Source organism: Channa argus, chromosome 12, assembly GCF_033026475.1.
Source record: "Channa argus isolate prfri chromosome 12, Channa argus male v1.0, whole genome shotgun sequence".
In the NCBI taxonomy this organism is placed as follows: Eukaryota; Metazoa; Chordata; class Actinopteri; order Anabantiformes; family Channidae; genus Channa; species Channa argus.
Window position 1 is genome coordinate 24,986,774 of NC_090208.1, and position 413,354 is coordinate 25,400,127.

A 413,354-nucleotide genomic window follows, 5' to 3' on the forward strand; every position below is an offset into this window, starting at 1 on the left:
TGAATAATATTTCGATGCTGATTTGATAACACATTACATGTATTGTAATCATGATAAACTCTTCTGATATGTGGGACACAATCATGAGCACTCACAGCCTACAAAAACTGTCCATTTATTCTACATTAAACACAAACAGACATAACAGTGTCTTTACTAAATGATGATCATTTCCAAAGCCTGGATTCAGAACTGATCTTGGGCTCAGCCAGTGTTATATGATGGCAAAGACAGATGGGCTTGTGGTTGGCAAACATCAACACCTCAGCTGCTTAAAAAAGGTAAGAATATCCTCCTCAGTTTCTCCTTTAACACTAGTTCTCACCACATGCAAAATGCAAATAAGGGAATTTGCTGTTTATGTTAAGAGAGTGTTGTGATAGTAAAGTGACTAAGCATGTGAGATACACAAATACACACATATAGGTCTGCTCCTGGGATTTCCCCGGGAAATGTGTTAACAGAGGTGTTCTGTTCTACATGTGTTCATTTGAAAATGTTCTGATGGGATTTGCTGATCCAAATCATATGGACTTGACATCAAAGTTGCAACAATAAATATTTTTCAGATTAAAATAATTCAAATGCATTTGTTTCATGGGGAAGGTGTTGTTCATATAGTGACAAACTCTCAGAGAACGATCAACTCAGCAGCTGTTCCCATTAAGTCTACTGAGCTGGTGATGTTTCTTTGTGACTAAATGAATGTGTTCACTAGAACCACTTTATAAAGTGACGATGGCACATGCTGTTTTGTTGACTTGGGCTGAGAAAATTAATATTGTAGTGCTCATGATTAAACCATAGTCTTAGTTCAGGAAGTGGTGGAAGTAGAATCCACATCACTACCTGGATTCACCAAGTGTGTTTACAAGGACTTACGTAACCAGGTTATAGTCAGTTTTCCCTGGAAGGATGATTTCTTAATTGTCCATGCAAACACAATGGCTCGTTTCCCAATTTGAGGTAATCTGATTTCCCAGGTAGATTTCTGTCAGAGAACAGAGATTTCTTTGCCATGTAGACACAGAACCAGGATTTGAATCAGTTTTCTCCAACTGTGCATGTGTGCAACAAAAGGCTGCAGACAGGAAGAAGCAGCTGAGGCAAAGAGTGAATAAAAGCAGAGATCATAACACCTCATTTTTAAAGCAAAGTCTGCCTGAAGTCCGAAAGAAAATATTCCTAAAACAATGTGTCTCGTAGAAGTCTGAATAAATCACTTTGCCCTGCACATTTTTTTTGTAATTTCAGTCCGTTATCGTTGTAGATCTGCTGTGTGTCTCACCGTTTTTTTCCCCTTTATCTCCCCCTGTGCTGTCATTCTGCTGTGACACACATGCACACAGACAAAAAATCAGAAAGCAATGTTTTCTATCTCTAAACAGTTCAAATGTGCAGGCTTCCAAAATAACTCTGAGGTGGAGGAGAAATCAGGTTAGTCTGCTGCTGTATGTATACGTGGATTTACAGTAACCAGGTTTCAGAAGTGCATATAAACAGTCATTGAGAACTTCCTAAAACAGCAGAACATATTGTCCTAGCGGAACAAGCAGGAATTTGGGATGACAGAACGTTTTGCATTACTCCCCCCCCCCCCCCCCCCCCCCCCCCTGCTATCAACTTGTACATTAGGTGCTACATAAATGGGGCTTATTAGTTAATTAAATATACAGTTTTCAGTTATAAACGTTTTATGACAGAGACCCTTTGCTTTCACGAAAGAGAAATGAGGGATTGTAAGTGTAGAAAGAAGATGCAAACTTATCTGAACTAAAAGATAATTAGCATGTGTGTGTGCATTCACGTCCGTATTCACACCCCTTCACTTTTTATTATTTACTGCATTGTAAAATTTGAAAGGAAAAACATTGATTTAAAAACAACAACAGAACATTGTTTCCAGATCAATCTACAGGTATAACTATAGTGCCTTTGCCAAGAGTTGCCCTTGTATAATGCTAACATGTGTGTGTGAAGTCCTCCATCAAACACTAGGCCTAACTTTTCTTGGATGTTTAATCAAGGAATGTTTTCTCTGTCTCTCTGTAAAAGTCAACACAAAAAACAATTAAAATAAAAATAAAAGTAAAACAGGCCAAATTTGAGGTTTGAAATATTAAAATAAGAAAACTGAGTCAAATAAGGGGTCATAATCACCGCATTTACCCTCACTAAGTGTAATGATGTAAATATAACATGAGATGGAAATAAAGCACTACAAGCAGTCCAAGCAGTACAAGTACAATCAGTATAACATTTAAAAAACCATCACAAGTCCTGAAAGTTTTTTATTATTGCCACAAGAGGAAAAGTGTATATGAGGAAATGTTACATATATATATGGAACTTGTCTGACTCTGACTGCTTATAAATTATTTTAGTCCTGTCACATTGGACTGGAGCTTCAGAGACAAACGGGAAGGTAAAGTATGTGAAACTGGGCTAAGACAAACCAAGATAGTTCCAGTGAAGAGCAAATGCTGCGATGGTTCATGTCAGCATCATCTGGGACAGGTGGTGCTAGAACATGAACATGTAGAATTGTAAATTCTGTGATTGTGTGAGAGGACAGGAAAGCAGAAGACCGGGGAACATGGATATGCAAACTGTAAACAAAGCAGCGTTAGCGTTATTCTCACACCACTCTGACTCAACACAGAAGGTTTATAACTGCTTCATATCAAGGATACAATGACAATAAAAAGTTTGAATACACCTATACACTTATGTTTTCTATCATCTTTTATTTGCTTTATTCAATTAAATTGTTGTAAAAGGATGTCAAAACACACAGAAATTAATTATCTATTTTTAAGCATATTTGAGTGCAGAATAATGGTCAACTCAAATTTGCAAGTCTGACATTCTACTGATCAGCTTTTCTAGAAATTCAAATGTGGAATCTCTTAAATTGATGTTGCATGTCCCTCACAGGTGTTAAATCACCTTAAAAATAAGTTCATGTCCAGTCCAATAATATGAGCTTATATTTGGCTTTTCCTGCTTAATGAATTTTGTTTTCTAAAATACTTGATACTTTGAACAGTCACAGTGTCATTAAAGCAGTTATTCACTAAGTAAAATAAATTTCTTCTAAATTTAAATCTGAGATTTCTGTCTGTATCCTCTGACATGTCTATGGTCACAAAAACTTTTATTCTTTTGAAGTTGACATTGGGAGAAAGAGGTCAAAGTATTAAGGTCACAGTGGGTAGTGGAGTTGTACTGCAGTGCATTACAAGAAGACATGGTTCTCATTCATTTTAAACAGAGTGGCCAAAACATTAGAGTAATGGAAAGTGATGCAAGTTGCTCTGTCATCCAAGGTTCCTGCTTGGGCCTCTAGGACAGTGCCAGAGGTGGCAGTTTGGAAAGAGCGAGTGATGAAAATGTTTTGCTGTTTGAGGAAGTTTTCAGTGAGCGTGTTTACATTGACTTAGGGATCAAGGTTACTGGAAATCCATTTATAGATACAGCAGGAGAGTAATTTGATTTCTACTTCACCTCTGACTAATTTTGGAAGTCTGGCTCACAGATTTCAACTGGATAGTGAATGAAAAAGCTGCTTTCTGACTGTTCTTCTGCAGCTGCTGAGTTGATCATTCTCTGTTTGTCACTGTTCCCATTAATCATATGCATTTAAAATATTTTAATCTGAAAAATATTTATTGTTGCAACTTTGATGTCAAGTCCATATGATTTTTTAGCAAATCCCATCAGAACATTTTCAAATGAACACATGTAGAACAGAACACCTCTGTTAACACATTTCCCGGGGAAATCCCAGGAGCAGACCCATATGTATGTATTTGTGTATCTCACATGCTTAGTCACTTTACTATCACAACACTCTCTTAACATAAACAGCAAATTCCCTTATTTGCATTTTGCATGTGGTGAGAACTAGTGTTAAAGGAGAAACTGAGGAGGATATTCTTACCTTTTTTAAGCAGCTGAGGTGTTGATGTTTGCCAACCACAAGCCCATCTGTCTTTGCCATCATATAACACTGGCTGAGCCCAAGATCAGTTCTGAATCCAGGCTTTGGAAATGATCATCATTTAGTAAAGACACTGTTATGTCTGTTTGTGTTTAATGTAGAATAAATGGACAGTTTGTAGGCTGTGAGTGCTCATGATTGTGTCCCACATATCAGAAGAGTTTATCATGATTACAATACATGTAATGTGTTATCAAATCAGCATCGAAATATTATTCAAATAGTAACTTTTGAAAGTAGAGCATCACCTTTTCCTAGTCAGTTCTTGTCCTGTCAGTGAGCAGCAGACAGAGGGTCTGGCTCCTCAGTCCCAGCCTCACCACCACAGACTGCTCTCTAGACAAACTTCACAGCTGTTTGAATGCAAGATGTCTATGTTATAGTTTAGAGGACTAAATCTGGATGTGTTAATCCCTGTGTTTCCTTTTTTTGCTTCATGTGTGATGGTTGTTTCAACATCAAAAATACAAGGTATTGTGCTATGTGCAGTGTGGTGTGGTTTGTATTTTATTGTATTTTCCATATCTTAAGCTTAGCTGTTTTATGGATCAAACATTTTTGTCTACAGCCACAACAGACTCCAGGATCACCACTGTCTGTCACTGGAGCTTTTGACCTGTCCATCTAGATGCGAATATATGGAGCATATCTCATTTCTGTTTAGTTATAAAAGACACTCATCATCTATATTATGTTTTTCTTTCCTGTTTATTTAATCTACATCTTCAGACTGAATCCCGTTTCTTGTTTCCTCCCATCTCAGTCCTCTTACACCCAAGTGATGAATTGCTGATTCCATTAATATTAACCTAAATATTCCTACAAATAACTCTTATCTACACTCTAAGTTGGGAAACATTTCTGCTGATGCTCCGCAAGACACCTGTCGCTTCTTTAATACCAGAAGATCTGCCCTTCTTCATACTCCCTGACAAATGTACTGGGGCAGGGACTGAATTTAACACCAACCCTGATCATGGTTCATGTAGTGTTTTTTTATAATAATAAACAACCATGATGGAATTAAATGTGCACTTACTGTATCAGCCATAATACCATGAGTTAAAACAGCCCTGAAACTCAACACAATAGTCTGTTTTACAGTTTTCCATCTTGTTGAAAACTTTAAATCTTTCTTGCTGATCTGTACTGGATTTGCAGTTACTGCTCTGTTTTTTTAGGGAAAAAACATTTTCATAAAGTCATCAAACACAAAACATTTGCATAAAGACTTTGACACACCAACATATGCTTTCATTAATAGTTGTGATCACACAGTCCACTCAGAAGCATCGTGATGAACAGGATCCTGCTGGTTGTCTTTTATCTCTCAGGTCAGTACATTTCTTAATATTGTCAATGTCAGACTCTTGTTGTAGTATATTTATAGTAAAATAAAATAAATTGTAAAATAAATTGTTGTTAAAAATGCAGTGGTTACTTTGTCTAAATATTTGACGTCTTTAAATATAAAGACAGCAGAAAGGTTCTGTGTATATATATTTTCTTCAATTTCCTTAGGCCTTAATCACCTATTTAAATGAAAGCACGATGGACTAGGGCATCGTGCTTTCATTTAAATAGGTGATTAAAGTTCAAAGTTCTCCTTCCATCTTCCCATCACACTCCTGGCACCTGTCAATACATTTACATCCTTATCTTTAATCACACTAACCTGCTGCACATCCTTCCCATCCTTCCTATCTCTCTGCGTCACCACTGTCAAATTTCAGACAGACCAGCAAATTAAAAAAAATGTTGTAACATTCCAGAAACCAGTTAGACACCAGATAAACAATTAGGAGATAATATTGTATGTCAGCCCAGCTTAAAATGACACTACTGATAAAAGTCATCATTATATCAGTGATTCAGAAACTTACAATAGTAATTAACCTTTATACAGCCTCATCAGATGACATAAGTTAACAGGTATCCAGTCTTTGAACAATCTGCGACAATCCACTAACATTATAGATGGTGGTTTGTAGAACTGACCATATATATATATATATATATATATATATATATATATATATATATATAGTTTGAGGCATTTACAGATCTCAGACTAACATATCAAACACTTCTACTAATAGGTTGGAGTCCCTCCACCTGCCTCCTCCCTCAGTACTACTATGTTCCTGATTTAAAGACTTGGAATGAAGCTCAGAGCTACTGCAGACAGACATACACAGACCTGGCCACCATTGAAAATACTGAAGAAATGAACCAACTTATCAACACAGTTTCATCTGCTGGTTACAACTCTGAGGTCTGGATTGGTCTGTACAATCAGATCAACTGGACGTGGTCAGATGGATACACAGGGAGTGGGGCTGATTTTAGGAACTGGGAAACTTCTCAAAATGAACCAGACTTTAAGGGAGCAACACATTTCTTTGTTGTCATTTCAAGTGATGGAGGATGGTTCGATGATCCGTCTAATTTCATACGTCCATTCTTCTGTTACACAGGTAAAGATATAGCAAGGAATATATTTTTGGGAAAAACAAAGTGAAATTCAGTATGTGAACTCAACTCATATTTTCTCTCCAAACTCACTGCAGGAACTCAACTGAATCCAGAATTTGTTTTAGTGAATCCAGGTATGAACTGGACCAGTGCTCAGAGCTTCTGCAGAAAGAACTACAAAGACTTGGTCACTGTGACCAATGCCCAAGTTAACCAGAAAATCCAAGCCTTGGTGCAAAGTGACTATGTGTGGATTGGCCTATTTAGACAACCCAGTTTTTATTGGTCTGACCAGAGCATCTTCTCATTCAACTCCTTTGATAACACACAGAACCCAGTTGGATCACTCAATGTCATATGTGGTGTTGCAAATTTGCAGAACTCAGGAAAATGGAAGTTTTTGCCCTGTGACACAAAACGTCCATATGTCTGCTACAGCAGTGAGTATTTTATTGTCACTCTAAGTGCACCGCTTTAGAAAAACTGATGTAGATTGTCCTTAAATGTGAAAAAGGTGATTAGGTTCAGTAAACACAGCTTTGTCTTTTCTATTTCTCTAAGAACCAGTAAGGAAGCAGGTTGTGAATCTGAGGATGAAGCTGCAGGACTCCTCTGTGGATCTGAATGATCCTCCAGTGAAAGCAGACCTCCTGAAACAGGTAGGTTTCCGATGGTTGGATAAAGCTAAGAATTCTTCTTGACTTTGGAAAACATTTAGTTGCTCTCTGGGGCAGCACAGTGGTGGAGTGGTTAGCACTGCTGCCTCACAGGAAGAAGGTTGCTGTTTTGTGCCCTGGTCAGTGGTGACCTTTTGGTGTGGAGTTTGCATGTTCACCCCGTGCTGATGAAGGATTTCCTCTGGGTACTCTGGTCCAAACATGCATGTTAGATAATTGGTGAATCAAAATTGCCTGTAGTTGAGAATGTGAGTGTGAATGTTTGTCTGTCTGTGTTGTCCCTGAGATTCACTTGTCCAGGGTGTACCACGCCTTTCGCCCTATGACAGCTGGGATAGTCTCCAGCCTCGGTGGCCCAAATGGGATAAGTAGTTACAGATATTGGATGATAGTTCTTCTCTGTCTTTTATCACTTTCTGTTTATATAGATGTTGTTATCATCATGTGCAGTGTGACTGTAGAAATACAAGTATTGTTCTGTGACCTTAATATGAGAGATAGCCACTCTATCGATTCAAACAATGAAAATGTGTTTTCTGAAGACTTAAATCTGTTACTTTAGTTTTATGAACAACCTGTTTTGTGAACACATTAACAGAACTAAATTAAATCTCTCTCATACAATAATTTCCATTCAACTATTCACGCCAATATAAAACAAACTCCGTTTGTGTTTCTTAGTTCCTGGTCAGACTGGAGGAGAATGGACTGAGTGGAGTCACCATGAACTGGAGAGAACAGCCTGATGGGAAAGTTTTCCATAAGGAGAAAGAAGCTGATGTAACTCATGATAAATGTTGAGTTCATACCTGCTAATACATAAAGTACATGTTCCTGTAGTTATCAGACACAATATTTAACTAGAACCTGCTAAGAAAAGAGAACCCTAACCCCCACTCTTCAATATTACTGTGTGAGATTTAAAAATGTTGTCGGCTGAGCTTTTCAAAAGTGCGAATTAAAGTGCAGCACTGTCCTCTTGTGTCAGGTGTCTCCACTGCAGTGACCAAATCATTGTGTGTGACAGACGGTGACTCAACTGAGGCTCAATAATGCTGGAGACCATTTAAGACAAATTAGGATTCAGTAAAGTGTCGCATCTGCTTTTCTGTCTGTCTCCTTTGGTTTACTGAGGTTATTTTTGGCTTTGATGATATATTTATGACAAATGACTTAGTGATTTTATTAAAGTTCTCAGTTCTTTGCATTTTGCATTGTTTTTGATTGTGTTTTTATAACTGAGAATTTCAGAATTAGCTCTCAGTTGTATTAAAAATGTCAAGGCTTGCTGTCCTCAGTGTGTCACCTGTCACTAAACTTTTACTTAAACCACCGATTCACAACAAAACTCCAGGCCTCTGCACAGTAAGGTCCGGGTCTTAGAGAATTGTAGAGAAAACCGAAGAAACAAAGCACTATGTGACAGAACCGGACTCAGAGTAGAGGCCATCTGCCTCATGCATCTGCATGTTGGTTAATGGGCCAGATTTTGTTTCAACTGCCATGAACCCCAGTTCCATTTGGAGACTGATCTTATTTAAAACAGAAGGAAATGACTGTAATTTGGATTTAACTAAGAGACTCAATCCATATACATTCTGGTGCAAAAAAATATGTTAAATAAAATCTGCCCAAAAGGAAAAGATCTCTGTGCAGCTGGATCGGATGCAGCTTTTTATATTTGATAATAAAAAATATGATACAATTTTTAAGCTCTGTGAATTCAAAAAAATATTTTTTTTTCTATATTGAAAGTTTACTTTATCATAAAGCAAGATTACTTTAAAAATGATCTTGCTTTTTTTTTGAGTATTTAGATGATGCTTGGTCAGAAAGTGTATTATATAGAGAATTTGATTATTATGTATTTATTATAAAGTCTTGATATTTACTGTTAGTGATTAATCTGCTGGAAGCTGATTCTGCTTTGTGTGTCATGTAATCCCATGACACACAAAAACTTGGGGGATCATTGTATGACGAACATTGAACATTTATTGATTTGCTTCTCAACTTAAACTCATGACGGACCAATTGTACATCCAAGTTTAAGTACAGTAATCTCACAGTTTCATATATACAAGTTTTTCAAAGTTCAGCTGAATCCACAGGACTCGGTAAGAAGCCGTGTGCCTGCACAGCTACACACTGAACGAGTCTTTTCTACCTTGTTGTGGTCCCCACCACCTTGTAGGAAAGGAAACCATCAAAGCGCCTGTGATCTCACTAATAACATGAGTGAACTTAAACATAACACAACACAAAAACAGAGGAAACCCTGGTTGGCTCATATAGGTGTTATGACTAATAAAAACCATAACTTAAATGGCATTTAACCTTTGCTAAATAGCACTGATTAATTTTGGTCATGACGGGACTTAAAATAATATTCATTAACACGAAGGAGGAAACGTGGGTCTTTAGTTGGACAGTACGTGGCTCTTAAAAGAGCCTTTGGGTTGAGGTGTGGAGCAGCAGCAATACAGCTGGTTACTTGGAGCTGGTGTACTTGGTCACGGCCTTGGTTCCCTCAGACACGGCGTGCTTGGCCAGCTCACCGGGCAGCAGCAGCCTCACGGCGGTCTGGATCTCCCTGGAGGTGATGGTGGAGCGCTTGTTGTAGTGCGCCAGCCGGGAAGCTTCACCGGCGATGCGCTCGAAGATGTCGCTGACGAACGAGTTCATGATGCTCATGGCCTTGGAGGAGATGCCGGTGTCGGGGTGGACCTGCTTCAGGACCTTGTACACGTAGATGGCGTAGCTCTCCTTCCTGGTCTTTCTCTTCTTCTTGCCGGTCTTGGTAGCGCTCTTAGAGACGGCTTTCTTCGAACCCTTCTTCGGTGCTTTCACTGGCTCAGGCATTTTACAGACTTTCTCTGAACCTTTCTATTCTGTGAATGAATGTGATGAAGCCGAGATGGAGGATTTGTTTTCCCTTCATGCAAATACAACTGTGATGTTGCGCGCACAGCATTGGCTGAGACTTTCAAGGCGATTGCGCATGTGTCACACAAACGGCCAATAAACTTCCTTTGTGAGGAGACTGAAAAAAAGAAAAGAGTTGTATTGCATCGTCCAACTCCACAATATCAAAATAATGACAGTGTTTACATGCAGAGTCCCTGACACATAAACACAGAAATAATAAACAGTTTTTTGATAACAGTATCAAACTATCACCCTGATAATAATTAGAACAGAAGTAAGTATCAGAACAAAGTGAACATGAGTCCTAACGTTTTTTAAATGTTTATTTTCCTCATGATATTCTGTCAAATTTAAATTCAAAAGTGAAAACAGCGAAGTCCATACATCACGAGAATTAAACTTGTCAGAAATCTCATCTGGAGCCAAGTTAAACCTTGACTAAACAGAATGAGTTTGGATTTGAGCAGAACAGGAAAAAACAAAAATCAGGTAACATTCAGGTTACAGAAGAAATGAAAACTCTGTACCTAATGATCTGTAATAATAATGATGTGAAATAAACAAGGAGGATAAACTGTAAAAAAATTTAAGTTTGTAAAACTAAATATAGTGAAAATCCTTCTCTCCAAACATAACTTATCTTCTCTGAAAAAGAAAATATAATCTAGTTTTAAAAAAAACATGTGTAACTTTGACATCGCAAAGGCAGAACAAATGCAGTCAAACAAAAGACATGGAGGTTTCGTTGCTGTGGATTTAGAACAGTAATAAAAGATTAACAATGACTGCAAAGAAATGTAGAAAAACGTTTGTACTGCAGCAGTGACCTTGGTTTTATTTCTGAGGTTTTGGCTTTGGAAGGAGAAACTATAAAACTGTTCTTAATGGTTGACTGATCTCATTTTAATATTCATTTAAATAAAAGTGTTAATAAGGTTAGTTTGTACTTAGGACTGAGAAGTGATGCACTTACTATATTGTCCTGCAACTATAGTAAAGAATAAAACGCAACTTTGTGAGATCACAATAATATCACAGATGATTTAACAGCATAAGAAGAGAAAAAGTGTCACAGTACATGTTCAGTTTAAATTTCTATTGTGCACATTGAGGAAAGTGACTCTTCAGATGAGGTGGCGGCTCTTAAAAGAGCCTTTGTGTTTGCGTTCTGCCGTGGATCAGCTTTAGCTTCCGAAGCCGTACAGGGTGCGGCCCTGTCTCTTCAGAGCGTAGACCACGTCCATGGCGGTCACCGTCTTCCTCTTGGCGTGCTCGGTGTAGGTGACGGCATCACGGATCACGTTCTCCAGAAAAACCTTGAGAACACCGCGGGTCTCCTCATAGATCAGACCGGAGATCCGCTTCACGCCACCGCGGCGAGCCAGACGGCGGATGGCGGGTTTGGTGATTCCCTGGATGTTATCACGGAGAACTTTCCGGTGACGCTTGGCGCCTCCTTTGCCGAGTCCTTTACCTCCTTTGCCGCGACCGCTCATTTTCTTAGAACAGAGAACAATGAGAAGCTGGGGGACAGAGCTTCGGCTTTAAGGCGTCTCTCTGTGGACGTAGTTGAAGACAAAAATCCAATGAGACACAGTGACTCTGTTTCCCAGCTGCATCCTGTTCACAAAGGTCCATCAACAGCAGCAGAAAGTGACAGATGGTCTGAGTCAGTGTCTGTTCACTTCACAATCTGTTCACTATTTTACAGCAAGTGACCGAAAAAAAGCCTCTGCATCTTTCAGCAGCATCATGGCTTCCTAACTGATGTTTTCACTGTTACTATAGTAACTTAGTAATTGATTAATAAAACATGTACTAAGGCTTCATTATCATAAATAATATTGATGATCACAGTCAAAATGTTGGATTTACAATTGTTTTTAGTGCTGGTGGAGGAGGTCTTGTCATAAGTCAAATGTCAAAATTAATTTCATATCTCAAATTTTACTGCCTAGTAATAATGATGATTACACACTATATTTTTCTTTTCATTAATAATCTGGATTTGAAATGATCTTAGAGTAGCTAGTTTGCAGAAATCAAGTCTTACTTTTCACACCAGTGAAACTTTTAAAACAAGAACATATTTGCTGTCAGTTCACAGTTGAGCTGCAAACAAATTTCAAAGGTGAAAATACACAAAGTGTAGCCCAAAAACTACAACAAAGAAACATTTTATTAATGACACTAAGTACAGATTGAGATGTGACTAAACTTGTGGAACCAAAGAAGCAGCTGCAGAAGGTGAAGCTGACAGTTTCTGACAACTCTCCTGTTTTATGTCTGCTGCCTCTTCCTACTGTTCTCACTCTGTCTATAAATCACAACCTGTTAACTGAATTTCAGCTGCTTTCAATTTTTTAAACCAAAACATTAAAGCTGATTTGATTTTGTCTTAGGTACCTGTAAAGGACCTAGTAACTAAAGCTGTCAAAGAAATGTAGTAGTATTTTCCTCTGTGGTTACAGAAAGATTGAAAACATCACAGCACCACAAATCCTGTTCTTTTTAATTATTCCCACAAGAAGAAAAACAGATGAGAAGAAATTTTACATAAGCACATGGATTTCATGATACTTTTACTTAAATGACCTGAGGAGCCTACTTCTTTCACGACTTGTCGGCCTTTTAATGCACATGATGGTTATTAGATGGAGTTTTCCAGGTAGTGGATTGGAGAAAATCTCCTTTTAACACTATTTCTGACACTATTTCAGCACAACTAGTAAATGGAACTTGGAGCACTGAGCTGAGTTTGCACTAGAACAGATTAGAAGGCGAATCTGCTCATGTGTGATTTAATGGATGTTACAATGCACCTTTAATTAAAGGGGAGCTCCAATGATTTAATGGTGAACCTTCATATTGGGAAACTCAAGAATGGGTCAAGCTGCCGAAAACTGATCAGACTTTAGAAAAGATCCTCCAGAACCACGGGAGACACTGAGCACCTGGTTTTATATTAGTATTTCCCTGCTCTGACCAAGGAGCCAGTCTCCTCCAGTCCCAGCACAGGGGGGAGCTGACTAAAAGAGGAGGTGCACTATGACAAACACTAAAACTTGCCCTCACCCAAACCTCCCTGTTCTTCTGCTTCCTCGTCCTCCCGCTGTACCAGTCACTACAGTACTGCTGTTTCTAAAATCCTACAAACTCAAAGTCAATACCCAAGTAAAACATACTCCACTACAAGTAGAAGTACCAAGTGCATGTACATGAAGGAGACGTTCAAGTCCAGTCCAGATTTGTTAATAAATGTCAAAACTCTCTTCTTTCCTGATAATAAGTGCAAACATCTGTGTTACTATGGAGACGTAGTGTGGAAGCTAATTTTAAGCACTTTCTGTACTGGCAGCTTGTTAATTCATTATCAATTGTAGGTAAATGGTGATTTTACAGATTTTCCACTTTAGCTCTAGTTTGGTGAACATGTGTATGCTATTACATTTCTCTGGCTGCTCATACAAGTCCCTCCAGAAAGTCACAACATCGCAGCTGCAACAACTAATTTACCCGATCCAATGTGAATTCTGCGAAACCTTGCAATTTATAACAACAGAAAAACAGATTTTTCTCTAGAATATCTTTTCATGAACATTAGTATTTTAGACCATTTTAAAAAAGGATTGCATCTTCCTAAAGATTGTCCTATATGTATTTTGGTCAACCTGCTCCAACTTATGTCATCTGAGAGGAAAATTTATACAAGCTGAAAAACAACTTGGTGTCACCCTGTAAGAATCAATGTCTGCACATCAACTAAAAGTAACGAGAAAGTTGAGTAAAATAAACGTAGCTGAGTAACAGAAGATGCAAATATTCCAGTAAAGCATCAGTACTACAAAATTATACTTCAGCACAGCATTTCAATCAATGCTTCTTACCATCTCTGTGCTACAATTTAGGTATTCATTTCAGATGGTATCACTTTTTTTTGAGTTGTTAAATTTAAAGAAGTTGTTGCTTAAACTTTATGCTTAGTGAAAACAATTTCCAAAGCCTGGACTCGGGAAAGATTTTGGGCCCTGTCATGGTGACGATCCAAAGGGGAACAATGATTCACAGGCTGATGGGAAAGAGAGGTGAGCTTGTGGGTGGCCAACACCGACAACTTGCTTATGTATTCAAAACCTGCACCTGCAGGGTAAATAAAGTGAGCTTCCTATCTCATTCAATCTTGGTATAACTTATTCATAGACTATGCAAACAGGTTTTGCTATTTGTACGAATGTGTGCTATGTGCTGTACTGATAAGCAAAACATTTCAGACACACACATTTTTCTGCTCCAACATTCATCTTAGGAAATGTGTTAACAGATATGTTAACACATTTCCAGACAGTTATGTTTCACTTGTCATATTAAAAAAAATATATATATGAAGTCAATGAATAGCACACATGAGATATTTTAATCAATAGGAACACTAAAAGCTGCCACTCCAAAAGATTTTGTTCTGCACTTCAGAACATATAAAAGACTCGAGCCAGAGGATCTGAGACCATGGACCTGTTTTTACACTGGAAGCCTTTCAGACAAGTAGATAGATGGTCAGACACTTTATTAATCAGGAAGGAAATTTAAAGCATCCAGTAACCTGCCTAACGTAAAATGCTCCAATAGAAAAAATTAAAAAACACAATAAAATATGAATAAAAGAAAACCAAATATGAATAGGAAGAGTAATGAATAGTAATAGTACACCCTTATACTAAGCCAATGAAGCTAAGTGAGCTTAACAGAAAAAGTGAACCATAAATAAATGTCAGGGTCTCAGGAGGACTAACATAATGAAACACAATACCACAGTGCAGGGTGCAACTATGCAGTCATGGGTCCAGCTTTGTGGTACTCACAGGGGTTAAACAGTCTGATAGCCTGGGGGACAACAGACTTCCTCGGTCTGTTTGTGGAACAAGATTGGGTCAGCAGTCTGCCACTGAAAACACTTTCTGTCTAGTGATGTTGCTGTGTAGAGGGTTGTTAGCATTGTCCATTATGGCCAAGAGTTTATTGAGGGTTGTAATCTCAGCCACAGATGTTAGAGCCTCCAGTTCTGTTCCCAGCACAGAGGCAGCTATCTTCACCAGCATGTCTGCTGTGCAGCATCCCTCTTCTTAATGCTGCCTCCCAGCACACCACAGACTGGAAGAAACTTGATACCACTACGACCATCTCCTTGGTCTTGGAGATGCAGATAGTTAGGCCTACACCATGTCACAAAGTCTTCCACCAGGCTCCAGTTTTCCCCCTCAAGTTCATCCCTGATACACCCTATAGATGTGGCCAAAATTGGAGTTCCAAAATGTAGAGGGTAAAGAGGAGAGGAGATAGTCCCCGGTTGTGCCCTGTGCTGCTGACATACTGTGGTTTCCCTTGGAGTTAGTTTGTGATCCAGGTAACTAGGTGTGAGCCCACACTCATCTCGGTTATAAGTCTATAGGTTCCTGAACACTTACACTCTAAGCTCCTTCAGTGGTGCCATGCATGTCGCCTGAACTGTCATCCCAGAACTTCCTGAACCCTGTTCGCTGTCCAGCTGCACTTTTGAGAACCTGGTCAATAAGCGGATGTCTAAGAGTTTGTGTCTGACTTTCTTACATGTAACAGGTCCAAAAGCTCCAGGAAACCCGCCTCCAGCCTCTTAAATCCTCTACCTAAATGGTCTGCACTTATATAGCGCTTTTCTAGCTATTGGCACTCAAAGTAATGATGGATACCAAAAAATCGATATTTCGATTTTGACGGCCAATTTTTAAATATCGATCCTCAGGTTCAAATATCGATATTTTCTGTTTATTTATTCATATTTTCTCTGCAGTCATATCCGAATGTTTTCTGCTCCTTCTACATCAATTTGTATATTATTTGTGATGCACCGCATAGGAACTACTTTTCCTTCGCCGATCCGCCCCATGATCCACAATCTTCAACTAAACTTCTTTGACACATGCTCGGCAGGCTGGTGGCTCCTCCAGTCCGTGAATACAAATGTATCATTTGTATTCACGGACTATTTCGCTATGAACGTTCTGTTTCAAGAGAATTGTAGAAACAGGCAAAGTGTGTCTAATCCATAATTGGTTTTAAACAAAGGGAAGGAAATACAGATGGGTATATAAGACATACATGTAGATGAGGGCGAGTCATAGATATCAAGTGACATAAACTGTTCACCTGATAAAGAAAGTGTCATGCTGTTGTCATGGAGATAAGTCAGAACGTTTTATTTGAAATAATGAAAATGTTAAAAATGCCAATAGGTTGAACAATGATTTTGCTGTTGTTTTAATGTTTTTAATTATTCCCTGTAAGGGCTCACGTGATTGTGTTTCATCGTGATCAGATGATATCGGATCGGATCGATATCGTGATACTAGCCAAGGTATTACTTGGTATCGGATCGAATCTGAAATCACTGGTATCGCCCATCACTAACTCAAAGCACTTTACACTACACTGCGCGCCTGCGCCACAGTCACCCATTCCCAGAAGACCATTGTCCTACATTTCCCTGGATTTTGTCACTGGCCTACCCCTAACACCATCATTCTCACAGTCGGGCAGGTTCTCTGAGATGGTTCATTTCATTCCTCACACTAAGCTCCCTACAGCTAGTAACCTGCTGACATTTTAATCCAACATGTTTTGCATTTACATAGCCTCCCCTGCAATAATGTTTCAGCCCGAGGACAACAGTTTAAGGGGAAGTTTTGGACTGAGTTTTGCGCTTTGGTACAAATTTCTATGAGCCTTTTGTCAGGTTTTCACCCACAATTCAATTGTTAATCTGAAAGACTTAACCAACACCTGGAAACGGGTCCCTGTCTCCACTGCTCCCAGGACCCAATGTCCTGGGCAAGTACATCCACAACTCTTTACCATCTTTGCCACGGGTGCCCACACTCTTTCAAGTAGTCTACGGTTGCCAACCTCCGCTCTTCAAAGTTCGTGAAAGGGAAATCTCTGTTCCATCTGCCCACGTCTTTGCCAGAATATGTCACCTGGCTTGGTGTCCAGGACTACCAGAAGTGGGCTAGTGCACATTGCATCCCTGGTACCATATAGGGCAAAATGTTTGGCTCTCCTCTTCTGATCCCCCTCTCAGATTTGACAACAGGAAGTTGGCACCCTATTCCCTGGCATCTTCACAGTGTGAGAGTCCAGGTGTTCTTTGCAAACTCCAAGCAGGCTTTAATGTGTTTGTACTGAGGGGAATCTTCTGTCTAGCCACTCGGCCATTAAGCCTGTATTGGCAGAAGTGATGGTTGTCCTTCTGGAATTTTTTCCCATCTCCATAGAGGATCTTTGGAGCTCAGTCAGAGTGATCATCAGGTTTTTAGTATGGAGGCCACTGTGCTCTTGGGAACCTGCAGTCAAAGAAAATCATTTTTTGTAGCCTTCCCTAGATCTTTGCCAGTCAAGGTGTAGAAATCAATCAAGAGAAATGGGACGCACCTGAGATAAATTTAGGTCTTGGGTATGAATACTTATATTTCAGGTTTTTCTTTGTGATAAATGTAGACACATTTCTAAAATTCAGTTTGCACTTTGTCATCATGAAGTGTATATTAATGATCAAGATTTTGAACAACTGTAGTATCAGGCGGCAACATAACAAAATTGAAAAAACTGAAAAGGGTTCTAAAGATTTGAACTGACATTTTGGTTATTAACTGTAATATTCTACATAATTGAAATATAACACCAGATCACTTAATGACAGACCAGAAGAGATGGATCTGAGAGCTGAGATAGTTAAAGTTCTGTGAATATAATCCAAGACAAACTATATATATATATATATATATATATATATATATATATATATATATATATATATCTGCTGCTGTAAGAATATATATATATATGTATGTATATATATATATATATATATATTACAGTTTACCATCCTGTATGAAAATGCATTTCTTACCTAACTGCAGTAAGTTTGCAGTACCTGATGTGCTTTTCTAGAGAACACATTTTCATAAAACATACAGTGAGAATGTCTTTGCATAAACACAAGCCAGTTATTTTCATACATACACTTTAACACTTGTAAATGTGCATATTCAGTCCACAGAGCAGAATCATGATGAAAAGGATCTTGCTGGTTGTCTTTAGTCTCTCAGGTCAGTGAAATCTTTAATATTGTGATTATGTCCTCATTTGTTGTAGTATAAGATGATAATACAGAAATAATAACTGTTTTTTTTTATATATATTTAGTTTGGGTAAATATTTACTGAGAACATGTACTACAGTATAATTAAATTAGTTACTAATTAGAATGTTGATGATTACAATGGAGTTACATTTCACTCTAAACAAAACTCAACTGTGAGGTCCCTCAGATCTGCAAGTCAACCATAGGAGCCCAGGGTCCCACACTCAAGGTGCATCATGTCCATTGGGGTTTCAGAGATGGGGGGTGTTATGAAGTTTAAACCGAGCATCAGAAAAGGGAAGAAAAGTGACTTTGAGTGCACATTGTTGAATCTATGTCACAAAGAATTTAGTTCTGACAGCAGCAGAGTGTCAAACCTGGTACTAGGAAGGTGTATAGGAAAGTAGCCAGGGAGTGTTTATTAGAATGCAATGTACACTCCAGCAACACTGTTTGAGCGAGCATTAGCTCCCCGGGCACTTGTTGCTGCCCACTGCTCCCCCATGTAAATTGATTAAATGCAGAGATTGAATTTGATTGTGCATAAAAATGTATTAATTCTCAATGGCGACCAGTTAGATTCTCATTGTACATATGAAACAATTTGGACAATAAAATCAGCAGTAAGTCATCAAACGTCCTGATGAGATAAACTTTTTTCCCATATTAACTGTGCATCATATTATGAACCGGACTAGAGCAAAGAAGAAAAGTCCAAGAGCTGTTTGAGGATGAACATTTTATCAGTTTTTGTCTTGTTAATAGCTAAATCTTTCATTTTGTGACTTTTTCAATGTAATTACATGTTTATTTTTACAGAAAAAGTTAACGGCTTTTAAAATACTTCTTAAGTAAAATAAACTGACAAAAAATTTAACAAAAAAACTTGCATCTGAGGCCCCAATGGAAATGACACCGTCTGATTGGCTCACAGACAGAATTGGTGTCTCGGAATCAAAGTCTTCAGTTGGACCCTCACATCCACCTGTTGTTAATGTCATTGCTGCTGTTTTCTCTGCTGTGATGCTGTTACAAGTGATGCTTTTAGGACTTCAGTAGTCGAAACCCTACATCAGGCAACTAGTAATCTGTAACCTATTACATTTTAAAAGTGATCTTTCCAAAACTGCTTATTTGTTCAAATGTGTAAAAAGAAACTTAGTTTGTGGATAAAATCTTTGATTCCTCACAGGTTGGAGTCTCTCCACCTGCTTCCTCCATCAGTACTACTATGTTCCTGATTTAAAGAATTGGACTGAAGCTCAGAGCTACTGCAGACAGAGATACACAGACCTGGCCACCATTGAAAATACTGAAGAAAAGAACCAAGTTATCAACACAGTTTCATCTGCTGGTTACAACTCTTCAGTCTGGATTGGTCTGTACAATCAGATCAACTGGACGTGGTCAGATGGATACACAGGGAGTGGGGCTGATTTTAGGAACTGGTTGACCTCTGATAATGATCCAGACTTCATTTCAGCTGATCAGTTTTGTGTGAGTGCCGGAAATACCGGATGGTGGGATTATTATTGCAATAATGCTCTTGTGGTTATCTGTCAAAAAGGTAAAGAAAAAAAAAAAAACATGTTGATCTTAAAACATTTAAATCTCAGTGTGCAAACTCATTTCATTTCTTTCCCCAAACTCAGGAACTGCAGGAACTCAGCTGGATCCTGATTTTGTTTTGGTGAATGCAACAATGAATTGGACCAGTGCTCAGAGCTACTGCAGGCAGAACTTCACAGATCTGGCCACTGTGACAAACAACCAACAGAAGCTTATGATTCAGAACTTGGTGCCAAGTGGAGAAATGGCCTGGATTGGTCTTTTCAGAGATCCTAATTTCTATTGGTCTGATCAGAGCATCTTCTCATTCAGTGACTTTGATAGTGTTGAAAACAGAATTTACTCCCTGAACGTCGTATGTGGTGTTGCAGATTTGCAGGGATCCAGAAAATGGAAATTTTTGTCTTGTGACACAAGAAAACCATTTGTCTGCTACGCAAGTAAGTGTTTTGTTATCTGTCAGTGATAAAGAGACAACTTCTCTTAAAAGAAGTGATTTGTATTACCTCATCAGTCAAATTGGAGGATTCTTGATGGTTGTGGGTTATGCTGATTATGGATTTAATTATGAATTTGAATTGCTGATACTGGAGGAATTGATGTTCCCCGACTCCATACATGTGGAGAAAAGGGGTGAAAAATGTGATCATGGACTGCGATTCTTTTGCTGCTACTGTGGAAAATAAACTGGGGCAGATTGGAATGTGACTACAGGATATGAGTGATGGTGTTGTGATTTTGTGGTCAGAGTTGTAGAAATAATGTAACTTTTGAAAAAAATATGCTTTACTTGATCAAATGTGGAAGAAAAGAGAGGTCTTTACTGCTTCCCCCCAGGGGACTGTGTGATTTGAGATTATTGGAAAATGTGTTTTCTAATAATAAAGGTTTCCAGCAACTAATTTTAAGAATGCAGCAGATATAATAGACTATAATAATAAACTATAGACACATTTTGTGTTATGAACAGGTGTCATAGATTTATTTAATTTTAAGTTTGTAATGTTGCTGCTTTAAGTGTTTTTATGAACATAGTAAATAAAGAGGGAGAGAGGGAGCATCCTGGTCTGGTTCCCAGATGAAGACTAAAAAGTGTGTTACCAAAGCACTTTTAGAGATTTAAATTTACAGAAATGGCAGGAAGACTTTAGCCATGACACTCTGCTCCCATACAACTACAGGTTTTGAAAAACCTGTCAGAGCAAATGCATTTTACTATTCTGTTGTTGTGAAGCCATCGCTGTTCTCTTGATAATACTTTCAAACTGCCAGCTGAAGGAAACAACGTTAAGATGCTGTCTGAACTGATGCTGTATATGCTGATTCATAGAATCTAAGGTCACAATATCTAACCAACCTTGTTTCTTTGCCTGTGTCTAAGGGCCAATAAAGAGGCAGGTGATGAAGCTGAAAGTGAAGCTGGAGGACTCCTCTGTGGATTTGAATGATCCTGCTGTAAAAGCAGGGATTCTGAAAAAGGTACATGTCCAAAATCCAACTTGAGTGATGGCTGGAGGTCTAAACAATACTTAGAATACTTATTAAAATGTATAATACAAGTGTTTGCTTTCTGTGTTTTACCACTATAAAGTTTTAAAATATCTGTACACAAGTGCTTGTTGTGTGACTGTAGATCACAGGTTATTTCCTAAAACCCTCCAGCTATTTATGTCAACAACAGAAGAATCTTTGGATGGTTGTTTCAGTGTGGTTACTGTGTGTTTCCAGTTCCAGGACAGACTGAAGGAGAATGGACTGAGTGCAGTCACCCTGAAGTGGAGAGAACAGCCTGATGGGAAAGTTTTCCATAAGGAGAAAGAAGCTGATGTAACCCATGATAAATGTTGAGTTCACACCTGCTAATACATAAAGAACATGATCCTGTAGTTATCAGACACAATATTTAACTAGAAGCTGGTAAGAAAAGACTTGTCTTTACTCTTCAGGATTTCCACTTTTGTCACATTGTCTTTAGTCTTGCTTTGTTAACCACAGCCTCCTAAAATGTATAAATGTGCACTACTATTGAAACAAACCTATACAATACCACAAAATATTTTTTAGATCTATACTTATGAGGTCGGCTCTTTAAATCGGCAGCTCCTCCCCTTCCATCGCTGTCTCTGCCGTACACATGTAATTATGTTGATTATGTCAAGTCAACGGTCAGTTGCACATGATTTAATCATCAACTTACCTAAATGACAATAGTTGCCTCCAGTTTTTTGTCTTTTCTACTTGCTGCCTCCCACTCGAGTAACAATGTCACTGCCTCATTTCTTGCAAATCTACTTGATGTGTTTCATTTATCTTGTTTTATTCACTCTGCAATTAACTAAAACTGTGCATTTTGTTAATAATTGAGTAAAGTTAAAATAGCTCCTGGATTTTATAGCTTAGCATCTTGGGTCATTTCTTGAAACAACATTCTTCTCAAAGCTCAATATACATTCGTCATAGCAGTTTATATTTACAGCACAAAAATACATTTTCATCAACAAAAAGACACATTGTTGCAGGCAGAGATTTACATGCACTCATCATGGACATGACTCGTGGCAATGTTGGTCTTTTGAACATTTTTTTTAATTACACAACATAATTCATAATACCTAATACTACTACACAATCCAAAAATTATGTGATTTTTTTTAGGTTTTCTGACATCAAGACAGGGTTAAGAATTTTTTTTTTAATCACCTCTTGCTCCTCACTTTTACAAGAGAAGTTGTGATTTCTTTCCATTTATGACATGGTAGGAGTTTGTGTGGATATCTCAGCTTTAAACAGATGATAAATGTAAAACAGTGGATTTGTGGTTAATCCACTATCTCTCCACTCCACAGTAAGTCTAGTTTCATGTTCACACTTCATATCCCACAAGTCATTGCCAAGATGCTCATCTCGTCACTCATAGACTGTAGTTCAGCACCACCTACTACATTTTATAATAAACTTCATTTAAACTGAGCAGCTGTGTCAAGCACCACATCGGGTTCAACCCTAAAACTAGTCCCTGTTTGTAGTAACTAATAAGTATCCCAAAGTGATTTTTGTCTCTGCTGGGAATTAGTAATTATGAATTTTGAAGTAGTAATAAAATGAGAGAAGGAGCAAAGGAGGAAGATGGTCTTTAGTTGAGAGTGAGGCGGCTCTTAAAAGAGCCTTTGGGGGTTTGTGGAGGAGACTGTTTAAGCCCTTTCTCCACGGATACGACGGGCCAGCTGGATGTCTTTGGGCATGATGGTCACCCTCTTGGCGTGGATGGCGCACAGGTTGGTGTCCTCGAACAGACCCACCAGATAAGCCTCGCTGGCCTCCTGCAGAGCCATGACAGCGGAGCTCTGGAAGCGCAGATCGGTCTTAAAGTCCTGAGCGATCTCCCGAACCAGGCGCTGGAAGGGAAGCTTACGGATCAGCAGCTCGGTGGACTTCTGGTAGCGACGGATCTCTCGGAGAGCCACGGTACCGGGCCTGTAACGGTGGGGCTTCTTGACTCCGCCGGTGGCCGGGGCGCTCTTCCGAGCAGCCTTGGTAGCCAGCTGCTTCCTGGGAGCTTTGCCTCCAGTGGACTTACGAGCGGTCTGCTTGGTTCTTGCCATTTCTTTGTCTGTACTCTGTCTTTTCAAAAGAGCAAAAGTGGAGTAAAAGCGGGAGACGCGTTGCTCTTAAACCGTTGGACCGGCTGTGGAGACGGTGACGCTGCGACCGAGCTCCGGCTCCTGATTGGTGAGCGGCTCCTCCTGGAGCTCAGCTCCGCCTGGAGGAGTGAGTCCCCGCCTAAAGCTCGGCTGCTTATTGGCTAAAAGTCCTTTCAAAAGTTCCGCCACAAGCCCGAGCGGACCGCCCTCTGCTGAGCGGCTGGAAGCCTCTTTTCTGGTTGGTCTGACAGGAACCGTCCCGCGCCCTCTGCGGAAATATAAACGAGGGTTTGGGCTGTTGGAGCCACATTTCTCGGACTCTCGTCTCCATAAAGAAATACAAGAAAATGAGCGGTCGCGGCAAAACCGGTGGCAAAGCCAGAGCTAAGGCAAAGACCAGGTCCTCCCGTGCTGGACTCCAGTTCCCAGTCGGCCGTGTACACAGACTGCTGCGTAAAGGCAACTACGCCGAGCGAGTCGGTGCCGGAGCTCCCGTCTATCTGGCGGCTGTGCTGGAGTATCTGACCGCTGAGATCCTGGAGCTGGCTGGAAACGCTGCCCGCGACAACAAGAAGACCAGGATCATCCCCCGTCACCTGCAGCTGGCTGTGCGCAACGACGAGGAGCTCAACAAGCTGCTGGGCGGAGTGACCATCGCTCAGGGCGGTGTGCTGCCCAACATCCAGGCGGTGCTGCTGCCCAAGAAGACCGAGAAACCTGCCAAGAAGTAAACGAGGAGCGGCTTCAACAACACAACGGCTCTTTTCAGAGCCACGCACATCCAAACTAAAGAGCAACTTCTTTCTTTTTTTTTTTCAGCAGAAACTGTTTAACAGTCTCTGATATGAGGTCATCTATGAACAAAATCTTTCGTTTTCTGCTAAAATATGTGAAACTGCAGTATCTACACGGTGCGACTTTTCACCTGTGAGCATGTGTTGCTGTAACGATCAAGGACGAACAGATTTTCTAATAACCAACAGAACAATCAAGAACCACTACATATCTTTACAGTTTTATTTATCTGGGAAATTATATGAAGAGGTGAATACAAAGGAGCCGGTTCACAACTAAGCTTAGGCTGTAGAAAGAAACCAGTCTGTCTCACTTGAGGACATCAAGTGTCAAGTAGAAGATCACTGACTGTAAATTGTACAAACATTATTGATTTGAAATAAGACGTGAGGCGAAGTGTGATTGTAATTAGTGGAGGCCCCCTCTTATGCTGTACATGCATCTTATTAAAAAAGTCAAATGAATATTGTGTCATCACTTAAACATGTCAACAGTAAGAATCTGAGAATGACAAACCTAAATCCTGTTTGATTAAGAAGAGACATTAAAAAATGTTCATGTTTTATTTTCCAATCTTTTAAATCCTCCTTTTAGCCATCAAACACCCTCCAGATGAGAGTTAAACAAAGTGTGTTGCATTAGTTTGGGGACGACTACAGCAGTAACAGAACTAATGTAGGAAATTTCAAAAACCATCACCATTCAGAATGTTGCAGACTGTTGTATAGGCCACTCAGTGTTCAGAGTTCCACTAAACAGCTACCAAGGAAACAGGCCACACCTGACCACTACTTACTTATGAGCCTCCAAAAATGTTGGTGTGGTGTTGTAAAGAGGCTGTATTAAAATGTCACACACTCACAACAAATCATATTGACATATCACTGTAGACTGAATGTATTCTTTTGATAGCAAAACATTTACACATACCTCTCATATACAACAGCGTAATCAGAATCAACTTTGTGCCACATCACTTGTATAGAAGACAAGTGGATAATGTGGAACATCATAAAATGTATGGCAAGTTTTCCCATAACCAAAATCTTTTGAACAGAATCAGCTCAAAAGAAAGATCTGTGCACCCAGTTAGGATGCAGCATTTTACCTTTATATGTGTAACAGGACATTATGTGTACCATTGAAGAAAGTCATTAAATTAGATTCAATAATTTGCTCAAGTTAACCGATTTGACTTTGTATGAACAGTTTGTCAGTAACATAAGGAGGAAACATGGGTCTTTAGTTGGACAGTACGTGGCTCTTAAAAGAGCCTTTGGGTTGAGGTGTGGAGCAGCAGCAGCACAGCTGGTTACTTGGAGCTGGTGTACTTGGTCACGGCCTTGGTTCCCTCAGACACGGCGTGCTTGGCCAGCTCACCGGGCAGCAGCAGCCTCACGGCGGTCTGGATCTCCCTGGAGGTGATGGTGGAGCGCTTGTTGTAGTGCGCCAGCCGGGAAGCTTCACCGGCGATGCGCTCGAAGATGTCGCTCACAAACGAGTTCATGATGCTCATGGCCTTGGAGGAGATGCCGGTGTCGGGGTGGACCTGCTTCAGGACCTTGTACACGTAGATGGCGTAGCTCTCCTTCCTGGTCTTTCTCTTCTTCTTGCCGGTCTTGGTGGCGCTCTTAGAGACGGCTTTCTTCGAGCCCTTCTTCGGTGCCTTCACTGGATCAGGCATTTTACAGACTTTCTCTGAACCAAAGCTATTCTGAGAATGAAAGTGATGAAGCCGAGATGGAGGATTTGTTTTCCCTTCATGCAAATACAACTGTGATGTTGCTCGCACAGCATTGGCTGAGACTTTCAAGGCGATTGCGCATGTGTCACACAAACGGCTAATAAACTTCCTCTGTGAGGAGACTGAAAAAGAAGAGTTACGTTGCATCGTCCAACTCCACAATATCTAAATAATGACAAAGTTTCAAAAACTATCAGTGAGACGTTTTCTTTGAACCTATTATCCATAAATCTGCTGCACAGTGACAGTGTTTACATGCAGAGTCCCTGACACATAAACACAGAAATAATAAACAGATAGTGTTTTGATAACAGTGTCAAACTATCACACTGATAATAATCAGAACACAACTAATTATCAGAACAAAGTCAATATGACCCCTGACGTTTTTTAAATGTTTATTTTCCTTTATGATATTCTGTCAAATGGAAATGTATGTTCGTAGGTGAAAACAGTGAAGTCCATACATCATGAGAAACAGTCAGAAATGAACAAATTTGAGCAGAGTAGAAAAAACAAAAATCAACATTCAGGTTGAAGAGGAAATTAAAACTGTGGGGCTAATAATTTGTAATAAAGAATGTAGTGAAAGAATCAATGAAAGTAAACTATGTAAAACTAAAGAAGTCAATAAATGGGGAAAATATAAAACACAACTCAATGCTCAACGCAACTTTATAAAGCACAGCTGACAAAAGTGCTGTACATAGACAGTCAAATAATAACACAAACACTTTAAAACAAAACTAAAAACCATAAAACAAGAGAAGAGGAACAGAGGCTCATGCTGGGGTTAAAAGCCAGGGAATAAAAATGAATTTTCAATGGGTAAAAATTAAAATGGGTTTTCAGATTAGTTTTAAAAATGGACAATGAAGGGGACCTGCCTAATGTGCAGATGTAGGGAATTCTATAATTTAGGTGCAGCAACAACAAAGGCTCTGTCCTCTGTGAGCGTCCGCTTGGACCTTGGTTCATTCAGGAGAAGATGATCAGCTGACCGGAGGGGCCTGGAAGGCTTGAAGGGAAAAAGCAGCTCAGCGAGGTAACGAGGGGTCCAGACTGTTAAAAGACTTAGAAACAAATAAAAAGATATTAATGTGAACTTGGCAGCCAGTGCAGAGATGCCAGAATAGGAGTTATGTGCTCCAACCACGAGACAAAAGGGAAGACTGGCAAACTCCAAAATACAGTGTGTTACACTAATCCAGCCGAGATGTGATAAAGGCATGAATTACTTTTTCAAAATGCTGCTGTGCAAGAAAAGGCCTAAGGTGGAAAAACTAGACTTTACAACTGTGCTAATTTAGCAGTCCAATTTAAAATCAGTCCATTTTAAAACCCAGATTTTACAGATAATCTGTAATAAAGCAAGTATTCAAAGAAACAATAATATACATCCTTAAATGTGGAATATATCTTATAAAACACGACTAAATATAGTAAAAAACCCTTCTCTCCAACCCTCAATTCATCCTCTTTGAATAGGAAAAAAGAATCCAGTTGAAAAAAAGTGTATAGTGAAAGAAACCAAAAATAAAAATGTGCAACTTTGATTTTAAGAAGTTACAAAGTGAGAACTAAAGTAGTAAAATGAAAAAGGAGGTTTGGTTTAGAAAAGTAATAATTGAACCATGACTCCAAAGAAATGTAGAAAAATGTTTGTGCAGCAGGGACCTTTGTGGGTTTTTTTGTTTTTGATGCTTTGGGTTTGGAGGGAGCATCTATAAGACCGTTCTTAGTGGTTTCAACTGATGTAATTAATACCGAATAAACTAAAACTGATTTGTAACTATAGCAAAGATTTAACCTCAACTTTGTGAGATCACAAAAAAGTCTCAGATGATGTAATAGCGTAATAAAACCCTTAACACCTGCACATTCCAAGCTGTAAATAGTCACAGTACATTCAGTTTGAATTACTATTGTGCACATTAAGGAAAGTGACTCTTCAGATGAGGTGGCGGCTCTTAAAAGAGCCTTTGTGTTTGCCAAACTCAGCAGCAGTCCGCTCAAAGGACGAACTTTAATACTGTGCTGCTGCCAATGATCCTGTTTCTATAGTTTCACATCCAAAGCATCTACAATGGGAATAGTGAGACTCAAATGTCCTTTCACGTTCTTCTGCGTTGTACAAAAATCCAATGAGACACAGTGACTCTGTTTCCCAGCTGCATCCTGTTCACAAAGGTCCATCAACAGCAGCAGACAGTGAAGTGAGCGCAGTTATGGAGGAACTTTCCACAACAGGAGTTGAGTGGAAAAGTAGGACAGATGGTCTTTCACGAAGACAACTCGTCTCAGGCTCCACAGTATCAGCTGCAGTCTGTTCACCTCACAGTATTCTGAAATGTAATGTCGGGTTTCCGTAGTGTAGTGGTTATCACGTTCGCCTAACACGCGAAAGGTCCCCGGTTCGAAACCGGGCGGAAACAACTTATTGCTCCGAAGAAGAATAAGAAGCTTTATTCATCCCAAGAGGAGAAACGTGTGGTCACCATCACAACACATTAAACAAACTAAACACACAGTTAAATCTTTGTCATTGATCCAGCAACAGAACTCAGATATTTTACAGCTGGTGACAAAAAAAAGTGTCTGCATCTTTCAGCAGCTTCATGGCTTCCTAACTGATGTTTTCACTGTTGCTATATTCACTATTGATTAATAAAACAATTACTAATGCTTCATATATCAGTTATAAGCCACTAGTGAGGCTCCCAGGGATTCTCAGCACAACAACAGGGCAAAAAGGAAGGAACCAAATCATTGATATCAGGAGCTACTTTCATATGTGCATTTGCATAATAACTGTGACTTGGTTACACACACAAAATTTTATTTTATTTTTTAAATCTTTGAATAAATTTCTATTTGTACGAGATTTGAATACCTGGATGTTCTTATCAATCAACAGTAAAGTTAATGTCATTTAAGCAGTAGCTAGTTGGCAAAAATTAAATTTTAACTTTTCACACCACTGAAACTTTTTAAAGTGACATCATATTGACTTTACATATTGAGTTTACAGTTGAGCTTGAAACTGCAAAAAAACTTTCCAGGTTCAGGATAAACATGGAAAAATAACCATGGAATACTTCAACACATGATGGACACTCATCTGAGCTCCATTTAGAGAATCACAATTAAATCATGTGGTTACAAGGGCAATGTGGTTCTTCTGTTTAATTCAAGAATTGCTTGTTTGATTTCTCTCCATTCAGTGAATTAAGGTCACTCTCCTGCTTTTCCACTTTTATCAAGAAAGGTACAGTTTCATACATTTACATTCTTCTTATTACATCCTGATTAATTTGATAATTCCCAGCCTGTTAGGTAGATCTGTCCTGTCTGTTTCACTTAATTCACTTATGTATTTATATTCAGTGTAATTGCTTCAATATAAAATTTGTTCAGATGGTTGGTTCTGTTAAATTATGGGCATTATAAAAGATGTATCTATGACATCTTTAAAGTTCCAGCAACTGTGATAATCAGGTGTAAACAAATAAAACTGACTCTAAAATGTGATTTTATAATAAATGTACAAACAAATCTTATTTCTGTGCCCAATTGTTGCTGACAATTTTTGTTTTTTTTTCCTTTTACCAAAAATAAATAAATAAATAACCACATAAACTGTGTCCATTATACATTACCAAACCCAAAATAAATCACCAAATGCTTGGAATTATTTAATTAGAATATATGTTGTACAATAATTCTGTCTTACAAAGAAAAAAAAGTATATTGCAATGACAGTCATGCCCATGATGCATGCGCGTGAATTGTGAGTGCAACTGTATGACTCTTTGTTGATGAACCTATATTTTTGTGCCGTGTCTATAAACTGTTTACACAAATATAATTAGAGTTTTTTTTTAAAGTTGTTTCAAGAAACAAGCCAAAGCTGTCGAGATTATTCAAAATTGTTTAAATATTTAAATATGGGCTAAACAGCTTGTGTTCTTAATATTTTTCTCTTGGTCAGTTTCTTCTTCTCTATGAAAAACATTCCCATCAGGCTCTTCTCTCCACTTCAGGGTGACTCCACTCACCCCCTTCTCCTCTAGTTTGTCCTGGAGCTGAGAAACACAGAATAACCATATTGAAACAACTATTCAAAGATTCCTCCAACTTTCAGATAAATAGCTGGAGGGTTTAGATAATACCCTGTCTGACCTACAGTGATCTACAGTCACTACACACACATTCAGCAATATGTATTTTAAATTTTAGTCTATATTCTAAGCTTTGTTTACACCCTCAGCCCCCACCCAGGTTGGATTTTGGAGATATACCGTCTTCAGGATGCCAGCTTTCACAGCAGGGGCATTCAAGTCCACAGAGGAGTCCTCCACCTTTATGTTCAGCTTCATCACCTGCCTCTTTATTGGTTCTTAGACACAGGAAAAGAAACAATGTTGAGCCTGTTTCAGACATGAACTCCAGAGAATGTCAGGAGGATCAGGTCCTGAAATGGTCTGGAGTTTCCTTTTCTGACATGTAGCCAACGTCGGGAAATAGTGCAAATATTTGCCCTGTTCTGCAGCATTTGCATGGACGTCATCGACAGGCCCACTCACTCATGGTGAAATCTCCATAGTATTATCTCCTCTATTCACAAATGAGCTCAGTTGGAAATAAACCAGATTTTGCACTAGGGAGCTGTCTGCGTAAAATCTGAGTGATGTCAGGGCCAACAGACTTGAACGGTAGCGTTCACACATACTCTCCCTCCAGATAAATCTGAAAATTGTCTGTATTCCAGTGCATGTCTGAATTGTTAAATATTGTAACCTAAGATTCTGTGACTTAGCATATGCAGCACTGGTTTGGACAGTTGGTTGGTTTACCTTCCCTTCAGCCAGTGGTGTGAGTATTATCAAGAGAACAGTGAGGACTTCACAACAAGGTAATTATGAGAACTGCATTTGCCCTAACAGGCTTCATGCAGTGTGGATTTCATAGGCAAGAAAGGGAGCAGCAGCAGGGCAGGCTGGTGTGGCTAAAGTCTTCTCCCCATTTCTGTAAAAGGCTATAACCAAAGGTGCTCTGGTGGCAAACTGAAAGCTTTGGAGGTAAAAGAGATTAAAAAAAAGAAAAATGTATAGCTCCAGAACAGGCTGGAGATTCCTGGTTTCCATGCCTGCAGAGGATGATAGCATGACAGCTTTACGATCTCCCTTGGCACAATAAACATTCAGGAGTTTCCCAGGCATAGGCCAGTGTCTGTGCATCTGGCTACTGAGGGGGAGCATATGGAAAGATTTTTTTTGTTTGTTTTGTTGTTTCCTATAGTTTGGCCATGAAGGCACAAATGTCACCATGTTTATCTTTGGGCCCAACGGGGGCATAGAACATTTCCTGTTCTGGGAGCTTCCTCAAGGGGGAATTGTTGGGTTCTCTCTATACATCTTTATAGTCTTAACTTTATTCTGTAAAGTGCCTTAAGACGACTTTGTTGTGAATTGGTGGTATATAAATAAAGTTGAATTGAATTGAATCCCTGACTTTACAAGCCCTCTCAGTGCTTCTGGCTCCTATGAAGCCTGTACTACAGTCAAGACAAATGTGAGTCTCGTTCTCTTGTAAAGAAGTCACTGGTGTCCTCTTGATAATATTCAAGGAGCCGAGCATCAATGAAACAACATACTTCATGTTTGCTGTAACCGAGTATCTTTTTATGCTTTATAAAGTTGTGCAGTTTTTCCTTTTACTGATAGATAATAAAACACTTACTTGCGTAGCAGACAAATGGTTTTCTTGTGTCACAGGGCAAAAATTTCCATTTTCCTGATCTCTGCAAATCTGCAACACCACATACGACATTCAGGAAGTAAATTCTGTGTTCACCGCCATCAAGGTTACTGAATGAGGAGATGCTCTGATCAGACCAATTAAAATGATGATCTCTGGAAACACCAATCCAGGCCCACTTTCCACTTGGTACCAAGTTCTGGATTTTAATGTTCTGTTGGTTGCTCGTCACAGTGGCCAGGTCTTTGAAGTTCTGCCTGCAGTAGTTCCGACCACTGAACCAATCCATTTGTATACTCACCAAAACAAAATCAGAGGATCCTGCAGCCCCTGAGTTTGAGGAGATAAATTGGTTGAATTTATACTTTGTTCATTTTTTTTAAAGCTCAACGTAATCTTTGTCTCTTACTTTACCTCTGTAACAGATAAGTGGATATTTCGTAAAGCAATTGTCATCCCACCATCCTCCATGATCTCCAATGTTGGCACAGAACTGATCAGCTGAAACGAAGTCTGGTTCATTATCAGAGGTTTCCCAGTTCCTAAAATCAGCCCCACTCCCTGTGTATCCATCTGACCACGTCCAGTTGATCTGATTGTACAAACCAATCCAGACCTGAGAGTTGTAACCAGCAGATGAAACTGTGTCGATAAGTTGGTTCTTTTCTTTAGTGTTTCCAATGGTGGCCAGGTCTGTGTATGTCTGTCTGCAGTAGCTCTGAGCTTCAGTCCAAGTCTTTAAATCGGGAACATAGTGGTACTTATCGAGGAGGCAGGTGGAGAGACTCCAACCTGTGAGGAGAACAAAGATTATATCCACAAACTGAGTTTCTTTGTACACATTTAAACCAGTAAGCAATGTTGGAATGGTAAACTTCAAATTGAATAGGTTACAGATTAGTAGTTACCTGATAAAATGTACTACGTAACTATTTAACTACTTCATGAAAGCTTGTAACTTATTAAATTTGATTATTTTTACTTTTCCAACATGATGTGGGCACTAACACTGTCCTAAAATCATCAATTGAAACTAGGAAGTGAAAACCCAACAACAGTATAAAGGTACATGATTATACATGATGATATTATCCCCATGTGTTCCCCATCCTACTTTTCCCCGACCAGCATTTCCTACTTTCCGTGACTCTGCATCTCAGGTTTGCCTTAGTTTTACCAATGGTCTTTAGATTCCTCTCCGTGAGTCTTTTTTCGTAGTAGCTTTTTGTGAGTGATTATAGTTTATAGTGTTAGTTTTCTTAGGAGAACTTTCTTAGAATTTGTTTATTATAATGTTCCCTACTACCATCCGTAGGGAGAGTATTTATGTTCCTTTTGTTTTTCTGTTCTCCCGACATGTGTGCTGGGAAACTCTTGTATATCAAGAACCCTTGTTGATAAAAGTATATATATTATTACACTCTCGACACATTTCGACTTTTGCATTCGCTTGTTAGAGCTGTACAAATAAATTTGTTGGCTTACGTCATGATCCAGCTGTTTCCGATTTATGCAGCGTGCACTCTGTTGTTCATGCACTTACACAAACATTAACATAAACAGAAGCCATATCAACTCTTGAGAAGGTAACTGTCAAGATTACACCAGAGAAAACAGCAATTATGACATAAATGGCAGGTATGTGGATGTGACCCAAGAGACTCCACCTGAAGACCTAAATTCTAAGACGAAAATATTATCTGTGAGCCAATCAGAGAACACTGTGATCCCAGACGTGAGATTCATCACTTGTTATAGGTCCTCAAATATGAAGTGTGACACCTTCTTTTCAGACTATAAAATAAAATATACTAATATTTTAATATATTATTTTTTATTCAAAAAGAGGGTTTTCAAAAGAGGTTGACAGTTTTTCTGTAAAAATAACAAAAGTAAAATTTAAAAAATAAGTTAAATGCTTAGGAAAACTAGGTAGATGTAGAACTCCATCCACATCTTGTGTCTGAAGCCTCAACTGACGAGGCAAGTCTGCACCTTTCTATCTGAGGGACCTCAGAGTTAATTTTATCATTGAACTCTTCTAATATGAGCAGCCTAGGACAAGCTCCATAGGTTTTGCCCCCAAAATATTTGTTATTATTGCAATTTAAAGCTGTGGGCATGATCATCTGATACTTCTCCACCAATAATGCAGTATTTTCTTATGACATGCAAATCAAATCATCCAAATCATCACAGTCTATGCGAGGTGGCCATACATGCAAATGTGTAATTAAAATGCAGTATATCTATGACCTAAGCCTCTGGCTAAGAAACATCATGGCCAATGCAAAAGTTTAGGAAATAAATGCTACAGAGCCCCTCTGGTGATGTCCAAGGAAAAAAATGAGATCCTGTGGTCATGACTTACTAAGACTGGGGAATGAGATATTATGTTCTGGGCAAAACTTAATGACTTATAGTTTTAAGACAGTACAACTTATGGCCAAGTTTTCACAACACTGTGTTATTTATCACTTTGTTAAATGTGTTATTAATATTAATAAATAGAACATACACATTAAACTATATTGTTCCCATGCCTTAGTAAGTTGTCACCATGGGGTATTTTTTAACTCCTGGATGTTATTATAATAATAATAATAATAATAATAATAATAATAATAATAATAATAATAATAATAATAATAATAATAATAGCTATATTTATATAGCACTTATCAAACAAAGTACAAAATGCTGTATATTAAAAGGAAAATAAAGATAATTAAATAAAAAAATCTGGTTAAATATAAAATCAAGGTAAAGCACAAGGCAAAATACATCAAGTTAAATAGACAAATTATACTATTTATACTAAAACAAGAACTTTTTGCAATCAATATTCTGATTGATAACAGATTTAATAATACTAGTATATTAGTTATAGTATTAGTAATATTCCTGCACTGCAATAAAACAGTAAATTGCAATATTAAAGATTTCACTGACCTGAGAGACTAAACACAAGCAGAATGATCCTTTTCATTGTGATGCTGCTCTGTAGACTGTGTGCACATTTACACGTATGAAGCATTTGTACAAAGTTTACTGGTTTATTAGTCATTATGCAAAAGACATTCAAAGTTATGGCTTTATGAAATATGTTCTCTAGAAACATAGATCAGCTACTGCAAAGTCAGTACAGTGAGAATAAGGAAGGCATTTTTAGACAGAATGGAAAACTACACTATAACTTCTGTACAATAGAATAAAAAGGTTCTGCTTTTCCACTGAGCCCACACAGTGCATATAAAAAGATACTGTGCTGCATCTTCTTCAGAGAACCTGAACTATCCGGCAACAATCATCAATCTGGTGTCTTATTTTATCATGTGAATTATTACAATTAATGACCAAAATGTCAGTTTATCAACATGTATCATTTTTATTTACAGACACTCATCAGGGAATAATAACTAACTAAGGTTCTGTTCACATCACAGGACCTAATGTCTAATTCACATTTTTAGTCTTATAAATATACATTTTAAGTCATTTTTAGATCTAAATATTTACATATGTAAGGGACATATACCAGTCACAGTGTGAACATGCTGTAGTCATAAAGAGACATGTGGAAATCTAAGTGAAATTTAAGCTTTTTACTTAAAATAACATGATCATTTCTTTCTAATACTACAGTTAAAACTAAATTAATCAATAAACCAATGAACTTTCCTTCTCCTTTCTGTCTGTGGTTCAGGAGGTAAAATTGTCATCTCACAGTCTCAAGTTTGTTGGTTTCTCCTCCTGTCACATAATTCAAGTGTCCTTGAGCAAGACATTGAACCCCAAATGAAATGCTCCTGGTAAATGCACACCATCAGCTTCGCCATCCGTGTGTGTGTGTGTGAGTGTGTGTGAGTGTGAATGAAGCGCCATATAATGTAAGTGCAGACCATTACTTGGACCTAAACAGAAGATTTTTCATAAATGTTATGATTATGTATTCCTTATTTATCTCGACTGCATGTGTTCAGTGACAAAATCCTTTCACAGTAAATGTTGTATCAGCTATAAAAACAATTATAAATCCAATGTTTTGACTGTCATCATCAATATTATTTATGATAATAATCTGCTCACCACTTTTTTACATTTCAATCTTGTCTCATTAGCCTTAAAATGTCTATTTTTAGACAATTACTGTTTTTTGTTCATTTAGTTCTTTTTCTTTATCCCTAGGAGCCTGATTATTGGTTTATAATGAACCATTAGTACATGTTTTATTAATCAATTACTAAGTTACTATAGCAACAGTGAAATCATCAGTTAGGAAGCCATGATGCAGCTGAAAGATTCAGAGGCTTTTTTCTGTCACCAGCTGTAAAATATCTGAGTTCTGTTGCTGGATCAATGGCAAAGATTTAACTGTGTGTTTAGTTTGTTTAATGTGTTGTGATGGTGACCACACGTTTCTCCTCTCGGGATCAATAAACCTTTTTACTCTTCTAGTCGTGATCTCGGAGCAATAAGTTGTTTCCGCCCGGTTTCGAACCGGGGACCTTTCGCGTGTGAGGCGAACGTGATAACCACTACACTACGGAAACCCGACATAACATTTCAGAATACTGTGAAGTGAACAGACTGCAGCTGATACTGTGGAGCCTGAGACGAGTTGTCTTCGTGAAAGACCATCTGTCCTACTTTTCCACTCAACTCCTGTTGTGGAAAGTTCCTCCATAACTGCGCTCACTTCACTGTCTGCTGCTGTTGATGGACCTTTGTGAACAGGATGCAGCTGGGAAACAGAGTCACTGTGTCTCATTGGATTTTTGTACAACGCAGAAGAACGTGAAGGGACTTTTGAGTCTCACTGTTCCCATTGTAGATGCTTTGGATGTGAAACTATAGAAACAGGATCATTGGCAGCAGCACAGTATTAAAGTTCGTCCTTTGAGCGGACTGCTGCTGAGTTTGACTCCACCCAGCCTCACCCCCACCTCCTGTCTTCAACTACGTCCACAGAGACGCCTTAAAGCCGAAGCTCTGTCCCCCAACTTCTCATTGTTCTCTGTTGTAAGAAAATGAGCGGTCGCGGCAAAGGAGGTAAAGGACTCGGCAAAGGAGGCGCCAAGCGTCACCGGAAAGTTCTCCGTGATAACATCCAGGGAATCACCAAACCCGCCATCCGCCGTCTGGCTCGCCGCGGTGGCGTGAAGCGGATCTCCGGTCTGATCTATGAGGAGACCCGCGGTGTTCTCAAGGTTTTTCTGGAGAACGTGATCCGTGATGCCGTCACCTACACCGAGCACGCCAAGAGGAAGACGGTGACCGCCATGGACGTGGTCTACGCTCTGAAGAGACAGGGCCGCACCCTGTACGGCTTCGGAAGCTAAAGCTGATCCACGGCAGGACGCAAACACAAAGGCTCTTTTAAGAGCCGTCACCTCATCTGAAGAGTCACTTTCCTTAATCTGCACAATAGAAATTTTAACTGAACATGTACTGTGAATATCAGAATGTGCAAATGTTAAGGGTTTTATTACGCTGTTACACATCTGGGATTTTAATGTGATGTCAGAAAATTGATTAATTGATTAATTAAAAAAAATTGATTACTTATTGATTAAAATTGAAAACTAATTGATTAATTAAAAAAATTGAATTAATTCTTTGCTATAGTTATGTCAGTTTTAGTTTATTTAGTATTAATTATCAGTGGAAACTACTTATAGCTGCTCCCTCCATACCAGTGATGGGCGATACCAGTGATTTCATATTCCATCCGATACCTTGGCTAGTTTGGTGATATCGCTCTGATACCGAGTGTTGTTAAATCTGTCATCTGATCACGATGAAACACGAGCGCGTACAGGGAATAATTAATAAAAAAAAAATTGTTCAACCTATTGGCATTATTAACATTTACATTATTTCAAATAACCAGATGGTTCATAGCGAAGTAGTCCGTGAATAAAAATAACACATGGTCTCTGGTCCGAGCACGTGTCAGAGAAGTTTAGATGAAGAGGGTGGATCATGGGGCGGTTCGGCGGAAGGAAAAGTAGTTCCTATGCGGTACATCACAAATAGATTACAAATTGATGTAGAAGGAGCAGAAAACATTCGGATTTGACTGCAGAGAAAATATGAATAAATAAGCAGAAAATATTGACATTTTAACTTGAGAATCGATATTTAAAAATTGGCCTTCAAGATCGAATTATTGATTTTTTTGGTATCGATCCGCCCATCACTACTCCAAACCCAGAACAGCAGAAATAAAACAAAGGTCACTGCTGCAATACAAAGACTTTTCTACTTTTCTTTGGAGTCATGGTTCATCTTTTATTACTATTTTAAATCCACAGTAACAGGAACTCCATTTTCATTTTACTAAATTTCTCAATTTGTAACTTCTTAATATCAAGGTTGCACTTTTTTTTTATTTTTTTTTTTACTGGATTATATTTTCTTATTTAGAGAAGATAAGGTTTGGAAAAGAGGCTTTTTACCATGTTGTTTTGTAAAGTGTATTTTCCGTATTTATTCTTCTTTAGTTTTACACTGTTTATTATCCCTGTTTCTTTCACTATACAATTTTTTTCAACTGGATTCTTTTTTTCCTATTCAAAGAGGATGAATTGACATAAACTAAGGTTTGGAGAGAAGGATTTTTACTATATTTAGTCGTGTTTTATAAGAGATATATTCCATTTGTGACTGTCCATGATGTATGGACTTCATTGTTTTCACCTACGAACATAAATTTCCATCTGACAGAATATCATAAAAGAAAACAGACATTTAAAAAAACGTGAGGGGTCATATTGACTTTATTCTGATACATAGTTGTGTTCTAATTATTATCAGTGTGATAGTTTGACACTGTTATCAAAACACTATTTATTATTTCTGTGTTTATGTGTCAGGGACTCTGCATGTAAACACTGTCACTGTGCAGCAGATTTATGGATAATACGTTCAAAAAAAATGTCTCACTGTTAGTTTTTGAAACTTTGTCATTATTTGGATATTGTGGAGTTGGACGATGCAACGTAACTCTTCTTTTTCAGTCTCCTCACAGAGGAAGTTTATTGGCCGTTTGTGTGACACATGCGCAATCGCCTTGAAAGTCTCAGCCAATGCTGTGCGAGCAACATCACAGCTGTATTTGCATGTAGGGAAAACAAATCCTCCATCTCGGCTTCATCACTTTCATTCTCAGAATAGCTTTGGTTCAGAGAAAGTCTGTAAAATGCCTGATCCAGTGAAGGCACCGAAGAAGGGCTCGAAGAAAGCCGTCTCTAAGAGCGCCACCAAGACCGGCAAGAAGAAGAGAAAGACCAGGAAGGAGAGCTACGCCATCTACGTGTACAAGGTCCTGAAGCAGGTCCACCCCGACACCGGCATCTCCTCTAAGGCCATGAGCATCATGAACTCGTTTGTGAGCGACATCTTCGAGCGCATCGCCGGTGAAGCTTCCCGGCTGGCGCACTACAACAAGCGCTCCACCATCACCTCCAGGGAGATCCAGACCGCCGTGAGGCTGCTGCTGCCCGGTGAGCTGGCCAAGCACGCCGTGTCTGAGGGAACCAAGGCCGTGACCAAGTACACCAGCTCCAAGTAACCAGCTGTGCTGCTGCTGCTCCACACCTCAACCCAAAGGCTCTTTTAAGAGCCACGTACTGTCCAACTAAAGACCCATGTTTCCTACTTGTGCTACTGACAAACTGTTGATACAAAGTCAAATCGGTTAACTTGAGCAAATTATTGAATCTAACTTATTAATTTTCTTCAATGCTACACATAATGTCCCGTTTCAAATAAAATGCTGCATCCTAACTGGATGCACAGATTTCTTCCTTTTGAGCCGATTCTGCTCAAAAGATTTTGGTTATGGGAAAACTTGCCATACATTGTATGATGTTCCAGATTTCAATTCTTTCTTCTTTATGAGTGATGTGGCACAAAGTTACTGAAGTGAATGTATTATTACCTAAATGCAGAAACGCTGTTACAAGTAAATGTCCTGAAATCAAAATTATACATTGCAATACATATGTCAATAGATAATATGTAACTGTGTATTTTTATACAGACTTTAGCATTTGACCTCTGTACACCACCACATTGAGTTTAAAATAAAACTCAACTGAACAAAGACTTTCAGCTTTAAATCATTAAGTTCAACAAATATGTAGCTTTAACCACTCAGGAATTAAAGCTATTTAAAAAGATGCACCAACATTTTAGGAGGAAGTAATGAAACAAATGTCTACTAAGCAGTGGTCAGATGTGGCCTGTTTCCTTGTTACTCCATGACTGATCCATTTGCATTTGGTAGCTGTTCACTGGAACTGTGAACATGAGGTCCAAAGAGTTGTTTATGCAAGAGAAGGAGGCCCTTGTTAGGATGAAAAACCAAAATCCACTGACCAGAGAGATCAGAAAAACATTGGGAGTGGCCTATACAACATTCTGAATGAAGCAGGAAGTAACTGGCAGCTCAGCGACAGCAAAAGGCCTGAAAAACATCTGCTGTTCCTAAAGCTCTACATTAGTTTTCTCTCTGTTACCGATGTAGTTGTCCCCAAATTAATGCAACACACTGGAGGGTGTTTGTTTGCTAAAAGGAGGATTTTAAACAAGAGGAAGGTGCTGAATGTGTTTATTCATATTATATTATGACTGCCACTGCGTGTGTCCCTGACATATGAGCCACTCTGAATGTTGTCTCTGCATTAGGGAACTTTCATGTATTAGGTTTCTTAAAGACTTAAAAAGTTTGTTTAAAAAGCTGAAAACACACCGAATCCGAACTGGTAACCAAACAGGTCTAAAGTGCCATGTGACTCACTTTGTAACTTCTTAAAATCAAAGTTGCACATTTTTATTTTTTGTTTCTTTCACTACACACTTTTTTTCAACTGGATTCTTTTTTCCTATTCAAAGAGGATGAATTGACATAAACTAAGGTCGTGTTTTATAAGAGATATATTCCACATTTATGGACGTCTTTAGTTTACACAGTATATTATTCCTGTTTCTTTGAATACTTGCTTTATTACAGATTATCTGTAAAATCTGCGTTTTAAATTGGACTGTTAAATTAGTTGTACAGTCTACTTTTCCACTCTGGGCCTTTTCTTGCACAGCAGCATTTTGAAAAAGTGCCTTTATCACATCTCGGCTAGATTAGTGTAACACACTGTATTTTGGAGTTTGCCAGTCTTCCCTTTTGTCTCATGCTTGGAGCACATAACTCCTATAACATAACTCCTATTCTGGCATCTCTCCACTGGCTGCCTGTGCATTTTCGAGTTCATATTAAGATTTTTTTATTTGTTTCTAAATCTTTTAACAGCCTGGACCCCTCGTTACCTCGCTGAGCTTGTTTAAAAAGCAACACAACACACTGAATCCGAACTAGTAACCAAACAGGGCTAAACTGCCATGTGACACATTAACTGTCAAATATATAGTCAAAGTCAAAATAATCTCAGTAAACCAAAGGAGACAGACAGAAAAGCAGATGAGACAATTCACTGAATCCTAATTTGTCTTAAACTGTCTTCAGCATTAATGAGCCTCAGTGGCGTCACAGTCTGTCACACACAATGATTTGGTCTCTGACGTGGAGACACCTGAGTTTTTCCTTTCAATTGTTCCCGTTCATCAGGGACAACGTCCTCGCTCTGTTCGTGCTTTTTGGTCCTAGATTAAATATAGCTGGGGTCAGATCGAATGGCTGATTTCTGCAGAGAAATGTTGCAGTTTGATCAGAAAACAAGTTGTCCTCAGGCCGCAGAGCAAGTCTGGCTCAACTGCGTCATCAGTGTGTTTGCTGCGACCACAACAACTTCACTTTCTTCCACAAAGATCATCAACACTTGTTCAATTTGACTTTTAGTCCCTGGAGGAACACGTGGACCAGCGACAAAAGCGGTTCTGGTCCGGTTTGGATCCATTTGCATCATGTTAGGAGAGAAATAAGCAGAGCAGCGCTGGTCAAAGCGCTGAAAAGGGGAAGTTTGGAGGCTCCACAAACCAAATGCAGCGAGCATCAGAGCTCTTCAGGAGCTGGACATGAAGAGACACATGTCCGCTCTCGCTTCCATTAAATGTCCGTATTCAGCGGGGCTCCACCGAGGACTTTTTCTACTTTTTTCTGGCCACAGAAAACACAAGTGTCCCGGTGATCTCAGCCCTCAGAGGAGCCCCGGGCTGGCTGAGTCTCCACGGTTCTCACGGTGTGTTTAAGTGCAGCTCCTGCTGCGGCTTTTTCCAAACTCGAACTCTCGTCGTGTCGTGAGGACAAAATGGCAGAAGAAGCACCAGCAGTAGCTCCGGCCAAAGCCGCCAAGAAGAAGGTCGTTAAGCCCAAGAAGAGCGGTCCCAGCGTCGGGGAGCTGATCGTCAAAGCCGTTGCCGCCTCCAAGGAGCGGAGCGGCGTGTCGGCTGCTGCCCTCAAGAAGGTCCTGGCTGCCGGAGGCTACGATGTGGACAAGAACAAAGCCCGCGTCAACACCGCCATCAAGAGCCTGGTGACAAAGGGGGCTCTGATCCAGACCAAGGGCACCGGAGCGTCCGGCTCCTTCAAGATCAACAAGAAGGCTGAGACCAAGAGCAACGCGCCGGCCAAGAAAGCGGCTCCTAAAGCCAAAAAACCCGCCGCCAAGAAACCTGCAGCCGCTAAAAAGCCCAAAGCAGCAGCAGCAAAGAAGCCGACTGCCGCTAAAAAATCCCCCAAGAAGGTCAAGAAACCCGCAGCGGTCAAGAAGGCCGCAAAGAGCCCGAAGAAGGCCACAAAAAGCCCGAAGAAGGCCGCCAAGAGCCCGAAGAAGGTGCTGAAGAAGGTTCCTGCAGCCAAGAAGACCAAGACCCCCGTTAAGAAAACTGTCAAAGCCAAGAAGGCAGCTCCTAAGAAGAAGTGAGCGGAGCTAAGTCTGGAACAGTTTCCACTAAAAAGGCTCTTTTAAGAGCCACACAACCACTGAAGAGCCGTGTCCTCATTAGGAATATTCGTGTTTTACTATGTACATGTGTATATCTTATATATAATTACCTCACACTGTTTGTACAATCAGTCAGTGATCTTTTATTTGACACGTGATGTCCTCAAATGAGACAGACAGGCTGTAGGAAGAAGACAGCTTAGTTCCAACCCTGCTCCTTTGTATTCATCTCTACATATAATAATCATTCTAACTCCTTGTTTATTACAAAACTATATTGAATAGTTTTTGATCGTTGTTGGTTTAAATCACATCATCACTAACAGGTGGAAAGTCTGTGCATGTGTGTGGTGCATGGTGTAGATGGTGAGTTAGAGAAATCATTTCATCTTTAGCACAAAAAAAATGAATAAATCTATCAAACAGCTGCTGTTTTTCAAAGCTGGAGTAGAAAGGGAAGAGTTGTACAGTAAATAAGCGGAAACTGTTGAGCTGAACTGATATGAGCTCATCAGGTGACATCATGATTATATATACATTAATATAATATATAGAATATTTATAGCCCTACAAACATAAGAGGGGGCGCGCGTCCGTTCATCCAGCACATAGTAAAATATATATATAAGAAGAAAATATAAAGAAAGTTTAGTCTTTGTGTTTGTGAGAGATGTAGCTACATGGTTATGTGTCACTATATGATGTGTCTGAATGAATATTGTTGGATATTGAGAGGCTGTAGCGCAGTTGGTAAGGTAGTCGTCCACGGACCACAGGGTCAGCGGTTCGATCCTCAGCCCTGGCTACATGTCGAAGTTTCTCTGAGCAAGACACTGAACCCCTAACAGCCCATTCCCATCCCCAGGTGTGTAGTGCCGGTCCAAGCCTAGTGGGGAGGGTTGTGTCACGAAGGGCGTCCAGCGTAAAAACTGCCAAAATCAAAATGCGGTCAATTATCCGCTGTGGCGACACTGAACTCACAGAATAAGCCAGAAGGACAAAAAAAAAAAAACACAAACATCTGATGGGTACAGTGTTCTCCACAAGTTGATGTAGTGCATCGTGTAGATTCTGCAGTAGCACATATTTCAGCAGGAAATTTAACCAGATGAGCTCATATCAAAGACTGTTAAACGATTTCTGCTTATTTGCTGTACAATATTTCTCTTTCTACTTTAGCTTTGAAGAACAGCAGCTGTTTGATAGATTTATCAATTTTTTTTTGTGGTAAGGATGAAAGTCGTACTCTGTAACTCACATCTATAGTATCTAAATCTGTATTAGATTAAATATGTGATCAACATGCGGACAATGATCCGCAAGAATAAGAGAGAAGTTGTTCTTTAGTTTGGATGTGCGTGGCTCTGAAAAGAGCCGTTGTGTTGTTGAAGCCGCTCCTCGTTTACTTCTTGGCAGGTTTCTCGGTCTTCTTGGGCAGCAGCACCGCCTGGATGTTGGGCAGCACACCGCCCTGAGCGATGGTCACTCCGCCCAGCAGCTTGTTGAGCTCCTCGTCGTTGCGCACAGCCAGCTGCAGGTGACGGGGGATGATCCTGGTCTTCTTGTTGTCGCGGGCAGCGTTTCCAGCCAGCTCCAGGATCTCAGCGGTCAGATACTCCAGCACAGCCGCCAGATAGACGGGAGCTCCGGCACCGACTCGCTCGGCGTAGTTGCCTTTGCGCAGCAGTCTGTGTACACGGCCGACTGGGAACTGGAGTCCAGCACGGGAGGACCTGGTCTTTGCCTTAGCTCTGGCTTTGCCACCGGTTTTGCCGCGACCGCTCATTTTCTTATATTTCTTTATGGAGACGAGAGTCCGAGAAATGTGGCTCCAACAGCCCAAACCCTCGTTTATATTTCCGCAGAGGGCGCGGGACGGTTCCTGTCAGACCAACCAGAAAAGAGGCTTCCAGCCGCTCAGCAGAGGGCGGTCCGCTCGGGCTTGTGGCGGAACTTTTGAAAGGACTTTTAGCCAATAAGCAGCTTTAGGCGGGGACTCGCTCCTCCAGGCGGAGCTGAGCTCCAGGAGGAGCCGCTCACCAATCAGGAGCCGGAGCTCGGTCGCAGCGTCACCGTCTCCACAGCCGGTCCAAGGGTTTAAGAGCAACGCGTCTCCCGCTTTTACTCCACTTTTGCTCTTTTCAAAAGACAGAGTACAGACAAAGAAATGGCAAGAACCAAGCAGACCGCTCGTAAGTCTACTGGAGGCAAAGCTCCCAGGAAGCAGCTGGCTACAAAGGCTGCTCGGAAGAGCGCCCCGGCCACCGGCGGAGTCAAGAAGCCCCACCGTTACAGGCCCGGTACCGTGGCTCTCCGAGAGATCCGTCGCTACCAGAAGTCCACCGAGCTGCTGATCCGTAAGCTTCCCTTCCAGCGCCTGGTTCGGGAGATCGCTCAGGACTTTAAGACCGACCTTCGCTTCCAGAGCTCCGCTGTAATGGCTCTGCAGGAGGCCAGCGAGGCTTATCTGGTGGGTCTGTTCGAGGACACCAACCTGTGCGCCATCCACGCCAAGAGGGTCACCATCATGCCCAAAGACATCCAGCTGGCCCGTCGTATCCGTGGAGAAAGGGCTTAAACAGTCTCCTCCACAAACCCCCCAAAGGCTCTTTTAAGAGCCGCCTCACTCTCAACTAAAGACCATCTTCCTCTTGCTTATCGTTTCATTTCTGAAGCATATAAGAAGTTAAATCATTTTCCTTTATAAAAACTTACTACAGACCTCATGAAACATACTAAATAGTATATTCTAATATGCTCACCTGACTGCAAGAATGTATTTCTTCATAGGGGACAGTGCCCAGTCCTGGTAACATTAGTTGAAATGTGCTGGTGTTTACTCAACAGCTGAACATGTATTTAAAACTGTAGCCAGACAAACATGAAATATAATCAACGACTGGAGAATAACTGAATCCTGTCGGGGTAGATTTGAATTCTTTTCAGTTTTAGTGTTTAAAGTTTTACATTTAGCGCAGCTCTTTATTTCCACATCCAGTGAGTTGTAGCTCCCACTGACAGGACGGATTGTTAAGTGGATGTGCACAGAAATCAGGACAAGAAAAAAGAGATCGCTCGTAACAAAAGGTTTCAGCTCAGATGTCACATTTAAACACTAGAAATTGGTAATAGGAGGTTTGTTTGAGGGAATATTCAGCTTATTTCAACTTCCACTTTTTCTCATTTTCAACACCGAGCAATAATAGCTGCACTCAAACACAAGAGGGAGGTGCTGCTCTTGGATTTACACAAGGATTTAACAACCTGAGCCGACAGACGATAAACGTGAACTGGATTCTGGAAATGTGCCTGTTTCAGGCTGTTTGCGTTTTACAGCTGGTTCATTCTGATCCATAGAAGAGTTTATCCTCAGCTTACAGACAGAGAGAAACCCATCATAAGTTTGCAGTGGTGGTAAAGTGTTTAAACTCAAACCTGTAACGTTTTTGACTGTTTTGCTCCAATGTGCAGCAGAAAAAAATATGATGTGGTTCCATAAGATTTCTGTAAACGCATACATAAATCATAAACTCTAGTATAAAGTATATATTTAATACTGAGAGAAAATGTGTCCTCACAATTTAAGAAAAACACAACTCCAGCTCACACTGCCCAGAAATAAGACGGCAAACACACACTTCCGGGGATTAATGTAACTACAGTATACACTATATTTACCGGGTCTTCATGGCTGAAACAGAGGCGGAGCTGGTAACATCATTATCATGAGCACAGACGCACAGCATATGCAAGTGTACTGCATCTTAACCTTTGTAAATAGATGTTTAATTAACTTCTTTTTTTTTTTTTCAATAAAATACAGTTGGGTGCAAATGTTTGCATCTCCTGATTTGAAGAGTAAAATAAATCATTTTTTAAAGCTATTCATTAAAACTAATTTTGAGTAATCTATTGCAAACTTTTTGCAGTGCTGTAATGTTACTAGTTTTTTGCATCCCCTAACATCTAAATGGCAGATAAAGGTGATGCAAACGTAACCCTAACATAATAATACTGCACATTAATAATATGAGCGATTCACAGCATTTGGAGGAATATTTTCTAACATTTTTTCTGCCACACCTTTTGGAATGAAGACAGTTTGGAGCAGTGTATCTGGCTGCTGGGTTTTTACCATTGTTTTGGACAATAACAGACAGGAAATCCAATCCATGGTGCAGACTGACGGATTGTACCTGTGAGTAGAGGATTTTTGTCTGATGCAGACACACCTGCCTATTGGGATTGTGTAGAAGACTGTGGTGATAAAGATCTCTGATTACTCTGAAACTCCCTCGACAGCCATCAAAAGAAAACAATTAGCAAATATTTCACGTGTAAAATTGTAGCAATTAGTTTCTTCAGTTTCCAAGTCATTAAAATATGTCATTAAGGACCAAACTTTTGTTAAGTGTGTTGCAGGTATTTAACCCTGGATTTCTCTCTGTTAACGAAATACAACTAACTATCTGGTGAAAGTTGGTAAAAAATCTTTTCTTTGTAGTTTTGTCAGAAAAGGGTTCAAGTGTCCACAATTAGAGTTTTTGGATACAAACATGACTATTAATATCACCAGCTTATTTGAAAAGTTTGTCGGAATAAGTACAAATGTCACCAATCAAGCAAAATAAATAATGAAGAAAATTCATCCTGGTTTAGTCTGAAAGTTGAAAAAATGAATTAGTAAACAGGATGTGTAATGTCCAATGCAGCATCTTATTGCATTAATTTGCTTTCTAACATTGAGAAGCACATTGGACCCCACTGACCACCGTTGGTAGCAGTGAGAAATTTGCTACTCATTGTACCAGAAAGAGAAGAAGCTGAATTTAAAAACCGTTCTGGTTAAGCTAAGTGCAGGTGAGATTTGCGATTTACTGGAAATGTTCTCAAACATCAACATTTTCTTGAGAACAGTCTTTCTAGGAGATGAATTCAGTGCTGCCTCCGATGCAGTGAGAACAATTCAAATTGGGCCTAAAGCTCCAAGCATCCAAGGAAACGTCAAGTGTAAACCTGACTGAGCAAGTTATGATATAGTTATACACTTTCTTTAAAGTAATAAATTATTTGCTTGATTGCAAATTTTGGAATCCAGACCTTGATTTGGGGGCCGAAGAGGGAAAAAACGTTTTTTTAAGTATTCGTTCCCTAGACAGGAGTGTAACACATCCCATTCCTGTCCCTACTCAGACTGTCTTTACAAATTAATCAAACGGTGATGGCATGTCAAAAGTCAAACTGTGCAATAAAGCTTGAACACAGCAAATTCAGCAATCGATGATGAAATTAGACACAAATATTTTTAGTTTTTGCATATTAAGAGTAAACGAAAAACTTACAAAAACTGTTTGTCTGAATTGTCTAAACATTTCACATTTACATCAGAAGGCTAAAACTAAATCAAAGCTAGGTACCAAAATAAACACTGGTCTGGTGGTAAACCTGAGAAAGCCAAACGGAACCTGGCTGAGGACAAAAATTTGCTGAAAGTTGTTTGTCCCGGCAGAGGATGGACCTTACAGTGATTAGGTCGAGCTTAGGGGAAAGCCAATATTCAAAACAATAACTTGAAAACCAGCCAAAGTTAAAAGCAAATCACTTTGTCTGCAGCCAGGGGCCTCTCAGAAGTTAGCAAACACTAAATGAGACCAAGTGAATTTAATTTCACACATTTAACAAAATATATATCAGGTAAAAGAAATAAAACTAACCTTAGTGGAGTAAGACACTATGTCTAACAATATGAACTAACAGCAACATTAGATGCATGCAGCATTATTCTTAACATAAAGTAAAAAAAAATAAAAAAATAAAAAAAGCTTTCCAAACCCAAAACCAAACAAAGGCTGACCTCAGGAAGAAGGGCTTAGGTGAGGTTCAGCCCTTCTTTATACACTTTACCCCTTGTTTGGGTCTTTAAACACGCCTCTTAAAACAACTGTAAACCATTTTAATGTGAATAATGTAGCCTCCTGTAACATGCAGATTTTTTATTGCAACTTTGAATATGTCAGCATATTTTCTTAATAATTACATTTTCTTTTTATCAGTTGAATACAGTAAATGTTCTCACACAGTTTATTTATGTGGCTGTTCTTTTCCTATGTAGAATCAATAAAGGGAATCTGCTACTCAAGCTACTAAACTATTAAAAAATATGATACTAAACTACTTAGCACCAATTATTGCCTTAAGTGTTTTTGAGTATGATTCTACAAGCACCTATTTTTGGGCAGTTTCTCCCGTTCTTCTTCTCGTTCTCAAGCTCCATCGGGTTGGATGGGAAGCGTCAGTGCACAGCAATTTTTGAATCTTTCTAGATTTGTTAAATTGGGTTCAAGTCTGGGCTCTGGCTGGGCCACTCAAGAACATTCACAGAGTTGTCCTGTAGCCACTTTGTTATGTTGGCTGTGTGCTTAAGGTCTTTATTCCTGTTGAAAGATAAACCATTGCCCCAGTCTGAGGTCCAGAGCTCTCTGGGAGAGATTTTCATCAAGGATGTCTCTGTAAATTTCTGCATTAATCTTTCCCTTGATCCTGACTAGTCTCTGAGTTCCTGCTGCTGAAAAACATCCCCACAGCATGATGCTGCCACCACCATGCTTTACTGTAGGGATGGTATTGGCCAGGTGGTGAGTTATTGACCAGGTGCCTGTTTTCCTCCAGACATGACACTTTGCATTCAGGTCAAAGAGTTCAATCTTTGTTTCATCAGACCAGAGAATTTAGTTTCTCATGGTCTGAGAGCCTTTCAGGTGGGCTGTCATGTGCCTTTTCCCGAGGAGAGGTTTCTGTCTGGCCACTCTACCATACAGACCTGATTGGTGGAGTGCTGTTCTTGTGGAAGGTTCTCCTCTCTCCACAGAAATGCTAGAGCTCTTTCAGAGTGACCATCAGGTTCTTGGTCCTGTCTCTCTAACTAAGGCCCTTCTCTCTGGATCGCTCAGTTTGGTCAGCCAGCCCGCTCTAGGAAGTGCTCCGGTGGTTCCACACTTCTTCTATTTACGGATAATGGAGGCCACTGTGTTCATTGGAACCTTCAATGCTGCAGACATTTTCCCGGACCCTTCTCCAAATCTGCTTCAACATACGATCCCGTCTCGGAGGTCTACAGAAAACTCCTTGGACTTCATGGCTTGGTTTGTGCTCTGACATTATTTCACGTTGTCATTATGGGGTATTGTTTAAGGAAAATAATGCATGTGATCCATTTTGGAATAAGGCTGGAACATGACAAAATGGAAAAAGTTAAGCGCTGGGAATACGTAAGTGGATGCACACTAAGGTGGTCTTCCTGACCAGTGTGTTTTTATGGGTTCAATATTTTTGTATTACAAGTATGATGAGTATGGTTCAAACTTCCCTTTTTACAGTATTATCACGCTACACAATAATCCTGCTTGTATCCAAAATATCAGTGTTTCCTAGCAATCAGTCAGTGTGGATGGAGCATTTTACAGCAGAGATGAGTGACATGGATCTGTGACATATGAATTCATCAGTTGTAAATGTGACAGTTCATGTGACATATTCCATTTACAAAAATAAATAAAAATCTATGGAATACGTTTCAATATGTGTATTTTTCAAAAGCCTGTAACATGCTTTTAAAATATTATGTCTTTCTGTTATTACTGTGTTCATCAAAAACAGCCTTGTCCAATCAGCTATGAGATGACATTTTAAATATTAATCTGTACTATAAGGTTGTTGCTCTGGGGCTTCTTAAATCATATTATACAATTTTCATTGAAATATAAACATTCAAATTTCTCTGTTTCTGAGCAAATTGATACCTTTTCATTGCCGATTTGAATCTAACACGGAGGAAATGCCATAATCTTATCATTGATTAGAATGATACTTTCAATAAAGCACAAAGTCAGTAAGAGATGTGTGTCAGGAAGTTTATTAATTTATATACAAGTATGTTTGTCACCGAGCTGGAGACTGTCCGAGATACAAAACAGAGTAGCAAATGTATAAGGTGCATAAACAAACACATAGTCTGTACTTCCCCCACCCACCCACCCACCCTCCCACAGTACCAAGCTATGTACAGCAGGTTCACATTTACTCACATCAGATATACTGGAAAGAATCAAATACTTGTAGATATAACTCTCCTACCTCCCCTTCTTTATGTTAACAGTCCGACTAGCCTCTAAAAGACCCCCCTGTGGGGCCTTCTTCTGAAAGCAGGAGGATAGAAAATACTTTGAGGATACTTTGACAGATTGAAGAGGAGTTTTTGCTGTGCTTTTTGTAGACTTGAACTTTAAGCTGTAGCACCAGTGCTGCTAATGCTACTTCTATCAACAACAAAGGATCTTGTAAAATGCAGCATCTACATGACAACAATGTGTAGGCAGTGGATCATCAAGCATCATCAAAAAAAGCACCATTACTGTGTAACAAGTGATGACATGTTTGTGCGAGTGCTTGTGTTGCAGTATGAAAATAGAAGTCACAGTCTTTGATTTAGCAGAACACACAGCAATTAGAGTTTACAGCAAGTGTCCCTATTTCAGTCAGTGTATTGTCGAATGGATTGGAATGTGCCTCAGAGACATTTGAGTGCGTGCACACACACACATACACACACACACACATACACACACACACACAGATCTACAGTTGAGCAGTGGGGTGGTTAGAGGAGCTGGACTGAGGCTCTTAGATGAGCGACTAATCTCGGCTACAGTACACCGGTTGAGGTTTTGGAGTATTTAAATGAAAAATGCCAAATCTAGAGGTGACCATGCCTAAGCTTGACCTGCCGGGCTTCTAAACACCACCACACGCTCTGGAGTCGTGCTGCAGCCCATTGATAGCCTCCAATCGTTGCACTTAATGTCTACTCCCAGAAGCCCATTAACTCTTAAGCAAGGGAACTCTGAAACAGTGAGGTGCAACCCATGGATGTGTTGTTGAGGACTGGATAGAATGCTCCAAAATGGTGGCCTGTTCACTCCGATGACACATGATGCTGGCAGGGTGCCTATGTCAAAAGTGTGTCAGGTTTTTGGTCCCACAGAATATGAAGTGCACAAAAATTAAGAAGATATCTCAGATAAGATTTTAGATATTTTCATTGGATTGTGTATCTGATTATATAAAAAGTAATTTACTAGAGTTTTTTTATACCCCAAAAAATGTGCTCTATAGTTATTAGATTAAAAAGCTAATGGGAGACAGTGTCTGAGCTCTTTCAGCAACTATGCTTTTATTGTTAAAGGCAATAGAAATGTAACGATACCAGAAACTCCGGTACGAAACTGACAAGACTTGCGATACAGTATCAGATTTTTTAATGGTATTGATAATAAAGTAAAAAAGATCCTTCTGTATGGCTTTATGTATTTGAGTGCTTGTGGTGGAGTCCTCCTTGCACTGTGCCGCGCTTTGACTGTATGTTGACGCTCACGGCAAAGCACCACGGTTATGTTTTTCAGCAGTATCATTAGTGGTGGCTGGGTCCAGTGTTTTGGTCACATAGCTCAGCAGCAGCTGCTTGGTGTTGCTCCAGCAATGTTGAGCTAGCTGTTCTATAGTGTGACCACATCTATGATGAGTTTATGCACCGATATGTTACCCTCCAAATTCTGTGCTGTTATGACAGCTGCCTACAAACATGCCTCCATGTCCTTTTTCTGTCAAGTGTCAACTAGTAAGAGTCTCCCCTGCCTGAACAGACCAGAATGCTGTCAAATATTCTACTATCCCTTAACAGTCTCTGCTTAAATGTAATATTGTGAAATTACACACATCTCTAATCTTATCTCTAATATAAACGCGGTTGACCAAAACTTTGATTTAAGTATTTTGGCCACAAATATTTGATTAACCATGTAGTAACCTCAGCATAGACCCGCAATTTTAAAGGTTCAAACTATATGGACATTCGTTGTCATGCTGTTCCATGGATAGGTGTGAGTTACTCTCTGCTAAAAAATAAATGCGTTTTTTTTTTAAACAATTGTAAGAAAAATTTAAAACCCATATCTCCAAATGGTATAGACTATTGTTCAGATATAATGTATCTGTGAATTAGTTTATCTGTGAGGAATATGGACAGTGGTAAAATTCCTACCAAACGGGCAATACAAACTGTAACTGATTCACTTTCTGTGTGTAAAAATGTTGTTTGACTGACTCAACAATAACAAGTCTGCTCTGGTTATACACTTGTCTCTATTCTATTTTTTTGGTTTGTTTTTGTCCTTTCGGCTTATCCCATGAGTTCAGGGTCACCAGAGCGGATCATTTGTCCGCATGCCGATTTGGCACATTTATTACGCCGGATGCCCTTCCTGACACAACCCTCCCGAATTTCTACCGGGCCTTGGGACCGTTACAGCACAGCTGGGGGCGGGTTGCATAACAGTCTCCAGTTATGCTTCTAGTAAGAATAAAAGCATTTTGTGCACATGTCCCCGGATTGTGTAAATTCTCCTTGTCAGCAGAACATGGTAACGGCTCTCACTGCCATACACATCTGTAGGTATCTGTTATTTCAGATAATCGTAATAACAATTCTGCTTGTTCAAATCCTTTCTTATAAAGAAGCTGCATTGTTCTCAGCTTGTGTGTTGCAGATTGATTATTGCAATTTTTACATATGCACCATTGTTGGCTGTTGCTGAATGAGGACCAATACGGTGTAGGAAATGGGAATGTGTCCACAAATTCTACAAAAACCTTTAAATACATCATAAATAAACTAAGGGAAGCTAGTATTTCCTTTAAACATTTACAAATAAATATTTGGTTTTGACCGTTGAGCTTGTTGAAATTAAACTGCTGGAACTGATTTAGAGGGAAAATAATTGAGCAGTGGTTGCTTAAATAGAAAGTATAGCGGACAACACAACTTAATACACTGAGCATGCTCAATAGTATAAAAGTTAAAAATGTTGCTACGTCTTTAATGCCGTGGTACTTACAATATACTGAAACCAGACACTTGTGGTTCATGTGCATGCTATGCTTATGTCTTCAATGCTCTGTGACTGTATGAACAGTTTTAAATAAATATTTACACAATTTCTTAAAAAGAAAAAAGAAATTAAGGAGTGTAAGATGTGAGGAGTTGACTGGTTTATGTGCCGTTCTTCTGCTCCCACTCCTGCAAAACACAGAGAAACACACTTAATTTGCATATTCCAACGCATTTTGCATGTATTTGTAAATACATTTTGTATGTGATGGATTGATGCAAAGCACCTAAAGTAAGTGTGTAGTAGTTCAGTGCTTTAGTTCTAGTTTCTCCTCTCTGATCTATGACTATCAGATATCTCAAGTCCACATGTCTGCTACAGATGCTACCATTGCAGCAGCCAGTCTCTCACCTTGGCCTTCCTGAGGACGTGTCCTCGAGCTGGTGAAGCCTTCTGTCCTCCCTGCTGCCGACGAAGCAGTGAGGCACTGTTGACTGGCAAGGAGCATGATTCTGTGTCACTGGTGTCGCAACTGGAAAAGGGAGAAGACTCCTTGGTCCGTCGCAACATCGAGGGGGACTACGCACACAGGGAAAAGAGTTAAACTTTTTTTGGTGGCTGCTGTTAGTGGGTGTTTGAACAGAGTGCAAGAAGAGGACTAGTCAGGGAGGCCACAAAGATAACATTTGAAAGAGTTACCAGCTTTTTCAGCTGAGACAAAAGAGGCTGTGTACATAAAATGTTAGCCAGGTTGTTCACCAGTCAAAGCCACTGCTAAAACTTCTTGATGCAACTTGAGCAGTTTTGCAAGAGCCATGGGTTAGATGTGTGCTATCCAGATGTGGACAGCTAATAGCTCATAGTTACGGCACCTCGTTCATGCACATATCTCAAATTCCTATTGTAATGTAATATACCCGCAGTACTGTATTCGCACACCAACAAGGTCCTGTAGTGAAAGATATACGGTATAGCATTAAAGAGGCATGAGAAGAGCAAACTTTCTTTGAAGTTTCATGGCATATAAATGTGTCCTAGTTGAGCTGACAATTACCAAGCAATCCCACAGACAATTACTACTCAGGCATGCTTAAGCGTTTACATGGTAGCCTGAGTTCAACTCCAGCCTGAAGTTGGCACTTAAACTTAGTGTTTAGTTTTGCACTCAGTAATCAAGAGCTCTGGGGGCACAAAGTTTCAGCCTCTATTTGTATTTCTATGCACATTACTTTTTTTGAAAGGCTCTACCCATAAAATGTGGCGTAAAGGCTGTGTCTTTATTGCTGTTTATGTAATTCTAACAGTCTCGTGCTTTTAGGTTAAAATCATTGAGTCACTTAATTCTGAACTAAACACTGCGGCCTGCTGGCATTTTTTTCACCACTGAGGCAAAATGAATTTGATAAAGTGCAAAATATTCAGCTGGGCGGGACTAGGTGGAGTCAGTAATCCTAATATGCACCTTTTCATCTTCATCTTTGGTGGATGCTACTTCTATATTCAATCAGGATACACGCAAATGAGCTAATTTTGGAATAATCCAGCAAAACGTTACTTGTCTTTTATCTTATTTTGCTGTATCGAACGTTACATTTGCTTCTATTTACAAAATACTATACAATTGTTCAGTAAAACAATAAACAATAAAGTATTAAAAAGGAACCACAAGCACGTATAGGAGCGCTGACCTGGAGATGGGAAGAGCCAGCTTTTGGCTCGATGGTGAGTCCCAAGGTGACTCCTCCGCTCAGGGCCTTCTTCAAGCTCTCTTTCACCTCCGTCAACTCAAGCTCCAGGTTCACCCGCTCTTCCTCCTTCTGCCTGCAGTCTTCCTCTACCTTCTTTAGTTGCTCTGACAGGGAAGTGTGTGAACGTTTTCCTAATGAAGAGAATTATCACAATAGTAAACGTCTGCCTGACATGTTAAACGACATGTTGGAGAATGTTCTTTTCCCAAAGATTTCACCTTCATGCTTATTTAATTGTCAGACATACGTTCTTAATCAATGATGAGCACATTCTCTTACCAGCAGCGGCCTCCACCGCAGCTCGCAGGTCTCTCCTCTCCATCTTCAGCTGGGTTAAATAGTGCCTAATCTCCTGTTTCTTCTTCATCAGCTCTTCCTCCTTGGCCTGAAGTAGCTTGGCATCAGCTTCCACACGGTTCTTGCCATACTTGCACTGCTCCTCATCTGCAAAACAAAGATTGATGCAGAGCACTAAGTATGGTGGAGGGCCTGAGTCATATAACGCTTTCTGATTGCATTTCCAGTGTCAAAATGATGATTCCTCACATCGGTATTTTAAGAACTACAGTTCAAGTTGAATGTTTTACATTTACTGAACTTTAAGTATCTGAGGTTGTTGAAATCTTGACCTAAATAGAATGTATACAGGTAAATAAATGTAAATAAAATGCTGTAATTAATTGCTCAGTGAACTGTTATGGGAGACTGTGGACATGCTAATTATTTTGCACTCTCTTTTGTTCTTTACTTTTCCAAATACATTTGGGTAGGCAAGAGTTGGATTAACCCCCACTGAAAAAGAGTTATTTTATGTGATGGTGCATTGCCTGTGTAGTCTGAATTATTTTTTTTTTCATGGCAAGTCATCAAACCAACAGTATAAAGGGAAAAAAAAGATGATCATGGCTCTTATTATCTGTCACTGAAAAAGACCTTTTAACATGTTTGTCCATTAGTCTGTTCCTGTGAAATGTTTATTGATTATGGTAATTAATGGAAAAAATTACAAATCTGGAATTGTTGACAGACAGACAAAAGAGGAAAGGTTTCTTTCATCTACCATCCCCCATCCCATGTGATCGTTTTCCAGTAGTCATGAGTAACCTCTCTAATTCAAAAATGCGTTAAAAGACTCATGCTGAAATCCACACCCAACTATTAACTCTGGCCTGCATGATGTTTTAAAAGCACCTGGACAATATGCTTTCAATAACCTTGTCCCTGATGTACAGCACAACATACTAAGTAATGTGAGGACTGCTCACTTCCTCTAGCTCTGGAGACATGACTTTTTGTCCAACAGAAAGCAGTATGCCAGACTCGAGAAATACTACATCCCTCTTTCTCAACACTGGATCTTCCCCAAGGTGTGTGCTCATATATATATGTTTGTGCACATGTGCTGAGGTCCATGTAGCCTGTTTCAGTTGCTCCTACCGGTATTTTCCTGTTTTTCTTATTTTTTTGTCATTTTAAATTTGTTTCTTATATTTTATACAATATATTGCTGTTTTTATTCTTCCACTTGGTCGTAGTCCCTCAACAACACCACATGTAAACGGCCTGGCTACGGAGATGGGGGAACTGCCAGCTCCACTTTGGAGGAAAACACACCGGGGATGGAGAAGGAAAGGGTCGCTATGGCGGAGGAAAAGATCCCAGTCTGAGAATAAAAAGAGACTTTTACAGAGGAAGGGATTCATGTGGCGGCTCCCCTGTGTTATCATAGGCAATGTCAGATCACTGGGGAACAAGATGGATGAACTAACTGGATTAGCCCAGAGTCAGACGGAATACCGGGAGTGTAGTTGGATGATTTTTTTTTAGAGTCATGGCTACACACAGATTTCCTGACCACAACGTCTCCACTGAGGGATTACGGTAAGTGAAAAAGAGGGGGCTCACTGTTTTTGTTAACAACAGATTTTGTTAATGACCAATTCTGGTCGTATTACAACCAAGGACCATATCTGTAGCTTGGATATCAAAGTGTTAGCTGTAACAATAAGACAACATGGGTAACATTATACATCTAAAGAAAAAGGAACAGTAGGGAGGAGCTGAGAGATTTCCACAAGGACAAAAAGATGAAGATCTCTGAAGCAAAAGACTGCTACAAGAGGAATCTGGAAATTGACAGCGTTGCAGGTAGATCCTCCCACTGTGTCCTGGATTATTGACTATGTGACTGGCAGACCACAGTATGTACGTTAGCACCACCGTGTGCCAGACAGAGTGGTGAGTAACACTGGGTCCCCACAAGGGGGCAGTCCCCTCTGAGTTCCTCTTTATTCTTTACACCATTGACTTCAGCTACCAGACAGTTATGCCACCTACACAAGGTTTCTGAAGGTGGATGCGGCACATACTTGGATGTTTCAGTAAGGGTGGTGAGTCTGAATACAGGACTGTGGTGGATAACTTTGTTACATGGTTGTGAGCAGAGCCGTCTGCATCTCAGTGTGAAAAATAAAAAGGAACTGGTTATGGATCTGAGGAGGGACAAGGCACTGGTGGCTCCACTTTCTATCCAGGGTCACAGTGTGGACGTTGTGGAGAATAATAAGTTCCTGGGAATGTTTATTGACAATAAATATGACTGGTCTAAGAACACTGAAGCCCTCGACAAAAAGGGCCAGGGTAGCCTCTATTTTGTGAGGAGGCTCAGCTCCTTTAACATCTATGGAGCCATGATAAGGATGTTTTATGAGTCTGTGGTTGCCAGTGCAATTCTGTTTGCTGCTGTGCGCTGGGGCAGTGGACTGAGAGCTGCAGACACAGACAGACCCAATAAACTGATAAGAAGGACAAGTGACATTGTGGGGATGGAGCTGGTCACGTTAACAGCAGTGTCAAGGAGAAAGATGCTATCTAAGGTGCGAGGAATAATTAAGAATGGCTCCCGTCCTCTGCACGACGTGCTGGTGATACATAGGAGCACTTTCGGTGTTAGACTCATACTAAGTGCACTGTAAGTGCACTGCTGGCCGCCACAGGAAGACATTCCTTCTGTGTGGCCTGCTCTAAAATCCAACACATATTTGGTATTTACAGCTTGAGATTTGCAGGAAAGACGAGTTACACAAGACGTTACAAGAGGTCCTCGTTTACACATCAGGCAAAAAACAAACAAACAAACATTAGTGTGAACCACAAAGATTAACAATGACCACAGTGACCCTCTTCAAATTATCAGGGCCTTGCTTCTGCTACCACGTCTGTTAGGCAAGTCTTGCCTGTGTGCGTCACATTGAGAATGTAGAGATAGGTTTAAGGGTTCTGATTTATTTACTCCCCCCTACTTTAACCAACTGTAATTTGGACATCCTGGATTTTCCAAATTGCTGTGGAGTTTGTCTAGAAAGCAATCAGTGGTGGTGAGGCTGGGACTGGGGAGCCAGACACACTGTCTGCTGCTCACTGACAGGACAAGAACTGACTAGGAAAAGGTGGACTACTCTCAAAAGTTTTTATTTTAATAATATTCCAGTATCAACGTAATAGGATAATACAGAAAATAATATTTATGATATACAATATTTACTTAATGACATTGTTGCTACTTACTTGAGTTGTTGCGTTTCAGAGATGCTGTGCCATTTGTCCCATTGACTTCATTCTTCTTGAACAGCTTCTTTGAATCCGTCTTTTTATTTGATGTCCCACTGGTTGTTGTTCCCTTCTTTCCTTTCAGCTTCATTATAAGAAGAATAAGGAGGAGAAATATTGTTAAAATAACTAAAATATTGCAGAAAATATAATAACCCATAACTACATATATATCCTATTATATCCTAGTATATGTCCTTAACCATCTGCAAAAAATGCATTAAATGACTCTTAAAACCCACTAGCACATTATAGCAAAGCAGAGAAGTGCTGATTTCAAAGCTTTTTGTAGGTGGATAAAAATGATAAAAACTTTTATTGAAGTCTGGCTTTGATGCTTGGAGGTTTTTAGCTAACTGATACCTTTGTGGCAGTTAAGCTAAAGGTGCTAAAAAGCTCCATAATGCTGAGGAGAGTTTTAAAGTTGGATTTATCACAATGAGTGGCATGTTTTTGACTACAAAGTGATATTTGGAATCCTATGACAACTTTTGATACAGCTGTACAGACAGCTGTAGGTGGCATGTTTTTCGCAGCACAGCATAGTGGTGGAGAGGTGAGCTCTGTTGCCTCACAGCAGTCCCTGGTGCAATTCCACCTGCCAGCTCTGACCGTTTTGCTCTAAATTGCCCATAGATGTGAATGTGAGTGTGTTTATCCTGTTAAGGGTCACGCGGGTACTGGAGCCAAACGGCAAAAATAAAAAAGTTTAATTCTCCCAGAGACAGTCTTGCACCTTGTTGCTTGTCCAGATTGTAGCAACGTTTTCTATATAGAAGTCAATTAGTTACCAGGAAAACAGATTGTGCTTTTCTGAATTTTGATTTGTATTTTTTTGTCTTGTTTTTAAATGGTAAATGGTAAATATTCTGCACTTATATAGCGCCTTTCTACCTATTGGCACTCAAAGCACTTTACACTGCTTCTTATTCACCCATTCACACTCAAAATCACTTATACACACACACACACACACACCAATGGAGGAGCTGCTATGCAGCTGGCCAACATTAACCGGGAGCAACTAAGTTGGGGTTCAGTGTCTTGCTCAAGGACACTTCGACATGTGACCAACAACTGTGGTGTTAGTGGACAACCGCTCTACCTTCCTGCGCCACAGTCGCCCACTGTGCCTTTAACTGGCCTGCATTTTATTTTCCCTCTGTAAAGGCCTTTAGTAAATACTTATTTACTTAATAATTGTTTTTAAATGCACTCAACATTAAATGTGACTTGACCACATACTAGTATAGTACAGTGACTTTGGCTTGACAGGCCAGTCACAGTACTCACTGCAGTCTGTTGTACATGTCAATGGGAGAAAATCTACTTCTTCTTAGTGCAGTGGTACTTTGTGGTTAATGAAGACGATGTTAACACTGCTTGGCAACGCCACACACAGCACTCACATCAAAACTGGAGAGGAGATGAAGCTCTATTCAACACCATGTGGCGTCTTATGTGACCATGGAGGCAGGGTGGCACATAGAGCAGGGCAGTAAAAATATAAATTAGACAAACAACCAATGTTCTTGGTTGGTAAAGGAGAGGAAGGAAATACACTATATGCAACAACCACATAAAAACGAACGCAAACAATTACATATACACATATAGTGCTATTTACAGTGTATACTTAAAACATGCTGATCATTTACTACACACAAAATACAAGCAGTGAAAACGCTGGGGTTTCTCACAGGTTTCCCTTTACTGTGTGGAGTTTGCATGTTCTCCCCATGTTTGTGTGGGCTTCTTCTGGGTACACCAGCTTCTTCCCACAGTCCAAAGACATGTATGTTAGGTTAATTGGTGACTATAAATTGACTGTAGTTTTAAATGTGAGCATGAATGGTTGTCTGTCTGGAGACCTGTCCAGGTTGCCCAATGACAGCTGGGAAAGCCCCCCCCCCTTTATGGATGTTGTTGTTTGTAAACTTATGGAGTTTAAGTGTTGGTGGTGTTGACACAGATCACGTCTGGAAGAGCTGCTGTACTTTGTTCATCAATCCTCCTCCCATCGAGGCAAAACCTGAATCTGTTTCAATTTACTAGCTACCTTATTGGTGACATTTAAAATTACATTATTGTAGTATTGTATTTTATTGATAGCAAGAAACATCTCATTAATTATTTCTCCACTCATTATTGTTAACTGCAGCATAGCTATACTTCTGTGGCACTTTTAATATAACCTACCTAAGGATAAAGTTTAGAAATCTTCTTTCTACTCCGGCTGAGTCTGTTTGTCAACACACTTTTCAGTTCTGTTTTAACTAGAAATAGCTTCAATCAGCACAAAAAAAATCATTAAAATGTGTTGCTACTCCTTAAATATTTTCTAAACACAGATAGTTCACACAGTACAAATTTGACTGACAGTTGAAGCTTATCTATAAGTTTATGAAGGACACAATGATTCTTTATAAAGCTGATGTAAGTTGTAAATCGGTCGACGTTATTCATTATTATGTTATGCTTCATTAGGTTATGTTGAAGTTGGTAAACAGAGGTAGGATAGCATAACATAAAAAAATAAAATGATCTGGTTCCCTGGAAATGACATGCAAAACACACTGCATGCAGCTTCACAATGAAATGTGATTATAACTGACTTGTACCTAGGCCACAGACAAAAATCAATGTTTGGAAAACATGGCAGATAGTCTTATGTATTTTTTACTTGCCCAATTAGGCAACTGCATGCTGTTTTCCATTTGCCTCATCATAGAGTTTACTTGCCCTGGGGCAAGCCTTAATGTTAAGCCCCGTACTGTAGCTTATTTTCCTGGTCATGTCCAATTAAGTCACATTTGAATCAATCAAATAATTTTTCAGTAATGCCTTCAGTTCCAAAGCATATTGGCATTTTTTTTAAACAATCCTATAGGGACATGTTCTTTTAAAAAGACATCTAGACACTAGACTACCAGGAACTGGTGAAGCAAAGTGAAAACACAAAAAAGAATCCTACAACATACTAGAAGAAAACAGAGAACACAGAGAACTTTGAAAAAGATGACAGGAAGCATTAGGGCAAAACAGAAGAGTGTTAGTCACCTGAGCAGCGCCTTTAGTTTTAGAATCAGCATTGAGGAACTTAGAAGACATTTTAGATACAGGAGTTTTGTAGAGACTGGTAGATGAGGAGGAAGAGGAAGCAGAGGAAGAGGGAGGTTTGGGATGATAGCGAGTAGCCAGTTTGGGTGAGGGTACGTTTTCATAGAGGTCAGCATTCCCATAGTGGACCTCCTCTTTTATTTGGTGCCCCCCTGTGCTGGGACTGGAGTATTGCACCTCTGGCTCCTTGGTTAGACCAGGCAAGCATGTGAGAGCAGTGGAAAGGAGAGGAGAGGAGAGGAGACACACAAAATATAACAGAAAATAAAAATATACGGAGAACAGAGGTGAGAAATGGTAATATAATGTCAGTTAGGTAACATAAATGTTATTGCTATGTATGACATTATAGGGGAACGACACTAATATTATACATGTTCCTACTCTACTACTGTGATATTGATCACAGCTATTTAATAGCCTCCTCTTTAAAGTCTGATGGGTTACATTATAGAAGTTGATAAATCACTAAAGTTTTTACAGTTTTCACAGTAGGAAGTAGGATGCTATCACAAACCACAAAGATGAAGATCATGTTACGATTTAAAAGCTCAAAACAGCTGCTAAAGTGAACATGTGGTGAATGTTTACTTTTTATTTGTTCAGACTAGTTGCACCAACCAGTGAAAGGAAAAGGTTTTCATGCTTTTGTCCTTACCATTCCATTAATGGGAACATCATCATAGTGCAGAGCCATTCCAGTGGGACAGGCGTAGCCATTGAATGGGTTGTCTAGGTATGGGTTAGGTGAGACTGCACGCTTACTGGTGAAACTATGAGGAAAATATGTTGAGAATTAATAAAAGTAATCCTCAACTTTGAAACAAAGAACTTCCATCAACTTCATCAATAGTATTCAACATGTACAAAGTAAATAAAATAATAAAATAAAATAATAGATAAACAGAACAACAGGTAGTCCAAATTGACTTAAACAGACTTTTAATATAAAATAAATAAATAAATAAAATAAAATAAATTAAACAAGTCCTTGGCCAGCACACGAATAAAAGCAGAAAATGTCTTTAAACCCAGTTATTCACAAGCCAGAGAAAAAAATAAAAGTTATGAGGGTCTTTTTTGAGGCTTTTTTTTTTTTTTAATACAGAAACAGTAGTTCCTACTTTATGTAATCTAGTAGTTCATTCTATAAAGGGGGGGCAAATGGAAAAATCTCCCTCCTTCTCCCTCAAGACCTGGACCTCAATTTGGGTACAGTTTATAGATGGCTATTAGATAACCTAAACAAGGACATACAGTCTGTCTTTGTTTAAAGGGACCTAATTTTTTAATTAGCACAGTTTATCAGCCTGTCCATAGAGCTTAGATCATCAGATGACATATGATGAGTTTGTTTATAGTCAGATGACACAACATAAGATTGTTTATAATGTGCTTTGATACACTAATACCAATATTTCTACGTCGTGGAAGCATATAAAAATTGGCCCTAAAATTTGTGCCTTAGACATTTACTAACATTAGACATTTACTAACTGGAAGTAAGGTCTGACTGAGTTCCAAATGTGCTTAAATAAAAAAATCATGATCTATTGCATCAAATCAAGTAGTCACATCCAGTAACACCAAGATAGATTTCAAGCCATTATTTACCCTAAGATCTATTCTGACAGGGGCTGGTTCTGTGCTATAGCTATTTCTGAAACATCTGAAACAGGCCATGTTCATTTTTTATTAATAGGTAATTTTTTAATTGTTTAAAGTGTGTGTACATATGACTTTTCTTTTGTTTTTCTGATGAACAGGGGTTCTGAAATTGGTTTTTCATGAATCAAGACTCAATCATTTTTATTCAGTGGCGAAATGACAGCAGCAGTGGTGGCTGATCAATAGTCTTCCAATTACCCAGAGAAAGGAGGCAAAAAATAAACCAACATGTAAATAGTAAAGTAAACATGCATTAACCATTGTTAACTCTACTTAGGCCTGTGCTATTCATGTCATTATGATATGATTGCAAAAGCTGTATTTAATTAATTATGAATTATTCCATATACTTCATGTGTGCTGGAAATATGAATGTGTGTGTTTAATGTCCCTGAATGTTCCTACTGTGATTGGACAGTTCTGTTTCTGTCTGTTACCCACCCACCGTAACTGTTTGAGTCCCACTGCTGCTGCAGCTCAGAAATGTTACTACAAGTGAAGGAGAGGTGAAATCAACCACCAAGAACAAAGAAAATGTAAGTTTATTCTCTAAAAACATTTTTACGAGGTGTTCACAAAAAGAAAAACAAGAACAAAGGAGCTGGGGTTCAGCTGCAGGTTGGTGATTGAGGCTGAAGTACACCGGGATTTTTTCCAGCTTTTGTTCTGACAAACAGAAGCCCCTTTCACATACGCATTGGAATCCTCCTGACTTTGTCCAATAACACAAATGTCAGAGTCAGACGCTGTTGACATTATCCGGACATCCTGCAAGCTCCCTAGTACAAGGTCCTTTTTATGTGTGTGCGCTCTAAGCTGTAAGCAAAACACTGTTTCACAGGTTTTCTATCATGTTGTGCCTCCTGTGGGCGCTAACTTCACACTAAAATCAAACCAGATTTCTCCTATGCTGGCACTTCTCTCTAGTGCAATCTCCACCTGAGTGTTACATTTGTAAAATGCAATTCCAGGCTGATTTGTCCTGACATTGCCAGAAGTTTATATGTTCAACAGGCTAGAGTTAGTTACTAAGTAAAGACTAAGTAAGAAAGTAAGTAAAGACTTTTATTGATTGATTTGTTTGATTGTTGATTGGTTTATTATCATGACAAATAAACGTGTGGAACACGTTCGGCTGTAGCGACTCCTGAAGGGACAAGCCGAAAGCTGTTGATCGTTGATACAGCTGTAAAGACAGCTGTAGTAAGCTAATATTTAAAATTACAACCCCAATTCAAAAAAGTGGGGATGATGTGTAACACGTAAATAAAACAGAATGCAATGATTCGCAAATCTCACCAATCTCTACTGGACATCACTGCATGGGCTCAGGAACACTTCCAGAAATCCCTGTCTGTGAACACAGCTCACTGTGCAATCCACAATTGAAAGTTAAAGCTGTATCATGTAAAGAAGAAGCCATATGTGAATATGATCCAAAAACAGGAGAAAGCTCATTTAAAATGGTCTGAGGCAAAATGGAAAACTGCTATATGGTCAGAGTTAATCATAATTTTAAACTCTTTTTGGAAACCATTGACGTCGTGTCCTGCACACTAAAGAGCAAAGAGACCATCCAGCTTGTTGTCAGCGAACAATTAAAAAGCCTGCATCTGTGATGGTGTTGAGGTGCATTAGTGCGTATGGCGTGGGCAGCTTACACATCTGGAAAGGCTCCATCAATGCTGAAAAGTACATAGACGTTTTAGAGAAACATATGCTCCCATCCACACAACGTCTCTTTCAGGGAAGGACTGAAATATTTCAGCAAGAAAATGTTAAACCACATCCTGCATCGATCACAACAGTATGGCTTCGCAGGAAAAGAGTCCGGGTGCTGAACTGGCCTGGCTGCAGTCCAAAAAACATTTGGTGCATCATAAAACATACAATCTTGCAACAAAGTCCCAGGACTGTTGAGCAGCTAGAATCCTGCATCAGACAAGAATGGGACAACATTCCTCTCTTAAAACTCCAGTAACTGGTCTCCTTGCTTCCCAGACATTTACAGACAGTTGTTTTTGTACAGACTCAGTTTTACACATCACCCTTTTCCAACTTTTTTGAAATGTGTTGCTACTATCAAAATGAGCTAATATTTTCCATAAAATGGTAAAATGTCTCAGTTTCGACATCTGATATAATGTTTATGTTCTATTATGAAAACAATAAAGGTTGATGAGATTTGCAAATCCTTGCATTATATTGTTATTTATGTTTTGCACATTGTCCCAACTTTTTTTGAAGTGGGGTTGAAGTTTCTAATCTTATGACTCTGAAGAGTTTAACTGGGCCAGTGACTTGTTGATCGGTATTTACAAATAGTACTTATCTGTAAAATGATCATAGTGTCATCACTACATCATTTTCATGTTCTGATTCTTTAGTCAGGCCATGTGGTTCATTTGACAGAGACTAGTGACTAGGACTTGAGAAAGAGGAGCGAAAATGTATGTTAAGGTACTATTACTGTTACCGCATTCAGCAACATCACAGTGACCTGGTCATTTGGTTTATTTTCATACAATTCAGTTTTTCAGTTATACATGTTGGTGGTATTATGTGATGTGGGTTGTAATTTAAAGCATTACTAAATACTGTTTATAATAAACCCACACTTAGCTCAGACTCACTGAGTCTTGGTTACTTAATGCTGTAAAAGTGCCTCATTTTTGGAAACCTAAGCTGTACTTTTTGAGTTGGTTTGCCATTCCTCAACTGCCCCTGACCCACCCAAAACACAATTAAATGACAAAAAATAGATAAAGATACATACTACTCCACGGCACTTGGGACTTTTGAGGGTGGAAAAATACCACTAACCAGCAAAGTATTTGAAATATTTAGTATATCCTAAACAAGGCAGGGGAAAAGGATTTATTGTTTGAAGAGAGCTCAGTGCAGAGGTGGAAGAAATAAGTTGTTTAATTGAATGTTTAATTTAATTATTTGATCATTGTGGAGAAATTGCACAATAGCTACTTTATCATGTGCTGGTTTGAAGGAGAGAGAATGCTGGGGCATTTTTCACTGGAAGCTGTGATATTGCTTTAAATATTGCAAATTATGGTAAATGGTCTGCGCTTTTCTACCTATTGGCACTCAAAGCGATATTCCTATTTACCAATTTAAACTCACACACACACACACACACACACACACACACACACCCACACACTCCAATGGGGGAGCTGCGATGCAGCTGGCCAACACTCATCAGGAGAAACTAAGTTGGGGTAAAGTGTCTTGCAGCAACCTTCTGTGCCACAGTCGCCCGAACATCACAGTTATGTCATGGAAGAATTTGCCAAATTCCTCTCATTTGCTGCTTCACTAAAACCCCATCAGCATTGAGCTTTTAGGGTTTAAAAATGTAATAGTGGAGAAAAGAAAGGATGCCTTGCGATTCTAATTTTAATTAAATATCACAACTGGACACACTGGAAAAAACCATGAATAATAAAATAAAAACCACACACAAAAAGTGTGTTCCTGACCAGAAGGACTGCTTTGCCAGCTGGATGACATTGGCAGTGGTCTCAACATCAATGTAGTCATAATGCAGAGTGGCTGGATCAGTGGTGGAGCCTGTTTCAGCCAATAAAACCCCCAACCAGCGACCCATCTCTTCAGAAGAGGAGGCCTGGAAGTAACGAGAAACATAACCTGCTTACATAATATAAACATTTGTCTGGAAGAAGTTATTGCTTGTGCAAAAATTGCAGTTGAAAGTATACTGCAGTTCGCAGTATGTCTCTAACAACTTCTTGCATCTTTTGGTTTAATCATGTAACATAACTTCAACAGAGCTCAGCCTATTTTTATTTATTTATTTTTTTCGCATTAATATTAATTGTTAAAATTAAGCATTTTTTATTTTGTTGTAGAAACAGGCCACATGTTCAAAGGCTTAGTAATGATACATTTTAATAAGGAAAAGGAATGGAAGCAAATGTCCAGCAGAGAATAGCGTGCAGTCGAAATGGAATCAAAACAAACAAAATGGCAAATGGAGGAAGATTATACACACCAACAGTATCAAAAACAGACAAGTTAACTGGTGGGTGGAGGAGACGTTTGACCACATGAGACAAAAACACACAACAAAAGAAGGAAAACATGACAAGCTGTGTTTCCTTTTAGTGGTGTGGCTGTGTTTTAATGCAGATTCAGACATTTTTGCTTCATGTAATACTTGACAGTGGAGTTTTAGTGGCTTACTTAGATATAGAGCTGCACATCTGTTGATATAAGAGATGAAATAAGAGATGAAATGGATGGCACTCATAAATAAATAAATCATAAATCCCACCTCCAGTACAGCCACTTCTTGGCCGTTACGAAGCAGACGGAAAGCAAAGGGGTGCTTGTGATCAAGGCCAGGGTTGACCTCACAGCCTCGCAGGGGCAGAGAGGCGATGTGGCTCTTCAGGTCATCCTGATCCTTATGGAGGAGAAGCTGGTTGTCTTTAAGGCGACACCAGCGCTCCCGCCAGCGGTTATTGGACAGCACATTCAGGTAGCCTTTCAAAGTATATACCAGCAGACAGTTTGATTATACTTGTTTTTATTATATGCAGCCCCACTGTGTTTCTGCTTATGGATAGCATTTTTCAGAAATAAATATGGATTTAACATGCCGGTCTTTTTATATTGTACTTTTACTTTTGGGAAATGACAAAAGCAATTGTTGGACATCTACAGTATATAACAGCTTTTCTATCAAGTCAATGAGACATGACTAAGACATTTAGGATAACTTTAAGATCTTTATCTTACCGCATGTTGGTACATCTTCCTCTGCTGATGAGGTCTGCTCATCTGTGGATGGCTTTTTCTTGCCCAGCCCAATGATTTTAGTGATTTTCTTCCCTGCACCCTTCCCCACTGTTCCGGTCTTCTGCTCTGACTTTGAGTTCTTCTTTCCTTTTCCTTTAACAGATGGAGGAAAATAATTTAATTCATGACTTTAAATTAATGGGGGAAATTAGTAAAGCACTGCTATGCAATGCAAATGTGCTCAACCATCATAATGTAAACACAGGAAATTAGCAAGAGAGAAGTTGCATGTTTATTTATGTTGATTTAATTATGCTTAGGTGATTCTGTAACACCATATTTTGTACAAAAAACATTAAATTGAGCATTAAACTCTACTTTGAACAATTGTAATTTCATAATCAGTTGAAATGGTTTTAATAAGACCCTTGTGGGTTCAAAATTATTTGTTAGTGAACCGAATTCAGTTTGAAACACAGAATTGCTACTGGTCTAAGTAAGGTTATTTGAGTGGGCCCTGTTCCTATAAAAACATAAGAAAGGGAAACTTAACAGTGTACATTCATTTGCAAAGAGTTCTAAAGTAAAACAAGCCAGATCTCAAGAGGCTACATCTGAATTTCTGTCTAAATAGTCTCATCTTGTCTCACTTGTTTAGATATTATGTCAACAATGTGAGAAAATAAAAAAGAAATGATGACAAAGCAGTCATTGATGCCATACTGATGCAAAAGTGAAAGTAAAAGGTAACTGAAGAAAAGGCTGCTAACAGTGACTAGAGTGACTCTAGACACATGCACAAAAAGTGGGATACTGTGCATAATTATCAAAGCTGGTTTTAATACACACAATAACCTCCGCTCTACACAAATCAGCACTTAGGTTAATAGTTTAAATGAACACACTAATGACATTTCTTTCACCCTACATTGTCATTCCTGATGTGATGTCACAACTACCACAGAGACTGCTTTCATTAAATACGAAACCATCAGAAGCCATTTTGGGTAGCAGGGTTTTTCTTGTAATACAAAAGTATATAAACACATGTCACACACAATGCAAGTCTAAGGTGAAAGCACATTACACATTACACTTACACATGTGAAAGTGATTCAATTTTTATTTTTTTTTTAAGGGAATTATATTATGTTTCCCCTTCAGGAGAAGGAGATGAGGAAAATTGTGATCGTGTAAATTTGATTCCAGTAAATTAGCTCTTTTTGTTACCAGCCATGGAAGGAATGTAGCTGATTGAAAAAAAAGTGGGTTTTATGGCTGATCGAGGGAATGAGTGAAGCATGAGAACAATGGATGGACTAAGATCACGAAATCTGAAGAGTTTAGTATATTTATTTCACTGATAAACCTTGTATCTTTCTTAAATTAAAGTAAAAGGGAGTAGTAATGAAGTCTACATTACAGCAAGCAAAGCATGCAGCTGTAACTAGCTTCAGTCCCCCCTTTAGCAGGTGAGACACATTATCAGTTGGGTTAAACTCTAGTGATTGACTTTGCTGAGTCTAAAAACTACCACTTTTTTGTGTTGATTAGGTCCTTTGTTAAGTTGGTGTTGTGTTTTACATTTGTTTATTGCTGCATAATGAAGCCCCTCTCAATTTGGTTTGATGTCATTTTTCTGTAAATTTATAGAGAAAATGTTGCTGCACACATACGACTCCATCTTGGTCTGAGCAGTCCATAACACTTGTATTTTTCTACTTATACAGTCTTCTTTGACTTGTGGATTGTGATATCTTCAATCCTGCTCTGTGGAGGTTGCTGGTGATGTCAGTGATTGTTGTTTTGGGGTTTTCATCTGCAACACATCTGTCATCAGCTTTTGTGGTTTTCTTTGGCCGACCCGTTTTGTTTATGTTGCTCAGTACACCAGCGGTTTCTTTCTTTTTCAAAACATTCCAAATCATTGTGTTGGCTATGCCCAATGTTTGTGCAATGTCCTTGATTATTTTCTTTCGATCTCAGATTGAAAGATTCTCAGATTGCTTTCCTTAACTTTTTTGCCTCGTCCTCTATCCACTGAAATGGGAACTGATAGGAAAAAAAGCTCAAGTTAATTTTTTAAATTGAAAAATAGCAGTGATTGATTTTAAACCATCTTTTCCCTTCTTATGGTGTATATTGTGTTTAGACCGGGGAGGTGAGGATGTTAACTACTTTGTGCTGAATGATTTATCTGTACTTTTCTAAATAGGCCAGAAAGGTTAGTTTGCTGGAGAAGTAATCAGCTATCTAATGTACGTAAGTACACTGAGCTCAAGTGAGAGATCTTTGTAAATCGCCTTTCTACATTCCCCATAGTTTCACAGCTATGAACTACACAACAACTCCAAGAATCACAGCTCTATGCTGACTCCAAATAAAAAAACGAATTGGAGATTTATAATTAACTGCTTTTTGGAAACTAGCTTCAAACATAAAAATAAAAAGAAAGTGTTAAATTATAGTTGACAATCCCCAAAAAATTATTTAACAAATGACAAATAACAAATAAAACTAATTTTTTTTCTCCCAGAGGTAGTTTGCCTGTTGAGCAAACTAATGGTAAATAACCCGACTATTTCAATCATATCTGTTTGTTTTGTAGTGCAGCAGAGGAAAAACATCTCTGTGGAAAAACCATATTAAATCCAAAAGCTCATTCATCATGCTTCTTGCATTATTATTAAAGGTTGACCTTTTCAGAGCTCACCAAGATTCTCTTCTAAATTATGAGACGGAAAGGCAGTTGTAATATTTCAAGATTTAGAACTAGGTTGGGAACCGTTCTAAGTTGGTTTAACAAAACAATAATATTGATAATGTAATTAACCATTTAATTTAACTATTATTGTAACGGTATTGTGTTTTGTGGTTAGAATTATTGGCACTGCGTAAATGCTGTGTTTTATGATGGGGATTTCACTCTTAAATGGCTAAGCATTCACAGATGGTAAAACAGACACAAACCTCATAAAAAAAGCCAACTCGAAGATAACTTACTAGCTTTGTTGAACACATGCAGTTGGTCTTCATCAGATCATAAGGTTTGTTCAGTTGTCATAGAGTTAAATCTGTCGACATGCAACCTCAGGATTTGTTATGATACATAAGTGGTTAGGAGATCTGGGACATGGGTATTGAGTCTAATGCGACCAAAATTTGGGAATGCATTGTAAAACTACTGTTCTTGAGGTAAAAGTTTAACTTTAAGCTTCACAGATATTACACAGATTATGAAGGAATGTCAATATCATATGGCCTTCAAAGGATGCTTGAGCCCACCTTGAACAAGTTGGGGTTATGACCAACAGAGCAAGATTTAACATCCTTTATATCACTTTATTTTAATAGTCACTGCTCTTAAAAAGAAAATGATCACTTTGTCTTTTGTTTTTCTACCTACATAAATTTACATGTAAAACAAGCTGGAATGTGTGTAATGCTTTTTCTCATATTTCTGGATTCTTCTACATGGATAAACTAAGAGTGTGAAATGCCATGTTTTGTAGCAGAAACTTATGGCAATTTGCAGTTTAGTGGTTCTGCTGCTTTTCCATTAAATTTCACAAACGTTTTCTCAGATTGCCCCAAATGCAGGAGGCAGGAAGGCAGCTTTAAGGTGGGTATCCTCAGTTTTTCCAGTTGATTGCAGGCAGACAAAAATAAAGCAGGCCGGGCTTGAATCTAAACCTAGAATCTCCAACAAACTCATCTCTAAACTTACTGTCGATGCTGCCTCTTTAAACTTTTGCCAGGCGACAGGGAACAGAAGAATTTGACACAGTGATGTGATCCAATAGACCAACAGCAAGTGTGTGAAAAGTGGCTGACTTAAAATTTTTAAGACCTTAGAAACAACATAACCGAGGTATGTGTGACCTAATTGACAGTGGCTGAAGCTCGGAAGAAACAGAGCTCAATACCAAAAGACGTTGTTGCGTCTGCGTTGGCCCTGAGATAGACTGGCGACCTGTCCAAAGTGTACCCCGACTCTCCCCCGATGACAGCTGGGATAGACTTCAGCCCCTCGATGACGGATAGATGGATGCTGGTTAGGTAATGTTGTGGGGGATACTTTCTTGGCACACTTTGTAATACCAATTAGTACCAATTCATCACTGTTTAGGTATTGAGTACTGTTGTTTTTCCTGACTAGCTGATGGCTACTTTCAGTAGGATAACACGCTATGTCGTCTGTAATTAGTTTTTTGAACACAACGATAAGTTCACTGGACTCAAATGGCCTCCACAGTCACCAGGCCTGTATCCAATAGAGCACCTTTGGGGAGTGTTGAAAGGGGATATTTACATCATGAATGTGCAGCTGATTCTATCATCATACTATCACCCAAATCTGTAAAGAATGTTTGCAGCACCTCATCAAATTGGTGCCACAAAGAATCAAGGACATTTATAAGGCAAAAGTGGGTCCAACTCTAAGTAATAAAGATTTTTCCCAATAATATAATGACATTTTGAAATCACTCTGAAACTGCGAGAAAACAATACAACTTTGAATATTCATTCAAATGTTCTTGATGCTGTGGACCCTCACCTTGGTCCTTGCAGTCGCTGTGTCCATTCTCGTGCGTCGCCTCACCATCTGAACTTGGCCTTTCACACGATGCCTTCTGGCAGCAGGAACACCATACACATACACAAGAAGAAAAGTGCATGCACAAAGAGTACAAAGTGAATGAAAACATCAACGAAGATTTATCGCACAAATACAAACGACTATACATTATAAAAATCCCTAAAAGCATTTGTAACCCATCACAGATGAATAAATAACTAAAGCTGGTCTTTTGTTTTCTATGCCAACCTGGGAGTGGTTCCTCAACAAAGAGCCTCCACAGTTACTACAATTGGGAATATACATATGTCCTTTGTACAGTATGTTTCCAATGTTAACACACCATCTTACAAACACTGTTGGTGCTGATGAACCTTGATCAGCACCGACTAGGCTGGACTGGCACTGACCTGGAACAACTAGGTCTGACCATTCATCACAACCAAATCACATTCAAAATCGGCCACACAGTCATTAAGCGTGTGCCCTATTTGGAAAGGAATTTGAAAATTCACAAATTGTTTCTCTTGCATCATTTTCTCCTAATTTTTGTTTCCTCTTCCCTTTGTTAATTTTCAAATATAAAATGCCAACCTCTGAAAAATCCAGCAGTACTCAAAAGTGCAAAGTTGAAAGAACTTTGAAAGAACTTTCAAGCTAATCAGACTATAAAGCAAAAGGACACACTGTAAAATTACTAAGGACTGATACCTGTTTACTTATACTTTGATCTTTTATCTGACATGTTACTTAGTTCAATTACATGTCCTCTCAATTTACTGTCCATCAATGTGGTCCCTCTTTTGTTTGCAGTCTACTAGCCTTAGCTGCTAGCTGAGCAGACTCTTACTATGGGAGTGTTTGTTTTATTCCTTACATAGAAGAACAGGTTGGTGAATTAATAGTTGCTTTATGATAAACAGGATACAGCAGTCTTGACAAGGGAATGTAATGTTCTCAAAGGAGCACTCAAGGCATCATTATGATCATGCTAAAACAATAATATATGTAGCTCTAGTGTTTGATTTCATATCATTTTAATAATTTTAAATCCACCAACAAATCTGCTTATATATCTAAGTCATAATAATAAAATTATAGAGTGAATATATTACGCTTTCTCCTAACACTTGTTAGCCAAGTTGTACTTCTGCTCTAATCAATACTTGCACTGTAGTGACGCATTACAAAATTGTCTTTGGAATTATTTAGCAGCTTTCACTTTGTTTTAGTTTCATAGTCTGAAGCTTTACAATTTCATTTCAGTCTCAGAGTTATTAACCCAGCTACCGGTAGCCATTTTTCAGCTGAAATGCAGAATGACTGTGCCCTTCCTGCCCAGAAAAACAACATTAGCAAGTAGTTGGTGAATATACAGATGCATTAATGAGCTAAAGGTCCAGATATTTCTCAGGAGTTGTGGAGACCAAATACAGATGTTACTTGATCAGCTTGCAGAGAGAACATTAACCAAACAACAGTCAATGATAAAAATTTGGCTAATCTATTAGTTTACAAGTTTACCTTTTCCAATTCAGGCTTGTGCACCGGTGACCCAGATGCAGCCCCTTCCAAGTCTACAGTCCCATTAACACACACCTCTCTCATCACCTGGAAAACAGCAAAATATAACTTTATTTTATGAGGCTGCAGGGGTTGTCTGCTACACACACATTAGATACTACAGAGTTTTACTACGTCCATTAAATCCTTATGCAACAAGACCCACTAGAGGTGAATGAGATCTGCGGGTCTCTGTATGGGGCGCCAATGTGCATCACAATGACCTTGGTGGACTTTAAACCTGGAAGGCCACCTTTCAGTTGGGGCAGTCTTAGGCACAGGGGCATATGCAGATTAACGGTCGGCAGTGGAAAATTAATTTGAGTCTTTATGAGCAAGTCAGCTCATGCACTCTGTGACACACACATATTACCTCTCATCTTCTCCACAAGTATTCTGAACCATCTCTGGCAGTGCAGAGCTCCTCAGTTCAATGGTTTTGGCTTGCAGGGAGCATAATTGGGTTTCACAGGGGAAATGACAGACTGTGGCTCCATGGGTTTGGCTAAAGAAGTGGTTTAGAGGCCGGAGTGCAGGGCAGACTTAAACATCATGTCTGTCTTCCCTTGGAAAGGTGTTTTGCCAGACTGGGCTAGTATGTAAGGCTGATGATGTAGAACAAACTAAACTGAAGTAGGTGATGGGGCTATGCATCATAGTAAAATTAGATTGTGCATGCTCTAGGCATTGAAGCGATATAAGCGATATTTTATATATATATTCACATCCCAGAATCACACGTCACATTCTTTCAACATTCTATGCAATAAAGTTAGCCTGAAACCTACATTCAATGGACTATTTAAACTATTTTAACCAGTCTCACGTTGTAAAAATGCAAAACTGCAAAGTTTAAAAAATATTCAGTGCCTTTACTCACTTGGGATATGTCATTTATCTAGAAAAACACAGAAGACACATTTAATTTTTAATAATCAAACAATATTTAATTTCCTCGCAGTGTGTAAAAGGGTTTCTGGAGAAAAATTGCATTATTTACCAAAATGTTCACAGCTAATTTTCCATGCTCGGTGAACTTAAACCATTTGCCTTTGGCTGCACTTGTCATAGTATACACCACTGATGCATGAAATCAATGAAGAGTAATTTTACTTTTCAAATTGTAATTTTATCTTAATTTATTCCTTTCGTTAGGAAACTTGCGTGTACATGGTTTGTGCTGCTGGACATCAAAGCATAGTAGAATAGTTGCATATTTATTATTATTTTCAAGTGTGAGATAAACTGAGTAGTCAGGAATTAAACTTTGGGTGTTTAATTTTTTGCAGTGTAGCACCAGTTAATCCTATGCACTTGTCCCTAGAAAATGAACCAATAAACAAACAATGATGATAGCATGTACACAATGATCATACACTGTCAAGACAGTTTGCAGTTAATGATGATGCAGAGTTGAACTGTCACGGTGCTGTCGTAATGCAATATTTAGCATTAGCATTGGCTATTGTGAATATATTCATTACCTTCAATATCCTGCAGAACAAGGCAAGAGAACTAACATTTTTGCATTAGCCAATGAGACAAGGGGCATGAGGTCATACTGCAAGAGGAAAAAGAGAGGAATTAAAATGTTGGTATGCCTCCACCAACCAGTCCCATTTAAGTTTACATGCATGCGTGTCTAGACCCATATTCTAATCAGTTCATTTTGGAGTTCACGTTGAAGCTTGTGCAATTTGTGAAGATTTTTCGAGCTGTTCCTGTAATATGGCAAGAATGGGACAGATAAGAAGGAAAAATGCAGGTCACAGTGACTGTGAATTTTGATTGCCAAAATCTGGACACTTAGTTTTCTCAAAACATTCCCGTAGTATCATGTGAATGAGGCAGACAGACATACAAACAGACACAGGGATCAATGGACACCATGAACGAGTAAATGTTTCAGCTATGAATTAAGAGAGTTTTGGAATATGGGGAGAAATCTAACCAATTCTAAAAAGCACTAGGAAGACTAGACTAGGAAGGCGAGTGAAGTGAGCACACAATAAGAACATGTGTGCTCCATAAACATATCATTAACAGACAGTGTCTGTGAAAACCACTACTCTAACTAATGGACTGTGGGAATGTTAGATACTCTCCTAATAGTCCCTTCATCCTCTTATCTCCTTTTCAGGACTTTCCTTTTCTTGTCCTTTACTTCCTCTTTCCTCCCATTTCCTCCCATTCTTTTGCATTCTCCCTCTTCCTCTTGCCATGTCTCATCTCTATTAACTTTTGTTATGATGACACATTGTTGGCTGACTGATGCGACAAGGGTGGGAAATGTCATAGGAAATCTTTATTTCCATTATCCAAATTGGTAATATGAAGATTTATTGCCTGTGGGATGAAGATTTCCAGAGGATCGTACAAAAATTGAGAAAAAGAGGTCAAAAGACAAAAGGAGAAATGAGGAGAATAATGAATAAGTGAATGACTGGTTAATACCCTGTGGTCCTAGCAACACAATACCCAAACAGACATAAAACACGCTAATCTTTCTGGCTGGATGCCACTCTTACACACCCTAAGGCTCGAGGGAATGCAGAGCAGCGTGGGGAATCTATCCTTCCATCACACTGTTGCCAATAAAATGAATAAAGCACAAGGACCCTCAGCCAAGTGGATCTGATGACTTCTCAGTACAGCAGCATACCAAAGTACATGTGTCGATTAAGCAAACAAAAACAGCAGAAAGATTGTGTGAGTGAAAAATAGATTGCCATAGTGTTATCAGTTCAATATGTTTCCAATACCCAGGCCCCCCATTAAATATGAATCCAAGTTTCTGCAAGCAGTCTTTACCATAGTTTGGGTTAAACAGAGATTTGTATATTTTCACAGGTTTGGTTGAGACTGCCTGCAATGGACCCGGTGAGGTTACCTGACCCAGCCAATCAACAAACAACGGCTAACTACTGAGGGGAAAGAGTAATTGAATCAAGACGAAAAACACAAACTGTTTTGATCTTTGACAATCAAAAACATATAAATGTTGAAACTTCAAGAAGAAGAGTGAAAGCAAACACTCCAAAGAATAATTCTGGTGTTTCCATCAAATTGTCTACAGGGCAAAATGCTCCACTCTTCATTTTTTTAAACAAGGCCTTTGGTAAGGATGAAAAAAATTGTGGCTCTGAGTCTAAAAGCCTATTGCAAGCTCAGTGGAATTAAGCTGGCAGATTTTAGTGGGCATGAATGATTACAGAAATACCATCACACAAATGAAAAAGAAAAACATTTTAAATAGTGCACAATAGGTTGTCATGGACAAAACAAGCAATTCCAGGAGATTCTCAGAAGAGCCGAGGAAAGCGGAGGCAAAAAGGAGGGAGGGACTGTGGTTTCTTTTAAATCCAAAGACCAGATGAGGGCCGTCATTCCTCCTGTGATTAAAATAGAAAGAGCCCAGAGGTGCTGTAACTCCACTTACAACAAATGGATGCAGGGGTTAAAAACAGAGAAGTAGCCAGACCTATTTGATGTCTGCAGGGCAGGTTTGTTTTGAAAAATTGTCAAGCAGACAGAGAAAAAAAATCAAAGGTGGGAAAAGAAGACAAGAGCGAGGGTGTGTGAGGGAGAAGGAATGTGTGAGACAGAAAGCAGAGGATCAGAGGAGGGAATACAAACCAAACATCTTTATCAGCCGAACAACCTCTCCACAACAAACCACACGAACAAATTGATTGTTGCAGATGGCACACACCTCGTGCTGGGGAACCCAGGCGCAATGCTTCACAGCAAGCATGTTTGGCCACTTAACTGTGTTTGAAAGTTCTCTTACTTTCTGCAATGGGTCATGAGGCTGTGATCTGAAACAATATCAAATCAGCTTAGGTGGCTCCACTCAGGAACATCTTACTGATTAGCTTTAGGACTGTGGATTATTTCACATGGTCTTTATTGGCAACTTAAGTGATTTCAGTTCAAACCTGCAAAAATTGAAACTTTCATAACTATTTTTCCATTTTGAGCTAAACATTGAACAACAGTGGTCAGCGCTGCTTCCTTACAGCACGGAGGTCACATATTTGCCTCCCCGGCCAGCTGTGGCCTTTCTGTGTGGCGTTTCCATGTTCTCCCTGTGTTGATGGGGGCTTCCTCCGGGCACTCTGCTTTCCTCACACAGTCCAAAGCCATGTTAATTGTTGACTGTAAATTGCCTGTAGGTGTGAATGTGAATGGTAGTCTGTCTGTGTACGTATCTCTGTCTGACCTTGATACAGACTGTCAACCTGTTCAGGGTGTACCTCACCTCTTGCCCAGTTGACAGCTGGAATAAGCTCCCCCTTGCAACGCTAAACAGGATAAGTGATTACAGGTAACCGATGGACGGATTGAGCTAGATAGGTACCTATAATGAGCCACTAACCATGGAGAGTAATGTTAGTATGACATGAATTTGTTTGTTGCCTGTTTTGTCACTTTAAGTCGACTTGGCTGTTTTTCTAAGTGCAAGAAATAAATGTTCAGCTCTACCATTTGAGCACTGTTCTTTTTGGCATCATGGGACCACGTTTTATTCCAGACCAGTCTGAATTAATTCAATATGGTTAAAGTGGAAAATATGTAAAAAGTGGTTTTTGGGGGTCAATGTTACCTTGAGCCACTCTTCAGCCTGTTCTTTGCTCTGTACAGCCAACACCAGGGCATCCGCCCCCTGGTGGACAATCTTCAGTTCATGCTTCTTTTTCTTGCCATCTTTGGGAATGTGAGTGATGCTGCACCCTGACAGGGTCAATTCCATCTGGGGAGTGTGGTCTTTGGAGGACTTGTAACACTAGAGGGGGAGAAAAATGAAAGGTTATGCTAGAGGAACCAAACATAACTCTGCTGAAATAATACCGTGCCTAAATTCCACAGCCCCATCTGCTCACATTCATAGATGAGCAAATGCTTTAAATTGTTCCTAACCAGTAGTTTGTTGTCTTTGATGACACAGAGGAGTTTGGTCCACTGGCCAAAGCGCTTCTTGCGCAGCAGAAATGCACAGATTCGGGCGTCCTTCACAAGATCCATGGATGCTTCTTCAGAGGGCCACTGGTGACGCATTTTCTGACCCTTCCCATCCTCCTCTTCTTCATCGTAAGACTCATAGGAGCTGCTCATGGCATCTGAGTCATAGTCTGAGAGGGATGTGCACACAAAAACAGGGTTTAATTAACGTTTTTCTCTACAACAAGTAATTTAATACTTGGTGCCATTAAGCTTGTGAGTAAAGACATTATATTAGTGATGTATACTAAATCACCTATCACTCACTGGAGGTAATGTATTCAGGAGTCTTTCCAGGACTTAAAGGAACTGCCTCCTCATAGTATCCTTCTGGTAGAGAGGAGCTGGGCAGTGGAGGGGGGCCATTGTTTGAAGGCTGGACAGAGAACGAGAGTTTCCACTGATTATCTTTATTTTTACTGCATGTCCAAAGAGAGGCGATAGAGAATGACATCATCAGCAAATCTAAGGTGGTAGACTGCTCAGTATGGCCATGGTGACCCTTGTTTTCCATGACATTATTAGGACCACCGGTATTAATGTTGTGGCTGATTGATGCATAGCACAGTTTTTAGTAATTTGTTTATTAGCTTGTCAGTGCAGCACTCACAATGAGCTACGTTGTCAACTCAAAAACGACACAATCACTGAGACATTGGCGGCACTTCACTGTGCATTAATTACAAAATGTGAAAGGAGCACACTGAAAAAGAATGCTTGTGTGGAAGAAAAGACAATAATTATAAGGTATGGTTCTCCGGGACAGAGAAAACAAGTAAGTAGCCAAGAGAAGTGTTGTTTTAAGAAACGTGATCTGAAATCTTGGTTAGAGCAATTTAACACTGGCTGAAACTGACTTCTAAAGTGATTTAATAAACCAATTAAAGAAGCAGGACTGTGACCCAACAAGGATCAGAAAGATGTTTGCAAGGAACAAATACTTAGATCCTGAATGTCTTTATGATATTTTCCTGGTATTATACTAAGGAGCTCATGACAGGAGAGGGTGGATTTTCTCTCTGGTGTCAATCAGTCCCACAAATCTACTGACCAGAAAGGGCGATCGGTCGCTCAAACTGGCATGATGTCTTTTGGCCCTTCTCTGACATTTCATATCTAAGAAATAAATGAACTATAAAATTCAAATGTGATAATCTTGAAGCGTGTAGATGCAAGATTATCAACCGGTTAAAAAACAATGTCTCACTGGCTGGAAACACTGTAAAAAATACATTATTAGAGTCATACATAGATTTTAAGTAAGCACTACAATATGAAACTCTGAAATGCACTAGCATGAGATACAGAACTCAATAATTCTGCTCGACCCAGCCCTCCCTCTCCCTGTACTAATGCGCCCCATGATGTAGCAACATGCTCTGCCCAGAGCTTCAGGTGGTAAAGTAAGTGATTCTCTTTATCTGTAGAAAAATGTGGTTGTTCTAGTGTCAAATGGAAATTCATCTTTACTGGAGAAAATAAGGGTTTTGGTGGGTGTAAATCACTGCTTACAGGAGCCCAGTTGAGTGCAGCATGGGCCAATAAGAGCAATGCTTCTTCTAGGCTCTTCATTCTTCGTAGTACACAGGCTACAAGCCAGTACAAGACAACTTTACACTGCATAAGATGTTGTCAAGCTGTAAAGACCTTATAAGGATACACTAAGTCCTCCTGAATCCTTTTCAGAAAGACATTGACCGAGCTGTAGACGCTGCAGAATTTTTTTTCCTTTTATGGAAAATCCCTTTTATTTGTCTTTATATGTTATTTAATGGTGACAGCACTGATTTTCAGATGCCAGCTCAGTTATAGAGGCTGCAGAGTTATGTGCTACAGGCGTTTGGCTACAGCTGACCCATTTAGGTATCAGCAGTGCAATGACATCTGCAGTCATCACAATAGCAATGCGGAACATTCATAATAGGGTTTGGCTAATGTGCAACCTTCATGGCTAACTTCTCCAAAGTGGACAGTGGACAGTCCAGCATTGCAGTCTCTCTGAATACTGGGAAATCAAAAATGTTATAAAATACAATACAGAACATTACACTTGCTATTTTATAAAGATGACCTGAAATTTTATATTTTTTTCCTATTTCTTTGATTATTTTTTGAATGAATGCTAGTGGCACTGTGTATCTGTTGTTGACTTTTTAGCCTATTAGACTGTCCTCTAGGACACAGTTAGTCCAATGTGCACAATGCAAAGGGTGGTTCCTTCTTTTTCTGTCTCTTGTCTCAGTCAATGTATTCCTCCCCCGTGTGCTAATCCTCCTCTTTATCCAGTCTGTTTCTCTTTCTTTATATGCACTGTAAGCAGTGAGCCAGGCCACTTAAATGAGGAAAGGCAGAGAGAAAGGCAGGAACCTTATCGCATCTCCTCTGGGGGAAACCGTGGTTCGGTGAACTCATTTCTTGGCAGGCAGTCATTGCCCTGCTAAACTCAAAGAACCACCAGCATTCCCCTTCCTACCACAACCCTAAGCGAAAAGCCCCAACTATTACACTTTTCAATCTTCACCAAACAATAAAGGTTTGAAAGTGAATGAGAAACTGGACTTGTTTGCGTTGATAGAGGTGTGGAGATAAAGCGCGTTAAGTTTGCAGCTTCAAATCTCACATCGCAATGACTTCCTTTAGAAACCTTTTGATTAACAATAATACCACTAAAAATCATGAAGAACGCTAACATCTCATTGATTGCAGCAGCATACATTGCATTAGACTCCAGGGAATGTGATCCCACAGCTTTGCTATGTAGTGACTCACTCACAAACTCACACACGCACACACACACATATACACAAACACTTGTATACACGTGCATAAACACACTTTTGCCTTTGGGTTAATTCCCTGAAACAACAGCCTGGCCACATCACACAAGTCATCTTCAGAACACTGACACTGCAACACAGTGCAACCAACAGGAGTTCGTGGTGGTTGCAAAACCTACTGCCCCACTGCTGACCATAAACACATAGCACATGGCATGATCAACATCAACAATCAACAGTTCACTGGTTCCCTGGTTTACAGTGAAAAAACTATCTACTTATCATGTTTGGGCTGAAACCACCAGAATAAGATAGAACTTTAAATATAGACAAATACACTGAAGTTTTTAGTCAACCTGATAATTGGGCTCAGAATAAAAAAACTAAAAACTCCTTCGAAATCTTTATTTATTTTACATAGCAGCTCCCATGGGGTTCCACGGCATATTTGTGTACTGACTATAGAAGATACGCAGCTTCATCTGGGGTTTCTAACCTTTACTGTAATTCTCACAACCTCCTCCAAAATATAGTGGTCAGCTGACACGTAATGTTGAGTGTTTGAATGAGTCACTGTTAAGCTACTAATAATGAAGCTTTGTTTGAAAAAAAAGTTATTTGAAAAAATTATGTTCAGGACTGTACTGAGATTTGTGAAAAATGTCTGTTTTCAAGAGGTTGGGTGTCGTGTGGGGTCCTTAAGGGCGACTTCACGGATTTTCAACTTGCACGCTATGACTGATGTTTAGGTTATAAATGTACATTCATGCTTTTAAATTTCCCTCTGACTTCCGTGTATTCTAATATTTCTCTGCTTCTAGCTGAATAACTCCTCCAGATGACATCACCTGAAGGAGTTTTTCATCATTAGGAGTTCAGATTGTGTCATCTGGGAGAGCTCTTGAAAAGCAGGTCGGCCATGATTACAAACTCCATAGTGTGAGCAACAACGTGACATAATCTAAAACTCAATGTTCCTCCTAGTGATGTCATCTGGAGGCCTTTTAAAGCTAGAAGTAGAGAGCTATTTAGATATATATAAGTCAGTGGGAATTTTAATGACTAGCCAAGAAGCACAAGAGGCACAAGTTTAAAATCAGCGACAGTGTCCTTTAATTGGATTTTCTGCTTGTCACAATGAAATGGATGGATGGATGGATGGATAAATGTAGATGGATGGATAACGAGTGAACTGTTAACTACTAATTAGGCGTAAACATGGAATAACTTTGGTATAAGCTTATGTAAAGAGTTTCAAGGGAGACTTTATGTACTGTCATTGTCTACATGCTGTTCCTCCCTAAAAAGAACATGATGCTAATGAGAACCCTGCCAAGTAGAAGAGCACACACAGGCCATGAGCATGGATGGACATCAGAAATGTTGGAATTCCACATTCATAATATGTAATTAGGTAGTGGTAAAGAAGTCCTGACCTTGGTTTAAATTCGCTAGAGTGGGAGGTTTGTCTGCTGCTCGGGCTCTGGTCTCATACTTATATCTAAAGCTTTATGCCAAGTATCTGTTTTTGCCCTCTGTAGGACTTGAACTGAAGGATTCTGCGACCGTGCCAATGGGATGCTTAAATGGATCAACATAGTAAAGACAGGAAAGTCACTCCTTTGAAAAGAGTTTAAAAAAGGAGAACCTCATTTCCCATGATTCTAGGCAAATATGTCAATGTTTAAGAGCATGTTTGTCAGTTTCAGGGAACTGTAACTAATTTTCAAATAGGCATTGGTTGGTGACTGACAAATGAAAAAAAAAATGCTAAAACTTACCGTATATGAACATAAAACTGTCCTTGTTAGATTATTAGTACAAAAGCCGCATTAGAAAATAGCCAAATCTTTTGAGATGTTATTTCCACAACCACCCTCAACTCTCAACTACTTGAGAGTTATACGAATGCACATCTTGAAGAAGAACAATGCAGCTGAAGCCTTTAATTGTTGCCCCCTGGACATCTCTCTACTTGTACAACTTGAGGTCCTTGCTCAAGGTCACATGGATGGTAGTTATTTTAGAGAGGGTTGAATCGTTTTCTTTCCTTGCCATAGTTTTTGAAGAAGGTCGAACCTTTATCCCTCGTTTCCAAGCCACTGCCCCTTAGAGTATGTGTTATTAGTCTTGTCGCATGTCAGGTGACGAGTCAATTTTTTCAAATCAGCAGACTTTGCATCATCACAACTTCAAACACACCACAAGCGCTATGCAAGAGTATGATATTTATCAAAAGACTGTAGTGCTAGTTTCTCATCGGCCTCAAGCTTTACCCAGCAAACCTTTGTCCCAGGATAACCCTGAGTCAACTAGCTTGCAAGAAACTTTTTGGGTTTACATTTTGTAGTTAAACTCTGCTGAGAGATACTAAGCCTTTAATATCCTAAAGTTACAAATAGGTTTATTCTTATTTTGGTCTGTCTTTGTATAAATGTGGCTTACAGCTACAGTTTCCTCTTAGCCCAATTCAAGCTTTATGCATTTGTCTGTAGCTTAGAACATTTTTCAAAACTGTCAACATGATTTCATTTACATTTTTATTTTCAAAAATCGTAATTCAAGAACAAGCATTTTATAACAGTTTTCTTAAAGTTGGAGACTTAACCCAACATTATCTATTCATGTACACCAACATTTTGTAGCGTCAGGTCATTACAATTTCAGCTATTAGTTGGAAAATTGTGGTAACAATTGCAACGGTGGCAGCTGTCCAGCAGCATTACTGAAAGCCCCATTGTATGGCAGTGGATGCCTATCTGGCCGCCTGCTGATTAGCCAACAGTCTTTACATAACAGCACTGTTTTATAGCTCAAATGTATATAAAGCTACTATGAGAAGAAAAAAGAAAACAAATGACAAACTAGAATGTGATAGACTAACACATATGCTGAATCTGTTGAAAAATCCCCTCTCTGCAAGGCTGGAGGAATTTGGCCAAGTTCAAGACCTGCCAAACTCTGCGATACATATCTAAGTGTTCCACCTCTCTGTTTATACATGAACCACCCATGCTAGTGTTGCGTCTGACAAAACAAAACCATTCTCACAGCTCCCATGGTAAACTCTACTCCTCACTTCCCCTGCATTACTTTTTCCCCTTTCCTGCCTAGGTCTGCAAGTTAAGTGTGTATTTTGTGGAACAGGTGCATTCACCAGAGTGTCATTACTGGCAGATCTGCCAGCCTGCTGGCTAAGCTGAAAAAATAACTGCAGGGTGAGATTGGGCTGGGTATTTCCTGCATTTCTCTCACTTCACAATGAGGTGTAATATGGGTCAGCAGTAGCCAGTGGGAGTTGGTAGGGACCGGTGGTCCAGAGCTCTTTAAGAGAAGGGTGGGGTGGCAATGCTTTCCCTGGAAGGGAGCCCTGTAGGACCGTTTTTGAAATGGAAGTAGTCTAGTGCAGAGTAAAAAAGTCATTTGAATGTATTTTATATTAAGCAGCAGAAGAATGTTCGTTATTTTTGCATTCTTTTCACTTAAAATATAATCAGATTTCCGCACAATTCCTCAAATCAGACAAGGGGAGTTATTACATTTTCCTCCTTCAATAACATGATATCAGGGATGTTGATTGACTCGCATGAACTGCTTGCTTCAGGTCCTTCCACAGCATTTCAACACGGTTAAGGTCAAAAGGCCATCTTTTGTATAAAGACTTGTGTGTTTTTGGTCACGATCTAACTGCATGTCACACTTTTTGTTTTAGTTCATGGACACACTTCACATTTCTCTGTAGAATTTAATCGTACCACTTAGAATAGTTACTGGTCTAATTCCGGTCCAGAATCAGCAAAGCAGGCATAAATCATGTTGTTGTCATAACCGTGATACCAAGATGGAAAAAGTACCGCTCAGCGGAAAGCATTGTTTGGTGGTCATCAAACATAAAGCTTCTTATTCAAGCCAAAAAGTTATACTTTTGTCTCGTCCATCCACAGAGCCTTTTCCAAAAGCCTTCTGCTTTTTAACAAAGTCTTCATCCAAATAAAGATGGTCAGTAATGTTCTTTTTGGAGAGTAGTGGCTTCCTCATTGCAACTGTCATGCACACCACTATTTCTATATGATGGTGGACACATGAACATCGATCTTAGCCACTGAAAGAGAGGCTTTCATTTCCTAGGGATTTTTGTGACCTTTCAGATCCTTGCACTTCTTTGTCAGTCATTCACCTCTAGGGAGGGTAACAATGGTGTTGAGTCTTTTCCAATTACACACAATTTGCCTGTGAACAACTGTCTTTAGAAACTCCTCAACTTTACTTGCTCACATCTGATTGTCATTCCATAGATTAAACATCAGACTATTTTATCCATCACATTAATTGATAACAGGTTCTTATGTGAAAAATGTAAGATTGACCATTTTCTGCAATGTTTTTCAATTGGTTTTGTTTTATCTAATTTTAGAACATGTTTTAGATCATTTAAAAAGAATTAATGAAAATTCTCTACATTCCAGGTTCAACAATCACTGTACATAATACCTGCAGAGGAATTAGATATTGCCATCCATAGCGGAACATCACAAAACAGTTTAAAAAAAAAACAAATATGCCCCATTAACAGAGACCAATAAGGTCTGAATAAGATGTGTATTAACATTTTTCTGACACGGGTAACTGATAGACAAATATTTTAAATCACATAAGACATATTTTAGCATATCTGTTCTCACATTCCAACATTTGCCATCTCTACCTCTCTCTCCCCCCCAATACTTTGCAGTCACTGATCTCTTTCAGATTACAACGTCGGCATAAGATGTAGTCCACCTGAGTGCTTCTACGTCCGCTCTTAAATGCTCTGCATCACTTCATCTAATGCACACCAGAATTTCTCCTTCTCTTCTAACTCACATTCCACCTGTGAGGCATAACCACTAACAACACTTAACATCACACCTTCAATTTCCAGCTTCAGACTCATCGTTACCTTTGTCAACCAACTCTGAAGCCTTCCCTGTCATAGTCCCAACATTAAAAGTCCCTACTGTCAGTCCTACATTCTTGACTTTTCTCTTCCCTTTCTGCCTACAAACACACCTTCCTCCTCTCCTTTTTCAACCAACAATTTCCACTGGCACCCTGTAGGTCAATAACACAGGTGGCAGTTGTTGGTAACCTGACCAATCCAGTGTGGAAATCAGATTCAGTTTAGAAGTCAGGATTCATGTTAGATTTGGCACGTTTTATGTTGAATGCCCTTCTTGACACAGCCGTCTGCGGGAATTAATTCATACATAGAGGATACAAGTGAAGAGACAGCAAGGGATGGTGTGATAATGGAAAATGGGCTTTATTCTGACCTCAGTGGAAAGGAAACAACAAAAAAAATCAACACAAGATAGGGGAAGCAGGCAAACCACAGGGATAATGAACCTAAAGAATATGAAATGAGCATAAATACAAGGATGAGGAGATTAACAAGAAGCAGTTCTAGTGGAAATTAAATAATTTGAAAATGAATGCAAATATGTAAGCTGAGGAATCTATGTGAACCAAAACTAGTAAACCTAAACGCAACAGTACTGGGGAAAACAAAGCTAACAGAACACAATCAAGGACACGTATTAACAAAAACCCAAAGACTGCACACAAATAACAATCAGGGGAAGGTATAACCAATATACCAAACGTCAGACTAAAAACCACGAGAAACAAAGTCCATAGAAATGGGGGCCAGGGACAACAGGGAAGCTGGAAGTTCCTCAGAAAGAAGACAGCAAGGATTTGGCAGGAAGTAATTGTTGCAGGGTTGAAATTGAGTTTCTTAATGAGCTGAAGCAACTGAGCAAACGGATCAGTGGAGAATAACAATTCGATAAGTCTGGACACCTGTGGGTGACCAGACACAAATGGGGTACAGATCAAGACAGAGAGGAAGAGAGAGAGAGGGAGGGTGAGAAGGCAAAAAGTGCAGGTATGAGAATTGTTAAAGGCAGAGCTGGCTCTAGCCATTTTGGTGCTCTAGGGAAGATTATAGCCATTTTTCGATATGCATTCTTCTCTGTACTTGCATTCTCGCAGACTTGTGAACGTCATGAGTCAAAGCCAAGCACTGTTCCAATCCAAAGATCGCATCTAACTAAGTACAGTTGAAATAGCCGGAAGTGTTCCGCTCTGCCCGTTTTATCGAGGATGCTTTGGGAGCAGAACTGTATGGACTTGTGGTAGTGCCTTGCACGCCAACCAGAGTCTTGGCGGAGAGTTAAAGCTAAAGCTAAGAGGTGATTAAAAACTCCTAGTACTGCTATTGCACCACTCAGGATTTTTTCATTGGAGAAAGTGTCCCTTTAGATTTATAATGTGTGGTCTGTTTTCTATTTGTGAATCTGACCGGACATTATGTCACCGTGAGAACCATTCGTTCAGATGAGACAGTGGTCATGTCAGCAGGCTGCAACCAAGCTTCTGAGAGGATCTGACAGATAACGTCTGCGGTCATCCCAGGAGACAAAAGGCTTAGCGCTAGCTCTGTTGTCAGTAGCTTTTTATAAGTATTTAAGACAAAAGCTTTTTGAAATATGTTGCTGCCAGTTTGATGAAGATGTTATATATTTTATTGAAAATTGCTGCTGGCAGCAAAAACCCTTCTGCCCCAATTGCAAATAGTTCTCCCTACAAAAATACAAAAGTTGCACTGCAGGGTTAACTCAAAGTCGTCATCAAGAGATGCACACAAATAACTCGCCCCATCCCCTTCAACCAAATAATGAGAAACAACAAGGTAGGGGGTTGTTCTTGTTATTTCTTTGCTGTACTTCCTAATTTTTTTATTTTTAACACAGAGCACAAGGAAAGGGTTCCAGTTGGAGCAGCAAATTATTAGTATTATTTCCATATTTTAAGGGCTAGCAGCAGTGCCATAACCCCCAGCAGCTGGCACCTATATGGCCTATGCCAAGCGCCAGCTCTGGTCAGAGGACAGGGTGTGTACGAGTGGACAGGTCAAGATCAGGGAGGGCCAGCAGGGTCCAGAGTCGGAACCAAGACAAAAACGTATGCTCATCTGCTTAACAGACCTACTGCTTAACTGAGGCAGTCTCAGCAGAGATCCAGTCCTTTTACCCACTTTTTCTTGTTTCACTTACTATCAGAAACTAGTAAATCAAGATTCTACATATACAAGATACAAATCTTGTTGTGCAGCATTACAGAAGATTCATCTATTTGCTCTACATTCTGCTGATTGAATAACCATTCAATTTGCATCATAGCACACTAATTGCTGATCTTCTCAGCATAAGCTGTGCATGGAGGATGAAAAGGGTGAAACTCGTTTTTGAGCCCATCTTTCTCTGCGCACACTGCTTGTTCACAGCTTATAAAAAGTATGTTTGGATTTCACTCTATTTTGGCCTTTTTGTTGTTACTGTCTGTTGTTTGACACTATTTAATAAATTATTTATAAACAATTGTGTTTACATCCCCTCCTTTGCATGCCATTGTTCTTTGGATACTAATTGCATTGAAAGCTTCAAGCAGGCAAGGAAAAAAAAACTAATCTGTCACCAAAACAGCCCATTCTTTTTACCCGCCAGCTGCCCCCTTAGATTTTATTTGGTAAAACAGAAAAATGTAGTAGTTCTCTACCAGACTGCAGAAATAGCTGCAATTTTCCCTTTATTAAGTCCCTTCAATCACATCATGAGTCAGGAAAAAAAAAAACCTGGCACTGTAAAAAGCCTTTGAACACTGGAGTGTGGGAATAAAAGTTGTGAAATTGGTTTTCCAGCTAAGTCTTAGGTACTCAATGAGGAATTTTTTGAAAGTGTGTTAGCATAAGTAGAGTTTTGGCCCTAAAAATTAACCATGGTGTGGGCATGTGTCACTTACTGATGTCCTACTACTCACTGCAGTAAAGACTAAATCCATCTCTGATTTGACATTTGCATGGGTGCCTCAGTGACAAACTGCATTGGCTTTTGATAGGATCTATTAAGCAACCTCATTTTCTGTCTCATGTCAATGACACAATAGTGCTGATGTCATTCAATGCTTTACTGTGGGTTACCAAAGCAACAAGCAGGGGAACCCCACAGAGAAACTAGATCAAATATGTAAACAGATCCATCACCACCAAATGGAGACCAAACCATGCCATGCGTCAAACTTCCAAAGGCAAATCCTTTCTGAAGATGTACAAAAGCAGGACTTTTTTAATTAAAATTGCGTGATTGCAACCCAACTCTTACAGGACTGCAATCCGTAGTTCAACATATAGTAGTATAGTAACACATTTACTTGCCATACAGTTTCCCTTCAAGACTGAAAACATTTGGTTTGGCAAAATACAACGGGTCTACATTTAGTCTAATTATAAAGCTGCAGGTCTATAGCCACCAACAATGGTAATGACTTGCAGTGAGTAAGAAATACCTTGAGAAAGTGGTGGTTTAAACCACCAGTGGTACCTAACAATACTTGGAAGTGCATTTAAACCTTGCAGACTGTATTGGCTACATCTGAATGCAAAGTGTGGGCTATGATGCATATTTATCTTTAAAAGTGCTTGAAGAGGGTTTAAAAAGTCCTTTGAGGCAGTTTGTCTGGTTCAAAATGAGAAAAAAAACACCTAATTAATTCCAAATGGGACACAGACTGCTACAAATAACACAGCGCAGAGGGCAAAAAAAGAGAACGAAGAAAGATGATGCATGATGTAAATGTTTTTGAATGCACATAATGAAACAAATATCTGTGTGTGTGTGTGTGTGTTTGTGTGTTACTGTGTGCCTTGAGGGAGTGTATGTTTGGGAAAGGTGGAAGGAGGGAATGTGCAGGGGAGGAGGTGAAGAAGGGGGGTGGCACCACTCTACAACATCAACACAGATGGAAATAATTTGTGTCTCAAGAATCCCCTCCTTCTGGTCCACATTCTGAACCTCTATAAAGACTCGCATGGCCCATAGCATGCAACTGACAACGTGACTGAAAACTAAGACTGCAAAGTTTATAAAATATTCAAGTAAAACTGCCCTTGATAATTCCAAATTAGAACATTAATAAGATTTAAGGTAATAGCTCAAAACTGTTTTGCTATGTTTTAAAAAGAAATTGTATTAATGCAGAATTGCAACAAATTTCATTATCTATAGTTCATAATATTGGTAAAAGTTTTAGGACTCGATACTATAAAGTTAAAATCATGAACCATACTACCAAAATTATTCAGAGGTGGTGGTGAAATCAGATTACTCGTTTTCTGCATGTATACTTTTTGATCTTTTGACGTCAGCTCTCTATAATTGTAAAGCAGAATTTACCAAGTTTTGGATTGTTCACTCAATCTAATAGGAAATGTGAGCTGGGCTTAGACCATCGTAAAACAGGTTGGTGATTAGATAGATAGATACTCATTGCAAAAGGAAATTCACAAATTCACACATCTACACTACTGGATTTCTAGAGGAACTGAAAGAAGAAAAGTGTTTTGTGGTCAGATGACTCCACTTATCAGCTTGTTTTCAAGAAAAATTAGTGTCAGGTTCTCTGTGTAAAAAATAAAAACCACGCAGTAGTCCAGACTGTTCTCTGGTTCTCATCATTGCCAATTCAATATCTTTGGACTATAAAGGAAAACTAAACATGCATAATTTCTTTTTATGGATTGAACATTGATTAAAGTATTGGCTAAAATATTCAACAGAATGAGAACATCCATCGGTTAACCAATGGTTATCTACCATGTGACATATTTTTGATGTATACATGTGCAAGACAAAAAAATGAAGGCTGTTAAGCAACTATTCCTAACAAACTGCAAACAAATAATCGATTCTTGCATTTTTCCTTTCAAGAGCAAATGGTAAATTATCTGCACTTTTATAGTGCTTTTCTTCCTATTGATACCCAGAGCACTTTACACTGCTTGTCATTCACCGATCCACACTCACAATCACACACACGCTCACACACTGATGGGGGAGCTGTTATGCAGCTGGCCAGCACTCACTGGGAGCAACTAAGTTGGGGTTCAGTGTCTTGCTCAAGGACACTTTGACAACTGACAGGTGGAGGCGTAAACCCAACCCACAACCCTGGGATTAGTGGACGACTGCTCTACCTGCTGGGCCACAGTCATCCCCAAGAGTAGCATTGCGTTTGTTGGCTTATACATATACCCCCATAACATAACACCATATTGTTCAATATTAGATGTAAAAGTAATGTTAGCAATAGTGATTAGACATACTTTTATTAGTCACTTAGTGGATGAAAGATAAATTAATACTTTGATAACTGAGTAATCATTAATGTATTAAGTTTTCTGCTGGCTAATGTTAATGCTTTCATCAACCAAGATAATACATGTTCTTCCAAATTACTTTGTCTAAAAAGTCTTAAGGCTAATAGCATAATATAATAATGATAACAGTCTATATGACATTTTTAACACTATAGTTTGTCAAATAATTTCAATTTGTTTTCTGAGTCTCTTGATTCCTAATGGCATGAGTGTGTGTCTATGCTTGTGTGTGTGTTTGAGTGAATAAAAGCACTGTGAATACAAGTATTTACATTCAGCAACATATTTCACATACATATGTTTCTTATCATTAATGCCAAAGCTAATGACTGCACTGCATGTCCTAAATGAGACCATTATGCCCTGCTAACAGTTATGCTGTGTTAGCATGCCAGCATGTCTTGACTTTGGTTGAGGCAGCAATGTCACTAAAGTAGAAACATAATGCTGTGCAGACACTGGCCCCTTATTTGATTGCATGCAATTGATTTTATTAGCTGGACAACATTTGGCGTGCAGTGTAGGTAGTTACCCAACACCATTTAAATCACATGAATCAAGCTTCTGGACAATTGTAGTGTAAGCGCTTCCACAGTCTGATGACTCAGATGACTGTAGACAACTGCAAAAATTTTAATATAGAGATGCTGTGAGACAAAAATAAACCACTTTAGAATTGACACACAATCAAATGTCAGGATCTTCCAGCCATCCGAAATCCAATGTTCTTTTTCCCTTCTTGTTCTGTCTTGTTGGGGGAGGGGTCATCTATCAATCCCCTCCCCAGTTGCGGGTTCAATTCCCGGCTCCTTCGGTCACATGTCGAAGTGTCCTTGAGCAAGACACTGAACTCCAACTTACTGTAGTTGCTCCCGGTGAATGTTGGCCAACTGCATAGCAATCACACACCGCCCAGCGGTGTGTGATTGTGACTGCGAATGGGTGAATGAAAAGCAGTGTGAAGCGCTTTGAGTGCCAATACGAAGAAAAGCTGTACAAGTGCAAACTATTTATCATTCTTTCAGTGTCGGACCACAGTCAACTCATATTTCCCTGTTTGTCAACCCTGAAAATGCATCCATATTGTGTGATTACATTTATTGGAGATGTCACTGCACAAACCCAACCAGAGGCTCCATGCTGATGCTCAGCAGACATTCACACATAATGTAAGTGACTACAATGTATTTGTGTGAAGCTGCAGTTTTGGGTATGTGTTATGCTGAGCACATTTACATAATCTGCTCTGACAGGGTAGTTGTTTCCTGACTGATCTGCCACCGCTAAACACCAACAGTAGTAGTGTTAAAAAAGGTCATTCTTGGTTTATTCTTTCCCCAAAAATTACTTAGTGTGGTAAACAAATCATCAAATTAATAAATCAGGAAAAAGCGACAAATTACTTTTTCCCCCTTTAATTTTATAATTCCTACACGTTGGGTACTGAACCGTCTTTCTCCTTCGGCTTCTGCTGTAATCAAAATGCTCCTGACTGGCTCTCACCCGTCTGCAAATAAAGTTTGTCAGTGCAGCTGTGGTACTTAGCAGCTGGCTTTTCATTGACAATGAATCCGCAGTTGATCTAGCTGCATGTGTGAACACCCATTCAGTGTGAGGTCCAGTGGACTGACTGACATGTACAGGTTCTGGCCAAACAGGAAGGCAGACTAAAATGAGAAATGTGAGTTACACACAATGTCTGTTCAACCTAAGGATGTTTTGCAGTGTTATAATGATGCTTATATTATATTATTATTACTAATTTTCAATGGGGGTTGGCCAAAAATAAATCAGGTAGTATTTATAAATTTAGAGAGACTCAGATGCATCCAGACCTCTATCCTGGCGGATCGATGCAGGGGCCATTGCAGTGGGCTCACAGACTACAACTAGTCCTTCGTAGTTTTCACTGTCCCTGCCTCCAGGAACAGTCAGGCTGAGAGAGTGGCAGAGGAACCCCAGCTGCAGTCACAGAAGAGGGGGCGAGCACAGAGGAGATGAACGGCCTCACGCGGGGGACAGCTGCTGGTGTGCAACTGTGCACCGATGCAAACAAAACAGCGTTCGCGTGGCTAAAACAAATATTACCCTCTTTTCGAGATGCTTCTTCTGTTGTGGGGCAGAGCGTTAATGTTTTGAGCCACATATTGAAGGTCATTCTGGAAACAGACTGTGGGATGCCAAGTAAACGAATGCTGCTAAAACCTGCAGATGAGCATCGTGTAAGTACAATTCACAGATACAATTAACAGATATAAGCAACTCAAAGCTAACATATTATTTATATTTTCAGGCAATACCTCATGTCGCCAATTCTAAGATTGGATTCTGCTAAGAGGACTCTTTGGAGGGGCAGCCGTCATATTTTACCAGCCTGTGTTGTGTAAACAATTACATCAATGTGGGAGTCAAGCTGGGAGTCACAGAGGACAGTCCAGCAGTTTTATTAGCTCTTAAAATAAATGCAAAAGCTGTCCAGCGCAATCTGACTGATTTCATGAACATCCATCCAATTCCCTACTTTCAGGATGCCTCAGTAACTCCCTAAAGAGCCTGTAATTAATCCAAAATGCTGCAGCAAGAGTGCTGACTGGAACTAGCAGGCCCCCCCTGCAGTGTGAAGTGGGGGCTAGTGTTAATGTTGGTGCACTTTATGGTAGTGTTGACTTCCATCTCTCAGTCACAGTCGGGACAAGTGTGTGTCAGTGAACTGTGTGGTGTGTGAGCCTCGAACAGATTATTTCCTAGCCACTAAAGTTTTTATACTGTTCTCCTAAAAAAAATAAAGCACCGCATTTTAAATTAGCTGTAAAAACACTTGTGAATCTGATGAATTTTATTACATTATAATTACATGTTTCTATTACTGAGCCCAACACATATCAGTGAGGCTAAATAATGGAAAGCTGCCTGTGTACAGTATGATGCAGTGCAGATGAACGGCAACATGAAATGACGCATGAAGCATGTTATTATTAAATAGAAAATTACCTTACTACACGGAATTTGTGTAAAAATGGTTTGAGATAAGTTTAGGTGGCTGAGCCATTTAGCTTGGTTTACTAAGACTTAACAACAGTGTTAAGTCACTTACCTGAGATTCTGAAGAGGGTGTGGATCGGCTGAGAACAAGCTACCCCACAGTTGAAATTGAGGAAGAAACTGTAGTTGCAGCGAGGAACTGGTAACAAACATTGCTGAGGTTGTTGAGAGTGAATCTTGAAACAATAGCGACAAATGTTAGTTTCTGATAACCCCCAGCATTCTGTGAAGTAACACGATACTTTGATTCAACAGAAATCCAACCTGAACGTGGCTGCATTTTTTAAAACCCTTAAACCCTTATATAGTTTTCAAAGCTCCCTCCACTGCATATTATAATCTTTTCTTAGCAGTCTTCTAGCCCGGTACAACACAGGTCGACACCACTGCGGCTAAAAAGTTCTTCTGGACAAATGGGTGTCAAGTAAAAAAACAAACAAAACTCTGTTCTAATAAATCGAGTATGAAAACTAACTCAAGAACCAGCACTAGGGCTACTAAGTTGTGTCAGTAGTTCTGTCCTCTGACCAGCAGAGGCCTGACCAATTGCAGCAAGCGGGGGTGCAGCCTTGGAAATGTCAGGCACAATGCATTATAGGTACTGTAGTACTTCCAGGGATAGTTCATAATACACCATTGATTACAACCTCTGATTTCTCCTGACCCAGAACATCAATTTCAAATATAATTGCACATTTTAACGAGAGAACTGCCCAATATCTATGAAATCACCAGTTTTTCAGCAGTGAAATATCCCTTCAATGTTATCCGATTGATAAAATTGCACACATGGTTAATATACAGTACAGTATATACTAAATACATTTGAATGTGGTGCTAAAACCACAGCATCTGGTAATGCTTTGCTCACCCAGCAGTAATAAACTACTGTAAAATGCTAGGACAGTAGCAACAAAACAGTGAATAAGTTGCACAGTTATATCAGCACTAAGTAAAATGAGAAGAATGGCCTACTTGGTATGGAGTGCTAATACTAGCCAGTTAAATATCCTAAGAGACAGGAACTTTTCAGAGCTTTTCAATAGGAACAGGCCATACAACAAATTGCAGAGCAATTCTGAACTTATAGGGGTCCATATATAATTTCAATTTTCCTTGTTTGTGTTTGACCCACAAGCAGAACATTGTGTTGATGACAACATCCATTCAATACATGTTTTTTCATCTCTGTGATTTATGATTGCAATTATATTTTCTTTGCTAAACATTTACAAATGCAATGTAAATCCACTGAGCTTCTCTAAACTAATTATGACTTATATAACAATGAGTAATCAAAATGGCGGCCCAAGGCTGCGTTTGACAAAGCACTGATGCAGCTTCTAAAGCCGCAGGCTCTCAGTCCTACAGACATGTTGGTTTGGCTTGCACTGAGCCTTGACGGGTCACAGACAGACTGTGGCCACGGCTGTCTCTTCCTCCTCCATGTCTCCCACTCTTCCACCAATTAGCTCTTCTCTATTTATTGCACTTACTCACCCGCAGTTATTCATGACTGATGCTTTATATAATATTCTGTTCTGCACATACAAACCTGATCAAAACATTTCATCTAGGCTAAATCGTGTTTTTGTTTTACTCCCTGCCTTGTTTATTCCTTTCTTTTTTGCAGTTTCTTCCATGTACTTATCTATCTTCTTTTTTTCTGCAGGCTGATATTTATATGACTTGTGTAGGAATGGAGAGTGTAGAGAGGCAGCTGCCTGGACAGCTTATGCAGAGGTCAGTGTGGAAATGTGATGAATGGTAATTTCAGAGCAGATAGAAAGCAAAAGACAGACAGAGAGCTGGAAGAAAATAAAAGAGTAGCTGAGCTTCCATCCAAGTATATTTTTAAAAATTGTACTTGTAAATTGTACTACTGTACACACAGTTGATATATGTTCGCTGTAGAACCTTTAGAAATGAAGTACAAGACCTTTACTTACACTAAAACACAGGTTTTAGTGTAAAAAAAAAACAACATTATACTATTTCTATCTTAATTAGAATTCACTTTAAGGATTAAGGAGCAAACCACAATGGACCTGCAGTTAAAACATACTGACTTTGCTTCAAACCTCTGTCGAAAACATTCAATTTTAGTGAAGCTCCACCATATTGGTCACATTCAAGACCAGACTTGGTGCTAAATAAATGTCTCTTTTTCTATACATGTTTCGACAAGAAAGGTATTAAATGACACCTAAGAAACAAAAAGAACACAACTTTATCAATCATCAAAACTCCTAACTAACTGGTGACCAAACAGGACAGGCCTTCCAGCTGTAAGAGCATTGCAATGCATTAGGTACAAAGACAGGAGCAGAGAAGGAGACAAAAAAGTAGAGAAAATGAGACATCATTCCTCCTTGCTCCTCCTCTCTGCTCTAGTTTTCCGGGAAACCTCAGCTGTGATTTCCAGACACACGCTGGGGTCACCGGAGAAGGCTGAGGCTGTGGACTGGTTCTAATTACAAACTGCACTGTAAGGCTTGTTCATCATGCCTGTGTTTGTGTGTGACTAGGAAAAAGAGAGGATGTTGAACAAGGTGTTGTGGCTTATTGTTATGGTGAGAAGGATTTGCAAGCCATCAGATTCATCTGCTCTGGCACACTGACACACACACACACACACACACACAATTGCAAAAATTGAGACATTACAGTGCTCAGTGACTGTCAGTGTAATACAAGGCTTAGTGTGAAACAGGAAAACACATTTAAGCCATAACTAGCCTTCCTACGGCTTTGCAAGTAACTGTAAAAAACACATCTCACATACCGTCCACGTTATGCTATTTTATCAAATCTAATATTCATGCAACTACATACATTTAGTTGTGTTTTAATTGGACTCTTGACTTTCTAAACAATGTCTCCATTTATATAACATTACATTACATTTCTTCCACCAAAGCAGAAATCACAATTTTAGACAAAGCTCAGCTACAACTGCTGGTGTAGCTGAAAATAAATCATGAAAACAGGTCATGCATAAATCGCATTGCAAGTAACTTGCTCGAAATTGGAATTTGTCAAAGTTGCCATGACGACGAGCAAACTTGAGCCAAAGTTTATGTCATTCACTTGACACTTTTCAGCATGTTGTGTGGGTAACGTGGCTGAGCCATGAGCAAGACACCCCAATAAAAAGAAAGTGACACCAAGTTGGCTGATATCTGGAAAAACACCAGTGTGCAGTCAGACAGCCATGAAACTGAATGTTTATGTTGCTAATAATACGATATCGTAGAGTATGATTACACCCTAAAAACTCACTGATTTTATATGACATGACATTTGAAAATGAACATGAAGGACTATGGTGTATGGTCAGGTTTGTGGTCAAGCTCCTTGTAAAATTAAATGCGTGTGTTGACTGGAACTTTGCAACTTCAGTAAAGGTTATCGTTATACATTTGATGGACAGAGGTCTTACCAGCCAGGGGTGAGGGATCTCAGGAAGGGGCATCTGAGGTGGGGCGGGTAGACCACTGTGAATCTCTGATTTGAATGAAGGCTCTGAGAGAAAGTCACAGACAGTGAGAAAACCTTTTTTGTTTTATACATTTTGACTAATGAAATTTTATTCATTTCTTTAAATTTCAATATTGGCAGCCACAAACTTTCATTTAGCCAACAAAATAATTCCACAGAAAGCCTGGGGGAAAAAAAATTACAATTTTATATTTATGGTTGAACTTTTCTATTATTAACAAAAAACTAAAATGATTTGTAAAATTTGCCACATGGCCAACATTAGCAATAATTACATATTTTGTCAATAATGCCATATTTAAGTGTGAGCATAGCTTGCTTTACTGGTGGTCAGCTGTCAACAGCGGGTAAAGCCAAACAGCATAAAAGTACAAATTAACACTTGGGCTACTCAACAAATAACACCGATGTGTCAACCTGTGAACATTTGCTTGTCTCAAGATTCAAAATGACTTCCTAATATTATAAAAATAAAAAATAAAAACTGGTATGGAGATACAGCATGTCTTTAATTTGCAAGGAAACTGAAATGTCACCTTTATCAGACATGACTCTGTGAAGGATGTTGGAGAGGTGCATTTTCTTCTCTCGGACCCCGGCGCTCAGATACTCCCTGTCCAACAGGTCCAAGAAGAGACGAAGCTCACATACGAGCTCCTCCATTGCTGCCGAAAAACACAAGACACACAATAAGGTCATGATTCTTAGACACAGCACAGACATTAACGCTTGGTCAGGGTAAGCAAACTCTCTTCGGTAGAATGCATCATGCAAGTGCCTAATAAATGTGACAGTCTGCAGCCTGTCAACACAAATCGGTTACATTTTATTGAGTTTTATTGCTGCTCACAGCATTTTCAACCTTAAAGTGTTCAAACTCTCTGATTTCAGGTAAATCAGAGACCGGGTCATTTTTCTTTTCATTTGATGCTGTCCTGCCGGTTAACTTAACTAACCATAGAAATGTAACAATCCGCGCTACACACGAAGCATTCACCCTGTTTAGTCATACTAATGTAATCTAGAATTAAAGTAATCTAGAATCAATCAACATTTACATACATGTGCTGCTATTGCCAGTCAAATTTTCGTAGTAGTGAACGGGGCAAATTATCTATTGTTGACTGAGTATAGAAAATATTCGCACTAACACATGGTGTCCCCTCAGAAACGTCAGGAAAGGTTTCAGTGCTAGCCGCACTTCAAACAGTTCCAAGAAATTTATAAGGGATGAGCAAATGTGAAGGTCCCATATCCAGTTCACTGCTCTCCACTCGAATACGCCTCCCCAACCTGAGAGGGAGGCATCTCTGGTAACCACTTGTAGCCTGTGAGATTCCTGACAGCCTGTGAGAAGCCAACCAACAACCCACTGGAACTACTACCGAGGCTGAGGCCATCAGCCCCAACAACCTTTGGCAGAGCCCGAGAGACACAGTATTCCACCTGCAGAATAGGGTTAAACCCCCTCCCCAGTCAGCCTCACTCTGGCCTGGACTGAATCTCTAAACAGACTAAGGAAGGAGATGTCTAAGAAGGGAGAAGAACAAGAACAAGAACTAGATTTACAACCGCAATTCTAAAGAAGTTGGGACGATGTGTAAATGTAAATAAAAACAGAACGCAATGATTTGCAAATCTCATTAACCAGTATTTTACTCACAATACGAACATAAACAACATATCAGAAGTTGAAATTGAGTCATTTTAACATTTCATGGAAAATATTGGATTTTTTATAATTTGATAGCGATGGTTAATAGTATTAATAATAAGCTTTATTTAAAGTGCCTTTCAGGTCACTCAAGATCGCTGTACAAAGAGGACACAAACAAGAAAGTATGAACAGAGCACAAGAACAAACGGCAAAAGCAGGAAATAACAAAGAAGAAGCCATTGTAAACAGTTTTAGGTCGTGATTGGAATAGTGTAATGTTTACCTTTGTGTAGTATCCCCCAACATCCATCAATTTTGGTACTGGGGTTGTGTTCCGAAACCCAAATTTATTAAGTGTTTTATTAGCAACTTTGTGTGGTCTGCGCCCTCTGGCTGGAGGGATGCTGCAATGAGCCAATTGTCTATATAAGAGTCCTTGAGGTGGATTGATGTGAACCAAAACGCGGCACAGAGGCATGCGTTACATTACAAATTTGTATTTTCTCAGATGGACATTTAGAACCCATAGATCTAAAACTGCCCTCATGCCCCACCCTCCTTTTTTCAGGACCAGGAAATATATCTGGAATAGGTGGAATAACCCTAATCGCTTTTTTCTCCACAAGAAAAGAAGAGATCTCTTCCCATAAGATGCAAGCAGCTTGTCTCTGTGACTCTTCTTGGTGCCTAGGGATAGTCCGAACATCTCATTGCCAGAGCTTGGGAATGGAGCCTCGTAAATGGGTTGTGTCTGAAAGGGGAGCTGGCATGCTCCACTCTCCACCATCTGTGCGGCTATCAGGCCAGTGTCTGTCCTTACCAACTGAGTGGGTGGCTGTGGAGGACGTGTCCCTTCCTGGAACAAAAACTTTCTCTGCCATTAACCTTTGAGAGCTGCAGCTCTGGGTGGAGCCAGGGCTGGCTGGGTCGCCTGAGGTTTAGGTTGCCTGGGGATTCTGAAGCTGGAGAGTGGTCGTGCAACAAGCTGTGCGAATGTTTTTTGCTGGGCGGCAGGGGTGACAGGAGGAGATGTTCTCAGCAGACACAGCTTCAGCGCTTTGTTATCACATTTTTTCTCTTTACCTTTCTTCTGCGTTGATGTGACAGCAGCCTCGAAAATGCCCTCAGGTGTCAAGGAGGTCCTCCTTCTCTTTGGTCGACAAGGTGGTGAGATTTAACCATCTAGCTCTTTCCTGTAGGACCATCAGCCCCATTTCTATTATAGACTGAATCACCACTTTATGGAGATTGAGGGAGTGATTACGCCCTTTATGGGAATAAACTGGAGTCGTGCGAAGCTGTCATCTCTTCTTCCAGCTTGCCTTGTTATGCCCTCAGGAGAGAGGAACCATAAAGGACCCAGCTGAAAACCAAAGCACCTTGTATAAGCCTTCTCCATCAAGTAGGACTGGAAGTGATACGCTCTGGATGGGAAGGTGAGCCCAACCATTATCAAAGATGTTTCAGGTGGGGATGAGACGCCCCCGCGGCTACTTCTAGGTGAATGTTACAGAGACTGTGCTTCTCCATCCCCTCACAATCGATCATGGAGCTGCCTGCCACAGGATGCTTCTCATTGTATGATCTATTGCACCAGGAGACTGCAATCTCTTTAAACAGCTCCAGGAAGATTGGAAGCCGTTGTTTCCCTGTCAATTTCACTTTTGGCAGCTTCTTCCCATGTGAACCTCAGGCTACTAGATATTGAACATGGCAGCCACACCTCCCACAAGTCCAAATCCAGTTTAGGGGAGGACGGATCTCCGTACACTGCCTGGGCCACCCTTGGGGGTCCAGGTTTTGCTACCAGGCCCAAAAGTGCCAGTGAGGATTCATCATCATCTTCCTCATCAGATGTCAGAAACTCCAAATCTGACTCCTTATTGACACACCAAACTTGGTGACAGACTAGTATGAGCAGATCTCTCAAGACACTGTTCTCTGGGAAGACAGAGCAAGTTTACGCTTTCTTCCCATCTTTGGACAGTGAAGCCATGTCCCGGAGAGGCAGTTGGCTTGAGAGATAAGTATGATGGAATTTCTGATTGTAGCAAGAAAAGGTTTTTGAATGACAGGCAGAGATTTTCCCTGTTTGACACAGACACGCTTCGTCCTAGCCAATCCCGGCTGGCAGATTGCAATAGGAGCTTCTGTTGAAGTCCTGCTGAAGGCATTCCCAATGTGAAACACGAAAGGAATGCTATGAAAGAAAACTGAAACAGATTCACGACTTTGACAAGACATCGATCTCAATTTGAGCAGCTGCCAAAAACACAATCTTTCGACTCCACCAAAATGAGTAACTCCTCAAACATCTACAAACCACAACCATAAAATTTGGGATATTAAGATTTTGACCAGATGGCTTGCAACTGGTAAACTGTCTGGGCTATTTTACTATAAATAATGATCAACAACACAGGCACTATCTGCAGGTAACTGCACCTTCGTGTGTCAAGTAAGGGACCATCCCTTATTTACTGCTAAAAAAAATCTGCAAAAAGTACAAATGTAATGTTTCAGATACACATTTTATAAATGTTTTTTCCAGTTTTGCAGCTTGTCTTTTTTAGTTTTATCACGATCAGTATTTATGCTTCATTATAACATAGTATTTCTACCTCTTCAATCCACAACAAAAAAAAAAAAAAAATACAGATACAACACTGAATCCTTAAATTATTTTTAAATTTCAACACTAAAGCCCTTAGTCACAATCACACTTTTTTATGTACCTGATATTAAAATAACCCTTTAAACCATCAAACCTTTTACTACACGTAGAAACAGGGTATCATTCAGTGCTCATCCCCACTGAACCGTCACTGAAGGTTTTAGTTATTCAGTGGCCTTATGTCTTCTAATCCAAGATTTAACAAACAATGTGTGTTGTGATATCAATGGCATCAGATGGTCCTCATAAGCAAATCCGCTCATATAACAAGCACTCCTCACAAATTGAGGGTCTAGATTTGTCAAGCCGTTTGTGAAAGACAGATAGATAGATACAGATGGAGTGGCTCAGAACTGCTGACCTCAGCTGTCTGTCAGAGAGGTGTTGTCCGTATGTTATGCAGTTCTGAGCTTTTTATCAGCAGCCCCCTTCTCCTGTTGCCTGATAGGGGCTGTATACTTTTCAAAGTAACCGACCCATTTAAACCCCTTTCATGCATATCCAATGTACTACGAAAAGGTGGTGCTTTTCTCTGCTTGACCTGTAGGTCTCACTACTGTAGACACAGCACATTTTACATTTCCGCTTAGAAGACGCTTCTATCCAAAAGGTACAAGGCAGCAAAGAAAATCAGTCAATGTCAAAGAGAAAACATCATAGCAAAGTGCTATCAGGAGATGTGTTTTCGTTTCATGAGATGCAAGTGCAAGAAAGAGCAGAAAGGTACTTTTTTCACCAAGATTTAAACGCACAGGAAGCTGTTGAAGTGTTGCGTTTTCAGCAGGTTTTTGAATATTGGGAGTGAGGTTGTTGAGCGTGCATCGTTTCCAGCTTGTTCCACTATTGTAGGATCACTGAGCTGAAGTGTCACTTATTTGCTTATGCCAAAATATCAGTTGTTGGAATTGTAAAGATGTCACTACCATTCCCGTAATTTACTGGTAGAAACCCTAGATATAAATGTTATCTTGAATTTTCACCTTAAGCAATTTATTTCTTAGTTACGCAAAAAAGCTTTCACAACTTTAACCACAGAGGCAGCAATTACTAAAATGTAATTGCTTAAGTTGTGCATGTAGCAGAAGTAGCTTAGTAGATAGCCCTTATTTCAGGACAACAGCTCGGACTCGAGAGAGTCTGAGTTTAAATAGAAGCATAATGGTATAGCGTTGTTTTCTACCCATAGTTGCAATTTATGTCACATATATTGCGGGGGAAACTGATTTTTACCCTGAACTGTCAGTTCAAATAGTTAGATATGTCTGACATTACTGTTTGTCTTAAAGGGTTTCACAGGCTGAAAATTAATGGCTGTCTGCGCCAGAATGGACTTTGGTTGTGGTGGTCTCGCTCCTTTTTATATTTAATTTTTTTCATTACATTTTATTGTATTCTAATTGAAATTATCCAAAAGAGTTTGGAAATAATGTCTTAAATTTCTAATCAGGTTGTGGTTCTTCAGTAACTAGCACAGATAAGCAGAATAATAGGACGTAGCTACCACCAGCAGCTCTCCCCCATTTCTAAGTACGGGCCTTTTTGCACTTTCAGTCAGGACTATCAGTGTTGGGGATGCTGAGAGTTATACTAAATAATGCTTGAACCAACCTCCTCCCTGCAGGAGCAGTTCTCTTCCTGTGCATCCAAAGAATCTTTGATCAGTTCAAATGGAAACTGTGTTTTTTTTTTTTTTTTTAAAGAATTTCTGCTTAAACTTTCCATCAATTATGACAAGAGTCTGCAGATTAATTGAAGCAGAGTTTCTTATGGCAGAGGCTCAAATTTCTATCAGTATGGAAATATTTTCTATTATTATAGTTATTAAACATAAATGGAACAATTTGTGTTCCTTCCTGATCTCATGTGGGAGGTCAAAGCCACTCATTGTCGCAGCACAGAGAGAGTGGAAGCAGAGTACAGGACAGAGGAGACACACAGGTGAAAAATTCAGCAGGGAAAAGGGACTTATTTAGGCTTCTAGACCTCACAAAGGGCCTTCAATGAGGCACTTTGTGTTAGTTTCATGTTCTGTTGTACTTCTGACAGACTGTCTTAAGTGCTTAGTTGGTGGGACAGTGTTTGATTAAAAACGTTTATTTACATGGTCAACAGAGCTACAGAATTTTGTGCATTCGATACTGTAGCAGTGTAAAGCTGAATAAATGGAGGAGATCATTACCGGAGCTCTGCCACATCGTTTTTTAATCAAAGTCCACATGAAGTCAGACTGTAAATGAAACACAAAGCATCTAGTAACAGCAACATGAACACTCAAAAAACACAAAAAAGTAGGGTTTTCGGTCATTATACTGTTAAAATTAGTAAACCATGCTTCCATCAATATTATTATTAATATTGATGTCATATTAACACGATATCAAGAGAAGTCCAGGAAGATCTGAACGCGTGAGCTCTTACATTGGAGCTTCACGTTAACTACTGTACCACCGCAGCATTCCGACATAGGTAATAAAAAGTGGGTGGATGATGTCTGCATCCCGCTAATGCTGTCTCTGACATACAGAAAGAGAGATTGGTCAATCAGGGTAGAGACCGAATGAAGTGAGGGCGCACTTCTAACGGACAAATCTGAGATAAAACCTTATTTTCTGATAGTTTCACTGTGATTACATTCTAAAGAGCAAGTAAGAACACCTCCACCTCTCCTCTGCTGGTGTGTGAACCCCGCAGTTAAACAGACACACAGACCTGAACCTCTAGTTAATGTTCACAATGATCACTGAATATAATGGACATATTAATTCATAATAAGTTACTCACAGAAGATTTGTTAGAAGTTTGAACATTGAAGAATTGGGAGCTTTGGGGAAATCTAAAAATTAGTTCCTTAAAGGAAGCACACACCAGTAGTACATGATGTGCAAAGGTGTTATGCTATGTTGACTTGTCTTATCTTTTAGGATAAAGCACAATTGCCCTTGAAGAGCCTGAACAAGTGTGCAGATTCATAAACTGTCCCAAAAAAAGGGAAAGTGCTTACCTCCTGCCAAGCTGCCAAAACTAACTAGGCCTCCAACTAAAGGCTTTATTACAACATAGCCAAGATATTCTATCAGCTCCATTCTAGATAACTCCAATGACAACAAACCTATACACAGTATGTGCCAATTGAGTTCATTGTTCACTCTTCCTATCAACACAGGCATCTATCACGATAATGAAACTATAACTCATGGACTGATTTGATTATTGGACACCAACTTTGAGGCTGACAACCCCCATAGCCTCTTTTACACATTAATCTCAAAATCTGATTATACTTCAGGAGAGAAAGGGCAGGAAAGAGAAGTTCGTGGGGTTTTTAGCAGGATCGAACAGTACTGGATCAAAATATTCGATCACATAATTTAGTATATGGTTGTGTCGGGAAGGGCATATGACTTAAAACACATGCCAAATTAAACATGCGAATCATGACTTTCATATGAGATGGGTCCTGGTCCGGGTTAACAACAACCGCCGCTGGTGCTGTTGACCTACAGAGTGCCGGTGGAAATTGGGGTATTGTTGGTAGAAGGACGAGAGGAGGAAGGCATTTTTGTAGGCAGAGAGAGAAGAGGAAAGCCAAGAGTGTAGGACTGACAGTAGGGATTTTGAATGTTGGGACTATGACAGGGAAGGGCTAGGCATGATGCAGAGAATGATATGGATATATTGTGTTTCCAGGAGACCATGGGGAAAGGTAGCAAGGCTAAAAGCTTAGCGTCAGAGTTTAAGTTGTTTTAAAATGGGTCCGATAGGAAGAGAAATTGGAATAGGAGTTATCCTGAAAGAGTATCAGACAGGTTGATGAGTCTGAAGCTGGAAATTGAAGGTGTGATGTTCAATGTTGTCAGTGGTTTTGCCCCACAGGTAGGATTTGAGTTAGAAGAGAAGGAGAAATTCTGGAATAAGTCAGATGAAGTGATGCAGAGCTTCCCCAGAGGTGAGAGAGTGGTGATTGGTGCAGATTTCAATGGACATGTAGGTGAAGGAACAGAGGTGATGAGAATGTGATGGGCAGGTTTGGTTTTCAGGACAGAAACACAGAAGGACAGATGGTGGTAGACTTTGCAAAGAGGATGGAAATGGCTGTAGTGAAAACTTTCTTCCAGAAGAAGCAGGAACATAGGATGACGGAGGGAGAAGCACTTAGGTGGACGACATCTTGTGTCGATGTTGTAGACTGAAAGAGATCAGTGACTGTAAAGTATTGGTAGAGAGAGTGTTGGGGAGAGTGTAGCCAGACAACACAGGATGGTGGTGTGTATAAACATGAAGAGGACTATGCTACTGTATTTGTGGATGACATTGTGATCTGTACCCAGGGCAGGGAGCAGGTGGAGGAAAATCTAGAGAGGTGGAGGTCTGCTCTGGAAAAGAGAGGAATGAAGCATAGTCACAGTAAGACAGAATACATGTGTGTCAATGAGAGGGACCCAGGAACAGTGAGGTTACAGGGAGCAGAGGTGAAGAAGGTGCAGGACTTTAAGTACTTAGGGTCAACGGTTCAGAGCAATGGAGAGTGTGAAAAAGAGGAGAAGAGGCGAGTGCAGGCAGGTTGGAACAGGAGAAAAGTTTCAGGTGTGTTGTGTGATAAAAGAGTATCAGCGAGAATGAAAGGAAAGGTGTTCAAGACGGTGGTGAGACCAGAGATGTTGTTCGGCTTAGAGACAGTGGCACTGAAGAAAAGACAGGAGGCAGAGCTGGAGGTAGCAGAGCTTAAGATGTTGAGGTTCTGTTTGGGAGTGACGAGGATGGACAGGATCAGTATTGAGGACATCAGAGGGACAGATCATGTTAGATGTGTTGGAGATAAAGTCAGAAAGGCCAGATTGAGGTGGTTTGGACATGTTCAGAGAAGAAATTGTGAATATATCGGTAGAAGGATGCTGAGGTTGGAGCTGCCAGGCAGGAGGTGTAGAGGAAGATCAAAGAGGAGATTTATGGATGTAGTGAGAGAGGACGATATGAAGTTAGTTGGTGTGAGAGAAGAGGATGACGAAATGAAAAGAAAAAGATGTTGAAGGATTGAAGGGATATTCTGGTTTAGTAGTTGATTTTTGAAACTTTACAAAGTTTTTCAGTAATCAAATTTTGGACACATTCAAACAAAGCAGCATTTGCTTAGCGTTACAGATACTTAAAATCAAAAATGTTTAGGAATTACAAATAGTACAGGTCTTATCGGCCCTTGCTCAGTTCTCGTGCCCTGATTTACTAGGATGAACAACAAATTATAGTGGTCTCTTTCACCAATGGGACTGCAGCTTATTCCGCATGTCGCTGTCCCACATTGGCCAAAGGTTAACAGTCAGCTTGTTGTGTCCCAGGTGCTCAGTGTCCTTCAATGTTCAAATACCTTTACTCAGATGCCCACGTACAGCACTTTTGACAGCGATCAAAAGAGTCATGTTTAAAAGTTAGCACCCCTCTTTTATCTTCAGTTTTTTCTTTGAGTGTGTGTGTGTGTGTGTGTGTGTGTGTAAAAAAAATATATAAAAATCATCTGACTTAGTGGGTCGTAATATTAGGCAAATACAACCAAAGACATACAAGAACATACAACTGTTGTTGTCACTATGCTGTTATTTACCTATCAAAAATAAAGCTAAAAACAAAAAACGTAGGCAATACTATGTACCCTTTACTGCATCCAAAGGATGTTTCATTTGAGAAAACTGGCCAAAGCGAAACCTTTTCTTTCTCTCATTCTGAGATTTTTTTCCATGCTTTGATCACAGCTTGCTTAGACTACTGCAACAAACTTTATGTTGGGCTTAGCCAGATGTCACTTGCTCGGCTACAGCTAGTAAAAAACACTGCTGCCTGGCTTTTAACTGGTACAAAAACTGGAGCATATTACTCAGATTGTAAAGGCGATCTTACTCGTATCCGGTGGTCCGACAATTGTCCACTCCTGAGATCGTTGTATGACGGACACTGAACATTTATTGAATTCCACGTTTCTCAACTTGGCCGATAACAGACTAATTCTACAATACACATTTCCGTAAAGTAATTTCACAAACACGTTCACGAATCAATTCCGTCAAACAAGTTTCTCAAAGCGATTCCTAAATCCACAGAACACGGTAAGAAACCGTGTGCCTCCACAGCTACACAGTACTTTTCACTTCTACCTTGTTGTAGTCCCTACTATCTTGTAGTAAGTTCCTTGCTCCAGTTACTGTAGTCCACGTCTCTTCCTTTAATAGCTTAGCTGAACTGCCTCTCTTACAGCAAACCATTGTTATGCATTGTTTCCTTGACAACTGGTTAAGCAAACTTAAAAGGCAAACTACAAAGCCATATGATGTCATTAATGACATCATCAGTACACTTATACATATACTTCTTACTCTAATTAACCTTAAAATACCACTTTTCCCTGGTTCATTTTCGTATTGATTTTAAAATTCTTTTATTTGTTTTTAAATGTTCACATGGTCTCGCCCCACAGTGTCTGTCTGACCTCCTCCTGCCGTACACGCCATCATGCGCTCAGGTCAGCAGATCACTCACTTTTAGTTGTCTCTAAGACAAAGGGGGAAGCTTTTTTTCAGTTGCTGCCCCAAAATTGTGGAATGAATTGCCCTCGCACATCAGGGTTTTTTTTGTTTTTACCACTGTTTTATATTTGTTTTATTGTGTCTGTTCTGTATTATATAAACTGTATTATATCTATAAGAAAGTAAGTTAAATTTATTTATATAGCACATTTCACAGATAAAATCTGTAAAAAAAAGTGCTTTACAAAATGTAAATAAAGGAGAAAATATTACAAGAAAACTTCCAATATAAATGAAAACACAACTACAACAAAGATGCAACCATAAGAACCCTGTCAGCTAAAAGCTTGTCTGAAGAAGAGCGTCTTCAGTTGCTTTTTAAAAGAATCAGCAGAATCAGCCCCATGCAGAGTCAGGGGCAGTGCGTTCCACAGTCTGAGAGCCACAGACTAAAAAGAAAGATCCCCCCCAAGTTTTAAAATGGGTTTTAGGGACCATGAGCAGATTTTGACCTGATGACCTCAATGCTCTCGAGGAGCCATAAGGGGTAAACAGGTCAGAAATGTACTCAGGAGTGTTGCCATTAAGGGCTCTATAAGTGAGCACAAAAATTTTAAAATCAATTCTAAAATTTATTGGTAACCAGTGAAGAGAATATGAAACTGGTGTGATGTGGGATCTTCTACTGGTTCCAGTTAAAAGCCTCGCTTGCGAGTTCTGATCAATCTGAAGATGATTTATAAACACGTTTGTTAAGACAAGTGAAGAGTGAATTACAATAGTCCAAACAAGATGAGATAAAAGCATGTATGATCATGCTGTATGATCTCTAAATCTACATTGGACAACATTTTCCTAATTTTAGAAATATTCCTTAAGTGATAGAAAACAGTTTTTGACCATCTGTCCTGAATGTTGATCTAAGGACATGGATTGATCAAATACAACACAGAGGTTCCTGAGGCTTGACTTAACAGAGGAGCCCAAAGAAATAAGATGTTGTTTGATCTGTGGAATTTTCTTATCTGGGGATCAAAGTTTCTGTCTTTTTTGGATTTAGTTGAAGGTAGTTACAGCCCAACCACTCCTTAATAACAAGACAGACATTCCAACAAGCTACACAACAAGTGAAACTCTAACTCCCTGAAAGAACAATATAACTGAATATCATCAGCATATAAGTGATAAGACATGCTTAAAACACTGAATTATCAGAGCAAGAGGTTTCATATACAATAAAAACATCTATAATTCTTTTAAGTGTTTTATTTGTATTGTTTTGTTTGTGTGCAGCACTTTGGCCAACAGTGTTGTTTTTAAGGTGCTTTATAAATAAAGTTGGACTGTATTGTATAGAATTTAGGAAGGTAAGTTGCAGCCTGACGTTTTGGCAGTTTATTGGTCTGGTGTATTCAGGTTGTTAACACAATACAAAGAGGGAAAGACATAAGCAGAGGTCTCACTGAAGCGATTGTTGCTGCACGTCAATCTGGGAAGGGTTATAAAACCATGTTTAAACAACTTGAAGTTGAAGATTACTCACAAGTGGAAAGCATTTAAGATAGTTGCCAATCTTGCCAGGAGTAGACTTTCCAGCACGTTCACCCTAAGTATGCAATACTCGGAGAAAAATAAAAAGACCCTCCCCCCCAAAAAAACAAGACCTACAACCCAAATTCCAAAGAAGTTGGGACGATGTGTAAAGCCTAACTAAAAACAAAATACAAAGATTTGCTAATCTCATCAACCCAATATTTTATTCATTTATTCATACATTTTACCATGTCATTTTATAGCTCATTTTAAACTTGATGGCAGCAACATCTCTAAAAAAAGTTGAAACAGGGTGATGTTTACCATTGTGTAGCATCCCCTCTTCTTTTAACAACTGTCTGTAGACAGCTGGGAAGTGAGGAGACCAGTTGTTGGAGTTTAAAAGAGGAATGTTGAAACATTCTTGTCTGATCTAGGATTCTAGCTGCTCGGTGGTCCTGAGCCCGATTCATTGTTGTATGATGCGCGCAACTGGAGAATTTAACCAATTAGAGAAGCTGGTTAAGTGTTTACATGGAAATTATTTTTTTTGGTTGAAATCTTCCTTGGGAAACCAGGTTTCCCTAACTATGGAAACCAGCTTTCCTGTTTACATAAAGGTAACCAGGTTATTTAATTCCATTTAATGCACTCAATGAGCATGTAAAATGTTATAGCCATGACAGCACCACAGAAAGGGTTGTCTGGAGAAAGCCCCTTCTATCTAGAAAGAACATGAGAGCAACTGAGGTTCACAAAACTGCATGTGAACAAACTAGATAACTTCTGGAAGAATGTCCTTTGGACAGATGAGATCAAAATATTGTTTTTTAACTTAATGCTCAACGTGATATTTGGCAAAAATCCAACACGGCATTCAAGCAGAAACCCCCCAAACCCACAGTCATGTACGGCGGTGGAGGGGTGAGAATAGTTTTTTATTTGTTTATTTGTTTGTTTTTCGTCCTTTCGGCTTATCCCGTGAGTTCAGGGTCGCCACAGCGGCTCATTGTCCGCATGTTATAACATGTATTTAACTTCTTTGAGTTTTAGTCTGTTGATCACACAAATCTTTTTGAGACATGACCTTGAGTAATTTGAAGTTTTCATAGGCATCTTTCTATACATTTTGACATCTCAAAGAAAACAAAAATGTAATTGATAGAGGCCTTGGAAGCATCTTTACTGCTGAGAAGCCCCATCAATTATCCCAACTAATCTGCTAGTCTCTATTTAAAAGAGACGAAGGACTAACATCTCGACCTAGATCACTTTCACCATGCCTGTTTTAATATTAGAGCAAGAACAGCCAGGCAATCTTTCATGCCCCATTTAGTGTTTCATAGAGCTTTGTGCAACCTGTGCAATACTTTACGTACACTAGGGTGGTCGAAATGCAAAATCTGTGTGTGTGTGTGGGTGGGGTGGGGTGGGGTGGGGGGGTTGTGTGTGTCATTAAAAACCTAAAGTCACGCTCTCCAGATCAGCTAAGACGCCAAAGAAAAAAATTACAGTGGCACAGAGTGAGGAGGACCACCCTCAAAGAAGTCTTGAGGGTGAGCAGGAAAATACTTATTCATGCAAACAAACCACCAATGCAGTTTATTCTCTCCATTGCTAATCTTTCATTCTAATTTCTCCTTTCGCTCTCTTGATCCAATTTATACATCCACATAAACCTGCCTTTTCTAATGCCATTTTTTTTAAGAATGCATTTTGATGCATTTCTTGAATATTTTGGATATCAAAAATTTGCACTCTATGTATGCATTCATAGCACCATAATTTACATCTAACCACATCTGCTGTGTCAACAGCCTGCATGACAAATAATCTGAGCTCTTTCTAAAATAACTTTACTAAGCCAAACACCCACACAGATACGCACTAAACACCTTAACAAATCAGAGTTGTTTTTATGGCAATAAGCTCAGAAGAAAGGGGGTTTTCCTTGGTGAGGTGTGTGTGTGTATATGTGTTTGTGCAAGGCAATAGGGGTCATGTTTAGGTCTCACAGAGAACTTGAGACACTGCGGCTTGTTGTTCACAGTGCAAAAATGCTTAGCCAGGTTAGAGCGGGGAGGGATCTCTACCCTCTTCCCAGAATACAGCTAAGTGACAGCACACTGAAAGACACTATCCTGTTGTGTGTCTCTGTGTTGGCTTCATGCGTTTTGTTGTTTTTTTTTCCTTGTTGACAACAGCATATTTTACCACTTCACAGATGTGTTCAGTCTGAGCTTCTGACAAGTTTTCAGGTAAAGATGTGCCTCCACACACACGCATGCATGCGTGCCTGCTCGCACACACACGCATCATAACTTAAGCATCACTTATCACACACACATAATTACAATAAATCATGTTTCTCTCACCGAATTAAGAGCGTGGTTTTTCCTTGAGAAAATGTATACTTTTTACCTAATTAAAAAAACCATCATCATCATAGTAAAACCATCCACATCTTGTAAACCGTAAAGACTCTTAGTCAGTTAATTGGGATAAGTAAGGGTTTAAATTTGGCCAAGCTCTGCAGTTTCACATTTCAAATTTCAGTCTCCAAAAGCCTGGGAGCCTTAGCCGTTTGAATAAAACTACTTTGCCAACAATGGGGATTTAGATTCAACATCTGATGCATTAAGACATTATTGTTTTTGTTTAGTTGTCTATCATCATAACCTGACTTGGTCGACGTAGCGTGTGGGTGGGCCGGAAAATGCATGAGATATTTGTTTAGGATGCACAGACTAAAGTGCAACTCCACCAGTTTTAACTAGGTTTCTTTGGTCCTGGTGTGGGGGCTCATTACAGTACTGAATATAAATTACTGATTAAACAGTATGAAAATCTACTGGCTAAAATGATCACAGTATCATGACATAAAAAAAGCAAGACTGTTGTTTGTTTGTGAAACGTCCCAAACTTTCAAAATTTTCAGCGCCCTACATATGAGGGGAACCCTGGTAGATACAAGTGGACACAGGACAGATGCTGTACATTCTAAAAACAAAACAAAAAATTTAGAGTTTAGAATGTCCCATCACCACCAACCCTTTCACCTATCCATCAAATTGACCCTTATATAATCAATTATATTCTGATTAGCTTTACTTATTCCAAACCTAACAATATTTGGAAAGCCAATGTTCGGACACGACATGACATAACCAGAAGCATAAATGTCAAATAAACTATGCAGTCCGTGTGGTTGAGATGAAATCCTAAAATCATCCTGAGAGTTAAAATAACCTGCTCAGGTTGTTATTTTTGCAGTAAAATAAGAGAAAAACATGTGATACAATAAACCTACAAAACATCTCTAAATCCACATCTAAAGATGGATTACACTATTCTCCATTACACATCGTAACAGATCAAACGTGCTGACATTAAAGCTGTTTAGGAAACATTTGCTATTTCTAGCTATGCATGCTGGGTACATAGAAGACAACGGTCTGCGTGTGCACCAGTACTTTTCCTATTTCTAAGCAGAAGCACCTGGTGTGCTTCTCTGTTACAGGTGATTCCTCCCTCAGGCTTAAAGGACAGCTGACCTAGCCAACAAATGCATGAGAAGCCTAAACCACTTAATGAGCCAATGATCAACCAGCCAATCATCTTCAGTAAGCACTTTCTGTGGTTCTGGGAAACTTAATTGCACTGTGGGTTGAGTGTTACAGTAAGACGGTGGTTGGTGTTAACTGAGGTTGGTTTATGGTTTGGCATCATCATGGTTTCTACCTCTGAGCCACTGGAAAAGAGCTGGGCATCGCTGGAAGGCATTCTTTTGGATAATGGACAGTAATTATGTAAGATCCCACACTTACCCAAATTAGAGGACTTTCGTCAAATCAAAAAGGGGTTAATATTTTACAAAATAAGAAGCAGTGTCAAGAAAATTCATTTTCATCCCAAAATACACAAATGTATTCTTCACCAGTACTTAACATCAGTTGGAGAATGATCAACTAGACCTTACTTTATTTCCAGCATCTCAACTAAATGGACCATGTGGTAAGACAGTTTTCTCAACTGCCCTCCCCAATTTCAGGAATGAACTTTGAACATTTAACATGCATGCAATGCCCTTACTGGGAATTCACAATAGAAGGTACAAGTTATATGTGCAATAAATAATACCAAAGCATTCTCAAAAATACACACACATCTATCATCACTTAAAAGCCCTGCATCTACTACACCTTTTTTTGCTTTATTTCAGATAATTGCTTAAATATTAAAAAACACACTAACTATTCTAATTCATTGGACTAAGCCCTCTATACTGTTGGTAAAAAGCTGTGAAAATCTTGCATTACCAGTCATAACTGTTTCATAAGGGTTTTGTAAAGGCTAGACTTGGAAGAACACCAAAAAAAGGGTTACGAGCAGATTAGAGAATGGGCAATGCTGCATTAGTTTATGATGAAAGACAAGCTGTCTCACTCTTTCCTCATTGCACGATCTGTAATTATGAGGTTTGTGAATTTTCTTCGTTCCAGTGGAGATGCCAAGAAAACATCACAGAGCTGGCTGATTACTAACAAACAGTACAGGTGGTTTACCCTACAAGCAGATGTTTCCCCAACCACAAATACCCATCTACAAAAGCCCGTCCTGAAGAAATGGGGGGTGATAAAAGGATTAGAGGTGGAGATATATGGCGGTGCTGATGAAGGTTCAAGGAGATATGAGAAAAGAAGAGGACAGAGGAATAGGGTGGAAGAAAGAGGTTTCATCCAAATGCAAACTAAAGACATACTGTTTGTGGAGAGTGATGATGCTCCCTCTGGTATCTCTTTTAAAGAGATAATTAGAGGGTGCTCAGCTAAAAGCCACAGGCCACGGAGAGAAAGATGTAGGGATGGAGGGAAAGTGTAAGACACTCCAGCTCTGGGATTCAATCTTCCAGTGAGATTATTAGCTAGTTGGGTGTGAGAAATGGGTGTCAAATTGTACTGAACTTTTTCATTGGTGAGGTTATGGAAGTTGCAAACTACTACATTACTATGACTTCATACATTTATCTCTGACACATTGTAACAATACTAGCCAGATATAAGTAAGGTTACAGGAATTATCACAAACAGTGGATAAATCATCTACCAAATGAATATTAGGGCAGATAGTGACCTTAAAGATCAGGTATTGCCTGTTACATGCTGAATACAGTAATTAAGTCAATATGATTTTAAAATTCTCTGGATTCACTATTGAATACAGTTTTTCCTCCCGCAAAACTTTCTGGAGGAAAAACAGCATCGTACAGAGCCATAATGTGCACAGATTATAAATCTGGGGTGGACAGCACTGTTATTCAGGTCTAAAGGTTCCCTGAACTGAGGTATCAATCACTAGAGATAGAAAGTTGCAACAGCCCTATCCCTAATATTAGAGCTGGGTGATATGGCCTTTAAAGGATATTGCAGTATTTTTAGGCTATACCACAATACACAATATACAGGGCTCAACATTATCACTTGCCCAGGGTAAGAAACTTCTCTGATCAGGCAGATAGAATGAGTCATGAGGCAAGTGACTGCCTGCAGTTTTTCCCAAACACTGATTTATGTGTGTCGACAGAAATCAAGCATGTTTGATCTCAAAGTATCTACAAGCTCTGATTGCAGGTGAACTAGAAACAAGATGCTGTCCTGTTTGATGCTGTCCTACCCATTTACTTACTTCACTATGACTTCATGAAGCATTAATAAGGTGGATCTACACATCTGACAAGCATTCATCCTGTTTGAATGTGGAAAAAACATCTCGATAACAAAGTGTATTGTAATAGAGTAGTTTCACATTTTGCTGATCATTTACCACTGATCAATGCTATTTCTGGTTAAAGCAGAAATGAAAGGTCATCAACACAGAGAAGCAGTCAAATCTCTCCCCTCTGAAAGACAAAAGTCTTCTGCAGCTGAAAGAACTTTTTACTAAGGTTATTTTATAGGTGGTTCGATCTCCGGTCCTGGCTATATGTTGAAGTGTCCCGGGGCAAGACACTGAACCCCTAACAGCCCATTCCCCTCCCCAGCTGTGCAGTGCCAGTCCAAGTCCAGTAGAAATTGCAGTGGGTTGCGTCAGAAAGGGCATCTGGCATTAAGAAAAAAAAAATTAAAAAAAACATGCGGACAATGATCCGCTGTGCCGACCCTGAATTTACGGGATAAGCCGAAAGGACAAAAAAAATAAATCAGACGCTTTGCCACGGTTAATGTTAATGAGTAGTTTCACCATAAAATTTCTTTCACAATAAAAGCTTTTTAAAGATCAGAAATTAACAGATTTCTAATTGTTATAATTATATATTCCATACAAATAATTATATAACTGTTAACAACAAGTCAGCCTTAATTTCAAGCCCTGTTACAGTTGCTAACACAGGTCAGAATGAAGCATAACACAGAAACTTATGTAAACAGAATGCAAACTATGCATGCATACACATTATGTGGTCACAATTATGTCAATTATTTTTGTTTCTTAGCCATTTTTTTTGTTGTTTTTACCTCTACTGAACAACGTCCCTTAATCTCACACACATTATGTTTGTGAACACACACAAACACTTGTACATCACCCGTTACATCGGCTATGGCATACCCCTCCTCAACATGGCTTGTCACCAATACAGCTAGCGTCTTGTAATCCTAACAGCTTAGTCTAAGGCAGACAGACAGGCAGGCTAACAAGCTAACAGCCTCATCTTATTACAACAATAAGCCTATTAAAGAGGCCTGGTGAGGCTCATCAGACATGATCCTTTCCTAATGGGCCCATATTGCCATGGCAAACATCAATGCCAAGACTAAATAGGACTATTTCCATTGTTAGTTTTACATTCTGGAGGCAGGAGGCCAAAGACGAATGCTTGGTTGATGATGCTGAATCGGCAGTTGGTTGCCAGTTGCATATAGCCATAAAATATAAAACTGTGCTACTTGGCTTGCATCAGGGTCTTTTGAATTGTGCTTGAGCTTAGCCCATGATCTCTATCCTTCTCCCTGTGTTTTTCCAAATGGCTATTGACACAGGGGTAAGTCTATGATTAGTCAGACCAAAATTAAATTCTCTGTTCCAAAATACCATCTTACTGACAGGCTGTCTTTGGAGGGAAAAACCGGGAGATTATAAACTCATTTCTCCTCATCTCTCCACTCCAGGGATTTGTATTCTTCATGCCACCAAAAAGGAGGGGCTCCCGTGTCTGACAAATAAAGGCTTATAAATTTCAATCATTATTGTGGTGAATTTAATTTCTGAGGAGAAGGAAAAACAACCACCCAACTCTAAAGCCGAACCAAATGGGCCAAGCGGGCAAGACCGATGACACCATGTACCCATTTCTGCACACATCCCACACACTTTCATTTATTGCTGGTGATCTCAGGATTTCCGTGAGAAAAGCTGTAATAATAAGCTAATATAAAATATTTATTGATTTAGCACTTTTATAAAATTTAGCATTACAAATGCACAAGCAGGGACGTAATGAATCTGCCATAGTACTTAATCTAGAGCAAAGAACAATGGTATGCAACCTTTTCACTCACTCACTCAAGTCTTTTTCCACCAAAAGCGTTGATGACCTCACCCTAAACTCAGCAACTGTACAAACTTCAAATCTTTGAGCAAAAGCAAACTTGTCTGTTGACCTAAAATCTAGGTTGATAAGGCCAGTAATAAGAAAATGCGTAAAATGCTATGTATGCATGTGTTACCCAAATTCATTTGGCAGGTATTTGAAAGCAAAACAATTTTATGGCTGTTTGATAATTACAGATACTTAATAAGGCTAGAAGCAAGGGGCCACATTTGTTTGGTCACAGTAGAGCTGTCCGAAAGCCAAAACGTTGGAAACATAACCTTCATAGTTGCTGTGTCAAGTCCACCACGTGGGAATTATCTAGCCAATCTGTATCTTCCAGTTTTGGCCCTAGTTTTGGAGGGAGGTTTTCAGATGTTCCACACATACAGCAAACAGTTACAGGTGCTCCCATCTGGATAGCTAACAGACTGTCCGACTCATAGCAATGCATGGAACTAGCATGGGTTTAAATTTTTTTGCCAATATGTCACTCATCAATTTTAATTTCATTAATCCTTTTGGACTTCTCCAACCCCTGAACTGCGAATCTACATCAGCATAAGCAATACGGAGTGGATACCAGACTGCTTAACAGTACTGTATAACTTTAAGGCCTTACTCAATCTAGGTCTACCATTTCCCAACAAAAGCATCCTAAATGCACATCCTGTCCCTCCAAGCAACTGGGAATACAAACTGAGTTTACCACATATTAAATACCTACATACTGTTTGTCTTACACTTACAATGGTTAAACCCTCTCCAAATCCAAAACCTAAGCATGATCTGCTACATTCTTGTGTGTCATTGAGATGTGATTATAACCCCGCCACACAATGGATGTCTGTCAGAACCTCACCAAATGCTGGGTGGAGAAGCAGTGCTTGGGCTACCTGATACCCTGCAGCTGCTAGCAGAGGTCCTGTTATTATAGTGCTCCATGCCCTGCTACAAGCAGGAGACATTAACAATAAAAGGCATTTGTGTTGCCCTTTCAGGATCATATTAAGAAACCTGTAGCTGCTGTGCTGGAGTTACCCGTGTTGACCCGGACTGTGTACTATCCCAGTGTGTGGCAGCTTTACTTAGGCTGTAGAAATTTTTTTTTTTTGGGGGGGGGGGGGGGGGGGGGGGGGGTTTGGTCCTTTCGGCTTATCCCGCGAGTTCAGGGTAGCCACACATGTTGATTTGGCAGTTTTTACGCTAGATGCCCTTCCTGACGCAACCCTCCCGAATTTCTACCAGGCTTGGGGCGGCACTGCACAGCTGGGGATGGGCAAGGGTTGCTGGGGGTTCAGAGTCTTGCCTATATATCAACGTATAGTCGGCAGCTGGGGATCAATCCACTGACCCTGTGGTCCGTGGACGACTGGCTTTACCAACTGAGCTACAGCCGCCCCCTTACCTAGGCCGTAGAATCGGTTAGAAAATAAACTTAAGAGGATGAAAAGCCCTGCTTTCAATAACTATTAATGACAATGCTATAGAAATGCACTTGGATGTTACCACTGGTTAAATACATCAAAAAGGTGATCGGATTTACTGTGGTAGGTTTTTTTTAACCGTTGTTCCCTTAAACCCACTGTTCAGCCACGAAAGGTGCATTTCCACTAAAAGCTAGTTAAAAGCTTAAGAGCCCTACCAATACTGTATTTTACGTTTTAGAGAAGTATATTATTTGTCTGGATTTTCCGTCTAGCAACAATGAGATAATAGAAACCAGATGTTTGTTTACGCTTACCATGCGAGAAAACAAGGAATTCCATTACATAACACTGAGCTGTTAAAAGCAAGACTTAGTGACTGACTGATTAATCCTTTGATCCTCCTAATTGATCCACCTAATTCCACTATTGTACAGTAAGGTAGGCAGAAGACGTCCGGAGCCGGAGCCAATCCAAAAAGTATACATTTACTCAGGATCAAGGTTTAACACGTGGAGCAAAAGTCTCTGTTCACATTTAAGTGGACTGCATTTCTACAGTCAGCTTAGCCACATTAAATTGCAACATGAGCAAACGGAGTCTGGCGTTAAGTTCATACAACACAGACAGTTGACAACCGACCACAACCCCGCTGACACCGCCAGGAGCCAACTGTCTCTGCACAGCCCCCTCTCCCCCCTTGACTCCCTCCTTCTGGCCCCCTCCCAGTCTTTTGGAGGACCTAGCTTACCTTTCGTAACCTTTCTCATCTCAAACTTTTTTCAGCTGTATGTCATGTCTCGCTCTTTTAAGCGCGTGGGGAGATGCGCGTGTGCACCCTTGATGGTTAAAATGAGCCAACGCAACGTCGTATACAAAGAATAGCTGTAATTATTTTGATGGACGCCATGAAACACCAAATAAGTAACAAAATGGCAACAGACATACCAAACAAAAAATCAGTTATCGACTAACGTTAAGTTAACACGCGACGCAAAGCAGATAAAAAGGTATGTTTGGCTAAAAAGGCCACTCACCCCTGCTGGAAGTGAAGAGAACAGGGTCGCTCCTCATCGTGAAATCAAACTCATCGAATCAGCCCGCTCACAGGACGCAGGCGCGTGCCCAGCCGCTCCCCGGCAGCGGTTAAAAAAAAAATCCACACACACAGAATCTTTGTGCCTTTGTTCTCTCCCTCCTGTTTTCACCTCCGCTTAGTACTCTTCTATCGAGCCGGCCACTGAAACGTCTCTCTTTCTCTACCCAACTTTTCCTCCGGATCTTTCTCCTCCTCCGGTTCTCGTCTTCCCTCCTCCCCTGTGCTTGTCCCGTCTCTCTAGCCAACTTACTTACTTACTTTCTCGCTCTCGCGCTCTCTCTTTAACTGCCTGCGTCGATAGTCATGCTGCGTTTATATTTAATCGGAATTAAGCAAACTCTTTTTGCCAGATTTTTTTTTAATTTAATCCATTTTAAGATAGATATAGATTACAGTTAAAAAAACAAAGAATTCAAACAGTTTGACGAAAGAACTGTCAAACTGTCTTGGACTAATGTCATATGTGCATCTTAGCGTGAAATCACGTAATGTTAAATGTTTAGGGTTATTACAATAGCACGTAGTCAGCTGCACCATCACCATAATGCATTCTATAATGAGGACTGCGTAATATCTTTAGGGTAATAAAAACAACTACTATTTCTTCTTTCTTTTTAGCATCAAAGAAGAAAACACAATAACTGACTGAAGATTTAGCTGACTGCACTGGAAGGCAGCATTTTTCTCCTAGTTTGTTAAAACCTTTCCTCCTTCATAGTCTGTCTCTACACTGATAGTCTTCCACAAGCAAGATTCTGTTTAAGTTCATATTTCAAATACACTATATTTGAAAGTACTTTATTTCCAGTTAAGGGACATATACCCCTCAGACCCATACTTAAGCTATAATAAGTCTCAAACACTAACTTTGTTCTGTGGCTAAGTGGGACCTCCTTAACTGATGTTTATTGGCATATTGTGTTTGCACCGCAGCCCTGAACTGTAGCCTCCATGCTAATAATTACTTGTACTTCTGGTGATGTAAAAATTACTATTTTGAAACAAAACCCTGCAATGTTGGAACTTGACCTCTCATCATGAATTCCCCATGCAACATCAGATTGTTCATAATCAGCTTCAATTATTTTGTGAAGATTAAGCTACAGGGAGGAAGGAAAGAAACATTTAAATGGAGAGAGGCTAACTTCCCTAATTAGACCCCATTACCATAAGCTGCTGATTCCCCCCATCCCCAGGGGCAAGAAGGACCCAGACTGAGTTCAATATCCCATCTGCCACCAAGGAAGGGTGAGGAGGAAGAAGGGGGAATCAGACTAAGCCCACTCAATGTTTTTTTATGTGTGTGTTTGTGTGTGTGTGTGTGTGTGTGTGCGTCTGCGTGTGTGTACGTGTGTGTGTAGTGGATGTTCCGGTAAGTGACATAGTCTTGCAAGAAATACAATATGTTTTGCACAGAAATGAATATACTCTAAAAAGGTAAATGGTAAAAAATAAAAATAAAGTGTATTGTAGATGAATTGTTGATTAGCTCATAATGTAGCCTATACATTGCTTCTCTGTAGTATCATGGGGACACTGTCTGCAATAACATCCACACACTTTCTCTAATCAAACAATGTTGTGTGTGTAAAGCTTGTGATACCCTGTTAAACTATCCAATGTGTAGATGGAATGAGTTCTGAAAAAGAGCTTTAATTTTATCTTTTTTATTGCAGTTTCTTGAGGTATTGAATACAACCTAAAACACAACACTGACATATTATACCACCTTAAAGAGCTGCTATACTGAGGTGTAGGAAACTTCAGTTAAATTTCCACTGAAGCACCGCTAGAAATTAAAATCTAGTCTTAAAATGCAACATTTCTCAAAAGTGTGCTGTGTAACCTACTTTATTGGTTAAGTTAGGTGTTTTAAAAAAACAATCTAACATTTATTTACCATTAACTGTAGGTTAATAGAAAAGAGCATTGTTGGTGGAGTAACATATTTGTGGATTTGTCATTACTGTCATCTTTCATTTTACACATAGTATTTGAACCAGTGTTTCCTCTCTTTCTCTCTCTCTCTCTCTCTCTCTCTCTCTATATATATATATATATATATATATATATATATATATATATATATGAATGCGTCTTTAATGTTTTGTATGTAACCCAACACATATCCTCAGCAACAAAGAGCCATGAGTTCAGCACAACAGGCAGTAATGGGCCACACACACACTTGCAAACATTGCAGCCTAAGACAATTGCTTCGGACATGCCTGTCAAAACAAATGGCTGGCTAATCTGAACCCAACAACCCTCCAGATTTTATCTCCATTAAATCCCACTTTGCCGGTAAGAAAATAACAAGGCCAGATGAAGACCACTAAGCTTCAAACACAAGTCACAGCTTGGGTTTGGACTGTTTTTGGGAAGAGGAAGGTGGCTCTGGTCATTGTAGTGCATTGTGAAGTGGTATGCACACCGGATGACCCTAACATCAGTTAATGCAGTGGGGAAATTCTGTGGGATTTCTAGTTTAGGTTTGAAACTTGTTTTCGGGGAGATACGATGATGGAGAGGGAGTGTGTGGCGAAATGATAAGCAATGGATGGATGGATGGCTAGATTACAGTGAAAAAGCATGTGTTGTAATTCTCAGCACATTCATCACTCTGCTTGAAGTCACACACACTTTTCCTCCCTGTGATGTGTGTGTGATCTCAGCAATATCTCACATTGGATAGAAGCTAGCTTGGCTCTGCTGTGTTAAGTCAACAGTGACATCAGCGTTTGGCCCGCTGACTGGGATTAAATCGAATAGAGTATGAGATACTTTAATAACTTCCCTTCCCAGTCAGCCATCAACCTTGTCAGCCTTGTCCCCACAGCACCACTGGTGGAGTGGGTGAGAAGAAACTAGAGATGCAGGGTCACACTAATCTTCGGAGAGTAACCACCTTAACTTTATGCCTGTACAAGGAAGTGGCGTTCCACTAATTTAGAAGAATCATAGTAAGCATGGAAAACCAGTTTAAATATTTACAAAAAAGCCCTCAGTGATGCAAGAACAGCATATCATTCATCATTACTAGAGGGAAACAATAATAACCCTTTTCTTTTCAGCACCTTAGCCAGGCTGACTAAGAGCCATAGTCCTATTGAGCCTAGTATTCCCTTAACTTGAGCAGAAATTACTTCTTTATGAATAAAATTGTAGCTATTGGAAGATCTTCATGTACAACAGTGGCCCCTACCCATAGATCTCTCTGAGCTAACTTCAATTATTACCTCATCTAAACCAACAACCTGTCTGCTAGACCGTATTCCAACTAAGCTGCTCAAGGAAGCTTAACTCTTAATAAATATATTCTCATTAGATATGATTAATCTATCTTTAGAAACAGGCTATGTACCACAGGCCTATAAGGAAGCTGTAATTACACCACTACTTAAAAAACCCTGTCTTGTCCCAGGTGTTTTAGCCAATTACAGACCAATATCTAATGTCCCATTTATTTCTAAAATATTTGAAAAGTATTTGCAAAGCAATTATGTGACCAACCTCTACATGAATAATTTGTTTGAACACTTCCAGTCAGGATTTAGAGTTCATCACAGTACAGAAACTGCACTGGTAAAAGTCACAAATGATCTTCTCTTGGCTTCAGATAATGGACTCATCTCTATACTTGTTCTGTTTGATCTTAGTGCTGCATTCAATACCATTAACAACTGCTCTACCTCCTGCGCCACAGTTGCCCCCAAGATTTTGTTAAAGAGACTGGAACATGAAATAGGGATTAAAAGAACGGCACTCGGTTTAAATCTTATCTATCTGATAGATTCCAACTTGTAGATGTTAATGATGATTCCTCCATGCACACAAAGGTTAGCTATGGAGTTCCACAAGGCTCTGTGTTAGGACCAATACTTTTTACTTTATATATGTCTCCTTCAGGCAACATTATTAGAAAACAAATTCCATTGCTATGCTGATGATACCCAGCTATATCTATCTATGGGGCCGGATAAAAAAATCTGTTAATCAAGCTTCAAGCCTACAAGACATAAATGCCTGGACGTTCCACAATTTTTTACTTCTAAACTCAGACAAAACTGAAGTCATAGTATTTTGGCCCAAAAATCGCAGAATCATGATGTCCAACCATATTGTTACTCTAGATGGCATAAGTCTGGCCTCCAGTACTACTGCAAGGAACCTTGGAGTTCACATGCGGTCATCTGTGGGGTGCCACAGGGGTCGGTTCTTGGGCAACCCTTTTCACATCTATATCCTCCCACTGGGCTACGTCATTGGCAAACATGGAGTCAATGCAATGCAGTCCTCATTGGGAGCTCTGGCAGGTGGTGAATGTGTGTATGGTCAGAGGAGTCATAGGTGTCTTGGTGGCCTGTCTCCCCGATTTCCTTCTTGCATAGCATCTCAGTTGAAGTCGGCCTGCTCACTTAAATTTACTGTACTCCAACTGATATTTAATGACTAGGATCCTTCTGCATTTTAATAATGTTCTTCTAAATTTTACTAACTATGTGACTTTGGAAACTAACTCAATTCAATTGCCAACAGGGGTGATTGTTTTCTATACCCACTGTATTTATACATCCAGGAGACACAAAACAACATTATTCATTTGGAGTCATATTTCTGACTATCTGAGTTGCTGTGCTAAGCATCTGTTTTTGTAAGTGCAAAATCTGGAGGGTTATTTAATGTTTACTGTAGACATCTGGAGAATCCTTAAGGACTCATCCAACAGTCTGGATGAAAACATTTTTTGAATCTGCCTTCCAAGTTCCCAACTTGCAACCACGTTTCCCATTCAAAACAAAGGTAATATCCAGTAACTACCTGGCTAGGAAACATAGTCACATCTTTGGAAATGGGTTAAACATCAGTAGTTGGGTTTATGAGAAATGTATTTATCAGTATTTTATACTAAAAAACTGTCTGCTACATCTGGAAACAACAACAGATGTGGGTCATAAAACGAAACAATGTGCAGACATTCAATTTAATGTCCTACAGAGGCAGAGTAGATATAAGAATATTTACTACTGCAGCTTCAAGGTGTGTTTAGACTGAGCATTATGCAAAGTTTAGAGCAGGAACCCATTCTCCTAGTAGGCTGCAGCCATTATCCACCTCCTTCTGATTCACTGAACACACCTTATTCAGGTAATTGGCAGTGGCTAGTGCAGAGACAGCTGTGGCCCTTAGGGATCTTGGCTTCCCCACGCCTGTTTTAGAAGAAGTGTAATGCATATTACGTCATAGGTACTAAGGTAAGACACGTTAATTGAGCCTGTCAATGTTGTGCTTATTCCAGTCGAAATTATAATCAAAATAACAGAATGAAATGGAGATCGTATTCAGTCAGAGGCTGAGATATTAAAAACACACTATACATACAAACTCTCATAACACCATTTGCGTCAGAGTCCAACGAGGTGGATCAACTGTGCCTGACCCAGACAATGGCCATTAGTAGGAGTCACACACAAACACAGAACATTTGGTAAAACTGGGCGAGCGCTAGGCAGCTTGTTTTGATTCTGTGTGTTTCCCCATTTCCAGAGAAAGGCTGGTATTCAAGGCACGCCTGTCAAAACAGTGGTCAACCTGAGCACCTCTCAGCATGCACCAGGACACATTCTCCACTCACACATGCAAATATACATATACTTCTTTGTGAAGTGTTGCCTACACCCATAAAAGACTGTGGATGCAGCAAAGGTTAAAATGTTGGAGACATGCTCCCAAAACTTGGTAACCCCTACTGATTTTCTTCTTTATTTACAGACTATAGCTCATTCCCTTTAAGTGTGCTGGCAAATGGCTCCCCACCACTTGGCTTCCAACCTGGCAAATGTAAGTGAGAGTGAGAGAGACAGAGAGAGAGAATAACTTGCTGCTTTAAAAACATGTATAATGGTCAACATTTTTACCCAACTTGGCAACTGTCTGGTTTGGATTTAAGAGCTTTCATTTGTTTGAACATCAAACTGTAAAGGTGGAGGTAAAAAGACAAATGGCTTTAAGCGGCATGTCTTCTAAATTGAGAGGAATGATGAGGCTTCCCTCTCACCCCAAGTCCACTCTGTTTTGATTGGCCAGCTTGCAACTGGCTTCAATTCAACTTGCTGGTGGGCTGAGCAGACGATGAGCTAAGGATATAATATGAGAGCAGATGGGCGCAATTGTGTATGTTGAGGGTGTGCATATCTTAAACATGTCAGTTTACGGACTGATGACATTTGCACACAGGACTGTCTGAAACACCTCGAGAGGACCCAGAAAAAGTCACAAGAGTTGACAGAGCAGGCACAGAAATGAGATTTAGTTTTTGTTTGATTTCTTATACACGTGTTTAGCTCACGTTTTGAAATTGGCATGTGCGCATGTTTAATATGGACACTCATCATCACAACAGTTACCAAAAAAGCAAAATATGGCCTCTTTAAGGTTTAATTTGATATGATATTTGAGGTGGGAGGCTTCCGAAATAAGTTATAAATCATCTAAATTTGATATACACTGATGAGCATTAAACAACATTAATACAGAAATAGTTTTTATAAAAATAAAAAATACTGAAAGCTGATTATCATTATGGGTTAACCACCTGTCAGCACATAAAGGGGTTAAAACCAACTCTATCTTAAGTGACAGAGACCCTTACTTTTATTTAATTACTGTACACATTTTCCCATGATTACCACAATGAGTATTGTTTAAAATACATTGTTTTCTTACTGGAGTACTTTTTACTTGTGTACTTGTAGTAAAATGTACTGTAGCATTGGAGCACTTTTTTTAGGCCAACACGTGAAATTACCCTATTTAAACTACACTATATTGTGACTAAGTCAACAATGCAAAACCATGGCATCATGTGCTTTTGGGCGTCTTAAAACCCACTCATCTCTGCACTTTCTCTCAAATGTTGATTTGTTTCAGAGGCATGAGGCCGGAATGTGGGTGAGGACAGAAGAAATTCCTCTGGATCACAGACCTCCTGCTGGCTGTGTTACAACAGGCTGCAGTGTATCAGCTCCACCTTCAAACACACCATGATGCATTTCCAACACATCCAGTAGCAAGCCCAATCACTTAGTGTGTGTTTTTAAATCAGCCTTGTGAATGTTTTTCATATAAGCCCAACACAATATAGTAACGCTAAGTAATAGGGTAAAGGAAATACTCTCCATCTTCTTTATCTCTTATTGCACACGTGTTATAAATATGCACGTCATCTGATTTGATCCTCCTTTCCTGAGGGGAAAATATGACATTAACATGTAAATTTAAACAGCTGGTTGTGTTTGCAAAATGTGTATTTGCATCTGTCCATACATTTTTAAGTATGATACAGTGTGTGCAAGTATTTAGTAAATGCATAGGTCTGCATGGTTCATATTAAGCTCATGCTCTAACAACACCCCACACTATTGTTAAATCCTTTACTTTGTGAGGCTCGGAAACAACTGGAAACCAAACTCAGTCCAAAAGCATCCAGGCAAATTAGTCTCAACTGGGCATCCAATCAGTGGGTAGCAGTGTAAATAGAATTATTTCACACGCATATCTACACACAGCAACACTGCAGGATCACATTTCTGTACGAGGGATCCTGACGTCAAGCTATTATAAATCTAGAGTCGCAGTGCGTCACAGTTGAGAAGCGAGCCAGCTCTAATGTCCAGGTCTGGAAGTCCCATCATCATTATCATCACTATCTTCAACAGGCAGTGAGTGTGACTGCTCATGGCTGTAGCCAGATCTATTTGGCTTTCAGGATATGTATACGATTATAAGCCCGTCTGTGTGTGTATGGAAAAGATACACTTACACTGTATGTGTGGGCTTGTGAAAGTTAAAGACACTATGCTGCAGGAAGGGTTTGAAAAGTTTCTATGGATGTGTCCGTACTTGTTAGTGCAGGAATCTATAGTAGCGGACATGAACTTACATTTGAACGTTAACATTTTTAAAGGATTTTTTTAAGGGGCTGCATTATTTGAAATATCATTGTACAGCCACATATATGTGTGTATCTGGAGCTGAGCAAGATGGTGGCAGACCAGTGAGGGACATGATGATTAGGTCTTACAAAACATGCAGCAGTTTGGGCTAACCTGATCTATTAGTTAAAAACTGTATATCATTCTGTTTATCAGGAGCGGACGTCATCTGGTTCCCTTGGAAATATAGAAAAATCACCAGAAGTGCCTTTAGCAGCTCACAGGCCGAAGCTCTGGGCAAATCTTATATAAATCTTTAGCATCTTTTTGAAGGTAAAAATAAAGAAAATAAATAAATAAAAATGATGACCTAACCATATTAAAAAAAAATTTTCCTCTGTTGCACATCTAGACATAGAGTATGTAAATGGTTTCATTCATTGCCAACTTGCAGACCAGATCATTTAATTACATTATCAGGACAGTTAAATGGGTAGAGCATTGGGTCGGGTTGCAGAAGGCCACAGGATCGATTTCCACCCCACCAAGTGTGGCCCCGCCCAGCCACCAAGGGCAACCTTGGTGCCAGTCCCGAGCTCTGACAAAATGGGAGCGTAGCAGCAGGAAGGGCATCTGGTTTAAAAACACATGCCAAATTAATCTGTGGAAAACCTTTCGTTGTGGCGACCCCTGAAGGGACAAACTGAAAGCCGTTGAACAGGACAGTAGAAGGAGTCCATAGCCCCTTTCAGACATGCACTGGAATTCAGACATTTTCCAGACTTTCTCTTCTGGGGTGGGTGTATCTGTGAACGCAGACGTTTGTTGCCCTACACATTACGTGGACTTTACCCACCCAGCTCCCTAGTGCAAAGTGAAACGTATTTGCTGCGAAATGCGGCAAATACAAACACCCAAAGGTGAAGAACTCATTCATTCAACCCATTCAACAGTGTCGAACTGGAAGGAAAAAAGAACACACAGCTATGACCAGATTACAAAGCAGAACACTGTCACTTCTGCGGCTTTGCGTCATGTTCTGCCCCCTGTGCAAAGCAGCACCCCTTCCCCAATTGCAAAGAGCTCCAGCCCCCTGTGACCATGAACAGGAAAAGCAGTTAAGATAATGGATAGATGGATTAATCCATACTAGCACTATTAATTTAAATCTATACCAGCACCATCTACTTCTGCCAAAATGACCATATACACCGAATTATTGACATGACAGTATAACATGACTCTGTAACCCTGGAAGTTGCTGCTAAAGACTGTGCAAGGCAATTCCATCATAACCTCCACAAAAGCAGAGTTAAACTGCGTATTATCTTATCGTGGAATACAGACACAAGTCAACACAGAAGGGCTAAAACGTGGTAACAGACTAAGCAAATCACTGGGACCGAGGCTGCTGGATCCAGATTTATTGCAACGACTCAGGAAATCAAAGTGAGTTAAATGAAAGTATGGTCAACAGTAATTGTAGTAGTTCAAGTATAAATATAGTATAAAGTGATTTACGATTTACTGATGTACCTTGATCTTAGAGTTAAATCTGTATCTCTTTGGAAACCTGGCTCTTTGTTTATCATTCACACTATCTGTCCGTTCAATCTAGGGTTGATTTTTCACATTGAGGGAGGGTAGCTGTGGGGGTGGGGTCCAACGCTATGTTGCCTCTGAATGGGCTTGTGCAAAAATTATCATATAACAGATGGAAGCAATGTCCACAAAGTTGGTTTGTCCACAAGGTCCAGTTCCAGATGGAAATGTTGACTTGTACCAGTAAATTGAGAAATCTGAAGTGCAGCCATGGTTTCACTCAGCCAAAACAAAGAGTCATGCTCCCCATTTGTTTAGTTTACTCTTCCCTCAATCCCTGGCTTTTATTGTGGAGATCTTCTCTATCTACTCAAATCATTAAGCCCCTCTCGGGGTCATTTATAATTGTGAGGTATTTGTACCATTTTTCCATTCTATGTTTAGGTTTACTCCACTATATTTCACAGGGGTAAATTGTACTTGGTGCCTACTTCCCTAAGTGCATTTGACAGCTTTACCGAGTTTCCAGATTCCCAAAATACTCAACTAATAACTTACAGTATCCCTGTGTTATTATGTATTAACCACCTGGTTTTTCTATATAATGAGTACTTGTACTTTTGGTACATCACTATATATGGATGCTAATACTTTGTACGTGTAAGTAATGTTATCTTTGCAGGACTTTCACTAGTACCAGAGTATTTCTACATGACAGTATTTCTTCCATTACTGCTATTTACACATCACTTTAAACTGAAAAAATTGTATGTTTGACAACAGTTCAAATAGTTTAATAGGAGCCAGTCATAAGTATGACTGTGCATGTTTTTCTGCACTGGTCTGAATTCTTCATTGCAAAAACTAAGCGTTGCTCTGAATGCAAATACATTTTCACCACCAATATCCGCATGAATCTTCCTTCATGAAATAGTCTATAAAATTAGTTTAGTATAACTCAGAACTTACATTTCTTCACAAAGTGTAATGTTACCGTTGCTCCTAAATCATCTTTGTCTACAATGTACCTCTAATGTGTCTAGTGTTTAGCTGCTCACCCATGTCATAACAATTCAGACCCCCCCAACAGTGGTCTTTCTTCTCTGTAATATAAAGTGATCCCAGACTTTAAAAGATGTCCGTCATCCACGTTTGCCTGCTGTACAACATTCAACACTTTGGGAACTTTTCAAATGTTTGGACTTGTCGCTGATGTGCTCATCCAACTCAATGTAACTGCAACCAACTAAGTGATCATTTGTTGCCAAGTATTTTCATAATTGATTTCTAGCAATTTCGTCCATTAATAATATGTGTTGACACGCTGCAAAGCTTAACCTTACAAAAAAATATAAGTCAATAAAATGACAGTTCAGCCTTGCTGAGTATGAAATACAACATGGACTTGTTGATGACTGTAACCTGTCAGATGTATTGATCCTATGACACACTACAGCTGCAGTTACACTTATCACATTGGTCGATGCACCTGACGAACTCACTCACACACTCTCGCCTACATCTCATTCATTTCCCACTGTTCCAGCCTCAAACCGTGCACAACCAGCTGAAACAACACCTCACACCAGCAGTTGTGATGTCAAATTTGACGCACACCCTGGCCAAAAGGGGGAAGAATAGCTAATTAAACTAAGCCTTAATGCCCTCCACTCACATTTTATGGCACAAATGTTTGTGCTCAGTAAAGCCATGTTTAATTAGGTTGAAGACTAGAGAGTTGCTAACTTAATTTCTAACTTAATTTCCCTCTTACCAGACAATTTACTACTTTACTTCGGTGTTTTATTTCCAATATAGTGCTGTGGTCTATTTCCTGTTGTGTGTGTTACTTCACACTCCTTGCACAGTTAGAGGTGGTGCTAGGATGTCGGAAATGTCCGTGTTTATCTCTGAATCCACAAAGTATCACTTCACAACTAAATAATCTAGCTCACTTTTCACTGCTGTCAAAAATGCCACCATAATTAAAAGCATTCAAAACAGTCTTTAGCGCTTAACTCTTTTCATGCACCGACTCTAATTATATCCAAAACTACATCTACACTGTCCAAAAACCCATTAATGTCCCCTCAGAAATACCTCAAGCCTCATAATATTCCCTAAAAATCTCAACTTTAACCCCCCCCCACACAAAAATAAATAAATTAAAAAAAATCAGATGCAACTCTAAACTCCACCTGAAAACCACTGAACATAAACTCCTACTTAACCACTTTAGGTGACCTTTGACCTTCAAATCCCCACCTCCAAATATTTCTCTTTTAGCACCTGACTGGAACAACTCTCTTCACCCTAAGATTAGTCACAAGAATAAATCTTGGTTGGTAGCTGACCAGCTGTAACAAATCATTTTATAGCTTGTGGTATTTCACCTGTCGTGATGGTGCAAACAGACAGTAAAAGAAGAGGATGGCAGTGTCTCAGGTTAGGGCAACAAAGGGGGCTTCCCTTTGGATTTGCGATGATCTATGTGTGTTTGTGTGTGTGTAAGGAAGGCTGTTATCAATCAGTACACAGCAAACGTAAACAAGTCTCATCCGTTACTGCACTGATTGACCCCCTGTTCCCCCTGTGCAGTGTGTGTGCGTGCATTTAAACCACTGCAATTTCAAGCGTATATAAATCCCAGATTTCTGATTGATAAAAGACCAACAGGGCTCAAATATGCCTTTGTGACTTCACATTAAACTGACTAGAGTGAATTGCTAGTTTTGCTTATGAGCCTTTCAACTGAGAAAGCCGGAAGCTCATAAACCAGTGCACACATCCAATAAATGCGGCATTGGCACACATTCATGTTGTTCACTTGCAAACTAATCCCAGTTCACCAGTATATTCAATTCACCAGCATTTACTAAGGAAATGCCGATGTCAGTACGCCAAACACCTACTCTATCAGACAGACTGCTCTTGTAGTTTAGTCAAAAGCCTGTTAACTGTGTGTTTTCTTATCTATCCAGCAAAACAAAGTTCCAACATGACCTGTTTGAGATAATTTGGCTTAATTTACTTCACAAATCCCACGATGTGACTACAAATCCCATGATGCAAAAGAATATACTGACGTAAAACAAGTTGCTAAGTCATAATGAAAACTGACCAAAACAGACACAAGTGAAACACAAAATGAATAGTGATCTATATTCATCTATAATCTAATCTATGAGCTATAATAAAAAAATTACAAAACAGAACACAAAAGACCATAAAAACATAAAAATGACAAAAACAGACATAAAACAACCCAAACCAAACCAGTCTGGTAGGTTCTACAGGTTATAATGTAGGAAGTGGGGCAATCATCAATCCATTGATGATGCTGATGAATGTTTATTGAAACAGCTAAATACTCACAGTCATGTGAGTTTACTGGTAAATGAAGTTAACAGCAAAAAAATACTTTTTCCAGCGATCAAAATGACATGTTCTTATCTGACTGGGTAAAGATGATGTCAGGAAGAAAAAAGCAGCACATTTTGATTTTTGTGCTTCAGTTAAAAAAACTTCATTGCTTCCCTTACAACTATGACAGACAAGACTTATGCTTATGTACAGTAAGTCTTTTCTCCTATTCTTCATTGCACACTGTGTTTTTAGCACAGCATCCAAAGTGGGACACACTGCTGCACACTCACTGCACATATAGTGAGCATGTGGTAAATAAAATCAGTTCAGGATGTTTGAACATTTTTGATTTGTTTGCCACATGCCCTCACAAAGGACAACAATGCAGAAGCTAATCTGCAATTTCAACACTTGCAGAAGGAGGTATTAGTCGTTGGTACATTAGTACGTTTCAGGGTATTGGAGCTGTGGCGGGAAGCACACACCAAAATCCAGTAAAAAACAAAACCCTATTTCCTGTTCAGCTTTAACTGTGTATTCACAACATCCGTAGTGTTGATGTGAAAATGGTCAGTCTGAGTCAGCATCCTGTTGCACCCAGCCATTTGTCCACTTGATCATAGAATTTTAATCAAGAAACCCCAAACACACACAATACTAATCTGGTGCCTATTACAAAGAGGAACTCCGTACTGTGGATACTGTCTCATAAACAAACACAATGACGTCAGAAAGCCAGATGGTTCAGTGAAGACTAATTAAAAGTAGGGTTGCGTCACAATTAAGTGTTGCATCTGAAAAACAAAACCCTAACAGACAGCATCCTGCGTAGTATTGTAGGTTTTTTTTTATCTCTTCTGGTTGTTTCACTCACACAACATGATGCTCTGCTAATGAAGTCTGACATAAAAGGAATGCAACCATTAAAACAAGACTGTCTTTTTTAAAGAAGAAGAAACACGATATTCTTCCTCTAATAAATACAAAGTAAATTCTTAAGCAACATAATAAAACCTTCATAAAACCATAATAAAAAACCTTATTTGGTTTAATAAGACAGACGGCTAATAGCTGCTGTGGGGTAACAAGGTTGCCTGGCAACAATACAGAAAACCAAACTATGAAGTTGTAAAATTCAGTGGAAAATTATTTTAAAAAAGGACCAGAGATAGCTTTTATATTCCATGCATTCTTCTTTCTTGTCTTAAATTGTGCTAATGTGCTCATCACAGTGAACCCACATAAAGTCAAATGACGTCACTCAAATCAATATATGGGACTTCACACAGCTATCTGGCTTTTCACACACTCATACGTTTTGTGGGTTATAAATGGGACCTACAATTCATATTTACCTCAGGCCCATGAGTGGGTTCATTCAGCAAGAGACACCCCAGATACAAACAATTACACATATTAAGCTCTGCACTGGATCCATATCAATGGCTACACAGACAGAGGAAATGACATCACATCATTATTGTGTGTGCAGATACAGTTGCATCAGAATGAACTAACCAACTCACTGCATGTAAGTCAAACTAAGGCAAACTTTGTGCAAAATGTTTAACATTTATTTCTTACATTAGCCTTAATGAACTTCCAGAACTTTATTTTCTTAGTCTATTTTCTGATGGAAATGTGACCTATTCTGAAAAAAAGTGCTTAAACATATTAAGCACCACTCTGTCACCTCATTGGTGATGTTTTTTACAGTGCAGCAAGGAGGCAAATATATTCGCTATGCAGAAGACATTGCATCAGTGCAATATAAAAGCCATATGCTCTGCAATGTGGTGGGTGATCCCAGGGGTGGAATGAAGTGCAATGACTTCAACTCTTTCCACTGAGTCCAAGAGGAAGATAGAGGATGGAGGAGGTGGGACACAGACTGGAGAGCAGAGGATGTTTCATCATCCTGCTTAAACTCACTGTCACAAGGTATTTCAAGTTCAGAAAGTTGCTAGGAGCTGTGTGTGTGTGTGTGTGTGTGTGTGTGTGTGTGTGTGTGGAGTTTGATTTAAAGCTCACACAAACACACACACCTCAGTCCCTCTTCATGGTGGCTGATGGTTCTGCTTGGCATGCAGTTAGGAAACTGAAGACGAAGCTTATTCAGCTTGTGAGTGCACAAGAGAGCAATGCTGCACACCATTGGATCCTAAGTGGTCAAAGCAGTCTCCAACTAGCCCACCAGTATTTAGCCAGGTCCCAGCTGTCTAGAAACCAGTCTCAACGTTTAAATATGCAGCTGAATATTGTTAAACCAGCTCATTATTCAGGTTCGGCTCTCACTTTTAATAATATTATAAAGTTGTTATGTGATTGGCAGAGTTTGTACTGACAATTTGGGTCTCAGTGTTATTTGTATAATTAGGTTAACATACATGTTACACTTACAGCCAGCCTGAAACTGGATCATTGCAATGATGTAATGGCGAGTGCTAAAAATGAGCCTGCATCATGATTTAACCCCAGCCACATGTAATCCCATGCTCCACAGACAAACACTTCAAATGGCAGTCAGCATTTGCGAACACAACTTCACGGTGGCACAGATCCACTGGGAAGCGGATCCACTGGGACCCCATTCTACACAGTGACAAAACCACAAACGTGTTCACTGGTGGAAACAGATGTACACTGGCAGTGTTATCACTGTACAGAATAGCATTTACATAGTCACATTGTCAGGTTGTGTGTAACACAGCGAGGCCGTTTGTGACATGCACTAATATTTCAGCAACCAATTAAAAACATTAATAAACTGTTTGTTGTCCTTCTATAGCACCACTATCAAGACACATGTTTTTACTTCATAAATGGAGGATTTCTATATCATTATATAATGATGGTGTAGATTTTACTAGAGGGCTTAGGCTGAAATCTCTACCGTATGATATCACTTTACAGCATTATGAAAGCAGCATGTTCGCACATTAGTCAGCACTGTTGTTCCACAGCCAGAAGAAACTGGGGTTTAAATGCATTGGGGTCCTCTGCAGCGGATCTTAAATGGATCCAATGCAGACGATGCATTTTACCACACTGGTTGAATAAAGAACAACTTAACCTTTTCAAAACAAATCAAGAAAGGAAGTAAATTTCAAATTCAATCCTGAGATTCAGTATTACCACACTAACCTCATCCAGAAATGTTGCCTACTCCTCTTCATGTGCACGCTATTGTGCTCCTTTTTCCCTCTTCAAAGAACTGCTGAGACAACAAAAACTAGTTTAAAGCTGAAATCTTAATTCAATCACTTTTCTTCCCAATGGAGTATAAGTAATGAAAATAACTATGTTGTTACCACAATCTAGTAAAACATCAATGATCACTGGGGAAAAAAAAAAAAAAAAAAGAGTCAGGACCATGTAAGGACAAACCAGAAGTCCACATGATTCATGTTAGGAAAACTAACCATGTTGAGCTGATCAATAGCTTCAGCTCCTATTTTCCTGACTGAAACGTCACCAAGTCTCCACTTGCTCTACATCACTGAACGAAAACAAGTTGTTTAAAGGTATTTATTAAAGGGTTATTTAAAAGATTAAAGGTTAATTACAATGATATCATGGATAGAGCTGCCAAACTTTATTTTGTGACCATAGCACGTTTAACAGTAATTTGTTATTAGTTCACATTACTATTTTTTAAACCTGTTGTCCAGCAGCTGGTTATAACTTCCAAAGTGTTCTCTGATTTCTACTTTCTGCCTGGAAGGGTAATATTTCAGTCCAGGGGAATAACAACATCTGACTCCACAAATAACCACAGAAGCTCTGTGCAGAGTATATAACATGTGATTACGTAGACATAAAAGCTAATATGACATTAATAACTATGTGCAATATAATTAAAATGGGTATAACTGCACATATTAAGACAGTGTCTTGTGAAAGGCAATGATAGTGTCGAAATGGGTTTTTCACATTCGGAGTCTGGCTAATCAAGCCTAAAGTGGTGACTGTTGGAAGGCGGATGACTCTTGGAGGCCTCCATGTGAAAGTTTTCTGGCCATGTTCAACTTGGACACGATCCCCCAGGGCAGGTACGGGTCACACTAGAGGAATTACGCTCTTTGCTCTTGGCAATGACTCTGGCTTCTCCAGGAGTAGCTGTGGGAACTGGCTAGAGAAAACATCTAGTATACCTTACTTTGCCTGCTGCCCACCTCTACACAGACCTTGACAAATGGCAGAAGATTGATGGATAACATTTCAGGTGGATAAGAACGAGGCAGCAGTGTTTCTTTACCATATGCGTTTTAAATACAAGTCCTTCTTATGTTGGACAATTATGTTGCTGGTGTGCCAATACTTCCAATGACGTCAGTATGGAAGAAAAGTATGGTGAAGTGCATATCATCCCACTGAGTAAAAATTTATGGACTAGCATAGAGGTTTTAATATATTCAAATGACAAGTTAGATTTCTGTTTGGTATGAGACAACTTAGCACATTACTTTCACTAGGTGACTTTCATCCAAAGTAGTGTCACTTGAAATGTCAGCACAAAGAAAACAAGCCACAAAATTGAAATGATTTTGTTATTTTCCTCCCTGGCTAAAATTTGAGGGGAAGATGCATCGCCAAGGGAAACACATATTTTCGAAGACACAAATTGTGCAGTAAATCCTAGAGCTAGGCCCAGATTTACAGCCTAATGACAGGCAAAAAGGAGAAATATTAGAAAGAAGATGATGAGGTAATAAGAAAATAGTGATGAGTTTCATATGTCTGCCTAACTAATACATAAAGTACACATGAGACAAATGGAAAAGGACACTGTGCATGATACAGACCATGCAGCAGCTTTTACTAACCACATAATCACAAGGATGCAACATGGTAGTCTAAACAACATAAGCACTGGTTCTTCAGCAGCGGCCAATGGAAGAACGTGGCTACATGAGATAATTTTGATTCTTTGAAATGCAAGGTTGTGATGTCATAATGCAACGATTACACACCTCAGGTTAATTTACTGGGTAGGAACAACCTGAAAGTTTGGGAACGCTTTGTTAGATTGACATCTGGACACAAGGATAATGAGCAAATTCAACCTGTAGTAGATATAAATCCAAATGGGTCAACACACAACATCTGATCTACCTTTAAAATCTTCTGCTGTTATCTTAAATATATGAACATAGTTGTACCGAACCGTAAGCAGGTAGTTATTTTGTACAGTACACTATATACAGTATCTGCCCAAAGACCCCCAATTAGATATGTGAACTGGCTTGTGAATTTAAAAAAAGAACCAAGCAGCCTCTGTCTCCACCACATTATGTCCCGTTAAGTCCTCCTGGCCTCATTAACATTAGCTCCCTGGGGAAGAAGGTGCAGCAAAGGAAGTAAGTAACGTGCACTTTTAAACTGCCATCAAAGTCCATGCTGTCCTACTTCTCTAGTCGTTTTTCTCTTCTGTTTGACACTGTGAAAACACTGGAGGAATTATTTATACTGAGTCTAGAAAAGAATTAGCCCAGATGGAAGTTTTCTCCTTATTTTTGACACCGTTGCATCATGGCCAATTTTCTGTTTTTGGGACACAAATTTCCAAAGACAGACTTTTTCATGTCAAACAAATCGTCACAAAGTAAATCTAAATTAATCAATAAAATTAAAAATTAAAAACAAAGCAGTAATGAGTAATAGTCGCTCCGGGACTATACAGACCGTTTTGTGATTGTTGTGGTCTAAAATGCCTGATTTCACAAAAAGCTTTTTTAAAAAGAAATCGTGATGCAATGTTTTTATCCTGTTTTTAATTGCAAAGTTGCACGGAATCTATGGAAGATTCATTTAAACAACTGTTGGGATTGTAACAGTTCCTGTAGGGACTGTATCCAAAAGGTCCAGGTACAGGTGAATTTAGCATCCTGATGTCAGGAGAAGGATTCAGGAACAATCTTCAGCAGCTGAGATAGGACAGAGATCTAGTAGAGATTTAATATTATGACCTTTTCTTCTCCCTGCCACTTTGACTGCTGAAGAACCTGGGCATAATACACGCAGGCGATCTTCATTTAACGTCTGAAATCAATTAACTGCATCAGTTAGGATTTTGGTAAGTTACTTTAAAGGTGAGAAATCTTTATGCAATTTATTTTCAGTTTTACGCTTTTGATTCATATAAATTACTATGTAGAGATGTGTCTTCACTTTGACATAAAAGTAAAACATTTTTTTGTCAGAAAAAGCCAAATTAAGTTAACCATGATTCAATATTGTTGTAAGGGCCCGTAAATGAACAGTATTGTTCAAAAAGGTTTGCACCAAATAACAAAAAGAAACCCCTTAAATGGGAAAACCGATTTGCTATGATTGAATCAACTATGTTTTAGAAAACAACAACATACTTTGTTGAATGACTGACAAGTCAAAGTAGGTTAAAGCTTTAGTAATTGTTGATGTAAGTGGGTCGACTATAGGCTGCTTTATTCTTAGAGGATTTAAGACTTTTCACTGCAGGTCTCAGTAGATCTCAACATATCCGTGAGTAGCCAGATTTTGTGTCTGTCTGTGCAGTAAAACCAAAACCTGTCCTGACTGTCTGTATCTGGCAAACCTCACTGCACTGGCCCTGACACATTTTTTGTGCATCTGCTGGGGGACAGTAAAAGAGGCAATGTGACTGTGTCCTGGATGATGGTGAAGAGTGAAGCCCTGTTCAGCTCTGCTTTACATTCACACTTGAAGCTGCTCTTTACTGAAGGATTCCATGGCATAGATGGTTAGTGTGGCGGAGGGGACACACCCACATTTCTACACACATATGCTCCCAATTATACAACTATATAAATATTATACACAAATCTACCAACAAGCACGTCAGCCAAATGCGCACTCACACATGTGTTGGACAAACTCATGCACACCCTTCAAGGCAAGGTGGGGATTCCAAAGCTACCCTTCACTGCCCTATCCAGCACTGTTTCCCCCCCCTTATTTTTAAAATCTATTTCTTTAAGGGAGTGTCACTCTCATTATCAGAGAAAAAAATGGCAATCAGGACCCAGAATCGCTGACATTTGCATCAGGAGAAAGGACGGGGAGAGTGGGTTATAATAACAGAATGGAAACTTGAAAGTTGAAATTGACTTTCTGCCTTTCACTTAGCACATGGGCCTTGTATAAATAATGACTGGGGCGGGCCTGCCAACAAGACACACATTTGGTTGGAAAGAAATGCCAGGCCCTGCTTATTAACATTAACTGTATTTGCCAGAAAGGCACACATGGCAAAAATGTAAGAGAAAAAAGAAAAGACGAGTAGCTACAAGCAGAAGAAAGCAGTCTCAGATACAGATACACTGTCTTTTTTTTTTTTTTTCCTTTTTTAACAGTTGCCTTAGAAGAAGTGCAGACTGTGGTTAAACTTAACAGTACTGAAGACATGAAATTGTGTGTGTCTATAGTGTAGTTACATACACTTTACACTACAAACAGGACTGAAGATTACTAGTATGTGTTATGAAAGTAGGTGAGTATGCATGTGCCCACATGTGCCTTTGAGAAGTGTTACTACGATTCCTTTTGGCTGGATTTTTGATAACTGACACACACTTTTACACACCGATGCCTGTGCATCTGTTCTTTTATCTTTTATCTGCTCTGTTCTTGTCACATTTCTTTCTAATGGGTAAACAGAAGTTATCGTGGCACCCAGAGCATTTCTGTGCGCACATCTACTCAAAAAATAAATAATAATCAGGTCACAGAGAGACCTTTACAATCGCTCACGCAAGTTTATCATTTACACCTGTAGCCAGCAAAGACTGCTGCGCTTTCATCAGGAGCTGCTCTTAAAGAGGTTTGATCCCGTACGTTCAGGGTCGCCGCAGTGGATCATCGGTCCGCATGTTGACTGGGCACTAATGCATACAGTAGAAGACCTGCAGAATTGCAGAGGTAGATGACAAATACTTTCTGAGCTTGTCACTAGAAGCAACTTGCTTCATATTACATTGAGTCAGTTAATATATTGCTAACGAAACATATTAATTAAGCTCTAACACAAGTGTTTCACATGCTTTTTACTTTGCTCAGTATGGGAGTATTTTGATACAAAGTAGATGTGACTTCGAATGATTACAAATGAGGTCAGCATACATTCTTTCTCATCCCTGAATCATGACGTGAACAGCTTTGAGAAATGGCCTTATTCACTCGGATGTCTGGTGACCCATAACGAGTGACTCAATGCAGAAGGAAGTGACATTATAAACCTGTCACAAGACATTTCCTTTCACCAGTCACCTGTGACCTGTTGAGTTAAAATACTTCCATGATGATGAAAAAGTTCCTATTTGTCTCCTTCTCAACCTCAGCCAACTTCTCACTTACATTTCGTGTTGTGTGGGAAAGTCAGGTTAGAAAGAAAAAGAGCATTTTTATAAAAAATAAAAATAAAAAAAATCAATACATACCAGTAAAGAAAGACAGTAAAAGACAACAGGGAGAAGATGCAGGACAGTTGTTTACAGACAAACAGACGGAGATGCCATGGATCACTGATAGCTACAAAGAAGACAGTATGAGCTAGTTATAGTTACTGTATGACAAACCCACACATACACAACTGTACTGTAATTGAGCGTGCGTGTCTCTGTGTGTGTGTGAAAGGAGACAAATCAGAGGAAAGCCTAAGGTGCTGAATACCTGTAACTACACACCCTCATCTATGTCTCTCTCTCTCTCTCACACACACACACACACACAATGAAACAAGCTGCTTTTACAGGCCGTTCGGTTAAATAAACTCTTTGGCGTTTCATTTCTATAATGTGTTGGGGGAGAGAGTGTTCTGACATACTATCCAATCAGGGTACCCTTGGCCTCGAGACACTAAATTTGTCTTGTTCAACTTGCACTCTGGTGTGAAGGAATGCGGAGGTTACAGGTAGAGGACAGGATTTGTGTGCGCTCATACTTTGGCGTGCGTGTCTGTGTGCGTGCGTGTATGTGTGCCTCAATGCGTGTTTGTTCACCTGAGTGTGTGTCGTTGTCTCTCTGGGAGTTATTAGGCTTCGACTGCTCTCTCTGTGGGGGGACTGGCGTTTCTGTCTGTCATCTTTGCCTTGCAGACTTTTTAATAAACAGCCTTTATCTGTAATCAGACTAGAACAACAAGGCAGTGTCTGCTTCCATATCCTCCATACAGGAAATGGAAATCCACTGGCAGGGAAGCAGCATGTTTCAGACGGTTTATAGTGAATCTATGAGCGCACATTATACATTAGAAATTAAAGAAACAAAAATGAGAAGAACAATTTGTGTAATTTGCATACATAGTACACAACATCTTCATATGAAGTATGGATGTAATGACAAAGTATTCACTGAAGTAAAGGTTTATAACCTAATCCTCCTTTTCACTCTGGAGTTCTTTAGCCTCCTTTAGCTCAAGATTTCTGCTCTGGAACTTAATTTGCAGCAGTTTTGAAAAAAAAAAAAAAGTTCAATCCAGCAATTTCCGACATTTTCTCTCACAATAAAAAGGAAAGCTTAAGACTCAAGGTGAGGGGAAACACTGTTTCCTGAATTCTGGGACCTTCTGATGTCCAGTCCAGTGGTCAGACCTACATTAATGCATTACTGTACTATACTGTACTTGTGTGCTTGGGACCAGACAGGGAAGGAAATATAAAGATCCTCCTTTTCTTCTGACTGTATTATGTCTGTTCTTTGTTCTGTTTACAGCTTAGAGGGCAACATTTGTTTCTGCATGCTTGTGCTTGTGTATGTGTGAGTCTTTGTGGGCATAACACGAAAATGGTATTCCATAAGGGCATGGAGAGCAATGATGATGCTGGAAGAATAGTAGGACCCAACACTATTATTAATAATAATAATAATAACCCTTTATGTCTGCAGGTTTGTATAGTGCCTGTGTATAGCGTGTGTCTGTGTGTGTGTTTGATTGTGTGTCCACCGTTCAAGCACAAGAACAGCTGCGCATGAGACATAGCAAGAAAAATGTGATGACACAATGTAAATCTAACACTTTAAATACCTATTTGACTTTCAGATTTTGACTAGCGGCTGCATTTAATGGAGCAACACTGCATAGGAAGTTTTCTCACTCGACTGATACAAATCTACAAACTACTGCAGTCTACAAAGTACTGGTGGGTAATATAGGAGCGCGGTGGGTGTAACTGGGGTCACCAACTTTCTTCTAAACTTTTCTTATTCAAGGAGTTTCACATCAATGGTGGCGTCTTCAAACACACATGAAAGCACGTCAATAAAGGCCTTGTTCTCATTCAATATATGTGTATGTGATGAAACCATTTTAATTTTGGGTTATTTTAATATTTTGTTAATGTTAGAGGAGCAAGATTGACTCACATTGTGAAACGGAAAACGAACAGTAATACTGTTAATGGTGTTTTTTACATGAACAAGACCAAGACTTTTCAGTCTATCAGTTGTCACAGGAGAAACTTTGATTGACATTAGTGTGGGGTTAGAACATACAGGAGGCACAACATGATGGAAATATTGTAAACAGTGTTTTGTTTACAGGACAGCAGAGACATGCGTATAAAAAAAGAAAGACACCGCGGCAGTTTTTTGATCAGAGGTTATTTGGTTAAAACAAATTACTAAAGGGTAGATTTCCGTCTGATTCACACCTGAGACTAAATTCTCTCAGTAAATGAGGATACTAAACAATAGTAATGCACAACTAACTTGATTGATAATATTAATAATATAATAATATATATAATTGAAAAGTTCCTAAAAATGTACGTTTTAACTTTTTAAATATAAATAAGCAATACATAATATGAAAATCTTTCTTTTTGAAAGTAACTACCCTGACAGTGCTAACAATGTGGTAGAAGTCTTGATTGCTGGGTTTTTGATACAACTTCACAACTTCTACCGAGTGAAACATCCTCTAAATAGACTATCTTTGTCCCGGCTTAGCATCTGTGAACCATTTAGCAAATTGCAGCTAGGTTTTAACAGGAGCTGGGTCCCTTTATTCAGATGAACACCACCATTACAACTCACATCACACTGCGCCGTTAAGGTAAGTGAGGTTAAAACTCCATCAGCTTCTCTTTAAATGCATCTACTTTGGAGGGAACCCAAGCCACACCACTTTTCTCTCTTCACTTTTCCTTGGATGTGGCTGAAGCACTAACAATCTATTGCACTTTCATTCGTCTGTCTCCAGCTCTTCATCCTTCACATGCAATCGCTACCATGTGTGGGATGCTTGGTGGTCATATTTGTCATGTGTGTGTACGTGTGTGTGAAGTAGACCAGAGTTTGACTGTTTGTTCCATCTCTTATCATCATATATCTGCCTTGTTTCTACTTCTGGGGATCACATAGGCCATTAAGCCCCAACATGGTACTGGTGGTCTTAATAGTGTTATGGAGTACAAGGGCTCAGCATGGCCACTCTGAGCAGTCTGCAGCAAAATATGATCCACCATGTGCAGAGGTGGCAGAAGTACACAAACTAAACATTAAAGTAGTATTGGGCTAGTACCACAAATACCACTACAAATCTTTTACTCCTACTGTTGATACTTCAGAGATCTGATCATTAGAATAAACAACACTGCTCAAATGAAAAGGTTTTAGAAAACACTCACACACACACACACACATCTACTGTAGCTAAAAGAGGAAAAGTAACATGCATTAGTAATTATTATTCACTGACACTGGAATGTGGATACAGTGTCACAATTAAACAGTGTGTCCTATAGAGGGCACTGACTAATTCAATAAAAAGTCCAACTCAGTTTATATCCTGGTCACACTTCTTAAATAATCAATCACCCTTGATCAATATTTATTCGACAAACTATTTAATGGTGATACTTTACACTTTCTCCTGCACTATCAGTAAAATATCTTAAAGCACAAGGTAAAGTTTAAGTGAAGTAATGAAATGAAGCCCCAGTAAATGGAAATACTGGGAGTCTGTGGGGACATTTGATGGACATGTTTTACAAAGTGGATGAAAAAGGCAGAAGAAGAGTGAGACAAAGAGTCTCCTGTGTACAAACCTCAATGAACTGTGTGTGAAGAAATAACTACACACTCATGCACTCGCAGATCAGAAAGCAGCTCGTTTAACCCTCAGACATTGAGTCACAGCACCTCAGGTTCATCTGTTACATTCTTTGACATCTTCTGCCTTTACATGGACTCGCACCCCCCCCCCCCCCCACCCCACACACACACACACACACACACACACACACACACACACACACACCCACACACAGTGCACAGTGAAACCTCCCCGTTTTAGTATTTCTCACTAAAGCTTCTCTTTAACCTGCTCTGACTGCAGCAGAGTCTGGCTGGTACAAGACATCTGAATGGAGAAAAACTCCCACAAATCTGACTCACACATTCACTCACTGCACACGAATACACACCATGTTGACTTAAACATTCCTCAACACCATTCTTCAAACACTGAAAGCCTGACACTCACCTTAATTTGAAACATATGTCTGCCTTAATGGGGCCTGTAATTATTGATAATCCATAAAGTAGCACAAATACAATAAACAGACAGATTATTTTTACCATATGAGCCTGACTACATTTCTTCTATAACCCCAAGCTATAACCTAACTGTATGTATAATGTAAAGTTTGAACAATCCTAATACTTTATCAAGATAGAATGCTTTCAAAATATCATCCATATAGATAAGTGGGGAATCCATTTAAACACAGCTTGCAGTTTTTCTGGATAACACCTTTAAAACATTAAACACCAGCTATAACCACACAACATTCATAAAATAAAATAAATTATGAAAGCTAATTACAGACCTCATAATCATTTACCTCTAACCCTTACTGATAAGACGCCAACTGCAATGTTCCAGAACCCAAGGGGACGTCATTGATGTCCCCTTGGGTTCATTGATGTCATTAGCATGTAGCTTGAAGCATTCTTGTCCTTTGTAGAACTGAGGATCGTTACGGTGTTTGCACTCTGAACTCACAATTCTCACAACTCCGTAATCACGTTTGGTGTTTTTTTTTTTTTTTTTCTGTGCAGGATCAAACCAACACACTCTGACCTTCAAAAAACTAACAAACAAAACACATGATTAAATTACAGGCTTACTTTGTGTTGGTTTCTCTCTATACATCTTTTTGACATGCTTTTCCCTCATTTCCTCATCACTGGCTGTCAGCTGCTCCTTCCATCATGTTTTTGTTACCGGAGCGGGTTATTAAGGACTGGGGTTAAGCGCAGGCCCTGGTGGTGAATAACAGTGAAAGGTAAAGATGTTCTTGGACATCACAGTCATGTTTGACACATTTGAAGGTGTGCGAAGCATTTTAAAGATTATAAATATGTATGTTTTGTAGTAGTGATGAGTGGATGTGCAAACACACACACACACACAGGCACACAAACTCTGATCCCTTTCTATATATAAAACACACTTGTTTTGACTCTGACACCAATAATGTTGAGTGAGATGTTCAAAAATGGACAAAAATGCTACAGCTCCTGCTGACAACCTGTGGTTCACAGATTATCAACAAACTTCCACCTTGGACAACATTCTTCCTCTACAAAATCTAATGCAGACATTTTCAAGCTCCAAAATTATTCATGTCAATCTTACCAATACCTGTATCATCTTCGAGTGTAAGTCACTCATCACTGCTTGTCAAATAAACTAATGTTTCGGTTTTGGTACACAGCTGTGGATATTATCCTTAAGAAGGCAGAGCAGGAGATGCAGGAAGGTAATATTGGCTTGCTGAACTTGTATTGGCAGACACTGAAGTATCCAAACACATTAGTCCTAAGCTGCAGATACCAGCCATGTCCCGACTTGAAGTTTAGCACCTTGGCTTCACAATACAGGCACTGCAATCATGCATTTCGTCTCCTCACAAGCACTGACAGGCAGAAAGACAGAGAGTTAAAAAAGAGTTCACCATTCAAAGGTCAATGTGAACTATCCCTTTAGAGTGTTTCAATCCAGTGTCTCAGATATAACACAGATGACATTTAAAACACCACTGCTTACACTTAAATACAGTATATCAGTGTCAGTGGGTTTTATCACAAATGTAATTGCAATCCCTCAAAATCAGGGTCAACTCCACTCTAACTGAAGTTGTTTGTTAAGCACCAAAACCTACAAAAGAAAAACTTCAAAATGAATAAAGTAACACAGCTCTTCTTGGTGAATGACAGGGAAGTCAAAATTTAGAACTTTCTGAGCTTTTACTCACCGCTCCTCCCCCTTACCCAATACTGTCTCGCCCACACAAATTATTTAGTGGTTGCAGCAATCAGAGGTCAGACAAATATTACAAATGAATATGTGGAAATCCTTTAACCCAGTTTCTTGAATAAGATGAGGAAATGTTTAAGAGCCACTGTTTAAATTTAAAGCTAGGGGAAAAAAACAAAAAAAATAAAAGTAAAAAATCGTTTGAATAGTTAAAGCCTCGACCCTCCACAAATAACAATGTTCACAAACATACTATAGATGTGATGATACTGGAATTTCTACAATACATTGAAATTTTCATTACACTTTTAAATACAAAGGGCGGAATATAACACAGCAAAAAATGAATATAGGACTGCAGAGCTTTGATGCTTTGTGCTACAGCCCTGTTTAGTTCCTTAGTTTCTAGCTTCAGCTTGTTTATTGGACAAATATGCATTATATTAAAATAAGAATAAGAAAAAATAAGAAATCCAAGTTTGTGTGTGTGTGTGTGTGTGTGTTTACTGTGCCAATGTTAAAAAATCTTCAACAAATGCAGTATGTACACACATACACACACAGACTTTTGCAACCCCCACACAAATAGTAAAAGTGTGTATGTATGCACATTCTGTACAGCGCAGATGAAATATTACATTTTCCCTCTCTGTAAGGGCAGAGGGCTCACCTGCAGGCAAACACCTGGACCTGAGAAACTGAAGAGAGGTTTGGAGGGAGAGAGAGAGAGAGAGAGAGAGAGAGAGAGAGGGGGGGGGGGGAGAGACAAAGAGAAAGAGAAAAAAAAGAGAAAGAGAAAAGAAATACTGGCCAACGACAGACTGGAAATGTTGGCCTAGAACAAAGCACAGTCGAGAACAAATACTAACAAGAGGAAAAGGGATCAGGAGAAGGGGAAAAGGATTGACGAGGGACAATTCAATTCAAAGGAGACAAAAGGATGAGGAAAACAAAAGAAAGGACAAAGGTAAAGTATAGTTAGAATAGAGAAGGTCTCATATGCATGACTTTTAACAATTCAACACAGCAAATAGCTTTATTCTATATGACCCAAGTCATAATTCCAATCTTCCAGCAGAACCTGAGGGTACAGGGGGGGAGGTGGGGGGGGCGGCAGTGTATCAAATTTTGACTCACCATGATTTCTCAACACACACACACTGCACCCAGATGTCCAATAGTGATGATGTCATCGGCAGGACAAACAGTATTGACAAGGTTGGATAATGGAGCCAGCTGCTCAGAAACCTCAAAGGATATGTAAAGTCAGAGGAAAGTCAGAGCCTGTGTGTTTAGCGGGAAATCAATGCACGATTATCAGTAATGTCACCGCAAATATAGCATATAATGCTACTAAATGCCATATACAGTCAGCCTGATATATAAGGGCACATACTGTACCCCGGGTCCCAGCCATAAGAAATATTATCCAATAAAATGATACAATAGCTCAAAATAAACTAAATATTAGGCTTCTTTATTAAACTACCCACTACCAGAAAGCAGCACTACCCAGAAAGAAAGGAAGTACCACACACCAGGTGCAACTTGGGAGTCTTGCCCAAAGACATGTAGGCGCAGTGAACGGGGAGTCAAACCACTAACCCTGTGGTTTTTGTTCGACCATAATATTTGTTGACAATCATTGGTTCATAAAAAGATGGGAATAAAACAATATAAAATGTATCCAAAGGAAAAAAGTATTATATTTTATATTTTATATTTTTCCTCAACCAATAGAAAATAAACAATGTTGTGAAAAGGAGATGACTGGTCATCACAAGAATTTGACTGCAACTAATTTACATTTTTATCACCAGACTTATACCAAAACCAGCTGCCAATATTAAACCTGGAAGTGAAAATAAAAAAAAGAGAGAATGACAGAGCCAGATATCAAGCAGGAGGCAAAACAAAAAGGTAAATACAACAAAAGTACAAAAGACAAATACCATCATTTCTATATTCAAACAAAACTATATGAATACCTTAGTTTATTCTTTACTTGTCTTTAAGTTTTTTTATGATATTCTAACTGTCCATTAAAACTTTAACTGGAACAATCTCTGTGTTGCTCCACTCTGCTCTGTGTCTGCAGGGTAAATTGTTGGCTCACAGCCTCGTCCTTTCTACAAGCCAACAGGATGTATACAGTTAGTTTAAAACTGACCAAGCTGAGTTCTCCTGACCATCCATGCATCTCAGGAAATACCAGGCCTCAGCACACACATGCACAAACAACAGAGGGTAAAAATAAAGGACAATAGGCGGCAGGAATATGAAGAGTTCGAGGAATTCAGGAGAAAGCCGGGTCAACAAAGGCATGAAAAGTCAACAACCTATTAAGTATTTTGTAAAAAAAAAAAACATGACTGACTATGTCTCATAGTAAAGTGTTTGAAACTGTTGCTTCAAGACAAAGGCAAACAGCATCCTCCTGGCTTCTAAACACTACCGCCTCCATCTTTCTTTTGTCTGCCTTTGTAGTCTTGATGCCATGAACCACACACTCACCAAACATCATGTGTAACCCTACAGTACGTGCACAGTGCAATGGTGTTTTGCCCAGCAATGTCTTTCATTTGTACCCGTCAGGCACATGAAAAAGCAGAGCGTCCACCGCCGGCGCTCAAACACAGAAAGTCACACTGAGGGAGCTAAACCATTTTCAGCTAAAAAGCCAATAAGACAAAAAGCCTTCAACCCATGGATATGAAGCTTGTATTAGCTAATACTTTCTGGTTTTGCACTTTGCCAGTGTCAGACTACTTCATTAGTCCCTTTGCTTAACACTCCGTCGTCATTTCAGAGCTCTGGCTTATTTTGTTAAAAGAAAATCCAAAAAAAAACTGGTTTTAAGTTTAAGTTCTAAAACAACAACTTGGAAAAAAAAAACAGACCTGGTTGTCAGATAACCAAATTGGAGGATGTGCTGCCTCTTTTATGATACTACTGTAACAATGGGTCACGACTAAAAACTGAAAAAGCTCTTTTGGCTAATAATCAAACAATCCTGTGAGGAAATCATAATTTTCATGAAGGAATCCTCTGCTGTAAATATTAAAAAATACCCCACATGGTAAATAATGCTATAAGAAATACATAACATTTTCTGCCACATCCTTCCACACACAGATTTGACTAGGTAATCAGTTTTGCTAAAAAAAAATAAAATAAATCAAGAGATAACTACTTTTGAAAGTGCCAGGATCAAAAGTACACAAAAATCCTGTAGTGTGCCCTAAATCATATCTAAATACACGATGCTTTAGAATTACAAGTCATTTCCAGTGCCAGCTGATTTCTTTATCCTAGCATTTGATCCAGGCTAATTATTCTTACTCTCCTGTCTTGTCTGTGTGGCTTTGCTATTGTATTTGATTAAATGGATTTGTCCCACATCACTGAGCTGCTGGAACGCCCTCCCGTATCCACAGTCTCCTGCATTACAATAAAATTGGGGGGTTAAAAACTAACAAACACTTTTAACAGCCTAAAAATGACCATATTTAAAATGATTTAACTGATCAATTAATTAATTGATTGGGAAATACAGTTTTAGATATTAATCTGAGCTCCACATATGGCCATTAATGGTGCTTTGGACTTTTTAAACCACAACCACATTGAATGATATATGGGCTAAACTGGGATCCTTGGTCCTCATTATCTCCATAAAGACAGTGGAAAGATGTTGTGTGGAGGTCACAGCACGGGGAGCGGTCAGACAGGCTCCCAGCTGGTCTCCTCTTGTCCCCCCTCCTCCTGAGTGGCTGCTGATGCTGGGAGCAGCCTGCAGCCTCCTGCCTGGGGCACGACACACCCTATGCCTACCAATTAATCACATTCCTCCCTCCTCCTCCTTGTATTCTCTTTCTCTCCCTCCTCTCCTCTTCTCCCCAACCACATGTTCCTTTGTACCTCTTATATTCCCATTCACAACAGGGATGCTCCCGTATTTTCCCCCTGACTTTACTATACTTAACACGCATCTGAATAATAACATTTGGAGGGTAAACATGAAAGCTGATCATGGTGTGATAAACAGACAGCTGGTGTAAGAGTGGATAGTAATCCCAATGTTGCTTTTAGAATAATACAATCAAATGTCAATGTACAAATAGACACTGCAAATCAAACAATAACTTGCAAATTGCAAAACAAAGTAACAGTACACGTTGACCGAGAAGTGATGACGCAGTAGCAAAAAGACACTAATTAAACTCAGTGACATTTCAACTATGAATGAGATTGTTAAAAGCATAAAAGTACATGAAATACACAAAGTAACTACCACAAAAAGTCCCAACGATAAAATGCGCGTCAATATATATATTTTTTTTTTTTTGTCTTTTGCATTTCGACATGACATTAAACCAACATGTATCTCCTCCATCACTTTTTTGTGATGGTTTAGGAAGCTGATCAGACCAAGCGTGCCAGCAAACCAAGCTAACGGCTAACAAGCTGCGGCTAACTTGTGAATGAAAGTCGACTGGGACAAAGTGTTTGAAGCTGAAAAGCTGCTTACCTTTCTCGTTTTTCTCCTTTTCCATGTCACAAATAAAGAAATAGTCGTCTTAGAGCCGGCGACAATAGAAGCAGGGCGGAGACATCCGGCAACCCCCCCCCAGCGGTGACAGACAGCAGAGGCGGCCAATCGTAGGCTACGTCACAGGAGGCGGGTCTTGCGTTGGACATCACGCTCAATAACTACAGGAAGATGTAGCTATTTTCTGCTGGTTTTCTGACAATAATAAAGTAGCAACTCGAAAAAAAAAAGAGATACTTTCCCTCTAATACTGAATGCACATTCTGAGTAAGTTTGTCATTATTTTGAGTGACTAACATTATTTTTGAAAAAGTATTTTCCAGGATGTCCTGATTAGAGGGGAAGCAGTTGAATGACACATAATGGAAACCTCAATAATCAAAACTTTAGTTTAATACTTGAGTATTTCGATTTTCTGCACTGCACTCACTGCATTTCAGAGCCAAATATCGTCCCGACATCCATTATCTGTAACCGCTTATCCTGTTCAGGGTCACGGGGGACTGAATTTAGAGTCACCAATTAACCCTAACATGCATGTCTTTGGACTGAGGGAGGAAACCAGCGGAAACCCACTCAAGCACAGGGAGAACATGCAAACTCCACAGGGAAAGGCTGCAGCCAGCAGGGGATTTGAGCTGGTGACCTTTTAGTTGTAAGGCAAAGCACTAAACACTCCACCATCATGCTGCCCTGACCTGCAAAAATCGTGTTGTGAAAGGAAAAAGATAAGGAAATGAAAATAACCTGAAATAAATTTGGAAAGCATTTATGTGGAAACAATTAAAATAAAAATACAGTCTCAGTTAGCTGTAATAGGATGGTTATTCTACATATTGACTCAGTTTACAACATTATTACTGATTTAAATCCTCAACATTCTACAAATAATACCCCACAATCACAACGTGAAAAAAGTTTGTTTGAAATCTGCTAATTTATTAAAAATTTAAAAATGAAAATATCTCATACAAAGAAGGAACAAGACTGCATGTATTTGCCTAAGGGCCACACCACAAACAGAAAGTGCACGCTTCAGCCAACCCAGGGGTCCTGGGTCCAGCATTTATAAATCTGATCATCACTATAGCATATTTTAGGATCATTTACAGCTTATTTGATAGGACATGACATAATGTGCATGTAATGCCATTACTTATGGAGGTAGTATTGATTACACCCATTTTATCAGACAATTTAGTCAGATAAGTGTAATACAGTCTATCCTCCAACCATGAAATGCTAGCAAAATTGATCTGAAGGTTACAAACAAAAAAAATATTCGGAAGCCCAAATGTAACTAAGCTGTAGTTATAAATTGACACCATACTGTAATGCTCGTGGGGCTGCAGTGGCTCAGTTGGTAGAGTGGCCACCTACCGACCATAGGGTTGAATGTTCGCACCCTGCTCTTCCCAACCACATGTCGAATTGTCCCTGGGCAAGTCACTGAAGCCCCAACAGCCCATTCCCCTCCCCAGCCGTGCAGTGCCGGTTACAAGCCTGGTAGAAATTGGGGAGGGTTTGCGTCAGGAAGGGCAGCCGGCATAAAAACTGTTCCAAATCAACACACGGACAAATGATCCGCTGTGGTGACCCTGAATGTACAGGATAAGCTGAAAGGACAAATAAAAAATAAAAAACAAACAAGAGAAAAACTGTAATGCTCGTGATTTTGACATGTAATTTAAAGAGATTGAAGCTACTAACCATGTTGCTGTTTGTCCTTATTAAATTGTTTACTTTTGAAAACCAAAGAAAATAACAGCAGCGACCAAGCCAACATGAAACAGGCTAAATATTCATGAATCATGCTACAATCTCTCCAAGACATACATGAGGACTGAAACCTTGCAAAACTTGGGGAATTGCATATGGCAAAGTCCATGTCAGATAAAAAAGTAGAAACTGTGTTATAATATAGTGTTTATACATACAGGAAAGCTGTTACATCTAGTGATGAAAATTTGAATTTGCACCAGAGGCACATTTAACTGTAAAAGAAAAAACAAAAAACAAACAAACAAACATAAAAACAGTACAGCAACATAACCAAAAGGTTCTAATGTTGATTTTTAACTGCGGTGGCCAAAACATTGGAACCAGAAGTTGTGGCCAGTCTCCAGTGTGACAGTGTAGAAAATACAGTTCTTGTTTCATAATTGTATTTTCACAGAAGTGAATGTGGTTTTGCATGTTTGTACTACTTTTAAATTCACACCATTGTAAATGCATGAAGACATGTCCTTCGCTATGCATATTTTTGGTTGTTTTAAATTCAGTTTGAATGCGACAGGTTATTTATTGACCGAGAAGTTGGATTTTAAGTATTTAGGGTATTAAATCTAGGACTTCCAGACCTCGGCTTTTTTTCCTTATTTGTAATTTGAAATAACTTCTTTTAGGCCTCTTTCTGTGTGTGAATCAATCAAAATGACACAGCAATCCTTAGCCAACCCACCCTAAGCCAATCATCACATATTTTAAGCCAATCATAATGTGTGACATCAACTGTAAGTGCAGGAACATGAGTCGATCTGGTACTTGCACCATGTCTCATGTTTACCACTGTCTTAAAAACACTGTAGGCATTTAAAAAAACTGAGCAGACCAATTGTTTTAGTTTGCTTTCACATTGTTGCATGATATACTGTAATTATGAACTACTCAACAGTTCAGGGTCTCTTTTCTCATATTTTTCAGGTCTCAACTAACCTATTTTTTTCAGTCGGTGGCTGGTGTTCATATGTGCAGAATGGCATTGGCATCGTGACCTTCTCTGAAAAAGACATTGTATGGATGGCAGCAGATATTACTCCATATTGCACAGCATTAATCAAGGCTTCATAGATGTGCACGTTACCCATGCTGTGTGCATTAATTACAGATGTTGGCTTTTGAACTGTGCACTTATAACTAGTCAGATGGCTCTACACTTTAGCACGGTCCCAGATTTACAAAAACAAAATAACTTCTACTTATTTTCTGTGGTCTGATAACTTCTACTTATCAGACCACACGACAGTTTTCCACTTCACCCCAGTCCGTTTGAAATGAGCTGAGCCTCAGAGAAGCCAGCAGTGTTTCTGGATCTTGTTTATACAGTAGATTGTTGTTTCTTTGCTGTGAGAAAAACTTCCACCTTAGCATCATATCTATTTTTATTGCCAATCAGATCCCTACTTCTCAGCTTCTATGAGCTTCTATCAGCTTTATACATGATCATGATATTGACCTGTTGCCAATTAATCTCATTAGTTGTAATGTTCCAACAAATGTTTTTTCCACATTTTACAAGTTTACAAGTCTTTCCTTGCCTTTGCCAAATGTCCTGCCTAAAATTGAAAATGAGCATATATTATTCAAAAAACAACAAACATCACATATGAATAGGCACCAAATGCAAAGTCAGACAAAGAAAGTCAACCACAGCAGAACCCCATCCATTAGAAGTCATTACATTATCAGATAAACCTTTGTTTGATTGAGTTCTAAATCATCACAGAAATAAACATAAACCAAAAATCAATAGAAAAAAAATATTTTCCTTAAACTGGCTATGTGATATGGGTCGTTCACTCTTCCTCTTTTTCTCAATGTGGATCTTAAACCACAGGCTCAGAGAAATGTGTGCAGGTCTTCAGTGTTGTTTCTGGGTCAGATGCTTTTTTTTTCATTACTCTGGTTGGGTTTACTCCCACTTTCTGTTTTGTGTATCATCACAAGGCTAAACTCACTCTTCAAAATTAAATTTGTAGCAGTTACAAAGTTACACTAAGCTAAATCTGCAATCCTCTCTTTGCTCTCAAATGGGCAATTTGAACGATAGATATGATGGCAAAATGTTTTATTTGGTGACACCAGTGGGAATCGTAAAATTAGGTTAGGTTCCCCCCAATTTATTGAGTGAGCGTTCTCAAAACTAGTCCCTGCATGTCCTGTAAAACCCAGTCGTGTTGCAAAGTTTCATCTGCTAAACTGAAACATGTTTGGAACAGTCGGAGGTTTCGACCTACTAAATGTCAGTAATGGCTGCAAACCAAAGCCAACAATTCATTATTAAACTGCTTAAAGTGGAATCTTGCGTTAAAGTCCCTCTGTTTTTCTTGAAGGTATCATAACAGTAGATGGACAGATAGTTAGTCTCACTGATATGTTGCACACTTTTGAAGGTACCTTAAATTGACATTAATCACTCCAGTCCATAGTGACTCTGTATTCTGGATAAAGCACTTTAATAGCAGGTGATAATTAGAAATAGGACATGACACTTTATGATGACAACAGTTAACAGTTGTGTTACTTACAGGAGCACAAATTCGATTTGACACAGAATAAACATAAAATGTAATGTTTCTCTTCAAAAGCCCTAATCTTGGTGGAGCTATTCTTGCAATACTACTCCCTTAAAATCTTTAAAGAAAATCCCTTCCTTCATATTGACATAAATAATTCCTTAACACAAGCTAATGTGAGCAGCTGACTTGGGCACCTAATTTGACCCGAAAATAATCCGTCCAACCACACTAATGATAATGTTTCCATACAATTCCCAGTTGAGGTCAGTAGACAAACCCTATGTTCCATCCTCATTCATCATGTCTGAAGAGTTATACCAAGTGGCTTGTTTACAGACAAATATATATAGCATATGTCCAATATATGTTCACATACATTTTGCAGTACGTTAGTTGATGAGTTGATTGATTCACGGTCTAGAAAATCAAGAAAGGCGACAGACTTCAGCTTAACTGTGTAACTTTTACGGTACGCAACAATGCTTTGAAACAACAAACACATAAAGTTGAATCTCTACCAGAGGAGATATTACACAGTTAAAATATTGACTTTTAAATCAAGCAAGACCTTAATTGTTATGCGTAAGTGTTGCAGCAGGTCTGTGAAGCCTAAAGTCTGCATGGGCTGCTCTTCTTATAACAAAATTATGATTTCTCTCAGTTGGATCTCATGATTGGTTTAATGACGCTTTCCAGAAATCAAAAATAGCTTATAAAAATAATTTCATTTGTTGTTTTTTGTTTGTTGTTTTTATATTGTGAGTGCATGTCACTCTGCAAGTGCACACTCTGAACTCTTTCAGTGCTGTATTTTTTCTCCCCCATCCTTTTTCCTCCTTCTCCCTAGGATTCCCTGTCATGTTTTGGCCTCCACGCGGGCCCCAATTTTGTCTATCTGTGTGGATTTATGACAACCTTGAGAAAGATATGGGACCGCAATCAATCAGATCAGGGCATGCATATGAAAACTATCCGGTCATTTTCTTCCAACTTCTCTGATTGAACCCAAGATGAAGAAAAATCGAAACAAAACAAAAAAAAAAAGCATATGATGAAGTGGTTGTTGACCATCTTAGTGGTAGTTTTTGAAGTAAAAGATCACAGAGGCTGAAGTATAGTTTCCTATACCTGTCTTTGGCCTTTACATGCTTGAACAGTTTGTACAAGTCAGCAGTCTGTTCACGGTACCAAAGAAATGGCAGGGGTCTAAATATAAACTGGCTTGTTAATGTAATTTAGTGAACATATAACCACTTAAAATAATTCAAAGACACAGAGAGGGAAAAGTAAAAACAGAGTAGCTGCAGATGAAGAAGTCGAGATGAAAACAGGTAGAGAAGTCAAGATTGACGGAGTGGAAGAAGGTGCACATCAAACAGTCAGAAACCTGGAGCAAGGCCTGCAATAGATTTAGAAAAAGCTGTTATTTTTGCCAGGGTGTATGAAAGCACTGGATAGTTGGGATGGGGGAGGATACAGAAACCACATGAAAGGCGAGGAGCATCAACACAGGCCATGCAACTACAGCTCCTGTCCTCTTCTTTAAGGTTGTCAGTCTAATATTCGGACCAATCGCATACAAAAAGCTATAGATGCTGCCTCAACATCGTGTAAATGTTTCCGCACGGAGCTCTTCTCCGTGGCGACGCAGGCAGATGACGTTGCAGTTTACAGGTGGAGAGTAGGGGATATCATGGCGGTGCATATATAGATATTTCAGATGGGTTGGTTGTATTTCTGCTTCCTTCCAGACAGAAGGGATGCTTGTTGAGATTTTTCTTGGTGCTTTTTATTCCGTCTAAAAAAGCCGCGCCTTCTTCTTTAGATCGTTTTTCTTCCAGAGTGCCAGCCGGTCAAACTGCTCCAGGGTCATGCCGAAAACCAGCTTGAAGTCCTCAGGAGATAAATGTCTCTGGATAAATAGAACAGAAAAAAATAAGCTTATTTAGTACAAAGGTCATCCCGTTGGTGTTGGTGGTTTGTTCCAATGGTTTAGAACAGCCTATAGATAAGTGGCAAATTCAAATTAAAACCTTCAAAATATGGCATAGGAGTACGTATTAATACTGTTGGAAATAATGAAACCCCCAAAACTTTAGGGATGTGCTGTAGGGATGACCTTTCTTAGTAGCATCTCCTTGGTTCCCCTTAACAAATAGGCGATGAGATGTTTCATTAGTGTTTGGATTATTCTGAAAAGGCTTCAGGACATAAAGAAGTTTACGATTTTTTTTATGTTTTCCCATACTGAGCACAAGTACTTAAATTTGAAGACTCATCGATACCAAGTAATGATACAAGCACTAATCTGTTTTGCTTTTACTGTGAAATCCTCATCAATCCGTTGCAGTTAAGCAAATTCTCACTGTTTCTGGCACCGGATGTTTAATAGATGGAGCAGATATTAAAAGTTTTAAAACATTCACTGACAAAGTCCTTCCTTGCATGTCCGACCCCCTCTCAGCTTGACGCTCTCTCTATTGGCATGTCTCAAAATGACACAGTGAGTAGAGTTAGTCTCAGACCTCAAGGTGTAGTTTACTCTTTAGTGTTCCTGAACACATCTTGATTTTTTTCATTTTTCCACTTGTTAGAAAACTTCTGAACTTCTGTTGATCTTGTTTTAACCATAAACCCATTCAAAAAAAAACACAGATTTCAGGATGAGGGAACTGGACCTGCCAAAATGAGAGCGTTTTGGGGGGATTGAGGACTTATTTTTATGACAATTTATTAGCCTGCATAAGCTGGTAAGAGCAGGTTTTATAGCTGACTAATTGAGCTTTAAATTTGTAAATGGGTAATTATGGTATTACATGTCTTTCAGGAGGGATACAGTCACTTTAGGATCATAGTTTAAAGTTTTTGGAAGGTTTGCCGAATGGCTAATTTGCCATATGAACTTCAAAGCTGAGATAGAGTTGGTAATATACAGTAAAACTGGATGAAGTCATCAATCACGGCCATGTGCTTTAATATGTTCAAAAAACATAAGGATATATTGTACTTTCTAAGAGCTGGTTTACACCATTAAGGTGAATTAATGTCCCATCCTACTGTATACAAAGGCAAAGATTTTTTGTCAATTTTGTCAAGCAATGATATTTTCAAACCTGAATTCCTCGGTTCTCTTTTTCTTCTCCCTTTTTTATTTAAATACACTCTGCAATTAAATTGACCAAATCAACAGATTATGTGAATGTGTTCTAATGACTAAAAACAAAAAACATGTGGTTTGTTGGTTCAAGTAGTTAAGACTTTTAGTTTTGATCAGATTATTTATTCATGCCTTTCTCACCATCTTCAGTTGTAGGATAAATCAGTAGCAGCTTCATACACGCAGACTGGACTCAGAAGACATTCATTCCATCCTCAGAACGTGTTTGTGTTCACCACATAAGCAGCCATTACACGGCCTTCTGTGTTTGAGGTTTAACACATCAGATTCAATTGTGTGCCTCAAATGTTCATCCAAACTTGAACTGCTATCCAAGCGCCGCCCTGGCTCATACTGCAAATACTCCCTAACTCCTCTGTGAATGTCAAAAATATACCATGCAAGAAAAACATGCATGGTATTGATTTAGAGCGAGAACAAAAACATAAGCTACTTTATTGTAAAATGTTGGCTGCCCTGTTCTCAGCACTTGTGCTTAGGGATGGTAAATTTAGGGCGGTCTGTTGCTTTATGATGGCCAATCACCTGGTTTCCATGCCAACCAACAAAGGGAGGAATGGGGAGTGAATGTGGAGGTTTTCACCCAGGGAGGCAAAAACCTCCAGATCCCTTTAATTTTTCACTTGCTGTGCTAACAGGTTAATAACAGGACTGTGAAAGAACACGTGTACAATTTCTATCATCAGGAAATTTCATTTTCAAAACAGGATTTTTATAAAGTTGTTTAGTTTTATGAGTAATTTGATCAGAAACCTAACTTCCTTCCCTATTACTGTATACACAGTGGAAGGCGAGGACCATCATCGCAGACAAAACCCACCCAGCCCAGGACTTTGTTCGATCCCCTGCTGAAGGAAGGAGATGCCACAACCTAAGATCGTGCACTACACGAATAAGAAACAGCTCCATTCATAGAGCTGTTGCCTTCCCTGCACACACACCAACACACACTCAACACATGACACAACTACTGAGAGTTGATGTCCAGAAAAAATATGATTATTGATGCTGATTACTGATTTTTTTTTACAATTTTTAAAGTATCTACTATTTTACTTTTGATGAAATATGCTGCTTCCACTGAGACAGCCAGAAAATACATCGGTTGTGAGTAACTGCAAAGACAATAAAGTTCCTCAGTACAATGATTTCCTAAACACCTGTCTGTCCATTTGTGACTATAACATATATAGTACTTTGATCATTCAGTAATGTCACAAGGTTGTTACCTATATGATGTTTCAGGTAGAAACAAGCTCTCTTTGCTGTTTTAGCCTTAAAATGCATGAATACTGTGAGTGAAACTATCACAACATTAATAATGCCATGTGGGCACATATGTCCTCTTTCCACTACAGGAACTTTTCAGGAAGTCCACCTATATCCCATCTAGCCCATCAAGAACTTTTATAAGAACTCTGGGACCTTTTCATGCATTTCAGCCACAGAAATCCTATTACAAGTCCTACTAAGAGTTGTCGTCATTAAAAACAAGTTTTGTGTCTGTTTTTAGTAAATTTGCACCTCTTTTAGATTTATTTCATACTCACAAATTAATTTTTAAGTTGTTTTGAATCTTCTCTTTGTGGTTATTTAACTTAGATCTTTTAAACAAGAAATATGAACAGTAACGTGAGAGGCTCTGACCCATGACCTCTTGTTCCCCTGGGCCTGTGCCTTTGAGCCCAATTCACTAATTTGTCCTTGAAGTAGTACTTCTAATGGCCCAGAATAGAATAGAATATGCAGTAATAATATTGTACAGATTAAACATGTAGTTTATAGTGTCTAAAATGCCCCCCTACTAGTGTGTTTGGCATTTTGCTGTTGTTTCTGAATGTTGTATGTGGTACATGTCATGTACAGCACTTTCTGTTAACAATCCCTCAATGCAAAGCCCCTTGTTTTATAGATAAGAAGATATGTGTCGGATCAAACCACTGTTAGTGATGATGCAGTATGACGATGATTTCTTGCAGCAAGTTAACCTTTGGTCAAAAGTAAGCAATTGAACACCTAAATATCTCATTCCAAAACCAGGAGCCTTAATATGCTGATTTAACAATCTGCAATCTTCTAGCTACTGTACAGGCTCTTTACCAAAATGGGAAAACTGGCTGCTGTGATTTGTTCCCGTCCAGCCACAGAGATATTAGTGAAGTCAGACACTCACTGACAGGCTTTCTCCCTCTGAAGACCCAGAAACTGAAGACTTTAGTGTTCTCGATCACACAAGGTGTTGTTGAACCATGTCTGCAGCTGATCCAGAAATATTCCCAGTGCTTAACTTTTCCCACGTTTTGTTCCAAAATGGATCAAATTTATTATTTACCTCAAAATTCTATAAGCAATACACCATGATAACAACGTGAAAGACGTTTGTTTAAAATCTTTGAAATTTGATTAAAAATAAACAAAAAAACAAAAACATCACATGTATATAAGCATTCACGGCCTTTGCCATGACAGTGCGGTGAGCTCTTCTCCAATCAAGTTTCAGGTAGAGTCCACCTGTGGGATATTCAGTTGAATGAACATGAATTGGAAAATCTTACACCTGTCTATATAAGGTCCCACTGTTAGCAGTGCACATCAGAGCACAAACCAAGCCATGAAGTCCAAGGAATTGTCTGTAGACCTCAGAGACAGGATTGTATCAAGGCCCAAACAAAAATATCTGCAGCATTGAAAGTCCCAGTGAGCACAGTGGCCTCCATTATCCGTACATGTAAATAGTTTGGAACCACCAGGACTCTTCCAAGAGTGGGCCGGCTGGCCAAACTGAGAAATTGAGAGAGAAGGGCCTTTGTCAGGGAGGTGACCAACAACCCGAAGGTCACTCTGAAAGAGCTCCAGCATTTCTTTGTGGAGAGGTGAACCTTCTAGAAGAACAACCATCTCTGCAGCACTCTACCAATCAGGCCAGTTTGGTATAGTGGCCAGACAGAAGCCTCTCCTCAATAAAAGGCACATGACAGCCCACCTGAAGGAATCTCAGACCATGAGAAACAAAATTCTCTGGTCTAATGAAACAAAGATTGAACTCTTTGACCTGAATGCCAAGTGTCAATGTCTGGAGGAAACCAGGCACCACTCACTCAAAGGATTTGCTACGGGACAACTCTGTGAATGCGACTGAGTGGCCGAGCCACAGCCCAGACTTGAACCCGTTAGAACATCTCTGGAGAGATGTGAAAACGGCTGTGCACCGACGCTCCCCATCCAACTTGATGGAGCCTGAGAGGTACTGCAAAGCAGAACGGGAGAAACTGCCCTAAAATAGATGTGACAAACTTGTAGCATCATACTCAAAAACACTTGAGGCTGTAATTAAGGTGCTTTAACAATGTATTAGGCAATGGCGGTGAATACTACTTTTGTTTTTTATTTTTAATAAATTTGCAAAGATTTTAAAGAAACTTCTTTCACATTGTAACTATAAAGAGAAAATAATTAATTTAATCCATTTTGAAATAAGGCTGTATGAATATGTATGTACATGCAAAATGTGGATATATTTCATCTTTATCTATTTAACTACCACAATCAAGATTCAGTTTGCAATTTATGGGTATCTAATGTCCTTGGATATGGGAATAAACAATTCTGAGGGGATGGATATTCAACTGTTCCTCCTACAGTAGATACTTTTTCAGAACAGCCCCAGATTAAAAGTATACAAAACACACTCCTGTCCACATACTTTGGTTATTACCTGCCATTGTTTATTCACCCCTTAATAATTTGATATGACAGTTCTCTAAGCTTTGGGTGATACTTTAATCCCACCTGGCCTCTATGCTTGGCTGCATGACTCCAAAGTGCACAATTCTGACTTCATTCTTGAGCCACAACTTCACATTCTCAGGCTTTTTTTTTTTTTTTTTTTTTTTTTTTTTTAATGAGCTGTGGAGAGAAGAGGGGAAACAACAGAGCAGAGAGAGGAAGATTAGCGCTCACCTCCAGTCTGGTGCGATCTACATCTCTGGGAAGCTTCACTTTCACTCTATGCGTCACTGCCAGCATTTCGTAAGGGTAGACCTGGAGCACACAAAGCAGGCATTGTGGGCTATTTTTTTTTTTTTTAAAGAACACAATCATAATCTAATGTTCAACCCAAGCTGCCAAGAATATTAAATATATTTGCAAAGGATTAACAAACTCTTACCTTGTACTCTATGAGAGAAAAAAGAATGAGAAAAACAATTAATTTGGTGGAACAATGAGTTTTTATTTTAACTGCAAAGTAATCATGAAAACTACCATAATAGAAGCTGAACCTGACCCAAATCTTCCCAATAATATTGAGTTACAAAGGCTTCAAGACCATTTTATATGGTTGCTTTCTAAACACACACACACACACACACACACACACTTGTAAACACACTGCAATAATTCAGCAGCTGAAAAAAATGACATCACATTTCAACACTGTTACCTCCACTGACTGATGTGGAGCCAGAGCTGCAGAGCTCTGCGTGCTTGGTCACAATGTAATCAAAACTTTAAAAAAATAACCTTAGATCTAATTCAGAGGAAAAGTGATGTGTCCTTTGTGCATTTCGTAGTCAAGTAAGAGTTTGGCTAATGTCGTTGTCTGTAGGCAGAGGTTATTTGGGAGGACTGAGCTGTGCAAAGATTTTTTGAAGGTAAAGCTTATTGTCTGAACCAAACCTGAAACCAAAGCTTGCATGGACATGTAATTACTGGTGTAGTTTGACATTTGCTGTGGGACAAGCACTGCAGTGTTGTGGATGTTTGTTGCTGGATTAACCTGCAGGACTATAAAAGAAAAACCATTCACTTTAAAAAGTTCCTCCCTTTCATAGGAATCATGTCCAACATAATGTTTATACCTTGTCTGACATGTCATCTAAACTAGGACAGTACAGGCTTCCCTCCTCCTCCACCTCCTTCTTCTTTATGTTTATCACTTCCTGTGCTCTATTTGAATTTCGAACATCATCATCCTCCTTAGCACGAGACAGGTTTGTATGAAGTTGATAAACAAACACTCAAGTCATGATGATTATTAATGGCAACAACATAACCTTTAAGACATGATGTGCCTCTATTGAGGTCACACAGTGTTATATGGTCATTGGTACTGTGCTACGTCATTTTTTTTTTTAATATTTAAAACTTTATATCAGCGTAGTCTCATATTGTTGTCTAAATCTATAATTAAAATGTTACTTAAATTGATTTTATTAAGCAAGTTTAAAGTATATCTAGGTCACCAGTAGCATTAAAAGATAATGTTTTCTAAATTGTTCATATTGCCCACAATTACCATATGGAGGCAAAAACCTACACTTCCTTACTTCTCTAAACTTCTCTGCTTCTTCTTCTTCTGTGCCGTAAGACCTCCAAAACAATTCAAAACAGTGGAGTTATGGCAATAAATTTGGCCAATATTCACGTTGATCACATTTTTGAACTAAGTAATGTGTCATCCAGTGGAGTGGCGTGTCAATCTGATGTGGTTTTAATATTTATGGACAACAACAAAGGTAGGAACTATAGTATATGGCATAGGCCAACAAACTAATCTAGGCTGCATGCTGACTAACGAATCTGTGATTGTGGACCAAAGTTATTCTTACAGAAGAACAGAAAACAGCTAAACAGCTTTGAGATAAATTTCACTGTTACCTCTCATGCCTCCCCAGCTCTGAGAGTCTGGGTCCACTTCATCCTCCACCATCTCGGCAGCCTGCAGAAACACACACACGCACACACATATTAACAGACCCAGTTACATCACTTTTCAGATATCCTGCTTCTTGTTGCCAAACACAGCTGCTGGTCTTTATCAAAGCTAAGGCTGATATGAAAGCTTTTTGATTTGCTCGCATTTTTTCAGCCTGACCAATAGGAAAAGAGTGTGACATATACTTTAGTGCGATTAGGTCAATAAGTTTGGTGAACTGAAAGGTGACCAAAGGAGAGAAAGAAACAATCATGACAGAAAAGCGATTGTTCTTTCGTCCACTGATAGAGCTCATCTGGCTTGTGAGTGCAAACACTGAAAATTAATATCAAAATTGAAAAGTTATAAATCAACAAAAACTTTGTATTTTTAGTTTTCAAAATCACAAGGGCTTCCTCAGTCTCTACATGGGTGGGCTGTGTTTGACTAGGCTGCTAAGTGTAGGAAGCTATGGAAGTCAGCATTAGCCCTTTTCCATTATTGGATGGTTTCTTTTTTTTTGTCATAGAAGCCTAAGAATAAAACATCATATCTACTGTACAACAGCATGTTAGGAACATTGTAAGTGGCAAATCCCTGTTTTATCTATTTTCTAGGTTAAAATTCATAATAACTTTTTAACATTTTAAAATGTCTTTACAATAAATCAAAACACATTGCTGTGTGTAGTAAATAGTAAATACATTCGCCAAACATCTACGGCTTTCGGCTTCCCCTTCAGGGGTCACCACCGTGTTCCGCACATTGACTTGCCATGAGTTCTTTATGCCGGATGCCCTTCCTGCCACAACCCTCCCTTTCTGTGCTCGGGACCAGCACCAAGGTGGCCCTTGATGGCTGGGTAGGGCCCGAGGCCTTCTGTAGCAAGGCGCGATGCTCTGCCCATTGAGCCACCAAAGTGGTTAGTCAGGCTATCGGTGGAAGGATAGTCAAACCTGGAGCACTTTGCCCCATGTTAACATGGGCCTGTAATCCCAAAAGGCAGTGACCCAGTTTGAACCAGCCCAGCGAGGCTGGAGCTCAGTCAAGTGTCTGCTTAACTCGATCGGACAACATCAGTGCTCGTTCAGGTACTGGCATAAAAATGCTCCATAAATTAATGATTTATTAGGGTAAATGATCAAAACACTCGTTAAACGGTCTTAAACATCCAGAAAAGCGATCATTTCAGCTGTGCCCGCAGTTCCCCATCCACCATCATGTGTTCACCACAACAAGCTTGTTGGCTAATTCCTAACTGCTACAAACATTTTAGATTTCATACTTACACCTAAAGCTGGAAGTTAGAAAAAGCTGGATGTGCTGCACTCAATGCAACTGTTCAGCCTAATGTGCCACAGGCTCTAGTGGACACTGAGATGCTCACAGTCCCAAACCAAGCAGGACCCTGTAGCTGTCAGCAGAGTCCTCATCAGAGAAGTAAACTGAACTGTTTACTGAGGAAATGTAGATTGTACCACATTCCTTTACCTTGAATGGAACAAGCTCTTGCTTTAATTATTGTATTAGTCTGTAAAACACAGATTACCGGTTAAGACTGACATGTTTTGTGAGGATAAACAATACCCTGCGGTGATTACGTCGAATTTTCATTGGATCACAACTGTGATCCATCAGTAATGAGAGTGAGAAAAAAGTGATTTTTCTTTAAATCACAGAACATGGCAACAGTTTTTAAATGTAGACTGCATGATTGGGAATAGTGGCTTGACATTGTGCCATAAAAGACAGAGACACTCCTAGCTGTTTCCTGTTTTTTTGGACATTTACTGCACCATCGTTCAAGAGCAACTGCTGCCAAACAAGCTGTACTTTGGACCACATCATGAAACCAGTGGTGGAAATGATATAGTTAAAAAAAACTCATAGCTGAACATAATAAGGACATCGTCGTTGATCTGTTAGAAACTAACAGATCAATCTCTTCCAGACCCATCATTAAAAGGCAGAACTCACACAATTTCCTTTTTCTTGGTAAAGACAAGAGTACACGCAGCTGTTAGCAGCCTTTTTCAAGTAAAAGCTTAAAAAAGCAGCAGTGGAGGATTTACTTAAGTTGTTGTGCAATAAAACTTTAAACTCTTATGAGCTTTTGTTAACCACGAACATTATTTAATCTAAAATCTCATATACTTGAGCTATACGATTCCTTCCAGCTGGTAAAACATACATTTTGTCTATTTTATAACCCAACACAAAATGATGTGTATTTGCATCTCCTGTCTCTTGCTTTTATCCCTGTTCCACCAACACGTGTGTTTTACGGCGCAGGTAGCTGTTTGCGGTTTGTTTTTACTATTTATATGCTGCAAAAAATAAAAATAAATTTTACTCCACTTAGATTAAGATTGTCCTTCAGATTATACAGCGTCCTGACAGTGAAGGGTTCCCTAGTTTTATACAGATTTAACCTGGGGGGAAAAAACACACTAAATCTAGTCTGAACAACAGTAACCTGTACTGTCAACATGTGGAAAATACTTTGAATCTGTTGTGGTTCCTGAGCTTTCATTTCCTTCTCTGCTGTGTTTTGTCTGCCTGTCCTCTATCCATCATCAAACTTGCCTGTGTAAAGTGATCTGAGAAAGGCAAAGGGAGATTTGTTTTTAAAAACAGAGGAACACTTTTTAACGGTCCTAAATGTTACTCCGCGGTTTCCTGTGTTGATTAGAAGAGAGTGGAAGGCTTTGTGAGGCAGGGATGTGCTGATTTGATAAAATCTTCGTGTAAACACATAAGAATGGAGGCCTATTTGACTACTGTAAGGTCTTAGAGAGCAGCCTAGGAACAGCATCATCAGTGGTCTTAATATAGCAGATAGTCTCTCACATAGATATTTAAAGAGTCCCTTTCCACATTCTAGAATGTTAACATTTGTCCATAAGAAAGCCAGAGTACAGGTTAGGTTAGGTTTAAAAATTTAGGTTACACTTTCTATCACATCAAAAACAAATGTCCACAATTATGGTTCAAATCTGATGGAAATGACTGTAAACTACTCAGCTTTAAGCAGAGTTTAGTTTTTTGCTTTTGTTCATTTGGGGTAAATACTTGACTTATGTACAGCCTCATGTGTTTCTGCAATGTTGCCGTGTTCTGTGATTTCAAGAAAAAAGTCTCTTTTTTTGTCTCACTGTTATTTTTGATGGATCACAATTGTATTGTCATGCTGCTAATGTGAACCCAGCATTTTCATCTGCCGCACATCTGGATCTCTGGATCTTTGAAAATTATCAAACATTAAATGTTAAAACTGTTCCCTCGTGAGAAGCGAAACAGGGAAGTGTTGCACTGTGGGCTTCAACTAGTCCTGACTCTTAGCCTTTTAGACTTTTACATTTAGCAACATTAAATATGGCGAATTGGCTGTTAATTCTTCCTTTTCACTTTGTACCATTGGACATACAGATAACTCATTGCTTTCCTCATATCAATGGTGGAAACTTGAAAATGTGAGGATTATCAGGCAAGTTCTTTGGTGCATGCTGCAAACTGAACCTCCCTTTATAGCCTATTTGTTGACTTTTTGGAAGGGTAAGACCACGAATTATCTATCGTCACTTAACTACTGTAATACTGAAGACATTTAAAAACCTAAATATTCTAGCACAGATTCTAGACTTTTATGACTTACACTATAATTAAGCTATATTAAGTCATATTACCTCCAGATGATGTCATCTAGAGAAGTTTTTCAGCTAGAAGCAGAAAGTTATTTTTGTATAGACAGACAGATGGATTTTTATACACGTACTTCCCAAACTAGAACCACAGGACGCAAGTTAACAATGGGTGTAGTCGATCTTTAAGTTCCAGGAACCACTTTCCTGTGCTGTCATGTAAAACTGGGCACCTCACCTTGTATATTCCATTCCTTCCATATCCAGGTAGAGATGCAGACTTATTATAGGGGAAATCTGCAGAGAAAGAAACATTTCTTATTTCATGTTGTTCAAGATCAATATGGTTTATTTTATTATCACTCAAACCAGGATCCACTTGTGATTGGCCACTCACTAGCCTGGGAGGTGTCAGTGGGCAGGCTGCAAGTGGACTTGCGGGGGTCAAGCTCTTCTGGACCCATCTGTCCATCAATGTCACTCTTCAAGATCATCAGACTGGTCCTCTACACAGAGGGAGGGAGACACATCCAGAGAGAGACAGAGAGACAGGAAGATGGAAAGAAGTGATGGATGATGGCAAAGCATGAGTTAGTAAATTAGTAAATGGATGTAAAATATTTGTACAGTTGAAGAAAATGACTTGAAAAGACACGTGGACAGACAGATTAAGACATATACACACACACTGACCCACCTTGCTATCCTCCCCATCCTGCCAAGATGCCCTAGAAGCTGTAAAACATGTCACATGTTACAGGATATCACAGTTAATGTGCTGGATCATCTGCCACTCAGCTCCAGCGTGCTGCACCGTTAAGTCTAGTGGAAATCAGCCCTGAACAATGACATCATCAGCTGCAGACAGCTTCTACAGGGAGCTCCACATGCACTGTGTCAATGGATAGTAAAACAAGTAGGATTGCAGCATATGTGCATTTAAAGGGCAACACATTAAATATTGGGAGCTTGATCCATTGGACAACAGATAACAACAGCCCTAATCCAACTAGAGCACAGCAATGACTACCAGGACATTGATTGTGGATATTCATGGTCCTATGAAGATGACTGCTGTACTTGGTCAAACATTTAGTTTCCTGATTCTTAGTTTTGAGAATAAATGACCCGGTTTCCATTACAAAACCGGCTGTAAATGGTCAAGGTCCCTATAAGATTTCTCATGTTTTCCTGACAACTTTGACTGTAGTGCCACCATCATTGTTTCCTACAGGATGTCTACTGGTCCTCCGTTGACTTTAGCTCTAGCAACACTGTCAGGATAAAATATTTTAGGACCACTATATTTTGGACAGTGACACATTTGGAAAGTATTTAGCCTTCAGACACCTTCACTTTTTTTTGCACATATTTGCATGTTTTGGAAACTAGTGTACTTATTTTTAAATGTTCCCACTAATCTATACATTATAACCCTTTCATTCATTGTCTCTAATGGCTTATCTTGTTCGGGGTCTCAGGGAGCCTATCCCAGCTGTCATTGGGGTGAGAGGTGGGGTCCACCCTGGAAAGGTCTCCGGTCTATTTCAGAGAGATATTCACAGACATATTCCCACCTACAGGCACTTTGGAGTCACCAGTTTACCTAACATGCATGTCTTTGGACTGTGGGAGGAAACCCGAGTGCCTGAAGTCGACCCACACAAGCACAATATGCAAACTGCACACAGAAAGGCCACGGTGAGCAGGGGGTTCCGACTGGGGACCTTCTAGCTGTGAGGCAGCAGCTCTAACCACGCCAGCACTGTGCTGGTCACACTGTAATCCATAAAGACAAAATAAAAGCATACACAGACGGTATAGAAAAGAAACACTATCTTCAAAGTACTTGGATTTTGTTGCCTGAAATGAAAACACACAAAAAAAAAACCCTTACAAAATTGTCCAGCTTGATTTACTTAAAGCAGGTTACATAGAAGTAAAACAAAAATAGCAACAGCTCTGAAAATTAATAAAAAAAAAAAAAAACCTGTAACAAACTGACCTTATTTGACAAAGTTTAGAAAGGTACAGACCTTTCTATAAAATCCCACATTTCACTCTGCCAGTAAGGACAGGATGGGACATGCACTGTGAATTGTGGGATGTTACATAAGACTAAAGTTTTGCGTGTTTTCAGAAGCACAGTGGCCTCGAAAACAGCAAAGAAAATAAAAAAATTAAAGTCTCGAACCACCGGGACTCTTCCTAGAATTGCATCTGAGGCCAAATTGAGTAACGGGACAAGGAGGATCTTGGTCAGGGAGCTGACCAGGATCCTTCAACAGAACGTCAGAAGTTCTCTGCAGAGATGAGAGCTATAGGAGAATAAATATCCCAGTTTCACTCCATCACTCAGATCTTTATGGTGGAGTGGTCAGACACAAGCCACAGCCTGTTTGGAGCTTGATGAAAACATTTAAAGGACTCAGAGAGGAAGAAGTGAACCAAAATTAAACTCTTTAAGCACTTTGCACTGCCCCTGATCCAGCCAATACCTTACCTCTGCTATCATTTTTTTTTTTTTTTTTGTCCTTTTGCCTCATCCAGAGAGTTTAGGTTCAGGGTATTTGCCCCAAATAAACCCTCCTCAGTTTCTACAGGGCTTGGACCAGCGCTGCACAGCTGGGGATGGGAGAGGGCTGTTAGGGGTTCAGTGTCTTGCCCAGAGACACTTCGTCATATAGCCGGGACTGGGGATCGAACCACTGACCCACTGGTCCGTGGACGACTGCCTTTACCAACTGAGTCTGAATACTTTTACAAATTAAATTTGTCAGTTTCAGATTTTAATTGTTTGGCTAAATATTAAAATGAAAATTATCATTCTGATAATGGGTTATATGTAGTGTGCAGATTGTTGAGAATTTTTAAAAAACATTTCCAACAGAATAAATGTGCAAAAAGTGAAGGTGTCTGAATACATAATATAATATACAGTATATTTCCATATATTAGCATGTACATAGGTATATACACATCTGCTTTATATGACAATATGTGTGTTAGCTGTTAAACAAACTCTTTGCCTTTGACATACCTTTAACATGCTGCACAGTATTTTAAAATATGATTATATAGTTATATACTATATTATAAAGTGCACAAGGATCATGGATTTGAAAAACGTAACCTGACATCACGAATTATATGTCAATCTTTTGTGATTCTATTACTGTGCATGTAGTGTATACTGTTGCCTGAGGGCAACTATAGTGAACACAGACAGTAAGACACACAAACAGTTAAGAGACACGGTGAATGAAACAGTGACCGGCACGACACTAACACCACAATACACTACAAAGGGAACCATATACTCAGTGTACACACGGTCACAGCATTACCACCAAACGTAACACATGGGCTGGTGAGATGAGTGCAGACATGCACGAATGGGAGTGAGCAAATTAACCGCAGAGGGTCCCGAGCCCAGTCAGCTTCAGCCCTAAATGGGTATTGTAATGTCAAATCAGACAATAAAATAAAATCTGTGGCAGTGTTTACCTTATGGGGAGAACCTGAATATTCTTTTGTTATTTTTGTTTTAGCATGAAGTCAGTTAACAGTCAATGTCAGTTACACGGTGTCACCTCGAGACACTGGTCAGAGATTTTTTTCCCTAGTAAAGTTTATTACCTTGTGTTTTTGCCTTATCAGCACTGTCAAAAAAATGACTACAACTGGAACTCTTCAGATTGGAGATTGACCCCCCGATAAACTCTAAACTCTGAACTCTTTATTTTACTGACTTTACTGTTTATTATCATTATTATTGTTGTTTAATCCTCTGAGAGGGTTTTAAATTAATTAGATTACTTGTATAATATGTCTTTGCCCAAAGCAACTACTGTTTTATAAAGGTCAGGGGAAAACAAATCCCTAAATATATATCAAACAAATGAATTCTTGTAAAAAGTGGTTAAAGCATGTTTATAAGCAAAAGTGCTGCATAATTGTTATTCTGCTACATGGAATAAAACTTTGTAAATGCGTAAAAGTCAAAAGATTTGAGGAAGTCCAAACTATGATGACATTCATATTTTCATAGCTCTGACCTTTGCTGTGTAAAGTAAGCCTGCTTATCGGATAATCAGATTTGGAAATTGGAGAAATCATTGCATTTAAGAGCAGGGTCACAGTCACTAGCGTAGATTCTTTTCATTAAATCTCTTGCTGAAATTTGCTGAACGCAGTGGTGTATGGTTTATTTTCACATAACACATAGTCTCCACTTCGCTCCACTCCATTCGTCAATATTATAAATACTGTAGAATGGGTGCAGCAGCCTTACACCAGCCCTGTGGATGTAGATCTAATGATTCTACTAGACATAAAAAAAAAAGGGAGAACTGATGACAAGCAACATGCAAAACATCGTGCAGAGACAAGACCAGAGAACGGTGTTAAACAAGAAGAGGACTGTACCATGCTGTCTGTAGATGGGGGGTTTTCTATAGATATTATCTTTGACCATAGTCTCTGACGATGGGAACAGACGCAGAGGAAAGAAAATGGAAAAAGCCAATATGAGAAGGAGGGAGAGAAAGAAAGAGAGAGAATGGAAAAAAAAGCATGAGTTAGCAGTTACAGGGATGGGATATTTCGAAAAAGCAAAAGGAGGCGAAATATAGCTTGATTCATGACATTTTTCCTTTTATTATCGCGCATCAGAAACATCACCACTTGTAATATTATTCATGCAAAATATTCAAAATATGTCAGGGCCTTTGTCAAAGGGGCAGTTATTTGATGCAAAACAATTCAATGGCAATCAAAGAATAATATCAGAAACCACACATGGTCACCAGGCATCAGTCTTATTTGTTTTAGTGGTATTTGAAAAATCTCTCATTAAAAACAATAAAATTAATATAAACATCACGGCAATGGAGAAGGGTTGAAAGTTTGTTTACGTCTTGTTGCATTAAGTGTACTGTTAGATGTAGATGCCTCTGGAGGATAATGAGGACAGGCTGATCTAATCCATCTTAATGTCAGTGGACCCAGACGGGCCTCTGACAGAGATGCTTAGTAACAACTGTCACACATTAAGCCACGGCAGCAACATGACTCACAATAAAACAACACATGTGGGTCATTTCTCCGACTTGTTTCAGTGCCTGCCAGCATCTGAAACAATATCCATATTAAAGCAATGGGGACGATGACTATGAAAGCCATTAAGCGGATAATTGTTGGCATTTTTTTTTTTTCCCACTTAACTTGCTTCCAACAAGGGAGTTTCCCCCCCCCTCCGTCATTGACGGTGTAACTGTCAGAGGGAACAATATGTTTCCCTCTGTAATCGAGTGAAAGAAATTCTGATATTCTGTTCAAAGCTACAGTATATGTAATTGTAAGTGATGCTATCGTGTCTCAGATTATTGTCGTGTCAGAGAAATTGCTTTGAAATGAGCAAACAGAAGGAACATTGGGTCTTTGAGAGATACTGAATACAAGCTATTAGACAAAGGCAGTAAGTCAGTTACACTATGACGTACAGTGGACCACATGCAAGAACAATGTTTGGGCTCCATCACAGTGCTGTACACTCTGGAACACTGAACACCTCTACTAAACCAAAGGAGCAGCACTGTAAAGCCAGAAAAGCTGCTGGTGCTGGTCTTTTACTAACAGCAGATGAATAAACATCGGAAGAATTAGTCTCTGAATTGATAAAACTGATGACATAAATCGCCCAGGACCATGGTAAACTTGTAAAATATTGAAATCAAATGTACTTTTCCAGAATGTACTTTTGTACTTTGCTCTTCTTCTTTGCTAAAACTTTGGCATTTTTTAATAAATTACTTTAATATCTTGCATGGGGTCCAGTGTAACAAACTTTGGTTTCAGTTACATTTACATTTACCTACCTGCGGATGCTCCAATACACTTATGGGTCAAAGTGTAAAATAATTTTCTTTTCAAAGGTGAATCAGTAGCTTGATACTAGCTGAAAATCCCCGCAGTTGTTGAAGATGAATATTGCGTTGCATTGTGTTGTTTGTCCACCTAACACAACTGTAATCTAATTGCAATCTGCAAATTACTTCTCTTTTCTGAACGTGCTCTATAATTGTGTATAGTGACTCTATAATTCTTGAAGTCTCAAAGGCAGTAATAGCAAAATGACTACGACCATAGCTACAATGTCACCACACCAACTTTTAGGTGAACTACATCCATTTTAAAAACCTAAATGTGTCCTTTAATGTGTAAAGCTGTCGGAAAGAAAAAGTCGAGTAGCAGGCCAAGCAGTGTAGTTATGGCCTACCTGGTATGTGGAAATGTCGGGGAGCAGCCACGTATGTAGAAGTAGATGAGGGGGATTTGCCATCAGAATAGGTGGATAAGCTGGGGGTACTCCGACCACTTTCACTACCTCCAGTGGGGGACAGATGTAGGTTGGCATTAGATATGAAAAGAAAAAAGGGGGGAAGGGTTTTGGAGAAAACAAAGGGCATTGGAGAGGGGGCAAAAAAGGCAGCGTTATGGTGACCATATTGATAAAGCTCAAATATGAAGCTAGAATTGTTGTAGTGATGCAAGGGACTAGATGACTTGATGACCCAGCCACACTGACTTTCTAGGAGAGAATCCTTCAGATTTATTAACCTGTTAAGCAACGAGAAACAAAAATCATCCAGTAGAAATTTAAATACTATCACCATCCATCCATTCTTCCAGCTGGAGATGAAACGAGAGCACCCCCAGCATCCCTACTTCCTACATCTTATGCCTGCATTATACTGTCGATTTATACAAGATTTTCAGATCTAACGCGTCTCTGTGTTACTAACAAAATACTCCATACAGGTGCTAAACATCTGGTGGACTGGAATGGCTGAGCTGTGACTCACACTACTCTTAATTGGGACTATCTGCTTAAGTCCTGTGATGGATGCCTTGCCTCTTCCCCACCTTTCATAAGATAACTGCTTATTAGTCCTAGTTGCTTTTCTACTGTGCTGAATCTGCACAACTTGCAGAGTTCTTGAAATCTACTGGGGATGGGACAAGAAATTGATATGTCAATAGCAAGGTGTAATTCTTACGCCACCACCTAAGTATTGATCTTTTCTTAAGCATTCGACTGATTTCGAGGGAAACTAAACTTCAGTCAGATGAATGGCACTTGCGACTTGCAGCAAAAAGAAAAAGCACGGGGGGAACAAAAGCAAATCAGAGATGCAGCAGCGTGTTGTAAACCAAAAGTACTGGCACAGTCCAAGTTTGGACCCATTTTGGATTTGGACACTGACGAGACTAAGGCAATCTTCAAAAAATACTAATTTTTCAGTTTAAGGCAGTTTGACATCTGTCTGTGTTTATAATGCACTTATTTTATGAAACAGACATAATGCTAATATATTATGCACATGTGAGCGACTGTGGTGCAGGAGGTAGAGAGGTCGTCCACCAATCTCACATGTCAAAGTGTCCTTGAGCGAGACACTGAACCCCATCTTAGTTGCTCCCGGTGAGTGTTGGCCAGCTGTATAGCAGCTCCACCATTGGTGTGTGTGTGAGTGTGATTGTGAGTGTGAATGGGTGAATAAGAAGCAGTGTAAAGTGCTTTGATTGCCAATAGGTAGAAAAGCTCTATATAAGTGCAGAGAAATTACATTATGTGACCTCTTTGTGGTTTTTGAAAAATTGTAGTTTTAAAAGACACCTTTTCATCAGTTAGTAGGTGATATATTGTTGATTATTTTCTTGCAATATATCATGTGTCACAGAATCATTAAGGCTGTGACGTATCAATAATATGGGCAATTATAGTGATCATATCTGACCTGCTGAAATTTTCAGAATATGTAGAAAAACCTGGGCTTGGACTGGAGAAATGCTACTCTCCACAGCTCCAGAGAAACTGTTCTACTCAGCTATTAGCCAAAAAAAAAAAAAAACAATCATTAATTGGGTTCTTGCAAATGTCGTGGCACTGAACATGTTAGCATTAGCACCGGTGTGGAATAACGATTAGCCTGGAAGTAATCTGAAAGGGATGATAGGAGAGACTCACCACTTAACAGTTAACAATTCCAAATCACAAAATGTGAACCCCAATATGCTACATCATAAACAGGCTGGGTGATGAAGTCACCGACACCCTTCAGGCCAAAAGTAATAATCACTCTGCATCCAGAGTTGGAGGAATGAGAGAAAGATTGGGAGTGGGTGTGGGAAGAAAGAGTGTTAGCTGACTGAACACACAAACGTCTTTCTTCAGACAGAGGGGAACCATCAGCAGTGATCTGGATGCAAGTGGATGAGATCACTGACACACACTGCAGTGCTGTTAGTGCAGGTCTGAATGATCTCCTTTACATACACACAATCGTACACATGCATGCCTATAAACACACACATACACATCGGAGTACTGTTAGTCCAAGTCTAAATGCGGGGGCGGATCCCCCTGACAAACATCGGGAGGTGGGTGGGAGTCTAAGGGAATTTGGGAGTTTGTGTTACAATTAATGTGATCAGACTGTGCATTTGACAAAAGGTGGAGGCCATTCGACAACCCAAACCCCAATAACAAGAGAATAACAATAACGGATGATTTTCAGATCATTACCAATGAATCTAGGACAAAAGCCTTTCCTTACTTCCCCTTCGGTCTCCATAATGAGGCAACACATCTAAATAGGTTTTACTACCACATTAACATCTGCAAACGAACCTGATAGTTAATTAAAACATGAGCCTGCTGCATGAAAACAAATAGCCCTCTTACACGGTGTGTTAGAATCCTCTGGGGCCTGAGGTCAATGGCGCACTATATTACATGCCACTGCAACTGGCAACCAGACCGCAAAATTATAGCTTGGCCAACTTTGGCCGTTTCATTACTGTTTCCCCTCCTCTCTTTCATCTTCCTCATTGGAGAACTTGCCTCTCCACCCTATCATGGAAAAACCACTGAAACCTTGGACCGCATGTTCGTGATTTTCTGTGCAATATGTTTAAGTGGAAGCTCATGCTGGTTTCCTCTGTGCCTCCTCCTTTTAATCTGCAAAGGTCAAAACATGCATACTTTAAAAAAAAAATGTTCCAAAGGCCTTGGTATAATACAGAAATAACATTCATCTGAGTCTGAGTCGTAATGTAATGGAGTGCTTTCTATTTGTAAATGTGGATAGAAACATCTGGGATAGAGTCTTGGTCTTCTGAGTCTGTGAAAGACAACTGCTTGTCATTTAAAGTTCAGTATGCGACTTTTTTCAATGAGTGCAGAGGTTTGGCCTTTCTCTTATCTCTTTTCTGATACTTTGAGGAGGTGGAGAGAAAATAAAAAATGTGTTTCAAGTGGATGTCGTTTTGGCATCATTTCTCTTCAACCATTCTTATTCATTGCAGTTGCATTCGATTATTAGCTGAAGGGCTGGACACACATTAGTTTAACAGGGAGAGCCAACAGCTGTGTGGACTAATTTAGATTTCCAAGGTACTTTATTCCCAAGGGTTGCATGTTGTAACTTTAACTGAGGCAGCTGAGGATCTATAAAGACTGGGCGATGTGAACTGTGGGTGGACTTTTGTCCAAAGAATTGTGTTGGCTCAAATTGTTTCAAACTTGGTGACCGGGAAACTTCATTGTTTTATTTTAAATGGGTTCTGAGTAGGCACAAGTCTTGAAGAAACATTGAAAGTCAGGCTGAAAGATTATGACACTTGAGTTTAATTTTAAGAAACATGTATGATTGCTTTGGGTTTGATATCACATTGGATCCAAAGAAACATGCTCACCAATGCCTCTATCTTATGTCCTCAACTAGCAGTTAAAACTTTTCAATATTCATTATCGCGTTTGTCAGGGGAGTTATTTCCAAGAAATGCGTTAAAGGAAGATGTACTTTCTCGCTTTTGCTCTTGTCAAAAATATGAGTTTGCCAATGATTCCCATCACTCTGGCTGCAAACCTCAGAGGGCTCTTTGACAGTCATCAAGACCTGCACATTTGTGCAGATTAACATCATGGGCAAATGAAAGTATCATTAAGATGATAATGTCCAACACAAGACAATGAACAAGTGATCATTCAGAGAAAAAACAGGCAACAATCAGGTCAACAAACAAACACAGGAATAAAATCACTCTTAATCTTCCTCCTAAGACATAATGCCAAAGCTATCAGGGTCACACTAAGACCTGTATCAAGTTAACCATGCACAACCACCACGTCCACAAACACAAGTGAACAGGGCAAGCAGAATGAGAAAACTGAGTGGCCCTACGAATGTACCTTGATGCACCCCATGAAACCCAATAACATCACAATACTGGACACCAACATCACAAAACCGGCTAATCATTCCGCCAGGGGAGGGAAGACACAAAGAAGTAAAAGACTACCAGTGCTTTTTTACCGTTAGGAGGAGGTAAACTGAGATGCAGGGATGTCCTAGGTTTAGAGTCAGGTAGGGGGTCTTGTTTGAACCCTGGGGGTAAGGGAGATTAGGGGATGGAAAGAAGATGAAGCAAAGGGATCTGGTTGGATAAGCCTTTTTGCAGGGGTTACAGCGTGCAGGGGGTGTGAGTCCAGAACTGGTTTGTGATGTTTCAGATATGTGTGGTATTGTGAAAAGGATTAACAGTTTCATGGCTTAAGCTCGACAGTTAATAAAAATAAATCTGAACAATCTAGCGATGATTATAACCCCAATTGTGCACACACCAGGCAGATCTTCTGTTTTCCATTATGACTCATTGTTCCATGGTGAACTGAATAACCCAAAGACGGGAGTGAAGGTTTTCAACAAATGGTTAATTTGGTGTTTTACCACAACTCATGCCAAGTGTAGCTGATTCAATGTAGTATCACAGCACTCCATTATTAAGGAACTTTAATCTCAGTCAAATGCAGAGAGGACCGGCACCATGATGTTGATGTGAACCCGTTTAGACCAGGTTTAAACAAAGTTCTATGTTTTTGATGCTGCATTCAAGGTTTGGAAAACTCATTTTTGTCAGTCCCACCTTGGAGCTCCATTTTGGGGACACTTTAACTCCTATCCCAAGACAGTTTAAAGGTTCTTATTTCTGTCTGGGGTTTGAAAACAGCAATGATTCAAGCCACTTGTCCTTTATCTGCATTGGACCAAGTCTTGATCTCAGTGTGCTTTTATACCTCTGAAGTAAGGGATGTAGTTGTGTTGCTGCAGCATGGCCAGGGTGGTTGGGTTTAGATGTAAAGACAAGCCCGCACCGCCACCTGCTGGTGTGGGTGAATATTTTCCACCACCACCACTCCCTTCGGCCCCACCAGAAAAGTACAAAGGAAGGGAGGATGAGTCCCTGGCCAAGGCGGACGTGTACTTAATGCCACCCATGAAGTTTGGGGGCAAAGCAAGAGAACTGGAGTCACGGGCCTGGCTGCTGTATCTACCCTTGAGGTATACCTCAGGCCCTAAACGTCCGAGTCAGATCACAGGAAACATGGTTTTGCATTTGAAACAGGACTTGTACCTGTGGTTATAGTTTTCTATTAAGTTCTAGTGAATTAGTAAAGTACTACACAAAACTGAGGACACATCAATGAAATATTGCATTATTTTTTATCTAATTTGACACTTCAGTATTTAAGAAATTCATACTTAATCTTGTCAACAGTATTAAATGTTTTAAAGCCTGTTTTTCTCACAGTACGTGTATAAGGATGATACCTGGTCGGCTGTAGTTCTGAGGGGAACGGGAAGGGGTGTAACGTCCATAGCCCCCCAGAGAGCTATTAGAGCTGGGACTGGAGGGCCTCCTTTGACGGGGTGACTTCTCCCCATCGCCCTAGATGCACAAAAAAAATGAAAAATAAAAATAAAAAACAATAAAAAAACTGTGATACTCATTATAGTATCAGACAGGAATGTAGGCAGAACTCAATCTCAGATTTCTATTTTTCCTAATGAGATAGATCGATCATATTGCACAAGCCATAAAGGATTGAGGAAGATATAACATCAATTTAACACAGATGTTACAGTAGGTAAAATATACCCATTGTGTTTAGGGATTAATCAACATATTAAAGCTTTCTTTGCCGTATTTTGTTTCAAAAATGTTTCAAATGTTTTTTGGCGGTTTTAGAACCTGAACTGTTATCTCTGAGCCTCGCTGTTGTATTACCTGCAGACATTTGAAGACCTTCGAACTACATTTTTTGCACTTTTAGGCTTAATGTGTTGACATTTTTTCTCACATGATGAACCTGATTATTTATTTCTGGAAGTTTCAGCTTCTCTGGGATGCTCTTTTTTTTATCACAATACTGACCTGTTGCCAAATAACCTTACTAGTTGTGAGATTTGCTACCACATTTTTCAGTCTTTTTGAAAGCATTACACAGCTTTTCCAGTCTTTCGTTGCCCCTGTACTAAATTCTTTTCCCAAAACAACTCAATTCTCAGTTTCAACATTTGATATGTTGTAGTTTTGATATTTACAAAAATAGTTGTCAAATGCTTTACAAATGTACAGCATTGTCTTTTTATTGATATTTTATACAATGCATCCTTTCTGAAAATGGGACTTGAGCAGGGACATGCAATCAGCTTAGAATGCTAAAAATTAAAGTCATCTTTTCACATTTTTTCAAAAAAAAATGTTTAACTTAAAGTCTCATTACTATAGTTGGGATACAATGCAAAGAATATAAAGTTAAATATTACCTCATGCTTTCAGGGTGAAATAAAAAAATTAATAAAAGTTTCGGGCTGCTTTCACAGCATGCGTTAGTTCATTGTCCATCTGCACTGTCAAGCACTGTCCCATTAGATTTGAAGCATTTCTTTCATAATTGTTATTAAAAAGCATTGTTGATCAGAGCTTATAGAAAATGAAAAAAAAAGCCAAATTATAATTGAAGCATATTGAAGCATGATCATCTGTTGAAACAAAAACATCTGCAGTATAGCAATACAAACACATCTGCACACACACACACACACATAGACAGGTTGGCATGTTACACAGATGAAGGGTGTGTGACTTTCACAGTGAGACATGCATTGTATTACCTCAGTTGGAGTAGGAGAAAGCAGCTGGGGGGACTGCAAATAAAGAGGGGGAGAAAGCCAGTGATTAGGATGAACTCATATGTGAGGTTATATGAGTTAAGCATCCAACCATGAGAGCAATCATTCAAAGTCAACGAATCACTGTGATGAAGTTGATGAAGGAACTTTTGGATTTACATGCTGAATGCTGGGAGACTGTGACTGTACTGAAAAGAACAGATGTGTTTGTGAGCGATAAAAAAGAGTGTGGTGTTGGTGAATGGAGGATGATGGAGGAATAGCAAGATGAAAAATAAATTGCCCAGGGTGTAAAAAAATCAGGTCTTTGCACGTGTTGAGGGTAGAAATGCTATGAACCCTCTATTCAAATCAAAAGAAAGAATCCCACCACACATTGCAAGTGCAAATAAATCAAAGTAAATCAAATGTATATTCAGTTAAAAATTCCAGCAGTTTGTTACCAACGTTCAATATAAAACCCATTGAAAGGTGAATATATCCTGTTAGTCATGGTTTAAGGAATAATTCACTTTATGGAGAAACTGCTGAGTTCCGAGATTGTGTTTGATTAATACTCGCTCAGTAGAAGGTAATGAGCTGGGTTCCTTACATTTCAGGTATTAGTGATAATTAATGGCTTGCAGCTCACTCATGTTCTAATACACCAACAAAAAAGAGGTTTCACCTGCTCTAACTATTCCTCCTTTTTCGTACTGGTGCTTAAGAGATCCCAAAGTCTCAAAGCACTTTCCAAGGACATTTGCAGTCCTTGTTCTGTGAGTTGCAAAAGTGGAATTTCTGTCCAAAAAAGGCTCAGCCACCCACTTTGACCTCAATATTAAAATATAGTAGAATTATCACCTTTCTGACAGTCTGAGAGATTATAACCTTGCAAAATTAAAACTCATGGCTGGGCCACTGTATTGGATTGAGTTAAATTGTACAGGTGAACCTAATAAAGTAGCCACTCAGTCTAAACCTGCAAATAATACTAAGGTAATTTGTTTTTGCGTGGATGCTCTGCAGCTCTGGTCTTAGAGCACAATAAACACTGACTGAGTGACTTTGCACAACCTGCCAACCCAGACACTGTTCTTGGCTTTAAACTGTTCTCAAAGGCATTAGAATATTACTTATTACCTAACAATAGCTTTTAAATACTGTAGTTAAAAGTCATTACACACTTTTTGGAAACTGGTAGCAAAAGGTCATTTTGTCACACTGCATGACAATGAAGATAAACAAAAAATTCTACTATAACAGAAGTGGAAGGTAAAGGAAGATGTATCACATTGTTAGGAAATGGCTGCAAAACCATACTTTTTTACTTTATTCTCTATAGGTTCAAAATCTAAACCTGCAGTAGAAATACTTTAGCTTTTAAACAAATATAATGAAGCTGAAAATACATAGTTTGCCTCGACTGTACGCAAGTACCGAACTTGAGGGACTTACTACATTTGCACTAGTGGACTGGAGAAAGAAGGACAGAAAAACCAAGGGAAGAGCTGTGTACCTCTCCGTAGTGCCTCTCCTCAGACGGATAACTGACGTAGGGGGAGTAGGACAGCATATCAGGCCTGTCTATGTTATAAATGGCCTTGGTCTTGGGGAGGGCTGCCAAGTCCTTGTAGTCCAGCATCTCCTCCCCTAGTTTGGCCTTGGCAGCAAACACAAGTAAATCACATATTAGTAATTCAACATTGTCCTGAAACCATGACGCATTAACCCAATGTAACGTATAAGCTAAACGGTGAGCGGCTGCTGCCCCCTGCTGGTGAGCAGAGGTGTTGTAGTCTTACATAGATCACTCTGCTGGGAGAGCCCGAGGCGCTGGATGCTGGGACTGAAGTTATGCTTTCAGATGAAGTGCGAGTCACCTGGAACAGACATGAACACACCCAACACACACAACCGTGTTTAAATTACTTGGATGTACATTTTTGGGAGGTAACAGAGCGCTATTAGGTGTAAACTGTCTATTTTGCGACAATTCAAGCTCATGCTTTGTGTGAACAAACATTTAATTCAGATTAATGCAAACCTTGTGTTTCTTCTTTAAGCAACCACGTGAAACTGTGCTGCAAATAAATGCATGAACTGTACAACAGTCTGGTAACAGCAAATTGTCAGTGACAAGCAATTATTCAAATCTATATTTTTAATTAGTTTTTCTTATCAAAAAACAATAATAATATAATAATTTCCTTGAACCCACATCGATAAGTCAAACTGTTTGTTCCGCTGCACCAACTCTTCATATTCAAATAGTTCATAAATCTTTTAATATTGTACACGAGACTGTCCTCAGGTGGGATATGAACTATGAGTAAGTAGTTTGTACCAATCGCCAAAAATGACCGACAGATACATCATTTCGTTTCACTTAATGTATCAGCTGTAGTAAACGTAAAACCATCACATAGTATTTAGAGTCTAAATACTATGTGATGGTTTTATCCATCTGTAGAAAACAATTTTAGACCCTTCAAATTTTGCCCAGAGATGGGTGGGGTTCTGGATGACTCACAAAACACACAGGAAACACAGGACATTCCTACAGGAGACTGGAGTTCAGGTCAAGTATAAAACAGCCACTGTTGTTGTTGTTGTTGCAACCAGTGGGATGAGATTGGAGCTGAGTGTTTACACGATCTGCATCTTGTTGTAGTCCACAGACATGTATGATTGGGTTGTTTGTTCTTAGGAAACCAAGCTTCAAGCATGTCTACAAGACATAAAGGCCTGGATGCCCCACAATTTCTTATTTCTAAATGCAGACAAAACTGAAGTCATGAATTTGTGCCTAAAAATCTCAGAAATGTGCTGTCCAACCATATAATTACTCTAGATGGCATAAGTGTGGCCTCCAGTGCTACTGTAGGGGAACTTTGGAGTTATTTTCTATCAGGATTTTTCCTTTACCTCATATATAAAACACATCTCTCGGCATCTCAAGTAATGCTGAAAAACTGGTCCATGCATTTGTTACCTCAAGGTTGGACTACTGTAATTCCATACTTTCAGGATGCAATTAATCCAAAATGCTGCAGCCAGAGTGCTGACTGGAACTAGCAAGAGAGATCATATTTCACCTTCACTAGCTTCTCTCCATTGGCTTCCCATTAAATCTAGAATAGAATTTAAAACCCTGCTTCTTCCGTAAAAAGCTCTAAACGGTCAAGCTCATCATATATAGAAGACCTCATAGTTCCAGCTGTGTTGGAGCTGTGTGTTTTCCAGTGTGCAGCTACTGGTCCTACCAACCTGCCCAATGTTTTGTTGTTGCTTTTTGTTGCTTTGTTTTTTTCTCTCTTCACTTTCAGTCACCCCAATCAGTCAAGGCAGTTGGCCATCCACCCTGTGTGCCTAGGGCTTGGTCAAGGAGGAACTGGTTCTCTCTATACATCTTTATAATCTTGACTTGATTTTGTAAAATAGCTTGAGATGACTTTGTTGTGAATTAATTGTGTCATTTATTTTTCATTTCTTCAACTAGGCTCCAATATCTCATTTTAGGAATTGTGTAAAAAACTGATCACATTTTTGGTTGTATCAATTGCCTAAAGACAGAAACTCCTGTTCACACACCATTGTAAGTTAGAAAACTGCACAAGTTTAGAGGTGTTGAAGAAAACTGTGAGTAATGGAAATTCGACCACTTAAGCCAATTCCAAGTTTGTTTGTTTTTTGGTCATTATGTTCACCACAAGCAGTCTCACACACACAAACAGTGGCTCTATTAGTGAAGCCATGTTCGGTGTAGGCGATTAGCAAATATCAGTATTTGTTAAAGCACACACATTGAAGAGAGTAGGTGACTGTTTCCTGCACAAACAAATGTAATATTACATTTGGATTTTTAATGTTGTCTTACATAATTATCTTTAAACACGTCAGATATATCCACTCTGTTCAAGTTTCATGAGTGTTTTTACTTATACAGATACAGAGAATGTATCCAAATGATGCAGGTACTGAAACACACGTCAGTAAATCCTCCCTGTACATGCACAGACTGATAATCAGCATCGTCCGTCTCTGTCAGCCTTGCAGCACATAACAATGCAGAATAACTGTTGGGCTGCAGCAGTGTGTGTCTTTGCAGTATGTGGCCTTTGGGTGTAGCTGCTGTTCAACGGGAGGCAAATATAGCAATAGGTGTCAAGAGTTATGATCAGCCCATGCTGCAGATGGTTGTAGATGGGGTTGAGTGGGTTTTGGGTGGGTGCAGGGAGGTACAGGAGCACCAACCTCTTCCTCAGGGACATCACTGAGATGTATCCGGACCTGCTTCTAAGAAGGAGAGGGGTTATGATGAGGAATGAGGATGGGGGATGGAGGAAGGGCAAATACTGGGTAAGAGGCAGCAGGGCTGTTGACATAAATGTGAAACTATGATCTTTTCTCTGAACTGTCAGTTAAACCCTTCCTTATCTTTGGCGTGATGCTAAGTGCCATCCACTGTGTAGTTACAGAGATTGGTAAAGCTCTACCTACTGTAGGTGGCTTCTTGTTCTTTTAGCTGACTTAGAACAGCCTGTGCTAATTCCTTGAAATTACCCGATTCATTTTAAAATTTATTTTAAAAGTGTGTAAAATTCTAAAGCTTGCAACAAGTGACTGGGGTTTACACTGAGAGGAGGCAACTATAAATAATTCCTCATATTTATGCAAAACTCCTAAAACAGTTAGTGAGGATTAAATAGAAATAGGCACAAATGCTATTAAACTTCCCTCTGACTTCCCTATTTAAAAATCTCTCTCCAGATGACATCACTTCGAGGAACCTTAGGTTTAGATGATGTTATCTTGTTGCTCACACTATGGAGTTTGTGATCACAGTCACCCTGTTTTTCCAGAGCTCCTGCAGATGACATCATCTGAATACCCGATGATGAAAAAACTCCTCTGGGTGATGTCATCTGGGGGAGTTTTTCAGTTGGAAACAGAGAAATATTCTAATATAGGAAGGTCAGAGGAAAGTTTAAAAGCATTAATGTGTATTTGCACCCTAAAATAAAGCCATAGAGAGCAAGGTGAAAATTGGTGACGTCGCCCTTTAAATCTCTTTGCTGCAGATGTTTGTTTCTTTTCACAAAAAATAAGCAGAATACACAATTTATCCAAACTATTTTCTGAAAATTAGTTTGATATCGTGGGAAACTGGGACAGCCCTACCCATGTCAGATTATTATTTTCAAGTATGAGCTTTCATATAATCTCTCTCATGAGTGAAAGGTAAGAAGAACTGCAGTTTTTAAATGTGTCTTTAAGGACATCTAAAAGATTCCAGTGGGTTTCAGGGCTTATCAGTGGGACCAAGACAAAGTACAAAATAGCCAGACTACTTTAACATTGTAACCAATTTTAACAACTTTGAAATCTTAGCTTATTATCTACATATCTTGTTTGGCTACATTTCAGTCTGGAAAATGGGCTCCGGTGACCTCAAGTGACTTTTTTCTAACTTCTGTCATTTGGAACTTGATGAACTTTTCCACCCACCTTACTCTTCTCCTCCTGCTTGGCTGCTTGTCTGCATGGAGGATGCCAAATTGAAGACCCTGGTAAGACAAGGACGGCAACTGTCATTTTTTAACATTTAGTCCGTTCACATGGGTTTAGATTTGACAGTTACAGTTTCTCAGTTTCTGTATGTAAATGCATCGCAGTACTTTCTTCATTATAAAAATAATAATTTGCAGTTGCACAAGAATGTTTCAGAGACGTGGCATCTGGAAAAGTACTGTAATTTTCAGATCTCTCCTCTTTAAAAAAGGTGGAGCCTCCCACACTCACACCTCATCGTCATCTCACTGAGTGAAGTTGTAGCAGTTCACATACATCTATATATAAGTGCAGACCATTTACCATTTCTTCAATCAGGTTCCATTATATAATTTTAGTTATTGTGTAAAAATCTGATCATGTTTTAGGCTGTATTAAACAAATGAAATATTACTTTTAGGTCTCTGTTGTCTTGCACAATTACATACAGTAACTTCATTGTCTGTGGGATCACGTGATAAAGTCAGCTTAAATACAACATAATTAGTTGCCTTGAAACTTATTTATAAGTAAAACTTTGCCTCTTGAATACTGTACTGTATATACTGTATCATAGTAGGGACTATGAAAAGCACATGAACAATATTTACAACAATGTAACTATGAGTGTAACATGAGCATCTGCCATAAAAGTGTAAGAATTCAAAGGCCACAGTCGGCTGGGGGATGCAGACCTGCAACCTGTGATGTGGCAGTGCTAAACACTCCACACCGTGCTGCCGCTTAGTGCCACAGCAGCAGCAAATAACATCTCTGCGAGAGCATCTGCATGACTCAGGAGCAAAAATGCATGAGTCATTCTCCACGAGACAAACACAGCTCAATAAGAACTAGAGGACCCATAATGCATTGGGTGTTTTGCTGCTATACTGTTAGTGAGTGAGAGAAATGAGGTGTTGGGACTTTACAGACCAGAATAAACCAGTCAAGATAAATGCGACAGAACAGAGGAAACTGGTAGGAATTATGTCACCACAAGACTCTTACTGTAGTCTAACAATAGACACTTTTAAGTTTTAAATCCTTGGTGTTTAGGCAGAAACAGTACCTACAGTACTCTGGGTATTTTGAGCTACAATAAAATAGACAAATATACAGCATCTAAAGGTATTTTAAATCCACCAACGTATTTTTTACCTTGAAGATACATTTCTTCTCCCTCTGCAAACATCTGCTCACAGCGGGCACAGCGGGCACATGTGGGGTGATAATGCTTCTCACCAGCCTGGTTAACAAGAAATAAGATTAAGAAAAGGTTAGAAAAATGGAGCAAATAAAGTACAGTACTGCACAGTTGCCTTTGCTTCTTCTGGGATTTTGTTAAAGGTGCAATCAAGAAATTTAATATTGTACTGTACTTCCCCAAATTTGGGGACTTGCAAAATACATATTCTAAACGAAATTTTCAAAAAACAGTTAAAGACTTTTTTGTTTAGAAAAAACATTTTAAAGTGATCATTACTTTTTACTTTAATACTGTGCTATTCTATGTTTTATATGTTTTTAGGCTTTACATGTTTTATGTTTTATTCCTGGCCTTAATCCGCTTGTGTAGCACTTTGAGATTTGTTAGCAAATGTAAAGTGCTTTATAAATAAAATGAATTATTATTATTATTATAAATTTAGGCAGTATGATGCCTCCTACAGCGCAACACCTTTGACACCTTCCACAATAAAGTTAAGTGCTGTTTATGTTTTAAATCATTGTCAAAATGCAGTTGGATATTAAAGTCCCAATTGTACGATACAAAATCAAAAATGTAACTTTGATTAAGTGGCTCAACATGTAAACAGTAGTTCATAATTTGGACTGCACTTACAAAACCTGCGCTAAACAATAAATAACAATTTCTGTTGATATTTTATATCAAAAAGTGATAGCTTTTGATATTTCAGTCAAAATTACAAATAATTCTACCTTTGACTCTCATGTTAGCAAACGTTAGTCATGTTAGCAGAATATGCTAACATGACCCAAGAAACCAAAGATTCGACAGATTATCTACATTTTTCACAGTCCACATTTGCTGTGTGTAATTGGCTGAATTGGAATTTTAGTTTTTATTCTTTTTATTTTAATTTTACAGGATTTGCTTTCACGGACAAGACATCAAAATTCTCTACAATTCATTCACTCACTCACTCACTATTAGCACCACATGTACACATGTGGTGCTAATAGGTGCTAACACATGTGCACATGCTTTAAAAACATTGATGATATTTTGAAAAAAAAACAATGATACACTCACAGCTTGAGTACCACACACATCTATGCCATTAAAATATCTCGAAATCTTTCAAAGTGCTATTCAAAAAGCACCAGGACTTAGCCATCATACCAACCACCACCACGTGAATCGAAAAACCATAAAAGTGTTTGTGTATATGTATGAAAAGATAATGATGATCTTTCATGTCTGAACAAATCCTTTATTAGGAAACGTATAATAGAAATGCTGATGTAAGCATGAAAAGGCAGCTCCAGGACTGTGGCTGAGCTCCATATAACTCATATTCCAATTAGCATTCATGGAATAAAGCACCACTTGCACAAAGGACAACAAAGAAAAGTTGTGTTTTATCTTTTACCCACAAGGTGGAGCACTCGCGTTGAATAGCAAGTGATAAACATGCAAAGTCTTTCAACACTAGTCTTTCAACACTAAACTCAAAATGTAATAAACTTGCTACAATTTTTTAAATAAATGTACACACCAACTCTTAACCACCTGCCATGACCTATGGGTTAAGCATAGAGTTGCAATGATATAGTCTTGACATTTAGAAGCTACATTTAGAATGGACGTCATATGGTGTCTCCAGATGCTTAGGAAGAATCTACAAAGCAGTGTGAAGGTTGTCATGGCGAGTGATGGGTGTGATATTGCATTGAGGTCATAGAGTGAATGGTTTCAAAGTTTCGAAGGTCAGTGACACTTGGATCTAAAAGTTATCATGCATCCATTTTCTTCCTTGTTTTCACGGCTCAAATTAGGACTCGAGTACAGATGGAGCAATAATATTTTTACTATTTATACTACTTGAACTGCTTGAGTATTTTTGTCTACCGGAGTCTGTTTTTGCATATTTTTGGATTGGGCATTTCCTTTGGTCCATTTCAGATAGTGTTGGACTTGGAAACAACACTTTGGACTTAGACAACTATGTTTACCCAATAGCAGGGTTAGTTAGGTGGGGTCTGTTCGGATTTCTTTGGAGCTGGAGAAAACCTACTTTTCTCCTTCCAGAATATCCCCTGTTTTAACAACCGCTCCAGTCTGTTGAGTAATCCAAAATCCCTCCCATTTGCCCAAGATTAATGCTTTGTTTGCAGTGATAACAACAAAACAAAAATCCATCCTTGGAGTCAACCAAATTTATCTCACCGTGTCGGCCAAATCCCTTTTTTAAAAACATGTATAATTTATAGGCTTAATAACGAAGCACATGTCTCGGGACAGTTACATCATTCTTAATTTACTGTGCAAACACTCATCTCAGGTCTGAGGTCTCCCTACGGCAATCAGTGTTGCTTCAACAGCTGCTTGACATCTGAGGTCCCTCTGCTTTGCTGCGTCATCTCGGTACAGAACAGTTCCAGAGAACATGACATCAACATCCTATTTGTTCGAAAAACAACCTGCTTAACATTATCTGGCCCAAATGGAGATGGAGTTGGAGACAGGGAGCAACCAGAGACTTGTACTGAGCAAAAATGAGCGGGGAGACCAGGCCCTGGTATCAGTGGGAGGAAAAAAAAAACTGCTAGGTGCCTAAAAACTAGCAGTATGTTTTGGACACAATTTCAAAAGCTCATCTTTGAAGTGAACTGAGAGAGATGAACAGAAACAGGCCGAGGAAAAAAAAGAGGAAGTTGACTTTGAAACACTGAGGCCAAGAGATAAAAGGCTGGAACTGGATTGAAATTCAAACATGGGAAGTATGAGAGGTCCGGAAAGGAGATAGCACTGCAATCAAATCCTTCTTTTGTTAGGATCCACGGCTGCAAGAGAGGAAGATTATCATATTCACTGTCCTGGGAGACTGATAGTGAATGAAGAGGATAGGTTGGGGATGGGTTGGAGGGAGGTGGTAAACTCGAAAGTTGAAGACTTTATATTTTACTCAGGAATGGGGCTGTAGCAGGTCAGCGAGGTTTGAAACAGCCATGGTAAAGAGCTGGGTCACGATGGTGCAGGTGAAGCTGCAATGAGCCGACAAGTGTTTTTATTTACACAATTATATACACTATGTCCAAATAAATGTCTCTAATGCCCTGTTCATACCTTCATCTCACAATGGCATAAACCAGGGAGGAAGATGATCCATTTAGAAGATTGGAATAGATTTTAGTTATCGAGGCATGACACACACACACACACACACACACAGTTCCATTACTGTACCTAGATCAAACTGATCATGCGTCACAACAGCAAGTTATTTCCAGTACCTTATTATACGCAGTCACACTGAAGGCATCAGTTTACTTCAAATAATCTACATATTGCTGCGTGTCATCTGTTCACAACCTGCTTATCCTAAAGCACCGGTGTCTTCGTCTCTGTACAACAAAGCTTAACTGAGAAGGAGCTATATCAGCGCCTACTGTACTCGCACCATTTGACATTTGATTTCTGCTAAAAGTCATAAGCACCGGTGGGCAACAAAGATGGAGGCAATAACAAAAACAATGAAGTGTCAACTCAGCCTCCTCTGCTGCCTGCTCCAGTTACTGACTTGATATATCCCCACAGACAGACTGTTTGATTTGCAAATATCATTTGACATTTTGAATGCTCTGTCTTTCAGCTTCTGTTTTAAGTTGCCGTCCAAGCACACTGAGAAAATCTATGCGTTGGCATTTGATTTTAAAATACAGTGCCTTCAGTAAAAGCCCAGACCGGAATACATTATTTTATGTTTCAGCCTGATAATACAATAACTTTACGGACCTTTCTAAAATTCAGTTTTCTCTTTGTCATTATGAGGTACTGAGTGTAGCTTAATTAGAAAGAAACTGTAGTATCAGGCTGCAATATGACAAAATTGATATAATAGCAACTCACCTTACTGCTAAGCTGAGGGGGGGATTTGTACAAATGTGACAGACTAATTATGTGTTAGCTGTCTGGTTCAATGATAGATACTTTAGGTAAGTTTAACATTTTATTGCCCTTAAGCACCTCAGATACTCGTCCTTCTGAGATTACAATAAATACAAATGCAAAAAAAAAAACGTACTAATGATGTAAAACAATAAGATGCTTTGGAGCATATTTCTATTAAAAAACGGTGGTAAAATGTTGCACACACTAGCTTTAAGCATTCTAAAGTTTAAATGTTTTAGTAGTACTTGTACTAGAAACACTGTAATTATTATCTTACCTTAAAATCCTGATTATCTTTTTGCTCATGTTGTCTAAGGAACTTTCCTTAATAAAGGGCAACTTCAATGATTTTCAACTTGTTTTCTATGACTTAAACCAGGACTTAATTTCTACATTATTTACTTTTAAAGACAACTTAACCAATTTTAGTCAGTTTAGTTTAGGGTGTAAATGTACATGCTTTTAAACCTTCTTCTGATTCCCGTGTAATAAAATGTTTCCCTGTTTCTAGCTCCTCCAGATCACATCACCCAAGCAGGTTGACCATGATTACAAACTCCACAGTGTGAGCAACAAGAGGACATAATTGAAGGTTCCTCCCAGTGATGTCATCTGGAGGTGTCTCTTCACTAGAAATACAGAGGTATTTTAATGAAGCGAAGTCAGACGGACGTTTAATGGCATACATTCACGTGTACTACTGAAACTAGACACCGGCAGCCTGGTAGCTCAACGCGTAGGGCCGCAGGATGGGATGCAGGTGTCCTTCCAGGTGTGTCCCATAGCGAGACCCTGCCCCCCTGTGACTGCCCATCGCTTACCCCTCAGGGGGATGAGTTGAGCGTATGTGTAATATGTATTCATGCTAAATGACAATAAAGGTTGTTCTTGTAAAAAAGAAAAAAGTTCAGAGTCAGGGAAGCATCCTTTAAGGGATGATGCAACTAACGGAGACCAGAGATAAGGGAAAACCTGTCTTAAGCAAATAAATGCAAGACCACACCCTACTCTGTAAATACACAGGTGCTTTTAGTCTGGCTCAACTGGCTTTGGCTCCAGTCACTGTTAAGGAACTTAATGCATGAAGGACAGCAACACACTCTCATTCCATTTCTTTTGTCTCCGCTGCTGTCCAGAAGCAGGAACCTGATAGGTGTTTATGAAACCAGAGAATGGGAGAGAAAGTGACAGTTTCTCTCTATTACGCTGCTCTGTTGTTCTGAGGCCACAGCAGGAGCTTTTCAATACCCCAGGACATCTAAAAGGTTTCTTCCTCTCCCCCACTTCCTCTCATCCTTCTCTCCATCCAAGGAGAGTATCCCATGTCCATTCCCTCCATCACAGCAGAACAACAGGCTGCTTCACTAAAACCACATTCCACTGCAATGACTTCTACCTGCCTCTTTTTCTGACTCCTGCATGTCTATTTCAACACTATCACTCTTTTTCTCCATGGGCTGTATTGTTTTGGCTGAGCAGGGATTTCTGTACAGCCATATCAGAGTATTCTATGCAGCTTTAGATGGAGGTGGAAACAATAATCTCATTAGGTGAATTAACCTAAACTAAAAAAAAAAAACACTGGTGCTGTTTCCTAACAATAAAAATAACTAATGTGGACATGGCCAGGTTTTACACAGGTTTGCCCCTTTAACTTCTATGAGTCGTGTGTTATCTGTTTATTTATGACAGTTTGAACCTACAGTGTATTTAAAAAGATAAACCAGGACTTAATTTCTACATTATTTACTTTTAAAGGCAACTTAACCAATTTAAGTCAGTTTAGTTTAGTTTGTAAATGTACATGCTTTTAAACCTTCCTCTGATTCCCCTGTATTAAAATATTTCTCTGTTTCTAGCTCCTCCAGATCACATCGCCCAGACAAGTTTTTCATCATTATGAGTTCCGATATGATTAAAAACCCGATAGTGTGAGCAACAAGATGACATAATCTGAACTAAAGGTTCCTGATGTCATCTGGAAGCATTTTTCAGCTAGAAGTAGAGAGATATTTTATATAAGGAAGTCAGAGGAAGGTTAGATGGCATTTATATACATGTACATGAAGCTCAAAATCAGTGAAGGCTTCATTTAAATGTTTTTTTTTGTTTTTGTCAGCATTTGGGGCAATAATTGATCACATGTGGTGAGCTATCAGCTACTGATATCATTAACATCATTACTATTAATCTGAATGGGTCTTTATTTGTTTGTCTTTTCTTTTTGCATGAAAATAACAAAACTAAATATAAAAATCTGCTGCTGATCATGTCAAACATATTTCATGGTTGACAGGGACAGGGACTATGAGGACATTGTTAGGAATATCTAATGAACATTCGGATGATTAACGGATGGATCATTAACTTTAAGATTTCAGGCCCTGCAGCAACTTAGAACATATGGATTTAACACCCTAGTGGTTCCTCACATCTGGCCTTGTATTGAACTGGTGAAACATGTTTTCTTAAAACCAAAAGAGTTAAAATTGAGTCCAAGAAATGGGTAACTCAATACGTCCATGGTTACAACATACATTTACAGGAAATTCCTTTCTCTACATGTCTACAAACAGTGTACTGTACTGTCTCTCTCTCATACATATATACACACACACACACACACACACACAAACCACAGTACAGTGACACAGATGATGATGATGACAGTTTCAACCTGAAGATGATGTGTCTGTTCTTTCTAACACCCTCCTGCCTAATAACACATTGAAAAAAACTGTAGAGTTTTAAGATAACTGAGTGTGTCATATGTCCTATAGCTGTCAGAATTTTCTAGATCAGCCTGTAGAAGCAGACTAGTACATGAAAGTGAGTGGTAATGAATGGATGACCTGGCTGAGGCAAAGAGCAGGAACAGCAATAAGGAGAGTGCAGTGCAGAGTGCAGTGAAAGCCATTTGCCCAGAGCGAAGACAGAAAACAAAGAGTAAGATTGTGGTGACTTGTCACCACCAAGAACAACAACAGAGCAAACTCTGGCTGGCTGGTTATTGCATGAGGACCCACACACAAGGGGCTACAGAGGGACTAGTGCATACTGTTTCTCTGCAGACATCACCCCATCAGGCCCTGGAAGCTACAATGTGTGTTGCTTGCTCTTTTCTGTTATTGATGGGTTGCTCATGAAAAGAGGCTGGTCTCAGACATTAGGAAGCAGGGGCGGTTTATCACACATGATAAAACCTTTATGAAAGCCATTAGCGTTGCATGAGATCTGATGAAATTTGAATGATCACTTTGCGGAAGTGGGATCCGCGCTGCGATCTGTTAAGTGGAAATATGAGAATAAAAAAAAAAAAAACACATATGACCAACGCTGCATTGTAAAGGGGAGGGGCAGTGAAATTGTACTGCACTTCTACCTATAAAGGTAGGAGACACACAGAAGACAGTTTAAAAAAAAATGTCTGGTCCAAGCTCCAGAACTGTTGAATCCTCCACATCAACTAAATTGTTTGGACTATTTGTGCATTCGTTCACATCCATCCATGAGCTCATAACTGTAGCAATTCACACAGTTTCTACATTCCAGACCTAACTTCATCAAGAGAGACTTTACTGTGTCAGTGCTGCGATGTTACCTCCAGTACTTTCCCAGTGATGTACTTCTTGCAGCTCTCGCACTGAATGCCAAACATGGCGTGGTAGTCCAGCTCACAGTAGGGGATCCCATCCCTGATAGGACGACACAGGACGAGACAGCACTCAGCATCAGAGTCCTCCACACATCATGTCTGAGCTGACAGCACTTAGCAGGTGGAGCTTCTGCTGTACCTTCTAGCTATGATGCTCAAAATTAAGATGGTTTTACTCCACACAACATATTACTACTGTTGGATAGTGCCTTTATTTGCTATGTCACTGCATTTTTTTGGCAGCATAAGTCTGAGGATGATGTTTGAACAATGCCAATTTTGATATATTCTTAGAAAATATTGAAAATATAGTTAAATGCTTAACTAAAGAACTGCCACTGAACAGAAATAGTGACAGTATATAACTTTTCAAATTCAATGCCACCCCCAAAGGTCTCATCCAACACTTAAATTAAGGATCACAAAACAGTTAATGACAGTGTTGTTTTATGTCTGCATTTTCGAAGACGCCGGGACTTACTTGCTGATGTACTCGGCGTTGAGAACCTTGTTACAGACTCTACACTTGAAACAGCCCAGGTGCCAGTGCTTGTCCAGCGCTACAAGAGACTGTTCATTCTTAAACTCTTTCCCACAGCCACAGCAGTCTGACAAAGAGATGACGTGATAAGAAGATGAGAAGTTATACCAAAGTTGACTTCTGCGGTATTTTCATTTAATCGGATGAACCAAACGAAAAAACTCAACAGAGTTTAAGAAAGTGGTAATTTCAGGGAACAGACTACAACATTTTGGTAACGCACAGTGTCAGAAATAGGAGTTTGCGACATGAAAAAGTGTACTTTTGGCAGGCTTTATGCTAACACAGGAACAAATAGAGGCGTAAACAGAGAACTGACTGTGGACAGCTTGTATGGGTGCAGGGCTGTTGGCAGGGAGAGGCTGGGTACACTTTTGGCAGATACACTCCTTCCCATTAAATGTCACTCGGTCTCCGGCTGGAAACGGCTGTCTGTAAACAGAAGAAAAACAGATGGAACATCAGATGACGGTTCTGACTGATACAGATTGTGCTAAGGGTTCAATTTTCCCCAAAGCTTACAAACTCATGTAAAGCCTCTGAAACTAGACCATTTTGGGCTTTCAAACATTTCATAAACTGTATAAAGTGGTTGGGCAGCTGTGTAACACAGGGTGTGGCAGGTTCCAATAAAATCCTCCCATACGTGAATTTTTATTCAGAAAATATCTGATTCAGGCTGATTCATAACAATGATAATATACTGATTTCTTTATGAGGGAGGAAGGTTTACTGGACGTTTTTCATCAACGATTAGATTTTATCAACACTTTTGAGACACGTTGAGCAGGGGTACAGGCAGAAGTGTAAAAATAGTGAGGTCATGAATTTCCCAACAGAAAAACCCCTAAAGCTGAAGAACAGCTTTAACTAGCAACCGATTCCAAGTTGTTTTAGGGTTTGTGTTACGTTTCATTATAATTCAGCATGCTTTAAAATCCCCATAATGCGTCATCTGTGTCAAAGTGAACTTCTAGAGTTGTTAAACCCACTTGGAAGTGTGAACGCATGAAGAAAAGCCACATTTCAACATCTCCAAAGTCAGATTTATAGAAACAACTAGATTTTTCTTTGATTAGAACTTTTCTCGTGAAGCAAAGTACCATGGGACGTCCACAAATACAACTCAATCAATAGATATTGATAACAGAAGATCTGATTTCCATTTTTTTTTAGCTGTAACCATCTTGTTGTTGTTTTTGGAGCTTTTCGAAAACCTTTTTAAATGTATTCAATCTTTCTAAGGTGCCGGTGCCACTAACCTTTATTTGAAATGATTCATAACAGTATCACAGCATGACAATATCATGTAGCAAAAGCTGAGCATGATATCTCAATAGTGTGACGCAGTGTTGATGACTATAACAGCCTCCCAAAGTTCCCACAGAAAATTATTACGACATTATTACTTAATAAAATTAAAGACATTGTTTTCTGTTCAACAATTGCAAGTTAATCAGCTACAAGCAAAGCCAAAAAGGATACTACACACATTAAAAAAGATATAGAGAGCAGCTGATGATCATCTGAACTGCTGGGGTCACATTACAATGATTCTATTATTCAGATATGTGAGATGCTGCCATAAAACTGTGATTGATTTATTGTTCCTTTATTGACCGTTAAGTCATTGTGGAGACGAATGCCATTGCACTGCTTAAGAGGCACCACACACGCACACACACTCACACACACACACACACACACACACACACACACTGGCTTTGTGTGCGGCTCCTACAAAGCTGCTGTCACTGAGTCAAGTACAGAAGGAATGATGATTCCTTGGCAGAGCAGGGCTGTGACTGGCCGCCACGTGCTGTTTCCTACAGCTCGGAAATGTGATATTAGAGCTGCTGTCACACTGTCACAGCCAGCTACTGAAGGAGGAATACATCTAGTCAGACTGGGAGAGGGTGGGATGAGGGGTTACTCATGGATAAACAGTCAGTAGTTTACTTTTTAAGGCTGACAAGTTGAGCTATAACTTGACATTCTTGTGCTAATCTGTGTGCACTGTCCTAACCAGTTTTATGTTTAAGTAAAATCTTTTTTTATTTCATGATTTTTATTATTTATTTTTATCTTTTTACATCATTTTGCATCTCATATGGGTGTCACAGGTACCCTTCCGCTCTGCTACTGGGCATCAAATGTCAAAGCGCCAGGGATTTAATTGTACTTGATTAACACTGCCGTGCCTCTATTACTTCCATAGTCTGGGAAAGCAATCATCCCCAGTTAATCTGAAGACAAGTCTTTGGTGAAGAAGTTGTTAAACTATTGGAGGACCTGGGGTCATTTCCTAAATTTGGAATTTGAGCAACTTGTGCAGCAATAGTGTATAAATGAGCTTATAACTCAGATTAGCAGTATGATGAGTAGCTATGTTGAGGGATGAATTAAATGCCACTGTGGTAAATTGCATCCTGAGGTTAAAGGGATTTAGAAGTACCATGCATTCAATGCTGTATTTGCTAGACAATCTGCCAATTTACCAAAATTTTAGATGTTCTGGATTGGTTACCGTTCCAGAGAGCATCAAAGAAACATTATAAAATGTATTTGGACCTTTATTGGAAGAAAAAGATTCTCATGTCAAAATGAAAACAGGTCAAAAACAGGAAATTGTCCATACAGGACGCAGTGCTCAAAAATGAATAAGTGAAGGGCACCACCTATAATTTCTCTCCTTCTGAGATTAGAAAGTCTGAACATACAACAACTGCTGTGTAAGTTCTTCACCAGTCAATGTGTAATGGGAAAGTGGCAGCAAGAAAAAAATCAAATATTAAATTACAGCTAAGTAACTGAAAGAAAGTTATATTGTCTGACAAGACCGAAATTGAAGTTTTTAATCATCAGATTATGCTGTGTTTAGTGTAACTAATAACTGAGCATCTAATAAACACACCATTCTCACTGTGAAGCATGGTGGTGGCAGCATCCTGATGTAAGCGTGCCTCTCTGCTGCAGGCTCTGGAAAGCTTATATAGAGGTAGAGGGTAACATGAAGACGGCAAAATAGACATCCTGGAGTAAAACCTGATTCAGTTACTTGGAGAACTGTGACTTAAGAAAAGAGACAAAAATCCAGAGCACACTACCAAAGCTACACAGAATTGATTTAAAAGCAACAAGCTCTTGAGGGTGGCCAAGTCACAGCCCAGACCTCAGTCCAATGCAGATTTGTGGCTGGGTTTGGAAAAGGCTGTTCGGTGTTGACCTCTGTACAACCTGACAGAGCTTGGTTAGTTTTGCAAAGAAAAATAGGGAAAAAATGCAGTGTCTAGATGTTCAAACGGAACCTATCCACAATTGGCTCAATTCTGGAACTGCTGCCAAGGTAAGCTACTAAATACGGACTGTAAGCGGACGGGGGGGTACGTATGCAATCGAATATTTTGTATTCTATATTTTTTTAATTTCTTTAAAATACTTTGTTTAGAATTGTTTTAACTTTTATCGGAAAGAGATGTTTTTCAGTTGCCCACTGGCAATCAGTTCAAATTAAATAAACTAAGATTAAATCACAAGTATATGGTAAACAAAAATGACTTTTTAGGCAGTGTTACTAGTAAATAGTGTAAAGCCTAAAACTGATCCGAAAGGACAAAAAAAATTGTTATTGTAATTATAATTATTAATGTGTATGTTCCTTTTTACGCCAAATGCATTTATTCGGATAAAAACCGCTTTGTTTTTGGTGCATGTGTGTTAATTCATAAGTAATCAAAGCAATGATGAATAAGTAAGTTATTCACTGTTAATGGCGGAATATAGACAAACTGTATATAGAGAGGACGTTTATTACATGGTAATTAGTGTAGTAGTACTACAAGTACTACAAGTACTACTACAGAAACACAGACAGGAAACAAAGACAATGAGTGGGAAATGCACAGATTATTGTTGATGAATTATTGAGCTTCTCTGACCATGAGACACACTCACAGAGCTGAGTCTGATGTCTCATGTGAAGCAGCCATCTATCTCCATTTCTTCCTCCCCCGTCCTATTTTTGTATATCTCACAAAAAGCCTGTGTGTTTTGCCACCACAAAAGCAATATTTGTTATAAGAGGCACACAGAGGCAGTTTGGTGATCACGTTACAAACCTCAAATGCCGCACTGGTACATTGTGATCTCAGGTTCAGCACAAGGATCAATGTGGTATGACACACAGACATACGCACACACACAGAAACATCGAAAACCCACCCCCCCATTTCAAAAGACACTTAACGCTAGCTAAGGAATGGGCTAAGTGGCCACACTGGATTGACCACACACTTAAAATTCCTGCCTAAGAGAGGCTTCCATTACCTTTCTAGGCCTGATAGGCAACACTGCTCTGTCGTACACACACACACACACACACACATAAATTGCACGCTAAAAACAGGTGAACATGACTGTGCGACTTGCAGAGACTTATATGTGTATATATATTTATAAGTTATAACTTTATGCACTTGTACAGAAAAAGACACCTGCACTAAAAACGTCATGGTCTTGGTAAAGGTTGGTAAACCAAACACACTGCTGACGTCATATTTAAAGTATGTTTTTGTACTTTGAATATAAGGTCTTCTAGTCATGGGAAAGTACACAGAGGTAATCAGCTGATAAAATTACATGAGCTCTGCTTCGTAGCTTTCCACACATAATAGTGTTGATAATGATCTCGAATGACCTGAAGATGCCCTTAACACTGAAAGAAAAGCTCAAATTTAAGTGTATGTAGTATATGCATTTACCTCTTAGTACTTCTTTTTATCTCAGGGTTCAAGTCTTACAAAATGTTACATTTGGTTTGTATCGTTTAATCATTTAAATGATTTAGTCATTATCTGCTTCGAATATAGGCCATCTGGAAGTATTTATTGAAAAAAGCTAACAACAGTGATGGATATACACACACACAAAAAAATGTCAATGTCTCAATAACTTGCCAATTGTTAGGTCTCATCTTGGTCTCATAATGTCAAAATGTGAACATCATGATGAAGAGGGCTGTTTAAATACAAATTGTCATTGAACCAGAACATTTAGTGGTCGATCACAAAAATCACAACGTGGTTCATGGATCATGTCTGATCCATTTCTGCGGTTAACCACCTTGTTAGAGAACAGCATGTTTTGCAATAAGTACTGAAACATTGAACATGTGTGTTCAAAAGTTCAGAAAAAGGTCGAATTAAGCTCACCTGTAAAGGTTATAGTGTATTTTAAATAGTAAATGATCTGCACTTATATAGCGTTTTTCTACCTATTGGCACTCAAAGTGCTGGTGGGGGAGCTGCTATGCAGCTGGCCAACACTCACCAGGAGCAACTAAGATGGGGTTCAGTGTCTTGCTCAAGGACACTTCGACATGTGACTGGAGGAGCCGGGGATTGAACCAGCAACTGCGAGATTGGTGGACAACCGCTCTACCTTCCTGCACCACAGGTGCCACAGGCGCGCTCTGAAATTTCACCTGGACATCGAATATGCCTAACTTCAAAGTCATTGATTGTAGTAGTTTACTCAAGAGACCTGGTTAGAAACAAAGATGGCACCCTGCTGGAAAAAGGCCTAACTTCCTGAAAACTCTGTGACCTTTGTAGAGGGCAGGTCCATCTCCATTTACTGGTTTCATCAACATGCTGGTATCCAAGCCATGTTTGTTTTGCTGAGTAGGGGTACCTACTCCTGTCTTTCCCGTCACAGGACTCAAGTGACAACTCCTTGACCAAGTCTTGGAAGAGGAAACTTATGTGAGTTATTAGTGCTTTTGGACCCAACTTCCCCCGACCCTCTTTCTTACTTGCAGGAGGCGCAGACAAAACAGCGAGGGTGATAGGTTTTACCCAGGGCAGACACAACCTCCCCTTCAATGAAGTCCTGGCAGCTGAAGCAGCGTGTCCCGTACAGACGCTGATAGTCCAGAGTACAGATGTATTCACCCTGCCTCACGAAGAAGCCTCCCTGGGCCAGTTCACAACCACACTCTGCATGGTAGGGCCGTTGAAAGGAGGCGAAAGGATACAGGAAACAGAAAATATATATATAGGAAGAAAGGGAAGGGGAAGACAAGGAGAACAACAGAAGGATGGGGAAAATATAAAGGGGGAGGGGTGGAGAGAACAAGGGGTCAAAGAGAGAAACAAAGGAAACAGATAAATTAGATAAAATGATAACACATTAAAAGCCTTTCACAATAAAGGTATCAGTGCTGCCACATTCAGATTCAAAGTTGTTGTAATAAGTGTGACAAAAATCACACATATTAGACAATGACAGACAATGTTTGGTTTTTTTTTTCTTTGTTAAATAAATTATTCATTTAAAGATAGAAAACTGAGAAAACTCTTTTTCTTTGGCCCCAATCAGTTATGGTAGCTTACCTTTGTATAAAGACTGGAAACAGAGGGAGACAGTTAGTCCAAGTACACTAAAATCTGCATTATCACATGTTTGTATAATGCATAACTACTGCAGTTCTGCACATAACCCTATAAAACCATAACTGCTGTCTTCAATGGACATATAAGACAGCAGGTGTTTCCATTATGTCTGACTGTGTAGAAGTATGGACACATTGAACAACGTATCATTATTTTTTCTTATTATTAAGTTATTTCTCGTTTGAGTTTGTGCTAATCTATTGGACATTACTAAAATGCTAAAAGCCAGAATCATAACAGAAAAACAGCAAACACCTATTAATAGACCAGTTTGACATGTCTGACTGTTTTCCTCAGCCTGCTTTAAGACGCAGTCATCGCGTTGCGAATGTCTGTGACACCAGCACTTGTTTGTACTGTATAAAGAAAGCAGCATTGACAATGCACGTGAGGAACTCCAAAGTGCCGTCACCTCTCGTGGACGCACAGCGATTACACACAGTAACCATGGCTACAGCATGACATCACAGAGCAGCCACGCCCTCAGGGGAAAGCTTGCTCTATTTTTCCACTCCTTTACCAAAACAACACCCCTCCTTTGTGTTCCCGCTATTCTTTCTATCTGGTAAAAACAACAGGAAAGACATGTGAGAGATGTTTGTGCTCAAAACATGACACACCATGGGACTGTTTTTGTAGTTTTAGCACACACACACACAGTCTGCAGGGATGTGTGAAAGTATCGCGTACAAGAATTTTGTGGACAAGCTGACAAACAGAACTTCAGCTTTACACACTTAGTGGTTGGAAACGGGTTGCTGGAATGTGAGACTAAGACATACAAATGTGGCTAAAAATCATCCACACACCCTATAACACTATGCTATAAAGAAACACACACACACACACACACACACACACAGTTCAGGCATGCTTTTGCTGCAGTGCCAGTGGTTTTCCCAGCTCTCAGTAAAGTCTGAGGGCAAACTGACGTCCACGTCACAGTCAAATGGCTCAAACTGACAAACAGTTCCACCCAGCACCTGAGACACAGCACATTTCTGTCCACTGAAACAATTAGGCCCCAAAAGAGCCTATGTACAGTACAGTTAGTTTAGTATCCATCCATTCATGATCTGCAACCGTTTATCCTACTCAGGGTTGTGGGGGGATGGAGCCTATCCCAGCTGTCACTGGGTGAGTGGTGGGGTTCACCCTTTCCAGGTATCCAGGGTATCTGAGGGCAAACACAGAGAGACATACACAGACAACCATTCACACTCACATTCACACCTACAGGAAATTTAGAGTCACCAATAAACTGCACCCACCCGGAGGAAACGCACACAAGCACGGGGAGATCATGCAAACCATGCTGCTATAATTCACTACATACAAAATATAATTACACATAAAGTGGTGTCTAACAGTGACAAAACTGCTATACCACACATTAAAGGACCTCAGCCAGACTAGCTGCATTTTGAGGATCTGCTAAGGTGCAATGTTGCAACTCATTGCTCCACCCATTCGAAAAAAACGCCGCAGTACGGGCCCTTCTTTGCCATGTGTGGTGAACGCTGTGATGAGGTCTGCTTTGCCTTCAGGTTCACCTCGCTAAACTCCTCCACTACCCTCCTCTCTCCTTAACAGCTTTGTTCTCTGTTTTTAGTGTGGTAAAAGTAGCATTTGGGGGGTTGGGGGGGTGTTGGGCGGTAACGTTTGTCTGGTTTTTCTCTCCTTACACCTTTGAGTCGTAGCTATTGTTGCCGCTACAGCTACTAACACTGACTGGGTTGGTTAATCTCTTTTTTTTTATTATAGTACTTTTTCCATTTCTTACACAATAAAAATAAATATGAACAACAAGGCAACAATTCATCAAGTCTACACCGTTGCACTTTGTTGTTGGATGACTTTGTTACAATTTGAGTTTTGTTTGAAATATATGAAACCTTGTCTTTGATGGCCGTGTTGGGACTAAATTGTGGGCTTTTGTAGCTTTTTATTTGCTTCAGTGGTGGAGACAGTTTCTCACTGTAATGATGTGACTAAGTGTTGGTGTGGTATCAAACTTGTGCCACAGGGATTAGAGGGCACTTAAATGTGACAAATAAAATATTTACTGACATCTTAAAAACAAAGTTCTTAGTATCTATGATGTTCTTCTATGGTGTGTTTTTCCATATCCTAGACTAAAACTTCAGCACTTCCCACGTTCATACAAGCTACATAACAATCCTCCTCTCCCACCCCTTTTATCCCCGTGGAAAGCTTTGGCCGACATGTTGCACAACCTCTGTGCACCATTTGCACTTTTTTACTTTTTTATCAAGCCCTGCCAGGCGTTATGTGATGCTAATAAAACAAGCACAACAATGCAAGCAGGAAGGTTACTCAGGAAGTGGATGACATACTTTCCAGCAGCTGCTACCAGCTCCCTTGCATCCAGTCTACATCTGCCAACCTATCTAGAAAGAGATAATGCTCTGGGCTGCTGGAGCAAACACCAGCAGAGTGGAAAGTTGAGTGGATGGAAGGAAAGATATTTGAGCTATGTCGAATAAAAGAGAGTTTCTCAAGAACTATTGTGTCATGGTAAACAACTTTCTACTGAGTAACTAATTCAGCACAGTTCGTCACATTTTTAAAGCCTTTTGCTTTATGGCACATGGAATAGTTATAAAGATATTATTTTGCCTTTAGGTCCCCTTGCTGTGGACGGAACTTTAATTTGGTTCTGTGTCATTAAACTGGTCAATACTGTGAGTGCGAGTCGTAGTTTTGGGTTGTGGGACATCAAACTCACGAAAAAAGGACCTGAGACTTAAAATGCACAAGACTTCACTTGAAACTCTAGTCTTGTTGTGCTTCTCTAAGTTACACGCTTAAACGGACGAGCAACAGATTTGCAATGTTGTGATTTGTAAATAAAGATCTTAATATTACTCTATGACATAAACATACTTGTCTCAAATAACGTGGGACTTGTTCTGAAAGACTGAAGACTCTTGGTAGTCTCGAGAATTAATTTCAGGATGAACATTGGCGTTTTTCCAGTGACAGACAATTGGACTTTTTTTCACCTGACCTGAAACATTTGTTTTAACATATGTTTGACCAACCAGATGAACAAATTGACTTGGACTTGTCTCTAAAGCCTCAAGACATAACAAGCACTTGTTTTAGATGACTGGACTATTGAAGTCAGACTTGCCCTGAAAGACACAAAATAAAATTGGAAGGAGAAATCGAGCTCTAAAAGAGACAGAGACAGAAATCCTCACCCATGGACGTAAGTGCAGGTTTCCATCAGCTCATCTTTCAACCCCTGTATATTTATACCTGGTCTGTCAGTTGGCACACACACTCCTCTCCCTACTGTAGTATATGCCTGTTTCAGCTGAGCACATATTACCTAATGGTGAAGGTTTTTTTAAATCATTTTTTAGAGCTAACACCAGCAGAATGCATCGCACACCTCATCAGAAAGCAACAGTAAAATCCAACTTTTATGTATTATTTGTTTAATTTGCAGTACAGCAGCATGGTGCATAGCCAGCTTTCAACAAAGATCAAGAGGCGTGCGCCTGAGTGCATTACCTAAGTGAGCGGAAGACAGAATATGTTTTAGAATATGTCTTTCCTTGATTTGTAATGTACTGTCAAAGCTGTCGTCCTCTCATCTCTTTCTTGTAGCTCTCATCTCTCTGATCCATCCTTCCTTTAATCCTCCAATCATGTGGAATGTGTTAAAAGCCAGGGAGAGGGTAAAGAAATGAAGCAGAGCAGGATGTGTAGTAGTCTGTAGAGACTCAAAATTGAAGACTCAAGAATAATAATCCAGAAGGGCAAGTGTTCTGGTATTAGCTCTACTGTATAAGTTGGGTTCAGTAAAGCATGGAGCACTTTGAAATAAGCTCTTACAGAAACAATAGTTATACAACAAACTGCAACCAAACAAATGATCAGTATAGTACTTATAACTTCTGTTACAAAACACATTATGACCTTTAAGTTTGCTTGGACTTTTTTGGTCAATACCATACAAATGAAGTGTTATTGATATTTCTACATTCTATATTGGCCATGAGAGTCAAGTCCACATTACTGAAATTTCTGAACCACCTGGTTGTGTGAGTTCTGACTGGCAGTATCAAATTCTGATGGTGCAGGTTTTGACAATGAGTCAGGATGTGTTCAAATTGAGATGTGGGTAAATAGTTGGCAAATTGTAGAGTGCGTGGGATCCACCCATTCATTTTTCCATTTGACAAAGTTAGACAGTTAACAAACAACTGGAATGGTAAATGTTCTGCACTTATATAGCACTTTTCTACCTATTGGCAATCAAAGCACTTTACACTGCTTCTTATTCACCCATTCACACTTACAATCACACACACACTCACACACTGATGGGGGAGCTGCTATGCAGCTGGCCAACGCTCACCAGGAGCAAGTAAGTTGGGGTTCAGTGTCTTGCTCAAGGACACTTCCCATGTGACCAGAGCAACCGGGGATCGAACCAACAACTGTGGGATTGGCGGAAGGCCAATCTCCTCCTGCGCCACAGTTGCCCCACCTAAATGGACTGCAGTACCTCACTGGACAAAATGCTGTACAATTTGCCACCTATTGACCCACTAATGACATTGGAGCTGCCATGACCCACCAACAGCAACTCAGAGTTCAGGGTCTTGCTTTATTCGTCATTATTCACACAAAGTGTACAATGAAACTGCATTCGATGGTCAGATGGAGGGTTAGTCCTGAGCCGCTGCAAACGAGTGCACTACCACTAGGGGCCAAACTCACATGGTCCCTAACACGCATGTTTTTCACAGTATGGGGAAACCAAAGGAAACCTACACAAATGCAGAGAACATCCAAACATCCTAACTCCACACAGAAAGAACCCATCCAGGTCAGGGATTGAACCCAGGAGCTTCTTGCTGTGAGATAAGAGTGCTAACCACTCTCCCACCGTGCTGCCCAAGGACGCTGGGGCAAAACAATTCAAGGACACAAGTCTTGACATTTTCAGGGGAGACGTTAGCTTAAAGACTCCTAAGGTGAAAACTAATCTGACACCATAATTTAAAGCTTAAAGTGGTTCAGTTTTTATTTTTAGGTTTTAGTTTTTGTATTTACCATTCAGTGCAAAAGTATCTGCATCCACCTTGAACCCTAATCAAACTCTACTGAGTGTTATGTTCAAGCAGCGATTTCATCATTTTGAAAGCATTCAATCTCCATGACAACAGAGGGTGTATGCATATTCACCCTGAGCTTGAGCCTCACTGGATGAGATCATGAAGCTATTAATTAGTATTTCTGTCCAAGACTCAGTTGAGGGGAACAGTGTGTTCGGCTACAAGCCTGCAACAAGACAAAACTTCCCCCAGTAACAGGAGGCTTGAAGGGTGATATAGCATATTTGTGTTGGAAATGTAACTTTAGAACCAGAAAAATGCAGAAGATCAAACATTACTTCAACTACAATTCTAAATGAATCAAGAAAATTGCCTCTGTGGTTGCCAGTGTGAAGTAGGTATATAGGTTACGTTGTATTAAGAAAATGATTAAGGGACTTTCCAAGGCCGCAAGGCAGAATACATCAAAGGAAACTGAATACTTCCATATCTGAAGGCTTCTGTCTCATGCACTGTGAAGCCACTAATATAATATGATTGTAGTCAGAGGCCGTCACAGGAATTCAATGTGCATTTGAATCTGTTTCCTCTACACTGGAGGTTCTCAGAGGCAGGTCTGTTGTGCTTCTCCTTGTAATCAGCGTTTAGATTTAGTGAGGAAATTACACGCTTAAACAGACGAGCAGCACATTTGCAATGTTGTGGTTTGTAAATAAAATATGCTGTATCTGTTTTACTTGTGTACAAACGAGGTTTTGGGCGAAAAAAGTAGTAAGTATTGTGGACATTATGCAAGTAATCTTGGTGCGATCTAAGTGGAATTGCCAAACTTATGTTGGTAGCAGCCCGATGGGAGGTTAGATCTGTGCACTTCTTTATTATGAAATATTTCATTTTTTTAATTAAAGTTGCACAAATTTATATTTTATATTTTAAGGAAAGGAAGTGTTACATTTAGGTTATTCTCTCAAGGGGTGCTCAAGACCAAACCAGAGCTAAAAAAAAAACTGAATACTTATCTTAAATTCATCAATTTGCCTGTAATACAACTCCAGACAACTGTGAATGTTACTTCATGCTTCCTCTATGTCTACATAGCACATTTGTGCTGAGTGCATTGATTTTGAATCTCACCGTACTGTTTTCTTAAGCTACGACAAATCTGCTTATGTTAGACAGCATTTCACATTTGAGACATTTTTGGAGGCAGCATGTTCATTAAGGTTTTCCAGACGTCCCTCAAAACCCTGAGATAGTTAAACTCCTTTACTTGGGGGAGAGTTTCATTCCCAGCCCAAAGAAGGTAATCCAGCATTTTTTCAGCAGAGAACCAAAGCCTCAAATTTGGATGTGCTGACTCTTATTCCAGATGAAATCCAGAAACTCGTGTACAGTTTATGGACTTCTGTATTATCTCCACGTGTGACCTTACAATGCGAAGGACAATATTGGACACAGCATCTTACAAATGAACTTAATTTGCACATCATATAAGACAGATGTAGATCAGCTTAATCCAACTGAGCGGACCTGAGGAGGCCTGTCCAGTCCAGGGTGTGCTGGTGAAGGACAAACTGGGAAATGTGTCTGTCCATCACACCACACCCTTTGACATGTTTTTACAGACACAGCATGGTGTCAAATAAAACATATATGTACTGTGTCCTTACAAGAGTGTGACCTTGACCCTCCCTCATGCTTCACTCATGTAAGTATGAGAGTGTGAGCATGAACACGGCTAAATATACATGTGCCATATGCTTTCTGCTATAACTGTATGACCTTTACTGCAGCTCTTGTTTCAACAATGGCTCACCATGCATGTGGACGTGTCAGGTTGTTGCCGGTCAGTGATCTTGATGGTCCAGTTTTAAGCCTCTCGGCACTGATTTGAGCAGCCTACTGACTGAACTTAAAAAAAAAAAGACAAGGAAAATCAAGCTGGATCCTTCTGATGAATAAGATCCACAGGAGTCCAGACTCTTGCTATGCTGGAATAAAATGCTAACATGTATTTAATGAGGCAGCAGTGATAGGAGTTGTATTATTGTCATCTGAAGCTCACACAATTGTTGTTAAGATCCACAAAAGAAAGAAAGGAATCGTGTGAGGATTTAGGTTGTTTTCCTTCATCTGTATTCATTACAAACGAGACAAAAAAGAACTTGGGTTAATTTACTTAAAATTTAACATAACAAAGTTATTTGAAATTTTGAAACTTCCACCCGAAGAGCAAGTAGCTTTGAACCTGTAGCCATTGTGAAAATAAATCTAATGAAGATAGAAGATCACTGTACCATAACACATATACTGTTTGGAAAGATAACTCCTTTCAAGTGCATAAATATGAGCTATTTTCCCCTCAAATGTGGGTGGCTGGGAGCAACACTCCTGGCTCCATGACACACACACTCCCCACTGGCTCTGTTCTGGTCTGCCTGCTTCCAAGAAGAAGACAAGCCAATGGCTAACGCCCTACCAAGAACATCACAACCATCTGCTATTCTAACACCCCAGATGAGGACCTCAACATGTGGACAGCAGAGTCTATTTAGCAAACTTTCAGGAAGAAGCACAGTCAGGCTGGTTGGTTGCACAGTAATAGTGCAATTCAAACTAGTTCCAATTTTACATAACAAACTAAACTGGATTTTTATGTTCTTCTAAATTTACTGATATCTACTAAATTTACTGATCATTTACTGAATAAATATGTAAAGTATAAAACTTTAGATATGTATTCATTAAGTCTCAGAACAATATGTTTAACAAGTTGCTACTGCACTTTAATTCCAGGAAATGTGTAATATAAAGTGTGAATATATAAGGTGTGAATCTGAGTGTGAATGGTTGTCTGTCTCTACGTGTCTGCCCTTAGACTGGGGATTGATTCTGGTAGATGGATGGATAAAGTCATGTGATATAAGCTGCAGCTACTCTAAACTGAAGGTCACCTGACATAATAGAAGAATTAGAGAGGGAATCTGTTTTTACAGATTTCATCTTTACAGAGAGGCAACTGAGAATGCAATAAAAGTCATCATCCCTGTGTCACCATCCCCAAGCATTAGGGAAGTATTTAGCCAATTATTACCTCATTTAAACCAGGGGGCAGCTGTATCTCAGTTGGTAAGGCAGTTGTCCCCCAACGATCTTCTCATAGCCTCAGATAATGGACTCGTCTCTATACTTGTTCTGTTAGATCTTAGTGCTGCATTCGATACCATTGATCACAACATTTTATTACAGAGACTGGAACATGAAATTGGGATTAAAGGAACTGCACTAGGTTGGTTTAAATATTATCTATCTGATAGATTTCAATTTGTTCATGTTAATGATGAATCCTCCATGCACACAAAGGTTAACTATGGAGTTCCACAAGGCTCTGTGTTAGGACCAATACTTTTTACTTTATAAATGTCTCCTTTAGGCAACATTATTAGAAAACACTCCATAAATTTCCACTGCTATGCTGATGATACCCAGCTATATTTATCTAAGGAACCAGATGAAAATAATCAGTTAATCAAGCTTCAAGCCTACAGGACATAAAGGCCTGGATGTCCCACAATTTTTTACTTCTAAACTCAGTCAAAACTGAAGTCATAGTATTTGGGCCCAAAAATCTAAGAGATATGATGTCCAACCATATTGGTACTCGAGATTGTCCTTTACCTCACATATACAACAAATCTCTAGGGCTGCCTTCTTCCACCTACGGAACATTGCCAAAATTAGGAGCATTCTGTCTCAAAGTGATGCCAAAAAACTATTCCATGCATTTGTTACCTCTAGGTTGGACTACTGTAATTCCCTACTTTCAGGATGCCCCAGTAAGTCCCTAAAGAGCCTGCAATTAATCCAAAATGCTGCAGCAAGAGTGCTGACTGGAACTAGCAAGAGAGATCATATTTCACCTTCACTAGCTTCTCTCCATTGGCTTCCCATTAAATCTAGAACAGAATTTAAAACCCTGTTTCTTACATATAAAGCTCTGAATGGTCAGGCTCCATCATATTTAGAAGACCTCATAGCACCATATCATCCCAGTAGACCACTTCAATCTCAGAATGCAGGCCTACTTGTGGTTCCCAGAATTTCCAAAGGTAGAATGGGAGGCAGAGCATTTAGCTATCAAGCTTCTCTCCTGTGGAACCAGCTCCCACTTCAGATTCAGGAAGCAGACACCCTCTCTACTTTTAAGTCTAGGCTTAAAACCTTCCTCTTTAATAAAGTATATAGTTAGTTATAGTTATGCTGCCATAGGCTTAGACTGCTGGGGGACCCACCCCCCAATGCACTGAGCTCCTTTCCTCCTCTTGACCATCTCTCCTCTCCTCTCACCCCGCAATTGTTAACACTGTATGTCATTAACTCTGTGTGTTCTCTCCCGTAGTTGTCTTTCTCATTTTCTGTCTCCCTCTTTCTGTCCTTCTCTGCAGGTGTCCCAGGGCTTTGAAGCTGTGTGTGTTCCTGTGTGCAGCTACTGGTCCTACCAACCTGCCCGATGTTTTCTTGTTAGTTTTATTGCTCTTTTTCTTTTCTCTCTTCACTTTCCACTTTCCACGTTGCCTATGGTTTGCTCCAGGGGGAATTGTTGGGTTTTCTCTATACATCTTTATAATTTTGACTTTATTCTGTAAAGTGCCTTGAAATGACTTTGTATTGAGTTGAATTGAATTTAATTCTGTTTGTGAATGACAGAGAGAGAACGTGTGTCTGACACCATTGTAGCTTTTTTAGACTCTTCATTTCATACTGGCCTGTTGACATTAAGGTGTGGCTGCATATTTTCACATTTGAGTATTCTCTGCTGTATTCAAATCCTTTTTGGATGATGTGATGGCCTCTCGTGAATGAGAAAAAAAAACATCAGGCTAAAAGTCTGAGTTGTTTTGCCAGGCTGCTTTGTCTTCTGTGCTTTGCTATTGGGAGTGTCTCAGAGTCAACTAAATGCCTTCTGAGAATGTAAGAAGACATAACAGCACATATAGAGAATGGCAAAGTTGGTACCTATATAAAACTGCTTAACCACACAGCACAATGCTCATGACAGCTACTATTAAAACACCGGTTAGTGCTCATCAAATGCTCCGATGCTTAAAGCAGCAGGGTGGGAGTGTTTCTTAGTAAGTTAAACATGAATCGCTCATACTGGAAATGGGAATCATAGAGTGCACAGTTCCAAAACAACAGGGCAAAAGACTTTAGCTGATCAAGTCAGCAGCCCTTTACAGTGATATGACGTTAATTTGAAAAGCTGAGAAATATGGTCAAAGAATTAACTGAAGTTTGAAGTATAGTGGTATAAAGTGTGTACCACTAATAATAAGATGTATCAGTCAAAATTGCTTATAAATCAATTTAGAAACAGTTTAGTTATACAATGATTAAAAAGATTTTTGCTTAGTTGTCAATAAACCTGTAGCTTAAACTTTCTTCACACATTTAATAAAATGCCTGCAATCCAATATAATGGTAGCAAGGTGCTAAACTTTTACTGGTATGTTTTCTACACCAATAACTACCTGACAATCCCACATGTGAGCAGTTAAGCACCTTATATTTATGACTCAAATACTTTGTGGTAACTTAAACATTTGCTGACAAAGTTATCATATAACAGTCTTAAGGCACTGTATGCAAAATATCAGTTTGTTCATCCATCCCTTGGTAAGAAATGGATTTAACAGTCACCTCCAGAATTTTGTGGTTATTGTTGCTGTTGTTGTGGCCTAAAATGCCTGATTTTTGAAAGCTTTTGCACATGAATTGTGCTATGGTTTATTTGTTGTTGTTTGTTGCAAGGGGGGTTGTGGGGGACCACATGTTCTTTCAGCCCCCCGGGCCTCCAACAAGTGAATGCAGCCATGTTTAACAGTTGACTAATTGTGCATGTTGCTGAAAACACTGTGGATGTGTTTGCTATTACCAGCTCAGCTAACTTGATATGAGACCAATGCTAAAAAGGCTATATCTCATACTCATCCAGTGATCCTCTCTGCTCGGTGTTAATTACACATGGAAGCCGAGTGTTGATGGTTCCCCACTTCCGAGCTGGCGCCGTTAGCCCGCTGGCTGACACCCAGGTCAGTTGTAATTGGCACTAATACAGTAATACAGTGAGATGTCATGAGCTTGATTCTGATCCAGGTAAATCTTGATACAGTATCTTGGACAGAGTGCACTGGGGCAGAGGTCTGCTAGACAACAGAACAGAACAGAACAGAGTATGTGCCTGTGGTCTTTAAATTAGAAGGCAATATAATTTACCTGATGATAATCTGATTTCATAAAGAATATTTTAAAGAAACAAGGGCTGAGTGAGTACTAAGTTTCCTTTGATGTTCAGTTTTAACCTGCAGCTACAAAAGTCAGATTCCCATTCAAACTGCTCTGGTTTATTTTATTTCCATCCCTGCCTCTCAGATTCCTGCCAAAAAGCAAACAATCCAACCCAACTCTCCACCCAACCTGTGCAATGCTGAATTATCAGTACATTTAATAATGACAAAATTAGTAGGAAATTCAATTAATGGCGTCATGCTTTGGATTTATAGCCGGGCGTTTCTGAGTGAACTGAGCAGCAACATAGCTCCTCCGACTGTTCTGCCCTTACAACCTACTGAATGACTTGCAGCCCCATGCATCCTAATTAAGTCCTTTTGAAAGGAAGCCAAATAATGTCCCCCAGTGAAGAAAACATGCCCCTTTAATCACCTCTAGCAATTGCAAAATAATGACTTTCAGCATTAGCATGTGATTAATTTGTGTGTATGTGTGACCTGAGGCATGTAATCATCACAATTTGCTCAAATCTTTTTTAGTCAAACATAAAAGCTCCTAATGAAGGATCAAACTCAGCTCTTTTAGAAAGCTATGGCGAAATATTCAACACAATGTGGTGAAAGTCATTTTCAAGTAATCAGGCCTCTTTAATGAGCAGTGGCAAATTAAGAAAACATGCTGAGCACAAGAATAAGGTCACACGTTCTCAAATTCAGTGTATAATGTAGTTGCTTAAAGTGAAATCAGTGCCACAGTTTAATAATACCCCAATATGGTTGTGGTTGACTTCTTATATATTCAATTAGTTTGTTTATGCATAAAAATGCTTATTGTTAAATATAAATATAAATCGTATCTTATCTTATACTAAATCTTAAAAACTGCAACTTATGTAAAGTGCCTAAGTACAGTGCACTAATTAACGTAGTTTTCTAAAGGATCATGATTTTGCCCCATCATCACATTATTATTAACATGGTGAGTGAACAATGTCTTTATTACTGTTTAAAACAAACTATAAAAATAAGATCCAAGTTGCAAAAAGCTGTAATCATCCTTAATATCAGGCTCAAATATGCTGCTCATATTTGCAGCTGATCTAAAGGTCATTAACACACATCACAGGGCTGCAAACGTCCTCAGGTTTCATTCCTTGTTCAGAGTGTTCAGATGGAGGACGAGGGGAAGGAGGTGGGATGCACAGACAGGGAGTCTCCTGGTCAGTGTAAGATTAAAGGCGATAAACTCCAGGAAGCTGTCGAGTCGACACTCGAGCAGCCCCGCTTGTTACTTAGCAACCAGACTGTTTGTTGACATCAACAATGGCAAAAGGCTAATGCTAAAGAGTTAAGGCTGGGAGGAACACAAACACACACTCCTAAAAAAGTGCAGTCACCTGAAAAAAAAAACATACAACACACTTAGATTTAAGGAATCTAACGCAATCTTGCAATTACACACCCAGAAACAAACACACACTCACACTTTCTCACAAACACAACACACACACACACATTGTAACCCTTACTCGGTAACTGATTAGACCTGACCAACCCATCAGTATTGACTTTTCTTATGCTTCTGAACTATCGATTACAACTAAATTACAAAGAATTTTACAATAACTGAGATTTAATATTAGTCGCAAAGGTGTGTTTAAGTGATAGTGCCCACTTATAAGTGTTTACTTATGCTTGAATTCCTAAAAAATATCAATTGGACTAGAGAGGTTCTTGCATTAGCCTCAGAATGTCAATGCAGTCCCCTATTAAGCATTTCTTTCATTCCATATTCCAAAACAAATTACATACTACTACAACACAAGCGATGTTCGATCCCCGGTCCTAGTGTCCCCGGTCCATGTTGAAGTGTCACTGGGCAAGACACTGAACCCCTAACAGGCCATTCCCCTCCCCAGCTGTGCAGTGCCGGTCCAAGACCGGTAGAAATTGGGGAGGGTTGCGTCAGGAAGGGCATCCGGCGTAAAAACTGTGCCAAATCAACATGATCCACTGTGGCGACCCTGAAGTCACGGAACTCACTAACCATTTCTGTAAAACTCAACATTGTAGGTGCTTTGCTATCCAGAAACTTGCATTCAGCATTCAGTCCTCCCTGTCCCGCTGTTACTGCCAACATGTCTGAACTCTCTGCGACCCGCCGACATGCCCATGATTCATCTCTTCAGTCGAGCAATTACTAGCAGCCCACAAATGCCTGGGGCTCATGGGAAATAGTGTTTATAGGCCGCTACAAAACTAATGATATAAAATGTAGAAATATTAAATATCAAAACCCCACCACACTTGTTAGGTTACACTCACACTAGACAATTCATACTGAGTACATTCGACAACTGAGGCCCGGTTTGTTGGACTAATCACTCTGTTCCGTTCAGTGTACCAAACCCTGGGTTCAGGAACGGTACGCATCAAAGGAATCACTCACTTTAGCATGAAACTCTGAAACTATGCAAGAGTTACATAAAAGTTACACTGTCATGTACCAGGATGATGGATAATCACCACAATTAGGGTTAATTGAGTTTAATTCAGTGCAAAGGATACTTGTGTATGATGCTACTTCACTTGAACATCTCTTTTCCAACACAATTGTTTCTGTTCCTCGTTTGTTATTTATTTATTTTAGAGTTTTTAATATCATAAAATGATGCGTCTTGTCCTTTAATATATCTATAGATTTAAAAATCATAAAAAAATAAATATAAAAAAATCATATTAGTAAATGTTCAACATGTCAATCTACTATCTGATTATCTTTTATCAAACAAGCTTATTTGTAGTTTTACATTAATTTTGCTCCAGAATCACATTAGAATGTTATAATAAATAAAAAAATTTGTGGGTAATAAATTAAAAGGTTTCCCTTTAAGAGGTTATTCCCTTTCCCCCTGTTCACTACTACAATATCTTAAATCCAAAACATACCCACATTTTAGTCTATTAAACATATGAAAGTCAACATTTGTATGTTTTCCTCTAAAAGCTCTATACTGGGGACTATTTATTTCTGAAAGCCCACAAGCGTCTTTTATTTAATGTACAAAACAACATTCACAAAAGGTCCACATTGTATCCTGAAGAAGTACTGATTCCCCCTTTGAAGGCTTGTTACAGCTTTCTGACCAAATTGCTAGTATTTTTCTAGGGTTGTAAGGTGAGAGGAGAGATGTTTCCATACCTTTACAGGCAAAACACTTGATGTGGAAGTGTTTGTTCTGAACTCGGAGAGCCTCCCCTTTGCAGGGCTTGCCACAGTTCTGACAGGGGATAGGCCCCCCTCCTCCTCCACCCTGTTTCTGCTTCTGCTTCTCCAGAGGGCTGTGGACAGCCTGCTGCTGAAACACTGCAAGAGACAGACAGACAGGGACAGGCACGAGATGATTTCAGTGTTGTGTATGGCCAAGAATACAGTTTTATAATAAGGAATTTAATATGGATAATAAGAACATAATAAGGATATTAGATATTACCAATATCTAAATATGCCTGTAAGTAGCTTTCATCCAAAAATAATTACATCAGTGACCTCTTTATTTAGAAGCTGCATGTTTGTCCCCATTTACTCCTTTAAAGTTTCAAGCACCAGGCTTTTACTCTATGGAACTCATCAACCTCGCTTTTGCAGTGTCATTTTTCAATATTGTAAGAAGACATTGCTTTAATCCCAAAATAACCAATCGTCATACAGAATGTCACATTACCAAAGAATGTAAAAAACGTTATTTCGTATTGCTCCTGCTTTTAACACACACACTTGAATTTACACATTAAACGAGCCCCTAATGTTACCTAAGTCTTTTTCGTAAAGTTATTAGTGTCCCTGTAAGGAAGAAAGTCTCCACATGACATGTGATAAACCTTGTAGGAAGCCTACAGACTCTACATGAAGTAGACCGTGATATTTTATAAATGTCATATGTATAAAAAAAATCCCCATCACTTTCAGGTTAGCCTCTGATGTACCACACAGGAAGGAGGCAGAATTCCCTTTGCCCCATTCATCATAACCCTGACAGAATATGCTCAAAAACTGATCAGCCTTCCAGTACTGACTGGTGAATCGGTTGAATAAAAGGCCCTTTGTGCTCTGGGGAAACATTGGTGTTGTCAGACCGGTTTCATCAGGCCTCCATGGTTACCGGTAATTGGGCTTAGAAAAGGGAGTTCATCAAATGAATTGATTTAGAGAGAGGGAAAAAGGGAAGCGTAGGGATAAAAGCTGCTTTTTGGAAACTCACCAGGAACTTGTTTCTGGTAGACATTAGCCGTCTTTCATTGGGTGTTTATTGGGTGTTTTCTTGACACCATGTTTTAACTTAGATTAAGCTACAGTAAATCCACAGCATTTTTCTCCTTTTCACACCACAGTGTGCACAATAAAGACAAATATTTTTCCACCCTTACACTCTGCTCCTTATACAGTTAAAAGAAAGTGACTTTTAAACTGGACGTATGGGATGATTTCTGACAAAGTCCATTTATACTGTAAGGAAAAAGGAAAAAGCATAATCTTCTGGGTTACTTTCACATTGTAGGACCTCACATGGAGCATTCTTTATTCCTTTTGCAGTCACAAGAGAGCTAAATTTAACTAAAACATCTAGGTTGACACTACAGTTTCCATAATTCCATTCATAGGTGCTAAATTGTGTTCTTGGCAAAAGCCAGTGAGAGTTTTCTGCACACTAGTGATTCCACTTTTCTCTGTTATGCCTCTTATTAATCATATGTAACAGCAGGGACCTTGGAAAATAAGTTAATAACATGCAGCTTATTATGAGATGCAGCTTTTTAAAGAGCAAAATGACATCATTTTTGACTTTTTCCACAGTATGTATTTCTCTACATGCTTGTGAATACTTGTGAGCAGAGAGAAGTGTATCAGTGCACCCACCGATACAGGAGTAACACATTCTTCAGCAAGTTTTACAAGGACCTCTGACCCGCAGTGTTAGAAGTGTTTTACAGCTTTGTAGAGTGTGTGTCTGTGTTCCCAGGACACACACACCCTCCTGAACTTCCTTAGATCTCTTTAGGAGGTGAAATTTAATGTTGTATGATGTTGGTGATACTACAACACAACATCTGACATAAAACTTTGCTCATTCTGAAGTTGATAGTCCCCAGGAATTGGGTTGCTACCAGTGTTAAGTGTATATATGGGCACACTAACCAATAAAGACAAAAATTTCATAGGGGAAAGTCTTGAGTCCTTGTAAAAGAAAAGTTTTTAAGACATAGTTGATTCCAACCATCTGGACAATAGTCCAAAAAGGAGAACATGTTGGAAGGAGGCTAGGCAGCAGTGGCTGGTGGTCACAGGGAAGTGAGAGTGAGATCTGCTTTCAAGGCATAACTACATATTTGCACCTGTAGGGGGAAGCTCCAGTGTCTTTACCTACCCTCTAAAAGCGAATAGATAACCAGGAGACAGGAGATGATCAGATCAGAAGTAGAATCAAACAAGTTGTTCCAGACATTTAGGCTGTGATAAGGGTCCAGTAATGTGTCGGTGGGTAAGTGTGAGAACTTTGCTGTTTATAGCTGACAGAATGAATAATGAGTGGTCCTCTCAATCCATGTTACATCACTGTTCTTTCCTGCCTTCACCAGGGTTCCTGCCAGGAAAGTGATTTGCATCTTCAAAAATTCCAAGTAATCAGAGTAATCATTATCTTTGAAGTATATTTCGCCCCTTTCTTGCTATGTGTGCACTATTTCTTCCAGCTGCATGGTGACCACAAGTTTTACTGAGTCAACTTCCTACATTTGCATCAACGTTTCTTTCCACAGAGGTTTATAACAATTTACTTCGGTAGGAGTTAAGACCCCAGTGTTCCGCGTTTTTAGAAAAAGGATTTTGTCTAAAGAGATTGGGAAGAAATAAAGGGCCTGGACATATTCATCTTGACGTGGGTGATCTAAAGAAGTAATCAGTTTTCAGGAGGACTGTCCGTGTCGAGCACCATGTATAGTCCTCACCCAACCCACCCAGTCCCCTTACTCCTGCCACTGCCCTGTCTTCTCCTGGGCCCAGTTGTCCATATCATCAATCATCCTTTCTGGTCTCTGGCTGACGGCCACTACTGATACCACTGTCTCAAAGGTCGCAGCCAGGCAGGCAGATATCTGAGCAATGCATGTACTGCACAAAGTCACAGGAACACACACTGACGAATGGACGGTTGCTGTGTTTGTTCACTACCTGGACACATAAACCATAAACACAGGCATGTAGCTACACATCATGGATATATATATAATATCCGTCTATAATGCATAATGAAAGAGACCCCATACATTTATGGACTTTATACTGTATGTCGTTTCACTAACAGTGAATTACTAGAAGATACATATTCAATGTGTTGCTCAGAAGTCAGAATTCATTTTTGGGACCTCCCAGTGCCAAGTTCACACAGCATTTAAAGGAAAAAACATCCACAGTGACAATTTAGTTAATGCTGCAACACAAAATGACTTAACGTTGCCATTTAATAAGGAGCCACATTCCACCACACAGTGGAACAAACAAGTATCTGTATCTTAAATGCCTTTTCAAGAAGCCATGTTCTAGCGCCTCCTAAAAATAGGCTGTTCCCTCGACTCAGGGGGATCCCATGGTGCCCTGCAACATTCCTGGTGTGAACCATCTGCAGGGGCAGGAGGGGTGGGCAAGGGATCAAAATGCTTGCATTACCACAGCAGGAGTACTTCATGGTGGGCAAGCTGTTGACCTTGGGGACTTTCTTATGAGTAAACGCATGAACATAATTTAAATGTAGATAATGTGGAGGTATTCTTACTTTGATGGAAAGGTAATTACACGTGGTGTGATATATAACTAATGCAATAAAAGTACAAGCCCTAAGTGTCTATAGGAGTTCATGATACTCCAAAGGTCAACAACAACAAAATAAATAAGAAGAAGAACATTATTATTATTATTATTATTATTTTGTTGTTGTCGTTGTTGTTGTTGTTATTATACCAAGGAATTTGCTAAGTGACTTCTAAAAATGCTACTAAGCATCCTGGCAAACTTGACTAGCATCATCAAAGTGACACAGACTTGTCACGAGAGAGAACACTACCAATACTTGTGAAATGAAAAGAAAAATCCAAATCGTTTGAGCCAAAATTTCCACTTCACTTTGATAGCTCCATGATATCACTTCTGCTGACAGCCTAGATGAATTAAGCGGGTGTGGATATTGCTTCCTCTCCAGAAATGTAATACATTTCCCTTCGCTTTAACATCCTGTCTGCCACCTTCATCAGGTTATAAGGCTCTTTTACTTCTACTTACTATAGGATGAAATGTAACAAAACAAAATGCAACAAAATGTATGAATGGTAGATTTTAGCCCAGGTTCACACCACACCCAGAAAAATGTAATAATCCTAGAAAAACATGTAAGACTTTGAACACTTTTATTAGTAGTGTTGAGGCTGTACAATAACATACACCCCTGAGTCTAGATAATAAGATTAACAACATGTGGAGAGATTTAGGGGCCTGCTGACAGCACCGCTGGCCTTTACATATGTGCAGCCATGACTTCATTACTTAAGAACTTCCTGTGCATTATCCCGCCAAAAAATGTACTCCACTACCTCACCCTCAGTAGCTGCCAAGAAAATCACACGAGCTATTGTAAAAAAAGGGAAGGAATATAGGTATAAATGAACTGGCCTAAAAGATGATTACACACAGAGTTGACACTATGGGTGTTTTCCTACACTCCTCACAGCTCTGATATCCACCTGAGCAGTCCTGCCTGCAACCTGATCCGAAGAACATGTGATCTCTGCTCCTAAGCTTGACCTTTGACCTCTCTGCCAAATGGCACCGTGTGTCTATTTTACCTCGGCCATTCTATAGACGAGGGCATGTGAATTTCCTAAAGGTAGGAAACCAACCAAGTTAACTCATTTTAGTGGTAACATTATTGCTGGTAATGAAAAGCACGCAATGCTATTTATAATTACAACAACCAGAAGAGTGAAGTACAAGTATTAAATCAGTCAATGTTGGGCCAGAGTGAAGCAGGGAATGTCAGTGGGTGTGTTTCCTAATGAATGTGGTCATTGTGTGAAAACATATGATTCCTGCCATTCTTGCAACAGATGAGTCAGTAAATATTTCTTCCACGTGGATGACAAACACTGCCAACGATCCCACGTGCTACTGCAGCTGGCAACCGGAACAGCTCCAAGCAGTTGCAGAAAAAACACCATCCAATCCCATCCACTGCCAAATCGACACTAAATGAACTCTTCCCTTTCCGTCCAAAGTTTGAATTCTCGATGCTACAACTATGCAACTATGCAAACATAAAGTGGCAGTTAGCATCCAGCTCTGTTACAGTTTAAGAAAGACCCTTAACTTGACAGTGGTGTCGTGCACAAGGCCAGCTCCACAACAGAATGACTTTCCATGTTTGATGTGAGGGCATTTGACTGGCTTACACAAAAGCCTTGACCTCAACCCCATTATACACATTTAAGAAAAACTTGAAGGTCACATTCATTGCCTTTTCCTTCAATGAATAGATGCGGCAGACACCATTGGTAGGAGGGAGATTTTACGTTTATATACCAGTAATACAGGAAGTTCAGTTGGAGCAATCGATTTTTGCATTGAAATCTTACTACAAGCCACAGCAAAGAGTTGAAACTGGCTCATGCGAAAGTGTGGTTGCATGCATGTGATTGCCCAATGCAGAGCCTTACCAGATACAGAAAAGCTTAACCCAGATCTAACTTATTGTCTGCACAGTGATTTGTTGTTTTGATGGAACTGTGTGGTAAACCCTCGTGTGAGCACATGGTCTTTTGGCTGAATGAGAGCAAATCCCTGCTAATTCCTAAGGGAAATTAATGGACCTGACTACCCATCCATGGTAGGTTGTTCCGCACGTTGCAATTTAAAATTCTTATTATTATTATTGTGAATTAGTCTATTTTTCTATAATAATTTCATAGGCAGTGTAGGAGGGGTTGAAAAAGTGTATGTTTTGCAGGCAATTTATTTCAACTCAGAGAGAAACAGCATAGCTCATGAATAGAGAGCGTCTCTGTGGAAACCCCTCGTGTCAGCTGTTTGAGCAGAGCTAGAGCAAAAAACACTGGCATATGCCAAGCAGGTTCAGCACCTACAGCAACACAAAGAGAGGCCAGTACAACAGTAATTGGACTCAAACACAGGCCATTATAAGCAGCCACGGGACATCAATGTACCTTAACCTGCACAAAGACACATTGTACAGTCATTAAGTGAACACTGGTGGCCCCAATTATTCAGGTTGTTGTATAATTTATAATCTGCTTTTTGGGAACAACTAGTAAGTTCATGAAATATAAATGCATTAATTCAAATGCCTAATTAAATAATGATTAAAACCTTTTTTTTGTTATATGTATAAAATAATTATGACAAAATTTTAACTTTTTGAGATGAAGCCATCCGAGAATTTCTGACACAGCCATTCTGAGAGATTATTTTAGCAGCTTTTTTATGATGCAGCCTTACAACCTGCAGCCTTCAGGAGGGAGTTTACAGCGACTGATTGACTCAATCCCACATTCATCGTTCTGCTGACAGAAATACTAAAAAACAGAACAAAACATTAAAAATTGTCCCCCCCAAAAGCCACTGTTTGCTCCTTATGCTTGACTAATATTTGCTACTATATACTAAGGTTTTTTAATGCATACATGTGTTCATCTATTATTGAATGTTTGTTAAGGTTTACAGGACAATTCTTAGAATTATAAAAAGCAATGCTAGTAGGTTTGTTTACTGGAAGGTTCAGAATAGTGATGGGCGTCGCTGTGACTGCTGACAACTAGCCAGGCATTACATCACACACCCAGGATACACTGTCCTTGGCTTAGGACTGAGATGCAGCCTCAAATTGTCTGTATGTTTGTATCCATGTTGCTTTGGCTCCTGCCTACATTAGCATGTGTATCTGTCTCATCTGTGTATGTAAATGATGTCTGAGTCCGTCATCTGTGTATCCTCACCACAGCAACTTTACAAGTTTTGTCACAAGGTCCACAAGCTTCCCTGTCCTTAGCAAACACAGGAGTCCGACAGCAGCAAACACAGACTTTATAGTGGATCAGCTTTTACAAGATGTTGAGCACAAAAAATGAAGAGGACATTTTTGTGCTGCGTTTATTGGGACCAACAGGGAAGGAATAACTAGTTGACATTTTTTCATTTTAAGCCAGGCTGCTTTATATTTCTCCACTTGTACTCTTTTTTTAATTGACATCTATGCAGTAGCTACTATAACACTACATGTAGTGTTGCTGTGGAATTTTAACATAACAAAAAATGTGAATAAAATATCTCAGGGACGCTGAGGGGGAAGGTCTTCTAAAGTCAAAGAATCGTCCACTTGGATGGAACGGATAAGGTTTTTGGTGGAAATTCTTTCATTTTCCACAAATGTTCATTTGGGTCCAATGTGAACTGGCCACAGCCCTGAACTGCAGAAGAACAATGATGTGACATCACAAACACTACCTAGTGTATACAGAAGAAGAGGTGTGGCGACGAAATGACGTGATCGACATAATCAATTACAGTAATAGGTTGACGCACGTTACGTCAGTTGACACTTCGTAAATAAGAAGTGAGATGGCTGAATCTGAAATGTTGTGCGTACTGTGTGTGCTGCGGTGAAATTGACACAACTCCCCTTTACAGAGTGCCTGCAAACTATACATCCCTGAAACCAAGACAACCAGGAAAACAAAGAAAAGTAACCATTTGTAAACATTTAAGGCTTTTTGCCTCAGATAACAAGATATTTAGACTAAAAGCTTGGAACCATTTTATTCTTTGGTGTGTGAATGGTGTAAAGCACATGAGGATTCAATAACTCTGTGCCCCTGCCAACGTCATAAGAATGATTTACAGCCTAGCTTGAACTTTTGTTATATTTTAAGAAACTACTATACTTCAGGTGATTATGTTTTTGTCCTGCAGGGGACCCAGTGAATTATAACGGGTTGGAAAATAATCTATAGAATAATCGATTAATCGAAAAGAAAAATCAATAGTTTAATCGACAATAAAAATAATCATTAGGTGCAGCCCTATAAAGACGTAAACAGGGATGTAGCTGAAGTGAGCCTTTATGATTTCATTTCGAAGTAGTTGTGAAGTGGAAACCAACAAGCTTAAAAATAAAATGATATGAGTAAAATGATGTGGGGAAAAAAACAACATTTTTTAACAATGGCCTTTTGTGGAATGATAAATAATGATTTTGTCTGTACAGAGATTTGTGTATGACAAGTAAACTAATTGTCTTCAGATTTCTTTTAAATTATGTTCTGTTCTCTTACTCTAGGTATAAGAAAATCAGTATAACAATGTAGACCCTACATCCACTTGAGACTATAAATGTCTGTAGGGATTTTATAGGAACATCAGTGGACACTTCTCTATGGGCATAAGTGCAAAAAAAATTAAATACAATAAAACATCAACAGCCTTATTATGCAACATCAAAGCCTCATGAAACTAAAATCATGATATGAATAGTACATTTCTTCATAGCAACTGGCCACCATCCTGTTGTAAGCCGCCCAAATGGCTGATCTCCCAGTGTCATTGCTAAGTCTGCTTAATTATGGCAAAAACATAATCATAATTATTTTCTTCAGTACTGTTATCCTGGATATTTGACTTGATTATTTATGGACTTTTATGGACAAGTATTCTGACTGGTGAATTTTCTTAAGGTTTTAGCCAATATAATTCAAATGAAACATTTTAGTAAGTAATAAATTAAGTAATAAATACATGATAAAGGCTTAAAGTGTGTCTGATACCCTGCTCTCTTACTCAACTGACTGGATAAAACACAGCAAGAGAAGCGCCCACACGTCTTTGCAAACTTGGCTATGCTATGCCTGTCAAAAAATCTTCAAAAATTGGGTCAAATGAGACTTAATGTGAAGTCCACCATTGACCTGTAACCTAAAGAATCGCTGTTATACTTGTCAGTTCACTCCTTTGGCTCTTCTTGTGTTGTATTGGAACGGTCTGACTATGTGACAGGATGCTAACAGGCTTAACTAGCAGGTGGACCACCTTGTTTAAAATCTATGGCTGAACTAAGTATGCAATAACCTGGCAGAGAGAGAGCTTTTAGACAGGGGGGGAAATGCACTGCTGTAAAGGAGAGGGATGCGCTGGAGCATCAACACAAACAGTGCAGGGCAAAATAATCATTTTTTCTTAATTATTGAAAGCCATAATTGGAAAAATAGAATTGAAAATAAAATTGGATTAATTGCACAGCCGTAGTTGTTTCCAGATTAGGCAGGCAGCATATCAACCTGCAGCAGAAGCATGCGGCCATATGCTTGTTGTCGCACAAAACACTACTGCAGGCTACATGTTTCGGACTGGTATTACATAATAGTAGACCTGTTTAGTTGTAGTTAAAGTACTACTTACACAGAAGCATGTACATGCTGTAAACACTCATATGACCTGGACCTTTTAAATTATTTTCATATTTGTAAGTTATGTTGTTTAAAAAGTAATTCATATCAGCTTAAGATAAGATGGAAATAGTAAAAGGTTAGTCCTTGTTAATGTGAGTAAAACATTAGCTACAACCCTCCCCCGCAGGTAAACACACCACATACAGCTTATGAAATGTCATTATTACCTTTTTCCTCTGGCATTATCGCTCTGCCGTTTTCACACAGTCGTAGCAGGCTATTATTTCCTTTTGTGATAATAATTAAAACAATATCCCCAAATAATCTGTTCAGAGTCCTCTGAAGGTGTTGCGAAACATCCTCCGTATGCTCTGCAGTTCTGGTGTAATAATAGATGGGAGCACGGAGTGAGCACTCTGTCCGTCCCTATCTCTGGAATGAGCTGTAGGTGATATGACTCCTTATGTCTCTGTCTCTCTCTCTCTCTCCTAGCTCTCTGAGTTATTGCAGCTATCTGTTATAAATAGAAGCATGTGTAGTTCAAAGAGAATGAGACCTCCTCCTGTCACTGAGTGTGTCCTCCCAGTCCACGCCAAACTCAACCTTAAGTATATTCAGAATTGTCCAAATCTGTTTGGAAGGAAACTCTTTGTCCTCTACTATATGTAACTGCACCGATCAATACGGTCAAAATCAACTATGGATGAGATTACTATGAGCAAAAGTAAGAAGAGTAATGTTTAGAGGAGAGAAATACTGTACATAGTGCATTCAGAAAGTTTCCAGACTCCTTTAATCCGCACTTAGATCCCTATAATGACAAAGTAAAAACAGAATTTTAGAAATGTTTGTAAATTTCACTTCTCTTGCTCTTAACTGAGATGTTTCTATATCTTAATTAGAGTTCATTTATGGCAAATTAAAATAATTTGATATAATTTGGAGAAGGACACACCTCACACTGAGCAAAGGCCATGAGGTCTTAGGAACTGCCTGCAGAGCTCAGAAACAGGATTATTGCAAGAAACAGATCTGGGGAGCACTACAAAAACTTTCTGCTGCACTTAAATTTCCCAAGAGCACAGTGGCCTCCATAACTGCCATATGAATGAAATTTGGCACAACTAGGACTCTTCCAAGAGCTGGTGGCCCAGCCAAACTCAATGATTGGGGCAGAGGGACCAAGAACCCAATGGCCACTCTGAATGAGCTCCATAGATCCTGTTTGGAGATGCGACAAAATTCCAGAAGGACAACCATCCCTGCCAAAAGCTGTTGATCTTTCAACTGAAGGTCTCTCTGACAGTAAGGAACAAGATTCTCAGGTCTGATGAAACCAAGACTGTTATGTGTGGATGGAACCAGGCATGGCTCATCATCAGCCCAATACCATCCCTACAGTGAAGTATGGTTGTGGCAGAATTATCTTGTGGGGTGTTTTTCAGCAGCAGGGACTGTGAGACTGGTCGGGGTTGAGGAGAAAAAGAATAGATTAAAGTATAGAGATATCCTAGATGAAAACCTGATCCACAGCACTTAGGACATCAGACTGGCCCAAAGGTTCACTTTCCAACATGACAACAATCTTAAGCACACAGCCAAGACAACACAGGAGTGACTTGAGGACAACTCTTTGAATGTCTAAAAGTGGCCCAGTCTGAGCCCTTACATCTCTGGACAGACCTGAAAATAGTTGTTCACAGGTGGTCTCCATCCAACCTGACGGAGATGCAGAGGATTGATGTGATTGCAGTGATGGCATCCTTACATCTCATCATGTCTGTTTTTGAGATAAGGGAATTGAAAAAACAGCATATTTTGGGGAATACAGAACCTTAATTATTGAAATCAAATAAATCAAATAAATTTTTAATTAAAAGTTCTACCTTACTACGAACTACTGTACTAACTACTTTTAGTTGTTCGATTTTGGTTTCGTTAACCTAGTTTCCAATAACTATAAACCCCACCACCACCACAACAACAACAACAACAACAACAATAAAAACAATAATAATTATTATGAGTAGTAGTAGTACTAGTATCCTAGTATTATTATAACAATAACAATACAACTTCACTACTGCCCCGACAACCTCCAAACAGCATAGACAAAGTGGAGCCTCTAGTGACTAACGCTAATGTTAATGTTGCTTATGTTCACCCCAAGGTTTAATATGGGCAACTTCTTTCTTGCAGTAAAGGCTGCACACTGTTAGTAAGTTCCACAAGTCTATTTTACAGTATTTGCGAGAAGACTAAAGCTCACACAATGACTGAAAAAACGTCACAAAATGGACAAAAGGTAATGCTGGCCATGACTGACAGGTGTCAGATCACACAGCTTGCTGTGTGTGAGGCAGTGTAGCCGACACTGACTGATGTCAGTCTTCTTGTAGAAGGTGTCATCACTCATACATTATATTGCTAGGTTGGATAGGGAAGAATAAACAGTACGCGACTGCATAATTATCTAACCCCCTACCTTAGCAGTCTGGGTCTAAAGCCGGTACAGTTCTACATGCAGTTCAAGTGCAGCTCCTTGAGATATCTAAATAACCTTTAAAGTTTCTTCATATTGAGCTCCTGTGCATGCTTTGGTATTTGGAGTCTAGCTTTAACTCTCCATATTGATTATCCAGGACACAGCAATACTTAGCTTTAGGGATTCAACCTTCAAAGCAGCTTTAAATCCATACTGAACAGGATCGGGGACAGAATCTTTTTAATAGGAAATTGGTGGTGCGTCTGTGAAGGTTTCTTAGGTTTTACTTTTTGAAATAAGCCAATGTGACGGCATAAAGGTGTGTGACCTCACTCACTAATTAACAGTTTCATGTTTCAAATGAAGCTCTAACAATTCCTAAATCATGCAGAAAACGAAAAGTGTTGTGACTGAACACTATGGGAACAAAAGGGTCATTCTTCATTCAGCTGGTGTAGGGTCACTTCAGGGTGACAGTATGTTTTTGGAGCCTTTCCATCTTTTGGGCCCCAGTATAACAATGGTTAAGTAACTAGGCAAACTCATTAGTGCCAAGCATTCAGAACATAACTGAACCACATGATCTGGCAGAGTATATTCATAAGTAATTCTGTCTGTTTGCAATGCTAGCAGCAAGGCCGAAGAGATGGCAGTGACAGTTGGTCTCCACACCACATTGTTTCGAACTGGGTTAAATATTCAATGAACTGATGAGTTGTTTCTGATAAATTGTACAGGCATTTGTGATCCTTGGAGAATGAACGTTGCTAATGCTCTGACTTCCCATTTAACTCCATTACCACCATTTTATTATGGAGTAAAATTATTCAACAACAACATTTTTGACAACATCTGGCATAAAATCTTACATAGTGGTGACTGGTGAACAGAACCATACAATATGAACCAGCAAAAGGTGGAAGTTTTTACTTGTCTAACAGAACATACCAAAATGTATTGTTTTGGCAAAAATTCTGATAGATTCATAGATTCCAGAAGATGTGTTTGTATCTGGTGACGACTGTGATTTTAAGTGACTATTCCAACAATAATATGCAGGGGGGCAGCTGTAGCTCAGGTGGTAAAGGCAGTCGTCCACGGACCACACGGTTCGATCCGTGGCCCTGGCCCTGGCTATATGTCAAAGTGTCTCTGGGCAAGAATAGAAACAGCCATTCCCATCCCCAGCTGGTCTAAGCCCGGTAGAAATTGGGTTGGGGTTGGGTTGTGTCAGGAAGGGTATCCGGTGTAAAAACTGTGCCGAATCAACATGCAGACAATGATCCGCTATGGCGACACTGAACTCACGGGATAATAAAAAATTCCAACAATGCAGATTGCCAATAAAATTGGCTATGAAAGTCCACGTTCCACAGAGTATGAATCCTAATTACTTGGGTTACTAACTCTGACTATTCCACTTCTCCCATCAAGTATCTCTGTATTTATGCACCAACCATGCAGTTACCAGCCAACTGGGCACAGTTTTTGACGACTTAAAAAAGTTTCAGGAGTGGCACAGAAACAAAGAATGTCACTTACTCCCTAGTAGATAAAAGACAGATACAGCATGAGCTCTTTCAAAGTCATGACACTGTAGGTGAATGGGCATCTCAGCCAAAGCAGACCAGCAAGAGCCCATAAAGGGGGGTTATTAAAAACCCCTAAAAATAACAGACAGGATGTACCAGCTGAGTGTATAAAACTGAGCTGATTGTCAGGGAGCAGAGACAGATGCCAGAGGGACTGAGTGCTGAGAATGGCCTCATTTAATCAGTGACACTGTCGCCTTTTTTCTCACACATCCTCTATCCCTCTTCCTTTTCTCTGCCTGTTGTCGAAAGTTGTAAGGAATCATCACTGGCACACAAACCGAAGGAAGTGCTAGTTACAGTAAATGGTAGGAAGCTTCGGGGAACAGAGTGCATGGTGGACTTTGCTGTGTGACTCAGCAGCAGGCACCACTTGTGTGTCTGCGTTTGTGAGGGAGTGAGAAAGACATAAGATCTGCCAGAGCTGCCAAGTGGCATCTACAACAAACCCAAAAGAAGGATCACAACAAAGCGCTTCTGCTTCCAGGCAAGCAAAATATAATCGTCGCAAGTCGATTTACAGCCGCACAGTGACATTTCTGAAGATCAAAATGCCAAAAATACTGCCACTTTGGGCTTTTGTCATGGGAATGTTTGCTACAGTTTGAATAATTGCTTCTCTTAAAGTGAAATATCTCGACTGAGAAACGATGACTTTTCTCCTTTTCTTCATTGACAATTGCAGCAACATTCTGCAATGATCTCCAGAGAAACACATCATGCATGGAAATACATGCTGCAGAAGCAGAAGCTTCAAGAATACAAGAAAAAATAGCTTATTTTGTGGCACGTTTCTCAGCTTTGAGAAGACAGAAAGACATATAGAGTATATGCACAAACCAAAAAAAAAAAAATACTTTAAATACTGATTCAAACAGTTTTTTTTCTTTAAATCTTCCTTGTTTGGCAAAGCATTTTGAGGGAAGGATTTGTGCATGCTCCAGCATTGTGTTGTGTAAGCCTTTCAGGGAAAGAGAGAGACAGGGAACAAGCCTTCCCTCCATACCTCAATCACCTGGAGGGATGCTTTGGGTAATTTATTGTCTGGATCTAGCACATTGAGTTTTCTTGCGGGGACTCAAATATACAAACGCTCTGATTATCTTACTTCCAAGATAAAGCCACCAATGTAAAGCATGTTTAGTCCAAATTTCACAAAGGGCACCACTTAAACCACTAACAGCTGCTAATGTGACAATTAACAGAGGGTTTGAATCATGTGGGGTACTTTTGTAAATACTGTGCAAGTGAGTTAGACCACTGTTCTGTAGGACAAGCAGTTCAGACTTAGGAATTCACAAACACAAAAACCCAAAGATTACGGTTTGGGGCAAAGTAAGTACCATGTTAAACCGACCTTCATTATCAAGGTTACCTCAATAAATGCTGCTAAAAGAAACAGTGGGAACGAACAGTCGAGCCCGTATCAACTCATCCATCTACTCCTACCTCCTCCCAACAGAGACTCTATCGCAGTGTATCCAGAATTCCCTTTTTGCTGCTTTCATAATCACCATATTGCTATAGGTCAACAAACAGTGGAACAATAACAGGATGTAATAAGCTGCCTGTACAATGTCCCATGGGCAAGAAATGCAAAACCAATTTCTACAGGGGTGAAAATAAAAGTGAGAACTCCAGAAATGAGTCAGAAAGTCTGTCTGTATGCAGTGATAGTTTTTAGAGTAATATGGGTTTATTTACTTTTCCCAATACGTTTTCCTAACTCTGAGGTTTCTGTATTGGGTATGGCTTGTCCAACATCTTTTTAGTGCTGTTGTCATGAACTCAGCAATTAAATTTGTCATAAAACTATAAAACTATGCAGAAAATCTTCTTTAACATGATGTGTGAAGAGATGGATCGGGCCATACTACTGTTCTAACGCATTTTCCTGCAGTCTTTGGCAATCAGGTCACGTTTGCTCGAGTGTTCTGGATTTAAGAAGCGACACCTTGCAGTGTTCTAACCCTAAAAGGAAACCACTGGGTTATTAAATAGCAGGTTAATGCAGTTCAAGCCTGCAGCACTAAAGTGAACCCGACTGCTATAAAGAGGGTTTTACTTCAAAAGCTCAGATGACCACATCACCACTAGGAATACTGGTAGGATGCATAATGGATAAGGGACTGGGGGCGTGAGCCTCAAAAGCCCATTCAGGGATCACAGAGGCCGGTGATGTGGGTTTCTGTGTGTTTGTGTACCTCTGCAATGCACCACTGACCCAATCCCAAGTCCAAATCCTGGTCATAAACCCAAGTTAAAAGAAGGACATTAGACTATAGATAGGATGGTGTGTGCAAATGGGAAGCACTGAATTGCAAAAGAACTCTTTTCTAAGTATAAGTATAAATCTAAGTATAAATCTACCTAGAGCAGTCCATCCTCAAAACCTGAGAGAGTATGCAAGAAAGTGAGGGATGCCACCAAGACATCTTTTACTCTTCTGACGGAGTTACAATTTCATCAGCCGAGAGTGGAGAGACTGTACATACAACAACTGTTGCCACAGTGTGTGCTCCAGCCAAAGAGCTTCTTTCCTGAAATGCATGATATATCATATGTGTAAAACTGTGCAAAGCTGCTGTTTTGTTGTTTAAGGATGTGTATGTGTTTGCGTGTGTGTGTGTGTGTGTGTGTGTGTGTGTGTGTGTGTGTGTGTGTGTGTGTGTCTGTGTGTGGTAAGGATAAGGGAAGATGGGAGAACACATGTTAGGATTATATATACAGTATCTAACACATACCAAGAGGCATGCTGGGAGAGAATCCCCACCCACCCAGTCCCACATACAGTACACACACTCCAGCTCCAGAGGAGCAGGATAAATGAGGCTGTAACCAATAGCAACAAGTAAAGCAGAGATGATGGGAGCAGTGCCAGTCACCAGATGAAAACCAGCTCAGATCAGCAACTGTGAAGACTTTCTTGTCTTTCTTTCTCCATCCTCTTTCCCCTTCTTTACGTCTTGTTTCTTTCCTTTTTTCGCTGTCACTTCTTTCCTTTATTTCTGTTTGTCACCCCCTCCCTGTTGACCTTTTGTATCTCATCTCCTTTCCTTCTCACAAGTCAAATGTAGTTGTTTCAGCTTAAACACCAATGTAGCTTGTTTCGCTTTTAAACTCATTCAAAATAGAAGTAAGTATATCACAGTATCACAACAGCCCTGATAAAATCTGAGTAAAACACCAAGAAGAGCTGAAATTACATTAGTTCACCATGTAAATTTAAGATCATGTACAGCACACTCCCCAACACTAACTTCCTTATCATATAAACATGCTGCGATGAGTTTTCTTTTCTTTGACTGAGACTGAGAAACAGTTTTGCATAATGAAGTGATTGTTCAGCATTAGTGGTCACCAGGGGAATCTCCACAATGTTTTTCTCCTTCTTAAGCAGAGAACTAACACCAGAAAAGAATCGCTTGTCTGACCTAAATTTAGGCTCCTACTTTAAAACTCGTTAACAAAAAACATGGCAGAGGGTGATTTGCATGTTTAAATCGGCTTAATTGGTTGGTTCACTGGGGAGCTGTGGAAGCTCAGGTTGACTACAGAGGAAAATTAAATGAAAGGAAGGGAAAGAAAAGCTAACACAGATGACACTGAAAAAGAGGATAAATAAAAAAATGTATAATGGGGGAAACAAGGGGAAAATGAAATGATGATGGGGTAAAGACAAAAGAGTCAGAAAGGATTAGAAGAGAGAAGAATTTGTGGAAAGAAAAAGAAATAAGGGCAGAGAGGAGGTCAGACGAAATAAAATAAGTGAAAAGTCAGATCCCTAAGCCTAAACTAACTACCCCTAATGTTTCTGTGCATAACCATAACCAAACGGATGTGTGTACATTTTAAATTCTGTGTTCTTTAACAAGCATTAAATTAAAGCACCATTTGGCCCCACTGATGTTAAAAGGGGGGCAATGTCAACAGCCTGCCACAATATGTGGTGGCGCTGTTTCGGCAAACGGTTCATTGAGGAGGGACAAACAACATCTGTGGGAGAAAAGAAAAGAAAGGAAGGGAAGCTAAGGAAATTAAAGTAATAGCAAGAAAGGAAAGGATGTTAAAAGAAAGAAAAGGAGAAATAGCGAGGAAAAGGAAGGGAAGGAAGTAACAGAGAGATTAGAAATGGAAAGAGAAGAAAATGAAAACGGAAAGGAAAGGAAACTAAGGGAGGAAGAGTAAGTACAGCCTGAGAAACGAGGAGAGCCAAGAAAAAATGAGGACAGAGGCGAAGTTGAAAAAAGAGGAGATAATGTAAAAGGTAACGAAAGGAAATAGGTTGTAGCAAGCGGGGAGAGGAAGGTAATTAAAAGGGGAAAGGAAAAGGAGAGACGGGGACAATGTGGCAAAAAGGGAACCTAAAAAGAAAGCAAGGGAAGAAGTGCTGCCTCTCTTTGAACCCTCAGCACAGCAAAAGTGGAAAAAAAGACGTAAGGAGCTTTTCTTCCAACTGGCACTGGGAGACTTAAAGATAGTGAATCTCATACCAGTGCACAGTAGTTTGTGTAACACAAGACAGCCACAGACAGCAATCCAGTCTCCACCTACGATCAATCACAGCACCAGAACACACACACACACACACACACACACACACACACACACACACACACACACACACACACACACACACACACACACACAGCAGAAGTGAAGTGATGAATAATTCACTGAAGCTCATTGATCTTTGTGTCTCTCTCCTTCTCCACATTCTGTAGCAATGATCTGATCCAGCATCAAAGTGCCCAGGTACTGTAGCTGTGGAGGTAGGTGGATACAGTACACACACACACACACAAAAAAAAAAAAAAACATGTCCTGTTTCCTCTGGACACTTCCTACTAACAGCTTCAACACATGTTCATCCCATTAAAATGCTTAGTTTACACTTTGTATTTTTTTAATGCTACAAAGTGACGCACTGACATTCAGCAGCATTTTGTCAAACTGGTTACGGCAGAATCTTGACATTCCATAGTTACTACAGGGCAAAGTGTTGAACAAGTGTTGGCAAGCTAACCTGGACAGACCAGTCACTGTTATTATTGTAATTATTATTCTAATAATTTTTTTCTGATTATCATTGTTACTGAACAGGCAGCACAGTGGTGCCTCCTCACAGAATGTTGTAGGTTTATGTCCTGACTGTGGCCTTTCTGTCAGGTCTTTTAGCTTATAAAGCTGTAAACCTGCTCAATCTGTCGACACATCTAGTGAAAGATCCCCGGCTCCTCCGGTCACATGTCGAAGTGTCCTTGAGCAAGACACTGAACCCCAACTTAGTTGCTCCCGGTGAGTGTTGGCCAGCTGCATAGCAGCTCCCCCATCGGTGTGTGAGTGTGTGTGTGATTGTGCACATAGGCAGAAAAGTGCTATATAAGTGCAGTGCAGACCATTTACCCACTTCTGATTGCCTGGATCAGATGCGTTTTAAAAAAGAGAGCGTGTCATTTGGATGCTTTTTTGGTAAAGTTGCAGCTACAATGAACCAACCTGCTCCGCCCTCTACTACTGCTGTGGAAGTCTGCCACTCAATAATTTTCATTTATGAATCATAAACATGAGATAATGAAGCACAGATGATCTTAGTTATGTTCTTAATTTGTTTCCTTTTTCGGATCAAACTATTTTTTTGTAGTTGTTGCTGTTTTTTTCTGTGATGATCTGTGATTCGCCCAGTGACAGCCAGGATAGGATCTAGTCCTCTGAGACCCTGAACGGGATAAGAGGTTACAGATTTACATGTACATTTACATTTAGTTACTTAGCAGACGCTTTTATCCTAAGCGACTAACACGTGAGGCACAAGGCAAACAAAAATCTAAGTCAGGTTACAGATAATAGATGAATGGATTCTTAACCTCAACCATGGCCCTATTTCATCTAACGACTAAAATATAATAGTTGCAGAGCCAAAATGAAACCAGTTCACCCTTATAGACAAGGTAAAAAAATCACAGTCACTGCTTTTGGATTTCAGTTTTCTTTAGTTTTACTTCCTGCTCCTGGCTTTTATTTTGTTAATCCCTCAGCACCACTTCACAGTTAGTTTCTTTAGCTTCTTTTTCGTTAACACTAATAGTTTTCACCTTTGCCCCCTTGTACCCAGCTCTCCCCACTGGTCTCGCCGCCAGATCGTCTTTCTCTCCTCCTCCGTGAACATTCCTGTGGGTATTCTAGGCTTTTGGACATTCCCCTTCCATGCACTACCTGATCCTCGTGTTTGGACTCTCACACTTACGTCTTAGTCTGAGGTTTGCTTTCCTGTGTGTTTCAGTGTTTAGGTTTTGTCTTTTGATATCTCCGCTTGTCTAGCCCTGGTTTTATGTTTGAGTATTTGTTTTTCCCCTTCAGTCTATCTGCACTTTATGTTCAGATTGTTCGTGTCTGCCTCCCCTTAGTTACTTAGATTTGTTTTCCAGCACGTCCAGCAAAAACATCACAGGGGTACTGACTGTGCAGAGGGATATCTTCAGCCAGACACAGTTAAGCAGGTCAAATATGGGTGGGTGAATGGGCAGGTAGAGAAAGGAGAAACCATTTCTGCAACAGTCTCCAATTCCAGTGAACATTTTCCGTGGGATGTAGATTTTACCATATGGCAGCTGAGAGTGCAGATGTACAGTGGCAGAAAGACAGAAGCCTTAGATATTTGTCATGGATTCATTAAGTGCAATGTGGGAATAGATTTTAGCCAAAGCTCTAATGAAGAGAACTTTGTTAGTCATTTATAATGGTGTCAGGTTAGTAGCTCTGTGGTCTGAGTAAGACATTTGTTTCTGTTTCTGTGATAGATGAGGCTGTGGTATCACTGTCTGCTGTATTTTGAATCTGTCTGAAAGTGGTAGGATTACTGGGTCATTCCTCAAGATGATAACAAATGTTGCACTCACTTGAAAAAAAAAACAAATCGGCATTTACAGATATCATGGTCCTCTCAAATTCCTCCACTGAAAAGTACAAATGAATGAAAAATTAAAGGACAGACCCGAATAACTCAGTGGGGAAATACAAGGTCACAAAATACCAAATGGAAGTCTTCTGCTAAACAGCATGTTTCACGCAGATTGAGAAGGCGTGAAAGGAAGCGGTGAAGCTTTCCGAACGCCTAATGGTGGAACCACATCTTGGTGCTTGCTTGTTTCATCATTGTTGCCATATGTTTATAAAGATCATATTTGGCCAATTAGACCTATCTGTTCAGACTGGCCTTGGACTAGTGACAGTGTCCATCCCTAGGCGATTATTTTTATGTAAAACTTACAGTTTGTGCCTTTTTATCTTTATTGTGACCTAGATGGCTCTGACATATATACTTTTTTTACTTGTGAAGTGAAAAGAGTGTTACAAATAAAAAGGTATAAAAGAAACTATTATAAACCACTATAACTAAAATTTGATTTCATCAGTATTTTCACAGAAAAATCTTTCAAAATCTCTATGTTATATCAGATATTTGTAATTCAGAACCTGGTGTTTTGTTTTGTTTTTTTTTTTCATACAGTGGTGCAGTTTGCTTCAGCTGAAGGTGGAAATACTTGAATTTTTTTAAGTTTATTTTTATTTTTTACTGACCCCCCATGGGCAAATGGTTGTTGCACAGCTGCACCCGTTTGATGGCGCTACTACAGGCGTTTCAGCATCTTGTCCATAAACACTTTGACATGTGGCCACCAGCATAAAAAAACCACTACTTCCTGCTCGGCCGTGCATATGCAAATTGTCATTTTGATCGTATCAACAACAACACAATAATAAAATAACATCCTGCTAGAGCTTAGCTAACTCGGCCACTACACACACACACCCTGATGAATTTGCATTTGTCTATGTGAGTGGGAACTCCTTTCCTGTTTTTCCGTTTCACCCTTGAAAGAATTGAATGAACACTCTTCTCATGTTTTCAGCTCATTTAGCTCTACAGCTGTAGTTCTTTCATCAACACGTTGCAGCTGCTTCGACACGGCCCATAACGTAACTCTACGTGCTGTATAGTAGTGCTCCCTGCAAAATGCCTCACTGACCTTGATAGCTGCTGTCCCACCTAAATGTCACCGACTCAGCACGTTCAACACTGAAGACTCGTGGGAAGCTCCATGCTGTGAACTGGAGCACTAAGGCTGGGAGGGAGGAATAAAGTACAGTACGAGCTAATGGATGTTTCATGGAGGAAATCAGTCTGCATGTGAAAAACCTCAGGGTTCTTATTTCCACTAAACAATATAAAAGTTAAAGGGCAAATACACATTAATGTGACTATTTTAAAAGCTGTAAAAAGTGCAAGTCAATGCAGTTCATGTCCATGGAGTCACGTAGGAGACAAAACATGCCATTCCTTCCTTCATCTAAGTCCCACGGAAAACAGCACAGTGCAGAGAAATGTCACAAGCCCACGCAACATTGCAGGCTTAATTACTACTGCGTGTGTGTGTGTGTGTGTGTGTGTGTGTGTGTGTGTGTGTGTGTGTGTGTGTGCCAATGCACGGGCTTAGCACCAGTGAGGCCAGCCACTATTTATCCCCGTAGAGCAGTGGGTGTCAGCCTGAGTCCAGGCTGGATCTGCCCACCACTTGTGTCCTCTGTTATTTCATTCAGCAGTGCTGCTGGGCCACCACTACCACTGATGGAGAGCTACTCCAAGTACCTGGACCCAGGTGTGCCGCAAAATAATGTGCCAAACCTTAAAAAACACATACATGTAGGAATCATTCACATTGAACATTACAGATGAAATTGGATGTTGAGGAAAAACATCAAACCTGCTGCTACAGTTTCTACTCTAAATGTGTTCTGTCAAGTGTTCTGTCAAGTCTGTCATTAGGATGACAAGATTACTAGACTAATACACAATAGATAATAATAATAAATAACATAATCTCACAGATGTGAACATAAATTATTGCTTATGAGTTTTTACCCCTATGGGAAGTCAGATACAATACAGTATTCATTCTGTACTGTAGTATAGCAACCTAATAAACCCTTTATACATCCCAGAGAGAACACACTGATTGGCCAGTACCATCCTGGCCTTGATGCACACATACACACACACATATTCTTTTTCATATTCTATATGAACAGTAGATGTTACAGTATTTTCCCTTTCCCCCTTTTTCTCTACAAACACTTCGTTAAGCACAAATTGCACATGTGCTAACACACACATCATCCTTCCTGACACACACACACACACCCATGAGGCACATGACTTTCAATGCAAAACTCTCACACACTGCTGCACCTCATTGCTCGTGACACATATTATTTAATAGCACAGATCCAGAAGGAACCAGTCTTCTTTTATCGGTGCCACAACTACCAAAGGACAATCACCTGTGTTTGGGGTGTTTGGTGTAATTGCTCATTAGCTACTACTTAACCTGGAGTTTCCACTTCACGACTTCAATAAAGTGAACAGCGAGACACTTTTTGCCTCAGTGAAAGACTTTGAAACATTCAGCATCACAGGAAAACTCTGAACATTAATAACACAATCGTTTGGCCTCCACACAATAAGTTTAACATCATAGGAAAATGATAGTAGTCACATAAAGTGAGTGGCGCGTTTTGGTCCCTGCACCAGTAACATAGACTTTTTTCCGAACACTCGCTGTGGTAAATTCAATCTACTGTGTTAATACACGCACACACAAGCACGATTGCTTGCCTCGTCACTCGGGAGAGTCTTACAAGCCCTAAACAAACTTGATTGACACATTTTGGACAAATAATTTGAGAGAAATCATGGAAAAATTACCAAGAGAAGCAAAGAAAAGAAGCTCTAAAAGAATATATGTTGCACGAAATATAATTTATTACAGTATAATTGTTGTTTGAGGACACTTATGGTTATACTGCATTATTAGTTTATATAATTAAATATGGGTGTCTGGTGTTACAATAAAATAAAAAAAAAGTACAATTATTAGAAAGGAATTAAAAAGTTACTGTTAATTTATCACTTCCTTAAGAAAAAACACAAAATGGGTTTTTTTATTCCATGATCTGTGGTGCCACACAAATGTTACATGATATTTCTGACTCAGCAAAGCGCTGTTGCAACTTAAGATTAAAAACTTTAAAAGTTTCTAAGTACAAGTTGAAACATTTGTTGTGATCAAAAGAAACATTAACAACATATTTTGTGGACTCTTCTCCCCATCTTGGAGCTTCCTGTCACAGATGTTTGTGTGGACAGAGGTGCACATAAGCATCTGACTTGGAATTGTCTTAAATGAATAGAGGAGTTTCATATGTGATGTTTGGAAGAGAAAAAGGAAGGAATGATAATGACATACAGCCATATTTAAATCCTAATTAAAAGTATTTTTAAGTTTTTTTTATACGTTTCCAGAATACAGTGAGTCTCCGCTAGTTCCAGAACATCTACAAATCACATCACTCACTATTGTGAATGTCAACACTTGACATTATCCCTCTGAGGTCTGATTTAGGTTCATGTTTAATGGTTTTCAAATGAAAGTTATCAGGAAATTTCTCATCTAAACATGTCAACATGTTTTAGGTTTGTTTATAGTGTACGTACAATACACAAAGCCCAGGAAGTAATGGCTGAAATGAAGGAAAAGTCATTACCAGCTCATTTTTAAGCCTGTGTAGAACAGCTTTTAGAGGTTTAATAGATTCAAACTTTGTCCCAAACAGACAGTTAACAGCTAACGAACAGTATTAATGACACCTTAAGTGGTCTGTGGCACTAGTCTGAGCTGGATTTAACACTGATCATCCCTCCATCATCAGTCACTGGTATTTATTCCCTGTGGTGACGGTGCTAGGTGTTGTTAATGATCAAATCTAATGTAACTTAACCTTCTGCTGCTGCACAGATACTGATCAACGAAAGATTAAGTGTAATTGAATTTGTGGAATTGAAAAAATGTCGACTGGCCTGCGAATTGATCCCATTGAGGGTGTGTTCATCATGCCAGGCCTGTTCCAAAACGTAAGTACACCACTCCTGTGGTTTGAGCGGGTAAACAATGTCAAATACATGTGCAAGCTGTTCATGTGGTTTTGTTTTTCTGCTATTAAAGACAAATCATTCTTCCATTCCTATTTTCTGTACTTACGTATTTTAATTAGGAATTCAGTGGCATTATGCAGGATTCAGGTAGGATGCAAGGATAAATAAAACTGTGTTATCCAAATTAGCATGGTTCAGGAAAAGCATCTGTGGTGTCGTTATTTTAAAGTGAACATTAACTCAACTGGAGAGCGGCTCTATCAGGGTTGGGGGCTGAATCAGGAAATGCCGGCCTCCAAAGCGAATGAGAAACTGGCAGTTTTTTTTGATTTATCAACGTTGTTTCTCCACAATGTAGTACAGTATGTTACTGCTGAATCAATATGTATTCAAAAAAATCCATTAAACACCTTCGGTTCATATATTTGAGCTGGATCAGCAGTTTACAGCAGAGGTTATTCCAACCTCCATGTACTAAACATTAAGCCTGTACTAGTAACAAATTTAAGCATGTTTTCCCTGTTTCAAAGGGATTTAGACCTGAGTCAACAGGCCTGATTTTGTTGAACAAAGAGCAGGTGGTCAAACTGTATTTGCTCTGCTTAAACAAATTTTTTTTACAGATAGTAAAACATCTATTTCAGGGCTGATCGAATGTTTTGGTATGAAAACCATATGTAGTAGAGATTATATTGATACTGATTGCATTGTCATAGGTGCTTATGATCCTATTCTTTATCACTTTCCTTACTGAATCCTGACCAATTACCTGATTAGAAATAATTTCTCAACTAGAACCAGATCACGATTCCTATCCCTGATATGTAACTATAGAAGACAATTAACATTTTCTTGACACTGAAATAGATCCTGTCCCATACTGGACAGGGTCAGGACAAGACTAGGATGGGGCTTTGGATGGGAACTGGAAAGGATCAAATGTTCATTCATGTGCCCCACTCTAAACCAAACCCAATGAAAGGAAAAGTCCAAAACCACAAATTCTCCAAACCAATGAGATGCTCAATCACCAAAACACACTGTCAAAGTTACTAAAAACACCACTGCACTTCAAAGCAAAGACCATCACGAATATACTGTTAGCTACAATACATGTTGTTTCCAGCGCTGTCTTTGTAAAGCCTGACTTTAAATTTTTCACTAGCTTGAGCTAACTGTGTATACTGAAATGCACACACACACACACACACACACACACACGCAATATACGTGAAGACCATCTGTCATCACACACAGTTTGAGATATGTGAAATGAAGTTTGATTCCTCATGTCTACTCACTCATCCAGCCAACTTTCTTAAAAACGTAATTGGTGAAACTTCTAAAAGACGTCACTAATCACTGAGACAAAGCCCAAGACTATAAATTTCCTGTGTTTGTCTCCTTCTCTCACAGTTTACAGCAGTGTGCTAATGAATTTCTCCAGTCTCGACTTCCAGACAAACTGCAGCACTCTCATTAGCAGCTCCAGCATTGCCGCAGAGCGTTGACACACCTCATACTCTCTGGAAGCCAAAGATTTATGAATTTGTCCGAATCTCAGTGATATTGGCCTTACTTTAAGTTTTTCACTGGAAGGTCTCAATTCCAAGGTTCTAGATCAAAATTCCAGCAAAAACATAAAAAAAAAAACAACAGCCTTTGCCTTGGATACTGTTGTCAACACAACAACAAACAGTTAGTTTAATACAAAGAAAACCCGTCTGTTGTTCTGACGTGGGAACATTCTCACATTATTCCATTGTTAGCCCCACAATTTATTTAATCAACGTACATATTTGTAAGAGATCATTTATTAATAAAACCACATAGAAATGTTCCTTTCTATGTTACTGTTGGATATATTGGCTTTAATGTGCAGTGATGTTGCTGCTGGTTTGTTGACATTTCACTTCCTCCATCTCTGAATTAGAACCACATTTAAGGATTAACCATCGCATTATGTCCAAAAGGATTGTTAGCTCAAAAGGTAAGTACATGGTAAATGTTCTGCACCTATATAGCAATTTTCTACCTATTCGCACTCAAAGCGCTTTACACTGCTTCTTATTCACCCATTCACACTCACAATCACACACACACTCATACACCAATGGGGGAGCTGCTATGCAGCTGGCCAACACTCACCGGGAGCAACTAAGTTGGGGTTCAGTGTCTTGCTCAAGGAAACAAACTGGTCAAGAAAGTTCAATGTCTGTCAATTTTATCTATAAATTTCATGTGAGAAGCCAATTATTAGTGTAAAGGATTACAGACATGTTGAAGCTACAGTTTGTAATCTAGAACATGCGTGAGAGATAATCCACTCTGCTCTGCCCAGTCCTCCCTCTCTATGCTCTGCTATGCTCTTCTATCATCTGCTACACGTCATTATCACATTTCAATAAATAAGAAGCTGCAGAACTTATAAATCAAGCAGAAATAACTGAACACCTCTTCTACCAGTGCTGTTCTGTGAATCTGACTTCACATGAGGTCACAAAACAATCATCACACACTGTAGCTTTAAGCAAAATTTCAGAGTCAGACTTAAGGTTATATTTTTAGTATTATCTTGTACAAAACCCATCTCTGAAAGGTAAACTATGGTCACTGCTTCCTGATGACTTTAGTTTATGTAACATCAATATTGAGTTACTTCATTCAAAACATAAGACTCAACAGATAAGTGTCCTTCTTTAGCAATTATACAAACATCTGAGGTTTCGTCGAGAATTCTGATGTGAGATTTCGACACTGTGACACTTTATTTACAGCCACACCCCAACTCTGATGGACTAAACATGAAGAAGCTGTATTGTGTTCTATGTCCACGCTGTTATTACCTACATCTATGTATTTATCCATTTACAACAAACAGTGATGTGTTGCTGCTGCTGGGCTTGACAGAGCACAGACTTAAAATGAAAACCAGTCTCATGTTATATTTGCTGAATCTTCCTCAGGGACAAACCAAGCTGTGACAACAGCAAAGCAGGGGTCAGGCCTACTTTACAAAACAGGCATCATTCTTTAAGACCAGGAGTTACTGCCCGGCAAGATGATGAAAAGAGCCACCAAACCCTCAGTGGGTGTCTCCACGTCTTGTCTAATTAGCCCACATGACATCAATTTTTTTTACTGGGACAAATATGATACTGTGTCCTAACACCAGACGGCCTCAAGCTTAATTGTAGCATCACACACCGTGGGCTGTTTGGGTGGACCCAGATGCTGCTGCTGCTTTCATTAAAGGATAACAAGACACAGTATGTTAAAGTCTATACTCTATATTGGAATTGGAGGCTGTATGCTTTTCACACAGTAAAATATTATAGTGGTGCAAAGACAAAAAAAAACAAAAAACGAATAAATTAGGGCAAAGCAACCACAGACACGAAAGTGATCAAAACACCAAACGCGCAAAAGGAATTGTCTTCTAATGTTTGTGCACTATAATAAACCCAGTTGCTAAGGAGACAATGAGCACTCTATAAGAGAAATATCTCACCAGTGCTGCTCATGGTGCCAGTCAGGTGTTTTCTCCAGTTAGATGATGCACAGTAAACAAGCCACTGTACACACTGACACTACATGGATGGTGCAGCAGCCGCAGAGCGCTCCAGCCTATAGCGCCGAGCAGCAGAATGAATGAAGGAAGGGAAATGTTCACACGGGAGAGTCGCAGAGAGCCTGGTTTTTCCCTGTCTGCTGAGGCCGAGGAGATCTCCGGGTAACAGCCGCACTGTGGAGACAAGGGACTGCAGAAACTGCAGCGCTGCGCTACAGCTCTATATGACCGACTGTGCAGGTTGGGTGTGGGCGCACGGTGGAGGGACGCGACAGTGTCAAGCTGAACAAAGTGGAATAGCAGACGTTTCCTGTGGGACATTTCAAAATAAAAGTATTCATGACTAGATCTGTTGGTCGGAGGCTTGTTGTATGTGAGCAATTAACTCAAAAAACGTATTAAAAGTTAAATAGAAAAAGGACAAAAATGTATTTTGAATATGGTATTAAGTTGACAAACAAAGAAATCACAATGGTAACTTGAACATTTACAGCTGTGGAAGATCTTTTCTATTACAGAAGCACTATAATAGAAACTGTTACTGGTTTGTATGTTTTTAGGCTTTACATGTTTTATGTTTTATTGCTGGTTTTAATCCGCTTGTGTAGCACTTTGAGATTTGTTAGAAAATGTAAAGTGCTTTATAAATAAAGTGAATTATTATTATTATTGTTGTTACTAGGTGGTGTAGACAAAGGGCCTACAGGGCGGCAAGATTATTCTAAACATGCTGGTTTTTGTTCTATACATTAGATGACATGTGCAAATAAGCAAATTGCCAAATCCTAATTGTAAGACAGTGAGCATGTAAGTTTTGAGGTTGCTGGGACATTTTCACTTCTCCATAACTGGTAATCCAGCAATCATAAGAACACACTGCTGCACAGTGAACCCTGGCAAAGCAATATCGCTCTGATATGTGGCTGTGAAATGCATAGAGAATAAATACTGCTGAAAAACATTTTACTCTACCTGGAGCACTTGATATGCTGTTGGCATGTAGAATATAGTAGTTGCTGGGAATGTTTGGCAGCCACGTGTATTTAAATAAATTCCAGTAACTAAGAAAACAACGTGTTGCGATGCAATTTCGTCGTGTGGCCACAATGCCAACACACACGAAATGTTACCCAGCTATACGGTTTTATTTGATAGAAAAAGGTCCACGCATCCTGTGTTGGGACAGGTGACAGCGGGCATCTTTTTTCTGCCTTTGCTCAGCATCCAGCAAGCTGCTCCCGAGCAAAGCGTCCTTGGACCGACAGCTGGGAAACATGGGACAAGTAGTTCTTTAAAAAGAAAACAACCATTTCAATGAGCAGCGTGCTGCCGATTTCTGACTACAAGCCCTTTTCAACGTAAACAAGCTGCATTGTAAAAGAGACGGCGTGAGAACGGAATTTTAATTTGTAAAATACCCCTATGTTAGATAATCCGATAAATTACTAGCTAAATTAGCCTAATTTAAACCAGTATAAATGTCCAAATCTAAATATATTGGTTAAATAAGAAATACATAAAAGAAATCTTCAACAATAATTTTGAATGTTTGTTTATAACGCCCTTAACCTCCAAGCGCAAACCTTTGACCCGTTTGGTTAAATAAAACTACTAAATAACAGAATCATCGTATAAATGCGAAACAGATTCTGGCTCTGTTTTGATTTGCAGTCGATGAGCTTTTACTGCGACAAAATATCCCTGACGTCATTGCTGCGCGACTCAGCAGCATGGCTTCAACTTGACAGGTTGGGATCTCGGGTGGAAAACGTTTAATATAAATTTCAGCAATTGCACTTTTAACGACATGGCAATTACCGGGAGTAACGACGACTCTTTTGGAATAGATGTTATTATTTCTGAGGAAGATAAAACGGCGCCATGTTGTCTGCATGGTAAGACTAAAACGGTTGCAGCGTAACGTTAATACCATTGCGTTAGCAAGTCTTGGACTTGTTTTATTTTTTACACATATATGTACATACATATTTTTTGTCAGAATAATTTTTAACGACATACAAAAATGTAATTTCTGTAAAAATCCGGCACATGGATAAAACATGAAATATTAAATCAAAATGAGTTTAGTCTACAAGTCAAGCTGATACAAGTTAAGGTTGTTTTGATTATAGAATTGGACATGGGAAAAAAATATTAAATGCATGCCTAGTTTAGCCGTGAATATTCGTGGAAGCATTTAGCACGATATAATAAAATGATTAGAAACTGTAACTTAATGTGTTTTTCGAACGAGTTTGGCGGAACTTTCAATGCCAGGGACATTAACATAACATTAAAAAAAATAATAATGTCACGTGTCTTTCGGCAGGTCCAACTTTGTTATTTGAGAAAGTTGGCACAGGAGGAAAGAAAGGCAGGAGGTTTTATGCCTGCTCTGCCTGTAGAGACAGAAAAGACTGTAACTTTTTCCAGTGGGAAGATGAAAAGGTAGGCTCGCTGAGTTTCTATCTGTCACTAATAAGATGTTGGCCTAATAAGTAATTTAATTACACTTTTTCTTTAAGGTGTCAGAGGCCAGGCTCTCTGCCAGACAAGCTCAAAACCAGTTGAGGGGACCTCCATTCACCCATCAGGAGTATTGTACCAGGTAATAACATCACTTACTGTACACTTCATCTCATCGTGGTCTCGATTTAAGAAGAGTCTGCATATCACACCCCTACATGACAGGCTTCAGTAAACAATTCACTTACAGATCTCTCACTAAAAAATACAAACTGTCTTCACTTAAGCAGGGAAACATTAACCCAGACAGCTGTAAAATGACAACAGGCTTTTTGATAGGGAAAAGTCTGTTTTCATTAAGGTTAATACAAACGTCAAGCAGGTGGCTCTCATTGCTGCCATCTGTGGGTGGAAACTCTGATGCAAATACTTCTATATTCACTTAGTGAAACAAGGCCACCCACACTGGTTATTTATATTTGGAACCTGATTTATGCTGTCTTTCTACAAGTTTTAAGTTGCTCCAAGTAAGATGTCCAGATTACGAAATCCAAATTTCCATATAAAAAGTGAACATATTGACTGACTTCATGACTAAGTCGGACTTGTCCTCAGGTTCAAAAAGTTTGCCTCTCTCCCACTGGATGAGAAGAAATTCTGTCAGGATTGTCAGATTCTTCTCTTGCCAGGAGAGCACGAGAATCACTCCACTCACAGATGCACGGCCGTCACAGCAGCTCAGCTGAGGAGGCCCAGCATGCTGCTGCATCCTTTGGACAACAAGAAGAGCAACGCCCAGTACCTGTTCACAGACCACAGCTCACATTTTCTGCTCAACACCTTAGCTGCTCTGGGGTACAGGAAGGTGCTGTGTGTGGGAACACCAAGGTAAGGGGGAGGCCTAGTTTACCTAAGCTCTAAGAAAAAATATTTGTTGCGTGGAAAACTGTGCTCTATTCTCAGCTTCTCTGGGATGACTTTTGTTGTGTCTGCCCTAAAGTTTTTGAATTCAAAAGAAGTTTATATGAATACAAATAAATTAAATATGTTGTTTAAAAGATTGGATATCTTAAATTCTACTGTAAGCAAAAGCTTGGGGAAAGGGGGGCGGTAAAAATGTCTTACGTTATTATTGTTATTATTATAAAACATTTACATAGCATTGCAGTGTTTTCCATTAGGTTTGTAGAACAAAAAACACAATATTCTTAGATTTTGTTTAAAATTTTTATTTGTCTTATATCATTATGTCACAGAAGTCACATGATTAATTTTTTATAAAAGTTCCGCTCAGTAATGATTTCTAATGTTACTAATGACAGACTCCAGGAGCTGGTCAAGTTGCGAAACCTAGAGCAAAAACACAAGCCAATGCAGAGTCTGCTGCTTGACATTGACTTCAGGTAAGTTTGTCAAATTTTGTATTAGGCTACTCTGAGTAAATGCTAAATATGGAACGTGCACGCATGAAACCGCCTGCATATGTTGTCACTATCAAGATAGATTCTAGATCCCTATCTCTGGAGAAAGACTGCAGCATCATGCAGTTCTGAGGTGACAGAGTTCCAGGTGGTTTGGCCATATCTGGTTCTCTGGTGGTTTCAGAAAGCGTATGGCCGGGTACAGGGGTTCAGTGAATTGATGATGAGCCCTGTCAAACACCGGCGTCATGGCTGCGGAGAATTTCTGCAGTACAGCCATGGTGTCGGCATCATAAAAAATCAGCTGGCCCTTGTTGTAATTGACCCACACTCCCACCTTTCTAAGTGGAGTTTGCCCCACCCCGGGACACACCACATGCCGGTCGTTGTGCCAAGCCCACAAGTTCCTGTTCCGGAGCTCCACGCACCACGATTTTCTATTTCGGCCCAGTTTGGCGCCTTTATCTCTACCCTTCCTCTGCAGGCTTGCGTAGGCTACACCAACAGCCCAGGCCGAGCAGCAGCGTACGTCCACCTCCCAGTAACTCTGACCGGCTGTAATGGGAGAGGAGCCCAGAGCACAGCACACCTTATCAAACTGGAGAGGATGCTCCAGTGCAGGGCGAGCAGAGCCTGAGAAGGACATGGCCTGCCCCTGTGACATCACTGTGATTTGACTGTGGCAGGTCTGCCTGTCAATCACCATAGGGAAGGAATCTTAAAGAAAACAGAGAAAGAGAATCTTTAGAGTCATCGAACGTCAAAGCAAGTTCAAAACTACACAACCAGCTTATGTAGAAATAATCTCCTCCATACCTAACAGTAGAGTCTTCCTCTGCAGCTGGGCTTTCAGGTTTTTGCAGATGGAGGATAAAGTTTTAAGAAGCCTCTCAAATCTCCCTTCATTCAGTCGGATTTCTTTTTCAGAGGGGTCTGGCTTCTTGGGACTAGAGGATTGAGCAAAGGGATTCTGATAAGACAGAGGGATCTAAAATAAGACCCCTGAAAGGTTTTTATCTAACAATGCAGTGTTTTACCTCAGATTGTCAGCACAAACCTTAAAAAGAGAAACAAACAGAAACAAGGATGAAAAAAATGTAAAGTACCTTCAGTTACTAAGTTTTTAGTAATTTACATGGGGATCAGACCTTCCCATCCTCCTCCTCTGCACAGCTGTTGCTCAGTGTTCTCTGAGTGCTGCTGATGCTCTTGGTGACCTGGTCCTGGTGTTGCTTCCAATTTTTCAGAACCTGGTCCAGCCTGGTTCTGGTCCTTTTGAGGTCCAGCTCCAGAGAGTCCAGGATGGCCTGCTCATCCTGCTTCAGGATGGCCCGCGTGTTCTCAAAGCACTCGTGAACTTGCTGCTTCTTCATCTCTGTGCTCTTCTGCAGGACCATGTTAAATAATCCCCCAAGGATGTAGATGTCATCAGCCTAATGTCAGTGGTTTGATGTGTGTATACTAAAAGTAGTAGAGGTACCTGATCCCATACTTACAGAGAGATCTGCTTTGCGCTTCTTTAGGGACTGGATGTGGGCCTCAGTCTTGGATCTTTCTGCCTGCAGCTCCTCCAAACATCTGGAAAGCTGTTCCTGCAGTTACAGTTAAAGTAAACGCACCATCAAGTTAGATTCACTGAATCTTTAGAGGGCATCAGTGGTTCAGTTGGTAGAGGGGTTGGCAGTTTGCATCCCTTTTTACGATCTCTTTCTACCAAACCATGATACTTGACCTGTCGCCAATTAACCTCCCTTAGGTGTGAGATGTTCCAACAAATGTGTTTTATGCAAATACCCTATCAGACCTTTCTTGGGAGTGTGCTCCTGGAATCAAATTCATACTGAGCAAGTTTATTTTTTAAAAATCAATCAGGCCTTTCAGTCTCAACATTTAAGATATTGTCTTGTAGTATTTGCAATGCAAAATATTTTTACATGAGATCCAAACTCTACAGGGTTGTATATTAGAAGTTCAACCTATATATATATATATATATATATATATATATATATATATATATATATATATATATATATATATATCTTAAGCATTTATCAGTTTTTCCTCAGCCTAAAGATGATGCCCTGCCCCAACTCTTTTTGTTTTTTTTTTTAAAACCTTAGATGAAATTCTTGGAGTAGCAGGTGATTTCTGACTTTCAGTTCATTTTGAAGAAAGGGAGTGAAACCATTAACATCACTAGACGGTCAAATATTCCAGTGTCGTGTTTTTACCCGAGAGGGCTGTCCAGGTTTGGCTATCTTCCTCTGTAGTTTCGGTGATCGTGGGAAAGGCTGAACAACTCCATCACTGTTGGAGTCCAGAGGAGTGAAGCTCAATATGTCCTCTGGTAAAGTGTAGATGCCTGCAGAGGGCACTGCAAGACCACTCTGCACCGACTGTTCCACACCAACAGATGAAGACTCTTTTTCTGCCATTTCTGAGGACTGAACCAAATAAAGAAGAAATGTGAAACGTCTTCCTGTATATTCTCTCAATTTTGCACCTTCTGAAGCATTTTTCTGTACTTTACCTTCAGAATGTTTGCAGAGCAAACCACTTCTTTGGGTTTTTGTAAACACGTCTGTTTTGAGTCAACGCCAAGATTTACAACCGTGTCTACGACTTACTTAGTCTGCAAACTGTATTTCGCATTCCAGTGTGGCACACTTTAAACAGATTGTGCAGATTTTTTTAACATTTAGACATCTACACATTCTAAAAACAGGATATCTGTCATGCACAGTCAACTATACACAAAACGAGTTTTTCTTTAAACATGATTAAGTAGGATTTTTGTGATTCTTACCTGAAGTCTGCGTGTCTGCCTCTCGTGTCTGTTTCTGTAAAAATGTGAAGAGAGGGTGTGTTCCTGTGTTACAAGCTGCAGCCTGCAGATCCCACTCACTGAAATACCTTATTGTTACCAGGATACACACCTCAGGATCACTGTGTGGATGCTGGCTTTCTGTGTACTTACTGAAGAAAACAAGAGCAGGTTTTAACTTATCTGCTGTGTGTCCTTATTAGACAAGCAAACAAAACATATGCTTCTGTTTCAGATATGCTCAGTTCTACAGCCAGGATGAGTTCTGTCACTACAACATGTTCAACCACCACTTCTTTGGTGGAGAGGTAGGAGTTGGATTTTCATATTACAGATATCACTGTGAGTTATAATACGTTACAATAAAGCTGTGTCTGTGTCTCTCAGGCCTCCAGTTCAGTCCTGCAGGCCTTCCTCGCAGAGTCTGATGGGGAGAAAGTAGTGATGGTGGCCGACCCTCCTTTCGGGGGCCTGGTGAAACCTCTGGCCAACAGTTTCTCTCTGATCTCACAGACCTGGAAGAAGTTGCAGAGTTCTGGTTAGTGTCACTGCAAAATCTAAACTCGATAAATGTAAACTGCAAATTACTAATGTAGTCGGAAACTACCAATGAGATTTCTCAGATGTGTGTTTAAACCCTTTGAAAAACTTGTAAGGAGTTGAAAAAGAAGTATCCCAATATAAGACGGGCTTTTGAATGGAGCATAGTACAACTCTATCAATAACCTTTGATACTGTGGATCAGGTTCTGCTAAAGCAAATGCTGCTTAAATATTGGGCTGTATGACCAAACAGTATGCTGGGTTTTAAACGTTCTATCACATAGTACTCAAAGAGTGAAAGATAATTAACGTAGTTCTAATGAGCTTAATGATTTAGTGCTGTGCCCCAGGGTTCTGTACTCTTACTCTTGCACCATAGAAATAATTGGGGTGTTTTTGCTGAACATACATATATAGCTGTGCACTGTCACTCACAGATGTCCTTCATAAACACCACCCTGTGTTTGATACCTTGAAGTTTGCAGTCAGTCAAAAGAAGCATGTATTAAAGCTCGGTCCCAATTCAAACTCTGTGGTAAATGATTCAGTTTTTCTCCGTTCATAATCCATAAGCATTATGCCATAAATACCCAGTTCCTACTTGTATATACTGTAGTTCTCATATCATGACTTGAAAGGCTACATGTTCAGTAGCATTACATTTGTGTAAATAAAGCAACTTTGTCTTAAGCTAAAACCAGTATTTATCAGCTATAAAGTAAAAAATGGTTTTGTCCGCTTCTGTCTGTCCAGGCCATATTATTTCAGAAGTCAGCACAATTTAGTGAGTGATAAATCTGCCAGTAATACCAATTTAAACACTAGATTCCACAGTTTGATACCAGCATTGCAACTGTAACTAAATGGATCAGGCTTAGTGAAGAGTACATTCGTTAGCCATAATGTCTGATAGAGAAGGCTGCTGCTCACTGGGGTTGACTTAAACACTGTCTACTTGCTGGTTTGCATATTTTAACCTCCCATACTCAAAACCAATGAGAAGGTCCAGACACATTCTGTGACACCTTTCTTTTTCTTGTACGTGTCAGAAAGTGTGCGGTGTTTCTACTAATTGTCTGTGTGTTTGTAGATCACAGTAACGCTGACATACCCATGATGTGGATTTTCCCATATTTCTTTGAGCCCCGAATTCTGGAGTGTCTCCCCTCTCTCTCCATGCTGGACTACCAGGTATATTAGCAGTATAACAGGAGATTGGTTTACCCTTAGGAGCCTTGTGATCTTTCTTGGTTTTATTGTAATACTCATAAGAACTAATAAGAATGTAGTGATCCTATAACCAGTTAAATAACTATAAACTTAATGGGCACAGTGAGGTGTGAGGTTTTATTGTTATAATTGCTAATCTATATAAACGTTTTCAGGGACGTGTGAGCTGGACTACAGTGAATCACAGATCCAGTCTTCTGCTTGGCATCATTTTCTGGCATTAGATGAAAAGAATAACAGGCTGTGTTTTATTCACAGGCTATACTGTGTCCAGGTTAGGTTTTGCCTGCGTGGACTATAAACCATAAAGTCAATATTTGGTTTTGTTTCCAACCAGGTGGACTATGACAACCATCCTCTGTATAAACATGGGAAGACAGGAAGGAAGCAGTCACCAGTGAGGCTGTTCACTAACATCTCTCCCAGAGACGTTGTTCTCCCCAAAGAGGAGGGCTACAGGTATATATATGTCATATATTATATAAAATATTATAAGTGGATTCTTAAACTTTAAACTTTTACAATTTTGACACATACTGTATGTTAGCCGGCCCTGGCTATATGTCGAAGTGTCCCTGGGCAAGACACTGAACCCCTAACAGCCCATTCCCCTCCCCAGCTGTGCAGTGCCGGTCCAAGCCCGGTAGAAATTGGGGAGGGTTGCGTCAGGAAGGGCATCCGGCGTAAAAACTGTGCCAAATCAACATGCGGACAATGATCCGCTTTGGCGACTCGAACTCACAGGATAAGCCGAAAGGAGAGATTGGGGTTTAAACAACACCTTAGTTGTAGTGGAAACACCTGCACCAGTACTTTGATGCAGATATTATATGTGAATATATTCTATATTGAAGTCCTTGAATCTTTGTTTCCTCCTGCTAGATTCTGTTCCATGTGTAAAAGATACGTCTGGTCCCTCAACAAGCACTGTGATAAATGCAACATCTGTCCATCCAAGGTGCTGTCATTGAAGCTTTACATAATTTTAATTTTGCTCACTCTGATGAATGTAGTCTATGAAATTTACATGTTAAAATGTCCAATTCTTCTGTGTCCCCAGGATGGTCGTGAATGGAAGCACTGCTCGACATGTGAAAAATGTGTGAAACCATGTATGCAAATTTCTTTCATCTCACATACTTTAGCATGGTGTAAATGACAAGTAAAAGTCTTGACATCACTGCTTAACCTTTTGAATTTGTTTACATTTTTGTCCTCTAAGCGTGGAAACACTGTCAGGCCTGTGGGCGCTGTGTTCTACCAGACCACCCGTGTGGCCACAGTGAAGGGAAAGAGGGCTGCTTTAACTGCGGCAGCCTGCAGCACAAACACAAATCCTGCCCTCTCAAAAACAGCCACAAGAACAGGAGGTGAGTCAGAACATTTTCTGTCCATCAATGTGCCAATCTGGTGTAATGTTTGCACATCATAACTTGTTCTTCTGCCTGTGTGTTTTCCCCTCCAGCTATCGCTCCAGTGCCAAGAGTGGAAACAAAAACGTATCCCATCCTCCTCTGCTCAAACCTAAAGTTAAGGGGAAATCTGGAGCAGCTCGCAGAGCAAAGAAGGCTGCTCTGGCACAGTGAACTCCGTATTCATGTACTGTCTTGTCAGTTGCGCGGTCGGAACCTGTTGCAGTCTTTCTATTGAAACGTAAATGACTGTTGTTAACAGTCTTAACTGTTTCTCCAATAGAATAACAAGTAATAAAAACAGAATTTGCTTCAGCCAGATTTGATATTAATGCTGCATGTGGCAGCTCTTTTTTTTTCGTAATAAACATTTTGTTCAGTGCACAAAAATCGCACCAGGACAAAACTGCACATATTTCCTTGCTACAATGCGATATACACTATACACTCACTGATCAGCCACAATATTAGGGAACCTGTACAAATTCAATTCAGCAGCTATGCCATGAATTCTACCTTTACATGGTTAGAATTTCTCTGTTTTTCAGCTTGAAAAGAGTCAGAAAGGAAAAGTACTCTTTGTTTATTAAGCAGGTCATAGTGGGTGGCGGATTTGCATTGGAGTTCATTATATTAGGAGGTTTCGTTCTAATGTTTCAGCCGCCCTATTTAAAATGAATGAGGAAGCCAAATTATTAGAATGGCCCTGGATTTTCCGTAACGGACAGTGCAGGTGTACTAAATGTTGTGGCTGATCAGTTTACACTACTTTGTTTTTGGCCACTTGAAGGCAGCAGAATAAGCTATAACCATAAACCTGCTGCAAAACTTTCCTCTTTACAAACCAGACAGAGCATTAGCGTTAACATTCACTACTCAGTTGAAAGCTGTCATCCTGTAGATGAATAGAGAGTTATATAGTTCATCACTTTAAGCTGCAATAATCAGTTTGTATATATCAATGGGTAAAAGTAGTACACAGAAAAGAGTTTGTTGTGGTGATGAACCTAATGCTAATTATTGAGCTGTAGCATTTTTAGCATGTTTGATTCAGTCTCATCAATCTTGACCTTATTCCCAGCAACAGCAGGCAACTGCTTTCAGGGGTCAAATCTTTGATAAAGCCACTACACATTATGCTAATATTGCTTTTTGCCTACAGGTCCATCTATTTTCTAAAAACAGACTGTTTGATCTTTCATTTTGCAGTGCTCACTCAGCTTTTTTCTCTGCCCAGCTATTAAGTGAAATTCCAAATGGTTTTCAAGATTTTTTTATTTTCGTAAATGTTCTGCACTTATATAGCACTTTTCTACCTATTGGCACTCAAAGCACTTTACACTGCTTCTTATTCATCCATTCAAACCGATGACACTCACCAGGAGCAACTAAGTTGGGGCTCAGCATCTTCGACATGTGACTTGGAGGAGCCAGGGATTGAACCAACAACTGCGAGATTGGTGGACAACCGCTCTACCTTCCTGCGCCACAGTCGCCACAGTAGGCTTGATATTCTTAACTTAACCAGACCACAGGACATGAGCCAAAATCAGTTTGCAGTCCTGCTTCCTAATGCCATGATGCCACTGAATGATGGCAGTGTTGTTAAAGTCTTCAGTTTTCCCCATAACGCTCACATGGAAACATTTGCCAAAAAGAGCCAGAGAGTTTTATAGTGGTCACTGCATCACTGGGAGTCATGTGTACATGTAGTGCAGGAAGTGTTGACATTACACCAATTATGTCTAAGTGTACTAGACATTCATTTCCTCTAAGTATGATGGTCCCATTGTTCATGTCCACACGCACACATACTGGTTATGAGATCTTCCAGTGGAACAGTGGGTGTCCTATAAAGCAGATAAATAGATATACAATACATCCTGCCAGAATCATGAGCTTTACACTGCGATGAACAAGGTTTGTCTAACAATACAAAGATTTTTTTTAAATTTGTGTTAGACAGTTATTTCAAATAATTGAGGCAACCTATCTCTAAACAGTTTGGTTACTCTGTAGAATTGTGCTGTCAGCCCAAAATAAGTTACGTTTTCTTTTGTACATAGTGCCTGTGTGTTTCAAGAGTCACTTTGAGCTGTAACTAATATAACCATAAACATCACTGTGGAACATACGAACCAATGGCTTCAGAATCCACCTTGTACAGAGCCTGAGTCCATTTCCAAACCTCAACCCAACGGTGATGCTTGTTTGACGTTAGTGCTGCCAAAGGAGCTTATTACATCCAAAGGTTTGCTTTTTTTTTTTCCCACCAGCCTTTTGCACCAATAAAGTCATGGACAATAAGAAATTGGATTTATTAATGCAAACATACTGTTTTTGGTACCTATGACTCAGATGATCAGATCACATTTTATGACCCATACTAAAATCTAACAGGTACACACATAATAGTTGGGAATGGCTTTGTTTTTTTATTGCTGCTCCTATGGGTGGTCAAACAAATGTATAATATATCAAATATATAATTATATAATGTAATTTCTTAACTTAAAAAATGCTATTCCCTGTCTCTTTAATTTGTAAAATTGTAATTATTTGCTCTCATCCTTCAGAAAATGTGTGTTTTCACCTTGGTGTACTGCCCCTATAGGCCAGAAACTGCCTTGCCTTCACCAACCAGTCAAGTTGCAGTTTAGAAGCATGTTTGCCCCAATACGTATTCTAATCAGTTCATCCTTCAGTCTAATTGGGTGTTTGTCCAAATGTAATCCCACTCCCTCCAGGTGTTTCTTATGTAAAGCACTGAAGAGAAGTGGACGGACATGACATTACTTCCTTTAGTCCTAGGACATGGACAACTTGAAAGCTATCCAGTAAGTACTGCAAAGAATCACATGGAGTTAAGTCATCATACTCTGACACATAATTGAAAGAGTTTTAAATGATTGGAAAGTCTTATGAATCAAAAAAGATCTCAAGAAAAAAAAGAAAGAAAGAAACCAAGAGATATAAAATATACAAACTGAGGAAGAAAAACAAAAGCAGGAAATTCAGACAGAAAGCAGCTTGTGCCCAGCAGAGCGTTTAAAGAAGCTGAGCACTGGTGTGTGATTCAAATGCTAAGCAGGCAGAGGAGGCTCTGCATGGGTCACTCTTGGTCTCTATGAAATGGAAATAATCGTGGAGAGATGAGAAACGGGAAAGAAATCCAATTAGATATAAGATAAAATGGGAAAGAACTGAGCCTTCCACCCTTTGCTCGAATAATTTTATTTCTCAATACATCAAAACGATAGACCAAGGCTGAAGGCAGGTCTATGGCGCTAAAAAGTAATGATTTTACTTAATGTTTAAGGCAAATGCTTCTGATATTAAAGAGCCTTGTTTTCTCTTGATGATATTTGTAGTGTCCGGGTAACCAGTGACGTGTAGCATATCTGTTTATATGCTGTGTCTTATTGCTGTTTTTGGGGCTGTTTCCCTGATGGTTTTTTTTATTTATGCTACAATGTTTTATTTCCTTTTCACATTCCAAATTATTAGAATCATGCAAATCTAATCTCTTGGAGTCAGCTGCTTTGGCATTAGTCTGCAGCATCCCAGTTGACTAATAGCATGAACTCACACTCGGAGTCAACTCCGATGTTTGGACTGGCCGAGCTTCTCTGAGCACACCAAATCCCTTAACAGGAAATGATGTTGTCAGTGGCATCGTCATCAGTACACTGGGTAAACATTACAGTAGAACGTTTTTCATCATGTACGAACAGAATAAACATGATAAATGAGCACATACCGAACATCTCTAAACTCATAAATGGAATTTAGCAGGTTATAAAAGTTTTAAAAAGTAGTTACAAAAGACGAATATGAGTGGAAAAGAGGTTAGAGAATATTTAAAACAAGATTACATTAAAAAGCAAAAGCAAAGGAACATTTGACACAACTACACTGATTATATATGTACCTATCATGTACAGAATCTAGATTTTTATGAATATACAGTATGAGAATTTCCAGAAAATAACATAGTAACTAGAGATCAGGTGAAAACCAGATCTCCAGACCTAAACCAGACCTAAGACCAGAAGCCCACATTATTTATTTATTTATTTATTTATTTTTGGTGTAATTTGTACATTTCATTGTCTTTTTAAAGAAGTACAGCTCAATACATGGGGCAGACAGTTATATGTTTATCTGTATGTGTGGTCCAGGGTTTGGTCCACATTGCTGAAACCCCCTGTTTACATTTGTTTGGCAGAAGCTGCTTTAGCTCCTAAACCACAGCCACCGTATTGGTAAATCCATATTCATCTTACCACATGACGGGTTACCACAGAAGGGTTTTCAAATCATAATTAGACCGATAATTCAGATTTCTATCGTACAGTTTATAAATTACAATTTGAAAGAATAATATACGTGATTAGAATTATTACAATGCGGACAGATTTATGTTTCAAGGTTTTTATATATTAATGACACTTCAAACATCACATCAGTCCTTTAGCAGTTCAAATGGTTCATTGCAGCTTATTAAAGATGATGGGTCAAAGAGATCAGCTGCTTTATTCCCACTAAAGCAGTGCTTTGTAAGAAAAAAAAGCTGAAAAGCAGCGAGCTGACAGAAGTGTTGTTGGTTCCGTTTCCATCCTGGCTGAAAGCGGTTTCTGTCTGAATCGCTGACCTTTGAAGTAGCTTTTTCTGCAGCTTTAATCTGTGAGAACAAAGACACAATGTACCCACCCGTCACTGCAGGTGGCTTCACACACACACACACACACCTGCAGACAGACGCACCCCTATACACACTTGAAAGCAAGCAGACGTATGCAAGACCCACCATGTCAACATGTCATGTCAACATACAAGCTTAGCACCTCCATTACAAACAGAGGGAGGCTTCCAAACAAACACAGTATAACCAAAACCATGAGCTGAATGATGTCAAAAATCAACAGTTTAGCAATAATCAAATAAAATGTTGATGAAAGCAGTTTTCAAATGATTTTTAAAAACAGATCTTTGCGCACATGCATGCTGAGATTTCTCTGAAAATTCTACCAACATAGTTGTTGACAGTGTACAGAAGCAGTTTTTCCAACACTGAAACCTACTGGCATTAGCTGATTGGCAATCAGTGTTTCATTCATGCTTCACAAGCACTCGTTGCTTTTAAATATGGCCATCGGCTGACTGGCCACAATCGCATTCACATAAATTATAAATCAGTCTGTGTGTGTGTGTGTTCGTGTCCAGCAGAGTGACAGTGCAAGGCGAGAGACAGCAAAGACACATGCAGCTGATCCACGTGGGGAAGACTTAAGACATTGTGTAAATCACATTTTCAGTTGGACCTCACGCTGAATGAGGTGCGATCGCCCCGTGAACTGGTTATAATCTCTGCTTTCATTCACTCTTTCTGGCTGCACTCTTTAGTTATGCACATCCCCAGTAGGAGAAAACCGATTAGAAACCCAGTTACACGTACACATGACAGAGTCTCCAACAGAACTCTACCTGGGGAAACCAGCTTTCCCTTATACATGACACTTGAGAATTCTGCTTTCCTGAGAAAGCTGTCTGTAACCCGGTTACTTAAGTCCCTGTAAACACGGCCACAATGATTATAAAACTCTTGATATTTTCACACCTTACATTACTTGCAACCGAATGATAATGTCCAACGTGTTTAGTGTTGCGTTGTCCTCCTCTTTGTTCTTCCTCTACACCTCCTGCCTGGCAGCTCCAACCTCAGCATCCTTCTACAGATATAGTCACAATTTCTTCTCTGAACATGTCCAAACCACCTCAATCTGGCCTCTCTGACTTTATCTCCAACACATCTAACATGAGCTGTCCCTCTGATGTCCTCATTCCTGATCATGTCTACCTTTGTCCTCTTCATCTTCCTCACCACCAGCATCATTTTACACACCACCATCCTGTGTTGTCTGGCTACACTCTCCTCTACCAATACTTTACAGTCACTGATCTCTTTCAGATTACAACGTCTACACAAGATGTCGTCCACCTGAGAGCTTCTACCTCTGCTCTTATACGTCACCCTATGTTCCTGCTTCTTCTGGAAGAAAGTGTTCACTACAGCCATTTCCATCCTCTTTGCAAAGTCAACCACCATCTGTCCTTCTGTGTTCCTGTCCTGAAGACCAAACCTGCCCATCACATTCTCATCACCTCTGTTCCCTTAACCTACATGTCCATTAAAACCTGCACCAATCACCACTCTCTCACCTCTGGAGATGCTCTGCATCACTTCATCTGACTTATTCCAGAATTTCGGCTTCTCTTGTAACTCAAATCCTACCTGTGGGGCAAAACCACTAACAACATTGAACATCACGCCTTCAATTTCCAGCTTCAGACTCATCAAACAGTCTGATGGTCTTTTTCACCTCTAGAACATTCCTCACCGACTCGTCTTTCAGGATAACTCCTACTCCATTTCTCTTCCTATCTGACCCATGGTAGAACAACTTGAACCCTGTAGGTGAAGTCAATTCTAATACAAGTTTTATTTGCAAGTAAAAAGCTGTATGAACTCCTCTCACTCTATCCTGAAGATATTTGTGTTTAGGATCAAAAGATGGATATGAGATAAATGTTCCAAATCTCAGGCTTTATTTGAAGTTATTTACACACTGATATGTTAAACAGCATAACAACATAAAAGTCATATCACACACATTTTTTTAAATAATGGGACATGTGACTGACCAAGTTATCAAGGTGTATAGTGTGAAATTGATTGTTGAAAAATGAATAGCTCTGAGTGACTACTTTTAGCCTTGGGTTCAACCTGTGAACTGTGAATTTGTTGTTTAAAAGGAAAAAAAAACAGGGAGCTGTCTGAGCAGCCACTTTAAATCAGCACAAAGAAGGAGAAAATCCCAGGCATTTCACACACAATGGCTGTAGCAAATACAAAATTTTTTATGTAACCATTGGTGCACTGAGCAATGTACACAGAACAGGTCAGCAGAGGAAAAAAACCAACAGGTGATAAGCTGTGAAGAACAACACATGACAAAAAAGCCTGGAGGTAAACAATCATGTGATGTCAGTGAGTCACAGGGTTGATAAAGTTATTGCAAACAATCTGCAACCAAATATTGTTTCATTTTCTTTATTATAGTTTAAAGTTCCTTTACTTTTGATCTCGTAAATGCAGGTCATCTGACAAAATATGTGCTATGTTCTATGTATAAATACCATCAACTTTTTTAAAATCCATCTTTTGATCTTAAACTCAGATATCTTCAGTGTACAGCTGGGACAATGCCCTGGTTCTGCTCTTCCAGTACTTGGCAGAATGGAGGATGTGTTTACATTTACCTCGAAAACTTGGAGAAAAGGAAAACTTTTAAACTATTCCCACTTAAGCATGATTGGCCACAAGAGTCCTGCTTGTTTTTCGTCTTGTTTGCCACACAGAGACTGATTTGCACCTGGGACCGACCCTAGTTCAGTGACTACTGATCCCTGAGGTATGACTGCACGGTCACATGGTTTTGAACTTTTAAAAGCAATAAAGAGAAGAAAATGACTTGTCATGGTAATGAATTGAGGACAGGAGTGGTGTCTCACTGCAGACAGCCTCTCTACAGTTCATACACAGGCTTTATGCTGGAGAGAAGGAGGAGGAGGAGGAGGAAGGGAGGGGAAAAGGACGGATGATTGGAGGGGAGAGTGGTGTATCACTGGTAAGGTCCCAAGTGTGGGACACGTTTAGCATTTATTATGATCCCATCTCAGCTTCCATCATTCACTTCAAACTTTTTCCCTTTCCCCTCGAGTTCCAAAAAAGGATACCGCCAAAAGCCAGGAACAGGAGGGAGGGGGTAAAATCAGAGAAGAGAAACCAGAATAGGAAACCCCCTTTGCTAGAATCCATCAGTGCATTTTGTGTATGTTGTGCTTGTGTGTGTGTGTCTGTGTGTGTGTGTGTGTGTGTGTTGAAGCTGCAGAGGCTGCTGAGCAGAACCAGGAGGACTTCTTTCCACCGCTATGGGGTGAGTACGACTCTCAAGTGAGGACGGGGGCTGCTGGGTTATACAGACCACGACCGCATTTACCCATGACTGAGGTTCCAACTGTCTGTGTGTGTGTGTGTGAGCGAAGGAGAGAGATGAAGCAGGAAGAGTTTAGGGATTTTTTTTCAAGTAGAAGAGTTTATGTGAAACTCGTGGACTGTAAGGAAGCTAAGTGCTCAGACTGTGTGTGTGTGTGTGTGTGTGTGTGTGTGTGTGTGTGTGTGTGTTATGTGAGCAAACCTGTTACTATAATTGACTACATAACAGAACAATCTGAGTATGAGTCTGTCTGAGTGAGACTTGCTCTAACAGAAAAGTGGTGTTGGCATTTTAAAAAACCCCTCTCAGAGACCGCTGTCTCAATGCTGCATGGGGAATTTCAACTTCGGGCAAAAAGTGTCCAAGGCAGCCTTGTTTTCCCTCCATCTGTGTCCAAACTATTTATCCTCCAGCTGCACGGCTTCATTACACCAGTGTCAGACTGAGTTGTGTCAACCCTCACACTTTGGCAGCTCCTCCTCTCCGTAGATTTTTCATGTTTCACTGCTCCAACCCACTGATTCCAATAAAAATAAACACATGCCGTCACTTACACAAACAAAACAAAGCAAACCAAAAAAAAGCTTGGCGCAGATCTCGCTGTCCAGTTTTGCTCGCACCAGTCACAACAAGGTCGTGGGACTTGTTGGGCTGAATGTGAACCGTGTCCAGGAACCACGGGGACAGAGCTTAAAAGCTTAAGTCAAGAAATTTTAACTTTTGACCCCATTTTTTAAAAGTGGATTATTGTGATTCGCTGGTTGAGCTAAGGGGGAGTGGAGATTCTGGTTTGTGCACTGGTCAGTTTTACAGTTTTTCGTTTGCATCCTCTAACCTTTGCCTCCTGTGATTTGGTTTCTTTTTCACCTCTTTAAGATAAAATGATTTTTCTTCTCTTACATAACATCTTAGCATGAACATGGAGTTTCGTCAATTCTTGACATTTTTCCTCTTATCTTCAACTACAGCTCATCAGCTCTGATGGCTTAGAGAGGCCAGAACTGTCTGCTACCTGAGCCTGAAGATGAGTTTGTTTCTGACTATATAAGGCCTCTGTCTTCTGTCCCCTGGCCCTGCTCTTCATTCTGCAATGTAGCCTGCTTAACAGTGGAAATATCTCAAGGGGCCTTTTTTGCTTTGTTTTCATCACATAGGATCAGAGATGTTTATCTTTAGGGTTCTTTTTAAGTGATGTGGGAAGTGGATAGGATGTAGCGTAGGGCTGCTTTGACTCTGAGCCCTGATGTGTGTTTGGTTGGGACAATATGAGTCTGGTGGGAAATGAGTCAAAGGAGAAACTGGCCTCGCTACGTAACCCTCTTGAATATATTATTAGCATTCTGGTAAGAAACTTTCTGCGGATGGTTTAAAGTAACACTTATATGTTAATGTGAAAGTTATTGTCGTGGAAGTGAACGCGCAGAGGATCAGCAAACCTGCAGGTCCATCCAGAATAATTTTTACCCATTTTCACTAACTAAGCACTAATATACAGACATGCAGACGGGCAAGTCAGTACTGAAAATGACACAGACGTATAACCAAGCAGGCAGAAAGGCACAAAGCACCAGTCAGTATGAGCAAAGAGTCGAGCCAACAGACTGGAACAAAGGCAGTGACTGGTGTTGTGTAATTAGACTTTCTGTGTGAGCAGGTGGAGCTAGAGGGTTTAAATAGTGGGAGAGTTGGTAAGAAAACGTGGAACAGGTTTGTACGTGGGTGAGGAAGGTCATGTTATGGGGAGTAGAGGGACATTTTGGGAGCATGTGAGGGTTTTAAGGAGTATGGAACTAGGTAGATGAAGACAACACAGGAAGAAAAAGTCTGGGTCACAGGAAGTACTGACATTACCTCTTCAAAATAAGATATAGAGTATGCAGTAAAAAAGAGAAAAAGGTATCTCTACTTTAGCTTTATTTTACTATAAAAGCTATAAACACTTGGAAAATTTAAATTCTAGAACGCTGGGATATATTTGTCTTCCACTGCCCTCTAGTGGCAGACATTCCATTAATACAGCTTTAACCCAGCAATTCAAAACAGGCATCATTTATATGGCAAATACACTCGCGTCTCTGCTATGACTGAGGCCCTGATACATCTTTAACCCCTGATTGGGGTTCAACTATGTGGACAGCAATGTCTGTTTATACAGGGATACATTTGTTCTTTCTCTAGCTGGGAAACAAAAAAAAACTTTTGGGTGTAACAGCTTGATTAATGGCCCTGCTCTTCAGCTAGATTTAGATTAGGGCCAACAGGTCCTGCTTGGAATTTAGGACTTTCTATTGGGGAACATATAAGCAAAGGCCATGTGCTTTTCATCAGTCCGGGAACAACAATTACATAATAAAATTAGAAAGAAATCTGCATTCTAGTTGTTTGGTTCACATTTCCTCTGTTCCCGTTGTCTGACTTCGCTTGCTTCTCTCTTCTTTAGTGTGGCCGCAGCCATTTCTGTTGAGGTTACATGATTCACTTATTCCCTGTGGGGGTGATAGTGATGGAGCCAAGTTCCCATTATGTTCATCCCAATTTTCCATTTCAGGACGCAAGCTATTCCAAGCATTGCTTTGTTAAAAATAAACCTCAAAAAGAGAGAGAGAGATGTGTAATAGCAGAAAAAAAAAAAAAAAAAGTGATGCAGAGGGGAGGGAGCTGAATGAAGCCAGGAGATGTGGAAAAGCTGTTCTACGCTTGGCTTAGCTGATCTAAATGTGTGCGAAATGTGGCAGACTGTTCCAACAACTACTAGAAAGTATAGATTTCTATCCTTGACTTGGGATCAAAACACAGGAGGACACTGATTGAGGTTTTCCCACTTGTTTTTCACGCTTTAGCACCTACGAGTACTTTTGAAATCAACTCGGCTTACGACAGAGCGCCGTGTCTAAAAGAGGACTGACACTAAACAGAGCACATTCTGCATGGCACCTATCAGAAGCTACAATAGCAGGACAGAGCCTGACCAGCTGGCTAATGGCTAGAATCTAGGACATGCTTCCGCCAGACAGGTGAGGTGTCAGCCAGATGGCGCCTCAGCGTTTATGTGAACAGGGAAATTGATTCAATAAATCTGTGAATGAGTGAGATATTAAACAGAATCATGGCCAGGAGGAAGGCAAGGTTGAATTTGATAGCTTATTACAGCCGTGACCATAGACGTCTCTGACACAAAGATTTACAGTCACAGCTGCTGTATATCACTGATAAAAAGCGCTCACAAGTCCAGGAAGGTAACCGCGCTGTTATATAAGCTACTTCGTGTCTTACACTGTCATGTTTATGTACAGTTGGATAGATTCATTGTTTACATCATAGAGGTCAGAATATTCTAAAAAGATTCTAAAAGTACTTTAGAATAATACAATGAAAATCCAGGACAAACTATCAGCTTTTTGTTTGTCTGTTTGTTTGTTTTTCTTCCTTTCGGCTCATCCTGTGAGTTCAGCGTCGCCACGGTGGGTCTGCATGTTCATTTGGCTCTTTTTTTTTTAAATGCTGGATGCCCTTCCTGGGCACTGCACAGCTGGGGATGGAGATGGGCTGTTAGGGCCTCAGTATCTTGCCCAGAGACACTTCGACATCATATTGACTGGGGATTGAACCACTGACCCTGTCACATCTATATTTAATAATACAGACTGATGAGGCCTGAGTATGATGAGTATAATGATTACAGCAAGTAAAACCTCTTTGAGTGTTTACATGGAATGAATGTTACATGAATGTTGTTTTAAGTCACACACAAAAAACCTGAACCTTTGATTTTGATTTTAATACTGTATTTGGTCTTATGTTTTCCAGTGTAGAAATTTGATTGAGTATTTAACATCCTCAACAAGTTGCTATAGTAACAGAGATCTTTGCCCCCTTTTTTATTCAAAACAATTTTTATTAGTTCTAGTTTTACTCTGACAGTTTGTTCACAGCACAAATGCAAAATATGGTCGACCTAAATTATTTATTTTTTTTAAAGTTGAGATTTATTGCTGCTAACTTCATTAGTAAATCCATTACTGAATAGAAAGGAACAAGGTGTCGTGTTTGTCGATCCCTACCTGACAGGTGCATGTCTGAACTCTTTGGAACCTAATTTATTTCTGATTTGTCTCTTTAGCTGCTACTGTAAATGCAAGTTTCTAACTAGGTGTGTAGAAGGTTGTGTACAGGCAGCTGGAAACAAGGCTGATAGGAACAGTGAGCTGAGCTAAGTTGTATTCTTACATAACACTCAAGCAAGTTTCTTAGTGACTCTTTTGGTTATTTTCTTGGTCACATTTTGGAAGATGTGTCCATGTTTCTTCCATTGTCAGATTCACAGTTGGTACAGGTATCACTAAACATCCCTAAATGTTTTTATATCTCTCTCCAACTTTGTGACGGTTGAAGGCTGAAAGTTGTTTTCTTGATCCAATTGTTTCCACCAAGCAGTTATAACCATCTTCTCCTGGCTTCAGGCCCAACTCCTCCCTCTTTCCTCTGCCTCCCTTAACCTGCAAGCAACTATATTTCTTTCCATTGCAATTGTTTCACACTACTGTACTACTACTGCGACAATCTTCCACAATGACTGCGCCACGAGACCCCCAGCTCAATCAGGAGCATCGTCTTTCCCTCCAAATGAGCATGTCAGGCATCAGGGATTTTTGAACCACCTTGGAAAAGTGTCGTTTTTTTTTTTTTTAGGTCCATCTCATTTCCCACAATTGTGCCACTTCAGGAAGCTTTTCTTAAACTTCTTTGGTGTGGGTGGCTTCTCCCCCTCTCTGATGGACTGGATGAATGGGGTTAGTCTTGCATGAGTCTGACTCTTGTTCCATCTCTTCTACTCCAAAATGCCAGCCATTGCTTTGTGGACTTTATCATCATCTGTATCTCCCGTTGCTAAGGGACATCTCACACCCTGCCTTGAAACTCTCTCTCCATAGAAGTTGCATCTTAGCTCTTCTCTCAAGTTTTGACAGGGACAGTCTGGGGTCTCTGTACTAGCTGTTATTGCAGATAGATAAAGGTTTGCAGGTGATTTATCAAAGTAGAGGTTGGTGTAGTTGAAGGATTTATAATGGGAGTCTGCAGGTCACAGACATGCGATTAATGTTCATTCTTTGAGTAACTGTAATAACAGGGTTTCCTCAACCTTACCATCCCATAGTTGCCATGCAAAGATACTAAATTTTAAAAATATTAGCAATGGATGCAAGAAAAAAAAGCAGTGATTTGTGTCTGGTGACAGTGCTCTGGTGCTCTGGCAATGTAGAAAATGGGATGGTAACAAAGGTCAGTGGGGGCCACTTATAATTCAAATCCTTGGAAATGCTGATTCACATAGTCAATTTTAGTGTCACGAATAATTTATTAATCTCAAAAACAACCAAGCATTTTAGTCTCCGGATTTTAAGAACTCTATTCCCAGTTTGAAACTGATTAAACTGTACAAACTTTATGGTTAACTTTGTTTTAAACACACAATTTCTGAAATATCTACCAGTGTCTCTAATATCTCAAGCCTTTTTCACATATGAACTCTGGACCATGTCTGGAGAAACAGGTCTGGACATCGCCTGGAGTTGTCTTTTTACACGTGTAACAAACAGTGGTAGATTGTCTGAGTCAGAATATTGAGAAACATTCAGTGAGAGGTGGCACCTGTCCAGAGCACAGGAGGCACAAACACGATAGAAAAAAAAAATGCTGTAATGTCTGAGCTGTGTAATTTGCGTTTTCACATGCTGCTGCACCGATAAAGTAGAAATGTAGTGTTCGAGCTCATGTGTAAAAACTGCTGGACCAGTTAGTCATTGTGTTATGGAATAAACATTTGGTCCCACTAAATTTTTTCCATGAACATATGAGTAGAGCAACACGTGGTCCTTTCCATAAGTCTTGTTTTCTGCCAGCCCATGTCTCCACAGCTGAGGGTTACCTGGCTGAGCATCAGCATGCAGAACAGACCTCCCCAGGTCGTAATGAATATAATGGATATCCAGGACCCACTCTCCCCCAACACATTACCTAACACCTACTGCTGGCTATTCATCAGCAGCCTGCCACACCAGTGCTAATCCAGTTAGCTGAGCAGATTGGAGCCCACTTAGGGAATAGAGTGCAGGAGTGTACATTTTCAGCTAATAAAATGCCACTGAAATGTGGCTGCAGTGATTTATTCTCTTAGCGTTCACTGTGGAGATGTTCAATATAGGTGTTTTTGGCAGATAATACTCATCTTTATCTGAGTATTTATCTGTTTTACAACTAGGAGGTTCCACCTATTTATGTAGCCAACAATGTGCTGCTCAATTAACAATAGGATTGTATTTATTTTATACTTTCGGCTCATCCCGTGAGTTCAGGGTCGCCACAGCGGAACATTGTCCACATGCTGATTTGGCACAGTTTTTAAACTGGATGTCCTTCCTGACACAACCCTCCCCAATTTCTACTAAGCTTGGACTGACACTGCACAGCTGGGGAGGGGAATGAGCTGTTAGGGGTTCGGTGTATTGCACCGAGACACTTTGACATACAGCTGGGGATGGGGATTGAACCGCTGACCCTGTGGTCTGTGAACGACTGCCTTTGCCCACAGCAGCCACTTAATAATAGGATTGTGTAGTGTTAAATAATATTCAATTAATAGAAGCTACTTAATAATGGTTTATACATTTAAATTGCAACAATAAAGTTATTAAGTCAAGATGCACAGTCTAAACGAAAAAGAAAAAGATATTTTACCCATTAATTACTAATTGTACTCAATATTATAAGTATGAACAACAAAGCTTTGCTGCCTTGAACCTCACTTGTAAGTCGCTTTGGATCAAAGCATCTGCCAAGTGATTAAATGTAGATATTTTAAAGCTGCAATACTTTATGTCTTGGCCACTTGGGGGCAGCAGAACAAGGCGTAATCCTAACAGCAATATGCTATTTTGTCCACACATTAGACTTTATATGACCTTTAACTTCTTGCTTCAAAGTAAAGTCAGCCACTTTGATAACAATAGAATATTTGATGAAAAAGAACAATATAGGTGTTTTTGGCATCTACTTCATATTGACTTTTCTGAGGCAGAAAAACTAGCATCAATGGCACTAATGCAGTTAAAACTGCACATACATATTTGTTACATTCAGTAACTTTGCTCTTTCGTGCTGAATAAGAATGTACTAAATATACTAAACAATTAAGTAGAGTTAGACTGTCAAACCAAAACCCTGAGCTAAAATAGGCTATAAAATTTGATCAAACTACAGAATTTGTGATGAGTCTCTGTGGGTTTGTCATTGTCATTGGATGCATGTCAATCAAGTACAGTGTGTGTTGTTTGCTTAAAAATTAGTTTTTGTGATTCTGTTTTATAATTTATATTTTTACTTTTGAAATGAAATAACATGAACATCTATTAATCACCTGCATATTTAAATAGTGCAGTTTTCAATTTCATATTTTTTGGCGTGGTTCACATTCCATGCATTTTACTCCAACAGAGCAGTATAGTTCTATATATAAGAAAAATCTATATAATAATAATAATAACAATAACTCATTTTATTTATAAAGCACTTTACATTTGCTAACAAATTTTAAAGTGCTACAATGTACCCATTATATATAATATAACAATTATTAGCGGCCTTGAATCAGCCATATCCTGCATGATCACGCAAATACTTGCATTTTTTAGAATTGAATTATTCAGAATGGCTACCAATGATCAGTGTTTATGGAAGAATACATAATTAACCTAGGCAACAAAGAAATGTTATTTTAAATCACTAGAAACTGGATGTACAAGTAATGATAGTGTCCTAGTTTACACACACTGAAGTGGTCAATATTAGGCAAACTTTAATGTTTAAGGTATGTGTGGAGATGAGGAATCTGCTGTGAGACTCTATTAAACCTCAGGTTTTACCTTAATAGTTTATTACCTTAATAAATTCACTTTTTTAAACGTTAACATTTTAAATGTAAAAATTTTCCTATAAAAATCCTATAATATATAAATCTTATGCATAAATATCATAAATGTTTCACTGTCTTAGTGAAAATAGCATCATTTACACTTTCAGTGTTTGTGATGTGATGTATTTTAGGTTCTGTGCATATACTGTTCTCCACAGCACTATAGCATTTGATTTCTTTGTGCTCATGTTTAGTTTCTTAGTCTCCCCTTGTTCCACTACACGTTAGTCTCCACACTCTTGTGTTTAACTGCCCCTAGTTCAAGTTGTACTGTTTATGTTCTGATGAACTGTTTTTGGTTTTGGTCTTTACCTCCCTGTGTTTTGCTTGTCCCATCCTCCTTTTGGGAGTGTTTAACTACCTGTCACTGTCCCTTCACTTGGGGACAGATTGTATGGTTTGTACATCTTGATACATACTCAGATATTTGAGCATCAGATCCTTTGCTTTTGATTATTTGTTTTCAGTCTTCCTCTGGTGAGCCCAGTGAAAGTTCAATGCAAAGCTGATGGAGAGTATCTTTAAATTGTGCCTGTTGATGCAGTGCCAATGATCACCAACAGTGGCTGACACAAATCCTTTTAGATCGATAAACAGGTCATTGTTGCTGTTTGAGTGAGCAATGAAAAACCAGAACATTCTTGAGCCTCAGGTATATAAAGAATTTACACATTCTTTGAATGTTTCTCGTTTACTATTAAGTTCCAGCCATAAATGTATGTTGTCTGTGTCAGTGTAAGCTTGCGTGTGTGTATGTTTGTGTGTGTAGAAAAATGATTGGTACATATTGGAGGACATTTGACTACTGGTAGCTGGAAGTTCATTATAGTGTTTTACATGTAAAGGAAGATCGTTAATTCTTCTGAAAAGACAATATACTTAGAAAGTAGAAAAACATTTTACTTCAGAAAATAAAATGCTTCAGATTTGACTTTATTCCATTATGGGACACAATATTTCTCACTTCTGACTGGATCAACTGTGTCCTAAGTGAGTTCCCAAGAGGAATGAATTTTAAAGAAATGTCTTTATCTATTTCAAGAGGTTTTTGCTGTTTAATTAAATACATTTAAATAATTGCTTACATTATTTGAAAATTTGTATTAATTCACGTAAATGTTGTCAGCTGATACTAGCCACAGGTAAAGGACTTAGAAGATTTTATACATTTTATAAAATATAGATAATCAGGGAGGTTAGACATATGTGGTCCTTTTATAGGTCTTTTTTGACTCTATTACTGACGGGTGCCCATCGTGTCAGGGAGTTTCAGAATTTAAACAGAAAAAACATTTTCTATTGACAGAATAATTCAATAATCATAGTGTTTCTCTTCTGAGCTTCATCATGACTTTTGCTGTAATTACTGACCGGGGAACATTTGGCCTGTGTGGATATAAGTGCATCATGGGAAAGCTTGTGCTGATTGAATGTGTGCATGGGTTAGTAACCAAACACCATCGCAACACAACCCTGGCGCTTCGCACAACACAAACACACACCTACACTCACACACCCTTAATGAGTGTGTTTCCACTCTGCACAATTCTTCACCCCATGGTGTCTCCACAGGCTGATTTTCCAGAAGCACACGTGCAAGCAAACCAACAGTAATCATCTGAAACATTTTCAAGTATATAATGTATATATTAATAATTGTTTTGTTTGTTTTAATAGTCACTTTTTCAACCCTGGAACTTCTTCGCGGTTTAAAATTTGTTCGCCCAGAAACACACACACAGGTTCCTTATTTTCAGAGGACTCATTCTGATGTGGGACAACTTGTGTCTTTATCCATAAGAAGCCACAAGCTATGTAACTTTCACCACACTGCATAAGTTTAGTATTTGGTGACTCTGGTTTGGTCTCATACTTTGGTGTGGACTAAAATAAATCAGCATTTATTTTAGGACATTTTATTGTAACAAATCTTTCCATCATTTAGCCTGATGCCTTCAACATCTGCTTGTTGTGCACCTACATTCGTTTTTTAATTCAGCATGGGGAAGAAGTCCTAAATTTGCTTAGAATCAGAAATAATCAGCTTATGAAGACTGTGGAAAAGGTTTGAACGTACTTTACACTGCGTTGTTTTTTTAAAATGGATGATGTTGATGTACCAGTTGGATATTCAAAAGATTTAAAGAACTTTATCTTAGTCCAAGGTGGCTTGGACTGAGATAAGAGAATAACATGGTCAAAACAGGACCAGTATCCAATGCAGTAAACAGTGATGACAGGATGACATGAGCAATGGTTATGATGATAGTCAAAGGTTTAATGTGATGATATCAAAATAGTAAGTTTATAGAGCATTTTATATTATTATAATAAAGTGCAGGTATTAAATAATGCAGAGGATGTCACACAATTATTGTAATTGGATTCCCCGTTGGTGGTGATATTTCCTGAAACAGATGTGAAGAATATTAGTAAAACTTAAACATCTGCCATCACAAACACAGGAAAGACAGAAAAATTCCAGGTGTGAGAAAATTTAATGATGTTCACATTCAAATGTAGTGAATAGTGCAGTGTTGTATATGCAACACACCAATTCATCTTTTTGATAAAATGTTTGAGAGATTTAAACTATCGATCATTGGCTGAGTACAAACTTCAGCATGTAGGCAGCACATCAACTAGTCAAAAAAGCCAAAACTTTCATTTAGTTAGCATCAAACCTTAGTAAATTCTAAGCATATCTTTGCAATAAGCAGCTGCCAACATTTTTCCATCACTTTACTGGAACCTTGCCTGATACTTTACCAACAAATATAAATGTTACTTTAGCTTTATTGTGGCTCACAGCACCTGTAAATAAGTTTCCAAAGACCAAACCCATGCTATACCTTGTAGTACAGCTCCACTCTAATAATTCCAGCTGCCACGATGGAATGCAGCCCTTAGTTAATTCCATCCCTCAATGTCGGCACTGCTACTTTATACTGCAAAAACAAGCTATCATAAAAGTATCCTCCCATCAGATCAGAGCAAGAATGGCAGCTCCTTTGAATAATGACGGAAACTAAAGTTCACAATAAGGTCACTGATAGACAATGAAAATCTTTACACATCACCCTGCTAACTGATAGCTGTGTTCCAGATGGGAACATCTACTGTAAGGCTGTCTTTGCTCAGTGCAAAGATAGATAGGGGCTATTATGACCATGGAAACTGTCATAAATCTGGATGGTAATTGAGATCAGGACAAGTATTTTCATGTGGCACAGCTGAACAGGAAACTGAAAGCATTCCCAGGTGAGAAGCTAAAAGTCCTTTGGGAGACGTGATAGGAAGGCTTTGTTGCTCCAAATACAGTATGCGGTATAAGCCTCAATATTTTGGGAATTTCTTGTGGATAGATTTTGTGGTGAGTGTGATTTTCCTCAACTTAAAATGTAATGTGTAAAGAGAGTTTAGGATTGAAAACTTTTAGGAATTAAGCTGAAAATGCTACAACTTCAGCTGCTTCCCCAATGTTAACCAAGGTTCTACCCAAGATGGTCGAAATGTTAGTTCTCTTCTTTTAACACTTTTAACCTTTTAACCTGATTTCGTATTAATGAAATGAAATGAGATCTCACATTGTTTGAAGGTTGTCAAGATTAGGCAAAGTCTGATTCTCCAGTGAAGACACTGGCAACTTTTTGTTTCTCAAACCGTGTGCTTGAAACCAGGGTGTGAGTTTTGCATTGTCTCGCTGTTCTCTTCAGCTTCTGAAAGTTTGAAATGAATCTGAAATCAACAAAGATCTGATAATTGCGTAATTGTGTAATCACGCACTCCTCAGTTGATATCTGACATTTCCATCTGAGAATGATTTGTACTAGTGTCGATGTAACTTCTGCAGCTCATTCTACTGCTGAGACACCTGTCAATCTTACAGTATGACCAGGAGCCATGCAGCAAAGAGGGGTAAATCTTTTCCTATCAAAGCAGCTTTGACTCTGAGCTCATTTGCATACCTCTCATCAAGAAGCTAAGAGGCCATGCAAAGATGATAATGTTTCAGCCGGGTGCCTGTCATCATGCCCCATTTTATTCTCTGTGGGAGTGGAAAGGCAATCAGTTATAGCATCAATCAAAACCTCTGCTGACGGAGAAGAGGATGCAAAGTTTACTGAGATGTTCACTTTGCGCTGACCCTAGCAAACCTGGACCCTTTGTGGAGTATGTTTACAGTCATACGGGCTATATTTAGATACCCGAGTGAGGTATTAATGGGTGAACATGGCATTGTTTTTACCCACTCCAATGCACTCAGATGACTGCTCTGAGTGCAGGGTTGACTAACAGTAGTGCAAGTGATGATAGATTAAAATTACATTAATATACGGTATTTACATGTACAATAGCAACTCAAAAGAGGGGCCAGGGGGGTCGTGGCAACCGCTGGAAAATTGTTGGACATCCCACTGGCCCACCGGTTAGAAGTCCACCGGTTTAATAAATCATGTTCAGTTTATACAAACCATACAGCCATCGTCAATCAAGACATAAATGCAAAACCCAATAAATAAATAAATAAATCATGAGCAAAATAAACCTGCACCCCTGCTGCCCACTGATTACAACTGACTGAGGCATTGGCTCAATGAGGAATGGCATTTTTAACCTCCACCTGTGGGTTTGGTAGTGTGGCGAAAGGCGTGCAGTCGGCCGAAAAGTCAGAGGAAGAAGCAGAAGAATGCTAACTGGTTAGGGTTAGTGTGATTCAGGGTAAGCATTAGTACGTGCAACAGGTTAGGGTAAGTTTAAAGGTTATGCATATGTATAGCAAATGAGTTCATGACCAAGCGTGGACAAGCTATAGCCATCGTGATGTATTTGAATGAAATTTGTTCCAGACGAGGCTTGAGACAGGCTTGATGTTTACTGCTAACACCTCTAAGTATCTTATTTATCTTTTTTTATTTTATTTTTTTGGCCTTTCGGCTTAGGGTTGCCACAGCGGATCATTGTCTGCATGTCGATTTGGCACATGGTTTTTTTTATGCTTAATGCCCATCCTGGTCCACCCCTCCCCAATTTCTACCGGGCTTGGACCGGCACTGCACAGCTGGGGATGGGAATGGGCTGTTAGGGGTTCAGACACTTCGACATATTCTGTAGCTGGGACCAGGGATCAAACCACTGACCCTGTGGTCCACGGACAACTGCCTCTAAACCTGAGCTACAGCCACCCCCATCTTTATCTTTTAATGTATGTTATTTATAGTATTTATCTTAAGGTGTTACATTCAGAAGATCTGGCATATGGGTGAAGTTACAGTACCTTTGTCAGAGCTTGCTTAAATAATTCAATCTCCTGTGTTTTAACTGCAGCCCATCCCAGCATGCACAGGGCGAAAGGCATTTTAAGGCTGTGTCCAAAATCACCCCCTACTCACTCATTACCTACCCACCCATATAATGTACACCAAGTAGTTCAGTCAATAGTAAGCAGTCATTTGACATTTCAGACGCTTACTAACTTTTGTCCTGTTACTTCACCACTGACAGCTGTTTAAGTCATGTCACGGTAATTTTCTCAGCGTTAAAAACAGGAATCCTGCATTGTGGAATGGTTACTGTACCAGAAAGTACGCTACATGCTGTGTATTCTACTTTTAGTGTAAATTGAGTGCACAGATTTACACCTTCGGAAACTACTACAAAATGACAAACACACTATACAGTGGGAAGATTTCAGACAGAGCCTGAGAAATCAGGTACAGTAAAATGTCATGTTAATCATAACAATCCAACAATAATTCTACACCAATCTGAATTTCATAAAATGTATTATTTCTGTTGTTAACAAAACGGAGATAATGGAAGAGGTGCACCTCCAAAAAGTAATTTCTTTAATTTATCTGCACACATAAAGCAGCTGGAACATCTCTGTGAAAACATCTGAATTCACCCTATTGCTTTTTCATGATGACTTCCATCTATTTTTGCTCCGCACCGTCAAACTGCAAACCTGCCAAAGAGAATAATTTACATTTCTGTAATTTTCTTTCTCTTCTTTCACATTCTCTACAAACTGCACTGCACAAACTTTTGTCAGGGATTAGGAGCATCAGCACTGACCCCTACTTAGATCTCTCTGTATCCAACTGCTCCAAGGCTGCTTTATCTGAATATAATACAACAACAAAGTCACTAGCTTGCTGCTCTGTTTTTCTTGCACCACAGAATGAAGACTTGAGGACAGACAACATACGCTTTAAAAAGCGTTTTTCACTTTAACAGAATTCTATTAGTTAAAGGCATTCCAGTGATTTTTTTTCTCTTTCTGTCTCTCTCGTTCTGCTCCTGGGAGATTTATTCCTGTTGTCTCTGCTCAGAACTGACACTGTGCAGATGCACATCTGTGTTGTCTCAAGCATTTGCTGGATGAAGGGAAGCCATTAAACATAGCTCTGCTTGCAAACAGACCTGTTTTCAGCATAAGAGGTGATGGTGAGAAAAACTCTTATCTGCTCAAATGAATATTTTTCAGTATAATGTTCCTCACAGGAGCTACTAAGTCTGTATTGTGCTGCTTAATAGTTTTTATAGCTGCAGAATGCACGGTGGGGAGAGAAGATGTGAGTAAGCTGTTGGTTTTGGAAAGGTTTTATGAACAGGTGTTGTAGATTTTTCCTGATGAAAAAGAAGTATAGGATCCTTCAGCTGTTCAGAGTTTAAACCTCAGAACGTTTTCCTTTGGCAACATCAGTACCCAGGCCCTGATGGCTTGCTGTGAACAGAGTCTTGTTTAGGTATGGCTGATGGCCCGGTCAGGATTTTATTTCCTCCGTTTGTGTTTAAGAGTTGTTTACTGAGTGGCTCCAGACGGAAATGCCTGAGGGCAAAGTCCACTGACACACAGCAAAGAATGAGCAGGAATATGCCCACTCTTTATTTCTGTGTATGTGTGAGTAAGCAAGCCTGTTTGCATTTAAGAGAATACCTTAGGCCGCATTACGTAACACAATAAAATGCCTGTTTATGAAAGGAATGAGTGAATTTTTTTCAACTCGTACAATATCATGTGATTTGAATAACACCTGCACACCTTCTTTATAGACCTGATTATGTACCGTAATGGAAAATACTAAATTAACTATTTAAAATCTTAGTAGTTTATCGTATTTCTAATGCAACAGCAAGGGGGCACAATACAGTGTCTTCTTGGGCCAGTCCCAAGTCTGGATAAATGCAGACGGTTGTGTCAGGAAGAACATCCGATATACAACACATCTCAAATTAAACATGCAAATCATGACGCCGAATCTAACTTCAATACTGGATCAGTCGGGGACCAGGTTGACAACGATCACCACCCGGTGCTGTTGACCTACAGGGTGCCGGTGGAATTTGGGCTAGTGTTGGTCGAAGCCGAAGAAGGAGAGGAGGAAAGTGTGTTCGTAGGCAGAGAGAGAAGAGGAAAGCTAAGAATGTAGGACTGACAGTAGGGACTTTGAATGCTTGGACTACTACAGGGAGGGCTAGGGAGTTGATCGACAGGATGCAGAGAAGGAAGGTGAATATACTGTGTGTCCAGGAGACCAGGTGGAAAGGTAGCAAGGCTGGAAGCTTAGGAGCAGGGTTCAAGTTGTTCTACCATGGGTCAGATAGGAAGAGAAATGTAGTTGGAGTTATCCTGAAAGAGGAGTTTGTGAGGAATGTTCTAGAGGTGAAAAGAGTATCAGACAGGTTGATGAGTCTGAAGCTGGAAATTGAAGGTGTGATTTTCAATTTTGTTAGTTGTTTTGCCCCACAGGTAGGATTTGAGTTAGAAGAGAAGGAGAAATTCTGGAGTGAGTTAGATGAAGTGATGCAGAGCATCCACAGAGGTGAGAGAGTGGTGATTGGTGCAGGTTTTAATGGACATGTAGGTGAAGGAACAGAGGTGATGAGAATGTGATGGGCAGGTTTGCTCTTCAGGACAGGAACGCAGAAGGACAGATGGTGGTTGACTTTGCAAAGGGATGGAAATGGCTGTAGTGAACAATTTCTTCCAGAAGAGGCAGGAACTTATGGTGATGTATAAGAGCGGAGGTAGAAGCACTCAGGTAGACGACATCTTGTGTAGACGTTGTAATCTGAAAGAGATCAGTGACTGTAAAGTATTGGTAGAGGAGAGTGTAGCCAGACAACACAGGATGGTGGTGTGTAAAATGATGCTGGTGGTGAGGAAGATGACAGGTTGGCCAGACAAAGAGATAGAGATGTGAAGGATGTGCAGCAGGTTAGTGTGATTAAAGATAAGGATGGAAATGTATTGACAGGTGCCAGGAGTGTGATAGGAAAATGAAAGGGAACGAAGAGTAGAAGAGGTGACTGGTGTGGAGCAGGAAGTAGCAAAGATTAGTAAGAGTGAAGTGAGGAGGATGTTGAAGAGGATGAAGAGTGGAAAGGCAGTTGGTCCTGATGACAAACCTGTGGAGGTATGGAAGTGTCTAGGAGAGGTGGCAGTAGAGTTTCTGACTAGTTTGTTTAACAAGATCTTGGAGAGTGAGAGGATGCTGAGCACTGGAGGAGAAGTGTACTGGTGCCCATTTTTATGAACAAGGGAGATGAGCAGAGCTGTGGCAACTACAGAGGAATAAACCTGATGAGCCAAACAATGAAGTTGTGGGAAAGAGTAGTGGAAGCTCGGCTAAGGGCAGAGGTGAACATTTGTGAGCAGCAATATGGTTTCATGCCTAGAAAGAGTCCAACAGATGCAGTATTTGCTTTGAGGACGCTGATGGAGAAGTACAGAGAAGGTCAGAGGGAGTTGCATTGTGTCTTCGTAGATTTAGAGAAAGCGTATGACAGGGTGCAGAGAGAGGAGCTGTGGTATTGTATGAGGACGTCTGGAGCAGCAGAGATGTTAGAGTGGTGCAGGACATGTATGAGAGCTGTAAGACAGTGGTGAGGTGCTGCAGGTGTGACAGAGGAGTTCAAGGTGGAGGTGGGTCTGCGGAGCAACGGAGAGTTTGGAAAAGAGGTGAAGAGGTCTGTGGAAGCAGGAAAAGTGTCAGGTGTGGTGCGTGATAAAAGAATATCAGCGAGAATGAAAGGAAAGATGTTCAAGACGGTGGTGAGACCAGAGATGTTGTTCGGCTTAGAGACAGTGGCACTGAAGAAAAGACAGGAGGCAGAGCTGGAGGTAGCAGAGCTTAAGATGTTGAGGTTCTATTTGGGAGGGACGAGGATGGACAGGATCAGGAATGAGGACATCAGAGGGACAGCTCATGTTAGATGTGTTGTAGATAGTTGGTTCGAGAGAGCAGAGGACGGTGTTAAATGGAGGCACATGATTCTCTGTGGCGGCTCCTGAAAGGGAAGCTGAAAGGAAAAGAAGAAGAAGAAGTAGTATTTTTTATTTTGCTCATCCAAACTTAACAAGGTGCTGTTCTTCAATTGATCTCAGGTCTTTTTTTTTGTGTGTGTGGTCTGTACAGAGAGAGGTAGACTCAGATCTTTCTTTTAATATTTCCAATTTTACATCCACATTTCAAAAAAATTGGCTCATTTGGCTGGAATGCAAACTTTACAGTCTAAAATCCTCACTGTAGCTCTGGGCAGCGCTGGGTTTATCCTCACTCATCTTCAGTGTACTAGCAATTTATACCTTCTGTGTCTACGTGTCTGTATTCATGATGTGAATGTCATGATTTTACAATATGTGTATGTGTGTGTGTCTGTGTGTATGTGGGAGTACGGTTTGGTTTTCTGAGAGCAGTTCAAAGAGACAACAGTGACCTCAAAGGCTTCACTGGATGTTGTTTGATGAGGGAGTAACAGCTTCAGCCGTCATCGACTGTTCCTCCTCATCCTGCCCTTTAATAGATATATTAATGCTGGTTTATTACAACGTCCTTTTTCAAACGCATCCCCCAGTCATATGAAATAAATCAGGTGAAAAACAAATGTGAACTGTTGATTAATGGCCCAAACTGTTGCAAACATTCATCCCCTTCAGCTCATCCCTTTCTATACCTTACACCAAGATGTGTGATCCCTATTTAATAACATATTATTCTAGATCTAGATCTATTATTATTCTACATCTCAGTTCCACTATTTCACGATATACCTACAAATAAAATATTGTAGATAAACAAGCTAAAAGGTTTACAGCCAGCAATAAATTGGAAATATCCTCAAAATAACCAGACTGAAATTCTAAAGCCTTGTTTGTCGTTCTCTAAAAACACCATTCTTCAATTTAGCAGTTGTTTGAGAATTGGTACAATATGTCTTGGAAGTAAAGATAAGTAAGAAAGTTTAGACAGTGTCTATAATGTAAATGGTTCATCGTGTGATGAACTTGAATATGGCGAGTTAATTATGTCAGACGTTGAGATTTTCTCTAGTGTTGGCACTAGTGGTAAATCCACCAGCAGCAGCAAATCCACGGCTTCCCTCTCTGGAACAACGCAGCTGGAGGTGAAAGCTTGATGACATGCTGTATTAGCCCTTTGTAGGTACTTTGGTTTCTCCTGCTGGTTGTGGCTAGTTTAGCTTATGGTCAAGTTCATAAAAAAAAATAATGTGAAAAAGTTAGTTCTCCCTCTTTTATTTCTATGTTTTGTTGTTTTGTTTTTTCGAGTAAAAAAAAAAATATATAAATTATGCACAAACCCAAAGACAACGATCCGAAACACACCTGTAAAGTGAACACAGAAAATTGAAAGAATCAAGACGTCAAACCAGTTAAAATGCTGTTGCAGTACCTTATGAGTGCTGTGCACCGCACCTCTTACCAGTTGGGATAGGCTCCAGCCCTCCACAGCTCCAAACAGGATGAGCGGTTACAGATGATGGATGGATGGATGAATGGTACAAACATTTGCATGACTTCATGAAAAACTCCATTTCAAATCAACACTTAATGTCACTTTAGTCAGTGCTGTTACTTTATTTTAATCCAACCCACGACCTTTTGCCCAACCTCAACCAATTCCTTTGTGCCTAAACATAAGCTTGTAGTTTCTGGATCAAATAACTCAAGTTGTAGTTCCACCTTTAGTAATTACAACCACGACAATGAAGTCGTGGTGTAAGATAGAACAATAACTACCTAACTATGTTCTGCCAGCCGATACAGTAGGCACCTATCAACTCAATAATGAGCCATTGAAGAACTATAGACACGATCATTGTATAATCCAAGTACTTATCTACACTAAAACTGCACTTTTTACAAATAAGTCCTAATAAGTTGATTTTGTATTTTAACTTAACCACTGTACTATTCTGATGCATACACTCAGAGAACAGTCTAGTTGTCAGTTTGGATGATGGTTTCAACCGATATCTTTCAATTCGTTAAACTTATGAGTGAAAGTTTGCCAAAGTTGAAATTTGTGAGAACACAACCCATATTTTGTTCACCACCTCCAGCAAATCACACTGCTTCCAATGGAATTAATCATCGGAAAATGTTGTGATTATAAATTCTGCACCACAAAGTCTTACAATGTCTTTTGTCTTTATCAGAAGCATCTCAAGGCCTAAAAAGGACAACGTTATGAAGAAAACATTGAATAACTCTTGTAGGCATCATAAGTGTGTTTTTAGATCCAATACGGACACTGCATGATTCCTATTTTTACTTTTGGCCTTCACATATGCTAAAGCTCTATTCATACATGCATCTAAACAACAAGTCCTGCTGTACACACTAAAAGCCTTTCAATTATGCCACCACTGATCTGACCACAGGGGATGGACAAAGAGTAGTGCAGCAGAGTGTGTCTCTGTGAGTGAGACATTTCACAGTATCTTCATTTAGAAATTGTTTGTGCATTGCCTGCTGGCACAGTTTCTGTTGCAGTTTAACTTCTGTGTGTTCACTGCGTGTATGGGTCCACTGTTACAGCACAGTTGTACTGTAGCTGCCTTTCTCCTTTGTGGTCATTGTTTGTAAAGAAAAGCTGAGTGGTTCAGACGAGATGTGACCAGCTCGGCTTTAAAACATTCAGAGGAGGCAGAGGAGGAGAGGCAGGAGGCAGCCTGGGGGACTTGGGGTTTGTGTTGCATGCTTTTTACAGTAGGGAAGTGGGGAGTTCAGATGGTCCTGAAGGGACATTTATTCAACTCTATATTTGAAGGGAAGACCTTTATTTAGGCCTTATATAAAGCCCTATGTAATTTCAGATTTGACATTTTTCACATTACTCTAACTCATAGGAAATTTGTGCTTACGAAGTTTTAAAATCGATTACAGTTTTCTTGTTTTAGTCAGTTGTGGTCACTGCTCAGTGTGGGGGAGAGTATGCACACGTGCTCCTATATAAACATGTACATATACATGTATCTGTGATGTTATATAGCACTTCACCACTGACATTTTTACAAACTATTGGGATAAAAATGTAATCGATTTTCATTTAAAGTTTTCCTTTATCACCAAATTATGTTAACATCTTCCAGATCAGGGTTCAGTATTTTGACTCTGATCAAAATGATGATTAGTGTGGAATTGCAAAGTATTTCCATGGAAAGTTAATGGGATAATTTCTCTATCTTACACAGGTCTCTGGAGTTATTTGGGAACATTTTGGAAGCGAGGAAACCAACTAATGTAATTTTGAAGTCACCTTTTTTGCACCATTGTTCTACTTTTTGTACTCGATAATGTTCCAAATGTTTTCAATGAGTGACCGGTCTGGACTACAGGCAGGTCATTTTAGTACCTGGACCCTTTTTCTACTGAGGCTTTCTGTTGTAAAATGTGCAGAATCCGGTTTGACATTGTGTTACTGAAAGCTCTTTCCTTAAAAAACATGTGGTCTAAATTGTGGGATATGTTGCTCCAAAACCTTTCATTCATCAAGCCTTCACAGATGCTTGAGACCCTTGAGATTTCTCTAGATTCTCTGAAACTTTTAATGACATTATGAACCACAGATAATAAAATTTCCTAAACTTGTTTAGATTTTATATTAGGAAATGTTATGTTCCGGGGGATTAAACTAACTCTATTCTTACTTTTGAAACACTCGGGTTCCCTGGGATGCTCATTTTATACCCAACCATGATACAGACCAATAATGTCAGTTGTTCCACCAGATTTTGTTTTCAGCATTTCACAATCTTTCCTGTCTTTTTTTTTTTTTTTTGCCTTTCTTTCTTTCAACTTGTTCGAAACATTTCTGCTCACATAAAATTCAAAATGAGCAAATTTTTTTCACAAAACAATCACATTTCTCAGTTTCAACATATATGTTGTCTATATACTACATATACTTTATACTATTCATTCTATTTTCATTTACAGTTAAACAATGTCCCAGCTTTTCTTAAAATGGGGTTTGCACTTCAAAAGAATCTAATTCAGAAAAATGTCTTCAAATGCTTAAAAATTAAATACTTTGCCTGTACAAGGACTATAATACGTACACAGTATTCAACAAAAGTAGTTTCCCCATGAGCAGTATAACTAAAATGCCAAGTAATCACAAATTCTGTAAATTTTGTAAAAGAGGAATGAAGTAAAATTGTTTATTATTATTGTTGCAAAAACGTTCATACAAAATCCATTAGTCGGGCTATTTCCTCCACTTTAGGTCCCTCCATTATTTCTATTGACACATTCACTCCTTATGGGCAAGCATGATAAAAGTCTTTTACAAATCTGCAGACAGGTGTTCTGCCATTTTCCACAGATTAATATTTTCATCTACGTCTGCTGGAGGGGTTCTAGTTCTCTATTTTGTGTTCTGTTGATTCCAGTCAGACCACATATTTGTATTTGGTCATGTCAGAATTTTCACTATTTTTTTTTTTTTTGCACAGTGTGTTGGAGTTATGGCCATTTTTGGAAAACTCTTTCGAAGCCTTTTTACGACTGGGAGTCATCTCTTCATTGTGTATTTACAAACTTTGATTCATAGTACATCTATAAATGCACTATATAGAATGTTCTGCCAATATTCATCAACTTGTTCAGGCTTGTTCACAATTTCTTTTTTAACCTTGATTTGGAAGTCACAGGTAAACTTACTTTGCTACATGTAGCCTGTCTTATTTTCAGTCTTACTATATAAGAAATGTAACATTTAAATCTAAAAATATAAAATTATTTAATTTCGTTATTTCGTATAGTTTTTGTCATAGTAAAAAATCTTATGAAGCCAAAGGAACCCAACTACATACTATAGGCCAAATGACCAAATTAGAGAAGAAGCATCTGTTTTGTGTCCCCCTCCTTCTCCACCTCACCATTAGACTAACAACAGGCTCTGTTGTCTCTGATTGGCTGTTTGCATTTTCTGGGTGGTGGGAAGCTTAAAAGGGGGTTGGGATGCTGCTGGTGGTCCCCCACCCACCCCCACCCCACGGGATGACCAACCACCATCTGCTGGTAAGGCAACACCCCCAGCGGGACCAAGTGTCCAGCTTGGTGGACACTGGAGACCCGCAGAGTGAGAGCAGACACAGAGGCTAAAAAGCCATTGGATTTCATCAATAACATCCTGAGCTCCTTCAGCTATGTGATTCACAGGATAATTGAAAAGCTAACTACTGCTGAAGGTTTACTGGGAATTGTTTATTTGGAATTAGCATCGTAATCACCGTATGCAGGCTAAGTAAGGTCAAAAGAAATTAATAAAGGAAGGATCTGAGTTGGATTTGTGCCTAACAAAGGAATTTCCTCCTTTTATTTCAGTGTCTAAATTGCAACCAGTTTCTGCTGTTGAAAACCGAAAGAGATGATAATCAGTGCTAATAGAAATTATTCTTATGTCTTAACAAAATATTCATTTTTTTCCCCCAAAGAGTTCTAGCCTGGTTGAAAAACCTAGAATTTTTGACTAATTTCTCCCAATTATCGGTTGCCTTGTTTATGTGTTCTGCTTGTTAGAAACTGGTTTGGCGTGTTTCTGAGGAGGTCCTTAGCGCAGATGAAAAGGTTAAAATGTTTATCCTGTGGCCACTGTGAATCCGCTTTGTATAGAACAAACATCTAAACAGACATTAATGACAAACCTCCCTGGAGATGATAAATGTGCATCACGATGATGAAGACAAGATAAATGAGGGCATACAAAGAGTGGTGCTCAGCAATGGGATTATCCCATGTATACATGTAGGACTATATAATGCTTCTTGCAACATGGGTTGTTATACCCTGCACTATTTGTGTGGAGTTTTTTTTTTTTTTTTTTGTCCTTTCTGCTTATCCCGTGAGTTCAGGGTCGCCACAGCGGATCATTGTCCGCATGTTGATTCGGCACAGTTGGACCGGCACTGCACGAGTGGGGATGGGAATTGGCTGTTGGGGATTCAGTGTCCTGCCCAAAGACACTTCGACATATATCCAGGATTGGGGATCGAACAACTGACCCTGTGGTCACTAGACGCCTTTACCAACTGAGCTACAGCCACCACTAGGTGTATTTGTTTTAAAACCTTTAGCATACAGGTTGTTCATGTGTTTACTAAGTAGCCGGTGTCAAGACTAACTAGGTTAACGTTAGCATAAAGGCTGGATGAAGGGAAAACTGGCAGCGTGGCTCTGTATAAAGTTTAGAAAAATAAGCCAACAACTCCTATAAACCTTGGTACTGTAATTATCCTGTTCTCCGGAGGTGTTGGAGGTCACTTCTACTTTGCTAAGTTAGTGCTAAGCTAGGCTAATCATGTCCTGACTCACAAAGCTTAACCACTCAATGCCATGCTAAAAGACATGCTAAGCTAGCTGCTAGCTAACATGAAGCCGGCCCGAAACATACCGTCACTAGGTTCAGCCTGCACTCAGCTTCTATTCAACAGTTAATGTTTTTGATTGATAATAAGAGGTTCAGATCTCATTTTTTTAGGTCTTGTAAAAGTACCTTAAGCCTCTTATAAGACTTTATTATAGCCTTTCAATATTGTTCCAGAAATGCTCCAGTTTATTTCATAACTCATTAGAAGATTCCCAGAACTCTCCTTAGCCTTCATTCATAATTACATAAACATTGTCAGACATCTTGAAATACCTCTGCAGAGGATTTTTGAGAATGCCTGGAATACTGTGCTCTATTAAAAGAACAAAGGGAATATTGCGTATCTCTCACCAAGACAAAGCTATTTTTGGAATAGAATTGGATGAGGATATTAGTTTTTAACTCCTGACCTTCCCAGAGAGATTGTTCAGGCTTGTTTAGTGGAGTCCTTACGCAGGCTGCAAGGTATTTACAGACTCTTTTCTTATGAATTCATTTACTTCAAAAGAAGAAAAGGGAGGCTGAAGATGGGACATACAAGTGACAGCCTATCATCCTACATCGACACTTTAAACATATTTGTACAAACAGACCAAACGTGTCCCCCACAGAATATTTCCTCTCCAGAAAATACCGGCATCACTAAGAGCTGGTTTAGAGTTGCCAAGCCAGATCTAACTATAACTCATATTGTCTAGTTTTCAAATGACTAGTGTCATTTAAGTAACGTGTTGGGGACATTTATCGGATATCACACAGCTCCCCGTGGAGACACAAAGCCGAGCGTTCGTGTATTTTTATCTACACTTAGTTGTTCTGGACTAATGCCTTAACTTAAAATGACAACTCAAATGAATTAAATTGTACAAATTCACTGAATTGATTATATTACATTTTTACAGAGACAGGCAGCATGTTAGTAGACTTTAACTTCATGCACTGTTTGATTCTTCTTTAGTTTGAAACTTTGAAATTGTAGTTTAAAACACAAAATACTGAAATATTTCTATTCACAATTTAAAAAAAAAATAATGCTATACATGATAAACAATTTCAGTCCCTCTACACCGAGACATATTTAATTTAACAAAGCTTGTGGAAGAAGCCTTAGATGCTATTTTTGCAAAGATTCTTTTTTCAAAATCTTTTCCTGTTGAGAAACCACCTAAATGGAGAAATCGATAATCTGCAGATTTTGAGTAAAGTTGTTTTCCTTAGAGCATCTGTTGAGGATTTATGTTAATGCAATTTAACATGTTTAGGTGCAAGCAGCCCTGTGGTGGAGTGGTTAGTGCTGCTGCCTTATAGCTAAAAAGTCCCCGGTTTGCAGCCCGGCCAGCTGTGGCCTTTCTATGTGGAGTTTGCTAAATTGCTAGCAGGTGTGAATGGTTGTCTGTCTCCGTATAGCTCGTTGCGTGCTGTATCTCTGTAAATCTGTAGGACGATTTAAAGCCAGCAGTGGGTGTGTTGATGCCGTTTCTATGATTGAACCTTTTTTTGTTAGATGCACGGCTCTGATGTGCTGTATACAAAACACTGTTCCCCACAGCTTAAGTTTTATATCACGTTGTGCCTCCTGTGTGCAGCCATCATGCAAGGAAATCGTGTGGATTTTCACATGTGAGGATGATTCTTTCTCCAGCGAGCTCCTGCGGTGAGTTACAGGTGTGAAAGGCCACTCTGGACAATGTCCGAGGCAGAATTCCCCTGACACTGTCCAGCGTTCATATGTGAAACAGGCCTATGTCTCACTGTGTTGACCCTGAAACAGACTGTTGACTTGTCCAGTGTCAACCCTTCATCTCACTCAGTGACAGATGGGATAAGCTCCAGCCTACGAGTTTTCTTTTTAATTATTTTTTATTTTATTTTGTCCTTTCGGGTCATCCCCTGAGTTCAGAGTCGCCACAGCGGATCATTGTCCTCATGTTGATTTGGCGCCGTTTTTATGCTGGATGCCCTTCGCGACGCAACCCTCCCCAAGCTCCACCGGGCTTTGACCGGCACTGCGCAGCTGGAGATGGGATATGCGGTAACCGGAGGCCCAGAGACACTTCGACATATAGCTGGGAGCGGGGACTTTGAAAAACTTTGAAAAAGCTTTTATTATATAAAATGACAAAATACCGACTCTTTAAAATGTGTCCTTAGTTTACAGTGTGTAGTCTGCTATAATATATAACATTTCATTAATATACCCAAGTAAACACTGTAGGTTTGGAGTTTCAACTGCTTTTCTTAATATATTTGTATCGCCCTGCATCAAACGAGTGCGCGCGCTCACTCTCTCTCTCTCTCTTTCCTTCTTTCTAAACTCTCTCTCTCCAACAGTCGCTTCACCAACTAGGAAGCGCGCACTCATCGCTTTTTTCTGATCCGCGCGTACCGACCGACTGCCCGGTGAGCAGCTCTGTCTCTCTCTCTCTGTGTCTCCCTCTCTCTCTCTCTCTCTGTCTCTCTCTCTCTCGCTTTCTCTTTTGTCCGTTTACATTATTCGGTACCGGCTCTTCCGCGTCTAGATGTAGGCGGTAACCGGAGCTCAAAGTGGGAGACTGTTGTCGCCTTTGCGCCATGGAGGACTGCTGCTCTCCAGAAAGCGAGAGGATGGAAGCGTGGCTGGACGACCACTTGGAGTTCACCCACTCCTACTTTATCAGGAAGGCGTCAAGGTAAAAGCGGAGTGTGGACATGATTGTGTGCATTCTGGTGAATGGGTGTATGCGTGCGTGTGTGTGTGTGTGTGTGTGTGTTTGTAGTCTCCAGAGAGATTAAGTGCAAATAAACTCAGTTTGCGTTTGTGTACAGCCTAACAGATAATCAGGGGCAGTTTAATTTCCTCTGTTGCTTTAGATTATTTTATAGGTGTCACCTCACCTCTTTATCATAGTCAGGACGTCTGTCTAACCTGAGACTGAATGTGTACATGTGGTGACCTGGGAAACCTTGTGTGCCTGCTCAGGATGTCTGCTGTACCTGCAGTGATGTGGATGCCACAGAGCTCCTCTGTTGTCATTTACACCATCTGTCCGCTCACAGCAGCCAGTTCCTCACAGCTTGTTTTTTTTCTTCTTTTTTTTCATTTCGCCACTCACTTCACAATCACTAACTGCTCAGGAGAATTACACATGGTCCTTTAATCATTAACTTTTACTGCTGTTTAATTCTCAGCGTGTTCTGTTGAATAGGTCCATGGTGATAATTATACGAGCCTTACATACTGTAGGTGCCTGTGCCATAAATTAAATTACTTTTTTCCCCGTCTCCTCATTTTAGGACTTAGAAAGTGTGACTAGGAATAAATGATCCATTTAACTTCTTGAGCAAACAGATTCCATATCAGTTTTTCTCGACAACATGCCTTATACAGCCCCCATACATGTTATTTTCTTTTTTCCCCAGCAGGCATATCTGGGCATTTCATCATCCTGGCAGCACTTCATCAAGACACTTAAGATCTCAGTTTGTTTTACTGGCAAACCTCTTTAAACCCATTTATCCACTTAAACCATAACAACAACTTCAGTTACTTTTCCTTTCATCTCACAACAGCAATCCAGTGTTCATCTTTATAAATAAGACGCATTGTTAGATGACAGAGGTTTTCCTCTCCAGCTGTGTTTGACCACATTACAAAAGAAAGCAAACTTGATATTCTCAGCACTAGATGTTTGCACATATCACTCATTCTGCTGTTCTGGTTGAGAGGCATTTTCTTAGAGCGGTATTGATTTGATTCAGCCACACCTCCCCTGGATTGCCTACATTAGGGTTGGCTCTGTTGGGAGGCAGACAGCTCAATGGGAGCTGGAGGATGCAAGCTGACTGGCTCTGACACACTGCAGCCAGATAACAGCCCGTTCTCTGTGGATCTCAAAGTTTTATATGTCTGGCTCGGAGCCCAAGACACCATGCTTAATTTCATGGCCACCGCCTTTTACCATCTTTTCCAGTTTTGGCCTTCCGCTCAGGTGAACAGAGCTTTTCAGTGGCCTGAAAGCACCCGAGTGAGTCACTGGACAATCAGTGTGTTTGAAAACTCAAGGTGAAGCAAAAAAAAAAAAAAAAAATGGGGGGCAATTCTAAAACTGCCACATAAGGGAGCTACAGGCTAAATGAAAACAGTTTATCACATTCTGCATTATTACCTATGTTCCCTTTTATTTTATCTGCCAAAATATTTTTTCATGAAAACATTTGCATTACATTTAGTCCCCACATTGGCTGTGTTTTCATCCGGTGTCCTTTTTGCTCAGAGCCGACTGTTCTCCTTTAATTCAGTAAAATTCTCTCAGATGCATGTAGTATAATCTGTAGAACAACGGTGACACAATCTAAATCTGTTCCCATCAAGCTGCCAGGAACAGCACTGGGCAGTAAAGTAAGGCGTAGTAGAAAACGCAGTATTGCAACGCACACACCCAAAATGCGATTTTCCAGTAATGACTCATTATTAAAGGAGCAGCTATAAACTGGTAAACACACTTTTACTGAGTGTCACAAACTCCACAAATGGAATTAAACAAATGACCAGAATTTAATTAATTCAGTCCAATATCTGTGGGACACTGTAGAAAGAACTGCAAGAATATATTATTTCATCAGCATTCTTGTGTGTGGGAAGCTGACAGGTGCTGCCTAGAGGATGACTCCATGGGACCAAAAACTAGAAGCATGAGGATCATCTGGGTCATTCTCTAGGCTAGAATCTGGAAGAATAATAATGTTTGTAATAATATGTGCCACAGAGCAACTTTCACAAGAAAGTGCCATGTTTCGATCCTTTATCCAGGTCTCATAATACATCCATGGTCCCTCCATTAGGAAGAGCCAAGCTGCTGAAAGCATGACTAGTATAAAGTATCTAGCTTCCTCTAGGATCATCCTCCAATTCATGGCAATTTGTGAACTTAGAAAATATTGTTGCCGATATTTTTGCCGATGAAAATGCACCTATGGTTTTCTTTTTCTTCCTCAGAAAATAATGTTTAGGAATCTTTCCTGTATGTGCTTTTGTTTTGCATTTCCACAGCAGCACCCAAACCTCCGCACGATTAAACAAATCAACCTGCTGACGTAATGGTTGGTTTTGAATACTGTGCTGTATGTGAAATTATTAAAAGTATTTGAATACTCAGCTGACGCTCTGATAGTTACAGGTTTACAAAAAGAAGAAAGGAACATTTGTACGAGCTGCATATTATGTTGATGGGAAAAAAAATTGTTGTTGCTCTTTTTGCCATTTCAAAATAAGGGGATGCAAAGTTTTGCACCCAATGTCTTTCGGGTCAGTTGGCGTTGAGAATTCAGGGGTTAAACCACACAGTGTGTAGTTTGCTGTTGGAACCAGTTGCTATCTTGCTAAGGGTGTTTTCACATCTGAACCATGTCTCAGGTTTTTCTAAAACTGAATATGTTTGAGATGGTTTTAATTTCACACTGCAGTTTTGTAAACCCGCTATAGGAATTGACTTACCAACATATTGTCATCACCTACTTGGGCTTTATTATCTGATATCCTACACTTTATTGTACTACTTTTAAGTAGCATTGCTCTCCCGTTCACTTATATCGCCAACCTGCTTATTCTCCCAGAAACTTTTCTTCACATGTTCTGCATCTGTTTGACATTTTTTAAAATCTTTGTTTTTCTTTTGGACCAAGGTAAAATTAAATATCAAGTTTCCTCTTCTCACCTGTGGCTTATTTTTGAGTCCGATTTTTAAAAAATCTTCTATTGTTTAAGGGGTGACAATATCCTGCCTTAACTTTCTGTAATTAGTTTGAAGGTCTGCACAACGCAAAAGGTGTTTTAGACGCGAAGCAAACCATGGTTCAGTTTAATCCGGACTGACACCGACTGTTTTGCTTGGTCTTTATTCTGGTTCTTTGGTCTGGACTGTGTTCCAAAGCTTCTTTCACACCAGCTATTTTGATTCGGACCTAACTGAGAATTCTTTAGGTCAGGACCAACCAAGGTATGTAGGTTTCCTTCATATAACTAACTTCATGGAGCATCAACATTAAGTGTATGAGATGGGAAACAAAAGATTCTGTTTTAATGTCTGGAAATGGTAATGGTTTGAATTCACAGCTCTGCTAAACTTCACCTCACTTGTGTGAAGGCTATTTATGTCCTACCCTGTCTGGAGAATTTACTGTCCTTGCTGCCCACATGTCTCCATCCACCATCTTATCCAAATTTGGCATTTTTCGACTGTGTTTTGCCTTTTCATTCAAAACTGCAGCATAAATTAGCTACTCTAGCATACTGTCTTGGATGGATGGTCTGTTTCTGTTGTTGTGTGAGGACAGATCAGAATATGCATTTTGGTGGGATGTCAATTACTGATGTATAGCTGATCATAGTATCCTCAACAGCCAATGTGTTGTATTGTGTATTTTTCCTAGACATTTAGTATGTCCCCTTTTTTTTAAATGTAATATAAAAGGGATAAAAGGTCTGTTTATATTGGTAGTTATAGTATCTACTGTAAGTAAGAACTGTCTCCAGTAACAAGGTCTGTTAGTCAGGAACTACATGTATCTGTGTTTCAGGTGGTGTTATGTCTAACAGTACAGCTTCTAGTACATCAGCTCAAAGAGTGGTCATTTTTTTTCTCCATTTTAACAGGGAGATGGTGAATGCCTGGTTCGCTGAGCGTGTCCACACCATCCAGCCATCTTCCTCAAAGGAAAATCCTCAACAGCAGCGTACCCACCAGTGCTCCACAGACTCCATCTTGCCCTCTGCCTCCACTATCCTCCCACCTACCCTCAGCCTCTTGGACAACCGCTGCCCTTCCCCAGCCACAGTCCCCAGCCCGGTCCCAGGTACACCGACTCGCAAAATCTCAGCATCAGAGTTCGACCGCCCACTTAGACCCATTGTGGTTAAAGACTCTGAGGGTTCTCTGACATTTCTCAGCGACTCTGAACGTGAAACGGTCCCTTTCCGGGGCTCAGTGATGGGTGAGGGTGTTGTTGGTGGTAATGGAGGTGAATACCCCGGGGCAGGTAGTGCCAGCGGCGGTGACCGCTGTGCCAGGCTTCTGGAGCTGGTGAAGGATGTGTCGAGTCATCTTGATGTGACAGCACTCTGCCACAAGATCTTCCTCCACATAAATGAGCTTATCGCTGCAGATCGGTATTCACTGTTCCTGGTAGGTAATATTTTATTCTTTCCTAGGGGGTCATTCAATCATCTTGTTATGTGGCTCCATCGTGCTGTATGTGTGATGTCCCAGGTGGGTGAGGACAGCTCCAACAAGAAGTTTTTGGTTAGCCGCCTGTTCGATGTGGCTGAGGGATCCACTCTGGAGGAATCTTCCAGTAGCTCCATCCGCCTTGAGTGGAACAAGGGCATTGTGGGACACGTGGCTGCAACAGGCCAGCTGCTGAATATCAAGAATGCATACGAGGTAATGATGTCATATAGTGTGGTTTCCTTATTTTACCTTAATAACAACAGGCTTAGTGTGGATGCTAGTGAAGCCTGTAATAAGCTGGTTGGCTGTGTGAGCCTTTCTGTGTGTGTTGAAGCAGGCTTGTGTTTGCTTTAGAGTCTGTTTGATGGTTCTTGCTGACCAAGCAGACTTGAAGGGTAGGAGGGGTAGGCCTCTCTGGAGGGTTTATCTTTATCAGACACACAGGACACATATTTACATAATGCATTCTCCAGGGCTTTAGAATACTCTTAGCAATCAAAACTACATGTCTAACCTGATTTGAAACTTAATCCTAGAACAATATCTTAAACTTTAAAGAGTCATTTGAACTTTTGATATAGATATGCATATACACACCCAGCAATTTCTATCACTTCATTAGATAGCGTACATAGCCCTTATCCAAACCTTAAGCCATGTTTTGGTTTTAAAATCTAATGATATGCCTTGCGGTGCCTGGTTTTTGTCTCCTCCATGAGATTTTCCTAAAGGAATGCCCACATTGTGACAGTGTAAACAGACTTCCAATACACACATACATACTCCTGGATACATGGGTGTAATGCATTTCGTACACCTTGCCCTAACGGTGACCATCACAACTAATCGTTGTGTTATAACAGCTGGCTTTATGGATAATCGGATGTTTGTCAGGTAATAGTTCCAATGTGTAACTCCCCCAAAATACTGTTATGTTTTTACATTTCTGTTCGAGCATTTAAACAAAATTTCAACTGACTGGTGAGCTTATGAGGTGCTGGCAGGTAATTTTCTTTCTTTATCCTAAGGCTAGGCTAACCACGTTGTGCTTCATGCTACTTCACACACTTGATCCTTGAGAAAGAAATCAATAAGTTGTTTGAAGCTATGGTTTCATACAGAATGATTAAAACACACATAAAGGCAACTTATTTTCACTTGAATAAAATTAAATAGGCAAACATCAGTGAAAGATGTTCTTTGTCGAAAATGCCATAGTCAACATAGTTATTGCTATTATTTTTTAAACCTTCGCTGTAAAAAGGATATATAACATTTAAAGCAGTGTGTGACTGGAAACAGATGTCATAGATGACCAGATAAATAAAAGCCAAAAAGTGTGTTGGAGAGAAGAAGCAAATAAACGCAGTCAATATCAAATAAATGTGACAAAGAGAAGGTTTAGGGTAAACTCACCTATTCTGCCTAATTTGTAGCTGCAGATTATATGTCAGCACCGTGACCTCTGCAGATTGAGCTACTGACCCTTAACCTCTCCAGCTGTCCCCAAAGTGTTATTTTTTTAATGAGTTTAATCTTATTTGTCTTTAAAACAGTCTCTCCTGGCTACTGATCTGATAGTGAATGAAATGTAAAATTAGTATGGGCAGAAGGATGTACTGACACTAGCGTGTGTTCATGTGTGAGGACTTGTGAGTGTCTTCAAAAAGAAGCAGATGTTCGAGAAATGTTCGAGCACAAGAAAGAGGTGTAGAAAAAAAAAAAGCAAGAAACAGAGAGAGGGAACAAGTATGCACTTCTAATCAAATGCATGTGCCTGACTTTGGTGTAAGTGCGTTTGCATGAAACAAAAAGTGACCTCATCACAGTGTCATAAATTCCTCTACAGGGAATTTAACTTTCAAGTGGATTTTAACCAGCCGAGAACAAATCTATGGACAGATCTGTAGGGCATTAGACTGTAAATGTAGGCAGGGATGGGGGAAAAATCCTTCTGATTACTTTATGATTATATTTATTCAGATTGAGTGTCAAGTCACCTGACAGTTCTAGATTTTCCAGCGTAAATCAACTTGTATTAAGGATTTACTTACATCACATCCAAAATGTAAACTATTTATGTCCGGTTCTTAATAGTCTGTCATGTTTCAAATCGTTGGCAGCTGTTTTGAGAAAGGTATTTGGTCTGAACTTCAAAAAGAAAAAGAAAAACTTGCAAGAACAGGTGAACAAATGTGTGCAGGGGAATCAAGTGAATGAGGTACTTGCATGGCCGTGGATGTAACAGTTAGTGGAGGTGAACAAGCAGTGAAGGAAATGTGACATTGGTTTTGTTTTGATCAGTTTTTTCCCTGAATCCAACATATGTTGGCAGCAACCAGATTGATTGAATACAGAATACAAAGAAGTATTGTGATGTTGGCATTGACATTCTCAAGAAATATATTTGTTAAATGGCTGGTCATCCACATTGTCTTTCTTTGGTATCTATCCTTGTACTGTAAATAGTTTTACTGTGTTTTCCTGCCTTCAACCCAATTCAGTGTCTTTTTAGTCTTCCCAGCATTTGTTGTTTAAGACTTAACCAGTTTGAAACGTGATAAAATCATTGTGATTTAGTACATATGAAGTTGTTTCTTTTCCTAATAATATTAAGAATGCTCACCACGATAAAGGTCAGTGCTGAATTCACTGGTTTGTGAGAGAAGCCTCAGTTTTCTTTGTACTGGTTTTGATACGAAACATCTCCAGCAGTTGCAGCTCTAAGTTCTTCTAGTTGAATAAAGAATGAACTCTTGACAGACTCTTTGCACTTTGAAATGCCAATGAAAATAATCTTTAATCTTTGCCAATCTGACTCAGATTTGAATTATTTGTTCTGTCGAAGAACTGATTATTGTGTAAAGGTTTTCATGGTTTTATTACTATCTATAAACGTACGTATAAAATATACAAACTACAAAATGCACCTTTTTAGAATCAGGCTGATTGTATCATAAGACAACTAAATCTGAATCAATTCACAATATGCCACCCAGTCTTCCACCTTCCTTATATTCACGACATTATAAAAAATGAAATTCTGATTGGTCAGATTAACCGAACCTTTCTCGAAAAACTAGAAGTGAATTCGTCTGCACTGTTGCCAGTGCTGTTCAATTGATCTGGGTCATGAAAACCTTTGTCTCAGTCTGCATCTAACTGTTTAGACATAGTTTTAAGTTCATATTTACATGCTGGTCACACAGTATATTGCTGGCTTCCTCTTGTTTGCATTAATGATTCGGGCTCAACATGAACACTCCCACCACCTAAACAGCCACATACACAACAAGCTGTGATGACCTGTGTAAGCAGCATTAGATTTTTCCCATGCCGACCCGTCCACAATGACATTAAACTGATGAGAGTATGGTAACAACCTGTGTCAGTCTGTTCACTGTCACAGTTGATGCTGTGGTATCATATAAGCATTGTGATATCTGTGACTGCTGTAACAGCACTTTGATTTGTAAAGATTTAAGCAGACTGTCACTGGTTGATTGCCACTTAAGATTTTACGACGCTTCTCTCACATTTTTCAGGTTTTGGCTGAGTGAAGCCATTCAGCATGTGTCTCATCTCAACATCATCGCACACCTGTAAACAGTCTATACGCTGATTCATTGTGTTCCTACAGAATGGGCCATTTGTGACACCAACTGTGACAAATCCTTTGTCAGTTTGTTCAACAACAACAACAACAAAAAGATACATTTCCATAAAAATGTATTTAAAAAAATGTTTTAAGCACCTGCTTCAGGAACCACAACACAGCATCATCATAACATCCTGTGTGTGTGTGTGTGTGTGTGTCCCCTCTTTGTCAACTGGTTGCCTGCCAACCACAAAGTGATGATAATGTGACTGAAACAGGGGAGGTGGCCAGACTGAGATGGGGCAAGATGGATGGTCCACCTGTTCTGAAATAGCTTGCTGTGTGAGTGTGTGTGTGTGTGTTTGTGCAGATGTGTGTGTGTGTGCGTGCACTTTCTAAATAAGTACACTTGAATGCTGAAGTGTGTTTCTGAATGTGCGTGTGTGTGCATTATCATGCCTGTATATGAATACGAGTAATTCAATACAAAGTGTGCTTGCTCTTTTAAGTGCACACTTTAGTGTGTGTGTGTTTGACATGACACATGTTGTTTATGTGTGTTTGTATAGAGCTCTGTTTGTGTACTAATTGTAGGACAAAGATCTGTCTGTGTGTGTGCAAATCAATATTAGTGTGTGTATTACAATGTTCACTGAGTCTGTTAATGCCGTGTTAGATTGTCAGAGTGGATACGCTGCAGGTTGTAAATAAGTTTGTGTGTGTGTCTGTTCAATTTAATTCAACTTTATTTGTATAGCGCCAATTCACAACAAACTCATTTCAAGGCACTACAAGCTTTACGCTTATTAAGCTTATAGTTAGTTATATATAAAAGACCTTATATATATATAAGCTCCAAAATCTGAACTGGGAGCTGGTTCCACAGTAGAGGAGCTTGATAGCTAAAGGCATTGTCTCCAATGCTAGAGTCTTTATGGTTGCCATGGCAACATATTCCTAAGATTTTTAGGCCCAAATATTATGACTTTAGTTTTGTCTGAGTTTAGAAGTAAGAAATTGTGGGGCATCCAGGCCTTTATGTCTTGTTTGCATGCTTGAAGCTTGATTTACTGATTTCATCTGGTTCCATAGATAGATATATAACTGGGTATCATCAGCATAGCAATCGAATTTTTGTGTTTTTTAATAATGTTGCCTAAAGGAGACAAATATAAAGTGATAGTATTACACACGGATTCAACATAGATTTTTGTGACCTCTGATTTGCGTATTCGGTCTTCATTAACTCCCGTGTGAATAATTATCTCACTGTATTTACATTTATTTTTATCCAGGAGTTTCAAATATGATTCAACGTCACCCGGTCTGAACCCAAGAACACATTTGACTGTGGCCGCCGGATTCGCCGGAACTTCACATTTCTTACTATAGAGCTACCAATGACCAGAGTTGGTTTCTTAGCGGGTGTGTCGCTGAGTGGAGAAAATTGATTTGAAAAGTGAACCAACTGGAGGTGAACCTGGGGCATCTGTTTAGCATTAGACCTCTTACGAACTGTCACCCAAAGTGCCATCCCGGCTGCTTAGAAACTGCCGTGGGACAGCTAACAGGGGCTACACTTGGTCCGTCCACGCAGTCCTTCAGCAGAAACCCAACAGTGTGCTTAAACAGGAAGTGACACAATATGCTTACCGCAGGAAGAGCCAACAGTGTGTGTTTGTGTGTGTGTGATTTGCCACAGTAGAACCTGATACTCCTTCCAGGAAGTCCATTTGCGTCATATGAGGGACTCCCTAGCTTTCTAATTGGATCACTTCTTATTAGTCTGCTCAGTATTACACTGATTTCTGCTGCACAGTCACACACAACCCCCCTCTGCTTGTTTAGATTTGTACAGCCCCCTGTGGACAACTGGTCTGGCAGCAGCCTGGGACCAATCAATTTACACGGGGTTGGGGGTGATGTCCTTATCTCTGGGGGAAAACCTGTAGCACTTATCCATCATCTGCTGACTTTTGTTTTTGATTTCAGTGGATCCTGCCACATCTTTCCATGGTTTTGAAAGACAAAAATGTGTTTATATTTAAACTTTGTGGGCACAAAGCTTTCTGACTCGAGTGAGGGTTTGCTGTAGTGAAAGGAGTGAGTCATAGTGGAATGGTTGGGTGGTGTTTTGAGATTTTAACAGACAGAATCAGTGATTTAAGTCACTCAAGAGTGTATGTGTTATAAATCAGCCAGTAGAAAATGTTTTTCATATACGGTTCAAAGTCGGTTCAGCTGACAAATATAATAATTTCCAGCTACAATTGAGAAGTTGCTTTAGTTGGGTAAGATGATGCCCCTGACACACACAACTCTTTATACATTTTCAACTTGCAACAATTTTAACTTCCTTGTTTATGGTTGGGGACTGTATGCATATGAATGATATTAAAATTCCCTCTGCCTCCGCTATATTTACTAGCATTAGCCACATGGCTTGTTTCCAAGTGTTGCTCCATGGCTAGATGTTTAATTAGCTATTAAAATAATAAAATTTAATAATTAAAAAAAACACAACAAAATGGACATGTTTATGACAAAAACATAATTGTAAGGCACTTATAGGAAAATAAGGACATGGTCAAAGCAGACAGTTGTTGGTTGGCCCAGTCCTTCTGAACATAGGACATGATCTGGAGGAGATTTACAGCGAGATGCAGAGAGGCATTTTCATATAAAGTGATATTTAATGCTATTCATACAGATGTATTCCCCAAACCTAAGCAATACCATGATGACAAGTGACCGATTTTAAAAAGGCTTTCGGCTTGTCCCTGCAGGGGTCGCCACAGTGGAACATGTTCCGCACCTTTATTTGGCATGTGCTTTTACGCCGGATGCCCTTCCTGCTGCAACCCTTCCTTTTTATCCGGGCTTGGGACAGCTACCAAGGTGCCCCTTGGTGGCTGGGCGGGGCCATACCTAGTGAGGTGGGATTTCAACCCGCGGTCTGAAGTAAATAATAGTCATAATAAATAAGAAAAAAGTTATTATAATTCACATTTATTTATTATGTACATTTAAAATCTATTCGTATTTTTTGTCCCAGTAGAATTTCGTAGCATTTACAATCAGGCAGATTATCACTGCAAGAGACTGATGTTTATTGTTAGGGGTTAAAAAAATTTCTTGACCTAGATTAAATCACCGCTTCGATTAGTAAATCTGCAAAATGTCTTAGACATGATAAAGAACAGATGGTGACTTGTCAGTGGATGACTTTAGAAAGTTCTTCAATAGAAATTAATGAATATAGAACAACCATCCTAAACACAGCAGGGCCCTGCTGATCTGCATGTTTCTGCAGCTGTAGTATGTAAGCTTGGATGTGTTGATAAAATTATTGCTTTCCTAGGGAGTTAGGATGCTTGAGAAATAGAAGAATGATACACTCTGATACACAACAGGTCCCAGATATGTACACACTCCTTCAGAGTGAAGCGTTGAGTTAAATTGAGGAGGAAACCAATGGAAAAGACCTTTTAATTAAATTTCGTTTATAACAGCGGGAGTTCACAGTAAAATATAAATATAAGCAGCCGGTAAGTACTGGAAACACCACTACATCACATAGTACAGAGCTATCGACAGCTTTGGAATATGCACAAAACTCCTGCGGTGATACAAACATAAGGAGCTATTTTATGTTACCATGGAGCACCTGTTTTGTGTGAAGTGTCATTTTGAAATCGGAGTAGTGCTCCACTTGTAGTCATGGTTTTATACCCACACACAGAAACACAGCGCCCTTGAGTCTCCAGGATAATAGTAATGGACAGAGAGTGTTTAAAAGGTCAGCCGGTGGGTGGGAGAGTTGCCAACACTAGAACAGTCTTCCAAACAAAACGTCTCCTCACCCACCTGTCCTCGACATGCCTTTAGAAGATACTTCTCTCTTCTAAGCCCAACATTTTCAGTCTACAGAAGGACTTCCTTCCTTCTTACTAAGACCAATGTGTGTAGGGCTTCTTGTGTTTTAGAAGAGTACAATGCTACTTTGCAATATCAGTTTATGCAAATTAGACCTGGATTTGCAGTGAGTGTAGGTGGTTAAACTGGTTGTTAGCATCCATGTGGGTTTGAATACAGATTAGGACTGGACTGAAGATGCACAAGTTAATGTTTCATCGAGTAGAGATGTTACTATGCACTAACCACAACCTGATATCATTATTTAAAGATGGTAATGGTTCATATGCTTTGTTATTAATGGATCTCAGGTTTAAGAGATGGAATTGAATTGTGTTTATGTTCTTCTCCTCCTCAGGACCCCAGGTTCAACGCTGAGGTTGACCTGATCACAGGTTACAAAACCCAAAGCATCCTCTGTCTGCCCATCAAGAACCACAGAGATGAGGTGAGACAACACACTCTTAAAGTCCACCTACTACCTTTTTCTAGTGCTTTGCGAAACTGTCAAGTAAGCTGATTTTTGAACTGCAATGAAACCAAGAAACTTGGTTTCTGTAAATTTAGAGGGGTATTAGGGACCGGATTTCCTCAGGGAGACTGGACAACACGAATTTCTCTGTCATTAATACACTAATAAACCAGGTTTCTAATCAGCTTTTTGTAACAGTGACATGCATGACAATGCTGCAGACAGGGAAAGTAGAGCAGAGATTAGTACACTTAGCGATGTTTTCTTCGCTTTACAATAGTTATATAGTAATCTAATGTCCCAGATAAAAGAAGACTAAATATGGTGCCATCTTTAGTTGTGGCTTTAAAATCAACATACAGTTACCCTTTGAATGTGACATACTGTAACTTTCATGGTTACAGTATGGACACACAGAGATGCAAAAGCACAGTCATGTAGGTGCCAGAGGTTTCACATAGTTTCATAGTTAACGTTGAGAAATGCAACAAGAATAGTCCTTCAGGTTAGGTACAGCACTTAAAACAAAACCCACATCAATAGCGATGTCAGGATTTGGATTTAATGGAACAAACTGTGTTCCCATAGTAAAGCACAGAAAACCTAGAACGTTTAGGGCTCTTTGACTTCTTAGTCCGCAGGACATTTACACAACAAGTTGCCTGTTGAGCCTCTTTTGAGTGGAGCTAGTAAAGGAGTCATCAGCTCCAGTTTCCGTCTTTGAATCAACTCATTTGGCAGAAATCAATGCTTCTTATCAGTTCTGCCTCTGTTTTTACTGTTTGATCCCTCACAGGTTGTGGGGGTGGCCCAGGCTATCAATAAGAAATGTGGGGAGGATGGTGCCTTCACTGAGCAGGATGAAAAGGTTAGTGCAGTTTACTGTGTCATGTTCAACTATCATGTTTTAATCATGTTTAGAGAAATCAGAACTCAGCAGAAGCATAGTGCTAGCTGTCATGACTCATGTCGGACTTTACACAGCATACGAAATTTCCTTCCTAATACAATCTCGCCTTTTTCACTAACTGTCTTCATCTGATCACTTTTATGATTTATCTACTTTTCCATTCAACTGTTCAGTCTTATTTCTCCTACCTTCTTCCTCTCCATGTGCTTCATGGTGCTTATTCAATCTCCCTGTCTTCTCCAACAGGACTTCTCATCCTATCTGGCCTTTTCAGGAATCGTCCTGCACAATGCTCAGCTGTACGAGACCTCACAGCTGGAAAACAGACGCAATCAGGTGAGTGTGGGTGTTTGTTTCTAAAGGGTTTGTGTGTCAACAGATGCAACTCTGTACATGATGTGGGTGTGCACACAGGTGTTGTTGGACCTGGCCAGTCTGATCTTCGAGGAGCAGCAGTGTTTGGAGGTTCTACTGAGGAAGATTGCGGGAACCATCCTGTCCTTCATGCAGGCCCAAGCTTGTACTGTCTTCATCGCGGATGAAGATTCAATGGTCAGTCCACACACACAGATAGTGCATCAACTCAAACTCTGAGGAATACAAGCAGTGTAATTTTGATGGATTGTTTGAATGCAGTAAATCTGTAGCACAGGATGATTTCAAACTATTTTACATTGGTTGAATTGAGTCTAGATGAATAAACACGGTGCATTTAAGCAATAGCCAATAAACTTGTAATTTCAGCTATTACTAAAAGTTCTGCTTTAAAATGACTTTTGAGTTTATGAGTTTCAATTGTACATGTGATAGTTGACTGACAAGCAGCACTGCAGGTCAGTAAAACAATATAACAACCAGTTGTAATGTGTAAATGAAACAGAATTTATTTCTGGCTTCTGTTGCCATTATGTTGGGACCAATTTAGGGTGATGGATTTAACTAATAGCCAAGGAGCAACCAAACATTTAGTAACATGATGAAGCCTTTGACATGAGCTTCTATAGTTAAATGACTGTTTGAAAAGTAAATGCGCAGTGTTTTTTAGGTTTTGTGAAAACCATTAGTGAGGCATAAGGGCAGAAATCAGAGAATATTAATGTTGGCTAATACAGGTAACTACGGAGCATATAGTTCCCAATCACTTCTCCTCATTCGAATTTCTTCCTGGTCTTGTTGATCTGTAGCGAATTATTAAGCTGAGTTCTGGTATAAATAAAACCTAATCAGGCAGAAATAGCTGAAATTCTGTCTTTGCCATTGAATGAGTCTGTCTGAAACGTCTGTCTGTCTGTCTGCAGCTCTCCACATTAGGATAAGTTTTGGAACACGTTTCTACTAAACAATATTTCGATACAGTTACAGACTGCAGTGTACTCAGTAATACATTTTGCTGTTGTTTTAGGTATAATGTAAATCTTATTGTAGACCAGGGATAGGGAACTCATGCTCTTTGAGGGCCACACTGCTGCTTGTTTTTCAACTATCGCTGCCCTACCCGATGCTGTTAACCTGTATCAGGTGTGTTCAGCCAATCAGAAGCTGCAACAGCAGTGTGTAAGTCAGGGATAGTTGAAAAAACAAGCCGGCCTGTGGTCTCAAGGAGCATGGATTCCTAACAACTTTTGTTGTCCATGAGATAATGCCCAAATACTTCACAGGGTTCTTGTTATGTCAAGTTTATTCCAAGTTTATTGAAATTGCTGTAGCGAAATCAGGCATTTCAGGTCGCAACGTTAAAAAATTCACACTCTGCCGTGCTGAACTCTTAAGATCTACTTCTCTCAAGTATAATTTTACGTTGAATATTTGCAACTGACATCGGCAACGACCAGGTTTTTTTCACAGAAATATAAGGTTATTTAACCCTTTATATTTCTGTGTAGACTCTACAGAACAAGTTTTCCATGCTTCTCTATCCAGGATCTCATCCTTAATCAAATTTTTCCTTTCTTTTTGTTATTTTTAGTGAAAGTTGGTGTTTATTAAATGCCGATTGCTGCCATATTTGTTTTGGCAGAAAAATGTGCGATGGATTGATGATGATTTTTACTGTCTGGCAACTCATATTAATAGGAAAAATGTTTAGTACTTGTATTAGTACTCGGTATCAGTGAGTACTGAATCGAACTGGCCTTAACGATACAATCTTGGTCAATTTGGTAGAAGCATGTGTCTATAGAAGGTAATGACAAGTTAAGTGCTTTTGAATAATACAGGCCCCAGACTTTGCGATGACAGATATATTGACCACTGGGGGCAAAGATATATTAAATGTATAATTACTGTTGTTGAAAAATTAATCAAAACTCAGAACTTAGCTTACTTGAAAACTAGGAAATGGAGGTCAGTAAGATGAAACTCTAACACATTTTAATATACAAGCTTTTTTTTTTTTTTTAACTATGTCTACAATCACTCTTGTTTACTGATGTGAACAGTTATTATGGTTGAAGTTTCACAATGAACATTCATCCTCTTAATTTTGTTTGTTGACACTGCATTAAATATTATATTATTCAGTCGCTCCAGGATATCGTGGATCTTTTTTCCGATTTATGTGGCATAAAATCACAGATTTTACAACACCTTTTCTAAAACAATTGTGTTGCATTTTCCTATGTTTTAATTTGTGAGGTTACACAGAATTCACAGGGAATTGGTTTAACTAATTGTTGCGATGGCAACATCACATATTCCTGGAGGGACTGATTAATATTTCATTACCACAAAGTGTAAGGGGTGAACAGTTGTGGAAGCCACTCTGTGCATATGTTATGTTGCACAAAGCAGCGAGAGAATAAGCTGCCGAGGCCTAAATGAAAAAGTGACGAATACGTGGACTGGAAAAGGTGGTGGTGGTGGTGGGGGAGGGGCAACAGTGAAATGAGGTGGTGTAAAGCAAGTGATTGATAATGATGTGACTACTGTAGAGCACAGATGGCGACCCTGTACTCACGGGATAAGCAGAAAGGACAAAAAAAACAACTGTAGAGCACAGATTTAGTTTAAATGTTGTATTTTTTGTTTATTATATGACAATATATGTATGTGCATACATTCCATCTTACCAGGACAGTGTTACAACTTGTGTCTCTCAAATAGAAAATAGTCATAACTTTAGATCACCTTAATAATCATTTCTTAAAAACTCTAAACGGGAATTCACAGCTTTTTATTAGCAAGATAGTCTTAGGCTTTTTGAAAAATAAGATTTTGAAAAATACAACCCCCATTTTTTTTTTAGAAAGGTTTGGCCATTGGCTAAAATATAAATAAACCAAGCACATACAGATTTACAAATCATTTTAAAAGGAACAGGAAATGTCGCCATGTTTGAATGTGAATTCCTTCTACACCTCTGGCTGTAAATCTGGCTGCAATAAATCTACCAATATCAACACAGAAATATTTCCAGATAAAAAGTTCTCCACTACAGGTTCTGCTTCAAATCTTTTTATCAAGTAAAGTCAGGGAGTTCTGGGATAAAAACACACTTTTATAATTTTAACCTTATTGTGTGAGAATTAATGTATATTGTCTCAAAATATTTTTATGGTTATACTTAACCATGTCATCCAAGCATACGACCCCAATGTGACCGTAATTACAAGTTTTGTGAGGGTACTTTTGCCCCCATACACACGATTGGATTAGATATTAGCCAGGAGGCAGATAGAGGCAGAGGTTTCCAATAAGGGACGGAGGAAGATTGTAGAGTTCAGGCTTTCAAATATATGGGCGACTGTGGCGCAGGAAGGTAGAGCGGTTGTCCCCCAATGTCACAGTTGTTGGTTCAATCCCCACCTCCATTTTTACCATTACCAAATATATAATAGAGTTTCAGAGAATCAGACAGTCAGATCAAACTCATTCTATCAGGCAGACAGAATAAGGTCGATAGATTCAGGTAACACATCAGAAAAAAGCTGGAGAATCTCCTCAGTGATCAGACAATCTGGCAAATTAGTAAAACAAACATGGGAGTTTATGCAGCGAGTGAGGGAGGTACAGGGGAAAAGGATAAATGCTTAGAAAGTGAGATAATGAGCATGGATCAGGACGTAAAACTGAGGGACTACAAAATTAAAGCTGGAAACAGGAAGTGGAGCTGGTTACTATGACTCAATCTCCAGAAACTTGGAGGTATATATGTTTCTAATATCCAGTTGTAAGAATTGTAATGTTCTACCAAGCCACACCTGTCATCAGAGTTTGTTACACTTATATACAATATAACAATCATCATGTAGACTAAATTATTTTATCACCCAAATAAAGGCTATAGTAGTGACAAATCTCAAAACCACTTTTTGTAGTCTGCTTGTGAAGTGACTAAGTGTAACCTAATATCTAGGTTACCACATAAACTATACTATTTACAGCCTCTGCAGGAAAGTGAAATCTCCAAGCACTTGTGCTGCAATGTTGAATCAGAGCACGCTCCTTTAATCAAGTTTAACTGGCTATCTCTTTCTTTTCTTTGTGTTTTCAACCGATCCAAATTTTTATTGGGGTCAGTTGTCCTTTACAAACCTACAGACCATTTGCGTTACAAAACAGTGGACCAGCGTATGAAATTGTTCTGTTTTCCCCACAAATGAACCACTCCAGAGTTTGTGTGGGAATGAAGATTCATTAAATGATGCTGTGGACCAAAACTATCATACCTAGATCCTATAATGAACCCAGATTCATTAAAAGATCTAAGTATGATTGTAATTGATTGTACTTCATACTTGTATGCAGTATGAATGTACTGCACTTGAGTCTAATGGTTATTGCTGTGTTCAAACATGCCCAATGGAGGAAAATGAACCAGATTTTGATTCAACCAAACACAACGAGATGTCCTTAGTACAGTTGTTTCTGGAGCTGCTTCAAATAAATGATGATAAATCTCTCTGTCAGCTCTGGAAAAAGCTGTAAGTGAACGTTGAATTAAAGTTTTTTTTGTCATAGTTTAGCTGTGTAGTTTTAGATGAATGTACAGTATTTGCTGACAACTAGTTCAAGGCCATCATATGTGGATGTTTCCCTGAGCTTTCAACCAGATCTGTTAAACATCATCACTGAACCACTTCAAAGTTTTCAAAGTTGAGTCTGGTCCTAATTTATAAATTTTTTATTTTTTATTTTTTTTGCTGATAAAGGCAGTGACATTTTGAGTTAGGGTTGTTTTGTTAAATGCTTTTGGATATGGGAGGGATTTTTAACAATATATTTAACATAATTTTAGCTTTTACAAACATTCAAGCAAAAGTCACATTTTATAACAACATCTCCTTTCAGTCTCTCTCTCTGCTTGCTCTATTTATGGAGGAAATAAATTGGGAGTTGAAGGCAGTCAATAATATTATAGTAAGTTAAAAGCTCCGGCATAATATTGGATCACAAACAGTAGGGCTTTGGAAGGAAGGAGGTGATTCACAGTGATATGGAGAAGAGAAAATAATAATGTTCGTTTCCACAAGGCTTCTGTGGTTAGTGTAGGTAACCAATTTTTGATTTTACTTTTACATTTAGTCATGTTGATGTTGTGTTGTGTCGAAGGTCTGGCTGGGAAGACAAGGACTTCGGTCTTGGAGAGGTTGAGTTGAAAATGTCTCTCACTCATCCAGGCTGAGATGTCTGAGAGACACACAGAAATGCGTGATGAAACAGTGGAGTCATCCGGTGAAAAGGACAGGAAGAGCTGTGTGTCATCAGCGTAGCAGTGATAAGAAAGACCATGTGAGTGAATGATGGAGCCTAGGGATGAAGTATAGATAGAAAAAAGAAAAGGACCAAGAACTGAGCCCTGCGGGACACCGGTAAAGAGGCTATGAGAGTGAGAAAGATGCCCCCACCAGGATACCTTGAATGTTTGTCCCGTTAGGTAAGAACGAAGCCAGTCTAGAGCTGATCCAGAGATGCCTAAGTCAGAGAGTTTGGACAAGAGGATCTGATGGTTCACAGTGTCAAAGGCGGACGATAGATCAAGTAGAATTAAGACAGAAGGCTGACCTGTGGCTTTTGCAGCTCAAAGAGATTCCAGGAGGAGTACCGTTTCTGTGGAGTGACCCCTCTTGAAGGCAGACTGGTTGACAATGAGTAAGTTGTTTTTGGAAAGAAAGTCTGAGAGTTGATTGAAGACCCCTCGTTCCATTGTCTTGGCCAGAAATAGAAGAAGGGAGACAGGTCAGTAGTTCTCCACTACAGAGGGATCAAGACAAGGCTTCTTGAGCAGTGGGGTAATCTGGGCCTGCTTGAAAGAAGTTGGAAAAGTCCATGTTGTGAGAGATGTGTTGATGACTTGTGTAATAGCTGGCATTAGAGCGGGTCCAACTGCTTGAAGTAGAGTGGAAGGGATTGGATCCAGAGTGCAGATGGTCAGATGGTTAGAGAGGAGGAAGGTGGATACGTCATCCTCAGTCAGAATTGCAAATGATGAGAGCAATGCAGTGTTGGAAGATGTTAGACGGATGTCATCATCTGGAGGAGAGAACTGTGAGCTGAAAGAAGTCGGCAAAGTCGTCAGTGGTGAGACAGGTAGATCGCAGAGGTGAAGGTGGGTAGATGAGTGATTTGATGAGTGTAGTTGAGTGGAGAACAGCGTTCTGATGTCTGAGGTGTTGCTGAGCTTCTCCTGGTGGTACTTGATCTTTGTCCTGGTGACGCTGTGTAAAAAGATCCTAGCAGATCCTGATACTCAGCAAGGGTAGATGGAGTCTTGGATTTGTGCCACTTCCACTCACCACTCCTGAGTGTGGTGCGTTCACGGATCCAGTCGGAGAGCCACGGATTAGAAGGTGAGTTGTGGAGACCAGCGAGGAGAATTGATCCGGGTTGAGAGACCTGAGTTTACGACGGAATGTTACAAGTGTGGCGGGAGAATGCAAAGGTCTAGGGATGAAGACTGTGAGTTGATTGAAGATATGATCTGATAAATGCAGAGGAGTGACCAAAACGTTGTCTGTAGTGCGGTTCTGGGTGAGGATGAGGTCGAGGTTGTTGCCAGCTTTGTGAGTCGGAGGAGTGGAGACCAGACTCAGGTCAAACGTGTTTAGAAGAGCAAACACGTCAGCCGCCTGTGGTTTGTCCAGGTGGATGTTCAGGTCTCCCATGACGATGAGAGGAGTGCCACCTGTAGGACAGCAACACGTCCAGTTCATCGCAGAAGTTCCCCAGCTGGCCCGGTGGTCAATATATATCACAATCACCTGGACCGTAATCAGTGCCGTGACCCTAATGGCATGATATTCCAGAGATGATGGATTGTTGAGAGGAGCTATTGGTGAAAACTAATAGGTATCATTGATAAGAAGTCCAGTCCCACCCCCCAAACTGATGAGCGAGGAGTGTGAAAGAATGAGAAATTGGTGGAGAGTGCATCTGGGTTGGCCGTGTTCTGTGGCATGATCCAGGTTTCCAGGTGTCAGTGCACAGTATGCTGAACAGAGAAATTGCACAATAGAACTGAACTTAGATGTGTTTGAGCATTCTACACATTGCCTAGAGTAATTATACCCTTAATATGTTCCAGGTTTTCCCAAGAGAACTTACATATATACATTTAATTCTAAAATTTGCAAATCTGCAGAAAAGTTAGCCATATCACAATACTAATACTTAATTCAATTCTTTTGAATATTTTGTTTACTGCACCTGATTCTGACCAGAGTTCTATCAAAAATTAGGATGAAGTTTAACACAAACAGTTAAAACACATTTAACTTTGAACTTTAAAAGCTGCTAGAATCATGTATTTTTCTGATGACGTTGCTTCCAAAATTTTTTGCACTTTAACGATAAAAAAAAACTGAGGTTGTGCTCTTTGGGTCTAGTGGGGGCGGCTGTAGCTCAGTTGGTAAAGGCAGTTGTCCGCGGACCACAGGCTCCCGGTTCATTTTTGTATTAATTTTAAAATTATTTTCTTTGTTTTCATGGCCCCACAGTATCTGTCTGACTTTCTCCTGCCATCCACTCCATCAAGCTCTTTTAGGTCAGCAGAACACTCACATTTAGTTGTCCCTAAGATGAAGAGGAAGCTTTAAGGTGAGCGCATTGTTTCAGTTGCTTCACCAAATTGTGGAACAAGTTGCCCTTTCACATCAGGCAGGACAACTCACTTCCTGTTCTTAAAACACATTCCTTCTCCTTGGCATTTAAATCAGTTTGAGATGTTGGCTTTTACTGTCTTTTACTGTTTGTTTTATATTTGTTTTTGTGTCCTATATCTATAATTATTTGTCGTTTTATTTGTCTTAATGTCTGTGTACAGCACTTTGGCCAACTGTGTTGTTTTTAAGGTGCTTTATAAATAATGTTGGATTGGAGTCGGGTTTTACTTGGCTCCATTTGCACTTACAATAAAGTTGTTTTTTTTTTAAAACTCTAGCTATAATTTCTAAAATCTTATTTTGGACTAAAACACAAATTACTGTGGTTCAGATGGTAGAGCAGGTCCATATATTAAAGTGACTAACAAAAACATTAAATCCCCAGTTGCTCCCAGCGTCAGCATGTTGACAGCCCTTTGACTGTTACAAGGACTCAAGTACATTTTGTCTGTTCTCGTTATCATTCTACCTCCAAATAGTTACTGAGAAGAAAACAATAAGCACTGTCTATGCGCTAACTCATTTATTTTACACCTACTATTCAAGGCAGATTTAGAAGTAAAGATACAAAGATTCAGTTTGCTCAAAATTAGAATGTGATTTACTTGTCAGGTGATTAAAGAAACATTACGCCTCTGCAAACGTCTGTATGAGTGGTAGCATTAAAGAAAACTTAAAGTCAGCTATTATTTAAATCCCCCAAAAAACTGCCAGTACAAAGAACAAACAGCTGCTTAATTAATCAGACATCTGGTTAACTGAGCAACAAAATACAGATGTTCTTTAAGCCTTATGCTGTGTCTACACTTAAAGCCTGCAACATGGGCCCAGCAAGAGTAGCAGCTTCAGTTATGGATGTGTACCCAGGCATTCAGGTCCATTACAAATTGTTGGTTTTGGAAGACACAACCGCTGTGGTTACATGCATACATGCAGGAAATATACTTCAAGTGTAAAGAAATGTGGTATAGCTAATACACAGGCTGTGTAGGCAAATTCCTGGTAGTCTAAACATTTTAAAGATGGCTTAATTATTTGCTAATTTAATGAAATAATGAAAACACTATTGTTTTTTATTTGAATGTCATGTTTTGATATTGATATTCCTGGGCAGAATATATGAGTTAAAATTTTCATGGCAGCATTGACATGAAACTACATTAAAGAATAAAGATTTGCAAGCACAATTGGAGCGTGTTGCAGGAAGCATCGAACTTCACTTGTCAATATGAGAGTGTCATCTGCATTTATGTGGATATAGTGATGTTATTATAGATAGACAAGTTTATGAAACTGCTTATAATGTGGAAGTTTTATACATATTAGTAATTAGTAATATTACACAAGTAAAGTCAAATCAAGTGGCTTTTTATTGTAGTTTCAACCATATACAGTGTGTATGGTACACAGTGAAATGAAATGTTCCCACAGGACCATGGTGCAACCACGCACAGTTAAACTATCCAAACGTTAAACTGCAACAGGATTGCACATGAGCAAATAGTGCAAAATGACAATAAGACAATGCTACAATATTATTTTGAACAACCGTGCCTTTTTATTGTCTAGAAATAAGCAGATGGGAAATTATATCACTACAGATTATTCTAGTATAATTTTGACCTTTTATGCGAAATAGTTACAGTGAAAACTAAATTGTAATTGGTGCAGGAAACTCAGTGACAAGTGAGAGTTCTTTAAAACATGCACAAAACACTCGAGCCACACTATGTTTTCAATTCTTGTTCTCGTTTAAAGAGTAACTTTAAATGATGAGGATGAAAGTGCTATGATAATAAAGTTGGGTGTGTGTATAGCCATATCACCTCAAAGAACCTTTGCTTCTTGGAGTGTAGTGCTTACTTCAGGCCTGGTCTGTGTATGTCTGACTGAGGAAATGTGTCCTGTGCTCCCACATGCTTGAGCATAACAACAACCCATTCTTAACGATAGTTTGACTCCAGCTTCAACGTGTTTACTGCCCACAACTATGGGCCTTTCAACAAAAAAATGATCCATCTGACAGGTGTGGTGTTCATACTGTCAAGTCACTGTAAATACTCCTAGTGAAGGTTATGGTGTTGTAGGTATTGATGCCATAAAATGTTAAGGTCAATGCACACAATTTCCCGTTTAGCAGCTGAACTGTGGGCAACTGAAGTATGAGGGGGGCATAACATAATGTACAGTAGTTAGATTTTTTTTTTTTTTTATGTGAAGGGTTAAAAGCATTTTGTTTAAACTTTTCCTTCAGCAAAGATAGAAACATGTCTTAATTCTTGGACATTGAAAATATTTTCCTATAAACAGGATTCAGTGTGTTTTTATACTTACCTACATCAATGGCTTTGGCTTAAAGCACTGCACTCAGTCTTTTCCAACCACAATACCAATCCCAAGAACAGGAGCTCCGTTTTAGAATTCATTCCAGTGGGTTGATGCTTGACAGTACTGAATGTCAGGTTATTGTAAATTTTGGTTACACAGAGTATCAGCTGCATAGCCAGTTCATCATTCAGTGTTTGTGTTAAGGTCTGGGTTAACTGGATTGCGAATGCCACACTGTTGAAGTGGTTTGCATTAGGTTACAAAACACCGGGGTTTAAGTTCCCTTGGTATTTATTTTAACCAGGTCATCTCAACTGAGATGGAGGCACTTGTTTTAAACATTGTCTAGGCTATGAAAGCAACTTTCCATTCGCTAAAGTCACAGAGCAACTTTTCCAGAGGGTGATTTTGTGAATATGACTATTTGTTGTAATTTTGAAGTGAAAAACATTAAGGTGGCTGCTACATTTGATGGAAACGTTAGACCCAAACCTGCCTAGAAAGGAATGCGGCATAGAAATACCAGTTGTTTTCTGGAATATAATACGATAAATCAAAATCTATTGTGAGAACTATTTATGCAGGGGGCCTCAATAGCAGGGTAATCTAGCCCCGCTTTGACATAATTGTCTGTGGATTATTCAGAGGAAACAGACAATGCAAACAAAATCCCATTCACCACTTTTGTAATGGAGATGAAGGCAGAAGTGTCTTTAAAGGACGACAAATCAAACCAAATGTATGTGTAGAGGCATAATAATTTTTGGATCTTTGGTGCACTGACCTTTGATATCATAATTCAAGATGCTGTATTCAATGCCTGTACAGTATCAAGCTTCATATGTAAGACTGTATACTGTACTTAAGAAATTAGAGTGTGTTTGACCCTATCATGACCTGTGGTTTGCCAGACCAGCTGTCTCCATTTAGTTCATACCCCTCCTGTTCTCGCTCCCTCTCTCTCTCTCTCTCTCTTCATTCTCTTTCCTTACTAAACATTTACTCTGAGATTAAGGAGTTTTACTGGTATTATATGCCAGACGGGCCTTTGTATACAGGTGTCAGCATTCAATGTCTGTAGTTTCTCAAGCAGGACCCACAGGTCTGTGGATTTGAACATAACTTTTCCTCTAGGAAGGGAGCTTTCCTGTATTAGGTTTAGTAAATGACAATGCTGCTCTTAAACACTGACTGTAACAACAATAACACAGGATTTTCTTAAGTACAGGGCTGCTTTGCCTCACTTAATTTTACTGCAGTGTGGCATCTGTTTGGAAAGAGTGTTTCTAGTCGTGTGTGTGTACCCTGTTTACTGAAAGCAAGGGATACACACACATAATGCATGATCATTTATGTTAATGCTAATTATTTGCTTCTGTTTTCATGCATGCAATGCGTATAGTACGTTGGGCTAGGATGTGTGTTTAATACACTATATTTGAGTGGCCTGGCATTTGTATTGAGTGCACGCATGTGTGTTTGGGATTTGCGTGTGAATGATAGTTGATAGGAATTGACATCTGTCTCGCCACTAGCGAGTGTTTTGTTCTTCTTGGTTGCTTAATTCCCCCCATTAGAAATAAATCTGGAATTGGCTACAATTCCCCTGAAACATATTAGGCTGTGTGTGTAAGTGTGTTTGAGTGCATGCTGAACCAATTTCTCCAAACCACCTGCAGTTTTTTATTCTATCTTGATGTCTTCCTGGCTTTCCAAAACCCAGCCATTTGTTATGTTTAAGTATGTGTGTACAAAATTCCTATGTTTAGTCCTACGTTAACAACAAAATAGGTAAGTGTCTTGAAAGACCATCCAAATGTTTTGACAACTCTGCCATGAGAAGGTTTGCTTAGTTTTTATACAGTGCATCCAGAAAGTATTCATATTGTTAAAAATAAGTATTTATTAAAAATAAAAAAAGTCACATGTACATAAGTACTTGTGTACATGTGACTTTTTTTTACTGAAAGCACCGCCTTTGTTCAATACTTTGGTGAAGCACCTTTAGCACCAATTACAGCCTGAAGTATTTTTGAATATGAAGTTGCAAGCTTCGAACTCCCATTCTTGGGCAGTTTCTTCTTCTTTGCAGTACATCTCAAGCTCCGTCAGGTTGGATGGGAAGCATCGGTGCACAGCTATTTTCAGATCTTTCCAGAGATGTTCAATCGAGTTCAAGTAATATTATAGTAAATCCCTGAAGTAATTTCTTCCAATGTGTAGCAACAAGTGTCCACTGGACTCAAGGATGAACTGAGAGATTTTGGTGGTAAAAGGTCAAGGTAGGGCTGTGCATTCTATGAATATCTGAATTGTTGTTCTAAGGATGTGTGAACTGACATTAATATAGCGAGTATGTAACTCACAAAATGTTACAGCCTTATTTCAAAATGGATTAAATTCATTTATTTTACTCAAAGTTTTACAAACAATATCCCATAATGACAACGTGGAAGACGTTTGTTTGAAATCTTTGCAAATTTATATATATATTGCTCAGTACTTTGTTCAAGCAACTTTAGCACCAAATTAGAGCCTCAAGTCTTTTTGAGGATGATGCTACCAGCTTGCCTCACCTATTTTTGGGCAGTTTCTCCCATTCTTCTTTGCAGTACCAGGTTGGATGGGGAGTGTTGGTGCAAAGCCATTTTCAGATCTCTCCAGAGAAGTGGTCAAGTCTGGGCTCTGGCTGGTCCACTCAAGGACATTCACAGAGTTATCTCCTAGTCACTCCTTTGTTATTTGGTTGTGTGCTTAGGGCCATTGTCCTGTTAAAAGATGAACCATTGCCGCAGTCTGAGGTCCAGAGCTCTCTGGAAGAGGTTTTCATCAAGGATGTCTCTGTAAATTGCTGCATTCATCTTTCCCTCAATCCTCTGACTAGTCTCCCAGTTCCTGCTGCTGAAAAACATCCCCACAGCATGATGCTGCCACCACCATGCTTTACTGTAGGGATGGTATTGGCCAGGTGGTGAGCTGTGCCTGGTTTCTTCCAAACATGACACTTGGTATTCAGGTCAAAGAGTTCAATCTTTGTTTCGTCAGACCAGAGAATTTTGTTTCTGGGATGGTATGAGAGTCCTTCAGGTGGGCTGTCATGTGTTTACTAAGGAGTGGTTTCTATCTGGCCACTCTACAATACAGGCCTAATTGGTGGAGTGCTGCAGAGATGGTTGTTCTTCTAGAAGGTTCTCCTCTCTCCACTGAGAAAGGCTGGAGCTCTTTCAGAGTTACCATTGGGTTCTTGGTCATCTCCCTGACTAAGGCCCTTCTCTCTCGCTTAGTTTGGCTGGCCACTAGGAAGAGTCCTAGTGGTTCCCAACTTCTTCTGTTTACGGATGATGGAGCCCACTCTGCTCACAGGGACCTTCATTGCTGCAGAATTTTTTGGTACCCTTCCCCAGATCTGTGCCTGGATACAATTGTGTCTCGGAGGTCTACAGAGAATTCCTTGGACTTCATGGCTTGATTTGTGCTATGATATGCACTGTTAACTATGGGACCTTATATAGACAGGTGTATAATTTTCCAAATCTGTCTAATTAACAAAATTTCCCACAGGTGGACAATCAAGTTGTAGAAATATCTCAAGGATGATAAGTGGAAACAGGAAGCTTAATTTGGGGAGTCAGGGCAAATGCCATAAATACTCGTGTGAATTTTTTGTTTTATATTTTCAATAACTTTTCAAAACAAACTGCTTTGACTTTGTTATTATGGGGTGTTGTTTGTAGAATTTTGAGAAAAATAATGAATTTGATCAATTTTGGAATAAGGCTGTAACATAACAAAATGTGGAAAAAGTTAAGCACTGGGATACTTTCTGGAGGCACTGTACAGTACTTGGGTAAGTTTGGGGAATGTGGCAAAGAACCAGGTCAAGATTAAAAATAGCTTCTAGCTGCTTCCAATAGGGTTACAAACCTCTGCAAGTATGTGATTGCAGAGCAAATGCCTCTCGATTTTTAAGATACTGTGGTCTTGTTTGCTGTCGCTATAAAAGTCTTTCTTAGAGTTCCTTTATTGGTATGGTGGAACTCTCTGTGATTTAGGTAATGGCTATCTTAAAAGTCAGTGGCAAATGGACTTGCTTGAGGTTTCTAAAGACGTCTCATCTGAAAGGCTAATGTAGTACTAAACTGGTTGGGACTCCAGGTACTCAACATCTGTGGAGGCATTAAATCAATAAAACCAAAAGAGAAGACAAATGGTTGGAAACACGTGATTTGAACAACAGACCATTAACGGTCGTCTACAACACCAATTATCCTCCACTTATGACAACTTTCATGGTGTTAATAATTAAACAACTGCACCAAGATTAAGTACCTTGGGCCCCTAATGTGTCAGTTAGGGCTGAGACACACCAAGTTGTCGGCTGGCTTTGGGTTATGTGGGAGCATCCTTCAGCCTCATTTTTGCGTTTACTTGAACTAAAGTAATCAGGTTACTGTTGGATTTCTCAGGGAAGCTGATTTCTTAATTGCCATTTAACCACAAAGGGTGGTTTCTGAAATCATTAATGGGTCATGCCACCTCATTTTTATAACAAAGTCTGTCTAAAATTCTGCAGTTACTCTGCTCTGACACGAACACGCATACGCACACACAAAGAAAAGTCAGAAAGCAGCATTTTCTGTCACTATACAGGTAAAAACTGTGTCCCAGGCTTCCAAGATAAGTCTAAGGTGGGGAAGAAATCGGTGTACTCTGCTGCTACATGTGTACATGTATACTGTTCCCCAATTGCCTGAGAAAGCTGATTTCTTTGAGTACTCTGGTTACTTTGGTGCATGTAAGCGTAGTCAGTGTTTCTCTCATTACCAGCTCTAGTCTGATCCCTGTCTGCGGCTTTTCAGCTCATTCAGCATTGAATCTGATACAGTTGGTGTCGGCCCGGCAGTGACACACACTCCGATTGGCTGTTCAGGTTAGCAAATCAGTGCACATTAAGAGACAATGGTATTAACAAATCCAGTACAACTTGTGGTGTTGTTTTAACTTGTTATCGATATTGGACACATCCTTGATTTGAAGTAGTTATACATTGTCTGTGATGATTGAGATTTGTGCAAAAAAGTAAGATAACGCTGCTTTTTTTGGAACATGCAGAACATGCAGCGCTACATGCTTATAGGCTCTCATCTTTGCAGTGTGTTCTAGCACCACTTGTTAGCTTAGATTAAGCCAATGTGAGCCGTCTAGTTGTAGTTTTAATCAGGGTCCTTTGACTATGCAGCCTGGAATATGTGAAAAATAGGTTTCGCTTCTCGCTTTCTCTATGGTTCTGAGAGTTACTCATTATGCCAGAACACTACACCACTATGGTGTGACGAAGGATAACATAGGTGTGTTGTTTCTTGATGACGTTACATTTTTAGCATGCTAGAAAACTACCCAATAATTGTCAAAACATCTTTCTCAAAAGTCATTCTTATGGTAGAACAATTCAGTGCCCAAAGTCAGTAAGCGAACATTTTGAAATGCTTTGAAACAATCAGGTAATTATGAGTCATTGGGACTTATTCTCAGTGTTTAGACCAAACTTCATGGCAATCTATCCAGTAGCTGCTGAGATATTTCAGTCTGCAAGAAAGTAGTGGTGGACAAATTGACCAGCCATCCCACCATTATTCCCACCATGAAGCCACACTATGGGAATGGAAAAGAATATATTTAGGGTTGATATTCTGCAATCATGTAATCAGTGTCATGATACTTCTGACTTTGTTACTTAGTCAGAAAAGCTTCTTAAACATTATTTGTGTTGTGCTGCGAGTTGGGAAATATAATATAATATATAAGCGACTATTTACCATTTACCAAATAATTTAACACGAGCAAACAGTTTGAGATTTATTTGTCTGCCAGTGACTCTGAAAAGTAGACACCAAAACTCGATGAGGCATTTCATTGTCCTTCCCTGACATGTACAGTTTGGACTGATTCTTCCAGAGAAATATTAGAAGACAAGCTTGATTTAGTTCAACATTCCACAATGCAGGTAAAAAACAAATCCATTATCTTTCGTCATCCTGTTATAAACCTTCCCCATTGCCAAAGACCCCAATAAATGTCATAACACAGAGGGTTCCTTTTTGTATTTAAATCAGATTTATTGCCCTCTTGTAGGTAGATCTTGGTGAACTTATACCACAAATAGAAAGTGTGTATATGTGCATGGAAGTGTAAGAGAGTAAATGTTTCCAAAATGAAGAAGACTCTCCATCTTCAAACATCCTGTTCCCACCTCTTAAAAATGGAAAAAGGACCCTTTGTGAAGGCTTGGGAGTGCAGGTTGAGAGAAAACAAGTCCCTATAAGGGGGGGAAAATGAAAAGGGCACTGGAATGTAGAAATGAACTCTCCTTTTGGCAAGGCTGGGCAGGTAATAGATCAACGTCCCTTATTCATGCTGGGAGCTGTGTTTTACTGCATGTACAGTTTAATAATGTAACTGAGACTCTTTGAATGTTGGGCTTAGTTTTAATGGCTTAATTGGAAGGAATGAGGAAGTTGATATGGCCAGAAAAGGCATAGTGTGGACCTGTAGCGAAGAATGAAAGACCTTTTTCTAAGATTAAACTAGACAGAACCAAGTTCTCTAAGCATGGGAGCTTGCCCTCCCATCAAGTCCTACCCACATCTGTCAGTCTGTAATATGTCAAATAAATAAACTTGCTTTTATTTCATGTGCAGAACTCCTTCTCCAGTGTCTTTCACATGGAATATGAGGAGCTGGGTGAAGTCCTAGACACCACCAAGAGGTAAGTTGATCACCCTCAACTGAAGTCCGTTATTAAATTAGAAGTCCTGCAGATTGTCCTCGAGGCATATTCCCGTTGTTTCCACTGGTTATTAGCCGATTCCAAACCCTCAGAGGTCCTTAGATTACATTTGTATAATGGGCACTTGCACAACGATTTATTATCATCACACCGGTGGAGAAACAGAAAAAGGCAGATGGAAAGGCAATGTTTTGGTAGTCTTATTGTGTCCATTCGGTCACTTTGAATTAAATGAGAGAAGACAAGCAGCTTGGCTCAGTCGAATACTCATAAGTTTACTGAGCTTATTTGCAGTCCCTCTGGATCTCTTTTGAGGTAATCCACCTCCTACACCTGCCAAAATCCCATTGCAGGCTTTCACTTTAAAAGCTCTTGTTCTCATTTTTGCAGTGGCTTTAGGGTCGGCTCGGCAGCTCCTCAGTCACAATCCTTTTATCATGATGAAGGGGGGCATTTTAATGACTTTGAGGCAGTGTAAGACCTTTCCAAGAAGGTCTAACTATCACCAAACACACACATAGTTGTTTTGAGGTCAAATACATTAATGCAATAGACAAACAACTGTATTTTGAAAATAAGTTGTAAAGAGAAGAGAGAAATGACACAATAAATAAAAGTGGGGATATGGCATCAGATTTAAGCATTTCCAGTGAGGATAAGTCTGGATAAGTGGAGGGTCAGGATGACAAGAAAAGCATCGGGGGAGGCAATGGCTGCAGAGCTCATTCTCCAGCCAGAAGAAGTGAATAAGCAGTAATCTGATTTAAGATGCAACAAGATAGAAACCCCACCCACAGCAACCCCCATCCACCATCTCCAGGGTGGCATGGCCTCCCCAGTTGCTATGCAGCATCTACTGTAAAATTGAATCACAATCTCAACCCATGAAACCGAATTGGATTGTGTGTGTTTGTGTGTACATTGGCGTACGCAACACACTGTACTGTATGTGCGCTTGTACCAGTTTACCAATAAATGGGGCCTAATGTATATCCAGTTTGTAATTTGTTGATTTTATACAGTGAGCTAAAGAGATGTGTTACTTTGACTACATATTATCACTATCATGAATAATACATACAATGTGGGAACACCTCGATTTGACTTCATAGTAATGAGACCAGATCAGATAACAATTCAAATGCATGTGGTTCAGCCATAATTAAAATGTAGGTTCATCACTAACACAAGCTTTATCATGCTTGTGTAGGATTCTAACAATTTCCTCCCAGCTGTCCAAAGACATGCATGTCAGGTTAACTGGTGACTCTAAATTGCCCGTAGGTGTGAATGTGAGTCGGAATGGTTGTTAGTCTGTTTTGGTCCTGAGATAGACCGGAGACCTGTCCAGGAAATATCAGCAGCAACTAACTGTGAAGAAAATTTTTACATCCGCTTTAGAGAAACATGGGTATGAATGTTAGGAAGTAGATCTTAAGACTTTAGCACAGCAGACATTGCATTCGACTTTACCTTGGCCATACTTTGTAACAGCTTGCATTGACTTTGTTGGGAGGAACAGAGTCTGTAAAACCAGAGAAAACACACTTCGAATCCTTTTTTCACTGTAAAAAAACAGTTGAGTCTGGCTGATCTTGGGAGTGTCCTGTTTTAAAATGAAATTGAATATGGTTTTAACTGTATTTGAACCCAGGGAGGGGATACTGTCCACATTAAAGCTATTGTTTCTGTGTGTACAAACAGAGCTTAGTGTGTAGGTGACCAGGCAAAATACAGGAAAAATGTCAGGTTTGACACAAACCACTTGTCCTGTCATGTCCTCTACAGTGTCTTGTATTTTACAGCCTTCCCATGTGGCTCTTTCGCCTCTTGTTTAGATCCAATAACTCTTTTGGAACCACTGCATGTGCTGGATTTCTTCTGGGATGGCTGCCATACAGTAAAGCTGGGCAGCTCCAATTGAGTAAACACAGGAGGGGAGGATCCCTCCAGGATGTTAGCTTTGAATGGCTGGAACCGCAGGAGGCTTTTTATAGTGACATTAACCCCAGGCTGTGCCTTCCAATGACACAGCGTCTGTTTTTATCGAAGCAGGAAGTTCAGTCGAGCTGAACCAATGCTGTTCCACCTCGCAGGAATGGTGGAGCGCTTTTACATTGACAAACGAGGGCAATTAAGTTTTTCTGGATCTAGATTGTGGTGGTGGTCCAGAGTTGAAAGCCAACATAGAGCTGTCGTGGTTCTTAGTGATGCCGGTAGCTACGCTGTGGCCTCATTTGAGTCAATCACAGGGGGGGGAGAGGAAGTGTGATTTAGTGTGTTTGGGTAATTAAACTCAAATGCATGTACTGTGCAGCATATCCATCTAGCATATGTGTGTGTGTTAGTGTGAGGCTGGGGGGTTTGGCTTTTTTAAAAGCTGACCAAAAAAAGGGAAATACAAAACATAGTGGAATGTACAAGTACTGTACTCTACTATAATTTTCGGATAATTGTACTGAGTATTTTTATTTTACATTTTAAATGGAAATACTTTTTATGCTTTTTATTTGTTTACTAATATTTATTCATTTAGATATGGTCATAACTGCTCTCTCGGCCCTGTTTGACACCCTCAGCCTTTTCCAGCAATGCCAGTTTTCTTCTTTCCACAACCACCTGCCTGGCTGTATCCTGATCTTTCCTGCCCACCGAAGCACCTGTGTCTAGTTTCCCTATTATCCTCATTATTTGAAGCTGTCATGATCCTTTTTTTACATCATGTTTTCATGATCAGTAAAATATGATCAACATGATTGCCCTCCTGTCTGTTATCTGCTCCTGCACCTGTCTGCATTTGGCTCCTCCTTCCTGAATGCAAAACATATAGTTTAGAATTACAGTAGTATTGTAGTATTGAGACATTAGTATTGAGACAAGTTGCTAGCATCAAAGTCAATTTCATTTCAAAAGCAATTTCATTTTCAATCAAATTTCTCATTTTCAACATTTAATATTTTTATGTAATTTACAATCATAAATGGGTTTCAAATAATTTTCTTTTTGTTTTCATTATACACAGAGCCAATGTTTTTTTTGTGGGGTCAAAAGACAGGCTAGAAATTACAGAGCTATTACAATATAGTCCAACAATACAAAGTATTATTATTATTATTATTATTATTATTATTATTATTATTATTAAATTTTTCAGCAAATTTTTAAATGCAGGACTTTTAGATGTTATAGATCACAGATAATCAATTATGATTTTAGGAGGTGGCAGCGGGTACTGGTCAATCAGTGACTGTGAGTAGCGATGTAGAAACAATGTCAGAAAAGAGTTGCCAGTCAAAGTGTTATCTCGACCAAAACTGAATAAAAACTTATTGATATGTCTGTTCTGAAAGTTGGACCCCACTATAAACAGAAAAAAACACACACATACACCATCCCACCACAGCACTGCAGCCAAAATCCACTGGCTTTTTCTTAACCTCATGCTGTGCTTATATATCCATTTTCCACCATTTATCATGCCGTATTATAGCTTTGACTCTGTTGTTGGACATGGAACAACTAAATATAACAAACACTCTTATTAAGCGCTGACAGACATGATTGATGGCTTTCAAACTTTAGCCAGGGTGCAGGGTGGACTCAGTTCTCTTATTAACCAGCAGATATTTGAATATTTGGAGCTGGCAGCTTGCAAAGCTATAATGGTCGCTAGACCCAATCCTTCTTCTAGACCTAATCCATCTTCTACAGTAGATGTCTCCAAAAAGGCAAATCACAATGAATTTCAAGTCACTTTCCCACTTAATTACCCAGATTCACTTTTAACAATATCTGGAATGCAAATTACGTTATCATCTACAGTGTTTCCCCTAGAAGATGTTTCAGGCAAGGTGGCAAGAGGCTAATAGAGGTTTTGTCCATCCAGATTCCCAGCACTTAACTTTTTACATGTTGTTATGATATGGTCTTATTTTAAAATTGATTAAATTCATTATTTTCCTCACAATTGTACAAATAACACCTCATAATGACAATGTGAAAGAAGATTGTTTAAAATCTTTGCAAAAGTAAAAAATAAACAAAACAAAAAAAAATCACATGTAAATAAGTATTCATGGCTTTTGCCATTTTTTTAATTTAAACTTTTTCCTCCTTTCGGCTTATTCCGTGAGTTCAGGGTCGCCCCAGGGGATCATTGTCGGATGCCCTTCCTGACGCAACCCTCCCCAATTTCTACCGGGATAACCAAACTGAGCGATTGAAGGAGAAGGGCCTTAGTCAGAGAGGTGACCAAGAACCCGATGGTCACATTGAAAGACCTCCAGCATTTCTCTGTGGAGAAAGGAGAACTTTCTAGAAGAAAAACCATCTCTGCAGCACTCCACTAATTAGGCCTGTGTGGTAGAATGGCCAGAAAGAAACCACTTCTCAGTAAAAGGAAATGACAGCCTGCCACAGACAATGAGAAACAAAATTCTGTGGTCTGATGAAACAGAGATTGAAATCTTTGGCCTGAATGCCAAGTGTCATGTCTGGAGGAAAACAGGCACCTGGCCAATACCATCCCTACAGTAAAGCATAGTGGTGGCAGCATCAGGCTGTGGGGATGTTTTTCAGCAGCAGGAACTGGGAGACTAGTGAGGATTGAGGGAAAGATAAATGCAGCAACGTACAGAGACAATCCTTGATGAAAACCTGTTCCAGAGAGCTCTGGACCTCAGACTGGGGCAACGGTTCATCTAGGGGAAACACTGATCTATAATCTTTATTCTATATACAGTAAGTCAAAGATGTGGTCAGTAACTAAACCAGAGGCAGCCAATCGATAATCACAGACTAGAATAACTTTAAATTTGCTAGCTAAGCAAAATACACAGAAAACTACTGCCTGCTCTTTTGTACATACTTTATAATGAATATTAAGAAATATTTCAGCATTTTGAGACACATGCTTATTTTCTTTCTTTTCAAAATGTAAATATGGAATTGTAAGGATGGGATTAATTTAGCTTAGCTTTAGAATTGGCACACTGTACAGACATTCATAGAGGATGATTCCTACTGCCTTAGATAATTAATTTTCCCTGTAGGGGCAACATGGGGTTGAGCATTCATCCAATCATGCATTATCTATAACCACTCATCCTGTTCAGGGTCAAGAGGGGCTGACGCGTTTCCCAGCTGCCATTGGGTGGGTAACACCCTAAACAGGCCTTCAGTCTATATCAGAGAGACACAAAGAGACATGGGCAATTTAAAGTCAGCAATTAACCTAACATGCATGCCGTTGGACTTAAGCAAGCACAGGGAGAACATACAAACTCCACCTAGAAAGGCCACAGCCGGCGGGTGGATTCAAACAGAGGACCTTAGTTGTGAGGTTGCAGCACTAACCACTCCACCACCGAGCTGCCAGCATAAGGTTGACCTTTGACTGAAATGCTTCAACAACTATTAGAAGGATCGTCAACAACTGTAGAATAAGAACTGGTGCAGGTTTTCATCCGCCCCTTAGGATGAACAGTTCCGTTTAGATTCCATTAACAGGTCCAAATTTTGATACTTAGGTTTATGGCTTGAAGAAAATGAAGCAGTAATGAACTAAAGTACAGTCTCAGAGAGCTACTGAAATCGCTGTACGCTCAGTCTGAACTTTGAACAGGCTTTTCCCTCAGATTTTCAGTCCTAATGCTCTGATAGCCAGTCAGACTTTACGCAGCTCTGGCTAATGAGGGTAATGCAGAGCAGGTTTGAGGCAGTTACCGATGAGTCCGGAGCTTGGTGCAGAGGGCTAACCTATAGGCTAAATACATTTTTAATTTTCCACTGAAGCCCATGTTGTCTTCCAGCCTCTATAAATAGGTAGAAAACAGTTACATTTCAGTTTTATCGTAATTCCTACAAGAGTAAGCAGTCATTTCAAGCCTCTCACCACCATGCCATCAAACGGAAACATAAAACACGCATTTGTGCATACGGAGCTCTCAGTGGGTCTGGCAGGGTTTAATCCAGGCAGGCTGGGTGTTTTGCGTCATTATGGATACTTAGTTATGAAGTTGTTTTTGTTTTTGTGTTTCTCCTCAGGGACTGTGATGTCAGTCAGATTAACTACATGTATGCTCAGTACGTTAAAAACACCATGCAGCCTCTCAACATCACAGACGTCACCAAGGATCAACGCTTTCCCTGGACGGTCAGTTTTCTTTCCGCTGGTTTGAATTATTTTTTGTTGTTGTTGTTGTTGTTTTACTCCCACAGTGAGTTATTATCTCTCTTGTCTTGTGGCAGAGTGAAAACCCAGATCACACCAGCAACCAGATAAAGAGTTTGCTCTGCACCCCCATCAGAAATGGCAAGAAGGACAAAGTCATAGGTACAAGATTGCTGTCTTTCTCACTCTCTCCCTTTATGTCTTTCTGTGGTGAAGCACACTTTGAAGTGCTAAACCTGGGAAACCTGAAACCACCTCTTTTGAATCTGACAATAATTAAGATGCAGTGCAGAAACACCAACCACCAAGGACAAAAACAGTGTGTTGTCACACTGATGCCACAGTGTTTCAGTAATTGAACCATCTCAGTGGTTTTGAAGTTACTTTCCAAATGACCAGTGTTTTTAGTGTAACAATCAAATAGCAAAAAACAATAATAGCATTACCACATTTATTATCTGCCCATGAATTGTCCTGCCACTCCATCCATCACAGTGATTATCATCAGCATAATTAGCTGATAGCAGCTCCATTAGTTGGCTATGAAGATGACTAATGACCGTGGATGTCCCTCAGTGATCAAACAAAACAGACCCACCTATGCTCTCTAATCCTGAAGACGAGCAAGATCACAGCAGCCAATTATTACAATGAAATCTTTTTTTATCCTTCACCTCCAACGGATTCATTCAGATTAGCTCATTTTGCTTCATGAATAAATGATGATCATTAGCGATGCAATATTCTGTACTGAGTTCTTAGAAAGGCACAGATATGACATTTGTACAAACTGCTATCCCGGTAACTCAGAAAGTGGTAAATAATTATCTTTAAATAAAATAAGCTGTTGTCTCTGCTGACACCATCGCTGAGTCCTTGTTGACTTTCTGTTGATCTCCCTGGCAAAATACCAGACAGTATTTGTGGACAGAGAAGTCCTCCGTACACCACACTTATTCATTCCTTCTGCTATGACGATGATGTTTAATTATCTGGGGCATTGGGGACAAAACTTCTGAGTGTAAAATAAAATCTGTTTAACAGTGGCTTTTCGTATTTGGTTAGTCTATAATACAAAATGTATTTCTGGGTATGGGGAGCTACTCAGGTAGATGGAAATTCCTGAGGTTTACAAAACATAAAAAAGTGCTACTCAATACTTAAACAAATTGAATACTAAACATAACTGATGGGGAAAAATACATCAAGGACATAAAAGGACCGGGCCGTTCCAAAAAGGCCCGAAGCCATCAAAACCCCAACATATTTAGGAAACACTTATTTTCAGAGGTATTGCTGTGATATTATTTTACAGTATTTAAGAAATCATGGCCAGGAAATACAAGCTGTTTGTCAACCAGAAGTGTTAATCTAACTAACATGAAAGAGTGAAACTTACCCATCAAACCTTGCTGTAGCAGTGTTGCCAAATTCTGACTTCGTTGGCAATTTGATTGATCCAACTGAAATGAAAATCAATAACAATGAACAATTTGATGGCCAAGATTACAAAAATACTAAGTTATTAGGTTCCGTGAAACCTATGAAAAAGGGACCAGGCCACATTTGGCAACCAGAAGAAACATGATTAAATGTGCGTTTTTCTGTGTCCATGTAGGGGTTTGTCAGTTAGTGAACAAGATGGATGAAGCGTCAGGCAGTGTGAAGGCCTTCAACAGGAATGACGAACAGTTCCTGGAGGCATTTGCCATCTTCTGCGGTCTCGGCATCCAAAACACGCAGATGTACGAAACTGTGGAGAGAGCAATGGCAAAGCAGGAGGTCACCCTGGAGGTAACACTCATACACACAAACATACATGCACACATGGGTTTATTGAGATCATACCTGTCCCGAGTCAGCGGAACATCAAATCCTCAAATAGTGGCTGTGGCTCTATTTATCTCAATTGACATAAGAACCAGGCCTGAGACAAGCAGAGAGGGTGTCTGAGGGTGGTCTAATATTATAACTTAAGCAATAAATGCAGGTGATTCGAGTCTGTAATTATATTTATTTATTATTATAATCTTGTGTTTCTGTTTGAAATGCAACTTTGAGCATTTAGAAAAAAACTGCATAAACGGCGCAATTGAAAAAGCCTTGTAATAAATTCTACCAGTAGTTGGAAACTTTAGTGTCTGAAAGTACTATCATCAGTCTCGTCTTAGGAGATTAAAGAAAGAATTCCTCAGCTGGTGAAATATGTCTTCAACTGAGTAATGGTCTGGTGATTGACTTTATGGGTCTAAAAACTTCCTTTTGTTGAGTTTCTGTGTGTTTTGAATCATTGTCTTGCTGCATGATAAAGCTTCTTCACATTAGTTATGATGCATCCTTTCTCTCGTAGTTTGCAGACAAAATTGTGTGATCCTCCAGGTTCCTGAATTCATTCTGCTGCTACAATCATGACTTATGTCATTCGTTCCAGAAACAGCGCAATCATGACAGTAAAAATTTCTTCCAGTGTGATTAGGTGCGTAGAAATGATGGTTAAGATTAAGTGTGTTGGAGAGGGTTCTCAAAAGTGTACAAGTACAGAAAAGTTGAGTGTGAGAGCATCTCTGATGGAGCTGTTTGTGGGTGGATGAGTGGCAGTGGTAAGACGAGGCATATGAATTTTTCAAGCTGCTTCTTGACACTTTCCTGCCTTCAGCTTCCGAGCGAGCAGCCAGAGAAGCACAAATTCATTATAACTGAGCCCACACACATTTACAATCTGCTATTACGCCCTCTGTTCAGTCTCTTAGACTTCCAGTCACGCACATACAAACACACTGTACAAGCGTGCAGTTCTCAGTGTGTGGAGCTGTCAGCTTCAGGCTGTCAGAGGTGACGCCTTCTTTCGGCTGCAGCTCCTGCCCGCGTCTTCCGTCATTACACCTAGTTCAAGTAGAACTTTCTCCATTTGCTAAGGACAGTTTGTGTTATCCTCAGTCCGGGTCACAGTTGATCTGAATGTGGCTGCAGCAGCCTACAGAGAACAGGTCTAATGATATAACATGTAGACAGTTTAATCATCTCTGAAACTGAGTGGTGAGCTTCATGGACCCATTGCTTTGATGCTTCAAAGACAGTTTTAATACACTTTCAGCAGTCTTCCAAAGCAAAACTGGTCAGCGATAGAAGGCCTCTCTCCAGAGACATTACACTTTCACCTAAATTATAGACACTAGTAACCAGACATCAAAGTAGCAGCTTTAAAGAAAGTGGGTCACTGTGGGGAGTGTTTGATCAGCAAACATATGGTTATAAAAGCAAATCAAAGTCAGTAACTGAAGTACAATCAGTATTTAAAACAAGCACAACTCTCCATCACTGTTATATTTACATAGTAGTTGCATAATCTACTGTTGATGATGTTGATTTATAAGTACAGTATTTATTATTTTTCTTTTAAGTTTCTGTTGTGAAAGCGTCAGACTCTCATAGTACTGACGGTTATCTACAGAGCACAATGACATACCTGATTGACGAGCACCATCATTGTTTTTATATTTGTTTCCTACTAAGCTCATCTCGAGCTTTACGTGAGGCTAATGTAGGATCACAGCATTTTCTGTTTCTTCATTTCAAATTCTCACATTTTTGACTTTTAGAGAAAATATTATAAACATACAGTGCATTCAGAGTTTTCAGACCCCCTTCACTTTTTAAAATTTATGTTGCAGCCTGACACTATAATAGTAAAAAAAAAAAATCTCTCATTGATCTACACTTAGTATCTGATAATGACAAAGTGAAAACTGAATTTTAGAAATGTCTGTACATGTATTTAAGAAAAACTAAAGAAAAAAAAAAACATATCACATGTACTTAAGTATTCAGAACCTTTGCCCAGTAATTTGTTGAAGCATTTTCGCCAGCAGCTTCAGCCTTGATTCTTTTTGGGTATGATGTTACTAGCTTTGCACACCTAGATTGGGTGAATTTCTGCCGTTCTTCTTTGCAAATCCTCTCAAGTCAGGTTGGATGGGGACCTTTGGTGCACAGCCATTTTCACATCTCTCCAGAGATGTTAAATAGGGTTTAAGTTGGGGCTCTGGCTGGGACATTCACAGAGTTGTCCTTAAGCAACTCTTGTGTTGTCTTGACTATGTGCTTAGGATCGTTGTCATCATTGGCGCAGTCAGAGGTCCTGAGGGCCGTAGAACAGGTTTTTTTTTTAAGGATATCTCTGTACTTTAATCCATTCTGCTGCTTAAAATCCCACCCACAGCATGATGCTGCCACCACTATGCTTCACTGAAGGATGACATTGGGCAGGTGTTGAGTGGTGCCTTGTTTCCTCCAGAATTGAGGCCAAACCGTTCAATCTTAGTTTCACCAGACCAGATATTTGTATCCGTCACAATTTGAGAGTCCTTCGGGTGTTTTTTGCAAACTCTAAGCGGGCTTTTGTGTGTTTGTACTGAGTAGAGGCTTCTTTCGAGTCACTCCAAAGCCCAGATCAGTGGAGGGCTGCAGTGATGGTTGTCATTCTGGAGCTTTGAACCCTGGAGCTCAGTCAAAGTGATCAGAAACTGTAGGTCACTGTCTACGGGCTGTATACAGCTTGAGTGTGTTTTTTACGGAAAACCTGATATGACCTAAAGTCTGCTTAACCCCCCCCCCCCCCCCCCAATGTTGTGTGTGTGTGTTCTAGGTTTTGTCGTATCACGCCTCAGCCGCAGAGGAAGAAACGCGGGAACTCCAGGTAACCGCGGTAAATTAAAATTTATTTATTTAACAACAGACACGCACACACCCACATGAACATTAGTGCCCATCAGAACATAGATTAGTCAATGCACAGCTTTAAATACAAAGAGTGACACAGATGTGCACGCACACACACACACACACACAGGCAAGTGTTGTTCTTCAGGACCAGATTAGTTTAGCAGTCATGTAATACAACACCACAGTGCTGAACCAGCAACTGTCAGTATAATAACTCTGTAGGGTTTTTTCTCACATTCACATGCAGACAGACTTTTAGTGGAAATCAATGACCAACATATGCAGTCAAGTCAGTTATGACCAGTGAACTGCTGTTTTAAACCAACCTGTCATATTGGAGCTTTTCAAAATATAATAGCATAATATTAATCATTTTAATTTACAATGATGATTTAAAGGTCAGTTCAGTTAAACTGGTCAGTTTATAACATTATTCCAACATTATAGAAGAAACACGTTTGAGACAAATATTTTTTCAAAGACCAATTTCAAAACCAGAAGCAATAGTTCAATAAAAGGAAACAGTTTCATCAATCATTTTATAAGGCCTGGCATTTCAGAGGACAGTGTTTGAAAAAAATGTAGTTAAGAAAATGTATTGATTCATTGAAAACTCTACAATTTCAATACATATTTCAGCCAAGTTTTCAGCAAACATTTCAGAAAATATGAGAAATAATTTAATAGCATAATGTGTAACATCTTTCTTCAAATTAGTTTTCTAGTATGATGCACTTCAGGGGAGAACATGGATACTCCACACAGAAAGGCCACCAGGTAGATTCAAACTGACGACCTTCTAGCTGTGAGGTGGCAGTGCTATAAAATAATTTTTCATACATTATAATATGATTCCACAAGCAGTAATTTGTGAGAAAATAGTGATTCTAGTATAAATGGCTTAGAACACAAATCATCTCCAAAAACATGAGCGTCCCTCTCTGCAGACAGTCGTATCAGTTCGTTAATGAGCTCATTCATCTGTCATGTTGTCTCACTCTTCAGAGCAGCTTCCCAAATATTAACCAGTCCAGCTTTCACACACCCCTTAACAAAGACTTCACAGGACTGTCTCAGAAGGTTCTGCTCTGTTCTCCTTGTGGGAAAGGGGCTGAAGTAACAGCATAACCTGTTTAAGTGGCCTCCCTTGAGTGCCACACAGAAGATGTGTCACTCGGTATCTAGGACACAGGCTTGATTTTCCTACCCTGGAGACGGCTACATACTGTATGTAGCCGTCTCCAGGAGTCTCCTCTTTTAGTGACACAGCGCAGGATGAAAACCCTGTTGATTGTGTGGTGAAAGCTGCTTCTCTAACTGCAGCAGTACTTTTATCACACATTTGCCATGTTAAACCAAATAACAATTAAGATTATAAATCTGAAAAATTATGATAATCCTTGTATTTCCTAATGTGTGTGTGTGTGTGTGTGTGTGTGCGTGTGTGTGTGTGTGTGTGTGTGTGTTTAAAGGTAGCCACAATTCCATCAGCTCAGTCACTGGGTGTTCTGGACTTCAGTTTCAGTGACTTTGATTTGTCGGACACTGAAACCACGCTGGCCACCATCCGCATGTTTGTTGACCTCAACCTGGTCCAGAACTTCCAGATGAAGTACACGGTAAGATCGGACCCCGGAAGTCGGGTTCCTACAATGTTTTAAATTGTTATTTTTTTCTGAAAGATTTTAGCTCCTAAGATCCATAACCGAAATGTAAATTATTAGATTTTTTTTTTTTCTCAGGACTTTTTTTTCCAGTACAGAACAGTTTGTTCTGCTTCAAGTAGAAAGAAGTCATGGTAAGTTCAAGGTTTAGTGTGTTAACAATTTTTAGCCATACCACACTATATTCTGATCAGTCTGTTTTCAGGTTAAAGTATAGTCTGATAACAGATGCATTGAGAAATGAGGATGTTTTATTACAAACATGAGGTCAAAGGTTATCAGAGAGCTTTATCAGGTAACAAAATGTGCAACATTATACTGTAAACCCACAAACACACATCACCCAGGTGGAGGTGACCTGGTTGAATGGAAGTCAATCAACTCTCAGTGTTTGCTCAGTGTCTAGTTCAGTGCTTTTCTTGTGCTTTTGTCAAAACCGGTACCGTTTAAAACGCCGTCAGGCTATTCAGGGGGTACAGAGTCGGGTCTTCTCAGCACGTACATATGGTTTAGTAGGTTCCTACTGTACGTGCCACTTGGCAGAGGAGGTGGTCAGCGTCAACTTACAGTTCAGCACAATTGTAAGTTGGGTTAGGGAAAAGATCGTGATTGGGCAGAAACATTGTCTAAAGTTCATCTCCACCCGTCTACTCCAACCTCCCTACAAAGACTTTGTCGCTTTTAAATTACATCACCGACTGCCAATCTTCCTCCTGACATATTTCCTATACTGTAGCTGCTAGATTTATGGTTTTACCACACGTATTTTTAAAACCCTACTTCCCTAACAGTAGGTAACAGGTGACCTACTGCTGCACAACTATGAGCATGATAAAGGTCAAATCAGCTGTAAAAGTTAAAGCTGTGAAAGTTCTACTTTTCACAGTTGAATAATTAAAACATAGTCAAAGTCGGGCAAAAAACTAAGCAAAGGGCTCATCAGATAATATGTTGCATATTCCTTCGTCATCACAGTGTTTATGGTTTTGGAGACAAGCCTGCAAGACTTCATGTTTGTCAAGGACATGGTGGCAACAAGAAAACCACAAGAGTTGCAACACCACAACACGCTGAGAATACAAGTTTGTTGTTCTCAGTACATTTCATGGAAAAAGACAAGAGCTTCTTCCTGTCTTATTAAATGCAGAAAACAATCTGCTTCTCATTGTCAGCAGCATTAGACCATTAGAAGACAAGTGTGTTGTGTGTGTTTGTGTGTTCTTTGAGTAAATGCATTTACAACCAAGTTGATATTTGTGTATTTGCCTGCATCCTTAAGTTCGAGACCACACACACACACACACACACACACACAAACACCATGATACACCTAAAACACTTCCCCTCCGAAAAATCACTCACACAGCCTTCCCTTCATTACCACCGTCTATCACACCAACCGCTCCCTTCATCCGGCGCTCCCTCGGCGCCAGCCCTGCCCGGGTGCTGGTGGGTTTGGCTCTCCTCCTCACTGCTCTCCGCATGTGAAGAGGTCCTTGTATGTTGGTGGCTGACCTCTGGAGTGCCTGTGGAGAGAGAGGCCTCACAAAGAAGAACATTGATTAGAGAAGATTAGGTCCCCCAGCAGCGCAGCAAGTCAGTTTGACATTCACCCCAGGCTCTGACACTCTGACCACCCTGGAAAGTCACATCCTGGCTACAACATGTAATTATTTAATTACAGTTATTTAATGTTGTATATTCATTTATTCTAATCTAAGAAGAAACCGCAATGATCCCTGGGGCGAAAATGAAGTTTGATTACCTGCACAATGCTTTGGTGATTTTCTCATGGTGCCTGAGATTAAATGTGCAATCACATTGAATTTAAAGTCTTCATAGACTAACAATGCAAAAACTAAACTTCCTGACTGTAAAGTGAATGCGTTCATACAATTGCACTATTTATTTACTATTTATTAGTTATTTATACCCAGTCAATAATTAGTTTTATATATATATTTTTTTTTAAATTTTAGCCACATTATCATGCCATTAAACATAATGAACCACAGTCATTCCACAAAAATCTACAACTTTGATTTTTTATCTATAGTATTTAAATACATAGAAAAGTATTTTAAGTGCCCCAGGATCTGACATTCTTAAGTAGCCAACTGGCTCCAGGTTTAGTGTGTGGTGTAAATGAAAAACACATTCGTAGTTTTATTGTATGGTTAGTCTAAGCTGCATTAATCAACATTTTGCATAAATAATGGATCATGTTACGACGTGCAACTTTCTGTCTGTGGAACTTTCTATTCTCTCAAAGCTGATTGTTTTGGTTTTATACCCCAGAACTTTACAGTTCAGATTTAGTCCCACTGCTCTTATGAACCTTGTCACTTGCAGCAGCTGTTTTTAGTGAAAGGGTTTAAAGATGTTTCCTGCAGATGACTGTGTGCTTCAGAGATTGTCTGTAGGTGAGTGTGCACCATCCACAGTGATCAATGTGTCATACTCATGCAAGGCCTGCTGTTAGTTGAGTTGCTGTTCTGCACTGTGTGCCAGAATAGAACAGCACAGAATAGGCTCCTGTAAAGGAAGAGAGCAGACAAAACCAAACGTTATTATTCTGTTTTGAAACTTTACAGTTTTGGAATATAAAAGTTGTGTGCCAAGTTCTGAGTTTTGGTCTTGAAAAACGGTGAATACACTGGAATAAACAGCAGACGGATACGAGTTAGCGACGAGCTGGTGAACATAGTAGTTTTAGTTAGTAGAGAGTTAAAAACAGAACTAACACTGGACCAATGCAGTGTCTGCAAGAACAACTTGAAATGAAGCTAACGTCAGGCATTTCCTGGATGTGCACTGTGTGTTACACAAAGTTTGCATGACCCATAAACCCCATGAATTTCCTACATTATGGTTTGGATTTTTCTGATTTATGGGCTCCAGTGAGAATGGGTGAATCACAGTTAATAGGCTCCTAACGAAAAAGACTCCCAGGGGTTAAATTAATATCTTTTTGCACTTTTTCTCCTGTGAAGAGTTTGTGCCAGTGGGTTCTCAGTGTGAAGAAGAACTACAGGAAGAATGTGGCATATCACAACTGGAGACATGCCTTCAACACCGCCCAGTGCATGTTTGCCCTCCTCAAGTCAGGTCGCTTACAGGTCAGTGCAATAAGTTCAGCTTGATTCTTAGGACCAGTCCACTTATTTGTCCAGCATTTTATTTTTATTAATTAAATCGACAGGCGTGTGTGAAACAAGGTAACCATTTGTCCCCTTTGGTTGAAGTCTTTCCATGACAATAATATTACTACGGGGAAGCACTGAATTAATTTTGCGTTCAGTTGAAAAATAAAACCTAAAAAACACAGTTTTTTTGTTCAGTAAAGTTGTTTAATAGATTATTCTCATTCCAAATGAAAAAAACCCTCAAAACTAAATAATAAGCAATTCAATGCTGTGTTTTGGAAAATGGTTGGACCGATTCACTAAATTGTAGATTCAGAGCTATAATGTATAGTTCAGATGTTTCAAAGAACCTACCACACTTCACACTAAATATTGGTGGTTTTGATAACCCAAAACTTAATTTCTGAATTAAATACTGGCACCAGTCGTGCTGGAGCCCTGCTTTCGGCTGTGGTTCCCACTCTGCCAGCACTGTGTGCAGGCAGCCATCGAGCTTCCATTTGGTTTGATCATGTCAACATATTAAAATGCTGTTAAGCAGCTGCTGTGTGGTTGTTGTTGTTTTTTTTAAACGTCCAATTATTCCTCCAACTGTGGAACCTTCTCCTCCATCTATCCATCTTCTGACAGAATAACCTCAGTGATCTGGAGATCTTGGCTCTGATGATTGCAACTCTTAGCCATGACTTGGACCACAGAGGAGTCAACAACTCCTACATACAGAGGTACAGCAGCATAGCATGCGTCAGTTAAGTGTATGTATGGTTATATGTGCACAGGTGGGATAGTTCTGTTAGTTCCCAATAGTTCAGTGCGACTCTGGCACAGGAGGTAGAGTGGTCATCCCCCAGTTGCTGGTTCAATCCCTGGCTCGTCCGGTAATGTTTCGAACTTGTTGCAGCTCCCCCATCGGTGTGTGAATGGGTGAATGAGAAGCAGTGAGTTCCAGTAGATAGAAAAGCTATATAAGTGGAGACCATTTACCATTCTATATCCAATCTGTGAGTTTCTTCCTTTGTGTGTGTGTGTGTGTGTGTGTGTGTGTGTGTGTGTGTTCAGGAGTGACCACCCACTGGCCCAGCTCTACTGCCACTCTACCATGGAGCATCACCACTTTGACCAGTGCCTCATGATTCTCAACAGCCCTGTAGGTACCCTCACTCACTCACACATAAACATAGGAAGCATTTACACTCAACCCATCACTCACTGCATCCCAGGAAACACCAGTTCTAACAGTTTTGCTTTCTAGTGCAGCACGGCCTCGCACCTGCTTCACATCAGCAAATCAGAAGCTGCAAACAGCAGTTTTCATGGCTGTACAGTAAAGCCCCTTTTTTGGGTTATGTGCTAGTAATAAATAATCTTTGGCAGATACGTCTGTAGTCGTCTGTAGTGCACTAAGTATACGGTAATATATTTTTTTTTTTTGAAACACTGACCTTAAACTCAGAATTCTAAGAAAAATTACAACAAAAATGTTTTACAGTGGCTCTAATCCATGTCTGTATCTTCAAAATTTTACCTTAGAGGTCGGATAAAAGATGTGTAGATGTGAAGAACTGGATACTGAATCGAAACATGGTGTTTGCCCCCCCCCCCCCCGTGGAGCACACACTTCTGGATTTTAGCCAAACGTCTGTAATTTTGGGTCTGTGTTTACAGCATAAACACTAGAGACCTCCACACTCTGAGCTATTGGCTCTACGCACACGAGTGGTGATGAAATAAAACAACATGTCCATTTAATGCTGCTGCCTCAGATGAGCAGCGGTCTTCACTGAGTTTTCACCGCTATCATGAATACGAGTGTAGTAGCAGGAGCAGCCAGAGAGAGCAAAAACAAATTGTCTCTTCACTCTGGGGTCTCATCGTCATCACAGTTATGTAAAGCCTGACATCAGTTGCTCTTCTACAGCTGCAGCTGATTCTCTATGCAGCAGCTGCACTCTTGGCACAGTCCTGAGCCTCTATCTTCCTCTTCTCCCAGTGTCCCTGCAGATATAATTTCCAAATCTTTTTAGTTTACAAAACTGCACCATGTACTTTACATCATTATACATTAGGTGCCATGTCTGGCATCATCCTACAGCAGCAGCTATTCTATGTCCGCCTTCTCTCGCTAATAGATTCCCGTCACATGGTGGCTTTGGCTTTTGTATTGCGGAAACCACAATCCGGTGCCAGTGCTCCAAAAATCACTGTAGGAACTGATAATTTACCTACTGCCTATAATGTAAGATGTAATGTAAAATCCAATAAAAAAGTGGTAATGCAATAGCCTTCACATTATGTCATAAAAATGTTGAGCACATAAAGCAATAACTTTTTTTTTTTTTTTTGCGTGGAAAGTATTAAGTGTGTCCTCAGTCTTTTATGTATTGGGAACTTCTGTTTGCCAACTCATTTAAACTCATTCCCCCATCTACTGGGTTAAACCAGGACAACATCCCTCACTAGCTATCCAGGTTCATTCCTGTTAGAACATATGTTTGCCTTAGCTGCACCACCTGCAGTGTTTTACTTGTTTGCTCTGTGAATAGTCGGTTGTCATTAGGGTTTTAGAAACACTCGTTTTCACTGGAACACGTGGATGGAGTTTGGTTCACTTTGACAAACCTATAGAATTCAAATGTTTTCAGAATGTTTCTTCAGTAGAAAGTGGTTCAAGAGAAATTTCTACTGTAGTTTTTTTTTTTTTTATGTCTTCTTTACAGCCTGGCCGATTTATCAGCCTAGATCTGGATGTGAATGTGTTTTTAAAGCTGTGAGCACCATCCACCTACTTTGAAATGCTGTAGACAAATACAACTTAATATATCTACATTTATGTAAGTAGATGAATTCAACCTTCAATCTTTAAATATCTGGATTAAAAATATAAGATTTACATAAACAGTGTAAGCACCTGCTTGATAGCACTTTGAAAGGTCATCTTCAAACTGCTTAACAATTCAAATCAGTTCAACCTCAGGTTACCAGTGCTCTACAGAAAAACAACAGCTTTATAATGACAGTTGTCAGGGCTTCATGTTGTTGCCTACTCGCTGCAAGTTTCTGGATCTCTCTGTCTTATTTATTATGACTTTTCGGCTCGTTTTCCAGCTGCTAGCCGACCACACAACACTCTTTTAGGGCAGTAATATAAAGTCAGCCTGCTCTGATCTTTACGGCCTCAAAACAAACTGTAAATACTCTGCACAGCACCACTTAATCCCACTGCTGCTGGCTACGTTTCAACATTTTCACCCACATACAAGCACACACCCTTTCACAAAGCTTGTCACATGCAGGCTGATAACAATTTATGCAAGCACACACTCCCAAGAGCACTTGAAGTGGAAGGGATGTGGAATAATGTGTCAACACACGCGCATATAAACACTCTTGACGTGCAGTCTGCATTCAGTTGTTTAATTGATTTGTGTGTGTGTACTAGTGCAGCCTGCCATTGTCACGGCAGCCCTTTGGTGGTCTATTACAGTGCAACCTGGGGTCAGCACCATCAGTGCATAGTATTTGTTTCTTAGAGAGTTGCTATCTCACTGTGTGTGGGTGTCACTCGTTTAATAAGACACAGATCTGTCTGTACTTACATTATTCTTAATGTTCTCGTTCTTTTTCTCTAGGGGAACCAGATCCTCAGCAATCTCTCCCTGGATGAGTACAAGACCACTCTGAAGATGATCGAGAAGGCTATTCTGGCCACTGACCTGGCCCTGTACATGAAGTAGGTACTCAATGTCAATCCCAGATGCACATGGAGGATTGAAGAGGATTGTAAGGATACTGAGATAGACAGGATGGGAGAAAAAGGGAAGGAAGGGGGTTTTCTGACCTATATTGTGTGGAGTGATTACATTCAATCAGCCATTCACTAAACTGTTTTAGTCGAAGGAAAATAGCATCAAACAGACACATCTTGTTGCTGTCTCTTAGATTGCTAACAACCAAAAGATGGGCGAAAAATTAGAAATTGCTTGTACAAACCTCAAAGTATATTTCTGCAATATCCTGTGCTGATAATGCTGAATTGGTTTGTCCAGATTGTTGTAAAGTTGCATTCATTTGTGGGCCACTTAGTGGAGTGGAACAAACTGTCCACTGAACATCTTCAGTGTTCCAATCCCATAAAGTCTTCTGGTGAGCAGCTTTGTAGCTGTTTATAGCTGTTCACAATGACAGATGAATGTTACTAAGCACTTACCCGTTTACACATCATCAACCAGACACAAAGCATCAGGAGTTTGTGACACTAGCTGTTAAATGCTTCACTATTTACCACACGGCAAGTTTGATCAGACATACTGATGCTTCTTTTGCTATAACTAACGGCCTGCTGCTACTCGAGGTTGACTGGAGCAGAGTTTGCAGGCTGTAAGACCAAAACAATCACCTAAAAGATCTCAAATGCTGCATGGAGCTGCAGGGATAATTGGAGATAATTCTCTTCATTAATATAAGCAGCAACTCTGACATTACAGTCATTTGATCACTTGCTTTAATTTTGGTTCATACAAAGTGGTTTAATGACTGGGTTCCAATCTGAACTGTATCACAGGAAGATGTTTGGGAAATGTCTCGGCTTTATCCACTAAAAGTTTTTTTAATGCTTTTCAAAATTATTTGCCATTTTACTTACACAAGCACATCTAAACTCAGTCAGGCTTTATTAAAGATGCACCCATCATCACATTGTTACCCAGCTGTTATTTTTATGGAGAACATGGAGAAAACTTTAACTTGGATCAGACGATAAGTTGTAGACATTTTATTTATTGTATTTAAAAATATGAAACATTCATGTTACCATTTCATATATTGTACCAGAATTAGCTCAAAGCTCATTTGTGGCACTGGCGTTAAAGTTCTTTTACATGGCATTGGAAGACTGTTCGCTGACTTCCTGAAAGCCTCGATGCTCTCAAAGCTACAAATTCTGAAGAAGCAATAAAGATCTGAATAACTCAATATGAAACTATTGGATTAATTCATCAAAAAAGTAAGACAAAAAAAACAAATACTAAAAAATAAAAATTGTAATGGTCTAATATACTTTACTCACATTCTCTAAATTATACATGTTTAACTCTTTTTTATCCATTTCTAGCCATCCAATATCATTTGAAGTGTGCAGTAACTTGCTTCTTGAGCACTGGATTGTTTAAAACTGGGGTGTATTTGTCATCTTCCCTATGCAGCATCTTCTTTCACTTCCTTTTCACTTCTTTACAATTATCTACTGCTGTGATTTCAGCTCTTATCTCACCTCACTTTCAGTCTAGACAGTGGGTGGTTGAAGAGGTAAATAGGTTATATATCGGGATAATTAACTGCTGTGTCGTGTGTGTTGTCAGGAAACGAGGGGAGTTCTTTGAGCTCACTAAGAACAGTCAGTTTGTTTGGGAGGATGAACATCACAGAGACTTACTGAGGTGAGTACAGATTTTCCAAAACTCAAATATACAAAGTACGCATGCCTGGATTTTAAAGGTATATTCTAACGTTTTGGTGCATACAGTCATTCGCTTTCCAAAAAAAAAAGAGATGAAAAAGACCACTACCACTCTGTGTCTGTGTTAAGTATGGAGCTGGAGTAAGGATGTTGTTAGCCTAGCTTAGCATAAAGACTGTAAGCAAGGACGGGAATTTGTCAGCCTGGCTTTGTTTAAATGATCAAACATTCAATTAGGGAAGCAAGATATGGTTACTGTGCCTGGATTGTGTTTGCCAACAAATAGTTTAAAAATAACAGCAGCGTTCCCAACTATGTTTAATGGAAAGTATCCACAGCCGGCTCAAAAGCACTCGATTTCACTAGATTATACTGACATAAAACATTTACTCCACTAAGACATCTGTGCCTGTTATGTGTTACATTAGTCTGGTCCAGATTTGTTTAACAAACTGTTAAAAAAAAGGATAATTTGAAGTAATTGACAAAAAATAAGTTCACTGATCTCTGTTACATAGAGATTTACTGTCATCATACAAAAGTTTACATGCCCTTAATTTGAAATGGCAAAAAGAGTTAATGATTTTTTTCATTAACATAATATTTAATAGACATTCAGCCAGAACGCGTCTTCTTTTCTCAGAAATTAAAGTTAGGTTTTAATAAATTTATTAAAAAGGAATGCACACTTTTTTAAATATAATGGTCTTGTTTAATATAATCTAAAATAATTGTTGCTATAACTTTTTTCTAAACTCCTTGAACATTTTTCTTACTTCGAATGATAAAAGAACCTTCATACTGGCTGAATATGTATTGGTGTTATGTTAATTTAAGGTTAAGTTTGCATCCCCTCACACTAAAATTGCATGTAGGGGGATACAAGTTACACCCTAAGCCTGACATAATAATACCAAATAAAAACTTAATAACTTAATAATAATAACTTAAACTTAATAATTAAAAACTCCAAAAACAACAGACTTTAAATAAGTGTCCTAATGCAAATAAAGTATTTTCTTTAGCTGCTCTACCTGTCGTACATTTATAAGAAACATCTTACATTCATTAACATTATACCTGTCATCTTACATTACTGCCTCTTAGAAGAAACAGCTTTATGAAGTAAATTAATCCACTGAGAATTGGACAAGAAGACACAAATAATAGCTGATACAAAGTATGAAGGACAAGGCTGTTCCAATCAGTCTTTGGAACAGCCTTGTAAGTTCTTGTACCACCGACTTCACTTTTTGATTTCCAGTTAGTGACTTCAAACACATATAATTTACTCATCTTTTGACGTTCTGTACCCTGAATTTACTCACAATCATATGATGTGAACATGCCACAGGGACTTACTATTGACAGTGGTACACTCTGTGCTTTGAGGCTGTGAAGATTAATGCATGTCAATGTGTCTCCCCCTTCAGGTCAATGTTGATGACTGCATGTGATATCTCAGCCATCACCAAGCCCTGGCCAGTGCAAAAGAGGGTAACAAATCTCACATGTAGAATCCGGGCTTTCTTTGTACTGACTTGTGTGTGTGTGTGTGAGAGAGAGAGAGAGTTTTCTTTCTGTCCTTACGGTTTCTGAATTATTTTTCTAAAGGTTACATACAATTTTCTTAATATGAGCTCGGCAAGAAACACAACTTCCACTGAGCAAATCTGGCAGTGGCTGAACAAAGCATTTGTGTTTCATGAAAGTCAGTTCAAATTTACTGCATCAAAAACTTTTGATTTAAAACTGATGAAAGGGCATATAGGGAAAAATATATATATCTTGACTGGATGTCACAAGATCAAACAATAATCAAATATTTACACATATTATCACCTTAAAAGGTGACTTCAGTGATTGAGTTACCAACTGTTGTAATTGCATATGAATCTACCCTTACAACTTAACAAAATGCAGCTCCACTAACCTTTTAAAGCAGCTGCTTTAAAATAGATTGCACATTGCTTTTAGAACAATATTAACACATTATATGAGTATTGATGTGTCTTTGTTAGTTTAAGACCTGTGCATTGAGTACAACATCTTCACAAGTGGGGCAAAAAAACAAATAGTAGCTGAACACAATTTTTGGTTTGCAGCCCTTTTGTAGCGGCCCTTTGTAAGTGTCCAAGTTGTCCTCTAGATTAGCAATTATGCTGCTTGGACAAATCTAAATGCAAGTCTGAATCCCATCGTAAACACGACTTCTTCTCCAGTGTACATGGCAGACTCTGCCACGAATGCAAACCCCAGTGACCAGTGTCACAAACCTCCCACCTGAAGCTGGACCCTCCCTAATTTACACAGGATGCCATGGCAGCAAATTGGCGCAATGATCCCACGTTCAATTGATGTGCAAATAACAGCATAAAAGGTGCTATTGTGTCTCTGTCTTTACTCTGCGATATTCCCGTCTTAACTCTTTCTGCTTCCCGCTTTTTTCAGTGCAAACTTACCCAGAGACACACACACACTTGTTTTGTTTTCCTTACCCATCAGAGACCTATGTCCCCGTTGTTAAATCTCCCTGCTGACCTTCGTTAGGAACAGCGAGAGGGAAAAACAGGCACGCTAAGTGTGTGCATGTGAATGTTGACAACTGAGCGCTCATTAATAAAAAACAGCTGCGCCCCTGTCCCCAGATGACACCTCTCAAAACATTCAGGGTAGTAAACACGCACACACTTTCAAATATGTTCTCTCGCTTTAACACATTCACACAAGCACCTCATCCAGATCTTGTTAATGCAAGTTTGCTTCTAATCCGTCAGAACTAGAGAGAAGATAACTTACAAAGATTTACTATTGCATAGGATTTGCGCCACATCTGAACTTGGGCTTTAAAGCATGATTTTTCTTTCTATGCAACATTTAAACCTTCATCTCAATTTAGTTTTGTTCGACTCTATTCGCTGTGAGACTGTTTTGGGAGTTGGATACTCTACCAAGATTGTGAAAATAGGTAGATAGTCCTAATTCATAATGTGCAAAAGATTAGGTAAATAAAGGGAGTTAATAAATATTGTTTGTCATGACAGTGGGGCAAAATAACTAGACGTAATGTAAAAAAGTGGCACTTTAATATAAACCCAAATAGTTATCATTTAAAGGTGCAGGTGTCTTTGAGCCCACTGTTTTAATTTAACGACCCATAACTTTAAGGAGACCATAATGTGGACAATTATGGGTTTATATTATTATTATTCGTGGGGCTGTAGTCAAATAGTTTTGGACAGATTGTAATTCCAAAAGTGCTCGATTCCTTGTAAGGGGCATTTTATGCAGTCCCTCTTCTTCAGCTTTGGAAGCAGTAACTTTTAGGTCTGTCTCTTTGAGGGGCCTCCCTTTAAGCTCCAATCTGCTATGACTGGCCTGCTGGCAGAAGCCTGCAGAGCCGAGCAGAGCAGTGAGCTTTGGTTGTAAAACGAGAGCCAGTACGTGCAACTGATCCAAAACTGACAAGACTCTTACGTAGGACTGTCTGGACTGTTTTGACACCCATCATCACAACAGTTAAGTTACAACTAAAAATGCAGTAAAGCACAATTCCCCAATAATGGTTTGACGGTCAGTTCTCTCATCAACCTTGTTTCCACTGACTGGCCATCACAGTGTCCATGACTACTTGTAATATAGAAATTTATACATTTAGGGAATTATTTTATAGTAATTATTTTATAATTGGTAAAACCAGTACTTTGAAAGGTTATTTTAATATTATCTACAGCAGCAGTAAGTCATTAGTGCTCTAATATAAAATAAATTAGAATTTGTTTCAGCTGAAATCGTTCTTACTGTTGGGTTATATATTCTTTTATTTATTTTATAATAATATAATTTTGCCTTATATAAATTATGGCATTGGGAATTTTGGAAATGTTAAATCCAGTTTATTGCAACATCAGTCTAACTTTCCTTTTAGGCAACAGGGCAGCATCAGTACAATCACAATTGATAGATCTCATAGAAAATACCCGTTTTGAGTTGTATAAACTAAGAATTATCCTTTGACATTAATGTTCCTTCCAGTCTGGACTTGGTCTGTATTCGGCTGACCATAGATGACCAATGAGAAAACAGTGTTTGACTATACTGATCCCGAATAACAGTCCGAAGTGTGTTCCTCCTAAATCAGCAGAAATACACTCAAACCTCCAGTAGTGGGTCTGTCTTGCTGTTGTTGAAGGTCGAATGAAACAGGCCCTGACGACTGAAGTTATTCCGACACTGTTTTAACTCGCTTTGCTGTGTGGACTTTATATGAGCGTAAAGAAAGTCAGAGTTAACTTAGCCTGACTGGCTGACATATGCCACATACTTAGTATTGGTTAATTCAGCTATGATAAGCTTCCTCTCTCTGGGAGTCAGAGTGCTGAGCTTTGATTACAGACTGAAGAGCTGCAGATGGCTGTAACACTCACATACACACAGAGTGACACTGATTGGAGCCTGAGGCTGCAGTCAGATCTCATTTACTCTCTGAACACAGATGGAGACCATTGACTTCGTGCGACTACCACTCTTTTGGCAGACTTTTCCCTTTGTCTCACTCATTGTTCTTTTTGTTCTTAACTCTGTACGTACCAACACTCATTTTACACTATTACAGTTAGTTGATGTTGGCACAATGAAGATCCCAACATTATTCCCAAACTTAACCTCCTAGGATGGTCATTAAAATGCCTTAGCTGAAATTCATAACTACAAATAGGCTGGAGGGTTTATAAGGTTAAGGATAAACAACGCTGCAGTGCAGTCATGTGGAATTCAAACTGAGGATTTGTTACAAATTATTGTAAAAGCTTGGTTTTAAAGGTGAAATTAACCTTAACAGACTTGTATGTTTTGCTGTGTCAACACAAAATGGGATTGAAGTAAACTTAAAAGTCATCAGCATATTCTTTTTTTCGTCGTGTTCTTTCTTCAACAACTGAAAGTTTGCAGCATTGAGGTAAAGCTTCTATGTGAAATTCTCAGTCTCTTCTATCCATTGCAGATTGCAGAGCTGGTGGCCACTGAGTTCTTCGAACAGGGGGATAAGGAGAGGCAGGAGCTGAACATTGAGCCTATTGTAAGTAACCTCGCCTATGAACTTCCACATGAGCCCCTGTGCCTCAGGGACCTGTTTCTGGTCCTGTAGTTCTTGTTACTGTATTTTGATGCACATTCCAATTTTGGTGACATCAATGCTTCTATAGATGATACTGAGCTATAGGTTACTAACTGTTAACTGCACTGTTTACTATTTTTATCGTCATCATATCCTCATTTTAAAATTAGACCATCCGGTTAATCATTATTCATTTCATTCTGTCATTACCATCCACTGCAGTGCACACAACAACTAATTATTATGAAACTTAATTTTTTTTTTTGTATCTTGTGCGTTGATGTGGTTCTCCTCTTTCTTGTAGATCTCACCTTTTTGCATTTCTCTTTGAGCAGAGAGCAGCTAGAGCAAAGGCAAAGCAAATTTCTCCCAGGAAATTAGTATTGTTCTTTGAATATTTGAGTGTTTAATGAAATGTGTCATTCGTTAGATAAACAATTGCTGATAAAACAATTTAATTATATACTTGATGTAGTAAAAGATCATTTTCTCATTTCTTGTGCCATTGTGTGTCCCCTCAGAAAGCAATAAACCAGCTCTTAATAACCTCAATGTTTGGTGCCAGACTATCCAAAAAGACCAGAGAAAGCTTTGAATAATTTTGCAAATAGATTTTATTTATCCTTAAATTTGTTTTTAAATTATAATTTGGTCTTGATCAAGAGTCTCTCTCTCTCTCTCTCTCTCTCTATCAGTTATCAAGAAACATGATGATGTGGGAACTTTTTTCAGAAGCTTGGGGTGGCTGGTTTTAGTAGTTATGGCTCTTATCTCTTTGTTATACTGATAAAGAAACTGAGGAAAAACAATTTATTGCCATATAAAACATCTGAATGCTTGGTGAACACCTTTTTGTTTTTTTTTACCCTTCTTATATGACTTGTTATTCTTTGTATCTTTCACTTTAGGACCTGATGAATCGTGAGAAAAGAGATAAAATTCCCAGCATGCAGGTGTCCTTCATTGATGCCATCTGCATCCAGTTATATGAGGTAATTTAGCCAATTTAGCCAGTGGCAAATTGTTTACATTCATTCACATCCACATGATGGGTATTGAATTAGCTGAAAAGACTGTCAGGTTGTTTCACTTTGTAAAGAAGCTTGTGGAAATGGGAAACAATGTTTTAAATGAATGATAACTTTCATTTTTCCCTCATCGTCACAGACCTTGGCTGGCATGTCGGAGTACTGCTCCCCATTGTTGGACGGATGTCTGAAAAATCGGCAGCATTGGAAGTGTTTGGCTGAGGAATGTGAGAAGGGGTTCGTCAATGGTTTGGTGTGATCCCAAAGCTAGTTTTACGTTCAGCCAACATCGATTCCCGGGGTTCTCCCTGTTCAATCGGGTCTCACAAAATTTGCTGAAATTATTCTGTGGGAAAACTGTGTTTTATTTAAAGCACATTGGAGTCGTGCATCTATATAAAAAGGCTCAATAACTCTACAACCACGGCTGAGTGATAGAAACGTCATTACGCCCATCAGCTGGCTTTTAATCCTCCCAACAATTCGGGACCGAGCAGCGTGCTGCGTGCATCAGCTCACGCACAGACATTGCCCCCGAGGGCTTAAAGGATATAGTCTGGATAATCTCAGCAGCGTTTGTGTTCACACATACAGCCCCCTCCTAAAAAGTATAAAAAGGATTATGTCAGAATTCCACTGCATGTCTGAAAGGGGCATATGACTAACTAATGGACAGGGGGCACTGATTCCAAGTCTCACGTCTGGGCTAAGTTAAGTTGCACACTATCTGTCGCAACTTCTTTAACGTCAGCTTCTTTGCCAGATGGTAGTCTTGATTTTATTTGGATTAAAATTCAGTTTTATTCCAAAATAAAAATGGATTGGGCTTAAACTGTTTACAACCTCTTGGATCCTCTGGCTTGATGAATTTGTTGTAGCAATTTCAGCTTCCCCAGTCTGAATAGCTAACTCATAGCTAACAAACTTCAAAAATAAGACTCGTATTAATAATTCCGTTATTTACATAATTGTAAATACATTTTAAACTAAGTCCTAAGTTCGATTACCAGAACCTTTACCCACCTGGCATGAGAAACAGAGAACGATGGGGATGTGCTTATTTCACCAAACTTTGTGAGACTCGTCTTCCTGTTGTCACATTCTGTCATAGCTGTCACTCACCAGAGACAAGAACAGAGTTAGCACTAAGCTATATTTATTACCGTAGCCATTTTTAGTTTGCACAGAGTGGCTTTCATCTTTTATATCACCTCCACTATCTCTCACAGGTAGTGATTTTTAGCAGAACACTGAATGGTAAGACATAGATCCTTAGGGATTAGCACCATTACAGTGGGGTAAAGATATTGTAGTTATTATATAGGTTACATAGGGTCACAAAAAATCTCGTAAACTTGATATATATTTGTCTTTGTTCACAACAACACACTAAAGGGTTTGAGTCTTTTGTAACATTTTTTTCACTTGTCTTAACTGTCTTAACATATTTATTTTTGTTTTGTATATTTATTAGAGTTTCTATATTGTAAGGTCATTCTTTTGTCAAGAGCACACAATTCCTTTTTATAAGAAATGTAGTTTTCATACTTAAAAAAAAAAATACCATCTCTGCATTTTTGAAGGGCCTTTCCTAGGAACAACTCTTTCAGATACTGTGTGGAAATGTACTGTATCGAGTGATTTTGTTTGTTTTCTTCCAAAATGTAAAATAGCCAAAGACTAGGCCTGAACTTTTCCAAAATAATGGGTCCAGATGTATCCACTGCCTTGATGTGATCAAGAAGGAGCACTTCACAAGTAAAAGGATCTCTTACGCCTCACCCTCGAATCATATACATAATCACTTACATTATGTTCGTCATCAAGCTCCTTCGATTGCGGGACCTTCAATTTAAATAGAAATGCTGCCTTAAAAAGCTCTTCACATCAAGTCAGGTCCCAAACACTGCAAAGCATAAGGTACTTCATGATACATTCTTATTTTATATGAAGGAAATGTATCTCTGTTGGCCATGGTTATTTAAACGAAATTGGAGGAAGGGTTGAAGAGTTTCAACCAGGTGTCCCATAGTTTATTTTGTAGAACACTGCACATCTGGTAACACCTGGTCTAACGTTGTTCTAACAGTGGTTCCCAGCCTCTAAGGGGTTTTAAATCTGAGGGTTCACTAATCAGTACTTCATTACAGTGACACAAGTCTGTGGCAGGTGTTTTTACAATTCCTGTAGAATACCTCTAAAATTCTTTCAATTCAAATATTAAGGATGAAAATAATCTATCCTTGGATGTCAATATTACACAGTCAAAGGCTCAAAGCTTGAGGGGAACTCGTGTTTATATGCTCACTGTAAGACAAAGCACAGATTTCAGTCTGTCCTATTGGCTTGGGGGTGATGCTTGTTTTAACTAAACGATGAACAGGTTGATGTATGACCATGGTGGAAGTCTGTAAATGCACCTCAGTTCAGGTGTTCCATGTTCAGTAAGTACACGAACAGGAAGACTTCTGGCCAATCAGAACAGAGTAGGCTCAGAAGGAAGGGGCCTTAAAGACATAGGAGTGAAATGAACTTGTTGCATAAAGAGCCATTATAAGATAAACCACACTTTTAAATTGTAAATCATACAGCTTAATTTCAAGAGTGCCTGAATATAATATATAAATGTTTATGCATAATATAGGGGCTCTGCCTAAAATTATTAAATCAGAGCTTGTGTGTTTGATGGTTTGGAGGGTGGACATCCGAACTGATAGTTTGGGTTGAGGTAAGGTTTAGTTTGGCTGTTGGCATATTGTTACTTGTTCAACAGTTTGCCCTCTTTAAAATGTAACTACATCATTAAATCTAAATCTGAAGCACTCAAATATCTGCTTTGGTTAATGGTCAGGGGAGAATGGAAAATGCGACCCACCCGTGCAAAAGACACCAGAAAAACACAGCACAAATTCAATTGCTTCAGGCTTGGGATGGATAGTGCCACCAGACTCTCGTGCTCAGGTCGGGTTTGGAGAGAAATATGTGGTTTAATACACTGCTGCAGTCACAGTCCATTTCACACCTTAAAAAAAAAAGTTATGCTGTTTTGCAGAAGCCAAGCAAACCCTCCATTTACCTGGGATCACTTCAATTTGTTGGGTCACAAATCTAAAACCTTGGGAACCACAGCTGTACACAATAGTGCAGCATAAGCAACAAAGGGCTTCTATTGGTCATAAACCAGTGGATAACAGTGAGACCATGGCTAAGGCCTTTGACTACTGTCTACTAAAACACAGAATCTTATCTTCTTCAAAAGTACATCTGTAATGCCAAGTTTTCAGTAAGTGTGGGGGGGAATGGGGATTCAAGGTTTTCTGATAATAGAAGGTAAACTGCCATCTTTCAGAGCCCTTTGCAGTTATACAGAACATTAGTATTCTGTGCACAGTAACAGATTCCACCTGGCTGCATTGTACTAACAGCAGCAAATGGGCTTATCAGCCTGCTCTTAAGTAAAGCACTTTGGTTAGACCTGTATTCTTCAAATGCTTATGGGTGTTTTGCAATTTGAATAACTGTGTAGGACTGTAATACATGTGGCTTTTGCCTAACCTCTAAAAAGACATGATCTCCTCACTACTTCGTTCTGTTTTGTTGCATGTACACACGTCGTGGGCATTACACCAGAGAAATGTTGGGGTTTTTTTTGTTTTTGTTTTTTTAAGAAAAGAGCCCTAAGAAGTGCCTGGGCAAGTGGGACAATGTAATATGCTGAAGGTGTTTTATGTCTGCAACTGTCGACGCCATTAACACTGTGAGCCACATAAATTATATGTCCATTAAAGAATAATGCTAATTTTTATGTGTTCTGGCTATTGTTCTCTAATTTGAAATAACAGAAAAACACACTGCTCGAGCCAACTTGTTAAATTGCAGTAGTACCCGTTGGTAAAACACAGTAATATCACAATCCGAGTGAAATTCCATGTATTTTAATGACGTTCTAAAAAGTTTTACATTTAAACACTATCTTCTAAAACAGAAGTTGACAAATGACAAAGGGGAAACAACACAATGAAAAAGACGTGTTCCTAATAAACTTGCTTATGGGAACTATTTACATCAGAGTAGACGGAGCACATTGCCCCCATGTCGTTCTCACAAGGACACAAAGTTTCGAGGGGGGGGGGGGGGGGGGGGGGGGTGGACGTTGAGAGAGACAACACTCACTGTACAAGAAGAGTAGACAAAAACGCGGACAGTGAGGTAGGACAGGGCAGTGTAAAAATATTCTGTTTTCTATAGCGGGCAGTGGTTGGTGTATATACAGCTTATGGGGTTGAGGGGGATCTTTAAACTCAGTTGGTCTTCTTGTATGCCACCATACTGTTCACCTTGTGGATAGACGTGGTAAAGGAGCGTAAACGGACCTCCTCTGACTGATCGATGATCTGTGGTCCAGACTCTTCCCACTTGTCTGGAACCACAAGGTCTTTGTCTGTGTAGACTAGGAGGTCAAATGCACCTGGAAGAGGCGGCAGGAATAAGAGGCTCAACAGGATTGACCTCACTTTTTAAATACCCACAGTTTAAAGTACACATGCTTACTCACATGGTGTCTCCAGCAGAGGCAGGAAAGTAACTGTTGCTGTTATCTGTCTAATGACAGAACGGATCTCATCCTGAATGGTCTTAAGAGACTTCTCTCTGGGAGCACTGGATAACACAGGAGAGCTTAGACACACATGATCTAAAGATGCCAGCAATGTTCTGACTCGGTATAAATGTACACATTGTTTTGTTTACGAGAAACAGTAAGTAAAAGTCAGTCTACAACATAATCAAATACAAATTTCGGTTTTTAAACAATGTTAAAAAAATCTGAGATAAGTGCATTTTCAGTTGTAATTACAGAAATTGTATTCAATAAAAAAATCATTCATTATGCTTATACAGTAGATGTGCTTTTGCCTTTAAGGAAAAAAAATGTTATTTGATAAATTTTCAGATCGCACCTATTCTTAAATTCTTTATGCACACTTACATTTGTTAACTAAAGTTACATAGCCAGTAAAAACAAAAAAACATCATTATTATAATTCAATCAAAACTACTGCTGTTGAGTGTCGAAGGATAAGGTGAACATGAGGATCTGACCTGCTCTCTTTGGCCGACTTGTCACACTCGATGTCGAACTGCCATCTCTCCAGCACCTCGTTGGTCTCCAGACATGTGATCACCAACACCAGCTTCTGGACAGTGCACTCAAACAGCCACTCTGCAACACACACACACACACACACACACACACACACAAGCTATCTGAGTATGGAAATAATCAAATACAGTGCATTTAATTTTTAAAGTGAATGTGAAAATAAACAGTGTTTGATGTGTTGATATAATATATCATATTTCATTGTAGAGCTGTGTACAGCATGTCAACCGGATCATTTTATTTTCCATTCGATCCCAGTACAGCAATAATAACATGGAGCCACACTACAGACAAACTGTTAACCCTGTTTTGTCATATAAATGTAACTTAAATTAACTTACAGAAAAATCTGTAACTGATCAATGAGTAATTTACTCAAACTAATAATCCATTAGTCACATAAATAACACTTAAAATACTTTTTATGGTCCTATATATTACCACTAAGTTTTTAGTTTTGTATATTAATGTAATATAATAATTATCAAAATCCCTGTTTACTTTGTGTATCTTTTAATAGAAATACATTTTCTATTCTGGAGAACTGGACTTGGCTATCGGGCAAGAAAAACATTTTGGCTGTGTCAAACCCTGACACAGACTGAGAACTCAATTGGGTTCCTTTACTTTTCTAATAAATCAACAAAAATCAAAAAGAGTATTCCAATGACATGAGGGTGGGAAGGTTCAAGAAAGAAAATCCGACCTGTTATTACTATTATTTTAACTGCGGTCTGTAAATCAAATTGCCCCTTAAACATTCAAGTTTTACTCTACTCTGTCGTTCAGCTCAGAATGGTCTTTACCATTTAGAACAATTTTAGTACAATTTAAAATAGGTTAAAACAGACAGAAATTTTATTTCATTTATTGGGGAAAACGCCTTGTGCATAACACCGATAGCCCAGTAAATATAGATAAAGATAATACAGATGGGGCACTGAGTGCAACTTTTAGTCCAGCTTCCGATTGACCGAACACACCTGATGTAGGTAATCAGCAGTGAGGACAGGGATAGCTGGGACGCTTGCCAGGGTCCCTGAATCAGCAATACTGACAATATGATGAAGCGTTTTAGACATAGCTTTTCAACCAGTGGTTCACAGCCCCCTGGTGGTCCACAAAGGCTTTGCACTATACAACAAATAATGTAGTTTTACTTTTGGAATTTCCATGTTTTCAATTTTTTTTTAACAGATAATAACACATGATAACTAATGATAACTTGGAATTCACGTGCCAATATACCAAGGTGACGTAGCCTGGTGTACTCTATAAAGTGGCCATTAATATTAAAAATAACAGCAACATTTGTGGTTTGCACTCATTAAAAAACCAAATCTTTAATGCAAGTATTTATGTTCTCCATGTTCGATTCTGACTTCTGCTAAGCTTTTTTGCCAAATAAAATGTATTTTGAAAGAGGCCGTCCCCTCTACTTTAACAACATGACAGAACCACGACATGAACCGAGCCTCTATTATGACAAAAGCAGCTTCACCACAGCAGGAGCAGGTGAAAGAAAAATTAGTTGTAGGTTCAAAAATGCCTGATTAAAGTATAACTATACAAAGATGCTTTCAGAGCTAAAACAAGTAGCTCATTTAGTGAGCAACACTAAATTAGCTGCAGCTTGCTGCTTGTCTGTGTCTTATGATGGCAAAACAAAAAGCTTTATTTTGGATGAGAGATTGATTAAAACACACAACACTCTTGTATTTCCCTTAACATACTAAATGGATCCAAATCTGATCAATTGAAACATCTTGGTTCAGTGTGTGCAAGAGAAAACACACTGACCACATGTGAAACACCACTGCTTGCATCAACTCTGTAAGCAATGCTGGAGAACTGTGTTAATCCAACATGTAGCTGTCTGGGAGGCGACATGGTGGATTATTTTAAAAATGTATTTCCCTCCTTGTCTTAACCAATTGTCTGTATGCACTAATGTAATTTCTGTATATGTACAATGCCTACATGGGAAAAGCACAAGAACTAGAGAGTGGCCCATTAGTAACATTTGCCTGACCTGCATTAATTAGAATGAAGAGCCTACAGGGGCCTTTGAGGAGAGATTAAGATGATAATTCTCTTCATTTTCAAGGGAACTGAGCAAGACATGATATGTTGGTATTTCTGAAAGGTTCCACTTTGTCCATTTTTGACATGCCACTGTACTAGATATGACATATCCCTGCGTGCATCGAACTCTGTCAGCAATGCTAGAGAACTGAGCACTGCACAAGAATATGATGCATGAGTATTATGAAGAAACAAACCACTAACTACCTTTGAGTTGTGACACCACATCGGTCAGGTAGCTCTTTAGTTTGGGATCAGTAGTAAAAAAAAGGCTCATGTCATAGTGGGTGACTCTGGTGAATGTCTCTGTGGGATAAATGCCCCGCTGGTAGAGGATGTTGTTGATGCCAAATGCTGGAGTGGACAGATGAAAACAAACTGTTCACAACATGAATATTCAGTGACCATCATGGATAAAGTGGTTAGTAATGCTGCTCACAATTGCGCACAAAGAGGATTTAAAGAGGAAATGTAGGGAAAAAAAAGGATCAAATTCAATAACGCTGCAAGCACATCTTGTAACATTAACTAAAAAGAGAAGTAAGCGTACAGGTTATTGAAATAAAAGCATTGAGACCTATAAAACATACTAATGGAAATATACTGCAATAAGAACCATGGTTCTGGAGGAACGTTAGCTCGTTTCTACAGTGTATCACTGTGTAGAGTAGAAATGACAATAAAAAGCAACTTGACTTGACACGTGACTAACATTTCATGACACTGCTTACCACACTTATAACTTAACAGTTAGACACAAAGATATTAATTTTACACATAAATGCGTGTGTTTCAGCTTTGAGACTCCTAAAAGAAACGCTTTTATAGCAGCTTCATTTCTGCCTTTCAATGTAGCCCAGAAATACAGTAACTTAACCACAGTAACCATAAAAGGATTAATAGAGTAGGAAACCTGCCACGTTTCCTGGCGAAACACAAACATCTCCCAAAACCTTAGAGTCTTCTAGAGAATTCGGCATATACAATAAAAACATAGCACAATTTTAACATTCCGATTGTCTCTGCTACTCAAATTGCTGTGAACTTCTCTAATAGTGCTGTGACCACGTTTTTAGACACAGATTTAACAATACAACCCATTTAAGTGAAGAGGGCAGCTTTCGAATTTATTTTTTCTCTAACTTTTTCTGTAGCTTTCCCTGATACGCTGAGCTACACTAAGGCTAACGTTGCCGTTAGCATGCGCTAGCTTTGCAAGCCTGCGTGAGCTAAGCGCTACACACGAGACAGAAATATGAATACTCACAGAAGAACTCGGCCACCAGCTCCGCACTTCCTTTGAGGGTAATACCTTTCAATGTGCTGGTCATTTTCTTTACGTGTTTTAGTTAAATTCTCGAGCAACAATAACTTGTGTGTTGCGCTTTTTTTTGTCTGTGTAGACTTTCACTACCCGCCGTCCAGTTTGAAATTCGTTAAGTCCAACGATTGCGCATGCGTGAACGCCCGCATGCGCACTAGCTGTTCTCACAATGTGTGTTTACAACGTGCCGCCTCTAGAGGGCAGTGCGAGGAAGCGCAAGACGCTGTTTAATAGCAGCGCGTTCATTTGGAATTCGTTACTTTTCGATAGTAAAGTAAAACATTTTTCCTTTCTTTACTGTCAGCTGACTGTAAAACTGAGGGGAAATAAGCCTTAATTTAGAATACTTATTAATTTAGAATAATTATATTCACAATGTACCAATACATTTTGTATGGGCCAACATCAACAACGTAATTCAACAGTATTAATAATAATTAACAATTGTCAGTAAGTAATGGATACTTCATTATTTAGACTGTGAGTATATTGACATGATGAAGGTGTGAGTGTGTGAGAAGCAGCACGTAGATAATTAACTAGAAGCTGTGCTGAGCTTTGTGGGGAGGGGGGTTGTTAGTTTTTTCCAAACAAGGGGGAAAGAAGCCGTGAAGGTGTCTGTGGTTTGGTTCTGGGGCTCCTGAGTCTGATTTTTCTTTGGCACAGATGTGTGTGCAATAGAGGTCCACTGTTTTAACAGAATCACAGAGGTTTTGTAAGAATTTATATTCCCTCAGAAAGGTTAAATATTTAAATTATATTCAAAATTGCTTAGGCTACTTAGTTTATATTACAGTATTTAAAATGTCATGAGATACACAATCACTGTAGATTGTAAAATTATTCATTCACCTGACTTGGCCTAACCGTTACATTTAGACATATCTTTATGTCTGTCTTGGCCAATTTCGACTGAACACAGAAAATAATAATAGAAGTCATCACAATTTATACAAAATTAAATCTCTGCCTCTAAATGTGTTAAGAAAAAAAAAATCTGTCTTAGTTTTCTTTCAAAGTTAATAAAAAACTGATAGTTGTTTCCCTGTCCGCCGAAGGAAGTGAGGATAAGCATGAACGCACAGCTGTGAAGTCATCCCTGAGAACACAGTTTACAGGCTGTCTCCTGCTCACAGCTGCACTGCCATCCGAGAGCCTCACCCTCACTGTCCAACTGTCTCTGTCTTCTTAGTACTGGGATGACAAGGAAAAACTAAGCACACACACAAAAAAAAAACATTTCAGGCACAGGAGTGAAAATTAATTAAAGAAATTACAATAATATACACTCATGATTTTTTTAATAAGTGGGGTCCTATTTTGTTAGTATTGGCTTTCATTCCCGCATGACAATTTTGTTACAGGCTTAAATCATGCTGCAAAGGGTGGAGAGTTTTAGTTTATCAAACAATCAAAAGCTGGAATATGAATAGGGAATCTAAATCTGATTCGCCTGTGTGGTAAGAATCTTATGTCAAAGTTAATGTTTTATGACTATTTACAGTCTGCTTTGAATTATACATGGCTGGAGTGTAACATGTAGCCGCATAAACAGTCAATACGTTTACCGACACGCAAACGGTAATCTACATTTACAGAAAGTCATCAAAGTCTAATCCCTCCAGCAGTGCTGGTTGGTTTGTGGTCATTCAAAGCTTCAGCCCAGCCTACGGCTTCCAGAGCCAAGTGTTACAACACTGACTCTCATCCCAGTGAGAAACCCAACTGGTGTCATTTTAACAAGTCTCAGCTGGTTTGAACTTACAGCTCTATGGCTTTTCTATCGAAAGGCTTCGGCAGAGACTGTGGGTACTGGCGTGGAGCCCTTTCATACAAAATCCTTTCAATCTGCCTGGCATCATGAAAATGATATAGGCTTTGCATGTCCTCTGTGCTCATACATGATTTGACAAGTTTCTTTTTTCTTCAGGGAATAGGTCTCATGTTGAGCTATTCAGCTTCAAAAATGTAGGAGGCAACCAGCAGATATTGGCCCCGGAACTGGATTTCAGACAGCTCGATCATTCTGTCACTTTCCCACCTCTGCTCTTCATTACAACTATGAACAGCTCTGCAATGTACTGCCTTCTTTTTAAATAAACCTATAGTACTGTGCTGTGCAAAAATATCCTGCTAGACATGTAGTATATACCATTACATGTTTCCGTTTCATAAGATAAGAAGTGTAAGAAATAGCAGAAAAGTTTGTTTGTTTTGAGTGAGGTTGCTGAGCCTGCAGAGTTTAGTAGCTCGTTCCACCATTGTGGGATCACTTAGTTGAAGACTGAGATGCAGTCCGTAAAGCTCAGTTGGTCATCAATGATGACCCCCAGATTTCTGGCCAACTTAGTAGGGACAATCACTGCAGATCCAATGTTTATGCTGATGTTGTGTTGTGTGGAAGGTCTGGTTGGAAAGACAAGAACTTTGGTCTTTCTCTCATCCAAGCAGAGATGTCAGAGAGATAAGCAGAAAGGCCTGATGAGACAATGGAGTCATCCAGTGGAAAGGACAGGAAGAGCTGTGTGTCGTCATCATAGCAGTGATAGGAAAAGCCATCTGAGCAAATGATAGAACCTAGGGATGTAGTATAGACAGAAAAAAGAAGAGGACCAAGAACTGAGCCCTGTAGCACACTGGTAGATTGGTTATGAATGTTACAAACTTGACCCTCCCATTATACCTTGAAGGTTCCTCCCGAAAAGTAAGAACAAAGCCAGTCTAGAGCTGATCCAGAGATGCCCAAGTCAGAGAGTGTGGACAGAAGGATCTGGTGGTTCACAGTGTTAAAGGCTGCAGATCGAGTAGGATTAATACAGAGGACTGACCTGCAGTTTTTGCAGCCCGCAGAGATTCCATGACCATCGCAAGTGCTGTTTCTGTGGAGTAACCCTTCTTGAAGCCAGACTGGTTGACATCGAGGAGGTAGTTCTGGGAAAGAAGGTCAGAGTTGATTAATGACTGCTCGTTCAATGGTCTTGTCCAGAAATGGAAGAAGAGAGAAGGGTCTGTAATTCATTACAAGGAAGGGGTAAAGAGAAGGCTTCTTAAACAGTGGGGTACTTGGGCCTGGTTGAATGATGTCGGAAAAGTGTCTGTTGTGAGAGATGTGTGGATGATTTGTGTAATAGCTGGCATTACTGTGGGTGCAACTGCTTGAAAGAGATTGGAAGGGATTGGATCCAGAGAACAGGTGGTTGGATGGTTGGAGGGGAAAAGGGTGGATATGTCATCCGCCTTCAGAGATGAAAATGAGGAGAGCGATGCAGAATTGGAAGAAGCTAGCAGGATGTCATCATCTGGAGCTGATGATATATATATATATATATATATATATATATATATATATATATATATAAACAGTTTTTACCAGTTTATATTCATAGACTGGACGCAGTGACACCTAATCAGTGGAACACAACAGAAGTTGACAGAACATCTCCAACCTGACCAGATGCTTGTTGTTTCCACATATATGGCCCACACACACAGACTGAGGGTCTTTTTTCCACTAGTAGAAGGAGTCATCAAAAGCAATGTCACTTAAAAAGGTAATACAGTTATCTAGCACGCACTGTACCTTGTCAATATGTGCTTGTCTATTATGTATTATTTAGTAAGCAGAGTGTATTAAATTAAGAGACAGTTTTCTTTATTTCAATTTGCTTGACACTATCCACACTGTCATAAAATTGCTCATAAAAATCCCACATTTAACAAGCTCAGAGGCAGGATTGATGGATTTGGTGCCTTTGCACGAAATATGGAGCTAGTACAGGTAGCGGTTAGCCCGACTGTGTCCAAAGGTCAGAAACATGACCTTTAAACCTCGTGAATAACTAGCATTGCCAGGGACTGTTCTGTATTATACAACATGCATGTTGCATTTATGGTTTTATATTTCATTGACAAAATGTGAATGCATGTAATACAAATGGCATATTATTAGCATGTAGTATAAGGAACTCAGTAATATCCTACTTTAGGTTTGGTGTCATTCAGTTATTTGTGTACAAATAGGATCCAGTGATAAAATTAGTGATGTTCTACTTCTATTAGTAAAACGGCATTTGCTTTAGTTCATATTCCAATAAGATGAGTGTGTGCAGGATTTATCAGAAGGTTCTACAGTTTCACACACTGATATTTTCCTCATGTCCATATTTGGCTCAACTCGACTATAGCGTCCAAACACTCAAACATAGGCTGGGAAGGTGCGTCAGCTGCATCTTTAATTACACACCGAAGGCACAGAATACGGTTAGATACAGTCCCTATAAACTGTAATAAGGTGTTTGCTTCAGACTGCTGTTCTATAAGTGCTGTGCTTGTCCTGCTTGGAGCTGACTGTAGAGATGGGCGTGCAGCACTCGGCTGGAGCTGTGCCTCATGTTCCCTGGCTCTCTGCATGCAACAGCTGGAGCTCTGCAAATAACTTTTCATACATTTTCACACACAAGCACATTCCTGCATTCTTGATTCACAAACAAAATGTTCTACATAAAGTCACACTATATAAAGGGTGTTGTTTTTGGACTGACCGTTTCTTCATGCGACGGGTCGTGATTAGAGTAGTTTGTGAAATTGTGATGAACAAATTCTTTTAAGAGTGGAGCCAGAACCTTCAAGTCCATCATTTTAAACCTATACAGAGTATTTTACTTGTTAAGTCTCTGGTTGTGTTTGTCTCATAAAGACACAGAGTTCCTTCCTTTTACTAGAAAGTTTATATGGCGGTCTACAGCCCCATTAGAGACAAACTAAACATTCAGACCCCAGCCATGGAAAGATAGCCCTCCAGAGTAAACCAAGTCTAATTGACAGTGGGTGGGATGAGAGCACATACAATTACTCAGTCTTTGTCACGCCACCTGCACTACATCCACATGCAGTAACTCCTCCCATGTACATAAACACACGTCTCAAAGGATTGTCCACAAATGTCTGCAAGATATAACATTACTAAACAGCACACCCACCAGAAGGGAAGGGGGTTGGCGGGGGGGGGGGGGGTTATTGCTTTCTGCAAGGACATCGATGTGGTTTTAAAACTGCACTATGTATTTTGATATACAAACTGCCCAATGTTAAATAAAACAAACATTATTGTCAAGACGAGATGGTGATACTTGGGTCTGTACCCAGTGTGTACCACTGTATCACTCCAAATAATAAGATGGTGTCTTTATATAATAACTTAGTAACTCAATATGAAGTAATACTTGCTCGAAATAATGACTTTGTACCTCCAGCTTGATGAGCTGGAAGGAAAAAAAAGGGGGAAAACATGTAAAAATGCTGCAGTGTCACAGCACTTTTTATTTACCAATCAGCACTTTCTCCCCAACCTTTGCTTTGCTTCCTACAGTCATACAAGCAACACGATCCTTCCACTGCACCGTTCCAGGTCCACTTATCTTCAGCCACATTGTGTCTTGACCTTGGCTTTTCTGTCTGCCTGCGTTGCTTCTCCTTTGGCAACAGAAAGCTGAGTCCATGCAGTCTCATCCGACGGCTGTCTCCCACTCTATACGTGCATATGTCAAAGTGCATGTGCTTTCCATCCCGAAGATCAAATGTTCCGGAGAAGACAAATGAAGACAAATCCTCTAAAATGAAAACACTTTCTACTTTTTATTTTATTGAGGATCGAATTAAGGGATGCAAAAATGACTATATTCACAACAAATTGTACAATGGACCTAAACAATAACAAAAGAATCACATCACAGAAAATATTAAAATCAGGTGGATTCAATTAGAAAAATGCAACAATTGGCAAAATGCAACAATGGAAACAAGACTTAGCAAATGCAGCATTAGTCACAAGGTAGCACATAATATATCTGATTCATCAAGTGTTTCTTAAAAAATGTATTAATTTTCGTGATTCATTTACTAATTAATTTTCATGATCAGATTAATTTTCCTGGGAATCTGATTATAGCCTCAACGCTGCTGTATCTCCCTGCTGTCCACGCACGTGTTCCTTAAATCTACCAAAATCCCTCAGGACAATTCTGATTGGCGTATTTCACAATAAGGCTAGAACCCTGGAAAGATGAAGCAAAGAAGTGCAATAACCAGGGGCGGATCTAAAGCTTATTTTTTGGGGGGGGTGGCCACACTGGTGCCCATGCTCAAAATAGAGGGGCACATTTAGAGAATATTTTTAACGCTTTTAAACTAAAATTTGAAAAACCTTTTGGATTCAATACTACGAGTTTCTGTATATTATTAATAATGTGAACAAAAAGTGTTTGTTCGGTGTAAGAAATGCCAAATATGTAACTTGTCTATTTTATGTGCAATTTGCATCCTCTAATAGTCATGAACACATGACACAGAGTAAACAGTAGGGAATGCAGTAGGTAAAAATTCATCCCAAATGTAAAAATTCATAATAATCTAATAATCTGACATAAACTCACCTTGTTCTGTAGTGTATGTGTGCACGTGTCTGCACATGCGTGGGTGTATAGTAATATAATTGACTATTGTATTTTGATTGTCTGTCATTGTATATTGTATTGTATGTGTTGTGCTGTGTGGCTGGCAGCCGGCTTTGGCCTGCCAAGAAACGGAAGATGGAAATTGAACGTATTCCTACATTAGCACATCAGCACATCATCATCACATTTCTACATTTAGCAGTTACTGTTTCTGTTTCAGTCAGCAGTAGTCAAATACCTCCTATGACTTTTCAAGCCCTCTTGATATTTCACTCTTTCTTTCGTAACTCTTTTATGGTGTCTCACTGTATCTGTGTTCCAATTCTTCATTTGCAGATGTATTTACTTTAATAAATGTCCATTTTCACAGGAATAGTTTTTCTTCTGCATGCCTCCGGGCTGCATAAGGTCTGCTGATGCCCCTGGTAAAAGTCAGGCTTTAAAGGCAGGAATGGACGGACACAGGAAGGATGGATGGGCTAGAGAAGGACTGACATCGGGGGAGGAGACTCAGAACTCTGTCAGCTCGCCTGGCAAATCTGTCCTTCTTCCGTCCCTGCAGCACTGAGGCAATCGTGAGGGCACACAAACACACAGTCAGCTGGCTCTGTTTAGACACGGTTCCTGCCAGTGGATCACCGGCTCTCCCATTGTGCCGCCATTACTCAATATTAGCTTTGGTGCAACATGGATCCCAACGTGGCCCATAACAGCAACCCATGAAATCATGAGCTGACAAACAAAAGTTAATTAGCACAATGTGAGCAATTTGGTGGCTGCTGCTGTCCCAATGTATGCCTGCTTTTATACAACATATAAAACAAAGCACCAGTTACATAGAGTGTTATATTGCTTGTTGTTTGAGGTTTTGACAGTGTGATGAGGACTAGAAATGGTTATATTTAAGTCTGTGCCCACATAATGCCCCAAACCTGGTTCCAAAACCACACATGTTTATTTCATTAGCTGTGCACAGAAAGAACTGCACTGACTCATGCAGATCATTACGGCCACAACTGTGACACAATGCACTGAGTCATGAGTAGCATTTTAGCAGCAATAAACCATCACATTAATTCGGAGACATAATTACAAAGAAGAACTGACACCATCACTGCTAGTTTTAATGGCCTCTATGCTGCGTGTATAATCATTTATTCATTTACTGTGGACTTGGTGCCAAATCTAATACCTGTGCGCAGCTTTCAGTACCACAGCTTCAGAATAAAGTGTCTCTTACTGTGCATTTTTCAGTTTTGTTAATTAGCAATTAATTCATGCATTGCCCTGTCCCCACTCTGTTAAAATGGGTTTCAGGCATCAAGTTCAAAATGAGCATTTGACATTGGTAATTTTATATGCTGTCTTTGTAATTATTTCCAGTTAAATATATATATTAGATTATTTGTAAATGATTCAATTCGGTTTTTGATTACACAGTGTCCTGACTGTTTTAGAAACAGGTTGGTCACTAATATGAATATACATCAGATCTAAACAATTCACATTATTACTTTTATCATGTTACACCTTTATTATCTACTTTAGTTTTATTGGCTTAGTATAACACAGTACTATTACCATTAATTATATTTATATTCACATTTTTTTTTTTTTGTCTATTTAAGCTTTTTAAGCTGGGTAAGATACTGGATGCCTTAAATTTCCATTAGAATCAATAAAATATCAAGCTACATACCCTATAAATATGATTAGTATTGATATAAACAGAGTTCCATTCATAATGTTATAAATGTGATAAATTATTTATCCATTTCCCACTGTTATCCACAATTATTGATTAGTAATAAAACATCACACGGTTAAACTGCACATTCTTATTTTTATTTTCCTTTTACCGTTTAGATATTACAGCAATATTTATATACTGTTTCTCCATTTCACAACACCATCATGTTTAGGACACAGCAGTGTTAGTACATAAAAACATATCCTTTCCATGTACTGGCTGATTTAATGAGATAAATATGCTTAATGTAAAAACCATAACTACATAAAACAGACAGGCAGTCTGCAAACATGTTTTCTGCAAACATCTTAGTCCATGGATATTCCTGTTTAACCTCATCTGTCAGCCTGTCCATCACCAGAGCAAACAAGAAGGGGCTCAGGGCTTCTTCCCATCACACTCCTGGCACCTGTCAATACATTTCCATCCTTATCTTTAATCACACTAACCTGCTGCACATCCTTCCCATCTCTGTCTCTTTGCCTCACCAACCTGTATAAATCCACCTCTTGCTCTTTAGTGTCCAACCTAGCATACAAGTCCTCATATGCTCTTTGTTTGTCCTTTGCCACCTCTATCTTCACCTTACGCTGTATCTCCCTGTACTCCTGTCTACTCTCTTCAGTCCTCTCAGTGTCCCACTTCTTCTTAGCTAACCTCTTTCTCTGTATACACTCCTGAACTTCATAGTTCCACCACCAAGTCTCCTTGTCCACTTTTCTCTTTCCAGGTGAGACACCGAGTACCCTCCTACCTTTACAATGTCACAGCACATCACAGAAATTCATAGAAATTGGTCCAAAAATAACACCAACAAATTAGTGTTTGCTAAACAAAGATCTGGACCAACATGACAATCAGTTCTCCTAGAACATATTTATGTTAGGTGCCTGGATTTTTGAGTTTTTAAGAGCTTTTCAATGCCAACTCCGAAACATTGAGTGTTTGTTTATGCCCAGAGCTCTGTGTGTCTTCACTGATATGTCAGACCAACGTCTCCACCACAAATCCATAGATCCATCATAATCTAAGGTACAGACACACACACACACAGCTGTGTTATCCAGTGAGGCCGAGCAGTGGTTCTGTGAAAAAGATCTTTCACTTGAGTACAGTTCATGTATGGTGAAAGAAAGTCAGTGTGCCAAGCTGACACACTGCTCATTTATTTTTTTCAGAGCAACCGGACTAACCCTCACATTCATATACACACAGTGACTGCAGATCCCAGCCCCACCTCACACACCTTCAACCTGGATCAGCATGCACGATGGTGGCTAAAAATAGCCCATCAGGTTCACTGTGGGCTTCCTTTGTGTGTAGAGTTGGTTGGTGTAATGACCCCCCCCCCCCAGCCCTGGACTGTCAGTCAGCCACACGACTACACCACACCACCAGGGCTTCACTGACCCATATCTGTTACTGTTTTACCCAGAAAAACCGATGAACATGTTTTTATTATCCAAACAACGGTGCAAAAAATACACACATATATGCAAGAGTCTAAAAAACGAAAACATACAGACATTTCATGTCCCCTAACCCACCAAGATTTCAGATATTTACAAATTTATTTATACTTATACTTATACTTATACTTTATACTTTATTACACACAGTAAAATTTTAAATACTTTATGAACCCCAGGGTTAGTAGTTTCATTTCCAGTTCCTCCTGGCCACAAACCAAAGTCTCCTTGGACATAAGACACTTGTAGTAGCAATGTCATTTATATGCAGCTGTTCAACAACAATTTGCCAATCAAATATTCTTCTTCTTCTTCTTCTTCTTCTTCTTCTTCTTCTTCTTCTTCTTCTTCTTCTTATTATTATTATTATTATTATTATTATTATTATATACCGAGGAGTAGTTTGTGATTTTGCAACATTAAAGTCTGATACTGTCCTATGATTCAAATATTTTACAGTAATTTACAGCTTTCAGATAAATGCAGTGTTGATCCTAGAGTCTGTTGGGGCCATAGGCAAAAATGTATGCATCATAAAACAGTTATTCTTAAGATATGGAAAATACAATAAAATACAAACCACACCACACAGTAAATAGCACAATAACTTACAGTAATACATTGTATTCATAGCTTGACAGTTGGACACAGCTTTCATCAGTTACATACAGAAAAAGTATTGTCCGAGTTAGCTGTTAGAAACAATGTGAAACCAGTGGAAGCTCTGTTAATTAACTGTCTCTTCACCACGGTTACAGCTACACTAGCAGCATTTACTAACGCTATTTAGTTTATTATATTTAATCCTTATTATCTCCACTGCTCCACTTACCACTACCTTGCTTTTTTTCTCCTGCTCCTATTTCTTTCGCTCCCAGAATGAAAACTCCTCTTAATTTTCGTCAGCTGGTTTTCCTAGTTTCATTAGATCTGTTTGTTTACACTGAATCACGTGCTACTTGCAGCGGAGTGAGAGTCGGGGTCCCCTCAGGGGAGGTCTGCAACTGGTAGTGTCAGTGCACACAGCCATACATAGTTTAACTTTTGCCAGCCCTCAGGGCCCCGCTACTGGCCTGGGGCCACAAGCAGCTGGCTGCCTTACCTGTTGGCATGGAGAGCCTCGGAATAAAGGTAGTATAGTGAAAGTATCAGAAATGATCATGCAAAGTTATTTAAATTTACTTAAACACAGAACATGAGTACATGTATTGTTGACTAGCTCAATGAAATATATACTCGAATAAGCAACTTAAGCTTAAGCTAGACAGTTGAAATCAATCCACTCTGCTCTGCCCAGCACTTCCTCTCCCTGCTCTGCTGCACTCTACTACGCTCTACCACACACTAACCAGTGCTTCAGGTGGTTACTAAGTTCCCACCATCAGAAATTGATGCTCTTCTCCGATTGGTTATGAGAATGAGACCGACTCAAAACCGCTGCACCACTGCCAGAGCTAATTTCTGAGTCGTGGTAAGAGGGGAAATCTACATCAACTCTCCATATTAGGATAAGTGTTGGCACATATTACTAGAACAAAACAATATTCCTTTAAGCATCACATAGTAGTTACAACTGTTTCTAGTGTCATTTTCCCTAAAGCAGGCTGAGCCTTAAAGTGCCTAAAAATGTGGATTTAGCTTAGAATTTCAGAAATAATAAATAAGAAACATCCAAAGATAATGCAAGGAAAAATCCTCTGACTTATATAAAAATCAAAGATTTTGAGTTTACTGAACATAAGACTGTATTTCAACCTCTGTTGGTCACAGCTAGTGTTTATTATAGAACTTAAATAACTTTTGCTTTGTCTTTTACAGAATAATGATGAAGACAAGTGAGAGACCAGTGGCCAGAGTATGCAACGCTGAAGCAGCTAAACTACTGAGAGCAGTGAAATTAGCATTGTATAGATACATTTGTCTGATGAATAGATTTCTGTTTCTTGTTTCAGAAGTTACACAGTCAGGCTTTAGCAGTCAACTGGTCTGTAAACGTATCTGTTTACCTAAATCCAGTTTTCTGTGTACATCTTTCACTTCTCCGTCCACCGCTGGAGCTGGGGCTGCAGGCCTTATTTTGGTGGGACACAACAGAGTCTCTGTGCAGCTTTGGCAGGACTGTAGGAGGTGGGAGGAGGTGAAAATGGATGCGCCCAATGGGAACAAGGCAGTGCTGTGCATGGTGTGATCTGTAATATCCAGCGGTGGGATTCACCAGGGTGATCAGCACTGAATGAGACACTGAAAAGTTTTTTGGCAACAGATACTGTGGTTATAATGGGGGGGCAGTGGCTCAGTGGTAGCGTGGCCACCCACTGACCATAGGGTCGGAGGATCACAGCCTGCTCCTCCCGACCGCATGTCGAAGTGTCCTTGGGCAAGACGCTGAACCCCCACACGCCCATCCCCAGCCGTGCAGTCCCGGCCCCAAAACTGTTCCAAATCAACGTGCGGACAAAAGATCTGCTGTGGGAACTCACATAAGCTGAAAGGCCCAAAACAAAAATGCTGTGGTATAATAAGCTTTAACCTTTAGCAGAGCATTTAACATAATGTAATTGTTCCCAATACTGACAATATATGATACACACAGACAACAATAGTGATCGCTGATGGAGTTGGTATTTAAGGTTTCGGGTATGATAGTAAGAGCCCAAAAAATACCTGAGGACCTCCTGAGTTCCTGAGGACTTTTTCAGCAATGAGAAAATATTCAGTCTTAAAATTACAGTCTGACAAAAACACCAAAAGTTTGTACAGCTACACAATATGTTAACACGCACACACGCGCAAACTCTACAGAGAGATGTAAACATTTGCAATCTCAGTCAGTGCATTTAGTCTGTAATGTACGTTAGCAGCTCTTTTTTACACAATTCAAATGCTAACTAACACTTTGAACTCAATTACAAGGAAATCTATAATTACTCTGTTGCACTCCACTGTACATATCATCAGTTCTGTTGCTAAGATTATGACGTAAATACGTTATACAGCAATTTCTACACACACATACACCCAGGTGTGGCGCAGGAAGGTAGAGCGGTTGTCCACCAATCTCACAGTTGTTGGTTCAATCCCTGGCTTCTCCGGTCACATGTTCAAGTGTCCTTGAGCAAGACACTGAACCCCAACTTAGTTGCTCCCGGTGAGTTTTGGCCAGCTGCATAGCAGCTCCCCCATTGGTGTGTGTGTGAATGGGTGAATAAGAAGCAGTGTAAAGCGCTTTGAGTGCCAATAGATAGAAAAGTGCTATATAAGTGCAGAACATTTACCATTACTCTAACTCCAGCTGTGATTAGTGGTAGTGGTCACATGTGGCTTAGACTGAATTGCTTGTATTAACAGAATAAATCTTTGCATATACACAGTGAAGACAGAACTAGAATCAGAGGAGTTCATGTAAAAGGTGCATCACAGTTCACATAGACAGTACCCAGTATTAGTATTAGTGAAGAGGTGATGGGAGACAACATCCATAGTGATTGTTCTGTGCAAACATGTTTTCAAATGTTTATCTACAGCTAAGATGAGGCTTAAGCAACTGAGTTTGAAAATCTTCCTAAGGTAAAGATTTTGGTGTAACATTTGCTTCTGTGTTTGACTGTTAAGTTGCAGTGGAAGGAGAGTAACAGAAAGACAGTATTGTGTATTTAAAAGGCTGCAACTATGGAACAAGTCCATTTAATGTGACTAATTTGGAAGGTTTTTGCAGCGATGGAGGATCTTGTATTAAAAAAAAATACTGCTTTCCTGGTGATAAAGTAAAACTCACAAAGCTTACAGTAATATATACATTTGATAACTGCAACTTTAAGTGTGTTAATGAATAGTAATGAATTGTTTGCTTTTGTTTAAGCCATTATTGCACCATGTGTCCAGCTGTTTTTGAGCAGAGTCTCAGTGAAGGCTCTGCCTCACTTCCTGGTTTTCCCCTCACCCTTTGTTGGGCTTTGCAACTGTGCTGTTTAAGCCAATCTATGAGCTAAACAAATGTTTAAAGTTTTCACATGACAGATTACACACCTACAATATGCACACTGCAACATGTGGTCCACAAACTATATTTTCAGTGGTAAATATTTTAGTTACAAATACATTAGATGGAGCAAGCAAAGTACTTTTCCCAACAGTAGTGAAGTCGAAGACAAAATATGACTCTAAAAGGCGGCTAAGCTATAGATGCACATGCCTCATGACTGTATAATTAGCATAGAACCACTCATGTTTTCCATCTGCAGATGGATACAGTTCCCCGCTGTGAGACAGAGAGAAGGTTTGTGTTAGGCTCACTGACATCTGTGGGATCTGTGTGTGTGTGTGTGTGTGTCTGTCTGTGTGTGTGCAACGGGCTAACTGATCTAGGTGGGGGTGTGACCTTTGATCTAGTGAGGGCTGAAGGTCACTGACAGGAAGTGTAACGAGGTAAACAGAGGACTGAACAGTGGAAACTGCGGCACATGTGCTTTATACAGAGATGTCATTTCAAAGAAAAGTACATTTCAGAGACTACTAGAACTGTAAGAAAAAAAAGGGGGGAGTGGCCTGGACAGCCCCCACATATCAACACCACCAGGAAAACTGACAAGCGACGACAGCCTTAAAGAACCTTTTACAGCTGTGCCACAGAGCTGCACAGCTTAACGACTTCACACTGGACCACAGGAATGATAAAACTTTACAACGTGGTAGATCATGTACACAACCCAACACCCACAGGGCTCTGGTGAGGAGGGTCTCGCTGCAAGGTTGGCATTTTAGTCACACAAACAGTTCTCTCTCTCAATAGTTGAGTTTTCACCTTTTCTTTGTTTTTACAACATTGAATTGTGGTGTGTAGGATGCTTATAGGATTCGGCTTCTCTTAAAGGACGTGACGAAACCTCAAAGGGGAGTTAATGTTTTTTCTACCAGCTTTCCTGGCTAAAATTGATTGGCCAACCCAAACGCTAAAATTTATGCCACGAATGACTTTCACCTGCCTGCAACGCAGGTGTTTGGCCAGCAAAAGTTGTGTCCAACAGGACACAACTTTTCAGTGGACTTACCAATAATAAATACAATTAATATGGCTTTAGACTGTTTGGCTGAGGGCAGGCACATAGTTAACAACTGTGCAGATGGTTATTTAGTCCTGATGAACCGTTCAGCCAGTTTGGTGCTAGTCTGTTTTAGTCTGTGGTGACATTGTCAGCATTGACAATCATTAAGTGTATGGTGTGTATAGATTCTAGCCTTTAGTCTTGAGACTCAGTCTATGTAAGTGTTTCTTCAGAAACATTTTTTTTTTTTACGTTTAATATTTATGACCAGTGTCAGCGACAGGCAGACCTACAGTGACTAACACTTTTCCTGATCAAAGCATTGAAAGTTATTTTACCTTCATTTCCCTCTGTAGGCTGTATAGTCTTCACCTTTACATCCATAATTTTGCTGCTCTTTTCCGTCTTTTTTTTTTTTTTTTTTTACACACAAATTGTTAAGTTAATAAGTCAACGCTCCTGGTTGCTGCTATATTTGTTTTGGCAGAAAAATAAGAATGTCCCACTCTTGTAGGATTTGTAGGGTGTGTCTAGCTCTACAATGTCCAGTCCTTCCCGTCCAGTCATTAAGTGTGTTTCCCCCCCAGTTTACTCAGTCATCGTGTGTCCTGCTCCCAGACTATCAGAGACTAAGTGGTGGAAACAGTCTTTAGGTGTGAATTGTCCAATCTTTGACAGTCTTTGCTAGTCTTCAGGTGTTGTTTTGGCAGTGCTTTTTTGTGCAGTTGAATTGTGGGATAACCAATATTTGTTATGTACCAATGTCTCTTCCAATCACATTTTCACATCAGCTTTGTAAATATAAGGGAGTTTTGCTTCTTTAGTTTCTCCAGTTTACTGATTCTGTCCTGATGTAGCCACACGGTTGATCGTCAGCTGGTATTTTCAAAAAGTGAAAGTTCAGTTATAACCTAAAGCTATGAAAGATCAGGGCTAATCTGTTTGAGCTGTAGCTGCTCTCCCTTTTGGTTTTGAAGTAGGCAACTTTGATGTGGTGTGTAAATAGAGTGGGTAGTAGGTGTATTTAGCTGACCAGTGATTGCTGGTATGTTCTTGACAGAGACGTGGGGACAGGCCACTGTTGCTCCTCACTTCACAATGATTGAGTGATTGGATGCTGTAGTTCCTCCAAAGTGTCTGAAATCTGCTGCATGGATGAACAGATCATGTCATGTCATTATTTCAACAGCTGTTGAAAAAAAAATTACAACCCACTGGGAAAGTTACACTTTCTGATGTTGCACCTTTCATCAGTGACCAGCTGCTTAAGAGAGAACAGTGCAGACATGTAGGAGAGGAGGACAGTCAGGAGGGGGATGAAGAGGAGGATGTGCAGCAGGCAGACATACAGAGAACCGATGAGGATGAGGTGGAGCAGCTGGTGCTGCTGAACACAAAATAATCACGTTCACACTAAGTCTGTAATGATGCAGGTTGAATGGTACAATATGGCTTCTCATTCACCAATTCACTTACACACTCACACACCGATGGTGGTGGCTGTCATGCAAGGTGCTCACCTGACCCACCGGGACCAACTTGGGGTTCAGTGTCCTGCCCAAGGACACTTTGACACGTAGCCAGGAGGAACCAAGAATCAAATCACTGTACCTGTGATTCATGATGAGTGTGGTTACTTCATATTGCAGGTTCTTTTATGCTGGTGTCCTCAGATTAAAACAAGACTGTGATTGTGGTGTAGCAGGTGAATAAAAAGGTAAATAAAAACAGAATGCAATGATTGCAAATCTAATCAACCTATATGTTTACAATAGAACATAAAAAACATATCAGATGTTAAAACATAGACATTTTACCATTTCCTTCAAAAATATTAGCTCATTTTGAATTTGATGGCAGAAACACGTCCCATAAAAGTTGGAACAGGAGCAAGAAAAGGCTGAAAAAGTAATTAAAAACTAATGAAGGGGCATTTGACAACTAAAACAACTAATTGGGTTAATTGGCCATAGGTCAATAACATGACTGGGTATAAAAGGATTCTCAAAGCATTTCAGGGAGGCAGAGCCTCTCGATTGTAAATATGGGCAGAGGTTCAACAATCTGTGATAAACTTGTGGGACAGTGTAAGTTCACTGTAAGTAAGAGCTGTATCATACAAAAGTATGTATCATAAGCCATCCAGCTTGTTATAGGTGGACAGTTTGAAAGCCTGCATCTCTGATGGTATGGGGGTCTATTAGTGCCGTTGGCGTGGGCAGCTTACAGACAACGTCTCTTTCAGGGAAGGCCTTACATATTTCAGCAAGACAATGCTGTAGTTTGGGAGAGTGGCCGCCTACCAACCATAGGGTCGAAGGTACATGTCGAAGTGTCCCTGGGCAAGACACTGAACCCCAAACAGCCATGTAGCGTCGGTCCCAATCGGTAGACATTGAGGACTGCATGAGGAAGGGCAAAAACTGTTCTGAATCATGTACATCCCGACAAATGATCCACTGTGGCGACCCTGAACTCACAAGACTGATGTCTTGCATTTGATGTTATGACGAAATGCATAAGTTCAGAGGCTTTAACCCATTAAGGAAAAACTCAACAAGCAGGTCACATCTTTACAATCAAAACTTCAGCAGTTACAGGAGAAACTAAAACCGTTTTCCTCTTAAGCTGAATGGAATAAGGAGCCACAGCCTCTGTTCGCTGAGATCATTTTGTTAGCAGCAGTCTGCAGTCTGCTGACGTTATACGACAACGATTACTGTCATTACATGACATGCAAGCACATGATTGTCATTTCTTATTGACCACAGCTTCCTCTTTGATGCTTGATGAAATTAATGTGTAAGATAAGTGCTTTCAGAGCCTCTCTGCCATGTGTTCTGTATTTTTATTAGCTCGTGTTGTAGCTAGTGCAGTAATGGGCCTGCAAGCTGGTAGGAACAGTTTTGCAGTTTGTTGGCACTGGATCACCACCCGGGCACAGACAGAACCCTCACCCCCACTTCTAACCACAGTTACACCAAATAAACAAGACCAATATGTTACTGAGGATGTGTGTTCAGAGAACGAGAAGAATTAGCAACAAACACAGTAGATGGATTGTTTCTTTGTGGGGGTGACGAAAGCAGATTTTATGTCTAGTATCTGTCATGGTCTTCGCGGCTCTTTATTTCATTTAGCTTGTGCTTTTTAGGAGTTTTTGAAACATTACTGTTGTCATTGAGCACATATACACGAGACACATGCATGTTACGAAGAAATTCATTCTCTGCATCAGGGGAGAGCAGTGGGCCACCACAGGCAGAGCCCAGGAAGCACACCTGGTGCGTGGGCTGGGGTCCTGGAGACTTCCACATCGAGTAAGGGTAAAGATATGGGTCAAGATGAAGGAAACCAAAAAGAGCAAGAGCAGTTTTTGGACCTTAGTATTTATAAAACCCTTGACATATTTTTCCCTCTTTCAGAAACCTCAATATTGCCTATGGTCTTTGTAAGGAAACACTGTTGGGTAAAGCAAATAAACACTAGTTTCCATATGGTACAGATGTCATAAAAGAAAAAAATCAATAAAACAATACTGAGAATAAATAGTTTTCTAATTATTAATTTGAGAGGATAAGGATATTGTGACCTAAATCCTAAAGTGTTTTAGTTGTTTAACCCCAATGATTCCAAAACCTCAGTTTGCTTGTAACCTTTCCCTGCCTCCATGTTTGTCTGAAGGCCCAAATGTTCCTTTCAGGTAAATGGGATCTGACTGCAGTAGTTAATGTTTTGTGCTCCAGCATGACCAGTTCTTCTATTGTGTCTTTGCTCCCCAACACTGTGGAGGAAGCTGTGAATCAGATGCAATTGTGGATGTTTGTGGGCACACAGAGATTCAAAATGTTCCATGGAATTTACAAGTCTAAAAGAGTCATGTTTGTAGATCTAACCCACACTGCAAATCTGACTTCAGTGGTTGGACTCTAAGTTTGCTGACGTCTGACTCTGGTTAGCTTTTATCAGTCATTGAACAAAATTTTTTTTTAGAAACTTCCTTTCTGCTCTTTCTTGCATCTTATGAAATGTAAACACTTTTCTGATAGAACTTGGCTTTGATGTTTTCTCTTGTACTTAGGTTTTTGCTGCCTTGTATCTCACTTGTAAGTCACTTTGAATAAAAGCGTCTGCTAAATGATGCAATGTAAATGTAAATGTAACAAAATTGAAATTTTAAAAAACACTTCTTTATTGCAATTTAATGATTTGAAAATACTTTGACACATTTATACATCTATTCAGATTATTTCGTTGGTGCTTTTAAAGTCACTTTTTTGCTCTACTGTACGTTTATTTAAACTTTATTGTCAGTAGCGATGTCTGAATAATAATGTTTTCAGCTCTTTTGAAGAGGCCACCAGAACGTGGCTTTAATCCATAGAAACACACTGACCTGATGCCTAAATCATCCTTCACAGAGTGAAAACGTCACCTGATGATTCATGACATGCTCTTATTCCACTTGGTACATGTTAAAATGTTAAAATACCATAAGGACATCAGCTGTCCACCATGGCACACTCCAGCCACATGACTCTGGGAGTCTCTCAGATGGCTTTCCCATGTGCTGGAGGGAGCTGATTTCATGCTAACTGGAAATGCATTGAGCAGTAACAGGTCTTGTTGATACAGTCATCTGAGCCAACTGGCAAACACATTAAGTCCCAGCTACACTATCTGGACCTGCACTGGTGACCAGCTGTACACGTGGCCAGCAGAAATCACAGTGGAATAACAACAGAAGTGAACACTAATAGATATTACATTGCCTCAGTGGAAGTGATTTACCTCTCTGAGCCACTAACGTATTCATTATCCAGTCATCTCAGTTTGAAAAATGTGTACAATGTGCTCAGTGGTTCAGGCTGGTGTTGAGTTGCAGCTGTAGGTTATGACATAGTGTAGCTGTGAAAAGGTGTTTGGTTCGAATGTTAGCTCACCTGTGTTTTTCCTTCAGCACAAGAGGACTATTCTGTGTCAATGTCTGGCTGGACATATTGAGGTCAAAGGTCAGATTCAGGCTGGTTCTTGAATCAGGCTCCTGTTGTGTCCCTCACAAAGCTCTGGATCTTCCTGTTTTTCATTCTTAAATACATATTTATAGTAGAAAGTTGGTTCAGAGTAAAAGAGTACATCTCACCTCAAATTATCTATCCATAATAATTATTTTAAATTCATGTTTCCAGGTTTTGAATTATTTTCCTTCAAGTGATTAAAATGGAGGCTAATTCTGAATCTAAAGGTGCCCTTTAGTATTGGTGTGTTATGCCCAGGGTCTCCAATTGACTCCTGTGTTAACCTAGTCACACCAGGGTTTTTTAAACCTGGAGAAATAACTCCTGCTGTGCCCGGATGTGAAAATATCAGCTGCTTTCAGTAGAGTAGAGGAGGCCTGACACAGATTTTCTAGATAAATAAAATATTCACTAAAAGGGGCCTTAACCCGGAAGTGTTGTCCCTACTGTTAAAAAAACCTGATTCAAGTTTTTCTTTCATTGATTTCACCAATAGTCCCCCACAGGGAGAGAGAGAGACAAAGAGGAGTCTCTTAAATAAATTAACTATACGGTGCATTTTTGTGATGACCATCAGTTTGAACCATTTTAGCTTTGTTTATAAGAAACTGTTGGTTTGGGGGGGAAAAGTTCACTGTACGATAAAGTTTCAGGCTCTAACATGAATACAAATTCGAAGACCACTTTTTGACACCCTGTCTTTATCTTTGATATGTAATTTTACTATCCATGCAACCCTTAACAGCATAGAGGTTCAGGTATTTATGGAAGGCGGGAAATGTAGTCACAATGATGTAAAGTCTGTAATGCCAGACTACATTTGAATTTTTTATCAACCTCAGAGGCCTTTAGCATCTCACAAAGACACCAAAAATCTCATTCTTCCAGCCCCTTGTCTGATGAGAGAGGTCAAGGTGCTAGCTCAGGTCCAACAAAGAGAGACATACTTGTAGACATGCAGAGACAAACCATTCACACTCACATTAACCCCTATTTAGAGTTTAGAGTCACCAATCAACCTAACATGCATGTCTTTGGACTGTGGGAGGAAACTGGAGTACCAACCAACTGGAGAACCCACACAGGGAGAATATTGTCCACACCGAAAATCCCCCACAATATTATTCCATGTTTATCAAAAGATTATTCACATTCGTCAAGTACATTTGTTTCTCTTAGTTCATCTTACCCTCTCACGATGCAGCTTGCTTAGTAACTCACTTGGTAGTTGCTTTGAATAAAAGTGTGTGACAAAGGACTAAATGTAAATGTAATTTGTGTTTTAAACTTGCTCCACAACCCCCACATCATCCTTATGATCCCGCAATATAGTGGCCAAAAAAATGCAACAAATTTATTTGTTTAAACTCACACAAAAATGTACTGGGTGACACTAACAGTTGTACAGGGTCATTAGTGTATCTAGTATCAGAACTTACATAAAGCCTATTTGTAGCATCTGGGCCTGCAACAACAAAATCCCCAAGGTCACTTAATTATTGTTTTGTAACACTTCTTTTCTCACATCTCATGTACTCTACCGCAGCCTTGTATTTTCACATGTAGCACATATCTCCTGACATATCTGCCTAACATCCTGTGTTTGGATAAACTTCAGTTAGGCCTATTGCTTTGTAAATCCTTGCTTTGTATAATCTAACAATCTGTTATGACTGCTTGGCCTTTGGCTGCATTCTGTCTGCCTTTCAGGCTCCTTCATCCCACCTGTTTTGAGTATTGGCAAGTCAAGGATGAAACAAAGACGTCCACTTAGCACAAATACCTTTGCTTCAACACTCACTTCCCGATGGGGAGACCAGTTTGTCTGAAGGATTTAGCTGTTCTCATCACTTTGTCCTTAGCTTCCCTTCATCTGCACTTACCCTGGGTGTCAAGCCCATCACTACTGTCATCATGTTCATCTTTGTGGCTGCAACAATGTTGTGGAATTTGTCTGTATTTACATTTACATTTAGCAGAGGCTTTTATCCAAACAAGTGAAGTACAAGGAAAGCAAAAAATCTTGGTCAAGGAGAAAATATCCAGAAAAATATCACAGAAAAGTGAGATGCAAGTGCAAGAAAGAAAGGTGTTTTTAAAATATAGATTTAATTGCATAGAAAGGTGCGAAAGAGTTCTATTTTCAGCAGTTTTTCGAATATTAGGAGTGAGTGTGCTGTCTTCGATGCGGTGCTGAGACCACCAGGTGTCGTTCATTGGATGCAGCAGACGGGAGGGATTGTAGATCTGATGTGAATGTAGACCTGAGGAGATCACCCTGTAGGCCAGAGACAGAGCTGTGAACCTGATGCAGGCAGCCACAGGAAGTCAGTGTTGAGATCTGAAAAGTGGTGTGATGCAAGTCCTTTTTGGATGATTAAAAATGAGGCGTGCTGCCGCATTTATGGTCATCTGCAAGGGTTTAGTTGTGCATACTGGTAACGGAGCTTACAGTTTCCATGCATGTCTGACACATCTGTTAATAGGTTCATGTATAAGTCCAAGGTTGACAACAGATGTGAGGCCTCAATGACACTGAGAGGGGTGTGTGATGTTGTGTCACGGTTTTGGTTAAGGGGTGGACCCAAGAGAGGAGACAGTGCGAGGGATTGCAAATAACGAGGGGCTTTATTGACAAATGTAAATCGTTAACAGAAGTCGCTCCTAACAGGAGGGTACTAGGAACCGGATACAGAACAAAGAAGACTCAGACTAACCAAAGGGACCAGAACATGAGGGGGATTAACTTAAACTCGCTCCTGAGAGGAGAACACAAAGGAAAACAAGCCAGGTATCAAACATGAAACACGAGGATAACTAAACTGAATCATGAACTGAGCGAACCAAAACCCCCAACAGGGATCTGAAGCCTATAATAAATCTGAATGGATAGACAGGGAAAACTTAAAGAAACGTACAAACAGGTAAACGCCAAATAAATTACACTGATGAGAAACATACCCCACTAAAATAGAAAGAACATATGGATATGACAAAGAAAACTTATAAACGGGAGCACAGAAACTAATACAGGAACTCAGGGGAGGCAGACATGAACAAATAGAACGCAAAGCACTGGCAAATAGAAAAAACACAGAAGCATAACTAATACCTGAAATAACCAAGGCCAAACAAGTGGAAATTAACAAGAGGCTGGATCAAATCACTGAATGAAACAGAAAGCAAACCTCAGACCAAAAATGACACAGAAGCAGAGTCCAGAATTTAAGGGTCCATGAAGCCATGAAGGCCCAAGAAACACAAAGTCAGGTATTTCTTTTGATATGTTGACTAAAATGATAACTGGATATTTTATGGGATTATATTGATGATAATAGGAAGAGGTTATTTACTTTTTATGTGCCACAGTTTGGCAAAATGAATTATACAATTTAGGCACAGCTGACTTGACCTTTTTTAACCAGGTTAGCTTAAAGAAATGGTGATGAAAAGTAGTTTGAATTGGTACCATTTTATTAGCGATGTAGTGGCCTTTGCCAATAGCTTAAAATTGGGCTCTGCTGCTTCCTGTTTCCACTGATCATGCGTGAAATGTTTCTAAAACTTGACTGGAGTCCACCTGTGGGAAATTCAGTTGATTGGACATAATAAAGGTCCCACAGTTAACAGTGCATGTCAAAGCACAAACCAAGTCCAAGGAAGACAGGACTGTATCATGGCACAGATCTGGGGAACGGTACAGAAACATTTCTGCAGCTTTGAAGGTGTAAATGAGCCCAGTGGCCTCCATCATCCATAAATGGAAGAAGTTTGGAAGCAACTTCCAGTTGGAACCTGAGCAAACGCGGTAAATACTAGTATACATGTGATTTTATTTTTATCTTTTTTATATATATAAATTTGCATTTTTTTAGCACATTCACAAAAATGGGGTGGATGAACAGGAAAGACATGAGGTCACAGTGACCTTTGACCTTTGATCACCAAAGCCTAAGAAGTTCATCATTGAGACTAAGTGGAGGATTGTGTCTAATTTGAAGAAATCCCCTCATAACTTACCTGAGGTGACATTCACAAGATAGACTTGCATGCGTCATGGTGACCTTGACCTCTGAGCACCTAAATGGTAAATGTTCTGCACTTTTATAGCACTTTTCTACCTATTGGCACTCAAAGCACTTTACACTGCTTCTCATTCACCCATTCACACTCACAATCACACACACACACACACTCATACACTCATATACTGATGGGGGAGCTGCTATGCAGCTGGCCAACACTCACCGGGAGCAACTAAGATGGGGTCCAGTGTCTTGCTCAAGGACACTTCGACATGTGAACGAAGGAGGAGCCAGGGATTGAACCAACAACGGCCAGTCAACTGCAAGCTTGTCAGTTCATTCTTGAGTCCTGTTGAACGTAAGTACATTTTAAAAACATATAAATATAGAATAATATGTCAGAAAACTTAAAAAAATTATTCTTGTAAAACAATACATCTAAAAAGAAAAAATGCAATTAAATACAATTGAAAATCTGGGATTATAAAAGGAGAAAGTCTTTAGAAAAGACATTAAATGGTATCAGCACATATTGGGCCTCAAAGCATCATATGTGGTGAAAGGTGAGAATCGTTGTTCTTGTTGACCCCAGTTGCACAGTCGAAGCCAAACAGACAGTGATTCTATCTAAAGAGAATAGCACGTGTGAAGTTAGGCGTGCAGGAACAAATGGGGACTTATCTTTCAGCTCAGCGAGGTGTGTGTGCTGGGGCCTGTCTGACAGCCAGACAAAGCAGTCTGTCAGGGTTGTACGGCAGCGATGGAGCCGATAAAATGAGCATCATTTTTCCGCACCAAGCGTCAGTCTCTGACTTGCTGACACTACTCAAGTTAATGAAATCATTATGGAGACCATGCTGGAATAGGTGATCCTCTCTTAACAATGCTTTCCTTTGTCTGAACGTGTGCAAGCTATTGAACCAAAATGACTGGTAAACATGAAATGGTAACAAAACAGCTTGTTTCTGCCCCATCAGGCCCATAAAACCCAGGAGCTGGAGCTGCCTGCTAATTAGTTATGAAGCTCTCTGCTGTTGTTTTCCCCCTAAACACTCTTCATTCAGACTGCCTGCTGCTCATTATACCTTTCGACACCCACCAGTCATTTTGTTTAGAGTGGATCTGCTCAAAGGTCAAAAGATCACATAGCCTTCAATGTAGGAGAGCAGCTGACTCACTAGATTGGCAAAAGGTGAAGATAAGTTATTTCCAGATGGTCTGCTTATGGAGAAAGAAGCAGAGAACCCAAACTTCACAGGAGAGTTAGAAAGTGTTGAAAAGTGCTGGGCTGGCACTGATTTCTGATCTTCGTTAATACATGGACATTCACCAAACAATGGACAATAAACTTCAGGTTTCATGTCCTGCATGAGGTCATAGAAAATGGTGCATCATAAAACTTGAGACCATTTAGGGTCTCCTGATCAGCTGCCCCCCCTCCCTTTACGTCATTTTACATTTTTGCAGGCAACTGCAGCAAGTCAGCACACAATATATTTTTCCCTGAGTAGCATCTATCTGTATCTAGTTTGGGTAGTAAATGTACACAAATACTATTAAACTTCCCATTGACTATATTTACTATATCTCTACTTTTAGCCTAAAAAATGCCTCCATAAGACGTCATTCGGAGGAACCTTCAGGTCAGATTATGTCATCTTGTTGCTTACGCTATGAAGTTTGTAATCATGGTCAACACTCCCCCAGATGACATCATTTGAACACGTAATGATGAAAAACTATTCCGAGTGATGTCGTCTAGAGGAGTTTTTCAGCTAGAACTGAAGAAATATTTTAATATAGGAAAGTCAGAGGGAAGTTTAAAAGCATCAGTGCACAATTACACCCTAAACTAAAGCCATAGAGAGCAAGTTGAATTTTGGTAAAGCCATCCTTTAAAGCTGCACTACTAAATATCTGTGTTATTAACAATGAGTAAAAATGCTTTTGTATATGTGAAATGAGGCTGCAGTTTCCCTCACAGAGCTTTGAAGTGTCTTGCAGTATATTTTTAGTTTTTGGTTTCGTCTGACTCCCATTACATCCCTTTCCAGCTGCACGGACAGCTGTTTTCAGAGAAAAGGGGCCTGATAAACCCACTGCACACTACCTGCTGTGCACTAAACAGCACACAGACTTAGCAACCAGCTACTGAACACGGTGAAGTTGGTTGAGACAAAAGTGAGTAAAAAAAAAGCACATTACTGGATTTTCCAGGTCACAAACATGAATCAGAATGATTGTTAATGTTGCCTTAAATTAGGCTATTGCACATTTAAAGCCTAAGGATGTTTGTGACAGTTCAGGTAAGAGTGTCTGAACCCAGTTTGCCACTGCAAAATCAGGTTAATGCATCTAATGCTTTGCCTACGAAAATTATAAATATTCAATTAGTAACATTTAATTCCAAAGTAAAGTTTAATAGAAGGTAAATGGCACATCACAACACAATATATTGGGAGTGAACATATCAATTAAATGGTCCCATACAATATATTTGTCCACAGCACAATAACCCAGTTTGTGTAACTGCAGTAAAACATAATCATGCTCTGATTACATTATGATGTTTACAGTTTAGTTTTAATTCTTTAGTACAATTCTTCGATGCTGTTAGCAAACTGTAAAGCAGATTATTAGCTTTCAGCATAAGGGGTTGTTTGTGTTTTTATATTTACAAATAATTAAACAGAAACATATGATCATAGCAATAAACAGCATAAGAACAAGTGCTGACTCAGATCAGAGAGGCAGAAATCCTTAGGTTTCCAGGAGTCGGTTTGGAGAGATAACACTTGACATGTGTTTGTCTGGTAGAAATACGTTTTAGAAATCAACGACACAGCAAATCTAACATGAATAACATGAAAAGGCAGACGAGGCATAAATGGGCTAAAACAGAAAACTAATCCATCCCAACATAGCTGGCATTCTCTTTCTATCTGCTGATCAGGAGCATGAGAGAGTCTGCACAGAGCAGCTCCACCTGCTCCACCGTCAACCACTGCTGGAATGTGTGACACAATAACAGGGCCCGGCTGAGTGCTACACATCATGTGGATAATCTATAATCTCCTTGTCAACACTGCAGCGTTGACTCTTAGCGGCTGTTCCACCGCACTACTTTAAACTTCAGGATTGTGTGGAAACGACATGATCGTGCTGTAGCAGCCAGGAGGGTAACACGGTTTTTTTTCTGTGCGACTAAAAAAAATGTTGCTGCATTTCGTACTTGGCACAATGAGTGGCCAGACAGGTGGAAGCCTGCAGTTCATGATGAAACACACAGAGCATTGAAGCTGACTGAAATCCGAATGCTTGCTTTTCTGTGTCATTAAATACGAATATAACAATGCTTTGTGTCATGCACATATTTTTCCATTTTTCAAGAGAATATACGCTTTCTGTCATGGGTCAGACGTGTTTTTGTGTGGCTGCTTTTTTCATTTATCATCGCAAGGTTTGTGTGTATATAGAGTTTTAACCTATTTACAGGGGCTGTTATATATTAAGCATTATTTTCACTACTTAACTGTATATTGTTTGGCTTTTATTCATATAACTGATTAAAGAGACCTGCTCTATTAGCTACTGGGGAGTTGGACCGGGACACAGGGAACAGCCCCCCCCCCCCCCCCCCCCCCCCCCCCGTGACCCCGTGACCCCGTGACATGATGAGTGGTTACAGATAAAGGATGGATGTTGTTGGTTGAATGGAAAAACTCATTAGGCTGTGATAAAATGTATAAAATCATTTCTTGTTATTTGATTATCTATTCTTTTTTAAAAAACAGAATTCTTGTTAATAGATATAGTTTCTGTCACAGCCCTAACTGATTTTGTCCTTGTGTGTTTTAAGAAAATGCTGAATCCAGTTGTCAAGCTCCTGTGTTGTGTTTGCTTCAGATTACACAAAGACGACTTTACTGTAGTTAGCATTAGTTGTTTCTCTTCTGTGAGGGCAAATCATCCACCTGTCAGCATGTGACATACTGAGAGCTCATAGATAGTTGGCCATCACCTGTGTGACTGATGGAATTTAAAATGACATTACATTATATTATTTTAAGTGTACCCTCAGCTTGGATTTCAGGTTCAGAGTTTGTCCTGCAGTAACCTTGAGACTGTTGCATAGCACAGTAAACGATTCCCCCTAAACACTGATGTTTGGAATTTAATTAGGTTGGAATTTCATTATGCTGTTAATAAGCAATGTGAGCATCCCCCACCACGTACCTACAGTATCTAAAGACTGTCCAACAACAGAGCACAGAGGAGACTAGTGGGGGAGAACAGTGTGTTGTTAGTTTTCCTGTGTGTTGGTGTGGGTGTGAGGGTAGGGTGGAGGTTTGGCAGCTGTCTGCGTGGGCCCTTTTCGGCTGTTTTATGCAACCATCCAAAAAAACAAAGGCTTTCTTGGAAACCGGAGGCCTGGCATCTCCTGGGTCCAAATGCCTCTGGGACTTTTACGCTCACTGGCACACACTCTCACTAACTCCCTGTTCATATTCTGCTTTGTAAGAGGGGATGCAGTCACTTGGAATGAGATCATCCAGCTCCTTGAAGGATGTCAGAATGCTTGAGGTCACGTCCTGGAATGAGCTGAAATGTGTCTGTATGTCACCCGCCTTCTTGTCATAGCATGACTAAGAAATTGCACCTTTCTCTACAGTGCTGAGAAACTCATTTTCCGGATCAGGCTTATTGTTACAGTCCCAGAAAACCAGGAGGAACAGAATACATTTCATTCCAACATGTACTGCAATGGTTACATCTAAGCTGATCCTGGTAACGTGCGTAGACATGCTGGAAGCACTCTGCTGCTCTGTTTGCTCTGGACGCTCCAATCTGTCAACTTAGTTTTTCATCCAGAAAACATATTCATGCCTCAATCCCGCTGGGCTGCCGTCTGTGCACGTGCATGTGTTTCCAGGACCCAAAGGGTTATTTCATGTCAAGGCTCCCTTTCACAGGTACACTGAACAGGTCCCCCAGACACCTCCTCCTGGGAACTGCACTTGGCTGCATGTTTTACTGGGATGTCAGCCTTCCTATTTTAGTGACCCAGTATTTAGCCTGTAACAATTTACTTCCCCTTGTAGCTCAGGTCCACACCTGCTCTTTTCTTCCAAATTACCCACTGTAAAAAAAAGTCATGTTCCCACAACTCATAGGTAAGCGAGGTCTTAATGTTTTCTGCAAAAACATTAAAACATTTATCTAAACGCAATATGAGGCCTCAACTTTCCAAATTACATTAAGTCGACATCTTATCATGTTGCAGCTTTGTTACTCCTCTATTCCCTCGTTTCGTTCTTTTCTAACCACTGCCACTATTTTCTTTAGGGCCAACAAATAAATCAAATTCCCAGTTTCAGGAGAAAGATCCAGAAAAGAAAAATAAAGAAAAAAGACACAACTCACCAAGAAACCACAATGAAAACAATCAATTCTGTTACCAGACAGTAGTCTGAGGTGCGATCTAATCAGTGCCGACACCCTATGCTACCTTCAAATGAATGGAAGGAAAATTTGACAAGTGAGAGCCAGGAATTAAACCAGGGACTGGTGGATGACTGCTCTACCTCCTGAGGCACATGATGTTTGCATCAGTGATCAACGCTCAGTTCTTTCAGTCTAGATCAACGGAAAGTCGGACGCTTCAATATTTGATGCCAAAAGCAATGACGGTAGTGTAAAAAGTGAAAAACCTCGTGGACAAGGTGGACAAGGTGGTGGTGGACAGTACAACAAGACACAGGACTTTTCCCCTGGAGACCAGGATTTGACTCTAGTGCGAGATGTTGTGTGGGTTAATGAGGATCATAACACAACGTGGTGCATGTGGCAACTATAGTAAGGAAGTACGTGTGCCGTTGTCATTGTTTGTAGCATTTCAGTTTTACGGTAATTTATCTTGTAAACGTACCCTGAAGTTTATGTGCCTAACTCTAACACAGTTTTTGTGTGTACATGAAGTAGTTCGGCCTGTAGCCTCAATGCCGGATGCTGATTTTCCCCGGGCATCAAATAGTTACGCCAAAGGGTTCCTGTGGTGTCAATATGATACGTACAAGGACGTACAAAGCGAACCAATTTGACACCTTGGGAGGCGTCAATATCTGACACTGTGGGATGTTGAACGTGTTGAATTGAACTAGTATCAGTTAAACTAATAAACCTGCATTAACAAACACAACTTGCTACTAGTAAACAAGACAAATCTTTGCTGATGATGGGCCTCTGTGCACTTATGTAGACACACATAAACAAACAGCAGTTTCCAGCCGTGATGGTCATTTACAACAATAAAACAGATTATTTCTTTATAGAAACGTTCTTCGCGTAAAGAAGAAATGTCAAAGACTCCGGAGACAGCACAGCAGCAGTGCAGAGATATCCAGTTCGATACAAGTGAGGCTCGCCCTTCTAACCAATCAGAAAACAGCAATGATTTCTGCTTGAAAAGATATTATATGGGCTGACGGGTTGTGCAGGGCATAAAGAGAAAAGCAAAGTTGTAACAGAGCAGGGTCACGCACTGACGAGTGATTTGGAGCCTCAAGTTAGGTCCAGCTTAAGTTGCACGTTGTAACTTTAACAATATCCAGATTGTATGACTGATCAATTGAATGTTATAACGTTTTTGAACGGATAGCATATGAAATAAAATCTGTCAAACCATGGATTCATACCTGGACTTCTTTAAACACATCTAACAAACGTAAAGTTACGTTAATATATCACAGTACTTTTAGATTTCATTTATTTAAATAAATACTTTTTAAGTATTTTTAATTTAAGAGAGGACTGTGCTGGGTTGGGCTCTGGGCTAAAAGCCCATTTCTAAAATCATGGCTTCAGCCATGTTAGGAATTTTGACCCAAGTAGGAAAAATATTTTTAGTGAGCACATCCCTGTGCTCAGTTGTAATATGTGGCATACATTCATTTATTTCAGCAGACACAAGACAACATTCACTTCAAGTTAACAGTTGTATATAAACTTTGGGTTGTCACTGAATAACACACTATGGCTTGGAGTGAGTTTTGGGGCCCCTGGGAAAACTAAATATAAGAGTATGAGATAAACATAATTTGTGTACAATAGAGGTATTTTATAAATTTAATAGGAAAAAACGCAGCAACTAAACTTTACACAATGTGACAGCTGCTGGATTCCCTCCCACATTCCTTCTAAGTTTTCGAGGTGGCCGTGAACGCACCGTGAAAAAAGTGTAATGTGGAGGACTTTCGCATGGACCAGCCTCCTGCAGAAGACACGCAGTGCTGCTCTTCAGTCCTCAGTGTGCTTTCAGAACCCGGGCCCGCAGGATGGAGGACCAGTGCTGGGACCAGTCCGCATCAGCTGCTGTACTGTTGGATCCTGTGTTACTTTTTTGACGAAAGCCTCGGGCTGGAGGGATGACAGGCTGTGGGTGCCGTGCCAAACCTCCGTGCGCCTTTGTGGACAAATAGTGTTTGAGCTCAGGTAGTGCAGCGTGCAGAGGGTGTTGTAGGAGTCAAACACCAGCTGGGAAGGAGACCTGTTTGGTTTCCACGCGTTTTCACCGACTCTTTTTTCCCACAAACCGCGAAGCTGTCAGTGGACTGACTGTGAGATTGGAGCAACACAATGCAAACCCGATTTCCAAGCGTTGCTGTTCCCCCTAAACATGTGCAGCACTCTGGCACCGACACACACCGTCCGACAGAGCAACAGTAACTGATCCTGTGGCTCCGAATCTGCCTGAATATGGATCTCCTGTGGCTCCCGCTGACTTTCTTCCTCAGCTTCATCCTCGCTCAGACGTGGAGCGTTCACACGTCGTGGGAAAACCGGGACGCGAACCGACATAATGAATTTGATAAGCCGACTTCTCAGCCCCACATCATCTTTATACTGGTGGATGACCATGGCTTCAGGGACGTTGGGTATCACGGCTCCGAGATTAAGACCCCGACGCTGGACCGGCTGGCAGCGCAGGGAGTCAAACTGGAGAATTATTACGTGCAGCCGCTCTGCAGCCCGTCCAGGAGCCAGCTCATGACCGGCAGGTAGAGAGCTCGGGTTCCGGTTCAGTATTTGTATCTTCCCAGCAGTATTTGGGCAGAATCTGTACCGAATCTGTCAGTTATCACCAGAGTGTCAGTGAAGTCAAGTCATTTAATGTTTTCCATATTTGTCCAGTCTCAAGTGAGGTTCACTGTTTCATGGTGTATACTCATAAAAATGACTGCATATATACAGTTAACAGTAAAATCTCCTCATCATTTTTGAGAGCTTTTACTTTGAAAATATATTGAGCGTACGCCCACACAATACAGATTACTTTTATTTGTGTAAGAGTTTAGTTACATTCGCTCCTGCATAACAGACACTGAAGAGACTGAAATGAGACGTGATAAGTAATATAAGGACGGGATATACCTAATGTGTTTTGTGATGTGCCTGGGTAGGACTCCAGCCCCATGCAAGCCTGCAAAAGATGAGTGGGTTTACTGTATATTGATAAATGGATAGATATAGGAAATTGTAACGGTCCCAATGAATCCAGTCATTATGTTTTATTTTAAAGAAATATATCTAAAGCTGTCTGATGTATTAGTCATCGCCACACTGTTGACACATCAAAGCAGGCTTTTACCCAGTTTAATAGAGGTCCTGAACACAACTGGCTCCAGTTTTCTTTCCCCTTACTGCCTTGTAAAGTTTAGAAGTGCAAAAGCAGCAATGTGCTGCCCAGGTTAAGTAGTGTAACACACATGTTCAACATGATCATCAATCAGTAATTTGCTAAGCTGAGTCAGATATTCTCACACTTCTTTTCTTGTTATCAGATGGCATCTGAAGATTGACTAATGCCTCTTCGACCATATACAAGCAGAGTGGTTCTAAAAGTCAAAAGTCAAAACTCATGATGTTTGCATTAAGGCAGCTGATTTGTTGAACGGAGATGAAGTTACTACTTGAAAGTATTAAAGTACATGCAAAAGTACCCGAACAGCTAAATTGACAGTTATCAGCTGTTCAGTGGGCAGTAACTCATTGTCATGCCATTGTCAAAGCAATGGTTCATTAGCCCACCTACTAACCAGCCAGTAGGCCAGTAGGTTTATTATCAACCTCAGGCGTGGTCATTTGGTGACATCTAGTGGCTGTATTAACTATCCCAGGAGCTAGAGCAGGAGTTGGTGATGTCATTTAAAAGCAAAAAGTCAGTGAAGAGTGGAGGACAGTGTGGAAAGGTGATGAAATACACGATGAAACGAGAGACAACAATCAATATTGTTACTTACTTTAAATCTTAAACACAACTTTTCCATAACCCTAACCAACCTCTTTCTGTGCCTAAATGTAACGTAACCAATGATAGTCCAACCTACTGTGCCTACTGACAGGAAGAGTAAGACCCTACTAAGACATATATGGGCTGCTAAGGACAGATAACACGGCGGCACGTTTGGCTAAATGCAAAGATGTACAATTCTGCCTTTGCCCTTTGGAACGTGGCCTTTACTGTGTGTGGCCGCTTAATAATCCTAATGATCATGTTACATATCATTTGTAGACAGTCTCTGTTTCAACTGAAGTGGGATTCCGCATTGCGGGAAACCTTGGAAAATAATAGCTCAGATCTTAGAGTGTGGTCAAATCAGTAAAGAAAAAAGGACAAGGCAAAGAACCACGAGCTTTCAGAAAGTCTGACAAGCTTTGGTTTCGTCAAACAGTTGACCTGTGCAAACGAAGCAAAAAAAGAGATTGAAATAATGTGCTGTTTAAAACCATCATCTGACTGCTTGTGTTTGTTGGACCTATTTTTAAGATGTCTGCAATCCCAACTCGCAGCAATTACGTTGGCTGGATCTGATTTTCAGAGTGATAAAACCCAATTCTATGATGCAGCCCCACATGATGGTGGAGGATGGACTTTGCTTCAGTCCACAAATTCATGCTGATATTTCTTCTAGTTCTCAGTACTTGGCTCCTAATTTTGCGCAGACAACAGTTGTGGCAGCAGCGGAGGCTGTGACACAGCTCATTGAAGGAAATAAATATAGGCCCATAAAAAAAAATCCTTAACGTTGCACTTTGTCATCATTCATTGAGCTCGTCAGAGTCATAACGAAAATCTGAACACACAGACATATTCTTCAGCATTAAAATACGCTCTATGGAAATATCTAGAATTAACATTCTTATGTACGTTGTCAGTAACAATCCACAAATCTGTTTTGAGATCAGAGAGCATGATAGTACTTTATTAGATTCCATAACTTGAAGTTTTCTGCAGTATCAAAGTAATCCAGCGATCACTTCTTCTTCCTTTAAATCCGCATACTTAACTGTTTCCAGTATATGCAAAGACGGGAATAAAATCACAAGTCAAGCATGGCAAAGTATGGGGAATGTAGTTCCAGCTGTAAAGAGATATTCGAGGGCCAAGGCCCACTATGCAATATCATGGAGGTCGATTGTGGTCATCTGCAAATTCCCTGTTTGTACATGCAGCTCTGCAGGGCTTCTCCTCCACTGCCTCCACCATCTGTTCTGCTCTTCTACAGAACTGGAGTAGGCCTGCTGGGCAGCAGGATTATTTTTGGCAGCCGTCCGAGAGAATAATGAGAAAAGTGCAGCCACCTTCTCGCTCCTTTGCCCTCTCTGTGAGCTGCTCCCACTCTCTCTGACTGGAGCAAAAAAGGGGGGGGGGGGGGGAAAGAAATGTAGGTGTAGATTCAATTATATTTCCAGCCTTGTTTTCGTGCGTGTGTGGCTGAATTGAGTATAGGAATGCGATAATAGGCAAATATCAAACTGAATGCAAAACATTAAATCCTATTTGATTATGACTTCACTTCTTTGCCTGCTGGATGTCTTTGCTATGGTTCACTCAGTGTGTTGTTGTCAGTTGTCAGGAGGATGGGGTGGTTATCCTGCCTCATAATTTACTGAATCGACCCAGAGGAATGCAAGGTCAAAGTGAACATCCAAAGATCAAGTTATATGCAAACCACACACACACACACACACACACACAGTCCACTGGTTGTGAATATCCTACAATATTTTTATGGCCAAGACAGGTATTGAAGAAACCTACATTTGTGTCTTGCTCTACCTCGTCCACCTCAGCTGTAACAAAGCTCTTTCTCTTTTCATATAAGGAAACTTGAGAAAACCATTTTTTAACATTTTTGTTTGGTCAAAAAGCCAACAGAGTGTTTTCACCTGTTTTTACGACCATTCACTCAACCAACATATAGCAGTGTATGATGGTAGCTGATGAAAAACCAATGGAGTGACAGGAATGAGAAACGGCATCTCTCACTGTTTACTGTCCATCTGACCTCTTGCTTGGTCTCTCCTGGTTTTCCCACAGCTGCATCTTGCCTGCTGTCCTCCTTCCTTCCCCCACCTCTTTCTTCGTAACCTGCAGCAATCCCTTCTTGACCCTCTCGTGGCGCTTCACCCTGAGAGAGTCACGAAGTCAAACTGGTAAACTATTTTCCCCCCGGGGATCCATATAGTGTTCTCTAAAAGTTGAACCACATTTAGTTTGGTTACAGTCAAGACCTTGTTTGTCCTGAAGCAAATGCTTAATGGGCTAGAGTAAAATAAAGTCCTGTTGCGGCTGGTGATATCTGCAAGGATTCACCAGCTCCACTCACTGGGAATCAGCAGCAGAATATACTAAGTAAACATATTAAGGCCATATTACAAATAGATAGAGTTCCTTTAAGTTTTGGAAAGTTGTTAAATTAAGACCGTATGACTTCATACAATTTCCCAAACTGAGAGAAACAACATTGTTAGAACTTCCAGCAAAGCACTTTAACCTTCCAATAACAGGAGCTTGAGAAGATTTCCACGCTGGGAAATCCATGGCATCAGAAACATTTCAACCTTTCTGGTTTTGTTCAAGCTGCACTGATGTGATTAGTGACTTAAAGTCAGAGCTTTACTTCAAGTTCTTAGTTGTTGTGCTCTTCAGCCCCAGTGTCCTCCTGCTAATCTTGACTCATGAGGAGAGGTGGCTTGCCCAGCCCCCCTAAAGCTAAACCGTGTTAGCAATGTTTAATGATTGCATGCATGACAGGACAGTCAAATAGTTCCAAAGACTTTCACTTGTTTTAAATCCTCTGTAATTAAAAAAACACTGGGTCGTAGATAAATGGTCCAGTGGTTGTGAGTCATGTCAACTTACCTGTCAAGACAAATCCAGCATGTGGACTTTCTGCTACATCCCATGCATCAAAGACATGCCTGTCAGTCCTTAAATCCATATCAGATTTTCTAGCCCTTTGGACTTGATCAGCTTCAAACCTGCATGTAATACTAAGACAAGTACCAGCAAATTATATAACTGGTTTAAAATTTCCATTTGCTGTCAGACAAGCACAAGGTCACAGGTGTTTCAGCTGTCAAGAAAAGAAGCTGCAGTGGACACTAAAAAGCTCCTCTGTCATCTCTTAATACTGTGCTCTTATAGATCTTTTGATTTGCATTGAGAATAAGAGAATAAGAAGAATAGTGGCCTCTAAATTTGCTTAAAGTGGAACTCGTCTTGGCTTCTCAGTCACCCTGTCCTTGTCTCATCATACGGCCCACACCAGTCTTCTCTGTAGCTCCTAAGTTAAGTAGTACAATGACAAACAGAGCAAGTGGATGCTTGAGGTGACAACTGATGGGTGGGAGAGACCTTCTGAGAGTTTGGAAATGGGGAAAATAAAAGGACAAAGACTACAAAATGAGCAAAACTGTAGAGATGCATACAGAGAGTGCAGGACGGCTAAATGAATAGCCTGCCGAAGAGCTAAGTAAGACAAACCTCTCCATGGCTGACTTTGATTAAATGCAGAGCACAGGGCTAAGCCTGTTTATTTGAACCACATGTGAGGAAGATGTGGAGCAGCAGTTCAAGAGAAGGCCCCGACCTGGACAGCAGGTCTGCTTGGGAACCTCGACAACCTCAGCGGTTGGACCAGTGGCCAATACACTTGTCTTGTGGGACTTGGCAGTTGCTGATTTGAACTTAATGGCATGTCTGATTTGTTGGTCTTCTGGCTCAGCGACTGTAAATAAACCAGAAAGATATGGCCTCATTACAGTAGACTGTTTCTTCGAGGAATGCAACAACACCCTTTGGTGTGATAAGATATGGAAGTAAGCCACGCTCCGTTCAAAGTATTTCCCTGTGTACAGAACACAGTGATGGGTGAGCCCCGAGCCTTCTTTGTATTTCCCCTCATATATGAGAAAAACATCACAAACATACTTCATAAGCCTTTTGCACTCCACCTTGTACTGTTTTCCATCAAGACTCTTTGGTATGTGTACACCACCAAACCTGCTGGAGCTCTGAGGCCATTGACGTCCATTTTCTTAAATTTGCACATGTATATACTCCACTCTTAGCTTTCTGGTTCACATCCCCCATTGTTTTTCACTTTAATGTGTACCAGCCCTTGTTTCTATCAGTCCCGTTGCCATGTTGGCAGCGATGCGAGTGCTTGACATATACAAATAATGAAGTAAATAATGCAACTTGTACCTTGTATAAATGCAATGACTACAGCAGGTTATTAAGGATAATGGAGTATATTACATCCCAAAGTTGTTTTATAGACTTTTATGGGCAAGTAACGAGTAAATTCACCATGTTTTTGTGAAAAGCCCGGATCGATTACAGAGAACCAGGTTTTACCAGTGCTCAGTCCTCAGTGAGTTTATTATGTATTATGTACCAAGCTTCTTTGACATTCCTCTGCAAAGCCTGGTTGATTTCATGTTGTTGATGTTGGCTTACCCACAAAAATATGTTGGCCGTTCTTCTTCTCTTTATTCCCATCCTATTCTCAGATGCATTCAAACCTTGTTGACTTGTGATAGACCAACAATACATCCTCTATCCGCTGCTATGCATGTTTGTAGTTGGGTTTCTGTTCCCCCCCACCCAGCCTAGACCACCAAGTGACAAGAAATTCTTCTCATTGCCATATGAAAGACTCTCTCTTGGCAGTCATCAGAGCTGGTGAGGTCTCATTTAGAAATCACTGACCCAACCTTATAGACTCACAATGAGCAGAGGTATCAAATTCTAAATTGTGCTGTATTTTTATCCGCAGCGGTTGAAAACTTTAAAGGGCCTGGGAACCATAATTGAATCCATGGGAATTTATTATGTCAAATTATAAACATTACAATTTCCAAACATTGCTTCCAAAAACCTTTGCAATCATCAAACCTAAACGGCCATATGTTTAAACAAATCCCAGAGTACGACAGAAAGTTCAGTTTTCTGCAGCGAACAAAAAGCTCTTCTGCAGGCTTAATTGAAAATATCTCTGTGAACTGCAGCTAGCATTTAAAGACACTGGTGGTGCATCAGTTGTTGGGGTTTGTGCACAAATTCTTTGGTGCGGATGGTAATGCCTGAGCTATAGAGAAAAGCAAAGAATTTGTGTTACTTATCAAAAGAAGACTTGCTTTCTGGCATAACAAAGGTGTACATATTAAACATAATAGTGATTTATTTTTTAGTGATTTAGGTTGAAATGCATCGATTTCTTAACAATCACCTTCACATCATGCTGAGGTTTAGGAAACTTCTATAAAGTAACTCAAACACAAGATGATACTCTTACCAAGTGTGCTAATTGCAGACAAGTGTGGATTTGATTGCACTTTTTACCCCTGTAATTATATGGGGACATGTTTTCATTGTATTTGTTTTTTCAATAACTGATTTATTGCTATGTTTGGAATGTTACACACACCACACAGTGGACTCCATAGGGAGTAAAGCCTTGCAAGACCTGACCATCTTCTGGTTTCTGGTTCTAATCCAACTGGATCCTCCTGTCTGGACACTTAAACCAGACACTTATTTCACTTCTTTTCTCTGGTGACAGCTTGACTGCACACCACTAACCTCAGGAGAGCGGGTGTCTTTCTTCAAGACAGGAATGAAGTCAGAGGTCACTGTTCTTCCTTCCAGAATTTCAGCTGAGCTGCTTCACTGTCGGCCAAAACCACACTCAGTCACAGCCTCAATAATGAAAAAGTTGGCTTGGCTGTCTGAAAGTCAGACCACTTATTCTACTCATAGATTAAATTGATTACAGGAAATCCAGACCTGGTCTAAATAGCCCCTAAGACAATTAGTCCAAAAACAAATTGCAGTACACTCAAATAAATAATAAAATAAAAACGCTAGGAGCAGTGCAATATATAATTACTAGATTATCTGCTCAAAAAAAAAAGAGATGACATTTTTTCCCGCCCTTCTCACTTCCTGCTAGAATGTCAATTGACTTGGACTCAAACATGTTGAGTGGGGCCAACAACAAAAGAACAGGACATATACGACTTACAGGAATATTTTTTAGGGAATAAGCAATGTTCCTCGCTCCTCCCACTGAAAACTAAATCAGCACCTCTAAATCTTTCTAAATAACACTTCGTGTGTTTAATTTGTACAATAGCCAGCCAGGAAATAAGGCAACATTTCGTTTCTATTCTGGGCTATTCAGCTTCATGTTGAACAGAAAGTTTTGAGCACATTCTTGTATTGATATACTTTGGGATCTGTCCCGTTCTGCTTCCTTTTTGGGTCTCAGTTCCAAGGAACTAATTGGACATGTGAAGAACTCTAGTGCCAGTGATGCTTGTCTTTAGTTCTATTGCCTAAACCTGGGACAATGATTCACAAAGTCAATCGCAGCTGACCGACATAAGACAGCAATTTTTCACAAGATCTTTATATTAAGATTACTTTATATAAAAATGTAAAGTGCTTTCACCATAGCAGCAGGTCAGCACTTTTTCCTGTCTGTCCTCCACCAACCATTACCATTCAAGCTCCATTCATTCTCTTTGTCGCAGAACAACATACCGGCTTTAAAGGGTCTGTTGTTCGGAAGAATTCGGCAAACATTTTCAGTTTCATGGCAGCATTTGCAGGGTTTTGGTCATTTGACTGAAAATTCATATATTGGCTTGTGAACCTTATATGAACAAACTTATACAGCAGGGCCTATTCTGCTATCTCTTGAGGTTTGTCAGCATTTTTGTAATTAAGTTATTAATCTTATTTAGTGGAAGAAATTCAAAGAAAGACATAATACCCTCAGCTGTAATGTTATCATTACAGCTCAGAGCCTCAGTGAGTTACAGTTATTAATTTCTGTCACCGTAACTAATGGTTATAGACCTTTTTTTTTAGTTTACATCTTCAAGAGAAACCTCTCCCTGTCATCAAAAATCTGATTTTCATAGGTTTTCTCTGTTATGTCTCTGACTTGGCTATATATTTCTTCATCTTGTAGGTATCAGATCCACACAGGCCTCCAGCACTCCATCATTCGAGCTACTCAGCCCAACTGCCTGCCTTTGGAAAATGTCACCCTGCCTCAGAAACTCAAGCAGGCAGGCTACTCCACCCACATGGTTGGCAAGTGGCACCTGGGCTTCTACAAGCGTGGCTGCCTCCCCACCCAGCGTGGCTTCGACACTTTCTTTGGCTCCCTCCTTGGAAGTGGGGACTACTACAGTCACTACAAATGTGAAGGGCCTGGTATGTGTGGCTATGATTTGTATGAAGGAGAAGAGGCAGCTTGGGAACAGGACCGTGGCTTGTACTCTACTGTGATGTTTACTCGAAAGGCTATCAGTATCTTAGCCAGGCACAACCCAAGGAAACAACCATTATTTCTCTACTTAGCCTATCAGGCAGTCCATTCCCCACTGCAGGTTCCTACCCGCTACCTCGAGCGGTACAAAGGCATTCCGAACTTGCATCGTCGTAAATATGCCGCAATGGTGTCATGCCTTGACGAGGCCATCCACAACCTCACATTAGCGCTGAAACGCTATGGGTATTATGATAACACAGTTATAGTCTACTCCTCTGATAATGGTGGGCAGCCATTAGCAGGTGGAAGCAACTGGCCCCTCAGGGGTAGTAAGGCTACCTACTGGGAAGGGGGGATTAGGGCGGTGGGTTTTGTTCATAGTCCCCTATTATTGAACAAAGGGACGAAATGTCGTTCTTTGGTTCATGTCACTGACTGGTTCCCTACACTCGTTACGCTGGGTGAAGGGACATTGGATGAGGATTTAAATCTGGATGGGTACGATGTCTGGGAGGCCATCAGCGAAGGTCGACCGTCCCCTCGACAGGACATTCTTCATAACATTGACCCAATCTATATCAAGGCCAAGAACGGTTCATGGAAGGCTGGGTACGGAATATGGAACACAGCCATTCAGGCGGCACTACGGGTGGGCCACTGGAAGCTCCTAACAGGTGTACCCGGCTACAGTGACTGGGTTCCCCCGCAGACCTTCTCCAACCAAAGGCTGACCAATCGCTGGCATAACGAGAATGTCCGTTGGGACCGGGGCAAGTCCATCTGGCTGTTTAACATCACGGCCGACCCTTACGAGAGAGTGGACTTGTCTCAACGATACCCACATATAGTAAAAAAGATGTTACTGCGATTAGCACAGTACAACAAGACTGCAGTGCCTGTACGCTACCCAGCCAAAGACCTGCGATCTAATCCTCAGTACAACGGGGGCGTATGGGGACCCTGGTACAAAGACGAGAGGCAGAAACAAGAAGAGGAGGAGAGATACAATAACTGGTTAACCAACCATCTCGGTAAGAGAAGGTGGAAGAAAACAAAAAACAGAAAGCTGAAAAGAAAGGTAGAGAGGTAGCCCACCCCTTTTGTGAAAAACTTTTCTCAGGGATTGACACTTCCACCTTCGGGATTCTCCTATTATTCGATATTCTATCTCAAGTAGGTTTGAACTTGACTGCAGTTTATACTGTATGAAAACACAATGCGGATGGGCCGTTTAAAATGCCTCAGCAGAACAGGGGAAAGATCCACTCATTCAAACACTACTGTCATGCCCAGACACAACCAAGACCTCATGTTATTGTCAGGGGCATTTAAAGAATGTTTATTTTTCTAAATTTGGTTGCATGCTTGAACTATTGACACCTTTTGATAGTTCTGTAGATTCATGTTTCGCTTAGAGTAGAAAATAAATCTTCCTCGACAGTTACCATAAATTTTGGTGACAGATTAATAAAGACATAGTTCTATTATGTTGTTGATTACAGAGATACAGTATTGTTGAAACGGATGTAGGATTATGTGATGTGTATGTTGATTTTTTTTTTTTTTTTTTTTTTTTAAGTCTGTCTGAACTCCAGGATATTAGATTTGTTCCCTTTTTAGATGGTGTCTGGTCTGGCACCAGGCCAACATGAATGTAAAACAAACTAAAATAATTAAAAATAAAAGCCCCAGACACAAAACTCTTTGTCTCCTGGAATCTTTCAAGCTTTGTCTGGTTTACATTTTACCAAAGCCAGATTCCCTTTATTCTGGTAACAATAAGTACTTTTGTAACTTGAATAGTTTAAGGATCTCTTTCACATTTGGAAGCTGACATGTGGCCACCAAGTACATTTATTCATGGAAAAAGCAGTAAACTGGAATCTGGCTAGTGATAAAGATCTAATTGCCTTTTTCAAAAATGCCTGCCTCATCAGTTGCATGGTACCCTACGAGAACTTGTTTAAAGACAAAACACACATGGATCAGTGCATATGGAGTAAACATTTTGTGAAATATTTTAAACTCAATATTTCGTAGGCGTCTGTTGCTTGGCACCCATGCAAACAGTCCCCAAACTCCTAAACTTAAAATGATGTGAGCTGTTCATTGAGTTCTATGAGTTTAATATGGAAATGAGCTCTTCTAATGACGCTAAAGGACTTCCAAATATGCCTTACCCTGATAGGTTAACAGTTGCCTTAAATGGAACATGTTTTGTTCCATTTTGCTTCCCTAGGTTGTCTGTTTGGTAATCACCAAACCAAACCAAACCATTTTCAACAACTATGTACAGTAAGTCAGAGATTCTGGTGGAATCCAAGACCTCAAAATTGTTACAAACACTTGAAACGAGGAGTTCCAGAGAGAGGGGCTTTCCCGTGGAAAGAGTGCAAAATCTATCTTGCACATCCCTCCCATGCATGCTCACAGATCCCAATGCCTCAACTCTGTACTTAGTGCCAAGTTCTGACTTCAGACTTCGGGCAGTGACTCAACTTTCACAGCAATCATTGTGTTAACAGCTTATGCAGTTATGAAGATGGTTCCTCTGATTTTTAACCTCTGCAAATCCAAAGCAGATGAATCTAGTTGGGTTAATCGTACAGGTTTCCCTCAGCTCCCTCACACTGATTCACATCTACGGACCAGATTGTACCCATGGGAGCTCAGCTTCACTCTTCACCATAAAACACAAGGGATGTCCTCTGTATATTACAAGTTACTGCTGAGAATTATAGGAGATCAGATTCTTGCTTTGTTGTGTCATACTGAATTTCCTCTCCCAAGAGCCATAGGAACAGTTAAACCCTGGATTCTAAGGGAATTCACATTTGTTTTCAGTTATGAACATTAGCATCTCTCTTATAGGAAAAACCATGTGCATTTCTTTCCTGTAACTGAGCTGCGAGGCAAAACATCAAGCACCCTCATGCTGCCACCTCACATTAAAAATGCCCGCTAAGGTTCACTGGAAATTAAAATGGCAAAGCAAGAAAGTTTTGATCAAAGTGAAGTGTAGGAACAAGATTTTGCTGGTTTTCTTTCCGCTTTGGCACAATGTGAAATGTATCGTTTAAGTTCATGCAGGATCAAGGTGCATACTGGCCACATTTTGCGTTGCCAACTGGAAAGAGCCAAACATTTCTCTGCCAGGAACTTCACTCGAAAAACAGCATGACTCAGCAGACTTTGGCTCTGAAGTGCTGTCAAGTGATGCAAAACTAGACAAATATCAGGCAGCTGTCGTCCAAAAGAATCAGAATTAATACATAATCCACAAAATATCCTGTGAACACCACCCAAAATGCCAGAACACATTTAACATAAGCAGTACACCCAATCACAGCATTACAGTCTGCAGGGCTGTGTGCTCCAGCAACATGGCAAAAGTGCGACATTCCATTGAAAAGAGGTAGCTGACATTATTTTTTGCAAATGCTTGTACAAACATAAGAAATGGCTCTTGTGATGTGTTTTTTTTTTTTTTTTGGTGACATAGGAAGTCTTAGTCACTTTCTGGGCAGTGAAAGAAAATCAATACAAATGTGCCACAATGATAAAGATGATGCATCCTTTTTCCTGTAGGAAGAATAGGAGCTCAGACATACGTTACATACAGCCAGTAGGGCCTGCTGGAAGAAAATGCCGTAGTATTTTAGTAACAGATCCACCTGCATGAGTTAGAATGACTTTGACATTTATTAATACCCCTGGTAAGACTTTAAGAACAGCGAAACGGCTTGATGGACTGTCTCTCTTGGCTGGTAGTCTCTCTCCAGCCATGGGGATTTCCTGTAATGAGCAATGATACGCATGCACAACTGGAACTTCTCTTGGCCTTCAGTAAAAGTCCGGCACTCCCACTATATCTTCTTTATGACGTATGGCCCCGGTTTTGCTCTTGGCTGGGACCACTCCCTTAATATCTTAGCTCTTAGTTCTTCCTTTCACTAATTTTGTTAGGTACTTGCCTGAATTGATTTCTTAATCTCCTTTCACTTTCAGCCATGCAACTCTTTTCATTTTATCCCTGTCATTAAGCTTGTAATGCCTCAATCATTCTCTCGAATCTTTTGTTTCTCCTACCTCCTGCCCTCCTTGGCTCAATGGAGGTCTTGCTCAAGCCCAGACCTGTGGGGGTTTTTTGTTGGACCAGCTGAGTTGGAAAAAAAAAGACTTCGATCTTACTCACAAACATAGTGTTGTCATCTCTCTGCGGCGGTCGGCCCCCAGGCTTGTCGTCCACTCCAACACCAACACCTCTGAAAACCTGACGGAGGTGTTGCCCAAAACCTGTCTCTTCCTCCCGATTTCTCCTGCGAGGCATGCTGAGGCAACGTTCCCTCCACCCTCACTGAGAGTTAATGCAGCGGATAATCTGAGCTTTGCATCAGAACTTGCTGCCACATCCCTTGTCAACGCTTCGAAATGCATCAGCTGTAGAGCAGGTGGGGGGACGTCTTTTGCATGCTACACACTTTAAAAGTACTGCATGTAACTCTTTGAAAACATCAACACAGAGTGTCTCTGTCAAAGTACTCGTAGAAATCATTTTTTGTAACGATGAGACATCTGGAGAATACTGGCCTTCCACACCTGTCTCACAAAACCATACACACCACACAGTTTATTGTAACATGTGCAGTGAATTAGAAAACACCACATGTTTGCAGCATAGTAAGCTGCTCGTCATGTACATAAATGCAGCACATGTATATCCGATTAAATCTTCCCTGGTTGTTATGAGGTAAACGCAAAGCAAGTGCCAGTTAAGTCTTGTTGAGGCTGGTCTGCTATGTCCAATCTTAATGGTACTTAACTTTTCAACCTTAGTAAAATGTTAACAACAGAAAACAGATTTACAAAGGTAGTGCTGACAAACTAAGAAGACAGAGCTGACGAAAATCTGGATCTGTCTGTGATCCTAAATGGCTGATATCCTAATGTTGTTATCTGTATTCTTAGCGTTGTTTTGATCCAACAACAACAACTGGTTTGATATTATTCTAAAGCTACAATATGTAACTTTGTTTATTTTAATTCATTAATTTATTTATTTATTTTAAATGGAGAAATCCACCTTAACTTAATGTGAAAAGGTGCAATCATAGGCTGATTCGACACAGACATACAGAACAGCGCTGGAAGCCTGTGGTACGTTCGGAGTCTGAGGTCCAGGACAGAGCAGCCCTAGCCCTCCTCTAGGGCTGAAGGAGGCACCTGTGCCAAAGGAACAAATAAATCACTTTCATGGAGTTCAAAAAGGTGAAGGTTGACCTGTACACTACCTGAAAGGCAGTCAACGCCCTGCAGGCCGATGGTAAGGTTTTGTGGGTGTACTCGACCCAGATCACATTCTGAGGCCAGGTGGATTGTTCCCAGGAGCAGAGGACCCGGAGCCCAGTCTCCAGATCTTAACTAAGCCTCTCTGTCTGGCTGTGAGGAGAGACTAAGTGTGACACAGAGCAACCTAAAGAACTCTCTCCAGAATTTGGATATAAACTAGGGGCCCCGGTTGGACAGTTGGAGATGACATCACTGGGAAAGCCATGGATTTTGAAAACACGATTCACCAGTATTTGAGCTGTTTATTCAGCGGATGGTAATGTAGAAAGGGGAATGAAATGAACCATTCTGGAAAATCTGTCCACGACTATGAGGATTACTGTGTTGAGGAGCGATAACCAAATCAACTGAAATATGGGACCAGGGGTGTCTAGGGATGGAGAGAGGGTGTAAAAGTCCATCCAGAGGGCAGTGTCTGGATTTAGACTGGGAGAACTAAATTCTCCCGCCATCTTTAGAAATGGTGGGCCAGCAGAATCGCTGATGCACTAGGAATAGGGTACGTAAAATACCCATATGGCAGAACAGGCGGGAGGAATGAAATCAATCTAGTACCTTGGACCTGAGCTGACCAAGAACAAACAGAAGTCCATCGGGACAGTGCTGAGAACAGGGGTTCCCGAAATCTGCATGAGGAGAAGCACAGTGATGAGCGACTGGTCATGTAAGTTCTCCACGATAGACAAATACAAAAAATAAATAAATTTAAAAAAACACTACTTTTTTATGCAAATTTCAAAATACAATGAGGAGGGTGCTAATATAACCTTTTGGTGATTTTTGTGAATCCAACTTACTGAACTTTGGGAGTGGGGGGAACCTGAACATTAGCTTGGGCTTGGGACACCTCTTCTTGAACCTCTAGTCGGGTGAGACCTAAACGGTAAGTTGATGGTAAGATGAAATCGAGTTGCTCTTGAGGGTTGCTTGGTTTTTAGAAACAGATTGTTCTGATAGAACTGGTTCAGCACCTTTCTAACATGAGAGACATGTTCGGTCTCCGAGGGGGAGGAGATAAGGATGTCGTCTAGGTAGACGAAGACAAACCTGCTCAACGTGTCTCCCAACATATCATTGAACAAGTTCTGGAATACAGCCGGCACATTAGTCAGGCTGAAGGGAATGACCAGGTATCAAAAGTGGCGGATCGGTGTGTTAAGGGTGGTCTTCCACTCACCCTTCCCCTGGATGTGGACAAGGTGCGAGGCATTCCTGAGGTCTAATTTAGTGAACAAATTCATATGGCTTTAACTGTCAATTTTGCTGTTTTGTCTTTAGATTTCCTACCACTGTAGGACCATCGACGCTTTAGAGAGCATCTGTGTGTAAGGCAGATTCAGGCTTGCAGCCACATCACTGACAATGAAAGCCCAGTAGGATCAGAAACATCAGGAGTTTCCCACACTGGATAAAGAGAAAACATTGTTCTCCTCGCTTATTAACTACTGATGTAATGTTCAGCTCATGTCCTCCTTGTTATTCAAATCCACACAATCACATCCTTATTTCATTATTGTTTATACAACAAGCATGAGCTCATACACCACCTGCTGAGTGGACTGTTGAAGCAAATGTCCAGACCTGCTGTTTAATTTAATGCATTAATGTTTTTTTTTCCAAATGAGGCTTTGAATGGTGTTGGCATTAATGAGAAGCTGATGTCATTAGCTGTGTGAAATTATTTCCAGAGTAATGCAATCTATATTATATTATTCTCTAAACACGCAATTGTTATATTTACATTTTTAACACTTTAACTCTCTTCAGACCATCTCTTTAAAAAGTGCCATAATTATTCATTTAAATAATAAATAACGACACGACATAAGTACGACACCTTGAATAGCCTGATTTTATCACTGGATCTGCACCAGGATGAAGACAAGGTTAAGATCCAGCTGTGGTTCATCATCTCCAAATGGATCTGATGGGCCTCTGAATATCCCCCTCCCCCCTCCCCCACACACAAGCTCACTAGGTTCATTTGCCTCTTCTTTGTATTTGTGCTACTAATGCAAATTGAAATTTTTAAAACATGACTTTGACACGTTTTGTCCTGAAAGCTGCTCGATATTTTTTGATCACGTGACAATATGTTGCTCTGCAGTTCCCCCTTAAAAATCCAGAGCAACTTTTTAGCTTGTTTTGTTTCTGCCACTTTACTTTTCTTTACGAGTTCACTTTCGCGGCTGTAATCAACACATTTCCGACCGATGTGTTCGACAAGAAAGTTTGCTCCACCTTTTTGTCCACCAACAAACAGTGGACAGATAAGGTTAACACAAAACAGGAGAGCATTTAGAAGCTTTAAAGTTGGATGTTGTTCTCCTAGTTAATGGAGACCAGATCAGAAACCAGACAACTAAATAGAGAATGATGCTGCTCATATCGCAACTATAAATCATGGTTCACATCTTCAAAAAAGAAGCACTACTACACATAGTGCAGCTTTAAGTTTAAACAAGCATATTTTAATGAATTGGAATCTTAACCTGATCTTTTTAAGACTGACACTGACATATTGTGTCATTCATAACAACCATATATTTGAGGTTTTATTTCCATTATTGCGTTTTTATGTCTTCGGTATTTATCTACTCTGATTCTGGTAGCTCCATTAAGTAAAAAGCAGAGGATATGACATGGGCGATGTCCAAGAATCTCCATTGTAAGAAGAGGGAAGTCAGACAGGATGAGGCAAAAGGAATCATCTCCTCCTGATATTTCCCACATTGCGTCATTCCGGACCACTCAGCTGTTCACTATGCTGGCAGAATCCCAATCCTCCACAAAGCTCCTCCTTCGTCTTTCCTCTGTCAGTAATGGAGAAAAACCACTGGACACAGTCCAGCTGTGAGACTTTAAACCTCTCCACCTGTCACACGCCAGGCTGTGTGAAGGAAATCAGAGGCAATGGAAGTTTGGACAACACTGAGTGCAGTTTTATGATGTTATTACTTCATGTTGAGGATCACCTTTACATGTGTTCCTCTGGATGTGTGTAGGGAAGTGGAGTAAGATGAGTTTTACTGAAATCATCTTTTAGGTGATGTGAGATGAGACAGAAGTAGGATGAATAAATGTACCTATATTTCAGGTTGTCTCCTCCAGCCTTCTGAGTAGCTTCTTTGGCACATTATTCAGAGAGAAAGGGGCCTAATCATTCTCCTTTTTTGTGCTCCTTTTGTGATGTATATAAAATAATTTTCAGTGAAAACAGCCTATGAAGTTTAAGTCTAAACCAAAAATAACCAGCATCATATGAATGAAGGGGGCAGGAACTTTTATGGAGCACAAAGTTTCATTAAGATGGAGCTTGCAAGTTCTGTGAAGGCAGCTGAAATAAATTTGCTGCTGGTCTCGAATCGAGGGTGGGGAGGGTGGTCAAATTCAGGATCAGGACAGTACGGCACTGAAAAGATTCTTATAAAGTACAGAAACCATCCTGTTATTCTTGTTGGTACTAGGTGTAAGTTGAGCCACGGAATAGAATTGAGTCAGGATCAGGCCAATGTGGGTTTTATTTTAAAAGCAAATACTGCCCAATTAGTGTTGTCTACCATCTTAATATTAAATTCATGACAATGTGAATTATGTGAAATGGCACATTTCTTTTCAAGGTAGTTGTTTTCCACTGCACAGTTTCAGTTTTCCATTCATCTCAACAACTGAAGGTCTCAAACAAATGAACGTTTGTGTAAAACAGTGAGCCAACCCATATTTTGAAAAGATATTTGGATTTTGTTTTGGATTGGATTTTTCTGTTGTTGCTACACAGTAAACATTACACGTTGCTCTATGTTAACTATTAGAAAGCTTGTGCAATCTGTTTTTGCAGATGTTGGATGCAGCTCACTAGCTATGTACCAATTTCACACTCGGAAACATCAACATTTTTCCCTTAAAGCTATCGTATGTACGTTTTTACAATATATTTTACTGCTTCAAAACTTATCTTAACATGAAGAAATATTTGCTTTTAAATGAGGCTCATCGTTCTGACCAGTCAGGGAATCACTAAGGAGATTGTAGCAGAGTGTAACAGAGCAGGTGAAAGGCCTGCTGGGTGGAGCACAGTGGATTGATTTTGAGTCTCATGCTAGTGCCATAAGCTTAAGCTTTTCTTTAGGCTGAGAAATTCCCATGCCGGACAGACCTTTGTACCACGTCTCATGTGTACAAGAGCAAAAGGAAGATTCTAATTTCTTGTTATTATTCTTCCCCTACGCCACCATCTTCTAAGAGTAGAAGATTATCATGTGAAGAAATGTATCGGTTTATGCAGCTGGGATTTACTGGGTAACACGGCGAAAACACATACACATTTTGCTGCGGGAGAAAAGCAGTGACGTTGCCATTTTTACTGGCCTCCAAAACCAAGCTGTGTCTTATATAATTGCGGTATGTGAGAGAAGGATTTTACTGCTGGAGTAAAAACTCGCCCTCCTGCAGCCTCCTGGGTCTTCACACTGACCTTCTCTCCAGGCCTCTCCCAACACCAGATGGGAACCCTGGAACATCTCTTTATATGAACTCCACATGCCATCTGCAGCTCGCGCCAAGAGTTAGTGAGGAAAAATGTACTGCTGTATGTTATAATATAAAGCTCTCTCTTCAAAAATGAGTATGAGACCACCTGTGAGCTGCAGAGGGTAGAGAGAGAGAACTGAATTGTCGCTCCCAAAAATGTATCTATACTGTAGTTGGTCTTTTGTGTGGGATGGTTATGTAATAAACATGTACATATAATGAAGATGTCATTTAAAAAAAAGGGGGTTTTGTGCTTAGGAACATGATAAAACTAAGGTTTAGAGTTATGAATTACATCCAGTGCATAATATACATGTACACTAATAAATTGTAAATTGAGTCTTTGCTGTACTGTAGTTTTAATCCTAAACAATGCAAAGTAAATCTTATCAGTTGATTTCAGTGTAAAAATGTAGTTTTTAAGACTGAGTTTACAGTGTAGTAATAGTGTTTCCGCCTTTTTAAAGATGAAATTGTTAAAGAAGTCTTTTAATTTCCTTTCTCTTAGCTGCTTATTGTCTTCAGGGTCATGAGGTTGTTAGTGACAATTCCAGCGTTGTGTCAAGTCTTTAGGTGAACAGTCCAGCGTTTATCAGGCAAGAGGGAGAGTACAACGTGGACGCAACACAGAGAGACATCCACAGACTGGAGTGCACAGAGGAAACCCCCCCAAGCATGGGGAGCACATGTAACTCGTCACAGAGAGCTGGCTGGGGATTGGAACCAGGGACCTACAGTAGCTGTGAGGCAGCAGTTCTAACCACTCTCCAACTGTGCCACCTCCATTAATATACTCAAGTAAAAATATCAGTACCATAGTGTAGAAATACTACTATACTTTTACAAGTGCCAAACTAAAACCAGTTTTTATGCAGATTGTCTTTTTGGTAAATAGGACATTATTGGATTATAATTATTGATGCATTAATATATTCTTTACATTAATGTTCCAGCTGGGAACAATGTAGCTCATTTAATGATAAACAAATCTAAAAATGATTTACTTCACACTATGCCTGTAAGCTCGTGTACCTCACACCGGTGATCAATAACGTCTTATCCTTATACTATTCTCAACTAAAGTAGAAATACGTCATGTGGCTCGTCCAATTCTACTGGCTTCACATCTTCCATGACAGACTTGCACGGATCAAATTGTCATTAGCAGCAGAAGTTTTATAAGTTTGCCATTTGTTTGGCAGTTGTTGACAAGTTTGAACTTGACATTATTTGAGCAATTTCAGGTTGTCTTGATAAAAATTACACTTAATGACCATAAAATTTCAAAAGCGACAAATGGCTTTTGGCTTGTCCCGTCATACCGGAAAGTGTTCCGCACGTTGATTGGGCATGAGTTTTTATGCTTCCTGCCACAACCCTCCCTTTTTGTTCTGGCTTGGGACCGGCACCACCCTCGGTGGCTGGGTGGGGCCAAACCTGGTGGGGTGGGATTCAAGACTGCGACATTCTGCATCCCAACTCAATACTCCACCACTGAGCCCACCAGTCCCCCTCCCGTGACTGTGAAAGTTCACTTGTTAAAAATGGCAAAAAGTAACATCTATAAAGTAACGTCTGCCTATTATGACAGAGTGTAAAGTGAAACATGTTTGAACCCCCATGTGCCCCTGAGATCATCTGCAGATGTTTGTGGCAGCATTCTTTCACTAGAGGGCAGCACAGGGCAGGACGGATGTTCAGGAGTCTCTGCTTTTCAGTCTAAAAATATCCCATCGTCATGGTGATTTGTGCAGATGCAGATAGATCTAAACATCTTAAGGGTTTTTTTTTTTTTTTTACTCTAACAACATGCAGCCATCCAGTCCTTCCTCCCTGACGTGCCACACTGTGCAGAGGTGACCCCACTTTACAGCCCACGCAGCGTGTCAGTGTCAGGGAGCTAATGCTGGTGCTGACGGTGAACACATACAATCCATGGCACAGGAAGCAGCCACTGGTTGATTAGATCAGATTACAGGCTAAATAAGGATTAATGGAGATTCAGTTCACAGCAGGTGAGCAACCTAATCAGGCTCTTATGTCATTTTTTTAGCTGCCTCTGTGCTGGGATGATTTCTGATTTCTTTGTTAAACTCTGTCTTTTTATTTGCTCAATTAAGCTGCTTTAGTGCATTTGCATAAAAACATAAAGAGTTATGCCTCTTATAGAAATACTATGTCCCAGAACCATTGACTAACCAGTTATAAGCACTGATCCACTCGTCTAAAGATTGTGTGTCCACGGGAACTAATCTCTACTCTCAAAGACTCCATTTCACAGCTCTGATTGAAGTACTGTAAAACGATAGAGACCAGTCACTGCAGTGTCTAGGACTAATGGAGGACATTCACATCTGATCCCAGAGACCATCACTACTCCCTTTTTTTTTTAACGTGCATGTTCTTTACTAGAGAGTCTGTTATCTGCTAAGGAATCATTTTACTAGACTCCAGAGGGAAATATTTTATATTTTACTTCACTACAGTTACAAAACAGCTGAGGTTACTGCTTTTCAGTTCAAAGTTTTAAATGTTTGCACAAAACACATTTATTTAATTTATTTATGGTGCATCCTTAAAGTCTGAACTATATTAACTATTTAAAGGGGCTAAGATAGTATTTACATCCTGCTTCCATGTTGAGGCACCAATAATATTACATTCATGATTACCAAAATTTCAAAAGTTGACTTGTCAGACCACAGAACTCTTTCCTACTCCACTTTAGTGCATTTTAAATGAGCTCAGCCTCAGAAAAAGCTGCATCCCTGATTTTGTTTTTACATAGTTGTTACTTTGCATGTAGAGTTTGAAGCTGCAGATGTACCTGTAGGTGTAGCAACAAACTGTGTTCACTGACAGTGGTTCTCAGAGGTCTTCCTGCTGTGACTTCCACCAGAATCAGGTCTTTATTGCAGGACTGTCTGAGGGCCAGAAGATCACAGCCAGTCAGTATCAGATTTCAGCATTTGCCCTTCTATACTGAGATTTCTCTGGATTCTTTGAATACTTTATTGGTGTTATCAACTAGATAAAGATAAAATCTACACTTTCCTTGTAATTTTACACTGAGAGAAGTTATAGGTGCTGGAAACAGATTATTATGATAAACCTCTCTCCATCTTTACTCCTAACAAACTCTCTGAGATGCTCTTTTTATAACCAGTCATGACACTGACCTGTTGCCAAATAAGCTCAGTGGTTGTGAGATAACCATCAGTTGTTTTTTAAATATTTCACAACTTTTCCATTCTTATGTTGCCCCTGTCCAAACGTTTTTTGAGAAATGTCGCTGGCATCAAATTCAAATTGAGCAAATATTCAAGTAAGATGCTAATAATTCCCACCCTGTTTCATAGATTTAACACTTAAAATGTTAAATGTCTCTACTGCACTATTTTTAACCAAATATATGTTTTGAAATAATATGCAAATCTCTGGCTTTATGAACTTGTGGCATTTTTAACTAAATCCACCCTTCACCAACATTACATTAATAATGAAAGACATGACACCTCATACGTCACAGGAGCCAAGTAGAGGCTTTGGTTGTGCTTTGCTTGACACCTCATTTCGTGTTGAGTATTTCACTGTTATATTACTGGTTTTCTGATTCGACCTCCTCTTCTTATTTTAGTTTTAGCTGTTTCCATTTAGGGGTCATTTCTTCATTTTCATTTCACTTCTTTATTATTCTTGCAGCATGTCGTATAGTTTTCATAGTATAGACCATGGGTGCCAATCTTGGGGCTTTGAGGGCCCTGTGTGTTTTCTAACTATCCCCTTTCAGCTTCTTATTAACTGAACATACCTGATTAGGTAACCAGCATTCAGGGCTGTGGCCCTTTAGGTCTGCAGGTTGCCACCCCTGGTGTAGGCACTTAATAGTACACAGCATGGGTGTGGGACTAATGGAAGTGATATATAGTTCAACCTCACGTTATCATGTGATTAAAATTCCATTTGAAGGTAATGTGAGGTATCTCCATGGCAATAAGGCAGATTCCATCTGCTGATTAAAACTAGCAGTGTGATCGCATCAAATGTGATTCTGATGGATGCATTTTGGCAACACTGAGCCCAGAATCACTGAACAAAATAAGTAAAACACTGAAAGACTGGGGTGGATATGATATCATGTCTTGTGACCTGGTTTTACAAACATTAGGCATTTCATTTCATTATTCATGTAGTTCATTACTTGTTTCATGCATAATACAAATCAGCTTTTACTAAGATGAAAAATGTTTGTGTGATAATAAAAATTATTTTATTCATTTTATTTTATTTTAAGTGCTACAAAAGCAGATTAAAAACAAGAATAAAACATAACAGAAATGTAAAGCATAGAAACATATAAAAGATGAATTAACATAGCATAATAAAGCAAAGGTAATGATCGCTTTAAAATGCTTTTTCGAACAGAAAAGTCATCAACGGTTTTTTAAACAGTCCACAGTCTGTGGTGCCTTCAGGTTATCAGGCAGAGCCAGAGCCAGTTCCAGAGCCGTGGAGCGGCTGCTGAGAAAGCTCGGTCCCCCATTGAGTGGAGTTTGGTTCTGGAGGGGTACAGGTGATAGGTGTTGGTGGAACGAAGGTGTCTTGTTGTAGATTGTAATGTGAGGAGATCTTTAATATATTGTGAGGCATTTCCATGGATGCACTGCTGGGTAAGCGGACAGTTTCAATTCAATGCAAAGGTCGATGGGGAGCCAGTGAAGTGTCCGGAGAACAGAAGTGATGTGCTCATGTTTCCGCACCCTCATAAGGATCCTGGCGGCGCTGTTTTGAATGTATTGGAGCTTTTGAAGGCTCCTGCCAGGGATCCCAGTGAGACGTGCATTGCAGGAGTCCAGCCTGGAGGAGACAAAGTCGTGGACCAGCATTTCAGCATCGCAGAGGGAGAGGGAGGCGCGGAGTTTGGGTGTGTTTCAGAGATTTAAAAATATAATTTTACAGAGGTGTTGGACATGTGTTTGGAATGACAGGTGGGGGTCAAACTCAGACCCTAGTATTGGAAGTATCAGTACTGTACATATTGATTATCCACCTCTAACGTGGATTGTGCAAAAAGTAACTTTACTTTTGAAGCTATATATTTTTTCTTCACTTTTTTTTTTGCTGTTAGCTGCTCATAATATCCATTTTGTATTTTATACGCCTCGTTTGGGTTCATGTGTCCAC

General features: G+C 39.7%; 18 protein-coding genes, 1 long non-coding RNA gene and 2 other non-coding genes across 40 annotated transcripts; 10 read left to right on the forward strand and 11 right to left on the reverse strand.

Annotated features, from left to right (window-relative positions):
• Window positions 1–9,161: 9,161 nt before the first annotated feature.
• On the reverse strand, window positions 9,162–10,137 carry LOC137137110 (histone H2B 1/2-like). Its single transcript, XM_067522992.1, has one exon. It carries the CDS (start codon window positions 10,015–10,017, stop codon window positions 9,646–9,648), a length of 372 nt encoding a protein of 123 aa, XP_067379093.1. The 5' UTR covers window positions 10,018–10,137; the 3' UTR covers window positions 9,162–9,645.
• Window positions 10,138–10,644: 507 nt separating this feature from the next.
• On the reverse strand, window positions 10,645–11,631 carry LOC137137114 (histone H4). The gene has a single exon (XM_067522996.1). The coding sequence runs from the start codon at window positions 11,577–11,579 to the stop codon at window positions 11,268–11,270; it is 312 nt and encodes a 103-aa protein (XP_067379097.1). The 5' UTR covers window positions 11,580–11,631; the 3' UTR covers window positions 10,645–11,267.
• Window positions 11,632–18,098: 6,467 nt separating this feature from the next.
• Window positions 18,099–22,289, forward strand: LOC137137093 (secretory phospholipase A2 receptor-like). The gene is made up of 5 exons (XM_067522974.1): window positions 18,099–18,221; window positions 19,449–19,823; window positions 19,909–20,265; window positions 21,207–21,304; window positions 21,554–22,289. The coding sequence occupies exons 1-5, from the start codon at window positions 18,152–18,154 to the stop codon at window positions 21,671–21,673; spliced, it is 1,020 nt and encodes a 339-aa protein (XP_067379075.1). The 5' UTR covers window positions 18,099–18,151; the 3' UTR covers window positions 21,674–22,289.
• A 225-nt stretch (window positions 22,290–22,514) lies between these two features.
• LOC137137102 (histone H3) lies at window positions 22,515–23,881 on the reverse strand. Its single transcript, XM_067522983.1, has one exon. It carries the CDS (start codon window positions 23,425–23,427, stop codon window positions 23,017–23,019), a length of 411 nt encoding a protein of 136 aa, XP_067379084.1. The 5' UTR covers window positions 23,428–23,881; the 3' UTR covers window positions 22,515–23,016.
• Window positions 23,747–24,853, forward strand: LOC137137103 (histone H2A-like). Its single transcript, XM_067522985.1, has one exon. It carries the CDS (start codon window positions 23,814–23,816, stop codon window positions 24,195–24,197), a length of 384 nt encoding a protein of 127 aa, XP_067379086.1. The 5' UTR covers window positions 23,747–23,813; the 3' UTR covers window positions 24,198–24,853.
• A 171-nt stretch (window positions 24,854–25,024) lies between these two features.
• LOC137137109 (histone H2B 1/2-like) lies at window positions 25,025–26,082 on the reverse strand. The gene has a single exon (XM_067522990.1). The coding sequence runs from the start codon at window positions 25,943–25,945 to the stop codon at window positions 25,574–25,576; it is 372 nt and encodes a 123-aa protein (XP_067379091.1). The 5' UTR covers window positions 25,946–26,082; the 3' UTR covers window positions 25,025–25,573.
• A 2,285-nt stretch (window positions 26,083–28,367) lies between these two features.
• On the forward strand, window positions 28,368–28,440 carry trnav-aac (transfer RNA valine (anticodon AAC)). Its single transcript has one exon. It is a non-coding gene; the product is annotated as a tRNA-Val (tRNA).
• A 1,008-nt stretch (window positions 28,441–29,448) lies between these two features.
• Window positions 29,449–32,084, reverse strand: LOC137137731 (uncharacterized). Its single transcript, XR_010915770.1, has 3 exons — window positions 31,748–32,084; window positions 30,307–30,404; window positions 29,449–30,090 (listed from the first exon to the last, which is right to left on the reverse strand). It is a non-coding gene; the product is annotated as an uncharacterized lncRNA (long non-coding RNA).
• A 4,161-nt stretch (window positions 32,085–36,245) lies between these two features.
• On the reverse strand, window positions 36,246–36,318 carry trnav-cac (transfer RNA valine (anticodon CAC)). Its single transcript has one exon. It is a non-coding gene; the product is annotated as a tRNA-Val (tRNA).
• Window positions 36,319–36,538: 220 nt separating this feature from the next.
• Window positions 36,539–37,221, forward strand: LOC137137111 (histone H4). The gene has a single exon (XM_067522993.1). It carries the CDS (start codon window positions 36,796–36,798, stop codon window positions 37,105–37,107), a length of 312 nt encoding a protein of 103 aa, XP_067379094.1. The 5' UTR covers window positions 36,539–36,795; the 3' UTR covers window positions 37,108–37,221.
• Window positions 37,222–38,627: 1,406 nt separating this feature from the next.
• LOC137137097 (histone H2B 1/2-like) lies at window positions 38,628–39,985 on the forward strand. The gene has a single exon (XM_067522977.1). The coding sequence runs from the start codon at window positions 38,763–38,765 to the stop codon at window positions 39,339–39,341; it is 579 nt and encodes a 192-aa protein (XP_067379078.1). The 5' UTR covers window positions 38,628–38,762; the 3' UTR covers window positions 39,342–39,985.
• Window positions 39,986–41,774: 1,789 nt separating this feature from the next.
• Window positions 41,775–43,687, forward strand: LOC137137096 (histone H1-like). The gene has a single exon (XM_067522976.1). The coding sequence runs from the start codon at window positions 42,034–42,036 to the stop codon at window positions 42,646–42,648; it is 615 nt and encodes a 204-aa protein (XP_067379077.1). The 5' UTR covers window positions 41,775–42,033; the 3' UTR covers window positions 42,649–43,687.
• Window positions 43,688–44,071: 384 nt separating this feature from the next.
• Window positions 44,072–44,456, reverse strand: LOC137137105 (histone H2A-like). The gene has a single exon (XM_067522987.1). The coding sequence runs from the start codon at window positions 44,453–44,455 to the stop codon at window positions 44,072–44,074; it is 384 nt and encodes a 127-aa protein (XP_067379088.1). The 5' UTR covers window position 44,456.
• Window positions 44,455–47,055, forward strand: LOC137137099 (histone H3). Its single transcript, XM_067522980.1, has one exon. It carries the CDS (start codon window positions 44,837–44,839, stop codon window positions 45,245–45,247), a length of 411 nt encoding a protein of 136 aa, XP_067379081.1. The 5' UTR covers window positions 44,455–44,836; the 3' UTR covers window positions 45,248–47,055.
• Window positions 47,056–52,869: 5,814 nt separating this feature from the next.
• On the reverse strand, window positions 52,870–153,486 carry afap1 (actin filament associated protein 1). Of its 5 annotated transcripts, none has more exons than XM_067524858.1 (18): window positions 153,384–153,486; window positions 99,791–99,919; window positions 99,196–99,278; window positions 79,947–80,055; window positions 79,599–79,810; window positions 79,285–79,464; window positions 74,640–74,726; window positions 73,095–73,170; window positions 68,537–68,689; window positions 68,070–68,281; window positions 67,255–67,400; window positions 62,748–62,862; window positions 62,030–62,275; window positions 58,928–59,054; window positions 55,640–55,804; window positions 55,301–55,491; window positions 54,024–54,191; window positions 52,870–53,800 (listed from the first exon to the last, which is right to left on the reverse strand). In XM_067524858.1, the coding sequence occupies exons 1-18, from the start codon at window positions 153,406–153,408 to the stop codon at window positions 53,774–53,776; spliced, it is 2,451 nt and encodes an 816-aa protein (XP_067380959.1). In that variant the 5' UTR covers window positions 153,409–153,486; the 3' UTR covers window positions 52,870–53,773. The 5 variants fall into 5 exon arrangements, with proteins under 5 accessions (XP_067380959.1, XP_067380958.1, XP_067380960.1 ...); XM_067524857.1 differs by lacking the exon at window positions 153,384–153,486 and adding an exon at window positions 121,686–122,003; XM_067524859.1 differs by lacking the exons at window positions 62,030–62,275; window positions 153,384–153,486 and adding an exon at window positions 121,686–122,001.
• A 4,126-nt stretch (window positions 153,487–157,612) lies between these two features.
• Window positions 157,613–247,367, reverse strand: ablim2 (actin binding LIM protein family, member 2). Of its 10 annotated transcripts, XM_067524872.1 has the most exons (23): window positions 228,691–228,909; window positions 219,165–219,329; window positions 203,937–204,120; window positions 198,444–198,556; window positions 198,065–198,191; window positions 197,530–197,623; window positions 189,950–190,037; window positions 188,750–188,808; window positions 187,496–187,537; window positions 185,044–185,121; window positions 184,758–184,901; window positions 183,242–183,274; window positions 181,895–182,012; window positions 181,360–181,638; window positions 176,497–176,604; window positions 174,645–174,698; window positions 170,914–170,951; window positions 170,614–170,722; window positions 170,455–170,513; window positions 166,539–166,599; window positions 165,049–165,056; window positions 164,841–164,921; window positions 157,613–159,614 (listed from the first exon to the last, which is right to left on the reverse strand). In XM_067524872.1, the coding sequence occupies exons 1-23, from the start codon at window positions 228,704–228,706 to the stop codon at window positions 159,501–159,503; spliced, it is 2,172 nt and encodes a 723-aa protein (XP_067380973.1). In that variant the 5' UTR covers window positions 228,707–228,909; the 3' UTR covers window positions 157,613–159,500. The 10 variants fall into 10 exon arrangements, with proteins under 10 accessions (XP_067380973.1, XP_067380965.1, XP_067380964.1 ...); XM_067524869.1 differs by lacking the exons at window positions 157,613–159,614; window positions 164,841–164,921; window positions 181,360–181,638 and adding an exon at window positions 180,599–180,670 and having other exon boundaries at window positions 164,942–165,056; XM_067524866.1 differs by lacking the exons at window positions 157,613–159,614; window positions 164,841–164,921; window positions 228,691–228,909 and adding an exon at window positions 247,045–247,367 and having other exon boundaries at window positions 164,943–165,056; window positions 181,360–181,482.
• A 1,437-nt stretch (window positions 247,368–248,804) lies between these two features.
• Window positions 248,805–257,317, forward strand: zcchc4 (zinc finger, CCHC domain containing 4). The gene is made up of 13 exons (XM_067524873.1): window positions 248,805–248,999; window positions 249,434–249,552; window positions 249,630–249,712; window positions 250,186–250,458; window positions 250,893–250,973; window positions 254,054–254,126; window positions 254,206–254,356; window positions 255,451–255,551; window positions 255,928–256,049; window positions 256,473–256,548; window positions 256,651–256,702; window positions 256,813–256,960; window positions 257,056–257,317. Exons 1-13 carry the CDS (start codon window positions 248,912–248,914, stop codon window positions 257,174–257,176), a joined length of 1,488 nt encoding a protein of 495 aa, XP_067380974.1. The 5' UTR covers window positions 248,805–248,911; the 3' UTR covers window positions 257,177–257,317.
• Window positions 250,798–254,008, reverse strand: si:dkey-219e21.4 (nuclear factor 7, ovary). Its single transcript, XM_067524874.1, has 7 exons — window positions 253,801–254,008; window positions 253,226–253,438; window positions 252,488–252,583; window positions 252,140–252,376; window positions 252,029–252,048; window positions 251,808–251,938; window positions 250,798–251,708 (listed from the first exon to the last, which is right to left on the reverse strand). Exons 2-7 carry the CDS (start codon window positions 253,427–253,429, stop codon window positions 251,110–251,112), a joined length of 1,287 nt encoding a protein of 428 aa, XP_067380975.1. The 5' UTR covers window positions 253,430–253,438; window positions 253,801–254,008; the 3' UTR covers window positions 250,798–251,109.
• Window positions 257,318–264,753: 7,436 nt separating the features above from the next.
• pde5ab (phosphodiesterase 5A, cGMP-specific, b) lies at window positions 264,754–353,130 on the forward strand. 7 transcript variants are annotated; one of them, XM_067523829.1, is made up of 23 exons: window positions 264,754–265,002; window positions 295,346–295,874; window positions 295,959–296,132; window positions 303,791–303,880; window positions 304,701–304,772; window positions 305,061–305,150; window positions 305,229–305,366; window positions 321,940–322,007; window positions 328,074–328,182; window positions 328,278–328,362; window positions 329,819–329,994; window positions 332,846–332,905; window positions 333,640–333,699; window positions 334,395–334,541; window positions 337,580–337,705; window positions 338,363–338,457; window positions 338,792–338,879; window positions 341,362–341,462; window positions 343,090–343,167; window positions 344,621–344,684; window positions 348,190–348,264; window positions 349,212–349,295; window positions 349,471–353,130. In XM_067523829.1, the coding sequence occupies exons 1-23, from the start codon at window positions 264,998–265,000 to the stop codon at window positions 349,588–349,590; spliced, it is 2,634 nt and encodes an 877-aa protein (XP_067379930.1). In that variant the 5' UTR covers window positions 264,754–264,997; the 3' UTR covers window positions 349,591–353,130. The 7 variants fall into 7 exon arrangements, with proteins under 7 accessions (XP_067379930.1, XP_067379931.1, XP_067379929.1 ...); XM_067523830.1 differs by lacking the exon at window positions 264,754–265,002 and adding an exon at window positions 265,717–265,862; XM_067523828.1 differs by lacking the exon at window positions 264,754–265,002 and adding an exon at window positions 267,829–268,076.
• Window positions 353,131–353,250: 120 nt separating this feature from the next.
• On the reverse strand, window positions 353,251–358,018 carry mad2l1 (MAD2 mitotic arrest deficient-like 1 (yeast)). The gene is made up of 5 exons (XM_067523832.1): window positions 357,845–358,018; window positions 356,785–356,931; window positions 354,432–354,552; window positions 353,887–353,990; window positions 353,251–353,799 (listed from the first exon to the last, which is right to left on the reverse strand). The coding sequence occupies exons 1-5, from the start codon at window positions 357,906–357,908 to the stop codon at window positions 353,633–353,635; spliced, it is 603 nt and encodes a 200-aa protein (XP_067379933.1). The 5' UTR covers window positions 357,909–358,018; the 3' UTR covers window positions 353,251–353,632.
• Window positions 358,019–388,464: 30,446 nt separating this feature from the next.
• arsj (arylsulfatase family, member J) lies at window positions 388,465–399,981 on the forward strand. Its single transcript, XM_067523808.1, has 2 exons — window positions 388,465–389,714; window positions 397,986–399,981. The coding sequence occupies exons 1-2, from the start codon at window positions 389,413–389,415 to the stop codon at window positions 399,379–399,381; spliced, it is 1,698 nt and encodes a 565-aa protein (XP_067379909.1). The 5' UTR covers window positions 388,465–389,412; the 3' UTR covers window positions 399,382–399,981.
• The last annotated feature ends 13,373 nt before the right edge of the window (window positions 399,982–413,354 follow it).

Bases quoted from the DNA above. Each gene is read 5' to 3' on its own strand.
- LOC137137110 (XM_067522992.1), bottom strand. From the start codon at position 10,017: ATGCCTGAGCCAGTGAAAGCACCGAAGAAGGGTTCGAAGAAAGCCGTC.
- LOC137137114 (XM_067522996.1), bottom strand. From the start codon at position 11,579: ATGAGCGGTCGCGGCAAAGGAGGTAAAGGACTCGGCAAAGGAGGCGCC.
- LOC137137093 (XM_067522974.1), top strand. From the start codon at position 18,152: ATGTGCATATTCAGTCCACAGAGCAGAATCATGATGAAAAGGATCTTG. The intron at 20,266-21,206 runs GTAAGTGTTTTG...CCTGTGTCTAAG, and splicing joins ACCATTTGTCTGCTACGCAA to GGCCAATAAAGAGGCAGGTG. The intron at 21,305-21,553 runs GTACATGTCCAA...GTGTGTTTCCAG, and splicing joins AAGCAGGGATTCTGAAAAAG to TTCCAGGACAGACTGAAGGA.
- LOC137137102 (XM_067522983.1), bottom strand. From the start codon at position 23,427: ATGGCAAGAACCAAGCAGACCGCTCGTAAGTCCACTGGAGGCAAAGCT.
- LOC137137103 (XM_067522985.1), top strand. From the start codon at position 23,814: ATGAGCGGTCGCGGCAAAACCGGTGGCAAAGCCAGAGCTAAGGCAAAG.
- LOC137137109 (XM_067522990.1), bottom strand. From the start codon at position 25,945: ATGCCTGATCCAGTGAAGGCACCGAAGAAGGGCTCGAAGAAAGCCGTC.
- LOC137137111 (XM_067522993.1), top strand. From the start codon at position 36,796: ATGAGCGGTCGCGGCAAAGGAGGTAAAGGACTCGGCAAAGGAGGCGCC.
- LOC137137097 (XM_067522977.1), top strand. From the start codon at position 38,763: ATGCAACGTAACTCTTCTTTTTCAGTCTCCTCACAGAGGAAGTTTATT.
- LOC137137096 (XM_067522976.1), top strand. From the start codon at position 42,034: ATGGCAGAAGAAGCACCAGCAGTAGCTCCGGCCAAAGCCGCCAAGAAG.
- LOC137137105 (XM_067522987.1), bottom strand. From the start codon at position 44,455: ATGAGCGGTCGCGGCAAAACCGGTGGCAAAGCCAGAGCTAAGGCAAAG.
- LOC137137099 (XM_067522980.1), top strand. From the start codon at position 44,837: ATGGCAAGAACCAAGCAGACCGCTCGTAAGTCTACTGGAGGCAAAGCT.
- afap1 (XM_067524857.1), bottom strand. From the start codon at position 121,722: ATGAGGAGCGACCCTGTTCTCTTCACTTCCAGCAGGG. The intron at 67,401-68,069 runs GTGGGATTTATG...CGTTACTTCCAG, and splicing joins AAGAAGTGGCTGTACTGGAG to GCCTCCTCTTCTGAAGAGAT. The intron at 62,276-62,747 runs GTAAGGACAAAA...GGTCTAACCAAG, and splicing joins ATGTTCCCATTAATGGAATG to GAGCCAGAGGTGCAATACTC.
- ablim2 (XM_067524872.1), bottom strand. The intron at 204,121-219,164 runs GTATGGAAACAT...CCTACCATGCAG, and splicing joins CAAGTGTTTTGCCTGTAAAG to AGTGTGGTTGTGAACTGGCC. The intron at 166,600-170,454 runs GTGAGGTGCCCA...GTGTTTCTGCAG, and splicing joins GAAGGAATGGAATATACAAG to GCTGCCGAGATGGTGGAGGA.
- zcchc4 (XM_067524873.1), top strand. From the start codon at position 248,912: ATGGCAATTACCGGGAGTAACGACGACTCTTTTGGAATAGATGTTATT. The intron at 249,000-249,433 runs GTAAGACTAAAA...GTCTTTCGGCAG, and splicing joins GGCGCCATGTTGTCTGCATG to GTCCAACTTTGTTATTTGAG. The intron at 250,974-254,053 runs GTAAGTTTGTCA...CTTCTGTTTCAG, and splicing joins CTGCTTGACATTGACTTCAG to ATATGCTCAGTTCTACAGCC.
- si:dkey-219e21.4 (XM_067524874.1), bottom strand. From the start codon at position 253,429: ATGGCAGAAAAAGAGTCTTCATCTGTTGGTGTGGAACAGTCGGTGCAG. The intron at 251,939-252,028 runs GTAAAACACTGC...TCAATCCTCTAG, and splicing joins GTTTGTGCTGACAATCTGAG to TCCCAAGAAGCCAGACCCCT. The intron at 251,709-251,807 runs GTATGGAGGAGA...GTTTTCTTTAAG, and splicing joins GAGGAAGACTCTACTGTTAG to ATTCCTTCCCTATGGTGATT.
- pde5ab (XM_067523824.1), top strand. From the start codon at position 291,286: ATGGAGGACTGCTGCTCTCCAGAAAGCGAGAGGATGGAAGCGTGGCTG. The intron at 328,183-328,277 runs GTCAGTTTTCTT...GTCTTGTGGCAG, and splicing joins ATCAACGCTTTCCCTGGACG to AGTGAAAACCCAGATCACAC. The intron at 337,706-338,362 runs GTCAGTGCAATA...ATCTTCTGACAG, and splicing joins TCAAGTCAGGTCGCTTACAG to AATAACCTCAGTGATCTGGA.
- mad2l1 (XM_067523832.1), bottom strand. From the start codon at position 357,908: ATGACCAGCACATTGAAAGGTATTACCCTCAAAGGAAGTGCGGAGCTG. The intron at 354,553-356,784 runs GTAGTTAGTGGT...TGTGTGTTGCAG, and splicing joins TGTGGTGTCACAACTCAAAG to AGTGGCTGTTTGAGTGCACT. The intron at 353,800-353,886 runs GTGAGTAAGCAT...CGCCTCTTCCAG, and splicing joins GCCTCTGCTGGAGACACCAT to GTGCATTTGACCTCCTAGTC.
- arsj (XM_067523808.1), top strand. From the start codon at position 389,413: ATGGATCTCCTGTGGCTCCCGCTGACTTTCTTCCTCAGCTTCATCCTC. The intron at 389,715-397,985 runs GTAGAGAGCTCG...TTCATCTTGTAG, and splicing joins AGCCAGCTCATGACCGGCAG to GTATCAGATCCACACAGGCC.